The 423,356-nt window shown below is 38.5% G+C and overlaps 3 protein-coding genes across 30 annotated transcripts; all 3 read right to left on the bottom strand.

The window, feature by feature from the left end:
• Positions 1-5,275: 5,275 nt before the first annotated feature.
• Positions 5,276-35,802, bottom strand: AASS (aminoadipate-semialdehyde synthase). Of its 3 annotated transcripts, XM_032106525.1 has the most exons (24): positions 35,727-35,802; positions 33,707-33,927; positions 32,433-32,609; positions 31,705-31,789; positions 30,898-30,965; positions 30,638-30,784; positions 29,568-29,646; positions 29,350-29,477; positions 29,033-29,181; positions 27,748-27,870; positions 27,486-27,597; positions 26,903-26,962; positions 26,742-26,809; positions 22,248-22,369; positions 19,870-19,999; positions 18,242-18,352; positions 16,854-16,962; positions 16,322-16,462; positions 14,295-14,462; positions 12,053-12,148; positions 10,063-10,178; positions 9,800-9,888; positions 9,298-9,474; positions 5,276-7,795 (listed from the first exon to the last, which is right to left on the bottom strand). In XM_032106525.1, exons 2-24 carry the CDS (start codon positions 33,917-33,919, stop codon positions 7,677-7,679), a joined length of 2,787 nt encoding a protein of 928 aa, XP_031962416.1. In that variant the 5' UTR covers positions 33,920-33,927; positions 35,727-35,802; the 3' UTR covers positions 5,276-7,676. The 3 variants fall into 3 exon arrangements, with proteins under 3 accessions (XP_031962416.1, XP_031962414.1, XP_031962417.1); XM_032106523.1 differs by lacking the exon at positions 35,727-35,802 and having other exon boundaries at positions 33,707-35,118; XM_032106526.1 differs by lacking the exons at positions 31,705-31,789; positions 33,707-33,927; positions 35,727-35,802 and having other exon boundaries at positions 32,433-32,457.
• Positions 35,803-60,405: 24,603 nt separating this feature from the next.
• On the bottom strand, positions 60,406-63,780 carry FEZF1 (FEZ family zinc finger 1). The gene is made up of 4 exons (XM_032107801.1): positions 62,556-63,780; positions 62,257-62,391; positions 61,831-61,963; positions 60,406-61,223 (listed from the first exon to the last, which is right to left on the bottom strand). Exons 1-4 carry the CDS (start codon positions 63,351-63,353, stop codon positions 60,919-60,921), a joined length of 1,371 nt encoding a protein of 456 aa, XP_031963692.1. The 5' UTR covers positions 63,354-63,780; the 3' UTR covers positions 60,406-60,918.
• Positions 63,781-73,130: 9,350 nt separating this feature from the next.
• On the bottom strand, positions 73,131-365,673 carry CADPS2 (calcium dependent secretion activator 2). Of its 26 annotated transcripts, none has more exons than XM_032105955.1 (32): positions 365,219-365,672; positions 304,391-304,504; positions 267,509-267,841; positions 246,098-246,178; positions 244,311-244,547; positions 240,030-240,151; positions 223,314-223,425; positions 212,583-212,722; positions 184,007-184,073; positions 178,237-178,345; positions 176,892-177,095; positions 171,749-171,757; positions 169,119-169,255; positions 165,357-165,544; positions 154,455-154,556; positions 150,275-150,338; positions 148,058-148,181; positions 145,529-145,549; positions 134,323-134,426; positions 132,747-132,755; positions 130,594-130,750; positions 123,285-123,426; positions 123,036-123,155; positions 115,316-115,471; positions 113,020-113,167; positions 112,003-112,017; positions 109,406-109,480; positions 106,080-106,163; positions 105,933-105,965; positions 96,305-96,412; positions 77,935-78,039; positions 73,131-74,091 (listed from the first exon to the last, which is right to left on the bottom strand). In XM_032105955.1, exons 1-32 carry the CDS (start codon positions 365,540-365,542, stop codon positions 73,921-73,923), a joined length of 3,915 nt encoding a protein of 1,304 aa, XP_031961846.1. In that variant the 5' UTR covers positions 365,543-365,672; the 3' UTR covers positions 73,131-73,920. The 26 variants fall into 26 exon arrangements, with proteins under 26 accessions (XP_031961846.1, XP_031961841.1, XP_031961844.1 ...); XM_032105950.1 differs by having other exon boundaries at positions 246,098-246,202; XM_032105953.1 differs by lacking the exon at positions 145,529-145,549 and having other exon boundaries at positions 246,098-246,202; positions 365,219-365,673.
• Between the last annotated feature and the right edge of the window lie 57,683 nt (positions 365,674-423,356).

Raw genomic sequence — 423,356 nt, forward strand, 5'->3', positions numbered from 1 at the left:
CACGGGTTAATGGGCTGTTGCAGGTGTCCCAATTGCCTTAGCTGGCCCCTCCCAAGACACCTCCCTGCTGGCTTGGCTTCAGATCATTGATTTGGCTGCTGAGCTCTTTGCTGCGGCCTCCTTTGGCAAGGCAACAGCCAAACTTTGGGAAGCAATAAAGCAAGCAATCTCTGCAGAAACGAAAGCAAATTGTTTCAAGTTGGCCTCAATCATTTTCTGTAACCTTCAGAACTGGCAAGAAAAGAGACTGCTTGTACTGAAGATTGCACCACGAGGGGCTGGAGGAGCCCGGAACAGAGTAAGACACTTGTTTAAAACTAGCATGGGCAGTGAGACCAACTATTTTCTCACTTTATACAGTTTATACAGTAGCTATGTAGAAATATTGAGAGCAGAAATACTGTTCTGGAGTAAAATGTACAGAAAATAATGGACCTTTTCTGAGATGAAAACTAAGCATGGAAAAAGACAGGCCTGATGTGGGCTTGGAGATTTTAGCTGATTGATTCCTAGAGTAGGCATGTGTAAGGGAGCTCAGTGTGTCAGCAGATGGATCTAGACCCCCTCAGCAGTGTGTGATTGAGGATAGGTGGAGCTGCAACAAAGCCAAAATGAATTTAGATTTGGAAGAATCTAAAGAGCAGAATCTTTAAAGAATCCTCATACTGTTGATACATGAGTGTGAAGGTCCTAGACAAGGAGACAGACTGGCACAGAATGTCAAAATAGCTAGCAGTAAGGCAGACTTTTTCATGCTCTTGTCCTCTTTCATTACAAGAAAAATAATCATATAGACAAAACAATGTATCAGAGAACCGCAGGGATGGTGTAAGTTTGGAAGGGACCACTGGAGGTCATCTAGCCCATGTAACATAGGGAGGTTTTGTAAAACTGTGTTATAATATTAATGTGCTTAAATTCTCTTTTACTTTTGACACTTTCTAACCACAGTTCAGTCCAAGAGGTTAGGGAGTGGTTGAATCCATTGGACTTGGGACCCTCGACATTTCCCCTTCCCCATCCACTGCATGCAGGATGATTCTCCTGTAAGCCCAAAGGCCCTGTGCAGGTCCAGCCAGGGAATATGCAGTGCACATGTACCACACAGGGAGACACGTGCATACATGCACACAGGATGGTAGAAATAGGATTCATGACACAGAGAATAGGACTAGGATTTTAAAAGGAGGCAGGACAGAGGGCCATGGTCAGGCACATGGCATGAATGGGTAAAGGGACTGGCCAGCAGCCAGCACATATATGTAAGCACCTTTTACCCCTCTTCTCTCCTTGTTCCTGTGCTTAGAACGGCTCTCCTTAGTGCCTCTGTTTCTCCAACCTTTTCTATCCCTTTGCAGATGAAAAAAATTCTTACCTAATTACTCTCACGGGTCTTAACTTTGTTACGCCATACCCAACTGTGAAACCTCAGATGCTGCTGCTTAGATATCTCAGCTATAATGGTGTTATCAAGTTCCCTGGTATTTCTCACTTCACAAGCTTTTCTTTCCAAGAGGTCTCTAATACTGTCCCTGCCCGGCTCCGTGGGGTCCCGCGTGCCCCCACAGCCGCACGGGTGGGCTCAGTGTTACAGTCGGTAGCACAGAGCCGAGAAGGGCATTTGTGTGCGTTCTGCCAGGAGCATTTATTGCTGCTACACTGCCGAAGGGTGCAGAGGCAAACACCAACATGATCCCAAAACTCACAGTTTTATCTGGGGGTGGGGAAAAGGCGGGACCAGGGAACGGGGACCAATGGGGAAGCTCTGGGGGAGGGACGAGGGGTAGAGGCTGACAGCCGGCCGGGGAATCCAAACTGGGATAGGTTAACAGAACAGAACACGCATCCTGGGAGAAGCTTTTTTGGTCACCCTAACATAAAGTGGTTCTTGTGGTACTAGGGACTTGTCTTACTGAAAACTCTCTGTCCCTTGTAATGTATGTTCACCGGCCACCACAGGTCTCCACCAGAGCTTGGCCTTCCCTCACATAACTCCCCTTTAACTGCCTGTGTAGCACCACAAGACTTTATGGCCCTCTTCCTCATTCCTGTTAGCTGCTCACTCTTGCTCTCTCCAGCAAGTTTCTCAGAATTTGTGCAGGTAGTTTAGCCTTGGGCCAGGGGTGCCAGCCATGTGCCCGTAGATACAAGTATTCATCTCTAGTTCAAAGCCATAATTAGTTCATTAAATAATTCAGAGGCAACCTACTTTTCTGGGCCAAAACTTCTTTATTCAGGTTTTGCACCTTTTTTTTTTTTTTTTTTTTTTTTTTTTAATCCTGTGGTCCTTGCCATGGTTGCATATTGGCTACTACTGAAGTTCAGGAAGAACAGGACTGAGATAGGACTCTTACTAAGTGCAAGCAAACATGCAATGTATCCTTGGTGGAGTTAAATGCCGTCAAGAATAGGATCTAGAACTATTTTCTTATTACATTTGTGGAGTTGGGGGGTTGACAGGAGTTAAAAATGTACATAACGGGCTCATTGCCCCAAGTGATGCACATTTTTGTAAGAATTGCACATACATATTTTTCGGAGTGTTCAGGCACAAATTTGGTGCATACAAATGTGTGTAATGGTTGTGCTTTGAGAAAGGGATTATCCTCTTTTTCAGGTGGCCTGAGGGTTCCTTACTACTTCCTCTGAAGCACTCAGATTTGCTGACAACGCTCCATTTGCACATCTAGGCTAATAAGGACAGCAATATTATATACTTCCCCCTTCTCATTCAAAAAATTATAGAAAGAGTTTTTGATATCCTAATCTCTAGGGGTGTACATACCAGAGAGGTTAACTGTGATCTTATGGCCATTTGCAAACCATATTCCATAACCTTATTATATAATTCTGCACTTCACCCTATTAGCACAACAAGAGAAACTGTAGTGCTCATGTGCTACTTATTCAGCCTTTTCTTCTGGAAAACTGGCTTGTTGCCTCACATATCAAATAAAAAGCATGAAGGTGACTTCTGCTAATATATTTACAGGTTCATATAGTTGTAGATACAAAGTAATTTTTAGGCTAATTAATTCTGTTTTTTCAAGCATCTGTGGACCAAAAGCAAAAATGGAATCCCTCCTTTCTAAATTCCCATCTTGATATAACTGTTCCTTTCAACCTAAATGTTTTGCAGACATTTTAGAATTGTAATCCAAGGAATCAGCTGTCATTCAAGGTTTCTTCCAGAGATGTTTGTAATCACATTCATCATCTTAGCATGCTGACAAGTTATTTAAAACATAAGTGCTTAAGATAATCTCTTTACTCACACATATTGGTTCTGATCTAGAAAAAAAATAAGAATCATAAAAAAAATATTCTATAATCTTCAACTGTGATGGATTACAGATTTTAATAAATGCGTGTCAGTTCCTCTCAGACAAAGTCCATATTCTAATTAATTTTTTTCTTGTAATCCAAGCTACAGACTCAAAAGACATATAGCCTGCCTTTTCAAACTGGGTCAAGTGTGGAGAAGATGTTATGTATCTCTGGCAAGAAGTAAGATATTAATAAACAACATCAGGTTAAGCTTTTCTCTTTACATAGCTGTAAGTTATGTGTGACAAGGAAAACTTCATTAGTGATCTTCCTCCTAAGAAATCAGAAAAGAGTTGAGAGTTTAAAAAAAAGAAGAAAACAAGTAATTTACTATCACCAACTTTTTTGTGATTGTGATGTGGAGATTTAATACCTATGGAAAAGCTTTACAAAAATCAGCAGTAAGCAAGGAACAAAAGTCATAAAAACTCATCACTATCAGCACCACAACAAATTAGCTCAAGACCTTAGTATGGACTTCAAAAATCAGTTGACAAAACTTGTTAGCAATGTTTTATCACAGTGCTTTACCTAGCTTTACAGTTCTTTGCTATGTCCTAGGATAATGTGTGTAATTTCAGAAAGGTTGAAATTCTCTGTGGTAAATGCTTACTTCAAGATGAGTTTAGCAAAGTTAAACGCATTTCTCTCTCATTCTGGAGCATAAACAAAGCAGGGCTGGGGATGAGAGGAGCACTGTTGTCTTGTTGGGGTTAAAAACAGAAATAAAGGCCCCACTGCTACCCTGAGTCTGAGGTATCATAGGTTACAGTCCTGGTTTTCACTCCTTCCCTGCAGCAAGGCCCATGTCTGACCATCCACTTGTCACAGGTTTGTGCTTTGGTGGATTAGGATTTCAAAGGGACAAGAAAGAAGGGAAGTCTCTCTCACAATATTTGGCCACATTATGTCTGACTCCCCTCCATTTCCGAATTGAATTCTTTCCTTTCGAAGCCAAAACAAGTGAGGGGAAAAAAAAACCCTTCTTATGGAATGGAATTCTTATGGCTTATGGAATTAATTCCTTTGTTTCAGGAAAGTCACAACCTGTGCACAGTAGTTTAGAAAGAATATATTTGAGATGGTATGATTTGCCTTGATAAATTCTGCTAGACACTCATAGCTAAATTTCTTTTTTTCTCCCCCTCCTGTTTGTAGTTTTCCAGCCTAATCACAACCACTAGAGTCCATTTTTTTCCCCCCTTAAGCAGCTATTTTGCTATGAGCTTACAGCCTTTTCTGGCAGTGTCACTTTTGTACTCCAGTCCCTCCAAGGGATATAATTCTCACTTGTAGGAATATCTGGGGCTGAGAGCATGCAAAACACAGAGGCAGAGAAGCCAGTCTGAGTGTAATGGGGCTCAAGCACCTCCATCTCAGAAAGACACTGTGATCTTACATGTCATGAAGGTCTGTCAATAGCATAAATTCCAAAATGAAAAAATGAGAGACACCCAGTGAAACAATCTGTTCCTTGAAGCCCCGTGTGAACAAAGAGTTTAAGAGCCTGTCAGCACAGGCAGTGGTAGCAGAAGCCATGTATTCAGCTGACCAAAGCCCTCAAGCTGAGACAGGCTGTGAGACACCAAGGTTTCATGCCTTCCTGAGGCACAGGAGATATCATACATCTGCTATTCTGTAGCTTACCACTTCAGTAGTTGTCCTTATGCCCAAGAAAAAAAAAGTGCTAAAAAACCACAAATCTCTTAAGATTATAGCTGAAAATTATCTAGATACAGATATACAGATAGATAGATAGATAGATAGATATGGGCATGTTTAAACAATCCTTGAAGTCCTCTCCTGTGAGTCTAGCAAGCAGTATGCAAAGGTATTTCATGCACATAGAAAAGTCCATGTGTAGGCATCCTTTCAATATAACCATCTATGCCAAATCCCATTCAGGTACATCTTATTATTGGACTGTAAAGATGACGTGACAACAAAACAGAGGATTTCAGATTTATTTTTCAAGCAATATTGTGTATAAGATACAATTATCTTTCCAGTAATATGCAAAGAGAACTGAGAAGTATAATCTTCATAAAAAAAGATAGGCAATAAACTCATTTAAGTCTAAACATAGAAAACAAAATGCAGCATTGCACTGGGAAATAGAAATGTATTCCAATATAAAGTGTTTCAAAAATAGTACCAGTGTTTCTTAAAGAAAACACTGCACTGCTCATTCTTTAATGGTCAAAAAATATTAGATACTTTTTTAAAATTCTGATTTTCATCTCATACTGCATTTCCAAGGCAGAAAAGCAAGTATGGTGCATGCATATATACAGAGGCACAACTCTGTGGTTGTGTATTTGTGGGCTAAGGAAGGGAACAGAGAATTCCCAAGTAAAATCCTGGTCTCACCAAACACTGTACTGGAAGGAACCAGCAGAGACAAGTATAACTTTAAACCTTAGTTGTAGGCCATTAATGTACCTGGAGAAGGAGGAGGCAGCAGAGAGCAGAACATTCATTGCAGGCTCCATCCTTACCCCAGCTGCATATACCAGCCAGACAACAGACCAACAGCCTGTAAGGTCAGTGGGAAGCAAAACAACTTTGTGGAGACAGAATTTTGTGTGATATATGCATGGCACTGTAACAGAATCCAAATTTGGCATTACATTACAAAAGCAGTGGTTCAGTACAAAAAGTCCTTCTCTTTCACAGTAACATTCTCCCTTCATTCTCCATTCTCCCTTTGGCTCCTTTCACTTAACTCTGTTGCAGTTGCTACTTCATTGCATGTGCACAAAGAAAATCCAAATCCTGAGTAGCAAAACTTCGAGATCAAAACTTGAATTATTGTTATGGCTGCTTTTCCTACCATGCAAAACGACACCTGGAATTCCAGCCTCTCAGAACTGTGATTACAGCACTGCTTTTCAGGAAGAGAACCTTTGCGTTTATCAGCAAAGTGCACTTGTGAGCAAAGCTGAAAGCAGACAGCTTCCTGCATCAGTATTCAGCTTTAGAAAAGGGAAGCTCTAGGCAGCTGCACAGGTACCAGTGCAAATACAACCTGCCCACAGCATTACACCTCACAGACCTGACTGGTGAAGTCTAAGCCATGCTTTAATTGAAAGGTAGTGCAGAAATCCCTAAGCAAAAGCCAGAGAAGCAGCCCTGAAACGAAAGGAGGCAGCTGGTGCTATGTTGCAGAGAGGCTGCACTAGGGCTAAAGGTCAGTTCTGGACTGATGTGGCTAAACTGCAGCTAGAGCAGGGCTGACACATCTGTCAGCACAGCACTCAGCAGCAAATGAGCTGTTATACTCCATCAGTCTAAAGTGGCACTGTACTGAGTAGTAAGCATAGGTTCCCAAGTGAACGCTTCAAAGCCTTGAAGCTAACTCAAAAAGTGGCAATTTAAACCTCTAAACCTAGTGCATTTCAAAGCTGCATATACTACACAATGTATTCCCTTTGTAACAGTACTTGAACTGGATGAGGCATGCAGTAGAAGTGGAAAGAGTAAACATGTCATTTGGAGCATCTTCTAGGCACATTAACTGTGTTGTATTTCAGATTGCCCTTCCTAGCTGCAGAGCTCAATGCTAATGTGCTCTCTCCACAGCACAAGGCAACATGTAACAGCAGGTATTTCAATATATTGCAACCAGCTTCCACTCTGTAATAAGAAAGGGTGTGGGGGGAAGCTTGCTCTAATCTTCCTCCCTCCTCCAATTAATTTAAATTTACATTCATTATAAAGTGATTAAAAAATATTAAGATAGGTTTCAAATGTTTAAGAACTGAACATTTTCAAGATTTAAAAGGATCTTATTTGTTAGTAGTGCAGAATTTCTAAACTATTTTTTGCATATTGTTATTGTGAAAACGCTCATTAATATTGCTAAAGTGAAAGGGACGACCAGACTTAAATTTTAAGTATCATTTTCATCTCCATTTTTTGGAAAAATTATTTTTACCACATGAACAATTAAACTTCATCAATAGAGTTCATTACCCAGACTTTTCCACCACAAAATAATCCACTGTTAGATTTTTTTCAGCTTAAATTTGTCACAATAATAACCCTATACACTTAGAAGATAAACTCTAAAAAAAAAAAAGCCCTTCTGAGATATTTTAGAAGAAATAAAAGGAAAGATCCGATTGATGCTGAAACATGTACATGAAAGATTAACAATTTTAAGAGGAAAACATCACCATTTGTGAGTATCTATGGTTTCTACATTAAAGCCGGGTGGCAGGTTTTATGGAAGGCAACATTTGCATATGAAATGGCAAGTGCTGCCTTTAGCTGGTCCAAACTGAGATTCCAGAAGGAGGTGGGGGAACCAAAAAAAGCCAAAACTTGATTAAATCCACTGCTTTCAGTTACTGTCTGATAACGCTGTGAGTACTGTACAGAATGCCTTCTGCCCGAACACGTTCAAGTATTGGCCCATAAACATTCTTTGTCAGAGGTATGACCATGCCTTTGGCAGTTATTTCACCTGAAATAAAGGTATTAAAAAACAGTGTTAGTGCTCCGCTGGGTTTATTGGAATGGCTTTGGTAGCTGCACAGTGGGGCTTCTGTGGGCAAGGTGGGAGCTGCTGTGCTGGACACGGCCAGATCCAGGCACAGGGAACCAATGAGTCCCTCAGCCATGGGTGGGGCACCTCAGGGAATATTTATTTAAGAAAGGGCAAGGTGCTGAACAGCAGTGAGGAAAGAAGTGTGAGAAACAGCCCTGCAACCCCACTCTCAGAGAAGGGGAGGGTGGAAGTGCATCAGGCACTGGGGCAGAGATTTCCCTGCAGCCCCTGGTGGAGATCCAGCTGGAGGAGAGGAAAAGCATGAGGAAGGAGCAGCAGAGAGACTGATCACAGGCCCCTGTTGCCCAGCCCCCTGCGCTGCTCAGGAGAGAGGCAAGAGGCTGAGAAGTGAACAGAGAGTGAATTTGAGCCTGGGAGAGCAAAGCAGGGCGAAGGATGTTGGTTTAGTTTATCTCTTTTTTTGCATTATTCAAACCTGTTTTAATTGGAAATAAAGTAAAATAATTTTTCTTTCAAGCTGAGCCTGTTTTGCCTATTACAGTAACTGGTGAGTGATCTCCCTATCTTTATCTCAAATTAGGAGCTTTTACATCTTGTTTTCTCCCCCTGTTGAGGAGGAGTGAAAGAATAGCTGAGTGGACATCTGGCAACCAGCCAAGGGGAACCCAGAACAAATGCAAAGATCAATATGCAAATTATATAAATTTTCATTTTAAAAAAATTTTGCATATATTTACATATGCAGATTTAAAAATCCTAGCATTGTGTTCTCACACAGCATCAGTACTGTATCAAAGAATATGGAAAACAAGTTTGAAACACATAGTGGTATACACAGCTTGAACTTAATTCACAGAACTGTGAAACTGCAGTTTGATGAAAAGTATCTAAACTTCAAAAGTGTGAGTTGGTTTTTTTTTAAAAAGAACAACAACAAAAAAAACCCCAGTTTTGCTCATTTCAGTTAGCCAGGAGAAGAAAGTTCTAAAGATTAAGAGCAAGGAAGGGGAAATCACAGTATTTCTTTCAACAGTGGTGACTAGGAGGAGTTTGACTGCTTATAACAACATGCTTAGGTAATATGCCCCAAACCTCAAATTTCATCAATCCAGAAAGTAGCAGTGGAAGTTGCTAGTTTATTCAGCACAGGTATATGTTCACTGTAGCATAATCAATTATAATTTATCATGCTAAAGGTTTCCTCTACACTAGTGTAACATTTAATATTAAAAGACTTTAAAATCTTTGTGGATTAAGCAGTAAATTAAGAGTTGTCACTGAACATATGAACATCCAAACATGCAGATTAAAAATTCCGGTAAAGAAGACAGTCAGAGTCTGACAAATTTTTAAAAATATACATAAATATACTTCAGAAACACTACATATTTACTTTCTAGAAGCAGGAAGATACAGAGGATTGCAATACAGTTACTGAAGTTGGAATAGCCACTTACCATCTAGAACCATTTTAGCAGCAATAGCCGCGGGGTATCCTACTGTTTTAGCCATTGCAGAATATCCTTTGTTATCCCCATAGACAACCAGATCAATAAATTTGTCTTCCAAATGACCAGAAGGATGCCTGAGACCTATTTCACTTCTCATAACAATCATATCTCTCTCTCCAGTGCCTAAGAGAAAAGCACACAAACTATTCGTTACTTGTATTTCAGCCACATCAAGACAAGGTTCCTGAGGAGCCAGGCAATACACATTCACAGCATGGATATCAGGGAAGTGACTGAAGGCAAGGACTATCAAGGAGCACAAAATACTAGGATCAAACTAAAAGTGTAACAGGGAAAGAAAAGGATAGATTGGGGAAGTAGGGGACATCACAATACATTAAAAAATGTATCATGAAGGTTTATTAATGAAGGTGAGCAAACAAATCCAATTAAGGCTTATAAAAGATATTGCCTTGTTCCATTCAAACCCATGAAAAAGAACACATACCAAAGGGCAGCTTCATCTCCATGTGCTTTGCAAGAGCCCCTACAATGGAATCTGCTGCTGGAACTGGTTCATCTCCCAATAAACCTAACCTGGCAGAAGAAATGAGAAAGTCTTTTATCATTGCCTATCAACAGTTTCATCATAGTTTTTTTAATTTCCACTTGTTCAGCATACCAGTTTAACAGTCTCAACATGAACCAAAATGGCTGGAATTGCAAACATTTCTTCTTTTTTTAACTTTAAAAATCATTGGAACATTTTACCATTCCACTGCTTCCAGCTGATTTTTGTCCTTTTCCAGTTTGCTAAATACAGCTTCTTTAAGAACATGGTGCTCAGCAGGTGACTTAATTCCAACCAGTTTGCACATGAGCTCTTTCTGTGTTAAAACAAAAAAGGTTCATGAAGGCCTGACATCTGTTCCCACTCCATCTCATTCAAGGTTGTTGAGAACCAGCTGCTCCACTAAGATCTGTTAAAATTCAGGACTTCAGAGAAGACAGGTTACGTGTACAGGGAAAGTGAGAAAGTTTGAGAATTTTAATCACAGCAGGTGAAAATAGGGCTCATCTTTTCCTAAAAGACTTTGTACCCCACCCCTCAGCTGCTTCCCCCTACATTTTAGTTTTATCCCTTCCTCTGGCAGCAAAGAAAGAACATAGAAACCTGCATAAACAAGGGACACTAGGAGAATGGTGGGATGAAAGAGAAGCCTGACAGAGAGACTGGAGACTGACAGAGTCAAAAACTTAAGAGATTGGATATCTTTCAGTTGGTCTACAAATGGAGAATGTCCCTTTCAGAAGGAAGGCAACAGACTGATGAGATGAACAAGTCTCTAGCAATCCTGGGAGTATTACCAAAGAACTTTCTCATTATATTTGTGCATATGTGAAGGCCATTTTGTGCTACCTAAATGCTAATTATTTCTTGCTTCATTCACAGCAAAGTGGATAATAAAGAGAACTACAAGCAAGATATGAAACAAGCAAGAACTCCAGAGTCCATTTGGAGCTCAGGTTAGCCCATATCTTCTACTTTCCTGGCAGAGTTGATAAAGGGAAAATAAAAAGATGTAAAAACATCACTAACAAAATCTTTGCTGTGAGAATAATACATTTATAGCTATTTCTACAGATTACCTAACACTGTATACTTATCACTGAGGCTTGAAGAACTGGAAATTCCAGCCATCTTTACAAAGAAAACTTGAAAATATCAACCCTAAAATTGAAAGTAGACCAAAATAATCTCAAAAAAAAAAAAAAAAAAAAAAAGTAATTCCCAAGTAATTCCCATATGGCCACCCAAAAACTCCTGGAGTTTGCTCATCTTCCCAATACTGTATGTTAGTCAGAGACAAGCAAGACTGTGCCCTCTTCACCTTCTAGCTTCTTGGCTCTGAGAATACTCAAGACACTCTTAACTGGAAATAATGACATCATCAGAAAAATACTGTGTTGTTCTCAGACCATCACACAGCACAAGCCTGCTGGTTTTCTCCAGATAAATGCTTAAAAAAAGCACAAATATGAAGACAGATCTGAATTTTGCTCATCTGAGTAATAAACAGTTATTCTCTCTTTCTTCCCTTTTGTGTTTGCAAAAGGGAAGAAAATTTTCTCAGAAGACAGAGAAACAGACCTGACAAGTGTAAGTCATTTGTCACTGCAGCTCTGTTCACCCCATACTGAAATATGAAATTCCCTGTTGTCCACAGAGACAACCAAAATGTCGATTGTCAAATGTAACATCAGTCATGCCTTGGCTGAGATAAAGTGAGGCACACAAAATCAAGACAGAAAAGCAACATAATAGAAGATCAAAAAAATGCTTGTACAGAATTTTAATAGAAAAAAAGATTTTAATATGCACAATCTCTTACTTCTTGATGCCCTAAAAAAAATCTTTTACACTGAAGATCATGAGACAGCAGCAATATGGACACTGCAAACTCAGAGCACTGAGTTGACTGTGACTAACAAAAAATGTAAGACAATTCATAAAAATATGGCCATGGCTTTGTCTGAGTCCTGAAAGCGTCCAGTGACAAACACTCCAGAATCTATCAGGGAACCTGTTCCAGCACCTTATTACAACCCTGCTGAAGAAAACTTGCATAATTTCCAGGGGAAAAAAATCAAAGATCAGGATGCAAAACAAGATTCCCATTGCTAAGTACAGCCAAGTCTAGCAATAAGAAAACCATCAATAAAACAGAGGAAAGAAGGCAGAGTAATCAGAGTAACTCACCCAGGTTAGAGGTGGTGTAGTTGACCTTAGTAAAGGATAAGGATCTGGGTTAATTAACCCTAGTTTTACAAAGCCTCCCATAGTTCTGGAGTATCCCTGAAATAAAAGAATAACACCATTAAATACAATAATCACTTGAAACTGAGGTATTTTTCCTTGGTTTGAATGTAGTGATAGACACAACCATGGCAGTTTTAAGTCTTACTCTCTTGGGAAGTCAGCCACAATAACCTGATGCCAGTGAGGTGCCACAGAGTGGTGTCTTCCCCAGCCCCTCTCCACCCCTTCACTACTTTTCAATCTTTTTTAATGGCTTATTCTCTTATCAATACTTCCATGGCAAGTACCATTGGTTCCTGAGATCAAAGGGCTCAGCTGGCCAGCAGTAGTTGACACCTCAGCCCATCACTACAGACAGGGCTCTATCAGCCAGCTGGCCCATAAACGAACCACTGAATACAGACAGCACAAAGCAGAACTCTGCTCACCCAGTTTCACACCATTGGGATTGCGTGGACATCACATTTGCTGATTTTAAAGATAAGAACCCTGGGTGTTTGATTCTCATCTTCAGGAATATCAGACAGACAAACAGCGGTAAAATGGTATTTAAAAGTAACTGCAAAGCTTGCACAACAAAAGAAGTCTCAACTGATTTCTGCTTACTTTGGTTTGTATCCCATTAACATTCCCACACAGCTGCTGGACACCTGAGAGCACTTACATGCAAAGTGACTAGAAACATTAAAAAAGCAGAATGGAGGAAATAAAGCACCCTGAAAGAAGACTAATTAAATTAGGAGCCACTTCCACAAGCACTAGGTTATCAGCTCAGATGGCCTTGCAGTGAGATTCTTCTGGGTGATACCTCTTTTTAAACTGACTCCATTAGCTATCTAAACTTAATCTCCAAAAAGGCACTTTCAGGAGATGACTGCCTCCTCAGTGAACAGATTGCTTTCTGGTCTGCAGCACAGCAGCATGTGCAAAGGGCCAACACTAACTTCTGCCCTGCTCAGCACTCTGTGCTGGCATGGCAAACCCTGCCCAACAACCCTACCAACATCACCCCAGCCCAAAGTGCTGGCCCTGCTTTGGGGGTTAAGAAAACAGCACTAACCACAGAAACAGCATTCTTGCAGCACACTGACAACCCCTTGGCTTGTCACCCTGACCTTTTGCAGTTCCTTGTGTTAACACATACAAAACAAGAAAGTTTTACCAGGCATCAAATGGAAGAATAGATATTGTCATATTAAGATTTCATGATGAGATAGACGCCTCCCACATGTTTCTACATTCTGAAAAAGAGATTGTATCTAGACTGACAAAAAGAGAGCTATTACAGTTTATAACCCTTTTCCCCCCATCTGGCCCTCCATCTTCTTCCATGCTTTCATCTAAGCAAGCCTCCCTCCCTCCCAGAAGTAGACAAAAAATTCTGTTGTATTGCAACAGAGGAATTAAGACAAAAAGGACATACACTTCCTCAAGTTATGGATAAATAACAATAACTTAAACCCTGACATAAACTTAACAGACATAATACAACATCCATAAATGCTTTTTCAAGCCTTCAATATGATTTTAGGTTTATTACTCCTTAATGCATATTGACTGAAAAAATAAAAGAAAAGAAAATTTGAAAGAAAAAAATGTTTTGTTTTGATTCTGCTTTGTACACCTAACGAAAGGAAAAGAGTTGATCAGTTAGAAGGAAAACACATTTATCTCTTAACATTTTACTTAGCTGACCAAAATTATAAAGCTTCTCAAATTAAAGATTTCTAGTTACTTAATGAGAAACAGATTGATGGAAAATAATAATTTTCTGTAAAATTTTTACATTATGTTTTTCACGGGAATATAAGAAAATGGAATTATTTCATTTTTAAAAATCCTCTATTGATCTGACACCAGGTACAGAGCCAGAATAAAAAGAAGAAACAATGCAAGAAACAATGAAGAAACTATGCAAGACAACTGGCCAACTGTCTAAAAACAAATAAAAGTCTTTTTCCATTTTGCAACAAAAACCTGTTAAATACAGCAAGTAAAGCTACATTTAAAAATAATTAGATAAGTGCTTTCTGTTATCTCTCAGCTGGGATAACGGGGAGCTCATAAATAGCAAGTGCAGAGCCATAAAAGGCTGAGATTTAAATATACAGTTTTCTTGAATTTTACAACATTCATCTCTTGAGGAAAACAATAATTACTAATGATAAAGCCAAGAACTTACTTTGTATCTTAAGGTACCCCTCAGTAAAGTGCGAGCTGTCTGAATACCATATGGCTCAGCATATTTTGTGCTGTCTCTGTTAGGAAAACCTTCAAGGTTTAACCCTGGGAAAAAGTCCATTGGAGTAACAGAATCCAGTAACGCTCCTCCAGGTGGAATATTGATAATCTAAAGTTTGTGAAAGAACAGCAAATATTATTTTGGTGCAGTCTTATTCAACTTATTTCAGAACAGAAAAGATAAAGTATGCTCAAAACCAGGAAAAACATGTTTGGTCTTGCAAGTGCAAATAAAGACCCAATCTAAATAAAGCAGTTGCCCAAGCCATTTAATCATATGTGTGCAGGAAGAGCATGCATTGTGTCAGCCATTATTAATCAAAGGTCTAAAACAAGCCATGTTCTTCTCACACACACTGTTAATTCCTGTTGTACTTATATTAAAGTGGCAGGTTCCCATTTCACTTACATTAATGTCATTTTGGAGCATGCCCCAAACTCCACCAGTGTGAAGCGAGATTCTGCCCATGAGCTCCCTGCATTTTTGTCAAATTATTTATTACCTTGTTTAGGTTTTGCTTGGGTTTTTATATATGGGAGAGAAGGAAAATAAAAACAGAACAATGGGTGTTTGTTCATTCTTTTAAAAATTAAAATAAATCAAGTTATATTACACAGATATAACATTACTGCCCATGTGTATCTTTACTTGAGGCTACAAAGCACAGAGAGAATTCACCACCGAAGGAAAACAAAAAAATGGGTGACTAGTTCTATTATCACTCCCAGCCACAGCCTTGAACCCTGCTTCCTTCAAGCAGCTAAAGCCTAGATCTGCTATGCAGCATCAATACAAACTCATTTTCCGATTTCTAAGCAAGGGGAAGAGGTTTACTTATAGAAGAAATACTAAAGCAGTGAAGCCTGCAGAAATGCTGAAAGGCAAGACATTGTGTGAAAGAATCCTACACAATGGTCAAAGACATAAATATTTAGTGGCAAGGAGGAAAAATTGCAGAATTTACTGACCAGCTCACCTAGTCCTCTCATAATAAATCATTCATATGCATGCTCTAGTTTTTTGTAGCAATGGCTGATCCAGCTCAGAATTAAGTAAGAAATATTTTAACATTTTCCAAGAACACTTTTCATCTGAAACTTTGCTGCTTTTTAAGTAAAATTCCTGAATTTCTCCTTTCTTACTTCCATAAGAACAGTAGAGCACCAAAATGTCATGACAAAATATTTCGGAAGATTACATTTCAAAAGATTTCTAAGTTTTGGAGATCGAAGAGTTTTAGGTAATTACCTAAACTTTACAGTGGTTATACAAGGCAGTCTCCTTGATAATTGCAGTAACTACTCTGAGCAAGTTAGAATGGAAATAGATAGGAAAGAAGAAATGTGATAGTGGCTTGCAATAGCCTTGCACAAATCAATTATAAAGTTTCCATAAAACAGAAGCAGTGACATTTGTGAGGTTAAGCCTAATGACTCGTGCACAAACAGCAAAACAGAGCTTGTATAAAATACACCAAAAAGCATTTCATAAAACCCACTCAGTGGGTTACTGGTATTACACACTTCACCAAAAGAAAAAGGAATCAAGGGTTCTGCTATGCACTGTGCAAGTATAAAATGAAGCTATTTGGGTTATGAACACAACTAGATAGAAAAGCACTCTCACCTTTGTTTCACAGGGCCAAAGACAGGGCAATCAAGTGGCAAAAGCAACACCCAAGGAATGGAAACTGAACCCAGAAAAATCAACTCCAATCCAGTGCTTTAGCCATTAGAACAAATTCCTTCCTGACAATCAGTTTCCACACAGTAAGTAAGAATTAAGGTGGCAGTGACCAGGGATCATCATGCTCCAAACATAGGACTAAGTGATTTATGCTGCTGGCTTAGGCAACTGACTGCCACTGGCTTGAAAGTAAACACAGCATCTTACAAGTCCCAACTCCTTCCTTAGCCAAATACCACCTTTTTGTCCGGTTTTAAATGAAAATGTTCGCATTACTTCACCTCTCCATCTTTTAAATACGTAGCAGGCTGAACTGTATTCAGCAACACTCCTTGTGGACTCCAGCTGAACTTGTATCTCAGAGGATTGTCAGAGTGCTCTGGAGCTGGTAGGCCACCGCAGAAAGAAGTGTACGATATAACCTGTTAGATTTATCCACAGGAAAGAAACAGTGAAGAGAAGACAGATCAGGATGCATACAGATCTACCCTGCAGAATCCCCATCAGTTCTGAAAATTTCTGTTGACATTATCCCCCAGATAATGGGGGCCAGATCAGAAGAAACTACAGGGGAGAGGGGAAAACTACAGGCACTGCCTGTAAAGGAAAGGAAACCAAAAGATACACTGGGGCAAGGCCATCTTAGTTGGTCTCACCAAGTGAATCAGTAGCTATGAAACTCAATGCATCAGAAAAAGTAAGATGTCCAGAGTCTGTTATACATCAGTGATGTGCTCAGTACCTGCATGGTGTTAAAAGAACAACTTTACTAATATAATCTTGGCAGAACTACACGCTACCAGCTAACCTTACCGTAGCACCAACTTCCTTCGCCTTGTCAATACATTCCATTGCCAACATATGGTCAAGACCAGGATCCAAACCCATTTCACTGACCACTGTAATACCAGCAGCTTCTACACTAAAAATAACAGAAATACAGAGCCATCAGAATATCCACTATTACTGGCCTTTTATTCTGTAAATCTGTCCAACAAAGGCCCAGTGAACCTTCCCCAATGCAGTAAATTCTGAGCTCTGCCCGCAGCTTGTGGGAAAAAAGAAACAGAAGCAGATGTTAAAACCTGGACAGTGACAACGGACTAATAGCCTTTTAACCTTTGTTTCTCTTATTTCTCTGCAACACCTAGATGTTGGTGGAAAACAAAATTTCTACCAGATACTCCATATCCCACAATCTCCTGGACAGCATTATAAAGCACGAAGGTAGTAATGCAGAGGGCAGCACAGAGCTAGTCATAACTGCCCTAAAGAGCTCCTACAAGGAAGAGAGATTAAAAGGTCTACTTCCCCAATTACAAGTATTTGGAGTTTTTTTTTTCCTAATAGTTGCCTACAGTACCAGAGAAGTTCACTTATCACCACAAATTTATTTTATTTTCAAAATCAGTTTGTCTTTTGACAAATGAGAAGTGCCCTTTCAAAATTTCTTTTTTCCTGAGAAAAAATTACCTCAGTAAGAATGGTAGGAGAGGCCCCCAAATATCCCTCACTTTCTGCAACACTGTTTCTCTACCTGTCTAGCTTTTTCTGTTTTATATTTTGTAAAGACACAGCATGTACAATTCTCACTTCACTTGAATGCACTTCAGATTTTCCAGTACTGTGACTGAGAGGAGCACCTAGATGAAGCTCCATGCTCAAAACAACTTCCAAGCATATAATAAGTACAACAACAGAAACATTAGAGTAGTTAGAGTTGTTATCTGAAAATAATAGAGTGGGCATATCCAAAAGAAAGAGCATGAAGGAGGAGATTACTGTAGATCCAACAAGCCAAGAATAAGTTTTTATTAGGGAAAGGCACGGGATGACAAACAAGCTTGCTGTTAGAGTAGGACAGCCCAACTTGAAATCAGCTTGAAATCAGCCCAGATCAAACATCTTAACAGGTGTGAGGGAAAAGGAAAAGGCACATTTACATCAAGTAGTTGGATGCAGGCAGAAAAATACATTCCATTATTTAGAGCATTAGTCTCACCAGGAATGCACTCATTCCTCCACTCTGCCACATGCACCTTTGGGAAAGTTACTTGGTCCTCCGTCACAGAAAGGGAAGCAGAAGGAATGCAGACAGCAGTAATTCACAGTAAGTGTTGCAGGTGTAACAGACTGAAAAATATTCAGATAATGCACTAAAGAAGGAAGCAACACCAGGGAGATGCTACTTTCACACCTACCTCTCCTGAAGTTCTTTCATGGCTGGTGTTAAGTAGCTGGCTGTTACCAAGTTCACTTTGTTGTCAATACATTTCTTAGCAACAAAAGGATGTGCTGAATAAGGCAGCAAACTACAAATGAAGGAGAATCACGCAACATCAAAATACAACCAGTTACTTATCCTGTCACTGGGAAGATGCTCAAACATTTGTTGAATGCCTACAAAAGAGCTCAAGTAATAGCTCAAAACCACAGTCATACCTGCCTTGCCCTGAGCAGTTTCATACCTATGAAAGTGAAACACTACCCTATCGGGACAGCATTGTTGTATGCACTCAGAAAAGGGCACTGAACAATAGGGGAGTCATTCTTGAGACAGCATCTTTTGTCACACTTCTCTGTAAACCACAAACCACTGACCTCTTTCCAAAGACATCTAAACAAGCATGCTAGAGGTTTAGAAGATGCAAAACTGCAAAACCATCCTTGAGAAAGCTTGCATTACAAAGATCTTGGTGAAGTACTTTGTGAAAAGCATGCTCTACCTGGAATGGAAACAACATTCATAATAGCCGTGGCAAAAGAAACAAAATGGCAAAGACTATGAAGTTCCTTCCCTGTATCAGTATCTGGAATGAGTTCTTTCTTAATGGGATATTCAGGAGAAAATACCAAGATGTCAGAATTTTGCCTCCTCTTGTGAACATGCAAATTTGACCCCAAGGACACATATGTTTGTGGATGCAACTGACCCTTCACACTAACAAGGGAGTCCATTTAACTGGTAAAGACTTCTGAAGAAATCAAAATCCCTTTTAAAGTTCTGATGCCCCACTACATGAGAAGGCAGTAGCCAGTTACAACTACTTACATGTACAAATATGACCCCACTTCTTGGCCATTAGAAAAAAAGTTACCATGTAATCAACTAGGAGAAAGAAGCAGCATGATTTAGGGTTGAGCCTTGTAGGAACCCAGAGTGCCGAGAATATTTCTCTGCCTGTTTTTAAGGGTTCTTACCCCCCTGAACAACACTGTTTTAGCCTCCAACCTTGGAAAAAATTACCAACGATCAGACAGGAACTAGAAAATACAGTGGCGTGAATTAGGTGATAGACTACTGTGTAAGATTGTCACAGGGTGAAAATTTAGAGATTTTGGGCTTCTCTTTGTAGTAAATAGATAAGAGTAAAAGGTATCAAAATGGAGGATTGTTGTTGTTCTCTAAACCTTCTTCTCCTTCTTCTACTACTCCATGTTCTGCAGTAAAAGTAGTTTGGAATGACTGGATAGAGAATTCCGCAGTTCCTGGCCATGTTACTGTATAATTGGTAGGGAAGTGAAAATAATATATGTTTTTAGTAACTATTGGTTAAATTAACTTTAAAAGGCTGTGTAAATCTTGATAATTAGAGACTTCTGTCCTGCTTTCTGTGCTCTGTGCTGTACCTGGGTCACGCTAGTGGCTCTGTTCCTCTGATAAGACTTAATAAACAACTATCCAGCAACACTGAAACTCCAGGAAAAGTCTTGGTTTATCTTTGAAACTCCTTGCAAGGACTTTTAGAAAATTCTCTCCCATCAGGAGGGATTTGATTTTTGGCACGGTTCAGTGTCAAGCCTATCATGTTTTACACAGAATTCTGACCTGATCACAAGGTTTTGTTTCTTCACCAAAGTGGACAGCTCTTCCTCATTCTTAAGGACATCCATATGAACTGGAGTAATATTTCTGTACTTTTTTGTCAGTTGTTCAAGTTGCTCCTTCATGACAGATACTGTTTTAAAAGTAAAACAATAAACTGTTACCTAAAGATGAAGCTAAGTCCAAAGCACACCCATGTATAATTGTGCTATATTTCCCAAAGAGAAACAGTTGCACGCATGTTTTCCTTCACTAACAGTTGAGAAAAAATCAGGCATTTAGTAAACAACATGTTCAAAAAAACTTACTTGATCCCTCATTCCACACAGCTATGCATTTATAGATAAATCTGGTTTAAAAAGAAATATTTCAAAACTCAGTACACTTTAACAGAATTCCTATTTACAGTCAAGAACAGCTTAATAGTTTAAAGCAAAACCAATTCACATCAACCACCATTTTTAACATGACAATGATAGAAACATTAAGCTTTAACTTAGGTCAAGTGTAAAAGGTCCAGATTCAAGCAGACTAGTTTCAATATTTACCTATGGTTTAGTCCTACCAATCTCAAATATGATATTATAACTAAAAGGGATAAACCCAGTCTCTGCCTGCCTTCACTTCACTACCATTGTAAAGAAAACAGGACTGAAAAAGACCCATGAGAACACAACCAGTATTTACCGCCTCTAACTGGTTTCCTGTCCCAGCTCACCATGCTGCCAGCACAAGCCACAGAGAACAAAAAAGGAGTGGCCAAAGAAGACAGCAGGTGGGGCACAGACTTCTGGGGAATTAAAAGCCATCTGCACTTCCCATTATAAGGAAAGCAGAACTGAAAAAGAGAACCACAGTAATACAACCAGTATTTGCTACATCTGACTAATTTCCTTTCCCAGCTCACCATGCTGCCAGCACAAACCAGAGAACACAGCCAGGAAAAAGGAATGGTCGAAGAAGGCAGCAGGTGGGGCACAAGCTTATGGAGAATTAAAAGCATCTGTGCCTCTAAGTTAGGGCCTTATTTCCTTATGCCCTTTCCACAGTCAGTGGGAAATAAACATTACCAGAGGGTGATTGTACCCTACTAATCAAAGTGTACTGAGGGAAAGGGGCTAGGCAAAATCATCTACAAATTCAAACTAAAAAAAGTTGATTGCATTAAGGTTTCCCAATTTAAATTTTCATCGTTTGGATTTAAAGTGATGTAGCCTAAAAGTAGGAAACCAAGCATGGCACAGTGTTTTGTGTTCTCACACACACTTTGTGTTTTCTGCACCTACTTGCCTGCTGTCAAATATCAAACAAGTAATATCTTCATGTCTCTTTCCTTCTGTGGTATTTGTGTGTGTGCGCTGTAGAAACTGCATGTTTTTAAGCTACCCAGGTAAGAGGCAATGTTTGCTCAGTGCTTGGCAACACAGATCTTCCAGTTCACCTGGTTTCCCTTCCTGCCACTGCACTGCAGGGAGTGGAGGCAACCTCTATAGTAATGAGGGGATGGGCACTGCATACTGTTGTAATCCTTCTCTCTTCACTACTCCAGGCAGTGCTCACAACAAGGGTGCAGCTTTTCTAGATTTCCCCTCTTCTTCATAGTAAATCTTTTTTCCAGGGGTTAAAAATACTATGTTTATCACCATGAAGGGTAGCAAAAGCAGCCAAGTATGAAAGTAGCATGAAGGAAAAAAAAAAAAAAAAAAAAAATCGAAGCAATAACAACAACAATCAACAGCAACAAAACTGTAAGTTTTAAGGGAAACCACCTCCCGCAATGTATCTTTCAGGCAATAAGGCAATACAGCCTGAGTTTTAAATCTGAAGTCACAGAATCAGGGTAAAGTCATCATTAAGGGTACAGAAAAGGATTACTGAGATGCCCAACCTGAAATATGCTACAGATAAAACCAAAAGAGAGGAATAAACAAGTAAGCATTTAGTGCTTATGGAAGAATCAGGGTCTGAAGTTTTATTACCATGACACTGGTTATAAGAACAGCTGTTACTTCACTCATACAGATGTCTATAGAAACATTTTCATCTTTTTGTTGTGTGAGGCTGAAAACAGAGCAAAATACCAAGAAAGTGACTGACTATCTACAAAACCAATCCCCAGCCCAAAGCAGGTTAGAAGGAAAAATACTTCTTATTTCCCTACAGGTTACACATGCAAACATTTAACTTTTAACATGGCTATGTCCTTTTCAAATCAATTATATAAATTCAAAATGCTCACAAAGCTACAAAATCCTTTTCTGCTGTGGATAATAACAAAGATTTTCTTTATCTGTTCTCAAAACCACATCCATTTAATATTTATGAGAAAGGTTCTGCCACAGACATAATATTGAAATTACAATAAACAAATTCTTACATACCAACTGTGATGTCAATGTTGGAATCTCTAGTGAGATATTCAAGCACAGGCCCAGAAACATAGCCAGATCCAAGCAACAAAACCCTCTTCTCATCACCCATCTTCAGTGACTGAGCCTGTTCCCTAGAAGGTGTTACAGGCAAAATTTAAAATGACACAGAAGGAAACTGTAAGCAGCCAAGGTTAACAGAAGAAGTATTATTTTAGTAAGTCTACAAACCAAGAGCTCTATTCAGACCAAGAGTCAAGTTCCTAGCTATGTGATCCAGGACTGTCTAGCACTGCTTCCATTCTTCTGCTGCTTAATTTCCAGCTTGTTTCTTGTAACATAAACACAACCAAGTCCATCGACACTCCCACTGCTTCTCCAATTGCTTCTAGCTGTTCATCAAAGCTTTCCTCAGTTGTATTTTTCCCAATGGCCAAATTACTGTAACTTGACCACTTGAGAACTACCAATGTCATGTCAGGCTGTCAGAAAGGGATTCCAGGCTCTGCCTTGCTCCCTTTCCATCACAGGTAACTGCTAAAGTACACAAAATCATGCTGGTGAAAGCATATTTTGTGTAAGTTATACTAGGTTCATACTAGTCCATCACAGGAATGTGATAGTCAATAAAAGTCAAATAAATTTAATGCCCAACTAAGAAATCAACATTGCAGACAAGGACTCAGATTTCAAAACCATCACAGAGTGTTTCAACCTAACTACTACTACTCTCATAAATAAATTTAAGTAGATCTTCTGTTGACTTTCAATATAAAATGCATTCATATCAGATTCTGCATTTCTTTCTGCCAACCAGAATAATGCACTTAACAGTTGTTGAAATATGCCCTCAGAAATGCATAAATTATAGTAGGAATGCACATTTTGGTTGTTTATAGTTATTTTTCCTTTTAGCTTAAATTTGCATTAAGTTGTAAAGTCAGAATTGTGAAACTCTAACATATGATGACCACATAGATAAAAACTATTTAGCAAATGTTCCGGTTGGGCAAATTTAGAAATATATCCTCTGAGAGAAGGCACAACCACCCCTCCCCCACCAGGTTCGGGAAAAAATAAATTTTCCTCGAAGGAAAGTGAAAGAGATAAAAACTATTTATTTAACAAACACATGGGAAAAGGAAAATAATGCTAAATAATAAAATCTCTCGCTGTGGAGAAAAAACCTGGGAAAAAGTGTCAGAGTCCTCCCTTTGGTCTCCTGGGAGCTGGGGCTTGGCCCAGGGCCAGGCCCTCTGTGGCCGGTGGAAAGTCCTCCTGATGTGCTCTGAGGTTGAAGCAGTCCAGTAGAAAAGGGAGAAAATCCGAAATTCCAGGGAAGGAAAAGCAAAGTTCAACTCTCAGTCTCTCTCCGGAGAAAAGGAAACTGAAACAACTGGCCAAAAGCTGACTGGAAAGCAGCAAGCCGGGTGCTTCCTCCCTCCCCTGCTGCAGCTGGGAAAAATTGCTATCTCTGTGTGACCTTGAACAAGCTGCAAACTGCTTTGAAAAAGTTTTGCTCAGTTTTTCCTTCCCCCTCTCAGGCTCAGTTTAGAGGCATAGAAAGGCACAAAGTTAATTTCTGGGCATAGAGCAGCGACATGGGATACACATCATAAAGTCACCCCAGGACAGCAAATAAAAAGAATTCTTAGAGCACTTCTTATTTTTGAAGAAAGCTGTTCACTGCCCTATCATTTAATTTAATTAATGGAGAATGAGGTTTGGCTTTATTTATCCCATACCTTGAAAATAAATTTCAATAAATAGATAGGACTTTCAAAGATACAGTCTCATGGGAATCTTCATAAACATATAAGCAAGATCCTCGTTTCCCCTTTGTCCACTAAGAGTTTATACCAGCATTGCAGATTATGCCTCAGAAAGAATCCTGACCTCTAGCTGATAAGACGATGTCCACTCTGCTGAAACCTGCTGACCTTAGAAGAGGACCAACCATATGTCTGCTAAATAATATTTGGTTCAAATGTTTTTGAGGCTTCTCATGGCATCCAAAAGTCAATGTTGTGTTTTTTCATTTCAAAAATTGCCATAACAATGATAGACAATGTTGAAGCTTCCCAGGGCAATCCCTAACAGCAAGACAAGACCGCTGTTGTCCAACCTAAAGCATGGCAGGAAGTATCTGAGTACATTTAGGGGCACAAGGCCTCGAACAATAGCACTGAAAGACTACTCTGAGTGAAGAGAGTTAAATCAATACCAAATACATCTGTATCACCTGTCTGAAGCACATTCCAGCCTACTGTATCAGTACTGTCAAGTTTGAATTAAATCCCAAAAATTTCAGATGTTCCATCCTCCTTCCCTGCTATTTCAGAGACTTTTTTTAAAGTCATTCTTTTCAGATCATTAAATCTGTATTGTATGTATCAATGTATCAACTCTCCAATCAAAATTATTACTATAGATTACTGGAAATTTTTACTTTCATAAAAACTTTACAGATCTGATTTTTTGAAAAAATTAAATCATTATTTAATACAGTCACAGAAAGCCTTCTAAGCCCATCATATACTTTCATATGGCAACTCCAAGGACTTTCCTCCTCCTCCTATCAATTCTAATAGAACACCTTCCACAGCTGTACCTTTATGGGCAGGGGAAGAGAAGAATTCCTCTCCATGCTTTAGGGAGCAGAAGAGGTAGGGAGTGTTGATGAAGGGAAGATTCCTATATGAAAGCAAGCTGGATTTTGCAATCCAACTTGTAGTATTTATTAAAAACTTTTCTAGTGTCTAGAATGAAGTCACGCTTGAATCAAACACAGCATGTTTACTCTAGGACAGGCAAAAACATGAGGTGCCAAATGACCCATCAAGTATGGGAACAGAATCTACACAGCTCCAGATTATGCCTATTCTCTATAAATGAGTTTAAATAATTCAGTTACGTTAATCTATGTACAAATAACAATAACATTGTTAATGTGATGTGCCTTTGCAGCTGTGGGTGGGAAAGCAGTAGCAGCCAAGAAACCAGTAAGGGTGCAAAGATGTAGATGAGTTTGTTTGGTAAATCTAATGGCACCCAAGAGAGAACAGCCAGACTGTATGAGCTGAACTATGTCTGAAGTACTCACAGACTTGAAGGACTATTGGCAATTAGTCTAAGTAGAACCCTCCAAAACTAAACTGGACACCACACAGTACTTTGTTAGAGTGAAAACAAGCCACATTACTCCTACAGGCTCTCAACGAGAGCTAAACCATCACACCCTAAGCAGTAAAACCCTGCTTTCATTTGCATCACCTCTGAAGGTGGCAAAATAAAGGAGGGTATTAATAGCAGGTTCTGCTTTTCTGACAGCTAAGTGAACACCACCAATGGACAAATGAATATCACATGCAACACACAGATCTGCAGAAGTATCAAAAATCTACCCACAAAAACACCCTTGGGAATGAAGTCTCCAGATTCTCATGGTAGTTCACACAAGACCATGCAAGTGATTATGGAGGAAGCTAAAAAAAAAATCAGATCATCGCACTGTGTGAGGAAAAAAAAAATTTGTTATTGAGATGGCCTCTTGAGGGGGTCTATCAAAGAGCACAGAACAAAAATCACTACGAGCTGGAGCTTCTGAGAAGCAAATAGAACATTACTTAGTGCGGAAAATGCACCCATAGTTCATCATGCACAAGTTCATAACCAGAAGTCCCAAAGTTCCCAAAGGAAATTGGAGGGGTTTGAAATGCTGAAGTTAACACACTATGTTTTTAGTGCATAGTCCATGCAGTGCTTATGGTCAGACCAATTTAAGTTTTTATATGATATACAGTGCAGCTGTCACTGACCATGAACCTGAACCCACTTATTGTGAAATTAGCATTTTTCGTATGTAAACTATAGATGTTTGTTAATAGTAAGGGGCAAGGGGAAGGGAAAGGATTTCCAAGTTATTTATACTTTTGTTAGCTTAATTCACTCAAGTCTACCACTGGCACGTAACTGCTGTGACAGGGTGTGGATGAAGTGGTAGCTGAAGCTGTAGGTACATGAATATAACAAAAATCTGAGAGTCTCAGAGTCTCCCCAATACATCCAGTCACAGAACAGTGCTACCCAGCACAGTACTTGAGCCATACAAGAAGTAACTAGATTCAAGGTATATTCAAGAGCCTTTGCTTTCAGCCATTCCTTTCAAATGACTGTATATTACATCCATTTCAAAAGGGCAAGGAGTAACAGAGTAATACGAGCATGTGGCTGTTTTCTGCCTCTGGTAAAACAGTTTTCATAATGCAAGAAAGAGAAAAATGACCACTTTCTCAGCTTCAATATAAGTTACTAACATGTTAATGATTTAGGCAATGTGCAATAAAGAAATAAGGAGATCATCAAGCTAGAAGACACTTAGACACAGTGCAATATAGATGCATTCCAGCAAGACACAACAATAAATGAATGCAAAAGGGGAGACAGAATGCAGACAAGGTGACTTTTTAAATCCTGAACCAAATAAACTTTAAGAACCTATATTACCTGCTCTCTCTCAGTTTCTGGATATATTGATACTTAGGTGTCAGTGCGCCATTGGATGCAATCACAGCCTGGAAACATATGAAACAAATTTTGAGGGCTTTATGTATCTCTATGTTTCAAAGCAGGGGAAGACAAGAAGAGTGCCAAACTGCAAAACTTACATCTCGAACAACAGTTGAGTAATTCTGTTTTTCAAGAGGTTCTGAGCCTTCTGATAACAGCTGTAGAGACGAGTTATTTCAAATCAGGTCATTTTATTACCAAATAATTTTCAAAGTAAAATGTTAAGATTTTAAGTAACATTTAAATGCATGCAACAATGCCAATAACTTGTACATTTGAAATACTTCTGGCCGCAACCAGCATCTCTTGACTTTTAGGAAAATACAGGCATTCAAACAGGAGTCTGACTGTGAGGGATTGTTGAGTGCCCAAGAAAATCAGACGTATACATGTACTGCAGGGTCCAGAAGCAATGAACTACCTGCCAGAGCCTGTTTCCTGCCTACAGAAAGTGTCCTTGACAAATCTCTAAGACATCCAGGTCACTCATGTCTCATTCACATGTTGCCTTTTCAGAGGATTGCCTCAAGACTTCAAAAGTTTTTTCTTGTTTTGAAGTACAAAGTCAGTTATGTTCTACAGCAGATTCCTTTTGAATGTATACAGGAGACCAGAAAAGCAATAAACAAGCACACCAAATTCTGAGCCTTTTACCTTCTTGTCAGATACATAAGACCTTACCATCTCTTCAATATAAGGGAAAAGCATATCCCCAAAATACTCTGTTGCTTCTATAGGAAGCTGAGCTGGCAGATTGTCAATGGAACACATCAGAATCCCTGAGCCTTCAACACTGAAAGAGAGAAAATAGCTTTTCTCAACTACTTCTTAATACCTGAAAGGTAGCACCTTTCAGAAGTGTTTTAAGTGCATGATTTTTTCAATATAACGTTTCACTCTAAAAGTTACAATGGAAAACAATAAAAAGTAAGGGCTCTCCCACCTGTCATGAGTAATATGCTGGTCAGCATCATACATACAAAATGGGTTGTCAATTGTTGTACACTCAGTCATAAATTCTATAGATCCTCCAGTATCTGCCGAAATGTCACATATCGCCAGAAGTCTAAAGCAATTAAAATAAAAAGACTGTGGAACAGAGCATTATACAAATTACTAAGAAACACAGGTATAAAAGGACAAAAGTGAACAGGAAATAAAAGAAATGTGAGAAGATCTATCCGACTTGTAGTCTCCTTCATCTCAACCCATTTAGAAGTCAACAAAACACAAACAATGGTATCCAGAAATACAATGGAAATCTGGTGCTAGGTTTGCATTCATATCAACAGCATCCAGCTTCATGGAGAGAAAGACTGACAGAATCCATTCACCCATGATCTTTTTTCTCCATCCCATGTGCTGCTAACACCTCCCGTTCATTTTCCATCTACCAATTCCCTCAAGCTGTGCCTGGGCAGTCCTGCATGAAACTAACTTCCCCATCATAAAGGGAAGCCTGAAGAAGTAGCTGCCTCCTACCAGTTCAGAGACAGCAGGCGCAGGTGGAGCATTCATTAGCCTAATGCACAACCTCTGGCTCCACTGAAGGTTAACTCTTCAATTCTTTATTTGTCATGTGAGAGAAAGAAAGGTGTCAAGAGCTAGCAGAGAAGAGACCTGATTCCTCACCAGGATACATTTTCATGTCCTCCTCAAATCTCTGACAGGGCTATTAGAGAAAGGGTGGCTCCCACCCACACTGAGAGGAGACTAACCCTTGATTTGCACCCCACGTTCTATCCTTAAAACTATTTAGGGTTGTGAAGCATTTCCACTACTTGCTGCAGAAATAAGAGGTGCTAAGGAACAGTTACTGAACTTGTACAAGCCAAATGACAGGGTAGGAAGAAGTTTCCCATAAACTCTGCTCAGGCATAGAAACTTCTACCAATACTGGTGCTGTAGGTACATTCCCAGATATCACACTTTTGTTTGTATTGGATTCTGTATGAAGATCAGTGGCAGAACTACCTCTGCAGAAAGACAGCTGATTCCTATCAGTCATTTGTACTGAGATGTTTTCAAAAACTACAAACTGTGAAAACAAGACTGCAAAGCATAAAACAACAAGAGCAAAATCAACGGGGCACTGTAAAACATGCAAGAAGGAACAATGTAAAAGAAACAGAATCATTTACTAGATACTGTGGTGAAACTGCCTAACATTACACGTTAATCATGGTGCTGCAAAATTGTTACAAGTGAAATGAGGTGTCTTATCTTACTTGTGTGGTAGTTCAGGACAGCCGTCCGTTGCCGCAGCAGCAGATTTAACTGGCACCAGCAGCTTCTGAGTGTCCTGCCGACTCAGTAAGCGAGGAGTATTCTGTTCCCAGTATATGCCATTAATTAAACAAGTTGTGTAGGGTGCAACCTGCAAAGAAAGTAACAGATGCCTGATGTTCTCACCTATAACTTTAAGAAGCTGAAAGCACCTGGTCTAGCATTTTAAGTTAATGCCCTCTCAGTGAATATGCAAAAGTGTAGTGACTACAAACACTCTGTGGAAAACCTTTCATAAAAGAACAGAAGAAATGCTCACATCAATGTGAAAGCGAGAAATGTAATTTTCTGGATTTTTATCATAGTCTGCTGGATCATACAGTCCATCACGTTTCCTTACAAGATGATGGTGACGACTTAACACTGTTCCATAGACTTTCCTGAGGTCTGAAGTTCAAAAAAAAAAAAAAAAAAATTAGCTCTTATACTTCAACAAAAAGGGTTCCAATGTTTTCAATCACTATTGCCACTGCATACCTCCAGATCTGGAAACTTCCTTTAACTCATGTGGTTCCACAAACTCACATGGGAGAGCACTGAACATTTCTTGAGCACCCTAAAACCATGAAGTAGGATTTAGAATAAGTAGACCATAAATGGAATGTAACACTGCTCATTTGGTGTTTGAAAACAAATATAAAAATGCCACAAACAATCTGACAGCCCTGCCAGAGAACATCTTCAGAGATGTACACACTATTTCACACATACTCCTGCTTACCCAAAACTAAGCTGCCTGAGCATTATGTGCAAGGAATTTACATCATTCCCCACTACTGCAGAATGCCTAAACCACAATCCAATGCCTGGTTCTTATTTCTAATGGCTGAGCTGGAAGGCCTCAACTCAGCCACAATAGAGAGTTTTGCTGCCACTCTGAGCAGCTTCTCTTTAGGAAAGATCCCTGAAGCCACTCCTCATCAACCAGGCTGTTCTAAAGGCCAAGAACTAGAAGATTACTTCCCCAATGAGCTGTGATCACAACCAAAAGCTTTTCAGACACACAATCCTTTTGGCTAGAAAGAACATATTTATGCAGGCAATGATTTCACTTTATAGCTGGAGCCTTGTTAACTGATCTTTGTTGCCTAAAACAGGGGTAAGTCTTTTCCCTGTGTCACAGAAAATAGCCCTGAAGTCCACTACTTGTAAGCCAAGACAATTCTATACAGATATAAAAACTCAGCAAGTGTTGGAAAAAATTATTCTTTCCCCCATGCTTTAATGAAATGATTCAACATACCTTGTGAGCACAGAGTCAAGAGGGGGGAGAGAATGGGACAGAAATCATGCAGGTTGGAAAGGAGACAGGAACAGTAAGATTTAATCCATGTTTCATGATAAGAAGTTACCATGTCAGCCTTGGCAGGCATGATCTCATATTAAACATTTTAGTTTATGGTACTTAAAAATAGTTACTGGCAAAGGAAAATGTGAAGTCCAGGCAAACAAAATGAAACCATCAACCCATTTAACCTGATACAGATCAAATGCCAAGAATTTCTATTAACAATAATATAACATTTCATCTTGAAGACAATTCTTACCTTAGAAACATTACCAGTGCCTGTAAACACAAATGTTAAGGGCCCCACTGACTTTGGCATCAGTCCCAGTGAAATTTCATACCCGGCATCCCGTACTGCCTGCACAGCCTGACTGCTATTCCTGTAGTTATGTGCCATCCCAATGTGCTGAAATCAAAGGCACAGAACCATCAAGATATTTTCCATATTCAAATACAGATAATTAGCAGATGCCAAAAGGTTATTTAGCTAAAGAAAAATACATACACACATACTCTTACCATGAAAGGAGTGTGATGACCCAGGGCTAAAAATCGTAAACCCAACCCATGCAGAATGTTGATCATTCCTGTTGTTAAAAAAAAAAAAAAAAAAATCGGACCATCAGTCTTAACTACAAATATGCACAGTTAGAAACTGCAGAGACAGACTGAAGCCTCAAATCATCCCGGATATTTTTTCCCATGTTTTTATATCAATACTTTACTTCTAAAGAAAATCTACATAAAACCAGAGAAGGAGAAACTTAATAGCAGTCCATGACCTTAAACTTGCTCTTGGCCCATTATGCATTTAAGCAGTATTTAACATTCAGATATCCTTTTATGAGGTGTATCCACATCACCAGATTCCAAAGAAGGAAACAGAAGAGTCTCCTGAAGAAACAGCATTGAAGCTCAGTAGAAAGAAATGAGAGCCACGCCTCACAAAAAAGAGATTTAATGCGTAACAGTGACAAACAGATGTTGTTCAAGCTCTCGGGATGGACAGCAGCCCTTTTTTGTTATCAAAAGCCTAATCAGTTGATCTCTTGATCTTTAGTCTGCTCCAGATTAGTTCAATGGACAAACAGGACTTCAAGACGACAACAAAAAATATTAGATTTGTCAGGAATCCACATGACTGTTTGACATGCCATCTCATAAAAGTAGGAGGCACAAACTGGAATGGAAAAAGGCTGTTAAAAGCAATAATTAAAAATGCAGTTAAAAACACATCGCAAGCCTCAACTTTCAGGAAGCACAGACAACCAGAAGTATTACAGGAAGTCACTTGTTGGAAGCCTGCCTTTACTTTATACACTATACCTGCTACACCAGCCCACTTTCCAAAGGCCACAACTCGCATTCCTTTATGATCAACCATTTTTTCATAGTCAAACAGTCGAATTTCCTGAAAATACACAGCAAACTGAGTATTAACATTTTCAGTGGATGCAGTTTGTGGCACGTTGTTCTCCCAGGAGCTACCTTTTCACGCACCTTTGTCATTCTTCATGATAGAGTCTGATGGATAAGATAAGATAGGCAAATATATCATAACAGGAGTTAAGTATAAAAACATAACAGTTGCACTGAATTCTTGTTTTGAAGACTCTCTGCACTGCCCATGCCCTCTTTGCACAGAGCTCCCCAGCGTGCCACTCCAGCAGCTGCAGGCCCATTCACATCCTCTGCCAAAAGTTGCTCATTTCTGAGTGAACTGGCTGCCTTCCTCTGAAATGACCAATATGCACTCCAGCTTAGTAACTTTCCAAGAACTCCTCATGCTCAGAGAGAAAGAGCCTTTCTTGAGCACACCATGCTCACAATTCGTCTGCCTTACACACATGAAGAGAATAACACTGCAAACACAAGATCCTCTGAGCAAGAAATACTCAGTTTCAGGAAAGGGTACTGGAAACTGTCCTCATCAGCCATCCACAAGTACGTTTGCTGGAAGTAACTATACTAGGCAGCAAGCTTTTGACCACACTTAAGCATTCAGTTTCCACCCAATGTTAACTGACAATGGCCTTCAAAATGACACAATTTACCTGTCTTAAAATCTCATCCAAAAGGGGCATGTTTGCCTCTTGGGCTTTAATAGTGTGAGAGAAGAAGGCATAGTTCTTTTTGGGGATTAATTTGTCCTCCGGAGGTCTCTTCACACCTATTATCAGAGAAGCCTCAGAAATATCTTCTTGAATAATGGCACCTGCTTTGACGTACTCCTATGAAATAGAAAAATCAAAGAAAATTTCTCTGTTTTTTCAGATTCAGATCTCAGCATATTAGCAACTAGAACAGAGGAAAATTAAATAATTCTTCCAAGCAGAAACAAGTTACTGCATGTGATACATTCACAAAATTCTTCGATAAAGAGGTATCAAGTATTAAATTGAATTACCATGCTATTATCCTATTGTATGAGGCCAAATTATAATTATGTGTTAGTAAAATACTTCATCTTAAATTTACAGACTACAAAAAGGATATTTTACTAAATTTAAAGTACCCTGTAGTATTGCAATAATGAATAGTCCTTTGTAAGGTGTTCAAATACTTGGAAATACATTTAGAGAAATATGAAAAATTCAAAAATATGAAGACTGATGACATGTGATTTTATAAAATTGTATAAGCCTAAATCCAAGCTGAAGAATGATTTCTAAGGAAATATGTTTACATAGGATGATCTGTGCTCTGATGAAAAAAGCACTGTGCCTTAATTAAAAGGTGGTATGTGCAAGTAATCACTAATTCCCCATTTTTGTTTCAATTTCTGTTTTATCAGTTATCTTACAGCACAGCATTAATGCTGCTACAAGAACAGTAAAAGCTCTCTGTCCTGAAACTCACAGAATTAAAGAAAAAAAATCTCTCTTCATTTCACATGAGGAAAGGGATTGAAGCAAGAGTGGAATTCACCAGATTCGTCTTTCCTGTTCTTTTAAGAAATACAGGGGGTTTTTAGAGCTCTTGCCTTCATACAATCAGAAGACAAAAACAACAATGTTAAAGGAATTCCCAAGTTTCCACTTCAAGAGAACCTAGAACTTCTAGGGAGAGTAATGACAGGACAATAAATAAATAAAAACAACTCCAAAAACCCACCATGGTGCCAACATTACGTTAAAAGGCTAAACAAACTATTCTTTTTCCTTTCCACTAGCAAATGACTCCTTATTTAGCAACAAAATTTAATGTTTCTGGGAGGTTTTTTTTAGTATGTTTTCTCATAAATAGCCTTTGAATATTATTTCTCCTATGTACTGTGGTTAACAACTGAACTATGGTTTTGCTTTTGTCTCTCAAAAGGGGACCTTACCCTTTCATGGATGGCTCTCCGGTTTGACGGCTGCACCAAGACCTTGTATCCCATCTTTGTCAACTCCTTAACATGCTTTGGTGCTAGAGGTGCTCTTCTTTCCCATGCATTGACATCTTCCCTCCTGATTGCCAGCACAGACTTACGATGATGCCAACACTTAGCATGGTGGAACACACACCTACCATTCGTGTGACTAAAGGCTCGGAGCATGGTAAAGCCTGATGGCAGCAAAGACAAAGTAATAAAATAATACAGGTACGTGTACAATTCAGACAATGTTTGTGCAAAAGTTCTGGTCTCCTTTGGCATCTGCTGTAAAACACAATCCAGATACTTCATACTCTAGTTACACCTTACTTTTGTGAGACATTAATTCAATTTCCATTAACTTTGTTGCATCTTGATCTGATGAGGTGTCCTTACAAATTTTCAATTTTACTAGTTGTTTTGATTACTGAAAAGGAAGGCTTTTAATGTGTCCTATTCAGCAAATTTTTAACTACAAGGCTTTAAAAGAATTCTGGAAACTTAAAATTACCAATTATATTCATTTGCCACCATAAACATGCAAAGACCATCAAAACTTGCATCAAGAACAGTCAGAAGTAACAAACACACAGAAAAAAAGCAGAATACAGGCTATATGGCAAGCAGTTGATTAAAAGAGAAAGCCCAACACTAAGTATTTTTACACAGCTAATTCTTACACAGGCAAAAAATGGAAGATAAGGCCAAGACCTTAGCTACCGCCTAGCAGTCAGCATATGTGTGGCCAGGAACAACAGGTTTCTCCCTAATACAAATTTTCTGCAAAGTGGAAAAGCTTCACTTGGACAGATTCCTAGGACCTGCAGAGGAAAACCCCTTTATTTTCTGTCTCATCCTCTTCACTCCCAGTGAAGCCTACTGTTTACTTCTGCGGGGACGCTGTCAGGTCCAGCATCAAGTACCCAGGAGCCTAAGGCCTTCAGATACTTATGCAATTAAAAGATGTGAATCTCAGAGATAAGCTTCAGAGATGTGAACTTTGTTTCCAACACAATTTTAATTGATAATACATGAATCTCTGTATCTGAATCACTTGGAAAATCCTGTTTGTCCTCATGCCTCAAACTTGTAGTATCTCTATACTCCTAAAGACTCCAGAGGTCCTGTTTAACTCCAGGGTTGCTGAAACAGAGGGACTAGCACAAGAAGGAAAGCATGAACAGAAGCACACAGTCATCTACAATAGCTCGAAGTGTGGTCTTCCTACCATTGCTACATTTTTCCACCAGCAGAGGTTACTGTACTGAAGTTGGAGGTATTTTGTGACACTTCTCTTCAGCATGCTAAGAGGGTTCTCAAAGAGCATGATGATGCCACTCAGAAAAGAAGCCTTGTCACACTATCTCACTATCTCTGCACGCTAAAATATAACCATGAGAGCAGTTCATACTAAAACACTGCACCTCATACCCAAGCCTGCAGTGAAGCTAATTTCCCTCTCACAGAAGACTTGCACAAGGAGAGAAGTGACGCCTTCCAGCAGAAGTGCACTGCCCTGCACTGGGATCGTGGGAGTCCGGGCAAGGAGCAAACAGTCGGGTGACCTCTGGCAGGCTAGAAGTTGGTCTGTATGCCTCGCTGTGTATGCTGAGGCTCAGCCACAGAGATACCCATATCCCCTTGTAAAAGTGAAACTAGCTTTAGCATTGCAAGCCTGCAGAGCTGGGAACCCTTCCCGGCCTCCCCAACACGTCGAGTGACCGCGGGGCCGCACCGCGCCGGTCCCTGCTGGCCCGTGCTGGGAGCGGGTGACCGCACCCCGAGCATCACCGGGGCTAAGACAGTGCCAAGCAGCACAGCAAGGGGCCTCCCGCAAGCAGGGGCGACGCGCGGGAGGGGAAAAAATCCCTGGGGAGCGTCAGGGAAAGGCAGAGAGGCGGCGGGCAGGGGGAGAAGCGGTGTGAGCGGGGGCGGAGGGCACCGGGCAGTGCTTGCTGGCACCCGGAGCGCCGGGCAGCGCCGAACCTACCTCGGGCAGCGGGGCGGCGGCAGGCACGGCCGGGCGGCCCCGGTCCCTCCTCCGGCCGATGTCCGGCGGCGCCGCCGCCCCGCGCCGCAGCCAACCGCGAGCCGGGCGCGGGATACACCTCCCTGGCCGCCAATGGCGCGGCCCCGGCACGCCCGCCCGCGCCCCCCGCTCCGGGAAGGCCAGCTTCTAGGAAATGCACGGAGGAACCTATTTATGGGAACTGGGCAGGAAACATCCCGGCAAGCCAGCGGAGCGAGCTAGGAGGAGGCACTTGCCTGAACTTAATGCTGTTCGGAGAGGACTTCCTTCACCAAGAGCTGTCAGCTGTGAATATTCCCTGGGAGTTTGAAACTTTTACTAGGACACAAGCCTTTCCAATGGACATGTTACACAGATAACATACGTGCCCCTATGTTGCCTCCTATGTGGTATGTTCTGCTTTGGCCACGAGCCAAATGCTTAGAGCACTACTCAAAAATTGAGAGCTGTCTTCCAAGTTGCAGGGTCATTTGAAACGCTGACTGAAAAACGTGTTGGAAGCATAAGCATGAGCAAATTGGGGTTTCTAGGGAAAGTCTCCTTCAGCTTTTTACATTGGAAGATACTATCTGTAAATTACTCCTTATATCTGAAGGGTCTCATATCTGAGCCACCACTGAATGCTCTAACTACTGTGATCGTGATGAAAAACTTTTAAAAAGTTACCACTGTCCTTTGTGAGGCCTGTGACATTATCTAGACATCTACAGGATTGACTTCTGTCGATGAGAAGGATAGGTTGATTCCTAATTATAGAGTGTTGCTTGGATATATGCAGCATTGCAGCTCCGGTCAGCTCTGCAAACACAGAACTGGATTTTACAAAACAGTGGCTAAAACCATTTTTTAACACCAAGGCATTTCACTTTCAACATATTTCTGTTTGCAAGAACATTTAGAGACTCCTTCATGTCTATATAAAAGAGACTTTGCTTTAAGCTAAAACTCTATACACATGACTTTGCTTGGGGTCAAAGTATTTTTTGTGTCATTTGAAAATTATTGAGGTTTGTACATTTTGGGTTACTGATGCTTTTGAATGTTCTTCTAGGGTAAGGAAGTTCCAGGCTGGGCCAAAACAGTCAGCAAACCAAAGATCATCCTTCTTTAGTCACAGAGATATACTTGGTGACTCTGGCTTTATCCAGCAGCAAAACTAAGTGCAAACAGGAAGAGCAGAACAAGTAAGGACGCGACTGAGATACTGCCAAAAAATGCCATTTGGAGAGTTGATTTCTGCCACATATTTGCCATCCCTCTGAAGGGAGATTGAAAATTTTATCAGCACCATTTGAGTCTCTTCCTGCATCCAAAACAGACCAGGAGAACTGCACTCTAAAAGTGCCCATTATGTTTCAAAGAGAAAAAGGCAGCCTAAGCAAAGAGCATGAACTCATGCTGTTGCAATGTAAAGCCAGGTAAGGGGAATTCCACTGGCACTGTACTGTGCTCTGGATAGGGAAGATGGAATGGCTTAAAAGGAATAAAACAAATCTGAAACTCAGACTTTACAAAAACATGGTAATATGGAATTAGAGCTGTTTTCTGTAATAAATACCTTCTGGTCTGTGTAGATTGTGATTCCATCTGTCTGAAAAACCCTAATTATAAGGTCTAATTCTTACTCAGCTGGAATGCTTTTTACTCAGCACTGTGGGGGAAGTGCTGACTTCCATTATGGTAACAATAAACTCCCAGAACACACAGAGAGATGTGGACTTCATAGATTTTATTCTTAAACTGTCAAGTATAAATCTTGAATCTCTTGAAGTCAATGAAAAACTCACACCAACTTCTGCTGGGATAGGGTTTCTCCCCAGGTCTCAAGTGAACAGGGGATTTGATGTCCTGAAGAGATTATTGCAGACTGTGTATCTACCTCTCAAACTCTTGTTTCTCCTTTAATTCTGGTTTTATACTGCAGAGATCAAGAAGTTCCAAGAAGCTTTCAGGCTTTCAGTCAGAATGAGGCTATTGAAAAACATGACCTTTTATTCAAAAGCCACTACCTGCAGTGGCTGTTGACTGCCACTGTGAATACTGACCTCACAGCAGAGTACTAGACATCACTGAACAGCACAGTGTTGTGCTCTCTACAATCATGTAGAGGGTATTTTTACATGCCTATTGCCCAGTGGGGAAAACTGCCTTCTCAGCGTCCCCAAAGAATGACCTTCTAATTTTAGTAACACCTAAGATGTAGGATGTATCTGTTCACGTTCACAAACACTAGAATTCACAGTAGCATCATTTATATTCCTGTTCACTTTGAAGCTTTGCCTTTCACATTCATACTGCATACTGAGATTGCTGCATCAAATTGAGATGCCTTTTTAAGTCATTCTCATAATCCTTAAGACATCATGTAAGTATTTTTAAATGGCTGTGTAAATAAACCTAAATACAGAAAATAACAGCCTGTGATATCAGGTTAGTCAGTAAATTAGTGAATTGACTCATTAGAAGACAACCACCAGGTTCATTGCAAGAAACCACAGCAGCTCAGCTAAAATAATCTGACATACTTTCATAAAAATCTTCATTGAGTCTATTAATTAGATTTACCAATGCTCATGCCAGTAGGGCTTTCAAGTCAATAACAATCTACCACTAAGTATGGATCCATGGCATGAATAAAATCAAAACTGGGACCCCATTTTGAGAGAATCAGGGGTTGCTGCTTAAAGAGTCCATTAAAGCAGTTGTGCTGTAGCTGCATTAAAAGCGCCACCTTGCTCTTGGGCTCCTTCAGCAAATAATGGCAGTTACTGCCTTAGCTCCTGCAAGTGAGGTTTGTTAGGAAGACCTGAACTTCTCCTGAAAAAAAATTGCAACAAAACTCAACACTTTTTTCTATTTCTGTGCCATTAGTGTCTTTCTTTATCTGTTTGGCAGTAGGAGAATGTATATTGTTCACATTTTAATGCTGATAAAAATGGCACAAAATTGTGGTCCAGCCCACAATTCACATTCAGATCAGTGCCAGACCAGATGTCCAAGACTTCTTCACTAATACTTTTTTGCAAGATTTCTTGATTCTTTATGGACCTTTAAAATTAGAGATATAAAAGTTATTTTAACAAAACCATTAAAATAGTAGGAAGTATGTAACATGTATAATGACAGGTTCTAGACCAGCACAACTATCTTTAAACCAAGAAATAAAAGAGAACTACTCTGTCTAAAAACAAAAAATAGCTATTTCTTTCATAAGGCTGCTTCTCATTCTTCAGTACAAGTCAGCAGACTTAAACAACTGGTGGAGTGTGCAGGCACAAGACCGAAGTGGGACGGGGACAGGAAGAGGAAAAGGAGATGTCTGCTTAGGCCACAATTGCTGATGTAAAAAAAAAAAAAAAAAAAAAAAAAAAAAAAAAAAGCATGTTAGGCTATTGTCTCAGTATGGTGGGTTTTGAAATCCATTGAGAAGGATGTCCCAAACTAGATTCTCAATGTACTCCTGCATGTGATCAGAGTATATCCAAGGGCCAGCTGGCTTTCAAATCACTTCTGGGTGACTTCTGGGTGTGATAATAATGTTCTGGGCATTATAATAGCAATGACATGATTGTTAACTGTAAACTAATATACACTAGGGATCCTGAATAGTCATGTAAGTGCGACAAAGCTTGCCTTGCCGTCCCATCAATGTATCAATGTATCTATACAGATTCCTTTCACTCCACCAACTGGAAGAGTGCAGTGGAGATGAAAAACAGCCTTCCATAGAGGGAATATGAGGGCCATAAACAGGAACTATACTAAAAAATATAATGCCATGAAGATTTTCCTACCTTGGTAACCCACCTGTTTTACTACATGAATTTTACAACCTTGCAGCCAATTCCACCTGCCCAGGAATCTGCCCAGGAGCCTGAGACAAAAACTGCTTCTTTTGTGCTACCCTTTAAAAATTACTTTTGTATGACATAAATACATCATAAACCACACCATTAACCAAGGGACATTATCTTTCTATGCATTTTCAGTATTTAGATCTTAAATCTGGTGTGGATAAAAACACTATAGAAAAAAGAATAAACCCACCACACGACTGTATGCAAACACATTTATATGCACATACAACCACATTTATATGCACATACAACCACATGCATTTATACACACTCAGTGTCTTCATCTTCTTTGGGAAAACATTTAAACTACAACCAGTGGACACATTTGAGAATAAAAAATGTACTGAAAGCTAGTGTGCAACTTAAGTTCTTTAGTATGAATGAAAGAATTAAAAGCTTTATATTGTGTTTATAAAATCAAATCTTTGTATCTTGGCTCTGTACATCCCATATCACAAGATAACAACTAGGTCCATAGCAATAAAAGTCTACCATTAAAACATTACCTTGATTTCAATTCCTGGACAGAATAACAAAAACAAAAGCAAAAACAAAAACAAAAGCAAAAACAAAACAAGAAAAAAACCCAGCCCTTGAGGTAGTAGCAGTGACTTAAATAGGTTGGTTCTGAGTAGCTCTTTCACAAGAAAATGTAAATACTTATCATTTTATCATTTAAAATAAGGGTATGATAGTGAATCAAATAAGGCTGCCTTTGAGTTCCGAAATTAAATATTGTTTATGCAATTATAAAATCTTTGACTGACCTTAGAAATTTTTAGTGATCGGGGTATTGTTTCAGTATTGATATAGAATTCAAATTACTAATGTCTCTGACTTTATTTGGCAAAATAGAAGAAAACATTCATCTATTAGGAAAATCAAGATGGAGAAGAGAAGCATGAATTAACTGACTTAAAAGGAAATGGTTTTGCCACTAAAAGAGATTCTACCAAACCATCAAAATCAAGGTGCAGGATGCAACTCCACTTGTAAATGGACAATAACAAAGCAATAAAAATCTCAAGAATCTTTTTCTCTCTCTCTTTCAAATATTAGAAACCAAACGACATTTCCAAAGAATTAAACAGCAAACTCCATGATCCTTTTAACAAGAGTGCATTGTTCTTCTGATGTGAGGACTTACAGTTTACATATATATTACAGTATGCATAAAAAGACCCTACATGCTTTCCTTTCAGCAATGTTCCTGGAGACTTCAAATCCGTAAGACGCTGAAGAAGAGGATATATAACAGAGTTAAACATACTTCATATGAGCTCTTTGAAGCATTTAACCATGTCCTATCTGCTCTTTTTCCTGAAATACCTAAAGACATACTATAGTTAGTCTCTCCTCCAGATACGACACTCAAAAATTGTTAAGTAAATCAGGGTTTCAAGTACAGTCATACTGTTCCCTTGAGATCCAAGGGACCCAATTCTCAGTTATATCTGCATCCTTTTAACCACTTTGCAATGTAGTGGGCTTCTAAAACCCTTCAAATATATAGAAATAGCCCTCTGAAAATAACCTTTCTTTAAGGAGTTTCCTTTTCTGATACATTACTGCAATAGGGCTCCAGAGCATCCCTCTCCCCAGAGCCCTGTGCCAGGAGACAGAGCAGCAGGTGGTAGCTGGCACAGGAGCATGCCAGGATCTTATTTGGCATCTGGTGATCTAGAACTCTGCTCTGGTCCAGGCCTCATGCAGTGTGCTTTATACATTTACATAATGTTGATGGAGAATTTGTTCGTTTCTCCATAGTGATCATGGAGGGAAAAAAAAAGCAGGAGCCAAATCTTACGGTGACAAAAGCATCCGTGACACCTTATTCATCAGTGGGACCCTTTCACTATGTACCTGAAGGAATGAAAACGTGGCATGACACACTAGAATTTGTTTTCCAAAACAGAGTATAATATAGCATTTTGGTCTGCATCTGACTGAATATTATAATGCTTTAGGAGAGTACTTTGCCAGACTTGAGAAACTGTGGAGAGAACTTTTTTTATAAACACGTGCATATGTGTAGATATGTATAGTGCGTGCATACAGAGAGACCATCTTCTGAATTTGATTAAAGTAACACAACCCAATTTTGCTTTCCTGGAGGAAATCATGGTAGTTGATAACAGAATCAAAGAATCAGTTGGTTGGAAAAGACCATTAAGATCTTCAAATTCATCATAAATGCATTATACTCTATATGTGATAACTGCCAAGAGTGGTTGTCAGAGTCCTGAATATAACAGAAAGAACATACTTTGGTGTAATAACTGTTCAGAAATGGAAAGGAAAAAAAGAAATTACCAAAGTGAAGTGTTTTCCAATATTTTTTTCCAATGTTTCTCAACAAAATAGTTCAAAGATTTTGATCATTCAATTTGGAATAATATTGCATCAGCAAAAATTAATCTTGCCTTTTTATTTTGAATTATTATTACCTTTCCAAAATAAAATTACTTAATTTGATAAATAAAAGGTTATACAATAATAAACATCCAAATGTTTGGGTTTTGAAAAATTTGGGATAGCCATGGAAAAACTCAGTCAAAATAACAGTTATTCAGGTTAATCCAAACATCTTAATATTGAAAAGGGAGTCTCCAGAGGGCAGGAAATGTACTATTTAAATGACAGGTCTCAGAAACCTCCAACTGTGACGAACTGAAGTTTATTCCATGCAATTCCTCCCTAACATAAAGCCAAGGGATTTAACTGACATTCAGTGAACAAGCAGCTGAGGCAGTGTCAAGCATTACCCATCTCCAAGGGATGTTATGCTCTGCCAGCTCTAGTGTGAAAGCAGGATATTGCCAGAACAGTGGTAAAACACGAAGGACCACTGCAAGGAAACTTGTCAGAGTGAGTTTCAATTCTGTCAGGTTATCCCGCCTTAAAAAAAAAAAAATTGCTTGAGAAATTTAGAAATACAAAGGAATGTGATTTTTAATCCCCTCACATTGGAACAAATTCAATGCATAGCATTGGCTGCTGTCTGGCTCTGGTGAAGACCTCCCTCAGAGGTCCTCAGAGGAATGAGGATCTGGCAATAGGCAAAATTCTTGCCAGCAGCACACAGCTATATCGCCAGCAGGGTAATTACAAAACCAGAGAGGAATAGTCTTTAGTGACAGCCATAAATGAGGTTCGTCAAAAATCAAGAAATTTTTGCCATGTGTAAGAAAGAAGGATGCTCATTCTCAAAACATGTGAACAGATGAGATTTCTTGCCAGTTTTCAAACAGGAAATAATGTGTGTGATGGGGAAAACATTTCCATTGCAATAGTTTAAAGTTCTGGTATGTATATCTAATGAAATCTATGTGCTGCCACTTTGCCAGCTCTTCTCAGCAATACTGAATACTTCCACTTGATGGCACCAATTTTTTTTTTTTTTTAACCTTAGCTCAAAATAATTCTCTAACGAGATTCTGAATTCTGAGGAGATAATCAGGAAAAAATATTTATTTTATGCTTTCTTCTGAGCACATTTCTTTTCTTAAAAATCTGGACTTGTTTGTAAGAATTGCAGAGAATTTCTTACATTGTCTTTGTCTCTTCTATTTGACCATGACAGTTATTCAAACTACCTATTTTTTTTTCCCAGTGCTTAGAGAGTATCTTCTTTAAGTGACGAAAAGGTTATGTTATCATATTGTTATGAGCCAGCTCCTGAATGTGGATGAAAGATGTATTTTAAGATAAATTTTGTTTCTGGCCCTATCCTGGAAGCTCCATATGCATTTGCGTGTTTTAAAAAAGAAAGACACCGATACAGATCATATCAAAATAAGAGGCGATTTTTTAAGGGCTGAGTACCAACTTTGATTCTTAACCTAAATTACCTGTTTATTACCTATTAATTACTGACTAGTGATTCTCCAATAGCTTTAAGTACTTTAAAAACAACTTTTAGACACTGCTTTGTTGTTCTGTTTAGGCACTAGGAGTGTAAACAAACAAAACTGTAGTTTCGATAGTTGTCCAGTTATTGGGGATTTCACAAGCTTCAGACAATGTCGGAATCATGTACAATGTACCAGATAATAATAGATGGGATACTGGATAACATTAGGTTACAGTAAACATCCATTTCTTGTTCCTCATCTCCTCTTGTGACAGTAAGGTGGGTATGGCAGGGCTGAGTCCTGTGTCTGTGCAACACCTGCATGGGGAGGGGAGGATGACGTGGTTCATGACTAAACCTCCCAGGTACTACAGTGACATGAGTGATGTACAGAACCATCCATTCCGGTTCTACAACTGCAAACAAGCATTTTAGCCACATATAATGATATCTCTAATGTTTCTGTCTATGAAACAGAGAATGTGGTGCAGCATTGGGGTTTGGAAGGATGAGGGGCACAGTTCTCTATAGGGAGAGGATTGGGAAGCAGGGACAGAACAGCTTTGTGCATGTCTTCATCCAAAATTAGGGTACTAGTTAAGGGGTTTCTAGGCAAAAGGTAATACCAGAATTCTTCTTCCAGAGGCTGCATTTTTAGGTCTTGTAGGAATAGACTCTGCAATGTGTGGTCTGCACAGACATTGTGTGCATGTGCAGTAGAAGAGCCCTTAGGATGTGCTGTATTTATTGTGCAGGTGCAAATCAGCTGCTTAGTGTGTAAAGCAGGGCTGACACTTGCCAGATACATCTGATTCACCGAGTGCCAGTGGCAGAGCTTCTCTGTGCATACACACGTATGTACTGTCACTTAGATGTTCAGACACACAGCATGATTGAAGCCACTGTCACTGCCATGAACAGGCTGCTAGATATCCAAAGTTATCCTTAACTTATAGGAAAGAGTGCTTCTATGTAAAAGCCTGGATAGAGGTTGCTTTCATCTACAAATCTCCCTTCCCTTCTGCCACCTGTTTTCTTTCCCTGCTCTCAAGGTCCAAACTTCTCACCTGAGTCCCGAGTCAGCCTCTAAAGGACTCTTCTGATCTATAAGATTTAAAGGATTATCCAATACTACTTGTTTATCTACTGCCAGTTCACAAATCTATAATGAGACTAATTTCTTATTTTCTTTGGAAGTATCTTTCAACTCTAATTTCCACAAGATTTCTTTCTCTACTGTGAGAAAGTAAGCCACTTGCCCAGTCCTGGATGTTAAGATTTCCACACAATCTTAGCTCCATTTGAGACCTACTTTTGAGGTCAAACCCCTGTCTTTGAGGATATGAACATTTCAACTAACTGGGGTTCTTGGACCAGGAACTGAACCCAGTCACTAAAACAGGTATCTGTCATGGGCTGGTTTTCCTCCTTTCCATTCTAGAAGAACAGTATGGAAGAAAGCTCAGTCCTACAAACATGTAAGAGCAGCACTATTCATAACATTCAGTTATTATTTTAAGCAAGTGATCTTTCGTTATTTCTGTCTAATGACATCAGTCATTGCAACTAACTATAAAAAACCCCAAGCTTTTCACTTTTTCATTTTACTTCATGCTCTTCTGTCATTTCTTACCTACCTGCACATTACTGTTATTCAATTACTACATGATATTTCTAGTGTTTCATATTCTGTTAGAACCTGAAAAAAATTGGTGAGGAAATCCAAGAGCCTGTGAAAAGAGCACAAGCCTCCTTTCTGGCTCTGGAAAATACAAAGAGTAATCATTACTAGCTAAAGCTTTATTAGAGATGAAAAATAGCAGCTGGGAGCAATATTTTTCTTTTCCTCACCTAGAGGAAGAAAACTCCTGGCACCATAGCATCCTTCCAAGGCACTTCAGCTATCTAGCATCCAGCTCAAAGCAGCTTCTCTGGGAGCAGAGATCCTGCAAAGGAGTGTCAGCCCCAGCACGCACTCCAGTGCTGCTGTTCTGATGCACTATGTGGGATTTAATTGAGAGATGTACTTCCTCTAGGACAGAGGTCTGACAGCCAAGCTCATTTTCTATGGGCAAATTAATCTCACTTAAACCCCTCATTTTCCCTGTTTCATAGAGGCTGGTCATGTTAGTCTTAACTCACAATTAAACCAGAAGTTATTAACGTCACACAGAAAGAAACCAAACTCAAAAGTACTCTTTTTCCTCCAGTATTCCAACAGCTACATTTGTCTGAGTAGTATCCTGATCACATACCCATGATTCACCTCTCATGTGTTAGCAATCATTTACTTCTGTTCCACACAAATTCTGCATTATGTAATTTTTATTACTAAAAATTATTTTAAATTAGAAATGGAGTCATGGAGCAAAGAGAAAAGTTGCATGCCAATGCCAAATAATTTTGCAAGCATCCTATGCATAAACCTCCATAGCCTCTGGTTTTTGTCACGCATACTTTAATTGTGGTTATGAAGTTACTAGGAAATTACTGTCTCTGCTTAGATTCTGTACTATTCTGGGTGTAAGACACTGTTTTGTACGCTTTTTGATAAAGGATATTTCTGATATAGTTTTAATAACCACACTCAAATCTAGGTGCCACATGCTAGTCTAAGTTTAGAGACATGATCTGGGCCATTTTGCATCCATATTAACTATAGTGGAAAAGCTCAATAACGACCAGGAACCCCCCATGTTTTACCTTTCCCAGATGGGAAGCTAGCTGACCCTCTCCAAGGCAGGTGTAGAAGATGCCCGACATGTGGGCAGTAGGGATAAGCTCAGACTTTGGGCTTCAGTAGGAGTTTAAGCCCTGAAGTACCATGGGCATGAACCAAGGTCCAAGAAAACATATTTTTAACTTTTGGACTCAGTGATCTTACAGGTCTTTCCAACCTTAATGAAACTACAGTTCTATGGTATTCAAATTCCTGATTATTCACAGGTTTTTCAGAGTATCCATCCATAATTCTCCGTTGCTCTAAGTGATCTCATCAAGATGTCATAGTATCACTAGAAAAAAAATTATCTGACCATGGTTCTTGTAGAGATTAGTGCCAGAAATGTGTTCTTCAAGGACTTAAGAAAACAGAAGCTGCTGAAGAGAGATGAAGTGGAATGAGTTAATGATGTTAATCTGTGCAGGATCTAACTGTCTGCAATCCAGGAAGCTGCTCATTTCTGAAGAGTATTGGGCAAAAAGACAGAGATGTTGGCATAGCAAGGGTCTCAAGTGGCAAGCGCACTGAAGGAGAGAGGGAAAAAATCAGATAGGTTGTTTATGCCATTTGAGTCTTATTGTTTTGTCAGGAAAAAGGCCCTTCATACAAAGAAATGTGTTCTGTGAGAGAAACAGGAGCCCACAGAGGCAGCTAGTGAGTGGGTAACCCAGTTATACCTACTAATACAGGACAGCTATTTCACTGCTAAATGTGACAATGATGATAAAGATCACAGGAGGATGACACTCGAAATACAAAAGAAATCAGTATCATAGGAGAACTTCATATTAGAAAAAATAATCATTGGAAAGCCATAAAAAGCTATTCAGAACAGCAGAGAGAAATACTCACTAGCACCAGATGAATACATAGTACAAAACAGAAAGGTAGTACCTGCAAATAATTATGCACACGCAAAATGCAGCAGTATGGCACCAGACATTTTAATGTAGAAACATAACCAAGTAGCAAAGGCAAAGACGTTGCAGATTTTCAGCAGATGTGGATTACATCATGCAGGAAAGCAACATGTATCATCAGGGAAGCTATGTACAAAGTGATACAAAGCAAAACATATTACATTAGAACCCGGCACAAACAAACAGAAAAACAGGTCATACAGGACACAAAGCTGAAGAACATTTCCAAAAAAAAAAGGAGTGTAGAAGCAGTGCAACTATCTTCCTTTTGGCTACTATACAAACTAGGAACTGGTTTGTAGTAAAGCATATGCAAATATCTAAACAGATCTAGCAGGGGGAAAAAGACATTTAAAATAGATGTTGAAATGAAAATAAGATGAATCTGTTGAGAAATAAGGTAGGTAAAGTTTAGTTCATACCATGAGATTATTATATTTTGGAAAGTTTGATTAAGAGGATATATAACACAGAAGGCACAGAAAGAAAATTCTACCAACAGAAAAGTCTGGTTTTCCGCGCAAGAAGACATGCTTGCAAACAGAGAACATGAAGGATGATGTGTTTGCTAAAACACCTACTGGTAAAGGACATCTCGCAGCTGGAAGTAAAAAAAATTTAAAACAGAGGGTATTGTTGTTGTTATTAGCAAGAATAATTAGTCACAGCATTTCTGAGTGTCATCTATTTTCTGAAGAATGCTTAGTAGGTGGGTGGAATTAGGTAATTGGTGCTTGTGATTGTGTGCCTACCACAAAGGCATAGGAAGGTGTTACTCAGCCAGTTCAGCACTGGCTTCTTTCAACTGTAGGCATATAACCCAAGTGATTATCACTAATCCTTCCACACACAATTTTAAAAAAAGAAAGAAAAAAGAAAAATCACATCTAAAGCAAAGTTCATGAAATCAGTTTTAGAGGAGATGGATCATGCTCTGGAAATGTTTATTTCTCTTCAGTGACTTTAAGAGGAGTCTGGAAAATTAGACTCTGAACAGTTTCTGTTAGGAAATATTAAAGTCAGACAAAACACCAGAAGAAATGCTTTCAAATAATTTTATGTATCTGTTGGACAAAATATCTGAAACAAATTTATGTATTTTGAATTCCTGCTTGTAACACTAGTTTGGTTTGAATATTTCTAAGTTGTTTGCCCTTGCTGCAAGCACTTTGACCCAGGACAGTATGTTAAGTCAGGTCCATCACTTTTTATAGAATTAGTGACACTAAATACTGAGAAGTGAAGACACTAAAAAATAATGTAACAGTTTTCTAGAAGTTGCTTCAGGCCTGTGTTATCACACCAGACAGCAGCAAGAACATGGTCCCGTGTCTGAGTGGACCATATTGTTGAAGATGTCTGCTACTCGCAACTTCTTTAAGTTTCCATCCAGTCTTCCCTTCAGCACTCCTCAGAAAAATAGGGAGTGGACTGCAGCCTTGGGCATGCTCTATATGCCCAGCACAGGATTTTTTCCTGTAGTTGTACAATACATCCAACCCCTCCATTCAAACGCCACCTGAATTGCATAAGCACAAGCTGCTTTTTTATTAGTAAATAAAACATGCACTGGACATCTTTGCAAGCACTTAACCTAGTTGGCAAGAAAAACGCAGAAAACAACCTGTATTTATATTACTAAATTTTCTTACTCGCCAAAAATAGAGTAGCTGCATCCAACCTGCCCAGTAGGAATGGTCCCTGATCAATACTAATCCTTAACGGTGTTTGGGAATTATTTGTCTGGCCCTCACTAACCCATGCTAGTGACTGGACTAACAGCTGAGTTTCAGTGCCCAAGAGGGTTCCCCCAGATCCATACATCTCTTTTGGAACTAGCCAGTCAGTATTCATGGTTGTGTGCAAAACCTGTACAGAGTTTTCCTTTTGCTAAAGGAGGGTCTGTGGCTCCATGACAGTGTTATTTATGACAGTTTCCATTCGGATACTGCATTGAGAAGGAGAACTTCACGCAAACTGAGGGCTCATGTGCAAGGGTACCTGACAGAACCAGGGACTCAGGCTGGGTGGTAAGACACAGGTCTCTACAGGAATGCACAAAGCTCCAGACCAAAATGACTGTATGGCTACAGACTTGACTGAGTATACACAAAGTACTTTTTTCCTCCATATGCGTGTGTGAGGGAGAAAGGGGGTGGGGAGTAAAAATTACCTACTTATGTAAATGGAAATTATGAGAAAAACAAGTTTGTAATCTTGGGTTTTCCCAAAAACCTCCCGCTGAATTTCCACTGTTTGCTTTCAATTACCAGCCGCAGAAAACAATTGCTTAAATCTCTGCCCTTCACATCTAAATCATCAAGAAAAGATTTAGCTCAATTGGATTTCACAGAGATGACAGAATCTGTCAGTAACTTTAACAATGAAGATTTTCTCCTATGTCTAGTTTTACATGCCAAGTTTCTTTCTGCTTAGCTACGGTCTTAGACATGATCAGTGTAATTCCAGTGCAAAAGCCTTACACAGACTTCAAAGCAGGGAGGGGTCTGTTTTGTCTTACAGTTTTATAACTAGAACAGGTGTTCTAGTCACCCAGCTCATCATCATGAGGAGCATGCTCCTCTTAATTAAGAGACTCTATCATTCAAGGATATCTTATTATGACCCACTTTTGGCTTTAATATGGACAAATAGAAAATGATAGCATTAGTGGTCAGATTGGGATTTAAAAATCAACCCACAGTTTAGGATTCCATCTGTCTTCCTTGACAACAGGTTCCTTCACTGGTGTGATGAAGGTTAAGGTTAGAAGGAGCCAATAATAAAATATTTTCTCAACTCATAGGTACTGAATCCTTGCATATTTCTATATGTCAACAACTGGGAAAATCTCCTAGCTTGGAAAAGCAAAGGAACAAAACAAATGGAATTGATACTCACTGCCAAGGATCACACAGGGGCTCAGTCTTGACAGTGCACACCAAAAAACTTGAATATTGAGGAATCTATCAGCAAAAAGCTCAAAGACAACCTGAGTTAGATTCCTAAGAATCAACTCACATTTCAAACACTCCCTTTTACTGGATGATAGCATGTACAATATGTCCCAGGAAAATTAGCAATTCTTTTACAGTGTTATTAGTGTTAATAGCTAATGAACTACAAAAGCAACAGACACCTGTGGAATTGGGATTTTTTTCTGATTGATTCATTTAAGTTTAATCTTAATTTGTTTCTGTTTCACTGAGAAGCTGCTACTTTATTCTGAGCTACAACTGTGGCAATTAGAAGCAGTATCCCACTGTGAGTAGGAGGCTGATGGCAAGGTACGTCTGCAGTGGAATGACACTACCAGACATCTGTTGAAGAGATCAGACTACTAACCCCAAAAATGCAGGATTATCCATAAATATTTATTTGGCAGCACATTCTGAAATAGACTATAGCATGGTAACATTTTATGGGTGGGAAACACCGTGTCCCTCACTTATTATACCCACAATTGTTGATGCCCAAATATTTTAGCTCAGTTGGTCAGAGCACAGTGCTAATAACGCCAAGGTTGTGGGTTCAACCCCCTTATGGGCCATTTATTGAAGAGCTGGACTTGGTGATCCTTGTGGATCCCTTCCAACTCAAATTATTCTCTGATTCTGTGATTTTTACCAGTATAAATGAAATATTTGGATTTTTGGGGCACACGTTCATTTTTTCCTCTTTCTGTCTTCAGAGTGCTTATATTTGGATTTTAACATAACATTTTCCCAAAACAATTACATACCAAAGTGGACAATATTTCAGCATATCCATATAATCGTCTTTCAAATACCCATGTCTCACACTGATTCAACTGAAGTTGGTGGCAAAATGTAAGTTCCATGAAGCTTCTGTCTGAACTTTTAATAAAAGTAAGTTATTTTATTAAAAACTGCACAGCAGTTTTCAGTATTATATAAAATTTGAGATGTGGATTAAAAAAATCTATATCTAAATTGTGAAGATTTTCTACTGGATATACTGAATAATTCATTTTACAATAACACAGAATACGATGGTGTGTCACCAGATTTTTTTAGAAAGAGTAACAGAATAAAACTATAAGATACTTGAGAACATCCAGATCGGTTTGGATATGGTATTCCTGACAATTGGAAAGCCCTTTGGAAATGGAAAATTATTAGTTGCAAACTGAGGTACCATAAACCAATTTTTACTTCTGTAGATTGCTGATAACACAGGATAATTGTCTTTCAAAAATTTTTTATTTGATTGGTTTGGCTTGAAGGAGAGAAGGGTTGTTTTTTTTCATTCCATTTAATAGGATTTAAATTCCAATCTCAGGAAAAAAACAAAAGCCAATTTTCAACACAAAAAAAATCTGTCTCCCAAGTTCCAGAAACCTTCAGTGGGATCAGCACAATATAATTTTACATTGCCTTCTCAGTACCACAGCCTGGCAGAAGCCTCAGTGCTTGACATCAAGAGTCTCCAAATACAGTTCTTCACTAAGAGAGGAGCACGCAGCCTACAAGTGCAGCTGCCACACTGAGGAGGTGTCAGATGACTTACAATGAGTTTACCCTGGCACATGGGCTGCCAGTTAATGCAGGTCCCCAGGGTGGGGAAGAGACAAAAAAACAGGAGTGTGTCTGAAGTCATTGCCACCAGCTCATCTCACTCTCAGGTTCATATCTGATCCAGCCCTAGCAGTCTTGAGACCACCATGAGACTCCTCTTGGCTTCCCAGGGATGGGTATAAGGGTAGGGTGGCTCTCAAACATTTGAAGAAAGTGATAGGTATCCAAGTGTCAAGAAGGTTCTCTTCACGTGTTGCATATGTTTGATGTATAAAGCAAGAAGCATTCCTTTTTATGTGAATTCATAAAATCCAAAGTGAGCAATATGGGGAAGTTTATATAGCCACATTTTCTTATGCTAGCCTTTGCTAAGTAAATACACTTACACTCCACTGCTATTATTTTCAAATACTAATTTTTGTTGGAAAGGTACGGGTATCCAAAAGAAATTCCTCTCCAAGGAAGATACTTTTTCAAAAGCAAACCAAGAACAGGTTTCCTGATTATCCCAAACAGTTGTAAAGTTTTAACAATTCAATAAAATCAAATTAATTTGGGAATATTTCTTAAAGAGATGGAAAAAGTCTCTTATGCATTTAATTTTTCTGCACTGAAGAATCTGGAACTTTTCTGCTACCTCAGCTGTGCTATTAGAAATGACAACTGCTTTGACATTACCTGCAGCAGGTACAGCCTATCTGCCCAGGCACTTTGCTAGGCTGGAAAGTCTTCACAGTTGAACACAGCCACAGCCATGGGCTCCAGAAAGAGTCATTCCAGCCTGCGTTGATGAGAGCTGAAGGTTTCTTAAAATCTACCAGGTGCAAGCAAGAGTGGCGTTTGACAATGAAATCTATCAATTGTCAAAATTCAGCTCATCCAGCAGGAAAATGTCCTTAATCTGCACAACACAAGATGGACTATACTCAGATCCAAGGGAAAAGCTGAAAACAAGAAAGCCACACAATATTCTACATGACAGTATTTTTCAGTTCTCTTTAAAATGAGACATTGTACAGCCAGGAATGCCAGACACAGAGCTGCCAGTGATTACACCACATACTGACTAGGCAGCAGGACTGGGATTTCATCTGTGCTTCCAAAGCTGCTTGAAAACTGTATGCATGCTCAACAGCTAGAACAACAGCTAGAACAACCCAGCTAGAACAACAGCTCTGTTCCCTCTGATTACCTGACCCAGGAGGGCCGGGGAAGGAGTCCTTTTTGGTCACTGTCCTGCTGGCCACATCAATGTTTTCATGTCAGAAGCACAGCAAACTAGGAGGCTTGGAGAGTCCTTTCACTCAACATACTCCGTGACCAAAGGACTAGGATGGTCTCCTGCAATGCAGATGTTGGTGTTGTGACTCAGCCAAGCAAAGCAGGGCACAGATTCAGGCTATGTGCATAAGTAACCTTGCCACCAAATTGTGCAAAATGTAGTCACTATCACCATATACTGGAATTTCATCTTGTTCACCCAGAAGGCATAATAGAGAATAATGCTTCAGCAACTGGATTGCTTCAGGAGGCTGCTAGAACTGCAGACTATCTGCACTAAAGTTAGCACCTAACAAGGTAGGGACTGAGTCTCTTTTTCACGCTGCTAGAGGCACCTATATCTCTCCCTTGATGGTAGAGAAAATACAAACATTTATGTTCGTTTACTTCCTGGTAAGTAAGATGCCCAAAGTCATAAGCACTGCGCAAGGTAGACAGGCTGGTTTGACTCATACCTTGAGTAAGATTTTTCTGAATTGAACTTTGCTAACAAGGAAACAAAAATCTGGAAAACAAAATTATTCATAACCAAATTACTCCATGTGGCATATAGCAACCACTTTATTATAAAAAGGGGTGAGGGAGTAACTATATCTAAATATTGGATAAGACAGTGGGACGCATTACAAGTTGGTGCTTCATGCTCCATAGGAAATGAAAACAAAAAGCCAAAAAGATCTGTAAAAGAAGCAGATGGCTTGTAGGAAGAACATGACCAACAAAGGCTGGCTGGGAAAGCAGGAATGCTGGCTAACGAACAATCTCATAATTCCAGAAATTATCTTCATTTGTACACTAGGGTGAACCCAAGATCTTTCAAAAGTATTGCAGCCCCACTCTGAGTAACCAACTGTCCTTTTCTGACACTTAATTCCCAGAATCTGGAGTATCAGAAACCTAGGGACTGGCTTCTGAGATGTTTGACACCCAATTAAATTAAATTATTTATATCTTCCTATGAGTTGCTTAAGCCATAGTAGGATAGTTTTTAATTAAGCCACTTCTAAAAAGGCATTTCTCTTGTAAACTAGGTACTGAACACCCTGTCACAGGACCAAATCATGTGCTGCAGATTTGGGACCCCCATCCAATCTCCCACTCCCATCCCTGATCCTATGGCTTTTTGACATTCATCCAAAGAGAAAGCAGTCCAAGGAAAGCAGAGTAGATACTCCGATTTTATAATACCGACAGGTGCTCCTAAAGTGCTTGAAAGCACGTGAAGCAGAAGGGGCGTTTGAATGTGAGCATGACCCCCACAGGCAAGAACCCAACCCAGCAGACTCTTCCTTGCCCTTAAGCTGGTTATCTCTGGTTTGAAGAAAATTGCTCCCAATAGAGCAAGTTTTCATATTAATGTTTCATCAACATCTACTTATAAACTCCTACAGTGATTTATAAATGTTGATTTGTCAAAGAAATTTCTACAAAAAATGATTCAGAAAAAAGATCTTATAAGGTTACACCCTCCGTAATTAGTATAGAGAGATGTAAGTTTAGTAAATGCAACTTGGCTGTGTTGTATTCCTTTTCTTACATAAATTAAAGTAGCTCTTTGCACACTGTAACTTTCACAAGTCAGTATACAGTGCAATAACATTCAGCAACAGGCAGGATTTAGAACAATTGTTGATTGCTTTCTCAAGAAACATGAGTTTTGCATTGATGAGGACTCAGCTGCCTGTCTTGTGGCAGTTTTGTTTTGGGGTAACTCAGTCTCTGTTCTAGTTATAATACTTATCTAGTTCACTATTTTCACAAAGAAAACGTAACTGTACACTGCATTTCTAAAGGTATGTGAGAAGCAGCACACTCCACAAGAAGAGAAGGAACACTGTTTGTAGGGAAGGGTGTCTCTGCTTCTCAGAATTTGCAGATCAAAACAGTCCATGACTTAATTATATGAAATCATAATAATTACACGTTGCCCACAAAAGTAATTATGAATTTGTTTTGGTATTTACCTGGAAGTTCTAGCCAGTGCTACTGCAGCTTTTCAAACTGGATAAATTTGAAATGTATGCCATGAAAATGTCATCTAAATTAAACTCGCTGTATCTCTTGCGCTGCTTCATGCAATGCAGTAGCATTACTGGACATAAGCGACCATTGGCCCTCAGCTTTTAGTGTTCAGTTAAAGCAGCCCAAAGTGGTTTTAAAAAACATATTCTTGTTTATGATATGCAGATTGATGTATTTGCTGGCAAACAAAAGAGCAAATGGTTATGATTCCTGCATTCCTCAATTTAGCACGAAATATATTGTTCCTTTTAAAATATAGTCAGTTAAAAAATAAGATTTCCATTTCTTTTTTATTTTCTGGTGAACACAGGAAAAAAGCATGATTTATTGAGGTGTTTCTTACATAGCGCTAAATATTTTTCTAAAAATATTGAGGTTCAGATTTTGTTTAACTTCTTCAGCACACATTGCTTTACAAATTTTTGCTTGTTCAGAAAAAAAAAATCACCTGAACTTATTATTGTCCAAGAGTTTTCCATTATTATTGTTTAGAAAGAAAGTTCTTGTTCAAGGTTATTTTTATAAAATCTGAGTTAGGCAAGGTTTTTATGTGGAGGTATACACTCTTCAGATGCTTCATGGTAATATCAAGAGGTTAACAGGTGGTTTAGAAATATTTTGAAAGGTTTCTTTTTGGTGTCATCTGTTGTATTTAATCCTATAAGCTAAAGTACTGTGAATCAAGGTTTCTCTTGCATGTCATGTCAGTCTGCAACTGAATCTTATAGTCCCATCCCTGAAAATAAATACTTAAACTTACCTGTACTGTTGGCAGATAAGTTGCTCGTGCTTACATTTGCAAAGTATCGCTCTTCCATTTTGCACAAAAAATAAAACTTACTGCGTATTAATTTGTCATATAATTATTCAGGAAAAAAAAAAACAAAAACAAAAACAGAAAAGCAGCTTCTCTATGTATTTTAATTCATTGGAAACTGAAGATGATTTTTTAGAATTCACACAATAATGGTGCTGAAATATTAACTATCTCAAACACAGAAAGGGAGGAGTTTTCATATTTCCATGGGCATGGTTATTGGATTTAATACTGTGCCTGATCAAATAGGCAAGGATTTGACTACAACGGAGTGATCAAACAGTGGAGCCATTAAATAATTTCCATGGAAGCTTCAAAGGAGGACCAAAGATAGACACACCTTGTACTTCTTAATACAACCAGAAGTTTTAAAAAGAGAAGTCTTGTATTATTTCCAGGGTTGCAGATTACCGAAGCAAAAGGATTTTCTGCAAACTCACGGGACTAAGGGTGAGTCCAGCCATCTGTTGCAGAGGGTCACAGTGTGCTTGCAGCCCCTAAGTGGTCATTCAGAAGTCATCCAGCCTGTAGCCTCGGGCCAGGAAGAGAAGGGGGACCCAGCACAGAGTGGAGCTGTAGCTGCCACTACTTTTGCTGGAGAGGTGGGAGTTATTACTAAACAGTTACTACTACAGTGGCTAGCAGGGTACAACACAATTCTTCCTCCGTAAGGGTGGTACCTGATCAGACCAGTAGCTAAACAGCCAGTGGGTGGAAAGATTTACATAATTTAAGAGTTATAACTATTTGATATCAGCATGTCAAAATCCCAGGAGCAAATTGGTTCCTTTTCTCTTTACCAAGCTCTAAAGAAGAAAATGGTGACTGTCCTATTCTAACTATGGCAGAGGAGGTACAGAGTAGGAGCATTTCCTAATTGCTAGTTTTCAAGCACTGTAGAAATAAAATGTCCTGCTACTGAGCTGCGGCCAACATGTCTTCATTTGAGATGGCTCCAAGTGAACTTACTGAACTTTGTTTAATCTCTCCTTTTTCACCACTGTATTTATAAAGACTGGGAGTAAAAAAGTGATTAAAAATCATAACAAAAATTATTTTAAAAACACTTCCTTGACTAAATATTGTCTAATATTCATTTTGGGTACCTTGAGATATGCTGGATTTCTATATAACTTCCCATGAAGCACAGAATGATTTTGGAAGCTATTAAAGAGCTGTGGATTTAGTTTACATTTTGGCATGCATGGGTTTTTAAAAAAAAAAAAAACCACCAAAAAAAACCAAAACACCACCCCCCCTCCACCACCACCACCCCACAACCAACAAAAAAAGCCCCAAACATTATTACTAATATCTTTGGGGTTTTTTTCCTTTTTTGGGGGAGCCGGGGTGCTGGGGAGGGTGGGGGGGGGGGGGGGGGGGGCAAGGGAGAGGATTTTTTTTCTGTTGTTGAGGACTGTCTGGTCATGAATAAAGCACTAGCAAAACTAAGTCAGTACCATTTCAGCTTCAGAAGGAGCTTTGATGCTGTGAGAAGATCCTGCTGTGCTGTATTTTATTTCTACAGCAATATACAAACAGGCTTTGGTAATTCTGGTAGCCCTTTCAGATACATGACAGTTTCAGTATTGACACGTTAACAAAACTGTAGCATCTGACAAGCACAGAAGAAATTCAGTCCCATCTGAGAACTCCTGGGTGGGAATGAGAGTAGAGGGCAGCAGCTCCTCCTTTAAAAGGGCTCTCTGCTGCAGGGTCCCATAGGCACCAGACTTGTCTCCCTTTCATTCAGCACTGAAGTAAAGCTGTTGTGATTGGTGGGGGGGGTGGGCTACACTGCAGTCAGGATGCTAATGCTCAGCTCTGCTGCTCCGGATTTTAGCACATCCAGACACACCAAGGCTCTTCTCCTCCCAGCATCCATGAAGGACTGGTAGAATGAGGCTAAGCAGTTGTCACACAGAATATGGGTGATATGGCAGTGATGCTGTTTGGCACACAGAAATGAGTACATATAACCTTTCCTTTAGGTACAGATGGCTCCATTTCTCCTATAAAAATTATTCCCATTAAAAAAAAATTAAAATTATTAAATCTTGTCTGTAGTAAGGGGAGCTGATAATAGTTATGCCAAATATAGCTACATCAAATTACAGCTTTTGTCTCTCATGATGATTTCAATAGCTTTGAATTGCCTCAGACCATTAACTAGAAATTCACTTGACCTGAGATTATTCTTGAAAGAGAGGAAATGAAAGGTAATTCTGTGCAGGCCTTCCAAGACATGAATTAGTACCGGTCTTTGACACAAACATGGTTTTATATAGTGAAATAACAAATGAGCTATCCTCACCTCCCTGTTAAGTCCCACATCTGTAGTGTTTACCCGAAGAAATCTAGGAAGATAAATGCTTATCCATGCTCATCACTGAGTTTCTCTGCTTCACCTTGGAATAAAGCTAGAGTACCTCTTTTCCACTCCATATCAAAACATGGTCACCCCTGCATGCACATTCCTTAGCAAAATATTGTTCTTCATCAGGAAGACATAGAAGAATCCAGATTATGCAGCGACTGCAGGTCTTTTACAGGAGAAAAGGCAAAAAAAAATTACTGTTGATAAACCTGTAAATGGTCTGTGGTCAAGCAACATTGGAAATTCTTTCTTCTCTACCATGAAAAAGGGAGAAATTACAGCTTCTTCACGGGGAGGACTGAGCCCTCATTTTTCCTGACACTTAGAAAACAATCTGAAGGAATAAAATTGAGCGCAGGATTGCCAGACATCTGGGTAACCAGTGCACATAATCTCCAGTAGTATCATCAGGCCTCCTGTATGTGTTTGATTTGAAACTGATGTTATGTGCTCATCACAAAATTACCAGATTATATTGCCCTTTTGTTTCACCATATATTTACATTCACATCCCTTTGTCATTATATAAAATACTTTTGGGACTGTTCCAGTGTTCCTGCAGTGTTTGAATAATTTTGAACTGGTTAAAAAAGTTGTAAAATTAAGATACTTAGCAAGGCCAAGTATAGCTGCAGTACCTTGTAGTATCACACTTGCTCAGCAATAAGAAATTTGGACTTCTTCAATAAGAAAGCAAGCTGGGCTTCTGTTTTGAATTATTTCCTTCAAGGAGAGGCTCAGAGGAATGGCACACCCGCATCAATTCAGTGGAATCTTTTGGACATCTTACCTTTCATTATATGTTGCAAAAGTTTTCCTCTTAAATAGCAACACACTGCAGCCACCTGATTAGGGAGAAATTTATCTGTGTTCAAACCAGAATGACACTCTTCTAGTCCCAGGATCCGAGCAGAGCTGAAGAGAAGTGCCCATAGGGACGGATCCTCAAAGGACACCTGCTCTGTCACAGCTCTACAGGAGCCTCTCCTCCCTACCCCGCTTCATCCCGACTTCCAGCTTACCCGGGGTCACTTTGAGGGGTGTCTCACCTCCCCTTCTTGATGCCCCTGCTCCCACAGTCCCCGGGAAAAAGTGGGGGAGCGGGTCCCGGTTTCCCCAAGGTCTCCGAAGGGGAGACCCGCTCCAGAGGGAGGCCGCACGCCGCTGCACAACCAGCGTGTCAGCGTGTGCACTGAGGTCCCTCCGTCCAAATCATCGGCAGCTCTTCCCCTGGAGCAGGGGAAAAGCGGCCCCCGGAGGGGCTGAGCCCTGCCGGGGTGCCGCGGGGTCTGCCCGAGCTGTGGATCTGACCTGTTGCTTTGCTTTTTACGCGCGGAGCCGCCTGCTAAAGAGATTGCCGCGGTAATCTGAGATGTGCGAAAGGAGAGAGATGCTCTTCCCCTCTCAGCCGCTTTCAAAGGAGCATAGTGGAGACTAGAGCCGCCAGCGCCAGCTTTGAGGACCACACCTGCTGGTTGCGGGCACCCCCGGGGGTGGTGTCCCAGGCGGGGCGGCGGGAGCGCCGGCTGCAAGGCGATACCCCTTGGGTGTATCGCGTTAGCTACGACTGTAAACCTCGGCGCCTCGCTCCTCACCAAAAGCCAGAACCTTGGGAGGGCTCCAGGTGCTACAAAATCTGGGCGGGACCTGATGCCACATCACCCTTTCTTGCAGGGCTTACTCTGGGGCAGACCCGCAGGCGCTCCTTACAGGTTCCCCGACTGGGCCAACCCCCCAGCGCCTGTGGGGCACCCTTCGCTTCTCCCCGGACCGCCACGCTTCCCCGCCTTCGGCCCCTACCCCGGAGTGAAGCACGGCCCGGCTCCCTGTCCGGGAAGAACCCTCGAGCTTCAGGGGGGCCTGCGGGCACAGCCCTGAGGGAGCAGAGGGAGGTGGAGCGGGCCCCGCCTGCCCTTCCCAGGGGGTATCACCCGTTTTCCATGCCTGGTTCTGTTGCCCCGGGAGCGGTATAATCCCAGACACCCCCTCCCGCCGCTCGTCAGGCGGCCACCGACGGGCGGGCTTCGCTTTCAAGGCTCGGCTTGGCAGAGTCTGCTGAGCAGCTAATAACATAACAACCCTGCTTTGATCAATTCGAACTAATTACCCCTCTTAATTAAAGTCTTTAGCGGTTGTTTCAGTGTTTTGGCAAGGACGAGGAAGAGCTTTGCCGTGCGGCAGCGCCAAAGCCGCGCTCCCCGCCCGCCCGTCCGCGCCGCAGCCCCCGCCGTCGCAGTCACTCCTTGGCAAAGGTTTATTTCCACCAGGTCAACGAATTCTTTTTTTTTTTTTCTCCACGTGCAAGAATCAATGAGAAATTCAAATCAGTACATAGAGAACAGTTCTGTCCATATAGATACGATATTCAGGGAGAGAGGGAGAGGAGGAAACCAAGAAGGTTGGGATAACCAGCAGGCAGCGGAGGCAGGGCAGGATCAACACAAGGGGAATATATATACATCGAAATAATTAAAGTAGTGCAGCGTTTCCGGCTCGGGTAATACAGATTCCCAAATAAATACAGCAGAAATTGACTTGGCGCTTTTTCGTTTTTTTTTTTTTTTTTAACCATCTCTTCACCTGAGATGCAACGGCAACCACAAAAAAAATAGTCTTTAAAGAACAAAGGAAAAAATTTAAAAAAAAATAGGAAACAACCTGTCCCATTAACGTTAGTGGCGATATAGACCATAATACACAAAACCGCTTAACAGGTGCATGCAAAGAGGCGGTGGGGCTCGCACCGGCCGAGCCGGCGGCCGCCCCTCACGGCTGGAGCGGCGGCGGGCCCTGCAGCAGCGGCCCGGGCGGGGGCAGCGGGTCCGGCCCCCCCAGCTCGGCGGGGGGCCGGGGCAGTCCCAGGGCGCTGTCATGCAGCTTACGGACGTGCTTCTTGAGGTCAAAGTTCCTGCAGAAGCCTTTGCCGCAGGTGGGGCAGGTGAAGGGCTTCTTGTCGTTGTGGGTGTGCATGTGGAAGGTCAGATTGTACACCTGGTGAAAAGCCTTGTTGCAGATATTGCACTTGAACTGCTTCTCCCCGCTGTGAGTCAGCTTGTGGTTTTTGTAATTGCCTGGGAATGAGACAAGAAGGGCAAATGCACCTGGGTTTGAAAGACGGACACTGAAAAGACGAGGAAAATATAAAAAAATCCCCAAACTCTGTCCCATCACCAGAGCTCAGTTTTAGGATAAAACGACCGCAGACACCCACCTTCTCCCCATCCTCCCCGCGGCTGTTAACAGACAAGGCAAGATTTACAGATGTTAACAGACAAGATCGAATAAACCGAAGTCAGGACAGTTGCAGAAATAAAACCCCTGCGTTTAGACTTCACAGCAACGCGTGAGGAAAAAGCAGCTAAATTCTTGTATTTTGAGGGGGGGAATAAGAGGCAAATTCGTTTGCCGAACCGCGCTGGAAGCTGTATGTTGCGGTGCGGGGAGAACAGGCGATTCCCGCGGAACGACTGTTCCCCGGGAACGAGACCTCTGCCCCGCTCCGTGGGCCAGGACATGTGCCGGGGCTAGCCATACTTAAAATTAACCTAAACATCTAACAATAAAACTTGGAAACAAAATTAACTCCCCACCACCCTCCCTGTCGCAAATTGTCCCGACACTTGACCTGGCTTGGGGAGAGGGAAGCCAGGAAAGAGAGTGGGTGCTGGAAACCGGTACCTTTCTGGTGAAATCCTTTGCCACAAAATTCACAGACAAATGGTTTGTAGCCGGCATGTATTCGCGTGTGCGTGTTCAGGGTCGAGCTCCGGTTAAAAGCTTTGCCGCACTGGTTGCACTTGTGCGGCTTTTCCTGGAGGGAAACAAACACCAAGTCACGGCTTGTTGGCCGTCTTGCGGGGTCTGTGTTCTGTTTCGCGGGGTTTATGAGCTGGTTAGTGGAGTCTGTGTTTCACTGACGGCTCGCAGCTGCCGGTGCGGGGCACCCCGCGGTACCTACTGCGCTTGGGGCAAACGAAATCTCCCCGTGGCTGCGGATTGGCCGCCCCCCACGCCGCTGTCTCGGAGCGGCCGGACAACGCCGAGCTCCCCAAAAAAGGTGAGCGGACGGTCGGGCAGGGAGGAAGGGACAGAGGATGGGCTCACCTGGGTGTGGATGATCTTGTGCCGGCAGAGCGTGCTCGCCTGTCTGAAGCCCTTTCCGCAAACTTTGCAAACAAAGGGTCTGGCTCCCGTGTGCACCGGCATATGGCGCGTTAAGTTATAATGTGCATTAAATACCTTGGAAGAGAAAGCAGACAATAAAATAAAATTGCGATTAGAAGGTAAGAGTGCGGAGGGGGAGCCGTCGTTTAAAAATCAAGCAAGAAAGCGACCGACAACCGGCGGACAGACGGACGGGGACAGGAGGCTGGGGAAGGGAGGCGGGGTACGGCGCTACTTGCCTTTCCACAAACTTCACACGTGAAAACTTTGGGTTTGCTGCTCGGGGAGCCGCGGCTGAACTCCGACGTCTTATAGGCGATTTTTTCCGAAAGGATCTGAGCACTTTCTTTCATGTAGTGCTGCAACTGAGCCTGCGATAAGTCCTTGAAGGCCAGCCCCGCCGGGTACTTGTCCACGGTCGGCAGCACCAGCTTGTTCCGCTCCGCCAGGTAAGCCTTGGGCTGCGGGTGCAAGGGAGAGCTGAGGAAATAAGAAGCCACCGGGTGGATGTTGACACTGGAGGACGGGTGACAGGGGCTGTCGCCTCGGTTGAAATAGCACAGGGCTCCCATGGCGTGGAAGGAGGAGTGATTGACCACTCGGGGTCTTACCAGTTTGTACTGCTGCAAGGGCAGGGCATCGCGGGGGAAATCTCCTTTCAAGCTCAGGGCACAGTTCAAGAGATCGCCGCAGCTAAAGGAGGGCGAGGAAGAGGAATCTAACTGAGCCTTCCTGGGTTCCTCTCCGGCCACCGCCGCTTTGGGCAGGGTGTCGTACGCCACCGGGACAAAGGGGATCATGCAGGGGATGGAGGAGTTGAGGTGCAGCGGGTGCTTGGGGTCGCCTTTGGCCACGGAGCCATGGAGGAGCTGCGGGACGGGGATGGAGCGGGGCTCTGGAGTCCGCGCCATGATGCGCTCAATGGAGAAGGCGAGTGGCTTGGGCGTGCTGATCATGTTGCTCCTGGCAGACAGGCTTTCTCTGGACGGAGGTGTCGCTAGGATTTTGGTCGCCGTGTGGTTGCCACTATTGTCCATGGCTGAATTGCATTTGTTCTCCCGGTTTGAGCCGCTCTGGTAGACGCCTCTTTTTTTTTTTTTTTTTTCCTTTCTTTTTTTTTTTTTTTTTTTTCCTCCCTCTCCTCTCTCTCTCTCTTTCACTTTCTCTGCCCCTTTTCTTGTTACTGATCTGCGACGAGGGAGACCAGCATCGCCGCCGCCACCATCACCACAGCCTCCGCCGCCGGCGGAACCAGCCTTCTCAGTCCAGTGGACTCATGCCAGCCCATCACAGTTTACTTTGGCGCACCAATGACTCGGGACAATCGCTACTTATTTCTATCAATAGAAAGTGTTGTGTCAATAACGCAGCCAAGATCTCGCCAATCGTTAACTTCCAAGAGGAGAAGGTAAACTAGATAATTGCTCAATTCGCTTCCAACAGTCAACAGGAAAAGTTTTCCCCCCCCTCCCAGCAAGCGGCTACTTTTCATTGGCGCCCGCACCTCCCCCGCCCAGGGAAGGAGGCGGCTCTCCCTCCTTCTCGCCTCTCTCCCCTCTGCCTCCCTCCCTCTCTCTTTATTATTATTATTTGCAATCTGCTTAGCCAGGCTTTAGAGGCCAAGCAAATCCGAGATCAATTTTCTTGTTCGGCTTTAAATGACATCATCTAAAATCATTGTCCAAGTGCTAAATAGGGATGTGAAACTCAATTCAAGGGCAAGCGCCAGGGTGTTTGTCAAACAAGGTGCTGCAGAAGAAGCGGCTGGAGGGGAAGCTGTTTGTTTCCTTGCCACTTTCCAGCCCTAGCTCTTTGTGCGTGCATACGTGTGTGTGTGTCTGAGGGAGGGAGGGAAATGGCTGCTCTGCTCCTGGGACTGCTCACTGCTTTAAAGAACAAGGTCAGGTGGCGGCGAGCTTTTGGAAAACACAGTAGACAAATAAACGGGGGACTTGCAACAAGCAGACGGCGAGACCAGCGCGTGGGGATGCAGGAACCTCCTGGGCCAAATGGAACGAGTGCTTGGGAGCAAAAGGATGATTCAAAACCTGGGGCAGGGGAAGAGAAGAAAAAGGAGGTAGGAAGAAGGAGTGCCTTTTAAATCTGAAGCATTATTTATATTTCTTTTTATATATATACATATGCAGCCTGCATATGCACTAAGTATAGCTTCCGTGTCCTTATATAATACATGCACAACACAAATACCAAGAACTCAGGGTTGGCATAGATACGTGAAGGAATATACAGTTCACACACTGTGTACAGGTGTATATGCGCGTAAACAGAGGCAATCCCCATGTATTTAATAGAAGCTTGACGGCCCTGTTCGGGGCCGGCAGCGCCAGCGGGTGTTCGTCCTTACAGCGAAGCGGGGGTGGTCGGGGAGATGAGAGGGCCTGCGGTGGGTACAGGACTTTCTGTGTTCCCGCCCACCCCACAGTTCGGGCTCAGGACAAGGTCCCGTTCCTTCCGCAGGCCTGCGGATCACTCGACTGGTGACTGAGAGGCCGCTACCGAAATTACCCAGGAGAAGCCAAGGGTTTCTCCATCCCTGCCACCCCCGAGAGCGAGCAGCCAGGCCGCGTTCCTCGGAGGAGGGATCCATGCAGCAGCTTCCATTTCAGAGGTCCAGCATTGCCCTTCTTCGAGGCAGGGGGAGAGAGGCAGGAGGTCTGGGGTTTGTTAATGGAGAGAAGCCTCCACCGAGGCAGGGAGGCCCGACCCCCGCTGCTCGGGTACCAGCCCAGGAACCGGCAAATGGCAGTGTCTCCCCCCGCAGCCACCGGCCCAGGACAACCCTCTTGCGGGGAAGTAAGAGCAGGGAGGAAGGGCTTGGGGCCCAGGGAGAAAGGGAGGGAGAGCTGGGGAGAAGGAATGAGGGATGTAGGGAGGCATCCTTGCCCCCGGCGCTGTGACCTGGCCGATGCGGCCTGAAGCCACCGCGGCTCCATTTGAGGAGAGCAAGGCAGCGGCTGTTCCACGACGGTACCTCCGCAGCCGGGAGCTGCGGGGCACGGAGGAAGAGAATGTCCTGCGGTCCCCAGAACGGACGTCGAACGACGGGCCGTGGCCCGGGCACCACCCTCTGCACACCCTGCGACCCCCGTGTCCGCCCCGTCCCTCCAGTGTCCCGTAGCGCAGGCGGGCGACAAGACCGGGGCTGGCTTCGGGACGTGTCGGGATGGACACAGCCGTGAGGGCTAGCACGAGGTGGAGGAAGGACGGGATACGTGCTGGGCCCTGTTGGGCTGTGCGGGGACTCCGTGTGCGATGCCTCGCTCCAGCCCTGCTCCCTGTTTTCCCCTGATCTAGGTGGGAGGCCGCTGACTGGGGCTGTACCGCTCACCTGCTTCTCCCCCGCAATTGCCCGTGGCAGATGGGTCGGGACGTTAAGACCGTAATTGCTGCCTCGGATCGGGTTGCTGCAGCCGCCCCCCTCTTACCCGGAGGAAGGAGGGATCGTGGACTTGCGAGGGTCCGGAGCCGTGGCCCCCCCAGCGCCGTGAGAGGCAGCTGCCCCGGGCTGCCCGCTTCTTCGGAGTGTCGGTGTCTCTCTCGTACTTTGTGTCCGCCGGAGGAGAATTTCCTCCTTCAGAGCAATTTACATTTAATTCAATCTAGGCAAATTTCCTCTTGATTGGTGCTGAAGAAGGGAATTATTGTTGAGTGGGTTTTAGAGGCTTCAAATCCCATATACTTAATATGTTAACAGCTTGTTCTTAACTGGTCTTTTTGGGATTGACTTTTTGACATGTGTTTGAAAGTAAAATACGTAGTGTCATTTGAGCAGGGTAAATATCCCAAAGCAGCAATTACAGCCCTGCCATTGCAATTATACTGGTCTCAATGTTGAGATACACTTTTGGAGAAGCGGTAGCTTTATTATCCGCTACTTCCTTACGGATATACCTCCCTTTCTTTCAGTACCTCTCATGAAAACTTATGTTAATGCCTGATTTTTCAGTAGCGATCTAAAAGCAGCATTTTTTGGGGGGGTGGAGAGGGGGCTTCCGCCTGTTCTGTCTCCGAGATGGAGCCTTGCTAGATGCTGGTGTTGCTCGCAATATAGATAGAGTTACTAAAATCAACCTTGACATATCCTTTTAGTCCTGTCCTGAGCTTTGCCTTGCTCTCTCGGACCACATCTTTTTATGTTTTACGTATTTGCCGAGCCGCAAATATCCTGCAGTCGTGCTGGTGCAAGGTTGTTTTTCCCGAGGCAGAGAGATTTACAGGCTCTGAAGGTGGCAGTAAGGAACCTCTCGGCCGGTTTCTTTTGGGGGGCACGGCGGGCCCGGGCTCCCTCCAGTCTGGCAGCACGTACCGAGTCCCAGCAGGAGGGGTCGGGCAGGGAAGGAGCAGGCCGGCCGGCCTCCCAGAGTTACAAACCGTCTCAGGAATTAAGGGCAAAAGTTTTGTCTCGAGTTGATTTCGTGCTCTGCCCAGGAAAGCTGCTGTTCTCTTTTTCCCCGTAATCGGCTTTGTGTTTCATTCGTTCCTAAGCTATGTTCTTGATATTGCTCACTTGCATTATTATCATAACGTATCTCTACATGCACTCAAAATCCGAGTCACCGGCGAATTCATCTCGTGGTCAGGATTACTCCAATCCGATCCCAGAAGCGATTAGAAGGAGGTAAAATACCGCCTTAGAGCCTAATCTTTAATTTCTTCCTCCTTAATAAAATGAATAATTCCATTGCGTTTTTAAGCAAAAAATGAATTGAAAAGGATAATAACTCCGCTAACCTCCTGTTGCGTGTATTAATATTTTCCTGGGAGTATTCTACCGCAACTCTGCTGCCCGAGGGGGCTGCTCCCTCCGTGCGCCCGGAGCCGGCACCTCACGACCGGGTAAGGGCAGGGACGGCAACGTCCCGCCTGGCTCCGGGACGCCTCTGGGCACCCCGAGCGTGGAGGGAACCAGGGAGGTTACAAAACACCCTTCTGGCCACGACATCAGCGGACCCGACGGCGGCTGGACAGACCCCGATTACTATTATTAGTGTTGTAATAGTTGTCATTAATAGTGACACTGCCGGGACTCGCTGCTAGAGCTCCGGTTTGCTCTCGCTGCGCCTCAGCCCGAGACGTTCCCTCCCGGGCCGCCGGATTTGTGAAGAGGCGATTTACCCCGACACGGAGCAGGGGCGCCGTGCTCCCCTCAGCCGCACCGCCGCCGAGCGCTGCGCGCACGTCCCCGCTGCCCGCCCGCCCGCAGACCCCGCCGCGGCGGAACGCTTGGCCGTGGTTTGTTAAAATTGGGAATTAGTGCCTGGCTGCTGCGGTGCTGGAGGGTTCGCTGTTCATTCCTACTCAGGACTTGTTGTTTACTGTCTTTTGAAGGGAAGTAAAAATATAAACGGCGGAGTTACAGCGGGGGGGGGGGGAAGTGGACCAGCCACCGTCACAGTTTATCAGCCGGTGCTGGGGGAGATCCCGCGCCGCCGTCCTTTTCGGTGGGGATCTGCTGCTACCGCCACCCGCCCGGCTGCTGGGGTGGCGGACGCAGCTCCCTGGCCCACCCGACCCCGACCCCGGCCATGGCCGCCGCCCCGGCTCCGGTTCTGCTCGGCGGCAGAGCCCGGGTACACCTCGCAGCAGCCTCGGGCTCTGCTGTTTCTGGAGCGTGGGCAAAGGCGCTTGGCCTTTCCCAGCTTTTAAGTTGTAACATTCGCGTTTTCTCCACTGATAATTTCTCCGGTGGAAGAAAATAATATAAATGTGTGTGTGCGTGTGTACACACCTTCGGAGACTACGTCTAATCTTCCCATACGGTGAGTGTGTGTTGGCATCCTTCTGTAGCAGTTCCACGGCAAGCAAAAGAATAAAGTATTGCTATTTGTAACCGAATCCATCACAGAAGAAAAACAGTTGACACTGACCCGCAAAATACAAGTGTTCCCGGAGGTAAAAAAAAGTTTGGCAGTACAGTACATTTTGTACAGACCTTCCTAAACCGAAAACCAAACTGGTGCAAATTAAGCCTTTTCACGTATAAAGCCTTTAATCACATATAAACGAAATTACAAGTGACCCTCTAAAGTAGCGCTTCCGGTCCTCCCGTAATTCACGCGAGCGATTTGGCTAAGTGTGCCAGCTCCGAACGTGGACTGCAGCTATCACGTCTAATCTAATCAGTCCGCCTGTGAGGGGACCCAGCGGTGTCATCAACTCCAAAGGGCCCTTGGTGGAAGTGGCTGGGAGAGGCCAGCGGCAGCTGGAGCCATGAATGACACTTTCTCATTTGTTCCTTTCCCAGTTCAACAAATGTTTAGCCCCGTTACTGCTAAATGAACGCCTTGCGCTCTTTGGCTGGGGGAAGCTATTTATTTTTAAGATTCCTGAATAGGATCAGGAGCAATTAACTTATTTTTTGTTTCCGTTTTCTGTCAGTGTATTGGGAGGTAACCTGGAGCAAAGCAAAGAGTTGGTCGCTGTGTGGGCGCCTGTGTGCTGTATTCCCGGCACCGGGGTGCGCCGGGCTCGTCATGGCGACAGGAAGGTGTCCGCCGGACACGGAGCGGGACAAAACCCTGCTCGTTTACGGCGGGACCTGTTTCGATGTGCCGGTGCTGAGAGAAGGGGAGAAGCCAAGTGAGAAACGTGAAAATAAGAACGAAAGTAGGAGTCGTGCCCTGTTGCAGCCGCTGCTGGATGGAGCCCGGGGAGGGTTGCCTACCTTCTCGGCTGCTCGCTCGGAGCCCCTACCCGGGCACAGACACAGGGGACAACTGAGCAACTCGGAACGGAGAGGGGAGGAAGAGAAGGGGGGGCACGACACGACAATACACCTGCTAAGGCAAAAACCATAAACTTTTTCTGTGTGTGTGATTGATTTTTCATGTTTGTTTGTTTGTTTAGCTGCGTTTTCTTCCCCCAGTCTCTGTTAAAACAACCAGCGCCCGTGCCGGAGGGAGGCCGGCCGTGGTGTCTCTGCGGGTCTCACGGGCGTCCCGGGTTCCGTCCGTTTCGCACAGAAGAAGTCCCGGTCCCCCCTGGCTGCCTCGCCGCTGCCGCGCGGCTTCCGCCGTCTGCACCGTGCTCCTTTGCTGGCAGTCAAACGCCCGATTGAACCCCCTTCGGTAGGCGCCTAAGAGCACTCTCTGTGCAGGAACCCTCCTCACAGCCTTATACTCCCTCCCCAGCCCGCCGCGCTCATCGCCGTGTCCCTCGTGGAGCCGCATTTGATGCCCACTCCAAAGTTGACACTGGTACCCGCCCCCCGGCCTCTGCCCTGGGAGTCTGGTGTGTCCCAGGAGGAGTTTCCCAAAAACTTGGAAACATCCGGCACCTGACCCGAGATCCCCCCGGGAGCCCAGGAAGCGTTGCGTGGGTGCCGTGTCCACAGGGCCACGGAGGGAGGGAGGCCGCTCCGCTGGGCGCCTTCGATGAGCACCGGTGTCCCGGGACCCACTCGCCCTCTGGGTCTGGCTGTTCCTCCAAAGCTGCGCCGGTTCCTGCGCCGGGGGCTGCCCGCCCTCCGCTCCCGGTCGGGATTAAAGGGAGGGGCGGCTCTACAAGCACCAGTCTCGGTGGCGGGACCCGCCGGTGCGGGCTCAAAGGGCGCGGCCTGAGCTGGCCGGGGCGGAGGCTTTGCTTGCCTGGAGGTGAGAGGCTCAGTGCTCCAAAGTCGCCCGGCCGCCGCGGTGGTTTCCCCCAGCCGCTGCCTTGCCTATCGCCTCCTTGTCCGGGCTAAGCGACAGGCGAGAGGAGCGGGCTCTTGGCCCCAGGCACCCTTTGCCCGGCTGCGGGACACCTGCGAGCATCGCTTTCCTACCCCGGCTCATCGCTCGCGGCGCGGGGCACGCACCTGGTCGCGGCTTCTTCTGGTTCGGCTTCTAAAGCCTCTTTTATGCCATTAAGACTCACGGGGAATGAATTAAACGAGACCGCTCCTGCCCCCTTCCTGAGGGCTCCCTGCACTCCGCACCTGCTTAAGGAAGAGTGGCTGTGCCCCCGGAGACCCCCGCAGCCCCGGGAGAGCGCGGCGGGCGCGCCGCTGGCTGCCTCGCACAAAGGCGTACAGCGAGCGGCGATGCCGTTCCCTCGGGACGGGCACACAGCTCCATTGAAACACCTCAGATGTAGAGGCGGCCCCTGCGCCCTTCCAGGGCACTGCCCTGGCTGCAGGAGGCGACGGTGCCTAACGCCGGGAGCTGTCACGCAGGTACTCACTGGCCTTCTCAAGCTTCACGTTGGTTCACGGTTTCACAAATCTAGATACTAAAAATATCCTTGAATTTGAAATAAATTGAAGGACCTTTGAAGCACTGCCTTTTCTGTACCTGTCTTCCACCGATGTCTGCTGTGCTGTGTCTTCAACAATAACTTATCCCAGGCTTAGTGTCTGAGTTAACTTATCTTTCCCAAACATCTTGTAACTTCTTCACGCTTATATCATCAGTGTCCTTTGGGGTTTTTTTTTTGTTTGGTTGTTTTTTTGTTTGGGGATTTTTTTTGGTTTTGTTTTTTACTATTTCCTTATTATCATCATCTTTCTTTTAGGTTTTTGTTTGTTTGTTTAGCATTTCCTTACTCATCTCCATCTTACTGACAAATATATCTTGCAAGTACTGCATGCAGAAGAAACCGTATAGCAAAATGCTTGACGAGGGGTGTACGTGTATAATGCTTTGTGAAATTTGAGTAACTCAGGCCCACTTCAAGTCACAAAAAGTCATAGCCTTGTTCAGGTGGGTTTTTTCTTAATTTGTTTTTTTAAGTTATGTCAGGATGTAGACAGGGTTAACTGCTCCCTAAGGCAAAGGGAGCTGAGAGGGACTCCCCCCATCTGCCTGGACAAGGCCCCACCAGTCAGGGTCAGTTCCACCACACCCACCTAAGGGAGCAAGGCAGGGGAAGAGGTGGTGGCAGCCCCGAGATCAGATCACTAACATGTTTGTGATGGTCACAAGGGTCTGAAGTCAATCTGTGGGTCAGGTTCTGGACAAAGAGTGCCCATAAACAAGCACAGGTGGGGCTGTAGCTGAGGTGACAATCCAGCACTCCTCTCCCATCACTGGGGCAGAGGCTGGCAGCCCTGGACAGAGCTGAGGTTGAGTCCCTGGGCAAAAGCTGTGGGTGGGTGTCCCAGGTGATGCCCATCAGGACCATGATGGCCTATAATCTCTCGAGGACCTAACAGGTGAAATTACTACAATCTACTCTGTAATTTTCCAAACTGATAAGGGAGAGTTGTTTGCCTAATCAGGAAATCCTTCTTGGCATGGGGGCAGCTTGGGACAGAGGAAAAGCCCAAAGAGGAGGTGAGTGCAAACCACTATATCCCACAGCGCTTTCAGACAGCAGGGCTGGGCGGAGATGCTAATGCCAGGTCTCTGTTGAAGGAGATAGACCCATCACTTATCTCCTAGGCTGTGCTGGCGACAGGCACTTCTGTCCTGGTGTTTCCAGGTCCCACTCCAGCTCCCTATGATGTTAGTGGCTTGCTAGGGATAGTGTTCTATTATATATATATATATATTATATACTGCTTCCTACTCTTGTGTCACCTTGGAACTTTAAAAATCTAATGCTTTCTAGTGAAAGCCCTGCACAGACCTGGCACAACCCTGCACTAGGAGGCCTTGGCAAGCACTGCAGGGCCACTGCAGTGATACCTGCCTTCACCTCTTTACACCTGGCTTCTCCACAGGCACCTCTGCAGGGTCTCAGGAATGTAAAGATGGGGAGAGGGGAAGCAGGGAGACTTGCAGAGACACAGCTCCCTCTGTGCCTGACACTGATCTCTCTGCCTCGTTGGGTTTGGGAGATGGGTGTTACATTGGACAGCCTGGCTTCCTCTGCACCCTGCCACAGCCAGACTGGGGCTGAGGCTGCAGCTCCTGCCCAGACAGGTTATCCCTTACCAAGTCTGGGTCTCAGCCAGAGTCCCAAATGGCCCTTCAAGCATTGTCAGCTTCCACACACCAGCACAACTAGGATAAATGACAGGAAAGGAATATGCAATTCTTTAACTGCTATGAAAACCTAAATCAGCAAACCCATCTAGGGGCCTGGTAATAGGGGAAAATACTGCTGGGGCTCCAGCCCAGCAGAGATGGTGACGAAAAGCTGAGCAGAATGGTCTTCCTTACCAGCTCCCAGTTCTTCGTTTTAGCTGAATTCACCTCAGCTCATGTGATGATTAGGCTGGTTTGCCACAGAAAAAAATTGCCACTTAGGATTTCTCCCTATACACCTAGGAGAAGTGTAACTTGCCCTTCCCTGCTTGGCTGAGCTTCCAAGTGTGCTGAAAGCCACTTTCCCTGCAGCTCTCATTCTCGGTTCCTGCAGCCCTGAATGCTTGCAATAGATCCCTGAAGTCCTACAGACTGTTCTTGCAGGGAAACCCCACATCACCCTTGCAAACTCTCACCAGTCCCTCAGTAAAGCCCCTCAGGTGTAATGCTATGGCTCAACAAGGATCTCAGCAACCTGTATTACTTCTTTGGGTGTCATCTGTGTTCTGATTTTGTGTACATAAACTCAGGAATCAGTCATGTTCCCACCAAAAAAAAAAAAAAAAAGCTGCTGTATTTTTTGTAAGCTGTGTGAGTTTTGACTGATGAAAATTTGAATTCTTTCCAGTTCATACTGAGGGCATCAAAAAACAGGCAGTGGGCCCTGTCTATTTATCTGCTATTGAGAGGTTTTTGTTTGCTTTTTTCATTTATCAAGGCATTGTGTCCTTGGGTACTTGTTTGCTATATATATCTGCTCTATAAAAGAAACATATTTGCTATAAATCACTACATAAATGAAATAATCTTTCAAAAAACTCGTTCTCATGAGGAATCATACAATGGTTCAAATTGTTTGAAATACTGAAAACATCTTTTAATTGTAGAATTCTATACAAACTTGGGTAGATATGTAAATGGCCACGACAAAATGTGTTCTTATTGCCTGAAAATTTTCACAGAAATACAAACATAGATGGCAAGCTTACTGACATCCAACAGGATGAGATATCTTTAAACTTGCAAAATGAATAGACATAACACTCCTAAGCAGTTTGTGTTTGACTGTCCTTGAAGTTCTTTGTACTTACATACCAACCTCAATATACAAAGAACCAAGATTAAAATTTTTAATGCACATCACATAGTAATGTAAAATTAAGCACAAAAAAAGGTAAACAAATCGTAATCCTGAAAATACACTATTTTTTTACCTAGGGCATCGACTCATTCCAAGAATGGTTTCCTGTATAGCTGTATTTTAAGTAAGACACACATCTTGTTTCTGCACAGGACATCAATATCAGATGGAGATAAAAGAACGAATGGTAGCAAACAAAAGGGAAAGAAACATAATCACAAGTGAAACTCAAACTCCATGCCAGTGTTCTTGCAGCCCTAAGCAAAGCTATACATAAAAATATGCTACAACCATTATTCTCAAAAAGTCCTTGGCACTTTTCCTCTGATAATCTTACTTTCTTTTTTAATGGAGCAAATTATATTTCTGCATCGATATCATAAGGCAAAACTATAAATGCATTAACAAGGACAAGTTTCCAAAAAACCCCAAGGCAAAGATAAACCCCACCCTCAGACCATCACCCCCCATCTCTGAATGCTTTGTGGAATAAAATCATCCTTCCTCCTCATCACTGTCTTTCATTGTAATGCCCTGAAGTCCTCCCGCATCAGTGACTGAGACTGTGGCTTCCTCCACGGTCAGACGGCTGTGCACGGTGTCGTAGGTTTTGCTGTTCAGCGTCCCCTCCAGCACTCCTTGCAACCTGAAGTCTCGGTAGGTTTTCTGTGGCAAAAGTAAAACATCCTGAATTGGACTCCCAGCAAGCCTGAGTACTGCTAGCATGGCAGCGGCCAGCTTTAGTCCTCCTGCAGGTTAGGGACTTACCGCCTTGATAAGGATTTTGCGGTCTTAGTTTTTGGGCTGCATGAGATTTCTACAAACTCTAGAGATTCTAATTTGCTGGTCATTCTATTAAGAGATTGTATTTTGTGCTACAGCTTACTCTAACTGCTGATTTCTCAGTAACTTCCATTTGTTACATTTATTCAATAAGAAACCAGCTGAGAATTTTTCTAAATACCTATTGAAATGTGAATTTGACTACAGGTAGTCTAGTTCTGTCATTTCACAGAAAATGTAAATGCCAGACCTTTTCTTCATAGGGGAATTTTATTTATCTTTATCTTTACATTTATATGTCAAATGTGGAAAAATAATGATTATATCATATATTATAATATATACTCTATGAATGAATATAGATTATGATCTATACTACACAGTGTCACAATTTCTCAGGTGACTACTTAGTTGATTTACATTCCAAGTCTCTGTGACTTAGAATGTAAATCATTTTGACTTACATTCTAAGTCATTTTGATTCACATCTACTTTTTTTTTTCACTTCAGAAGATTTTGTTTCCCTTGTATTCATCCTTGCTATGAACCAGCAGATACCACTTTCTTCTTTGATTTTCCATCATGTAAGAATTTTGAGTGCTATTGTTTTATTCATCAACGCTATGTTCAAGTAAGCACATGGAAAAATCACCTGCATACTTTATTTTTAAGCTGTAACACATTTGAAATAATCTTCCCTGATGTTACCCTTAAAGGCTTAAAAAGGACAAGTTGATCTAGGTAGTTTCTTATTTTATGTACACTATCACTACAAATTCTGAATGTTTTGGAGGAGAATATGGGGAAAAGAAAATGGAAGATAATTAAGGGCTATCAGGCCCATTCCTCTGCCTGAGGAGGAGACTATGTACAACCCTTAGAGAAAGAAAAGGTTTGATCTTGTTTCACTCAATACTTCAGAGAACTGCAAAAGACCACTCTTAAAATGGGTAACATTCAGTTGGGAGGTTTTTTTCCGCCACTATGATGATTATTTAAACCTTGCTTGAATCACTGCAACTGAGATTTATTTGACTTTCACAGGTCAACGTCAGAGTCAATGGATGCAGCTTATATTTTGCTCACGCACTCCTGCGAGTATCCCGCGTGGTCTTTTTCAAGTGTCACCATTGCATTCCCTTTTTGTAACACTGTGCATTCAATTTGCTTTGATGCCGTTAATGGGTCCTACAGCAATTTCCTTCAGTTTTACATTGTATTCTTCCCATTCTCAGACCAGCACTCTGGGGTTCAGACATTGCTCTTCTCTTGACATAGTTTTGCAGGATAATAATGTTCACTTCCAAGCTTAATTTTTCATTTCTCCCTAACTTTCTTGGTCCTTGACCCTTCTTTAGTCACATCCCTCTGCACGTGTCTCAGACATCTAATGAAACCCTTATGCCATCATAAGCCTTTAAAGAGAATAAAGGGAACAATCTTTCTTCTTCTAGTCTTTCTTAATAATGCCACTACTCTTGTTGCATCCAAATCTGAAAGAATGATATTTCTCTTACTCATCCTGTGTCCTTCAAAAATGACCTCCTACTTATTTGGGTTTGTTTTTTATTTATTTATTTATTTTTAATTTTTAAAATTTATTTTGTATTTTTTCTTTAAATGTTTTCAAGCAGTGACAGGAACAATACAGCTTCCTAGGTTTTTTTTTTTTTTTCTTTTTTTTTTTTCTTTTTCCTAAAGCAAACAGAAAAGTGCCTTCATTCACTCTAGTTTGGAGGAACTGTGCCTCCCCACATGTCTCTCCCCAGCTTGGCTGCAGCAGGAAAAGTTTCTTATGATACTCTACTTGAATGATTGTTTCGTATTTCCCAGCAGCCTCCTGTCTGCTAAGTTCCTATTTTACTGGTTCTATCTTCTTCACCCACCAAAACCAAAGCCCGCACAATGTTCTGTTTTCCAGAACCAACATGATTGACATAATCTTCAGTCTTTAATATCCACAGAAGGTGCCATGGAATAACACAGTTGAGCACAGCAAATCAGGTATATGGGCACAGAAAGGCCACTGCCAGAAGCAGTATTCCCACCTCCAGCAGGAGCCTCCTGCTTTTGAACAAGGCTAACCAGTGTGCCAGGTGGCAGAGGGAAGGTGGATTGGCAGTGCTGCTCATTCACCTGAAATTCGGTTTTGTAAGAGCTTCCTTTAATCTGCCTGATGATATTTCTCTCGTACAACTTAGTCCACCCATTCTTAGATCTCATGGGGCACTGGTTTTAGACCCCGTAACACCCATCTTTTTCCTCAGAGGATGACAACTACCTTGGACTTTTTACAAGGGCATGTAGTGATAGAACAAGAGGGAATGGATTCAAACTGAAAGTATGATTAGATTAGGTATTCATAAAAGTCTTTACTGTGAGGGTGGTGAGGCACTGGAACAGGTTGCCCAGGTAAGTTGTGGATACCCCATCCCCGGAAGTCTTCAAGGCCAGGCTGCATGGAGTTCTGAGCAGCCTGGTCTAGTGAGAGGTGTCCCTGTCCATGGCAGAGGGGTTGGAACTATATGATCTTTCAGGTCCCTTCCAACCCAAACCATTTTATCATTCTATGATTCACTTGAGAATAGCTTTAAACCTTTCACAAGAGCCATTAATTTCAACAAGGAATAGCAAACTGCTTTTGCCGTTTGGACACACAACCCAGTGAAGAGCCAAATCCTGCTTCCAGAGAAATTAGTTAAGGTCAAAAAGAGCAAAGCTAAGCTTGGGTGTTTCAGGGAGCCGTGATGCCATCGTTATTATGACTGTTTTCTTGCATTTCTCTCTGTTCTGTTCCTTTTTGGCTAGTGAATCCTGAACGTTGAAGTTGCAATTCTGGTGACCACAAGTTAAAATGCTTCTGACTTTACAGTCTTGCATGAACTTCATGAGAAAATATTTTCAAAAAATCCAAGTCACCACTGACAACAGGTGTTTCTTACTCCACATTTGTACAGATAACAAGAATGTCCAAAGTTAAACAAGACAGAATTAAAAGAAAAAAAATCTGAAATGGTTTTCTGTCTCTTGCCTAAAGGTATCAACTAAGATCTGAAAGGGAGCTAGGAGGAAACTTTCTTTTATGGAAGGTTAACCCAAAATTGCCTATTTCAAGGCATATTAAACTTTGCTCAGAAGCATTTGACATTGGCCAATGTAAATGACTGAGGACTGAACTGGAGGGATTGGTATTTCTATTGATACTTATCCCTGAGTATGAAAGACTAGAAAATGTTATCTAATAAACGAAATACTGTTTTCAATTAAACCTAGTAATTAGATGTGCATAAAAAAGAAAATAGTTCATTTTTTTTAGGAGAAGGGGAAAAATGGAGAAGGAACATTATTGAAATTATTCAGTAAACAAAAATTAAAAGTTTTGGTAAACCAAAAAATCAGCAACAAGACAAACAACAATTTAGTAAGAATAATCATATAAGAATGCTGTACATCTAGTTGTAAAATTTCTTGGAATGATCTTAATTGTCCCCAAGTCCAGAATTTATGACAAATAATAGTGCACATATAATTAACATGAAAGGTTTTATTAAGCTATTTTACTCCCGGAATTTGCTACAACTGTGGGAAAAAAAATCCCAACATAAAACTACATAAGTTTACAAATTTATTCCACATTTTCTAACTCTTGGGGTGATCCTCCATGTTATTACTTTATTACTTTTCTCTCTTAACTATGCAGTCTAATGCAAACAGCATTTTATTTACCTTCACTATCTTGATGAGAGTCTTCAGCTGGTAGATGTGAAGCTGAACATCTAATCTATCAGCCAACCACATACATATGACTTTCATGGAGTTGCTATACCATTGCTGAAAAGAAGGATAAAAAAAACCAACAACAAACACCACCAAATAACACTGCAGTATTCATTTAACAGATTTGGTAATGAGAGGTAATGAAACACTTTGAAATGATCACAGATCAGCACTTGAAGTCAACAATGATATGATTTCCTGTTACGAGAATTGCATGGGTCAGTAGGAAATCAAATAACTTGACCTAGACCGTTCTTTACATGAATTAGCACCTGCCATTTTATCTTTCAGTTACAACATGTTCAAGCAAAATAGTGTTATGCACTTTGTTATCTGTCAGTGAGAATGGATATTAAAGATACAATTACAGGAGAGAATTGACAGCTGAAACAGCAAGGATAAAAACAGGTAGGGTATCTTGAGAGAGAATTTACAATGACTAGATTTTTCAATTCAAACAGGAAAACAGTATCAGAGAATAAGGAATTTGTCTTTTCTTTTTTCTTTACTCACTTCATCTTTAAGTAAAAAAAAGCAGAAATTAATGGAAACTGTATTTAAGTAAGATCAAAACACCACTCCACCCTTCCCAAAATAATCATATTAAGGTTTTGATTTACAGTAATTACTAATTATAATGACAGCCTACCTTATTTCCTTTTTATGTCTTAGGCAGGGGTATGTTTTCACTCAACACTTCACAAATGGATGGGTTAAGAATAAGCCCTCTGCTGTTGGTGTCTATGTAAAAAAATGCTCAGTTCCAAATAGCTACTGTAATAGTTCTTTCACATTAACTGGATTAGAAGAGATTTTACTAAATATAGTTGTAGCATTTTCCTTCCCCCTCCTGTAAAATCACAACCAGATGTCATTTAGTCAGACTGTAAAAAGGAAGGGATTTCTTTTTTTAATTTTAACAGTGAGAGATTAAAAGAGTTTGTGTCATAGCTCTGTTTCTAGTCTCTTTTCCCACAGGAAAGAGGCTTAAATTCTTTTCTAATAAAATTTCCTGTGTCTTCACAAAATACAGCGATATGCAAAGAGAGGAAATCGTGTGTATTTTAAAACGCAGCATGTTAGGCAAGGTATATTTTGTGAAAGTAATTCAAAGAAAGTATCTAACGTCTCATTAGCCACCTCCACATTAACAAATAAAATAAAATATATACTGAAAATATGAAGACAAATTACTTGCTACTGGATGTAACAAAAGAAAGAAATAGAATTCTTCCATCAAAATGTAAGGTCTCTGTTAAAAGCTTGAAAGACATACAGTAAATAACTACAAATACCTTTTCCTTACAGGTAACGGTCTCATCACATTATAACTATCAGTTTTAAGATGTTTGAAATTAGATATTCATATAATAATTCTTCTGTTTATTTTTTTGAATGTGTTAAATTGTATTTTAATTATAAATCACTGGAAATAAATTACTTTTACCTTTTTAGAGTTTCTCCTATTAATTTACTATTTTGCAGAAATGAAAAAACGCACCACAAAAAAGGCAGATAGCTACATATTTCGTAAAAGTAGTTTAATTTATTCACTAAAATGTGGGACTGATTGGATATCCATAAAATACTGTTTTTTAAATCACTGAATGACATTCTTATCCTATTTACATTATTTAATCCAAAACATTCATGCTGATATTGATTTCCTTTGTAAGTAGCTGCAAAATATTTTTAATGTGACAGAGCTGTTACTAAGTGGTAGCTGTAAACTAGATGACGGGTCTTTTATGTATACAGATGTCTAGAAAATAAAATATGATTGTGCTTATTAATTGGGGAACTCTATTGATCTAAATAAACATAAAAATTCCTACATCAAACATTCTACCCAAATGCAATAAGATAAGCCAAAAAACGGTATTATCACTCAGACTCTACTGTTTGAAAATGGATATTCTTCCATAAGAGAAATCCAGTAATGCATCCATGATGTATCCTTTTGTATCAAGTAGAAAGCAGAATGGGCTCAAACTTGCTCAGACAAACAAACTACAGACAGGATTGAAAATTCTGAGACTGATTTTCCCATGCAACAATACTGAACAGTGACAGATTACTGACAATAGACTGTTCCAGTTTTCTGGCAAAATGTGTTTTAAAGCCCAGCCAAGTAACTTACTTAGGATGGACGCAGTAAAACTTCGACCCTCCCTGCATACCTGTGATATTCTTACATACACTGAAAACAAAGCTAAGACATTGGAGGAAATTAATTTTCTATTCAACTTTATTAATGAAACCAATACAATATGTTTTCCTGACTAGCTTCGATGCATTAAACTTCCAGTACAAATGTTTAATTTGGTGACTGTGAAATGATACTAGAGTACTTGCTCTTCTGTCAACATACCTTGCTCAGAAAAAATATAACTGCTATTTTATTAGAAAAAAATGCATTTTTATTTTTAATTGTCACAGTATTTTTAAAAAAAATCACATCCAGTATATTTTTAGAATCCTCCCAGAGGTACTTGTGGGTAGGATTTTTGTTCAGGACTGGTCTTATATCCACTAGTTTTGAGGACTTAGTATAGGCTGAAGCTGTACAAACATAAATCTGCAAGACTTCATAACAAGAAAAAAAATACTTCCCTATAACTTCTTTCTGGAGTCTGTTAAAAAGCACAGCATTGCAAATTCCTCTCAGAGAATCCAAGGCCACATGTTTTGACAACCATGAGCATGTTATAGAGGCAGGGATGGATCTACTGTGGCTGATGGGAATCTATTGCAAACCCCAAAAACTTGAGTGATTAGATAATTGTCCTGAGATTATCCAGTTAAAACAACAACCAATTGCTTCTAACTGGTTTTAAGAAAAAGTAATTTTCCCGTTAGTAACAACAGCAGTGAAAGGACAATGCATCTCTTGCAGATGTTCATTATATGGTACTACTGCCACACTCTTTGCTGTTCTCTATGCAAGAGTAAAGCAGTAAGTGCTTATGTATTTTTTCCAAATCAGCAAATAACAGCAGCCAACCACTTTAACAAAAATGTTTGCCTCGCTATTTCCTCCTCTCTCCTTATTCATAGCCCATCCAGCTCCTGTAAGGGCATGCATTACTCACTTCATTTTCCTGAGATACCTCTTTCAAAGTAAAAAATAAGAGAAAAGGAAAGGCTAGGGTTGACTCTGTGAGACCCTTGTATTTATTCACACTTATTGTGCATGACTGTACACTGGTAAATCATATTAGCAGCCCGTCTCCCCATCAAGCTGCTACTTGCTTTCCAGCCCTGGGAAGGTTCAACAAATCAACAGGAGCACGGAAAACAGAACATCAGTCTAATCTAGTGTTTAAGGTGAAGTTTTCAAACCCAATCTAAGAAGATCTTTAGAGCAAGCAACAAGCTGAAGGGCTCAGAAGGTGGTATTGACAATGAAAGAGTGTTGAAATATTGAGAAGCGCAGCACTTGTGCATTTTTAATAACAAGAGGGTCAACAAGGACACAGCTCCCTCAGTGCCAATAGTTGCCACACCAGGGCTATAAACGCTCTCAGTTCATCAGATTTCTTAAACAGTTCATCAGCTTTCTTAAACACCCTAAACCCCTTCAGCAGACCTTTAGTCTTAAATTAACAAACCAAAGCAATGAAAGAGGGTGCAGCTTGAATGGCCAGCATTGATCCCCAACGGGGCTCGGCGCAGCTACAGGCACTGAAAAACTCGTTCCATTGTCAGGAGGAATTGACAAACCTCCTCGCCTAAATAGTCCAGCTCAGGCGGGCTGGAGGCACGCAGCTGTAAAGGGCTCCCCTCGCCCCGCTCCCAGCGCTCACAATGCGCCAGGCATGAGCTCTTTGTCAGGCCCAGACTCTGCAATTTTCTAACAAGGATTAAAGTTGTTTCTCGGCAGGGCTAGTGAAAAGCGATTTAGCAACATACCGTGCTTTCTTCAGGCAAGTTAAAGAGAAGTAGTTAAGGAATTTCATTATTCTGCTGATGGGTGGAAATACAAAACAAATATATTAAATATTCACCATCTTTCTGGGTGCCTGAGCTATAACATTTGCAGAACGGTTCAATTAAATATAACACTTATCGGCTGAAAGCAAGCACTTCAAATTTATTTTAGAAGTTTTATAAAAAGGTGCAGCTGTTTGCCACCTGGAAGGAGGCTCAATACATAGCAATACACAATGGTTTAGTCCTTCTAGGGCTGGTATCCCTAACGCCTAAGACACAAGACCCCGTTGAGTTTCTATACCTTGACTGCTCTTGATAAATGGGCATCGTCATAATGCTTTCTCTGCTGAGTATGGCAGGGGGAACAGCTTTTCTAGGAACTGCATTTTATGTTCCTGCAGAAGCCTTTATTGCACTATTGATCAGGAATTTAGTCACTCAGACAGCAACTGGATGTTTGTACTTCCTTCGGCTTTACTTGCCCTACCAGAAACAGTAACAAAAAGTATATTTCTCACTGAAGACATTGTACACCAAATGCAGCACAAGCTAAAATGAGAAAATAACAATGAGTTAAATAAGACATAACATGAGCATGTTAAAATTTAAGGACAAAAATGCCTAGTTTTTATTAAAGGGCAGTGCTATTATATTGCTTCAAGTTTATGATAGAAAGCACCAGTAGCATACCAAGGAACTTTCAGGACATTAAAAAAAATGTTAAATGGTGAAAAAATAAGTAAGTTATTCCTTAAAAACACGAAGAGCAAAAGCTGAAAAAAGGTCCTGATTTAAGTTTCTAATTTATTACCCTTTTTGCAAAATATGAATAGTCATACTGACTTCCTTTGTTGAGTGTTAAAGATAATGAGGGACACAAATGTAATTTGTAAGGCTTTTGAAAATACTCTGAAGTTTAGAAGGTATAGATGTATTTCCAAGTTTAGTTACAGATATCATCCACTTAAATGAGAATTTTACCTGAGCAATGATGAGTTCACGCTCTTCTGAAAGCTGTAAAGTCTTGGCAACCCTGAAAGCAGCCCCCCCCCGCCGCCCGTCTCTTCCCCTTCCAACTTGGGGAAGGATTTTCCAGCCTGTGGGCCACCATAATACATCAGAAGGTATGCATACACAGGAATACCAAAACAGGAAATGAAGTAAGATGTAATTAATATTCAAAATATCTAGCTTGCAACTAAATATTTTTCATTTCTGAAAAACATATAAAGCAACCAGGAAGCAACTTTGGAAAAGGCATTTGTGCTTTTCCCTCAGGCTTAGGTAGTCTTTTGATTAAGAAAGTCTGAGAAACCTTCGAAGAATGAAGTAAGTGCAGGTAGAAAGAAAATTCAGTGTATCAAAATGTAGAAATTTTGTTTGTTCTCTCTTTCCAGCCTATCAATTCTGATTCCTGACATGCACAATTTATGAACTGTTTAAAATATCAATTTCTTCTAATGGAGGGAGACCAGAAGTCTGACTAGTGAGGTACTGCCCTCCCACCAATTCCCTGGGAGGAACTAATTATCTCCTCAGTGTCTTTTCTTTTCTGGATTGCACTGGTCATAGATGTGCACCAGTCTGTGAGGCACTTCCAGTCACATTTCCAGTGAAAAACTCTGTCAGTGACCAGGAAAATTAAAGAACAGAAGCTGGGAAACCTGAGAGAAGAGAATGCTTTTATGTCAGAGCTTTCCCATCCTGCTATCAGCTCCACATGGCTTCCCAGTGACAGCCACTGCCATTCTGCAACACGTTATCCAGCCCCACAAGGATGTGGTTTCTCATTATACCTGGCATCACAGTGCCAAAACATAAAATGTTGAGCCAGGTTTCACTCTCTGAGAACCCAAGCTTACAGTGCCAGCCCTGGAAAAACATTCTCACCAAAATCCAGAATTTTGCCTTCATGAGAAGTCCATGCAAAGGTGATTTTCTTTTTCTTTTTTTTTTTTTTTGGTGTGTCTGTGAGTTTTATCTTTATTGTTCTCAATCAACAGAGATTTCTATGTTATTGAGATGTTCTTCTACAGTAGTGCCAGTAAGAGACAGCTGGCAGAAATGGTCAGTTAGCTGGCCTCTGACTGCAGAAATAAAAATTTTGATCATCTCCAGATACAACAGAATTTTCAAGTACACTTGTAGCCTGGTTATTCTTACAGCTACCCTAATGTTACTGGCTTTTTTTTTTTTTTTTTTTTTTTTTTTTGTGAGACCAGTCTTCCTGTTTAAGACATCAAAGAAGTTTGTATTATTTCTCTGAAACATGAAAAAATTCTCCGCCTTTTGATTCAATGCACAGCTATGACTGAAGAAAAAGAATTATGTGGCATAAATTTTATAGCAAAGGGACTGACTATTGGGGAAAGAGCTGACATGGTAACTGTGCTGAGACAGAACTGTAACTCCTTTTAATGGGCACTGATCAAGCACTGCTTCACATGCACATTCACTTCATGTATATTTCCACAGGATACCTTACTTTTACTGTTATTTAAAACATAAAAATACAATCAATACAACTATTAAAGCTGAAACTGTCCTTTAATATACTTCAGCATCTATCCAGTAATAATGTAAATCCTTTAGTAGGCAGATATCAGACCTGGAAAGCTTGGGAAGCTTACTTTTCCTTGAAAGCAAATGTCCACAAAGGAGAACACTACTGGTTTGTGGGGGTCATCATGATGCCACCACATTTATTCCTTTTGCACCATTTTTTCCCCTAGGAACTTGCATTTAAGATAAATTGAAAGAAATTAAGATTAAACTAGCATGATTGGAAAACCCACAGAGTTGGCCTTGTTGGAACCATGGGACTAGCAGGCAGGACAAACAAATGAATCTTTTTCTCTATATAAAAAAAATCAGATATTTAAAAGCCCTTGATCTGGAAAATGCAAATGACTAAATCAATATTGTGTCAAATGCAAAAACTCTATTCCCCATTTCGCTACAGTCCCTTCCTACATTTTCATTCAAGGATTTGTCCAGAAGTCCTCCCATTGCTGTGTCACTTATTTCTGCTGTAATGCTCCTGGTTTGCCTCATGAGCTCCTACTTTGCACAGAGCCTCTGACACATTCCTCTTTCACCTCACCAGTGTATTACATTCCTAATGCTTGGCACCATTTATCTAGGCATCTTCCTGGAAACATCTCAGGCTTTCATCCAGCTTCCGTGTTTTGCTTTCTGCTCTGGGCCTGGAACACTAAGCCAAGTTTTGAACTTTGTCTTAGGAATGTGCAAAAATGTTGATAGCCTAAATTACAGGTACATGTATCAGGAAAGGAGAGGTGAGAAAGGAATCAGACACCACCGTCTGCTTCAACACTCATACTTCTTCTGATACAGGGATCAGGACCAAGATTTACAAACTCTGTTTGGGTACATCCCCCCTGCCTTTTTTTTTATTTTTTCCTACCCTCCCCACACTACAGCCCCCCGGGTTTTGGTTTTTTTTTTAAAACATTATAGCAGATTTAAGAACTTGCCTCACGCACTCTTCTCGGCCAAGGAAGAAAATTTTTCTTTCTTCCAGTGGGATGCTTCCTTTGGCTTTCTTCTGCCTTTCCTTTTTTTTATGCTATTACTGCAGCCTTCCAGGAAGCTCAGAAAGCATTTTCTTTTTCTTAAGAAGAAATACTTTAGTCTCTAGTCAGTCTCTTTTCTGCCTATTTGAATGAAGGATTCCCACTGCCACTCCCAAAGCAATCAGGAGAAAAGGGAAAGGAGCTCAACAGAAAAAGGAACCCAAACCTTGACAGAAAAATGTTGTTCAGAAAGACTTAAGATGACAAACAAGTGAACAGTTGTTGGATGGGATATTTTGGTGATACAAGGAAATAAAATTAGTTTTCATAAATCAGTAAGGAGAAGAAATGAAAAACCATGGCTCATTTAAAAGCATATTAAGCATCTTTGAAATTCCTGACCAAAAAGGATATAGTTCTGAAATAACAAAGAGCATCTAACATATGAGAAGCTTGTCTTTTAGAAGGAAAGTTATTTTCTTTGTATTTTTGGCTTCTAATTAGAAAATGGATAGTTGCTATGGAACTGCTGCCAATTTACAAATAAATATACACTTTTAATGCAAAATATACTGTACTCATCTTCCCCTGAATTACATATTGGTTGTTAAACACCAATTCACAATATTTATGCTACTGTATAATGTTTGTGACCTTCATTTTTTTCTGGCTTCTTCACATACGGCAGATAAGCTGGGAAACCGGAAGTTTGCAAAATTAGACAGACATAACTTCCTTCCATTTCTGGACATATGTAATGTTACTGTTCTGACTTTGAACAGTAGGTACTAACATGATGCTCATGACTGCGAGAGTAACAGTATAAACAGTTTCTCTGCTCCACTCTGGATATGCACTGCATCTGTGAACAAAACTTCCACAGGTTATTCTGGTGCTAAAATTCTGTGGAGCAAACAGTGTCAGTCTTGCTACACTGTGTTGTGCTGCAATTTGGGTATATCCACAAGCATCCTCCAAGGCACAGAACAGGGAACATCACTTGAGTGACCCTGAAATGAAAGCCAGCTTGGATCCTCAAAATAAACAAACTAACATAATACAAAATGACCAAGTTGTTACTCATTATAACACTTGCCTCTTGCTATCAGGCTCTAGTGCTAAAAGCCCTACAAATGTACTTAGCTGTACAAATGCTAAGCAGTCTTCCTAAGTGCACGTCTAACGTTATAGAACCATTGAATGGTTTGAGTTGGAAGGGACATTAAATATCATCCAGTTCCAGTCTTCCTACCATGGGCAGGGATGCCACCCACCAGATCAGGTTGCTCAAGGTCCCATCCAACCTGACCTTCAACACTTTTGGGGATGTGGCATTTCCAGCCTCTTCCAGGCAACTTGTTCCAGTGCCTCACCACCCTCTGAGTAAGTACTTTCTAACATCTAATCTAAACCTGCACTCTCCGACCTTAAAACCATTGTCCCTTGTCGTGTCACTACATATCCATATAAAAATTCCCTCTCCCTCCCTTTTATAAGCCCCCTTATGGTACTGGAAGGCTGCTCTAAGGTCGCCCTGGAGCCTTCTCTTCTCCAGACTGAACAACCCCAGCTCTCCCAGCCTGTCTTCACAGGAGAAGTGCTCCAGCCCTTGTATTATCTTTGTGGCCCTCAGTAAGGTTAAAGGTCTGGGTTCACCCTGCCTGTAAAGTATGTAATCCAGACACCCATCTCTGCTTTTTCCCACTCATCCAGAACTCCCTGGGGAGTTCTCACTCCCTGGAGTGAGATATCATCAAAGGGACCACAGGAGGAGACCTCCTGTTAGCTGTATCCCTCCCCTGAAGTAAGAATATTCTTCATCTCAGTACCAAAAGGAAGATAGGCTGAAATTGGATCAGCATCTGTGCTGTAGCTTTTACACTCACATTAGTTGCTTTTGTCCTAGAATTTTTTGCTTAGACTCCCTGCTCCCTGTGGAGTGAGTCCAAGTACATATTTTACAGTATTTAAACCATTCTGAGTTCTGAGTGAATATTTACAGGCAGCTCATTTCTTTCCACCTCATCAATCCTGACTCATCCATTTACTCTTTATGTTACTGCAGTGCCATGTGCTGGATGTAGCTGCGAAGCTGACAGGGATATGCACACTGCTGGAGCTACTCCTCTCTTACACCACATCGATTGGGCACTACACTAAGTTGCCCTAATGTGAAGCAGATGTCCAGCCTCCTGCCTCCCTCTTGCTTCTCTCCTCCCCTTTCTCTTTGGACGAAATGTCCTTGGACTAGGCAGGTGCCTGGTTTGCTCCTTTCCATCCCTGACCCTGTTGCCTGTGAACACTCTTTCAGCTATGTAGATTCTACAGCTGTGTTGGGGTTTTTGAGATGAATTTTCTGTGCATTATTTTTACTTTTTTTCCTTGCTCTTTGAGTGCACTATAATGCAAAAGAAAGTCAATGCAATGTGAAATAAGAAAATATACAGTGAAACACCTGAAAATTGTTTAAAGGAAATCATCTCTATATAGTTCAATACTTCTGCAAATTTAAATCAGTGCTAAAGCTTCAGTTTCCCATGATCAAATATGTGAAGAAGCTCTTTCCACTGACAAATCTGTCAGAGCACTCTGCAGCATCCTTACCTATTCTGATTTGCAGCATAGCAACCTTTTTCTGTTATGCCTGACTCATTTTAGTAAAACTAGATTATTCTTATGGTTTCTGGCACTATTTTTCTTGTAATATGATCAACAATATGGTTGTGTGTCTATTTGTGAACACTTAGGCAGAGTTTTGTTTTATTTTCCTTTTTCAACTAAGCTTGACCCAAATGAAATACAAGCATAAACATCAAACCTGCAAGTAAGGTTTGAGAAGCCACAAGGTCCTCCTGCTGTTTATATGTGTGTGAATTACAGTACATCAAGAAATCAATATTCCCTAGATGGTGCTTGTGCCTGGCACTTCATGGTGAACAAACATTAGGTAAGACAATATAAATGGTACAATCCTTATTGATTTCTCTTGACTGTGTAGAATGTGAAAGCTGCAGCCACAGTTAACACTTACTGACAGACTCATCTAAAGTTTCAGTGCTATTTTATATTTTTATAGTTGTCCACGCTCAATTGATTCTATTAAGTTGCTGGACACATTTCAAGCCATCTAGATAAGAAGAAAAAGTGCAGTGCCTGGAATGAGATGCTGCTACTTTATGCCTAGCAGGATAAAAAGGTTAAAGGACTAAATTGTGCCTGGGTGTTGGAAGGAGTTCTTTTTCATTAGATAGAATTGTTATTGTTTTTAGTGAATGGATATTGTGAGTGATGGATAGATGCATTTAACTAAGCTAATAAGTGAATGAATAGTATATACCAGAAATGCATATGAGGGAATTGTACTGGAAGCTCCCAATATTATAGCCCCTCCCCAAACAAACATGCAAAACCCCCTTGTAGTTCTATTTGATTGAAAAAATCCCCTCAGGGAAAAAAAAATCAGATAGGCTTTAAAATATTAAGTTTGGGCTTTTTTTCCTCCCCATTTTTCCTCTTGTGACTCGTAACACTCATTTAAAATTTCTTTTTAAGAGCAATTTATACATTGTTCTTTTTTTCTTTCCAAAAAGTGAGCTTCTCACACAAGCCAGGGAAACTAGGGAGCAGGACAGTGTAAGGAATTCTGAGTATCAGGCTATGGGTTTTAGTGCCCTAAAAATAATCTTCTATTTCCCTTTTATACCCATGCACATTGAGCAAGGTATCAGAATATCTATTTCATAGTTTCTTACTCACCTGCTGGAAAAATTTAAGTAATATGACTGAATTGGTGTGAAAAAGGTGTCAGACATCCATTCCATTAATATTAAATGCACACTGGACTATGAGATACTTAATGTCTTGAGAAAGTAATTTTTATATCTTTTTGGGTTGTGTGCACCAAACAACAACAACAAAATGGAAATTCAGGAACTAAAAACGGCATAAAAAATGAAGATGTGAAAGCGTATCATATCAAAACCATATAAAATACAGTCATTGTGGTATGCCATTGTGTTTCTCTAGAGAAAACACTATCAGCTACAGTATAAAATACCCTACAAAGTGCTGGATATTCTGATTCTGAAGCAATGAACTCTTTAGCACATGCTTTACTTTAAGTGTGTTGTGGTCCTATTGATTTCAACAGTAGTGAGCTTTGCTGCAGTTATAGCAGCATAATCAGCACCCTCCAAGAGCGGGCACTCTTTCTCTCAGCATAATCCAGAAAAAAAAAAAAATCAAAGAAAACTTCTACACTACATGAAATCCGATAGAGGTTACATTTTTCAGATTTCAAATGAATTATTTTTCTTTTATAGAGATTGTTACCTTGAAAAATGAGGCAAGTCTATTTGAAAACATCAGGAACAATTTAGTGAACTTTAAAAAGACTTTGAACAGTAAATTTGCAAGATGTTGCTTCCATCTTGCAGAAGAGTTTCCTATATTTGAGCATGTCAATATAATTCACTTTTTCAGTGACATTGCCTACAGTCTTCTTTAAAATTCTTTTACCAAAAAAGAAACAACTGTTTCAAAATTACAAAAAATTCTGTTAGATCATGAGACGACTGCAGAGTGGTTCTCATATCACGAGCTTTCTATTTTCCCAATAAAATAAGAGACGTAATTAAAGATGAGTTAAGACTTTGGTGAAAATCTAAAGAGCATCGGCAAATCTGAGCACTGCTCAGCTTTTCAATTGCTTTTCTACTTCTCAGTTCTTTTAAATGGTTTTCTACGGCAGGAACATTTTTCTTAATTAGTCACAGCTAATTACTGTTCTGGCATAGACAAGTAATCAGAAATGTCAGAGCTGCAAGGCTACATCTCCCTAATCCTTTGATAATAATTTAGCCTCCTGGGAGGGCCTCAAGCTGCGGTAAGTAGTGGCTGACAATAAGGCAAAATTAGGTGGGCAGCAGACCATTAGGATAGAAAAATAAAAAGCACTACCAAATCCTGCTGAGCACCATCAGGCAACTAACTACACTGCCAGATGAGGTGCCTGTTTAAGCCTGTGTTGTTAATTAGCTGATTCTACCAGACCTGCCACATATGTCCAGGTGCATCATGCAAAGATGTGTATTTCTGGGTTTGTGCCAAAGGACAATTTTGCACTGTGATCAAATTTCAAGAATCTGAGAAAGAAGCCCACATATTTCTTGAAGATTACTCTGAGTTATCAAAGAAATAAGAAGATCAACAAGCTACAATCCATTTTTTTTAGTATTTTTTTAAGTAATTAGGCACGGTCCTCTCACGTTTCTGAGAGGTTAATACAAACACAGCTTTTGATTCAAATGTGGCCTTTAACCAAGTAGACCTTTTGTCAAATCACACACTTGCAAATAATTACATAACAACAAAAGTGAAGATTACTTATTAAAATTAGCGTGACAGGAAGTAATTTGAGAATAAGGAAAAAAATCACAATTGAAGTTTTCTAGAAAAACATTGTTGAATACTAAATACTACAAAAATGGTGCTTTTGAAGTAGACACAAACAGCACAAGGAGTCGGTGCTACTGAAAACTCAAATTAAGTGTTCCTCTTGGCTGTGTAACACCATGATTTGCACATTTTTAAACACTTTTTTTTTGGTAAGAGGTCAGAAAACCTGTAGAAATTAGGCAACTGAATAAAGCATTTACTAAATATATGCTTGTAGATATGATGGCAAACAGAAATTAGTCTAATTAGTACTTCATATCTCCCTTTAGCCATAGAGCAGAGTACATGACACAATAATCTTTGAAGAATAATTAAGACCTCAAATTATCTCAAGTACATCATTGAATTTGAATTGTCCATCCCTGCTGCTAATGGAAAATGAAAATAATGGTTGGAATATGGGAACACCACTAGCCTTTAATAAACATTCCAGACAAAATACAAGCAGTTTTTCAACAGAAAAAGAATATCACATTACATTTGAACCTTTGAAATACAAAAGCCAAAGCCAGCTATGTAAATCTGGAGTGCTTAAGCTTTTAAACTGCTCATAAAGACATTCAGTCTTTCTGCACTCCAAAGACAGTTGTATTAGTTCCCTGCCATTTACATCTCTTACACAGCTTGTTGAATTGTTACCATGCATGAGGCCACAGCCTCCAGGAAGTCCTCCCACATGGGCAGTCCCTCCAAAGTCAACAGGAATACTGCATCAAACCACAAGAGGAGATGGGCAACCAGGGCCAAAGCCAATATCTCCTCACAGGTGCCATCTTGTACAAGATAACTAAGGGCACCTCTTTGCCAGTCCTGACCTTTTCAAGATGTGCACTCTGACTATTTTATGTGTTTATGGTACACTTGGGAAGAGCTTTCCCAGAAATTAAATCCTAAAAAAATTGGAAACCCTTCCAGTTGTATCAATGGCTGAACACTGATGCATTAAAGCTGGTCTCTGAACCCAATCTTTATTTCTCAGAGCAGCAACCATTTATTGCATAAAGATTTCATTGTATATATAGTCTTAATAAAACTGGAATTTTTATTTGTCCACAACAGACACAAATATAACCTGTTTTATAGTGCTCTCAAGGGCAAATACACCAAGAAGGAATCTGAAGCAAAAATGTCCGGAATGATTTTTTCTGTGTTCAAACAGGAATATCCATACTTCATGTGCAATTCACAGGTACAAGAAAGTGAGAATCTACCCAGGTGGCACTTAGGAACTACACATTACTACAGAAAGTAAGTATTGCATCAATGTTTTAACAGAGCTCTATGTGAAATTAAAAAAATGCTTTTCAAAGAGGTTTGTCAACAAAATCCAATTTTGTTTAAAGGAAATAGTTTTTAATTTACAAGTCTAATGTATATTAAAATTCTCAGGAGTTCAAGATTTACTAGTCCCATCTTAAAAATTCTAGTAGAAACATGAATCTAAGTCTAGTCAATGGGAATAACCTGGCATGTTTATGGACACAGCACTGCATTTATCAAAGTTAATGGTAAAACACTTATTGATTTTGAGAAGGTAGAACCAGATCCCATGGGAATTCCATAGTTGGATATTTTTAAAATATAATAACTTTTTGATCAATATACAGCACTGTTTTTTGATAGACTACACAGATGCTCTTGCATCATCCATGAAACAGATTATAAATAAGAGGCATTAATAATACTTAGTAATATTTTCTATTTAGTCTAGGTTTGTGTAATTATATTCTAAATATTTAATTTTTTCATTGACCAACTTGATTTACTGTCTTTTCTGAAAACAAGTATTTTTAAAATTACTTACAAAAAAATAAAATTCAAGTAATATACTGTTTCTAAAACATTAACCCAGAGCTACTGCAGAGCTTAATCATGTGCAACAGACTACAAAAATTTCAAGTGCTCTTTAAGAAATGTGATGTCAAAAACAAACACTTCTCTCCATTGCCCCCGTCAACCATAAGCTGTAACTGCATGAGAGTAGGAGATAAATGTCCTGAGTCCCTGTGACAGAAGGAATTTGACAAGCAAAATTCCCAGCTGATTTCAGGAAGAAGACCATGTCCCATACTGCAAAGGAAGGTAAAAATTCCCATGTCTCTGATAAACTGACCAAGTGAAAAATCTTTGTGACTTCAGACCTGGTGACCACTTTTGAGAACAAGAAGGTGGCACACTGACCTGGGAGAGATCAATGCTACCAGGAGCACCCGGACATATTGCTGTGCCTACTGTCTATAGCCCTTCTGGAGGAGGTAGTAACGAAATGTATCAAGAAGCTGAGTTTTCCAGAGGAAATGAAGGAAAAAAAATTTCACCTTGGTTCTGCTGCATGATCATAAAATGGACTGAAGCACAAGACTTTAATGGTTTAAAAGTGTTGCAGAAGAAACTACCAGCCCAGTCTTTTTTCAAAGTCACTGGAGATTTGAACCTCTTTCATCTTTAAGGGTTCATATCACAAGCTTAAATTCCATTCTCCTTATTTTTGTATTTTGTATAGCACGGCACTGCTTTTCCAGGCTTACCAAGCACCACATAAAACACCACTTATTTTTTTGTCTTCTCTCCAGTTTGAGACTTCTCAGGTAGAACAAAAACAGTACAACTCCTAGCCTTAACATATTGTGACTCACTGGCAGGAATTTGTACTTGTATCAATGCTGTTCTTGAATTTAAATGATCTTTGTTATGTACAAAACTTCGTGTGATATACATGCTGTTTGCTTGGTCACTGTTAACAGCTGCTAGCATCTAGCAGCCCTGGATCAAGCCAGTAAAATCTGTGCAAAAATAGTTCACAATTATACATTTTTGGGGGATTAAAATAGTGTCTGAGGCCTGATCCTGTCTATGTTTGTAATTAAGACCTCTAGCACACAGAACAGTCAGGTTTTTCATTATTCTGGATGAGGTTTTTCCCCGGCTGAAGCACAGGAAAGTGTACTTTTCATCTTTCACTTAGCTGATGATTACTTAGCTGACACTAATTGAGTGTGTTTTAAGAGGAAATCAACTGTGATCTACAACTCTAGCCAGTCCAATGGCTTCAAGTATATTTGCATAAAAATGTGAATATATTTTATTCTTTCTATTGAAATATAACTTGATAGATTTGAATTTATAAAAAGAGTACATAGGTTTTCTTAAAGCAATAATTTTAGAAAACCCTTTCAAAAATCATGTGCAAAATATTGCTCAGTCATAATGTTCTAAATCTGAATTAATGTCAGGAAAGGTGAATTAACAGAGGGAGATGACTTTGTTTTAAATTTCTGCATCCTATGAGCTTCCTTACTTGTTAATGCTTTTATCTGCATCTGTCCAGTCAGTTATATCTCCCACTGTGATGTTACATAGAAATGTGATACCACCATGCAGAAAGAAAAATAAAGACACAAATAGCTATTTGATACACAAAATACAAATCATGTACCTCTTTTTTCTTTTCTTACAGATACAAGCACTGGTCACGGCAGCATACAATGTATACTACTGAGTAAAAGAGGACAGAAATGGGTTTGCAAACTCAAAGGAAAGTGCTGTATCAGAACTTGCATCCATACAGGAGATGCCTTCTTGTGCTGAAAAGATTAATTGCTGAAATCAAATTCGGAAGAGGTCCTTAACCCATGTTAACCCAGCCCTGCTGAAGCCCTGTCCTTGTGTAAGTGGTAAGCCAAAATCATGCCAGGAACTGTGCTGGTGACTCAGTGGTGTGCAGGATCCCTTGACAGTTCTCAGGCCTGTGCCCAGGCGCTGGCCAGTGCCCCCTGAGGACACAGTCTGAGACTCAGACCCATCCCACTACATCAAAAAAGTCAATGGGGTTTCTCCAGTGAGAGTTAGACTTGGCCTTAGGCAGATAATTTTATTAACATGCAGAAAATGACAACATAAGCAAAAATAACCCCAAAGAAAAACAAAAAAATAGAAACTTGAAAATGAAACATATGCTTGCAGATTCACTGCAAAAGCAAACTGAAGCAGAAGTTGCTAATACGGTTTTAGTACTTTGTGAAGGTGCCAGCTGGATGGATGATAATTTTTCTACCCCTGCAGGGCATCAAAGCTTTTATAAAATCATTCTTTTCACACATATTAGCACTTAGCTTATTAAAACAGATGATACTTTTTTTTTTTTGTAAAGATGCCTGGGAGTGTCTGGAAATACAAAATCTGAGAGTTAAGTCTTATTTTGACCACCCAGTCTAACAAACAACAAACACTGACATGACATACCATGGCTGAGAGTCTATGTTATGGGACATTCTGTGACTGCCACAACTGTAGTGTCACAGTAAAGGCTGTGAATTGCTGTTATGAAAACATTTGCTGTAACTTGCATAATTAAATGAAACTGCAAGCAAAGCTTTCTAAAATACTTAGGAGATGACACAAATAAATACATTTCAAAGTCTATAATCCGTTCCAGAATTAGTTTTGTAATAAATTCCATTTCACAGTGCTAGAGATGACTTCTTTCCATGTTCAAATTCCTATATAATTGTGACTGAGACAATTGTCACGTAAACTGATCCAAACTTATCATTAAATAACTTTTATTTTACATATATTTTACATGTGTAGGGTTTTAAATTTATACAGAAGGTACTATTTCAGCTGCCTACAGCTTCTCCTTCAGGCAATTAAGGAAACGACATACTAGACATAAATTAGTGGTCAGAACTTGAGTGAACTGAAATGTGATCATTTCTAACAAAAAGATGAGGAATCAGGGCAAAGGAATGAATGGAAGAAGGCTGCAGAAGTTATTATCAAAACTGAGGGAAATTATTGCATGCACCTTGAGGATGAAGATTACTCTGAACTTGCAGAAGTCAGATCAGAATTTTGAAAATGAGTTTGAAAATTTAATAAATGGTTATAAAGTCAACTTTAAGAAATAGAAGTCTTAAACTAGAAATCCATAGAACAAAATTATAAAAGTCATTCCACAGAAGGACCAGTCTAACCCACAGATGTACCTGGCATCTGTATACTCTTTCTGTACACAAGCAGGCAGTGATATGCAAAAGTTCTTAATTCAGGGAAAGTAGTTCTACAATGGAATTCACAAACCACACCAATCCAATTCTCTCCATTAATGAATTCAAAATCAAAAGATGGAATATAATTCAACTACTCACATTGCAAAAATTACTATTTCAAATAATAGTCTTCTACCAATTTTATTTCTGCCTTCTAGCACTTAAAAGTTTCATGCAGAATTTAAAGAAAGGCCACCCTTGACAGCTGAAGCTTGTAAATAATGAGCAAAAGAAAAAATTATCAACAGAGAATGTCTAAACAGCTTGTTGAACATCAAAGTCCAGCTTATCCCTTCTGATGTAGTAGTGATACCAGAAAACTTTGCAAGTGTAGTTACTTACATCAAATAACTTCTCTATGTACATTTCCTCATTGACCTTTTCTCGAAGGATATCCTGGTTTTGCCGAACAAACATAATGTAGGTGTCTGCTAGATCCATTCCTGGTTTCTGTGAAGACAAAAAGTGAGGGGAGAAAGTAACAGGAAGGGAAAGACAGACCCTTCAACAACTGAGACTCAGAAGATGCTAAACATAATGAAAACAAATGCTACAATGTTCACAAATTTATAAACTGTATTAACAAAACCTGCTGGGAATTCTGGTTACTTAACATGTTCAGGAGGTTTCACTATCAATATAGTTCTATGCATTTTAATTTATGGATGCTTTGAGTCATAAATCCACATTGCCACATGCAATTGAAGGAAGTCTTGGCTATGGCAACATCAATGGTAAACGTGGACATCTTCCCCTTTTTTTGTTGGTGAGGCTTTCATAGATAGCCACTCCAGCCTGAGTGTGGAGATCCAAATCCTGCTATCACATTCAGAAAATGCTTTAAAATAGCATTCAGTTCCTTTTTCATTGACTAAGATTTCTTGTAATTATTACTTCCAATCTACAGCTGAATTTTGTGTTTGAGCTCAGCTTCAACTAACTGCAATCCAAACTAAGTTCAAGCACATCCCTGAGAGCAACAGCATAAAAAGGCTGTTTTGAGAGTAGTCCTGTACCCTTATATTTTGTAAACTGTTGCAGTGGTGCAGTCAGCCCAGAGGATGGCTAGGGCAGGAGAAAGGACCAACATTTTTCCCTTCTTGTACCGATTTATGTTCTGTATGAATAGCAGAGTAGGCATAATTTTTATACCACACCCGCAAACATGAGCCAGGCTAGGACATGTTGTGTGTATGTGATAGTACATCTGGACAGGCACAGTGGTGGCTGAAACTGCTCTCTGCTGTCCAGCTGTGACTTCTGGATGTCCGTATTCACGAGAAGTTGTTCCACACTAACACTCCTAACAGCCTGCAACATGCCCTTTACTGGCAGTGTACACAGAGCTGGTAAGGAGTTCACTTTTTTCTAACAGGAACCAAGAATGCACATAGGCACTTTGGAAAGTCTTCTGCAAATGCCCTCTGTGTGAGCAAGCTTGTAGAAGTATTACTCCCAAATAACAGCTTATAATGTTCCTGGCATGCAAAAGAATGCTAAGTTTTATAATACTTTATAGCAAGCCCTAACATAGGCCTTAACACTTATAAAGGATCCAGATTTTGCTAAGACTCCATACAGAATAATTAATAGTTCTAGGGAAGGAGGACAAAAGCATTTATACGCATGCCCTGAATTCCCAAGCATAAGACATGTCTATTTCTCAGAAACTGTTGTCTGAAAACAGCATACAAACAACACTGTAAAATATCTAGCCTATTTTAAAAGCCTGTATGCATGAACATGCTCATATGGTTAAAATATTAAATATAATTTTATATTAAGGCTTCCTTTCTAGTCTGCAAGTGAATATTCAACTTCAAATTTTCCTTATTTCTTATTACCTTGTATGTAATATTTTGTAATGTATATGAACAAGTCTGAGCACAAGAAGGAAGGAGAGGTGCAACGTGTCCATACTATACCTTGTCCTGAAACTGCTGTCATCCTATTACAGTAATTGGATGACAGCATTCTCTCCTCAAAGCTTCAGTGAATGAAACCTCCTGGATTATGAGGTTCAAGTCTTTTTATCCTGAATCTACCACAGACATTTAGAGGAATATGCTCCAAAATAAAAAGATTTTAATTTATAGGTGTGCATATATGGCAGTTTCATTTTTAAAAAGTAACCATTAAATATAGAATGATGGCCAGCTTTAATACTTGTAGCATCTCCAAAACTCACAGTGAAAAACTGAAATATCTCCTGCACACTTGGATTGGTCATTCCAGAGGCAATGAAATCTCATTGCAAAAACTTATCCCATCTATATATGCTTAGATGAAACTCTCAAGAGGAAAGCAGGACCATTGATATTTACATCTGCATCGCACACCTCAATCCTAAGCATAGAATAAAAATGTAAGATTTCAATAGACAAAATATTTTTCTGTTGGAAAACCTGACTGACAGAAATCAATAGATTTCCTTCATAAAAAAGTACCTTCACTAAAATGTGACGGAAATACTTTTATATTAAGACAAATCACAAAGTGAAGCAGATTTAAAACAGAAAACTCCATATTTTACCTTAGTATACTCATTTGTGATAGCACAAGAGAATACAATCGGCAGTGAAACCATATATACTTTCTAAAACCTGATACAGAATTTACAGGAATTGGACTAGAGTTAAGTTGGATGAATAATGGAAAAATATTTTGAAATCTTCAGAGATGGGTGAAGGAGATAATCTAGCAAATGAAAGGCTGATTATAGTTCCTGAAAATATATAGTGAAATGCATTAATGAATCTTCCACTGAATTCTCAAACCTAGTGGTTCTCCAATTAACAGAACTTTTTCTTTTACTAAGTTCAATAAAAATGTTCATCTTGCAGATAGCCAAAGCAAGAAAAGTAACATTTCCCATCAGCATTAACTCTCCCTTATCTTTGAGATGTTTACCTAGTCTTGAAGCTGTGACATATGGGAATTTCCTAGTGAATATATTTTCATGTAGCTTGTGGCACAGGAGTGTAATCATTAAAAGAATATACACAAGTAAGAGTAACTGCAACAGCTGGTGACATTTACCAATTAGAATTACAGTTCTTTAAAACACTTCATCCTTCTTAATGTGTGCAGGATAATTATCTTTGAAATTGCTGTAGAAAAAAAAATTAATTTTCCGTTTAAACAGTGTCTGACTACAGTAGAAGTAAGTCTGGGTAAGGCAGATTATCAATACCCCGAGGCATAACTCTGTTTTAAACCTCACCAAAATCACTGAAGGTTAACCATCTTTGCTTGTGGTGGGCAAAGTACACATTAAACATTGAATGAACCAACAGTATATCAAATACTTCATTATCTCTTCATATTACATGCATTGAATTTATTTGTTTTCTCCAAACATGTGGAAGAAGAAGAAAAAAGCTATTATAAGCATCAAAATAGCTTTATTGCTGTACATTTAATGTATTAACTTTTTTTTTATAGGGTTTATATATTATTTAGAAACCTCTGATTACATGATCCTCTATTGATCTGTTTTAAATTATTAAGCATCAGAAAAAACCCAAGTTAACACAGAATTAAACAAACAAACAACAACTAAGAAATTTAATGTACCTTAGAAGACAAACAAATAGAAACTGAGATAAAGTTTAAGTAACTGTCACAGGGGGCATTTAATTGCAAAGACTAAAGCATTCCAGTCTCCACATCTATACTCAATATGAAAAAAATCTCTGAATCTCAGGCAGAACATCTGCTGAAGTTAGTAAGAGTTATTTGCACATCTCTGGGAGAAAATTTTAACCTGGTATATTATCCAGATAAGTATAAAAAAGATTGTCTGAAAGTTTCCCCAAGAAAAAAGGTGAGCTTTTATATAATAGATAGAAAGTTATTATAAGTTTGTTTTATTCAGAACAGCAGACAAGATGTTTTGCCTATCTGAAAATGAAAGAGAAGCAGACAAAGAGATGAATAGAGAAACTGGAAACACAAAGACATCAAATAAAATACCAGGAAATTAGGAGTTGTAAATAGGGTTACTTTGTCACTGGTTACACAAGTAACTGAATACACTGGCGAGTGAATGAGTTTAAACAAGGGTATAGGCTTCAGCACATTCTTTTTTAGGGTTAATCACTAGTTAACCTGGCAAGATGAACATGCTGTTTGGGAAAAAAAAAAATTTAAAAATCCTTGTTAATTATATACTGAAGTGCTCTTACTTCCTGCTGCTGCACCTAATCCCACAGGTGCAGGTTGTCTCTTACTATTCACTGGTAGATGGGTCCTGACTGCCAGGCACTTTTTCTTAGCAATAAATTCAGATAAAGAAGAAATAGCTTAATTTTCTCCATTTGAACAGGAAAACAGTATCATAGTGTCTATGTAACAAGGAGGCAAAAGTTAAAATACATTTTTTCACTTTCCACGATGTAGTAGAAGCTGTTCTATGATTGACAAGCATGCCTCCTACTCACAATATTTGCCTGAAGCACCTAGCGAGAAGTAATGCTGCATTTCCTTAGTTTCCAGGCATTCCAATATTTTGCTGCTGAAAGATTGTAATGGGTTTAATGCTGCCACTAAGCCATTTTCCTACAGGAGAGCTACAGCTATGTTTCTGAACAACATTTTGCAATGCAACAGTCTGGCATAATTCTCAGTGAAAATCATGTACATTTGTAATGCTTGAGTTATGTTTATTCTCACTTTGACATTTGTCACAGAACATTTCTTAGCATCAGAAAGTATTAAATGAACTTGTGTTACCAAAACCCAAGAAACTAGTTTTACTGATTGCTATCCTGCTAAAGCATTAATGTTTCAAAGAGGAGAACAGATGCTAGAGACTAACTATACAAGAAAAAACTTCATCCAGTTTTGTGTTTGCTCTTCTCTCCACCTCTTTCCCCTCCCCTGCATCCTGGAGGGAGTAATTTTAACTACGGCATGGATGTAACAATGAAATGAAAAGGAGTGATGAGCTGGAGGGGGCTATTGTGAGGAACACTGGAGCTCCTTATTCAGTGTCCACCACTAAATGAAAGAGCATGTTGGAAAATTTTATTGTCTGAAGGTCCTCTATGTACTGCAAGGCTCATCACTTGGGCTTTGGAATAACAGAATTAAAATATCATTAAAATATTTTTGGAATAAAAACTACCAGTATTCATGGCTAGATCGTCATCCCCTTCATTTCTTACAAAATTAAATACATAAGCTAGGCAGGAAGGTGCACAATTTGCATAATCAGTCTATTATAAAGGTAACATTTTAATTTCACATGGTTACGAAAGAAATTGTTTTGTTTAAACGAAAAAATGCAACGCATTTTCCTCTCTCTCAAAAACATCTTGAAAAGAAAAAGGAACTTTGGCAAAGAGGAAATGTCTGTATTTTGAGAAGTGTCATGGAAAATTTAAACTATCACTCTGCAAGCATTTACACAAACATCTTTTCATACACATATAGTTTCATTACATTCATGGGGCAACACAGGCATGCAAATGTCTGCACCAGGATTTTGATTTTTAGTGCAAAAGGTCTTCAAAAGATACCACAGCCCCTATGACACATTTGGATATTAGAATATGTTTCCCCCCCGCCACCAAAAGTTGTATTTTACTATGTTATTTTAGCTTTCCTACTCATTAATAGTCATCCTTCTGATTGCTGTTTAAGAGGTATCAAAAATACTGCTGACTTACAACAGATGCTGCAAGGATTTCCCTCCAATTCTACAATAGCTTGTTTTCACAGATCAGAAAACAGAAGGGCCAGTTCCCAGGTCTGGGTATACTGAGGAGGAGGAAGCCAAGAGAAGCCCTAAGCTAAGGATAATGACTCATCTGTGGTCTTTATTTCTAAATAGAGTTCTCCAAGCAAATATAGCTTAAAAATGACTAGCACAGTATGGCCACACCCGAATAAACACTTATTTCCCTCAAAAAGACTTTCGCTTCTTAAAACCAGCTAAATGAGGCCATGCCGTACAAGTGTGATATTTGAAAATGAAGGTATCTGGAAGGTCCCCATGTGCATCTGCCTGGTAGGAGGCAGAGTTCCTTCTTTGGCCTCTACAAGACCCCATAAGTCAAATGCTGGCACATGTGTGAGGCCCCTTTTCATACCTTTGATCCCCACATAAAGGCAAGAGTGGAGCAAGAGGGCTGGCATTGTGCGAGCTGTGCACTGCTGTCAGCCCTGGCTCCTTCAAATGGCCTCTCTGCACTTGGTATGACAGGTGGCCCATATGAAGAGAGGGAGGATTAGGTTCCTTCTGTGCCCTTTAAGTAACTGGCATAGATTACCGGCTCCTACAAAGGGATTTAAACATACCTTTCTGAACAAAAATCAGTATATACATAAGCATGTAACTGGATGCTCAATTTGTATGAGTAATTGCTCTGGTTGTATTTGTCAATGCAGCAAATGTGTGTAGAAATGACCAGCTAAAGACACAATTATTTGTATGCAAAACTGACTTACATGATGAGAAATTGAACACAATGAAATTATCTACATGATTAAGGAATAATAATCATTTGAGATTAACAACATACTTTTTTTTTACCTCAATTTTACTGCATTTTTTCCCTATTCTCATTAATTAACTTGCTTTGTGAACAGAATATTAAAAAAAAGGAAAAATATTAGGCTGTACTTCTACATCTCCTATAGATTGCATGGACTTTAAGAGAAACTACTGAAGGGTTATAGTGGATTTGGATGAGCTGTGCATTCAAATCAGCTTCTGCATTCCCAGTTACCAAAACAGCTTTAAGAAGAGAACCAATGTCATCCTCCATGCACTACTTGCAACATTTATGTTATTTTCCTCAAACATTTGGTTTCTTTTACGTGCACATCAGCCACATTTTTTTCCACTGCAGAGCCTTGTGTACCGTGACAATTACCAATAAGAAGAGCATAACAGCAACTAGATTTTTTCAGTATTATTTTTAGGAAATCACAAGACATCACTGTTATTCTTCTTAGTCTGGGTAGTCTTGCATAGTTGGGGAAAACAATGAGAGCTCCTTGGGACTGCATACGTCCCACTTCTTAAAGGGCATTCTGAAAAATTAAGGGTTATGTTGCATGTTTTCTTAAACAGTCAAAAAATCCACAAAACCACCTTTTTTTTTTTCTTCTTTTGGATGTAATTAATCATAATTCTCTGGCAAGATTAATGAATGGAAGGGTACACAGCAAAGATAGGTAGCACTTTTACTAATCTATCTGCTAAACGGACCACAAGTCTGGGTCTATCTTTCCCACCCTGGTCCTGAGAAATGGAGGGATGCAGTCTAGGGAGTGTGCACCTTCATGTCCAACTATTTATTGTCTAAACCCTTTCTCAATATTAATAGAATTAACCCTTTCCTCAAAATGACCAAGAATCATCCAGGAATGTCTTCCTTCTTTTTGAATAATTTACTATTTTTATTTATCTTTTATTTAACTTTTTTATCTCCTTTACCTCTTATCCTCTCTCTGAAACATTTTGCTCAGTACTACCTTCATTTTCTTCTAACATATTTTTTGTCTAGTTATTTTTATTTCACTAGCATCCAGCATATTTTTCACTGTTTCCCAAATCCTGGTAATCAAAGATCAAAAACTCTGTCAAATCCACACACTCAAAAAAACACCCCCAAACTCCCTGCCCCTCCTTCTCCCCTAGATGCACCAAGTGATCTCATTCAGATGGAGGTGGGTCACAGGGGCAGAATGCCATTGTCTAACACACTGCAAGTCTGCACATATTTGTAACTACATCAAAAGAAAGAGCTGACTGTGGTCACTTTTAAGTAACTTTCACATATGCAGCTATATGGAAAGGCAGGACAAGAAGAGATTTTATAACATATTAGGTCAAAATAAAACCACAAGGCATTTAATTAGCTTCAGTGCAGGCTTGCTAGGTTACCATCACGCTACCAAGAGCTCAATGTACATTCCTCCCTGTGTGCTGCCCCTCACTCCACTTCTCACTTCAGCTGTGAGCTAAGGTGATGACCTTGTGATGTGAGGACTTTCAGCCTCCTCTTGCAGCTGGAAGTTTTCACTTTAACCTGACTGTGATGTCAGGGCATATTCAGACTGGACAGCTGCTGTCAGTTGTGACAGTAAGGGCAGAAAAATATTTTTATTAGAGTATGATAGTAGATTTTCCATATTACCTGAAAGAAGTCAATGAATTTCTAGTTTGTCCACTTCTTGGCCTCAACTGCATCTTCACAACAAGAGAAAGAATGTGAAGAAGCAAAATCAAATCCCCGCAAATGAAAACCTTTCAATCCAGGTAAAAAGCCCTACAGAATTTGGAAAACCTTTGTCTGGTCAGATCCACAGCCTCTCTCAAGTACAGTTTACATTTGTAGTTTATAGTTGTGGCCCTACAGTCCAGTTTAAATGTTGGGCTGCGAGAAAGGTGTGTGAGAAAGCTGCAAAGTGAAGACAGGATAATAATGCAAGGATCCTGACAGCCTGTCTATAATTTGGTCCTTTCTTCAAGCCAAGCACCATCATTCAGTGAATGTGAGAAGGGCAGTGGGACTCCAGCAACCATCTCCCTGCTCTGCCTCCCTCTTTCTCTGGAACAGTAAGTGCATTCCTGTGTGACCCTATTTGCAATATTCCCCCGAACTTGTGGCAAAGGTTTCAGTCTCATTTTTATTGTGAACTTCAACATCAATGTATCCAGGCCAATAGTAGAAGACTTTGATGTCTCCTCCTCACACATATCCTATGTAATTTGGAGAGTTTTCCATATTACCTGAAAGAAGTCAATGAATTTCTAGTTTGTCCACTAATTTTTTCTTTAGGCCTTTGGGTCTTAAGTGCCTCACCAAGGACCTTTTGTGGCTGCTCTACAGCACAATAGATTAACAAGAGGTAAATTAAATTAACTGGATTTGATATGAGGTCATTCCTTTGAATGAAAGATTGAGCCTACTTTTTTCTTTTTTTATAAAACAAAAGAGCACTTATAAAGGTAAAAAAAATCCAGGCAACAAAATAAGAAAAAAGTCTGAAAACATCATCTGAAAACAACAGAAATATTACAATTATGAATAACACAAATATAGACAGCAAAATAACAAATTCCAGAAACAGAAGTTTTTCCTTTAATTTAACATGCACAGATTGGAAAAAAAAAAATCATTTAAGCTTGTATTTTTCAGGATAGAACTGCTGAAGGTTTTGCTGGCCACCACACAGTTTAGCATATGTGGCATTCATCTGTATTTTAATTTAATATTTTTCATTTACATAGTAATTGTCACGTACGTAGTAATTGTGGTCTTTTTTTGCTATGCTTGGAAAATAAGACTTTTTTAGAACTGCATTAAAAAGGGATGAGAATGCAGACTTATGAGAGAACAAGGGATATTGACAGTGAAAATGACAATATTACGCAACTTCTTCGCTTATTTAAAGAAAAGATATTCTACTATCATACTCAAATAAAAATATTTTAACAGCTGAATTTTGACTTTATGTATAAAAGAACTCCAGCAGTTACCCCTTTGTTTTTTACTTATAGCACACAAACACTGCACAAGCAATGGTAAATCAAATGGAAATTGAGCAAGCAAGGGGTCAAATAAGCAAAGTCGAGTCCTGAAATAAGAAATCAAGAAATAATAGATATTCAAGTATGAATCTTTTACTTGTTGCCAATACTGCACATTTGAACAATTTATCCAAATTATGGAAAGACCCCCACAAAAGAGTATTTAAGTTACAATCCTCACTCTTCCACAACTGAAAAAGTGCATTGAGAATACGCTTTCCATGGCTTGCTTTGAGAGTTTTGCACAAGGGAAATGAAATGTCCTCTCAAGGTTGTAGTGTCTGTTTAAATATTCTATGTAAAGCTATAACGAATCTCTGTAGGAAAGCAAAATGTCAACAATAAGAAAGTGAGCTAAAGCCCCCCTAATTTCTGAATTATTATGAACACTAAAATAAATAAATCTAAAAGGGTTATACTTACCGGAACATCAACATATTTGGCAGCTGCTTTTACCTTTAGAAAATTAAGCATAAAACACACAGTAAGTACTTATTACTAAAAATTGCACATAATTTCAGAATTATGCACAGAAAGAAGAACAGAACCCTTGAGAATCCAAACACTTACAGTGAACGAAACTAATGATGAGAAGAAAGTACCTTCATCATATCTTGACAATTTAGACAGCACACCTTCTAACACTGAAACAACCTGGAGGAAAAGCACAGAGAAAAATCTAAATGCACAGTGTTAAAACTAAATATTTGGAATGAGAATGTGAATTTTTCTTTCTCATATTTGTATTGATCAGCAGGGCAACATGAACTCTAAATCTGACCACTTTCTCCATCTCACAAAGTGCTGAAATCAAAGACAACCTTCTTTTTGCAGCTTCACTTATTGATCAAGCAGATGGAAACTGCTGAGCCACTGTAGAAATAGAAACCCAATGCAGAGTTTCTCCTGAGGTGGGCCTGCTTCCAACACAACATTGCTGCCTCTAGAAAGTGGTTGAATATAGCAGTGTGTGTACCCAGCAGGTATTTTGGGTAGAAATCACATGCTACTTTCTAGGACCACAGCTTCAAAGATGATGGAGCACAGTTGCTAAAGGTGGTTATCTTGATATCATGTTTCTCTTATCTTTGCTATTAAATCGAAAACCAGCTCTGATTTCCCCTGAAAGTGTAATAGCACTGGTTTTCTGTCAGCAGCATGAGCTGTTGAGCTGCAACATGGCCAAGAAGGAGGCAAGAAAATGTATGCCCGAAGTCTCTGCTGTGGTGTGGTTTCTCTCCCCTGTACTTTCACCTGCTATTCTCTGAGTAGTGTGACTCCTTAGTAAGAGGAATGAATAGGTGTTTTTGCCAAAATTTCTTTCTGACCAAAATAAAAAATCTTATTAACAGCATTACATACAGCTTTAATGTTTGAACTCCCCCAAATTTGCCTTAAAGCAAATTCCCTTCTCACATCCCTCTGTGATGTTGCTCAAGTAATTCACAGTATATAACATAAAATACCTGTCAGCCATTGTATTCATGCACATTTATTTTACACATATAAATTGCGCTCCACTTTATATAAAGATTGTTTTAAAAGTCATCCCTTGCTCCCAACACAGTCATTCCCACAACTAAGAGTATCATTTTATGAGTGTGAGGACAGAACAAAATTCCATCTGGCATGCTGTTAATGGGCCCTGTAACAGTGTCACAACAGTGTCACCTCCAGAGGAACTGAGATCATCACTTTGCAATAAGCCCTGCTTTTAACAGTTCAAGGAGCAGGAGCAAGTGCAAACCTACATTTGTCATTTATCAATCTAACCTGTCATATTTACAGTGATTAATTAAGACACCGGTGCATAGGCGCCAATCAAAAAATAAATCCACATCACAAAAGAGTGGCAGTTGTTTCTGCACCCCCTTTATTAGACCAAATACCAGCTCTCTGCTTTGCAGTTGCATTCCTATAAGAAGCTGCTGTTCATACTTTAAGTCATTTTATCTTATTGACAAGGATTCTTTCTGCAGAAAAGTGTTCAACTTTATTGTGCAAAGGTCTACTATGGAAAAGGCTGATCTCATAAACAACATGGTGTCCACAGTGCCAACATATGAATCTGACACAAGTGGGACACAAAATAACAGAGAGCAAAACGCTTCAGTGTCAAGGATGTCTGTTTAAACAAAAGGCTAAGTTATGTAGCTGGAAACTTGTTTTCCGAGATGTCAGTGTATGGACTTGTGAAACTCTAAGAGCATTTCTGCGCATACCTCACATTCTATGAATTGGTTACCCTGACACACACTGTGCTTTGTTTCAATGTTTTGTGCTATTCCTGTGATTTTTTAAATGCTTTAGACTGGTACGCAGCTAAAAACAATGACTGAAATGCTTATTCCACTTGGACACAAAGGAGACATACAGAGGTAAAGGCTAAAAAATTATGAAAATACATTAGATGCAAAAGATGAATGCATATGGCTATCATGCACACTGAAGGGCTTTTTTCTTGGCTAAAACCAAGAGTTAAACATTAGCCTTCCTCTGTACCTCAGAATCAGGATGTCACTGGTATTTCACGTCTCAAGTGAGGAGACACTGGTTAAGCTTCCAGTGATCAGCCAATGACATGGAATATTTGCTTCCTATGTTAAGATTTCAATCTCTGTTGTTACTGTGATAACTAATAATGCAAATCCCTCTGTATTGACAGCAATTGTCTCTAAAATTTCTTGTACATAAATCCAGAAGGAATATGACTATTTTCTTCCTTTTTTATAATCTCAGATATTAAGAAAAAAAAATCAAAAAGTTTAACCTTTAATAGTATGATTTGTTCTGATTAAATTTCCCTTTCTTCCTCTTCCTTTCCAATAACATTAAAACCATAAACTGGAGCCATGGTAGGCAACATGTAAAACTTGAAACTGTTGAGCTGAATTGCTTGTAGCTATGTTTATGTCAAAACTTCCCTTTAGACCAAAAATGTGTGGTTTCTACACAGTTATTAATAAATGGACTCATTTTGTTTAAACTTCTGTAATGATCCTACAAAGCCTTCCTCTTCAACTGATGGGTGCCAATCCAAAAGCAGATTCCCACCCCCCAACCCCCCCAGCAAGCCACGACAAGCAAAAATGAAGGCATGATGAAAATATGACCTGAGTCTTACTTTTTGTCACTAACTCACAAATTGTAAATATATGGCTCATTTATCCTACTTTGAAAAACAGGTATTTCTGGGTAGTTTGCCATGCATAGATAACAAAACTTCTTATAAAATCTTTCTTTTCTGTCATTATTTTCTGTGTTCTTCAAACCATTGGGGACGGAAACCTTAAGACTTTTACTGGAGTAGAGGTGCTAGAGAAAGACAAGACGACGAAGTTTTCTTCACTTATTCTCCAAGTCCTTATATCATGTCAAAACATTTTCTTTTTAAATATAAAAGCCTACAAAATCAATTTTAAGAAACAACAACTTATAAAACATTTTTAATTAAACAGTTTGTGGACCAAAATATCATTAAAAAGTTAAACTAACTGAAACTCTGGATATTGTCCACCTCTAAATACAAAATTTAAATACTAAGTGATAGGAAGAAAGTTCTTATGTAAGAAACTTAAAAAAAATAACACATGGTATTATGTGAGACAATATTGACAAAATTTAGTCCTACCAGTTCTAATAGCTGCTAGCATTTCATATCTACAAAAGAAAAAGAGTGCAACCTTATCTCAGTAGTAGATTGCATAGAAATTGTTCACTCAATTGTTATAAAATTTAATTTTGTAAATTCAGTACTATTTGCACAAGTTGTGTTTACAAATCATGTTGTCCTCCACAATTTTCCTGTGTATAGAAAAACTGTGTGATATTTGAAGACATCTCCAAAGTTCAACCATTTTCTGCTGTATTAGAAATTAAAATGTAAATAATTTTACCTTTGAAACAAGAAGTGAAATAATTTCTTTAACAGTTTCTTCAATCAAGTCATCTATTTTTGAGTGGTATTGTTGCTGTATTTCAAGAGATAAAAAAGCATTAGCATGTATATGAACACACACTTTTGTCGTAAGTCATAAATGGTGCAAAGCTGATAACCCTGCCAGATCAGATTTACTTAAAATTATCATTTTGAACATCAGAAGAACAAACCCTTGAAAATGATCCACCCAATCAACAGTTTCTTACATTCTGTGTTGAAAATTTTCCCATGTACACTGTTGAGTTAAGCAGCTAATGGGGTTATTATTTAGATGAATTGAGTTCCTATACTTATTCAGGCGAAGGAATGTGAAGGATACTTTTTGTCTTCTCCTATATAATTAAGGTGGCCATGTATTTTTTTCTAAAGGGTTGGTTTAGCTGGAGAAGCAAAAAGACTAGAATAAGATTTAATTAATACAGCATTTCATGTCTGACAACTCTCATTCATAAGTTATTTTAAATGTCCTCTAGAAATAAAATGAGCTCCAATTGTTCATCCTGAAAGAGCCTTTTGGTTAGCACAGTGAGCTTCAGTTTATACAAATCTTACAATATGCTCAAGCGAGGGCAAAATTAAAATTTCATCAACAAAGCAGAATAGATGGTAACAAATTAATAGGCCATAGAAGGCATAATAAAACAGACTTCATTCTCCATAGACTTTTTCTTTAGTTTTTTCATAAAGAAGGTACCTTTAAGTAAATGCTTTTAAAATAAATCTGAAAGACTTTTTAGATAATCCTACTGAGTTCCCTTCTGAAATTAATAGGAACTAGGGATCCCATTCTGTCAATGAGGCACATCAATTTAAACAGTAATTCTTCCTTTAGAAACATTTATGTGACAGCAAAGACTGTCCCCAATAGCCACTTCACAGAAAATGTGACTTGTAAAGACTAACCCTGTCTTCCTAGTTCAAGACTACTTGGAACAGCTAACAGTATAATGCTTGGAGTAAAAGTACTGAGGTCAGTGTAAACATTAGCCTAACTTAGCAGCTGCCACCTGCATAGTTTTCGGAGTCCTAAGTTTTTAAAGGCTATTTTTCATCCATTTCAGAGTTGCCATACAAACCAAAACATTAAATCTGATATGCTGAATATTTTTAGGAATGGTTTTCTAAAGAGCACAGGTATTGAACTTGGGTTTAAATTAAGAGAAAATAAAACCATGAGACGTGTTTGTTCACATATACGTGTCTGCTACAGGTACCAACACCAAACGTTAATTTTTGCTTTTTATTTCTTTTAAAGTTTAAAAACACTTGGAAAATGTAAATACACAACTCAGGCAAACAACTGTGATCACACTAGAACAGTAAAAGAGCATATTAGAAATACATCAAAGAACTTTCTACATTTTCATATATATTATATTCCAACCACATTAATGTCTTGACCAATATAATATTGTCTTGATCTGCTAAGGAGTCTAATCACCCCAAAGAGTGTGTGATATCTGTTGCTTACAAGTCTTCACAAGGCAATGGTTTCTTACTCTCTGGAAACTATAAACAATTATTCTCCCACTGATGAATGACGAAACTATACATACTCCTATGATCTATGAAAAACAGTTGTCTCTCCCAGAACGTGTCTGCAGCTTTATCTCCACAGTACATTAAATTAATGGATTTATGTATGTAAGATCAGTTCCTATATTTTTTGGTTTTTTTCTTCTATTTTTTTCTCTTTTTTTTCTCACAACAAAGCAAATACAATTTTGTAGAATTGAAGTATAAACAGTAACTTCACTTCTGAACAAGGAATAAAAAGAACTGAACCAAGCTTTTCAAAAACCACAAGGTTCCAAAATCATGACATTTCTTTAGAAATAATTTTTAAATTACACTAATCTGACTTTTTTTCATGATTTATTTTGAAAACCATGGGATCATAAATATTCTAACCCACTCCTCTCCAGTGCTAACTTCCACTAAAACAGTAACCCTCAGCAAAACAAAACTTCAGATCTTCGTGGAAGATGATTTGACTCCAGGCTTTAAGAACGTGGCTAAACTTTGGCTCCTAGTGGACAGGCAGACAGTGCAGGGGGATAATCCAGAGCAGGCAGGAAGAATGGCATATCCTGGAGAAGGGGGTTATGCCATCTGTCTGCAGGTCACTAGAGGTACTGATATTGCCTGTCCCCAAAGCAGCATGTGCAAGTGTGTGTTTGCAAGTTACTGCCTGCACACACATGAAAGGTGAAATGGCAGCATCAGCTCAGACAAAGAGTTTCTAGCTGTGGTTTACTTCTGATGAGCCTCACTGAGAGGTGAAAGAATTCAAAACTTTGGGACCTGGTAAGACAGGACACTGGGTATGAAAAGCAGAAAAGTGAAGACTTCATCTGGAATCATCTTGGAGGGTGAACAAGGAAAGAACTGAGAAGCTGATGATCAGTTTGTTGCACGGTCAGACTGTAAACGAATTTTGAGGGCCTGGCTAGCAAATTAACATGAAAAGCAATATTACCATTTAAAATAAAAAGTGGCTGTTAATATTAAACAAAAAAGATATAAATTAAAAAACAATGAAAAGACACTTACCCATTGACTAGCAAACTGGTTCATGTCATGGAAAATCAAAAGGAAAAATAAAGACGACAGGGTATAACAGGAAAATGATGAATGTCTCATTGAATTAGAAAAAAAAAGACAATTACATCGAACATGCTAACTTGAAAACATCAGTCAATGAAATGAAGAACACAGTATAGAAATGCAAAAATCAACTGAGAAAAATATGCCCAAAAAATGTAATTGTGAAGGTGCCTAAAGCAGACATACATTTTCTATTGCCAAATTCTGAAAAATGTTTTTACCATCTCTCCAAAACCAAATCAAACAAATTACAAACCAAATTACTTGCTATTGCATTAGCACAGAAAGAACAGTTTTAATTTTTTGCTGGTGGTCTCACCAATCTACATAGCATACCGTTTTAATTTCACAGATTATTCCTTCTGAGAGTGACAACAGAAGTCAGTGAAGTTTACATATCCTTCAAAAGCACATCAGTGCTCCACTGTGGAGTATCTGGCAGCAGACTACTGCCAAAATGGTCCCCGTCCTTGGAGACCAAATAAAAAAACCCTATTAAATTACCTGATTCTTTCTTTCCTCTATTTTCAGCATATTCCTAGGCATGAATGCTGTGTCTATAACCCATTTAAAACCAAACCGTACTCATTTAAAACCTGTCTGCAAAGCACAATATTTTGGCTGTATTTTACTATTACAAAAGAGTTCTGAAGTGGGCTCTTTTCCTGTTGCAACCCGAGAGAAATTCCTGGAGGGGTTGTGAGTCAAGAAATCCTCTGAATGTTCAACAGACTCACAGGTCAAAGCAAACAAATTACAGAAGCACTCTGTGTGTTCTCTGGTGGAAGATGAGGGGTTGTGTCTTGCATGACACTTCTAGGGATGAGCTGATGCACGCTTCTGTCCAAACAGAGCTATGTGACACATCTCAGTTTAGTTTGAAATAAATCCAAGGACAGTCTGCAGTGTGAGATGTTTCAGATCAACCAAACACAGGAATTAAACATATTAAATTCCACTTACCTCTTGCCCCGCATCCAGTATGCAGAGTTTAGCTGTCTGCTTTTTGGCGTCAACTAAGACGTTAAACATTGTACACAGAGAAGAAGGGATACGCAAGTCTGTTGATTTGTTTATCTTTTGCAGCTTCACTTCAAATGCAATTCTTGTTCTGTTTATTAAGACACAATTTGTAATATGAGTATCTCTGATAATTCTGAACAACCACTGTAAACGTGTATGAATCTTACTGAACATGTTGGCTTAACAATGTACCTATGCACGAGAACATTTTAGAATTAAAATTCTGTAAATCCAGAAGATCAACCTTTCAATAAACAATTGCATTGATGGTTTCAAGGTTCTGTCCTTCTTCAGTGAATTCAGTTGAACAATAAAAGTATTATCTTCTTGCTTTCTAGATAACAATATGTTTCCTTGTGTGATGACTGAGAACAATTTAAAGCAATGAAAATACCCCTCATTTTCCAGATTTTTTATGCTAAAATGCAGTTTATTGTATAAAATGCTTACTTCTAAGAAATATAATGAAAAAGTCATCTTCTGGCTTTAATGGAAATAGAATTTTAATAAAGAAAATGAGTTTACTATTAAGAAAATATTAATATGTATATTGAAAATTAAGACATATCAGGAGATACATAACATAAATACCCTATTTTCTTCTCACATCAGTGTAAATAACGAGCAATGTCACTGAAATAAACTATAATTCAGCATACCTAACCATAAAAATATTTTATTTCCATCATTATTCTTAAATGTGGGTACCAGAAATTCAACAGTATTTTTAGAAGATGGGAAGAGAAGAATCCTATTTTCCATTTTAAAAATTCTTAAGATCATATAAATATCACAAGAGGAGCTGTAATAGAAGAATTCCATCATTTTTTTCTGAGTTGCTACTCTAATCTTTATTACCTGACATACAGTATCTTTGACCACACTAAAACATCATTAGTGTATTAAAATTGGTATGTTATATATTGTCTAAAATATTAAAATATTTTATAGTCCTGTTGATAAGACTGTAAAGATTTTTTTTAGGCTCAAAATCAATATAATCCACGTATTATTAACACTGAATCTCTTTGCTACTCCGTCCATGGTTTTTTTAGACTAAGATTATACTAATAATCTTCCAGCCCTTTAACATTTCACCATTTTTCTAAGATTTCTTAGATAACCATAACTGACTGAGCTTCTACGCCAAATTCTTTAGATGGATTGCTTTAATGTTAGTGTTTCCTATCTTTCTTTGTTAGAACTTTAACTTTTATTCCACTCCCTGTATCATTCCCCTTTCATAATCAAATAGAAATGTTCTTTTAAATGTTTCTGGTTTTTTAATAATGATTTCTGCAGCTCTAGCAACAGGCTCATACTGTAAGCCTGAGTCTGTCCTTTTTCCTACTGTGTTTAGAAAAAGTAATGCAACACTGTGCCATCTATAAAGGTTCTCTGTTTCTTTAGACTTACTTATCAGTATTGTAAATTTTATGATTAACACAATGAAATTACAAAATTTATTTTCCCCTATTCTATTATTTTTTTTTAAATCTGTGTTTTTATGCATCCAGATTAAGCTTTCTGAAGCACCTAATTGTAGGTCTCCGTAAATTTTCTAGACATACAGATACTTCTTCTAAACTCAGTGATATTTACTGAAAGCTATAGCAGAGATCTTTTCAGATCACCTGTATTAAATTTAAAAGAATATACCAACAATGCTAAGATACAGCTCAAGAAGAAACAGCACTATATTTTCTGTAATTTCCAGAAGCTTAGCACTATAAAACTTAGTTTCGGTTGGATGATTTTCAGCCAGCCTTCTTCTGTTTGTTGTATAAATGCCGAAATACTGTACACTTTACAGTTTGTAATATATTTCTTAGGGACAGTGCTCTAAAATTGACAAATAAAATAATATTATTAAATGAACATGAAGAATAATGTAGTAAGGGGGGAGAGAAATGTGCAAAAAGTTTTCTTCTAGCAGAATTCTGAGTTTTGTTAATATTTGCCACAAATATGGAATAGAAAAAAACCCAACTTGGTTTATTCACTTCCAAGGGTCTATTCACAACAGATACAGAAATTCTCCTTGCTATTTCCTAGATGTTGCCAAATTGCTGATTGCCAGATGCTGGGAAAGAAACACAAGTCATGATCTCTTTTAGAGTTGCCCTGATTCCTGTGACAGGACTCTGGTATAGATAAACCTTTGCAAGCCAGCATGACCCCTCCTGTGTTAATTTTCAAATCTCTCCCAATTTTTAAGTGGTCATTTCCACTATACCTTTTAACGCAGGCTTCTATCATGTCAGTGGCCATGAGTTTAAGTCTCTGCTCTAAATGGTGGGCAAATTCTGGTTCTGGCCAGTGAAGATCAAAAACAAACATCTGCAGAGCATCCAGTTTCCAGAAAAGATCTTCGGATGTAGCTGATCCATTGCTATAAGAAACAACAAAAAAAAAAGCCCCCCAGAAACAGAAGATAAATGTATGGATGTCTGACCCAGTTGCCACATAATTAAGGTAATAAGATTTCCTTATCACACATCCTTCACCTCCCTGTTTCTTTTAGCACAGTTGCTCTTATTTCAAAAATGGAAAATGGTAGTGGGAAACTTAAAATAATTCCCCTTAGGGTGAAAAAAGGAAAGTATTTCTCGTTTATTAACTGAGAAATATGGCAGGCTAGAGAGGTAGATGGGATGTTAGGGAGCATGGAAAATGAAGTAGCTCAAGTTTCAGATCAAGATAGGAAAAATACAGGGTACAGGAATAGTAAGGATCTTTTCAACATACTGAAGACTTTGTGCATGTATTTTCTTGCCTTCATAACTCTGGTAGATAAGTCTACCAAATAAATGAGGACGCTAGTAGTAATACTGTAAAAGAGACAACCAGACAAATAGTCCCTTGATAAATGCTCATGAATTCTAACTGAGGGGATAGCATCAGATCTGGGTGGAAAAAAAAAGGAGAAGAGAAACTCCTTAAAGAAACTTGTGTACAAACAAAACCAGGGGATTAATATGGCTCTGTGCCATCTCAGATCATCCATAATGTTTCAAAGTGATTCTTCAATTGATTGCTAAATTTAAATACATTTGTTTGCGATAAAATACAACTTAAAGCTAAACTTGGCAGTAAGTTCATTAACACTTCCACTGTAAATGCAGATTCATTACATTTATTATTTATTACATTAATTACATACACAACGTGTTGTACTTCAATGCCTGAATTACTGTTTAAGGTCAATGCATACTATGCAACACTGAATTCCAGGATGTGAGTGACACAATCAACCAAAAATCAGCCTGACAGTCCCAATTCAGATCCAAATAGTTTAAATACATCACTACTATCATTTTGTTTCTTCTGCCTCATGACAAAAGAACACAATTATCAAAGTGTTACGTGACCCCCAGCTCTCATGGAAGGAATCAGTGAGCACTGTATGTGCTCAGGACAGAGGAGAGTCAGATTCAAAACCAAAGGAAGCAACCAGAAAGGACCTCTAATATCTGACCAGCTAATGCACCCCTCAGACAGCAGCACCACCACTGGCTCACACCGGGTTAGCTGAGGCAGTGGGCAGTGAGGTGAATTAAAGCACAGCTCACGTTCAGGGCTCTGAAGCGGCAGCAGGGATGCAGCAGGAGCACTGCTTCAGTCTCACACCTGCACCCACCACCTTCCAGACACACCCACGTGCCCCTTGCTCCACTGCCTTAATGCCACCAGAGCCACTTTCATACATCACTAATTTTAATTAAGGAATAGAAAGAAAAACAACCAAAACTTCTGGAAAATTTATAATCCTGTTAGACTGGTTTTTAAGTTATGTGGCAAGCGAATATTGAAGATATCATTGCATCTGCTGTGTACACTGGCAGTGTGTGAAGCTGTAGATGCTTTGTTATAGACCTTATCTGATTCAAAAGTGGCTAAATTGATTTTTGAGATGATTGGGGTAAAAGAATGAGACAAATCATATGGGGACAGAAATGGGGCAACCTCAGTATTTATATAACTGTTGATAGAAACACATATTTTCTAGAAAAGAAACCAAACTTTCTCAAAAAACAAAACTAACCATTTCCATTATCAGATTATACAATTTAATCTTTTTTTATTCTCCCATAGTTTCTTTTTCATCTGATGGAATTCCAAAGGAAATTCTTTAAGATTCAGGAAGACTAATGTATTCATAATAACATAAATGCATTCTTATACACATTTACTACTTTGTTTACTACTAAATTGTAGTAGCTACTTAATTTTGTTTAATTAGACTACCAAAGTTTTGCAATTATAATAAATGTAATAACAGGCACAGGTTCATGGAAGAATTAATTCAGTGAGAAACACTAATTAATTTGTTCTCTTTTAATATAATTTTGAGCTTTCATTCTTAAATTTTTTATTCAGCATTGTTCAATGACACTTGAATTTGATTAACATATATTAATAAGACGAGGAAAGAAAATAAAGTGCTACAACAGAAATTGTTTGTTCCTGGTTCACACATTCAAACACAAATGTCTAATTTATTTGCTAAATGCTGCAAAAGAAGAGCTAAACTCAGAGTTTAACTCCTCCTGGCACAAGAGTAATTCCTACATTCAAATCAAGCCTGAATCTATATCCATAACTTCAGAACCATTTTTTTTTTGTGAAGGGACATGACACATTCTTGGCTATTGAAAAGTTTTTATTTTCATGTGTATGGTAAAGCTACTTCAGTCTAAAGAAGGGAATAAACTGCTCTACCAGGAAACTGAAGTGACACTCTTTGTTTAAAAACTGTATTTAATAGTTTCCACAGTTTTAAAATTAAGCACAAACTCTACTTCTTTGCTGGCCAAAATTTAACCTTTCAGATGCTGTCTAGTTGTCCATTCTTATTAATCGGGTTATGGCAGTAAGAGAAGGTTACCAGTGATTAAAAGAGGCAAATATTATGCACATCCTGTTAAATTCCCATTTTTTCTAATGGGAACTTAACTTTGCATTTGGTCACACTTTGACTGGGAGAGTGGACCAGGTATTTCCAGAGGTCACTTTTAAATTATTTTATGGCTTTATGCCTTGCATCATACTGAACACAGCAAAAAAAGATCCAAGACAATGTTTCTCCAAGAACCTGCAGCATATCAAATTCAAGAGTTGCATGCAGCCTCCTAGGCATGCAGCCTTAATTCACCTCTTATACATTGACAGCTGAAAGAGGCAGCTTCTCACTGGGCTTGCCAGGCACCTAAGAAGTAGCAATTAGTCAAACAGTCCACTAATAAAGTACACTGGTTGTAAGATATACCCACACATCACTCCTGAATAGATGCAGAATAAATAATTTCTTGCCTACATATGAAACTCCATAGGGTGGCTTGGGATATGAAAATATAAACATTAAATATCTAAGAATATTATCAATCAACCAAAAGATTCAAAAGCAGCTGGCTTCATTTCTTCTATAATTTACCAAGGGCAGTGATGGTCATTTTACAAATTACTGCAATTATTATTTTTTTAAAGTTACTACTGAGATACTACCCACTAGCGTTTTGTGAGGACCACTTACAAAACACAGCACAAGCTCTACATCCCTTGTGAGCCCCCAGCTTGTGAACTCCAGCTTTACATTCTTTATGCTGCTTCAAGATATATATGTTCAGGGCTCAGAAGGTTAATTGAGAATTTCTTCAACAGAACAGGATTTTCAATAATTCCAGCATCAGTTGCACTCAGCCCCATCTCTCTACTTTCCACCAGCAGATGAGGGGGAAGGATGGAACAGAACTTTTTCAAGTATCAGTTAGTGTAAATTCCCTCAAAGATATTGGAAAAAGAGCTACCCCATGACTTCTCTTAGCTCAGGAGTGAGGCAACCTAAGGATCAAGCAACAAAAACCAAGTTCCTTGAGTCTTTGTTCTTACTGCATAGTAAGAAGGAAAGAAACATTTGGAAATGTTTGGAAGGAAAGAAATTTGCCCCACAATACACATTTGTCTTCCAGAATGCTCAACAGGACCAAGCTATATTCAAAACTCCTTATTCCATTGAAAGCATATCAGTCAGATTTCACTATGCCATCAGTCTTATGGCTATACTTTTAAATATCCATCCTTAAAAATGCAGGCCATGGTCTCCAACCACTTTACTGGAGGTAAGCTCTATGACAGGAATGTATGTGGCACTGCAGACACAACCCCTCAGAACAGAGATGAAACATGGCCTCCTGACTCATTCAGCACTCACAAACACACAGAGAGCTCAGACACATTCACACCAGCTCCCTTTATATCACTATTGGAGCACTGTGACTACTCCAGCCTTGTCTCTCTCATCACTCATTATAGCTGAGCCATAGCAGGAACAACATAAATGACACATTTCCTTTGATGTTGCCTCTTCTGGGTGGAAGACAAGACAGGACTATTCTGCTGTAAGAATATATCTTATTCCAGGTTTCCCCAGCCTCAAGTTTTCCTGAAGCTGATGTTTTAGACTGGCACCAGATAGCAACAGGCAACCTCAGGTCTGTATCTACAATATCTCTGGTCAGTGACACTATGTCATGTCTGCACTGAAAAGAACAATCTATAAATTAAACCAAAAACAATTAAAATCACCCACAAATCTAACTTAAAATGATATTTAAAATACGAAGAGCAATTTAAGATAGTATATTTGAATTAATGAATAAGTAAGGAAAAGCTAGTTGTGGCTGATTGAAAGCTATTACAGAATATTCAAACATTTTTGCTCGTTAAGATTATCTTCAGCCAAATGGAAGAGTAATTCACAGTGCTCTGCATGTCTAGCCAATGTGTCCTCTGAGTTGTCTTCTCCAGGGACCAATCAAGAAAAACAGACTATTCCTCGTAACAATTTTCCCTTTTCATATCTCACTTTCCAATGCCCAAAAAGAACTGGAAAAAAGGCAATGATCTTTCTAAATGCTGTTATAAGTAGCTTATATTTACTGCTTCAACACATATGATGAAGGAGGAAAAAAGAAACAATTAATTAAAAAATATAAACAATTGTTGCTAGTAATGTTCAAGAGAATTGTAGCAACTTTAAAGTGAAAATGGGAAAAATCTATTTTCATCAAAAAAGCACAAAAAGGGATGCCCAACTGTGAATATATTTTCACTTCTTTCTCTTCAGCAAAAGTTCTTAGGTAGGCACATAACACCTCTATTGAATATGAAGGTTCTTAAACATGAACTTGAGAGCATGGACACAAACCTTAGTAAAGTTTGGAGAATATTAAATCTCTTTGTATTACAGATCAAAGAGACACATGACTTCAGCAAACCTTTAACGCAGTTGGCTCACAGACTGCTCATTCTCATTCTTTTTGACTCTAGATTCTTCATTGTGTAATTCAGATGGATAATGATTAATTGGCCAAAATCATCACTTTCAAAGAGAAAGAGGAAAGTCCCACAGAACTCTGTGACAGACATTGTCATCTTCTTGCCAAATCATCAGTTTTGTGGCCAGGAGGAGGGAGCACAGTGAAATGGGAAAGAAAGACTTGGGGGAGTCAGTGAAAAGAAGGAGTCTACCTGGGCTCCTGAATTTAGATGCCTCTGCCGACTATATGTGTAACTCACTGTACCCCTCCAGTCCATCTACGCTGGGGTGTGCATCACACTGAAAGGGAAAACTGTCAGGAAACTCCAGGTTTTGCTTAGCCGGTATTGGGCTACTCCCTGTTGAAGAACTTAACTAGTAAATGTGTTCTCCCTGAAAAAGATGGGATGGGAGAAGAGGGAGAAAATAAAACCCTCCTCCTTTCTTTCACATAATAGTGAAAGTAAATCACTTCCTCTGCCAGGAACTGAGCCACTGTTACCGGCAGGAAAAAGGAAATTCCTTAGCATGAGAGGAGGAACAAGTGGCTTGAAGTGGCTTTGCCTTTTTTTTTTTACCCAAATACATGACTATTCTAAAAATTGACTTGGCTCTTCCATAGAATGCAGATAGGCTGATTCTTAAAATAGTGCCTGAATACCAGAGTGTTACAAAGCTAACTTAATGCTACCTGCAATCGAGACTGTAAATTCATACACATTTTATAAAATATAACCTCAAAGCTCTATGTTTTGGGGAAAGAACATGAAGAGGTGCCTCCACCAGAGCCAGCACCATGGCAGACCTCTTCTTGAATGCTGTGAGGGGTGGCTGAAAGGGCATGATGGCCTTACAAAGGTCACAGCTGCAGTGAAGACACTGCTCATCCCCACTTCTCTTGAAAAGCAGCAGAATGACAGCTACTTCTGGCAAGTGTTTACAGCATGTCAACCTCACTGCTCACCAAATTCTAGGAAAACCTCCCTGCTTAGTTTAGGATTTTATGCATACTGTCTCATACATACCATGAAACTAAATACAAGAACGTGTGCAAGGGGGATGAGCCCATGGCTGAATTTCACTATACTTGTACGTGTTTTGACAACACAGTCTAGGAATATATTGCTTCACCAAACCCTTCATTTTGGAAAGATCTATTACTATAATCCTCCAACCAGAATCTGTATTAATTATAAATTCAATTTTCCTCTATACAAGTTATTTTTACTGGATGAGGCTGCTAGAAATCAGACTGCAAGAAGAGCACTTCCAAGATTAGCAAATCTTAACTCTGAAAGCTATTCTTTAAAAAAAAAGTGACCTTTGAAAACCTGGGGATAACAGAAAGGAATTTGAGTTGCAGAAAGCCAATTAGTTTGTGTTCAAAGCTGAAATGACTTACATAAGCACATCAGAAGAAACCTAGCATTACCATAGTAAACACAAAAGGTACCAAAGCCAAGGATTAAGAGGAATTCTGTCACTTTTTAGGGGAATTAACAGCAGAACAACAATCATAGTACTCCCTTTTTACAAGGAGTCACATGGAAAAGACAAGAGATAATGGGTTCGAGTTACTTCTGGGGAGTTCCTGATTAGAAAGAATAGGAAATTTTTCACAATGAGGACAATCAGCCATTGGAATCATCTCCCCCAGAAGAAATGGTGGATTCCCAACATTGGACATTTTAAAAATTTGTCTGGACAGGGTGCTGGGCCATCCTAGACCATGCTTTTGCCAGGAAGAGTTGGATGAGATGATCCTTGAGGTCCCCTTTAACATGGTATTCTACAATTGTATGAACTCTTGCAGAAATAGATGCAATGCTATTTAGGAGTCTGTCATAAAACTTGAAAAGACAACACTTGTCTTGAAATAATATTATCAACCTATGTGTTTTGAATGTGTGTTTTTTGAAATCTTTCTCATTCATGCTTTCCAATATAACTTTTGCTAAAATAAGGTTCTTCTTGAGCCTTTCCCTAACATATATTAATATGTCCTCACACAGGAATCTGACCTGTAACTATGGGAATCTTTCACAGAGCAGGCTACATATACTCTATATTTTTTTTAAGAAAAGAGCACTGAAATATTGGGCAAAAATCAGAAAGAAATATTTTTTTTTTCTCAAGCAGACAAAGAAATGGATGTACTTCTATTCTTGTACTTATTAACATGTTACCATTTTCCTGTAACATGGATACTTAATCTAATGACAATATTTGCAATCAATGATTTTCAGAACCAATACAAAATGAGCTAATCAAACCCATGCAAAAATATAATGGGCTGCCTTATTTTACAAAACCACAATGTAAAATCAATTATCCTAAAGGTTCCCCACTGCTTATTAATTCAGAAGAGTCATTAGGTTGTTTAGAGTAGTAAACACCATTCCTGCTATGACAGACCTTTGCCAAGTTGATTTTCTACATTATCAGGTTTAAGACTGCTACATTTTAATGCACTAGAAAGCGCAACTCACTAACAGTCCATGCTTGGCTCACTCCCAAGAAACAACAGTTTCCAACTAAGAGATGATAAACACCATGCAATCCAAATACAGCTGCACAGAACACTAGCAAGGCCATGCAGAGCTGACATACAGTCAGAAAGTTATTGAAGAATACACACGTGGAGTCATACAAAGAAGTCATCCAGGTTGGTGTAGTAAAGCTAGGTATTTGTGGAAGATTAAGAGGCAAACTTGGAACTTTTGGAAGAGCTACATTAGGAAGACTGTTGGTGATGCTCCTGTGAAGAAATAAACAATGTAGGAATACAATAAAAAATAGAATATTTAGAGGACAACAGGGGAGAACCCCTTATTAGACAGAAAGCTATAGGCAGGTGCTTTGTTCAGATTTTGTAAAAAGGACTTACTTGACAGGTTGCCATGACTCTTGCTCAAGACCTCTGTGAATGGACTGAGCAATTGATGATTCCATGAGATCAATGTAGCGGACGACCATGGGAACAAAAATTTCTTGCAAGTGCTTGTGAAACTTTCCATTGCACAAAAGTGCTTTAAAAAAACAAAAAGACAAATAAAAATGTCAGACCTTTTGTTATAGGAAGAAGTATATCTTAAAATGTTTTAGTACACAAAAGCATTATAAGAAAAAAATCCAGCTTGTGTAGGATATACAGTTCAGAAGAGATACATGAAGTGTTCCATCAGGACAGTGCAGTACATTTCAAACTGTCAGTGTAATGAAAACTAGGTACTTACTGAAGTTCTTTACTGAACCAGAACCTTTTTGCATCTTCTTAAAATTAACAATAAGCTTTGCTGAATCTAAGCATTAGCAATTTATTTTCATCACTTATACACCAAGACAGGACAAAAAATACCCAAAGCAAAAAAACCCAAACCTATTTGAATGTCATTCATAAGCAGTAGAGTATTACCTACTTCACAGATGGGACTTACTAGATGAAAAACTGTATACACATGCAAACTGAACATGCTCAAAACATGAAAATTAGTTTGCCACCACCACTGCTTGTCCCTGTATTCCCTGAAGTCTTCTCTCAGCAAATGCGAACTCTTAGCACACTAATATCCGGTCCCACCAAGGGAATATATGTTTCATGTTTCCAATGTGTCTGTGTTCACCCATTAATCTAGCACTGTTGCTAGGACCTGTAAGAATATTCCCATGTGCGTATGGAAATCATAGAAGCTCAGCCACAGAGAGAAATTTTCATGACCTTGGCAACCCTTGTTTTGTCTCGTCCGTATTCTGTTGTTTTAAATTCTTTTGTGGGTTTCTCCTCCCACCAATTCTGGCATACAGGCTTCTTGTATGACTGGATGAGCACCAAAATTACATCTTGAGGAGGTTTCCTCCTCTTTCTAAGAAGAACAGCCTGGGTCACAGGGCTCACTCTGGACATCATCCTTTAAAATTACAATCCCTTTTGTTCTACTACCAATGCCACTCCATGTCTAACATGTCAAAATAGTTTCTATAACTTCCAAAAAACTGTTTTGCCTTCCATTCCTGAATGATGTTCAGCCCAAACTGAACCTAGGAGAGAGGATGACTATGGGGAAAACGTGCCATCAAGCTTCAGTGCCCTATTTCTACTTGTATTGCAAGAAGTGCCCTTGTTGCTGAATGTCTGGACACTATGTTACTTCTTTTTCTTGAATACGATGATCTGGAAGCAAAAATTATTTTCTTGAAAACACCCTTGTAGAGTAATAGCAAATTTTGTATCAATCACCTTTACCTAAGGAAACAATATTATGTGATCAACTCTCTCTGCTTTGTGTAACTGCCTTTCTTGCTAAGAATTTTGAAACTTTCAGCTAATTTCAACCACTTTAGAGACAGGGGTAGAGATATCAGATATCAGATATATGAAGTTTTATAAAAACAGGCAGCTAGGTAGCAGGCAGAGATTATTAGGGTTTCCACTGAGAAAAAGGCAGAGGTGTAGGATCATCTCTTTATTAAACACTTGAGAATCCACCCTTGAGAGCACCTGTGAGTCCGTTACAAACATGATCCATTATTTACACTGCTCCTCAAAATAATTGTTAACTAGTTAGTTCTGGCTTATTATTTATATATCAGGAATTCAAAACAGTGCCATTTTTCTCTATTTATTATTATCTTCTACATCTGAAAACTACAGCACCTTTTACCAGCAACAAAGGACTGAGGAGGATTTGGATATTAGTACAAAAGTTGCACAGTAAACAGCTGATGAGCATTGCCTCTGAGAAACAAAAGGTTGCTGGCATCCATTTGCATATTAGACTGAGTTTTCAAGGCAACTTTGAGCCGAAAAATAACAACAAGAATACAACTGTGCCAACTAAATCAATCTTGCTGCTTTATAGTGAACCAATGAAGGACTGTAACTAATCAGGCAATCACAGTTACTTGAAGGGATAAGCTTGTAGTTTAGTATTTTCTGAGCACACCACAGAAATGCTCTGCTCTAAGCCCTGCTCTGGCAATTACAGTAATGAAGCCTCATGGGCAGGAGGCTGACTCTTGTTATTTCGAAGTCAGCATGAAATTTTAAGAAGTTACAGGCAAAAAGGTGTTCAACTTAAAAAGCTGAATCATTTTCCTAACATCATGACACCAGTCTTTACAGGGAAGTGAAATTTTCTAAAATTATGCCAAGACTTATTGTTATTTCACCTCCACAGAAATCCCTCTGTGTATGTGGGTACACTCACAAGAGAACTGTCTTGGATCAACAACTCTGTGAGCATTCTGTTTTCCCAGGGTTCAGGACATGGCAGCTCTGATTTACCCATCTGGAGATCTCCATCAAGGATTAATTCAGGGCAGAGAAAGAACTCAGAGCACGGGGATAAGTGATATAGCTGAGTATCATCATCAGACTCATGGTACTCTACCCTCTGATTAAAATTGATCTTGCCAAAAGGTACCACCTGTGCATCAAAGCAGATGGGAAACAAGAGATCCTTCAGGAAAATGCTGTACTTCAAATCCCTCAACTACCACTTGTCTTCAAAGACTTGTAGCTTAATTCTCCATTGTCTTTTCAATATAGACACCCCACATCCTCTTCATATGAGCCATCTCATATTCACATAAGCAACAATAAAATGAAAGCCTATGCCAGAGCAAGGTAATGCACAGGGAACGTTAAAGGAAAACACATTACAGGAACAGAAACAGAACCCCAAAGCAGATATTCTTGAAATATTGAAGTTGAAGAAGAAAACTATTATTTTTTTTCCATATTAGGAAATAAATTAGCTGAAAGATATTAAAATATGACAAGAACATATTAGAGATGAAAACTAAAGTCTAGTTATCCAGTATTGGAATGAGGTTTCCTCTCTAACAGTAGGAAACAAATCTACTGTGCCTGTGTACAACAGAAGCTGTGAGGCTTCTATTCCTTTTACTTAAACAGGCACATCTTAGGAGTTATCCTGGAGTGAGCATGTTAGGCTGTGCTCAAGATCTGCAGAATCAAAGGCAAGGAGGAATGATACAGATTAACGAGTGTCTTTTTCCCTGACAAAATTAGCACTCTGTCAGACTGTCTATAATTATCTTGCTTTTCATAGGATTCTCTGGAAAACATCACTTGAATTTTCTGGCATATTTTAAATCCAAAATAAGAAAGAGTGAATTTCAAGAAGGAAATATCCTTGAGGGTCCAGATTATATTTGTAGCAATTAAAACTTAACCAATGACACGTGAAAAGAAAGTTTATATTCCCATTCATTTGCTGTTTATATTACATTCTGCCTCCACAGAGAATTTCTTAATCAGCTGGTTAAATTGCAGTGAAAATTGCAAGTGTCCCAATTTATATAGAAATTATCTTGTACTTTTTACACATAAGACACATTTTAAAACTGAATTTTAGAGGTTTACTTTGTGACATCAAGGTTAAAATTTATTTAATCTTTAAAAGATAGAGTGACATAAACAGGTTATTGCACAGTTTACCCTTGTGTAGAAGTCCCATTAGGAAAAAAAGATTATTGGATATTCTGGTAAGGAATAATGCAGCTTGACTTAACTCTCAGTATCAGTAACTGAGACATGTAGCTCTTATCTGAACGCAGATTATGATTTCAAAGCAGCTCCTAATAGGACTGAGTCCCTGATCTACGAAAAGATTCCCACTCCAACGAATGAGAAGTGTAAGACTTGAGGTGAGATATTGGTGTGGGTATAAATTTTGCTCTGATTACCTTAAATCCAAGTTGTTTTCTAACTTTACCCTTTAGTTTAGGATAGGGTACAATGTTATCCATAAATTCTAGTACAAAAGTGGTACACAGTCTGTAACAAAGCAGGAAGATGATGATTCTGTCTTTGGTCGTGTTTGCCACTCTGCTACTACCAACAGCAATAGTGGAAAAAACTCATCAGAGAATTCCTGTTTGAAGTCAATAACCATAATTATGGCAATGGCTTTCAAAAGGCTAACACTCAACATGCTGTTTTTCCTAAATCAGCTTCATCAGACTATGTGCCCATTAGAGCAGACTGTGGCAGAGTTAGAGCAGGTGCACATTCCACTGAGTAACACTTGATGGAGAATGAAGATTACGAGTTAACTTTATAATACTCCTAGTTTTGACTGGTTCGTGCCAAAGTAGCAATGCAATAGTGCTGAGAAATAGCACAGTCAGTAAGTGACACTTGGAGAGAAAACTTGGCAAGGAAAGCATCAGAATACTGAATGTAGAGTTGGAAAACCTCTAATATAAGCAAAATATATAGACACTTCATCTAACCAGGCATATGCCATTAAAAGATATCTCTCACACCATGTTAAATGAAGAGGAATGTGTCTGTCTTTTGGCACTAAAAACCAGATTAATCTGGATAATTAAACAACTACAGAAAGTAAACTGCCCTCTAAAGCAGGCCCCTTAATGACACAATTTATAAGCTCTGTGGACAAAAATTAACATGGTCACTACAGAAAATGAGACACAATCCTGGGTCAACTATGTTCTTCTTCCCTCTATGAATAGCTAATTCTGGAAAAAAAAAAGGCTATCATAGAGAGAGAGATATATAAAATATATACAAATTATATGTATATGTGTATATATAATACATATAAGTCTCTCTCTATATAGACATATCTATATACATGCTATCACTGTACAATCTGCAAAGCTTTACAGAATCAGGGATAATTGAGTATGAACAATAGCAACTCTGGACAGCATTAAAATGTATATTATAAAACCAGCTACAATATTTTTTTCAAATATTTACAATTTGAAAAATCACAACAGATTTATCTTCAATCTATTATTCATCTCCACAGTGAACGTAATTTTTTAAGTCACTTTTTGTAGTTAGGTCTCATGAGAAAAGCAGAAATATTTTACAAGATGGGAAGATCATCCTCCTCCCTCCCTCTATTTCTTAAAGTTCTTCAGTTAGACTAAACGGGAATGCAATCACTGAAGTACTCTTCCTTGTGGAATAAGGTCAGAAAAAAAATGGAGACTCTTCGGGTGACACAAAATGGAGTCCTTCATGAAAGAAATGAGACACTTCATTTAGGACTTCCCCATCCTCCCCTCTCTTCATGAAAAATCATACACAATACTGGAAAATGCATTTTTTTCTCATTGTTAATTGAATATTGACTTTGAAGTATTCACCTGGAATCTTGCACAGTGTTTTTTACACTGTGTAAAATAGCACATTCACTATTTTTTGAATAGCCATGAATATCAATTTTCATTATCTCAGAGTTTTTCTAATATTATACTTTAGCGACAAAGTTATAAAAATAGTTTTACATTTAAATTTTCTTTAATGCTGTAAGTGTAAGATTGTTTCTTTATTGTTAGGAGTTCTCTCATATCAGGTTTATGTGAAAACTGATTCATGCACCAAAGATTTAGAGCTCATTTAATGCTCTTGATATAGAATAACATGCAAGTGTCAGTCCTCCAAATTTCAGTGAAGATTAACCTAATATGCAACATGGTGACCTAACAGTTCTTCATTTGAAAGAAGTCTGAAAAGTAATCTCTGATATAGCCAGAGAGTGAGAGTAACCCAGTGGGATTTCCACCTCTTCATTTCCTAATGAGTTTTTTGATAATGAGAGGTGACTTTGCCAGTCACTGTGGGCTCTATTATGGCTAATTTACTCCACTTCACTCTCCTTGTTAATTATTAACACTAGCCTTTTTATCCTCATGAGACCACATTCCAGTTTTTCCCTTTTTAGATTTTTTTTTCTAAATATATCTTTATGAAGGTGATAGTTTTCAGGAAAAGATTTTCACTTAGGGTGAAGTCAGAATTATTGATTTTACCTTGGAAGACTGTAAAATTAATTATATAAGCATGGGAAGCTCTTGCTAATGCTTTTAATGCAGTTACAAGGTGAAAAGGCTGTTAATTAAAGAATAAGCACTGAGGTATGTTCCACCTGGGAATCAGTTCTTGGTAGAACGGTCACTTGCCACTTGCTAGCATGTCCCCTGATTAATAGGTGACTAATTTCCATGGTGGCTTTCCAGTAGTTCTGGGGAAAAAAAAAAGTGTGTAATTTTCCAGATGGCTTTCACTTGCCAGAAACTGTCATTTAATATATCTATTACCATTAGGGAATTACTGAAATTGGTATACAGGTGTGATATTTCATACAACAGTTGTTTCATATCCTTCAGTTAAAGTTTTACAATATTTGTAATAATTGCTTTAACATGAAAGTTTTCATAAAATGTCTTTCGTAAGCCTATTCTAATAATTTAGCATTACTATCCACTTAATCTTTTAAGGAAAGAAAAATCAGTAGCCTATCAGCAATCTCTTGCATGTGAGGACAGCCCTTTTTTGTTTCTAACATTTCTCTCAGGTTTGAACCAAAGCTCAAAGGAACACAAATGACACAAAAATACAGTTAAAACTGATGTCACAAATCCTTCTTGTAAGACTACTGTAAAATACCTACACAGCTTGCAGAAATCAAAGAATTGTCTTAAGTGCATGTAACATCACAACTAGAGACATGCTTCCTAAACTGAAAATGTATGATAGTAGGGAAATAGGCTGAATATCACATCTGAAGATAGGCTTCACACTGTTAATCTGGATTTTAGATGATCAGGCACCACTTGAAGTAGTGCACAGTCTAAGGAGTCTAGCTCTTCTGAGATCTGCATAAGATTGAAAAATTCCTGCACCCTTTTGGGCAACCTTCTGAATTGTCATCATGGCAATTTTAATAAGTTTCTGAAGTTGCAGTTGGCCCAACAAAGGACCCAAACAGAACATTCGTTCTGTGTATTCTGTTCCATTCATGCTAAGACTACTATACCTTTAATAGACATAACTAGTCTGAAAGCAGTTTAGAAGGCTTAGAAGGAAATATAAACTACAACCTTATTTAAGCAGTATAGAATAAATGCAGAGTATCAATACCTCTTACACTACTTGTACATTATTGATTCAAAATTGAGTAATTTGTGAATACCAAACGGTTAATGCATTGCCAGAATAAGGGCTGAAATGGTGCAAGGATAGAGAGAAACTGCTCAGCTTGCAGGAAATGGAGCACCAGGATATGCATCATAAAAACAGGCATTGTCACTTTTATTTTGAGCATTATATTATTTAGAAACACATTGCTAAGGTGTGGGTGCATTGAACAATCTTATGCAAGCCGTATGTAAAAAAAAAATTAAGATCTTACTGTCATTTCTGAGGGCATTATTCAGCAGCTGGAAAAGTGGGAAGCTGTCCCAGGAGTCCTGTGGCTGTGCCTGAAGTGCTGAATCCATATCAACAGAATACAGAGACAAAAACTTCTCTGCATGCTCAGCCAACAATTCTGGCCACCAAGCAAATGCCTGAAAACATGACAAAATAGAATTACTGAACGAGTCAAAGCAAAGAGATGTGTTCTATCTATGGCAGAATACATCTGGGTGTGTCACGTCATGTCCTGTCGCATTTGGGGTAGAAGAATGGGCCAAGTGAAAAATAAGAAAATATTTTATAAAAATTTGCATGGAAAAATTTAAGAAATCAAGCAGATTTTTCTGGGAAAGGTGATATGAGAAGAATAAACATATAACGCCAAAAAAATCAAAAAAGGGAGTATAAATACCTGCAACTTTTTGTGAGAGAGCAAAGAAAAGCAAGAAGGCCTCATCCTTGAAAAAATGACTGTATATGTTTCTTTTGATTTCATTAAATTCTAAAGCAGATGGATTTATTTTTAAAATAAATCTTTATGAATACATTTTGCATTCATTTGGTAATCAGAAAGGATGGTTTTAGTGTGAAATTTTATTACTTGAGTCTGAGGGGGTTTTTTTAACAGCTAGAGCTTGATGTTAATTCCTATTTTTTGCCTTTAAAGAGATTGGCTTGTTCTGAGGAAGACATCCAGTTTTCCTTCTGCAAATGTTATAAATCTTTAGAAGTTCACTAATGTCTGTACTCATTTTCAGTAATTTAACATGTTTTCTCTGGCAAAAATTTATATTCTTAGGTAATCCTAGCCTTAAAGAAGATAAATAATCTGTGAAAAATATTGTCAGCAAGTAAAGCCAGCTCTGCATTAAAAACATATAACAATTGTACCTTTTTACCATCACATAAATCTAGGCTTTTAAAGGTCAGTATTGGAGCTGAGCATTGGATCAAGGGGAGCTCTGTGATCCTGGAGTTAAAGATGAAGATGAAGGGAGTTTATGAAATAGGATGAATATCAAATCCTGCTAAGAGAGTTTTGCTCAGAGTTTATAAAAAAGTCCGACAGTGAAAAATACCCACACATGCAACACAGGAAGATGTAATTGCTTTCAAACTTATTCTACTCATTTTGAATATATAATTTTGAATATTTTTGAGCTGCCAGCATGGAACATATGTAGCTTGATCTACACAAGAGCTGAGTCCCTATAACTTCAAAAAAATTCACAGAAATCTTCACTTGCATTTATGAAATGTAGGCCCTGGGTAGTGCAGAATTATGTACTCAGGTTTGAAAGGCACCAAATAAAAGACAACTTCTCTAAAGTGGTCTACAAATGTGTTCTTGCATTGTGGACTTTCTGATGACTGCCTGTAGTTCTTTTTGACATAGGGCAAAAGGAGAAATGATGAATTGACAAAGGGTTTTGAAGAAATGCTGAGTATCCTCTGCTATTACTAAAAGGTACTTAGTGTGTTGCAGTGACAGGACTGAAGGATGACAACTGGCACCATAGTAAGGAGGACAGATGAGGCTTCAAAAACTTTGGCAAGAGTTTGAAATGGAGTCTTTTTCATCAAACTGATAGAAATTTCTTATTAATAAACCCTGTTTAAATAGGAGTTCATTAAAGGAACAGAATCCTTATTCTAGAAAATAACTATATGAAAATAGAAAATGTATATAGGTGCTGGCAGGTGACCCTTCTAAGCAAGCAAATATTGCCAAAATTTCAAAACAAAGCAAAACCAAAACTAGAAAATGAGCACATTTTCTCTCCATTTCTTTCCTCTTTGTAAACAACACTTTGAACCCAGACAGAAATTCTTCTGACTCTCTCAAGAGCTATGCATCATTACTCAGGCAGAAAGAAAGAAGAATAGAAAAAGTTACAGATAAATGTAACAGCACAGTTGTTAGGGACAATAACAGGCTAAAAGCAATTAGCAATTGGTGACAAACATTCTAGAACAAAAACATTGACTGGATTAAAGGAAGAATGGAGGTCTTAGATTCTAGAAAGACACACAAATGTGACTATGCAACACCAGAAAACATCACAACATTTTATGCTACATGTTCAGTGCACAGTTCCATGCTATAAGCAGAGAAAAACAATGCTTAGCTCATCAGGAATCACATACCTCTCTTCCCTTTGGGAATCCCCGAAATTTGTAAATGTTATGAATTTTTAAAAAAGAAAAAAAAATCTAGTATTAAAAAGTGTGATATATTATTTTACAGATTACTGATCCTTTTCGTCAGCTGTAGCATCAAGCACTGAGCATTTCCATAACATTATGATGTGAAGTCACCATACTTAATATTCACTTTTGAGTAGGGAATGTATAATTCAGCAATCTTTTTCTCAGATATATTTTAATACAGAAATTCTGTATGCTCTATAAATTTCAGTGAAATTGAACACTTATTACACGAACAAAGGAAGGGGAAAATAGTCTTAGCATTATCTTTATTCTTTTCAAGGTACCTTAGATAAGATTGCAAACTTTTGCTGAATAAATTTTTCTGAAGGCACATGCAATCTATTTACCTTCTGAAAAATGGCACATCTCTGACTGCAAATAAGTAGTACAGAAAGTAATCTTTGAACAGAGATATTTATCATATGTGTATGACTTGATCTGGGTTTTGTTTCTGTGTTCTTTTCCACAGAAGTCCAATATTCTTACATTCATGCAGGTCCTCAAAAGACAAAGACCACAATATATACATTTTATTAAGTAATCATTACACTGTAACACAGTGGCAACAGTAGTGTAGAACAGGACCTCCAGGGAATTAATTTCAAATCATCAAAACAGCTGTTTCTTCAGTATAAGATAAAACAACTATAACAAGTTCACACATGACAGATGTAAGCTAAAAATCAGATTCCATAGTGTGATATAAAACCAGATGTTTTGAATGATCATATTTTATAACTGTATATACTAAATAACGTTTATCCCTTGGCATATTTTCCAAAAAAATATTTATTGAGTTTTTTGAGAACATTTTAAAAACAATTTCCTGAACCTTAGAAAACTGTATTTATTAATTAAATTTCAATAATATATACAAGTGTATCCGGGCAAGTTAAATGTTGTAATTTCTTGATATAAGAGGTGCCAGAATTCTAGCTATTACGGTTTCTGTATCATGAAGCAAAAGATGTGAAAGTAAGAAACATAAAACTGTTCTATTTCATTTCTTCTACCTTACAATGACATTTTTAGAAGCACAAGTTTACAAGCGTACTTTTCCAGTCAGCAGAAGAGCAATGGGAATGAGATTATGATAACTATAATTATTTTTATACCTATAACCTAGATTTATACAGCATGATGAAAACCAACATTCAGTCATATTTTCTTTCTATTTTGAACAAGAGGTGAAAAGTTGGAAGGAACGGCTGTATAAGGCTATGAATGTTTTCCATACCATTTCACCACCTCCAGCACAAAGATGCTTTATCTTTTTTATGCTCTTTAATTTTCATTTCTAAACCTACAGTTCATTCAAGCGAATTCAAGTAGAGTTTTATTTCACTTCACTTTTCATAAGCTTCAAGTTTCTTATTCCTCTGTAAATGTGAACTGCCTTAAACATATGTCAGATAATAAAACTAAAATGTTTCTTGACAGACTTGCTTCGCATCAGGGGAGAGAAAATCTAGGAACAAACCATTCTCTACAGCAAATGCAATTACAGCCTCACCTCTGAATGATGCTCTTCATTTTGCTGCAATACTTCGATACAGAGTTCTGCAAGGTGAAGAACCTCTTCCAGTTTTCTAGCAGGTGTTGCTTGATTCATGGTCTCTGTATGAATATAAAATATAAACCAAAATTGCTTTAGTTACAAATATGATTTTTACAGTAAGAGAAAATGATGTCAGAAACTAATGGGAATGGTGCAAACTGACAAGTTTCTAAAGTATAAGAAATTTCAAGTGTTAAGGATAATAATTTTATACACATAAACAGTGCTGAATGTCCGGACCACTAAAAAGAGAAAATAATTCACAAAAGCATCACTGGTCATTGTAAACATTATCTGATTTAGTATGAGAGAAATAACAGGTGCATCAGTGTATTAGATGCTCAACTTTTGCAATAAGGAAGTTCTTTTTCTCTCCAAGGCCATATATACAAAGACAGCACATAGTGGGGATGTTTTTTGTTATTGTCAGTACAATGTCATTCTCACCAGATGACTCATTACTGTCATCAGCAATATTCATACCTTTTGCAGCAGTCAAAAATTCCAAATATTTCATCAAAAGAAGACATTCAATTTTAGACATATTTAAAAATAAGAAAAGTGAAAACCACAATAATTCATACAACTAATTTCTAATAACTAATTATTCAAATAACTAATTTTCTCCCTGTTGTTCATCAGTAACGGTGAATCTGCATTCTTTTCAGCACCATAGTGAAAAGTAGCATTATGAAATAAGGATCTTATAACAGAATTAACACAAGCCTACTAAAAATTCCACCTAAAAGAAGCACAAATGCAAAAGTTACAAATGACATGAGGCTCACTCATTTTACCCAGTAGACTTCAAAAAGAAAGGAAATAACAAAGGTAAACCAAATGTAACTAAAATACTTACAGGGAAATTAAACAACCATTAGTTTGAAATTAAAAAAAAAAAATCATAGCAGTAGATTTCACAAAGAATCACAGGAGATAAGGGAAGAGTCCAACAGAATTTTTTTACAAACATATTTTAATCAGTAAAAGTAATTTGTCCAACTACATATTGAATAAATTTGAATCGTTAGGGATAACTTCAGCATTAGCTTGTTTACCCAAAAAAGCTCTTGTTGCTAAGCATAAATCATGAGATGGTGAAAATGATGTACAATATAATCAGATACAAAGTATCACATTAACCAGGTTTGCAGAGGACTTATAAAGCTGATAACAAGGTCAGTGAGGGCTTCAGGAATTCTATTTCTCATTTTTTGTGCATTTTTATGGATCAAGTGGATAGCCAATCATGTGAATACACATTTTCATATGCAGAAAATTCTGCTGACATTTCTTTCCCACGTTGCATTCATCATGACAAAGAACATTATCAGATTAATTAAACAATAATCTCCTTGGTGTTAGTAAGAATGTCAATCCGCATGCAACAAATATTTTTAACACTTAACATTTCTAGCAAGTCAAAGCAACGTTCCAGAACTTGTCCAGTTCTCCAGCACTAGCACACTAATGCATATTACAGTGATGAAATACATAGCTTTGATGCAATTTTTGAAGAAACACTAGATTAGAATCTCCAAAAAACATCATCTTCTTCACTTCCAAGTGACTAAAACCCCACACTGTTTTCATGCAAAAACCAAGCAGGCAAATTAGTTACTGAAGCAGCTACAAAGAATTTTTTCAAATCTTATTAAAAGAGACCACATAACCAAATTTGTTGGAATAGGTTTTTTTTTTTCCAAAATCAGGATTTAACTCAAGAAAGAGTTAGTGTAGGAACATGGTTCAAGCACAAAGCACAGACCAGACACAAAACTACATTCATAATGCCAAGATCACTGTTACCAATGCTGTACTGTATTGCATTTACAATTTTTATACTGTACAATGATTATATGAATACAACAACAACCATATTGAATCAAGTGAGATTAGAAAGGATCGGCCAAGTGCCTATTATTTAGGTTATATTATAAAGACTGCTATTGGATTCAGAACAAACCAGTGGTTTCTACACTTACCCTGGACTGAAATCACACTTTCTTCTAGCAGTCAGCATACTCTCCTCCCTGAACACACAGCAAGTACAATTCATATAGGTAATATATATCACTAACAGTGTCACTGATGTTAATGAGTCTTAGGAATAAACCAGTGATATTAATACAGAGCATGACTGGAACATCTGACTTCAGCATAAACAACTCATTTTATTACAAACTTGGTCTGATATTCATTACCTCACCACTAACCAAGCAAACAAAATAATTGCATTCATAATTGCATATATTCCTAATGAAATGAAATAAGCTGTAAAATATTCAAAAATTATATCCTAGAAGGGCTCCTCTAAATTATTAAGAAAGTAATTCTAATAATTATATTGAATTTCATGTTGCATTTTTGCACTGGAGTAAATTCACTTATTCCACACCTGCAATTAGCTCAAGATGGTCTAAAAATGGCTATTGAACACGTATCATTATCACCAGGGAGAGCAGGAGAAAAAAGATTTACCACCTGTGAGATTATCCTGCTCCACCACTGTGATAAGATCACCATGAAGAGAAATATGGTCTCAGGCAAGTACCAATTGCCAAGAACAAGGCATTAAGGAAATGCAGTTCTGGTCATCTATGCTGAAGTGATGGATTTTGATCAGGAATGGAAAGGAAAGGAGTTTTTTTTCGTTGTGTGTGTCTCAAAGGCATCATAAGCCTAATAAAATGATGGATGAAAGAGAGGATCAGAAATGTTCACAGGCAATGTGGGAATACAGTGTTCCCAAAGTGGAACCACTTGGGAAGAAGAAGACCTACCTATGACCAGGGATGATGCTGGCAGATGAATAAATCAGTCATGATAAATTATTTAAACTAGACATTTTAAAGTTTTCAGTCATTTTGGGACTAGTGTTCAGGAACATTTTTTTTTCAATAGGATTATCATGTTTAGGAGGAAAAGTAGTAGGAAAACTATAAATACAGCTTTAAATTGAGTATGGCAGGTCTCCAATTGATGTTTCATGGCAGGAATGAGTAAAAATGTGGGACATATTAGTCTGAATGAATTCCAATTTCAGATTTCCATGAAACTCACCATGTTATTGACTAGTTTACACTGAAGCTATTTATTACTAGCTAAAAACATGCAAATTACTCTTAATGTTTCTACCTTTTGACAATATTTTAAAAATCATTATTTTTGTAGAAGACTTGTTCAGAAGAAAAGGTGGCAGAGAATTGCACTCAGTCTGCATCCTCGGATAAATCTCTCTAATTTTTTTTACTTATTCACAGAATAAATCAGTACATGCAATTTCTTTTCCATGATATAGACTTCCCTACATTTCACTTAAGCTTCATCTAAAGCTCTCTTTCCCATCTGTAAGTTACCACATCAGCTAGCCATTTTTCTCTGTAACTAAGGACCTTTCACATTCTAGGGAATATGTCTTATGGATATCCACCATTTACATGTGTATATACACAAGGGGCTATGAAGTAATTTGAGAAATAAAGAATGAAATACTAACTTTTTTTTTTTTACCAAGCAAGTAGTGTATATGAAATATGAGTAGCAATAAATTCCTATTTGGAAATTTTAGAACCTTCAAAACACCTGAGCAAAATACTGTGCTTGTCTTTGTAAGCATAAAAGAATTACAGGAATGGAAATCAGTACTGTCAGCTTTCATTATATTCATGATGTCTTTCTTCCCACAATTGCTAAAGGTTGTTAAGATGTGTTTACACTGCTCAAACTTACAAGTTGCAGCAGGAGTTGAGTCAGTAAATATGCTGCTTGACATCTTTTAGAAAATAAACAGAAAAAGCCATCAATCATCTGTTTTCAGCTTCATGTTCTGCCAAAATGAAAAAGCAAGCCAGGCTTTGCAAATAATGGATGTTTTCTCAAGTATGCATTACCAGTGAGTCACATAGGTGCCGAGAAAATATTGTTAAATGAGCTAAGTTAACTGAGTGAACTGCTACTGAAATGAAAAAGTGACTGCTTCATGAACACCAATGGAGCCTCGGGCCACAAGGGACTGTCAGATCATCCAGTCTCACCTCCTGCGTCACACAGGTCAGGGAACTTCTCCCCAGTCCTCCTTTCTCGAGACAATCAGGATGTCTAAAACCTGACAACAGTGTGTCTAAAACCTAACTTAAGCTTGCTTTCCACAAGAGAGTTTATCCTTGAAGAGAAATGCACAATTTACCTCTTCCATTTTCTCCCCAGCATGTAAGCTGTTGAACATGTGTGATTAATTTCTCATTGACATTTGCCGAGCACAGGAATCTGCTGATTAAAGAGGCATTTTTTTCTTGGTTACAAACACAGTGCAACTAGGAGAGACTCCTGTCTCTGGCCTGCCAGCCTCCAGTGACACAGCATATAGCCCTTACTTGTTTTCTCTGCCTCATATTTCATCCTTCCCCCTTTTCTTCAAACAAGCATGTCCAGAACAAGACACTCAGGAAAGCCAACCTGCCTCCAGTCAGAGGTATTGGAAAAAAGGCAAGTATGCTGAGAAGCCCCCAAGTTCACAGCCTCAGTGGGCTTACAGTAAAGCAGGACATAGTGTAACTGATAATACAGACACATCATAATCTGAGCTTTACGGATCCAACTCTGGTCCAGCAGGGCCCATTCATTTGGTCTTTTTAACAAGTGAAACCCCTAAGATACTCACTCTGAAGAGTTAACCCCAAACTGGTATAATCTACCCACGGATAATTTAGATTTGACTGTGCTGAATTTTTGTGCAATTTCTCCCTGAATTAAGCCTGCATGAAAAAGTAAGGAGGTAGATCTGGAAGGCCATTCTGTATTTTTCTGATTTAAAAAAAAAAATCTGACCTTATATGAATAGTGGGATTTAGCTTTAATTATGAAGCTGAAACCAGGCTTTCCATAATTGCTTTCTATGATTTCAATAGCATTTTAAATTCTAGGGGGAAAAAAAATTAGAATTAATTACAATTATTAGCTAAGTACAGAAAGATTATGAGATTTCTAAGAAGTTAGAGTTTACATCTCCTAGTCCACAATCTACCATATTACTGAGCCACACTACAGTATTTCCAGGTTTTTAAAATTTATCATAGTATTCAATGAAATTACCATCACAGGTGGGGTTTTTTGGTTGGGTTTTTTTGTGGTTTTTTTTTTTTTTTTTTTTTTTTTTTTTTAAAAAAAGGGAATCTTGGCTTATGGAAAAGCATAGAAATAACAAAATTTAAAAGGTAAATGCAGAAGAAAAATCTCATTTTTTACTGCTGACCATCAAAGCACTTAATATATGATTCTTTGTATTCTGATTTTGGCAACACAGACACAAGCAGTCAGTATTTTCCTTCTTTTCCTCACTTCTAATTTCACTTCAAAGGGGGAAAGAACTAATATTCTCAGCACTTCCTGATACTGTAGAATAAAAGAGATAACAAACATGGCAAACTGCAAGGCTTCATGAATAACAATAACTGAATAGGTGAATAACTCACCTATTAGATGGAGAGAAAACTGGCACTTGAAAATGCAGACTTAGTAAAAAGTATTTTTAAAAAACCAGAATATTCTAAGACAAAATTTTAGAGACTTACTGAAAAATGACAACAAGAAATCTAATGCTGGCATGTAAGGAGAAGGGAAAAGAGATGTTAAAAATTATTAACTGAAACAAAAAGTGAAGAAATCACTAATTGAGGACATAAAATGAACAGAAAATAGAATAAAATGTAACACAGATTTGCAAAGGTAGGTTGAACTAGACTTGTGCAGTAGCTTTTCTAGATAGGATATTTTTGTATAAAAGAAATTCAGTAGATCTCATCTATTCTAATAAAGCATTTGATACTGTGCCTCATGGGAAAACTACCAGTTAAGCTGAAGAAAATGAGGATTCAAAAAGAAACTGTATGTGGGATAAAGAAGATGCCTCAAGTGAAAGGCAATAGGCAGTGCTGAGAAAGAGCAAAAAAAGGGTTCTTGAGAGATTCCTTGAAGATTAATCTTAGCTTCCTTAATATTTTCACCAGGGACTTTAGAGTAAATATTAGGAGGACAATGACAACACAAATGTGTAAAACATGGGAAATAGATGCAGTAAAAAGAATTGGATAATTCCAAAGAATGGAAGAGAGAAACATATTAAAATACCTTCAAGAGTTAAAGGAAAACATATTAAAATACTTTAAGAAGGGGCAATACATTTTGACACAAGAACAGCAATAAACATTTCCTATAAACTGGGAATGTGTCAGCTCAAAATGATGAAAACTCTGAAGACTGGGTTGAATTAACTTTTCACATAAGGGCTGCGTGACACAAGCATGATACAGACATCAGAACTCATGTTCCTTGACTATATTCGATAAAATGTTTCTGGTATAACAGTACTGCTACTACTGTACAAGGCATCTCACAGGGATGACTTTGCACAGTTCTTGTCACCAGTGTTCAAGAAGGGGGAATTCAAACTTTAATAGAGAAGGACTCCTGAAATGATAAAAATGAAGAATAGGAGGCTACTTAGAGATAATGTGATGAAAGCCTAAGCCGCATGAGTATGAAACTCTTGTCTAGAAATGTATCATAGGGTGTGGAAGAAACGGAGATGATGAAATGCTAATGAAGGATGGAACTATCCCTCCCTCATCTGGGATACAGGACAAGGTTAGCACGCTAATTTTTGGGAACTAATTTTACTGTAAAGGTGATGATACACCTGTAGATCAAATAGGACTTGAAATGATCTTCACATGGGTGAAACAGGGGACTGGAAAGGAGAAGCACAGTGACAAAGACCGGCTCAGCCCTACTGTTAAAGGAGGATGTAGGTATATTTACAAAGGAGTACCAGGATACGGACCTAAAAAAACAGAGATTCTTTTACAGACCTCTGCTCCAAAACTGAAATCAGGGATGTTTATGCATATCCTCCTTTCCATTTAGTTGCACAACAGAGACCAAGAACGTTCTATGCTGCTGTGCAACTCATCCACTTTTCTTTGTTCAGTGAAATGAACATGCATGGAGAGCTTTAATCAAGTCCTCTCCAGGTAAATGACTCTCTCCACTTGCCTTCTCAGCTTCAATAATGTTTGTAGTGTTCTTCTTTTTAAGCCAGACAGATCCTTCTGAGACTTGAGGGCATTTACATACTACCCTTCCTTTAGAAACTTGTATGTAATGAGTACATTAGCCATCCTTGTCTTAAAACCCAGCAAACTTTTGAGTTCCTCCTGACATTCTCTTGTATGGAGTTAATATTTATTCAGCCTCCAGCAGTCTTTCTGATAGAAACAAATTTTGGGATGACAACTGATTTGTCTTTGAGCAATTGTACACTACACAGTAACTATTCGCTCCAATTTTAATGCAATTTATTCTTACTCCTTTTATTCAACCTATTTGGCAGAAAGAGCCCATTATACTGAGTTACCACAGTCTTTTAAAAAGAGTGAGTTATAAGACAACTGCCCTGTAATTCAAATCTTTATGATCTGTCTATTGCCTCAGAAATTACTATCCATGGACAATGACAGATACTGCCCTGTTTGCTTTACAGACATTTACCACTTTAATCCCCAGCCCATCCTTTTATATCTACACAGCAAGATAAAGCCCCTCTGCTGAAAAATGTATTTATGTGTAAGTTTCTGTCTTTTCTCAGGCCATAACAGCAGTAATAGCAGAGTTAATTAGTCCTCAGCCATTCAGATTTCAATGGGGCAAAATACTAACTTCTGAGATGGAATAAATAATGCATTTTAGTACTCTGTGTGCACAGATGTGTATAAAATATAAGTAAAAAATAAGAAGTCTGTATAAGGAAGGCCATCTTTTTTGAAGGAGAGAAAACAGGTGAGGGAGCCATGCAAATTTCTATAGGCTCTTCATAGGAAGTATGCCAAATGCTTATGAAGAATGGTGTTGGTCTCTGGTCTCAGAATCTGGCAGGTCCATTTATGTTCAACATTGTCTATAGGAAGAGTTAATGTAAGTTAAATAGTGAATAAGACATGCCATACACAAAATGATTTAAAAAGTACTTTCAGCTAGTGAAGTCTCAAACGCAGCATATGCTGAAATGAAAATGGCTCATACTTAAAAAGAGGTTTTCATATATTGATGCTGTGATTCATATCCTTGACAAATTATAAACCCTTGCTGCAAACTACCAGGGCATTGTATGAGCGTTCTTAGATATAGTTCAAAATTATAATAGTAGGTTTCCTGTTACTCTCTTTATAATGGTAATGGCACTCACTGAGCAGATTAGATACTCCATGAGAAATTCAGCTGTACATGTAATAAGGAATGACATGCTGAACCCTGTATAATTGCCACGGCAAATGTAATTTTATTTAAAAAATCTGTTTCATGTTCATAACAGTACAATGACAGGGGGATGCTAAATAAAATGTCATCCTGACTGTAAACAAATACTGTTGATGGAAGTGCTGCTTACACCACTATGTTTGCCATTAAGAAAGTAACCACTGTTTTTGGGAAACATTCAGAGTCTTGTTCAATTGAGACTGTGAAAATGAGAGCACTTGGGGAATAGACCTGGGAACTTGGCAACCACACTGCTGAGAAAGGATTCTCATAACAAAAAGAATTTGCATATTCACCTCCGTATTACCTAACAAGGACACTCCTGCAATTCAAGATTCATTATCAGTATCTAGTGCACAAGTTAAAGCGTAAATAATAGTTATCTAGAAATAGTCTTCCCTTATTTTCCACAAAAGCACAATATATGGTATTAGGGCTAAGCATACTGTACATCAAGTCCATTATGAAATCTGTAGGAGTGCAGCTAGAGACACCAACAGGAGTAGGATTTGGCACTAAAATGTCATTTTATTGGGATTCCTCTCAGTGGCTTTGTCTTTTGCATTAGAGAAATGTGTTCAATGCTACAAAAAATTCTGGTGGACACAGTCTATCTGCTCCTTTCAATAAAATTATTTTTTTTCCGAGTTTCCGAGTTTCTGCACTTTTAGTCAGAACTGTGTTACAGCGGGGATTCTGTAACACGATGTATCAAAACAGGAGGCCCGTAGAAAAAAATATATATGGACAGATTCTTGATAGATGTTTCAGAGAGATGTTTATTTCTCCAGCCGCATGGCCGGGGCTCTGCTCAGGAACTCTGCAGTCACGGGACCCGAGGGTCCTTGGCCACACCGGGAAACACAAACCAACCAATGGGGAATGAGGCTGACCAGGGGCAGGGAAACCCCGTGTCTCCCCCCCAGGGCTCCTCTCCCAGGGCTCCATGGCAGGGGGAGGAGACCCCGACAGAACTGGTATTTAATTAAGCAACTAAATTATAAACACAGCCTATAAACCTCTAGCTTCAGCCAACTCATACAGTGAACTTCCATTTACTCACTGTATGTGATTGGCTTTTCTCTCATCCATTCTCTAATCTAGTTATTTGCCAAGTCGCTTAAGGGACAACTTCGCTATCCTATCTTAAGACGGGCAATGGTTTCTTTCAAAGTATGGAGAAACCTAATGTAAAATGACTAAAATCAGGTACAGCCCTTTCTCTTTTTCTTTTTTTTTTTTTTCCCCTATGCCTGTAACTATGTCATCTGTGCTTAATGGTGTGGGTTTCTGACATAAAGAGCCTGAGAAAAACTAAGATTAGCAATGGCACAAGGAGTATTTGTACTTGAGGTGATAAACATTGTATAAAAGTGTATATATTGTATAAAAGTGCACAGGCGAGGTTTTAGAGTGCAAAGGTGAAAGGAAACAAGTCTAACATTTTCTCATTTCACGAATTGTTTTCAATTAATTGTTTGTGAATTTCTAATTTGAAGAGATATTTTCTTTAATACCTACAGGCATAAAAACTTTAAATGGGATATTTGTGCTATCTAGTTTTAGGTATCTTACCTAGAAGGGAAACTGTCTTTAGGGTATTGTGCAATTGATGGTATGAGATAGGTCCTTTCACAGAGAAATTGTTGAAGGACCCTCAGAGCACTCTGAGTCCCCTGCCTCAGGAACCTCTCCCTGTTGATTGGAGGGGTCAGCAGATTGTCTGAGCAATGTGAGCTCCCATCAACTCATCCTAACAGACTGTGGCACGAATATTCGTCCCACTAGTGCATTCCCTGCTCTCTTTTTTAAAAGTTACAAATGCCCTATTTACAGGGCATTTAAAGCTTTTAAACAAAAAACAGTGGAAGTCTTGGAAATCTGTGGAATTTTTTGACTCTTCAGTTACAGACACAGTTGTTAAAAAATGTAGTTTTAGTAATTTGCTGGTAATTTTCAAGCCCCTCATTGGCAAGGAGCTCCTCTTTGAACTACATTCATGCGAATTTGTAGTCATCAGGCCACTCTGTCCTTCCAGATGGAAAATTAGTTCATCACCAGCTCAATGCCCCTTCCCATAACTGTGGTTGATATTATTTGTGAAACCCAACAAAGCACCACAATCAATCCTCCTTTGGGTAAGTATGTCAGGTAAGACAAAGCAGTGCACAGCTCTATCTCACAGAACAGATACGCACAATCCCTCATACTTCTACGCTCAACTGCAAATACTACCTCAGCCGTGCTCTTTGTATGATGATTTTTAAATATTGGGATATAAGGACTCAAAACCCACTCCCTGTACTATAGGAGAACATACACCATATCATCATCACGAAATTAGGAACACAAAGAACTACCATCCTTGTAACCCTCAGCTGTAACTAGAAAAAGAAACTTATCACTAAAGAAAGCTGTATCAGAGAAATATAAAACCAGTTTTACAAGATTTTTTTTCCTATGAAGACTTACATTAAAAAATTGAGCAATCCTGTTATGAAACAGATACAATTTTTGCAGAGGACTATGAAATTACATTTCTCTAAATACCCAAACTGATTGTGAATTTAACAAAATTAAACTTTTCTGCATCATTTAGTTATACTTTCACAGAAAATACAATTTCATCATATTCCAAAACACAAAGTTAGCTAAACTGCAAATAAATATGTACATCATAATTAAGTATCAGTGTAAATACATGGGCTATACTACACCAAAATTAATTTTAATGTTCACAATGTTCTGGTCAGTATCTTGATATTGTTCAAATCAAGAAAAAGAATAACAACAGACACAACACACCACATCTGTAATTCATGCAGACACGCACACAAATAGTAATCACCTGAGTCCTTTTCTGCTGTTGCTAAATTAAAAAAAAAAAATAGGGAAAGAAAAAAACATCATTACAGAAATAAAACTCATATAATTAGGGAAGAATAAATATCATATAAGGAGTTAAAATATTCTTAAAATCTTTAGTACATTAAACAAGTGATGGGTTTTGTCATGTGAGGGAGAAATGGTGCATGTTTTTGAGTAATATATTTGCATTTACTAGTCCTATATAGTCTTTATTTCAAACTCAGGCACTGAGCTTGCAGCCATATTGTGCCTGGGAATTTAGAAACATATATGATATTAAAAGAATATAAGAAAGTAAAAATATGAGAATATTATTTGTATTAGAACCTTCTTTGTATCTCTACTTTTTAGGTATTTGCCATTGGTCGATAGCTGATATTATCTTGTAATAATTACATTTTGACTAACTGATATGATGTTGTTCACTGAAGAAATATTCAAAGGACAAAAATCTCCAAAATGGCTGCCAGCCATATTTGAGGACATAAATATGATAAAGATAAGGACTATATGCTTTCTGTATGCAATTTGAGGAGTAAGCATCTAATGCAAACACTAACATAAATTACTTTCAAGAGAAGAATGCAACTTCAGTGCACAGATACAATAATGCTCCTATAAACCTAAAGAAGCAGAATGGAACCTACTGCTGAAAAATGTTACTTTTATATTGGTACAAAAGTAGGATGTTTGTAACGACCAGAGTATCAAAAGAGACCAATACAGGACTCACTGCTACTGAAATCCAGTGCATTGAATTTTCTGATGTTATGATGCTGGAGTCCTTCAGTTTCAAACAGTACTTTATTCTCAGAAAAGTACTTCACCTATTTATCTTTATATATGCAATAATCTATTGTGCTTCGAGTTTACAACTACTTGAGTGTAAAACTATTTAAATAAATCTAGTTGTGTTCCAACCAAAAGGCAATAAATCCAAAAAGAAATCTGCAAGTAGAAATATGGGAGTCAGTTTCATGTGCTGCTCCAGCTTACTCAGTGTTAACAATGTGAATATTCTGAAGTGCAAACTTTGCCTGCCTCAGGGGAAGTCCCACAATCCTCTAGGATATAGTAAAAAATCTTGGGAAAAGATGTATTTACATCATGGCAAAAAATTTTCCAATCCATTTTACTGTCAATGAGTTTAGATATCTTTTGCAAGCTTTTGTCATATTACGAAAATGTTTCTAGTTTTATATTCATTGTTTTAACAGGTTTGATACACGATTTAAATACTGAACATTAAAAATTCCCTCTATGAATATAGAAAGATAAAAACTAAGGAAAAAAGTTCTTTTTTATCTTTCCATTTTCCAGAATAGATTTAATATTCATCCTTTCTTTCTTTAACACAACATGATATCATAATTAATTATGATAAACTGGTTACTAGGATGGCTTCATGTTGTTACTTCCACGATATAATACTGGTTTCTATAGTGACGAGATGTATCTTTTGTTAATCACTTGTGAGATCGGTTAACTCATGTTTTTCAGAGAATTTGAGCAGAGACAAAAAATGGGAAAAAAGTTGGCTTTATAATATTGCTAAATACATGAGGCTTCTTCAATTTGCTCCTATGCTAACTCTGTTTCTCCTGGTGCATTGCTAGAAATACATGCTATTAAAAAAATTAATATGCATAAAATTTGTATTTTTTAAAAATAGGATTCATCCTTCAATATTTCATTGTAATTAACTCTAGCTCCAAAAATCCAGAGCACACAGATTTATGCTCTTGAATATATATGGACAGAAGCATCTCAAGCTTTTTGTACTTCAGGAGAATTAAAGTCTGTCTAGACAAGGCATTTGACTATTATGACTTCCTTTTTGTTCTACATAAGGTTTACAAATAGTAAAATGACACTGTGCATCCTGGCCATTATTTTTAGCAAAATTTTCCTTAATTTCATGATATACTTTATAGAACATACCAAACTTTCAGAAAAACTCCTGATTACCTTCAAACCTAGTATTTTGTCCCATTAATTCATTCAATCAGGATGCAATTAAGGTTTTAATCGTCAGATTATTATTATACATCTGATAACACAGCAGCAAAAATAAATAGCAATTATCTATTTGTCTGCCTTATAAATACTTCAGAAAAGAATCTATACAAAGAGTTTTTAAATTTCAAGGCAGTGACACTGGTGTTAAGGAAAGAATTTTCTGTCAGTAGTTTAATCACTAGAAATAGCTAGAGAAATAAAAAATAACCCATAAACAACCTCTTAGATTTACGAAGAACTCAAAAGTAAGAACAAAGGGCGACTTAAATTAGGAAGTCCTAGTCTTTCATTCAAACAGGGTCCCAGGAGGCATATTAAAGCAATGAATAGGAAAAAGCTCCACAGTTCACCAGCTGAGATTTTAATGAGACATTTCCCCTTGCTGTGGAAGGGGTTTGTTCTGGAAAGGGAAAAGGCTGCTCACGGAATATGCAGCTAATAGGCACTGTTGGCTTTTACAGCCACTTTGGCAGTTGATTGCTGTACTAACCTTCTATTTTGGCATATTCTGTAAGTCGAGTGTAATTGATCAAGGCAGCCTTCTCCAGACATTTTCTAACCACTTTCTTCACCTCTTCTGCTGGTATGGGAGTGGCAATATCTTTCATTAAAACCTGTGTCAGAGACAATTATACCACTTCATTACAATTATTACCCAAACCCCACAGGAAAAAGGATAAAAGTATCCTGAAGTTACTACAGATCTGATAATGATTGAAGGCAGAAGTCAAAAAGGAACTATTTCAGGGGGTGGAGCTGGATCTTCATCTTTGAAGGTTTCTGTTCAACCCTGGTTTGAGTGCCTTTACGGTATTTATCCCTCCTGTTTCGCATCTTGCAGCCTGCCAGTCAGTCTTTGGGTGATGTCAAGACCAGTAGAACAAGAGCGTTCTGTGGATGGGCTGGGTCATGGTTACCACTAAAGATGCGGTTGTGGAAATTTGCTTGGTTCTCACCTGTGGAAAAGCTTCCACCATTGCATAACCATGGACTCTAAAACAGGGTAAAGTTATTCAAATTCAACATGTTCTTGCTGTGAAAAAAATGCCGCCTATAGTGGGCAGGGAAAACGTTGAACTTCCAGCAGAATATTTTATTATGGACAAGTAGAAGAACAGTCCATATGAAGGTTTTCAAAACATGTGAGTTGTTACCTCACCTACTGCAAGTGAGGTAAACCAAGAATCCATACCTCTTTATATGAATGCAACATAATATACTCTGGATTACTATATTTAAAAAAAAAAAAAAAGTTGATTCACTTGCATTTTTACTTTAATTCTGCACTCCATTAACTTTCAACTGGTAGGTGTAAACAAAACTCAGTATGTTTTCATCACATTTTCATGTAAATAATAAAATTTCAGATAACACATAACCTTTAAAAAATGCTTCTCAAGTGGATCCCCGGACAAGCTACACCCTTATATATCTAAAAATTACTGTTAAAAGGAGGAAGCGAGAGATACTGTCTGGGGAAGGATGTGGTAGAAAAGAAACAGGTTCAGCAACAGAGAAGCTATTAGGAAGACATTGCTGTAAAGCAGACTTCTAGAATACTTGCACACAAATACGACTTATCTACCTGTGTTACCTTGCTTTTTTTAATTAATAACTTCTGGGTTATAAACAAGTGAATATTCAGTATTCAAAACCTTTTGTTCTTGCTCTGATTTTTTTTCACATTTTTCAAAGACAGGTAAAATAAAATGTTTCTAACCCATTCTGCATCCACAAATGTAGGAAAGCACATTTATTCCTAGTCAAGACTGACAGCAGTGTTGCTTGAGCACCAGTTAGAGCACCATTGCCATTTGAAACAGCAGGAACGGGGAGAGGAAATGGATGTTTCATAAAGCACAAAGGAACCGACACAGCATTACAATCACTGAGATGGTAAGTGAAACAAAACATATCTACTCAGACTCCCTGTGTGTTTTCTGAACATTGCAGAGGTTTCCTAAGAGAGAATCTCTATCCATGAAGTGTTCTGCAGTGCAGAATAACTAATATTTGCCAGGATCAAACCTCTCAGATTTTGGCAAAGCAACATAGCCTGAGATCTAAGCTTTTTTTAAATACATACCTTCATCAGACTCCTGCTGGTACAATTCCCTTGGAATCTCTGCTGGAATTTAAAGTCCTCTTTCCACAGAGATGACTGAGATGCTTTTATCATTATAAGGTATTCTCCTTTCCAGTCAATTCAAGAGGATTTGCTGGGCAGGAGTTCACATTCAAAGCTGCCCATATCAGATTTACTGCGTATAGCTTTTTCTTCTTAAATTTACTCAGATTATGCATTTAAGGAATATTATTTGAATTATATAGAAGGCTCTTAATATTACATATGAGTATAGACAATATCAGCAGCATAGAAGGCATAAACAGCAGGAAAGAGGGGCTATAGAGTAGACTTGTACTACTTTAGAGGTAATGCTGCGTAAGTGTTAAATTAAAAAGGAGCATAGTCACTGACTACAGTTCAGTGGCTTGAAGTGAAAGTAAATAAGCCCTACAGAAAACAGCTGTTTGCCTCTGTGGAAGATAATGAGAGAAAAACAAAAACAACCAACTTTCCAGTGAGCAGTTAAAACCAGTAGTAAAACACCTGAGAAGACATGAGTCTGCTTTCAGCAGCCTGAAGGCAAAAGAAAAATGCAGGCTCAGTAGTCATGCAGAATTTAAATTATGTTCTCAAACTTACCCTTTCAAGTAATGAAAGTGTGGCTTTCAAAGCTCCTTCAGGACGTCCAAAAGGGAAACAGTATCTTAAAAAGTAAAAGCAAAAAAAAAAATAATAAAAGAAGAATATAAAATTACCAGAATTATAAAAGCTGCTTTACGAGTTTACTTTAATATGTGTCTGCATACAATTTGCATTAAATTATGTTAGCAGAAGACTACCATACCCAGAGTATTAATAAAAGCAGAAAGCCTCTTCAGTAGTCTACCATGGAGTATATTCATATCACAGCAGTATCAGCCTATCAGCATTTTAGGCCTAAATGCAGAAAAACCCCTAAAAGGCAGAAAGCATAACTTCCAATTTATCAACCATGAAGGATATTTAAAGGTCTCTGATGAGTTTAATTGTCATCTTCCTGGAAAGAGATACTATTTTTCATGTAGCCATGACTGCTGTTGGACCTGTGAAGCAGCATTCTGTATATTGTATTTTATTTTAAAATTGGATTAAGACAAGGATAAAATGCCAGATATTTTCATTTCTAGAGATATAAATGCCGGCAGATATTCCATATTTTTTCTATTTTATTAAAAATACCTTGGAAAAGCACTTACCTTAAATTTTATCAGCTCCAACTTAAAACATAGCTGCTTCTAAAATTATGTAAATTAAAAAGTGATTGCATTCACAGCTTTGTTTTTTATTTTTGTCTGCTGAATGATGCAATATAGCAGGTCAATGAGAGTACAATGCTTAAGTGACTGTAATCTCTTTTAATCCTGTCTATAAAATCTTACTGGGATATCCCCAATTGGAAGAAGGATTTTTTTTACTTTGCTGATATTATTTTTTTCTTATTATTACTCAGAATGAGAATGGTAGCCTCCTATTCTAATGTTTTCCACTAGTCAAATATTTTCTAATGATAAAAGGATTCAGACCAATGAATTTTAGATCTACATTCTGGTCAGCCAAAATAAAGCCTTATAAATGAGGTCAAAACAGGATTTCCTGCAGTGAGAATTCCAGTATTTGCTTTTATCTCTGGAAAGACTCCAGAGATAAAATTCACACAGCCAGGCAAGGGGTTAAAGTCCAAGGCCTTCATGATAGCTTTCTCAGAAATACTGTCTCTTCCACATTTGATGCCTGAGAGGCAGGCAGAGATCTGAAGTCTCAGTGGGTGGACAAGGTGATGGAGAGGAAAGGTGTAAGTACCTTAAGAACTACTTTAGATGACAGCCACTAGCACGGGATGGGCTGACTGCATCTTAATCATAATGGAACCAGGCTGATAGCAGTGAAAATGAAATTAAAAAGGCCATAGGGGAGTACTAAAACTGGAAGCTGCAGGTCAGCTGGCAGGCAAGGAAGAGCGTCTTTTTCAGATGGGTGTGACCTAGTGACGTAGGTGGACACAGCAAATGTTCAGAGCTGCTCTGAAAAGGCAAGAAGAGACATGCACTCTTCACAGTGCATGTCTGACCAGTGCACACAACAGTAAGCAATGGAGAGAGGGCAAAGCTTGGAAAAGTACCAACATATTACAGGGGAAAAAAAGTGCTGACGATTCTTGGAAGTCTGTACCACTGATCCCCTAGTTATAATGATCAGCGTGATTACAAAATGTTAAGTGAGATTAGAGGAGCTGCAAGTTCAAGATTTCAACTCTAGATACATACACTTGACTGATATTTCAGTAGGACAAGGCATAATGTTTTGAGACACAGGTTTGAATTGCTCTCCTGAGCAGCTAATTTAGGACCCACAAAAAAAGATGCTATTCTGTATTTGGTCTCAAATCTGAAGAGGACATAGCTTGAGAGGTGCAGAGCAGAAGAGGTGCTCTGTAGTAATAATCTTAAGGCAATACAATTCAATAATGTAGCAAAAGAGAGCAGGCCAAAATTTAGGACATGTACATTTAGTACATGTATATACAATTTCAAAAATGGGATCTATGAAAAAATGAAGAACTTGAAAAATGAAAGCAAAAACCTTAAAGATGCAATCAAAAAAAGCAAGAAACCTACAAGCAGCCTGAGGTAAAATTCAAAAATTAGGAGCCAAATGCATGCCACAATTAAGAAACCAAAGTGGTAACAATCAAACACCCTCTCTGTGATTCCATGAGGAAGATAAAGAGGTTACTGTAGAGAATCTGGCATTTAAAAATGATAAAACTTATCTGAACATGGAGGACATGAAAGTCTTTGAAATATTCTAGGAAATATAACAAATAAACAGCATGGATGCCCACACTGACAGTATAAAGGACAATGGAAGTAGGAAACTAGCCTGGGAGATGGCGGCAATGCCTGATGACAGGGAATACAGGGCATTCAAGGACAGTAAGGCCAAAGCAGAGAAATTCAGTGCATACTCTGCATAAATCTTTACTGTTGAATGTATTTTTCAAAACATTCTGCATTTCACAGGTATCATAACAATTTTGAAGGACTGAAATACGGAGCTGCTTTAATACCATGTTTTCCTAAGAAAGCAATCTGACAGCCAAGGTTATTCTTTGTTAATCGCTAGCGGTGATCTTTACACATATCTTGAGTCAAGGTTTTATTTAAAATGTTACTTCCCATGCTTTGTCACTATGTCCTACATTGTGACTTTATATGCTTTATAAATTCAGATTCTAAGGCAGTATCTTTTTTCTTTCTTCCAGTATTATGCCAGTATTCTTGCTTAAATCCAGACATTTCACCTATTTTTTTCTTTTTTATTTCTAATTGTTCGCAGTAAAAGACAGTAACCACTCCTCACCTGGCAGAGCACATTTTGTCTGTATTGATTAAATAGGATTTTAAGGCAAACCTCAGAGTCCTCTAAAGGATGAAGTCATTCATGTTTGAATGACACATTCAATTGCTCTCAAGAAGGAGTTTCTAATGCTGTTTAAATTTGCTCAAAATCCACCAAGACTGAGGCAGAAAGATTCTACGGTCAGTGATGTAGCCCAAGCTCATTGACGTAACTCTGAAGTGTAGGTTAGCAGATATGATGGGGATTTTTATTTGTTTCACCTCAAAAGATTATTTGTACATTTATACAAAACTTCATTATACATCTTGTAATTAGTCTCATGCATGTGAAGGCCTGAAGGTAGGGAGCACTCTGTCCTATACTGTTCTGTATCATTTCTCCTGTAAGAGGTCTTTATCCCCACAGAAGGGAGGAAAGAGGAAATGTGTTAGGGAGGATTCTTTAAAGGAAAGGAAGGATCATTGTTTTTCCCTGAAAGGAACACTCTCCAAGGAGAACCCTAACTCTCTTTAGTTAAATATAAATATGAAGTCCCAAGTGAAGGCTGCTATGTCCTCTATGTTCAAAAAAATCCCCAGTGACCTATGATGCCAGTGAATACTAGATATTTACCTCATCGAACCAGAGAGGCATTCAACAAACTCATACTCAACCCTGCCAAACAAAAGTTCTGTTTCACAAAGAACTGTTTAAATGGTGGAACTGGTTGTTATGATGTGATACAGAGACAAAAAAATTCTATAAATACAGTCCAAAAGGATTAGATTGACAGAATAGTGGCAGATGGGTTGGCTTAGTGTGACGAAGTAACAGGTTTGGTGTCGACATGCAATTTTTATACTAAGTTTCATAAACCAATTGCCACAAAACAGCAGGAAATCCCACGTTTCCTGTTTCTTGCACTCCTTCTCTAAACATCTTCTGCTGGTATTGACAGTCCTTAATATGACAAACTCTTTATTGAGCATGATGATCCTTACCTTAGGAAAGATAAGTATATCATGAAACCAGGAAAATTACATTAGACATCAAGAAGAGTTTTAGCTGCCATCTATCAAAGATGTCCTCTACTCATATGATTTACTGACCCCTAGTAATCCAGAAATAGTCATGGCACAGTCGCTTTCATTCAGACAGATTTCTTGGTTAGAGTTATACAAAGCTTGAACTTTAAAAAATAAACAAAACCAAGGCATATATTTTTGCACAATCTTTTCTATCACAGAAAAATAAACTCACATACTACACAAATAAATTTCAAGTACCACCACTTGTGTAAATAAATTATTCCATATTTAAGCTATTCCTTTGTGGGTAGACTATTTTATTTTCACTCCACTTGTTCAAGACTAAAATTAAACACCACAAGAAAATTCTTCCAGAAAAAATGTAGCATTCATTGAATAAATGTTACACTTACCTGAAATGGCTTATTTGGTTTTCTAAAAGGGAGGAAAGTCTGTCCTTAATTTCCTCAAACCTTTCCTTCTCTTCCACAGATACTGTTCCAATTCCATCCGGCCTGTAATATTAAATATTTAATAATTGTTGATATGCCTTCATGTGGATTTGTCTTTGGACAATGATCTTTATTTCTAAAGTTTTTATTTAACATCAGTGTTAACTCCCCTTTCCCTTTTCTCATTGTCTCAAAGGATAAGCAATTACTTGTGAATATAGTTAAAGAACAGGCTGCAACTGGACAAAGATTTTAACTTTTGAGCTGAACTTTTGAATTCAAGTCCTAAGTTTCTACATCATCTCTATATGAACACAAGGTAACATATAACTCTTGCAAATCCTTCCAAAAGACAATTTTCTCAAGAAAATTAGTACTATTGTCACAGTAAAGAGGCCTACTCAAATCTTGTTAAATTTCAACTCCTCGAATCTTCTGTTTCTTTTTCTAGAGGCACAATACAGCTAAAAGTGATTTTAAAGTAAAGGTGGGAGGGAAACTACAGTGAGAAAAGCCACAGCAGGCAACACCTAGGAATCCTACATAGTGGGGATAGTTTGAGTCCTCATCCTATATTGACAAATAGCATCATGTGTTCAAGACTTCCACATAGGCACAGCATCAAAGATGCAACAAAAAGGTCTTTAAAAAACAAAAGCACTCGCATTTTTTTGAACATCAAATTTAAGTCACAATAATTAAAAAATAAGGTTATATTTATTTATATTATATTTTATATATAATTATATATATTATATATATTTATATTTATATTTATTATGTTAAGCATTGTACTCTTATTGACCTGCTATATTGCATCATTCAGCAGACAAAAATAAAAAAGAATAAAAAACTTAGGCTAAAGTCTTAGCCTAAATGTGTTACTGATGTACTTATATTAAAATGGTGACAGAAGTAAAAAAAAAAAAAATTAAATACACAGTTCCCAAATATTATTTTTGTCATGCAGTCACAACTTCCCCACATACAGCATACTTGAAAAAGAAGTATCTGAAAACTTCCTGTTACATTCTTAACTTCCAGCTCCAAGGTAACAAATCAGCTACTGCTTCTCACCTGAGTTTCTGAACCTGACACTATGTGTGGATCTGCCCTGTATTTGCTCCGGATCCTCCAAAACTATCTCAGTGTTTGTAGAACTGAGAAAATTGTAGTAAAATGTCATGAAGAAAGACAACATTCTTTCTTGGAACATTCTGATTGTTCCAAGAATCATTCTAGGATTCTACGAGTATCTTTTTCCTTTAACTTTCTGCACTATACTCAAATCTAGGAGGGATAAGTTGCTACCTGGTCATGACATAAACAATTCTCTCACCCTTTAAATCACTTATATTTGTGACCTGTCAAGTCAAGGTGGAAAGAATGCCTGAATTCCTTAAATTATTGTGAAGACAACAATAAAAAATCAGATGTGGTAGATATAGTAGTAGTCAGGCACATCAATATACCATTGTATAAATTTGATGTGAAAGAGCAAAAAACTTATCTTCTCTCTTTTGATAGATGCCAGGATACTTCACCTCAGCATTCTGACAGATGGAATGAGCTCAAATTTAAGTAAATTGCACTGTCTGATTTCATTGTCAGGAGAGATTGCGCTCTGGACTGATAAAGTAAATAGTTCTGTCATATTAGGCCTCGCTGAGGCATGTCATATATATGTCAGAAAAGACCTAGGGGTCCAGATAACAGTAAGTGAAAAAGGTGAGCCAGCAGGATGTCATATCTGTCATCCTGCTCTAAGGCTAGGATCACTATGTACCAGAGACCTGTCACTTCACCGAGTTTGTTGTCACAAGGAACCTTGATGACAACAACTAAAATTTTCCGAACTGCTAAATATATGTTTGCACAGAAGCAGATATCCCAGAAGGAGTACACAAAAAGGCGTTGGAAAAGTACCATCTATAGCACTGAAAAACTCATCTATTGAAAACACGCTTTTAGAAAATAGCATGAAGTCTGAATCACAATTTTGTTTCTTCTTGTTGCAAGCCTTATTGCAACAAGAACATAAAAAGGCATTCTGCAACACAATTCTGAGACATATTGTGCTGGTGGTAATTTTTCTACTTATGGGAATATATACCTACTACTGATTAGAAAAGAATCCATGGAAAAAAGAATCTGACTCTGAGATGAGCTGAAATATTAAAAATAGATGAATACTTCAAAATTCCCACTCATTTAATCTTTGAGATATTTTTTCTCTTTTTACTTTGAAGATTGAATAAAAAAAATAACACTGTTTGAGCTGGTTATTTTTATTTATGAATTACTGTGCTTGCAAAGAAAATCAGACTCACACAGTCATTTAGTTTTCAAAGGTTTAGGTCATCCGTAAACTATGCAAGAACTATTTTGCAACTAAAAGCAACAACAAATGTGTCTTTCCTACTGTCTTAAATACGTGGTTGGGACTCGATTGTTTTCAATTCAAAACGAATACTAAGCTTTGTTATTGCAGCCTGGGACCTCTCTTATAAGAACTCGGCCAAGAAAAGTGATGGACTGTCTTAAGAAGAGTTTTCATTTTAACATCATCTTCTCAAGAAGGTGATGGAGAGTGAATTTTCCTTTCCTCCACGCTCTTTTTCCTCCTTATTGTTCACAACATTTTTTAGAATTAGAGAACTAGGTGAAACAGTGAACACTCAAAACCTGAGTAGCCTTTTCTCTCTCACTTAGATTAGTTTTCCACTTTTTGAGAACTCTGTAAATTGGATTTGGATTGGCCTGTCTTATCTGCTTAGATCACAGTCTAACTGGCACAGACGTAATGTTATCTCTGGTCACAAGGCAAATTGTTTAATTCACTCAGACTTAAGTATCAAAAAATATTTGAAATGAATACCTCACAAACTAGAGCTAGTAAACTCAAGCAAAAAAGTAGCTGTTGGACCATAAACCACTTAAATAATGAACCAAAAATAAAGGTTGACCAGAATTTTAAAACTTATTTTTACTGCAAAAATCTTGCAAGATCGTTGGCCTGACAGCAGTTACTCCAGAGAAGCTGACTGATTAGCTGGTGGATTTCAGTTTTCCTGTTGCAATGGACTGTTTTTCCTCACTTGATATAATCCTTTAAGGATTGGAGTACGCTCTAGAATTATTTTGATCTCTAGACATCTTAAAACCTGCAATAATTTGCAGAGGTCACTTGATGAATTGTAGGATTAAGATTATTGTGAATACCTACAGCACAGAAGATAAAATTGTATTCCAGTTCCAATGGGAATTAGATATGATGGACACTGGGTTGACCGTAGATTGTTTCCAGCTCTCAACTTTGGAAACAGCTTCTCCTAGTGGCCTGTTGGAGAGTGAATTGTTACTTCAAGCAAGACTACTTTGTTAAGACAGCCTTGGAAATACCAACTGAATATGCCCGACTTTATGCCTCTGGAACATCATTGATACTGGTGCTTTTTTGCATCTTTATTTTAAAAGTGTTAAAAGTCTTTTTAATGAGCTTTCCTCATCAAAAACATAGACCATGACTTTGGTCTGTCATGAAAACAAAGAGTATGAGGAGAGTAATGCACAGAATGTATAGAATGTATTCTAACATACACACAGGTATGAAAAGTAAGGCTGACCAAAAAGAATTTACCAGAGCAAGAAGAGAAATCATTATGAAAAGCAAAATAAAAGAAAAATACTTCAGCTAAGGTCTTTAAGACATTTCTGTAATGGACTACATTTAAAGGACATAGAAAAAACAAAACCAAACTTAAATGGCATCCTTTCTCCTAGAAACAAAGTGTTTTAGAAGAGTTCAGTGCTTTCTAAGAGAACTTGTTTTTATATTCAGCAGCATGTACAATCAAATAAAAGAACAGTGACAAGTTTCAAATTAGCAAGATAAGAATTTGACTGCTCATTTCTTAGAAAACCAAAGATTAAATTTTTTAGAATTTGATGTAGAATTTTTATTATCTATTTATAGGACTTAATATTCAAACTTAAATATCAAAATTTTCCTTTAAAATGCAACTGTATTAAGGCTTTTGCAGAGTCCACTGTTTGTGTTACAGAAACCTAAGAACGATGATTTCCACTATCAGCATAGAAGCAGACAGAGCAGACGTCTTTTTGTTACAGAAAAAGAAGACAGTGCATTACCACATGGCATTCAAACACAGCTTTAATCAGCAGATACTTGAAGACTGAGCATTTTGTTTTTTATATTAACTATTCTTCAAATATTCTGACATAAAACTGGCACAGTGGAGCCTTCTGCTGTATGCAGTTCTCAGTCTGCTCTGACATCTGCTTAGAGGTCATGCCCTTTTTTCACAACTGAATGAAAAATACCAATTCTGAAGGTCACAACAGCAGATTAAGATCATAAATTGGGTTATTTTTAATAATATTTCATGCAGTTATATTTTAGGTGGGATTTTTTAATTCCCTTCTACTGAAAAGCAAAGCATGTAATAATATAATATCATTTTACCCAATGTACAAGGGTATGTAAAGGCAGTAATCAGTTGAAATTAATGACAAAATATTGCATAATGTTTAGAGATGGTAAGTGTATGTAACAGCAATCCTTCATTGGCTAAGATGGCAAATATAACCTTAAACAGGCAGAACTTTTTTCTGATATTTCTTAATAATGTTTGAATTATGTTTACTTTTCTATTGACATTTTCTCTGAGGCTTTTCAGCACAGATTTGTTTTGAGACATTGAAAAATGTGCCTCTGTTAATAATGTAGTGAGGACATGTTTTGTTATAACACTTTTATAGCTAGGAACACTTTCCAACACAGGACAGTAGCCTTCCTTTAAACAAAGGTGAAGTCAACATGGCTTCAGCTGGCACCTGCAACAAGGTGAAGTGTTTTGCTTCTAGCTTTGAATACAAGAGAACCCCACTGATAACTTTTTTCTAGCCACTTACAAGAGTAATACATAGAAAACTGTGCCACTAGTTGAATGACATACATTTAAAAAAAAAAAAAAAAAATATATATATACATACACGAAACCAGTTACTCCAAATGTAACTACTTAGAGAGGTCTCCCATCAGAGGCTTGGGGCTGTGATGCTCATAAGCAGTTTAAGCGTTACTACATATTGTTTATGAAAGACACCAAATGAAGGAGAAACCATCAAGATATAGACAACCTTAAAGTTAAGTTAGTCAGAGAAGAAAATACCTATTCAGAAGTTCCAGAAAAAAATTCAGAAGAGACAGAGCAATGTAATGATATTATTTGCTTTATTTTTATGAAGTTACTTGTCCCAGATTTAAACGAGATGATTTCTCTGAACATTCTTTTATGACTTGACACAAAGTGTAAAATTGCAATAAACGTTTCTTATCACAAAACACTGAAAAATTAAAAGAAATATATGAATGCATAGCACTCTCCAAAGTTTCCATAGTTTCACTTCTATTGTACGTCCCTTTATTCCACTCTAAGATATTTCCACTAAGCATAACTAAAGCAAGAAGCCTGTCAGAGAGTCTACACTGACAAATGATGGCAAGGACCTAAAAGTAGCTCTCAGAGAGGGCAAGGCTATTACAGACATAGAAAATGATTTTTTTGTACCAGCGTATTGTTATGAAGCAAGTTATTATGAAGAAGACTTCTGTGCTGGAACCCTTCTTTTCTCATAGAAAAAGAATTCTTAATTTTCAGCACAGAATGTTTTAAAAATGAAAGCAACTTTAAAAAGCCCTTATGGAACAAATCAGAAAAACAGACAGCAGAAAGTTGCTAGGACCACCTGGCAACCTGAATTATCTGTGGTTATGTGAAAGTTCTCATCGAGAACTGCCATCCTCCTGGGGCATGGGAGATCAGAATCAGAATGGGAGGATAAAAATCAGAAAGTCTCCAAGGAGCTGAGGGAACTACAAGCCAGTAAGTATTACATACATCCCAGAAAATTAGAAGGAACTATAATATAAGGATATTTAAGGATAAAAGTAAGGATATTTGGGTAAATATTATCTATTGTCAAGTGTGTATGGCTTTGAAGCCATAAGACATAGAAGTCTTACCTTGTGATCATGAAGTTCTCTGAAAGGATTGAAAACACGTGGATGAGTGTGACCTGGCTCATATGAGGTACCTGGATTTCCAAAGCTCTTTTTCCAGAGTCCCTAACCAAAAGCTTTTAAGGCAATTAAGCAGTGTCTGAGTAAAAGTCCCTACATTTACATTTAAAATTAGTGGTGAGTAGGCGTTGTGAAGGTATGTTATCAGTAGAGTTCTGCAGAGATCTGTTCTAAGACTTGTGTTGTTTTACAGTATTCATAAATGACCTGGCTAACAGCTGAGAACTGAGGTGACAGTAAAGGTAATTTTAATGATAGTTATGTGGCATAGCGTGGAATTCCAGAAAGACCTCATGAAATCGGGTAGCAATACAACAGCAAACAATGATAAACATAGATAAATGTAAGGAAAACACAGTAGAATGGAGATCCCGATTTTATGATGGTTAATTCCATGAAATTATCCCTGTTCAGCAGCAATCAAAGGAGCAAATTAACACTGGGAAACACCAGAAAAGGACAAGGAACTAGCAGAAAACTTCCATCCAATGCAATCAGTGCAATGCTCCCTTCTAATTCTTGAATCTTAAATAGCAAAGAGACAGAATAGGATTTTTCATTTTTCTTCTTTGTCTTTCCAACAGCAACAGAGCATGAAATGAGATGTGTAGGAGTCAAGTTCAAAGCAAGAGTTCTTCAAGCAAGAGGAGGCTGAGTTGTGGAACTCGCTGCCAGAGGTGTTGAGGGTGAAAAGGGCTTACAGAGGTTCAGGGGTGCAATAGACAAGTACCTGAAATAAAGACTCACTCCAGGTTACCAAACAGGGCATATTCTGAGCTGCAAAGAGTCGGGAGTCGGAAAGAGGAAATATTGCACATGCTCGCCCTTCTTTTACTCCAAGCAGGTCAATGCTGGAGAGAGATGACTGACTGGCTCAGAAGAACCCTGACTCAGTATGACTGTTCTTCTATGGAAACACACACGTGCTGAAGCTCTTAAAACAAAGACAACCCCCCACCCCCCACATCCATCTTCAGTTATATACTGATTTTTGTAGCATTACTTTCACATTCACTTCTTGTATCTGAATTTCCAATACATCAGATATCTTTCTGAATACAAAAAGGTGTAACAAGGGAATATGCTCGAATTTTGAATTTTTCAATTCAGTCTGTAACTCAGCAGGTGGAAAGAAGTCACTTCACACTTCATGTGATACCCACCAGCATTCATTTCAGACAAGAGGGCCTGAATAGAAGTCACAGCATGAAAAGTAGACAAGAGTGAACATGATGGGGAAGAAAACAATAGCTCCTACCTGGACTGTTTAGACTGAAATGTCAGCATTCAGGAATGTCCTATAGTTCCCTGTTCTGCCCATTTCACTTTCACCAGCAATAAGTTTATGCATAAGTGCCGAGCAAAAAGTTTACTTGGGAACTAACGATATTGATGAGGACTATATAGAATATGTCATATAAGTGACCATGGAATATTTCAAAAGAAAACCATTGTGATGGGAAGCCAAAGGAGATGCTACTGTAAAGACACATAGCACGAGAAGTGCAGACAATGAAAGATGATTTTATTTATGGAGAAAAGAAGAAAAGAAAACAGTTGACTCAAACCCAAGGATGTATATTTGTTTAAAGACAGCACATCTATTCTTTTAGTGAAGTATTTTCCTTTTTGGCTATTCAGGAAGAGAATGTCTTAAGACTGTCATCTACAAAAGCAGAAATACCTTTTACTACATAAGCAGTTTGTTAGCCCAGTTGTAATGGACTAACTTATGAACGGGAAAGGAAAAGGAAAAATAAGCTTTGAATTTCTCAGTCTAGGACTCCGCACATTGTGTTTGACCCTGAGTAAACATTTCTGTTCCCAAACCAACAGCACTGGCATAAAACACACAAAGTACCAGTACACTTGATAAATCTAGCAGAAGCTGTTGCCTATATCTTAGGAAAGAAAAAAAAGAAGCTGGGGGATGTTCTCTGGTCCTGAGATCAGGAGACAAGGGTTGCTGCATACAGCCTACACTGGAGCACAGCTCAGGTCTCCTCTGTGCTCCAAATGTCCATGAAGCTCTAAGACGATAAAACTTCTACATGTTTACTCCAGGTGTTTTGAAATAAACCCATGGTAACATGTTAAAGTCTGCAAGAGCACTGCAGCCTGCAGCGTGAAACATGTTTCAAGTCCTAGGGTGCAGCAAAACAGCACAGGAAATACCTGAAGGTTCAAAAATATGTTGGAAGAGGTTTGAAAACCTATGCGGGGGTGGAAAGAACCAAAGCTGATTCAGACTGAGTTTCTCCTCACCAGAAATGAAGGTGAGAGACACTTGTATCTGATCGTTTGACTGCTGTCACTAGATTGCCTGTTATTTTAAAATTCATACATAAAGGAAATGGACAGTATGAACTACAGATGCGGCTGCATTTCTACATGCTCCTCCACCACCTGACTTCAAGATCAATTTTGATGATCTTTCTCAGGCTAGGGGAGGGTCTAAGATCCCTCTGTGAAGCAAAGGTGACATATAAATTAAATACATCATGCCCGGAGTAAAAAGCCCTTTGTTCTGTGGTCTTTCTGATTCACAGCCTGACTTACAAAACAAAGATGAATAACGCCAGGAACCAGCCTAGAACTTTGGCCTGTTGTGCATTGTCTGTGAAATTCTCTTATACCTCTTACTTAGTGCTGCAGTGAATGAATGAGTGGGTATATTATGCGCCCATAGATGTGTGTCTGTCATTCTGAGTGAGTGTATCTGCCTCTGTCCTTGACTTACTTTTTTTCTTTCTTCATGTTTCTTTCTCTTCCTTTTTACAATATCTCAGTTCTAGTCAGACCCTCTCTGTTCAACAATTCTTTTATTCCTAAAACACTCATAATGCTATTCAGAGAATATCTGTACAGTAGGAATAGACAGAATACAGAGTGCTTACCACTGTGTAAATGATGTGCTCCCTGAGATATTTTCTTGCACTGCGTGCATGATTGTCCTTCACTCAAATTATGAAATAAAAAGAAATGTATCTACCTTTCTTTTGAATTCTTGAAGTAAGTTTGAGCAATTATCACATATGTTTGTCTTCTTAGGTTGAAACCAATAATAAAAAGGCGAGAAACAACGAAGACTTAGACTCAATAGCAAATACGAATGTGTCAGCTTCTTGAGGAATTGACAAAGAAGCATGCTTTTACAGAAAATAGGTTACCAAATAAAAGCCAGAAATCTCCTACCTCACCAGTATGAATGTTAAGATTCTTGACAGCATTTCAAGCACATTCAAAAACATTTCAATTTTGGATATTATTATCATGTATTATACATTGTTAATCTACCACTGTGAAATCACTCAGGTCACAAATGCCCAGCTCCAGATGAGACTGACTGAGCCAGTGAAGGAAACAATATCCTTCCTAAGGATTGCCTCTTCTCTGGCTTGAGGACAAAAAAACAGCCTCTATTGCTGACTGGTTGCAAAGCAACATAAGCATACATCTTGGGCAGAAAATATCTCTCTTCCAATCCCTACCAAGAATCAGTTTGGGGATTTACTGACAGCAACACAGTAATTTCTTCTTGGGACTGTGATTTTTTTCCCTAGTGGCAGGATTGGATCAGTTGGGAGCATCTATTGGGTTTCTCCTTGCTATTTTGGGACTTCTTAAACACATTCCACATAGCAGCCTACAACTCTAGTGCACAAAACAGGTATAAATGCATGTTCTCCTATAATTTGATAGATTGCCTGCCCCACTCCCCACTCAAGCACAAGGAAGACAGGGAGCAAGTTCACTGAATTGTCACTGTGATAGTCAGAGACCAGAGCACGTGCTCTGAGGTGAGGCTGAGGGAGCTGGGCTTGCTCAGCCTGGAGAATAGGAGGTGTTGAAGTGGACTGAATGACAGCCCTCCAGGTGTACTGGGTGGTAGACAAGAGGCAGTAGATATAACTACACTGAAATTAGACAGGTTCAAACTGGGTAAAGCCCTGACTGGAAAAAGCCCTGAGCAACCAGGTCTGACCTTGTAACTGACCCTGCTTCATGCAGGAGGTTTGCCTAGAGATCTCCTGTGGTCCCTCCTGAGCTGAGCTATCCTATGATTTGATCTGCAATAGCTGCTCTCCAGCAGCAGAGCTAGTCCCCTCCCATCTGGAATAAGACATAGATGAAGCAGTGCTTCTTTTAAAGAATGTGCAAAAATAGCAAAGCAACAACTTAGTTTCTTTCTAAGTCTTTCACTTGCAAGTGGAATGAAGATATCATCCCAAGACAACCACTGTGGCCAAAAGCTCCTGAAATCGTCTACCTGTCTAGTGGAAAGGATTCCAGAAGTGTCCTAGCTCTTCCTGGCTGGAGGTTACACCTAATTCCCAATATATATTATTTCAATCTGTGATAGCACAGACAGAAGAACTCAGTATAGTATGATTAGTTGCCAAGCTACAGACTGCAGAAAAAGAGTCATAATTTCCCTTAAACTGCAAAATTGTTCAAAATGTTTACTGGAAACACCATTTAGTACCACAACATAAATGCAGAATGAAGAAAATTACTCTTTTAACAGGATGAGATCCTTTTATCTTGAAAACACATTGCATTAAGACAGTACACACTGAAAAGAGATTTTTTTAAACAGTAATCTGTATGGGACCTCCAGTGCCCCTGAAGAAACTTTCATGAACTGATTTCTGTTGCGTGCGGTTCCTTACCTGGTGAACGCAAGAGCCTATGAATACTTTTACTCAGACTATGCATTTAAATACTTCGGATTAAAAAATATATCGTCAAATTACCTGTTACCATGAACATGAGAAGCACAAAATGCAAAGCTGTAGTGGAGCAAGGTTGGATCAATGACAGAACCATTTTCTGAATATTCAATCAGTTCATCGAGATAGCAGAGATGGCGGTGACAGCCTCTCACTCCGTAGCGAGCACAGTATTCATCTAATACGAAGACCTGACCTGGGCTAAACCAGCCCTGAAAGGCAAAAAACCACACGGCATTTTGAGATTTATTTTCCCACTCTCAGCTTTAAATCAAACAAAGAATAGAAACATAGATTTTTATGTCCATTACATAAACTTTTTATATTAGAATGATTTACATCTGACTAAGGCTGACAGCACTGGAAACTAGATCCCACAATAGCCCTCATACTGAAAGGATTAAATGTCAGGAAACTATTTGCAGTTATGAGTTACCACTACTACGAAATACATAGTTTACAAAAAACATGCTAATACATCCAAAGTCTGGTACAGATTAAGTTATATATCAAAACCTAATATAAACTAACACTTTAAACCAATTAATTTTGCTTTAGTAATCAATTTTAAGATACAAACTAACATTTGGGTAATGCTGAGGGACATTAACATGGACATTAAAACAAGCTTTCTGGATGTTCAGTGGCTGCAACTTTAATTTTGACCACAATTCAACCCTTTACCCATGTAACATGCATACACTTTTAACAACTTTTAAACAACATTTACGAGGAAAGAGATACAAAGCTAGGTAGTTTGTTAAAAGCCACCTGAGTAAGATGAGTAAGATTTGACCTTAAATGGTAATTAGATACTCTCAGGCTTACTGAGAGCTTTCTTGGTCAGAGTTTCGATGAGACTAGAACAGCTTATCCCTGACACAGACATGAGCATACAGACTCCTTCACACCACAAAAACAGTTCTTGAATGAATCCATAGTGTAAAAAATATAATTGAGTCTTGATGCAGAAATATGATAAAAAGTAGCACAGTGAGCTTCCAAAAAGCAGCATGGAGAAAAACCTCAGAAAACTACAACTACTGCATAGCAGTTCTACATGAGCATTTTTCCTTGTTCTTGTTTCAATTGTAGTAATATTTACCTCTCATCATCTCTCATCATTCCATCTCATCAAATGGTTAAGAGAGATTGAGGAATACCTGAACTCAAATATACAAATAACTTGGATAAGCAAAATGATTTTGCAAAGCCATGAATTTATAGCATCAATATAGCAGCTGAAGACCGATATTTACCTAACGCTTGTGAATACTTCTGCAAAATCAGATGTTTAATACTTGTACAAAATATCATCAAAAATAATATTGAACAATACTTAAAAATACATTCACATCAGTTTTAAAATATGTGTTCTAACTTTACTAAAAAACTTGTATGAGACAGGAATTTAAGCTTTATATCCTCCCCAAACTCTTAAATTTAATGTATTATCTGCAAACAAGAACACCTCAAAGGTATTTCATATTTAATAAATTTGTTTCCTCCTAATTAATTTCTTCGAAGTCAATCTTTCCACTGCCTTTAAGGAGCTTCATCTGTTTCTGGAGAACACTTAGCTTTATTACAGAACCCAGAGCTGTACTCAGCATTTTAATCTAGTATCTGATCATGTTGCAATGCCTCATGTAGCTTACACAGTGTTTGATAGAAAACATGGTATTCTATTGAAAGAAAGGAAAGGGATTTTAACTGCATTTCTGCAATAATATGTGTCCTAGCCCTAGATATAATCAACAGTGGTTATTGTGATTGATATTCTCCCAATATGTTGTCATTGTCACAGATCTCTCCCTACATTTTTATGGAAAACATAACAAAATGTCGCATTTCATTTCCTAGCAGTACAAAAGCAAACTATTAAAATTTCTGCTCATTCTCATCGGATATAATTGTGACAAGAATACAAAATTTTAAAGAACTCATTAATTTAACTTCACTCTCTCTTAAAAGATGTGTTTGTGTGGTCATTTTTCATATAAAGGTGTGCTTTCCTTGCCCTTGTCCATATCATGCACAAGACTCTCAAACACATAACAACTTTATCCTACAAAGTATTGGTATTAGATAACCACATATTTTTTATTTTATAATTGACAAAGCCTCCCAAACCCCCCAGCCTCCTCAATACTCTCCCTATACCAAGAAGAATGTAGAATTGAAGAAACTGAGGTTATATAGTAATTTAATATAGAACTTTGTATAATATTAATTCTTACATGTTACTTTTTTTTTTACAAGTTGTATGTGTGGTTACACTGTATTTGTTAAAATAAAGGGATGAATTAATTATAAAAATTATGGGAAATGAGCTGTTAGAGAAAAGAAAAATCACACTCATATGTCCATGTATTTTATTGTTACCTTGACATTCCCAATATTTTAAAAATCAAAAAATATAGTTAAATATGCAATTAAAAAAAATTATCACCCATTCCACTTATTAAAAGCTGAATTTAAAAAAGAATGGTAAGAAATACATCTGCTTTATGGTTGCTATAGCACTGTGCATTTCACCTAACCTCTTCTAAAAGTTCCTGATTTCAAGGTTATATTAAGTGTCTTACTATATTATTATTATAAAAAAGATTTTGACCCCAATGCACTGGTAGAAAGCTAACCATTTTCTCTTTGAGTTCCAATTACTTTGTACAGATGTACCTTCAGGCCTCTTTGATTCAGTGTGCAACCCACAGACAGAAAATGACTCTTTTAACTTTTCTATATGTACGTATCTGGCAATATTTTAAAAGGGAGACAACTGTCATCAAATAATAATTTTTCACCTTTTTAAAAACTGCAAACAAACCTAAAAACTCCAATTATTATCTTTGTATTACAAGACTAGTCAGAAAAATGGAAAAAAGAAGTATAAATACCTATTATCTTTTTTGTTGCTGTTGGGACAGTAAAGTGAAAAAAAATTATGTGCTGTGAGGCATTTTAGATCTTTAGTGAGAGATCACTCTTTCAGACATGATATCAGGTGAAAAATAAAGCCTCAGGAAGTTATGAGGTCTGACCCACACAAACCTGTTTAACGAGTGTGTATAATCTGATAAACTTCCACAAGATTGTTGCTGGTTTTCTTCCCTAATGAAAACGAAACCCGAAGCAGCCCCATCCTCAACTAGTTCACAAAGCACAGAATAGAAAATGATTGTAGGAAAAGGAAACTGCAGCCAACATCTTACCTTTAATGATGGTAATTATGGTATTCGAATGTGGAAAACATTCATTTTGATACAGAGATCACATTCTATTTGCTTTTGTTTAATAATTATACTCCCCTTTGTTACTTCCAATTCAGGTAGTACATATAACCCCATATATCTATATTTCTTACGGATCTGCCTCCCTTCGTTGGTGTTCCTCCTTCACACCAGAGTGGAATGAAGCATTTCAAGACAGATGAAAATGTCTGCAATGAGGCAACTACATTTGGACCTTAAAATGTCTGTACAGGTGTCAGTAAATCCTATCACAGGAGTTCTTACCATTGTCAAAACCTTCTGTTTTTATCCAAACCTCCCCAGAGGACATGATAAATTTCAGCCGACAAAACTGAAGACAGTTTGTGTCTCTTTGCTTCCTATTGAGTGGCACAGCAGCCGCTTTCAAGTATATAATTTTCAAATTTAAAACCAATCGATTGGAGCCTTTATTCCACCTACAACTGCAGCTGTTGAATGAACAAGGAAGAAAGGACTACTTTGTTATAACTATTTCGCACTTCTTTATATCTATGTTCCAGCCAGTACTCACCAAACAAGAATAGGAGTCATTCAATCTGTGATCCAAGGTCTGTCTCTGAAGCAGTCTAAAGAGGGAAGCATGGTCAAATTTGCAGGGATTAGCAGAAATAAACTCATCCATGCCATGTTTCTGGCCACGGTCTGTATCTGTTATACAAAGGAAAAACGTGCAGAGCAATACACGTGAGTGTGTGTTCAGACTTATAAACACCAGTATATGCATGGCATATGAGTCTCAATATCTAAGCTTTCTTGAAAGTATCTCAAAAAAATAACTCATATAGAGACATGCTTGCAGGTGAATTATTACAGAATCTTGATCTTTTAATCTGAAAATATTACTGTATTACTTTTCTATCATACCAATCTACAGAGTGCAACAGTGAAAAAAAAATTGCTACTCACTGACAGATAAACCAAAATTTAGAAAGGTTGCCAGAAAACACAACATAGTACATTAAAAAGGTCTTAAAGCATTGTTTTCTAGTGGGCTTTGCAAATGTTTCAACTTAAAAACAATGCTATAAGTAGAAAAGAAAAATATTCTGTAATTTCCTGGTTTAGTATGGCTCTTTTTCTAATTTTAGCAAAATAAGCACAAAATATGAGGGAAAAAAAAAGAAAAAAACTGAAAAAAACCCCCCAACAGGTTTATGCATTTATTTCTTCAAAAATGAAAGAGCATCTTTACTGCAGTTCAAAGTACCATTTAATAGAAATATTCATCATGGCTTGAAGCCTACTTCTCAAATGGCAAACTGGAGCAGAAATGAACACACTGGCTTGAGCTAGGTCATTTCCAGCCTTCTTTTTGTACTCGGCTTTTAATGAGACAAACCTTAATGTAGTAATGGCAAAGAGCTCCTTCAACCTTCCAGCAAAGTGTACTGAAAAAGGGAGCAGCATTTTTGTGTAAATAAATTGAGAAAACATACCATCCCAAATGGCACTTCAATCAAAGACCCAAATTTATTGTTCTTCACAGATTGCATCTTTCAACGCCTTTAAACCCCGCGGGTTTATCAAAAGAGAAGCTCTAGTGATTGCTTTCATTAATGCTATGTTTTGTCAAAGTCTTCAATGTGAATTATCTATCTAGTATGGACAGAAAAAGCCTTACAGTGCCCAAAAGGACTAGTTATGTATTAGCACATTAGCTGTCTTAGATTCTATAGACTGTATTGGGGTGAACAGTCCTATCAACTTAAAAATTGACTTCCCCTTTCAATAGGGTCTTAGCTCTTTGTTCCTTTAAATTCAAACCTAGGTCTTTTTATATTAGTTACCAGAAAAGTATAGACCTAAGTGTATCCTAAATGCAATTTTGAAAACCTGCATAGTAGAAATCTAAAATTTCTAAAGAAAGGAGACAAAAGTTTATTGATTAAACCCAATTATAGAGTCAGGTTCATAATAAAACTCAATATTGATCTGTGGGCATGATGCTAACATAATCAGTCACATTTAGAAATTTAGCCCCAGATCATATTGATCCATGTCAAGTCCAACTTTCAGCTGTATTTGTGGATGGGAGAATTATTTAATTCAAGCTGAAGGATTTGCAACATCAAATCCTAGAAAGATGCAGAAACTAATTCATATCACTTGGCTTTGCATTGTCAAAGCAAGAGTCACATCCATGTGACAGATTTCACCAAGGTGGATGTAGCAAATAAACAGTATGACAATAGGTCGATGGTGTAAGGTATGAGACCATCATCCCAGAGAAACAGCAGCATGTATTTTAAATGATTGAAAGATCTGTAGCATATGTGATTACATAGATTAGCAATATTTCAATGAGCATTAGGCTAGCCTATCATTAATGACAAACCTAGCTCATATTTTTGACACAGGTACAGGAAATGCTCTCTCTTAATTACTGCAATTTAACTGTATTTAAACATATTAATTCAAAGATATACAACTGATATCAACACAGCTGCATTACCAAAAGTACTGAGCAACATACGAAGTTATCTATACCTTCCAAAATGTCCAAACACAGATAAAATTATTTCAAACCCATTATATTTAATGTACAAGTGACTGATTTCAACATTTCTTGTGAGTTTTCCTTCTTATAAGAATATCAGGTTTATCATATACTATAAACATTATTTATAGTAAGATATATGACAAGAAAGAAAAAGTATTAATATTTCTTTTTGCCATCATGTTGAAAATTATACACAGCCGAATCATTCTTAAACTAACCTTTTGGTTTTTTCTCTGGTTAACCACACCAATATAAAAGATGCCCCTTTTTTAAGAGAGAAAGTGTAAGTACTGACAAGTAATTTAAGTATTTTGAAATCAGGAGACTGGATGTTGCAAATGAAACAGATCCAGCATACTGATGATCAGAATGATGACGTCCAGATGATCATAATGAGTAAGGTGACCCATTGAACACAATATGACTTGTGAAAGCAGAATTTGCTGTTACATAATTTGGGCAAGATAAGCAAAAGTATGGATTTAAGTGTATAAATATTTGCTAGATTTAATTCTAAAAGGAAGATCCATGACTGATCATCTTTTTGAGTGAATCAAGCAGTACAAGTAACATTGTCAAACAGTAACATAAGATCTGTTACCAAATATATTTTAGCTACAGAAAAACAACTAAAAACTTACCTTTGCTAGCTGTAGGCAAGCAGGAAATAACAGAAAAATAGATCTAGTGTAATACATTATATTTTTGTTTATTGCTATGATATACATACAAGATAGCTGATAAATACTTTGACATTAAAAGGAATTTAAAAATTTAAGAACTTGAGCAAAGATTATGAGGAATTCATAAATGGTGTATGACCACGACTAAAAAAATTACTCAAGACCCTACTTTTAAAAATTGTTAGAGAGATTGATTTTTTCAAATTCTTACACAAATGAGCTTTAGCTGTCCTGTTCAAACAACACGCAAATGCAAAAGGCATATAAAGTGCTATATTGTCATATAGTTAAGAATAAAATACAAATCCATTTATCTCTCCCATTTCTCAATCTTGGAAAATATTCGGAAGACATTTGGGGAGAGCTTTGAAGCAGTAATATTTCTCTTGCTTTTTCACAAATAGTTTTTCTTCCCTTCTTAATAGAATTTGTTGCCACGCTCTCCATGTTGCCTTTAACTCAAAATCACTGGTTGCTACTTCCATGTTGCACTGACTGTTTCAGGTTGTGTATGTCATCCTTTGGAAACTGTTAACCAAAAAACTATCCATTTATTTTTGATCAAGATAGGACAAACAAATGTATTTTCAAACGATGTTAAAAACTAACAAAAGCTATTGCAGGAGTTTTAGCATATTCTTTGGGTGCTCTTTTAGACAAAGATATTAATTTTGGCAGAATAGCATTCTAAGTATGCCATTTGCCACCTTTGCAAGAAACTTTAAATTTTAGTTAAGCTGTAAAGGCTATAAAAATCATCACATCCTCAATGACTCAGCAGAGTTGACTGAATTAAGACTACCAAGAATTTCATGTTTATGGCACATTCTCAAGGGGTTCTAGCATCCCTACAGAGCATCTCTGCCCTGTTCCAGCCCAGAAGCAAATACACATTTCCTGCATCATCTACTCTGTGCTAGGGTGAACTACAGGTACTGGCCTTGCTGAGTGGTGACCTACTCTTTTTTGTGGCTCTCAGTGACAGCTCTGCTTGTGTTTAAGCATCATGAAAGCAATCTGAACTAGCTCAGGCAAGCAGGAAAGAAGAGCAGCTAGAGGCAAGCAATATAGTATTGTAGGGATTAAAAAGATTTAAAGACTAAGACTAGTAGGGTAAGAACTATGACTCTGTTACAGAAGGGGATGGAACTGGTCAGAAAAGACAGTGGCAAGACATGCATTACATTCCTTCAAGTGCCACTCCAGACAGATGGTGACAGCTTACATTGGGAACATTTTGACTCCTGATCATTGACCAGGACTCCAAAGTGTTCCATGCTTAGAAACACAGGCCAAAGAGACAATCTATGACCCCAGAACTTTATAATTTAAGTATCAGGCCATGAAATAACTTTGCAGAGAAAGTGGCAGAGAATGAGAAAGCTGCTGGCCCATATGGCCCAACTGTTAGGCTGGGAATACCACACTGACTGATTGCCAGTATTTTGTTGAAGGGCAAATTTGAAGAGGATAGTAGATAGTTTTTACATGGTCCTGACTAGTACAGAAGAGAGCACACAGGTGACTTACTGACTGCCTAAGGTGGTGGAGGCCAGTGTAAACATTTTCCCTCTAAAAGGGAGACAGGAGTGGATGGAGGCAAGCATGAAATGGACATGAAGGGGAATGGGAAAACATGCAGGGAGAGTGGAGTTAGTCCAGTCTTCTAAAAGGCAGACGAGTATGGTGGACGACATAAAGCTGCAAAACCTGCCGAGAAAACTATGTCAAATGAAAAAATATCTTTTACTTGTTTTTTTCTAAAAATGTAATTAATTGAAAGAGATTGTCTCAGAACTCATGAGGGTATAGGTTCAGAATGATATTTGGCTTTGCATTTCTTCATTAAGAAGTGACTATCCCCTCATGTCCTGCTTTTAACTCCTGTGTTATGAACAAATTATTAGCAGTGCTCAGCACTCCAGCAGCCTTTTCAATTGCATGAATATATCCCCTAATACACCGCTTATTAAGAAAGGGATCACTTCCTGAACCTTTATGTGATTCAGATTAATCTGTTTTTCATTGGTGCTTTCCCTGAAACATTAACGTCCTTGGGAAACTTACGGCTATTCTACAATCATGCATCTCTAAATACTATGTTCTTTCATTCAATATGCTCATGCAGAACAGTGGAACTGAAGGTCACTCTCCTTTTCTTGATCATTGCCGACATTAGCCTGTCTTCACTTTTGTTTTGGAGTCACCTAATACCACAAAACTGCAATACCAAGTTACTTAGAGATGAAAAAATTGGGTGGTATTCTACATTTTAGAAGTTGGACAGGTACGACAGCAGTTTGATTCTGTTTAATGACCACTTTCAGATACTTCTCATAACTATCAAGAAAATTTCAGGATGAAAGAAGATATTTTATAAAAACGATACAGAAAAACATCGAAACATTTCTCCTCAAGTTGACTTTTTTCTACATCCTGCAGTTTAAAGATATTTAATTTTCTCCAAATAATTGAAAATTCTTTTTGACCATTTCATCAGGGTGAGTTGATTTTTCATCTTAGAGGATAAAGAAGATGGGGACAAACTTCAAAGGTTTGAATGCCATTAACTGACATTTTTCTTGCAAAGCCCAAGATGGTTTTCCGCTTTCTGTAAGTGGAGATGGCATTGCATAAGATACTGTAGAAACTAAAACAATGTGATCTTCTATTGGCTGGAAATGCTTAAATTATGTACTAATAGGAAAATAAAAATCATAAAAATAGTAATTGCCAAATTTTCTGGTCAAAACTGTATTTCCTAGTAGTAAAAATGCATCATAGTAAAGACAAAAAAAAATGGAAATTAATTTCATTTAATATATATGCCAGCTATCAAGTACTTGGTGTTATATCTTGATTAAAAATAAAAGAAACTTAGCTTCATGCAAACATTTTTCTAGGGGAAAGGAAAATGAACTTCTCATGAAACTGAATCTATTAAAATGTGACAAACGGTCATCTATAGATTCTTCTTAGGAGTAAAACTATGCCTCAAGAAATTCAGCACAGGAAGTAGGAGTCTTACATAATTATTTAAGGTTATATCTGAAAACCCTAGCTCTTGAAGTTTCTTAAAAACGGAATAATTTGATTATGCCCATTTCTACCTCAAGTGCAAGAGACAGAATAAAAAAAATTTCCTCATGTAGAGAGAACTGGGGTATTATAGAAATCAGTCAAACAATGGTTCTAAATCTCACATTAAATTAGATTCCACATAGTTACTCTAGTTACTAGTTCCTATAGTTACTCTATTGCAAAGAAATCTATGAATTATAAGTTATGAATTACTTTATGAATTATTACATAATATCAACTTTGAAGTACATTAAACCCAAAGGCAAATAATAATAATAAATATGGATTTTTGATTTATATACAGCTCATTCATATGAGTTTGTGTAAGTAGATACATAAGCATGACAGAAAAATACATATTTGAGGCTTTTGAGCTTCCCTTAAAACGTCTTTACAATAATCCTCACTTCTTCTATGGTTTCCACCCAAAAAACTGTAGTCTCTCTAAAATAATGCCTAAAATAATATCAAGATGTGACAATCTTGCTGTTTAATTCTTTCACATTTTCAGTAATTTTATCTCTGAAAACAATTTCAGTACATCCAAACTTGTGGTTGCTTTTTGTACCTTTTTCTTTCTATAATTTTTAGTGCCCTGTGGTCAGCGTGTTCTAGTTGCTTTCACTTCCAGGTAAACACTGTGTCCAAATCCAGGAGCAATTCCTTGCCCACTGCTGACAGTGGTCACTTCTTTTGTGCTTTCTAACTGATGCACATGAAGTAGAGACATTAGGTGGGAACACAGTGAACTCCCACCACCCAGCACAAATCCAGGGAACTGGGAGGAGGTGAGCAGAAGCACTCCTTGGCTGTTGCCCCACCTTTGCTTTTGCAACATTACTTCCATCCTACTTCACCTTAATGGCCCCAAAATGAAAGATTACTTCACGAAGTGTTTCAGATTAATTCCCTTCCAAATTGCTTCAGACGAAAAGCAGATGTCAGTGCTTTCGTGAGACTAAACTTTTTTCAATTATCTTGACATTGAAAAGCTCAGTGACATTGACAGCTCAGTCAGGATTTTAGATAAATATTACTAAGTTTAACGAGCACATTTTACTGTTTTCTAAAAGCAAACTGATATACGATTACAGGATGACTAGAAGGTTGTGAGACTGAGTGATAACAGGACTGAGGGAGGAGAATGGGTTTGGGACAACCTGCTACAGACTTCAGACACTAAACCAAGTTTAGTCTAAAACATGCATCTCCCTTCTATGACTATACATGTACGATTATATGATAATGAAGAAGAATTATTGCGTAATAATCATATGATGTTCCAGAAATTTGGTGGCTACTACAAAGATCCTCAGATTGCACTCAGCCTCTGTAATACCATCAAAAAAAATCAAACATATGCTTCCTTCATGCAGCTATCTACACAACAGAATACTTTCAAAGAGATAATATGAAGATTTAAAGGTATGTTTAACACGTTATCTACATTGATTTCTCTGAAATGATACTTTCCTCAAAGAGAGGTGATGAAAATTTAAACCTGAATAATTTTAAGAATTTTTTATACGCAATTTAATATTACACTATGTGCCAAAAACATCCAGGAGCCCATCTATTGCCTTTCAACTCACAACATACTGTCTGCATAGAAATTTTTTGGTAACTAATACATATAGTGTATGATAAAGCTGGCCTAAATCTATAAAAATTCTGAGAATAGATTGATGCTTTTCTATTCAACACTACACTGACTGGCTTATGAAAAATATAATGCAAACCAAACACCGTCTCCATGGCAATATGTGGGTCAATTGTAAGGGATATGAAGCTAATTGCTGTATTTTCATGGATTATAATAAAAATAATGACCTGCAAGTCAGGATTTCCCCTGTTATTACTAATAATCTGAGTTAAAGACCTTCTGGCTAACAATGAACTGCTAGACACATTTGCCTAGTGAATAAGTTCTGCTTAATTAAATTTCATTGAGGGAGCTGCTACATATTTTACCAGCTAAAATCAAAACCAAAGCCACAAAAGAAAACAAAAGCCAACTTACAAAGTGGGGATATATCTGTGTTGGCATTGCCTCCTTTAAGATTCATCTTCTGAGCTTGACTTGCAGGAACAGGCTTGTAAGATTGACCTGTGGCTCTGTACATAGCTTGAACCCAGAGTATTCTATCCTGCTCATCATCACTGGCAAATATCACGGTATCGCCTTCTTTAACAGCATTGAAAAACATTCGACCACCCTGAAGACCTGAAGCAGCAAATAAGAAAGTAATCTTGATAAATGCAGGTTACTTCTAAATCACCATTTATGTTTATTACATTACTGGTCTTAGTCTGAGTAAGTGTGTGTGGAGGGGTGTGCTAAAACATTTTATAGGTATTTGTGACCTAGAAATAAGATAAATCTGGAGCTATAAGGATCAAATGGTAATACATGGAAGTAACATAAGTAAAATAAATATAGATGTCACAGGAGAAAATATTTACGTGACTCCACTTTCAATTCAGCTCCAACTTATTTCTTACTAATTTTCTCTGTGTCATATGCTATTTTGCATTTTTTTAACATATTCTCCTTCCTGGTTATTATTTTATTAGCTGGCACTTCCTGTCAACTGTATCTCTTATTGAACAGAGACAGCTCCATACACTTTATCAATGCTGCTCTTCCTTCCTTAGTCCTTTTTCTCGTTCCAGTGTTTTTTGCTCAGAGCATGTAATGAGAACAGCACACAACAGTCAATGTGGCTGTGCTGGGGATTTCTTTACGACAGAATTGTTTTGGTTTTCCAAATGCCTTCTAAGCACTGTTTGCCTTCTCAGTTGTTCTAAACATTGACCCAACATTTTCAAAGATTAATTTTCAATGTCTCAGAAGTCTTTCAATTTTCTAACCCTCCACTGCACAGGTAGAATTGTTTTCCTCTGCATGAGATTTCCCTCTGCCATTTTAATATTAACTTGTGGAGATTTCTCTGATATCTCCAAACTTACTTTTGATGACTATGAGTAATTTTTCTTTCACAAGCATTGTCATCATTCACCTTATTTTCTAAATTACTTACGAATATACATCACAGTATACTGACACTTGCCACCACCATCAAAAAGAGGAAAGGAGAAGACCGACTAGAATTCACAATTTTTTCCTTGTATTATATGTGGTCTTACAATGTTTCAGGAAACTTTAGTGTAAAGTTTATTTTTCATTAGTCATACAACAAGCTTCTTTCTAAAAGCATGATTTTTCACACCAGAATGTCCTAGTGCAATAATTACCAAAGAACCTTGGGATTTTTTGCTGCTAGATCAAACTGAGCAAATTGAATCAGCTAATTTACACAAACATATTGTGCTTCAGTATCCTACTTCAAAATCATGAAAAGTACCTGTGTGAGGAGCTGTGTAATCCACCGTGTATCCTTCCAGTTGCATCAGTTCCTGAGGCTCAGACTTCTTTTCTCTGTAACTGCACATTGCAAATGTGTATTGGCTAACCTGAATAAGAAAGGACTTCTTAATTATTGAATTCATTTCAGAACTGTATAAAAAATGTACCATAGTTTAAATTAGCTTTCATTTGCACTGAATAAATAAATACCCCCTTTTTTTTTTGTTTCTTTTCCGGAAGTATTTACAGCGTAAAACTCATTCCTTCCCCTTTCTGCCAAAATGAAGGAAAAAAGCCTCCAAACAAAATAACCCATAAATGCACCTCTCTGCAGTTTCCTGAAATACATTTTGGGATGTTGCTTTACGAAAAAATGAAGGGAAGCCATTTAGATTCTGGTAGGGAAAATACACAGTACTGTGGTACTGACCAAATTGCTCAGTATACTGTAAGAGAAAAAAAGAACTATATTCCAAGAAACTGAGACAACAAGGACTTTTATGTATAAAAGTACTGTTTGCAGAAGGAGTGGCACAATTATCGTGAAACTGGAAAAAAGAACATATAATCTGGCCAATTCTAGCTAATGATGGCAAGCATCAGAACCTTCAGTATGATTTTGTATTCCAATTTCTGTACCTTTTGCGTCTGTGTTCTCACCCACCCCTGGGTTGTTTGGCTCACTAGATAAAGTACTGTGTAGGCCAAGCTGCTTGCAGGTGGCATGAAAAATACTAGTTACTTGTCATCAAGTACAATTATCAAAAAAATAATACAGCAGTGAGAATCTGTCACCAGGAGGTTTTTGACTCTGTAGACAGAACAGAAAATTTTAAGGAGAGGTGAGGAAAAACTGGCTGGAAAGACAAAGAATGACAAAGAAAGAAATGCAGTATCTGGGAGGGAAAAGCAATCACTGAAGCAAAACTGAGGTGTTCCCAGCCTTAGATGAAGAGCTGGGAAGATTATAAAAGATGACCAGAAGAAAGAGCATATGAGTTTGTGAACACCTGAAACTTAAGGGAACTGAATGTATAGGCACCTCTGAAACTCTCATCTCCAAGGACTGTAGCATACCTGACCAACAGACTTGTTTTGAACTATAATATAGTTTCTTAGATCTGTAAAATTATGCAAGGATTTACAGATAGGTAAGGAACTCATCTATGATGGATCATCTTTATTTTAACTGCTGACTGCTCAGCTAACTCAGCTGTTTTGGCTACAACTTCAGGAATGATCCTTTTCGAAGTAAAATTTGGACAGCTGTCAGCTTCATTCATGTATTTGCTGGTGCTGTGCCTTTACTCTTTGTAAAAGATTGATGTTTTTTGAAAATAAGGATGGAATGTGTGATTATTAGCTGGGTAATGGTCTAAAAAGATTTCATTATTTTATATATTGGGGCATTTTTGAAACAGGACTATGCTATCTATGTGTATGCAGCTCATGGTGACTGAACATTCCCTGGCACAGCCTGTACAAGCAAAAGGAGCAGGTGTAATAGCTCTCTGCAAAAAGGCCATCGGGGCTCAAATGCCAAACTGATGTCTCCAGAACCACAGCAGGAGTCTACAGGGGAGAGAAACTAAACACAGCTCTTCTAGTTTAATTATTTCATTAGTTAAGCAAAGGCAGTTTTACAGGAGATAAGAATTTGAGAGACACTGTTAGATCACTGAAACTGTGTGTCAGCTTTCCACATCAGATTTGGTACAAACGTTTAAAGGGGCAAACCAAGACCAGCTCAAATATACATAAACACAAAAGACAATCTAGTTCACACAGAAATTCAGATTTACAGGCCAGAAAGGGACTATTACAAGCAGCCAGCCCATCCTCCAGCATGACAGGCACAGCAGAATTTCACCTCCCTGTTTGTGCACTGAGCCCACAGTTTTGCTTCATTCACAGTATATATTTTAGAAAATTACCATATTTTGGTTTAAACATTTTAAGTTATTCCTGGGCTGACAAGCAGGGCCTTGCACACAGGGTCCAGCTGGGAGCAGGACAACCAGCCCCATCGCCAGCCCTGGGCACAGGCCAAGGATGGCCTGGGATATGAGGAACTGGAGACCAGCCCTGCTGTGGCATCTCTGGGGCTGGGGATGATGGCCCCAGGAGGCTGAAACGGGGGTCTGGGCTGTGGGCAGGGACAGTCAGGGTTGGTGGTCCCCTTTGGGATGGGAGCCTGACATGGGGCTCATCCCTGCGCTGTGCCCTCTGCTCTAGGTGGGGCAGCAGCACCACCTCCGTCACTGCTTATAGTCCCAAAACCACATTTGCCCTCATGGACAAGCATGGAGGGAGCTGTTGGTTAGTCACACAACTCTAAATCCTTTGCAATTAGAATTATATTTCATGAGTACTTCCTCCTTTTCTTTTCCTTGTAAACTGAACCTACAGTTTTAATTTTTGATCTTTGCACTGTAGTGAAAACATTTTTCAGTTTATTCCATTTGGTTGAATGAAATAACCTGGTAGGACCCACATTCAGCTCTCACATTTTCATGTCAACAATTCCACATAACCACACTGTATAGGCAGTCTGAGCCATCAGAAGGGAAGCTAGCAGACACTAATAATGGAAATGCACAGGACGCCCATATTTTTCAGAATTCTTCAGCCACTGAATGTTTCTGAAGATAAACTTGCGGAAGATCTGGGTGATGTATCTTTATTAATTTTTAACATTACCTCTGTAACAAGACAGACATTATAATGCTGCTGATTTTACTTTTTCAAACATACTGCAAACGCGTTCTCTTATTTTAAAGGAACAATAAGTCACAATCAGTGACTTCTTCTTTTTGTTGAAAATGAGACATTTTAAAGTTTTGTCACCAAAGAGATAGATAGAAAAACTCCAGGAGACTTTGTTGGGGAATAAAAGTCTCAACAAAATAATGAAATACAGAACTTGCCTCATTTATTTATGCTTGCAGTTTCTTAAACCCTTTTCCTTATGGTCATCAGTGGCTGCTATCATTTGCTACAGAGAGAATCACCAGCACAGTCTGAAATAACACTTTTTAATATAGATCTGTGACGGGTTTAAGTGTATTATTAGTGGTTAATGGAGCTGTAATTAGCTTTGCCTAAGAATTCAGCAAATTAGCATAAATACTTCATAGAATAATGGGTACTCAAAAGTCAGGAATATGTACAACACATTCTCAGATAAAAACAGAATCAAGCCATCCTCTTGAATAGTTATCTTGGCAGAATAAAAGGCAATCCTCTTCCTACAACTGCATTTACTTGAATTCTGTTATTTTCCAGATGTCCAAACACCTGACTACCAGCTGTTCTATTTTGTAACAAGGTGCAAAACCAACAATCTATGCAGATATGACAGACAGGTACAGAAATGTGAATGGGACTTATGAGGAGTGTCACTAAGGGACGTCCCCATGGGCACACAGACACTGTTCAATGTGCTGGGAGGAAGTGTTACTGCACACCTGGCAGCTGATCCTGTGGTGTCTGCTACAGGCTACCACCGGGCAGCCCACTCCAGCAGCAAGAATTAGCCTGTGTGATTGGTGTGTTTAGAAAACAATTATCCATGAATCAAATGAATGCCTTTTCAAACATTAGACCAGGTGAAATTGAAATGACAGAAGTGGATCTGCATTCCGATTACTGGAGGAAGATATCAGACAGTAAATGAAGTAAAACATATCAGGTCTACCTGAGGCTTTTTACTTAATATTTTACATCCCTGTCATTTTCTGGTTTTAAATTAATGACCTTTTAGAAAAGTGACTGGATAGTAAAGGATAAAAAACAAATATAATGAAGAGATTAAAATTTCCAGCTACTGTAACCTTTCTACAACATTGATCTGTTCTTTCAGAAATCACTAACAACTTGTAATATGTGCAGCAATAATAAAGGTGCACATTACTCACATCACACTCCGAAAAAATCAACATTATTCATCCAATGTCGCAACTGAGTTAAGTTTTCAAAGTATGCGTAAATCTTACTGATAGCCTCTGTCTTAGCACTGAATTTCATGTCCTTGGTATTTTACCACTGTAAGCTAAAAGTTAATCTATAGAGGAAGACTTGTCAATGTGTCAATAATACATCAATACAACAGACTGGTTCATTACTGAATGCTTATTTCACATGTATTGAGTTCAGCTTATTGCCAGTGAATGTATCACAGCAGGACTACATAAATGAGCCACAGCTGTCTGGACAGTAAATATTGATTTAACATTGTATTTTTTATATAGCTTTATTGAATTGATAGCTGTTTTAAAATGAAATAGATGACTAAATCCCATCACAGTACAAAATTCCTGTAATATTCTCCTCCAGTATCTCAATTTCAGCATAGAGAGTAGAAAATAGTTAAAGTTAACTTGACTGGAATAAACCGGTCTCCCAGATGATGGCTCCATATTGCATGCATATAAAGACCATGTGTCTCCTAGATGTACAATTTAAAAATCAGATGACACCTGTGGCTTAGAGGAAAAGAACAAATTCATTCTTTTTGTGAAAGGAGTGACAAGTAGGGTGAGTGTTAAAGAAAAGGATGAAGGACGAGGGAGCACGTAGTCTTACTGGTTTTCTTTGCAACTTGAAATTATTTTCTGTTCACATCCATGCCTTGACAGCTATCCTATATAGAGGTCTTCCCAACAAATATTAATAGTCACAAAATGTCCTCATCTCATCACAAAGGACTTTGGTAAATTCAGAACCTGAATGAATTCTGTAGACTTTCCAGAATCTCCTTCAAATACTCTTGGCTTTTAACATTAATAAAGAACTTGTTCAGTAATTTTCTTTTTCACAACCTTATGATTTTAATCACTTAGGAGTAGGAGGAGACCAGGTGAGTGTGACTGACAGCGTGATAAAGAAATCAGGCTTTCTGTAAAGTAGTTTTAGAAGATTTTGTTCTTAAAAAAGCCTCGTTAATAGGCTTCAACCTTTGTATGATACTTATGGAGACTCAGAGTTTAAGAGTTTTCTGTCAATAAAACAAAGGAGACAAAACAGCGTTTTCTCAACTGAGTGTGAGGAACATTAAATGTAATCTGTAGACAAACACAAACAGAAACCAATAATTTTTTTTCCAAAGACTCCCAAAAATAATTAATTTCTCTGTTTTGATGACTCAAAATCTACTATTCTATTAATCTCAAATCAATATCACCATTCACTAGCATGCGAAAATACTAACAGTTCCAGGTTTGGACAAAAAGTTATAAAATACGAGCCTAGCACATCTTTGTTTGCTACACCACATTTTCTATAATAATTTTTTAATTTTACCCAATTTCATGTTGAAATGAAGGAAAAAAAAAGGCATTATTAAAAAAAATCAGAAAAAGTTCTTAATAGTAACTATTGTTGCTTTAATTTCAAAGGCAGGAAATATTTGTTGAGATAGAATAAATTATACAGTAGGCACAATCCATTTTGTGAAATATGACTTTATTTTAAATTAGTGCTGGTAAAAAGCGAGGTCACAAAAATTTCATCCAGAAATTTTTATGTTTCAGTTGAAACATTGCTCTGCGTAGGGATCCACTTATATATATCTCTAAAACTTGGTAACATTTCTGTTTACTAGGTATATAAATTTTTAAAAAATAAGCGGGATGTCTCTGTGCTGCAAGAAGCTTGGAGCAATACTGCACATGTTGCTCGAAGATACTGATTTACAAATGGCTCCAGAAATCATACATAATTTATCGTCCAAGAACTATTTTATTTAAATTTCACGGCTGGCTACTAACCTGAACAAGCACAAAGTAGCGTTTTTTCCACCGCTTCCAAACCTTCTGTCCTAGAGCATACAAATACCTGCAAAAGAAATAATAAAGGGAGTGGTTTTCCATCATTAAGAAGCATGACATGAGGAGGACCAAACACAAATATGTGCATTAATTTACACTAATGAGTTGCTTCTTCAGTGTTGTCATATGCAAAAAGTGTTTTTATTCTATTCACTCATATCATAAAAAGGCAGAAACATTCCTTTTCACTCAAAATAAGAAAAAAATCCAGAAACAAAAGGCTTTTTATTTCACCAATTTTATCTGAAAAATAGAAAAAGTAGCTTAAAGTAGAACACTTTTGACTACACAGAAATACTGAATGTTAGAAAAGCTGAAGTCCCCAACAGTTTTTATTCCATTTAGTTTCCACAGATTTTCTAGTGTTTATTTAGTCTGTGAGAAGTCAGTCCCAGTGATAGTGTGATAAAATGCCCACATAACACGTCAGCAGACACACAAGATTAAATTTTTTTCAGAGTAAACTAGAATCTAATTTCCAAACAGAAGCACTTCACTATAAAGACTCTAGGATTACAAAAACTCCTTGCCACCTTAGCAATTTCCAGGCTTTGAATCAGAGGATATAATCAGGAGTATCAACCACTGAGATGAGAAATCACAGATGCTGATACTGTTTGGTGGTAGAGAAAGCATACTCATTACCCAAGAATTTGCAGTGAGTTTTCTGGCATTATAGCGACATTTTTTCTGTCACTGTGGTCATGTTGCACTGTTGTTAACAAAGACAGCAAGAAAAGGATGAGCAGTGTGATTGTAAGCAAGAGCCTATGAGTGGTAAGGATATGCTGCTTAAAACCTGACAGGAGAGCAAAATATTATGCATGAGATGTCCCTTCTGGCTGGCCAGCTTCTGTCAAGGACATCTGGTACAGCTAGGCTGGCCAAAGGCAGAGCAATGATTGTTCAGACCAATGAATGCTGGCTTCACAGGGCACTCTCCAGAGGATGCTGGTACATACGTTACGAAGTAGCTATAATGACTAGGATGGGAGATGGTTGGTCAGATGACTGACAGATGAACATGGGCCTCTTTGGTAACAGAACATGCTCTGCTGCCCTCTCCTCACTTCTGTGGCTTTGCTGCCCAGTAGTTTGCAACTCAGTCTAAAAACAGAGCAATGAACCAACATCTTATGTGAAATGAGTAAGCAAGATACAGGCAAAACCTTTTTCATACTTGGTGTTTTCATACTTCATACCTGGGTGTACTTTCAAGCACATTTTCTCCATATTAGGCATCACAAAGGGCAAATTTATGTCTAAAATAAACGTTGAGCATCCTGCTTATTAATTGTTTGTCAGATTATGTAGTGGCTCCCTTATTATTATGATGCCAGTGTTTGTCCTTCTTCAAATCCTGCTACACCTGTATTGAAGCTCTACCTTACTTGGTGACTCTGCTTTTTATTTGTATGAAAGGGAAGAAAATTGGCTCTGTGTACACAATTACCAGCTGATGTGGCCTTCTTTGAATAGTCCAGATCTTGCCACAGTCTTTTTAACATCTTAATTCTGTGACTATTATAAATTAAATGAAAAGAAAGGAGTAAGGGTTATGACAGAAAGGGTACAAAAAAAAGGGCCTACTAGTGTTTATTCAGAAATTTATAATATTTTGCAAATAAGGAAGAATTTACCTCACAGACTGATGGTCACACATTCCCCCACAAAATACGAATTGTTTTCCTTTTCAGACATGTTTCAGAGCATTCACTTTCCCCAAAGCACACAACATTGATATTGCCATGCTAATCTCTTTACTATTGTCATAGGGTGGAGGGGAAACAAATTATGAATTTCACATAGCCTCGAAGCTTAATGACCTGAGGGAGAAAAGTAAAAAACTCCACAGGTGGCCTTTGGTCTCTCTCAGTCCTAAGACTGCCTTGTTCTTCATGGTGATTCTGCCACTGCATTCCCCTGCATCCCTTGGAGTATCATGAAGGTTTTTGTGATATGTGTCAGAAGGCAACTGCCCCACAGACTGTTGAAAATATAGTTGAAAATACACAGTACTCCAAAGCTACAGTACAAAGATGTCCTGACCACGTTCCCACCCTCTTGTCTTAAATGTCTACAAAGAAGCCATAGATTAACAAAGGCTTCTGGCTTATCGTAAAATGAGTAACCCAACCTTAGAAACTCTCTGCTAGCTCTTTTTCATTATTAACCAAGCCTGCTGTAGAAATGTGTTTGTAAAATAAGAGGTCTTAAAAGAACATTTGTTATCAGAGAAAAGGTGATCTTTTTATATTACTTGGCTGCCTTTTAAATTACTTTTCATGTAAGATGTACCACCTATAGTTCTGCAGTACAGGCAGAAATAATACAAGATATAGTAAATTCAAAAGTATAAAATAAGAAAGCATACAAAAAGAAATTAAATAGCAATGTGCATTTTTATTCCTCCTAAAAATCACTTCCAACTACGCTGCTAAAAAAGAGCTTCCTTGGGAAACGAAGGAGTGGAACATTAACTACCTAACTTTAAAATTCACAGGTCTTACATAGGACTAGGTAACAAAGAAAATAATATTCATAACACAAAGCTGGGATTTAATATAGAAATGCAAAAACTTATGCTGTCTGGTTTTACAAATCACTATAAACACACGGTTATAATCTCATGTTATTAATCCCTCTCTAATTAAACCATCTCTAATGGTACCAATTTTTTTCTAATGTACAAAGTTTCAGCCATTTACAAGGGGTATATCCTGTGCTCATCTTAAGTGTGCCTGCTCCTCAAAGATAAGAGATTAATTCTTACTCAAGACTCTAACATTTATAGTGGAAGAACCCAAACTTCCTAGGCTTCTAGAGTCTTCTTTGAGCTCCTCTTTCTCATTCATTTTCTGTTTGGGGGGAAAAAAAAAAAAAAAAAGAAGCAAAGGACCTCAGAACCTTCTTATATTTAGACAGTAATATCTAGGATCTGTAGACACTGTAGTTGAGGTCTAGAACAGAAAAAATCTACAAGAGCCAGTTTTCACAATTAAATGACACTTTGGTTTCACAACTGGAGCAGAAAATCAATAGGTTAACAGATTCAGAAGTGAGCTAAGTCCTAGAGCTAAGTGGAAGAATGTTTTATTTTTAAGGTGGGCAATTGCATCATTTTTCATGAATCTCAGGTAAATGCCAGTACTGCAAACCGGAACAGAACCTCACAGTCACGAACTCAGAGAGCTGCAGCCTGCTATTTCTTTACCCATGAGTGTATCTGCATTCACCCAGAAGCCACAGTCACTCTCTCCATCCAAAATAATGTACACAAAATGCACAGCATCAGTTGTTCAGACTATTTTAAACATCCTCAGCAGCCACAAGAAACACAGAACAGCAATTTATTCAACCACTGTGCCTTTCCTTAGGTAAAAGATTTAGATTTTGTGCAATACAAACAAGAAACTGATATTCAGAAGTAGCCAGTTCCATATTTCTAAACACTAACCACACCATTTGCTTCAATTTTTCTTGCTCTAATTTGGGTTCCAAAGTTGGGATAATCTAAAATAATTCTTGAATTATTAAAGTTCAGCCATATACAGGGAAGGAAGACACTGAAATACTTCCCCTGTATCTGAACACTATAATAGTAACTGCTTAGATTTATTTGACTTTTCTTTAAGATCATGTTTTGAGAATGTTTAATAAATATTCTGACAAGACTGGTGTTTTCATGGATATTGACACATGTATAGACGACAGACTTTTATTCTGTAAAAATATATAATTTAATAAATGAGATATGTACACGTAACATCTATGTCTGTACAAATGTACATTAGAAAGCATATTTATAGTTAATATGCATTTATAATATTTATAATAATATTTATAGTTAATATAGTTAAACTGCCTTCTTCAGTTTTCTTATATTACTCACATAATTTCCAGTAACTTAAGACTAATACACCTGCTTTTATTCAGCACACAGAAAGTGATCAAATACATTGAGTCATTGAATGTGACCCCAATGTGAAGATTTTCTAACATGTTTTGTACTAATATGAAAATGCAACTAAATGTACAAACCCTGCAATCAATTTTCTGAGACTTTTTCTTTTAAAAACAGTCTGCAATCTTCTTTTCTTCAAAATTATTTAATACTGCTGTCTTGCTCTTCACTCGCTCCCAAATGAAAAGATAAAAATTGGATTTGTATGAAGTCACAGAATTACATGATTATACCTTACAATGCTTACAATATGATACAAAAAATTCCCATTTAATACTTATAGTTAATTTTCCTGGAAAACAAATAAAATTACAAGAAATTACATTTCCACTACAAAACATAGAAACACCTGGATAAAAATGTTTTATATATCATCTCATCTCAGTCAGAAATAGAACAAATAAAATGAACAACCATTATCTTTAAAAAGTCTGGGCATAACCATGTTGTAATTACATAAAGTAATTATATAAAGTTTGAATATCTCTTGAAGTGCATTTCATTGTGCTACTAAAATGCAAAATCATATTGCTAAATATTATAGTTCAGCCTCAGTTATGTGATGACATATGCAGGAAGGAAGACGGCAGCTTATTTGCTCTAAGTCCTCACCTCACTGTGAGAGTGCAGGGTTCTACTTTTTGATGAAAAAAATCAGCACTAATGAATAGCTGAAAAACATAATTGTGTGCAGAATACCGGAGCTATTCACTGAGGGAGAAATGAGAATGGACTTACTCCTTCTACAGAGATCATTTTTAGACCAGCCTTTTTATTCTACGGAATGAAGCAATCTATCTACATCTCGAATGATAAATTCTCTACTTGTAAAAGGCTTCATTTATCACAAACAATGAAAAAAATACAGAAAGAAAAATCAATACATGTAGCAGTTTAGTCCAGCAAAGGCCTTTCTTAAAGAGAAACCTCAGTCAAGGTTGAAAGAGCAATTAATGCAGTCTCAAAAATCTGGGCCACTCTGATAGAGTTCGGTTAACATGTGGCAGAAGTAATCATCCACTTGTGAAAATGATTTTCAGTTCATTCTCAAACACCTTTCAGACACTCATGATCCCATTTAACTGACAACAATACAGGCTATCCGTGGGCATCACTGCATTCGCTGAGAGAGCCAATGGGGACCAAATGCCCACAGGCACTTTCAGTCATCCCTGCGCCTTGCATAAAAGGAATCTTCCTTGCACTGCATTCCTCCTTTTATTTAACCCTGCAAGATTAAGAAATTTTTTTGTTTTCAGTAGAGGACGAGAGAGAAAACTGATTCAAGACAACAATATGACCTGGGTCGTAAGAAATCTAGCTGTAAACATTCTCAGATTCATTTTAGTACTTTCTGTGCTCTTGAGAAAGAGAACTAAATAAGCCTTCAACAGATGGAATGAAAAAAATCAGCCTAAACTACTGTAATTATGCCTGCTAAGGATAAAGAAATGTTGAAGAATGTCAAGAAAAAAACCATCACAGCCACAGAAAACAGTTCCATTTATTCCAATAAGCAAGATACTCATTGTATGAGCAGGAAAACGTGTGGCTTTTCTTCCTGCTAAACACTTTTCACTTACAGTATAAATGGTTATAGGAATGCTGGACGATCTGATATCCCTAGATTCTTTAACAGTGATGTCTTACTACACTCTAGAGCGCTTCACCATTTGTGAATATGCATGCCAGTACTTAGGGAACCTGTGAAGTGAGTACAGTGGCAACTTGAGAATTATTAATCTAATTTACGTCATATCACGAAACCTATTTGGCGTGTAAATGTGAGTGTTTGTCAAGACAGAAAAACATCCTTTGGCCTTGAGAGAATTCCAGGCAATAAAAGAATGAATCCTTCATCCAACATAAATGTAGAAAGCACTCTGATTCTAATGTAATCTAAATGCAATGTAAACAGGTAATGCAGCAAAACAGCCGGGGCTGAGGAACTGGCATCCACCCTCTGTGCTTTTTGATGCAGCTTACGGACTAGCTCTAAACTGAACCCATGAGCAAAACAGCTACCTGTGTTTTGCAGCATATATGGGTGCACTCCTGAAGGTCATCTCTTAGTTTAACTTAATCTAAAAGGATAACAGTCTATGACCGCAAAAGCACAGAAAGCAGGAGCTAAGAGAAAAGGAAAAAAGAGAAAGCTGGTTTTCAAAGTGAAAATCTAAATTTAAATTCTGATGTTGAAGTAGTCGAAGAAATCTAAATTGCACTGCCCTCCCTTGAGGATTGACTTTAGCTGTGGAAACAGTTCTTAATATTGACAGACTTTAAATAACTTGCAAGCATCTCGAGGACCCAGAAGCAGCTGGGTGTCCAGCCTAGACATCTCTCCATGTCACTGGAAGCACATGGAACTACAGTTAGATAAAAAAAAAAACCTGATGACCTTTTTTCCAGCCTGGCAGTGATATTATTTGTGATCTAGAAAGCCTAAATGGCTGGGAACCTGTTTGCATGAAAAATTTACTTTTGTTTCTTGGTCATACACATCCACTGACGGAAACAGTCAAAAGGTATTGAAAACTTTGGTGGTAGAGGCCAGAAAGAGCAGTGATCTCTTTCAGACATGATACTTGGCTTTGATTATCTCTGACTGGTTATATACTTTTCACTGCCATTTTTGTATTGACATAATACAAAATTCATTCAGAATACAATATTCATAAAGAATACAGACCTCAGCAGAGCTATTTTTTCTTGTAATAAAACATATTAAAAGAATGAGATAAATACATTTTCATTCCAAAAACTAAATTCTAAGTATTTTCATAACATTTGTTGTCATTATCATGAGTAGGTATTTTAAAGTACTTATGAATTAGTATAAAGTGGTATGTCTAAACTAGCAAAGGAATGAGGAGGCATGTTACACTTGGTATCCCTATTTGTGATTTGACATGACAGACAGAAATTATGATAATGAATTAGTCTAGCACTTTCCTTTAATTTGTGCACACAGAAGATGTTTATTCAGAATGATATGATGTTTTAAAAATATTTTTTAAAATTCTTGATAGCTGGATTTTTAAAAAAACCCCTAAAATAATTCGATTAAAACCACCACTTAAAAATATCACCAAGCCTTTGAAACAAATCAGTTTAAAAAGTCCTCACTTACACAGCATTGTTCTCTTAATAGGAACATTACTTGACACTTGAGTAGTGCTTTATAAACCAAGCAATTACTCCTCACAACATGTCCAGTGCAGGAGGTTAGTACTTCCACATTAATTCCTATGGGAGAGAAACCAAAGTGGAAAAGAGCAAGACTGTTCAGAACTTGAGTTCCTAGTGCACCCTCACAACAGCCCTCACTTTCCAGAAGTTGGAAAATACACTTCAGAAGCTTGTAAAGCTGTTCAGCCTTTTAACTGTGCGTCAAAACATGCAACTCACGATTTTTAAAAAAAGTGAAAATAAAATGTTCCAAAGGGAAACAGCAAATTAAATATGTTTGTCTTTGCAACTCCACTTTCAGTGATCCTGTTTCCCTTGTATTTTGTATAGATCCAGTGTAAAGTGCTTGGGGGGTATTTCTTCTTCAGAACTTTGCAGATTACCCTTTGGAAGCACCCTTCTGTCTCCCTGTGCTCTACCAGATCCCTACAGTGCAAAGATTCCTAACTTAGCTGTTGTAATTAGTTGCCTGAAAAGAGATGCTAGGAAGGAGGTTTTCTGTACCTAGGAATCATAAAATGTCAACAATGTGACATGCATGGAAAATGTTTGGTATTTGCAGTCTGACAAAATTACTCATTCTAAGCATAATTCAGAGTAATAAACCTGTTTGCTCTTTTCAGCCAATGCTATGAGGTAAAACTTTTGTGGATGAAATGGCTGAACTCAGCGAATAAAGAACAGAGATGACATTGACTGTAGAGATTTCAAAATGTTCGCCATGCTTGGCAGAAAACAATTCTTTTTAGCTGTGCCACTACAGAACCATCAAGAATGAAAAGCACTAGAGTACAATTTAAGCAGCAATGGCAAAAATGCAGTTACCTTTTTGGAATTCATACAGAATCTTTGAAATAGCAGTCTCTCGCCACGCTGCAGAAATAAAAAGCTTTTTATTGGGAACTATACAATTTTCTTCTGGATTAAAATTTTGACACTTCATGCTCTCATACATTGGAAAAGTCCCTTTGAATCTAGCAGACTTCATGTAAACATTGGATCCAATGAATACCACTTTTCTTTCCACCCAACATACAACAGCAAGAAAACACAATGGTGCCTGTATATCAGTGGTGCAGATTGTCTCCATCATGTCTTGAGCACCTCTAAGGAATGTAGGAACAGCGCCAGACATTAATTTCCACTCACACAGCAGTGCAACTGTTGAGGCTTGTTTCCATGAAGTCAAATTAGTTACATTTCATTGTGCATTTTAGGCATTCCTGGACAGGTTGTGAAAGAGAAATTTAATTGCAAGGAATGCTTGCATATGCAAAGAGTCATACCTGGCTCAGAAAGTCCTTCGTCTGCAGATGGGTGGAGTCTGAAAGAATACTCTTTAAGAAGATTAATAAGAAATTACTTATAAATTTTCCTAGTCATCTGCAGCTGGCCACAGTGGAAGACGGTTAGATGAATATTTGGTTCAAGACAGTAAGGCTAATCTAATATTCTAATAGTCAATCTGCCTCAAAAAACCTACTGGTGCAGAATGATACCTGTAGGTGATGCTTTCATCAAAAACTAGATTCAAAAAAGTACTTTTACACTCCTGGCCATCTTTTGATGACAATACAAGGGTAAAAACAAGGAAGAAAGCTTTCATAGTATGACCCAACAAATCAGTTTATGGTATTAAAAAGTATCAATTTTTAAAAAACTTTCCTATACAGGACACATGCAGAATTTTAAAGATGCCAGGGAAACAAATAGACTTCTGACTCCATGTCACTTTGGAAGAAACTTCTCCAAAAGAATGTAGAAGCAGCCACTCAAAAGTACTTTCAGGCCTGTGCCTTGTTCTCAACAGGATATGGAGGGAAGCTTGCAGGTATACATCCCCACAGGTTCCTCATATACTCATAATACTGTCCCTAGATTTCTTTGTCTAGAAATGGTGTCTGTGTGTTTTTAACTTTTTAATGGATTTTTGCTTCAATTAATTTCCATAACGGTTTTCTCAACCATTTTAAACTTTTAAAATCTACACCCAGTAAGCAGCACAGTTCCACATCTCAAGTACCTGTGCCTGAAAGCAGCTTGTATGCTTCACACTGAAACTGGCACCCACTAGTACTATTCAGCAATTGTCTTGTGGCACTGGAAGAGAGAGCTTTCAGTGTACAGTAATTTGTATCAGAACCATTAATGTGATTGGATATTTATCTTTGGAAATGCCACACAGAAGCAGACAATCTAAAACTGAATTCCACAGGACTTATACCAGAATACAACAGAAATGCATCACTGAAAAATGTATCCCCTTTGAGAAAGTTCCTCGTGTATTTCTTCATGGCATTCAGGATTTTTAACATTCATTAATGTAATTAGGAAAAAAATTCCTAAGATGGTTTCAGTTTGGATGGTAGTGGGGGAAAAAAAAAGCTATGCAAGAAAGATATAAGCCTATAAAAACAGCACAGATTTGCTCTTGGTCAAAGCTCTTTATAATAACAAATATGTAGAAAATAAAACATTCAAATGCTGTTCCCCCACTGGAGTTACTAAACTGGAACTGATTTGGGATTGGAGCTGTAGAAGTAGGAGTTTAGGAATACAGAATCTACTAACTGTGAGGGAGCATCAGAGCCATCTACTGGGGTCAGTCCATTCCTGCTGCACACGCTTGTCTGATAAGTAACTATCTCCTCAAAATTGAAATACTACAGTGATATTCACCTGTAAAATTGCTGTTAAATAAAAATTTTTTTAAAAATCCATAAAATCTAAGAGAAAATAGAAGCTGTATCGCTGATGAATTGGATGCGAGGAGAGGTTTCAGTAGTTTCTCCTTACTTCAAGTTCTAGAAATACCTTTTTAAAAATGGTATTTACTTGTAAATAACACAAAGGAATGTCTTCTATGAGTGTTTGGATGATCAATTTAAATGTAAAAAATATATAATTAATATTTTTATTATTACTCATTAATTATTGTTCAAATCTGAGATTGAGATTTTTAGATGTCTTTCCCCAAACACAACTTTATATGTGTGCATATATTTATATATATATATATATTTAGACACACATATATAAAAGGAATAATTTCCTGCTATAACTCAGTCAAGCATTAGAGAAGAGAGCAGGTCCTGTGTCCTGTAAACATATCAGAATAGCCACCTCCACTCTCCAAATATTTGATTTACCACAATACTGTAACAGAATTTATTGGAATTTGCAGAGCTAAATTTTCAACTAGGCTTTAATAACTCCCACCCTAAATATTTTAAAGCCTTCTTCCAAAATAGATTGTGTATATACAGAGAAAAACTTCATATTTGTAGGTACTAAGAAGCTACACTTTGAAACTTCTAAAATCAACATGCAGTTCCTTTACCTGTATTGGCCAGGAGAACATGCACTTTTTCAATTATAAACACTTTCACAAGACAATATAAACAATCAAAAGTGAGATTAATTTATCTGCATTATAATCATACTCCCATCTTCTCCCTTAATTTGACCATGCTGCCCTCCTGTGGATGTCAGGACATGTATAATGCCACGGCCCAGACGAAGAAAATCTGGTTCAAATCGATCCCTGTTACCTGATTGTTACAGACTGAGGAGGATAGAAAATGCCACTGTGTAATCACAAAAAGTGGTTAAATTAAACTTCAGGACGAGGACTGTGAAACTGATATTTCAAATAGTTTTTAAAAGACTATTTTAAATTAGTAGAATTTCTTATTGTTCCACAAATCATGAATCTGTGGGAGCACAGAGTCATACATATTAATAAATACATTTATTCTCAAATTAGGAGGGAACATTCATCGCAAAATGATGAGTTATTTCATCTATTGAAGTGCGAACACAGTTGAACGCATCTATTATAAAGATTATCCAACAACTCAAAAAGCATAGAAATAGTTTGCAGAAGTATCAGTATTTGGTAAACCAAATGATGTTAATTAGTTAAACTGCAATCGTTTTTGCCTGGTACAGAGATACCACACACATCTTGAGAAATTATTGAGTAAAAAATATGTTACATCTTTAATGAAAAATATAAAAGATGGTTTGGAACTGAAGAACCTAAAATTAGGGGGAGCTCTATAACCAATTATTCAAAGAAATTATCTCATGCAGAAAAAAATTATTTGTTTATCAATTACATTTACATTAAGTCTCTGTCGTTAGAAGGTGTGTTAATAATCAACTGGAAATTAATATTATGCACTAAAAAGTTTGTATAACTTGAGCTCATCTATACTCAAGAGTTGTCAGATTTGTCAAATCACTGGTTTAAAACAGAACAGTGCAAAACAGATCCCTACACCCCTAAAGTACAACTGCTGGAGTGGCACAGCACTGTTGGTTTTCTTCAGACTTCCAGAAATCTTAAGTGCTGACATACTGTGCTTAAAGTCTTAATGAAAAAAAATGTTTTAAATACTTTTCTCTCTAAAGAAAGACTAAAATTTTTAAAAGCTAAAAAATGTAGTGTTATTTTCTGATGCTAAAATATGTTAGGAAGTAAACACTTTTTCTTTAGAAACTTCTTTAACTCAGAAACAAAAATGAAAAGTGAAATGTTAAATTTTAAATCAAGCCACTCTGTCAAAATATTTTTTATATTGTTGAAAAGACTGTGAAATAAATAAAAAGTCTCAGGAATGTGAAAAAATATAAGAAATTCTTTTGGACCAAACTACACAAGACATTTAGTTTAGTCATATGCCATTTAGTGCCAATTAGTGAAGTTGCTGACATGCCATTTCAATAAAAAACAAATGACCTAAGTAGTGGGAATAATTAAATGAAATAAGATAATTAAAGGCTTCTCAATATATAATAAAAAATATGGCTGAAAGTGTTCTATAGTGTTGTCTTTTTATTTTCCCATTATCTGTCATTTTCTGCTGAGTTTTAATCAGTGTATCTATATGCACAAAACATAGTGTCCAGATGTTAATGTGCTGATGGCAAGAATCAGGTGTTCAATTAAAATATATTGAGTGTGCAAGGAAAAAAATGAAGCCTTCTATTAAGGAGACTATACACAGCTCAATTAAAAATGAATGTAACATTAGGTTGAACACCGACATTCTGTAATGACAATAAAATTTTACATTACATGATTATTTTATTAACTTAATAATCCAATTCTAATCTAAGGATCCCAGTTATTTTCTTCTAGAAAATGGATCCATTGCTTCTCAATATACAAAACAATGGTAAAGCTGCATTTACAGTTGTTGGTTTCCCTCCTCTGAAGCTTTTTCAATTTTCACCAGTAGTGAATGAAAAAAAACCAATTGTAACATCTGTACCATTTGTAGAGATCTTAGCCTAGCAAGTATTCTCAGCTTCTGGCAATATTTGTCACATTTTATAACTGTCCCAGATGTGTTGCTTGAATAACTCCAATTTCATTTGGATGTTTTCATTACTCAGAATGTGTTTCTAAAGGGCTTGACTAAAAGATCTGTAAAATGACGTCTCATGCCCAGCCTATTGCCCTTAATCTAAAAGGAATCATTCCATACTCTTAAATCTTTAGACCTTTGCTTCAGATCTTACCTTGCCCTTTGAAACTAAGACTTTAAACCAGATGAAAAAGGTTAGAGAGCTAAAAACATTCAGTTTTAGAAAAGAGAATTGCTGTCAGCTGTCCAGCTGTGAGGGGAGTACATTTTTAGGCACACTTTTTCACACCAGCACTACTAAAAACTGAACCAAGTTTCTTACTTTTCCTTGGTCTATGACATGGTGCCTTCTACTTAAGACTTTGAACTTAAAATGATCTCAAAATTTAAATTGGCAGTTAAAATCACAAAGGTAGTAACCCATGATAAAAACAGTAACTTCTAAGCCACTGATTTACTGAGCAAGGTAACTAGTTGTGTATTTAGGATTAGGTACACTTCTCTGATCGCAACCATATAGATTTTCATCTCTGGAAAAAACTATGAAGAAAAGCAGACAGCAGTTTTGGGCTGGCAATCTTCTAACACTATCAGAGAAGCTCTCCATGTGGTAAAAAAAGGGAAGCTGGTCTGACCCCGATGGAGACTTAGCTGTGGATCTCAAACCTACCCCTACCAGAACACTTCCCGTGCCAATCTGTCTGCAGATTACTCCATACAAACAGCATCTTGAGAGGCAATCTTAGAGGTCTTTGCTGTCTGCTGCTCCAAAGACAAACCACAGGATTTAACACACATGTGCAGGAATTAACATAACTTTTCTTGAGACCCAACCCAGAGCACTGCATCCAGCCCCAGGGCTGCCAACATAAGAACAAGGACCTGATGGAGTGAGTCCAGAGGAGGGTCACAAAGATGCTCAGAGGTATGGAGGACCTCTCCTATGAAGAAAAGCTGAGAGAGCTGGGGTTGTTCAGCCAGGAGAGGAGAAGGCTTTGAGGAGACCTTAGAGCAACTTTCCAGAACCTAAAGCGAACCTACAAGAAAACTGGAGAGAGACTTTTTGCAACGGTACGTAGTGATGGGACAAGGGGGAATGGCTTTAAGCTAAAGGAGGGTAGGTTTAGATTAGATGTTAAGAAGAAATTCTTTCCTATGGGGGTGGTGAGACACTGAAAAAGGTTTCCCAGAGAAGTTGTGGATGCCCCATCCCTGGAAATGTTCAAGGCCAGGTTAGACAAGGCTTTGAGCTACATTGCTGAACAGGCACAAAGTTAATTTAAAATGGGATTAAATTAAAACAGGTTTGTGATGGTAAGCACACAAAAAAGACCATTTGTAGTGTGGGATGGGCTCTTTACAGTTTTTATTTAAATAAAAAGACAGAATGAGCTAATAGTGCAGAACTCTGTATGAAAGCATCACCACACTGATGACATTGCAGAAACTGCCAGGCTACCACGGTGAAGCCTATTTGGGGATGAGACATACTCAAGGCCCCCGACAAAACAGTATTGATCTGCCAACACAATTGTGTTGACATTTAGCAGGACATGGACTATTTAAAGAGAGCCAACTATGACAAACATACTGTTTGAATAAAACAGGAGTAGTGCAGGACCATGGGGCTCTGCTATTATGTCAAAATTAAATGCAATATTTTAATAATTGAAATTATACTACTGTGGAGAAAAAACAAAACCAACAAACCACTTAATTGAATTCATAAAGAGTTACCTCTGTCTTTACATTCAGTATTGTGTTAGAATTGTTTTTGCCCATAAAGAATAGTGTATTATGAATTGAAATCCACCCTCAGACCTACGATAGCACAACTGACCCTACAGTTTCTGAGGCAGCATTCTGACACATGGGGTGGATTAGATTGGTTACATACTTTTAGTTTCTGAAAAAATTTTGCTGCCACAAGTACCTTTGATTTTGTAAAGGTTTATATTCCAAAAGACAAAAATTAGGTGAATTTTACCTTCCTACAAGTAACAGATGGACAGCACAAGAGACAGAAGGACATAAGAGGTAGGTGGCACACCCCCATCCTTGCAGTTAATAGGACTGGCACTCTCGGTATTGAAATAATGCCAGGCCAGGCCAGACCATATGCAGTGTCAACGTACGTCAGGTGAAAAGAACTCTCTTAAATTTGATGTCACAGATTAGTGTATGGTATCAAGAAACAACTCAGATCACCTGACGAGAAAGGCTAATAAATAAACTGCATCTTTCACCTGCATTATATGGGTGCTATGCTTATTTGTAATGGAATAAAGCAATACAAACCAAATCTAAAACAATTATTGAAATGATGTTTGGTTCTGCAGACTGGGAAAATAAGAATATTGCTTAGGTGACTATGTACAGCATAATCTTATGAATCTCATAATCAATTACATCTTCATTACTACAGACTCATGCATGTAAGGGAAGTTTCTGGACAACTTTCAAAAGAAATTTGGATGGCAAAAGTTAAAACATTTTAATCTGAAATAAATAAAAATATAATACAAAATAACACATAGAGTCTACCATATATAATTCTGGAATAGGCTAAGAAGCAGGAATACTTGCACGCAATTTCATTCTAATGATACTGTCAGCATATTTTGGGTGCATTTACAGAGCAGCAAATTCAAGCAAAACTAAAAGTCAGATTTTGCTGTGAATTACACTTTTCCAAAGCTATGGGAACTGTGTAAAGATAGCATACAGAAATTTCAGGAGAAGCCAACCTGAACTTTCCAGTCAAACCAGAGTCTCCTCAACTACGCTGTAGAGTTACTCTGAAGTTCCTGATACTCTGAACTTATCACTGCAAATTTTAGAACACCTCTGATAGGATAAATTTCTTCATCATTTATGGCATTAAAAAAAGCAGCCTACTTCATGCTTTCATTTCAGTAAGACAAATGATGCATAGTCAAAAAAAAAGTCCTGCCTGTATTTCACCTCACGTCCATGAAATTACTCAGATCATGATCTTCCCTGCAAGACCCCAATAAGGCATATGTTTTGCTACAGCATGACAACGTTTAATTTTTTAATACTACCTTCAACCCACATAGCACTGACCCACATAGCCCACCTAGTCTACTTACTTGGAAGAAAAAACACATGCAAATGAAACTTAAAATGTATTACTTGGTGTTTTAGAAAAGAACCCCAGCTACAGATCAAAGTATTTTCTCAATTCCTCCCCTAAAATTTAAAGAACTTAAAGTCTATTTTCAGTAAAATATTACTGCATCATTTCACCTTCTAAGTTACCACCAGGTTTGCTCTTTTTAATGAAAATACAGAAAAAAAAATTTTTTTGCACATTAGTAACTTTCCAAAGTTCTGATTTGAGCATATCCAAAACCAGGAAAGACTGTTTAGATTGCATTCTTTTTATTTTTCAAAAATCCAATAAAGCAAATATTTACAAGCACAAATGCAAGATTTCACACTATACCATGTATTTCATGTACTTTCAGGATTGAAGCCTTAATGGAACCCTTGACATGGGCATCAGTAGAAGATGTTGCCCAGTTTGGCCCAACCACTCTCACGTACTTAAATCAAGTACCTAAAGAAAAAATGATTTATCTACATTGGTAAATCAGTCTGAGTAAGGAGCATGCTTTTGAAGAAAATCCCTTCATTGCCCCAAAGTTGCAGCACTTGGTTCACACTGCAGAATTGATTCAGAGCAGGTGAAAAAGGCTCCTCTTGAATTAAATAAAATCAGCTGTGGTGCTCAGCTAGTGTACCTCACATATTCCAGCCACTAGGGTGCTGTAAGTCTAGGACAAGACATGACAGAGACTAAACTAAATCCCCAGAAATGCATATGAGGTGATTACCAGATCCTCAGCAATCACTCAGTCTCTGTACAGATCTGTTTGGGCACACATCACACTTGGCTCCCTTTGTAGTCAAGGAGACAAATGCCAAACAGAGTTCAGGTCTTCCAGATTACCATCTCTTTCTATTGAGTAACAATTTTGGTGGCCATCAGCGGCTAAAAATCCTTCATAGGTGCCTCAGAAAAGTCCAATTTACTGCTCTTTGAACCATTTGTTCTTTAATTCTTCTCTCTGCATGGTAGGATTATCACATGCAATTAGCCCTCTTAGTACAGGGCTGAATCTCACCCCACTGTTTCAACAAGTGGCTGTTGCTAGAAGGTACTCAGTCGACCAGGCTCTCTCAGCAGTGATGCTGCATTCGAATTTGCCCAAGTGGAGAAGATATGAATTAGGAGTCAGTCACATAAAATATGAGGACAAGTTCTAAGTGATGCTGCAGCACAGCTCAACACCATCTTTATGGCCTCTTCTCTAATGTGCAGAGGTTTTTCACTTATTTTTTTTCCTCGCACATGCACACAAAGACCAGTAAGTTGAGACGGGAAGAGCTTTAAAATTAAGAATTTAAAGAGCTTAAAAGTTAATTGATAGTACAGACTAGAAAAGTCTACCTAGGTGTTCTATGGGTCACTGAGATGTTTGGTCATAGGTTCTGAGATATTACAGAGACAAGAATAAAAAGAATTGGCATTTACATATGAATGCAAGGCACCATTAAGGTAAACCGTAAGGGATAATCCATGCCAAAAGAAGAGTTTAGGACAGTGAGACTGTGAGTAACTGCATTAAAGGCTGAGAAGAGAATAAGGTACAAAACCCAGTAGGCAGGAAATGGACAGGTACCAGGCATGACCACTCATTCCAACTGCTTATTTTGTAAGGTTGAATAAGGACTTTAGCAAAGACAAACCAAAGAAGAATTTGACACACATGCAGTACTGATTACGGGGAGTTTCTATACCTAATCAATTACGCATATTCCATCCTAGTGAAGGCAAGAGGATATTGAACAAGTGTTGCTACAGTTACGATCTAAAGACAATACATATACAACTGAACCTGCATCACTCTGCCCATCACAGAGCTGAAGAAAGCCCATCTTAACATTTCAGAAGCATGGAGCTTTAAGATGAAATATGAAAAAAGAAACACCCTATATAAACAGTTGTAATGATTTTTTAATGCGAGACTACAATCACAATTTAAATATAAATTACATATTAATAAGAACAGATTCTTAAATCTATTCTCAATTCCTTTACTTCATTTTTTAAAAAAGTTGTGAGCAAAAGCAAACCAAAATTTTTCATAAGAAAAGAAGTATTGTAAGTTTTACTATCAACCTTACCTAATCCATAGATATTTTTCACATGAAATCTGTTGTGATTAAGCTAAGTGAGTTTGGATCTAAATTTATATCTCAGCTTTTACAAATATTTCAGATTAATTACTATGGAATAAATGAAGAATGACACCTTAATTAGTAATGCTTCTCTTAGCAATTAGGATTCTCTTGGCTTCTTTTAGCAATTAAAGTGGCAGTGACATATCATTAAGGTCTTCAAAGATTCCCTGTGCCTCTCAGAAGTAATTACTGTGTGAAGCACTGAAAATCAGGCTCATAGCTATAATCTGTTCTCTAAGGATCTAGCAGCAGGATAAACACTTTGGCTTCTTCCTTCCATAGTAATTTTGCATTAACCCATTATCATTATCCAATCAATCATTAATGTAATTTTAATGTGTCATTTTTCATGAAGTTCAATTTCATTTTTAAAAAGTAACTGATTATAGTAAATTGATTTTGCAAAAATGTGTAATAGTAAAATCATTTAAATGAAAACAGTTATCACATTAGCACTTTTCTCCATGGCAAGATGCTAACATTCATTTAGCACAATGAAATACCAGCATTAAGCACAAAGTAGCATAACAGAAAATACTTACATGAGACACCTTGGTATAATAATAGTAACACCTTCATGCATCACTAAACGTGCAGCTTATAACGTATATAGGAAATTTTGGCCTTAATATATACATGTTCCTTTATGAATGTACAAATGAGGACAGGTTTGTCAGAATTTAGCAAGATAGGATAGCTACAGCTACATGAATGGCATTTTTGACTCCAGACAAAATAAACAAAAAATATACACCACTGCTTTTGAATCCAATTTAAATTTGCTTTTTCATGATGGGCCAAAATTTGACCAATATTTCTGCAGAAAATAAATCCACTGTTCTAGTTTTTTAGTTTTCCTTTACTTTCTCAGTAGTCTCATTCCACATGTCAGAAGTCTTTGAAGTACTTGGGTTTACTCTGTGCTGGGATTTATGAGTTTTATTTTGCAAAAAGGGATTCTCACACGCTTGTCTTCAGGGGCCCAGGGTCTTGGATCTTCAGAGTCAGCAACTGTCTGGGACTTACTCTTGAAAAGAAAGATATTATCCTCTTCGTAAATTTTATTGAAAAGCTCTTATGGCTTCAAAGGAATCACGTTAACTTCATGCAGTAGTTAACTTACAGATCAGTCATACCAGCCCTTTCCAGTACAAGGTGTTTAGCAATGACTACATTTAATGAAGTATTCTGAAGTTTGCAGCCAGGATACTTTTTATAGCAGTTTGTGACATATTCTTCTTCAGGATTTTTCACTGAGTAGAGAAAATATGATCTACACATACAGATTTGTGGTGCTGGATGTTAGATGACACTTTGGCACACCCTGATGTAAAGTAAGGAGCAGGCATTCCTGAATGGTAGTTCCTGAGTGGTATTTGCTGTGCTGTATACTTCAGGTGCTGATCACACTTTTTTACCAACCCCCCTTTTTTTCTTAAACAGTCCACTGTCTGCAATTCAAACAAAGCCTATTTCATCAGCCACAAAACATATCTTCCGTGAGTGGTAAAGACCTGGCCTTAATACAGTTTGCTTCAGCACTACAGAACCACCCTACCGCTACCGTGCTTGTCTTGATCAAACCTGAGACTGTCATGCTAGGTCTAGACTGAACATGGATTGGGAAACGAAACTTTGTAGTTCACACCTCTTTTGTCTCTGAAGTCAAATAAACTCACCTGAAACTCTGGTACTTCTTTACACCTTCCTGTCAGAAATTACAATGAAATCTTTTGCCCAGTGTCTCAAAGGTATATGGCAAGCAAATACAAGGTCACATTGTCCATGCATTGAGTCTGAACATGAGCCAACTCTAATTCAAAAGTGTTGTGAACATGTGAGTGACCCCAACAGTTCTGTAGTGCAGGTGCTGGCATCACAGTGTCAATTTTTTGGTTTTGTGTTGGGTTTTGGCCAAATACTATGTCTCCCTCTCTCTGCTACCAAGCCCCATGACCTCTTCAATTACAGTAAAAGCAATCTCCAACTCACTTTTGCTTCGTAAATAAGTTTCTTTATGAGAGAATTCCCTTCAGAGATATATGCTTTTGTTCATTTTCTGTATTCCAGACATCCTCATTAGTTTAAAAGGTACTCTTTGGAAAAGAGTTGCTCTGTGTGGGTAGATGAGAATGAGGTTCTTTGGACACCCTGGGCACTACAGAGGCCAGCTAGACCAGGCAAACATTGTTGCATCCCATTTGCCGGTAACAAATGGAGAGACAAAAAAAAACTGTGCACAACATAAAATCATAGTGAGAGGGAGTGACTAAGTTTTACTTAGACGCAGCTGAGATGAATACACACAATTCCTGTGACAGGATCATCTTACAGCAGACTGCTGCATCCCACAGTGTTTCAACATGTTGTAGCAAGATTTCACAAGGCAATGACTGTGACAGACAGGAATCAGGAGTATTTTTGTTATTTGGTTAGTGAATCAAGAACAAATCTTCACTTTGAGGTAGGCATCCCTTTCCCAAACATGAAGACTGGCTGAGGATTATCTTTTCACAGAGGAGTTTCAAATGGCACAAAGCTAGTCGAAAAATCTCTCATTTGTATATGGATTGCTGGTCATCTCAAAGAAACTGGAAGGCCTGATGCTGGCAGTGGGCAATCTCTCAGGCATTTTTAGAAAGATTTACCTTCTAAATGTATTTGAGACTAATTAGGAGTAATTGTAGAAGAAATGACAAAGATATTAACTACTGTTCTTAGGATAAGAAATTTTTTTGAACAAAACCAGAGGTATTAAAAATACAAATGGAGCACGTCTGCTGCCAAACAGAACAAGCTGTATGTGTTAGAGGACAACACAAATCCTAAAAAGTCACCAGTGTAGACATAAAATTCTCACAGGAATTAATATAAGTGATGTTTATTTAATATAAAATATTTATTGAATTTTGTAAGATTTGAATAAGGATGAATTTATTCATCTTCATAACTATATAAATAGAAACTACTATATAAAGATCAGTATAGTAGGAAACCCCAGAAATACCAGTAGAAATGAAGTTATTTCTCCTAATTGTATTGTTACTTGTAGCAAAAATGTCTTACTATCTATCAAATTAGTCTGAGTTTCATTTAAAATAAAAGGAGACCAGGGCACTTTCACTTGGGCAGCTATGCAGTTTATCTTTTACCTGAATTTAGATTTCAGAAACTGTGAAATAGGCAGAAGAAAAAGACGACATGCCTGAAGCACACCTCTTGTTCTGGTAGTTCACCTTTTCAAAGCTTTGCATCTGGTCACAGGGCATTTATTTTAATTTAGGAGATATTTTAATTTAGGAGATATTTCTGAGTGCAATATATATAGAGAGAAGTTTACCTTACTACCCCCAGTGTACCTTTCCTGTTTTTCAATAGCCAGTGTCTTAGGCCAACCACTTAAATAAACCAACGTGTCAAGGTATCCCACCCTACATAGCAGTTGCTTTGAGAAAACTCAGAGAACTCTTACAAAGCCTAAACACCTAAATTTTTTGGCTGCTATAGTGAGGCCATATGATTAAATGATCAGAAAAGAATTCCAAATTATCTGATGCTATATAAAGCTTGCAAAATTCAAACAAACTCAACAGTTTCTTCCATCGGACTTCTCCTATGCTTCTTGGTCTTGACATCCACAAAGCAAAAAATAAGCATTCTGCCAAGGGACAGGGAGAACTTTGCTCTTCGAGGCAGTAGCTGAAGTCATTGCTCTGCTACCCTTTTCCAAGAAGAAATGCAATAGCAGCAAACAGAAAGCTAGATGGTGCTACTATGCTGACTTTATGGTTACAACCAGATAGGCAGCACACGAGCTTGGAAAGACAAATCAAATACTATAAAGGGATCCAGAGGAGTTTACATATGTAGATAAAGAAATGCTGTAGTTAGGTAAGCATTTGAGTATTTTAACATTTGGTTCATGCTATGTTTATAAGAAATGAAAGACCAACAGGAATCTCTAAGATAATCAGCTCTTGCTTTTGAAAGAGGAAAACATTAAGGAGAAACATATTTTCAGTAACTGTTGAAAAATAATAACCAAGTTTTATCTCATAGAAAGCAGTACTAATTGAAGAAGTCTATGCTTCGTATTAACATATAATAACAAGCATTAGTAAGAATTTTCTAAGATGTTGCAAACATCTTAGGTATTATTGTAGGTTTCTAACACTTTCCTTCACTTTGAAGCAATTCTACACCTATTCATTTAAGAAAAATTAAACTTGAAGTTTAAATGAGCCAAAAATTTCTTTCTATTTCATCTTTTTACTGTTGGTAAAACAGATTTTTTAGAGTTATTCTGACATATTTGTGTGTTTTGGCTCAGAGACTAAGGACTGACACATTTCAAATTACAAAGGCTTATCTGTGACAGGGAGCTTGCAGTACTTGCTAAGAGAAGTGTGATTGTATTCCTGACATCTTACATTATCTGCATAAGTAACCCATAATTACAATAGAGTAATTGCAATGTATTCACCTTGCATATTTTTCTGAAATCATGATTGTGGGAGGAGATCTCATCTTCAGATCAAACCCAGATTACACATCTTCAAATTGTAAAGGTAATTCTGTTTCTTGTCCTGCTCTTCTTTGCCAGGTGACCATGAACAAACATGTTGCCTGTAAGAGCTGGCACCAGCCTCCTTCTGGCTGACTTCAGTGCCCCCGTGGCTCTTCTCAGCTGAGCTGTGAGCTCAGTAGCAGCAGTGACTGCAGTTTATCCAGGCAACAGGCACGCACGGCAGCCCTACCACTGAGAAGCCAGCAGACCCCAGTGCTACCCTCAGCTTTGTCACCAAATTGCCCATGACCTTGGGTGATCTCTGTTTATTCCCGTGTTTCATTTCACTCAGCTGCAAACCAGATTATACTCATCTTTCTCTCTAAGGATAGGTGACAAATATCATAAAAATGAGAGGAAAAAATTACTTATCTTCTAATTCGGCATCTTAGAAGACTGCTAACCAGAGCATTTGTCTCACAGATATCCTTTAGTTCTGAAACTACAGCAGAAGGAGGAGAAATGTGATTCTTCTGTCACATTCAGGAACCAGTAGCTATATTTACTGTTCATAAATACTGTCCTAAGAGCACTTCAGCCAATTGCAAGTGCAAAAGAGAAAAAACTTAGGAGTTAGCAAATTAATGGTGATCTTATATTCTCAGAAAATACAACCATAAAAAAACCCCAAAAACAAAAACAAAGCAAAACCCAAAACCATCAAGTTTTGAGAGCAATATGATTTCACACAGATTCCTTACTATTATGGAGACCACAAATTTAAAGAAGTCACCAAAATACTTTCTTTATAGATGAGAGACAGAGAGAAAATTCTAAGTGCTTGCAGAATGTTTATTCCAAATGCAAAAGTTTAAGAAATTAAAGATACATTATTTACATATGAAACGTGCCATAGCAGAAAGCAGAACGGAACATAAAAGAATGAATTTTGCCCTTCAAATCTTGGAAAAAGTTCAGGACAAGAGCTAGGCTGAAATGTTTCACTTTGGAAGTCAAACCCAAATAATACCACTTTGTAATATTGTCCTGTTCAGGCTGTTCAATTTGCAAGAATTTAATTTTATTTTATTATTTATTTCCTTTTTTTTTTCTTTTTTTTGTAAGACCACTGAGCATTACTAATCCTTTAAAAGCAAGCTTTAAAAAAAAATCCCAGTATTCCTTTTTTTATTTCTAGATTGGAAGCAATAGAATAATACCCTTTAGTAACCACTAGGCTATGCTAAGATACAACTAAACAGGCACACAATCTACTTTTTAAAATAATGCATGATTTAAATGCACACAGATGTGCAAAGGCACATCAAAAAACCCCCATGCATTAGAGAAGGGATTTAGAGTAACCCACCTATCTTGAGTCAATTAACCGGTCCTGCTGGGGTTTTCAACCCTAAAATAATTAGGAATTAAGGAGATCCAATTGAGCTTTCCTGAAGCAAACAGTACCTCCCTAATGCTGCTATTCTAACAAATAGACCTTTCAACAGAAATAAACAGGTTTTTAGTATTTTATAGAGGAAGTTTTTAGCTCAAATTTTACTCCTTTCCTTTGATGGTTTGTTTTAGATTCAAGATTGCAACAGAAAAAAATATTAGAAATGCTAAAAAATCTCCTTTTGTATGGATATTTGCTTTACTAAATAAAGGAGATTTAAAAAATATCTCATATGTGCTCTTCATTTTAGATAAGGGAAAGGTTACTGCTTTCTATGAGAAGACAAATGCAATACAAATTATGAGAAAGGAATCTAAAATATCATGAATTGTCAATAATTGGAACTGTTCTACAAATCCCCCTTAATGAGCAATATTTACCTTGTCACTACTCAGACTAGCTGTGTATGCTTTGCCTTGTAATATACTGACAGGATTCAGATACAAAAGGATATTTATATACCTTTTCAGATTAATTACTACTTTGAGAGCCTTTCATGTAAGAATAAAAATAAAACTGTAAAATAAGTAATAGGATTATGTTTACTGTAAGATGTATAATAGTGTTCAATTTTTTTAAAGCATGTAACAGAATACATTGAAAAAACATGAATTGCTGCCTTCAGCAAGTGTTTTTTTGAAATCATATTTGTGGAGTAACACTAGATTAACTGTATGAATGTGTCAACATAAACATAAACCTCTTTGTTGGAGAAGTACAAATGAACTGCAATTGAGATTCACAGTAGTGTTGAGTCATAAAGACTTTTATTTCTTGCTCTTAGAAAGGTTAAAATTCATAATTAAAAATCCCAAGTTTATAATCTAATTTAAAATATAATTTTTGGTTATGACTGTGGAAATCAGAGAGAACATGATCTGAAGGTGATGCAGTCCAGAATACTATTTGTGACTGAAGTACACGGCAGTAAAATTTGTAGAATTCAGTATTCTTGAAGCATAAATGCAAGACAAGTTTTGAAGTCTTCCAGCATATCCTCTGTGTCAGTAAGTAAAGTCAGTCTTAAAAAGGAAAAACTTTTCTGAAGAGATAAAATTGAAAATCCACCATTTGACTGGGCCTGTGGGTTTTCCCAACCCTGCAGAACCTGAAATATTTGGGCACAGTTCCCATATCTAAAAAAACTGTGTCTTATTGTAATTAGATAGAGTATTAATCTACTAAAACCCATCCCTCTGCAATTGGCTGTGGGATAAAATTGGAATTCAACTCGGAAGCACTTTTGAGACTCTCAACTGAAAATAATTACGTAATACTAACAGATTGCCTTCTTTTCCTAAGAGACATAAGAATCTTGTACATTAGTTTGTTAACTCAGACTGACACACAGAAAACATTACGTTGTCTAGTTCAAACTTTGGTTAAGGATAAAGCTTCTGAAAAATACAATGAAGAATTAGAACTTAGCTGGGTTGAACACACTAACTACACTAGAACTCTGTTACAAAGCTTGTAAAATTCAACTTGCTGACATGAAATTCCAGGAGAAAGGATGATCACATTCTGTCATCCTTCTATATCCCTTTCTTTTGTGTACTCTATGACACGGTACTTAAATATATGACCACATTCTAACAATCAAATAAAATCAAATAAAACATAAATAACATAGACAAAAACCTCCCAGTTGTTTTCACTATTCAGGATAGCAGCAGCTGCCTTTGAGCTGTTCAGCACTTTATTTTGTCCTATGGCCTCCTTCATTATGTTTTATGCAAACACTGCTTTACAGAGAGACTTGATATTTGCATTTCCACATTGTACAGGTTTTCCAGGGAATTGCAGAGCCCGGCACTGTTATAACCCTGCCCAGCAGAGCACAAGCCTTTGGCTGAGCGAAGTGACGATGCTTCCACTCCCCCAGCTCCTCTGGAGTGTGGGAACCTTTTCTACCAGATGCTTCCAAAGATTTATCTTCATATATGTATGATCCTGGGAGGTGGTACTACTGTCCCTTGATAACAGGACAATTGAAATACTAAAAATTTTAGGCTTCAGAGATTAATTTTTAGGATACCTGGACTTGTACAGCACAATGAGTATTTAAAGTCCCATTTCCACTGACTTCAGCTAACAGCTGAGTGTTGACCACCTCTATAAAATCAGATTCCAGTTTATCAAACTGGACACAGGAAACAAGTAACATCAGTTACTGTAGGTGGAAACATTTCAGTCTCTTATAGGAAACTTCTGTGCAGAACAAATGGGGATAAAAGCCAGTTTCTTCCAAGCAACCCTCAACTATTTTAACTGCAAAATATTCCTTTGCCTTTCTGATGATAAGGTCCATCATCCATCACATATATCCAGTCTCTTCACAAATGCAGATTTCCCTGATAACACACTATCAGTTCAGAACCAGAGCAGCTTTAATATGTGTATTAAAGCAAGTGGGAATCGCTCTTGAAAAAAACCAGCAAATGACCACTTAATACTTATACTCACCCAGGAAGTCAAGAGAAGGCTGCAGAGAGTGCCTGGGTGATGGCTCTTTGTAATATTAATAGTTCCTGACTGTATATACTAAGAATTCTACTAGCAGGTGTTCTTTTCCCTCCAAACAAATACCCTCTTCCTTCCTCTTCACTGCAACTCCAGTGTTTTCTACAATACTTCATCAATCTCTTCAACAGTTATTGAAGGAATTATTAAGTTTTTATTTCATTTCACATATATTAATGGGGGACAAGTCCATACATCCCTTCGTGCCCTAACTTTTCTTAACAAGTATGCAGGTAATAATCATTACAGCTAATAGCTATAAGGAAGTGGAAATGATGACTGACCTAGAGCATTTTTGGTGGGAAGAACTACAATATCTGCCTGGAGAATAGTGACAGTAGTGATCCTGAAATAAAATGCAGAAGTAAACAACTGTGCCAGGAGATTAGTATTCAAAATCAATCTGAGGAAGTAACCATCAGCAGCAGATGAAATGGATAACGATTAAATTAAATTACTGACAACAATATTTGATGGGGTTCTTTAATGGTCAGACAAGACTACTGATATAAACCAGCAAGGTTAACTGAATTGGGGGGGCTAGAAGACCCTCTGAAGACCCCAGAAGAACATCTTCTTGCCAAGACAGCCTCTGGGGAAATAGAGGAGCATGATGAGAGGAAGTGTTGGAGCCTTCTCCTTGTTGCTGGATCCAGTTGCATGTTACACTCTAATTGGGGGTGCAGAGAGCATGACCCCAACATTATCAGTGACCTGATCAAAAATGGGAACTTCTCCTAGTCATTGCTTAGGATAGGGGCATGGCAGCACAACACCCCTGATGTGTGTAGGGTGAAGTTTGCAATTGAACCAGGTCATGTGCAGATGAAAATGCTACACATCATTCCTTGCTGATGTGGTTTAAGTCAGGCTGCCTCCATGCTGCCTTTTGACAAGCCTGCTGAAGAGGGCAGGTAGCACCGTGCCTCCCTGCATCCTGCACTACTGCCAACGGGCTGAAAACCTTTCAGCAGCAGGAAACTGAATCCATGCTAGTGGGCTGGATCTAGATAAAGATGTGCCACCATCACCAAACCCTTTCACTGGTGTTTGGTGAGTGCAAACGAACGGGCCAGGAGGTGGGACTCACAGGAGAGCTTTATGCTTTATCATGCTTTAGTACAAACACTGTTCTCTCCTCTCCAGCTCCTCTCTACTCCAGCTTATTCATGTCAGCTGAGTCTTCCTGCTCTCTCCTGCTACATTATCCCATTTCCCTTATGTATTTGCTGCCCTGCTTTGAAGTTTTCTCATCTCAGTTCCAGTCTCCAAGCACAGTAGCTCCAGTTCCCCCCTGACTCTATGACTAGTTTCCCTCTCTTTCCTCGTAACTCCTGGTCACCAGTCACAGGTCTCCATCTAGCAAGTCTCATTGTTACAGTCCTAATCATAAGTGTCTAAGTTTCACAAAACCAAAATGAAGGACAAGATTGATACATGGGAAATCTGAGCCCAACTAATTAACACTTTGACAAAACTTCAGTCAGTTTGGTAGTTTTTTTAAAGAAAGTATCATATATAGGAAACTTTGGCAATTACTGCCTGTATACAATGAGCAGAACACAAACAGGAGGAGACCAAAAAGAAATCTAAATAGCATGGACAGTATATTGGTTCTTTGCGATTGCTTTATAAAAAAGATACAGACTTGCTTTAGCAACACTACCTGTTCTTGCAGCTGGGCTGAGGAATAGCGGTGGCAGTCGATTAAAGGAGCTGTCTTTATGAATAATCTATTCCACATAGTTTCAGTGTTAGACAGAAAAACACCCTTAAAATGGCATTCATACATATTATTTTTTCAAGAGAAAGACCATACAACAGACAGAGAAAGAAAGGGGAGACTATGTGGCAAATATCACTCCATTCAGGTATATGATTAATCCTATTTTAATGGAAAAACATTTTTCTCCTAAATATTTAGCAAAGTCCCATAAAATGTAACATTCAAAACCAGTATCTAAATGAGACTGTAGTCTTAGTTCTCCATTTCAGACCTAGCTCAGCATCTGTCTTTACACATCACTGAACATCTGAAATGAATGTTATTCCTGACTAGTCCAAACTTCATGTATAAAATGCAGATGTAACACAAAACCATACTATAGGAAATGTTTTACAAATTTATAAGGTTTTAAAAACTTTATGGTTTTAGATACACTTCGTAAAAACACAGGCACAGTGAGACAAAATAATAAAATAGAGACAGCCAGGAAATGGACACTTACCCACAGTGCTTCATGTGAGGTGGTTTGTCCATTCTCACTGCCAGTTTAATTTTCAGGTCACTGTCCTGACTGTTTTTGGGAACTATCATTTTATGCAGATCAGGGGACTTTGGGCTATTGGACGTTGGATATAACACTACCTGCAAGTCATGAAAAGATAAACTTCAGCAAGCTAATAAAAAACACCCCTGGTAGTCTTTAATGGAAACATCTAAGCAGTGAAGATTCTTGTTGCATCTCCTCCAATATGAAAGATGACTAAAAAAGATTTCATAAATCTAATAAACCAGCAGAATCAATCTTATTGTAACAGACGAATTTCAAAAATTAACTCCTTCCTTCTCTTATAAATGGGTATTTTCATATTTTGAGTTAATAAAATTTCCTCCTGTTAATACATTCTGAATTAAGAGCTTTTTTAAAAAAAAAAAGAACAGTTGGCATTTCAAAAGGGTCATGTAGAATTAAACAGGAACCTAAACTTTTACATTAGTCAATGCTCTGCTGGAAACACCTTTTGAAGCAATTTTTTGTAGCATTATGTAACAGATCAGCCCTCAGTAGTGGCACTGCTTGAGAGAAGATAACCAAAGCATATGTCTTGTTACTGTCTCCAGTTTTTGATCAATAGCATTAATAAAAGTCAATTTTAGTAAAAAACCACAGAAATTGTAGATGAATTCCAAAGCATCTTTGCTGCAAATGGAATATAATAAATGTAAGATGCTATGTACAATTCACATGTGATATGACACAAACCTTTTGTTTAATCTACAGTGATAGACATAAAAAACCCCAAACCATTGAATTTTAAAGATTTATTTTTTAAAACATTTATATAAATTTCTTGAATTTTCTAACAATTAATTTTAGACTAATAGTCACAAGTTGTTAAATATTTATTTACCACCCAAAAAGTTTATCAATGTATAGCCAGTACAATTAAAAATTACTGCTTCATCAAATCCTTACCCACAGCGACATGTTCAGCAGTTAAATGCTGCTGGAACATAATTTCCTTTCATTCTTATTATAAGTACTACTTTTGAACCACTTTAGACTCTAAAGTATTAACATATTACTTGGGAGTCTGTCATAACATTCAGGGAGTTCTGAATTATCATTATCATTTCAAAAATAACAACACTCTAAAAAGTACCATTCTTCACATCTTTCATTTCCTGAAAAACAGAATTAATTATTATGTTAACCATCAAGTTATGTTCTTACACATAGTACTTGTGTCTTGTGTCATATATCTAAAACACAATATATTGTCCCCCATGTTACTATGAAGGTTAAATCAAGTATTTGAGCAAAACTGTCCAAACAGGTATAAATCTAACAGACGTTATTAAGCCAAAAATATTACAACAGTGTCATTCAGATCTAATCATCTGAAAGATGGCCTAAGTGGAAGGCCTTCAGCTTCTCATCTCAATAATTTGCAGAAGCACATCCCTGCATCCCGTTAATATCAGGAGCTCCAAGCTCCTCTCAAGCAGAGAAATATGATGCATCACTCCTAATCAAATATGCAACCTTTGTAAAACCAGTGGAAGAAATAACCTGTCAGATTTATTGAGTACATTCAGTACCTTTTAAAGAGATAGCAGAAGAATCATTATATTCTGATTTTAGCAAACCAGGAGTTTACTTTTTTCTTTTCTTGCAAATGCACAGAAACCACTGTCTATAACAGAGTTTATTCCTTTGTTCTGATTTTCATTCTGAGTAAAAGGCACTCGTTAAAAAAACATTTAAAAATATTATGAGCATGGCAACCTTTGCGTTCTGATGTATCAAAGGGAAAATTATTTTTGGTTATCCCTTTAACTGCAAGATTATATAAACAGAACTATTATACATTCCTTGCATTTAATCACTAGGTATTTACATAGAACTGCAGGTGATGCTAAGAATTTTTCCTTTTCTACAGGTTGCAGTTCCTGTTGTCCTGTAAAAGCTTATTACTGCTCAAGCATCTCAAGTGACATCTTTCTCCTGTCAACTTCCTGAGATTTTAGAATGCTGATGAAATTAAAAGCAGACAAGAGTATAACTAATTTATGTCTGCAGTACTGACAATTCCTTTCCTGAATTTTTAAAGAAGTATTATGGGGCTTCAATTTCAAATCTCTCACTAAGAATAAGTATCTGTCAGACTGTTTAAGTATGCACTGTGTTAGGTTATACTTTGTCAGGCCTTCCAGCTTTAAACAATGAGAGCTTGAGAGAACTTTGTAATCAAACTTTTTGTTACACACAAACACATGTATGCACATGCACACAAAGCATTTGACAGGCATTAATTACTTTGCAATAACCTTCATACTAATATTGCCCTTAGGGGCAATGATAACTACTGTGTACCATACCATCAGCACAACCTGTAAGCTCCCACAAAATCGCTGAAACCAAAACACTTGGCAACTGCTCCTTGATAAGAAAAGTAAAAAATTGCTGAAATTTCTATTAAAAGCATTCTCTCCACTATGGAACACTGTAATGTGAGGTCACTGCCATTGTCCATTGAGAAGCTTTCTAGGGTTATTCTGTCTCAGATTTCCTTTCAGCACGCTTAAGGGGTTTTAATCTTCTGGTTGTTTCATAATCTACTTTAAAAAAATGAAATGGTATCAACTCACATGTTTTCTCTGGCAGGTATAATAATCACCTAGAGGATACCCTCACTGTGCCTAAAACTTCCATAAATTTCATAAAATTTCTGCTGCATCATATATTTTTGTACTATATCATATATTTCTGAACTTTTAATTTATTTTATTTTGGTTTATTTTATTGTTCATATACCTGTGGATATCACCATGGTAAGTTGTGCAGCAGCAGCACAGAGAGTTTGGACAGTGTTTACCATAATTATACTAACAGATAATCTATGTTAAAAAGTACAATGAACTGTTAATGACCAGAAAGCTACACAGTGAACATAGTTGCTGTGAATTGGATTGCTTCAACTCATGTAAAGCAAATTAATACTATCAGAACAGTGTGGGTTGAGATAATTAAGTAAATTCAATCATCTCATAAACATTAAAAAATACTTGACCACGTGTTCCAATTCTATCTAGCATTACATTTCCTCACACCACACTGTAACTGAAAAACTGTCAAGTTCACTTTATGCCTCTACTCACCTGGATGTAAAATAAACACAGAAATCTTAAATACTATAGAGCAACATTGTAGGCATTTGTGCAAGTGATGTTCTCAAAATACTGTTTGTTAGCTGTGAATGACTGAAAATGTTTCTCTCTTCGGCTTAAAAGATGACAGGTTGAAAGACGCTGAAGCTAATATCATTTGACAACTTAAGTAACCATCATTTTTGTGATTCCATTGTGTATTTAGGTCCCCAGGTGGGTCACAATGGAAGAAGTTAATTTAAGTACACCTGAGCCAAACAGTCAATCCAGACAAGCAACTATTAATTCTATTTTTGGCCCATTGATCATATCTTCTTTTAAAGGTATGAAAGACTGAGTTGCCTAAAGTACTCTAAAAGCTTAAACAAACCAAACTGGGGGCAGTCTTGTTTTCTCAGAGAAGATAATTGAGCAAAAGGTTCAGATTGAACAGCCTGTTCAGAAATATCTCCAACAGGTACTCCCATGTTGAGATAAAACTCTCAGGCTAACCATTAATGGCTGTAGTTGTCCTGCTGTCAAAAGAATAGGCAGCCTTCAAAAGGGACTAATGAAGGCAAGCAGACTGGCAAGTTGTAAGCACCTCAAGAAAAATCAAGAGTCAAGATATTCTCTACTTTTTCCCCCCTCTGACACTTGTGGCTGAGTTTCAGCCAACTTGTGTCCCCACTTTCTGGATGCTCCCCATCCCCTACTTCCACCAAAACTCATGATATTCAAGAGTTGAACCTCAGTGATAGATTTACCCACTCTTTTGACCCAAGTATTTGAGATGAGATAGATTTTATAAGTTGGGATGATCTAAGACACATTTTGAAATTTCAGATCCTGGGCACCAGACCTTGGTAATCATGGTAATTCTGAGCTGACTGTGCTGAATTTTGGCTCACTGTCACAAGCAAAAATGATGAAAGTGAAGAAGATCTGCATCTTAATGCCCTGGCTGAAGAGGCAGGTGATGTTTAGCATGCTATTACAAAAAATAGTTATCTGGCCTTCAGTACAGACCATACCACACAACCTTAAAAAAAAAGGAAGATGCAGCTTATCCACAGTCTGCTCTTCATAACACAGCCTGTGTCATCTTCAGAAAGCAAACCAAACCTCAGCCCAGCCCCAGCCCCATCCCCAGGGAGGCTCCCGATGCATGGAGGTGCTCTGGTGTCTCCCAATCCTGCCCCATGCCCCGATACCCCAGGGAGTTGCTCCTGCTTCTGGCATCCAGCTTCCTATCCTTTCTTCAAACTCTATGGTCTCCAAAAGGAAAGCTAGAAAATTTTATGAGACAAAAGTTCTCATGCCTGATGTGCTCTTTCAGAACACAAATGGTGTTAAAAATGTTTGGTTTTTTGCTGCTGGCCAAAAGGGCATTTTCTTTTTTATCTTATACCATACATAGAATGAAAACTTTCAAACTCGTATCTTAAGGTCTGGCTAAGTTACAAACAGTTGAGAACTCAATATACATCACACAGCCTTAATCATAAGCAGCTTTGTGAGGTCTGTTCAGAATAAACAACACACTCCTAGTCATGCAACAAATCCCACAACGAACTAGAGAAACCAAACTCTCTAACTCCCATGCTCTACCAGAGACATTTCTAACTCAATTTGTGATTATTTAAAGCTATGAAAAACAGCCAGTGCTTGACACGTAAGATCACATAGTCCCTCAACTCCATTTGTTGAAGCTTTCATCATGCCACAGGACTAATTAATACAATGTAAGGATTTTCTTTCATGTTTTAAAACACAGCAATTTGAAAAGACGCCAGTGCAAGCAGAGAGGACAGGCAAAATTTAAGTTATAAAACAAGTACCCATTATTATTAGGCATATGTAAACTTATGCTGCTGGTCATCCTCTGAACAAATATGATAGAAAAATCTAGTTAAATATGTGCTGTTTCACTGATCTGAAAATAGTTATAGACCAAAAATTATTGAAGGTGGTTTGGGATATGAAATAGATGACTAGAGAAACCCTTTAACGTTATGTAGTTTGTGTAACTCTGGCCCCAGCCTCACTTATGGGACACCTGGTTTTGATAGAAATGTCTACTGACTCCTCTCAAGATACCTTCTACCCTAACTTGAAAGTTTGGAGCTGTTCTGTGTTATGTCAGCCCCTTGCCCAAAGACTGGCTAATGTCAGAAAGCCAGAAGCTGCTGTCAGTGTGACAAGAAGTTCTCTCGAATGCCCTAGCAGCAGCCTGCCAAGCACAGCACTGCACTTGCTTTCCCTGAACATTAAGTCATGACAACCTGCTACCAGGTGATTGCAGAAAAAGAAGCTCAAGAAGAGGCTCAAATTTGGAGGTAGAAAGGGGAAAAGGAGATGTCTCTCTTGAGAGTAATTCCCTTAGAAAAGTTATCACCTTGGGAACCCCTAAAGGATGGGTTAATAAAAGCTCGATCACCAAGGGACTTGATGAGTTTTCTCTGCATGCTCCATCACCTCACCTATTGAGTAATCTCTTGCTGTTTGGCTATGATTGCATTACAGCTGAAACACCAAGGCAAGGCTTTGGGTAACAGGTGGTTAAAAAGAAACAAAATACAACAGAAAAACTGAATAGGCACATGGTGAGAGGGCTATCTAGAATACTGCTGATTATAAAGAACTGTTTATACAATCAACCTCTGTTGATGGTGCTGGCTGAACACTTACTCTGGTAGGTCTTAGCAATTGATAAAAGTAGTCTTTGAGTCCTGCCTAAAGAGCCTCTCCCCCATATCTAAGAGAGAGAATACCTGAATACAAAATATCTCAAGCATTTCCAATGAGAGGCACTCTCAAAGAAGCTACTGAGAACCCCGTTAGAATGGAAACAATAACACTTGGACAGACATCACAGAGTGCTGACAGGCAGACTGCTTGGGGGACAAGAGACAAAGTGGGAGTGGAAGCAATCTCTTATCATTTTCCATACTCAAAAAAGACAGACAGAAGAACTCAGACCTGAGAAACCTCAGTAATTTCAAAGTGCCATGGAGAAAGACAATCCCCAGGATGGCAGGCTTTAAATTAACAGTCACAGAATGAAACTGTCTCTGCTCAGGGGCTCTTTGAATGCGGCACAGAAGATAAACAACATGCCCAGTGCAGTCGACATTCAGAAACCCAGCAATCCTGTGAGTATAGGTACCTAGCCAGCACTGCTATTTTATAATTTTAAATCAAACACAGAGTAACAGTATTAAAGGAAAAAACCCAAAAAAGCATAGCTGCACAGCTAATTATTACTGGCTGCAGCTGACTGTGACAAGCAGGCTGTGAGACAATAGCTGTCTTTTAATTGAATAGTTAGAGTGACAAGGCTGAAATATTCTTATATTCAAAAAGTATCAGCAATCAAACAGCACCTGCTGCTCTCACATTGTATCCACATGTGTGCTAAGCACGCACAATGGCTGTCACTTTGAATTACTAGGTTTGAACATCTTTATACACAAAGTACTGAACAAGCAAAAGTGGTGTCAGATCCCTGTGTTTCAGAAACCACCAGGCTGATTTTGCAGAAGTATTTACACCAAACCCTGAAGGCTTCTTCACACTTTCTCAATTGTTGCAAGTACAAATCAAACATCAATTCTGCCTTCTGTATGCATATACAAAAATTATTCAAGTGGCCAGATAAGTTTCAGTCATATAAAATCTGTACCACAAATTATAAAGATATTTGACTAAAGTAAGTTCTTAACATTTCCTCATTAGAATAAGTTTAGCTTCAAAGATACAGCCTGTCTCACTTTCTAGAAGTTAAAGTCAGGGGTTCAAGTCACTGTATGTAGAGGTCTGTACAAACACAGACACAGACCACTCCAAAAGCTCATGTTCTGCAGAACCCAAATCCAAATAACATCCTTTCCCCTCCTGTGCAGCATACATCTCTGCTTTTAATTTCAGTGGAAAACTGAATTTGTACAACTGTTCTCCACTTTGTGTAGAACAGAGAATACAGTTTAAGATTTATTTTCACTTGAAAGTGGTCAGCAGGAAGCCAGAAGAATATCCTGCAGCAAGGAAAATCTTCTCTTGAGATTCACAACTGGATTTACTGGTATTTTTGGAGGAAGACAGCCATATCAGACAAGTGACATAGGAAGTATTACTTCCTTTCAGTTAACCACATCTTAAATGCTTTGAAGGGAGAAGTTGTTAAATAAGACAACATCCCTTCTATCATTTGGTGCTGACCTGGTGACTTCTGCAGCAGAGGTTGTGAGGCCTCAGCCTGAGCTTCCAAACATGGAGTATATACAGCTGTAAGTATGATCTGTTCTCTCTACTGAAAGCACAGGCCTGCACCCCTTCTGCTCCTCAGTGAGCTGGTTACTTCTGGAAATAAGCGGTGTCTTCTCTGGAAATGAGGGACCTGCTGATACCAGGGTCTACATCTTAAGTTCCTAAGTGAGAGAAATCACTATGCACAGATGGGTTTAATGGAAATACCTCCTCCTCTACAGCTCTGGGGAAACCTTTGCTGGCTCCATATTTCTCTTTTCCTAAAAAACTGATGCCTTGGTGGCAGAAGAAACCTTTTAGTATGTGATAGAAGCTCAAAATTCAAACCATGTAGCTTGATGCTGCCTTCTATTACTAATTATAGATTAAACAGAACAAAACCTTCAGAATAACCGCAAGTTATTGAAAATGCAAGCTTCAGTAATGTAGAAAAGTGGTATCAGGTCAAGACACACACTGTCAAGAAAGTACTTGATAGATGAGAATTAACGTCCACAGTAAGCTTACCTCAGAAGGGGTAGGTTTGAGTTGAATTTTTAAGTACAGGAAAAATACCAGTAGGAAGTATCTTCAGACCTTTTCCAAGGATAACAAATCTAGCTTGATCAGATGAACTCCTGCAAGTCACTGCATTGTAATGACCCAGCATAAAGTTGCCAATATAAAAATTAAGCTTATCCAGTGGGATTCTGCATCTTTTCAAATGCTATTTGAATTTAAATCTCTCAGACCTGAAAACAAAGACATCACCAACAAAAGAAGACTTTGAAAGCTAAAATGTGTACCGTAAGAGTACATAGTACTGCCAATTATTTTGTAAGAATTCTGTCAGATCTTCTCCCACTCTCCCCTGAAACTAGCAACCACCACTCACAAATACTCTGGTTAAACCAGAGGAGTAAGTTGGAGGATTCTTTCTTCTCCTGAATTAAGTGTCTACCCCCACAAGCTGGAAGGTGTCTGTCAGCAACCCTAGGTTTTACCAGACCGGGGAGGTGCAGAAGGACAGACACCCAAACAGGCTAATGCACAGCCAACATGCCCTTTTTATGTTATTTTCCACTGCGAAGGACCATGTGCACTACATAGGGTCATTGTGGGAGGTTTATCTTTTGCTGACTTATCCTTCTCAGAAGGTATTCTTTGGCAAGGATGTGGGCTGGACATTTTTGGTAAATCAGGAGTGGATTATAAAATGGAAAAGCAGTGTCCAGGCATCTCTTGGGTACTTCTGTTTGCTATTCCCAATCTCAGCACAAGCTTTAATGTGAGGGGGAAAAAAGGTGATGGCCTTTATCCTTTTCACAAGGGAAAAAGAAAAACAGCAAAAAGGAATTATTTTAATAGGCTTATTCTGGTAGAAACTGCCAAATCTCAGAGCATCTGATAAAAACAAACAGACTCTCTGCCAAAGAATACCAGGAGAGTAAGAATCAACAACAGAAAGAGAAGATTGCTCTTCCCTACCTCATCTTTAGTATAACTTGCTTTGTCTCTGGGAAAGCTGGGTCAGACTCCAACAGAGCACTGAGCTCTCTATACCCTCTCAGTTACCTATTTTCTTCCCTTTTCCCTCACCCCTCCCAACCAAGAAACCTTCAAACTTGTTCAACCAGCTGACAAACACAGATGTGTCAGAAGGCAGCCAGGAGTGTGCAGGGAGAGGAGGCAGTGAAAAACCCACAAACCGATCATCTGTGGCCACAGGATACAAGTAAGGCAAAAGCTATATTCAATATTTTATATTTGAAGTGTTTTCATTCTTTAAAACTAAATTTTTAGTATTAACTTCCTGTCCTAGAAACTCAGACAAGCTGCAGCATAAGAAAGCAGGCCAGGGCTGGTACCTGAACTTTGGATATTTGAGGTTGCAGACAGACACAGAGGATCCTGCTAAAACTGTGATACTTAGCCTCTTTATACTGATGATACTTCTTTTCTTCTCTGACTCCTTGGCAATGAGTATGCTGGCTACTGTTCACAATGGCCACATAGTCCCTCCTCCACTGTCCTTCACCTTGGCACTGACTTACCCTTTGCTTCTTTGAAAGGACTGATCAAGAAGGGACAGAGACAAAACTTCTCTGCATTTAGTAACACTACGCAGCTCCTGCAAGTTCACCCTTTCAGTGTCTCTTTTATTGTTCTGAATCCAGATATTGGTGACTCTGGCTTGTTCAGCTGCACAGCTGTGGCTCCTTCGTACCGGTCACACTACCTGCCTGGCTCTTGCCAGGGTGTACCCCCGTGGGAACCTTCCCCATGCAGATCCCACCTACACCTTGACCAAGTGGCCTTGGAAGCCCTTTAGAAGGATATGAGATGAGGCAAGAAGTAATCCTGAAGACACAGTCCTGACCTTAACAAGTGACACAATGCATGGGAGAATGTGTCTTTGCATAACCACCTGTGCTCAGAGGACACAAAGCGGAGAAGAGCTCTGCTCTTTCCAACAAGTTGTGCTTGCTTGAATCAGAAACAGCCAGGACTCTGATTGTAGAACTGAGCATTAAAATGTGAGCTATTTTCCATGTGCTACATGTCAGAGGGGAAAATTTCAACAGGAGAGGAGGGGGGAGATTTGCAGACCCTCTCCACCTAATTCATCCTACCTCTTCTTTCTATAATACATTGCACTCTCTAGTTCTTGACTTTGGCCTAAGAAGGATAAATTTACAGAATTTGCAGAACAGTCTGAGTTGGAAGGGACCCAGAATGATCATTGAGTCCAGCTATTAAGTGGATGGTCCATGTGGTGATTGAACCCATGACCTTGGCATTATTAGCACCGTCCTCTCACTAACTCAGCCAGTCTCAGAGTATCCCGTCAAGAAAAACATGAAAACGGAGGAGAAGCTCATTGAGTACAAGAATAAGCTCTTATTTTACCCTGACAGATTATCTCCCTCACTCCTCTCCCATTCTGCTTCATCCTTCTACCACTTAAGTCCTTCCTTTCCTTTTTCCAATTTTTTGCTACATTTATTACATGCCAAGTCTTACCTCTCTCCCTTTCACACCTAATTTGAGTAATTAAAAGCATTGATATATCATGTAGAAATTGATGTTTTAAACAAGACAAAGAGAACCACCATGGATGCCTGATGTAAGTTTCTGAAAGGTAATTTAAGTCAACCTATCATGTTTTGAACACCAGGAAAAGTCACCCTTATATAAAAAAAGCACTGTTTGCTAGAGGCACAGCAGAGCAGGCTGGTATTGAAGGCCTTATAGCATTTTATGGTATGTTTTATCAATATTCACACTTCCACCCATCATTTCTCACATATTTCTCTTGTATACACATAATACTCACTCTTCCCAGTTCTTTATCTTCAAGTGCCAGCACCCCGGTGCTTTCTGTAAAGAGTTTTACTTTGACAACAGGCCGAGGATGAGTAGTGGTGAAATCCCCTTGGGTTCCCCATCTGCAATAAACAAAACAACAGAATTTAACTGGGGCTGAGCACAGGCCTGAGGGTGACAGGACTGTAATCTTTTCTACAGAATATTTATCAATGCACTCCTAGAACTTAATTTTAAAGCTTTTGGAGGAGGGGGAGGGGAGAGAAAATGGAGATACATTTTTGAACATCTAAGATCAAATATTGACATAGAAGAATGGCTTTTCTCTGTGATAAAACAAATCAGAGTTTTTCTGTATGACTTTTGTCATAAAACATCAATCCAAAAATTTTTAATGGCAAAACTCAAAGAACAGAAATTACATCTTCATAGAGAAAAAAGAACCAAGCAAGAAAGCAAATAGGGATCTATTTTCTATGAAACATATTCACTATCTCCTGCATACAAATCAAATTAATTTAGCAAAGAATCATGTCTCAATTCACTTCAGGCAACCACACTATGAATAAATTAAGAGACTTATGCAGAGAAAATCTTATATTTTATGAGATGTTACAACTTAATATGAGAATGTAGGAAAAATGTAAACACAAATGCAAATAATAGGAAAAAATATTATCAGAGTGACTATAGCTCTGCAAGATAATTACTGCCACAAGGCTGCATGCTTTTAGAGAACTTTAATTAGGCAGACAGACTTCTAGTTGTTAATCTATTATCTCAGTTAAGACACTTGGTTTGTGAGCCTTCCCCCCTCCTCCCTGTGTGCCAGTGGTACAAAAAACAATAGTTATACAAATTCGATTGCAACTTCCTTCAATGATCTATTCCATATTTCTGAACAACCACATGCAGGCCACTGCATAGATTAAAATGACTGTGATTATGCTACTAGACACAAACAAAATGCAAAAATTAAGCACAGCTCCAATTTCTCTTGATTTTGTCTACTGTGTGAGATACTACAAATATCAGAAACTAATAAAATAAATAAAACAAATGACCTTAAGAGTGTGCTCTATAAAAGGATGTATTACACAAGCCAAAATCTTAGGCCCTCATTTCGAAAAAGAAGTTATTTTTATTTACATTCAAGAATACACAATCTCTCCAGTATTGCAACATGAACATAGAGTAGCAATTTTCCAGCAAAGGGATTTATTAGGGAAAAAGAAAATGCTTCAACTAGCATGAGTTACAGACTTCAAGACCAAGTCTAGAAAGTAATATGCAATCAAAACCAATAAAGCTTCAAGGAAGCAGCAGTTCTGTATAAACCAGTCCTACAGGTGGCTGAGCATGCCTGACTCCGAAAGTGAAGTTCACCACAAATTAACTGAATCTTGCATTAAATTCTGTCTTCTTTGCTTCGTCTAGGTTAGATAGATGCTTATTCTGTCTGTGGTGTGCATAGCTTTAGCCTCCACAAAGTGGTAATTGAAATAGAAACTCAGACAAACTACCTTCCTGAGTGGGAGAAAACCTGTTTATGATCGAATGATAGATGCTGCAGCTGCAGGATAAGACAATGCCTAGCACTACTGCTTTTCCCAGTGGCAGTGCCAGGGGTATGTTTTGTCACAATAAAGAAATGAAATTTCCAAGGAGAAAGCACCTTTATAAAAGATGGGACAGTTTTATCTTCACTTTAGCTTCCAGATCCTGGTATTCAGGAAGAATGCTGCCTTGAATTTGGAAACACAATCTAAGCACTTTGATAGCTACACCCTCTCTCTCAGCTGTCAGGTTTGTTTGTCCCTGAGCTTCCAGAAGCATTAAACTGTGCATGCCATAATGGACAGGACCACACAAAAAACCCAAGAGAAACTCCCATTAAAATAACAAAACAAACCCAAACCCTCTTACAAAGGTCTAGTGCCAGCATCAGTTCATACAAAAGAGAAGAGAAATAAGTGGTCTCGCTGACTGAAGGGAAGAGACCCAGCCTGTTCAATGAAGTGAACATCACTTGCAGCAACTCAGCTTCTGCAAGCTGAGCAGTAGGTGTGTGCTTCAACATTTGCTGGGGTTTGAGCACCCTAGCATCAGGTTCAAAGAACTTCCTGGAATGTGGTGCAGCTTTCTTTGGAGACCCAGACTCCATCTCTGCAGGACACAGCAGGCAGGGATGGGGCACACATGAGCCTTGCCCAGGGAGCCTGAAAGAATTTGCTCCTTTTTCAATTTAGATGCACAGTGAGATACCGATGAGAATGGGAGTAACATGGGGTCATCCATCTGTTGGATCTGTTGGCACTCACGTAGTACTAGGAATCACCTTTAACATTGAATCTGATTACCAGCCTTGACTGACATCTTTCTCCCATCCCCTGTTTCATCTGCAGCAGTAAGTGAAAATCCTGGGCTGAACAAGAATGGTCTGAATCAATTCTTAAATCTTAATGTTTATGGTAGAAATATTCCATGCACTGATCTGCATGCTCCTGGATGATTAGGACTTCAGCTGACTCTCATAGCCTCTTAGGGACACGTATTTGAAAGTGACTTATCTGGAAGAGCAGATGATCACAGATTTTATGGACTTTAGGTTTTACTATCATTCCTCATGAAAGAGTTCATGAGAAATCATGTTCTGTTAGAAAAGGCAAATCCAAGATTCTATCCTTTACTATCACACTTAATTGTGGCCATCTGATGTTCCTGTCTGCCAATGTAACAGCAAAGTACACACAGCTCATCTTTTTGTTCCTTGTGTATTACTGGAACACAAGTCCTGTTTCTTTGAGGCTTTGTGTTGTTGCAGAGGTATCAATTCATACCATTTGAAACCAGCAGCCAAAATAGTGGTATCATGTTCATTTTAGTTTGCTCCTTCCAAGAAAGAACATAAGAGACCAATAATCCAGACAAATTGAGTTTATCTAGATAGATTGAGTTCATCTACATGCTGTACATTTAAAAGCACATAATGGTATCATGCATACTATTAATACATCAGGCAACAACTGAAGCAGAAGTCAGAAATGACAGCCTAATCAAAACTCCCACCTGTAGTCTAACCCATATGAATGTTCATGCTAATAACAATTTGCAATTTGAATTTTTCATTTTGTCGGTATGAAATGAGGTGTAACAATAAGAATGGCCTTTCTGGCTGTAGTTTGCACTGTCATCACCTCCTAATAAACTTCAGTTCTGTTAGAAATAAAATTCTGATCTGTAAAGGTTGTGCCATGAATGTAACAAGATACCAGGAACTCAGCATTTATTAAGGACGGCCCAAAATAAGGGATAGAACGAATAAAGCGTGCAGGTGTACACAAGCCAGCCTATTTTGAAATATTCTTTACTGTTCTGAAATTATATAGGTGCTCAAGATCTGACAGATTTCAACTTTATTTTCTCCCCTGGCTATTTCTTTTATGACACCTAGTACGACTCCAGTCAACAAATCAATGATTTGTTTATTCTTCCTGTTTATGAATAATACTTCATTTCAACCAAATTCCATTTAAATGGATATCACACTTTCAGCTTCTGTATTTGAGACGATAAAAAATGACATCAGATTTTCAGCATACAGATCAATTTAAAATTTATTACAATGTACATGCAAACAATAACTTTGAATAAGGTATTGTCCCATCATCATCTGTGACTAAGAACTGCGTAATTAAATTAGATCAATCTTACCTATAATGACAAGATTGTAAATATAGCCTTCCTATCCAATAAATAAGATTTTACTGAATCACTTCTTATTTCCACTGTAAAATTCCATCAATTTTTTCCATACTTTTGGGTATTTATTCTAGATCTATATACCTGTTCAAAGAGCTGGTGAGTTTAATGGTGGATTTTAATTACCTAGTAATTCATGGAATCAATACCGTAATTATCATGATGCGAATCTTGATCACCATTACTGCAATTTCTTTTTCAACTTATAGATTTTATATGCTAGTACAATTACATCCACTTTTTTTCTCAAAAATTTAATTATTTTTCTTCCAAAACACATTTGTAGTCTGTCAAATGCATTTTTTGACACCGATTAAAGCATTAATATTTCTGGTTCTCACATTTGCTTAATCTCTCTGGAGTGTATATTTTAGCAGAACAACTCCTTTAAATTTAGCAGCTAAGCTGCTAGGTATAGGTCAGACAAATTGATGTTTTTCTTTTAAGTTTGGAGTTGCAATCTGATATTTTTTCTACAGAAAATACAGTACTTCCCAGAAATGTTTTTGTTTCTGAACCACAGACATTGAAGTCAACCAATATACAAAAGATTGTTCACATTAGTTCGTAAGACAAAAACTTTTAAATTGTTTAATCAAACTACTTTCTGTATTAAATAGGAACCGACAATGTGGTCTCCAGAACATGAATGCCAAATAAAGAAAAGTTGCTCTTCTTTATATTTTAACTTTCAACATCAATAACTGAAATATTTTCTGCATGAAAATAAATCTTACAGCTGACTTTTACTTTTCATGCAGGTGAACCTGTAGGTCGAAACCTGGTTTTCTGTGAAAAGAGACGCAATTCCTTTGTGCCATTTTGATATTGAGTCAAAGTATATTGCAGATAATTTATTTAAAGCTTGCTTTGCTACGGAGCTCTTGAAGGAAGGATGGAAGGAAGGATGAGAAGGAAGAACATGCAAACTAATTCATCTATCTTCTGAAATTGTTATTTACAAACAGTATATTTTTAGTAAAACTTAACTACAAAGAAAAATGCAATGCTTCATATTTGTAATAGCATATGTTTTAACTATCAAACGTATGCAAGCAATGGAAACAAAAAATAAATCACCTCCACACCTTTGGAGGAGCCATTGATTTTTGAGTATTGGTCCAATGACTTTTGTTAATGTGAAAAATTTTGGTGCTGAAAGTGTCCAGACGGGAAGTGCAAAATTTTAGACAAAACAAGTATGGATCCATGCAATATTTATATTAAGCTAAATAACTACCATTATAGCATGGTTGTTTGTTTGTTTGTTTTTTTAAATCTTGCTAGAAAAAGTAACAATAACTTCAGCACTAACTGCTGCAGTGTCCTCACAGCACTGTCAACGGCAGCCCATGTAGCATAATGGACACCTCTAAAGCTACCAAATTTAAGTCTGAAAAAAACCCCTAATTTTGCCTCTTCAGGCTCTCATTTTGCCATATAATTTTCCTTTGTTTACATAATTTTTCTGCTTTTACCTACTCATTCTCTTTACTATAGAAACTGCAGTGATTTGATGTTTGTTCATCTTTAACCACAAGCCACAGTCTTTTCACCATATTTCTCTGCTGCTGTCAGAGGTATGTGGGCTGATACAGTAATTAGTAATAAAATCAATTGCCAAAGTTTATTTCCCTTCACTGCAAAAGTACCTACTTCCAGGAAGAAGGTGAATGTTTATTTCAGCTAAAGATTTATCATTGTGTCACAGAAACCCCTCTAAGTGAATTTATTTTTCTACTTCAGTTTGGAACACATTTCATACACTGGAAACAGCAGCAAATTTCTCTCGGGTTTCATTCAACTTATGGTATCTGTTAGTCAAAACTTTTTTAATGAGATCATGGGAGCGAATGTAATAAAATTTATTATTCTAAGCGAAGATCCAGACTTTTATTTTAGCCCTTATTATTGGAATACTTTATTTCTGATAAAATATTAACTCTACAGAATTTTTACACCATTTTTTGTCCTCAGCAATAAGGAAACCTCATTTTTGAAACCACTACCAGAGTGTATTGGTTTCCTTGGTGCCATCTTTCTGGGTTTGATTCTTAAGTCTTCTTCATAACTGCAACGTGTTTCTTAACTATTAATTAAACTATCTTAAGAGGCCTTCTGGAAGAGTTTTCTTATTTGCTATCCAAACAGGGATGTGGACATGAGCTGGAATGAGCAGGAAGACTCACCCAAGCCAGTTTGTTAGGCATCTTACTGCTCCACAGGAGTAAGAGATTTACCAGCACTTCATCTTTGCACATCTTGGAGATGGACTGGAAATACAATGTTGAGGTCTCTGCAATATCTTTGTGTTTCAACTATTTCAAGATACCAACTCTGCTGTTTCTACTTTGTTTAGAAACAAACTTTTAACTGTACAAAACCAGGTATTTATAACCCTCAGAGTAGAAACCATACTCACAATGCAAGTTGTGAGATGAAAGGCCAGGAAACTAAAGGACAGAGGAGGTTCAGCACCTCCTGACACATCCAACTACACTGATGCATTAAAATACTTCAAACCCATGTCTGACAAACCTTCTGTTATTAGTGAAGGATTGTGTGAATGTGGAATTCATGAAGTGTTGCATATCACTACATCCAACTGCACGGATACAGAGAGAGAGAAAATGTGAGACCACGAGCCAGGTGCTGTACCAGCAGTGCAAGTCACCCCACACCAATCTGACAATAAATCTATAATTTGACGAGGAGGCTCCACTCAGCCAAACAAAAGTAGAGTTAAATCCATACTTATTTGATTATGGTGGTTTTACTGAGACTCCTGAAGAGAGTATTAGTTGGTGCTAATTGCTACTAGTTCTTCCCCACTGATACTTGGAAAAATATCATAAACATTTCATTTTCTCTTAGGAGCACAAAAATACCCAGCCATTTGTTAATGATTGACACCAGGATGCTACACTAGAAAACATAGATTTAACTCTAACAGACATCTCATACAACCCAAAAGCATGTTTATTTTTTCTTTTGACCACTGTACCAAATAATATGAACATTGCAGCTTCTTCCTTTGAAAAGGGATGTTGCAAGTTACTGCACATGCAACAGAAGTTTATTATGCAACACTAAGGATTTGATAGGGTAGAGATTACTCCTTATATGCAACATTACAACCACTATTTATACATATATATATATATTAATTTATTTATGTGTGCATTCTCCAGTACATCAGTGAGATCTGGAATTAAAGTTTAGAATCACAAGGGAAAGAGCTTGTATGCTTGTACCTTTCTATAATGCTTATAATGCATTTGCATTGTAAATGTTTTCCTTGGGAAATATTTTTTTATTTCTCTATTTTAGAATTACTCATTTATTTTAATGGAAGAACGAAGAGCATAATTTCCTCGCTCAGAGCAAGCACATTAAACTGCAACTGAAAAGCAAAGCATAAAGGAAGTTCTAAACAAATCATAACATCCTTTCACAGTAGAAGCACAGACAAATCCCATGCTCAGGCAAACTGAACCATGAGGTTGGTTTTGTGTCTTGGTCTTTCATCACTGATCTCAGCTAATCTTTCTTGACTCTCTTCTTCCCTGTGTTACTGTGATTCCACCATTTTATGTGCAAATCTTGAGAATTACAAATGCATTGTTTCACAATCCCTATCAAAGAAACACTGATATAATGGGCTGTCAGCTATTGAAAGAGCATGACAATGGTCCCTGAGATTCCCATCAAAACATTCCTAAAGCTACAAAATATAGAAAGGGAAAAATAATTTGTTCTACAGAGATGAGTGACAGGAGGAAGGGAAAGTACAGAAAAAAGGTAAGTCTTGGTATATGCATGGAAAAGTCATGCAATGACCTTTAAAGGTCACCTTTGAGTCCACCTAAGCCAAGTCTACACTATTGTGTTTTACCATTTATCATTTATTTCTGTCTATATGGGAACTTTAGAGCCGACACACTAATGGTTTGAAATGCAGACTAACAAACCATCTCTTCAGCACTTCCCTTACAGGAAATTTGTGTTCAGCACCTGTAGCTGCACACACTAAGCAGACCACCATGTAATTTCTGAACTCATTGTTGAGTCACTATCTAGCATAGTCACTCAAAAAAAAAAAAAAGGTTTGGGTAATTTTTTCTTTTTCTGTGGATTCAGCAGCAAAATTAAGGGGTTTTAGGGTGACTGTTACAGAACAACAGGAATCCCTTCTTGGAACTTTTTTCTCAAGGAACAGAAAGCTCCAAATTGTATCCTTACTTCGGCAACAGCAAGGATACAGTGTTTTGATCGATATGCTATATTGTAAAGCTCCTTTATACAACTAGACTAATATGACAGGAAAAAAAGAATAATCTGATAATATGCACATTTTTTCAGGATTTGCTTTTGGTAAAATAACAACTGTTTTAAATAAAGGAATTAACAGAGCTCAAAATTACTATTTATCTCAGAGGTAACAATGATCTACAGACAACCATGTATTTATTTTTAAGCATAAAAAACTATTAATACATGAAAAAAATTACTTGTAAAAAAACCACTACAAAACTCTGAGCAGTTTTCCTTTAAAACAAAAAGGTATCTCATAGAAACCAGAAAGGCAAACCAGAAGAGGGGTTCAGTGCGTAATAAGCAACTAAGTAAAAACACTCATTTAGGCTTCCTACACTGAAAAGGAGAAAAGTGCACTCTAACAGTACAGAATGCTATTATGACAAGTAATGTCATTACAAACATAAAACAGTATGAATAAATTATTAGTCTTGCTTTCACATCTCACTTTCAATACAGGCAACCAAGACAAGCCAGGGTGAAAATTTTCATGGGTATGTATCTAGACTGACACACTACCAGGTGATGGCAACCACTGATACATATTAAGTGAACAATTCATGAGAGGCATTACCTCCAAGGTTCAAACCCACCTAGAGACTGGTGATGGACACAAAGGCAAGACATGGTCATTTATGCTCTCGAAATTTCTATATGCATATTTATTTCACTTTTTCCTTGAAAAAGATAATTATGAATCCATCACAACACTGTTAAAAGTTGTAACCCCTATTTCTTCATGTTACTTTGTATTTCTGTGGCACTTTAAACCTTCAAAAACCTTGTACAAACATTGATAAACTCATTGTACTTTGAATAAGCAGGTATATGCTGTCATGTCAGTCTAAAGATGGGGGAAAATTAATCACAAACCACTGACCTATCTGAGCCCGCAGGGTCTATCAGGGAAGAGCCAGGAATCAAATCAGAAAACATCAGTATTATAGCCGGCATACGACCAGTAGGTGTGTTTTATTCTGAAACTCCTTTTACTGCTCTGAGTCCTACTGCTCTTATCAGCTTTCCACACTACCCCGCCTTTGTTTTTGCTGTCCTCCTACTCTCAACTTGCTGGTATTGCTTTCAAAGAGGCACACTAACCTGCAGACTCACACCTTAAATGATGTGTAGTTATTAAGAAATTTCAGGATCTCTAAATATATTTTCTTCATCTGTTCAGTGGACTATTCTGTATTCTGAAAGTACTGGACCTCTTGACACTTCTGAGAATCAATGAACATGCTAACAAAGTGACAGCAAAGAAGAGTGCCCATAGTGGGGTGAAAAACAGCTTTCTGAATGTCATGAGCACTTGGGATGTATAAAGTATCCTTAGCCTGAACAGGACTCAAAAGCAGAAACTTCTTTCTTTCAAATCCTTTTTTTCAAGATTTATCTTTACCCAAAAAACAAACCTAAATTAAATTAGGCTGTAAAATTTGTTCCAATTCAAACACTATATCTAGCAAAATTTTTAGCAATTACTTTGAATGTACCTGTGTCATATTGCTTACAAGACATATAATAAGCAAATCTTTGAAAGGTCTCTTCAAACCAAGATAAAAGAATAGGGTACTTTTAAAATGCAAAATAGGGCGTTTAGGTCATATCAAAATTTAAGAAGAATCCAAAGGAATTTTCTCATGCCAACTATTGCCCACAAACAGTAATTAAGCCTCTCAAAGATAAGACAGGTGCAAACCACTCTGAAACACAAATTTCAAATTCACTCTACCAAAATATTCCAGGAGGAGATTGGAGGTAAAATTTGAGGTAATGCTTCTCAACCCCACCTTTTATTTGACAGACAGACCACATCCCTCTAGAAGATACTTTACAGGCTGCCTTTGCCTTCAGCTTGACCCAGCCAGAGGCCAGGTAGCTATATTAGAATAAGGCTTAGCCTGATCAAAACTGTTTTGCTTATAAGCAAGATTTAATTAGCTTTGGCTCCACCATGTTATTCATAGCCAAATGGCTTCCAGTTTTAAGCTGGATCACACATCTGTATATGCTTTAGCACAGTGTTGTATCTGTCTGCAAGATATTGCATTTGTTGTGGATCAGGTGGGAATGAGCATGGAAACAGATACAACTTGTGCATTAAGCAGTGTGTAACCAGTCTTCCTCCAAGCTCTGATTGTTATAGTGAAAGGCATGGGTGGGACACGCATCTTCAAACCCAAAGACTTCCAAAATGCACTGTGAAATAAAACTGGTTTCAGTCTTGCAGGAGACATGTAATGTAATACTACATTTTAAAAGAAGACAGATATGCAGCTATTCTTTACAGTGGTGCCACTAGATGAGGAGGGTTAATACTCTCTATATATGTATTATATAGGGTATATATATATTTTATACCTTAACATATGCCTTGGTGACATAAGGATTATGTTCATTGTTAACTATCCAAATAGAGCAGGGAATACAACCAGCCTTAATTATCTCCTTTCATCCCAATTTCTTCCATGCTACGCTTCTTTATCTGAAAACTGAATATTCCCTTCTAACAGTAGTGGCTTTCACAAGTCCCTTAGACTTAGAATATTTTGGGAGCTAATCATAGAATCACCATAAAATTTAGGCTGAAAGGAACCTCTGGAGGTCATCTAGTTCAAACCCTGTGCAGAGCAAGAACAGTTAAAGTTAGGTTGCTCAGGTTATTATCCAGTGGAGTTTCAAATGTCTTTTAATATTAAGACTCGGTATGAAATTCGTATTTCTCTGCAATAAGAGATGAAAAATTTCTTAGACAATATAAAATAGTAATCAATGACAGAACATAGCACCAAGGCACCAAGTGAATAAAACTATCAAGTGTATTTTCAGCTGAATTCGTATTTCTTCTGTGAAACTCTTCCATCATTAATCCAGAACATAGGCTGGGATAAATGCATATTCTTTTTCTTCTCCATCATTTTCTTTGCAGAACCAAGGAAACATCAGATCATTTCCTACTGTTAATTTCTTTTTTTGCCTCTTAACAGCTGGATAATCAACATATATGGTATTTAATCACAGCACCCAATTTTTTGAAAGATAGTTTCTTCCACCCTATTTTGTGAATTGCTCCAAAAAGAAACACATACTGACATATGACGAGATGAACACCATGATGGAATTTATCCTTTAGAGAAATAAAGATGAATCTCAGAGAAAATGATAACACAACTCAGTCAAGCCTTGTTCATGAAAGCAGACACACTTAGTTTCCTGTCATGATACCCAGTTGTCGCCCTAAAATTACAAAATACTATTAAAGGATCATGCTCATCTTGACCAAGTTTTCAGCATTGTGTACATCAACATAATTATGTCTCTCAAGCTTTAGCCTGTGAAATGATCCTCATAAAAATACACAGAGGATCTCTAACATATAACCTTGTTTTTGTACATGTTGTCTAAAATGTATTTATGTCTTAAAGAAAATAACTCTGTATGCCAAAAGTAGGAAGAACTACTTTGTTATCCTCTGTGAGATCAACACCAGATTTTGCTACACCTAGCTTCAAGCAAAAATCTTTCAAAGGTAACAGTTAAAAGAACAGGTGAAAGTAAAAGACCCTGATCAAGAAGCTAAATCCTAAAGAGAATTTATCCTCAGAAGATACAATAAGAAGCATATGAACAGCAAGCTCAGCACAGTTAAATCAGGCACCATGAAAATACAGTCTCATTATCCCCATATAAAAATTCCCATGTGTAAATATATTCATTTCAATAAAAAAGGCACCCAGACAAAGAACAGAAAAAAACCCCAAAATGTAAGGAGAGTTAGTCAGCTTGCCAGAAACAGATGAGCTTGATTATTGCCTCTCTGATCAGCCAAAACTTGTGTTTCTGTCCCTCCTTTCTTCCTGTGTGTATATTCTCTCATTTTCTATTTAAGAATCAAAGCAATATGAGGCAGGTACAACTTTTTCATTCTACCTTTTCCCTTGTGCAAAAGCAAGAACATGAATTCCTACACAGGAAAGCAATATGAGGAATGACTTCAGAAAACCAGCAGTATATTTAAAGCATTACTGAATGAAACAAACTTCATTTATGCAGATCTATCGGACAGAGAGCAGCAGCACATGGGAAAAGAAGATTAGGTGTGCTTTCCTTACACACTGTACATCTGTGTTGTCAACCACAAGTTAGGTGACAGCTTTAAGTGTTACTATCCCCTTGTTTCCCTTAATCAAAAATAAAAGATTAGACAGTTGCAGGAACTATGATGAAGATGAAGAAAGAAAACTTTCTGATGTTTGGAACGTGACTGTCATATTATAAATGTTATCATACTTTCTCCCTTCAGAAATGCTGTCTTAGACCACATCCTTAAAACATCCTATTAAAAAACTACTATTTTTTTCATGGGCGAACATGTCATTTATGAAAGTTTTAAATTGTAGAAATTAGGCCCTTTTTTTCCTTTTTTTAAAAACTGCTCTATGGAAGTTTTGCTATGCAAGCCTCACTTAATGTATCTACAAGTTCTCATACTTCAAATACTTTATGGAATTAATGATGGTAGAATATGGCATAAAAATAATGTGAGCAGCATTTACTCCATTTGTGCAGCACTGACCCAGGTTCCCTGCCTCCTCTAGTCACATTTAATCATACATTCTTCACATACTTCTAACATATAATAACCCTTTTAACAGGATTCTGCAACCACTGGCAGTAAAATATGATCATCTTATTTGTTTTGTTCACATGAAGAATATCCTGTCTCTATTAAAAGTTTTCTCAGCATCAAGATATGATCTTTTCCTATTGTATGTCACAAGAGAATGTCATGTGTAGTACTAAATGACAGCATGTTCCCATTTTTTATTTTTAGGCATGATTATTCATGCCTAAAACATGACACTTTCAAGAAATCACATTATTTAATATTCAGAATGAATAAAAATCAGTAAGAAAAAATTGTGGATGCTAGGCTTCACAAGACTAAAAACAAGGCTACTTCAGTAACGTTTGAAAAATGAAATTAGCACTGGATTTTTGCAGATGGCCCCCTGTGGCATCACGGCAACAAAGTTATGAAAAGCTTCACACAACTAAAAGGGCCCTCTGAGGGCTCTGCTTACTGATCTCTGGTAGAAAAGGTCACAGGCTATGTTGGAGGGATTGTCAGCATGGCTAAAAGGCAGGAAACAGTTGGAAGGAATGGAGAAATACTTCAGGCAGTTATAAAAATTTTATAGGGTTTGCGTGTGAAGCTGTGTAACTCATCTGTTTGTAAAACTGTCCAAGACATAAGCTCAGTAAAACTGCATTATTCTATAGCATTTGCATTTTAGAATGATCATTAGTTACTCAGTAAGATACATATAAGCAGTACTTCATTTAGCTTGCTAAAGAAGAGAATGAAGCACTTAAACATAAACTCACAAAGTTATTATTCAACAAGAGAGAAAGCAGGGGTTAAATGCATTAACAAACCAGAAAATATTTATTACTGATCAAAACTGTGCTCTCCTTCCAGGGACTTGAATCAGGCATCTTCCCTTTAAGAAAGAATATTGCTTCTAATTTTCTTATTACTCTTATGGTGGCACTCAGGGATTTAGAGGAATACTTCCATACATTTATAAAAATAACTGAGAAAATATTCAGCATTTTGGAATAGTGGTTAAATTGTGAATTAAGTATTCACTTGGCTCATGTTTCCATTAATCTCTCCTCTAAGATCGCACTGGCTTGCAGTGGCATTTTGAAACATTCATCTGAGTATCTCATTTTCTCCTTTCCCCTGTCAAAGCTTTTGAATTTTCTGAGTACTAGCATTGCACTGCATACACTGATGTTTCACAGATGAAAAAAATAGGCATAAATAATTCTTTATACTGCTTTTTTTCACAAATGTAGCTACCAGTTCAAAATGATAAACTGACTACAGAAAAATGTGTGTGACAAGCACATGATTTGGAGCTCCTGACAGCAGTCTCCCACAGCAGGCTGGTGGTAATCATTCACTTTTCATCACTGTCTCATTCTATGCTTAGTATGTGAGCTTTGGTACCCTTTTCTAGCTGCACATCCTACATAAAATCTGAAGTTATGATCTCCTCCAGCCTCACTGATACTTTTCCTTCGTATCAGAAAGAGAGCACTAAAAATTATACAAGTAAGAAGACAGCTCCAGCAGCAGGCAAAGCAGGCAGGCAGTAGCCCCGGGCATCTGACAGCTGTTTTTTCTGTATCAGAAAAGAGATGGTCTGGCTGTGCTTGCCCACCAGCGCTCTTCCACCAGCTTAATTTCTGATTAAACTCTGCTAAGCCCACTTAGTTGCCTCTGCCACCAATCAATAAAAGCAATATCGCTACTGCCAAGAAAACCTGGTTTGCCTCTAACAGAAAAACTAAACTATGGAAGAAAGCATGTCCCATTCCATAGGCAGCTTTCTCCATCTTCTTACTGTTTGCTCATAATTTGCTAATTTCATGCTTGTCTAATTTAATATCCTCCCCATTGCCTCAAACGATATCTCTATCTGTGCTCAAGAGCTGTGTCTCTAAATGCTCATAATCATACTGCATGCCAATGTCTCATAATCACTCTTGCCAGAAATGGAAAACAGCACAACTCAGAGGAGCACAAGAACTAGATACTTTTCAGAGCACTAAAATCCTTGCCCCTTTAAGTTACACTGTTTTACAGGACAGCAGGTCAACAGCACCAGTAACTCCCATTCCTGCGCCTCCAGAGTACAGTTCAGGGCACCTCTCAAAAATCCACCTTCTAAAGATGCATAATTTTTTCCAAACAAATCCATATAAGTTTGTACAACATCACTTAGATGGAATATCCCATAATCTGTCTTTCATATTCAATCAACTCATACCTTTTGAGCCTGAAGTTCATGAACTCAGTTTACAAGCTTGGAGCAGGTCCCAACATTACACCTTTTCCTACAAACATTTCAGTTGTTCTTGTATTGACTCCATCTTTCCTGGAACTTCCCTTTCCCAAAGCTTCTACTTTTACAAGTAGGAAAATCAGTTAATCTGTAACTTTTACTTGATGCATCTATACACTTCTGATTGATTCTACAGCCTTTACCTTAACCTGCAGTATGAAGTAAGTAAGCAAGCCATGAACTGATCGTGAACCATCCCTCTCATGTTTTGTTCAACATATCTGGAAATAGCTAGGGAAAACAAAACCCTTAACATCCACAGACTGTTCTCTGAAAGGAAGATAAACATGCCCAAAATTCAAAAACTTGTGCATTCTAGGTAATTTAAATACTCATACCAGTGATATCAGAGGTTAACCAAGTGTTTAAAACAGACCCTAACAAGTTCAAGGGTGAGGAAAAAGAGCAATACACCATCAGAAGAAACAAAAACCTTGGCTGTGTCAGCCGGCAAAGGCTGTAGGCACATGTTGCAGGGAACAATATGAGAGCAACTCCGGGTTTGAAGACAAAAGACAGTTTGGAGATGTGCCCTCCATGAATAAGCCTTGTGGGTCTCAGGGGACCCTGAGCCACCAGAAAACATCCCACAAGGTCAAGAAACAAGCAGATGATGTTGAATACCCATTTACGACCTTGCTTCAATGTGTAAATCTGGGTGTCTTTTGCATTGTCGTTCCTTTTAGAAGGCCCTCACGTAGTACATGGAAATGGGAATAAGCATTCCCATACCCTGGAGAAGGAACACAGCCAGGGACCATGACAAATGAATTTCACATCTTGTCCCACATACTTAAGTGTTCCGCAAAGCTGTTGGAATATGCTCCTGGCTTACTTGCCAAGGAAATTTGCTGCAGCTAGAAGGAAGTCCACCAAATTATATCTCCTTCTACTCCCAACCATAGAAGAGACAGATAAAATTGTGCTTCTAATTTTGCCTAAAAAAATTCAGTCTTTGTGGTCCAAATGGAAGAGAAACTACCATACCAATTCCATAGAAGATATTTTATGACATATTGTAACAACAGTAACTTTCAAATTGTCTTTCACAAGGCACACTGTGGTGCCAGTAAAACCCCAACATTCTGTCTGGAAAGTTATCTACAAAAGATTCCAAATGACATTTTAACAGAGTGAAAAGTGTCTGAAGACAGCGTGTAGGTCAAACAAATCAACCAATTTAATTTCTTACTCTCGGCTACACTAACTGGTTCAACTACAGACGGCATGATGTTATCCCCCTCCAAGTCAGTTTGCTAACCGCCCCATCAAAAATTAATTGAAAGAAGTGGATCCTATAATTTAAAATGAAATAGGCTCAGCAGGTGATCAAGCTTTGTCAAGACTGATTACTGAGTATTGATTTCCCTCAGGTTGTACAAGTTGCACTCCACAAGGCCACCTGCACATTAACCTAGAATACATAAAATCACCTCAGGCTAACATCTATCAAGAGGTTTGTATTTTTGGAGAATGCAGTCTCTAGTTCTTTTCCTCACCCATACATTCAATGGCTTTCATTTGGACAGCATCCACACTTTGTACTTACTTTACCCTAAATAACTATTATTTGTATTTTAACTGTTCAGAGAGAATTCAAGATAACTACTTAGGAAAAAATTCACACAACCTAGCACTAAGCTAATTGTAAAAATTGTAAGGAAAATCAGACAAGTTCTCCCATGACAGAAAAGAGATACTGATGCAGCAAGAGCAGAGTGGCTTACTGTGGCCTGGAAGCTTCTGCTTGGTCCGTCTGAAGCTTCTCGCCCCCTTCCACTTCCATGGTGCAGTAGACAATCCGATTGGGAGCGACTGATTTTAAACCTTGTACCTCCATTATAACAATCTGAGGAAAAGAAGCAAATAGTTTATCCTTCAGAAAAAATCACACAGCACAGTTACTGTAGTACTAAGTTCCATGAAGGTAAAAAAATAGAAAAGGAAAAATCCCCAAAGTCCCAAAGTGCACTCACTCAAATCTTAACAGACAGAGGGTAGTTTTGAATTTATCTTCTTTTTCCACTTTCAACAACATCTGGAAGGAATTGAAATTTTTGCTTTGTTTTCACTTGGACAGTGACCAAAAACTCACTCCAATCATAATTTAAATGCCAATAGTAGAATTTGAGGCTAATGTCTGAATATAATTCTAAATCTTTATACATGAGAAAACGTATATTTTAATCAGTTATCTAAGTGAATATTTATAGAAGAAATAGGTTACTAAGTCTGAATGTAAACAAGTAAGTACACTGACCATATCTAGAAAGGCAAATTATGGTGCTGTGTCCCTGGAGGTTGCAACCCTTGAACCTCAGAAGGGATTTTTTGTTGTGCTGAGCAAGAGGCAGGTCAGAGCACTGGTATCAGCTCCTGTAATTTTCTGACCTCACTATGCACATCTTTTCCTTCTCCCAGTGCAGTACTTGCAGTCAGGTTCAGTATGCATATGGGGAAGGGGGAGAAGAGAAAAAGAAAAAGTCACCGCTACCAGCTGTGCCCTGAAAGTTTTCCTCACCGGGGAAATTACGAGCTTGGCAGATCCAATAGATTTTCACCTCCTCTAGACTACTCTGCATTAGCTCAGAAAAGCCAAATGCAGCTCTACTTTAAATGCTCTCTGCCTTTTATAAATCTTGTCACAGTGTGAACTTACTGGAATTTTTGCATTTCAGATGTTTCTAATTTAGAAGACTTGAGAAGACAGTCAGGTTCCCCTGCTTTCTTTGGAAAAGCTGCTTTTCTTGCCAGGTCCATTTGGGCCCATGCAAAGAAACTGGGAAAAATGTACTCCATCAGAAAGAGATGCTGTCCTCAACTGAACCTTACATGTAAACCGATATTTGTTTAATTTGTTTAAAAGTGCCAGAAGTAATGACTACTTTTGGTCTCATTAGAGGCTATTGGTTTCTTAGGTCAGCAAGCAACTACTAAAATATGTTGCTATTAAACTTCTTTGCACATGTGCCACTTTGCTCCAATTCAAGTAAATTTAACCAGACTTCACCCCCAGCTGTAAAATCCTTTGTACTTTAAAACTTCTAGAACCTCAGTAATAGTTGTATGTTTTGCAAAATTGCTGGTTTGTAAATATTACAGTGAGATGACAGCCACTGATCATTTATACCATTTTTATATTACCCATAAATTATCAACACCGCCTATTATGCTTTATAAATAATAACAGCATTTCAGGGAGAATGATCAAGTTATCCCTCTTTTCCATCTATTGTTGTCCAGGAATTCAAGTAGTTAGATCGCTGAGAGACAACACTAAAGATCCTTCTAGGTAATACCACCTACATGGTCTTTCCACATACAAAATGTATGACCTTGCCGAATACTGACTTATTGTTTATTCATTTTTATGTTGATACCGCTTTTCCTGAGTTTCTAACTTAATTGCACAGTACATTTTTCTTTGGTAGCAATTCTGGATTCCAGCAATGGAAAAAAGTTGCATTTCATTCTTTCCAAAGAAACTGTCACTACTGGAAGTACTAGCTCATTAGCTGATAAACAGCTTCTTAAATGCTTGTCTATTTTTGAAACTGTCTAACAGCTGAAGAGTATGAATAAGTCTTCTCCTACTACTATGGTTTTGATTTTTTTCTAGATTGCTACAAACAGGATATTTAAGGAAACATCTAACTTATAAAAACAGTGGCTGCTGCTTGCAGTGATGCTCAGGGATGTCTCTGACCTTAGTCAGCAAGGTTCACTCCCACTAGAACACTTAATATTACTAGCAAGTTTCACTGTTTATAATAATAACGTGCAGTGACAGCAAGAACTCTGGCCACTTTACCTCCATCTAGAAATTTTGGGGTTCTTCCACTCTGTCCTACATGATGTAGATTTCCTATTCATTCATGTGCCAGTTCAGCAGCCCTAAATGGGGATTTTGGTGGTTACCCTACAACTGAGTCCCCACACAAGATGTGATGTATATGTTTACATGTTATTCAAAAAATGTGAAATTGTGTACATTTGACCTCATATTTTCAAAAAAAGGAAGTACTCTGTCTTCAAGGAAATGCAACAGCATTTCTTAGTTGGCCATTTGCATAGAAAAAGACCACATCTTCCATATCTCAGTCTTCATTAATATCAATTCTCCTGTTTCCTTTTGCCCTTACATCTTCTGAGATTTTGCTTCCCAAGAGCAAAATATGCACGTACTGTTTGACAAGAGAGTCACCTTATGTGGTTACTACCATGTTTAAAATGAAAATCTGCCCTACTAAGAACTATCACATGTAGAGTAATACTTTAATTCTTGCCTTGCACAGGATGAACTGTAGATTACTTATCTTGCAGTAAATCTCTTCATTGCTGATGGCGAAAAAGAAAAAAAAAACTTAGTTCACCTGACCTAATAGTTTGCATTTCTGGTGGAAGAGCAGAGGGGCTATAAAGAAAGCAAAACTGCTATGAATTTACCAGAAATTGTATCTCCCATAATTTCTCTTTTCATGATTGTTTCAAACTTTTACTGTGCTTTTCCTCTAAATATCACATCATTTCTAGTGTGTAATAGTTCTGTCTAGAGGGACAGAGAAGCCTTTTCTTCCTCTTACATCTATCACCAAGCACACTCTCTTGAAGACCAGAAATATTATTGCCAAAATTTTTAAGGTACTTTTTAGATTCTTCAGAACTCCTCTTGTAAATGCTATTTATGGGCCATTCCAAGCTTGGTATTCCCCTTGAGGCAGACATGACACAGGATTCAGCACAGGAGTTATAAATCATCTCATGTACTTCAATGCTAAGGCCTGCACTCCAGTTTTACATGCTTGATGAACTAATACTTTTTGGCATACAGAATGATGGATCTTACTACTCTTTGAAAGCTGATGTTGGGCTTTTACATAATTAGTTAGCAATATTAAAATTGCATATAGTAGGATTTCTCTGTTAGACAAAGAATTGAAACTTTTTCATTGTCCATATTTGATGTTTTTAATTATACATCTTTAATGATGACATGGGAAAAAATTATCTGACTTTTCAACACATAAAAAACCTGATGCTCGTTTCACTTCAGAAAAAAAAATGTTCAAAAGATATGCAATTTTTATTTATTTTAAACTCTTGAACAACTGAGATATTTATTGTGTAACATTATCTGCTGTCTTAAATAAGCTAAAGCCACTTCAAGTGCATTACACAAGTGTGGCACCTTCTGACCAACAAATACACAATGCACACTGTGATAATGTTTTGATTCTATTATTATTGAAAGAGAAATAAGCATTTCTTGGTATCCACATTTGTAGAACTGGACCTGAGTTATGATGCTGGAAGTCTTCAAGGCAAGGCTGGACGGGGCTTTAACCAATCATGTCTAGTGGAAGGTGCCCATGGCAGGGGGGCTGGAACCAGATATCTTTAAGGTCCCTTCCAACCCAAACCATTCTATGATTCTGTATTGTCATCAGAATTGTTTAAAACCAAATGTATTTTTGGCTTCCTCATGAAGTCAGTTGACCTCTGTATGGATTAGGACTGCATCCCTGCAGGCCAGACTTCCTGCATAATCCCAGAAACACAAGATAGCTTCTGGAGGAAAATGCAGAAATTTATAAAAATCTGCTATGATCATCAGTAAAGAAAAATCACTGTGTTTTCTCTAAATGCTTCCAGTGAGAAAATGTTATTTGTTTATAAAATTCTATAAATGCATTCCTGATAACAACAGTGTTTCATTATTACATTTAAAATTATACTTAGCTATATAATGAACTGGAATTCATTTAAAGTTACATTTGTGTGGGGGATTCAACTTCCCACACTGCTGTGTTGGCCCAAATGCAACTACTGCTGCAAGAGGAAAATGCGCTGTACAGCTGTATTCTAAATCCTAATTACCAAAGATACAAAGCATAATTTACTTCTTTACCATAACATTTTAAAATTACCAAGAAAGGACTAATAACAAAAAAATATCAAGGCAGATATTCTATCAATTTAAACCATCAACAAGTGAAATCTGTGATTACCTCTAACGTGAAGGAGAGAACCACATCAGACTTTGACAGCTGAACTTCATTTTCATCTCCTATGTCCAAGAATGCAGAATTCTGTGATCGCTTTAGCTTCTGCAGTTTGAATTCTGGCCCACCTTTAGACACTGGCAGACTTTCCAAATTTGCCATCAGCAAATTCACCGAAGACCGCAACTCTTCTATGTACATGTTCTCCATTTCCCTTGCTACAAATTTTGGGAATTTTCTTTCCTTGGAAAATATATTTTAAAAGTTAGGGAGGAAAAAAAACTTCCCACATTATACATCATGTTAATTTACCGACTTGGTTTCGGTTAAGGGACAATAAACATAGATAAGTCATAATTTCAGTGTCTATCTATTTTTATGTCTTCAAAACAGTAATGGAAAGGCTAATCCTGACCCATAAATGCAGTTAATTTTGAAAAGAAGAAATAAAGTACAAATGGAACCTTGCACACCTCCCTGAATCATTTAACCATAAACCCAAGTTGAAGATCCACACATTACCTATTTCCAATTACAGGTGTTTTAAGCATAGTAACTAATAATATACCTTTAATGCTACCTTCAATGTTTTATAAATTGACATTTATAAAATGACCTGTCCACTAATAGTTTTGTTACTTCTTCTATTTCCCATGTTACCAAAAAAAAGTCATGCTTCTAGTATGAAGCTAATAAACTACAATCATGACAAGAAATTGCTATCATTGTTTAGCTTTATTTTTAAAAATGGGTCATTCCTTTTGAAAGTAATGTTTAATTACTATGCACTGGTTTATTTTAAATAGTAATCTCTCTCTTAAACATTAGAGATAGCATAAATATCAATTTTTTTCCTCTGTAGAAGCTAGACAATATTATTTAAATATTGTGTTTGTAACAATAAACACAAAAAAGAAACATATGTAGACGTATAGTGCATATATGAACACATACAGAGTCAATTTTATGCACAGTTTCTCCAAATATTGAATACTGGATGCTTGGGAGAGTGTCATTCAAGATTAAACAAAAATGCAAATTATGCTAAAATATATGTTTTACATATAAATGAGAAACAAACACCACTCCCAATGTATTGTCTGCAAAGACAGGCACCTTGCTCCTAAACCAGACAATTTTTATCATTATGTGTTATAAGGCCTATCATAAGATGTTTTATATCCTTTATAGTTGATTTTGTTTCAGTAATAAAGACCAAGCAAGCTGACTGTGACCAAAAATTCCTGCAGCAAGTCGTGTGGACTGGCTCATCACAGCATGACAGAGCCAGTAAATTACATATTAAAAAAACCCCTACAAATAAAAACAATTTATAGTTAGAGACTAAAAAATGCAGGCCAAGGTTCAAGGTTGCCTAGCAAAAAACCCCAAACCCTTAGTGTTTTTCAAACTGTACCAACTATATCCTGTGAGGTTCGTTCAAATAATAACATGCCGACACAGAAGACAAATAAAACAGACTGTTGTTGTGTTGTTAAAAGATCTTTTCTCTTGTTAAGATGCTTTTTCCATCCAATGTGAAAAATGAGGAAAATTGGACTTGCTGTTGACGGAAATGTAGGATCACACAGCATATGACTTTTCAAAACCAGGTTTTGCTTTCTCCCTGCCCCAGTTGACAGACATTCTTCAGAGCAGAAAGAACCTGACAGACTGTTCTCAAACAATCTTCTGCTTAATTTTAGAATCAGAAACAGGAAACACACATTATGGATCAACCCACTCAATCTCAGATGAAGATATGTTTTTGGTACAAGAAAGCAAACACATACCCTTGCCATTTGTTCTGCCAGTTGCAGTCGTCCATCTAGTTCACGTCTTATCTGGGCTGCTTGCTCATCTCCATTATCCAACTTGGATAGAGAACAAAAATCCAACTGTGAGAAACGCACTATATTTTAACTTTATAGCAAGCAATGTAGCTAAAAAACAAGAGAAATGAATTTTCATCCTAAAATCAGTGAAACACTAAGCAAATACACAGCTTTGAGGCTTATCAAGATGAAAGAAATATAATGGCCACCAGTTAGTCACAGCACTCAGGGTTTCTGAAGGGTAACCAGTGCTCCCTTGCAGTCATAATGCTCGGGCTACATAGACGAGGTATTATTTCTCTATAAAAATAGCAGCTAAAATAATTTCTTCACGAAGCAGAAAACTGGAATGACAGACTGGCTTAGAAAATGTTTGCAAGGAAATTTACTCTTTGGTGCCCTGAGTTCCTGTATAGGCATATATAGGTATAGGGAAAGAAAACTGTGTGACTGTGCCTTCTAAGAATGGTATTATTTCACTTGCAAAGTTCTTTTCTCCCAGTATTGCCAAACTGCTCACATCAGGGCAAATCCAATTTTTGACCTTCCAATATTTTCATACCTACAGAAGTCAGGACTAAATGTCTAACTTCTGTCAGGGAGGTAAAGGGGAAGGACATATCTCTTCACCTCAACGGAACAGCTGGGTCTCAAGAGAAATGAGATTCCCCAACTCATTTTTCACTTGTTTACTTTTTAAGGGCAGTGGAGGGGAGGAGGGGTGAGGTGGGACTTCACCTCCGTGCATGGACCTCCACAGCTGGTTAAGAAGAAAAAAGAGTGATACATCTGGAAAAGATCAGTCACACCTTGCCATCCTACCTGAATAATTGCCAAAGAAGGACAAAGACAGAGTTGCTAAGGAGGGCTCTCTGTCCCTAGGGCTAAACACAGACATGATGTGACATGTTGAAACGACTCTAGTGCATTTAGTGTATAGCTAAGGTTTAAGGACACCTGAATCACTCTTGACTAAAATAAATCTTAAAATGATTAGGGGTGCAAACTGGCAAAAACTGGTTCTTTAATTAAATGAGATCTCCAGCTAATGAACACACAGTTAATTTGACAAATAATTCATTGCATTAAACTAAGGATTTTTCAGTGTTTTTTCACTGAGACTGCTAGTTAGTGCATTGGGCCAAATACATAACACCACCTCCTTTACAATGCTCTTCAGTTAAATCTGATACCTCTTAAGCCAAAGCACTCATGAAAATTAGCCATTCCAATTAAAAAAAAAACCCCAGAACAATTAAAAATGCATTATCCAGTGCTTACAGGCCAATTAGAGCAATATGCTTAATGCAAATCTGACCACATTTAGCAACAGGATGAAAAGTGTTTCAATGCTAGTACACAAGTGGTAACAGAACGTGGAATCTGCCACCTGTGCAATCTGGCATCTCACAAGATCCTTGTAGGAACTGATCCAGGCTACCAGAAAGAAAGAGAACAAAAGAAGCTCAACTTTATACCAGAGAGTAGAAGATGGATCATGTTCCAGGCTGGAAGGGTTCTCCTACTAAGCCTGCCAATAAATCTGCTCCCGACTTGACTGTGAGCATAAATGGCAAGACTGTTCTTCAGGAAAGCAAATGTTTTAGGTTTTCAGAACACAATTACAGTATTCCAAATAAATTCCCAGGCTTGTATTCTTCAGTATTCTTAAAAGAATAATACTGAACTTGTCACCAAGAATATTTCTAATTTCTATTTTCCTTTGTACTATAACCACATACTTTTGTAATTAGTTTTGTTTACTCAGTATGAAAGCCTGTCAAATATGAAAAAAAATGTTGTTTTTCTTTTTTTGGCTAAGAGAAGGTCAAAATTATTTTAATAATATATCCCATGACAGGTAATTGCTTGAAAAATATCTGCTTGAAGGTAATTTCAATTACTGAATTTTGATTTCTGCAAAAAGGAGGGTGTGGGAGAACAGAACAAAGCTATAACCTTTTCCTGTGTCAAGGCACAACTTAAATGACTGCCTCCATCATTAACTCATTTGAAGAAGTAACAGATTTTACTTAAAGACTGATATTTAGCTATTTTTCCATTTAAAAAATATGACCATTTAAGTTAACAAATATGTAACCTAGTTTTGCAAATCTTACTATTTTTTCCTTAACTCTGCATTGCTTTCCATCAAATCTTTGTACTTGAGTACTTAAAAATGTGATTTCCCTACTTACTTATTTTAAAACTTCAGTCTTCTTCCTGAAATACTTACACATTCTAATGGGTTTGCTGTTTGTTCGTAATGATGTTTTGTAAAGTATGGGAAGAAGCTGAGGAGGTGAAAAGCAAAGTTGCTTTACTTAGAGAAAAGAGCCAAGGCAATAATGACTGGTAGGTCATTCACATCTGTCTCAGTAAGAAATAAAGCTGCCAATATTATTGTTTTTGCAGTACACAAAACGAAGTAATAATCAGAAAAACCGTAACCTTGATATCCCATTCTGTGAGAGGTCATTCTACCTGTTTTTATTCCAAACTCAAAAAAAATCATGAAAAAACAACTTTGCAAGCAATGCACTTAGTGATTATGAATGTGTACTCAATCATAGTTTATTTTTCTACTGAAAATGAAGTGAAACAGCAGAAGGATTGAGAAAATTCTGAAAATACAACCGGTACTTGGAATTTTTGAGCTGTGTCCACTTTTTTACATAGGGAGACACTTTATAGAACCCATAATGTGAGTGGGGAGAAGTGACAATCATTAACATCAAGTGTACTCTTTTCCTCAATTCCTTATTTGTGGATCAAATCCATACCCAAGACATCTGTGGATATCGAGTTATGACAACCATTAAAGTAATTTTCAAACTGTTAAATAAAAACTAGAAAAGCATATGACACTGCATAGAAATTAACATAAACGTAACAGTGCAGAACAGCTACTCAGATTCTTCTCAGTATTGCAATTGAAATTTGGTTAAAAGAAACCACTAATTTGAAAGGATTTAAAATAGAGGCTTTGCAAAAAAGGTTTCATTTGCTTTTTCTTTCAAGAATAATTCACATTTACATGGGCATCACACATAATGCTTCCCACTCTTAAATATGAAGTAATGTTTTTTAAAAGTTACAGCCTTAGAGATTATTGAAAAAGAGGGTACACTGAAATTTCATCTAACAAAAAGCTTTTCAGCTTGCTGCAATAGTAATTGCATAGCTATTCAGTGATGGCACCAACACTAGAGATGCTTCCCATGCCACTTAAACCTCACATAACCAGTTTGTATTTTAGCAGCAGGGGACCTCACTACAGAACACTCTACAGACACCAGAGACCTGTTTTCAGTACATCAGATACATTAGAATTCCTGACCAAACAAATCAATGTTTCCCCTAAATGCCACACATATGGCAATGGCAACTTGTAAAACCTAGGCACAGTCATGGACTCCTCTTTTGAGGGCTAGTTAATTCAGATTCCCAGCTGAGCAAAAGCATGAGTAAGACAGTTTTTCTTTCTGCAAAGATGATTATGGCTTTTAAAGCTTCTTCAGAAGAATCAGTACTTATGAGTGACTAGACTTGGGTGAATAAAAAGTTACTTTATATATTTTTTTAAAGTGACAGATCATCGTCTCTTTTTTCCCCCAATGGTGTTACATTAAAACAGCTTTCTAAAATAAACCTACCACCATCAGACATCAAGCTATTAATTTAAAAATGTTTTTACTCCTTAATGCTTGAAGTCACTTTTATTTTTTCTCACTCTGAAAGGGGCAATCATCTTTGGAGATGGAGTGGGAACATCCTCAAAATGCAAGTTGCCCAACAATTTTTATTAAGAAAATTTCAGTTGCTTATATAAGTGTCCACTTCTGAAAGACAGACTGAAGTTTTCTACTCCAAATTTCTGCTTTAATGATTTCAGCCAAAACACTCCCTTGCTTCTGAAGAGACCAGGGTAGACAATAGACAATACCCTGCTTTACCCATAATAGGAAAAGTAGTGACCCTCTTGTCACGGAGTTCAAGGAATATCTTGCTTTGAAGTAAGGATCTGAAATTTAGCAGGACCCCAACTGTGAAAATCAGCTCAACTCTGGTCACATTATGAACCTTTGAAAAATCACCTTTGCAGTAGTCAAGCTACAAGCAGCCACTACCAGAGCCTAAATCTCACTCTGCATTCAGACACATCTTCAGGTTGTGCTGCCCTGTCTTGAATCTGCATGAAGTCAATGCTCCTCAGATTATCTGCTCATTTAAGAAAGACTGTAAACTTATCAGAGGTAAAAATTCCAATTCAGAAACATCATGCTATCTTGCTTGACAAACTGTGATGCCTGAACAACACAGAACAGAAATACATCTGAAAAAATGAACGTTTCTGTATTTCAACAGGTTGGAAAATGATGGCATACTTTGTGATTCCTACTGAAGTTTTTTTTTTTGGTTTTAAATTATTTACAAGGCTGTAATGTAGCAGTGTATTTTGGTCCAAAAGAAAAATTGTATACTGGAAAAAATCTGGTTAACGTGCAACTCAAGGCAACAAAGGTACCAATGCTGCCAGGAGGTGCTGCGCTAAAGCCCCTGGCACACATCTACATTACTCTACGAACAAACTAAGTCAGATACCCTATGCCCAAGAAATGAGATCAGCTTGTATACAGATGAACATAGAACTGCTGCAAGTTTTTTTTCTTTACATTCACAATGCTCAAACTGATAGTTCCTCCACATGACTATTTTATTAATGCTGTGTTAGCTTCCCTGCAGCTTTCTAATTCTCAGTAACATGAACATGAAAAAACATATATACGCCCATAGCATTATAAATTTCTCTACATTTAACGACTAAAATGATGGTACACATACCTAAGTACTTGCTCTTCTTTCTGCAACATGGAATCCAAAGTCTTTTTTCACTCTGTGTGACAGCAATGCTTGTTTTTCTTTTATAGCTACCTTTTGCCACACAGAACCAAGTCTGAGCCCTGCTGAGCTGAAAGGTTTGCAGATGCCCTTCTGAGGTAACCTGCAGGGTCCATCCCTGACTACTGCCACACAGCCAAGGCAAAAACTTTCAACATAAACCAAACAGATTAAAGGACTTGGAACTAAATTGTCGAGATAATACAATAGTGAAAAAATGGTTTTCTGGAAGCAACTAATGGCATCCAGGAGCAAGGCTGGAAGAGGACAGAGAAGTCCTAGTGCTCAATTTTGGTCATCAATCAAGTAAGCAGCAGGCAGGTAATGGGTGTAGTAGATGCAAATACTGGCAGGTTTCAGATAATTGTCCTTGCTCCTCTTATCTCTGACTCAAAAAAAAAGAGTTTTGCTTTAGACAGACCTGGCACTTCTCAGGCCCGCAGGATGTGCTCCTGTGCTTATCTTTAGACAGAGAGAGTTGCTTGAAAGGAACAGACTGGGAAGAGATTAAAGGTGTCTGCAGTAAGGAGCCACTGTGCACTGAACACAAACAGCCTGTGGAGATTCCCAAAGTTTCCCAAGTTTATGAAGCAAGACTAGTAACTAAATACAGGACACTGGAAGGATCAACAAATTTCAAGTCAGGCCAAAAACAGAGCTGCCAAACCCAGTCTTCAACTACAATCATTTTTGGACATGAATTCAACAGGACTTTCCTTCTGAAGGACAAAACTGCCATAGAAGTAAATTGCTTCCACTTCACAGAGAAGGTAAAAACCAGATTTAATTAAAGGGCAGGATGTGTGGAGCTTTCTTAAGCTACTGCTGGACCTTTTGATAAATCTCCGGCCTCCTGTTTCACAGCAAGAAAGACACAGCTGTAAAAGTAAAGGAAATGTCATCACTCCTCTATTTCAGAGAAGGCTGCGCCATTTAGCTTTAGTTTTAAGGTATTTCTCTTCCTTGTCTAAAGATTATACAGAGGATTAATTGAGATTCATAAAAGAGATCAATAAAATGATATTTTAAAACTCTCTCATATTCTCTGCATGCTGTAAAGCCCCTATCATGTATCACACAAATGGCTATGCTGACAGATGACCCAGACTGTGACTGTGAAATCCTGTGGATTTCCCACAGAACTCTGCAAATCACAAATTTAAAAAACTCATTTCTCAAATCCTGCTCTTCCCAACTCATTCCTTTTCCCAGTCAACATACAAAACCCCCCAAAAATCACTAGTTTTGGCAAATAAAGGTAGAAATATGTTTTAGAGTATGTGCAACACAAAATCAAGCGAAATGCAAGAGAAATGATGTCAGAGACAGAAAATCTTAACAGTTAAAATAAAGAGGAAGAAAAGGCACCTACTTTTGAAATTACTTCTCTTGTGGAATGCAGTAGACATGTTTTCAGCAAATTCTATGTCAAAAGAAAAACCCAGCAACCACCGAAAACATTTCTACTTTCAATTTGTCTGCAGCAAGTAGACCTATAAAAGCTGCACAAGTCCAAAACCCATATTAGGTGTTCAGACAAGTTCTCCCAATGCACCATCAGGCCTCACAGGCTTTTTGTATTGATTTTGCTCTAGTAGAGCACAAGATTGCCTCTCAGACAACTGGCCAAGCCAATCACTCAGTTTTCTGGCAACGCAGTGCCCACAACAAAATGCTCAAACGTCTGCTAAAATTAGTTTTAGTAAGAAGTCTTACTGACTGCTAATATTTTTTTTTTTTTTTTTGGGGGGGGAGGGTAAGCAGCAGTTTTATAATCGTATAAATATTGAAATTAGGATGGAAGGTCTTTAGATGAACAGAGAAAGCATATAGCATATCACCCTCTCCAGTATGTCAATATTCTTAAAAACAAGTAATAATGTAGGTAAAAAGCAAGGCCAGTCAACAGTCAAATACTCTACACTGGCTTCAGCTGGATTAAAAAAAAAAAATCTAACCAAATCTATGTTTTCAACAACTGTGCCTGAGTCCCTTCAATGTGTCCATTAGATATAGGAACTCACTTGGAATTTTTTTACAAGCTTGGTGCTACCAAAAAAGCTCAAAAAAATCATGTACAATCTCAGATGCTGAGAATCTTCTCTGAAATATTTTTATAAAGTCCTGAACCTGCTTATTCGATTTCAATATTGATTTGTTAGATATCACTTATACTAATTGCTTGTACTCATTAATTACACCTATAATATACTGATTTGTAAAATATGATTATCATAAAAATATTAAAACCAACCCAAAGTGTAGAGTCATGATTAACTGAGTTAAAAAATAATTCAAATTTGCCAAAAACAACACTAAAAACTATACAATTTTAAAATATAGACTTTTTTTTTAATCAACCATTGGATGGAAACTTTGGCAGTTTCCAAAATAATCAAAGCTGAGAATTTAATATGGCCTTTCCTTACATTCAAGCTTGGAAAATAAATTATATGCAGTTTTGAGTTTTCAGCACTGGTTAAAATGTCTCTCATGATTCATTTTATTCAGGGACTTCCAGTACCAAAATCCCAAGTAAAACCTACAATAAAACTTGAAAATAAACAGGAAAAGAAGTACATACAATATTCAAGCTAATCACAATGTATGCAGTGGGAAGGGCTAACATAAGTCCACTCAGGGTAGGTGCATAGGTCAAACTTTCACTGTACATTGCCAATACTGTAAATCATAAGACACTTGAAGAATTAAATACACACCATGTATTAATGAAGAAATCTCTATCAAGAAAGAGTTTATTTAATACTGTGATGTGCAGCTGTACAATGCAACTTCAGTCAATGACTGCTTCCCTATGAATCTTCTTTCCTACTTGACTGCTACTAACCCTTCAGAGAAACTGTAAATAGTTAAAAACCTTTTATTAACAGTGAACTTGATTAACCTTGCCAGACAACCTTAGCCTTTATGGTATGTCCCAAATGTCATGTAACATGTATCTTCTACTTAGTATTACCATTACTGAGGAAAATTAAAAAATAAATTAACAGTTCAAAATTTATTCTACACTAAACTAAAATGTAGTCTTCAATATTTTATTGCATATTTTGATCTACAGACTTGAACTGATACTTTGTAAAGAGGACACTTGGAAAAGTAATACAAATGTCTTTGCACAGTTAAGAATGAGGCTTTTGTTGGTCTATTTGGATTTCAACAGACCCTGGCACCACTTTTATCTATGTGAACTGAAAAGAAACTATAGCTTCCAACCAGGATTTTCACTAATTTATAGGCATGGTCCTTTCCACAACACTGTCAAATAATTGCTCTGCATTGATTGCCCAAATAAAACATTTCATGCATTTTACTTTAAAAAACTCTTGATGTTCTGATAACCTAAATTCCAAGAGTTGAGATCTGTTCCTTGTCTTGAAAAAAATCTTGACAAGCAGTATGTAAACAAATAAACAGAATTCAATAATGCACACATATCACCATTTTGGCTAGGTATTTGGCTAATAACATTTGAAGGAAGTCTGCTAATACCTCATATTTACAAAGAAAATCACTATCTCCATACTGAGTCTGCTACTAGTTTTAACTCTGACTTAATGCAAAGATAAAAGTTAATGCTTTATTTGGTTCACAGAAGCTGTTAATTATGCAATGTGGGCATTCAGTGATGAAGATACTCTGACCTAGATACAGATATTTTTAATATTTATTTATTCACAGCAGTCTGTTTACGCTAAAAGGAGAGAAAAATCAGACAGCATGTACTTAGACACTTAATGGTTTGTCTTTAGCTAGCATTTCTGTAAGTATTACAGACTCTTTACTTAGCCTTGGAATCACTTTAATACTTGGATATTACTACCAGCAGATTCTGAAAGGGGGAAAAAATCCCAAATAAAAACAAATTTGAAAAAGAAAATGACAACATTAGCTCCCCCTGAATTTGGTCCATATAGACCAGAATTGTGGATGTGACAGGGACAGCAGAAGAGATTATTTGGGTAAAATGTTGAGGCCTGGCTGTTCTCCAAAGCAAACATCTCTAATGATAGTTGTGGAGCCTGAGGGAAATGTGTGGCTTGATATAAGGTGCACCCAGGCAAAATCCTATTAATGTCAAATTACAGACCTGCTCTCCAGCAACTTGTCCAAACCTTTTTGAACCTCTGCCCTCATCACTCCCTATGACAAAAGTTCTGGAAGTTTTCCAAAAGTCATATACAGAAGCAGTGCTGCCATTTTCAATCTCCTACAAATTTCCTTGAGTGTCCCAGTTTCTAGTGATGTGGCATTTACTGAGTGAAGGTACATATTCACCTTACCCATTACCCTCATAACTTTGTAAGCTTCAACCATACTCCTCCTCCCTGTCAACCTTCTCAGCTGCAGACTGAAGAGTTTCAGCCCTTTCAGTCTCTCTGCAAAAGGCTGCTGTTCTGCGATTTTCAATGCCACCCTCTAGTCCTCACTGACCTCCCCTATATCCTTCAGAGAGGGAGACCAAAGCTGCACACAGTACTGAATGTAAGGGCATAAGAAGGTTATATACAGCAGGAAAATGATGGTACTGTTGTACAAAGAACTAATGATTTCACCACAGGGAACCCAAAGTGTCTTTCTGAGCTGTAATTGCCCGTGCACAGTTCAGCATCTTCCGGATGTGCACTGGTTTATTTCTCCTCTGATGTATCACCTTAACTTAGCCACACTAGAGCTACATGAAATGACATCTGTCACACTTCTGCCTATGCAGTTTTGTGAGATCCTCCTAGAGTTCCCTGCAGCTCAAGCAACATTAGAGTAGACATAACAGTTTCATACCATCTGTTAAGTCAGAGATTTCCCCTACAGTGCCTTTTCCGGGACACAATATATTCAATAAACATGCAACAATTCTCCTAAACAGAGTGAACCAGATAGAAACAACACCTAAACTCCCCAGGAACTAACCAAAAGGAAAACATAAGAAACCTTTATCCAAAACCTCATTTGAAAACATCAAGACATAAAAATACTGCTACCCAGACTTGGATATTTACAACAGAGTCTGTCATTCAGAAAAAAGTGTCATGGGGTGATGAGGAGTCAGACTCTAGACACTGGGTGTCTAGAGAAGCACTGTTTTTAAATAACAAATATAAATATTAAACTGCAGACTTAGATGTGATTAGAATCACATTAGGAATCAAATTAGTGGATCAGTAGGGGATTACAGAGGAGAAAAAAGACGCTAGCACAGGTCAGAAGTGCTACTGCAAACAGTTGAATTTTCTGCCTCTCTCTTGGCATTTGCAATGCAACAGATTAATTGACAAAACGCAGGTTTGCCCTTCTGACTGGTAGAAACTCCAATGCTTGGCCACCACTGCTAGACAGGATGAAAACCCAAGGAAAACACAGTACGCTGTGACAAAAGGAAGGACAATAATGACAGACTCTTACTACTTACAGATTTAGTCGCAATAAATATTAAGAATACGTCCTACAGATAAATCCAGGACATGGATGCAAAGCATAACTTTTTTTATTAACAGAAATGAAAAAAGTAAGTCTGTAATATGCCATACTGTAAACATTTTTTATCTAACTGTATCTTGGTTTTCACATCTGCATACTGGAGTTCTGGGATACCATCAAGACAGACTCTTCACACTCATCACAGCACTGTCTTCCACACTGTAAAGGTCAAACTCTTCAGTTGTTGCCAACTATGAAAATGTCTTCCACCCCAACTTTGCCACCACAAAATTATGAATATCCACACATAAAATAGCTTAACTTTTACTTTGTTTTTTTTCACTCAAGTCTTTGTCTTCTTATTTGTATAGGTGTTCCTCCTACAGCAGGGAAAAAAATTCAGAGCTATTCACAGAGCTATTGAACCATCTAAATAAAGTATCTTTTAAAGTCAGAAATGTACGGTCCCTAGGTAATCAACAGAGAGACAGAGAAGCCTCCAGAGTTATTTAAAGTGCTTAAGCAGTTATCTGTACGCCTACCATGAATACTGTGGAAGTGCCAGCTGCACTGGTAATCTCTGGTGAGTAAGATGATCAAAGAAATGGGCGTTTTTATTCTCTCTCTCACCTTCCCCCGGACCCCGCTGAAATAGATACTGGCTGTCACCTTAAATACAACTTAAGTTTCAGGTTCTGCCTAGGGAATACCCTCCCACACCCACCCTAGCAGGAAGTGATGGGCCTTAAATGAATTATGACTCATTTCCTGATCCTCCTTAGGAAAAGTCTCCCACCCTCCTCCTCTCCCACCACCTGCACAGAGATTACCATATCCAAGACAACCGAAAGATTAGCATGCAAACCTTGTTGGTATATGCATATTTATGTCCTAAAGTGGCTCACAGTGTTTTCTATTTTCCTGAAGTCATCCTTGCTTCATAAGGAAATCCCCTCTCCTTTTGCTTACCCTACTCACTCTCCAAAAATATCATGCAGAATGTTTTCTTGCCTTATTAATCACTGGTAAGAATTTCTTGGGAGTGTTGAAACCAAAGGGAATATACACAATTAGGGCAATAAATGTTAATGAGAATTGCATTAAGTAAGCAAAACCAGCTTGAATGTCATGTCAATGTTTTTTCCAAATAATTAAATATCGCTGACTTAACTAGACAGAATTCAGGCTGACAACTTTCTGTAAATAGGATGTGGAGAAGCTAGAAGATAACAGAAATGGAATCCAATTTTCTCCCTTTCTGTTCCATTCTATAGCATAAACTGGAGAATGTTCTGTATTTCCACCTGTTTCTAGGAGTCAGTGGTGGTGTGATGTATAGATACCCATCCACAAAATAGAACTTCCAGCTTCTATTCTCCTGGAAACATGGAAATTGCCAACATTAAACATGTGTGAAAACACCAGTTACATAAAGTCTGCTATCTATCTTTAAGGCAAAACAGTTGCTCCAGTACGGTAAAAATGGAGTATCATTCACAGAAGTTTCCCTAAGGAGGAACAGGTGTTTCAGGAAAGATTCTGATGTCTCCAGTCCCTGAGAAAAGACACAGTACAGTGAGAAGACTGTGCCAGATTGACTGGAACATGAGTTTATAGCGCTCCTAGGAGTAAAACAAAGCTTCTCCAGAAATTGTGTATACCTTGGAGGCTCTCTCAGGCATGGTTCAGTACTATTTTCCCTTACTTACAGAAGTTTAGTGTTCCTACATTAAAAAAAAACTTGGCACTGCATAACCAGTTAGGAAGACAGCTTATTCAGAGGTGATACAGGGAGTGACTCTTCCCTTACATCGTTTGCAAAGGGATATTTCTCCTGCCATAGCCCCAGGGTGCTTACCATACAACACCTCCTTTCAACATCAGCTAGAAGTTGACACTTCTACTAAATATGTAGCCTCAATTTTATTTCAGATTTTTCCTGTTTATAGCTAAAATGTCTGGAAGTCAATTTATTTATCCATTATCTCAAGAAACAGATTCCTATAAGGAAAAAGTACAGAGGAGTACTATTTTTACTCTCCTCTTACTTTTCCCCAGTAGGCTGTAAACTTTTAGTCTGAGGGTTACATTTTGTTTTTTTTTATGTCTACTCATGTTACTGACCAAGGTTATTTTAGCTGGCCTGAGAATTTTTATATAATGCCTATAGCACTAAAATGAAGATAATTCACCTACCTATAGAAGGAAGACCTGGAGAGAGAAATAGGCACTTCCTTGTAAACATTTCAGAAGTTTGCAATTATGAACATCTAATCACAAATCAGACAGCTTCAGCACAGACACCAGACTGAATCCGAACAACTGTCTCTGAGGTTTGTAATATAAAGTAGGGGAATAAATGAAAGGACAAGCAGCATCTCCCTGCATGATGGCTCTTCTATTGAGAATCAATCCTCTTTCAAAGTGAGAGGGTACCTGGGATGGACAGCCTGAAAGCTTAAGAGACTGAGAGATTAGATCCTAGAGATCAGGACAGCCTCAGCAGAGGAGACAGCCAAAAAGGTGTCCTGAGAGTTCTCTCATTTTTAGGACAGGCACAAAAATACCTTCCTAGAGGATGAAAAAATAAACACACAAATTACAGCTCATTCAAAGAGAGCTGTAGATTTCGCAGCCATTTCACATAAACAATTACTCTCATACATGGCAGTCCATCCTGTATCATGGAGATGCTATTATATTTCTATTTAAAATACCACAGAATCACAGAACAGGAAGGGCTAGTCCAACCTCCCTGCCAAGGCAGGGTCAAACCTAAAGCATCCAGATGGAACCTCCTTGAGCAGCCTTCTCCAATGCTCTGCCACCCTTAACATAAAGGCATAAAGGGTTGGTTCTTCCTGACATTGAGTTTATGGCCAAAACATGTATCTATGATATATACATATATAGAGAGAGAGAGGGAGAGAGAGACTGAAAGAGACAGCTCATTTCCACATTCACCTGCATCTTTGCCTCTGGAATGACTGGGGTGCAGGAACCCCTAGGGACCTTGTCCTGGCAGCCAGTTGCAAAGAAACTTCCTCTGAATCAGGAAGAGCTAAGAGGGTTCTCCCTCAAAAACTTAAATAATGGGGGATAAAAGCAGATAAATTTCAGAACAAAAAATTCAGTACCAGTGAGCCAGACAGATACAAGAAACAGGGTCATTCTTTTCCTGTGGCTTTTACACAGGAGCAGCCGCACACTGGCTGCTGAAGACACCTCAGGATGAAAAACGCTGCAGAGAAACGATTGTCTAAGCAAAACTGTTTTAATTTGAATTGATAAAGAGGAAATATAGAATATTATCATGTCATAAGATGAACAGGTGACAAATTCATGCTAAGGGTCATTAACTTCTTCGGCTTGCTCACAACGATTCATTCAAATGCATATATAAGCTAGTAGTCAGACACATTAATAAGCTTAATCATCAGTCTGGAAATGTGGCTGTAAAAATGATTTGTTTTGTATTCATCTACCTGAAGACATAGAATCTTTCTCCTTAAAAAAGATTAAAAAATAAAAAAATTAATAATACAAAAGCCTTTGGTAGAAAAGATTTATTTTTATTGCTTAATACCAGAGAAGACAAATTTTATTCTCATCTGGTAATATAAAACATGATGAGTCAAATGCACTGGTGATTTTAATATAAATGCAAGTTAAATGCTGGATATATTTAGCTTTAAGTGCTCAGGCAAGCTTAACTCCCTTGGATCTAGAACTCAAGAGAATGTCAAAACACCATTAATTACTTCATTAAAGCGCCAAGAGAGTATTTAGGGGAAGAAACACAGGGAAGGTAATAATAAAAGCTTAACTCCTAAAAGCTTAACTATCTCCTTTAACAAAGCCCAAAACAACTTCCTTATTTCTTTGTGCTACAACAACCATTTTGCTGCTGTTCCTGCACTCACAGAATGCCAAAGGCAGTCCTAGAAAACAAAGCAGCTTGAAAGAAAGAGCTGCAGCCAAAATCCCAGTGTCTATGATTTCCATCCTCAGAGAAGGCATAAGACAGAGCAGGGGAGATGGGTGATTCTCAGCTTCTCTCTGCTGATTCCCAGTCAGGCCTCTCATGACAAGAAAGGTGATACACAGGAGATCAGGCCTACAAGGATGCCAACTCAGACAACACAAGTAAATCCACTAGTCTTTGAGTGCTGATAGTCTCTCAGCCTACTAGAGACCCTAAATGTCCAATTCCCTCCTGCAGATGCAAAACAGAAGTCACATATACATAAAGAGCTCTATGATAGAAAAATCCACATGAAAATTTCATCTTAAAAGTAATTAAATGTGCAAAACTATCCTTCAGAGTTTTTTCTTAACACTTACACTGGACAAATAAAGCTTTGAATAGTTTCATGGTTTTCAGAAGATGCACTTGTTTATCTTTTAAATGTATATTTCAAAGCCAATTTTCCTCATCCAACAGCTGAATAAGAAGGATACTGCAATACCTCCAGGACCAAAATGTATTAATGTTGCCAACACACCATTTCTCCCTGGTATTTTCTCAGTATTCCTTTAACTACAAACAGAAATAGTTCAAAGAATTTCATTATGTAGCTTGCATGGCTTCTAAACATTGTTCGTCAGATACTTATGCATGGTAAAAAGGTAACTTGCTTTTCTGAGGATGTTTTAATATTCTTTCCATCACTCTTCTATCATTAGAGTAAACGAGAACAAGTCAACAACCTTTGGGGCAATCAGAGACTTTTTTTCCAAAGTAAACTCTGCCATTATAGAAAAACCCATTTGTTTACAGGAGCTAAAATCCTCTCCCCCCAGCCTATTTAAATACCATCACTGCATGCTGACAGAACTGAAGCACTTGGGGTTACAAGGCTTCCTTTTTCACCAGAACTCACGTTATTAAGCTGAAAATCCAAACTGGCCTTACAAACACCACTCATTTTAGCTCTGAATTTCTCACAATCTTATTACAGAAGTAATCTTGGGAGGAATAGTTGAGGTTGCAGCACTATTCCCCAAAGCACTGAAATTTTTGTCAGGAGCAATACCTTTCCAATCCTCTTGAATAGAGGTAAAATACCAATGAAGCACCTCAGAAAAAAAAAAAAAGAAAATAAGAAAATATAACTACTGAAATAACTTCATATTAAAATCCTATATGCATCTAATCAAGAATGACATCTTATGAATAAAAGGCAACATCCTAAATCCTGTAAGAAATCACAATTTATTTCTTCATTGAAATATTTGGTTTGAATTATTTTGTTCAAGAACAAACAGTGGGAGATCTTTTTTCCCTTCGAAGAGGGTAAAATCAATCAGAACGCAAGCTCTTTTTTTTTGGGGGGGGGAGGGGGCAGGGAGGAAGGCATGGAGGAAGACATATTCAGGTATTTACAGGCACTAGAAACAAAAAGTAGATGTGTGAATAAACCTGAAGTGTGGTTATTTGAATTTTTCTGCTATAAAAGGCATGAAACACATTTCAGGTTGACAGACACATAGGACAATTTTAAAGGACTGACCCGTTCTGTAAGGAAGGACATCACTATTATGACAGTGTGCAGAAACTTTCTAGACTCTCATTTAGCATATAAAAATGCAGTCAACACTTGAATACTAACTATAACTCTACAGCCTCCCACAGTCCCACAAAATTACTGCTTTTCTTCTCCCCAGACATTTCTCATACCACTGCAGTCCTTTGTGCCCACTGAGAGGCCTGACAGCTTCTAGCCTCACTCCTGCCCTGTCTGCAGTGTCTGCAAAACTGTCTTTTATCCAGAGAGCAAAAAACCTGCCCCATGCTGGGGTGTGCACCAGCTACCCAGCAGAGTAAACTCTTAGCAGGTAAGGCCTGAAAATAGCAGATCTCCAGTACAAAGCAGATGGTGAGCAAAAGAGTATGGTATGGGTTTTGGTTTGTGGCTTTTTGCTCGTTAGTTTTGTTTTGTTTTTAAAAAGGGCAATCTTGGGCCAGGTGAAAGCACATTTTGAGCCCTATGGGATGTTTAAGACATCAGTGGATATCTTAGCTAATGCCTGATGTTACCTAGAAAATACAGCAATGGACCTTGCCAATATTTTTCACAGGTTACTTTGTTGTATACGGTATAATTTTTCATGAAGTAAGTAATGACAGTCATTGGTGACCATCAGAAATACACTGGCTTAACTGAAGCCCTGCTCACATTGCAACATCTCACAGAGTCAGCCTCTTTTCTTGTGACTGTAAGACCTGCAGATATACATATTTATGTGTTCTAGAATACACAGCCCAAACCATTTTTTCTTTTCCTGTGCCAGACCTGAACTTAAAAAATTAATGAATCTGTGTAAGTTTTGGTCTATAGACTAAACGGAATCTTAGTACTTGTTTAATTACTGCAAGAAGAGGATTATCAACACTACACTGAAACTTTCTGTACAAAGATACCATTATTCTTTGTGCTTCATAAACTCACATTTGTCCTCATAACTTATATAGGGTATGGAAGTTTCTACAGAAAATATCCATAAGCATGGGAAATTCTGTGCTCTGTGAAATAACTGCACTATTTTCATCATTTTACCAAGGAAAGGATCAGAACTAAAAACATGCAAAAGTCATGAAGGCCTTGCTGCAAATTAAATTGTCCTTAATCTGACTTATTTCCAAAACTGCGTAATTAATTGGACTTCAGTAAAGTGCTGGGTGAAAGACTGCAATTGCATTGAGCATCATAAGCAGACTTCAGTCAGATGAAATTCTTGACAGAAACTACTCTTAGAATTAAAACCAGAAATATTTATTATGGAAGATACAATATAATTCATCATTCTCAATATTAGACACTTAGAGAGTTGTATCTTGCAAAAGCTAATCAAGGATCAGACACAATACAAGGATTTTAAGCAGAAAATTATATCTTGCAGCAAAGTACCATCTAAACCTATTTCCAAAAGAATTAGTTTGTGGTTGATTCCCAAAAATGTCAAGACTAAAACACTTAGCAAATAATACTTCTTAAAAATTGTTACATTATACTGAAAATTATTTACTGCTTGTTAGAAAACAAAATGTGACTTGCAAAAGTTCTTTCATTATGAAAAGTATTGTTCTCTCCTCTGGGCACCCAAGAAGGGGATTTAGATCAGCCAAAAAAGGTAACCCTATAAAGGCACTTTCAAAAGGAAATAAACTCCTCTGTGGAGTTACAATTTACCTGACAAAGAAATTCTGGTACTGATGAAGTGGTATAATAATAGTGTATGACCACAAATCAGTTTGAGTTTGACTTTCAGTTTGACTCACTGCAAAGTTATTTTCTACACCAGTGAATAATTAAAGATATAAAAAGAAAAAAAAAATAGAAAAAAAGCACATCATATTTGATCTCTGTAAATCAAAGAAATTGTAACAGTTTGGCCAGGCATCTCAAATGCAAGTCAAGGAGCTCATTAAGTCCCAGCTAACTGACAATAATATCTTTATCATGTAACACACCTTGAGGCAACACAATGTAAATAAAAATCAGGTCAAAGTCTTAAAATTTACAAAATTGAACCTTTTAATCACAAAAGGGATGTGGGTGGTTGGCAGCAGTTGCTGGCCTTTCTCTAAATAGTGAAGTTGAAAACAAGATCACAGAAGTCTTCAACATCCTAATGTGAACATCTTGTTAATGTTCACTACCTAAGTACAAGCTTAGGCATTTAGAGTATGTTAAAAGATTGTGAAAATGAGTTATTCTTCAAAGAAAAATGTATAAAATTCTCACAGCTACATGGACTATGTCTGACAGTGTTAGAGAATTGGTCTTTTATTTTTCACTTCGTTTTTGATTAAGTTAGTCTGCTGGTTGAATGAAAGCTGCTTCTCACTGCTATCACACAAAGGATGGAGACTGGCACCGGTGTGGACGCGCAGGAACCCACACCCCAACAGAACTGTCTGTTGGGCTGAGATACCAAGATACCAATGGTTTAAGAGTTGAAGGGAATGCTCCATTTAGAACAGGCTGGGGAGCAGAAGCTGCTGAAATCCAATAAAAAGTTTCTACATGCTGAGAAAGCCACAAGGAGGAGGCTGGCAGACAATACCTCCTACGGTTAATACAGAGCACCCTTGTCTGCTTAGCAGACCTTTAGGAGCAGGATAATTTACCCTTATCATCGACATTGTAAGACATTTTTCTGTTTCCTATTTCCAAAGGACTGGAAGGTATAAAAAAAATGGGGGAAAGAAAAAAGTTTTCTGCACAAATTATAACTGTACAGATTTGCTGTTAAGGGCAGCTGTTTCTCAGAGCTGGAAAATATACAGAATTTCATATATCTGATTCTCTGCTAGAAGCACAGGCTAGAAGCCAAACTAATCAAAACCTCTATCAAAAATACAATTTTAACATCTGCTTGGACTTGGACTTATTTCACTGCTCCCAGACACTATTGATTATCATTATCTGCAAGTCTCTAGTATTCTAAACAGCAGCAGCAAAGGGAAATGAAAGTGAGCATTTCCATACAAAGACAGATAGAGGCTTCTAGGGCAGAATGAAAACTGCTGGTGCTGACTGAAATCTGAGTCTAACTTCATCTCATCTTTTGTAAATAAATTGTCAATAAAAAGGAATAAGAGGCTAAACTAAAATATTATTAAAACTATAATGAGAAATAAGGGATTTCACCAAAGGAGAAAAGGTATTACATTATCAGACACTGGTTGCTGTCTGTACCGCACTTCTTGGCAAGGCTAGGTATGATTGTTTTCTTTTTCTTTGCAACAGACTTCTCCTCATACCTTTGGTCTATTATGTGCTTGACTGGACCACAGGAACAGGATATGAAAGTCGTTGTTGGTAGCAACTCTGCTGGAGTACATAATGAAAGTTTTTCCTTTAGCAAAGTAACCTCATCCTTGCCTCAGAAAACTAAAATCTGCAGAAAGCTAGAACCCCAAATAAGGGTATAGCCTTGAAGCCTTTCCTTCTCCATTCTTTCCAGCTTGAAGTACATAGGTGCTCATGTATCTGCTCCTGAGGAAGTAGATTTTCATTTCTTCCCATCCTCCAATAATTACATGAATCCAGGGTAACTGTGTACTTCGGAGACCTGCATGGGGGACTTTTCAACCTTCAGTGCTCGAAAGCAGGAAGAGCAAGAGAAGCACCTTCTCTTAATCCCACTGAGTCATCTCTGCACACATCAGGGTGGTCAATCTTTCTCCTTTCTTACCCCAACAAGATTATTTTCTCTTTAATTTGCAAGTAAAAAATAAGAAATCATTCCATGTTCGTCATTCTACCATGTTAGAAGACAAAAATGAGCCACTGGGATGTTTCAGTCTCTCCATAGAAGAATTTAAGACAGAAACTTGCTGATATTTGCCAGTTTTGGTCCATCAAATTTTATACAGACATGAACCAAAACAAAGAAGCCTTCAAGTATACAAATACAATAACCTAGTGGATGTATCATCAAAACCACTTCTAGACTAAGGGAACAATTTTCTTGTTTAATTGTTCAAAGTCCTACAAGTCACACTTTTTTTGTGCTCTTCTAGCCCAGTGCAGACTAACAGCAGATTTTGAGCACCCACAGCAATGTACAAAGCAAGACTTAGCAATCACCAGGCACCAGAGAATAGAGGAATCCATATAGAGTTTCTACTATAAGTAACAAGTATCTACTTGGTGAAAAATAGTGGTTTTTTCATGTTTTCAGATATTGGAACAGGTTGCCCAGAAGGTTTGCACGGTCTGTCTCCATTCTTAGAAATTTTAAGACCTGCCTGGTAAAGCCCTCAGTAACCTAGTCTGTCCTCACAGCTGACCCTGCTTTGAGCAGGAAGGTGGACTGAATGACCTCCTGAGGACTTACCCAAACTGAACTACCTCATGCCTCTATGTTCTGTTGTATATAAAACCCTCCCAAAAATAAGCAGAATTATCCCCCCAGATTTCAATGCTTCTTCATCACCAACCCTCATATCACAGAGGGTTAGTGATTTACATCAATGTGAATTTAGAGGCAAAAGGAAAAAGAGGGGACAAACAGGAAAAAAAAGAAGGAATACTTTGCACTTCTTTTAATTCAAAACTGCTCATAATTTGATGCAGCATTGAATATTACACTTTCTCATTATGGAAGTTGGTCTGTGACACTGAGAAGTCTTAAATACTGCAGATGTTTCGATCATGTAACAGTTACACGACTTCATGCCACGCTAATCCATATATTTGTTCCTATATTAAGATGGCCTGTAACTACAGACCAGCCTTCAGCATAATATATGAAAAACATTTTATCTGTAATCTGGTTGACTATTTTACAGACAGTGTAAGAAGTTGTGTGATCTCAGTTTAAATGCTTCATCTATGCTGCTTGGTTGTGAGACTTACATAAATACCTTCTTTTTCTTCAGGTTTTCCCTCCTTAAGTAACTGCTAATTTACACTTCCATCACTATGAAGACTGGTTAATAAAATATTTTTACATACCAATTATATTACAGATTAGTGAGAGTAATTAGTGAGTAATTTACAGGCAACATCACTTATCCAACAAAACAACAATGCAGAAATATGAAAATTAGTTTTGTAGAGGATGTTTGAAATGAAGCACATTTAGGTCCAACACGTGAACCTTCGAGACACTGGATGTCCAACAGAATCCTGAATCACCTGTCATCTATTTACAGCAGAAAATTTCTTTTTGATGAACACATGCTCAGAAATGTATGTGCATGCATATGTAATTATCAGAGGGTACGCAGGTGTACAGACCATGGAACATTCCTAAGAATGACTCAAATCGCGTGAGCTGTGACACTGTAAAAGGAGATCCCTGTAGCCTAAGTACCATATACTCTGCACAGGCTTTATCCAAGTGCTTAGCAGCAATCAAATCATGCAAAGATTCCTTGCTGAGTAGCCTCATCTCCTTGGACTGCAGAAATGTACCTAAAATTGAAGGATTCTACAGACAAGGAGGAAGCACTGGACCTGCAGGCAGAAGGGAGATGTTCTGGACACAACAAAACCAAATGATATCAATACTTACTTGGCAGGCATTATAAATCAACTGGTGTTCCAATTTTTTGATCCCTAGAATCTGCTGAAACATTTCATAAAGCTGTTCCTTGCTCAGAATCAGCTCTGATACAGCACTTATGGCCATTCTATTTGGCTGTTTGCAGAAGTCCTCTTCTCCCCTGTATATGGCATCGTATTTGGCTAGCCAAGAACTTAACACTGTCTCTTTGCTTAATCCATCAATTTCTGGCAGACTTCGGACTCTCTTTTCTATGTTTTTCTTAAAAACATCTCTAAAGTCACTTGCAGAACATCCTCCACTGTGGACCATTCTTGCAACCCGGTCACTCTTGAGAAATACCTTTTAAAGTAAAACAAGAGAAAAAAAAAAGAAACACAAAAAGTTAGGCATGGACATAAATACAAAACAATCCCTGTATAAGGGAATACAAGCTAGTATTTTGCTTCTATGCAAGACAGCTTAATATGAAAGAGTTATACTGGCCAAGTTTGCTATGTTTTACATAAAGAAACAAGTGACCATGTTTAAACAATTTTTGCACTGAATAAGTACTTAAACTAAGTAGTCTTACATGTATTTATGCATACATTTACGAAAGCTAGACTAGAATGAACTTTGAATTACCAATAGCTAATTTAAAATTCACCCACAATGAGACACAAATCCAGGAGGAAAAAAAGAAAAAAAAAACCCCAAAAAACTAAAGAAACACCACAATCAATATTAACAATTGAGAGGATAGACTCAAAGACACAGAGCTGTTTCTACTACTGTCGGTACAATACTGGAGACACAATATGGGATTCTCTGTGTAAAATCACCAAAGACCAACATAAAAAAGCTCCTCCCAACTACTCATACTCTAAGATATGACAAAGCAAACTACAGCAAACCAATTAAATCAGCTTCAGCATTCTGTGAAAACTTTGCAGTGTTCAAGAATGGTTGTATTCATCTCTTCATTTAGAAGGGCCTTGGCAAGGTCGATCTTTCCAGACAATGTATGTGGCCGGCATGTAGCTAATTTCTAGTACCAAGTCTCATGACGCTGTTCCTCTACAAGATGCAACCAACAAAAAGCTGATGATGCAGCACAATCAGCTGTGTAAACAATGGATGTGTGCCTTGGGCAGGGATTAAACTACATCACGCCATTGAAAGGATAACTCGGAGAGAACCACCTGGCTTTCTGCAGCAGAGGGAGATGAATCAAGGCCCTCCACCCTGCACGGCTCAGCTGCTGGGGGCTGCTTGGGTGCCACCCAACATCCCAAACACAGCCGAAATGCAAGGCACAGATGAGAAACCACAAAGTCGAAACAAAACCACCACTCTTCTGACTGTCTGCTCTCTTCAGTCAGATGAACTGTATGAACCAGGAATTATGCATGCATTTTCAGACAGTCATTATAGTCACCACGAGCTATGAAATCACGTATGATTTTGTGAGTGGAGATGATAGCACAGTAGAGCTCTGACTCCAGGTATTGTCTCGTGTTAGAAGACAGTGCACCTAACAACCAACCTAAAACACTTCTGTGCTTCATTTGTAAAATACAGAAAAGTGGAGTAGGAGAGGAGCTAAAAAGCTGAGCAGAGGAGTACACAGATGCAAGCAGACCAAGAAAAATTAATTCTAAAATTTTTAGCGCTAGTCAATGCACGTTTTCGTGTAGCATACTTTAAAATGCAGTTACTTACAAAATATATTTTTCAACAGATATCCTAATTGATATTGTACCGAAACGCTGCAGATTAAGCACAGAAGTATTTGCCCAAAGAGATTATTTAAAAAAACCCCATCAGCAATATATGCTAATCACATATTATGCTCTATCTGTACCACAATACATTTCCTTTTATGGAAACATAAGTATCTAAGGTTAAATTCTTACCCATAGTGGGACCTGACATAGTTACTGTCAATTAATGCTTATATTAATTTCCTCAAAAGGCTACACAAATATTGAATCTCATTTCAAAGCAAATAATAGTTAGAAATTCCATTCAGCAATAAAACTTATCAACACAAACAGGTGCAAGGATATTAAGTCTTTCCTTGTTTTAACAGTCTGCAATTACAAATGATTCATCCCTCTAACAGCTTCACTGGTAAAAAAGATGACTTCAAACTTATTTCAGCTACTTTGTACTGTTCATAAACAATATTTAATCTTCCATCACATTAGCTTGCATACCCAACGAGAAAACGCAGATGCAGAAGACAGTGAGAAATTAAGAGTATTTATAGACTCTTCTCACCCAAAATCTCATATTCTTGCAAGATTACACAACTCGATGTATTGCTATTATAACTGGATCGGTCTTATTAAAAATAAAACAAACCCACAAAAAAACCCAACCCCAAACCTGCAAAATACACACTGTAAAAACATCAGCATATCATTCACCTTCATCATCTTCTTTCAGTCTTATTATTTCAAATTATCATTCCTGAATGAAAGGGCTGAAAAGCTGCTAGCACTTTCTTTGATTTATGAACCATACTAATTCAGAATTTATTTGTGATTCTGAAGCTCATTTTCCAAGAGACTGCAGGAAAAACCCATTCCATTTTTTACCCATGGAAGGGAAGCCCTATTGTAACACTTGGTGCACGTAATATTCACAAAATAATGGCATGTTCATGTTGGACAAAGCAACAGGTATGTGCAAAAAGCAAATACAATCTGCATGCGCCCTTGACCGTAAAATGTTCCCTTCTGATGTGTTTTGGGTCACAAACTGTACTTTTATTAAATTTTTAAAAAGTATTCCAAGGTAATTCTTTTACAAGATACAGTGGCTATAGAAGGAAGAGATAAACCCAAGATATAAACCCAAAGTGTGAATAACAGACTATGAAAAACATGGTTTGTTATGCAAAGGAATCCACTGGACCTAAAGCTCTTATTGTACTACTCCTATTTGAGTGGAAATGTACCTTTTTTTTTTTCCTGAGGGGGAAAAAAACATTAACATAATCTTTAAAATGAACTAATTGCATTCAAGATAATTAAAAAGCCATAACATTTTAACAAAACTATTCCATATGCAAGACTTTGTTTGCAACAGAAAACCATAAGAGAATAGAAATTCTTTTAGGAATGTATCATATGTGTCACAAATTTAAAACACTAAGATGCATTTGTCTCATTAATCCTGTTCCTGAAATACATATGGTACACTCCATGTTGAATGTAAAATCCTTTGCTTCAGTTAGACTTCTTGAGATTAATCTCCTTGGTTTCAGAGCTTTCAAAGATTATATGAGCAGCACAATCATTCCCATGAGGGAAAATATTTTTATTGATATTTATCTTTAAAGCAAAATACTAATTAAGTACATCCACTAAATCTCTGTTCTTACTCCCTTTATTCCTGTATTTCAATTGATCATTAGACTTAGTTCTAATTAAATTACTATTCGAAAACTTACAATGTTAAAATGTTATCTCAAGTCTCTCAGCAGTAGGGGGGAACTGGAGAGGAAAAATATTAAGAGGTTTGAATGTAATATATAAAATAGCAGAAAAAGTTATTGTGGGGACAAAGAAATCTAATTCTGCATGGAACTAGACTTGGCAGATAAGCCATGATCTTTTGGAAATCCTCACATTATTTAGAAATAATTTGATAAGACTCAAAGCTTTTAATGAAGCATTTCCTGTTACTACCAACATTTTCCAGATTTCCTCAAAGACATCCTGGATTGACACTGTTGTCAGTCAGCATTTGAACTTTTAGTATCATTACTGGTTTATTGAATCCACAAATCAACATCAACTGTCTGTGTTACCCACTGCTAACAAATTATCAAACACTAAAAAGGAATGCTCTATTAACAAATAAAATGCATTCTGGAGAAAACAGATAGTTCAAACACAGGTTTTGATGGGCCATATATATCTACTTTGAGGAACTTTTTCAATTCAAGTTTTTTAGAGTCCTTCTAAACACTTTTGCACTGAATCACACCTTCAGTTTCTGATGGATAAAGTTCAACTCACTCAAAGGTGAGATAACATGTTTTAAAAAAACCCCAATAACAATTTTAATCTACTGAAGCGCTGTTTAAATTCACTTTCTACCTATCATTACATATATGCAACTTCATCTGCTGCAAATGCTAATAAAAAAGCTTAATTCAAATAGTCTTTAGCACTAGATAGTTACATTGAAAGTACAGTTTTGCTTAAAAATGAAAAATCATTATTGAGCAGTGCCTACAACTTGAGAAAATGTTGGAAATATTACAAAAAGAACTGATTTTCACTTCTAGAACACACCCCTTAAATAACTTTTCTACTTATTGGACATCATACCGAATTTAACTAATTACATAATCAGGCAACACAAGCATGATTATCTTATTCTCTACTGTAAAGCTTAGGAAAAAAAAATTCAAGCAAATGCAGTAGGTGGACTACAGGTGGACTACAAGGATGATTTCTCAACCTCTGATAAGAAAACTTCTTGCTCATCTGACCTCTGTACACCTTCTAGTACTGCAACAGCACCAATGTTCTCCTCCTCTTTAAGCAATGCAGCACTTGGAGTTTCATTTGCCACAAGAGCCGCTAGAGACTTTTCTTTATTTTTGATGGTCACTTCTGTTCTTGCAGCTTTGAGGAGATCACATTTACACTTTAGACACATCCTATGTCTTAACAGTCAGGGCTCAATGCATCATCTTTCATGGAAAATATGATGGCAGCTCAAAATGCACACTACACGTCTCTGGGACAGCAAACTGGTAGACATACTAGACACCATCTGAATCAGTTTATTACCTTTCTTTACAATACATATTTCAACCTCCATAACAGCTTTTTCCATTTCTGTTAAATTCTGGCATTCTGGATGCAAACTCTTAGGTTCCCTGCACACTCCAGCACAGTAATAGGTGTGTGACAGGTGCACTCAGCCACATGACCAAACCAGCAGTACTTTGGTACAGGCTCCAAAGGAGGTCATGGCCTGGGCCATAGCTTGGCCAAGAGCTCCTCTAGTTCCCATCTCTTCTCTGAAAACCCACAAAGGAGCACAGTGACCCAAGTGACCACTGGTGCATATGACCTTGAAACACTGATCAGGCCACTCACACATGAATAGTGGGTGGCTTTTCCAAGACTTGTTTATCAAGGAACCAAGAAGGCTGTGGGCACAAGAAATCTCATGCATACCTCTCCCATTGCATGTAATTTCACTAAAAGCCAATCACTGTGTTCCATATACATGACAGATGAAATGAGTTTTCTTTGAGCTCTACCACCTAAACAGCCTGGCTGCATAGGGGTGATCTTCCCTTGAGCGTCTCAAGGCTGAGACCCTTTACCAATGGCAGATCTTTGGTAAGCAACCCATATTGTGTGTAATCTTTTAGTATGATAACTTTGACTTGTGCCTTGGTAGCTTTACTTGTGCCTCTGTAGTTTTCAATCACTGTTTAAATGACTGCGCCACATAGTAACAGAGTGAGCATTCATATTAAAAATGCTTTTGCTAGTACCATTCACAAGGCTTCTTTAAGGAATCTAAATCACCCATTCATGACAAGGGGGAACGAATAAAAAACACAGCTCTTACACAAAGAGAGGGCCTCTAAGTAATGGGTCACCCAGGAGTTCTGGTACCTTCCTCCTTCTATTACTATGATTACTTGTACACCGTTCCGAATTAAGCAAAAACCAATCTTTACTTCCAGACTACCAACCACAGCTGTAACAGGAATCTCTGCACTGATGCAGACCATAGGAAATGCTTCATTACCTACACTTGAGCATTCATAAATGGTTGCAACAACTGCTCCAACTGATGCTGCACATTATTTTGCCTGTTGAAGTACATATGTCCTTCTAATTAGGACTATGCAGGTCTCTGTTGGCCTCCTGAAGCTTGCTAAGGGGCTGCAAGCACTACGGTGTGGCCATTGCGCTAGCACCACCAATCCAAACACATTCTTTAATGGTGATGTTCTTGCAAAGACTCCACCAGAGGCTGACCCAACTGTAAATGTATTGCTGCATGAGGGCCAAACACTGCCCTCCTACACCAGCACAATGACTGATGAACCAGAGTTACCTACCTAGATCTCCAATGAGCTCATTCAGGACAATGTACTGCAACTGATGTTTGGGGCATCCTTAAACCTCACTAATGTTAAAACAGAACCTTTTCAGATCACTTAGAGAAAAGACTGTCATATAAGGCCTAAAGATACGTCTCTTTGGATATTTTTTTCAGAAGAACCCTATCAACCAGAAACAGATACACAGCTATGGAGGGCAACATTTTGTTCTTATGGAATTGTTCTTGTTTTAAAGGAATTTTCTTCTCCTTTAAGCTTACCAGAAGCAAAGCTGGAACTATATTACAATTAATGGCAACTATGTCATATCAGAAATTGTCAATTAAAATAAAAAAATAAAAATGAACAGAAGTACCTTTTTGATAAAGACTGAACAAGGGCAAAAAGGACTTCGATGGAAGTCCAAGGAACATTCAAGTCCGTGAATGCTTTTCAGGTTTCTGATATACTTTTCTGATGTGTTCTGTACTCAAGCTCCTGCTGTGCTTTGTACAATTACCAGAAATCTTAAGTTTATGACATACAGAATACTTTTTTTTAAAGAGAGCAATTTTCAGGGCTAAACTGAGCTCTAAAATTTCTGCAAAAGACAATAATTCTGTTCTTGCAAGCTAGAAGGAATTGAAATAAGTTTCTTATTTAAAAATTGGATGTGACATGCATCATCATGTTGTGCTAGAAGCATTACTTGAGGCAAAACAAAGCAGAGGACATTTACTGTGTAATATTAAACAGCCCCTTTGCAGCTACTGCAGCAGCTCTTCAAAGCCTTTCATACCACAGCTCATTAGCAACGCTTGTCACTGTCAACAGGACCAGCTGACACACCCCTCAGTAGTTCTACTCTAGACTGAAACCACTACAATGCATCACACCAAGAGCTGGGGCTAGTTTGATGAAGGAGCAAAACTTTCTGACAGTTTGGAGAACAGCTTCCACAACTACACATTTTAAGAACAAAGGCTTATTCCTAGTAGCAATTAACGTATATCATGACCAGCGCTATCTGCTTCTATACCTTGGAGCTGCTGACAAAAATATTGTTTCAGATATGATGTTCTCACTGCACTTATAAAACACGACACTAAAAAAACACACCAAAAATTATTAGGTTGATGCTTAGATTAGTTCAACTAAGCACATTACAAGAACAAGATCATTTTGGGTCAAAAGTAAATAGCTAATGTAGCAGCATCATCCATCTAAGAGTAATATTAATTATTTTTACGCTACTTGAATAAAATTACTGCATCGGCTACTGAAATAGCATTTATATTGAAAAAGACATTAATAGTTATCAATGCATTTTAATAGCTACTTCTAATAACTTTTGGCTCTTGAACATGAGTGGAAATTGAGCTAGTTAGTGAGATTTGCTCAGTATTTTGAAACCAGAAGCACTTTTCACAATTTTAGAAAAAAAAATAAATGGGGCATTGCTTGCAGGTCTTCTTCCTCCCTTGTTCCCTTTCATACCTGAGAAATATCCTCCAGGCATTATTTTGATTTTTTTACAATGAAATTATCAGACTTAAAGGGTCATATTTTTCAATCTATGTAAGTCTTCAGAACAGAGTCCTCACCTTCAGGTAAAAGCAAAAGATTGATATTTTAAGAAATCACACTTATAAACTCTGATTACTCTATTTCAGAATTCCCATCATTATTTTGTTAATGAAAGGTTACTTCTCTTAGAAGTATACTACATCATATAGTTTTCCCAAATTTTAGGGGGGTGGGAAATCTGAAATTAAAAAAAACCTTTAATTTTGGCTAACAGTGAGGTTGTGGCTTTTTGTTTGTTTTTAAAACCTCTTTAGAGCATCACATTACATAAAGGTGAAAAAAGGAAACAAAATTTAAAGTAATAAACCATCATCATCCAAAGAGCCATAATAATTTAATATTTTTCCTTTTTTTTTTTAATATATCTACTACCCTTCCTGAGCATATTAAGCTATGATTTCTTCTTACTAAGTTTAATGGTTCAGAAACCATCACAAGTTGAAATCTTCAGGTGATTTACTTTGCTTTCTTCAGCTCTTTTGGGCACTACAGCTGCGCACTGGACATTTACCACAGCTTAGCAACCAGCTATCTGTAAAAAAAACCCACCAAAACTCAAACTCTTGAAAATTAAAATGTGCGCTACTGCTCCAGGGTTACATGCTTGTAAGCGTACTACACAACACTGTGCACTGGGATTTGTTCTTTGGCAGCTTTTTCAAAATGCACAAGCAATTGTCAGTGTCTACCCAAATTGCTGTTCCTGATGGCTACACATTTCACAGACTCGTGTACTGCAGTGTTCGTGCTTTGGGCATAAGAACAAACAGAGGTATAGGGACAATCCATAAAAAAACCACAGAACTGTTTCACCCAGAAGCAGTGTTTTCTCCTGGATTCATTTATTAAAGTTAACCAGATACCCTGTTGGAACAAGCATATTTATCCTCCTTTCACGGCTGACAACTGCAACAATAGTTTTTGCACCCTAGTGAGACATAGTATATAGATTGCTGCCTACGTGAGAGTGGGTGTGGATTACTTTTGCTATTCCTCCACCTGGACTAGGCATTGTGATCTTCACTTTAACAGTACAGCTTCCCCTTTGACCAAGCCCCATTGCTCAGGCTAAAGCATGTTGGGGGACTTCGTGCCTCATGGTACTGGCCCTCAGGTGGTACCAAGATTCTGGGGAAGTTGTTCTCCAGATATCACCAGGATGTATTCCCTCCTGAGTGAATTTGCTCACACAGGCAATGAAATGTTCACATAATTTTAGATCTCTGCAGGCTGATCCGCAGCCACATATTCAACTCTAGCAGCCACAAAGATGCAAATCTTCCCCAAAGATGATGCCTGAAAACGCTCATGCTAGACCCTGCATGGGGGCAATTACAAGCAAGCAATTACCAAAATGACTTTTCATCTTTCAGTTGTCTATGCCAGGGAGAAATTAGCTGATAAATAGGTAAAACAACAGCAGAAATAGATCTGTATATTTAAAAATGTTGTGATGCTTGGTTTGTTGAAACATAAGGAGCAGCCAGCTGTTAAAAGAAATCTTTATAATTCTTTGTCCAGTAATGGCACTGTTTCCTCTGCGTATCGCTTTTCTCCTTGCTAGGATATTGTACAAATGCTGTAGGCAATGCCATGAGGTCTGAAATCACACCTAAATGGTCAACTCACCTTTCCTATTTAATTGTGGAAACAAAGCTTATGTCATTGGAGACTGAGCAGCTTCCGTACAGGCCTAGGCTCTTCTATCCATTAACTCTCTCCTGATAAAAAAGCTGTATTATCCCTGTAGATGTTTCTCAAGACCATTAGATATAGGAGGAAGAACAGACCACACACAGTGGATCTAGAATAAATCATGAAGTTCAATAGTTCCACAGCAGAAATGGCACTTCAGCTGTCATCCTGCCCAGGGGAAGATGTTAATTAGCATCACAGCAAGAAAAACCCAACTCCATGCTAGATGTGAGATGTTCTCAACATCTTTTTAATATATTGACTGATACAGACCATAAGCACAAGGAGAAATATATTTTATACTGAGCAACACACAATCCCAAAGGGAGGGAGAAGAGTTTTATGCTTTGATGAACACATTTGTTTGCTTGCAAGTTAAATGCAGGGCTTGTCTTGTCACCAAGCCAGATAAGTTACCAGAACTTGTTCTTCTGCTATTTTCCCAATTTACTCAAGAATTGGCAATCAAAGCAGACATGAAACTGCTACAGCAGAGAAATACAAAGCAGAGGTTTTCCTTGTCCACGTAAGGAATTTCTTCCTCCACTGTGTAGGGTTTCAACGTGCTCACTGTCTTTGGTTATATGCATCACCATCTACCTTACAAATTACAAAGAAGTAATTTGCAAAGCCTCTTTTTGCCAAAGTGCGTTTTCTTGGTTAGTAAAGTGAAATTTAATGAAAGCATTAGGAGCTGATCAGCACATTGTTTCCAGAGTTTCTTTCCTCTTTATAAGAGAGCTAACAGCTTGTTCTCCAGTAAGCTGATCCTGCCTGACCAGAACTCCTCCCTTTGGTGATCAATGGAAAGTTCCAGGTGATGAGAATTTCAAAGGGTCTACTTTAGATAGCATAAGCCTGAAAAAGGCTGTTAAATTGAATGTGTAATACAGCATGCCTTGGCAATGTCACTGTAAAAAGGCTTACTCTCACTTCACTATTGGTCCCTATTTTCCAGCAGGAAAGTGTAGGTGTCCAACGTAAGGAAGGTGTCCAACCCTGACTATGAGGGAAGAAGATGAAGGACAACAAAAGCAGATTAAAAAAAAACAAAGCAGAAAGAAAAAAAACAAAGATTGAAAAAAACCAGACTTCAAAAAGGAAACATATTTACACAGAAATAATGGGTATCAAACAGAGCCTTGCTAAAAAGGATCAGGAAAAAAAAATTACTTAGCATATTTATCTATTTCACAATCAACAGATGATGACTAGTTTACACGTAACTACCTCTGGTACCTGCAAACTTGAGAAAAACACACATCTGCTTAAAATCAGTAACTCACATTTTCATTTGCCTTGCTAAAAAACTCCTCAATTCTCCGACTTTTTGGTGTTTACTCAGGGCTGTACAGAACACAGTAAGCCCCAGCACTTCATCTCTTATCATAGTGCTACCTCTTAGGATGCAATCTTACTAAATATAAAATCCAATTTCTTGCATTAACTTTGAAAAAAATTGAAGTAAATGGGCAAGTACAATCAGGAAGGGGGAAAACAGTCCTTCACTTCTCTAAATTTTCCTCTGGAGTCACTTGTGGTTCTAGTTTTTATTCCACTTGACTGAAAGTGGAAGTTATGTAAGTGACAGTTTTCATCACTGGTATTACACTGGGTTCCTTCTGTCAGAGATGGAAAGAATTGGTTATTTCAATTCCCTATTACCATTAATGTGCTTTTGCATTAACCATTTTTACCTGAGTATAGATTAACAGCTTTTAGTTCAAATGAGCATACTACTATATCTCTATTTTTAAACATAGTACCAGGCACTCTGTAGACAGACCAGGTCTGCTGAGATCCTTTCAGTCCCGATCACCCACCACCACCCTAAATACTTTCATGCTGTTTCAGAACATAATTTTTTTACTGATCAATGCCTCTTTTTCATTTCCATTTTATATATTCTGTCACTGCAGCTGAATGCTCAAAAAGGACGTGAGCAAATAGAAATTGGGCTGAAGCCACCTGAAATGTCGTCTCATAACATTATGTTTTTTCTGTTTTAGCAACTGAAAAAGTGCCAGCAAACTGACAACTTAAGTAAATAACCTGCCACTTTCTTCCCCTGTAATGATTAGTTCTAGTGGCTTATTTTTTTGGCAGAATAGAAAGGGCACTGTTGGGCGGGGAGAAAGGTTAAAGCACTGACTTCACTCTGTGGCCTAAGGAAACTGGAAAAGAACTCACACATCATGAATACTGCAGAACTCGAGTAGTCACTGGAAAACAAAGACAAGAATAGAACCTCTTAAGCCTTTGAAGGCTTATTGGTGATGTCCTATCTGTCAATATGGCACCTTTCTCCTACTGTGATCCCCAGGATTTAAGGCAACAACAGACACATGGGAAAATGCAGCCACTTTGCATCTAAGAAAAAACTTCTTTTGCAACCTGTGAAAGGCGACATCGTTTTAACGGTATTCTTGAGAATTAGATGCAGTGTGCAGAAGTGACAGCACAAAAGATCTATGACCAAGAACCACAGCTGTGTACTTCCCATTCCAAACCAAACAGAAAAGGCTGCTTGCACCTGTTGCCTCCTGCATGACCCAACAGCTGCTAGGATAGTTCACCACCACTGTTTAAAAATAATTCCAACATTACTAAAATAAGGGAAGTAAGAACAAATAGGCTGAACAGGAGAAAAGAAGGTAACAACTGCCACAGGTAACTAGAACTGCATGACTGGAGGCAAGTAAATAAAAAGACTCAAACTAGAAGATTAGAGGAGTACAAACCATCCTGCAATCCATGTTTAGCTGTGCAATTCACCCGTTTTAGACCCCATTCCATATTCTGGGCCATGCTACACCCCTCCAGAGGACAACCCGGAGCTCCTGAATGCAGGCTCTACTTTGAAGCACTCCCTAGAGGAACCTCTCTTGCCACAATAAGGACAGAGAAGCTTGCAAAGATTAGTGTCCAGACTGTCACAAAACATCCCAAGGCAAGTGGCACAAATACCTTCCAGGAGTTCTAAATTGTCACAACAGAAGACTTTGAATCATTTGGGGAGAAACAGGATGGAACAAACCAGCTGAGTTTAATTGCAAGCTGATGTGATAGATAATAGTAGTTCTGTGATGCGAATGTATCTGGTGCCACAAAAATTTCTTCCTTGCTTCTCCTAAAAGACAATCTGTACTTCAAAGTGTTTCTGTTTTAAGAGGAAGATAAGAACAATGGAATATGAGTGCAGATGCAGGCAGGGACAATGCATCATGAAAATGGGAGTGCTTGGGGAATTGTCTGTTATATCTTTGCACTTAGAATGCATTATTATTTGTGTGGACGTTTCTCAACAGCAATACCATCTCATCACTCATTAGAATGCATTTCTATTCTGGAAAGTTATAAAGGATAATCAGAGCTGGCAGACACTAAGCCATTGGCATGTAGGATTTAGCTGCTAACTGTAGTCTTACAAATATTTTTATTCCGATACCACTTTCTTTAAAAGTCAACCTTTATCATAAATACATTCCCTCTCTCCCCTTTTATTAAGTGTAATCTTTGTGTGTCAAAAAACAACAATACATTTTCCTTGATTAATTTTTTGCACGGGTGATCAATTCATGGTGTCGGCAGGAATGTTATAATACACAAAAAAGCTTCAAAATGTATTTTAAATCTTAAATCCTTCCTTAGATTTAATAATCACCCAGCTGGCTGCACTTCAGACAGAAATGCTTCAATGGGAAGATTAATGAACAGTTGGTCTGCAGTTTAATCCCTCTAGATTTCAGCATGCAGAATGCAAACTTTTACAAGCTGGACTATTTTTATGCATTCCAATTATATGTCAAGGTCCAAATAGCTTTTATGGTAACTTTGAGGCTTCTTAGTCATAGTTTTCTCTCTCTTTAGAGTACTTAAGTTTTAGAAAATATTAATTCACGACACTTCAACATTCTCTAGACCATTTTAAAGATTACTTTTCAAAATATCAAGTCAGAAACACCTTCAATTTCTTATTTATTTATTTTATACAATCATCAGCTATTTTGCCTTGCTAGCAGTATATTCTATGGCAAAGATTTAACTGATCAAACAATTTAAGACACGAAAAGTGAACAGTTAACAACTTCTTCTCTACAGCCACTCTCTACAGCCACACCAGCCAGGTATAGCCTCTACCTCCTACAGGAACAACTGCTGCCCGTCAAGCTCCCACTGCCCCTGACCTCCATGGTGTCCATACTGCTCAGGCAATGCCTGAAGTCCAAAAGAATGGCAAGCTGAGGTAAGAAAATTTGTACCCAGGCTGGGATGATGGGGAAGACATTGTCCATATGCCTTTATCCTCCTCCCTCAACATTTCCACAAACATGCCTTTCCTTTCCTGGGTTTCCAGAGGGAGATGCTGATAATAGCAGAACAACCCATGAAACTTCTTTTGTAGTTAATGGGGCAGCCCAAAATTATTACAGTCAGAGGAACCTCTTTCCTAGAGATAACTATAGTTGTGTACCAAGGGACAAAACCTAGTTATCTATCTAGTGTAATTCAAGATCTTGCAGAGTTTTGTTGGACAGTTACACATAGAAGCAAGAAAAAAAAAATCTTCACAGAGCTCTTATAATTGAGGGCCCCTCCAAAAAAACACCCAAAGCCCTGAACTTTTTTGCTTCACAACTCCCAGCAACAAGTACAGTGTGGAGAACTGAGGATGGAAAAAGAAATAAAAACCAACACCACCATGATGTTGAAAGGTTCTCCTTCTCCAGTTTGCTCCCAGTCTGGTTTCAAATTCACCCTAACAAGGCTTCACCTCCTTTCTCTTTTCTCCAATTATGGGCACCAGTTTCAATAAACTAGAAAGGTACAGGAATGTATGCTTACTGTTTAGCTTTGTCTCTCAAATAAGAGTAGCACCTACATTCCAAAATGTTTTCAAGCTAATCCAGTGAAGAACTTTGGCAAGAAATGCAAATGGTTTACAAATCAAATGTAATAAGCAAACCAACATTACCCTCCTGCTGTAAAAACTGCTTACACTGCTTACACCAAGATAAAGCTTAAGTTATTTGGTTATTGTGACTAGCCTATTAGTCATAATGCATCATAATGCATTTTTAATGCCCAGAGAGAAGACCACGTATCTCTTGTCACCCATAAGGTTAAATCCTGACCACTGCAAAGCCAAAGTCTGATTGCAGATTCTTCTAATTTTAGTCTTTGTACTGTTATTCCACTCAATTTCTAGTCATAATTCCACTAATGCATAAGATTTTTCATTTTTTATTACAGCTTCTTTTAGACTATCCTCAAAACATATTTCCCACTTACTTATCTAATAAACAGACTTACACTGATCTAAGTAGTTTTTATAAAAAAGTAATTCAATTTTGCATCAGGCTATTTGGAAACATTTGCACTATTCATCTGCCAACTTCTGAAACACATTACTCATACCAAGAGCCTTCTGTCATCTTCTAACACAGATTTTCTAGTTTGATGGTCCAAAGAGCCCAGAATAATCCCTCAAGGCTTTTTATTTTAATCATAAATTTTATGACAGCCAGAAACAACCTCCTTATCATGGTCACTTCTACAAATGATAATACCTTTCAACACACTTATTACTACAGACAGGCTAATTTACTGTAGAGAATTTGCATATTTATCATGATCACTATTTAAATACTAAAAAAAATTCAGTTACAATAGAAGCCATAAGCATGTATTTAGAATTTGTATTGTGGTGTCGTTTCAGAATTCATGGCTCCATTCAGTGAAATAATTCAGATTATCTCACCTTCACACTAGGAACTTAGCCCATAAAACATGAAACAGGCAAAAGGCTAGAGAATTCAAACATGTCAGAGGTAAAGACTAAGAAAAGGAAAAGAACTATAACAAGAAACACACTATTGGAAGGTAATTCTAATACTTGCTGCAGTCACAAAGTCAGTACGCAGCTGCCCAACAAGACAAAAAAAGTGAATATTGGAACTGTGAAGCCCGGCACATTGGAGCAAAGCTGTGCAGCAGCTATGCCATGTCCCAGAGCACGTGCTTGTGGAGCAGTCACAGCTAGGAAGAGGCACACACCTACAAGACGCATGCAAGCTGCAGCAAATACGAGAATGCTGCCTTGGCACTACCTGGAGCTGCCCTCGTTCTCACCTAGCACATCCAATTGGTTTTGGCAGGCACTTCTTCACATGCTGACAGAGCCAAGCTCAACATCTCAAGATACTATACATTTTGGCAGGTTGCATTTGGAATCTGTCTGCATTAAATTACAGCATTAAACTATACCAGGCACAGAGCAAGGTTCATCTTCAGCCATGCAATCTTCAGGAAGCAATTAGAGCTGCAATGCCATCAAGTAAGAAACTGGCAGTGAAACCATCATGGCAGTGAAACCATCATAGAGGCAGTTCATAAACACATTGTCAAAAGGCAGGAAAACTTCACTGTCACACTCAGCCTTTGATGGTTTGGGATGCAAAGAACAACTGACATCAAGAATGAAACAGCCACTGCTAGACTTGAATAAACCCTAAATTGAAAGTTAAAAAAAAGCAGTTATGTCTCAATGCCAGCAACAGAAATAAATTTACATTGGAATTTGACAAGATTTAAGCTTTACTTTGAAAAAAGATCCATGCTAGCTTTCCAGCAAGACTTCCCTGTACTTAATTAAAAGCAAGATTCAACCTTTTTAACAGCTGTCTTTATCTATGCCATTTTAGTTAAGCTTCAGTCTAAATTGAACACATAAGAAAATACCAGTATTTCCAGATGCTAAGGTTATATTTAAAAAATATTTTTAAAAAAGAAATAGTAATCTAGGAGGAGGAAACTTTGAATATCAAGAACTTAGATCCATTGGGTAATCCAGATAAACAGTCCTTGAACTCAACAATTAATCTCCTGTGCATCAGCCCTTCAAGGTTTCCACGGTTTCGTTTTCTAGTCAAGAAACTTTCAGTGGCTTCCCAGCCCCCACAAAGTAATCTTCCTCTATAGCCTGTAAGACTGGGTATGCTCCCTGCTGAAATATTCCTAGGAGGTCTTTCATCCTGGAAGATACAGCCTCCCCTCATCCAAGGTCTGCCCTGACTCCATGTGCAGCACCCACTGAAACATGGCCTGGGTGTCTCTCTCATGGCTACCCAGACATACTCAGAAGTAACACTAAACTCAGCAAAGGCATGAAACTGGATGCACTGTTTTTTCCATCAAAAACACCGTTTACGAACAGTGCCCATTTTTTAACATTATGCCCACGGAGTTAACAGGTAAGGAAGTCATAAGGTGAGAAAAAAAGGAAGTTTTGTTGCATATTGTCATATATAGCATGGTTCCAGCCCAAAAGTAACGTAGGAACTCTAATTTGCTAGTACTTTCTGGATATTATGCTACATTTCATTTAGTGGTTTTTGTTTGGTTGGTTTTAGTTTTAAGAGTAAACCTGAGGCTGGGCTTTCACTCCGCAGCTTTACTTAGAGAAGAGAAATTGAATGACTGGAGACAGCTTCAAAATAACCCATAATACCATAGAGACTTTATCTAAATGCTACATAAGCAATATGAACTTCTGACTCCAACACAGTCATAGAGATCAATGTCATCAATCTAAAACCCAACAGAACTGTTATTGACTTCCTCATCTTTCTAGATAACACCTTCTGATATTTCAGTTGAGAATGGAAGACAGTAATTCAGTTTTTCTCATATTATCTAGTTAAGAACACTGCCAACAGTGTCGGAAAAAAGTTACATTTTCTGATTTGTGCAAATAGGAGTAGGAAAGAAATGTACCACAGATGCGTATCCCAAGCACACAAAGGTGGCTTCTCTCCTGACTTATCCTATTTTACTCCTGAAGGTGTTTAATTGGGTGCACTTCACTTTGTGTTTTTATGTAAGAATTATGAGCAACACACTACATGAAAAAAATACTTTTAAAGCTTCTTCATATGTCACAACGGAATCATGATTATCTGTATCTAAAAGTGAAAAAGTATGGAGAGGGCTTGAACAGGGGCAGCATTATCTTTTATTAAAAAAGAAAACTGCTATCTGTGGACAAAGTTTTAATCTGCTACAGAATTCTGGAAAAAAGGTGAAAAAGCATTGTCCAATTATTTTCCATATAACCATTAAACTTAAGGTTCTTTCATTGATGAAATTTGAATTATTGTGTGTGCATGCATTAGCACCAGCTCTGTCACCTAAATACTGACATCTAACAACCAATAATATTATAATTCAGTTTTCCCTGCACATCATTAAAATGCTATGAAAAAGAAGTAGTCTTGAGCAGAAACACTTATGACAGTCTGAGACTGGCAGCCACCAAAAGGCAGCCAATACCTCTTGCCCAAGTTCCTCATCAAGTGTTCAGTGGCTATCTGGCAGCTGACTCAAATCTGCTGATTATCTCAATTCCATGAATCAGTCATATAAATGGAGGAGCTGATCCAGCTGAAAATTAACAAAAAATGGGTAATTGAAATAACCTGCTCCATCTCTCTGTGAGTTGACAGACCTGGCTCACAGCTTGGCTATGCAGTGGGGACAGCGAGATGGGGGGGACAGAAATTTTCCCACTGGCAGTTTTCACTAAGGTCGCTTTAAATGAATTCTCAAACCACTGCATTTGAAAGCATTTACACACACATCCTAAAAACCATTTCACTCTTTCCATTTATTTAAGCCATCAAATATTTAAGTACTTGTGGCATGCAGACATCAGAAGCCCTTTATAATGCAACAAGCTGGGAAAACTCAGGGACAGACCTCAGAAGGACCCTGCAGCTCTGACGGCAGGAATTTACCATGCAGCAGAAGTTCCAGGCCTGGGTGCCTCCACATGCTAAAAGTATTGTACTAGGAGGCTTGGCATAACATTACAGGGTTCACAGATGTCTAAACACAGACAAAGGGATGATATCTAAAGCTCTTATTTCTCTTCAGAGCTCCAGTGTCAAGCATCAAGCTCTCTGACCTAATGTGCCTCACAGTCCTGGAGAGAAATGGTCAAATAATTTCACTGAGACACAGGCAAGAAGCTACTTCCTTCAAAATGTGAGGTAATGGAGGTCGGAATAATGAAAACTGTATCTCCTGTTTTCGAAAGAATGAATTCTGTATCAATGAGGAGACTGACTTTCCTCAGTCAAGGACCCTTCTCCATCTTCCTAATAGAGCTGAGACATGGGAAGTCAGCTCTCTGGATTAATGATATTACAAAGTTCACCTGGGAGGAACCAGTATTTATTCTTATTCCCTCCTTTTAGGCATGGTAATCTGTTTTAACCAGCAACAAATTAATCTAAAATACATAAACATGAACATGAACAAATCACTGGAGAGAAGCCCCAGAGAAGATAAAATGCCAGTAGAGTAGACAGAAAAATAGATAAAAGCTCTGAAGAAGCCATTGCTATTACAGTTCCTAAAGTCAGAAACTGCTCACAATCTTAACATGACTTTGTTTACATCTTTAGAAAATAAATATTTAACCTTCTGAGCAAGGAATCTGACTCAGTTACCATATGTGAAGTCTGATAAGGGAAACCTAGCTTATATTTAACTAATATAGCAAGGCCATAGCTATTCTGATCTTAAAGGTTCCAAGCAACCATCTTCATCATATGAAGGTCTACCTAAAGAGTTAATGACTGTCATATTAATTACTATGATACTATTTTTTCCTTGCATTAACAAGACATATAGCTAAAACTGTGTCTCCTTTTGCCAGACTAAAACTGGTTTAATAGCAGTTTCAGGTATCAGTTAGAAAAGATGCTAACACCCATGGCATTTTCATTTATAGCACTTTTTTTTTCTACAAAAAGTGCCAAATCAGAGGCAGAGAACATGCATCTTTGTCTTGATAACTACAAAATTTCTCCTCTCCTCTTCCCCCTATGAATATTTCTCTTATAAATCTCCTACATTTAATGTGTTCTCAGTTATACCGATTGTAGCCAGTCACAGTTGTTTTTACTCGGTGTAATTGCAGGCTCGCCTTCCTTGTGGATGTGGTTGCTTTTATCCACCACATTTGCAACTACAGTTTGTGGGTAATCATCTTGTATTAAACTGCTCCTAATTTTTCACACCCATTTCCCCCCTCCCATCCAGTCAATCTTAACAGTTTCTTAAGCTTCAGGAACTTTAGCAATCCTTCTATGCCTCGGAAACTGCAAGAGTAGTCACATTTACTCCAGCAGCCTTGCTGAAGAGTCTGTATAATCTGCACTCTGGTTTACAAATAAATATAAAATATATACATAGAAATATATATATACACACACAGACACATATGATGTCCTTTCCTATAGCTCTTTTACTTCTGCTGAAGTAAGAGGAGACGGAACAAACATAGCAGTTGACAGCAATTAAAGTCATTAAAATCATTACAGTTTGATATCCTGGGGTACATTGGGAAGAGTGTGGCCAGCAGGTTGAGGGAAGTGATCCTGCCCCTCTACACAGCCCTGGTGAGGCCACACCTGGAGTTCTGTGCCCAGTTCTGGGCTCCTCAGTACAAGAGAGAGAAGAAGCTACTGGAGAGAGTTCAGAGGAAGCCACAAAGATGAACTGGGGACTGGAGCATCTCTCTTATGCATAAAGACTTGTGGGAGCAGGGCTTGTTTCGACTAGAGAAGAGAAGACTGTGACAGGATCCCATCAATGCATATAAGTATCTCAAAGGCAAGTGCCAAGACGATGGTGCTAGGCTCTTTTCACCAGTGCCCTGTGACATAAGGAGCAAAGGCCATAAACTAAAACACAAGTTCCACCTCAACATAAGGCTTCACGCTGAGGATGACAGAGCACTGGAACAGGCTGCCCAGGAAGGTCATGGAGCCTCCCAGTCTGGAGACATCCAAAATCCACCTATACAAGTTCCTCTGTCCCATGCTATAGGGGACTCTACCTTGGCAGGAGGTTTAGACTAGACGATCACCAGAGGTCCCTTCCAACCCTATCTATTCCGTGATTCATGCAGAATACTTACGGGGGGTTTTTTCTTTCTTGAGTAGTCTTCCTTCTGCAGAGCTATCACTTGCTCTCTACAGACCATAGTTTGGTTCCTGCCATCTGAAAATGTGCTGCACCTGAAGATATCTGTCCCCTTCAAATGAGAACCATTTGTACAACTACTCACTTGGATTACTGGAAATTATTTTCAGCTTTTAATATACATGCTCTGCTTAACATTTCTTTAGATTGCTTTTTCCTATTTATTGGGCGTTTTTACAGACTTTTTCCTATTTTGTCTAAGATAGGATCTTATGATTTCATTTACAAACAATGCATTATCTTCAAGTTATTGCTTTCTCTTAATAGTTTATTTTTAAAAATCTGGTACAATCTTTTCCCAATTTTCATCAACCTAGTTCTCTTCTGTCTTAGGTAATGCCCATCTTTTTCATACCGCCCTCTGGCTGTCTAAACTTTAGCTAGTTCTTAAGAAACCTCCTCCTCCTCACAACATTTTCCTCAAGAACATACTGAAATGCTCCCAGCACAAGGCACAGGGCCAGCTAAACAGGCAGGATGAGCTTCAGAATGCTGCCATGGAAATTCTACTCTTTAAGTCCTATTTTTACATGACCCAAAAGATATTCCTTAGAAGTCCTATTTGAAAATCCATTGCAAGAAGCCTTAAAAAGATCTGATGGTATTTTACAACCAGCTACATGAAATCTCCAATCAAAGCCACCTAAAAATAATTTTTCCTTAACTTTTCCTCTCCTTGTAAGAGAAATCAAGAAACAAGTTTCTCCCACTCTCAAACACAAATCAGTGGACTGCATTAAGAGCCTTCTCTTCTATCTCTAAAGCTACTTTTTCTGTATTTCTTAAGACTGTTGTTTTCATCATGGCCACAAGACATATCTGATTAGAACTATTTTAATATAATTAGCACTTTTTAAATTTTAAGGTGTTTGAGGTAGATGTTTTGGCAGGCAAGGCTGTTTGCTCTTTATATGTTTTCTTTGAGGCTGGATACATCCTTTCATTCTCCACACATGGTTATCCAGTTTGTCAACCAGTGCAATACAGCCATCACTGCCCTCACCGAAGTTTCTCTTCCAGACGTGTGGTTCAGGATGCTGTGGGCAGACAGAGGAGCCCTGGGAAGCAGCACTGGATGCCTTGCACATGGTAGTCTCAGAGCAGCTACGAAACTCACAGCCCAGCCAGCAGCACCCCATATGGTCAGCATTCTTGCCTGTCAGGCCCCATGCAGGTGAACAGTGCAGCCATCCAGCATGGAATGGAGATGCAGAAACAGGATAACTGGAGCACTCAGAGAAGAAAACCAGAACAAGCAACAAGATTTATTGTTGCTCTGGCCATGGTTGTAGCAGTCAGGCAGTGTGCTGCAGAAGCACAGCCACTGGATGAAAAGAGTGGCAACACCAACACACTCAGCTGAAAGTTACTCCTGAGGCCTCCTGACAGACTGCTCCATCTGCCCTCATGAAGAATAATTTTTTAATGTGGTTTAAATGTCCCTGGTACCCAAAAGCTGTAACAATAATTTTCCTCTGCTATACCCAATTTGTTTTCCTGCCTCTAGCTTTCAGCTTTCCTAATAAGCTGTCAATTAGTTACGCAAATTTGAAAAACAAACATTCAGCGCTGCTTATAGAAACCTCTTGCTTGCTGCTATCCATCACTGAGTCTGTATTGCAGATGATGACTTTGATTATCAAGCCCAGCTCCTACAGAAGGGAAGGCAGCACCAGCAGTTTCTTTTTAAAACACAGACTTATATGCTAGATCTGTAAATAACTGTGTGCAGTTTTGGGTGATATTAGAAAGATATTAGATACTGGAGAGCATCCAAAGGACAGCAATGAAGACGGTGAAGGGCCTTGAGGGGAAGCCATATGGGCACTTGGTCTGTTCAGCCTGGAGAAGAGGAGACTGAGGGGGGACCTCATTGCAGTTACAACTTCTTCATGAGGGGAAGAGGAGGGGCAGACACTGATCTCTTCTCTGAGGTGACCAGCGACAGGACCCAAGGGAATGCCTGAAGTTGTGTCAGGGGGGTTTAGGTTGGATATTAGAAAAAGATTCTTCACCCAGAGGGTGGTTGGGCACTGGAACAGACTCCCCAGGGAAGTGGTCACAGCACCAGCCTGCCAGAGTTCAAGATGTGATTGGACAAAGCTCGGCACGTGGTGTGACTCTTAGGGATGCTCTATGCAGGTCTGGGAGTTGGACTCAATAATCTGTGTAGTTCCCTTCCAACTCAGCATATTCTATGCACACAGAATTCCTGCCAAATTTTGGTCCATTATTTACCCTTCATCTGAACAGATAACCACTGGAATAATCTGTCTTAAATCCTGCTTTTTAAAACACCACATCTCCTTATTATTCAGGAACTCCAAACAAATTTCAACCAACTTCTGTGTAAGGCAGAAAGCTGTTCCTGGGCCTTGGGCTGGATGTGTTGAAACTTGGCACAGATGTAACAAATTGAGGGGGATTTCTAATTTAAACAGACCTATCAATCCAAATGCGAGCACCAGAACCTTAGCATTTCTACAAAATGTAGCCTGATACGCTGCTCTAGTCCAGAATAAATAAATTTCTGAAGGCTGTAATGTGATGAATCCCTTGCTGAGGCTCTATTAATTAGCTAAATGTGTGCTAAATTTTAAATGTAAACAGCCTCCCTTGTAGTTGTTTTTCATGAATGCATTTTTTTTTGCTAATGGGCCATGCTTAGGCCATCTGTCTGACCCCTGACCAGGCTGACAGGTAGCAGCTGGATCTCGTCACACAGCAACATGTGAACTACAAGCACACCAAGAACATTTTACAGAAATCACCTTTAGAAATGTCATTTTGTCACTTTTTCAGACTTCCATTTTAAGTTTCAGTATATTCCAGACACACTTTACCTTCTTTCACCATAAAGCTTACTCAGTTAACGAACAAAGTAAAGAGAAAAAACCACCCAAAAACCCAATGCACTCCCACACACACACACACTCTCACCCCCCATCATAGTAGCTCAGGTATTCTGTACTCATTCTGAATCTCTGAATTGCAGCAGGCTTCTGCCTCCAGTTGATTTCAACCAAAACAGCAACTGTTTCATGTTTGCAGATTTGCAAAATTTAGAAATATGTTTTAAAGGTAAACAAATAAATGTTTTAAAGAATCAACAAAGACTGAGCTAAATGCTTCCATTAGTTCAAATAGTCTAATAAATATTAGTCAGTGTTACACTGCTGTCCAGTAGAAGAATGCTGGACACTGAAATCCTGGCAATTTCCTCAAACAAAGCAATGGACTTGAGCATGCACCAGGTGCATGAGACCTTTCTGCTACCTGCTCTGTGCAGAGAACAGGGGGATAAAATGTAGCAATGCTGCTTTGGTGTGAGTATCAAAAGTCTTTGGGTGCTTTTGGTGCTGAAGGTAACGAACTCCAACTCAGAGACTGGCATCAGGCTAGCTATAATGCTACTTCAGCAGGAAAAGTAGACTTCTCTTTCAAATCACCAACTCCTGTGTTAAAGTTTGTTGAGTGGAAAGGAAACATTGTCTTTAACAAAAGTTGTGAATGTGTCCACACTGCTGTTTAACCACAACCTTTTCTGACAGTTTAACAGCATGAACTTAACATTCATTAACATCTCATTAACATCATTAATATTCATTAACAAATTAGGCTAACAAGCAAATTAAGACCATCACCAAAAATTAAATTTGCAGACTATTTTATAAGTAATGTTTTCTACATCGTTAACCTCAGCATATTTTAAGAGGTTTCAGTAAAAAAGTTTTTCCCCCTCTATCAACAAACAGTAGTAAGAAGAACATCTTATTACTGCTTACACCACACACAGCTTTCAGTCTATGCCTGCTCATGCTTTGCAGACTCCCCTGCTGCCTGTATTCCCTGTCATTATTACTTTTTCAGGTCTGGGTTCAGAAACACAGGGCTCATATACTTCTAAAAGAAATGTCTTGTTCCTTGACTACTGAAATTATGCCAGTCCCTGTACCACATGTTATTTACCTACACATTTTTAAGTCCTTCAGGATAACTTACTCAACTTCTTAATGGTTAAATATGAACATTTTGGAAGCAGCATTTGCCTCCTGTCTCTTTTTAGGAAAAGACAGATGCACCTTTCCTTTCAGTAGAGGAAATCTGGTTTAAAGAAACAATTATTGTGAAGCCTACAGCCCCTGCAAGTCTTCATATTTAAGTCAGGAGAAATTACTATGCATATTCAGATCAAGAGCCATAAAACAATGCTAAACCTGAAGACACCCACAGTGATCAATCTGATTCTGAAGTGATACACACAGTCCTTCTCAGAGTTAATGGCAGAACAGAAATCTGCATTTCACAAGTTAAATCATCTTCCCCTCAACTGCTTGGAAATTTCTCAGTGACTCCTGTTCAAAGAGGCCTTATCTTTGTTCCACAGGCTGTCTTAAAATAGTTCTAGCAGCTCTCACATGTAAATTTTTCTTTTCTTGCTGCCATTTTCTGGTCACAGAAGTCTGACCTCTGCATCATTGAACTGTCTTATAATGCTGGCAGACAATTCAGTCTCCTCAGACCTGCAGAATGCAGCTAGATGCAAGCTGCACACCTGTTGGGTCATGATGATCAGGCTGGCACATGGGAAGGATGCAGCCCACCTGCAGTTCTCAGACCCATCTTTGTAATATTGCCAAGGAAACAGAAGCTGCATACTCCTTCTGGGTTTATCCTCAAATGCAGAAGATATTCAAATGTAGAGCTCTCAGAAAGAGCCCTCCTTGCTTAATGTCAGAAACAAGACATCCTTCCAGAAGAGTACTTTTCAAGTAGATCCTGGGGTGACATCTCAACTTTTGTTTCAGAGGTGTCCAAAAAAAGGACTTTGGCATCCATACATATCTGGGCCAACGGCCACTACCATGGGTCCTGTGTGTTTAAAGCTCACTCCTCAAACAGTGATAAACTTGTTACTCACATGAAGGTGATGACTCATCTCGGTCTTTTATTCATGTTCTCTTCAGGGCCTGTGATTGGTGTGGACTTGGATCTGTCCTTCCTTTCAGTCTTAGCTTTGAAGTTCAACACCAGTGTTGAATGTGTTGAATTATAACTACATTCAGAGTAGCATAATGGTGGCATCAGGAGAATCCAAGTAGGGAAGAAGGACATTTTACCTTTTCCTTTTTGATCAGTTCATCATCATCAGAAACTGACTTTCTGAAGCAGTACTCACTGCTAGTTGGATTAGAAAAGTGGTAAATCTCTTTCATGTGGAAGGATGAAAGCTTTAGCTTACTTCCCAGTGAGCCTTGATGGATGTGCTCAGTAGCCCAAGAGGGAAAGAGAGCTAAAAGCATCACAGTGAGCTGCACAGCCACGGTGGGGCTGTGGGCTCCCAGCACACTTTGAGGCACACTCATTCTTCTTCGCCTCTGAGCCCCTTGCCAGAATTAAGGCACAGAAGACTCATCAGCACAAAGCATGCAGTGAAACAGAGGCAGATAAATGGAATGCATCTCTTCTTTATGTTCCCTTGTTTCATTTTCTCAATTGTATTTGCAGCATATCTGAAGCACAATTTGAAGGCTGAGAGTAGGAATAAGGCAACAGAGATCATTTACAATTAATCACTGATTGCTGCTGTAAGTCTCAGATCAGAATTGGTGCTCTAAAAGAACCAATTTTTTCCCCAGTTAGACAACTTATATCAGTTACTGGAGACCCAAGGACCAGCTTACTTGGTCTTTTCACAATTGAACATGTGTATAATTATTAGGACAGTATGCCACTGTGAGAAAAAAAGTCTGTAGTTTAAGATTACTTTTCTAAGTCCATTATTCCCTCCACATCCATCAACACAAGCAGAGAAAGAATGGCCAGACAGCAACTAAAACCACCTTTACCACATCGGAGGAATTAATTGATTATGGAGATAAGACAACAGGGCTTCTAAAACTTCACCCATATGCCCTCCCAAAAACAAACTTCTAAGAAATGAGAAAAAGTAACATTTTAACAACTGATGTAAGGCTAGTTTTCCAAACACAGAAGTGCCTGCACAGAATACAAATACAGTAACCACAAGCTCTTCCTGTTGTTGAAAGACAAAATTGAAGAATTGGTTAACATGCTATTACCAGTAATGGAAACGTGGACAGGTAAAGCACCTCCCTGAGCCCTGATGACTGGAATTGAAGAAGACACTCCTGGAAATCCTTGCATGAACTTCCCCTGCCCTGGTATTTTTTCATCAGAAATCTCCTTTGATTTGGCAATATCTGACAAAGGATACTGAATATATTGGATTTTGATCTGACACAATATTGCTGCTTAAATGTTACTAAGTTTGGGAAACCTGTTCATTGCTTTTTTTCAAAATAAAGTTTTTTAAATGATTTGGCTGTTTTGTTTTGGTGGTTTTCTCATAGCTTTCTGCTAAGTTTTATTAAGCTACAAATGCTCAAAAGCCAAGAAAAGAAGGTAACTTGCTTTCTATTATGAAAGATTAGACTTTAAAATGACAAAATTCCTTAACTGAAGGCAAAAATGAAGGATATTTTCTCATTTGCAGATTTACCTCAAATAAAAGACATATGCACTACTGCCCTGGGGGAAGGTGTAAGAGATGACAAGAGAGTAAAGCCAAAGAGGTTTCAGTGGGCACTTCAGTACTACTGATCACATTGCACGTGTCACAGCTCATTACAACACTGAAAAAAACCAGTACAGAACTAGACACCTAGATTTGCTTTGTTTCCTTTTGCTTCCATGTAATTTAACTACTTATATGGGAAATACTCTTGAAAGCATTAAAAACTGAATTGCATTCAGAGACAACTAGTAAAGTAGTGAAGGGGTAGTGTTAGGATACTGACTCTTTTAATTTGTCCACAGATTTCTACCACAGCATTCCAGATTGTCTGGACATAAACAAAACGAGGAGAACAAATAAACCAAAAAAGAAAGACCAAATAAACAAGCTGTAATTTAATATATAAGCTGACAAAGGTGTACTCCTTTTATTGTTAATGTTCAAAGAAAGATTATAGGAAACTTGCAAGTGAATAGACTCAAAACAGGGAGATAAGTGTTTATTTGTGACTAATTTTATGCTGATCAGGAATATAGATTTGAGAAAAACTTGGATTTCCTTGAAATGGAAACCTCATATCTGATTAATATACTTCTTACTCTTAGACTTGGAAGGCTCTGCTGCAGTAGTACCTGCATGCAAGGAGTAGAATAACGTATTATTTACGAAGCGTATTTATCACAGTGAAAATTGCAGAGACACAAACACACAGAAAGAAAGGATCCCTGCTGCTCTCAAAGGAAAACGTTTCCTAGTTTATGAAAAGTATACCAAGAATGGAAAACTTAAATGTAACAAAAATATCAAGGTCTCATCCCCAGGAGATTATTCATTTTCTCATGCTGGGCTGCGAACCAGCACGCTGACATTCAAGCTGAGGGGAAATGCTGAAAGTAATGATGCTTTTAAGTTCCAAGCACCTGCTTGCAGCTTTCTAGCTGGGCAGTGCTGCCCTAGTAGCATGGTGAGCATCTTAACAGTTACTTTGGCATCAGTTCTGAAGATACCAGGAAGCACAAAGATGTCCAGAGAAGCCAAATCATATGCACATCTAGGACCATATCGACCTCTAAGTACAGATGCAGAACTACATCTTTTGACTATTTCATAAGAAAAAAGAAAAAAAACAACCAACCAGCAGCACGGTCTTTAATCATCTTGCCAGTCACAGGCAACTGTGCAAGCAGGTGGGCTCTGTGGGACTCGGCTCTGAATGCTGGAGCACATCTCTGAGACCACACGCTGACAAGCAGACAGACAGAAGCCAGTTCTGGACAAGCTAACTGAGTTACAGACAGGGTAGCTCTGGGTACAGCTGCCCTAGACACGTGCTCAAAACACCTGCAGATATATTCTCCTTCCTTTACATTATTCTTAAAATTTGAATCCCTTCTGATCACTCACTTCTGTAAGGATCATCACTAGCTGGGTGAGAGGAATTACAGAGTAAAATATAAAGCAGTACAAAGTATCAGAACCACACCAGGATTTGGGGCTGTGTTCAGAACCCTAAGAACTGAGAGTGTGAAAGGTCCAAAGAGGAACCATAATAAATGCCTGATATCAAATAATATACTACAGATTAAGAATATGTAATTTGCTCAGTATTTCTGCTTTGCTAAGGAGGCACAGGACAGACACATTTATACAAAGGATAATTCAATAAAAGAAGGGATTGTACAATTCACATTTAAAACAAAGCAAGCTAAGCAATGACCTTAAATTAATGCAAAGACCTTAAGTTAATAGGAAAAACTGAATGAGGAAATTAGGAGAAATGGTTTAATGTCAAGGCCAAGTGGAAAGGAAATTTCCTTAATGAGGTAGTTACTGTTCACTAGCAACGCCTGAAGAAGGCATTTAGTAACTGGAACAGACTCGGTAATCTGTTTCTCCGAGTATGCTCTGTTTAAGATAATGTTTCTTGTTGAGAATCCTGGGTGGATAGAAACTTTATGCCTGCATTTAACTTTGAAGAAACCTCTTGCTTGCTCAGTGAGGAGTATAGCTTTTTTAAGGCAACATGAAGTAGAAAAAGACATCTCTACAGTACTTGAGAAAATAAAAGCTTGAGAACATTCTTGTTTTCCAATGTGGCTTTTCAGAAATACCCCACGGTGGGAAGTCTAGATCAAGTAAAACTTGAAAAAAAATCACTGAGAATATATTTACATCATCACTGTCTGTGTTGTGCCTTTACGTTTCCCAGGATATAAGAATTTGTTGTTGTCTTTTGAAATTAGTATCAGAACAGATTTGAAATGGAGTTGAGAGAGATCAGTGAGAATTTAAAAACTCACTTTTCATTTACTGATTTCTGGATTTCAGCCATGCATTTGCTGACTTTTTTTATCTGTTACTGCCACATCTTCTCTAGCTTGGTTTATTCAGAGATAAAGAATTCACCATTAACAGCACTTTTTAAAGACATTACTTTTAAGCTTAAAAGATTTTGAGAAGTCACACATCTCTAAGGATTTGACAGCTAAAGCTTTCCAACACAAAGTAAAACAGTGACAGAGAGGTTCAATCAAAACATGCAAACAAAAGTCATCTATCCCACCATCTAGAAATCCAAGAGTAAGCGCAATAATATACAGAGTATATTCAATTTGATAGTATATGAAAATGTGAGGTTTTCTCCTTTATTGCTTGTTTCTTGATTGGGTTGGGTTTGGGGTGTTTGGTTGGTTGATTGGTATGGTTTGGGTTTTTTTGTTTGGGTTTTGGGGGTTTTTCTGTGTGTTTAAGATCACAAAATCATTTAGATAGTAGTTGTTTGCAATTCAGTGAAATGGTTAATTAGATGAATATAGCAACTTTTCACAGTGGATTGCTAATCAAAATCTGAAGCCTAAAGAAATTACATGAGAAAATTCTAGAACCTAAAGAGTCAGGAGACAGAGAGACCTTGTTTGGACTAACTTTGGCTCAAATGGAGTCCATAGGCATCTTGTAGGAATTTTCACTTCTCTTGTATTGTACACACCTTCCTCTGGTCACACAGAGACAGCAATTCAGTCATGGCTGAATATCTGTTTGACTGCTAAAAGAATAAAAAAGTGTCCTGTTGTTCCACATTGATTTGGAGAGTCCCTGAGATACTGCTGAATGGAACACACAGACATCACAATATGAAGGAACAAAAGAAAATTCAATGGCATTAACATAACTCTGAATGAAATATTTTATGATAATATTTCCACATCCAAAGGACTTTAAGGGCTGGCTCTGTGCTGAGACATGGAAAAGGTAGCAGGAATGATTAACTTAAATATATCATGAGTTCTCATCCTTTCATCATGAAGTTAAAGAAAAGTCCTTCCACATAATGATTTTCAGATTAAAAAAAGCGCAGAATAAAATGTTAGTATCGCCTGCAAGATTTTGGCAAATAGGATTTTAAACTGCCACATTTTTTCCTAATATCAGGCTAACTGACAAAAATCCCCACTGCCTTTAGTTGCCCAGAAGACAGCATCAACAAAAACGTGCATAGTCTGTGTCTCAGTGTGACATGCTGTTAATTGCAAAACCAAGGTTCAGGTAAGTTTTCTCTGAGACTGAGTAAAACAGCACTGAGATTAGGGAAAAAATAATTAAGCAAACCAAACCAAATTCACTGTTGTGTAACAATGTGTGCCATTGCTGATTTTCTAATTGGTTTGTTCAGATTAACAGGCATTCAGAATTTATCTAATAAACAAGTAGCTAACATCACATAATGCTTACTACAGTAGAGACATACCTCACTACCCAACACTAATTACCTCTGCAGTGCAATGTCAGACCTACAAGGCATCCTTTTCTGCCTGGGACAACAACAGTCACAAAACGAACAAAGAAGGATACCATTACTGGAAATTTTTTTGATCTACATTTTATGAGCCATTCCTTTCTCTCTTTCTATCTGCACACACCACTTCAAATCAAAGGACTGGTATAAGTAATGAGCTTAGCCATCTAAGATGCAACTCTAGCCATCAACCACCTACCTCATTTAAAAGTTTGAAATACAGATCTTTTACAACAATGCTAATATAGAAACCTTATGGCATCCTCAAATGAACAGTGATCATCTACAAACATCAGTGTCCAGAGAGACTGGACAAACACAGTGTCAACAGTAGCAGTATGTTTCTGTGCAGATGTATAGCCTCTCTGACACCATACAGGTGGGAGTGAAAAGGGGAGTTCCAGTCTGAAAATGCAAAGAATATTTACATCTAGTTATGTGTAAAGCAAGAGACTTTGTGGGTTTCAGCACTGATACACTTTCCATGCAACAGCAATACAACAGCAGTCTCAAGAGAAAGCTGTACATCACAAACACTGCAGTTCCACTCTGTCAGGTCTCTCCTTCGCGTGGAAGAGGTCAAGATCATGCAAAGCATGCTTTAATTTGTTGGATCTGATGTCCTCCTCACTTCTTTCAGGAAAATAATTAGACTGCTAACAGTGAGACAATCTCCATTACATGCCAAATTGTGGTTGGTGATCCAAAACACTGAAGACATTAGAGCTTCCTCAGCAAAACACATGACCTAAATAACCCCGTGTTGTGCATCTTTCCTGGGGGTGGCCTAAAAACTTTTATGAAAAGAACTGGCCTAAAGCAGACATCTAAAATAACAGACCCCATGGAATATTACATTGACCTTGAGTCTGCCAATGTTTTCAAGCAACTGGAAGGAAACATGTAAGTGCTAATAGGTTGCAACTACAAATTTATCTGGTGCAGAAAGGCATCCTCACAAGGCAAACCACAAGATTATCCTAAAGTTAATATAAAAACCCATCCTTTAGAAACAGCTTCTCCAAATGAGCCTGTACCAACCAAAAATTCAACACTGGTGTAGTACTCAGGTTTTTGAAGAGAACCTGAACAGAGCAAAAAGCCCATATCCTTAAATACATGCATATGCCAATTATGACTTTTGAAAAAAATGAAAGCAGAAATCAGTGAATTTATGCCCTGAAACCCTGTTAGCTTCTACACTCACTAGCCTAATGTATTTAAATAAATGGTTAATCTACTGATTCCATTATTTTATCTCAATAATATAAAACCAGAATGTTCCAACATTTAATTACTATTTATTTTGTGTGTACTATGTTTTGATTCTAATGAATGCTTTTTGGTTCCTTTAGGTGTCATCTTCATCTCTGAAACATTCATCAGGATCAATTATGCCTTTTGTTGCCTTGAATAAAAATGGTGTGCCTAAAATAGCTGATAGTAAAAACAAAACTGTAAAAGCAACCAAAGCACCACTTACTCCAGAAAGCTGGTTCCTTTTTCTCATTTCATCAGTGAGATCCTTTTGCCCTCACGTCCATGCAAAAAATTTTCAGACCAAGTTTTCGATAATCACAGGCAGAAATAGCATCACTGTTTCACTCCTTTCTTTACAGAAATATCTCAACTTTCAGACAGTAACACAACATTTAATATCTTCATATAAAAAACCTCCCATAAACACAATTCATCTTTTTCTAAGGATAAGTGCAAGGGCTTGCCTTAGCAGTTCAGGATTTGGTACCAAACAAGCTTGGTAATTGTAGGGCACTTGGCCTACTTACTGCAGAAGCTGAAAGGTGCCACCTATGCACACTGGTATGCAGGAGGAGATACCCTTCCTTTTACCATTTAGAAAGCTGCCAAGGGTAGATTTGGGTTGGATGTAAGGAAGAAATTTTTATAATAAGTGTGGTAAAATACAAGAACAGATTATCCAGAGAATTTTTAGGTGCCTCATTGCTGGAAATCCTCAAAGTCAGGTTGGATGGGTCTTTGAGCAACTTATCTAGTGAAAGATGTCCCTGCCTGTAGCAGGCAGATTGGACTACACGACCTTTAGAGTCTCTTTCCACTCAAATCATTCTATGATTCTATGACATGGGTCCTCTGCTCTTTCTTATTTTTAATTTTCTTTGTTTTCTACTTCTAGTTCATTTTTTGCAGCCTGGAAGTGCCAAACTATTACATAGGTTTGTGTACACAAATCACCTCAATTTGAACAGAAAGTACATTCAATACGATCTTTGTATCACAGGCAAACTGGGACAGTCAAACTAAGTCTGATTTTAAATTCTCAAAACACCCCACAGTACTAACTGTTACAGATCCTGCATTTAACATTCAGATTTAAGCAGCATGAGGTAATCATGGCTTAGAACCACACATTTAAAATGAAGCAGTAAGAAAAACAGGAAAAACACCAGTACGTAGCACTTCTTGCACCTTCACATTGCTTTAAGCAGAGCTGAAAACCCGAGAACTTGCAATCATTACAATATTGAAAAAGTTTTCACAGTATTTCAAATATTCATTACAGTTCTTTGCACTCATTTTACTGATATCTAAACCTAAATCCAAGACTAAAGGATTAGCACTGTGAGTTTAGCCCAAGGTATATGCATACCTATTAAAGGTAAGTATATTAAAGGCGGCAAATGAACCTCTTAGGGCTCTGCACAATAGCAATTTCCAACCTCAATGAAAGAGCATGCACAAACTGATGAATAAAAGATTATCTACTATTTCACAAACAATTCAACACAGGGTTGAATTAAGCAAAAAAAAGACTTTATTTTGTAAGTCACTTTCTCACTTAATTTTACACTTACCAGTGTGTCTAATATAATTACTCATAAAAAACTGCCACATGATTGAATTTTTCTCTATCTGAAAAGCAGCACCACCATCTGATGCTCTAACGATTAGAATCTGGCTCAGTGTCTGTAGTGGAATTTTCCACACACAAAAAAAATAAAATCCTATGCTAATTCTGAGAGAATGACTTCAGAAAGAGAACTGTAAACATTTCCATACCTTCTCTAAAACTGAGATTGAAGAGGAAAACAAGACAATCATATTTACATGTATACAAAAATGAAACACGCTAAATTTCAGAGAGACTTTCAGAAAGTGTGGTGGGATGCTAAGGTGAGATTACACAGACCATGAAAAAAACCTTTTCTGAGAATTAGAGTTTATGTAACTTTTCCTATGAATATGAATTATTTTCTTTCTACTGCATTTTTAAGATAAATGAAAACCAATGCCAGATTATTCATAGACATGCTGAAAAACCACAGCAGCATTGGAAAAGACATAGCAGTGGAACTAAGGCAAAAAACTTGACTGGTGTAAACTTCCCAAGTGGTTCTGACACAGGAGCATGACTTACAGCACAGTGAAATGAATGCTGAAATCCTATTTATTTATTTAGCAAATAAATTGCTCTTTCTGCAAATATTTACAAAAAAGTAAATCAAAGACTGAGCACAGTAAGTTCCCAAATCCATGGAGCTTGCTCTTAAGATTCTTAAGAGGACACATTCTGAACAAACTCAGTAATTAAAGATTACAGTAAAAACACCTGCAACTACTGATACAGAAGTTATGTCACATTCCCCAAAACAGATCTTCTCTTTTACATTCAAAGTTAAAGTGGAAAATCAACTACAATAATGAATATACCCTGGATTTGCAAACAATATTATAACAACTCTCAAACCATGACTACTGCATAGGATTAAAGGCAAGTTAGTAATTTTCAGAATAAAATAATTACTGAGCAGACGACATATTTGTTTCCTTCCCCGTCAGGTAAAACTGAACCGTAGGTCAGCAACTAAAGTATAACGAAATTAACACTGAAGTTTGTAAGATGCTGTATGACAGAAACAAGGAAGATGCCCATAATTCAAACTACTAACACACATCACCCCATGAAAGATGTGATGGACCACATGTGGTAGACATAGAGAGGAGAAAGCATCAAAGCCCAGCAGCTACAAACACACAAAGAAGTAATACAGATTAGTATTTTCAACCAAAGGGCAGCAAAGGAAAAAGGTGCAAGAGACACATACAAGTAATGATGAGAATATGTGATCAGATGCATAAAATTTGATTAAAATGCATTAAAGAGGAGCAGTATCTTGAACTAAGTCTCCAGCTGGATTCCACCACTGTACTGTTCATTAAATCTACTGGTGACTACATCCTACAACCCTGAAAAGAAATTAAAAATGACTAGCAAATGCTGACTCAAACTGCACACCTGGAAAGGGCTGTACAAGTCTGGAAGGAAGTCTGTGGAAAGAATGCAAAATGGAATTGGGAGGCTGGGATAAACAAATAAATAAAAGACTGAAATTACAGCTGATATATGAGCTCATGGTATATTAACATAGGATGAAGCCCTTGGTGACATTATATCCTTGACAGAAATGCTGAGAGTTTTGGAATTTGAAACCGGACACCCAGAACACTTGTACACTAATTCAAAATAGTGAATGCCTGAAAATAGCTGGAAAAGTTGAGCTTTTCATTTTATAAGGCTATCTTAGATTACTATGCACAGCCTTTCACTGTAAGAGCAGATATGCTAAACACCAGTTCTCAATGTGTCTAAAAAATTTCATTAAAAAAAGGCATGAAGTAAATCTTAACAGAACAGTTACTGTTTAGACACTTATTTTACAATCATTTTTATTCACTATCACATCATTTCCAAAGAGCAGACTACTTTCTCTAACACATCAAGCTTTTTACACAGTGTGCTAAAAGAATGAAGTATAATCATTAAGTCCTTTTTCAGTTCTACCCCAAGTTCAGCGTCTTTAGACATCCCCCTACTCTGAAACCTACTGCTGGGCCACTAACTAGCTCAGCCTTGCCCTGCACCATCTTCCAAACTGTTTTTCCTCCCAGCCTTAACTTCTTTATCAGAAGAAATGATATATCAGAAAAATTGATTATTTTCTAACCATTTCTGTTGCGTTCTCACACACCTAAAATAGTACCTCGAGAATGTTCATATTCTAGTTTCACCTGCAGACATATCCCCATGTTTTCACAGGTGTTTTTGTGAGAATTCCTTAATTTCAAATACCACTTCATTGATCAGACCATAATTTGGAAAAACTCACACTGAGTTTTATGGTTTCTACATAAATTTCTATTTCTACACACTGAGTCCATGATTTCAGAACAACAGGAAAACCATTTTCCCATCCCTCTTTTTTTTTTTCTGTTGTGCAGTGTAATTTATTGTAGATAAAACCAAGCTAGGACATAAATCACATCATTTTCTGCTCAAAGAAAAAGTTACTCACCAGCAAAGAACAGCTGACAGGAAAAACGAACAAATAAAATACCAAAAATAAAGTTAATTTTGAAAAAAAAAAAATGTGGTAGACTGAAATATGAAGAAAGACCCCTCAAAAGAAGGTTAACATCCAGCCCTTGTGATTCATTGAGCAGGTTAGAAGTTAGATGAAGGAAAAACAGAGGAGTATTTACTAAGAGTAAGAAGTTAATTTACTAGCCCTATGCTACTCATGGACAGAGAACTGCCCTCTAGTTTGGAATGGGACCTGCTCCTCAGGCAATTAAAACTACACCTACAGATCTGCACTGGGGCTGTAGGCACTGAACACGCCTGGGAGGTCACAGCAGATTGTGAGAGCTGGCCCATCTGCATGGAAAGCCTCTGTTCTTTTGGAAGGGAACAGGCAGGTCCTCACAAAACCTTCTGCATGGTAACTAAAAATCAGAAGACATATTTCTCAGGATGGTGACTTACAAAGAGCTGATTAAAAGAGGTACCTTGGACATATGGAGATAAAGATAACAGTGCCTAGTTGTATCAAGTGCTGCCAGGAAGATTTTTAGCACCAGGGGTTTTTCATTTTATCTTCTCTTTTTAATTTTTTTCCCTTCTTAAAAAAGGGTGAATATTTCCCAGTTCAGTTTCTCTCTTGTGCCCAGGCAGTAGATTTCAGCTTTTAAAACAGCAAAGCCGGTTTAGGAGGAAACTGTTTCTAGAAGGTTTGGAAGTTCACAGCCTTTGAAACTTAAAATTACTTTCCTTGTACCTGCATTAAAAGGCATACTATGAACACAATACAGAGAACAAAGCACACAGCTCACCTCATAGTAACTTCGCACAGCATTGCAAAACGCTTCATCTGCTACAATTTGCGTCTCCCCATTCAAAAAGGCCTGGAAACGTTCCTTCAGTACCTGCAGCTGCTGCTTGTTGAGCTATGCAAGAAAGAAACAAGGAGAGGGGAGAGAACAAAAATAAATGCAGTTAGTCTCAAAGTAAAAGTGTACAGCACTGTACACACTTGGAAACTGTGAACGGGGGAAAAAAAGACGATGGCCACCTGGCTCCCTGGTGAGCGGCAGCTCTTCGAAGTCCCAGCTGGACAAGCCACACCGTGGCATCCAGACATGCACGCAGGCGCAGCATGCAAGTAAACTTCTGTGCTTTCCCTGGTGTCCTTGGGATGCCAGAGGTTAAGTCTGCATGGATACTTCTGTGCACTATTTTATATGCATATGCTGAATATAATGGTTGACCTTCTCCATGGCAGCAGCACCAGTTAATAAAACTTAGCTCCTAGCTTGTTTTCAAATACATCATTTTTTTTTCAGCCTTCAAATAACTGAATATAAACAACTGAGATGCCTCCATCTTTTGGAGTAATCTAGGCACTATGATTGGAATGTTTCAACAAGCATGTGTACTGTGAAGAAAATGGACTTCTAGCCACTGATGCTGTAACACTATGAATGACATGAAACAACTGGATCTTAGGGAACAGCAGACGAATGCTCCAAGATTAACACCCAATAACATTTGGTGGGCTTCATGTCAAAGTTGAGTACATTTTGAAAACAAACTCCTAGAAGAGCACATTACACAATTAAATCTTCCAATCAACCCATTTTTATTGATGTTTAATGTTATGGGAAAAAGCAAAGTTTGGAAGCTCCCCAGGGATCCAGACACAGGTCTTCCGTCAAAGTTTCTATCAACTCTTGAGATATTTAGTAAGATATTTATCCTTATCAAATCTGTAGAAGTTTGAATATCACATCATATTCTTGAACTTTAAATTCAGTACTAAAAATATTCAAACACAACTGACTGAAAGGTTCTTTCATCCTTCCTGTACTTTGCTTAAGTAAAACAAACAAATAAATGTATAGCCAGAAATGGTAAATATTTTTTCCAGAGGGCACAAAGTTGTATTTGTAATGGCTAACCTGCAGCAAATAACACTGCCCCCAATGGCATAATCATTTCTTCTTGAAGAATTTTTTGGCTTCTGCAGTAAATGTGGTCACCTTAGACTTTCACGTCTCTTATGTCAACACCTGGAAGTCATTTAAGCTACAACACTGTTAAAAATCTCTGCTATCCTGATAATGTGCCTACCTTGGACAACTTCTACTTTCTTAGTATCACAGGAAGATTTTCATCCCATACAAAGTTTGCAAACTCATGAGCTTCTTTGAAAAATGTAACAGTTTTCTGCAAAACTCTCCAAATTGATTGCAAACCTGAAAGCTGTTTTATTGTGACAGGAAACAATAGTATAGATTCCATCTATAAACTCAGTATTAGAAATCCTCTAAAAATAATCAAATGTAGGCAGTAGAGATGCAAAGCCAAAAAACCTGTGCCTCTGAAAAAAAATCCAAGTTAGTTAAAAATACATGATAATTCTGTTCCTCATCTTAACAGAACAATTAATGATACAGAACAAGCCCCAGGAGACCCCTAAGGAAAAAAGTCCTCCTGTTGAGGCAAGCAGACTTCAACAGAGGTTGCTGTGACGTGGATAAATTTCCTGCATGAACTCCTGAAAGCAGCAGCCTGACACTGACACCCCATCCTGTACCACTGCTAATTAAAAACCAATGGGAGAAAAGTACTCATATTGTGACTGCACATCCACCCAAAACAGCACCTATCCACCTGTCTGCCAAACATCCACTCCTTGCACAGAATCCAATCCACTCCTTGCACAGAATCTTCACGACACTGGATAGCTGTTTCTAACAGAAATCAAATCTTACTGCACTTATTTGATTCCTCTTATTCTTCTCTCATTTTCTAAATATTTTGGACAAGTTGAGATATCAGAAAATGCAAATCATGATGGATGGTTTGAGGGTTTTTTTCCAGCATACACATGTTCTTCTGGGGGACTTAGATGAGCACTCACACAGACAGTGCCCCTCTGCTGAGCAAGCAGCTCCTTCATCCCATGGAATATTCACAGCTCTGCTATGAGAACATGCAGGCTTCCTGCCAAGGCAATTATGAAAATGTGTTTTTATGCTTGCAGACTTCATTCTTTAGGTGATTTGCTTGTCTATTACCCACATATCAAACAAAAACATTATGAATAAGGCAATGAAATATAAATTTAATTCTGACTTTCTCATTTCTAACCATCATAGTTCAGCAAACCTAAATGTGTTTAAAATATTTATATATGGCTTTCATATTCACTGCTTTAAGTAGTAATAATTTCTAAGGGTTGAGTGGCATTTTAGGATTACTGTACATTTCTTAAAATACTTTTGTTTCAGTGCAAAATCTGAATGTGCAGAATAAAGTTCTCCTGCAAAGCTAAATATAATAGTATTTACAATGGAAAATATGAAAAGCTACAACTTGCACTAAGGATGATCTGAAGTCTATTTTACATGTCCCAAGTACTGTCACATATAGAGACGCAGTTAACTATCAAGACATAGAATAATTTATAGTAGTCTACTGCAGCATACAGCTCCTCTGGGTTTTTTACTTGTCAGAATATTGAGCGTACAGTGAATTCTCTCTCATCTCTTTTTTTTTATGTTGGTCATTTTTAATGAATTCATTAACACTCTTCAATTTGCAGCACTTAAAAATGAAACAAAACTAACAGTAAAAGTAATAGCCTAGAAATGGAGAGAAAAAGGAAGTCTAATCGCACTGGAATGCTGTAGTAGCAAAAGCAGAGAAACAGGTGTTTGTATAGGACATTAGCTCTTGGATACTGCCAAGCAGCTCAACCTGCCAAAGTCTGGGCTACCTTTGAATTTGGTCAACATGGAACAAGAGAAGACATCAGGCATAACCAGAATCCCAAGAAAAATGCTTAAACTTAAGGGCAGTAAGCCTGGGCAGATTCTCTCTGGTAGGAGTTCCCATAATGGAGCTCAAAGTCCTTCTGCAGGAGCACTGCCTTTCAATCACACAAGCCCTTTCCTCCTCTACTCTGTGCAAGACCCATACACATCAGACCTTTGCTTTCAGCCTGCTCTCATCTTCGCTGTCAGTGCCTCTGTTCCCACATTTTAATTTCAGTAGAAAAAACCAAAACCAGGAAATTTAAAATTTAAAAAATTACATTATTACATGTACCCCCAAATGTAAACTAAACCTGGAATACCACCAAAAGTGTACAGCAAAGCCTCACTGATTCTGTTGCTCTCCATTAACCTGCTTCAGTTTTGTATTGCTTGTTTGGATTTTGCATTCTCACCGGTATAGAATCTGTTGCTATAACCCTGTGTGATACTTCATAAACAATTACTGCTGCTTCATGGGAGAATGTATAACTAAATTCCAGCGACTGAGAATATCAGATTTGATTGCATTCTGCAAAATGACTGAAGATAAGCAATGACAAATTTAAGGGAAAACAAGATTAACTGCGCTTGGATTTGTTTTTTTCTTTACTGCAGTCACACAACAGATAAAAATTTTTCTTCCCTTCCATCCCTCTGTCTTTCAAAAAAGGTAACTTCTTTTTTTCACTTTACATTTGCTAACCTTAGTAAGCTATCAAAGAATGAAAACATTTATTTAAGACAGAGTAAACTTCTCAAAGAGCTATTTAATTAAGAATAACTTTTTCAAGATGCAGTAGCAATTTAACTAGAGTAATATAAAGGCATGAAAGAGCCTCAAGCACTTAACTATTAAAAAAATTTCTCACCTTGCATTTAACATGTCAAACAAGTCATATATCCAAATATATTCCTCTTTGAGCATTAAAGATTTTCTTTTTCCCTTCTAAAGTGAAGTTGGGTATGAAAACCTAGAGGCACTTCTGGTTTACCTCCCCTCATACCTTTAAACAATTTCAACAAATGGATTTTACACAGACTTTAAATTCCTATTTTTATAAGAAGTCGGATTTCAAACAGATCTCGAAGTTTAGGAAGTTATTCCAATGTCACAGGTTTTGCTTCCTTAAATAATAAACTCCAGCGAAGGAAAAATGAAGCATGTATGCATTTGCAAGAGTACTACTGCTTATTTCTCTTTGCAAGACATAAGGAGAAAGTAAAGCTGCAGCCTCACTGTGCTTGATGCTTCATTAAGAGCATCTTCATCTGCCTCTCACTGGCGAAGTTCACAGAGCGCTCACTACTGCCCTGATCCCATGCAGCCAACAGCAGCTGGCAAAGACATAACTCCCAGCAGCTAGAGTCCCTAGAAAACTTTGGCCTTAAAAATGCACAAGTGTAGGACGTGGCCTGTGCGTGGGCCGCGGCCAGGCTGCCCCAGAGCCCCCAGCAGCGCGGACGGCGGCGGGCAGCATTCCCGCAGCATTCCCGCAGCATTCCCACAGCATTCCCGCAGCATTCCCGCAGCCTCTGAGCCATTGCCACCTTGCGGCGATCCCAGAGCACCGCGGGCTGCAGCTCCGCACGCTCCGAGCTGGCATCTGTGCCAGCATCAGCAAGCCCCCGACGTTAACACAAGGAACAGCACTGGGTTTTGTCTCCTCCCACACTGTAGTGTGCTACTATCCTTTTCAGGCTATATGGGTATTTTAGGGAAATAGCAGGAGGTGATGACTGCAACTACAGACAGAGCAAGATAAAATATTTTGTACACAGGATGCAAAACCACAGGGGTAGGGAGGAGCCAATCAAAGAGCCAGTTCCTGAACCCTCAAGGCTGAGATGTGTATTGTCGGTAGCAAAAAAACTGACTTAAGTTCCTGAACACTTCCAAAAAATAGGAAGCATTTTTTTTTCGGAATTATGCCATTTTGTATAATGTCTTTGACAGCAGCAGTTGGTTTTGAAAAACTTTAGTCAGAGCTGTAATTTTTGAGAGCAGAGTGGAAAAAGAGCCCCATGACGGTTCCCTCAAACAACTGTCCCTCTCTTCCACTTCAGTCAGGAGATAAATTTTCATCTCCTGAATCAAGAGAACCGAAGGTACAAATAAATCTCTTTCCACTCAACTTCTCACACACATCTTTGAACACAACTGTTTCTTGTCCTGACAACCTCTTTGTCAAGGGAAAAACCAAAAAAACCCGAAAAATGACTCGAAATTGTGTCAAGGACTAACTCATCCCACTTGCCACAGAGCATGCTCAAGGATGTTGAGCTCAGCATCTCCCTCCCTTGTGTCTCCTCTGCAGGGTCTCCCAATTCAGCTGGGAGGTGATACCAGTCAGCCCATTACAGCAGTTTTCCTCTTCCCAAAACAGCTTTAGGAATAGCAGGACTGCATCTAACAACACCTGAAAAATCTCTCACTCTGTTGCTGAGTGAGACTCAAGAGCCACCCAAGCCTTCACCCTACACCAACTCTGCTGTAATTCCAGCTTCCCACCACCCTCCGTAGTGGTGGAGAGGGCTTTATCCACAGGGTCAGACTGCAAAGCCACACACAGCTCCTCTGAGAGAGCCAAGAGCAAGGCATGGAGCCTTAGGCTGAACCCATCATTATCCTCTCCTTCCAGAAAAACAAAACACATCATTGCCTCTTAGTGAGCTGCATCTCACTTTGGTGATGAGAATAAGCCTGCAAAGCAAATAGCCAGTTATAAACAATGATTCTCACTCTATTTCCTCTCTCTGTCTCCCATCTTGCCTCCTCTTCCAGTATCTGCCTACACAACAATAATACTTGTATTTCACAGCAGAGATAGAGAGTATTCATTTATAATGGATTACTTGACAGATTTTCTTCTGAGGAAGAAGACTAAATAAACAGTATTAGAAAATATCAGTACTAAGACAGAGGTGATAGCTGTGGTTACTGTGGTGAATTATGCAGGTCTTAATTATGTGCAATAATGGCCCTATACAGCATGTGGGCAGCAAACAATATATGCTGTCCCCTACTATTTCTTGATTTTCTAAAAAAAGGATAAATATTTTGCTGTCACTTAGCAACCTCAGCTGTTCTTTGATTTTCTTAAAGTTGAAGTTATTCCAAGTAAAACAGTGTCTGTAAGGATTCTGTTTGCTGTCACTCTCTGCACACTACACTGTGTACATAATCCTGGTGCAACAAGTCAGTGCCTTGTAGCATCAAATATTAGAGTATCAGAATCAGCCAATTCATTTACGTAACTTTATAATCTAACAAGCACAACATCACATTTACCTTTCAGTGGCTTGTTTAAAAACCAGAAACATTACCAATTACATATTGGCCATTCAATACCACTTACAGGGTGCTTATGCAACATTAAGTTAAATATTTTCATTGTCCAGAGCGGCATATTCAAGATTCTTTGACAGAATTGCAAAATATCTCAGAAGGACCAGAGGGTTTGGGAGTTGGTTTCCTTCAGGGAGTAGAGGTGATGGCGTAAAACTCACAGGCAGTGAGCAAAGCAAATCCTGATTTATGTGAAGGCATTCAAGTGTACCTCACTGACCTTCAAAATACAGAACTGAAGACAGATTCCAGCAAGGTCAGATTGGCACCTGAGAGGAAAAGAAAAATAGGTATTTTGAGAATGAAGAGGAACAAGTACTTTGTGGGGGAAAAGAAGAAATAAAAATCAGACTTCCCTAATTTTTTGGCAGAAGAGTGAAAATATAAAAATACAGAATAATTTAACTGCTTAAAACATACTCATAGGAATGATAGCTTTCTTTCTTGTTGAAAAAAAAGTCAAACTTTTAGACTATGCCACACTAGAAAAGAAAGAATCTGCTATGTGTTTTTCCTAAATGCAGTAAATATCACACCCCAATAAAAGCTATCTCCACTGAGATGTTGTTGTCAGTACAGTTGCAATCATTTTCTTTGTACCTACTCCTACTACTTGAGATTTGCTGTAGAATTTAGCTGACAATCATCAGCTAGATTTATAATATTGTATTTATTTCCTCTGTGCTGTGCTTCACCGATCTTCTCTTAGTCAGGAGTGGCTGCCAAAACTCTACAGCTAGGGCAGCTGTGTTCTGCTGTCCCTTGTCACAGCACTCTTTGAGACCATGTCCCTTGCAGAGTACACAGTGGCACTGCAGCCTTACTTCCTTGAGACTGCCAGAGTTCCAAGGAGAACAGTCATGCTTGAAAGCTATGCAAAAAAAGCTTCCAGCCACAAAAAATGATGATGACTCATGACCATGAAAATTATGCCCAGTGGTACGTGCCATAGAGGGAACCTCAGCTACCAGTGCCCTTCATAGAAATCGGGCCTGGGAAGAGACCTTCAAGATCACCCAGTTCCAACCCCTGCACCGTGAAAAGAGAACCTTCCACTAGACTAGGCAGCTCAAAGCCCTGTCCAACCCGAACACTTCGAGGAATGAGGCAGCCACAACTTCTCTGGGCAACCTGTTCCAGTGTCTCATCACACTCACAGTGAAGAATTTATTCTGCATATCTCATCTAAACCTATGCTCTTTCTGCTTAAAGCCATTACCCCTGGTCCTAGAACTAGGTGCCTTTCTGAAAAGTCCCTCTCTATCCTTGTTTCTGAAAAATCCATCTCTATCCTCTCAACCCTCATTAGGTACTGGAAGACCCCAATAAGATCTCCCTAAAGCATTCTCTTCTCCAGGCTGCATAACCCCAACTTTCCCAATCTGTCTTCACAGGAGAGGTGCTCCAGCCCTCTGAGCATCTTTGCAGCCCTCTTCTGGACTTGCTCCAGCAGCTCCATGTCCTTCTTATATAGGCGGCCCCATAGCTGGATGCAGCATCTCACCGAACACAGGGGCAGAATCATATCCCTCGACCTCCTGCCCACACTGTTTTTGATGCAGCCCAGAATACAGCTGGCTTTCAGGGCTGCCAGGGCACATTGCTGGGTCATGCTGAGCTTCTTGTCCACCAGCGCCCCCAAGTCTTTCTCCTCAGGGCTGCTCTCAGTCTGTTCTCCACTCAGCCTATACTTGTGCTCGGGATTTCCCTGACCCATGTTCAGGATCTTGCACTTGGCCGTGTTGGACTTCATGAGGTTTACACAGGCCCACCTCTCAAGCCTGTCAAGGTTCCTCTGGATGACATCCTGTCCTTCCTCCTTGGTGACCACACCACATAGCTTGGTGTCCTGAGAGAACAGCTGTCTGCTGTTTAGCCGGCTGCTGCATTAAACCACAGCACTAGGAGACTGTGTGTGTCATCTGGCAAATAAAGAGTTATATTCTCATCACACTCTGGTGACAGACCTTGTCCAGACAAGTTCCATATCTCCAATGCTAAAGATACTGCAGATTCTGTGTTTAACCTGTTCCAGTGCTTTTACTGAAGTTCTCACCCAAACCCCTAAAATTTAGCCAGAAGCTCCATGCTGTGTCTTGTGACTATTCCTAACTGTTCTTTTCTTACGCACCTCTGTAAAGAGCCTGGTCAATCTTCTCTATAGCCCTGTGTCCCCCTCAAGAACTACAAGACGGCAGTTAAATCTTAACCTGCTCCAGACTAAACCATCCCAGAACTCCTCACCTCCCCTTGTTTATCTTGTCTTCCACCTCTCTAATCATTTCAGGGGACCCTGATGGACTTCTTCCTCCAGCTTGCTAATTCCACTCTTCTACTTGGGGACCCAAAAATGGACAGAATATTCCAGATGTGACAACACCAATGTCAGGCAGATGGGCAAATAAAGGTACTTCCCTGACCTGCTAGCTGGACTCCTGTTAATGCAGCTGAACATGCTGCCAGACTTCATTCCCCCAACTCACATTCTACTTGCTCTCCATCAGGATCTCCAGGTCCTTTATTGCAGAAAACCTACCCAGCCAGAGCCACACCTGTAAAGGCACATGGGTCTCTGGCCTGCAAGTGTGGCATGGCTTTTCTCTGTGCTGAACTGGAAATTTTTGTTAACTCTTCTCTTCGGGAAGTCAGGAGTTCCCTAAGTAGCAGCCCTGCTCTACTACTATCAAGTGCTCCTCTCAATCTGCTGTCATCTGATCATAGGTCAAGGCTGCATTCAGTTTTCTTTTCCAAGCTAATCTATAGAATCATTTAGGTTGAAAAAGACCTTTAAGATCATCAAGCCCGACACTTGATTATTATACTTGTACACCAGCATGTTTTGAACAACACATTTATCGTCCTCCAGTTCATCATCCCAAGAGAAACATGAAAATACCAGTTCTTTATGGAGAAGGGAAACATAAATTGATAATACGTAAACTCTAAGCGGTTATTTTCAAGTAAAGCTTTTTTACTTTCCTAGAACTAGGTAAGTGTAGGCAGTCCATTGTTGGGGTCTCCCCCCCTGCCATGGAGCCCTGGGAGAGGGGCCCTGGGGGCACAGACACAGGGATTCCCTGCCCCTGCTCAGCCTCGTTCCCATGGGTTGGTTTGTGTTCCCCTGCGCGGGCAGAAGGACCCTTGGTCCCGTGACTGGAACAGTTCCTCGGCAGAGCCCCGGCCATGCGGCTGGAGAAATAAACATCTCTGAAACATCTATCAAGAATCTGTCCACATATATATTTCTTTTCCATGGGACTCCTGGTTTGATATATGCGTGTTACAGTAATCCCCGCCGTAACAGTTCGTGTCGCTGAATCCCTTCTCAGGTTAAGGGCAATAAACTCAGATCTAACAGTTATCTCCTTAATTACATGCCTTCAGTTCCAAAAAGCAAATTAATGTACAAAAAAAATTTAACAAGATTAGTGGGTAACACAGATACGTATCAACACTTTGCTGAAGTATATTGTAGGTACCAAAAATTGTCTTGGGAGACTAGGAGAGAAATTGACTGCAGATATGCACAGAAATGCTAATGAACACTAAATACAACCCCCAACCCCCCCCCCATTTGGTATAGGAAATCCCTAATACTAACATAATTATGGGAATGACAACATAAACTTGTTCCCTGTCTAGGCACCTGATTAAGGCCACTGTAAGACATAGCCTAGTTGGCTAGATCGACTGGTTTTCTGATCAATTAACAAACAGAAGAAATTAAAGAAACAGAGTCTGGCCTGTAAGGTCATTAACAGTTAAGTTGTCACATCATACAGACATACATACTTCACACATGACAATACACAACCCAATTTAGCTATGGTATGGTAGAACTAGGATGCTCAAAGACCCTTAATATTAGAGACTACACAAAAAAAATAAACACTGTGCTAAGCCAGTTACCAGACCTTCAGTTTTGCCAAGCATAACCCCTGCTTGTGAAAGAGGGCTTCAGCTCTGAATGAGCTGTCCAGGTATCATCTCATCTTGTACACTTCTGTTTGTAATACACTTCTACCTTGGAAACCTGCAGTGGGAAAAATTTATACTTCGAAATCCTTTCCTAGCTTCACAAGATGAGCCTTCAAACATTCTCATCTCCTACTTTTCTAGGAGCCTCAGGAATACACTTATCGCAAACAAAATCTAGACACTATCTGAACAATAAATACAAACATCTGCATAGCCATCACAATAAACATCCTCCATGAGAGACACATCCAAGTCCCTGAATACATTTATTTCTCAGCATGTAATATGAATTTGAACCAGCACAGCACACAGTCTCATGAAAACTACAGGGATGAAACTAAGCAACTGCACATGGCAACCAATCTGCACTTAACATTTCCTGAACCACAAAGAGAGCACTTCTCATGGAAGTGCTCTTCCCTTTCTGTCTTCTCAGCCCCATTTCCCAGAACTCTCTGAGAACTAATTTTCATTAACCTAGAGGATTTCAATACTCATGAACCCATGAAAGTTTAGTGTTGCATTATAAGATTCTACCAGTGTTCAATAAGTAAAAGTTTTATCGTGTCCCCTGCCAATACCATGTACACCTTCCACAAACTACCTATTCTCTAACATAAGTAACTCTGAAACTTTTTGCTTTTCTTGCAGACTTTAATATCTCACGTACCTAGAACTCCCTCTCGTTTCCCCACCTTCCCCAGTCATAGAGACCAATCTAACAGAAGGCATTTATTTTTCCCCACAAATCTTGTTCTCCTCACATCAAAAGAGCCATGACTGCCACAGGATTATTCAACACTGGCAATCGATCTAATACACTCAAATGGACATTCTTAATACACCACTAGGCTTGCTCATCAAGATATGTAGGAGACTCTCCACCATTTGAAGACTTAAGTATAAACGAACATCTCCCTGAACCAAATATTCTAGCAGAGAGAAAGGATTTGAAAAAAGGAACAAGATGTATTTTTACATGCATATCAGGAAGTCAGACTACATCATCACAGCCCTCCTGGTCAGTTTGCAGAAAGTTCTCAAGGCTTAATTTACGCAGCTGAAACTACTGGGGAGAGCAATACAGATCTTTTAATGACATCTGATTGCAGCTTTAAGCAGCACTCCACTTAGTTTCAAATTCTCAAGCTGAAATTAGTTTTAAATTATCAAGCTGAAAAAAACCAAAGCTTTCCAGAAGGGATGCAGAGGTAACATACAATCCTTGAGCATATTACAATCAAATCTGTTTTCTCAGATGTCTAGGTACACTGGACTCAATTAATCCTTTCCATACCAAAATACATACACATACTATCCAAATTTACATATTTAGTCATATTGAACCATATATCTGAAACACAAGATGAAGCATTCCACAATCTGTCTCATTTTGGCTGTACATACGTATACCATACATGACTGCACTGTCCTCTTTTGTCGAAGTGTTATTTTAGTCTGCAAAACGTTTAACGCAGCACTCAAATATCTGCAGATATCTTTTTTCCACAGCAGATTTAATAATGGGAGAATTCATCAATTCTTGCAAAATCACTCACCTCTCTGGAAAAATGAGCTTGTCTCAGAACTGTATGCTATAACATTTAAGTGTAGAAGGAAAACACAGCACATAAATCTAAATGTACCGTGTTCACACTCAAAATAAATCTGTCAGACTTCACACAAGAGACTGGTACAATAATGCTATCCAAAGCTATATTTTGCTGGGTAATCTTTATGTAATTAAGAGCCTCAAGAAGATACTTGATTAAAATTCCCTTAAAAGGAGAAATACTCACATACACTCCCACACTGAATATCACAAATACATTGAGCTGTACCTTCTGTTTCAGAGATTTCAAGCACAGGGATCCTCATAATTGTTAAATAGGAATTTATAACAGCAGCTAACAGATTTTATTTTCAGGCTTTTCCTGATAGTGATTCAGAACTTTCTCCTTTTTTGGTGCCTTTTAACCCTATTTCTAGTGCTGCCTTTTGTTATGACAAGTGATTTCCTCTGCATGGTATGTATTTGTATCATCCAAACACTTTAGAATTTATTTCTGTTTATCAGCACATTTTCCCCATCTCATCATTGTTCCTGTGGGGTTTCTTTGGAGGGAGGAAGCCGCTTCATACTTTAAAAAGAAACCATTCGTTGTCTTTTTTCTTTCACAATCAAGATTCTGGATTCATTTTCCTTTTCTACTTAATTAAGTAGTTCCCTCTTCTTAACCATTTGAAATGAACCTGCAGTATTTGCTATCACACCACCTACTAATTATAACCTACAAATTTCATTCCTGGTGTTATTTCTGTCTTCCCTTCTAAAAATGCTCCTTGGTTCACATCAAGTCTTTCTGCAACCTGATGTGCACAATTTAGGCCACCACAATTTTCATAACTGATGAGCTTTAATTTGGTCTGCAGCACATATATTGCTCATACAACAGAGAACCTGAATAATGGACAATATCAGTATTTTAACATTTCTGAGTAAAATAACTGTGTTTGTCCTCTCTGCTGTATTATGTGCTGGACGAGTTAAGAGATCAGTCCCTTCACTGCAGGTTGTGGTGAAGGGCAGCAGAGAGGTCCTGAGCCTCTCGCCTTGGGAGTTGCTTTTCTCTGGCCCCTGTGGTGGCTACATGGCATGCATCAGCATCTCATCTCCCACCTACCTGATCCTCAACCCAAAAATCACCTACTGACACATCTCCTTGGCTTGGTTTTCAACCTGCCTCATCGCCATGGCCTTCCCAGAGGAACACTGGATGGAGGCTGACCTTGAACACTGTCTCAAGACATGATTGGGACTCTGGCCCCCCATCAGCATCCCAGCTTGGTGCCCTTAGTGGTGAATCCACCCCTATTGTCCCCTGACATCCCCTTCATTTCTCTTTATCACCCTCAAAATTATCCCCTTCCTAGCAAGAGCCAAGGGTCTTCACATCTTCTCTCCCCTCTTTCCTTACTTCTGCCTCCAGCGTCAGTGATCACAGAGCTTCTAGCATGCTGCTCCCCATGTTCCCTCTCCTCCTGCTCCTGTCAGGTATGCTCCAGCAGAAAGGCAGAACAACACCCTTAAAAACAACCAACCCTCACCCCCACGAATAAAAACGTACCTTTAACACTTGAATCTACATTACTCAAATAGAAGCAGAAACACATGACATCTCCATGTAAATTTCCACATCTACACTGCATAAATTGTATAAGCTTGTCCCTGATGTTATCAGAATAGCTTTCATCAAGATTTCCAATGATTTATTTTCAAATATAAACCATGTTGTATCTTTGTCTTCCCCATTTCTTTACCATTTTCAAAATTTTGCAGTCTTTCAGGTTTCATAAATTTTCTCTTTTATGTATCTTCTTTCCTCACAGATGCTTCAGAGAGAATCCTAAAGATTTAATCTTTGTATTCATCCCAGCTCATTTGCACAAGTGGATCTCATTCAACAGGGTTATCTAAGCAGATGACCCACAGGTCTTTTTGCTTATTCCCTAATAAGGTTTAATTTAGAAAAAGGGACTGGTGTCATTCTGGTACCTCTCCCATGGTACCCAGGTGTCAACTTGGGTCCAGTACCCCTCCTCAGATATTCACAGTGTTGTCCATGTTCGACTCCTTTCCTTCCTTCTCTCACTGCTGATGGAGAGACTGCAATTCTCAACCAGGACTAGAAATGGAAATCATCTTCGGCTCAGTCCTCCTTTCAGGCAGATTTTTTGCTTCTCCCTACATAATCTCTGTGATCCAGATTTTCCAACATTCAACACAAGCTGCTTATACTCGAGTTATTTTCTCAATTTCTACCTAAGCCCAATACCACTGCCTTCCAAAGACATAATTATTCACCACTGCAAATACCCGTTCCTTTCTTTGGCATGAAAAGAAGGTTGATAGTTAAGCTATAATCCAGGCATATCACCAGCTTTACACAGATTCATTTATCTAAATCAATTAATTGAGAAATTTTGGGGTTTAGGTTCTTAATATTCTTGCATTATAATGTTTTAAGTGTTCAATACAATGTTTAACTAAAGACTTTATGTCCTTCAGAGCTGTATCCCAGCACCCCATTTCTCATCAGTCCTTCAGTGCAAGCAGCAGGGACCATCAGACACATTGCAATGTACAATACAGCACTGAGATAAATTTAATTCTGTGAAAACAGAGCATAAAAGTCTGCAGAAGTGTGGTCTTAACCTTATCACTTATCCTACTTAAAAATAAGGAGGAATAAAATCACAGAAAATTCTACTTTCTCACAAGAAATTGTACTGGAAAAAAACACCTTCCAATTGAAATTTCAATTAAAAAAAAAATCTCATCTCCAATTATAAATCAGAGGTTAGATTAACATAGGATTTCAGTATCAGTAATAGAGTCTTACAGGAAGCAAAAAAAAAAGAAGGCAAGTTTAATTAAGGAGTTTTCCACTCTGTAATAATGTTAGTACTAATTAAAAAACTTATTAAGCTACTCTTATTTCCATAGGAAGTTACTGGCAAAATGTATTTCTTTTATTGTAGTCTTTGATGCCTTGAGGGAGCAGAGTTAAATGGCTGAGTCAGTCAGTAAAACAGCAAACCAATTCCCTTCCATCACATTCTCCTCCATGCTCTGAATACTAATCAGGACAGAATAATGACAACAAAAGCTGAGTGTCTGCCAGCTGAAACATGACTCTATACCATGCCTGATGTATTGATAACTTGCTCCCTCTTCAATGAATAAACCAAATGAATCACAACAAACAGCAAGGTTGTATAGTATAATACTACAGATTTGTTTACTCTATACATGCATATTCAACTCAACAGTAAATACAGGCTGTTACTGAAACTCATTCTACAGGAAAGTTTTGGGTTTTTATTTGCAAAATAACAAAGAAAATCCAGCGGTCATGTTACCTCTAAGATCTTCACTTTTACTCTGCACAGCATACAGCATATGTATTCTTTCTCTCCTCTTTTTTATAGCCTCCATATGTCAAATACTGGAGAGCAAAGGCTTCAAGATATTCTCCAATCAAACAATCCAAATAATCATGCTAGGCAAGAAGTTACTTCAAACAAAAGTTCTTTCATTACAAAAACACGTGAATCTGAAGATTTACCTATGATCAATTTTTTATAAAGACGTTCCTTTCTGTACTCATGGAAAGGTTCATAGGTTTTTGCCAAAACAGCCCATGCCAGTGAAACCTCACTATTTCTTTCTTATATCAAGAGTCCATGCTTCCCTGCTAGGAAATAAAAGTGCAGTACACTGTGGGAATGCAGCTGGACAGAGAAGAGTGGCAGAAAACCTGACAGTTTTATACTATGGATGTAGACTGCAATAATTTCTAGTGGAAATTATTATTTCCACACTGTGGAATCAGCTTCGATAAAACACAAGAGATCAGAAGGAAAAGGCAGCAGCATCAGATGCAACCTGGGTGGAGCAGGACAGATGGCAGGAGATCTAAGTGAGGGAGCCAAGTTTGAGCCAAGTTCAGGAGTTTGTCACTAGCATTTTCAATAGAAGAAACAATGGTGCTTTGACTTGATAAAGTAGTCCAAATGTGGAAATCATTGTATAGTAACAGTATTTTGCTGACCCTCAGCTCAACGCAGGAAACTAGGCAACAAGTGATCATGTTCCTTTCCTCTCTTCATATGTTTGCTAGAGACTTCAACCAGTGCCAGGGTTTCTTCTGGAATTGCAGGACACAGCAATAGATAAACTCCATTTTTACCACCTCCATATTTTAACCCAAACAAGATAAATTTCTATGTTCAGAGGACAATACAGCATCTAATAACTTTTTCAGATAAACATATTACTAAGTCTGGAATTGTTATAAATATCCCTAATAAGCTTATCACAGACTGTTCACTAAGGTTTGAAAGGGAACTGGATTGACATAGTATTTTGGGATACATGCATTTTTTTAAACTCAGTGCAGAGTAAAAAAAATAGATCAAGATTAAAAAATATTGTAGAAGTCTTACAATTCTGACTAGGAGCTAGCTAAAGAAAATAGACAAGGAGACATACCACACAGCTACAGGGAATCTACTTGTGAGAAACACTATTAAATGTTGAGCTTTCGATGGGATACCCTTCCTACTCGGACCAGGATAAGAGAGCAGAGGAGGCTGCTGTTCTGCTAAGTTCTTTATTTCATTGTCTCACAGCTTTCTTGAAGGCAGAGTTCAAGGGGGTTACATGATAAGGCCAAGCAGCAACAGCAAACAGCAGGCAGAAAACAGCTTCTTCTTCTAATTCCAGTTTCCTCCATTACATTTTTTTCTTAGAGAAGTGTGGATTATATTTGTTAATTGACCAATAAGATTAACACGGGATTCTAGTTTTCCTTTTCTTAACCTATCCTAATCTAAGTCTAACAGTCGTAAGTCTTACACAAGTGTTACATAGGTATTACACAGATTTGTGTATACAGTTTCTATCAGCTTATTGCTTATGTGAACACTCTATCTAAAAAATGTGAGCAGTATAGTTCTATCTATATTTTGTCTAAAGTAAAAGAATTCTGTGAAGAGGTAACACTGCTGCAGTAAGAACTGTGTTTTAAGGTCTCTGCTGCAGCTTTTTAATGTTTAAGGCACTTAGCATATATTTCTACAAAAAGTTAAAAATCTATATTTCTATTTCACTTTGGTGTGACTTCATGTATCTCAGCCTGTCCAAAGGTTTTAATTCAACCCCTGTGCTTTGGCTTCCCTCTGGGCCTGAATCCAGAGAAGCTTTCACTGCAACAATTAGAATTCAACAAATATTTATTTACAAAACAGCATTCAAAGGAACAGAATTGAGAAAAAGAATATAATAAATAGAGTTTGGTAACTGCTTGGATACTAAACTGTTAGGATTTTATGTACACAGTAAACAATTTAGAAGGAACAACTGGTTTTAAAAACTTCTTCTGGGGATATGAATGAGAGGATGGAGTCTGTCAGTTTTTACACTTCCTGAAATCCCTGCATTACTGACATCCTAACACAAGATAATATAACTCTTAATCACATATTGTGTTCAGTTTCTACTTAAATTAGAACAATTTATTTTATAATGTTAAGAAATAGAGGGGAAAAAAGACATACACAAACAAAATTGGTTAGCCACGAGAGCGAACAGCCCAAGTCTGAAGTATCAGATTCACCAGGAATCTGAAAACTGGCCAGCTGCAATTCAAGGACAAAGCTCAGTGTGACAGAAGCACCAAGTGGCAATGTCCTGTGCCAGACTTTAATAAAGGTGTGCAATAAAGAAGCAAAGAGGGAGCAAAGAACTTTAAGAAAAACCCCAAGTACAACAGCAATCAGAGAGTGGACCTCAGAGCAAGATGGGCTGCAGATAAGTGAGAGGAGATACAGCTTCCAATTTACTTCGTACTGAACGCTCACTAAAAATCTACTGGGAACACTTTCATTTTGTCCTCTCGGAATCAATTCCCAAACTTACGAAGTGTAGAAAAAACAGTGAACTCCTCTCAATTTTTCTTCTACGCTGACAAGTACTTGCAGTATGATGTGTTTGATTAACCTTTCATGAGTTAAGGTTCCAAGAGTTCTTTCACTCCTTTAAATTGCTACTATCCTAACATATAAAAATTAGGTCTCCAAGTAATATAGGAAGATAAGTAAGAAAGCCATCACCCCTCTTTATTACTAAAGACCAAACAATTGATCATAAATTTTGCAATATGCACACAATAGAGTGAAAAGGGGATTCCATGCACATTTTATTGCCCTAATCTTCTACAAATCTTCCTATTTTGCCACCCTCACAAGAAGTACTTTTCCCCTTAACAAAGGGGAGTGGAGGGCGGAAGAATGAAATAACGTTAACTGTTTTCACTGTAGTTAAAAGAACAGAGAGAGATGATGAAAACAAGCAAGCATAGACATAACAAAATTGCATAGTTGATTATCAACAGCTAAAACTGCTGGTTAAACTAAACACTGTTTTTGCCTCCAAAACGCTAAGCTTTTAAGCAAAAATTTAAGCCTTCAAGGGCTTCTTAAAGATCACAAATAAACCAACTCATGATCTATCTCAGCTCTTCCAGAGGTATAGCTTTTGCTCTTTATTCTTTCAGAATATTTTCTAAAAGAATGCTCAAAGCCCATGTAGTTTCCTATACGGTTACAATTACTTCACATGAAGCAAACAGGGTATATTTCAATGAAAATATATAGTAATTAGGTTAAATTGCACCCAGTGCATTTACTGGATTAATACACAAGGAAGCAGGCAGAGATTAACTAGGGAGGGTAGTCTGACATTACCAAAAGTCAACTCTGCCCCCATGAGTAGCTCTTATAGTACAGGATTATTTCCAATATCATTTACAGAACTAGCAGCATGTTTGCAACTCCAGCTGTGGCAAGAGCCCATATGTTCCAGCACACTGGTGTGTGACAATGCTACAGTCAGCTCACAGTTCTAAATCATATCACGAAGTAAGCTTCCCCAACCCTCCCTAAGCATAGCTCTTTCTAGGATTTTCCTAACAGTTTCTTATTTTTGGGCAATGCCACCAAAGCTCAGTGTATCCCATGCTTTTGAGACACATCTGTTTTCCTGTCCGTGTCTGAATACATCATGCAGTTGGTACACATATGGCCAAATAAATCAGTCCAAAATTTCTTGGAAGAATCAAGCATGCTAGGCAAGTACACATCATTTGTTTATTTCTCATGCACAAAAATCAAAGAAAATTTTAGGATGGGTGGGATACGTAGAGAACATACAGTCCGAACTCTTATTCAAAGCAAAGTCAGCAATCAAAGTTGCTGTATTGCAACTCCCACAGTGCTCAGGGCCTTGGCCAGTCCAGGCCTGCACAACTCCAGTAATACAGATTCTGCAAAATCTCTGAGCAACTTGTTCGAACACTTAACCACATTCACCATCAGAAATTAATTTCCTGATACCCAGCTGGAGTTTCCTTTGTTGCAGTTCACAGCTTTTGCATCTTAGCCTTTTGCTGTCCATCTCTCAGAAGAATCTCCATTTCTTCTATTCCACTGATCCTACCTCTTCAAAAGCTGACAAAAAATTGCTTTTGAGACCATTTTTCATTATTTCTTTACACATCAATAGCAAAGTTACTCATAAAAAAAAGATTAACACTGGAAGGTATCTGTAAGAAAAGAGGAAGACACATCAGGAAATAGCTAGATGTATCTTCTGCACGTACAATTGGTAAAACCAGGAACACTTGCCTAATTAAAAAAAAAAAAAAAAGCACCCTTAAGTACTTAGTTGTCTGAGAGAGATACCACACACATTCACATTTCTCTGGGTACCTTACCTTGCAAACATCTCTGCAATCTTTAAAGGTTCCCTCATCTCCAGACCATGCTGGTAAAAGCAGAAAATGTGGAATACACATTCAAGGTGCCACAGACAGAAGATTATGTGCTAAGGTCCCTAGAAGTGCATACATTGAATCTGAAATCTTGTATTTCCTGCCTATACCAGAAAATGAATTCTGATACAGTGCTTCTCTATGCAAAGTATTTTAATGAGATTTTTCAAACCAGAAAGAGTCACAGTACATTGAAATTATATGTGCCAGAACAAAGTTTTTAGCTTACAGATTGCAGTCACCCTCCAGAACTATGCCTTAGAAATAGCTGAAATTCGGAGTTAATTATGCTGAAATCCAAACTTAAGACTAAAAGCAAAAAGTATATGCAAGGTGTTTAAACACAGCTAGTTATTCCTCCAGCATCATCCAGGGAAGAAAAAACCATGATGAATCTCCTACATCTGCTAGAGTCAGATCAAATTCACCAGGGAGCAAATGTCAAAGCATGTCTGAAAACACCAGTTATTGCCTGATTTGAAGCAGAACAAGGCAATGGCTCTACAGATGACTTAACTGTGTTTCTAAGAATTATTCTAATCCAATTCGACTTTACAGCACTGGTTTGGTTTTTCTTCCTAAAGGGAAAAAATCCAGCAATACTTCATGAATATTTTAGAAATAATGTTCTGACTGACAAATCATGGTCTTTACAATATGTATGAGAAGGTATCTGTGGAGGACTTACTTCTTGCAGGAGCTGTTCTGCTTGGGGGACAAGGTGGGGGGATGCTGTTTCAGAAGGGCTGCATGCATAGCCCAGTTATCCTGAAGTGTGAGTTACCTGGATTGCTACATATGGAGTTGCCAGGCTCCAGTGACTCTAGAATATTCCTATTTATTATTTCATTAATTTCATATTTTTATTCAAAATTAATTACATCCAAACTGCAAAGGAACTGAAGGAAAGACTCCCTAATGATTTAGATGGGTCTAAAGACACAACCTTACATAGTGCTTCTCTATCACTAGACATGATGGCATTAAGCGTTAAATTTTTACTTATTTTTCAAGGACTTAAGTTTCACATTCTGCTTCTGAGGGTAAGATAAACAGGTAAATATATTTTCTTGCAGTATTTTTGAGCATCAGTTTCCTTAAAGATCTTCATATGGACTCTTTCATTGACAACAGAGCATGGTTTAGCTCATACTCTGTATACACATCTGAAATTTATCATCCTGACCAGAGAAACAGATATGTTCACAGCCACAAATTACTTTAAGTCATACATCTGCTGCACAGTGAGCGTATGTCAACTACGGCAAGAAATGTGCCAAGAAATGCCAAGACTCTGCATACCGATTTTTTTTTCTGGTTCATCAATATGTAATTCCTTATTGCCTTCTCCACTTATTCTGCAAGAAAATGTAGGAAGGAGGACTGTGAGTTCTTGAATGGTATCGTCCAAGTGAGTTTTAACTCAGAGGCTGAATACAACAGGCAAGCAGGCAAGCTTCTTATGGAGCAATTGGATCTTTCAGGTGTGCTTAAAAAACTATCAAAAGAGAACTCATTAGAGTCTTCCAGTTCCCTTAAAATGACTTTCCACCCTAAAACGATCCTTCCTGTCCCAAGCAGAGTTCTGCCTCATGACATTTGTCTTTACTCTGTTCCACTGCCCTCACATCGAGTTTCTCCCTGACTTCAAAGGTCAAACATCCATCTATCCATCAGGAACAAGGCTTTCCAGCATCCACAAGTAACAGAAGAGTGTACTCCCAACTATTTCAACACTGGCAGAATCTATCCGTGAGAGAGGAGAAGAAAGGGTTTCCTTACACAAGTCCAGCCAGGTCTGTGCCAGCACAAAGGGTACTGATTTCAGCAGAAGAACGAAGATAGATGCATAATAAGAGGACTGCAGTGATATGGAGAGCAGAAATAGCCCTCACACAAAATGGTGTATTTTTGTGCTTTGAAACACTGTCTCAGCTACTTACGCCTTATCAGCAAGACAGCAGTGTCCAGAAAATGACCAGATGACAGCACTGGCTCATGTTGCCTTGCCAGAGAGAAACAACAGGCAGAGGCAGCAATACTTGCCTCTGAAAGGCCCTCTGAGCTCAGCAGTGCAAGCAAGCACAAAACATCCAATTCAAACGAACTTGCAGAAAGGAGGAAAGGCAAAAAGCAGAAGCACCAGCAAGGTACTATAGCCACTTACCAGTTGAGAGCTCTTTATCAACTACTACCACTTCCACCCCAACATTAACCCCAAAAAGCAACAATTTGAATACTAACAGAGAAAATAAATCTCAAAGTTCAAGGGGTTGCTTAACTTTTGCTTGGAGAGAGAAGTTAGACAAAAAGGCATGATTATTTGGAAGTGCATACACAGGGTTTTAGTCTAGTGTGTTGGTTTTGTTAAGAGCTTTTGTGGTTTTTATTTTTCCCCCCTTTCCTGTTTTTCTCCTCAGCATCTGATACTTTTCATTGGAAAGAAAGAAAAAACCACATTGCACTATATCAAGTAATTAAATATTTTTATGATTTTTGGCCAAAACTCTCTCCAACAAAGCTGAATTACACCTATTTTAAGCACTCTCACTTTGGATGAAAAAACTGATGCCCACTAGCTAGATTGTAAGCTGTCGGGATTCCAGGATTTAGCTCTTTCCATAAATAACATATCCAATCTAGCTTTGTCTCATTTCAGTAAATACTTGCTACTTCTAAAAATAAGCAAAGAAGAAGCTGGTAATGATCTCTAATTTTCACTGTCTAACACTTGGTCCTTTTAGATAAGATGCATGCAGCATCCCAGAGAAGCTCTAAATCTTTACCTCATTTGCAGTAAATCCTTGAGGTTAAATCAACACCCTAGACTAATTTTGTGCTGTCCCTGAAGCTTTGTTTAGATTCATACATATATATAGATAGATAGATATAGATGTAGGTATATGAAAGTCTCCTGGTTTCCCGTGTAGAAACTAAAAAACTTTGTTTGTATCAAGAGGTTTGACCGTACAGAGGACCAAGTACAGTCAATATATTAATAGCACTGCTAGCCCATCTTTCCTTCTGTAGCAACAGACATTTGCAGGAAGTTCATAAGATGGTCTCATGAAGAGGAATTCTTGTTCTGAGGTTTAAAATGGAGTGACAATGGAATATGATTTTATTAGTTAAAAGATAAGGAACTGTATACTCAAGCTGTGTTTAAATTACCCATTCAAGCTGCAAAAACCAAGAGGTCAAAATAAACCAGAATTGAAGTCTCCACCTTAACTTGCCTCTAATATATCTATACAAACTAGTGTTTGATGCAACAAAAATAATCACAAAATAATTTTCTCATATGACATTCATCTTTATAAACAGCATATACACAGATGCATGCACATTTGTCCTCCCTGCATGTCAGGTAATGCTCTAGAAGGCAGCTTCCACCCTGAGGTACCCCACTGCCCCAATGCCAAACTCAGCTGTTGACTACAGACATTTAAGCTGTTTGATTAAAAGCTCCATAAATTTGTATGAAAGTAGCAGTTAGTTTAATTAAGTCAGGGAAAATGCAATCAATCGACACAACTCTAGTTCCACAGACAGAGAACTTGTTGAGACAGAGGCAATGGGCTGACAATCCCAAAACCCTATTACCTCAGTGAGGATGAGGTTAAGAACGCTCATTGTATACCACTTGTTGCTGTAAAATCAGGCATTTAAATAACTGATTGAAACCCAGACTTAATTCTTTGCTGCTATAGAGTGATCTCATTTACACAAAAAAAGCTGAATCTCAAGAGAAAGTTTAAAAAAATAAGCAGTTGTGAAAAAGAATTGAACCAAGAAGTTGAACCAAGTATGTTCAGATCTGTCTTATTAACCAAAAGACTTCAATTAAATCTATTATGCAAGACTGCTTCACAGATTTCTTGGCAGGAAATTCCGGGGGGAAATAGGATAATTAGTATTCTAATTAATGAAAGGAAAGGATGATGGTTAATAAATTTGGTCAAGCACATTGACTCTAAAGGATACATATTAACATTGAAAAAAGCAGAACAACTAGTTAACAAATTCCCTATACCCCATCAGTCCAGAGGGGACAAGAAATGAATCCAAGTGACAAATTCTAAATCTTAGAAACCTTGCTTAGAGTTCAGATTTAAAACAGCAGCAGATGTTATCAACAGTTAGAAAAAATTGCTTTTATTTCAAAGTAGTAAAATTGTCTTTTCTAAACCTACATGAAGCATGAATTCCTAACAGATTTTAACAAACTATTACCTAATCTGCAGTCACACATGTAATCAGCCATGTTTGCAGTCCTCAAACTTTAAATTTGAAAAATCAGTTGAATCTAATTATGTAACCATCCGTTGTTCCAATATAATCATAGAGAATTTAAGGTAGGCAGGAATGCCTGGAAGTCATTTAGTGGAAACCCAGAATCAGAACAAAGCTGACTTCAAATAAATCAAGCTGCCTAGAGCACTAAAAGGGATATGGTTATCGAGGATAATTTAGAAATTCTTCATTTTTAAGTACCATGTTGATGAATTGGTATAAGAAAAGTTTAAAGAAAAAAACCACAATAAATTACTCCAAAGTTATCAAAAGAAATGAAATTTTGTCTGTCTCGTGAGTAATCTTAGACTGCATTTCCCAGAGAGGCTGTGGATTCTCCTTCTCTGGAGAAACTCAAAATCTGTCTGGACACAACTTGGAGCGATGTGCTTTAGGGGACCCTGCTTGAGCAGGGAAGCTGGACTAGGTTGTTTCCAGCGCTCCCTTCCAACTCTACCTGTTCTGTGATATTTCGAAGTCTCCTGAGACAATCAGACTGAGCTAGTATTTACCCCTGCAGATGAGTCTCAAGACACTTTCTTTCAGTCTTTCCACTGTTCTAATTTGTCAAATGCACTGGAATAATGGTATTTGGCAGCTTTGGTGCTTTCATAGCCTTTACTGTATGACATGGTAAACAAACACAGAACTGCCTGTTTTTACAAACTAACATAAATTGGTCCCCTCCCCAATCCCCTTCTTCCTTAGACACTGAAAAACTGTGACAAATCAGCTGATCATATCTTATTAATTAAAACTGGGAAATGCTTAAGGAAACACTTCTTCGTACACCATTTCCTCCACTCCTGCCTCCACAAACAAAAAATGTTGAAAAGAAGGCTTAATCTTGCAGTTAAAACACATTAAATTGTTGGATTTGGGAGTTCAGCTATTGAGAGTCAATATAAACTTTCAAAAAGCCCCCCAAATCCAATATATACCAGCAATTATAATCAAATTGTAAATTCCCTAATATTTTCCCCAGGGTTTTTGGAAAATCTCAGTTTATGCCTTCCTTCTAAGATTTCACAGAAGCATTTAGGGCAGAGAAATGGGAAAGGAAAAGGCAGGAAGAAAGGTACAGAAACCATACAAGCTGTACACATAGGTGAAAGAGGTGAAACAATTAGCTGTGCCTTGAAAGAAGACAAAACTGAGAGCTAAAATCAGAAGATGTACCTACAGAACACATACATAGTGCATCGTACAAGTAACAAACATGAATGATATAAATATGGGTCACTTCTCCTTGTTCCACATGGGGACGAAGACCAGGGTTCAATTCATTCTTTTTCTTTATTGACAGAGTTGGGGGGGGTCTGCTGCTTCTATTTGCCTAAAGAGGAAAAGCTTTGAAACATAGTGAGGGGAAACAAAAAAAATAGCTTCATAATTTTTAAGCCTTAGTGTTATCATCAGCACGGGTAATAGTCAGTTTTATTTACCTTTGCACAGGAAAGCTTCACTGAACCCAAAATTTAGGAATTGCCATCTTCTCCCACCTTATTAACACACTGCTTAGAAGGACTAGTCTCTATTCCAGCTTCTACCCCTCATTTTATTCCTGCAGCAGGGTAGTATTACTACGCAAGACCCTAAAAAGTGCTTAGTGAAGACAGACTTTCTCTAGCAATTTAGGATGCTGATCAAAACACCATAGCTCCTGGGAAAAATTCAGACTCTTTAGTCACTGAAGAGAAATTTCCTGAGATGGAGAAATCAGTTTTAATAGATCTGTTGTACTGGAAAGAGCTTCTTTCCAAAAGCATCCTTCCTCTAGAAGGCAACTTACAGATAAGAGGCTGCATAATTTCCCAGGCAAGATGTATAAGCAACACACAGAGAACAAAAAGTGATACAATCTTTCTTCACTGCGGTGGAGTGAACTGAGTAAGTGATCATCCAGCTCCAGGATGCAGCAGGAACAGACCACAGTTAGGAACTGGTGAAAATCCAGACTCCACCAAGCAAGTCGCAAAAATCTCAGGTTTATTTCTTTGTTAACAGTACAAAGGCTGGCAAGTCACAGTGCAACCACAGCCAGAATAAAAGGCTTGTATGATAACTAATTTGATTTGAGATTAATCATTAATTCCTCAGTATGGCAAAAACAATGAAACTGAAAAAAGCAGAGGTAATACACACAGTGCATAATCATCTTGCTGGTTCAGAGGGAGTTGGGAAGAACCGTACACAATTTGCATCAGTTCAGTCAGAGTAGCCCAGTACATAAAAATTATGATTTTCCCAATCAGCGTCATACTTTTTCATTTACAAGTGTTTTTCTCACAAAGATGTGCAGAGGGGGCTCTCAGAAATGGGCTTTTTTGCCTTACATTGCTAACACAGATTACGAGTTAGCACATAGAACATTATGATAATAGCAGAGCCGAGTGCTAAGTCTTCTCTCAAGAATCCTTTATGCTGATGATTTCTACCTTTTGGAAAAAAGATTTAATTCTCTCACTTAAAAATATCCCACACAATCACAAATATGTGCATCAACAAGGGGAACTGCAAAATGTTTTTGGAATGATTGTATTTTAACAGCTTTTAAACTAGATACAAATAGTATTACTCTTTTTTTTTCCTTTTTAAAGATTTGCAGGACCCCAAGCATGCACACGTGCTAATGGTAATACGACAGGTTTTAATACAGCGTCTCATGTTAGCAGATGGCCCTTTGGTGCTGTGTTTTATTAGTTTGTTTTGCCCAAGAAATATTTGGCTACAGAACTCCAGCATGTCACTGATTTTATTATATTGGTGAATTATCTCAGAGTCTTGTAATACAAACTGCTTAGGCAGTTATTAATTTAATTTATGTTTTGTTATTACTGAAGAAACCTCTTTGTTATTCCCCACTGCTATCACTGCCTTTCCATCAATCCCAACTGATGGTTTTCAACACATATCACTCTTGCCATCAATTCATTTGCCTTGTTTCCTTTCCTTTTGGTGCTCTGGGTGGATTCAGCAGCCAGCCCAGCTCCCATTTCAGCCCGTGCCCTGGCTCTCCCTTCCTCCGGCCAGCACTAGTGACAGACTCCCTGCCAGCCACTGGGCTCTGGGACAGGCTCATAGGCTCCAGTGCCTCTCCAGCTCGCCGTACCGCACGCGGCTCGTGCGCGCCCCGAGCGCGGGAGGGGAGCGCTGGTGTGAGAGCATCCTGTGCTCCTCGCAGAGGCACCTGGCACACCGGCAGCTCTCTCAGCCCTTCTGTCAGCTGCCAGGAGCATAGAGCAAACCTCCCTGCTCTGAGAAAACAAACACCACCAACCCAAAGATCACGAGGCAAATGTTTTGCACAAAGCCGAATGTGATCTATTTACTTCTAAATAGAACTTATTCTTAACACTTTCAACAGCTGAACCAAAATAATTATAGTGGCTAAAAAAATAAAAAAGGCTACTTTTCAGCCATACGTAGGTCATCCAGTGTTGGAACTTAAAACCCTCAGATCCACAACACAGTTGATAGGAATGACTGGAGGGGAAGCAGCATGTAGAGCAGCCCATATGGGCAACATATGCTCCACCAGGAAACCACTAACTTTGTGACAGCAGCAGAATATTCAGGGTAAGAGATGTTTATACATGGCTCCAGGAACAAGAGTGCAGTCCAAAGATGGAAGGCAATATATCCAACTGTAAAACATCCCATTAGAGTTATCTGTGGGACGAGTACAGGCATGATCTCCTGCTACAATATCAAGCAGTGAAATGGGCTACAATGCACAGGCACCTAATACAGACAAGGGTTTCTTGCATTAATTCAGTCTAGAGGCAATGCACTACAGCAATTTCTGTCTAAAAGACCACATAAATTATAAAAGATAATCATAAAAAAAAGGCATGGCACATTAAAAAAATATTAGCCAAGTAGCCACAATTTGTGTATTACCATATGCAATGATAAGGTTGTACAAGTCCTTTCCAAGAAAGCTAAAAAGCAGAAAACTTTTAGCCATTAGCTCAGAAAGTGCTCAAAACCATCAGCCAAGAAAAGACCCAGTGAGCTTGGAAAAACTGGGTGTTTAGGACAGAGGAGTTATAATAATCTTCTATTCTTCCCTTCAGCGGTGATAAACCCTACTTGCATCACATTTAAATATGGACAGCCTTAAAATAGAAAAAAAATTAAAATCCAGTTTTCACAAATTCTTCAGGACCTAAAAAAAAAAAAAAAAGGAAAGCAGGTTAACACTGTTCATGTCTGTCCTAGTTCAGATAGGAACTAATTAATAAAAACAAAGCAAAAAAATGCTAGCAGGCGGAAAAATGTTTATGTGAACTGCTGCAACAGCCAAAGCTGTTTGTCAAAGTTTGTCAGCTCTAGGTAAAGACTCACTGGTGGCTATTAAATCCAAATGTGAATCATAGATTTTGAGTCTGCTACCAGTTTTCATTTGATGTGCAGAAGTCGCCTCACTTCCTACGTGGGATAATCACTGTAAGTAACAGACATAAATGCTATTCAGAACTCAGCTTGAATCCATGTGTAAACCTGCAACTTTCAACTGTAAAATGAGTGACTAACAGCTGCATCCCACAAGATAATAACACAAAAAGTATTTAACAGTTCTGAAAGTGTCTAAAACCCAAAAAATATAGCTACAGTGTTTGAATGAGCTGTGTTGTTTTGAGCAGATAAAATAACATTTATTATTTTTTCTGTGTTCTACTTTGACTAGACATTCAAAGTTTTTCAAGGAAGCCTATGATTTTCTATGAGCAGAAATGAAAACTGAAGTTAGAATCTTTGGGGCAGGGAGAATCAGAAGATAGTCTAAGGTAGCAATTTATTATTTCCTTCATATTTCTCAACTTCTTGAATTGAAAGACTATGAACATGAGAAACTCATGATCTCCCAGTTTACAGATGATTCCCCGGAGACAGAGGACAGTGTGTGGTTATCTTCTCTTCTTACATTTCTATTTTGTTTGTCTCCTTTTTCCCCCTTACCTCTCTTGTAAAACCACACACTTCATAGCAGAGTTCCTGTAGGGTATATTACTACCATATTTTATAGATGTATACTATTTTAACTATTCAGAGCTACACTGTTTGCCATTCCATTCACACACATACAGATACACTCTTACTGCATGTGTCAAACTTATTTACATTGCTGAGGTGACTCCACAAGTGCATGTAAGTGAATGCAACAGTCATTTCCCCCCTCCTTTGCTTATTCTTACAAAATGCACTTGAGGGGGTGATGGTGTAGCTTGAGTTCTAATCTAAGTGTTAACATAATGGAAAAGCAGAGGAAACAGAGGAAGGGGAAACCCAGCAATTTGCTAAATGCTGTCTTGCTTAAACAATACATTCTCTATGCATTCTTTATGTATATATACACAATCTCACAGATCTCTGCTCCCTCTTTTATAGACTAGAGAGTATGAAGGTCAATTATCCCATAAAACTCTTGCATGCCAGTAGAAAGGATTCCTGGTTTGAACTTCAGGGTGTGCAATGAATGCATTACAGAAGAAAAGTGTATCGGAGAATCAACACAACACTATCAATTTCTTTTCCTTTCCCCTCACATATCTTAGTAGTAAGCAGTTATAAACCCTTAAAGAAAAGTGCTACCTAATTATGTCTTTATCAGCATTTCTTTATATTTTAGCTGCACAAAAGACCAAAGTCATAATTTAAATGCAAATTAATGAAGATATGCCAAATACTCAGAATTTTTAAGATAACCCATTTTCTAAAGAAAGAGAACCACAAGAAGTTTAAGTATTAAGAAGTATAGGACAATTAACTTTGTTTTCAAACAAACAGATCTCAATTCAGAATGATGTAGTATTTCATTTTCTGACAAGAACTTGTGATTTTAAGTCATAGTTAATTACACGGCAACTTGTCTGGCAATAAAATCCCTGTGGCAGAAATCTTAAAGCTCAAAGACACTTTCCAGTGACGATTTCCCTCCACAGATTCAGGAGCATATGTTATGTCAAGACACAGATTTCTGAGTTTATGAAGTTCTGCAAGAGCTTTCAGGGATTCAAACAGACATCCTATATCCTACAAATTTTCTAGGCTCAGCCTTTTAATTTGAGCTAGAAAGGTAGGAGGAAAAATATAATATATTGATATTGGACTGGAAAAATGAAGGAACTCATTTAAATTCACAAGTAGAAAACCTCTGGCCCACTCCAGTAAAGCAAAATAAGACAACTCAGTAGGAAAACGAGACAGTAACAAGTGTTTAAATAGGTGAGTTTAAATATGTTATTGTCTTCTTTAGACTGCAGAAAGATTTTGTATACTTTTACAAGCATTGTAGAAAAAAAATTGTAATGGAGCAAATGCATTGACAAAAACATTGACAAACTAGGAGCACAAGAATCATTATTAACAAGGTACTACTTTTTTCAATAAATGCAGCCTAAGCTTCTATAACAAAAAGTCCAAAGTACTCTGGTCCTGTCAGCATTGAATAGTGGGGGGCTCCTTCTTCTTTGTATCCTCACATGAGATGTCTTTGAATACACATTATATATAATATATATTTATGCTGACAGCTGAACCATCAGCTTAGGCCCCTTCCAGACCGTGCAGATAAACAGGCATAGCACAGTCTGCTCATCCTAAGGGAAATACCTAGAGATGAGACTCTGCAGCCCTGGGAACACCTGCCTTACCTCTGCCAACGATGGAAAGTGACCTGCAAGACACAGCCAGACATTTCCATTAGCCAGGCTCTTCTCAGTGGTTCTGACCAACAGGACAAGAGGCAATGGGCTGAAACTGATGCACAGAAGTTCCACCTGAACATGAGGAAGAACTTCTTTACTGTGCAGTGACCATGCACTGGAACAGGTTGCCCAGAGAGGCTGTGGAGTCTCCCTCACTGGAGATACTCAAGAACTGTCTGGACACAGTCCTGTGCCATGAGCTCTGGTATTGCCCTGCTTGAGCAGGGAGGGTAGACCTGATGATTCACCGTGATCCCTTCCAACCTGACCCATGCTGTGATTCTGTGGCTCTGTGATGAATTCCACTTGTTTTGACATATAGGGTCCAATTTCCTCATCCTTGCCATAACTACTAAAACCTAAAAACGAAAATAAAGTAAAATAAATCTGTTCTTTTAGAAGCAAATGCAATTTGTACATAAAAAAAATCCTCCTGCTCACAAACTATCAGAAATGCATTAAAAATTATTTTGCTTAAAGAGACCATTAAAAATGGCCATACTGTAAGTATCAAATAAAGTCTTAACCAAATTATAAAGAGAACTTTTCCCTATACACTTAAAAAAGGTACAGTTGAAATTAGTGCATTCAAAAAGGAAACTGTGATATCATTTGCAGCAGTAACCAATAATGGAACAATGATTCAACTCCTGATTTAGAAAGACAAACCTAATTTAAAAGGGTTTTCTTGGTTAAAATTCATCAACAATTTCAACTTAACGTCAAGTTGAACTACTGTATGTAACTGGATGCTACTCAGATTTTAGCTGTAGGCTACCAGTATGTTTCTAACTGCATTTCTTTGGCTTCCTGATTATTTCTGAAGACGTTTTACCTTGTCTTACAGAGGCTTCTCACAGATAATTTTTCCAGGTTTTTTTTTGTATTTCAAGTGATCATCTACACTAGAAAAGTCAACGTGACTTCTCCAGCAAGAGGAACAATGTAAAGTCAGTTCGTGCACCTATGCATTGCACTACCACAGTTAAAGCCCAGGAGCTTCTGAGGAGCAGTGACGAGTTACTAGAAGGGTACAAGAGGTTACTGCTGGGAAGTATTAAGTCCTGTGCTTCTACATCACATGAATTCTTAACTGCCTTCTACTAGACACCTACATATAGTAACTACAGTTAAACTTGCCAAAAGACTTTGGCATTTGTAGGGTTTGTGGTTTTGTTTGGCAAACCTAAAGCATTAAGACTCAATAATATGAAGTAAGTTACAATAATTCTTAGAATTTGTATTGTTTCAGAACAAGATCTCTCGGTGCTAAAGTGAGCTATTAAGAGACAATAAAACTGACTTTAGAGCAAAATTACATGTACTTCAGTATAGCTTTTCCTTCAAGCATATCAACAATCTCAAAGTCAACTGGACTATTCAGATAGCAGAGTAAAACACTAATTCCACTCCTTGACAGCATTTCAGCATGATTTTCATCAAAGGAATTTAATTCCTCTTTTCTGCAGGAAAGGATAAGCATACGTGTAAATGTGAATAGAATTCGGCTCACATGCAAATATTTCTGTATGCTTGAATAACAAACTATTGGACACACCTAGATGTTCTTCTCTGCTATTCTGAACATTAAAAAGTGTCTTGCCACCCAGAAATACAGCCTAGCTGCCAATATACCCCACAGCAGTCATGGGATGCAGGACTTCATGTTACCTGGAACCTTATAAAAGTAACATTGAGGTTAGCTCTCCATCTTTCCCCGATTCTCATGCGTCTCAAGTGCTGAGCTCTCCTCTACCTGCTGCAGTCCAAATAGCCAGCCTTCTCCATACAAGCTTATCTATTAGTTCTCAATGCCAGCTCAAAACTAAACATTCCTTCAAGTGCATCAAGTGGGAGAGGAAAGAACAGAAAAAGCAAGAACTTCTGCTGTGCAATAAAATGCAAAACATTTTGCAAAGAGGTTTGATCCGCTGTTCTTCCTTCCCTGGCACATTAAAAGCTAGGAGGGATGAAAGTCAATCTCTGATCTTCAACAGTGGTAGAGGGTCACCTTTACAGACAGGGTGCATCAACACAGCTCTTCCTTCCTTCCTGGAACAGATCAAAGCCACAATGGACAGAAACCTCTATATTCATGTTTTCTTTGTTTGTCTCCTTCAAGTAATAGATAAAACTTGAGAGAGACAAAAAGAGAAAATAAGTAAGCCTCCCAAGACACTTCCAACTGAAACAGCTCTTTCATGTTCCAGCCTTAAAATTACATCCAGTTTGGGCATGAATACATGCGGCAAAAATATTGTAACATTGAAAAAACTCACCAATGCCTCTGGTGTGCAAAGGGAGCAGAGGCTGCTTTGCACCTCTGAGGGTCCACCCACCTCACACAAAGGGAGGCCAAGTTTGACTCACCTTCCCTCTCACTTTTTAAAGACAAATCGCAGAGAACAGTAATAATCACCATGAAGCAGTAACATTTAATACACGGGGGGTTTAAGTAACTCCCACATGTCCTTTTATCATATTTCTATCAAGAATAGAAATTAAATATTTGTAAAGTCGACTGTTTTTCCTCCTGCATTATTTAAAAAAATTGTTTTGTTTTAAATAAAAAGGAGAACTATGACAATGGACTGTGCAGCTCTTGATTGAAGACTATCTCTTCTCTGGCTGCCATGGCAGATAAATAAAAAAGAGCACAATATCCAGTCCACCTAGACCTAAAAAACACCCCCAAAAAGTTAATTATAAAAGAAAGCAGAATGGAAGATGGATTTAAACGTTACCAGAAGAAAGCAATCAAGATTATTATTCTACTAGAAAATATCCAAAATGCATAGGGAAGGACAAAACCCACAAATAAATAAGCAATCACTGTGCTGTGCAAACACAGTTCACTTCTAAATGAATCTCACTCTTCCTATGCATGATTTAACATACTTAGATAGATGCTTTGCTTGGGTAAGCAAGACTGACAGCACTCAACTGGAAACCCCATAACTGGATCACACAGCAAAAGTTTCAGTTTTAGGCTGTAACTTTGTTTTTATGCGCCCGAAGTGATCCCCCCCTTTCACCACAGCCCACCCCAGTGCCGCACAGGGACAGCCCAATGACCGAGGTGATCAGTATAGGGGTGTATCTCAGAAAAGCTCCTGGAAATACCTCTGTAGGCCAAGGGAGGATTTGAAAGCATGACAGAAGAATGTTCCCTGTGTCCAGAAAAGGTATTTTGCCATCTACATAAAATCAACCTCTTCTTTTAGACAAGTTACTGCACTGGGTGTCATTGCCCAGGCACTGACCCTGAGAGGGTGCAGGTGTGGACTCCATGAGGGGAGGCCAGGGCTGCCCTGGGATGGACACAGCCAGTTCCAGACAGCTGCAACCCACCATCCACAGGGCACATCTGAACCCCTCGGGCACGGCGACAGCACCTCTGGGAAAAGACACCTGAGAAAGCACAAAATATTGCACAGCAGTGAGGAGGGAGGGAAAAAGTGTGAGAACCAACCCTGTGACACTCAGGTGAGAGAAGGGGAGGAGGTGCTTTGGGCACCGAGCAGAGAGACCATGGTGAAGCAGGTTGTGCCCCAACAGCCCATGGAGACCACTCTGGAGCATGTGATATTTCATGAAGGACTGCAGAGCCTGGGGAAGACCCATGCTGAAACAGGGGAAAAAGTGTGAGGAGGAAAGAGCAGCAGGAAGAAGCTGTCCTGTACTGGTCACAGCCCTCATTACCTTTCCCAGTGTGCCACTCAGGGTCGGGGGGAAGAGGCAGATGAGCTGGAAATGAAGGAGTGATAACGAGCCTGGGAAAAAGATGAGGTGTGATGGGAGTGGAAGGCATTTTAGTTTTGACCCGTTTCTTACCATCCAACTCTTGCGATTGACCACAAATTAAATTAGTTCTCCCCAGTCAAGTCTGTTTTGCCTGTGATGGCAACTGTTAAGTGATATCCCTGTCTACCTTGACACACGAACTTTTCCATCTTCTTTTCTTCTCCTGTCCTATTAAGAAAGGGAATGACAGAGCAGCTGGTTGTACGTTTGGCAGCTGGCCAAGGTCAACCCAGCAGAGCTATAAAATTCTAATTTCTGTCTAGTCAATCAAGTCTTCTGCAGCTGTGTACCCTGAAAAACCTCCAGAAGCTAAAACCTCCCTCTGCAGCCAAAACCACAAGGTGCTGGCCTGCCCTCTGAGACAGCTAACAAGCAAACACAGGTTACAAAGAAAAACTACAAATAGCCATGCTGCCTTTGCCGGTGTCATCACACTGTCTGTTTCCCACCCAAATCAATGAGACCATCCTACTCAGCTCAGGGTACCACAGAACCATAGAATAATTTGGGTTGGAAGTGACCTTAAAGATGATCTAGTTCCAGCCTCCTGCCATGGGCAGAGAACTTTCCACTAAACCAGATTACTCGAAGTCCCCTCTGACCTGGCCTTGAACACCTCCAGGGATGGGAAGTCCAAAACTTCTCTGGGTAATCTGTTCAAGTGCCTCATCAACCACACAGTGAAGAATTTCTTCCTAATGCCTAATTTAAATCTACCCTCCTTCAGCTTAAGGTCATGCCCCCTTCTACTATCACTACATGCCCTTGTGAAAAGTCCCTCCCCACCCTTTAGGTACTGGACACCAGATATGTAAAGATGGCAAAATAGAAGGTGATACGATGAATGAAGAAAGAGAGTGAGAGGGTGGTGAATGGCTGGAAGATGAAAACTGGGAAAAACAGAAAAACAGGAAACTAGAGCTGGGTCAGGTTGCACAAGGCTGGGACAGAAAAACAGAAAAAGCACAGAGAAACGGAAAAAGGCCAGTGCAAGGAGACAAGACTGGCAGGAGAGCTCCATTACAGAGTGATTTTTGGCAGAAAACCAAAATTAGTTGGGAAAATGATCAAGAACTGGGTTGAAAAGCCCTCACAAGTCAATTCACTGAAGTAAGTCGGGCTGCTGTCTGTGTGATGCCTGCCCAATGGCATATCCTTCAACATGTTCAGGAAAAGCAGCAAGGCTGTCCATCATGGCTAAATCAAAGTCAAATCCCAGCCCGTGCTCACTGGCAGCAAACTCCTCCCTCGCAGGCCCGTGGACAGTTAGGATGTTTTTGCACAGTGCTCTTACTACTGTTAAATCCCCTCTGACAGGGAGCGGCCGGGCAAGGGGCAGAAAAAGGGGCCCAGCAGCTGTGGAGCAGCCCCAGAGCACGGCAGCCTGGCTGATGCTGCCCCCACTGCAGCCACTGGCTGCGGCACACAGTGCTCCCAGCATGGCACCGCATGGAGGGCACCAGCCGTGTCCTCCAGCAATGACCTCCTCTCACCTGCAACCCCTTCCTAAAGCTTCTCATATGCTTTTTCACTGGCATTCAGGTCTGATGCAAGCCTGGACTTCAAGAAATATTAATTTACTTATTCCTCTGCCAAGCTTTCTACACCATCTGAAGTACTTTAGATCACTGTATTACAAGAAGTAATTATTTGAAAGACAACATCTCAACAATACTTTTGTTTATCCCTCTGCAACAGTTAATTCTTTTCCATCCCCTATCAAAGTGAACTCTTTGATAGCAAAGAGTTTGCAGAGCAGACTACTAGGCAAGCTACACGGAAGGGAGAGCTCTTACGAGTTCTCAAGTGCCAGGTCTTAGAAGGATGTTACACTTGAACACAGATTTGCAGTAAACAAAAAGAAAAATCAATACAAATGCTACATTATGCCCATGGCATTCTTGTTCACACTTTGTAAGAATTTTCTCTAAGTAACTGCTGAAGTTCATATTCCAGCTAACAAGCCAACAAAAGGCTCCAAAGAAACCAAGCAGGAAGACCTATTAAACCTAGAGCCAAAACTGCTTTTCCTCATAGTTGAGACAATTTAGAATAAAATACTAAACAAACTAGTCTTTGCCCCAAAAGCTCTGTGAATAATGTTAAGGTTTTGTTTCGGTTTTTAAACAAACACCCATAAGATGACCCATGAATATGGTTTAAGACTACACAAATGTAGGCTTGAAGTTCTGACTTTTCTGTTCTTTTTTATTAAGAAAAGCCTTTTATACTTTGGCTCCAAAATAAGCTCATCAAGCTGACCAACTTGTAGTAACAGTGGTAGAAAAAGAAACACACAATGACAAAAAAAAAAAGGAAGAAAAAGAAAAAAGCTATATACTATAAATGACAAAAGCTCCAGGACATCAGCTACATTTAGATTCTACAATGGAAGACAGTCTTCTATCAATGCAGGAAGAAGTTAGCCAAGAACTCAATGCAAAAGCTTTCCAGAGCCTTTCTAACCAGAAATTTCAGCATCAGAATGGTGCATAGCTATGAGAGTGCCTCATGGGTGATATAAATGAGCAAAGTTCCCAGAGAAAAGAGACATTGTGAACTCCATAGCAACACAAAGATAACAGAACACAACTGGTCATTGAAAGAGTTATTAGAAGAATACTGAATATATATTCCATTATATTTTTGGTCTTGCAAATTAAGCTCCTGATCTCTAAAGGCAGCACATTACTTAACTTTGTATTTTAGTTTTCATGTTCCTTAGATATTTCTTATGTACCTTCAGCTACATTCATTAAATAATTCACATTTACAGATGTGCCTCTCTCAGCAATTTGAAACTTCTTGGTAATCCAATCTGGTTTTACAAGCTAGCCAGCTGAAAACCAAACATAGCAAAAACTACCCAAAATGAGTAAGTTTTTAATGACAATTCTGCTTTAATGTTACTGCCATACAGAAATCCCATATCATGACCTTTCCTCATATTAGAATTCACTGTAATCTGCATGTCTGTTACTTCAAATGGAACACTGATTCCCCAAGGCATTGTCTCTGATCTATAAGAAGTCAAAGCCCGCAAGGAAGCAAAGCAGTCTCAAAAAGGCACTAAGTCTTCCTTTGAAAAAAACTTGAAACTTGATCTTTTAATTTTAAAAGCCCATATGCCAAGTAAGTTTTCCTTTAAAAACTGCAGAAGGGAGGTAGAACTTCTGTTCTTATTTTAAAGGCAAACATATGATAGGATGTTGTGAAGCATGAAGTTAGTATGAAAGTTTTCAGAGGCAGCAAGCTACCTTGAAAGGTCCTTCTCTCCAGAAAATAAGATTAATACTCTTGAGAAAGGAGAAAGCAAACAAACTGTATAAAGCATAAGATTCTATTTTTCAAATTACCATAGGCAGAACAAGTGCTACCATCTCCTGAGATCCAACTTCATAAAGTTAAGAACTAGACAGACCGATAGCCAATGCCAAAGCTGAAACAGCAGCGCTGCAGTAGCCGCTTCTTTTCAGTCGGAACATTAAAGGGGAAAGCATCTTTTCTAGGACCAGTCAATCCAGCAGAGGGGAAGAAAAGGAAGGGAAACTCATCATGAGAGAGTGCTTCTTCCTTCAAAGCAATGTTTCTGATCCTAAAAGTATGAACAGGCAAGCAACCAACACTGAACAACCAACCAAAACAAAAAAGACGACACACCAAAAAAACCCTAAGCCAATAAGCTAGTTGCTTTAAATGAAGTAAGGCCCTTCTTCAGGGGAAAATAACTTTCAAACAATTGTTTAGGGAAAAAAGTAAAGGTATTTTGCTAAATAAGGTTGAATAAAATTTCATATCATATTAAAAACACAACCGCTTTTTTCTTCAAATAAGACAGAGCAAGTTGCAAGAGGTATGTAAGAGGTACAGGGAAAAAAAAACTGGAACAGGTAATTAGCAACATTAAACACAATACAAGTTACAAAAAGAAATAACCAGAGTTCTTAACCAAATAAATATACTTTCTGATTCTATCTATGATAGAAAATCATATGTGATTCTATCCAATTGATAGAATATTCATCTTTATTAGTCAAGTGCACTGGGATAAAATTGTCGTGACTTCTGTAGCACAGTATGCCTTCAAATTTAAGGCCTAATTGTATTTCAGGACCCTGGAGCATCCCAGCCCACCAGGTGAGAACCATTTGTCTACAGCACTGTACTACAGCTACACTGAAGCAGGCACAAAGCCTCACAGAATATTTTGAGTTGGAAGGGACTCATAAGTATCGCTGAAGTCCAGCTCCTGGCCTGACACAGGACACCCACACCATGTATCTGACAGCATTATCCAAAAGCTTCCTGTACTCTGTCAGGGTTGGTGTTATGATCACTTTCCTGGGAAGCCCATTCCAGTGCCCAGACGCCCTCTGGGTGGAGAATCTTTTCTTAATATCCAACCTACTTCACATTGATAGAGAGAGATTCATCTTCACAGAAAAGTCCTTAGATCAGAAACTTTGAAATCCCGTCATCTGGCCAAAATTAAATGGGGTAGCTTGTTCCTGTTGCTTGTTTCAGTGAGTAAGAGGACATGATTTCAGAAAGTGATGCTGTTTTAACAAAAGAAAGCAGAGGTTTCTTACAGCCTCCCCCCCACTTTCCCCTCTATGTGCAAGCAATATAATGTTGTGTGAGCCCTACTCATTCTGGATTTGATGAATTCTGGTCTCAAGGAAGCAACTCCATGCAAAACTCAATGCAGCAATGATGCAGCACACCAGAAAAATAAATTAAACACCTACATACAACTCTAGATACAGTCTATACTGTGAACAGTGTGGCAACACTTCAGGATGCAGGATATATTTCCTTATAAGAGAGTCGTATGTTCCTTACCACAACCTGAGTGACACCCTAGGTCAACACTTCCCACTAGCCAGAGACCCAGGCAGCTGTGTCCCACCTACACTGCCTACAGCTGGAGAACTCCACTCATGGGGAATTCTTCTCTAGACCTACGGAAATTTTTTTCCCTCGTAAGAGTGTTCAATCCCCTGAACAGATGTTCAGAGAGGTCAGTCCTCACTGTTGGAGATGTTCAAATTCCTCCATGTGCTCAGTGGAGATCTCACCCATGCAGTCAATGTACCCAAGCGAGCGAGTCGCCTGTCACTTTTACAGCATGCGCCTCATAAATGTCCCAAATGAGTGGGATGCCCTAATGAATGAACTGATGCACACTAGTCTGCGCTGACCAAATTACCATTAACTAAATGGGAGTGCAGACAAGTGTGCCCAAATTTACGTGTCGCCTCCCTAAGCATTTCTTCTTGCATGTGCAAACTCCAGTTAAATACAAAACTGAAAATCAGCTAACTCATTTCTGAGTCACTGACTACATCCATGACAATACTGCCACTTTGACATTACAGCACTTGAGAATAAAGCCTCTTCATGCACAAAGTGAGGGAAGTAATCCTACTATATGGAAGAATTTTTATTTTACAATAATTAGTATATTCCCTGCAAATTTTTCATTCTTTTATTTGTAAAATATATGAAGAGTGGTTGCAGTGCACGATAGCATAAAGCACACAGATTCATTTATTGCATGTAGGACACAAGAATTGTACAGTTGCTAAAAAGGCTGACGCAAAACTTTTCATCTGTCAGTTTCCATCCTGATACAGCATCACAGGTTACAAAATGCTGTGAAAGTGGAACATTTTATTACCCAAAAATACCAGATGTTTCTGGCATCATAACAAGACAGCAGCATGCTCACAAGATCCACAATAACCCAGATGTTGTGGAAAATCCACACTTAAAGGGGGCTAACACTTAAGGACCAATGCTTCTCTTACTTTAGAAAATAATATTCTGTTTAAGTGAAAAAACAGACCTTTTTCATAACAATGTATAATGAATTACTTAATCATAAACAGTATCAAACAACAGAAAAATAAGAAAAATAAATCAGTATTCTGTGAGCCTTTTGTAAACACTACCTCATCTTTTGACAACTGAATTTCCCCCCAGAATTTGATCTCCATTTCTGCTAAATTTCAGAGCTACGCAAATAATGCAAATTCAGCCCAAATTTCTAACTTCTAACAACAAGGACTTTCAGGCATATCTACCCTTATCATATTGATTCTACAAACAACTGCTACAAAGTAATCTAAAATAAATTTAAAAAATTATTGATGACTATGTTGCTTATATAGGGTGAAATCCCAGAGTCACATGTTAAAGAATAAATTTACACTCTCCATGAGCCATCTGGTTTAAAGGCAACTATTTTTCTCCTCCACCCAGAAATCTTGTATAAACATAAGAATAGTACATTATTGTTCTTTCAAGATGAACATACCTAGGAAAAATCCACAATTCCCTCTAAGGCTGATTTACAAACACACCACTTTCTGAACAGGAGGCTGAAAGAAATATCAAAAAAAGAAGATATTTTACAAAATGGCTATGAGTTGCTATTGCCACACACCTAATCTTCAGCACAGTAGTACCATTCATATTGGTATGACTTCACTCAAAGAACACTAAAGTCCCTTCATCACCTCCAGGTGCTCCTAAGTCACAGAACAATTAGTAATTGCTAAGCTGAGCTGCGTATTAGCTCAACAGGCATTTTTAAGTCAAATAACATCAGATTTGCCTCAGACAACTAATGTTTGATAGCACTGTATAAATCATCCAAGTCTTTTAGATGCCTGTCCCTCCTCTAACAATGAATTTTATTTTTACAGTCATAAACAGTAGGCTCCCAACCACCAACAGTTTTGTAATTCCCATTCATTTTACTAAATTGGTATCTTGAAAGCAGAAAAGCTAAAAGAGTGAACAGTTTGAGGTGTTCCTTTTATTCATGTCTGACCTTCAGAGGCACCGTTGTCAAAACAAGTAAAACCATTTAAATTAATTCTGGAAAAAATACCAATCACTAGGAAACACTATACTACCCAAACTAAAAGTATGTTCAGCTCTGGAAAATTTTGCCAAATGAGTGTTTTCTTCTGCTAACCCTTCGGATGTTTTCTTCGAAGTCAAAACATTCAAGTAAGGGTGTTCATCACCACCAGTAAGGGAAATCCAGACCGCCTCCCTTAGAACAAATTATTCCCCCTCTCATCTGCCTATCCTTAAGCCATTTATTGACTCCTCTGCCAATATTTAGACTCCTGAAAAATAGTTATAAAAACTACAGTATTCGGATTATATGATCTCAATTATCTCATTAAAAAACAGAAGTGAGTGTGGGAGTTGTACTAATGCAAAGCATATAATGAAGCTTCTTAGTTGCAGTTGCATCCTATGATCTCACTTTGAAGAAAGCTGTAAAGAGAGTTGTAAAGATAAGAAAGACAAGGGACACAAACTTTTATCAGAAGTGCTTCCCACTGTCATCAGCAGGTCTTTGAAAAGTACCTCCCTTCCTGGGAGACGCAAACCACTGAAACAAAGGGGGGTGTGGAAACCTCTCAGTCTAGAAACAAACCCAGAAATATAGACCCAACAGCTGACTAGAAACAGTCAAAAATTATTTTAATACAATGCTTGGCTCCATGACCATACCATGTTACGTTCCTCTGGACAACTTTGTGGAGCTAGCATTTGGTATTTGCACAGTCTTAAAGACAGAAGCCCATAGTGAAAGGGAACACAACACTGTTCAGCCATTATTCAGATCAGATTAGGAAAATCTATATAATTATATATTTTTAATTCTGCACCAATTAGAATTTAATTTCTTGACTTCTGCTTAAAGGAAATGGCCAAGAAAATTTTCTTGCTCTGCCTGATGCTGGCAAACCTATTCAAGAATGAGGTATTTAAATTAAAATGTTAAAGTTTACCAGCCTGTTCTTTCTTCTTTTTTTTTCTAATTCCTACTGCCTTATCATTGCAGAGTGGTATGATTTTTCTCAAAGTCTAGCACTTAAAAGGAACAATCTCAGAAATGTTTATTTCAAAGTGTTGCATAATGTCATTTTTAGCATTTTATTTCAAATCATGACTCATGGACATTCAGTCTGAAAAGCTACAAAATAAAAGCACTAGGAAGCACGCAGTGAGAGACTAGGACAAAAATTAAAATCAGAATGGAAATCAATAAAGAGAAAAGAACTAGAGCAACAGGACCTGGACCATATCACAGACCATAATTCACTGGTGACTAACTCAGACTGAATGCTAAAAACTGAATGCTGGCAGGAACGCATTTGATCAAAACCTACCTGACAGAGCACAGAGCTCAAAAGGCAAATCAAGCAGGTCTCTCTAAAGCTACTGTAATTAGAGCTTAGCGGTGTGACCATTTTTTTTGTTCCCTTCTTAAAGATAAGAAGAGAAAAAAAAAAGAAAAAAGAAAAGAAGAAAATAGTCTTAAAGCTATTACTCTCTGTTAATGCTTAGTTATAACTTCACAATTTATCCATAAAGCATCTACTTGTGCAAAATCCCACTGAATCACAAAAGCTTCCCCGCTCCAGTCCCCTGAAGGCCAGGATCTGAGCAGGGCATAGCACATGGGTGAAGGGAAAGAGGTTAAGTGACTCCAGGACAGCACACATATTTAATAACATGACAGCAGGCCAGATAACATCAGATGCTTGAAGGCAACAATGAAAGGAAGTTGGCTGAAAGCCTCCCAGCCTTCCTTGATGACAACAACCTCACTCCAAAGTGTAAGAAAAACAGGCCAACAGCGGAATTACTGGAGTAGGACAAAAGCTGTAAAATTCAAACCCAATGGATAATAGACACTTTCAACAGTGGCCACTACAGGTCTGCATTTATAGAGCAATCCCTCCAGGCAACAGGGAGTGCTACTAGGGAGCCCAGGGAAAGAGACTGGCAAATCATCTTGGCACTACAAAGCAGGAGTACAAATGTAGACAGCAAGGACAAAATCCCAGATTGGTACGTTAGTATGCTTCACTGCTCAGTCAAAATGCCCTGTTCATGTCCAGCCTATGGACAAAAAAATGTAACCAATTATTCTCCCTCTCTAGTGTGTGAGTTACAGTGACTCTCTTTCCATCATATTGAAACATGGTGGGGAAGCTGCAGCTTTCTCCTCCGAACAGCTTAGGACCTATTTCAGTACAGTGAGAACCCACTGATTGGCCACAGTTTATGTTCAGAGTTTACTTTCTGTCCTCAGGTCTTTCACTTAAGTTTATACATAAGAAAAAAACACTGCACTACCTTGGAAAAAATTCACCACTAAGTTCTTTGCAGGTGGTCTTACAAGTTTAGGAGGAAGCTGGACTGTGGCTTTCTGCTTATGAATAGAGCAATAAGCTGTAGGAAGAAAATGCAGTGTTTCCTGGTGTCTTTTCAAACCTCTAGTGAGTTCTCTCAAGTGAAGTACTCAGTCAACTCATCAGCATCTGAAGTGACACCAAAAGTTTACTCCAACTAGTAGGAGTGGAAAATGTATATTCTTTTTCCTCACAAGAACACTGTATAATCTAGAGGTTGGCTTTTTTGTTTGTTGTTTTTTATAATATCTACTTGCTTTAAAGGGAATTTTTCTAACAGTAACAATTCAGCTTTGGAAAAAAGAAAATGGACTAACCCTGTCACATACAATTATCAAGAACACTTGCCTCTCAGATCACAGGATACGGCTGAGCAACAGATCTTTAGATGCTCAGCACAGGCCTTTCTTGTCTAAGTCAGGAGCAAATTCTTATCTTTAAGCTTGCAAAAGCTGCCTAAAAAAACTTTGGTACATACTGTGCTGGTAATTTATGTATCTAACCAAAAGGCAACAGAACAGGATTCCTGATCTCCATCTCTCCCATTGCCACAAAAAAAAAAAGGCACAGTGACTAGGTACGTGCCAGAGGAATAGAGCTGACACACTACACAGCTATTGCACTGTCAGGTAGGGGATAGTCAGATACCTGGGAGATGCAATTTCCTTTCAAAACTTCAGATAAAACTCAACTTTTCTATTTCTATTATTTTCAAAGTTACAGTAGAGGAACGTTACTTCAGTATTCTTCCTGTTCTGTACAGAAGGCATAACAATGAAGGACCAAAGCATACAAAAATCAGAGCTTCCAGAGAGAGAGAGCTTATTCCTTCCTCTGACTCCCAGTTCTCCACTCTTTTACCGAGACTACCAACTTAATTTGACAGGATGCCTCTTTTCCCCTTTCTAAAACTCTTCTTCCTTCTAGTGCAAAGGACCAGACAACACAAGCCTAAACCAAAAGACCTATTTGCCATTCCACAAAATCCAGTATACTTGAGGAGTGTGAGAAGTGGAAGAGTTGTGGTGAGTGAGGTTTGCTTAACTTTGTGCAATTAAACCTTCCGGGAGCAAGAACCAGACTTGCAAAGTGATTCACTTGGTCCCCAGCATAAGCACAAACACCGCTCTCAAGAAGTAGAGAAAAAATGACTGACCTTCAGAATTGTTTATTATATTCTTCATAACAGCTTTTCCTAAAATTATTACTTAGAAGCGCTGAGTAGGAGTAAGGCAGACAGGCCAAGGTTCCTTGCAACTTTCCAGTGCTGGGAGATGCCTGAATCACCACACTACAGGCAAAATAAAAGATGATGTAGGGCCGTAAGTCACTCATTCTTGTGCTGTATTCAACCACAAAGCTGTGGTGTCAAAGGAAGGAAAGTTAGGAAGGAAGCACAAGTCTATGTGTTTTGCTGCACAGAAAACTTGTGTACATACATGTCAATGGGTTTCAAAACAAAAACACTGGCTCAGCATTTTAGAGGGAAGGATTAATTCCAAATGCTGCTGTTATACATGTTATTCATGTTATACATGACTGCTACAAGCATTCAAGTCATATGCAAAAGTATAGTGAAAATTCACAAGTCTGGACATATTCTACAGAGAAATCATTATGACCTAACCATTTAATCTCCTGTGGTCAACAAAAAGCTTGACCTAACAGATGTTTTGTACACTCTGCTCTGCAGTGTGCCAAACGTGGCCAGGGCAGAATGCCAGAAACAGCCTTTTTAGAAGCTTACTGGACAACCAGGAACTCAAGACTACTGATGGCAGTTAGGCTAAAAACAAATTAGAAGGAAGGCACACAGCAACACTGCAAGGGAATTAATACAAATTGTGTCACTGAACACGTTTTGCTCTTTATCACCACAGCACTTAATTATTTTGAGAGCTTGCTGATAGGTGTGGTTATTGAACACAAACCTGGTCTCTGCAGTTTGCATTTTGTCAGGAAGATCTTTTTAGCCTGGAAACTGAGAAGTGATAATTTATTCTCTATGTCAAGGAATTAAGAGGAGTTAGTCAATTCAGTCATCTGAAGAGTTGAGAGACCTGAATGAGGCAGTATGCAAACTCTTTAGAAGAGTCTGAAAGTTGTCTAGCATCGACCAAAGAATCCTCCTTCCCAAAAGAGGGCAGCAGGTCTCTATATTCAGAGGAGCATAGACTCCTCAGGACAAGGATGCAAAAATAAGGTTAGAATCAGGGTAAAAGTAATGGAGCAGTATCTGACCCAGAATAGGAAGGATTACAAAGTCACCCATTTACCATAATTATTCAAAAGATGATAAAAATCAAGTAATGTGTTTTCTTTTTTATTCTTGCTTTCTGGCTAAAAGAATGCTGTAGATCTTATCTAGACAACAGTTATGCAGCAGAGATACTACCACAAAGTGGAAAAAGACTCAAAAAAATGTGAGGGTAACTGTTAAAGGAGAAATAGAAATTTAGCTGAAAATTGACCATAAATACAGTGTTTCCATGTTGTTATGACACAGAGAACAGGAACACGACTATAAATATTCTAAGTCTGAAGACTGATACTGACATTCAGGGCTGGGATGCAGTAGCACATAGAGCGGATAAAAAAAAACCTTATTGGATAAAAAGATGTACTGGAAAAGATGTACTGGAGTTGTGGTAACAGAAAGGGGTGAAATTCAGCATCCCAAACTTCAGGCCAGGACTCACAAGAACTTCTGCAAGGTTTTTGTTCTCCTTGTCTGCTCTGAGCTGAAGGCTCAGATGCACTGCCTTAGCACACTCCAGGCACCATGCTAACGTGACAAGAGAACAAGAGTGCATTAATTCCAGCTGCGAAACCTACAGATAAAGGCAGTTAGGGTAGTCAGAGAAGAAGGGAGACTACTGCCTGAAGGATGGTTCAGACCTTGGATTGTTTCGTATAGCAGAATGAGACACCATCCTCTACTAAATCCTTCAGGAAGGAAAAGCTGTTATTAAAGGGCAGAGCTGACAGAACAGGAAGTATAAACCAAACCTGCAAACACATTTGTCTGGGAAACAAAGTTCTCACACCTATCAGAGTAAGGAAAAACAGCGGCAATACTACTAAGTGAAATTTCACCTGCTTATAAAAGAGACAAGATGTCTTATTTTTGGCCACGAGACTGACTCAACCTAGGAGGCCCCTTCCATTTGCAGTACAAGTATGATACACAGTAACTTGTCTGTGTGTTGAATACATTCATCAGCTTTGCAATAATTTGCAGTATAATCTTGCCATCCCACAGCAAATCCACAATATCCTTCAGCCAGGATATTTGCCAGCACGTTTACTTGGTGTACCTGAGGCCCAGCAGCTTTGTTAGCCCGGGCACAAATACAGTAGCAGAGCTGTTTGGCAGCAGATGTGTCCCCTGGTAACTATCTGGAGATTCAAAAAGAATCTTGTGAACTGGCAGGGGGATAAAATACCTGGTTTCACTCAACATACTGAGGGAAAATCTACAGCTCCCCTATTTGTGCCACCTTTCAGAAAAAGCCCTTATTTTGGTTTCCTAAGTTGTATCCACACAATTTGCAAATACACACATGAAACTGTTCAGAAGCTACTGCTTCTAAATGGTGTCCCTAACTCAGACTATCCAATCCTCTTCAAAACTGGATTAGTTTAGTCAATTCTGATCTTTCTCACTCTTCTGTATTGATTGCACAAATTTATTTACATGAAAAAATAAAAAAACCACCAAACCTAAATCATTTCAGTGACTTACTTTGCTTAAAATTATTAGCCTCAAAATTAGCAAGCAACTTACAAGTATTTTGAGACACTTTTCAATTTTGGTAGTACCTTAAGTACTATTTTTTTCTTACTTATTCATATGGATGGCTGTGGTGAGTACATACTACCTGACACCTGCCTGACACACACAAATGCACATCCTGTCTGAGGATGGGTTCACCCCTTTGACAAAATGACTGAGTTTCTCACTGAATCCTTCAGCCTTTCAGAAAGGAAAGGTTAGAGGCTACCTATCTTCTTCTGATGTTATTATGCAATTCTGTTCATTTTCCGGGCCTCCAGCACTACAGATTGAAATGGATTTGCATCACCGACCATCTGTATTGCTCAGAGCTTCAGCTCCTCATACCTCTTGACTCAATCTCTCAGATGATGTTATTACTGCAGCTATTATGGTCAGTATGCATTACTCCATTTATCTTATTAGCACTGACTGAGGCAGTGTTAGTCTGACCACTGATACAAAGCAACTGCTCCACCCTAAGCCCATCACTACTAAAAATAAAATCAACCAACTTCTTTTTTTCCCCAAAAAGTGACTTATGACAGCTGTGTTGGCTGCTCTGTAGCCTCACTAAAGTCAGACTGAGAAAAAGGTAAGCACTATCCATACAGTTGTGCAGTGCAGGAGAATTTTTTCTTACTGTTTTTTTTTTTTTACCACATAATCAGGATAGCTGTTTTCCTGTTGGAATAATTATTTTTCCACTATAGGAAAAAAACCCACAAATTCAATCAAATTAGGAAAATAAATTATCCTTCACACTGAGAACACACATGCTTTGAGAGCAAATGTCTGCAGCCAAGGTATAAATCCATCCTAAATAGAAAATCAAGCAAGATATTTAAGTCTTATGCCTGTAAAACTTAACGAGCAGAACTAGAATACTAGGAATTCAGTGCACTCATTTCAACAGGGCACACTCTGACCTAGCCCTAAGGAATCAGATCAATTCTAAAAGCTCAATATTAATAAAATATAAAATCTTTACTATTTACATAATTCATATTAATGTATTTTTTTCTTTATCACAAGGTTTAGGAGTTTCGTTTTACAAGAAGCATCCACAAAAGCTGAGGCAGAAATACAGATCTGCAGGGTTTGGGATGTCGGGTTTGTTGATTTGGTTTGGGGGGTTGGAAATGTGTGATATTTGTTTTTAAAGAAATTAAATGGCAATTTACAACTTCTACTACAATAAAGAGAATAAAATGACATTTCTGAAAAAGTAGTAGTATTAAGTAACTTGTATTTCAGTATTTTATGCTTAATGCGTAACTTTAAAACCAATGAGATCATAACATGCAGTGCAGCACTCATTCTAGTCCCCTCCTATAGTACCTACAGCTTTTTTCCCTGCCTCTCATGCATACACACATACTCTCTCTCTCCTCCCTTTTTTACATACATATGTACATGAAACCCCACACAAATGCACGCTTTTCACATCCCATAAAGAATCTGGCAGAACCACAGCATGCAGGGAAGCAGGAATGCGCCACCAGTAGCAGGACTCTGCCTCTGCCATGGATCATGGTCTCACTTTGAGCACACAGGAGCTGACTGTTTCCCTCCTTCCAGGATGTGAACACATTCAGAGTTACAGCATACAACCTTATGGGACCAAACAGATACCAATCAGTTCATTACAACACACAACCTTATGGGACCAAGGAGATGCAGATGAATTTACCAAAGCTCAGAACAAAGGACATGGGTATTCCAGTTCTGGATTTGGTCCCACTATGAACGTGAATCCCACACAAAGAGGGGCTCACTACAATGATCACCGATCGATCCGTGAGAATTAAATGTCACGCCTGTCTTAAAGTGACATCACTCAGCAGTGGGTTGATCTCACAGCCTAATTACTTCAAGACCCATGTCCCCCTTCCTGTGCACCCTAGCACTCTGGGGTACCTCCAGCCTCCCACCTCGGCCTCCAGAAGAGACTTAGAACCAGTATAGAAAATTACTCCTAGGGTTCAATGCTTCCAAGCATTTATTTTTATTTATTCCTAATATAAGTTTCTATATATATGTCAATGTAATTGAGAATTAAGGCTATTAAAAACAGTTCAAATTAATAAATTAAGGAGTGCCAAATAGGCGGGAACACCCAAACAGATGCCTGGATAAAACTTCACCCCTGATGAGCCACTTTACCCCTGATTAGCCCCTTTAAAGAACTGCTTAGGATAAAAAAGCCTTATTAATTTACAGGTTTTTTAAAAGAAGATAAATCTTTAAACTTTCAATTTTTATTCTGTCAGATATAATTTCCATATTGCTGTTTTTTCAATAACATGTAAAAATCACAGTCCATTTGGTGGCCCATACACTTGACAGCCAACAGCTGCGACAGATACACATGCTACTAATCAACACAGAGGATGCTACCCAGAGGCCCTCTGCAAGCATCAAAGACCTCTCCCAGGTCTATGAGTAGCAGACTATTGCAAAGCCAACTATTAAAACAAAATACACTATGTCAGCATTGCTATTTCATAAGCAGGTTCTACTAGAGTCATACATTAAAAAAATACTTGAAGAGAGCATCTGATATTGAAATGGAAATACTATTCCTATTTTACCTGTCATTCTGCCCCTATTAGTCCCTGTCTCATCACTGGAAAGCACAGGCACAGCAAACTTGCAAATCAGTTCAGGTCTATCTGCAGGATTAGATTCAGTGGATGGCTCAGGGTGTCACAATATTTTCCAAGGGCACTTTATTTGCTCTCTGAAGATACTCTTGAAAATGATTTCTTAGTCATTAACTATTCATTCTATTTCTTATAATCAGTTCTTTTAATTAGTATTCCAGGCAGCTTTGCTGAGGATCCCACACTTTCAGTAATTAGGGGCAGTTTGTTGCCCCTAATTAACTTCAGACATAGAAAGGCTCTTATTACTTCATTATTTCAGCTGTTTTTATGTTTGCATTGCATATGCTGTCCTGCTTTAATAGCTCAGAAAGGAGATGCCCTGTTGTGCTATTTATCTCGTTTAGGTTCCATCTCTCTTTCTTGACTCTGTGTTAGTTGCTGCATTTAAATCTCTCTGACTCTCTGAGGTCACATCTACACTGGTAAGCAGTGTGACACCACAAAAGTGCATCTGTACAATGAAACAGAACCCTGCCAGCCTGTAGTCTCCTCCCTTTTGTGCTGCTCTGCATAGTTAAGTGCATTTGTAACAGACACAGCTTGTAGTACAGCAAGAGGGTCGTGTATGGAGGCTTTAACCAGTTTACTGATTTTATCACACCTCTGTGACCTCCTGAAGGCCATTCCAGACTGAGTTCTGACTAACTGTTGTTAGCAATTATTGTTTTAATAAACCATTAGAGTTTAAATATCCAGAACACATAAAACAGCTGGAGATTTAGTAATAATCTGAATAATTTTACTGTTATTTTAAATAAATGAAACTTCTCTTTCTTACATGGTGTTTTTCACCTACAACAGCAAGGTGTATTAAAGTAGCAGAAAGACTGTTGTAATCCAGTTGCTCCAATTAAAGTTTGAGGAAGAGTCAAGCAAAGACAACAGCAGCTCTGTTCAAAGCATGCCACTGACCTTCCGGGCGATTCAGAAAGTAGAGGTTTTAAAAATCCCCCACCCATCCCAGGCTATGGGTGATGGGGGCAAAGAGGAGACAAACAAATTTTCATCTGGCTCTAACAGAAGTCCCGTAAGGTACATCCTACACTCAGGGTGTCTGAGAGAGAGCTACACAAAAAAATACTCACATAGTCTGGTATCAGTGGGTGACTGCAGAACAAACAGATTACCTTTACATTACACAGCTAAGAATGACACTTCCTTTTCAGAAACACATGAGCAAAATACATTTATACATGCACACGCTGCTGGATCTTGTAATTTTCATCTTACCACTGTAGGATATTTGTTTTTTTATATTCCAGGTAGTAAAACAAAAGGCTTATATTCCTAAAACATAGCTAGTCATTTTATAACATTTATTATCACAGAAAAATGCTTGGGAACATTAAGTAAGTTATTAAGTACCTAAACATTAAGTACCTAAAAACTTGGGTGGCAGAGAAAGACAACTTTAAAAGCTGGCATTAATCTCAAGTGGTGTTTTTAAAGTAAATTAATCTGGGAGACAAAGTATGCTGAAAAAAACACAAACTCACATAAACAAGATTGTCAGAACTTGTATGACAGAATATTTAAGCTAAAACATGCCTAGCTACTTCATAACCATGTAGTAGTATACTCAGAACCTCTACCGTGTGTAGCACATGTGTGGCTATGACAATGACACTGCACTTGGAGTTGAGTTACCACAAGCTGAATCTAAGCGTCCATTCAGACAAATACTCCAACTGCTAGCTGGAGATTGCTACCAAAAAAAAAAAAAAAAACACTAAAGGAGTTTGTTAACTTCCATCTCCAAAAAATACCACTATTTACTCTTAAATCCCTACTGGTAAGAGACTGAAAAATCCTCTGCCTTTTAATGACACTGTAGGAAGGAAGAGAAAGTGAAAGGGGAACTGATTTCTAAGATGATTTAATATCAGATCTATACCAAACAACTTCTTATTTATTTTTAATTCTTCTCTTTATTTATGCTCCATCCATAAGGAGGTCAAAAATAATTAAAAAAATCAAATGGTCAATATTAATATTTTAGCAATAATACGTATTTGATGTATTAAACAGTTGCAGTGGAGAAACATTTGTAGAACACTTCTGAATAAGAAATAACCTTGCTACAAGGCCTCAGAATACATAATTTAGAAATAAATCAAGGAATTTATGAGCAATAGGCACAAACTGGGGATGTTTCCCAGCAAAAGCCACAAAGATAAACATTCGGCAGAGACTGCCTGAAGGTGAATTTTTTCTTAGAAAAAGAAAACTTATGAATTCACCATTAGAAAAACCTAAACATATAAAACAACTCCAACTTTCTGCAGAAAAAAACCCACTGTTTTCCTCAGTGCACTATATGCCACTGCTTTGGTTTTCATGGAGTCCAGCTTCTCACCAGCTCTTTGCCCTTGCTATTCTGTATTACGCTGACACGGATTTTGAGACTATTCCCGTATTTACCAGTTTAACCATCATCCTTTTTTCTAGACCAGTATCTTTCCTGCAAACTCACCCCAAAGATATTCCTCCTTCATTTCTGTTTAATACTGAAAAGCATAACTCTCATGACCAATGGATTTCTCTGCTACAAATTCATTACTCTCTAACTTTGTCACTGTCCTTGCTGAACTGTTCCTCTACTCCAAAATTAATTTCCATACACTTTCTCAACACCTTCAACTCAGTCCATGAAACTCTCCATCACGGATGGCTATTTCTCCTCTAATTTTTTTAGATGTACACCATCTCTTCAGAGACCTCATTTAAACCCATATAATAGATTTGTCCTTTCTTCCACATCCTTGTCTATGGCCCAAACAAGTCTACTCAAAGTATTATCCTAAGGATTCATTTTGTGTCTATACCATCACTCTGAGTATCCCTCCAGCACTTTCATTACACAGAAGCTGCCAGCCTCTATTTCTAAAACCCCACAGACAAGACAACTAAACATAAATGAATAATTAATGGTTGAGAGAAAAATGGAAACAGAGTTGCAGAAAAATTATTGTATAATCACCTCCTCTTTTTCTAATTTTGATTCACCAGGTCACGTATTTAAAGAAGTACTCACTGTAGCTCTGTTTATTCTTCACAATGCTGTTAATTAATGCTTTTCCCTTTCCTGACAGGAAAAACACTCAAGAACATTCTTGAACTCATGCATACAAGTAATCATACTTGAAGAGAAGCATATGCTTTATCTCCTCACTGCAAAATAAATAAGAACCAGAAAGAAATTCTATTGAGCAAGTACCATCAACTTCTAGAGAATTTTAAACACAAAATGAAGAGCCTTCAATGCTTATGGCTGAGAAAATAACCTTCAAAATGCAAGCTTAAGCTGATGCAGCCTGGTACCGACATGCAAACACTCCATCTCTCCTGCTGCTCAGAGTTTCCCACACACAGCAACAAATTGAAAACTGCCTTTTCACAGCTGCTATTCTGAAACCTGGGGGAATCAGCTGCAACACACAAGAACAGGGCTGCTTTCAATTCAGTGCCAGCACTTCTAGGCAGAAATGGGCACTGGAGATAGGCACTAGGCAAATGAGTAGGACTCCAGCAGATGCTGTTCCTCTCCCTGCCTCCCATCCTGAATGGCAACAGCCAGAAGTTGCAGAGAAGTCTGAGTGCCAGACCTGCACATGCCACTGCCATCAGCTGGCAGCAAGGGGAGTAACTTGGAAAGAAATACAGGAGGCATGTTTGCAGCTAATGCGCCAAAAAAACCCTACATGAAAACTGACTTCAAAATGAAACATTTAGAAACCTTAGAGACTGGCACCTGGTTCAGAGTAACATACTAACTGGGGCTCAGTACAACTAAATAGAGAACCAGAGTCGAGGCATAAAGACAAACACCCCAAAATACACCCCTCAATGAGCAGAGGTGAGGAGGCGAGCCAAGCACTCTCCTAGCAGACAACACATCATCCCATCTTCCTCTAAGGATACCTCTTGGGTCGATAAGGCAAGTCTTGTCCCTGACCTATTAGCTTTCCATTTGCAGCAAGGGAAGCAGCAGGAGACAGGGATATGTTAAGCTAGCAAAGTAGGAGACATCTACACACAAGGAAAAAACAAGGGTAACGGGAGAGTAGAACACAAATACAGAGGTATATTAAAAAACCAAACCAATACATACCGAAAGCAACTTCAGGATGATATCAACATGAAGTTAATATCATTATGATATTATTATCATTTACGGGAAAAAAAAAAAATGGTACAAAGCCAGAAAGAGAAAAACCAACTCTAATAACCAGCATGAAAATGGAAAGGCACTTGGTTAGTAGTGTCCCCAAACATGAACTGGTGACAACAGGTTTGCCTGGGGGAACAAAGGGGAAAACTTGAAAATTTACTTTTGCAGAAATACACTGCTCAATGAATAGTCAACTAGCAACCAAACAGTATTTTCTGGTCTGGCAATACTGTACAGTTAAAGACAGTATGCGGAAGTTGATATTTTGATATATTGTGCCTAAGGCAGGCAAAGGAGTGTGGTTCAGAGAGGAAGAAAGCGTTTACCCCAGCTTTGTTATTCCACAGCATCGATGAGTATATTTCACAGATGATGTCAGAGAAAGTATTAAAGACAAGATGAGCTGATTTGGTATCTCTGCCTCTCAATCACCAATTACAGCAGTTCAGATACACAAAATACAATGTGAGAATAACAACTGCAAAGGGTTAAAAATGCAAGGCAGCCCAGCCAGACAATTCCCCCATACAGTCCCTGCAGAGACGGTGGCAATCAACTGATCCTTCAAACTTTCCTCCTCTCAGCTCCGCTGTAGAAAAAACTAGTAACTAGTCTTCCACAGCCACTTTAAATGGGGTATTTGGCAACAGAGTTAACACATTTGTCAAACTATGTGGGTGACAGAAAAAAAAAAACAACCTGAGGTCACATATTCAGAAAAAAAATTTTAATTGTCCCATCAAATAACAGTGACTAATCAAATTTCAAAGGCAAGTAAAGGCAAAATAGGCAGTGAAAACAAAAAAAAGCCGGCAAAAGAAGAGAGTGATAAATTTTTCATCATAGTAGACCAGGTTTGCAGACTGTCCAATCATGATCACTTCATTACACAGCTGTTTACCAACACGTGGCTTTCCCAGCACATTGCCAGCTTCTGGCCAAGCCACATCAATCAATTCTGAGCTGGTAGGCCAGAAGAAGAATTTAAGATTAAAACAGAACGCTGATAGGTTACTAGGGCTGATTACAAGAAGGCTTTGATTCTCTCATCACCCTTCAGTATTTCTTCAGCCATGGCTGATTCAATTGCCCATGGTGAGCAACTTTCCTACTGCAGGCAAAACCAACTTCTTCCCCAAAGAGCCACTTCTGACAGGGGTAAAAAGATCTATTTGTGAATAATCTTGTCTCAACATGTACAGAGATCTATCTGTAGGCTACCATATTATGGGCTTTGGCAGGATTTACCTGAACTCTCTATACTCACTTGACTAAAAACTACACACAACTTACAGCATGATGACAAGGTATTATGGGGAAAAATAAGGCAATAAAATTGATTTAAAATTACTTTCTAAACACCACAAAAAGAATTGAAATTTGTAAAGGAAACAATGAAGGTAGAATTGGAAGACATGTTCCTAGAAAGCTCTTTAGTACAATTTTGACCAGATGAACAAGTTTTATAGCTATGCTTTTTCTCTGAAATGTATCTAGAGTTTCTGAAAACAATGGCTTTGGATGTACTCTCCCCATTACTTTAGCAGTGCAGAAAACAACATCTTATGAAGCATGTTCAGAGCCCAAGAGACATTTTTTCTTTCCCAAAACATGCTTAGCCAACAAATAAGGAGATACACATCACCAGCTCAAAAGTAAGGAAATACAGGGCTTTAGACAAAAGAAATAAAAACATTGGGAGTAAAACTGCAATCCAGAGAATGAAGTCTATCCCCATAAACAACATTTTCCTGAAAGTGTTATTTAGTGGACACGTATCATTGTAAACCTCTCCTTTACAGATAAAGTCCAAGAAAGAGGAAAGAATGAATGCACAAAATTCAGAGGAAAATAAATTATTGATTATTACTGCTTCTACTGTCAAGAATTAGATGCAAGTCAATGGTTTTGATCTACTTGTGATTTAGTAGCTGGACGGGAGAGAAGGAATGGAAGGAAAATAGGTAATCAAGTATTCAGGAAGTAAATTCACTCACTTATGAATTCTACATAGCCAGATCAATTACTTCTAATACCTATCACCTATGAAAGCAAGACCTGAATTATCAGCTTTGATGTACTAAGCCTTTCATGCATTACAAAATCTTATTTAGCCCAGGAGTGCTACTTCTCCCTTAGCCTTGGATTTCTGTGTGGCCACTTCATTACTAGAGTAAATTTTAAATGTTGAGGAAGAAAAAACATAAGAAGAACACCTTTTTTTTTGGTAGTTAACTGTAGCACTTTGCTGTCCCTTCCTTCCCCAGGAACTTTAATTCATCTCCCAGATATAGAACCTGCCTTTGGCACACACTCCTTGAGTAAAATTGGGTAGGCACATATGAATGTACAATTGGTTGGTATAAACAGCAGTTACCAGGGTCATCATCTAATCCCTGACTCAGTATATGTTCACATTCACCACCTTCCCCTGATGGAAGACAGTCACAAGTGAATTTCTTTCACCACCTAAATCTCATTCTATGGACAAATCCAATCTGGTGGTTTGAGATTCAGTTTGGCTGGGGTAGGAGAACAGAAGAAAGAGGAATGGAATTAGCTGATGATTGTTTTCTCTTTTTGTTGGGACTAGAAACGAGGAAGAGTGAAGAGGCAGAAGAGAAAAATGGTGAAATATGTTTGAGAGGACTCATAAAAACGTGGTAACTACAAAAAAGTGACAGTCTCTTTAAACCAGGGACAGACAAACTTTGCTTTATAAAAGAACAATATGTAATGCATTGATGCATTAATATTTCTCTACAAGTTGGAAAATACATGACTAAATGTTCACAAATATCTATTGAAAATATGTTACTAAATACATACTAGCTCTACTCTGTAGAGCTAACTCCATCTTCATCAGGATCTGCTACCCCACCTCGAAAAATAATACCATGCTTCAGTTCCACACCTCCAATATTAGATTATTCCCCCTTCTCTATCAAAAATCTACCAGCAACCAAAGCAGGGTAGGATACAACAGCAGGTCATCAACTAACTGAACACTTTTAAAAAGAGTATTTCTATCACATATCCTCGAGACCGAAAAAAAAAAAAGGCAGCCATATTATAAAAGTATGTGATTCAGCAAACCCTGGGCTAAATTACATTGAATTTGTCATTAAAAGCAAGTTAGAGGAACTGATGGACTCTGGTGAATTATGCTAGTTCTTTTTTTTTTCCTTAAGTTTGATTTTCTTTTTTAGTTAATCTTATCTATCACAATACAGCAGAGCTAATTTTACTTTGCAAGAAGAAAGAAGGAAGAAGAAAGGACAACAGAGGAGTGAAACACTGCCTGCATTCAAAATTCTTTAATTAGTATAACACAGTCCATTAAGTATGGTGGTTTCAAGATACCACAGAGTACATTTTAATCTGATACTAATGCAAGAACATAAGAAGCCAGCCATACAGTAACCCATTTCCTTATTGATATTACAATGCAGTTGAAGATATTTGATATATGAATTCCATCTCATTCCCTTACTGGATAATATGTTCCACATTAAAAAGAAAGCAAACTGCATTCCTCAATATTTGCTCAGCAATATGCCAAATGAACTGGCAGAAAGAAGAAATTACTTCTGCTTTTAAGCAGGGTGGATACTGGTATCTTTCAGGTATCTGAAAGACTGCAAAAGCACTACAAGGAGTTCACAAGCAGAAAGAGGCAGGGGGCTGAAACCACAGAACATCACAGGTTCTCATTTAAAACCATACCTTGGATCACTGTTGATGGACAGGGCATGCAGTAGCTAACAGTGCCAGTTAACACAGGTAAGGAACCACAGTCCAGCTTGCAATGGACACCCAGCCACATGCTGTCACACAAGTCAGAACTGAGGCAAAAGAGCAAGAGGTCAAGAAATAGTCCATATCCATACCCTACCTTGGCAGATAGAAAATTTATTCAGAAAGTAAGACAGACTTTTATTCCACTGAATATGAGTCATAGAATCACACAACGGGTAAGGGTGGAAGGGGCAACAGTGGGCCATCTGGTCCAACCTCGCTGTTTAAGCAGGGTCATCCCAGAGCACATGGCACAGGATTGTGTCCAGATAGCTCCTGACTATCTCCAGTGAGGAAGACTCCAAAACCTTTCTGGGCAATTTGTTCCAGTGGTCGATCACCCACACAGTAAAGAAATTCTTCCTCATATTCAGGTGGAACTTCCTGTGCATCAGTTTCTCCCCGTTGTCTCTTGTCTCACTACTCTGCACCACGAAGAAGAGCATCCTCTTGACATCCTCCCTTCAGGCACTTATATACATTAATAAGGTCCCTTCTCAGTCATCTCTTCTCCACAGCAGCTGTCACACCTCCAGAAGCATCTTCCCTTAGGACACAGAGTAAGACAGGTGGTTGTACTCCCATTCCCAAAGCGGACATGGGGCCACCGTGCAGCACGAACGACAGAAATTACACATAATAGAGGGCTCCTTCATACAGCTTTCGGCAAACCCAAACTACCAAAGCAGGTTTTCTGAATTCTCAAAACTCATGACCAGTTCTATTACCCTACAGGAAATAATTTACTAGGTAATATTTACAAAATTGTCAAATAATAAGAAGGATGGCTATGTGCATTTCATTACTTCTAGACAGAAGTGCAACTCCTAGAAAAAATTATTTTTTGTGTTATTTCTTATTTAAAAACACTATTTCCTGACCAGGAAAACACAAGACATCCTTGTTCTGCAGCTAAATTCCTAAATATGACAAAAGTCTCTTTGTACGTACAGTAATTAATGAAAAATCCAGAATTCACTTAAAAATAGTAATTAGCGGGAGAAACATTTAATTTTAGGTATCAAGTCAATTTTGTCTATCAGTCTGTTCATTGCTCATATGTTAAATCCACAACAGTTTTATTTCTGCATTTGCAGCACATCAGTAATCTCTTTTCATACATTTAATAAAAATAATTAATACAGTAGTTATTTTTAAAACAGTCTCTATACTTACTGACTTAGATCAGTGAGAACTTCTAAGTGCTCAGTATCTTCTGCAACTGATGGCCACAAGCTGCAACTTGGAAGCTGATTAGGAAAATTTAATCAAGAGGAGGGCAATGCAGCACTAGAGCATGTCACACAGACAGGTTGTGGGATGGATCTCATCCCCTGAGGCTTCTCAGTCTCCTGCTTGAACCTAGACTGATACCAACACTACATCAAGTCTGCTTTGGCTTTGTCTGGTGGAAAGTCACATCTAGAGGGATCCAGATGTCTTTTCAAAATATCATTTCTATGATGATTCAGTTTTGGGGTAGGGGATTTCCAGTGGGGTGAAAATTTTTATTTCAGATTTTCTTTGGCTTTCTGCTTACAAGATGTCTCTATTCAGGCTCCAGAGTTTAAGTACCTAACCCTTAATAAAAACAAAATAGTCTTCCAGAAACAGTCTTATCATTACTGCCATGTTGCCACGTTAACTTGTCTGAGAATTCACTAAACACAATTACCTATAGCAGGCATACCTCAGACACCCCAAAACATTCAGTATCGGATTTTACAAACCCTTAGACATATGGAAGTATCAAGATCATAAAAGCCAAGAGGAACTAAATCATTTTTGTGTCCTATCACTATCCTTCTGAAAAGTGAGGTAGAATGAGGGTTTTGTTTGTTTCTTTTGTTTTGGATTAGTTTGTTTGCTTACAGAACTGAAAGTAAGAAAGATACAATTTTTTAGACCAAACATTTCAAGAACTGAGCTTTTAAGTAGTTACCTGGAAATGTAGTGCCTTAATCCAAAACTTTAAGTATTCTACCTATTCAATACCTCAAAAGTAAGAGAGAATAAGCGTAAATACCGACCACGCACCTGCCAGGTCTCAAAAGCCTGCCTTTCATGGACAAGACACAGAGAATAACTTTGGTCAACCTTCATTAGAAGGTCATTCTCACCACAGACATGCACGTTGATTGTTTCTATGTACAGGGAGCGCAGTTAATTCATGAAACAAAATAGTTTTGTCATTCACCTGTGTTTTATGGCTTAATTTGTTCGGGTTGGGTATAGACGGTGAGAACGCGACTCGCAGGAGGCACCTCTGGAAGGTTTAATTCAATCCATCAGGCAGCGCCGAGAAGCAGGAACGTATCGTCCACCGCAGAACGGCCCCCGCGCCCGCGCCCTGCGCCCCTGTGCCCTTCGCACGGCGACTTTGAGCGCAACTCTAAAAACTTAAACCACTTCACCCCTGGTGACTGACGGATTTCTAGATAAAGGGTGCGCTTTGGGCAAGGCGCGCTGACACCGAGCCCCGCAGCAGCCGCTCCGGCAGGCGCTCCCCGTGCCGTGCCCGGCCGGTGCCGCGGCCCCGCTCAACCTGTTGCGGGCCGGAGCGCCGCGGCGGCGGCAGCGCGGCACCGGCGAGCGGCACGGAGCGCGCGGGATGGCCCGCGGGGGACGAGCGCGAACGGCGGGGCAGGGCAGCGGGGAGGCGGGGGCTCACCTTCTGCTGCCGGCGGGCCATGTCCGTGGGCTGCCTGGCGTTGAAGGGGTGCGCGATGCACCTCGCGATGAACACGTAGAGCTGCAGCCGGAGCCGCTTCTCCCGCTCCTCTCGCTGCAGGCGCTCCTGCTCCTCCCGGCCCTCGCTCAGCACCGAGGGGCTGGGGCTGGCTGCCCGTGCCGCCCCGGCCTCCCTGCCCCGCGAGTCCCGGGGCGGCGGCGGCAGCGAGCGCGGCGAGCCGCCGCCCGCCGCCACCAGCACGTCCCGCCGCTCCTCTTCCAGCAGCTCATCGGACTCCTCCTCGCTGGAGGAAGGGTCCAGCATCGCGCTCGGCGGGCGCGCCCCGCGGCCGGGCTCGGAGCGAGGCGGGGAACACCGCGCACCTTTCCGGACACGTCGAGTTTACACACGGACTGTTTCCGACCGGCGGCGGCCGCCGGGCGGGAGCGGCGGGGCGGGGAGCAGAGGCGGGGTTTGGGAAGGGGGTCGAGCCTAGGTTGCCGTGGGAATTGCTCCGAGCGGCTCCCGGCGGAGGCAGAGGCGGGACCGGGGCCGGGCTAAAATCTCCGCCCGCTCCGGCGAGGGCAGCGGCCCGCGAGTGCCCGGGACGGGGTCGGGCAGGCGCGTGTGAGTGCCATAACTGCGCACCCGCCCCCGCACCCCAGCGCACGGCTCGGCACGGCTCGGCACGGCTCGGTCCCAACGACAGGGGCAGCCCGGGCCAGGGGAGCCCTGGCTCCGCTCGGGCCCTGCCGGCCCTGGCAGCGGCTGGTGCGGTGCTCCCTGCCCCGCGTCCCGGCCGGCGTGGGAAGCGCGCCCGCCGCTCGCCAGCCGGCTCGGACACACGGCGGGACTCCCTGCTGGAAGGGGAGAGGGGGGGCTGTGCTCGCCGCCGACCCCGAGCCTCGCTGGCATCCTCTGCCAAGTGTTGGCAGGGGAACGAGAGGCATCTCAAATGACCCCAGAAAAAGAAGCCACCAAAACCGTGCGTTTCTGAGGTCGCGGGCGGGCTGATGCTGAAGTGTACATTGCTCTCGCAGGTTACTTCTGTTGAAAGCCTGCAGCCACATCTCTCTGAAATCGTTTTTCCAGACTGTCTGAGGATCCAGACAGGTGCATAATCACAGTGGTTGTTGTCACAGTTAAGGCTGTGCAAACATACAAAAGCCTACCACTAGCACTCTCTAAACAAGAAGGACTTCACCATGTCAGAGCCAAATTTCTGGAGTCTGATCAGGTCCTCCTGGGAAGGGAGGCCTGGGGAAGGAAGGGACATCAGATTTCCTGTGGATCAACAAATCCTTCTCTCACTCCCTACACATCCACACTCTGGGAGGGCAAGGGAAACTACTGAATAGGGAAGTATCAGGGACTAGGAGAACAAAGGCTGGAGGGATGGACTGGTACACAGAAAGGCCATGACTCTTTATGCTGCTCTAAAACGATGGCAGCTGAGGCTGTGTCTGCACTGCTCTGGGCCCTGCTCATTAGCAGTGGCAAGTTTTCAAAGCCCTGGATGAAAACACAACAAACTCAGGCAGCCAACCCAATTCTCACTGTATGAGCTGGACTGGGTTTAGAGTGGTGAAGTACTCTAGTCCTTTATCAATATTTTGAAGTGCCCAGTACTGCAAATTTAGGAAAGGATCTTTAAAGCTGTCAGTTATCTCTCTAGTGAACCAGCTCTCAGAAGGTGGAATTCCTCCTGCTGTGGGCAGCAGCTATTAGCTAGATGGCAGCATTAGGCATTAAGAGTCTGAGTTCTTCTGCCTCTGGATCTCTACCAGGGGAACTAGGAGAACACTGAGGGAGAGTCCTGCTAACAAACACACAGGCTTTCTTCACAGTTTGGGTGCAAAGGTAGCAGTCATACAGAAATAGGTGGGCTACTTATATAGGTGGCTTGTGTCCTTAACATTAACTGACAATAGCAGGCAAAATCTGTGAAATGCAGAAAGGTAGTCAGGGAAAAGCATAAATGTCAACTGACTGAACATTTCTGATCACATTTCCTCAGCGCAGTAATTGCTAAAGCCAGCTTTTGTGGGACCACCATCACCAATCACGTGCCAGTGCTTGTGTCTCCATTGCAAGTAGTGCTTGTCCTGTAGTAGATAAGAGGTAATTCCATAAAAAATATGGTTACTGTAAATGACTTTTTCACTAAGAGGAATACAATGTCCACTCAGATTTGTGGATGCCTTTTGCAAAAACTTGTTCTCGTTCTAATAGCAAGTAAAATTAAAGTAACACTACAAAAACCTTGCCACTAAAGATGTGCAAAGCACAGTTTGGGATATGAATTCTATGAAACTTTAAAGCAGTCAGGCCCCAAAAAATTTGAAATGTAGTGGCTCAGTCCAGCAGTGTCATCTCTCAACTACTGCTGCATTAAGGCCAGGATGATCACATTGTCATACATAAGATTATATAACTCTTTAGAAAGGGTTATGGTTGCTCCAGTAGCTGCCTGAACCTTTATGGAGGGAAGATGTCTCTGTCTCGCTTTCTTTCACACTATGTATCAAAATCAGAGTTGTTAAGATGGACAGGAACTTTCTGAGCTTATCTAGTCCAACTAGCAGAGCAGGGTCACCTCGAGCAGATTGTCCAGGGCTGAGCTCAATCAGGTTTTGAACAGCTTCAAGGATGGGAGACTCCACGATCTCCCTGAGCAATTCATGCCCGTGTTTGACCACTCTCACAGTAAAAAGGTTTTTCCTTTGTTTAAACAGAATTAATTTCCTGTATTTCATTTTGTGCCCATTACTTTTTATCCTTTCCAGGGCATCACTTAGAAGTGTCTGGCTCTCTGTTCTTTATTCCCCTCCATCAGGTATTTATAATTTGATAAGATTCCCCTGAGCCTCCTCTTTTCCAGGTTGAACTATCCCACCTTTCTCAGCCTCTCCACATAGCTCACATGCTCCAAATCATTAATCACTTTCCTGACCCTTTTCTTGCTCCAGTATGTTCATGTTCCTCTTGTACTATTGATACGTGGAAAAGACTCTACAACTCGAAAGTTGTAAAGTAGGTATGTTTGTTGCAGCGCCCAGATGCATGGAGGGTAGCCCAAAACAACCATGCATGCCGACTGTGGTACTCAGCTTGAAATATATCTGGTTACAAATTACATATGCATCAAGTTATACAATACACCTATACATATTCATCGTCTGTCTCCACTTCGTATTATAATTAACTTGGCATCTTATTACACCTGCATAATGCCACCTGGTGGTCGTGGGCCGGGTACTCTGGGATGAAGTAAAGTCATCCTCTGATGAAGTAAACACTCTACCTCAGACCTGAACTTTTCATCTTGCTTCCTTGCGCATGCTCTCTGAGGTCCTGATCCAAGTCCAAGCCCCAAAGCTGGTTTGAGCCAGTTCCAAAGTCCGAAAGCAGGAATTCTGGTCATGGTTTCTTCTTCTTATCAATGGTCCGGCATCTTATCCTTTTCCTCTCATACATCTTTCCCCTTTGCCTGGCCGGTATAGCAAATGTTCAGCAAGCAGTACGTTATTTAGCAAGCACCTGCAAAGTTTTGCAATACTAGCAGTACCCACAGCAATTAACCCTTAAAATCTAAGTCCCTTGTATCACTATGGAGCCCAGCACTCTGGATGTGGCCTCTCCCATGCTGAGGAGAGAAGGATCATACCCTTGACCTGCTGGTGGCACTCATTCTAATGCAGCCGAGTGCATTGCTGGCTCATGTTCAGCTTGGTGTCCACAGCTTTCTTAAAAGCTGCCTTCAGAAGCCATCCCCCAGCCTGCACTGATGCATGGGGGTTTTCATCCTTTACGTGCTGGTCTTCGCAATTCCCTTTGTTGAACTTCTTGAGATTTCTGTTTGCCATTTTCTCCAGCTTGTTGATTCACACAACCTGAATAGTTCCACAAGCATGTGGTGTATCAACTACTCCTCCCAAGTTTTGTGTCTGCAAACTGCCAGAGGGTGTGCTGTGTCCCGTTGTCCAGGTCATTAATGGAGATGTTAAATGGCATTGATCACAGTATCAATGCCTGGGTGCAGCACTACTAGTTGGCTTTCAGGTCATCTTTGTGCCACTGATCACAAATCTTTAGGCCAGGCAACTTAGTGTTCCCATCTAGCCAGCCTGCACTTCATCAGTTTGTCTATGAGAATGCTGTGGGAGGGAGGCAGTGTTGAAAGCCTGGTTGTAGTCAAGGCAAACAACGTCCACTGCTCTCTGCTTATCCACCAAGCTAGTTGCTCAGTCATGGAAGTCTATCAGGTTGCTCAAGCATTTCTCCTCCATAGATCCATGTTGGCTATTCCATCCCTTTTTTGCTTTGAGTATGTTTGGAAACAGTTTCCAGAGTTATTTGCTCCATCATCTTCCCAGGGATCAAAATGAGGCTGACTTGTTCATAGTTCTTTTATTCTTTATTCTTTTCTTCTAGTCTTTACTGAAGATAGAAGTGCTATCTACTTTCTTCCACTACTCAAAACGTACATGTCTCCCCTACAGCTGCATGCAAAGGACCTCTAGCAAGTCAGCAAAAGTCTCATGCATTGCTTTCAGGCCTCAGCTTTTTCCCTGTATCTCCTTATTTGGGGAAAAAGATGAAAACAAGAACAATTCAGATTTTTTTTTCCATCAGACCAGGCTCAAAATAGAATGTTCTCAGCTTGGAATTGGGTACATTGGTAAAATGAATTGACAATATCTATCAGCATATCTAACATCTTAGGATGAACACCCTTGCCTTCTGCAGCTACTTGTATCACAACCCATTATTTGATCTTGTGTATTTCTATTCTTTAAAGCTACGCTTGTCTAATAAAAATTATTTGCATTTTTGGTTCTGATCTCTTGTTGATTCTTGGTGCTACTTTTCATCTGGTGCATTTAAATGTAGAGTATATTTTTCAAATATGTATTTTAAACGTTTTTACAGAGCACAAAAGCTACCTCTCTGGAGCCCTTTTTGTACCTTACTGATAATGCTACCATCAAACAATGGTGGTATCAGTCTTACAGGAATCAGTCAGAACTTGTCCCTGAATTCCTCAGATGCTTGTGTTCAAATGCTGCTCAGTCAGTTAAGTGCACAAATGTCAATGCATAATATTTATATTCAAATACCTATAAGCTGAAAAAAATTCAACCACAACAATGAAAAGTCCATCATTAGTTCTCATTAAGAAAATCTAACCAAAACTATTTTATTTATGTTTACTCTTCAATTTGTCAAACCTCATCACAGATTTATGTACAATTGCACTCATTCAAATGTAACTTTTTCTGCCTAGATATTATATTCCGCCTTACTTAGTTTTTAGAATATATTAGTCTAAACAAAATGGTGTTAAGAACTGGATTGTTCTTTTTTATATGGCAATGAAATGAGGATATTGTTGGTAAGGTTTGCTATTTAGGGGATAAAAGAAGCAATAACATAGCTAGTGGTGAAAAAATCAGTTTTGAACTGATTTAAATTTTTTTTCCTAAGACATAAAAATTATAGCTATGTTTTTGAATCCTTCATTTGAGAAAATATGTGGCTAAAATTAAGGTATATAAGAACATATTTATGCTCAGTAAAGATTTCCTAGTAGAGAATCAGTGCTTTGTAATTCACTTGTAACTGTCTTTTGGTCATGAAATTCGTATAATTTTGAGGCTTAGTAGTTCACAGTAAGGAGTTTTAGCTTCATGCATTGCATTGTCATTTTAGACACTTCTTGTACTATTTTCCTCTAATGTTTTGGATTACCAAACCGTGTGATTAAGCATGAATCTCACCTTTTGTTATTTGTAACCAGGTTATAGCCAAAGCCAGACATGACAGTGATGTTTCTAGGATGCTTTGTAATTGCTTTTTCATGAGAATATAGCACACCAGACAGTACTGAGTGGTGGGTGAAGTACTGCCTCATGCTTTCCCTTACCCACTGTGACTGCCTTTGTTTTTATACCATGAGCTCGTGGAGAAAAACTGGAAAGCATGACAGAATACTTCCTCAGAAGTACAAAACCTAAAAGTAAAGTAGAAAAACATATCTTTTATGATACTTATGGTGTTTCTTTTTTTAATAATAAGATGGTTAAGTTGGGCATGTATTGTTTTTGTAGCCTTGCTTACTGCTTCTGAAGGCATTTGCTGACACTGTTGTCCATTTGTATTTATGGGTTTTGCCTAGGCAAAAACACATAATAAAGATGCTCTAGGGGCCTATGGTATTGTTAATGTGGATTTACAATCTGCTTGGAAGAATATAAGTTTGAAAGTTCAAAAGAACTTACATTCTTTTCCTGATGATCTGTGTACATTAGATTTTTAGAAAAAGAAATTTAGCAGCATTCATGTACTACTACCACTGTAGTGCTCACCTTTAAGGTGTGAAAAGTTTGTGCATAGCTGATACATTTTCCAGTCCTCCAGCTTTTCCATAGAAGATTAATTTAATCCTTTGTGAAGAGTTTGCAGGAGGTGGCTAAAATTTCTGCTGGTTTCATTTCTGGAATATAATAAAAATTAATTTTATTTCAGGAATGCATTTCTCCCAAAGGCATGTCAGATGGTACCTCTCCATTAATTTTGGGTGTTCTGTGCAGATTCAAGTATTTGAATGGGAGTTTGTAGAAAGAAATCACTGGACATTGTGGTGTTGACCACACATAAAATGAGTAGTAGTAATAATTGACTTGCAATGAACAGGGCTCTTCAGCTTGTGTTCACAAAATAGAGATTTCCTTGAAAACCAGGCTTGCCACCTGTTTACTTCATTGTGGGTCTCACTGTAGCACTATACAGGTTGCGGGACTCTCTGCATAAATATTCAGACAGCTTCTTTATGTCTGCCTGAAAAGATGGGATTTATTTCTTTGGTCCTCTCAACCAGGCAAGCAAGTGGCAGAGCATTCAGAGGCTTAGAAGATGGAGAGGTTGTACTCTTGCAGCCACCATCACACTGTTACTCTGCTTCAAAGTCTTTCTTGTTCATCGCAGCTTGCATTTGCAGACAATGTGTAATATATTTCTCTTCTCCTGCTTAAACTTACCTTTGCTCCACCGATGTATACCAGAATTGCAGTTTGGGACAGCATTCCTCCCAAACTGTTCCATTTGATCTGACTCCCTGTGAGTAATCATTAAACAAAGTGGCTTTTATGTCCTGATATTTCCTTTTGGCATGCCAGAATTCAGTGCTGGTATTCATGAGTTAGGTAAATCTCAGATAAGAGCATAAGGGAGGATCAAAGAGCATCCACATGCTTGATTCCTAACTAGTTTTCCTAGCCCTTAAGAGAAATTCCTGTTGTCTCCTCAGTTCACAGAATCACAGAATCACAGAATATGCTGGGTTGGAAGGGACCTACAAGGATCATCCAACTCCTGGCCCTGCACAGCACCACCCCCAAGCGTCACACTAAGTGCCTGAGAGCATTGTCCAAATGCTTCCTAAACTCTGTCAGGCTGGTGCTGTGACCACTTCCCTGGGAAGCCTGTTCCAGTGCCCAACCACCCTCTGTATGAAGAATCTCTTCGTACTATCTAACCCAAAACTCCACAGTTGAGTCCCCAGGGGCAGCTGACCAGCATAAGTGATGGCAGCAGCTCATCCATATAAAGAAAAAAACTTAGGTTAGATGCAAGTATTTCCACACTTAGGTCCCAGTTTTGTAGCTCATGTGTAGCTTGTGCATACGTATGTAAATGTACAGAAATATATGAGAAAATGCTAACTGTATGCCCTGCTCTGACATTTTGGTGGCACTGCATTTACTCACAAGCTGTGCAGCAGCAATGTTAAGAGTAGGTTATCACTAAAAGGACATATTAAAATTTGTGTCACATCATCACTTAGTACTAACAGCTATTCTATAAAATTGAGATTTTTGAATTAATTTGTTTCAGGATAGCCTTATGTCTGAAAGGTAGTGTTCTCTACACCTTAGTCTTGAATACTTAAGGCAATTTGATTTTTATGTGTGGGGTTGAAAAAGTGACGCAAATATCTCTTTTAAAATCCTAACGAAATAGCCAAATTCATTTTTTTAAAGGAATGCTTCTATCCACAGGAAACCTCTCTACCTCACAACCTGTCTTTATTGGCAAGGATGTTAGGGCCATGTACACCACAGAGTCTATTGTCCTGTTAGCTTAATAATGCCAGTGAAAATCTAAAAATTATTCTCGTTATAGGCTAATGACCTTCTGGATTAGCAACATCAAGGAATGTACAGAGCCATTAAGTAGCTATTGCGTAGCCATAATGCACTAATACTTTCATGTGGCTGTTATCATCAGCACGCAGGTAGCATTACCAGGGGCTGTTACTTCTCTCTGAAATACCTGGTTTCTTAGCAAGCCCAGATGACACAGGACTCACTGCTGTGAGTGGTGTGGGGTCTTTCCAGCTATATTATATGACATGCTGCACATGTGGTGCCACCAGACATAGCTAGTGGGTTCCATGGAATCCTGTTCCATGGAATCCTCTGGAATTTTGAGAAGAATGTGCTTCCTTAAGCCCTGGTCAGTTCTAAAATCAATAATAGAAAATAGACTTGGAAAGGAATTTAAGAAATTATTGGGATTGTATTTCTGCTCCAAAATAAGATCTGCTACACCTAAGTAATTTGTGACTGATGCTTGTCTAACCTTTTTCTGAGTACCTTCTAGTATTTTATCTTCCTAGGCAAATAGTTCCAACACTGAACTTTTTCAATTCAGAGAGCTTGTCTTCATGTTACCCCAAGCCTCCCATTCTCGAGACTTGTGCCATGCAGCCTAGACTGTTATTGATTTTCCAAAGATCCCAAACTCTGTCTCTGCTCACCCTGCACTGTGTTTACTTAATCTTAGGCATGTGGGGGGACAAAACCTCTTTGCCTCCACTCCCTTCCTTATTGCTCAGTCAAGACCAGGGGGACCTTAAGAACTCTCCCTGTGTTGGAGGGAAAGACCCGGAGAGGAATCTGTCTGGTGCAAAATGGGCTCATCTGAAAAAACCAACACAGTGCCCATCTTTTTATGCTGAAAAAAACAGGCACTTGCAAAGGAGTCATGACCTTGTTCTCCACTTGATACATGGGCATGGAGAAGGAAACACAGGGTGGATTTTCAGTAGGGCAAGTCATCCAGGCCCCGTCCCTCTTCCAGGAAGCACTGCAGGGTATGATCCTGCTGAGAACTTGTGGCGCTTTTTGGACTTGAGCAGAGGAAACCAAGTGCCTCATTTTTCTACTCCCTTCAGCATTGCCTTGGAGCTTGGCTCCAGTCCTGCAATGAGGAGAACGGGAACAAGAGGGGACAATGACTGGGAGATGCTGTGAGCAAGAGCAGTTTTCAGCCTCTTGCCAGTAATGAGCCACCAAAATCTGCACCATTTCCATGAGCAATTTAAACGTATTAGTCTCACCTGTCTGCAGTGAACATGGAAAACCATTTATTCCTTCCCTATTTATAAAATGAGTTTTTTTGTAAAAAGCAATTCTCTTCCTCCTGCTCAGCTTTCTGTGGGCTACCTGACCCCTTGGTCTTCCTGCACAGGCAATGGATACACTCAAAGTACACTTTTCCCAAACTGGCACTGTCAGATGTAAACCAGTTTTACCCCGTCATTCTGAACAGATAGAATTTATGAGCTTACATATGATTGTCCCTTTAGTATGTCCAATGGCAGAGCTGCCTCATTTTCCTAACACTATGAACTGAACAGCCACCAATGTCGTTCTGCATGTGTTAGAAATGTGGCCCCGCTCTAGTCAAAGCAGGGGTTTGGTGCAGTGATACTGCCAGTGAGAACAGCTCTGTGGTCATAAGAGGAGTAGGGCTGAGGAGGGAAGCGGGATAACAGGGATGCAGAAGGGGCTCAGCCTTTCTAATTCTTTCCACTCTCACTATGCAAGCCTGCAGTTTTGCATATCATCTACTTGAAAATATTTTGAGAGTATTATTATCCTGTTAATTTTGTTTCCTGGGTGAGCTCAGGTCCCTGGCTGTGTACATAATTAATCAAAATTATCCAAAAATGCAGTTTGTAGGGACTCTTACCAGGAACTGGGCCTGTAACTGAATATCATGATGCATGACTGCCTGCATAGTTCAGGAAAATTATTTCTTTTTTGTTCTGAACTCTGGAATTCAGTCTCAGTCTAGTCACAATGAATTTGTCTTCCTTTAAGGTGTGTGTTGGAGCTCAGGTGGATTGACAATGTCCTTTTCATATCTTCCATTCCATTTGTTATGGAAATGACCTGTCATTTAATATGGCCCTATTCTGCACTGCACTGACCGATGAGATGAGAATCATTGTTCTGGAAAAGAAAATAGATTAGCTTTAAGCTATCATGCCCTAATGTTTAGAACAACAGTCAGAGTCAATGTTTGTTTTGTCAGATTCTGGATAATGAAATAAATGGTACAGAGGGTCATTAACTCAGTGATTTATGTAAAGAAAATACTCCTAGGTGGCAAAGCATGACTAACTGTTTAATCAAACCATTCTGAAAGGATGATGAGACAGTATGGAAATCTCTTCAAGAGTTTGAAATGATATCAAGAGAACCTTGTAGTTCTGACCACATCTTTCCACTGCATGTGAAGAAACCAGCTTGATTCAAACCCTTATGGAGTGATATATGTGGTCATTTTCTGTTTGGTAATGAAGAGCGTTTTTTAACCCATTGTCAGGCCTTTCACAGGATATGGTCAAAACAAAAAGAATCCCTCCTCTCAGGGTTGAAATCTGCATTTTGAGTACTCAGACAATCGTAATCTGCTCAGATGCCTATGTATGAGTTTGAATTTGATATATCTCCCAGAAGAATTCCTTGCAAACAACTTACATACTTTATTGCACAGAAAAATGTTGCAGAGAATGCAGATAGGGGCAGCTGTACCAAGCATACCCAAGGGCTGTGCTCTGGAAAGGGCAAAAAGCTTGTCACTGTGATTATGCCTCTTTGAAAAGTATTCTAATCATAACTGTTGTTCATGTTTTGAATGTAAATCTTGACAAGTAAGGACTTGATTCAAAGTCCACTGCTGACAGAAATAGCCCCTTTTTTTCCCTTCAGTGGACTTTTGTTTTCCAAAGGCTCCTAAACTCTGCCCTGCCTTTGAACTTTAAGGAAGTTTCTAGTTGGATATGACAGAATATAATCATTTTTAATCCAGGGATAAGATTTTAGTGTCTCGATTTATCCTTTAGAAGACCTTTCTGAAGGGGGATATCTTTAGATAGCCTTTTTGAAGGGGAATATTTTTAGACCTAGCAAGCTGGAACCATTTCTTAATCACTTATTTTTTAATTACTATTCTGTGGCTAGACATGGATGAAATATTTCTTTACATTTATTTTGAACCAGCATAATAATTTAAACCACATAGATGGAAGTGACATGGCACATTTTTCTCCCTATCACCTTTTCAAAATTTTCTGCTTTCTCATGCTCTCAGCCTCTTGGTCTTCTAACAGATCACCTTGGGTTAGATGAAGATGTGATTTCAATATTGTTGTTTTAGTACAGTTTCAGTGCAATTTTATTACAGTTCAAGTCATTCCTCTCACAGGTGAACTAATGATGCTTTTTCCAGGAAATTTTTGGTTACAACGTGAAGTTGCATTGTCCATGTAATTTTCTACAATCATAGCATCTGGATATGTTATCCTTAAATTCATCACCTGCAGTTAGTATATTGACAATTCAGCTTTTATATTCCCCCACCCCCTCCCAAAACCCCCTGTCGTTCTGCTTGTGGAGGGAAGTTGAGGTGGTTGTGCTCTAATGCCTTGTCATAGTTAAAAGGAGTGCAGTGTGAGTCTGGCTTTGCCCAGATTTGATGACTTCAAAGGGAATGTTACGATTTGGGATCCTGGATTCCCAAGGACTTGAGCTTGGTACTGCTGCCTTTGGCTGTGTGCATCTTTTTATAATGTCACATTGGCTCTTCATCATTTCATCATCTTCTGTCATCTGGTGACTCTGACAGGGAGGCTGCCATAAAATCACTAAAAAATCAAGACGGGTAAGACTTTCATTTGATTTGAATGAAGCCCTGACATGATTTTTCTGAAACTACCAAATTTCTGCTTGACAGTAAGCTGAAAGGAGTGTTGGAAACCTTTGCCAGATAAGTAATTCTTGCATTTGCTTCTAAAGTAGGAACATATTTATAGAACCATAGAATATGCTGAGTTGGAAGGGACCTCTCAGGATCATCAAGTCCAACTCCTGGTCCTGCACAGGACACCCCATGGGCAATACTAATATTTTATTTTATTTTTTTGCAACTTTTCATATATCTAATTAAAATTTTAAGTAAAGTGGGCGTTTACTAAGTACATTTTTAAACTTAATTATGTTTTTTAGTTCTATTTTTTTCACAAAAAATTTATTTGAAGGCAGTAGATGAAAACATGTGCTTCAGTGCAAGTTTACTGAAACATATTTGTTCCCACAATAGATAAACAAGTAGAAGGTGACACTTTCTTCATACAGAATGTGTTTAAATATTTGTGTTAAGCTAATTCCAAAGGCAAACAACAAATACAAATATAATTTCTTCTTGCTGTCCTGCATCTTGCAATCAGTTCTTTGGATTACAACCTTTGGGGAATGGTCCTGCATCTTGCAATCAGTTCTTTGGATTACAACCTTTGGGGAATGGTCCTGCATCTTGCAATCAGTTCTTTGGATTACAACCTTTGGGGAATGGTTGCTAAATCATGGCATGAGATTAGTGTTAAAGGGAAAGTTAACAAAATGAATGGCAGAAATTATGTCAAATTCACCTGCCATTTATTCCTACTAAGTTTTGCGACTGGGTTTTTGATCTCCAGCAGCACCTGCCTGATCTTTTGATTACAAAGGTCATACAGGTGAAGGTGTAATCATACTGCTTCAATGTAAAGCCTCACCACTGTTATCAGGACATTGCACTGGCTGTCCCTTGGTTTCTAGAGGAGTTTAAGACATTTATTTCAAATCAGAAGTCTATAAGAGGCCTGCAATAGGACAGTGTGGGAGAAGGCAGCAGCATACTCTTAATGACCTAAGACAAAGAAAACCTTTCTCCTATGGCCCTCAATGGTGATGTTTCAGGAAGGTTGCAAACATACAGTCTAATGGGATTTTTGAAACCTATGCTTCCTAGAGAATCAAAATGCCAGACAAAAGTTATTCTAGAAATCAATTAATGTTCCAAAGCTCCTAGGATTTCACTGTATGCACTGTATTGTTGACAGGGTACCTAGAATTTTACACTGTATTTTAGATAACAATCATGTAATTTAAAATACTTGTGTGCAATACACACACATCTATCCATCTATCCCTTCTACATACACTTTTTTTTCACCATTCAGGAAGGTACTTCATTTTACCTTCAAACTTAACCCTAGTCAAGGAAGTACCCACAAAACTTTTAAGGCTGTTGAGTTTGATGAGACTAATACTTGTATTTATGGTTAAACACATATGGGCTCCCAAAGAGGTGGAGTTTTATTGTAGGTTGTTCTTTTTTAAGTGATAATGTGTTTTTTCCTATAATCAGATCTGAATTAGCAGAGAGAATCAGGGTTTTGTAGTTAGTCACTGCTGATGATTTGAAGCATTCAGTGGTTCCATGCCTAATTTAATATTTTAAAACCCAAAGCATTAAACTCAGCTAATGCTTTGCTTGCTAAGTGATAAATGGCAAAAGTACATTTAATTAGTTTAATTTTTTTTTTTTTGTAATGCTGATTGAAGGAAAAAAAAAGGTAAGGTCTGGCTTTTACTTTCACAAAAGAGTCTATTTGACATTTATGACTAAGAATGCATGAAATGACAGTGAACATTTACACCTCCTTTAATTAAATGATCTCTTAAATAGCGGGCTGGTAAATTGGAAAACAGAATTGCTGGTCCTTGCTATTTGAATGTGGTTTGGTTTTGTTCTGTTGGGTTTTTTTCTGGAGCTTCTAGAACCATCAAAATAGGAATGAATTTGAACTTTCATGGAAAGAAAACTTACAAAGATAGTCAGTATTATTTAAAATTGAGGTGAAAAATTTGAAAATTTGACCCTACTTCATATGAATGTCCCTGAAACAAAGAGACAAATAAAATGAGATTTAAATGTATGTATTATCATGACTAAGAAATTTATTTCTAGTATTTTGATATCTCTTACATGAAATTTTAGTATTTGTTGAAAGCTGTGATGCTACAGTAGTGGGAATACTTGGCATCCGGAGCACAGACTTCGTCGATAAATGTAAGATTTGCCAAAGTGAGTGTGTCAGAACAATGTCCTTTCCCATTTCCAGAGCTCATTCTGGCTTTTCCCAATACAAAAAATGCAGTAATGGATAATTCTGTCTTGCTACATTTTGTTTGCAAAGAAACATTTTTGCCAGCAGATAACCAGTTGCACTCATTAATCTATAAAGAAAGATCCATAAGATGGTGCTGTATCTTAAATCTGACCAGAGTAATTTGCATTGAAAAATAAAAATTATGCTGCAATTGTAGCTTAGAACACTTGTTGTAAGCTGAATGTTGGTAACAATTTCTTTGGCAAACATATTGCAAATGTTAGTTTCCAGTCACTCCAATATGTTAATTTACATGTATTAAAATATTAGTCACAGCATTTTTGTTCAAACCTGAAAAGTATAAAACCAGCTGGAAGGTAGTATCAGTCATGCTCAGGTTATGAGCAGTCAGTACCTTGCTTTCACAGCTGAGTTTCATTCCATCCTTTTTTGCTAAAGCCAAGTGATGGTCTGAAGGACTCCTCCAGACATTGCTTTAATGGGAAAAAAACAAAAAACCCCAGTGCACTGGGGTTTCTACTTAAAGGGGTAAGTTGGCTATTAAAGATAATGGCCAAATCTGGCCAGCAAATGAAAAGGCTGTGGGAGAAATGAATTTGAGACATTATAGCCACCCACACATGCAACAAGAGCAGAAATTTCATGTGCAGCCAACACATAGTTTTGTGGGATTTTGGTAATAACAATGGTGTCAAATGAAGGACTGGCTGGAGAGCAAGCAATTACAGCATTATCCCACTGGAGCCTGGGCAGGGGATCATAGCTCAGTAATAGCCTTTCACCACACCTCGTGGCTGCAGTAATGCAGAGCCAGGGCTGAGCTGCCAGGCCAGCCAGGCTGCTGACAGGAGGAGGGAAAAGAGGCTGTCAGAGAGGGAATCGGCTGTCACATCTCCCAAGGTCTGTTCAATTCCAAGTGTGTTTCAGCTAGGAGGCTACTGTACTTCAAAGACCTGGTTGCACTGGGAATTTTACCTTCTTGAATCACCCAGGTTTGCCCCTACATTTTTCTCCCTGTTCGTTTCTCTGAAGGGGTGTGATGACAAGGGCACCTGATCAGTTGATAAATCTCTGTTTTTCTATACAGTGTATTTCAGTTACTCATTTACTTCTGGAGTTATTTGTACATAGTCTCAGTTTTTCTCCATGAAAAGAAGAATCAGGAAAAACACAATATGCAAAATGTCTAACGCAGAAGTAGGGGAAGAAGGAAAGTTGGGTTCAGTGCAGCGTAATGCTGTGGGCAGTAAGGAAAAAAGGAAATGGTGAATGATTTTTCAATGGTCGAGAGAGAGAGAGAGCACTTAGTGTCAGCAATGTACCTAAGCTGATCCAGCATGGTGTAGGAGATGGAATATGCCAGTAAGAAACTCATAGCATCTTCCCTCTCTTTTTGAGGGACTTGAATGATAGTATCTGCAGACTGCATCCTCCTTTGCCTTTTTGGATAAACCTGTCACCCTGTTGATTCCAGACCTGGTGAAACTCCAATTACCTCATTGGGTAATGAAGGTAAGACGGACTAAGTAAAGAAGGATAGAAACTTTTTTTTCAGATGGCTAATGGATTTAATTCACAGGTAAATGTTATGGAGAAAAACCTGTGTTCTTATACTCCTATCATAGTCCCTAGATGGAAAAAAAATCACTACTTTTGGTGAGAGATACAACACAAACTAGAAAGATATTTTTCATTTTTTCTGCTTGTTATTTAACTGTTGAGCAAAACCTGAAATGTCATTCTTAATGCAGGTAAATTGATTGTTGAACCAGTTCAGAGGATCAAGAAAGAAAAGAGGTAAGCATAAGCTACTTTAATAGAGCTAACATAAACTGGAGGCTAAAAGTATGCATATATAAAGCAAATGTAGTGTATGCCTGATTATTCATGGAATGCTCTAGGATTGGTTGCAAAAGATTACATGACAGTGTAAGGCTAGAACTTCTACCTTGTATCATGTAAAAGATATCAGTATACTCTGGTTTAATTTAATTCTGTGAATTCTTGTTAAAGATGCTTCCGAATTTTTTCTTCCTTCCTATAGTGCCATGTTTCAAGCAGCTTTTTGATTGCTTTCTTGTGTAATGATGCACGACCTGATCACAGAGACAGCTAACTCTGCTGATGTGCTGTGTTATTATAATGCCACCTGGTACCTCATTTGTTTGATACATTAGGTAGCATACCACATCAACAAAGCAAAGTGCTCACATCATTTCTAAAAAGATGGAATGTTTCAGTGGCAAGCAGGGTAAAAGCTATAGCTATGAAACAGTGCCAAAATGCCCCTTGGCTTTTTCTTTTTCACTTTATGAAACTTGTGAGATAATTCAAGACCAAGAAGACCTATTAAAAAATATGAACTGATGAACTGATCCATTTTAATCTCAACATGACAGAATCCTTGGTTTATTTTGTATATGTACCATCATCAAAATAAGAAAACAAAAAAAGTAAACTGTTTCTGGAATGTAATTATTTTATGTTTTTATAAAGCAGCTATCTCCAGGAGATCTGATGACTAAATGCTGCGTTTTCAGTAGGTATATAAATGACATACAAAGAGAAGTAACTTCTAAAATGAATTCTAAGATAATTCATAAAAGCCATAGATGCTTGTAGTTAACACATTCTTGCTACACAGTCTTTGTGACAGGTAAAGACATCAGAGTGCCTCATGAGGAATAGGTTCCCTGAGCAAAGGCCACCTCCTGAGAGACTAAGTCCCATGAAACAGCAACAGCACAAACAAATCACTTCTCTGGTTCTGTGACAGGACATAAAAGGGAGGTAATGAATCAAGCAACCAGGTTCCATACTATTAAGAATATTTAGGTGTTGTCCCCCATTCCTGACATAGGGATTCCTGAGGGCATCCCAGGCTGGAGTACAGTCTGCATCTATTTTACACACTTTCACAGTGCCTCTGTAAATCCCTTGGTATCCACTGTGACCAGAGCTGAGAGACACCTCTCAGCGTTTCCATGAGGTTCCGTCACTTGCACCATTCCCCTCCTGGACTGCAGTGTTGTGTCTATGCTGGGCCCTGCCTTAAAGACAGACTGCATCTGCCTGTGGGACAGGGACAGAGCAAGCTCCATTCCTGCAGGTTCATTGCTGTGGCTGTGCAACCCCTGGGCCAGACTGCAGTTCTGATGGGTGCCCTGAGCAGCAGAGAGAGCAGGTGTCTGGGAGAGGTGGGACAGCCTCAGAACTGAGGTGCACACAGTGTGTCTGCAGGTACACAACACACCTTTCACACACTATTACTTCTTTTTCCCAACAGGTTCCTGCTTCACATTTGTTATCCATCATGTCCTGGCTTACTGATCAAGCTTGTCCAGCTATGCCCTTTCTTCTGCAGGCCCCAGTGATCTGGTGCATGTGGAGGTCACTGTCTGCCTGCTGCTCCCTGCTTGGCATCCTTAGCAGGCTGCCTGTAGAAAGCAGAGACTTGGAGCCACATAAAGACGTATGCTCTTGGACTCTCATTCTCTCTGGAAGTAAACTAAGGGCTGAAGTTGGGACATCCTTTACAGCATCCCTTCCATGCACATATATGTGAGTGCTCTGTCACAGTCCTTCTGGAACAGGTAATTTCTGAGGTACATTTGCTTCCTCTGCAAGTGGAACTCTGCAATGGAGAATTGCTGTTCATGGTCTGACCATGGGCCTTCTCAATTTTTTTCCTTCTTTCCCTACCATCACATCCAATTGCAGTACTTTCCCTGCAAGGTCATTGATGGTCCCCTATGTGACATTTGTGGTCCAGTTTCCTGAACATGGTTTCTCAGAGGCACTTTTTCCAGTTGGATGGAAAGTCACTGTCACTGTCATCTCCAAGGAGCACTCTGGGCAAGCAACAGGATGAACAGCCCTGAGCCTTTCCTCTTCTTCATGCCTTCACACCTGAGTATTTCCAGTATGTTTTTCAGGTGGCTAGATTGTGAGGATGATGAGGGAATTTACCTTTCAAAAGGTTTTAAACTGACACCTACAAATGTGGATGAAGCTTTGAGATGAAGTCCTTCCACTCAGAGTTGAGACCATCCAGCAGAGGTGGCTGCTGATCTGCTTGTCCCTGTAACTTTAGCAGTCAGGGCTGCTCAGATTGGGAAAGTTCCTATTATTCCCAACCAACAGCAGAGGAGATGAATCTCTGTCTCTAAAATACTTTTTTTTTAATGTCTGTTGTTATGTGAGGTCTTCAAATTTTAAAGGCCTTTTCCAGCCTAAATGATTCTATGATTCTGTGTGTCATGAAGACTGATCTCAGCCCAAAGCCACTGGATCCTGCAGTTCCAGTTTCATGTTGCTAGTCTTTATGCACTAGTTCAGAAGTTTTTGGCAAGCTGTGGGTTGGTGGTCTGGTGGGGAATTGTCCTGTCTTGTGCACAGAAGGCTCACTAGGAGTGGCAAAGAGTGTCTCTGTTCACAAAGAGCAACCAACAACTACAGGCTCCCCTGTATTGTGACAGAGTGGAAGAAATGCAGGTGATCAATCAGTTGTGAAAAACCTGCTTAAGATTAGAAATACTACAGTGGTGTTTTTCAAAGCATGGATAGACCTCCTTAAGGAGGTGGGGGAACATAGCTTAATTCCCGTGTCACGTTATCTTCAAGGAAATGCAATCCTCAACTGAGATAAGGCCTGCATCCTATTTTTGAAGCAAAATCTGCCAGAACAAGATTTACAGAACACTCGGTAGGCAGGCTTTGCACTATGATTTCAGTAGAGAACTTCAAAATCTCTCTAGCAGATTCAGTGCTGTGAAGGCTCTGTGAGATTTAGTGTGGGCCTGGGACGCTACAGAAGTGTTGCAGCGGGGATTACTGCAACAAGCATATTTCAAACCAGGAGTCCCGTGGAAACGAAGTATATATGGACAGATTCGTGGTAGATGTTTCAGGGATGTTTATTTCTCCAGCTGCATGGCCGGGGCTCCGCTCAGGAATCCCGCACTCACAGGACCCGAGGGTCCTTGGCGTTATCAGGGAACCCAAACCAACCAATGGGGAATGAATCTGAGCAGGGGCACGGAAACCCCGTGTCTCCCCCCCCAGGGCCCATCTCCCAGGGCTCCATGGCAGGGGAGGGACCCCAACACAGAAGGACTCTTTTGAGGCAAGGGTACACCAGGCCAAGGGAGACACATCTCCAAGGAGCAAATCCTGGTTTGGGCTGTGGTCAAAATGTTCTTGTTCCATCTGTTTCAGTGTCACAGCCAATAAGTGTTAAAGCATGGCTAGTGCTGAGAGGCTCAGAGGGGTTTAGTGCACAGAAAGGAAGTGCTGAGCACAGCGCAGGGTTGGAAGGGGGTCTGGAAGCTTCTCTTCAAATGTTTTCAATATATTTCATCTCATGACCCCAGCTGAGAACTAATTTACATGGATTTTAGCCTTACAAGGGAAAAATACAGTGAAAAGCAAATTTTGTGAATTGCTGCTTAGAGAGCACACTTGAGCAGAACTTACTGTGCTCATTTATCAGCTAATTCATTAGGGTTCACATCAGACTGTCAGGGTGCTTGGCTGTGTTCTGTAATGGCATTTTTTTCCACTGCTGAACAGCAATTTTGCAATCGCTGCATCAATTATTACAATGTAAAATATTTGATATGCCATTAGATGAAAAGTAAATTTATCTTGTGCTAGGAACTGCATCAGAATGTGATAAATGCACTTGGTACTCTTTGGGCTTTACAGAGAGAGGCACTCGAAAGAGCAGATTGTCTAGAATGAAACTACCATCTGGAAATTTTGTCTGAAGCCTGATTACAATTAGGGTTTAAAGGACCACTTAAAAAAAAAAAAAAAAAGCTCATTTGAAGGAAATCTACTTGTACGGGTAATTTAAAAAACGAACTAAATTTTAATAAATTTTGATTAAGCGGAGGTGTAAATAAACCAATATTTAATTTCTGTGTCTTGAATCTAAACAAGTTTAAGAAATGCTCCACAGTATATCAGGTAACTGTGTTTGCATGTAAAGAACAGTGATCCATGCTATTTGAAGATTTTTGCTTGTGACAGCAAGAGACATGCTTTGTATATTTTTGGGGGTTTGGTTTTTTTCTTGAAAAAACTCATGCAAATTAGGTTCTTCAAAAATACAGTCATAATCTTCCTGAAAAGCTGTGAGCTTGAAGAAATTTGGTTTAGAAATAAACAACGCACAAAGATTCAAGAAATTATGTGATGTGCTATTACTTAGGAGCCAAGGTCTGTCACAAATGTGTGTTTTTTCATTATGAGATTTTAACAGAAAAATGTGAGTCACAGCCAAGCTCTCCCAGTTATTTTGGCAGTAATTCTTTAAATGACCCAAATGGCCAAAATTATATGTGTTTCATTCTCTTCATCTCTTCTCTAAGGAGGAGAAATTTGTGAAGAGCAGTGCTTGGCTTTGATGGAATGATTGTCTAAGTTTATATGTTTTTTATTTAATTTTTATTATATTAGCTGGTTTTTATTTTAGAACAAAATAAATTTGAAGTTGTTTTCTTTGAAGTTGACTCAAGAGGGTGAAGTTTGCAGCTGAGCTTAGCACCTATGTGAATTCTTATCACATTTTCATGTGCCTGAAAAATCTGAGTTCTCTGTAATAATTTAGAAATTAAATTGTTTTGTTCCTGAGGTATAAACTGTGATATTCATCCTTGATTTTCCAGCTGGTTAGGGCCTGTTCCATGGGGCATCTTTAAGAAAAGCATAGCCCCTGTGGACCTGAATGGTACTCTCTGGGAAATCTGTGCTGACAGGTATGCAGTGGTGTTGTTCTGCAGTTCCTGAGACTGTTGGAGGGATGGGCAAGGGCACTTTCTGCCACTCACCTGACAGCTTTGTGCTGAGGCAGGTTGCTGGAGCTCAGCAGAGACCCCGTGAAGGTGTGCAAAAGGGAGGCCAGCTGCTGCTCGCCAGGATGGAGCAGGGTCTCCCAGGCAACTGAAACCATTTGGAGATGCTGGCTGTGAGAGTTTAGTGACACGGAGAGATGAGAGAGCATGCCTTAGCAACAGGCTCAACTGGCTGTAATGAATACGTACCTCTAACCACAGATGGCTGCGCAGAAAATTCTTCAGAGTGATTTCATCTACCTGCTAACACTGTCCTCCCTCCGCGGGACTCAGAGCCAACCTGCTGGTCCTTGTGTGGGAGAGAACACACCTGAGGATGAGGCAATTTGTGACACTGACATGATCAAACATTTTGAAGGATAGCCAGAGTTGTGTGTGATCTGCATAGGAGTGCCACGCACGCCCGTGCCATCGCTCACATACTGCTAGCATGGAGGAGCTGAATTGCATTCTCAGTAACCATTATTTTCAGCTGCATCAATAGGCCTCATTAGGGACAGGGAACAGGTCACAGGAAAATGTAGAAGACAGATTAAAGAGGAAGATGTTTACAGGGCTGGCTTCATGAAAATTTTTAATATGCAATTCTTCATACTACTGTTATCACTTAGAAAGTAGGTGAGACTCATCTGTAGTATGTATAGTACTGACACCATCAGGACTGGTTGCAACACAGTACAGATGCCTTAGAAAGACGGACAATCTTAAAAAAAAAAATTAAGAGATTTTTCATTCAGTATTGTGCATATCTATTTCAATTATTCTCTGAAAATAGTACCATTCTCTCTTTTCTGTACCTAATTATTCTCTTCATTGAACTTATTCTCTTAATCTAGCTCTGAGCTCTTTACTTTTCTACATTGTCTTTTGTGGGGATAGGGAGTCTGGAGCCAAATACATCATTCTGTCAATTCAGAGAATGGCATTATTATACTTTTTGTATTACTTTCCCACCTGCTCCTTTTAAATTCTAGCAATTTGTTTGCTTCTTAACTACTCTCACAGAGAGATCAGAGATTTCTATTGCACTGTCCAGGATGATACCTAAGTCCATTTTGTGAATGGTTACAGTTAATTTAGAACCAAGTAGTGTGGCTGCATGGTTCAAATTGCTCCTTCCACTGCTCATTAACCTCACATTTATCAACTTCTAAGAAAAGCTTAATCTTTTTCCTTTCTAAATTAGATTACTTAAACATAAGAATGGAGAAAATGTATATATTTGTATCATTTTAAGAAAGAAGGCATTGAAAACTCAAGTTTAAATGAATCCTCTACCAAATCAGGATGAAACCCTGGTACTTTGTGAAAGCCAATTACTTCTCTTCATCAGCCTTCTGAAGGTCTTTGATTGCCACAAAAAAAACCCCCAAAAACAAACAAACCCAAACAAGAATTATCAGGTAAAATTCCAGAGACTATTTGTATAGTCCTAGGAAGGGCTGACAAACAATCACACATTCAAAATATAATGTCTGAGTTAAGTACAAATATTCTTAAGGTAATATACGTAATTTGGGTCATATTCCCTAATGACTGTCTCTAGTTCTCCAAGATCAATGTGCTTTCAAATTTCTTTTTCCTGATTCACATTCCAAATTCTTCTCTCCGTCACCATTAAAATTCCTGCCCAAGGCAACTTAGCTGTTTACCCTTGCTCTCTCTATCCACATCAGCAGAACCAAAAGGGTGCTCCAAAATTAATCTCTATCATCAGTCTCTCTGGTCACATAATTCCTAAATTACTATCTTTTCTCTCGTTATACAAAGCTGAACCTTTCCTTTGGAGCCCAGTTTACTGTTGACTTTCCAGGGGCAGCCTAGCCTGTAAAAGAACGTGTAATGTAGAAGCTGCTGAGATGCTGTCATATTATTTTCACCAGAGTAAAATTATATGTAAAAACGTAATTAGCTGTGTGAGCTTTCCCTACCTAATCTTTACTCATTTGAGCTGACTTTACCCATTTGATTTGACTGAATTCTTACAGACTGCATTAGACTTCTTTCATTTCCTAGGAACAAAAAAGCAATCATGAAAACTATGTCATTATAACTTCAGTAGACTCTGGTATTAAGATAATAATATAAAAAAAAAAAGTAGTGAAAATTCTGTGCTGCTAGAGCTAACAAAGGGTTTGCCAAATTTTAAAAGTTTTATGCCTAGAAAAAAAAAACAGTTTAATTTTTAATAATACAGGAAAGAAATTATGAATACTTTTATTTGTTAAAGTTTCTTTATATTTTTAAATGTAAAAATGTCTTACTTTGACATGTATGGTATTCTTGATATATCATCTATCATCGTGTTCTCCACTGGTAAAAATTAAGATCATTGACTGTAGCAGGTCTGCATTTTTTCATCTTAGTTGTTGTATAACTTACCCAGAACAAGAACATGAATGTAGAAGGAAGACAAAATTTTGTTATTTTTATTATCACAGTTTTGATATAGCTGTTACTTTATGAGCCAAACACTAGCTCTAAGCCATGGAGGGAAGACTAGAGCCTTCAAAGCCCCTGTTCTTTGAAAAGGTGAACCTGGAATCTGTTGGTTTAAGTAAATTCTGGATTCCTATTGTAGTAGCTGCAGCAGTGGCATTAAGCCGCTGAGAGTGTTGCAGGCTTTCCATGTGAGATACTGAGCTGGTTTCTGTGAATTTACATAGTTTCCCTAGGATTTTTTCTGAAGTCTCTGTAGCTTCTGAGGTGAGCCCTCAGAAGAATGTCACTAAGCAAGAGGGCTTTGTAGGACAGCAAGAAGACAGAGGAGCTCAGTTCTGAGAAGAAAACACTGCTATGGACGCATGTTTGCTGTCCTGCAGGGAAGGCTCAGATGTCCATATTGTCTAAGGACTGGAGCAGCATTCAACTGATTGCTTTTTCTTTTGATATATCACTCAGCTCATTATTTTCCTGGAAGGATTAGGAGAAAGTCTTCCCCAGGAAACCTCACAGGTTTTGTTTTCCTAACCCCTTCTTTATTCACACAGGCTATCCCCTAAGTAAGCATAGGGACTGTAAACCTCCCTGCAGACCTATCCTTAAAGTAAACAAATAAAAATGAACAATATTGTTAAACAGGCAGCTAGGAATTGGACAGATGATATTGGAATCACCTAACAGCCGTCTGTCTCTGAAAGGAGGAATTGGCTGACAGTTCAGCTCTAAAAGAAACAAATGACACTGGCAATTTCTCCTTGACCTTTTATTTTTTATTTGGAAACAGAGAAAAAAATAATAATTAGTATATAGTGACTATATTGAAGAAATCTGTCTCTCACGGTATTTCAAGGAAATAAATGACCGTAAAAAGACTAAATTCAGACTGAAGCATCCTGGTTTATTTGTAGTTTTTTCCATGATTGATTGTGAGCTAAACAAGCCTCTTTCTATTATATATCAGTGGTGTGCTCTCAGGCCTGCACTGTCCCCTTCTTCCCAGGGAAGTGGATGAAAATCACTGTAAGACTCTCCTCTTCTAGAGGAAAATTCCCAACTATTGAATGAGAGCTTCGGTGGATCGATGCCGTGTCTGTCCCTACAGGTCCCTCATGCACCGCTCAGGCAGCGCTCTGCCAGCACCCACGCGTGCCCCCGATCTCACCTTCGCAGGTGGCTGTGAACAGCCGCTCACACCCACAGGCTGTGCACGAACAGGAGACAGAGAGGCGAGAGGGGCTCTCTGCCTGCAGCTGCGAGGCGTTTAATGGCAACACCGCCAAGGGAACAGAGGCAAGAAGAGCACAAAACCGAAAGCCCGAGCCTGTTTTATCCCAAAGTCTCCCAAAGGCGGGCAGAGCATCCAAAACCAATGGTCTGAGGGCTCGGGGGCAGAGGCAAGGTTGAGTGATATAACAGGGGCCAATGGGAAACGGGATGGGAAGGAGGAGAAGGCCAGTGGCCAGCAGAATCTAGACAAAGGGAGAACTTCCTAAGTGTTGTAAGGAGAGACCACTTTTAGGGCAACTTGGGGGGTGTAAAGTGGACTTAGCTACCGCAGCCCCCAACTTTTCTGTGCAGAGCGAGCAGCCATGCAGAGCAGCAGCTCCACTCAGCCCATGGCCTGTACTGTCCATTGAGGTGGCTGGCCTTGGCCACTGGTGCCCATCAGGCTGCCTCTGAGGTGTGCTGTCTGTGGGCTGAGAACTTGCCCTTCTGTCTTCCTCCTGATGATTCTTGACAAATCTTCTGACATTTGATAAAGAATACAAACTCATACCTCTGTATCCACCTTTTATGATCGTACACTAGGTTCACACAATGGGCTTCAGACACTGGGCCTTACTCAGGGATTAAAGAAGTCTAAATCCTTTTTACTAACTTCACTGGTTTAAGGCTGGGCTCCTTGCTTTGCTTAAAAGGACTTCAGATGAAATGTGGAAATGATAAGGCCTTCAGTGCTCTGTGTAGTAATTTCTCCTTCTTCATGTGTGGCATTTTTTCAGTGATGCTTTTCTATTTGCTCAACCTACCTGTCACTTAGATTCCTTGAAGCCATTAGACTTGACGATTTCTTTGCAAAATGAAGTGGAAAAACATATTCAGTCAAGGCCGGTCCCTGGAGAAAACCATTGTTTGCAGTGATTCAATTTAATTTCAAACATATCACATCAGTTTCTATTGTTAAGTTTAGCATTTCAGCACTATGGAACCTGATGAGACAAAATTGCATTTTCACTGTAAAATCAGATTTAGCTTTCTGAGTGATGAACTGGTGAGTGATTGTATTTCATTATGTATATTGCAAAGATAAGAACATGCTCTGCCACACTATAGCTTATATGCAACCAGTTTTGGGTTGGGTTTTTTGTTTCTTTTTTCCTTTTTATTTTAATAGATGTTTGTGTGTGAGAGTTATTTGGGTCAGAAACTGCCAGGGCTTCTAAGTTTTAAGACTCCCAGCTTTGCCAGTGAGCTTGAATCTACAAATGTGTTAGGGTGTTCCTTTAAAGTGTAATGTTGTTTCCATAGCCTTGGACTTTCTGACACTGTGCAGCTGAATATTGTTGTTTGCTTAAGTGCAGTGTGATTAGCTGTCCTTGAAAATATCATCTATGGCAGTTTGATCGTGTAGCAAAATGCCAGGAGTCAAAGGACACAAGAACATCCTCTACCCCCACCAGATATACTTGCACATTCTGCAGCAGGTATATTATTTTAGGCTTTGATTTGGGAAAGTATTCCTAAGAAAGGCAACTCAGAAAGATCTATCTAGTTAAAAGACACTGCCCTGAGGAGATGTATGAGTTCATATCTTGGCATTTCCAGAAAAAGATGTTTAAGTGTGTATATTTTCCAGAATCATGGCCTTAGATTTATTCCCTCTGGAGTCCATCAACTAAACCAATGTTAGACACTTAGACTTGGAAGGCCCAGTAGTACCTTTAATAATTTGAGTCTGTCCTTTAATTAGGTTTGCAAACTCCTTGAAATGTGGCATGACTTTAAAACTGCAGAATTCTCAGAGCTTCCAACACAAACATGCTTTCAGTTTAAAAAAAAGATAGCAATTTATTTGTTTACATACAATTTAAAATTTAGGTTTTACAGTTTTGAATGCAGAAGATGCTTTTCTATAGGCAAAACTTCTGAAGGGTTGAGAAATCATTTGCTCTACATGGGGAATCCATATTTTAAATTTTTTAAAAATGTAACTACATGAGTCAGAAAATCTATTCAGATATGAGCAACATGGTTCTTCTGAAATATTAATGCTTTTTTATCTGCAAGAATTTAAAAAAGCGGCCTGGAAGAAGTCAGTGTTTTGATCTGATGGGAAAAAATGAAGCAGGGAAAGCTCATGCAGTGTAAGACTGATTAAATTAGCAATTACTTTTTGTGTTCCTGTTGCATGAAGGCCTTGTTGCCTTTGTAAAATCATGGCTCAGGCCTGTTACTTCAGCTGAGTAGAAAAGGACTGTGGGAAAGAGACACAGGTGAATTAAGGGTAGGAAATATGCTGCATGACTGTCGAGTGCTCACATCGTGGTGTATGGTGGGTGGTTGAATTATGTTTGTTATGCTTTAAAACTGTGTAAACTGATAACTGGCTAAGTGCTTAAAAAGGCCAGGTTTTTCAATAAAGGGCTCTCCTTGGCACCTGCCTGGGGAGCGCGTCATTTCTTTTCGCAACATGTTCCTACTTGAAATTTTTGGGAGGATTTTTTTTTTATGTTACAATTGCCAAAAAGTCTTTAAAGACTAGAATGAGCATCAGAAAGCTTTCTCAGGTGAATGAAATTAGATGCTACAGATTTATGGCTGTTTTCCTTAGACTATTAGCAAGTTTGTAAAATGCAATGCTGTTAAGCAGACTGAGAAATTTACAGCTTGGAAGCCTGTTTGAGAACACCGTGAAGTCTAACAGCTATGTGCACCCTCAAGCCAGCTAGTTTGGTTTGATTTATTCCTCCTTTCTCTCCTGTAGCTGAGAGTCTCTGGATTCTTGTAACACACAACTTGCACAATTATTTAAGTACATAGCAACATGCTGTGGGCAAAAGTATAAATTAATAGAACACTTTGATTTAAGCACATCATCATCATTTTGCACAGCTTGTATCGTCAGAGAAGAAGAAAAGTACTTGGAAAATCTGCTGCCAGGTATAACCTGCTTTCTGCATGGTCCAGTCCTTTGCTTCAGCGTCTACCCCATCTCTCTCAAAGTCTTGTGACTCCAGCCACTGTTCCTATCATCCCATCATCACCAGAACAGAGGAGTTGTTTTATTTCATATTTATGCCATTGTATATAGTACATAACTATTTTGATTTACACTTAGAGACCATAATCTTCTCTCTCTGCAACCAGGAACTGATCTCACTCAGTTTTGATGCAAACATCTGTTTTTTTCTCAAGTACCTTTGAGCAACAAACTGACTGAATGGTGGGCTGTCAGGGAATTTGATTTGTAAGTTTTGACTAGTTATATAAACCTATGTCGTGACTTCTAACTAAATTGTTTTCTTTTTACCCGATTTCCTATCCTTGTATTGATTGCTGCTGCTTTGCTTTTTATTCCCCTTAGTTTCTTCTCAATAGCATTTTCTACACTGTAATGATACTCCTCAGTGCTGAAAAAAAACATATATGGAGAAACTCATCATTAAAATATTAAAAAGAACTAAATAAAATATATAGACTGCATTTTTATTCATAGAATTGCCATGCTTATTATCTTGGGATGTTACTCAAAATGGTAAAATTTAATCAGAAAAGGCAGACAGGTTTCTTATCTGAGTCTGTATATCCTTCTGTCTAACTTTCACATCTGGACTGTCATTTTGTTCTATATAATTGTGATACAATTCATGTATTACACAGGCATAAAATGATGGTGACAGGTACAACTGCTACTCGACAACCTGTCCCAGACATTAATTTCCTTCTGCATTAAAAAAAAAAGTCACCTGAATATCCTCAGGACTTGCTCTTGCAAAGATTAATGTTTATAGTGGCTGGTCCAGAGAAATTCATGCCAATCAATCATGGTTCTTAAAATAGTTTAATATAGAAGTCATTTCACAAAAAGTCTTTCTTCCAAGACTGTTTCCTAACCCTCACCCAAATGGCATTCCTTAAGGAATAGCTTTGAGAGAATAAAGCAATCATGTTCAGGCATGAGGATTCACTGTCAGATCAGAAAATAATTAAGAAAATTTGAAAAGTGACTACAAGCAAACAGGATGTCCTATAGAACTATAATTTGAGATAAAAACCTGTATTTCCTAAGTATGACTATTTTATTTCAGGAAACCAAGGGCTTCTCAAGCCTGATTTTTCCACAGCAGGGATTTCTCTGCTAGCTGCTCTTACTCCTGTATTGCAGCATCTTACATATCTGATGGTTTCTATATTTGTCACACCATTTGCAAGCAGCTGTACTTTTTGCACCACGACTTTGAGTTAGCTAAGAGTCAGAGACAACTTTAACACAGAATTGCTGTGCAAGAAGAGACCAGATATGGTTATTATTAAGCAATTACAGGTCTGGATGTCTCAGCAAATCACAATGATCACAGCCGTGTTCTGTCTATTGATGGCAATCATGCTACCTCATGCTGTGATCTTGTTAGAGCTCATAAGCAACACAGAGTGGGGCTGGTAAGGCAGCAAGATGGATTTACTTTGGAAATAAGGCAGAAAAAATAACACAAAATGAATTGGTAATTGAAGAGGTAGTGTCTCATACAGTCAGCATTGCCAATATCCAGAATTTTATCCTGAAGCTTCTGGTAGTGGAATTTTTATTGTCTCCTGATTTTCTAGGCTACTAAGGAAAAATAGGTTTAAATTTAATTAAGGAGAGTCTAGATAGTAAAAATAGGTTTGAAAGATATCCCATGTGTACATGGTAAGATGGTAAACAGTGCCTTCCTATATTACTCTTTTAAATACTCTCTGTCTTGATGTTTGGCTTGCAATCTTTGAATACCTGGGCAGAAATGGAGCACTCCCCAGCAGCACCCTTCTGACAAGACACAGCTGCACATAGCTCACCCCCTTGTGGCAGTTGTATTTCTGACCTTAGAACCCCCACCTCTGCCAGGAGTGAAACACCTGACCATCCTATGCTTCAGGAGGACCCTGGGCAACAGACTCTCTGTGCTGAGTACAAAGGCTGTGTTTTTCTACAATATCAATGAAAATATTCATTTTTCATTGCCATAGGAAAAGCGATCCCTGCACTTTTTCCCATGCCTGCTGCTTCTTATTCTCATATCATTAGTTCTCTTGTGCTAAGTCAACCTCCTGTCAGCTGCACGACAAAGGATTTAAGATCTGAAGTGGGTTAGAACACACCACATTTGAGGGGAAAAAAAAAAGAGACCAAAAAAAAATCATAATTGAAAAGGAGATTAATTAATTTTAAAACAGTTAAATAGTCCCAGAAACCTTACAGATTTTAAAAATCATCCTCAAAAACTTCTTGAACAGTGATAACAGAAATGACTTGTCTTAACTGAAGCTGTGTATAACAGAACTGCAATGAAAGAAAAAAAAGCAATAAATGAATGTTCCTTGGAACACCCAGGAGTGACCCATCATCTAACTGGGTCTGACATGTGGGATCAGAGATTGGGAAAGAGGCTGCTCTGCGTAAATTGTGTGTGCACCAGCCGGAAGGCAGTGTGAGTGGGTCGCCTGGTTTACCCGTGCCAGACCTGATGGGCCTGCTTAGAAATGCTTTCCTCTCAGGCAAAGTGCTGGAAGGGTTCTATCAATTTTATTGAATTTATTTTAAAGGTCTTTGAGACATAATTTCTCTCTCTTTTCTGCAAGGCAATTCATTCTGTGGTTAATTGTGAGCATAGCTGAATAGTTTACATTAGGCCTATAGCAATATTAGGGCAAAGGTTTGTCAAAGAACAATGCAGCCACTAGAAACTGAAGGTGCCTTATTGTAAACACTGGAGGCAAAAAAAGTCCCAAGGCAAAAGATTTGATGAACTAGACAAATCCTTTGTCACATAACAGTATGCAGCATTATTTCATGTAGTCGAAAAAAATACTTCAGAAATCTGGGTAAATATAAGATACGAAGCCCTCTGTCACAGTTTTGGCTTTTCTATTCCAGATTAAAAGATTGAAGTTTTAGAATGATCACATAAAAGTTTTCTATTTGGCATGTGGCAGATTATCCCTTTGCCAAACAAAAATGCATAAAGATTTCTGCAAAGACTTCATCACAGTTTGGCAGTAAAGAAAAGCTGAGTCTTTGAGGCGAGAGATACATGAAATTATTGCATGGAGTGACAGAAGCAAACCAGGAAAGGATGTGATACTTATCAAGATTTTCTGTACTTCCCCTTTGCAATCTAAATTACATTAGGTCTTCTCCAGCCCTTGCGCAGACAAACTCTATAAAGGAATAAAGATGTCAAGCATAGACCTTATCTTTGAAAAAAGCTGCAATGATTTAAGAAGTTCTTAACCCAGAGGTGTTTCTTGGAACCTTTCTTTTAGGGGCACTTGCTTCCCAAGCTCTTCTGCTGAACAGATGGGATCACAGAAGCATTCTCTTTGGAGCATTTAAAGAGGTGATTTGAGTTAATTTGCCTGATTTTGCCTGAATTGGATGATGAAAAATTCACCTCTTATTCCACCAGAGCTGAAAATCCTCTCAGCTCCAGCTGGTGCATCCGTGCAGGCCTGAGGCTCCAGCTGGCTCTGCAGGGGCAGGTCAGCTCTGAGTTTTAAAGTGCAGTTCACAAATTCACCCTAGGTCATTAGCAAAGCAGAATAAACCTCTGATTTTGTTAATCAGAGATTATTATCTTGGTTCAAACACTGCACTGATAAATATCATCATTTAACTGTTAACAGTTTCGTCCTTTGGGTCTGTCCCTTGAGATCCTCTGTTTCACACATGCAATTACTTTCCATATATATAATTGGCTTTGAATCTCCTCAAATGACAGTGAATATTGTTTCCCTCTTAGACCATCAGTCATACTAAAATTAGCTTGTCTTAAAACCATTGACACTCACATGAAAAATATGTTTTTAATATAGCTGTCATTGCTCACTGCAGCTTGATTTTAACTTGGGGTCTATAATGATTAAAGCATTTAGCTAATGAGAGCATGTCCAAAATTACCAGGATAATGTAAAATGCAATGCTTGATTATATATTTTTAATGCTTAGGGTTTTTTTCAGTACCCTTACAATTTAATAAGGACCTCAAGAAAAAAAGAATAAAATGTATTTCACTCACATAAAAAGATACTAAGATTGCCTTTTCTTTCTTTTGTGTTCAGACTGATTATGAAAGCGACATCAGTCAGGTCTTTGGGTGTTTCAGTAGCCAAGCAAACAAGTTTCTGTTTGCAGCTGTGCCAAGCAGAACAGTGCCATCTAGTCGTCTGCAAGGCGGTGATTCCCAGCGCTGTGCTGTGACCTGTCCAAGTGCGGGCTGTAGCTCTCCAACAGGTCAGTTCATTGCTGTTATGACTTGGTTTTAAGGAGGGCTTTTTCTAAATTGCTCTTATATCAGCAGCATTGAGGTTGTTTCAGACTAACTTTTTTTGCACTGTTTGTGGAATACCCTGAACACAAGGGAAATAGAGCTGAAAAACAGTTCACGGAGTTTTAAATAGGTGATTTGAGTTATAATCAAGTATCCTCATGGTCCTGCCTCTAGATTTGCTCCTATGAGCTTATGTAAAATCCAAATTTTTTTTCACCTTATTGGATAAATGACATTCCTTTAGGTAGCAGTTTCCCACAAAACAATTTATTATCCTAGCACAGAAATTAGGAAAACACTATTACAGAAGTATAGAGCACTAAGTGAACTTAACTGGTAACTCTAAAAGGCTGGAGAAGTTTCTGTGAAAAAGCCCAAAAGCTGGAATCACTTATGTTGACATGAGTACAGATATTTATTCTTAATTACGGAAGGTGCAATACATCATAACAAAATTTTATATATAATTTGTAGTGAGGATGTGACCCTGTGATTAAGTGTCAACACTTCATTTTTTGTCAACTAGAGATGAACATGGTAGGAAATAAATGTCCCTTGCGTGTTGCAAAACCATATTCAGGTTGGAACTCTGTATAGAGATTAATACAGAACCTACAATGCACAAAGTGATTTCTGCTCTCCTTTCACCTGGTTTAAGTTCAGAGAATCTACTGGGACCATCAAATTCAGGAACAATGCAGTTAGTACTCAGATCCTGAAGCATTCATATTGCTTCCATCATCATTGTGCGCAGGACCCTGAAGTCCTTGTTCAGACTTGTTTATCCCAACAAACATTATGTAATAAACAGCAGTTTTGACACAAGGTGGGGCAGTGCTGACTGCCATTGCTGAGGGTGTCCAATGAGAGCTTTGTGCTAGTCTTGGGAGGAGGGAACCCAAAGGCCTCCTTGAAAAATTAGAAAGTGCACAGTGGAAGTGGTATTATGGGAATGGGAGATGTGAGTCAACTCATGACACTGAATAAGAGGTGGAATAGACAGAGGCTGTGAGGAATCCAAGACACATGGTGTGCAGCTGGAGAGCAAAGAAAAGGAGAGTCTATGGAGAGACAGAGCAACATTGCTATAGGCACAAGCCAAGAAGGTGCTCCTTGAATAAAAATTTTGATAGATACAATTGGGCAAGAAGACACATGTCAGAAACAGCAAAAAAAATTGTAAGAGCCGTCACATATTGAATCATAAAAATCTGGCCAAATATTTAGCTGCAAGATAGTAAGAAATATCATAATTTAGAAATATTGTTTAGAAAAACTGTTGGTGATTTGGAGTTCTTGCCAAAGGTGCCAGATGTGCTGTGGACTTGACTGACAGGCTAGATGGAGGTGGTTTCCATGGTCATGACCAAAGGTGCAGGAGACATAAACATAGACAGGACCAACTGCACACAAGCAAAGTAAAGGGCAGGCAGAGTGGGAGGGAAATGAGAGCTGTTGGGAAGTCAGGCTCACAGAATTAAAGTCATAGAGAGGTAGAAAAAGTTGATAAGCCCAGGACAGGCAGTGACACTGAAGTGATGTGAGTGATGGAGAAGAATCTGGTCACAAGGGGGTCATTCTCTGAGAACAAAGGCAGATGTGTGGCCTCCACGACAGCTGAGGAAGTTGTAATCAAAGCCATGGGCTGAGCGAGGAGCTAAAGATAAAACATGGACCATGTGGGAGTCGGGTCAGCAATGGAAATCTCCCAGGTGAATTTGTCAGATTTTTAAAAGGGGTGAAAAACATATCAAGATTGTGGTAAGTTCATGAAGTTCAGTAAGGGGTGTAGACTGGTTTTTTAATTAAAGTGGGGAGAACTTTAACAAAAGAGCTGGTTTAACAAATGAGCATGGGAATCCATGGTATTCCCTCTAATGGACTGGAGGACAAGGTGGGAAGGTCCCTGGGTATCAGGTAATAGTTGGCAGGCGGATAGAGCAGAGCACTTAACCATGGAAGCAGGTGGATGAGACTGCTCTGACATTTCTGCTCAAGTAGAGATGTTATGGCAGAAAGAATAGAAAGGATTTTGAAAGAAATTTCAACTTAGGCTCCAGACAGACTGAAGACTCTCTGTATGTAACTGAAACTCCTCTGTGAAGGCCTCAGATACAAAAGTAAACAGAATTGCAGCCCTGCACCTTGTTCAGGATTGATGGGTAGGTAAGTATCAGTGACTGCAATAGGGCTTTCTTGTCCAAAGCGCTTTTTGGGCTATGAAAACGCAAATTTCCTAGAAGTCATTTTTCCCTACAGGTCTCCAAAAGATGAAAACCTCTTAAGACTAAGTGGAAAGGGGAAAGACAAATAAAATCTGCCTTAGTCTCTGTAAAGACCATACAATAGCTAAAGAGCATGGAAACAGCAAGACAGTAATAGCAGTGATGAGAAAGTATGGGTGTACTAGTTTTACATATATATCTAGCCAGCTCAGTTTGGGCACAAAGAGTTAGAGTGAATAGGGTGACATCAGATTGGTGACCTGTCACTAGCGGGGTTTTGCAGGCCTGCATCCTTGGCCCTGTGCTCTTCATCATCTTCATAAATGACTCGGAAGCAGGACAGGAAGGGATACTGAGCAAGTTTGCACATGATACAAAGCTGTTGACTCCTTTGAAGGCAGGGAGGCCCTGCAGATAGACCTCAGCAAATTAGAGAACAGGGCAATCACCAACCATGTAAAGTCAAAGAGAGACAAGTGCTGGATTCTGCACCTGGGATGGGGCAACCCTGGATGCACAGACAGACTGAGGAATGATATACTGGGAAGCAGCACCATGGAAAAGGGCCTGGGGGTCCTGGTCAATGGCAAGTTGAATTTGAGCAGCAGTGCCCTGGCAGCCAGGAGGGCCACCCGTGTCCTGGGGTTCATCAGGCACAGCATCTCCAGCCGGGCAAGGGAGGGGATTGTCCCTCTCTGTTCTGCTCTCGGGCGGCCTCACCTCGAGTGCTGGGGGCAGGTTTGGGTGCCACAGTATAAGAAAAATATTAAACTATTAGAGAGCATCCAAAGGAGGGCAACAAAGATGGTGAAGGGCCCTGAGGGGAAGCCGTATGAGGAGCAGCTGAGGTCACTTGGTCTGTTCAGCCTGGAGGAGACTGAGGGGAGACCTCATCACAGTCTACAATTTCCTCATGAGGGGAAGAGGAGGGGCAGGCACTGATCTCTTTTTTGTGGTCACCAGTGACAGGACCCAAGGGAATGGCCTGAAGTTCTGTCAGGGAGGTTTAGGTTGGATATTAGAAAAAGGTTCTTCACCCAGAGGGTGGTTGGTCACTGAACAGGCTTCCCAGGGAAGTGGTCACAGCACCAGCCTGACAGAGTTCAAGAAGCGTTTGGACAATGCTCTCAGGTGCATGGTGTGACTCTTGGAGATGGTACTGTGCTGAGCAGGAGTTGGACTTGATGATTCTGGTGTGTCCCTTCCAATTCACCATGCTAAGAATCCTGAGATTATGCAGTCCTGTGCGTATAAGGGACCAAATCATCAGCTAGTGCAACTCTATTAATACCCATCAAGCAACATGTAATTATATGCAGAGTGTATGAATCTTGTTCTTAGTTTTTTGTTGTTCATTTTGAGGTGAGGAATCTATTATTTTTAGTGGGGACTATCATTTCATTAGGAAAACAAGTAAAGTACAGATAAGTCACTAATGTTAATGGAATCTGCCTGTGTGGATTCACCATTCATAAAACACTCCCACTCCTTAACTCAGTTGTACTTGTTTTGTAATCCTTTATATTGTGTGCTCTCAAAGTATGTTTTGGAACAGTTGTTCACATAATTGTTCTAAGCCAGAACAACACAGACATGTTACATTCATAAATCTGTTTTGCATTTACACAGAAGTTCATTTATTTCACCTTGGGTGCCTTATACTGGGAGGAAAAAATCAAAAATTGTATTTTCAGGTACATAGTTATTCTCTTCTAGTATGTTCTTTTGCAGATGGTGAAAATATTTCTCACAAAGATTTAGTAACACAATGAGATTAAATACATTCTTAGTTCTGAGATGGGCCAAGCACAATAAAAATTCAGGAGATCTGAGGCTTTGCAGCCATGTGTTACTGTAAAGCCGTAGTGTGGTAGCCATGCCTAGTCTGACCACGTGCAGATTTTATATAAGGGTAAGCCTGATCCACATCGCTCTTCAGTGCACTCTGGTTTTCTTGGAAAGGAATGGGAGTGACCAGTCAGGGCTCTCCGGTGGCTCTTTCAATCTTATCCTCTAGGTAGCTGTGTAACAAGGACCTATGTGTGTGTTCAGTTCACATTGGAGAGTTCACATGTCCAGCAAGAGATTAAATTCACCAGTAACCTGTCAATGTTCCTTTATCTTACAAACCTGTGGCTGTAGATCTAATTAGGTCATGCTTCTTGTTTTGCTCTGTAAAAGCAAGTGGTCTCTTGGTCAGACTATATCTGTGATACATTTTATTGCTTGGTTTTCTTGCTGCTGTATTATTTATGGTCATGATCTTACTAGATATAGTAAATTCAGATGGAAAAATTTAAGGAACACAGATTTGATAGAGGAAAAAGTACTAAAAATTTCATGAGTAGCCATATTCTGCACTGAACCAGTGCCCTGTCATGGGCTTGCCTCCTGGAAATGCTGCTTCTTCAATTATAGATTAAGTTGAAGGTTTACTACTTGCAAGAACAGTGCTGTACAAACATTCTCTGATTTAGTCTGAAAGCAAGTTTATGCCTTTGATCCCAGATATGCAGACTTAAAGGTGAGGGTTATCTTGTGCTAAGAACTGGGGGCAATGTAGGCAGTCCTGGTTTCATTTCCTGTCTGTGCCTCAGACTTCCTATGTAACTCAAGATAAGCTACTAAGCTCTTTGTTCATTATTTCATGCTCTGTAAAACTGGGATACTAATACTTCCTTTCCCTTTGTATGCTCTTATTCTTGCCTAATAAAATATTATGCTTTCTTCCTCAGCGTAGCTGGTGTTGCATTTGTGTCATGAATACAGAACTCCCTTTCTTCATATCTATGCATATTCAGGACTTGCTCATAAATGCAAATTTGTCTTGAATGTGAGTACTTGCACAGTTTGCCTTGTATATTCAACTCTGGTTACTGATCCAGAATAGTTTCCAACTGGACTTGATAAATAAGCTATCAGTTCAATCAGAATTAAGCTAGGTTGTTTTTTTTTTTATATATAGTGTTCATTATCAAATAATGAGGAAGGTTCATTTTTACATATACTTCTATTACTCAGGTTATTAGCTTGAAGTCCTTAGAATCTATTTCTTCCAGATTTCTAGTACATTGTACTGGAGATCCAGTAACTTTGTACATCAAGAAGTTACTCCTCTCTCTTTGCTTTCCTGGGAAGAATAAATTTTTAATGTAACTAACAATCAGCTTGGCATTCTTAACTGGTATTTTCATGACAAACTGTGCCAGCTGTGAATGGCCAGGCTGCCCTTTATGATTTTTCTCAGACAATTTCCTTACAGCCTTAGAATGCTGAATAAAAGATTTATGGCCTATGTTAGTGGAAAACTCATAACAAATATCACTATCAGTTAATGAATAGAAATACATCTGGATCTAAGGTTGATAATGGGACTAAGCTGAGAAATGTAGTAGTGTTATTTACACCTCTTTACAAAAAACAACAGAAATGAAGATCTTTATCATGTATCCGGACTAATCCAAACTTGAGTAAATATATTTATTATCTCCCCAAAGTCTTCCTGCAGTCTCAGTGGCTAGGCCTTTTTTCTTTATGTGCTTTAATCCCAAACATCCATGTGATGTTCATTTGTGCTAAACCATGCTGTATCTTAGAACTTAGCTGTAGATAGAGGGATTGATGCAAAGTGTTGCCATTAGGGCAAATTATCCCTATCAGCTGTGTCAGTGACAAACTATCAGCTTGTGCCAAAGACTGTGAGACAAACAGGGCTATGCAATCCCACTGTAGTTTTATTTTGGAACCAAAAGGTTCTTGTTAGCTCTGATCATAAAAACAACGAAACTTTTTCCTATGGTTAGGATTGAAGACATATTGATCCACAAAAAATGCAGTATGTTGTTCTTTTATTAAGCACAGGCCTGATCTGTTGGTGGCATATAAAAATAAAAGTGTCTAAATTTCTCAGCTCTTGAACCCAAGAAATGAAATCAATAGCTGTTGATCTTCTTTATAGCTTGCCTTTAAGGCTTATATATTAGATTTTTATAATTTTATTTGCTTAGATGTTTTAAGGCTTTGTTAATACCTACCTGCTTTGTTTGGCAGATCTCAAGCAGCAGCTAGTGTCATGCAGGCTGCCAGTAAAGCTCAGTTCAAAGTGAGTACTCTGTGCTGCAAGTATTGTTAAAAATTTCCTAAATCCAAAGTGCAGGATGCATCTTGTGGTTTTACATGCAATAGAACTGCAATTCCATTTGCTTCAGATTGACGCAGCCAATAACCTTTGTCCAATTCTTTATCACATTTAGAATCCTAGTCCATGAAAGCTGCCAGTATAGGTTTAGATACTGTTGTTTTCAGTTTTCTGTAGTGCAGGTAACCTCCCTGAACTCAGGTGCCTCCAACAGCAGAATTGTGGTGGGGAGGAGGCAAAGGGCACATCTCTAAGACACTACAAATGTAGTCATCCCTCTTGGTGCAAAAAGGCACTAGATCAAGGTAAAGAGATTATGCCATAGCAGATTTTGGATTGGGCTGACTCTGTGCAGCTGTTTATGAGGGGGAGCAGTTAAGACATCGGGTAGTGAAAAATGGTGATTATCAGATGCCTGATGGGAACCAGTGCTGGGGAGACGCCTTCAGCCAGACAGCCAATAAATCAAAATAATAGAAAAGTCCTTTTCCTCTCAAGTCACAGCCTTGTCTTGTCTCTTGTAAAACCACATTAAAAAAATTCTGATTTAATGTTACAACTCAATATATACAAAACATAGCAATGAAATAATCCAGGAAATCCCCAAGAGGCCCTTTTACCAAAATTAAAAGCAAATTTCTGTATGAGAGTATTTTTTCTGGGAAGTTGTTTCATTGTTTTGGGTTTTTTTTGCCTGAGGGTCTAGTAAGTATTCCTTCCTGTGTATAAAGCAAAAGCATCTCTTTCTGTAGAAAGTGTGAGACTTCCTGGACTACCCCTCAGAACTTTGCATCTCCACTACTCCATCTAAGACCACTTCAGTATTTGGAGCCCGTCCATTTCTAAGTTACTCACGATAGCTGTATGCTGGATGAGGAATGGGCATTATATTGTCAGAAGTTCTATTTAGCTTTGCTGTGATGTCCTTTCTGGTAGCCTTACCATCTGCAGGTATATAAAAGTAACACCTGTTCAGTGAATTCAGTATAAGGACAGTTTATGGAGGCAGCCGCACAGAACATTACCGAAACTATCTAGTCGCCTGGAATATTAAAAAGGACATCAAGAGATAAAATACTAATCTTATTCAAAACTCCTACAGTACTGAAAAGCAGACAATAGCACTCAGGGTTTAGGAAAAAGATTGATCTTTCTGATAAAGGACAGACATCATTAAAAATGCTAGAAGTTTGGACCAGCTCCACAGAAATTTAGGGAGTTTCTTTGAGTTTGCACAGACAAAAGTGAAGAAAGAAATTAGCCTTCAGTTTCTAAATTTTTTAAATAGTCTGGTAAACAGATGCCTGTTCCCTTCTTCTTTACCAGAGGGTTTTCTTTCTATTTAACTCACATTTCATTTCTTAATGAATCAGGTGCTTCTTGAAGAGACAGAGCTTTATCTTCTGCTATCCTTTGATTCACTTTGCTTGAATTAAATGTTTATGCCCATTAAATGCCCATTAATATTGTATTCTAAGACACATCTATTTTATGCATTCTAATTCCTTATGTTTACATGGGCACATATGTTGAAACTTGCTACTCTACTGTAAGTCTGTAAACTGTCCCCATGTAGTCTCCTGAGACTTTTTTTCTCCCTTAGTTTTTAATAAATTTTAATGCGCTCATTATTAAAAGTTTTCATTGTATGAAGACCTTTGCTGCAGAGATGCATTACATATGGAGAGGCACAGGTCTCCATTTACCATGGTCAAGCAGGTCAAAAGAATCAGTGTGTAGATAAGTGTTTGTGCTAAGCAGGACAAACTCTGTGTTGACTGAGCTTTGTCACACTAAAGCCTTATAAACATTATACATAAATACAGTCTTAGATCATTTAGCTGGCTAATAGCTTTATTATTTTGGTTCTGTGGAATAGCTGAACTAAAGGAAGGCTATACCTCCTCTGCTACTGTTTTTTACCACTCTTTTCTGTAAAATGACAATTTTTCTTTTGAAGGACTGGAAGAGGCACATAGACCAGCCAACATGCGTCATTCAGGGGACCTCCTCTGCCAGAGTCCTTATGATTCTCACATTCCTGGTGTTGTTGATGTTGAAATGTTCAGTTTCCAGCTTAGGAACAGGGTATGGAAGAAACTTATCAGTTCGCTTTATAAGATGCTGTCCCTCTTTGTGTTGGCTGATCTGTATCACTGGACTTTGGCTGCAGGCATGACAATTAAAAATAGAAGGTGTGATTAATTTCACACTCATGCCACTGTAGAAGGCAGCCACAGTAAATGGAGATAATGTTCAGATTGGTTTCAGGCTTTTGTTACAGTGCTGAGGTTAGACTGTGGATCTTCATTTCCCCACAAAGAAGGATGGAAACTTAAAATATTGGCTAAGTCCTTTCTCTCTTGAAAAGTGGGTATTTAACCACTCGGGGAACAGTGGCAGAGCAGCTTAAAATTAGCCACAGCCTTGGTCTTGGGCAGTGATCACAGAGCCGTTGAGTAATTCAGCCTGGCAGGGACCTGGGAGGTCATCTAGTCCTAGAGTACAGTTGCAGAAAAACAAAGCACAATTCAGTTATACTGCTTTAGTACTGCTGCCTGAGTCAATAAAAGAAAAGGAAAAGAAAAGAAGTATTTAGAAGTTTTTATCTAAAAGGAATTACTTCTGTCATTTTAGTCTAAAATACTAATAATTTGTCAGTAAGTTTTTTCTGTGTGCTCTGTACATGTTGTAAAAATACGTACCAACGAATGATGCTGACATAGTGGAAAAAAGAAAAGCCGGAGCAAATTCTGACATTTAATCATTTAATTTTCTATATGACTGTAGGTTGTTGTGAAATACCACAGTCTATAAAAGGAAGATACCCCTAAAGATTTCTGCTTTTCTGACATTATGCACATATAATTTTTGTATTATGAAGCATAATTATGGTACCTTCAGGAGTTTTCCATTGTCTTTACAAACAACCTGACAAGGAATTAAAAAACTGCAGGAAATAATCCAATAAAACAATTTGCATCCATTTTAACTCACTATATAAACTTAAATACAAAACTCTTAAAATATAATTGTAATGCTCTTATAACAAATTATTTTACAATGTGCTCCTTAAGACATGTGTAGTAACAAATACATTTATTCCTCCCTGGGGAGGTGGTCCTCTAAAGACTGAGAGAACATAGAGATATCTAGTATAAGAGCAAATTTTGTTGCCTGGAAATAGTTTTTTTAAAGCTCATCTTTTTTAGATATGTAAAGTAAGGAGTGCTTATTTTCATCACATCTCTTAAATTACCTACACTGAATTTCCTCTGCCATTTTTTTCATCCTGTGCCATAAGGTGTCTTTGCATCTCCTTACAGTGGTGGTTGTCTGTGTTCTCTTTTGTACCCTCATTAATCTCCACAATTATCATTGTCTTATATGGATCTCATTACAAAAAGACATGTATGGGATGATACAACATATGCATATTGAAGGACCTGCATAGGAGGCAAAAAGAATTGTGATCAACATCTGCAAAAATGGAGTTCATACTTGGTGGACCTGGGAAATAGGAAGCTCTTCTCTCTCTCGTGCCTTTCCCCTATCCTAGTGTGAAGTTGCACTGAGTGACCTGGATTGAGCTGGGTTTGCACAAATTGCACTGCAGTGTGGATGGAAAAATAAAGAGGTAGGGGCAAACACATACATACTGGTGTGATTCTAGGCTGCAGCTGCACCCAGCTGCTGTGCTGTGCTGATTGATCTGTGTGAGATCTTTGAGAGAAAGGCTGTGCTTGAGCCTCCTGTGGTCCATACGCTTCTGCCATGAGTGCTGAGTGTCCACAAGCAGATGCTGTAGCCTAAGAGCTGGATCTTCCTCTTGAAGCTGTAAGGCCACAGTGGATGTAAGGAAGAGACTATTACCTGTAGCAACCCCAAGGATTTGTGGGCAATTGGACATCTCTGGAGTGGTGCAGGACCAATGGTTCACAGTGTCTTCGTGTGGCTAATGATACTGGACATGAAGAAGGACAGGAAGAGGACATCTTGAGGGGTGCACATATTGTGCTAGGGACTTCAGTTAATGCAGTTGAGTGCCCTTGGCAGCTAGAAGACATGCATTGATAAGGTGGGGAGAACGACCCAGCACCATCCTATTTCTTTCTGCCCTACCCAACCTGTATAGGTGGGTGTGTGTTACTGTTTATTCATGAGAGAGCTTCTCACCCTGTTTCAGTAAAAATCACTTCTACTGCAAAGACTGCTGGTCCCTAATCAGAGCACATACCTTACTTTGTGTTCCCTCATCTATTCCAGCTCCCCAAATACTGCTGTTACTGGAACAGGTACCGTGTGAGCTCATTCAGAAAACATCCTGGGACCCACAGTGCTGAACAAGGGTCTTGTTATTAACAGAGCAAACCACAGGCTCACTCCCACAAACTTGTGCTCATTCTTGCCTTAATTCACCAAAGACTATAAGCATGTGCTTATTTTGAAGAGCATAAAGTACTCTTGAGTTTCTGTCAGACCACTAATATGGTTCCTATTTAACTTAGCTTTAATTTTTTTGCTGAATCAGGGTCAGAAGACACTTGTAGGGGCTGAACCCATAATGCCCAATGTTTTTCCATTCCTGTTAGCTGTCCCGGATGTGACAATATGAAATATTGCTCAGCTAAACAAGAACATCCTCATTGTTCAATTGTTCAAACTGAAACATAAGGTGACCTGCAGGTGGATCAATGTGAGAAGTGTGTCATTTTGGCAGGACAGTGATATCTTCTAAGAATGGAACTTCTCATCTTCAGATTAAAGCCAAATTACCAGCTGAGCAAAACTAAGGGCTGAGCCACCATCCTTGTCCGGCTGAAAAGATTACTTCATCCTCTAAGGGCGTCATGCAAGCTGCTTTAATGATGGGCTAATTTAAATTTCTTATGCTTTAGCTAAGATTAGTTCATCCAGTGACATTTAAATTTCATTTGCTTGCAGTAATTTTGTTGTGCAGAGTGTTGCAGATAACAGAAATGGCAGATTATTTAAATAGCCATTTATAAACAGCAGCTTTTTTCAAGCCATTGTTCTGAACATCCTACCCAAATTGCCTCGTACATGTCCCTCATTTTAAGTATGTGTGTCTGTGACCAGACATTGTGCTTCAACAAACATTTTAAGTTTCACCTGTCTCCCAAAGGATACATTAGTTAAATTAAAATTGCTGTTGAAAGCCAGTAATTTCATCAAACAATAGCAAAAACATTCCTGTGCTAAGGGCAAAAGATATAACCCAGCCATCTGCTACAGTCAGCAGCAGCACTGCCAAGTGTAAGAAAGAACTGGTAGTACTTGAAGTGAGATTGCCAAACAATTCACAGAAAACCATACACATACCTTTATTTTTCATTATGATATTTGGAAGCCTTTTCTGATTGTAGAAAAGGGTTTGAGATGTATATTTAAGCTGAATATTCATACAAATCCTAGTGCTAAACTCTGCATCTTTCCATGTCTCTGATTCATGCAAGGACAGTGCTGTCACCAGTCAGCAGCGCTGTTCAGTAGGGACTTTGTTGGGGTGGCATAAGCACTTGCTGCCAAGCACAGGGCTTTGCAAATCCTCCTTGAAGAAGAACGCAAGGAGGAATTGCTAAGCATGGTTTCTGTTTAACTACTAAAATTTGAAGTGAAAATTAAAAAAGAAAAAAAGAGAGAAAGCAAACGAGAGGATGGATTTGCTGAAAAGAGATGATACAAGCTGAAGGCCAAACATAAATCCTACTGCTAAATGTCAGAGGGAAAACACGAAGAAAAAAGCATTTCCAGTTGTATTGCTGAGGGTAGATAAGGGATTGAATTAAGCCCTGCTTCTCCAGTGGTGGTGAAGGTGTCTTAAGCTGATGTGGCTTGTGTGAATGCTTGATGGACCCCTCCCAGCAGCATCAGGTCACACCAGCCCTGCCAGGTATGAAGACTGCTTTCCTCCTGGAGCTGCACCCACAGGTTGTGCCAGTGGGTTGGGCTTTTCAGCAATTACAGCAATTCTCTGTATTGCTCCTCTCTGTGTCTTTCCTTTCAGGATTTGTGAGTGATTTTCAGAAATACCAAGATTCAAACAGGAACCAGAAGGAAATAATTTTTATGAGAATGGGATTCTTCTGGCCTTTATTTTGGTGAATTAATTATATTCAGCTTGATTTAGTTTTTCTGTATTAGGTCTTTCAGTGTCTGACCTAGACAGAATCAAATGAAAGATATTTGAAAAATGCAGAAAAGTGGCTGAAAAGTGTTGTGGAAGTTTTTCATAAATGATACAAAGTATATACTGCATAAATAAATGGTAAGAAAAAGAAGACAAAGTTGCATGGAGGGTGAACATGCAATTAATATTGAAGTCATTTAAACCCAGTGGTCACTGATGAATATATAAGTATACCCACAAACAACAAAAACTTTTAATTGTGTAATGGTTGTTAGTAACTATTATTGATGTATCTCTAAGGTATTTATTATAATCAGACTGTTTAATTTATTAATAGCTACTATCTTAAAAATTGCTATAATCTAAGTACCTGTTTATCCCTTTTTTCAAGATAATGTCTGCTATGTGCTTTCATTACAGCTCAAATATAAATAAATGGTTTCTGGCACATTTATTAAATGTTGCATAACTACTCCAATAAATTCTTTTATATTTATGTTTGAGGTAACAGAATTGCATGAACACTGTTTAATGGCAGATGCAGGACAACAAATTCAGCTATGTATAAAACTGTAATGAAGTATAATATACAGCTGTATACATAAGACAGACCAATTAGGGGGACATTGCGTTATTTGGGGGGAAGGGGGGAAGGGAAGAAAAAAACACGTTGTAATGTATAAACTGTGACTATCCACTTTACATGGATCTGACAAGCATGACCAAAGAAGAAAGTGTGAACATGGAGAGAGAGAGAGATAGAAAGAGTTAGTTTGAGAGGCATATAATTTTCTCTGAGTTCCATTGAGATAAGGACGTGGATGGAGTACACTCCATAGAAGAGAGCAGTTCAACAGCAGCACTAGAAGCTTCCTCCATACTGCATTTATTAGCATGAAAACTGGCTTTCTACCATCGTGACTGTGAGTCATGGCTGTTTGAAAACAGCCCTGTGGACTGTTTTGGTCAAGTCCTGGGGCAGCACAAGCTCTCAGCACAAATCTCATGAGCTATTTGGAGGCTGCAGTTCTTGCAGAAAAAACACAGGGGAGGCTGCCAGCCTCACAGTCTGCCCCTTGCATGTGGGATAAACACACAGAAGGGAACCTGCTACACACAGTTTCTGGTTTTCGTCTCTCCAGCCAGGGAGAAGAGATGGTCTTATTGCCTCAGATACTCTGAAGGCTTAAGTGGACTGATACAAGGATGAGTAGAGGTGTTTTTTCATGGCACATGTGGTCAAAGTGGGCCAGCAAGGATTAGCAAAAACGCATTGCAATATAAAGGGGGCGGTCTTCTCGCTCTCTCATCCAACAGAAGGAGATACAAGGATGTTTTAGACACTGTCCAGCTCTCAGTTGGACAAACGTATCTTGAGGAACTGAAGAGAGGGATAACTCCCAGATAAGGGAGCTTTCAGGGGTGATAGCTGATGGCAAAGGAAAATCCCCAATTTTTGAGAAATTGAGGGATGTAATAGCAAGGTCACATGCTGTGCCTGCAGCTTTTGTGCTGCCCGCTGCCTGGACCTCCTCAGATCATTGAGAGGACAATGTCCATCCTGTTTTAGAGAAGAACATGTAAACAGGTACATGTGTACCTCCTTTTTTAGGGCTTTTTTAGGGTGACCAAAAGAGGTAAGCCAGTGACAGGTGTGATTGGGTGGCTGGTTCATGACTGTGTTGAAGTCATCAGCTAATATCTATTAGAGCCAAAAGATGGCTCTGACTTTGAGCTACTTCTAGTGTAATAGCTAACTCCTAGTTTTGATCTCATGGGTCCCTACTTTCCTAATATCATTTCCAAGAAGGTATTTATCATACAATTTCAGAAAAACATAGAGTTAATTATGAATTCTATTCAGTTAGTTAAACCATTTAAATAAATTTCCACTATAGTGTAATTTCTTATTTTCAGAAAAATATAAAACAAAGTTCAAAATGTTTTTTAAAAGTAAGCAGAAATACTTAATCATAATTTATTTTAAAAACTTTTCAAAATTTGGGTAGTCTGGGATGAGCTGTTTTATGTAAATTGCATGATATTTTCTCTCTTTTGATAGAATTTGAAAGAAAAGGGCTGAAGTTGAAAGCTGTATTCAATATCAGAAGCATATTCTGGTACTGAATAATAATATTCTATATTCAGTATTAACTTTGGAGAGGCTATCTGCATTCCACACACATTCCTGAGATTTTGTTAGATTGTTAAATAAATAATTGCATATATATACACCTTTAAAAGGTCTTTTGCAATCAAATCCTCTATAGCTCCATTCAAACACATCTATGGTCTTCAAAATTTGCTTTTTTTCCTTCTTTGAGGTTAAGTACAAAACTGGATCCTGCTTGTCTGAAAAACTGCAGAAAATCTCTTTCCTAACTTACCTCAAAACTTCTTTAATCTTCCTCTCCCCACTTCTTTCTCAAGTCTCTTTCAGAGGGTATTTTTTCATGTTCTCAACATGATAGGAATACAAAATTCAGTTTGGGGATCTCAATTATAAGTTGGTAGTCTAGGTGCCTCACCAAGAGAAAAAAGCAGAGAACTCCAGAGAATAATGCAGTCCTCTACATAAGGCTGTAAATTAGTTGGTTAACCTAACTGGTTAACCTAAGTTGGTTCTGTAAGTGCTCTACCCTGGTGACTCCCTGACTTTTAGCTGAATAAAAAATGTTATGAATACTTATGGAGCAAACTTTTAACTGCAGTATCCTTTTTGATGCTCGTGATTTGAAGTTTACAGGCAGGTTTTTATTCATGTCCTGTGCACAACAGGTGTTATATGAAAAATAACTGGGAGCATTATGCAATTTAGGACATTAAAACTTTTGATCAGAACTAAAATAAGTAAAATCTTTAAATATTATCATTTCTTAACTCTCTGTTGTCTGCATCACTTTATCCACTTTGCTTTCACCAAGATAAATTGTTTTCTAAGTTCTTATGTTATTATTTAATGGAAAGATGAGATCTGAACTGCAGTATCAGAGTACTTTCAAAGTAGAATTGGTTATTAGTGAAACAATTTTCTTGATAATTTGCAACCGTTTTGTCTGTAGTCTATGTATATTGCTAACATCCCTAAGCTTTGTTGGCAATTTATAGATTTTCAGTTGTAGAGAGACATGGTGATCAAGTAATTTAACCACTTGTCTTACTAGAACATATAAAAATTTTAAAAATCAGCAAGAAATTTTGACACTAAATCAGTTATTTTCTCTTTAAGTTATAGTGTCTCTTTTTGAATGATAATTCTAATGTAAAGATATCAAATAATGGAAAATCCACTACAATAGCTTCATAGGCTGCATAATTTCCTCCTTCTTACTACAATGATTTTCTAAAATGGAATGTGTCTAGTCCCTCTGAAAGTATAATTTAATGATTACTGGGAAAACTTGCATTTACTTTCAGCTGATTGTATATGCTTTATTTCCAAAGTTAAGTTTACTTAAAAAACCCCACTTATATAGTGTGTAATTCCAACCAATTGCCAACCATTGCTGTTCTAGTTAATTCTGATACTATTTAAGTGAACCTGTCACTCCTACATTGTATTATTTAGGAGATCACCAGCAGAAGTCTGGCAGTCATGTCAGTCAGTTCCCAAGGCAGAGTACTCTCGTAAGTTTTAGTGAAAAAAACATAAAGAAGGAGTTACTTGATAGTTTGGGGACAACATTAATTAGCTGTGTAGACCTATAACAATTCTTTGAAAATTAAAAATTCTTTCAAAGTAGTACATGTTGCCTGCAGCTGCATGAGCTTGGAGCCTGCTCTCCCTTTCTGCACTGATACTGGATAGCATCCCACCACTGCACTTGGGATGAGGAAGGGTGTCCCCCTGCACTGGTGAGCTGGGGTTTTTCAGCAGAATATGAAAGTACAGTGTAAGTGCCAGCTACAGCTGAGACACTGTGGCTCCCACTTGCCCTCTAAACCTGTGGCCCATGACCAGCCACTGGGATTCAGATGTCACCTCCACAATTCCATTACCTGCGGTTGATGCTGGAAGTCACAATGTGCCAGGTATGCAAAAGCAGCTGCCATCCTTGAAGGCTATTAGGTATAATTGGCAAGTTTTCTCATTCTTTCTATTCTAAGGGTGCTAAACTCCCTATTCTTCCAAATAATCACTGAAGCAATGACACAAGGGCAATCTCTTGTCTCTGTGAACCAAAACAGCACTTTCTCTGTGCAATGCATCTTAGTTCTGAATCTCAAGGTCTATTCTTTCCACTTTATGTTTCACTAAAAATACATTTTCTGCTAGTTGAATCCAGTGATGAATTTTACTGATACACAAGCCAAAGTGAACTTACGTCTCTACTATATTATCTATATGGTCTATCAGGCTGTCTATAAAAGCTATTTGCTTGTATGGTCCCTGTCACACAATGTTGTCAGCAGAAAAAAATTGAGGGCAGGATTTCTTTTACTATTGGGAACTATAACATAGGATAATTCAGAAGTCACAATAAAACGTCATGGATGTTCTCTGAAATATACTGGTGGTTTATTGCTGTCTAAAGAATGTCAATTTCTCCTGTCCCCTGAGTAAGCAGATGGGACTCTGAATACTGAAAGAAATGGATTATTTCGATTTAAAGGAGACTATAGTGAATAAAAGGGTATTACAGCACAGCTTGAAAGAGCTCCAAGCTGAAAGGGAAGGGAGAATGTGGTCGTCCTATGAGTATTTCTGACTTATACAGCCCCTTAGGCAGTGCTAACAGGGAGGAAAATGGGTACAGCTCTCTTTCGTTCACCCCTTTCAGAGTAAGAAATGCAAAGGCAGCGCAGCATACCCATGACAAAGCCTCAGTGGTGGTTACAGAGTTAAGGACAGAAATGCTGTTCCCAGGACGGAGTTGTCTAGTCTAACCTCTTGGTACCTCCTGGTGTGAATGTTTCATTAGAGCTGGTAAAACTACAATGACTTCCTTTCCCCTCAGCCTCATTATTGTTTGAGAGATGTGGTGGGAGGAAATGCGAACAGAAGCAATCTTGTTTTCATGCTTCTAACTTGACACAAGTGCTGTTCCACAAGGTCTGGCTGGTGAAACATTGGCATCATCTTTAAATGACAGTTCTTATCTCTAATACCAGAGGGCAGGGTTTTTCTCTCTCTCATTCTCTCTCATCTGTAATTTCTGAATTGATTTGCCACAGAGCGTAGTAATCCAGGACGCCTCCCTACTTTCTGATAACATCTTCAGGATCAGTCCTTGGATATCTCTTTTGTTATGACAATCTACATATTAGATCAACCAGCTGCTTTTGCTGTGGTTTAATGACAGTAACAAAAAGCAGCATCTGTTTTCTGCTGGGGATGTGCTGTGGTGTCTCTTGGCATGCAGATCCCATCAGCAATCCCACAGGGCTGCCCAGCAAATCCTCTCCAGCTAAATTGAGGAGCTTGAAAAACATCCAGTAGGGAAGCCTGAGCCTGTTTTTCAGGCAGGAGCACCCTGGGTTTCACTTTGTCACAGAGCGGGGACATAGTTGGTGTGTGCCAGGAACTCCTGGGCTCTCTGCTCTGGATGTAGGCAAGAAGCCTGTGATCAGATGAGTGATTGGCACTTCAGACAAGAAAAACTGAGAGGATTTTGAGTGTGTATTTCTCTAGCCTATATTTCTTTTAAACTTTGTTTTTAAATGATTAATTTATATTGCATAACATGACTCATTCTCTTTCTCAGTGCAAGGTTAGACCATCTGATTTTCAAGCTTATTACTATGTGGGACTCTAGATTCCTGAGGGTCTTCATCTGCCAATAATCTTAATTGCAATTCACTGTAATTGACATATTATCTATTTTCTCTACTTCTTTCCACTTAGAAAATTCAAAATGCTGGCAAGTTAGCTCTAGTATTTGGTGAATGTAATAATTAAGGAGGAATTGGCAGTGAATAACACTATTCTCCTGTGAATTTTAGTTGATCTATCACTAAAATTAATGACATCTTGGTTGTGCCAGCCTCTGCTCGGTTGAACCTTTGTGCCAATCATTTGGAGCAGCATGCTAGCTATGATTTAGTACTCCCCTTTTCTTCACTGTGAATTCACACACAGTAGCACTGAACATACAGTCCAAAAACCATACACTTTGAAATTGTGTGATAGAGATATGCACAAGATAAACAAAAGTACGGGGTGCTTCACGCCATGCCTAATTGGACCAGAACTCCTTGCTCTGGAATATTATGGGTGTTTGAAAAGGATTCAAGGTTGAGTGTGTGTTGGTTCATGGTAGAAAAGCACAGCGAGAGTTATTAGACATTGGGAAATTGCCTTTAGTGAGCTACAGAAAATTTCCATTCTCTCTAATGAAGTTTGGCAGGATATTCTGCTATATACTTTTCCCTAGGCTTTTTCTTTCAGGCATTCTTGCAGGCTCCTCAAACCCTGGGTAAACCCTCAATTCCCTATGGAGTTACAAAGAGTCCAGAAAAAAATAAGGAAGAAGACTGGGAATGATCAGTGAAACAGTATTCTGTTACAGGGCTTTTTTTACAAGGAGTCATGGTAGATCACTGCACCAAACTAACTTTGAAGTTTTATGCCGTAATTTTTGCTAATGTTACAGCAACAGATAAAATCCCACACATGACTGAAGGAGAGGAATGCAAATGAGGAATACACTGGTCGGGACAGGGAAGTAAAGAGGAAGCTGACTCAGAAGCAGCCATATTTTGATGTTATTCTGAGGAGGGGAGGAGGGGTGGGCTTTGCTCCTTTTCTGAGAAGGGATGGTTGTTTTTCTTCCTAGGGGCATAGAGAAGAGGAAAACTTAATATTTTAAGAGGATGTTAAGGGAATTGTAAGCTTGTGCTTAAGGGAAGCTTAAGTTTAATCTATAAACATGCCTTATTACTGTAGAAAGGCTGGGGTGAGAAAAGGGATCTGTACTGCCTCATGGTAGTTTGTGCAGTGCAGGTGCACGTGTGTTTGTATATTTACATTTATTACTTATCTACTGTGACAGCATATGCATTCATAGAGATATATGTATGCTCGTGTGTGTGTTGTATTGCACCCGATATACAAAATCAAGTGCCATGAGAAAATATCCAAGATGGACTGGATCTGAGGTGAAGCACGGTGGCTTGTCTCTGACATGAGCCATGCAACAGGCTTGAGAGAGAGGCCAAGGCACAAAGTGTTGGCAGGAAGAGGATTATGTTCCTTCCATCATGCCAAGGCCTGTCCGATCTGTGGGAAAATAGAGACTGGACAAGCCTTCAGGGAGAAAGTTTTACATCCCTTCTTACATTTCTATTTTTTTTGTGATGACATTTCTGGATATTATTGTAAATAATGTCTACCGTGTATTTAAATGCTTTTCCCTACAGTCTGATTGGGAGATGGTTTCAGTGCAGGGCTTGAAAAGGCTGCAAAATGAGAATAACCTGTCCTTGATAAGGGAGGGTCAGAGGGATAGGGCACAACAGTCTTGTAAAATGGAAAATTCTTGCTAGTTCCTAAGGATGAAAAACATTGGCTCTGTAACCATAGAAACATGATGGGCCAAGGATGATGCTGAACTTCTGATGAATTTCTTTTGTTTAGAACAAAATGCTGTTTGGAGGAAGAGATATAGTGTAGATAAGGAGAAGTAATAACAGTATTTTGCTGTCTGTACTTCCTTCCCTCTTAGGTTTTGGAATACTTTATATTGTTCTTATTATTCCACCTTACAGGAAAGGAAAGACATACCCAGGGAAGCAAAGATCAGTTCTCTGAAGTCACAATGCAGAAACAGGAATAAATCCCAACTCTTCTCATGTTAGTCAGGGATGAATTAATAGAAATAAATAAAATGCTTGCAAACAGCTTTTTGAGGGATCCAATAAAATTTACTTGAGATGTGACAAGATTTCCTGCCAGAAAGACAATATACTCAGCCCTGCTTGGCTACATCTGTACAATTGGAGATGTGTTATACACCTCCAAACTATAGTCAAACTCTGGGCTACTGCTTTGATTTGTTGCCTAAGCTAAAGGCTTCACTTTCTACTTCTGTGACTTTTTTGCTTGTGATATCCCACATATATAGATATACTTGGGCTAGTTTGATGTAGACCCTGCTTCAGTCACACCATTAATAGCATGGAGATGTAGCTTGAATCTTTCACTGTCCATGACAAAAAAAAAGGACAGGCTATAAAATCCAAACATGCAACTTTCCAACAGTATTTTGGGTATTAACACCTAAACACTCACTGAAAATTTAGGATAATGTTCTGCTCTCCCATAAAAATAATAAACTCTATTTACTTGGGGGTTTTTTGATATAAATAAGGAAAAAAATTTCAATAGAAAATTGGCAAGATAACAGGAGCACAATGAGTTAGTCTGAGCAAGAAGGGGAGATTTGTAGAAATCTGGCCAATCTTGTTAAATGTCAGTTGTCCTACATGTTGATGTGAAGTAAAAGTCTCACCAATATGAAAAAATGGATGTCAGTGCTAGTGAGCACTGGAGATCATGTACTGCAATTGCAGAAAATAAATGGAAGGTAAATGTGTTGCTTGAAATTATTTGCCAGGAATTTGATCTATATCCAGTTTCTGAAAATACCAGCAGTGCAAAGGCATTTGGTTTCTAAACCCATAATAACTGCACTTAATCTGTTAAGAAATTCCTTCTGTGAAAGAAAATGTTGATCAATGTAAGACTGTAAACAGTCCCCCTCCCAAGATGAAAGAATATGTGCATATGCATTAATGTTAAGGGTACACACCAAGCATCCACAGATATGACATAGGATATGATAGCAATTAATGATACGGCAATTAGAGAAGTAAACAACAAGCTTAAATCCCACAGTAAGTAGCCTTTCTGTCAGTGAAGGAACTCATTTTTCATGTATTCAGATTAAAAGAGAGATTTTTTTGTGTTGGAGTCATGCTGACTTGAAAGAGTAACACTGGATAGTAGTTTGTACTCCTGACAAATTGAGGCACCCTCTCGGTCCTTAGCTCTGGGAAGGCAGCAGACCTTTCCTGTCTGCAGGTGGAGAGAGTCACCCAGTACAAGCACTCCATGAGATAAGGGTCAGGTGCCAAAGGCAAGAGAACTTTCAGAGCCAAAACAGAAGTGTGTGGTGAATTTTAGATTCAGTAGCAGCTCACATCGGATCATTTGATCTTAGTACTGGACTGCACCTCATGGCCATTTTAAACACTCTCCTGCAGGAGTGTGCGGTTTTTATCTCATACTTAACCTCTGTGGTTTTGTTACTTCTTTCTCAGATTCTCTTGAGGTGTTGCAGTTACAGAAATGATTAATAGCTAAAGAATCAAATAGCATTTAATGCATTTTTTCATATCCAGTCTTTCAGTAGGGATCAGGGGTGTCAGGCCATTTGGATTATATGCGGTACTCTCTGGGGTTTTTTTGGTCCTAGTTTCAAACAGCTGGATTCTGCATCTGGGAGGAAATAGATTCATTATTTTTTTAAAACTAAATATGCCTGTCACACTCTCTTTGAAGTGCTAATGGCAATAGAACTGAGAATTCATGTTCTATTCTGATAGGCACATGATTAAATCAGCCTGTCTATCCCCCTTCAGCTTCTGAGCTGTCCAGTAGCCATGATGCTTTGGCAATGAAATGTGATTTTAGAAGAGACATATGATCTTGGGGGAGTTTCCCTTTGTACAGACACACATGTGAATCTTTACGTAGCAAAGAGAATTGATTCTGAGTACTGCACGTAGCTAAGTGGCTGATTAGTTCTTTCGTGATAAAAGAGTTAAACTTCTGTAAATAAAGTGTTTATTTTCAGTCAGGCATGAATATATCACTCTGTCTTTTCTTTATCAGGTCTGTGAATGTGTATTTCCCGGTGTACATCAGATGTTCACTCTGACCCAGCATCATGGCTCACAGGTGATATTTGCTCAAGATAGTGAACCTTTTCTACTGCTTTCTAGGAGACTTTCCTTGCTTTTGCCTTAAGCCCAAAGTTTTGGCAACAGTTATTGAAAACAAATTCTTCTTTTTTTTTTTTATGAGGAACATTGGAAGTTGATGCCAAATTTCAAAGAGAATATTGAAAAATTAACTGTTCATAAAAATATGAATGAGTTTCACCTATGGAGTGCCACGTGAGACAATTTAAATTCTGAGCTTAACTGCAGAACTGGACTTTGAATTGTGCCAGAGCAGGGAATTCCCCTTCCTTTGAAGACACTGCAAGGGTAAAGAAGGAGCTTGTTTGAAAAACTGTGTCTTTCAATTATAAGAGTTACTGCCCCTTGAAAATGTAAATTAATTTAAGATAGTTTCTATGATCTTAGAAATGATCAGCAACAAGACGTGTGTGTGTCTGTGTGTATGTGTGGGAGGCAGGCAGAAAGGGGACAACGAGGTGTAATTCACACTCAGAAGTATAGGTCTGGAGGGGTCCAATTACACTAATGAGTCTGACTCTCCCCCATCTTTTTTACTTCATCTTACTCAGTGCAAGCACACAAAAAATCTTAAACTGTATAACAAATTTAAGGCTTCTAGTATAAAAGCTATAAAATATCAAAAATATTGACTGTGCCATGGAAAGAGTGCAGGGGAGCTCAAGTAGGCTTCCAGTGTCATGCATCCCATCATCACTGTTTACTTGGTATATATCTGTTGGAAATATGAGGAACTATAGTTTAATAGACCAGTAAGCATTTCTATACATTTCCTGTATATTAGCACTCTGAAGATTAACATCTACAAAAAGTCATGCTTTGAGGTTTATAGGAATAATCTCAGCTATGGCACTGATAATTTTCTACAGAAAATTTTTGCAGAAGGTCTTTTGGCTTGCTGACTTATTTTGCATGAATTTTCAGATGCTTGAAATTTCTGTTCAGTTGTGTCTCCTTGTAGTTTGCAAACATATGAAGTATTATGTCTGGATTATTCAGTATCTGATGCATCGTGCTTCCGCCAGTCCATCAGTGCTTTCATTTTCCAGTGCATTGGCTAGTTTCACACAACGTTTCCCAGTAAAAGGATAACCCATTAAAAATGTTTTTAATGTTTGTAGCAGACTCTCTTACCTAATTTCATCAACCTCGTTAATTCTGCCTACCTTCTTAACCCAATCAGCATGTGGCCCTGTTTTTTCTCCTCTTCCCTCTTTTCTCCTCTTAACTGTAAATATTAGTAAGGAAAGTGTATAGTTGGTTCAGTTTTGCTCTGAAATTTTTGAACTCCAAAAATATTTATATATAGTTAATCTGTTATAACTCTCCTCTTGATTCCAGACCTTGGCATTTAGAATCAATTTGATGTTTAATGCTCTTGAAAAGAGCAGCATTTCTTTCAAAAAGAACAGTATTATGAAGCAAGGCGATGGCTTCAAAGCTATTATGACAGCATCCATAATCCAGGGGCAGTTTCAGTTTGCTTATATTGGAAGCATTTTAGTACACTGGGAGTTGTAATAAAACTCTTGCATTTGTGATTAATCATATCTAGAGCTACATGAAGATCTAATAATTTCTGCAGAGATGAGTAAGTAGTATACACAGCTGTGTTTAACCAGCACCATGAGTTAAGCATGTACACGAGAGGGACACTTTGAACCATCATAATAATTGGAGAAAGGTATTGTCATCTTGGTCATATCTGCTCTCAAAATAAAACAAACACACCTGAGAAATTGTCTGGTTTTACTTAGGTGACCAAACCTTAGACTTCTAAGATGGGTATCCTACACTGCCTTAATAATCTACATGGCAAACATGCAACCAGAGCAATTCAGCATATTCTGAGATAACATCTCTGGTATAAACCTGATAAATCCTCAACAGGACTTCTGCCTTTGAACCCCTTAATTAGAAACAGAGCACAAATTGGTAAAGGCTTAGGCATCTAATGTAGACATGTCACAAACAAATGAAATAAACTTTACCCCTATTGAACGGATTTATGAAAACTGCTTTTTGCATCTAGGTCTCCGATATACCAGAGAATAAACTTTTAAATTTAGAACCAACTAATTCTTAAATTGTAAATGCATTAATGCTTTGTCTGGCATTCCTATTCCTAGTCCGTTTGTCCTATGTCATGTTTTTGAGAAAAAGTACTGCCAGGCTTTTCTTGCACCTCTTCTGGGAAGTAAGATTTTTCATCCCAAGAATGTTTTTATGCAATTAAAAGAATTTCTTTTCCAAGCTTAGGATAAACATTTGACTTTTAAAATGGTTTTGGCACAATAATGATCATATTTGTGTTTGTTAGTTTGTTTGCATCAATCGAGATATACTGTTCCAATTGACTTTGAATGGTTTTGCGAATTAGATAATTTTTAATATCTGTCTCATTATCTTAAATTATGAAGCTAAATATAATTTCAAACTGGAAAACTGGAATTTTTATTTTCACATAAGAAATTGGATCAAAAAGGGCCAATGCTGTTCCTCTTCTATGTTTCAATTTCAATAAATTGTTACGTTTTTTGGAGAATGAAGCAAATCATTCCCAAAACACCTAACAAGTTTCACTGAATATCTTGTTTTCCAGTACACAGGTGTGTGATGTCCATTTCTGAGCCAGAGATTATAAGAAAACTCTGTTCTACAACCCTGTCTTTGACACTCCAAAAAAGGGCTATGTGACAGGAACAGACACCATCTCTTTTCATGACATAATGTACCCTGTGGGGATGTACTGCCTACTAATGAAGGGCAGAAAGGAAAAGTAGGCAAGAGAACAGCAGAAAAAGTTTTCACTGGATGCAGAAATGGAATCACACCGCAGAAACATGCAGAGATCAAGGATCTCACAATCACATAGACAGAAAATCTTGCTTTCACAACTTCAGGTTATTGCTTCTCCCATAATCAAACAGGCAGATATGTAAAAGAGACCTAGAGGAGCCATACATAAAGGATAAATCTAAACAAATCTAGCTAGGCTTGATTACATAAGCAAGGAGACAGATGTTCTTACAGTCTCTGTTTTCCTGAGGTTTTTATAGGCAAAAACGACTTGGGCAGTAACTCACACTCATAGCATTGGTAGCCATGGGCTAAATTGTGGTCTCATGGCTATCTAGAGTGCATTTTCATGGCCTGACTCTGGTACTTCACTGTACAACCTTCAGTTATCTAACAGCCCAACCCTTAAAGAGAAATTAATTTGATCCCTTATATGCTACTCTGTGGGAAGTTTGCAAGAAATTTAGCAAAACATAGTGATAAAGGCCTTATAAATGGATTTAGAGATATGTAGATGAGATAGACTGGATTTAACTTTAGCTGATGCAATAAGAGATTTTCAAGGACTGAAATAATATTTGTTAAGCAATATTTGTGATCACCCATTCTGAGAGAAAAAGGATCAAGGCATGACAGGGAAAATATTCTGTGAAGGCTCTTACCATAATTGACTCTGAACAGTCAAAGTGAAGGTTGTGCCCCATGTCTTTGCAGTGATGAGTAGGTGACAGAAATCTTGGGAAACCAGGCACCTACCTGAAAGGTA

This window comes from Corvus moneduloides, chromosome 4, assembly GCF_009650955.1.
Source record: "Corvus moneduloides isolate bCorMon1 chromosome 4, bCorMon1.pri, whole genome shotgun sequence".
Lineage (NCBI taxonomy): Eukaryota > Metazoa > Chordata > Aves > Passeriformes > Corvidae > Corvus > Corvus moneduloides.

Excerpts from the sequence above, each read along its gene's own strand:
- AASS (XM_032106523.1), bottom strand. The coding sequence starts at position 34,048 with ATGAAGTATCTGGATTGTGTTTTACAGCAGATGCCAAAGGAGACCAGA. Across the intron at positions 27,871-29,032 it reads TGTCCTGAACTACCACACAA|ACTTCTGGCGATATGTGACA; the intron begins GTAAGATAAGAC and ends TAATTGCTTTAG. Across the intron at positions 22,370-26,741 it reads CAGAAACTGAGAGAGAGCAG|GGAACAGGCTCAGTCACTGA; the intron begins GTAATATAGGTT and ends AACACCTTCTAG.
- FEZF1 (XM_032107801.1), bottom strand. The coding sequence starts at position 63,353 with ATGGACAATAGTGGCAACCACACGGCGACCAAAATCCTAGCGACACCT. Across the intron at positions 62,392-62,555 it reads CGTGTGAAGTTTGTGGAAAG|GTATTTAATGCACATTATAA; the intron begins GCAAGTAGCGCC and ends TTCTCTTCCAAG. Across the intron at positions 61,964-62,256 it reads ACAAGATCATCCACACCCAG|GAAAAGCCGCACAAGTGCAA; the intron begins GTGAGCCCATCC and ends GTTTCCCTCCAG.
- CADPS2 (XM_032105950.1), bottom strand. The coding sequence starts at position 365,542 with ATGCTGGACCCTTCCTCCAGCGAGGAGGAGTCCGATGAGCTGCTGGAA. Across the intron at positions 177,096-178,236 it reads TTACACAGCTCCTCACACAG|GTCTTCAGGGTGGTCGAATG; the intron begins GTACTTTTCATG and ends TTGCTGCTTCAG. Across the intron at positions 134,427-145,528 it reads AACAGCAGAAAAGGACTCAG|AGACCATGAATCAAGCAACA; the intron begins GTGATTACTATT and ends ATATTCATACAG.